A 507338-nucleotide genomic window follows, 5' to 3' on the forward strand; every position below is an offset into this window, starting at 1 on the left:
TTTAACTTTGTTGTAAGACAAAACAAATAGTTATCCACAGGTAGCTGCCTATAATCTGGCGTCAAAAACGTTGAAATTATAGTGATAATTTTCTTTTATAAGCCACACTATGCATTTGCAATAAAGACCTTTTGGTCACCTAGATTCAACATATATAAAATCTTGAGAGATAGACTATCAAACTTTTCAAAACATTTTAATCTATTTTGTATAATCTGTTTTTATTTGTTGTTTGCCAGATCGAGATGTACGGGCTTTACCCAAATTAACGAGCACCTTCCTTTTTTCCTGTAGCCAGTTAAATTTGTTAGTAATTCTGTTTCTTACTATTGCTTTCTCCACATACTGACAATTTTATTTTTTTTTTATTTTTTTTTTTTTCCTTTGATGAACTAAAAATTTCGCTGAGATCTAACGAGCTTAATTTTAAGGTAGCTTCGGAAATAATAGCACTACATTCACTCAAATAGTTAAACTCACTTACGATGTCCCCTAAGATCATGCATGGATTTGGCATTTGGCATTTGGCATTGTTATGAACAAAGATCCAAAGAACTATAATAATTTTTAGGTACTTATTGTGCTGTTTTATTTTAACAAATAGATATGTCATCATCATTCTCAGGTGTCTGTTGCGGTGTTTAATTTTTTCACAAACTGGGATGTCCGGAAAGTAATTTTTAATTCTGTCATTTAAGATATCCCCTACCATATCAATTATATAATGGAAATCACTTTGCGATAGTATATTAACTGCTAATATGACTTTATTCTCTGTCACTATCTGCTTGAACAACTTGATTTTCATCGTTAACCTAAAACACTGTTTTCGTTATTATAAATACGCCGATGGTCCTAACAAAAAAAAAACGGTAGTAAGCGTAAATAATAATAAATCGATAAAAAAATATTCAGTTACGCGTAAAAACGAATATATAGGACATAACTTCATTTACTTTGATAATAATAAAAAGTTCGTTCGTTTAAAAGTTTTTTTTTGTTACAATTAGTTAGGATATCATATTTAAAAGAAGAATGAAAATTTAATTTTAATTTGTAAAAAGGAATTATCGAATTTACAAAGTCATAGTATAAGCGGGCATGTGTGATATGACCGTTTCTACGCTGATAATCAACGATTCTAGGTTATAAAACAACCAATGATTTTAAATATTAATAATCGTCTAAAGTATCGATATTTGGGTTACTTATTGTCTTAATCGATGTAATTAATTAAATCTTGTGCTTCAGGAACGCATAGAACAATATTTCTCCAATTGACAATATCCACTTATAAAATTAGATGTGCTGTTATTCATGTTTTATACTATTGTTGGAAGTAATATGAGTACTTATAACTATATAACAGATCACTTAATCTAAACTGTACGAAAATATAAATATAAATAAAAACAAGCGTCGACCTTACTTGTTCGGGAAACCCCCGTAAATAGCGCTAAGCTGACAAGGTCGCGATTACAGCAAATGACGCCCTTTTTAAAACACCGTACAAAAGATATTTATAGATGTCCGCAAAAACGACACTTATTCGTTATATTCCCAATACTTGTTGTTTTATACGATTTGTAAAACGAGGTTACTAATTAAGATAAAATAAAAAAATCGTATGTCATTATGTGCGCATAGATAATCTAAAGCAAATAATAAAATAAAGAAAAAAGACCATTTTCGACTTGTCTTTATATACGTAGGGACCGTCGATATAATAAGTAAATATTATTTTCCTGTTTCTAGAGTTTAACCAAACATGAATAAAGACTATTTTAAATTAAAAAAAAAACGTACATCGTTCATTATTCATGCGCTAATGTGGAAAATGTATAAAAAAGTAATAATAATAATAGTGGAACATCGTATAAAATATCGAACTCAATATTTATTCTTAAGAAAGATAAAGCATAGCGGGATTCATCTCGCTCGAGTCAGAGCAGCCCAACTAGTAAAGTACAAAAAAAAGCCATATAACACTACTCTCATGTACACAAGATATGTGGGTGTGGAGAGCAAGTGGAACTTGTGAAACGATTGGCTTTCTAAACCCTCAGGAAACATAATCTAAACCCTGGATGGTTAAACCACCAGCAGGCGAAATATCTCTGGAGTAACAGCCGTGGCGCAGTAGGAAACCAGTGTGGAAACGACTGCTGCAACCGGGGCGGGGGGGGGGGGGGCGAAGTCATTTCCGCACGCCACGCCAACAAACCACAGAACTTAAAATGACTATTAAGTTGGTTTTTATTGTACTTTGTACCTTAAGCTGTCAGCACATATAATTTCTATTCCCTGTATAACGACTAACCACGGAAATAGAAAAAATGAAAAGAGGAAAGAAAGTATTTTCAACAGCTTTTTTCTTCCTTAGTGAGCTTTCAAAATATCAGGGGACTTCATTCAAAGCTAGACGCAATACATCAGTATTTAAAAACTAAGCAGCCGACCATTTTTTCCCTGACGGAAACCCAGATATCCTGTCCGGCAGATACATCTCACTTGGCTAAAATCTCAAACATAGATTTCAGAGACGTGCCAGCGTATGCATGTATGCTAGACGAGATGTCTGCAAACACTACCTTCTCCATTTCAAAGACGGGAATATGTCGGTCTTATAGGTGATACCAGCAGTCACACCAGTTTACATTTATGCGTACCTATACAGATCCGATAGCGGTTACTGGACACAAGTATATTGCTTCGGCACCACGAACTGACGATTGTTAAAATAATTGAGTTAGTGTTTTTAAGAGGTTTTAATGACCGTCACCAAGAGTAGCTTGATTCTCGATACACTTAATATGAGGGTAGACCTGCTTATGAATTTGTTCTAGTCTGTACATTAGGATAACTGGATTTGGATTACTGAATAACTGACCAACAAGAATTCCAAAGTTTGAGGACATCTTATAATTAACTTATTGTATTAAAAGTAAACTCAATTCCATTTCTGGTCGGAAATCTTGTTAATAATTGTTCTCATCTTTTTATGCCCATTTCTTAAATTTTAAATTATAGTGATTCGTTGATATAAAAGGTATAGAGCGATTAATACACAGAATGTTCGGGTGGGATAAAATTTTAATTTGTTTTTTTTTTTCTCGATAAATACTCACTCACGAAAAAAAACAACTACGTTAGTAAATATCATTAAATTGTTAAAAAAAAAATTACTATAGCAAATATCTTATAGATATTATTCGGCTTTTTTTTCTCGGTTTTAAAATATTTGTCTTGAATTTACTTAAATTATAAAAACATTTGTTTTTTATATTATGCCACACTGCCCGAAGTTGTCATCTTCTGTTAATATTTGTAATATGAAGGATCTAGATCTTGACTTTTAAGATAAATAATAGATTAATGTTTGTATTTACAGAAATTTATAGAGTCGTAATTCATATTTTTTATTGAAAATGCCTTGGAAAACTGTAATATTTCTTATTTATCTAACTAATTGATAAATTACTTTCTAAAATTATAGTCAATTAATACTTAGTTTTCCTTGACGTGTGACTATTGATGTGTATAACGAAAATTGTGATATAATGAATGTGTACCTAACTATTTATTTCTAAATGTTAATAATTTCACTTTTAACAAATAAAATGACAAATTGCAATTTCTTGAAAAACATTAGATAATGTATCACATACTACGTTTGTTGTTGTATCGACTTTGGATTGTGTCTACGCTGACTTTATGCTCTTGTTTTGTTATATTTTGGTTATATGGATTTTTCCTCGCCGTTACCGCCTTCACCCTGGGTATATCAGGTATGTTGCAAGATAAGTTATGCATGACAGTTATCATTGTCTTTTTCTAAGTAAAGCTATTCTAAGAATTTTTCAAATTCATTCATAAGAACTTAAAATTTTTCACAATCAAAATTTTGCCAGTTCATAATAATTAATATTGTGTGTTTGATAGATTTTTCTTTTAACTATAAATAAATATAAGTTTTACTTGAGTGAAGAATCATTCATTTTGGAAAAGTATTTAATAGAGTTTCTTATAGGTAGTATTATGATTTTTGTTTCAGGTATTCTGTACACAGCGCAGGATCTCCTGCTGTTCTATCCCAATGACCCTCCTGACTCCCGTGCCTTTGTGCTGCAACCCAGCAACTATAAGCTACCCTATGAGAGTGTCAAGATTAAAACCCGGGATGGATATAAGATTCACATGTTCTTCATACGACAACTCACAAACAGCAACCACAAACCCACTATGATCTTCTTCCATGGAAATGCAGGGAACATGGGTCAAAGGTTTCTATCAGTACATTGTTGTATTTTCCTATGACTTAAAATTATAAAAAAAAAAACTACAAACAAGTGTTTACTATATTTTTATATATTTTCAGATTGTCCAATGTGTCGGGTTTTTATCACAAATTAGGAATAAATATTCTTTTGGTAGAATATAGAGGTTACGGCCTGTCTGAAGGAACACCCTCGGAACAAGGGCTGTATATTGATGCTCAGACTGCATTTGACTATATCATGCAGAGGGATGACATTGATAGAACCAAAATCATAATCTTTGGAAGATCTCTGGGTAAGATGTCGCTACTACAAGAGCTTGTAAATACATAGGCGTAAATCATTGTGATTTGTGAGATGAGAGTATGTTTCAGGTGGTGCTGTGGCCATAGATTTGGCCTCAAGGATAGAATATAAAAACAAAGTCTGGGCTCTGATAGTTGAGAACACATTCACCAGTATACCAGACATGGCCCGAATTATCCTTAAATGGAAATGTCTCAAGTGGCTGCCAATGTTTTGTCACAAGAACAAGGTGCCTGGTATTATTATTTTTTAAAGATTATCAAGGTTTCAACTGTCTTAAAATGTTCATAGTGACCACGTTTTAATGTATCACAAAAAAAAATCCACCAAGAATAGTTTACATTCAAATCAAATTAAGTTATCCTTCATTGACATGTGAGTGTACTTCATGAGAGTGAGGAAACCTTGACTGGCTGGAACTGGTGATGAGGATTGTAATAGTTGTCAACTTGATGTATGTTCGAAGTCTTGTTATATCCAGGACATTTTTATTATAAGTAACAGTTTATTTAACAATTCAATCTAATCCGAAACACAGGCAGAAGAAATATTTTTTTGTAGACTTGCATTTCAGTATTCATATCTCTGACATATTGAAGAGTAAGCAACAAGCCTTTTACAGTTCCCAGTACAAGCAGTTTTTATCATTGTTTACTGAATTATATTCAAAAGATTTTAATACCTGAAAAATAATCTAACTACAAGTCAATCCAAATCCAAACGTCACACAGCTTTTTAGCATGTCATATTTCAACAGCACTCTCTAAGTTAGCTTGTTTGTGGTAGTCCTTAGAATCGACGCGGACCTGTAACATTCAACATTGTGAACTAATCTATACTTTATAGGGTTAATTTTATTAATGGACAGTTTAGGTTCCCCCTAAATTTTTTCTTACAATTGCTAGTTATTGTATTTTACCTACTCATACTGTCTGTTTACGCAGTTCATGTCGCTGCACAAGATCTCGGAGGTGGTTTGTCCTACGCTCGTGGTGTGTGGTGCGGGAGACGCCCTCGTCCCGCCGCGCATGGCTCGCGAGCTGGTCGCACGGTGCGGGGCTCCTCGCAAACGCCTCGCAGCGCTGCAGCGCGGCGGCCACGACGACACTTGGCTGTGTGGCGACTACTACCCAGCGCTGCAGCGCTTCCTGCAGCGCGTGCCTCCCCTCCCGCCGAATGCGTCGCTCGCCCCCCACACTCCCCTCACCCCCCACTACGAGGTAGACGACGAGGAGGAAGCGGAGGAGGAGCACTCCTCGATGGACCTCACCATGGTCCATACCGTATGACGTCCTCTCCTCGCTCCACTCCCCATGACAGTACAACTCGTTGCATTTTGTTCACTGAACACGTTTCTCTCTATCAGTCAATTAGTTTTCACTGTTCTCATCTGTTTCGAGTCAAGTGAGCGCCGCGTTACAACATTGATTTTTTTTATTATACTATTAAAACATATAGAAAATTTTATAATTTGATAGCAGCTTTAAGGGATTATATTAAGGGATACCGGGGAGATGATATTATATTTAGGTCAATTCTTACAGTTTTTAATATATTTAGGACAAAACATTCCAACACACCAAGTATTAGAACACACCTTCATTGTTCTAGTCGATGTCTCGCTGGCAAGCTATTTATTTAGTCTCATTGTACTGAACACTAAGCATTGACTGTTTTCTTTGTTTGTACTTAACTATTTTACATTATATTATACACGTCACGTCACGTGGCGGTCTCTTTGTTTTATGTCCCTCGCCAATATTTATTTAAACTCGGGTCGTCTTGTACTTAGCGTTACGTCTTATGATATACCCTCACTCCATGACCTGTGTCATTGTGTTTCCTTTGTATTATGTACAGTCTTATGTTGTTCCCTCAACGTATGTACCGTGTTTAACTCTAGCTATATTTGCAACAGATGCCGGCCAATAATAGACTATTGAAATTACGAAACTCTCATTAAGTTTATAATTTTGGACAATACTTATAATTCCTGTTAATATTTACATCATTATATATATATGTTATACGTCGCCGTTGCCAGCAAGTTAATATCCGTCGGCAGCATGTCGCCATTACTGACACACAAACCTTTTTATGAATATGGATTTCGGGTTGTTTCTCGTCTGTTAACTGTCTCGATCTTGTCCTTTACGATGTCTTCTAAACGCCAGATTTCTTTTGAATCGCAACAATTAATTTTTAATATCCGAGTCGAAGCACAATATATTTAAAGCGGTGGTGCCAAATGATTGTATGTTGATATCGTAACGTCTCGTCTCCGAACTCCAAGCTACTCGGAGTCCTGCTGACACGGTTTTGTATGCCTTTCTCCTTATGTTCAACTAACATGTGCTGTAACTAATTTAATAAATAAATATTTTTCCAATTGATTATGTCTCTTTTATTTGGTGATGAGATGTTTCACTTCAAATAAAACCAGCGAACTAATGTAGGATTGTTTTAATAAAATGATTTTCGATTTATTTACAGTAAAACTTTATAAAGTGTAAGTAACAAATTCATTTAATAATCAATAATTGTAACTTTAACTCGTCTCCTCGCAGGATATACTCGATCATGTGTTTCATATAAGGCCACGGTTGGAACGCGGTAGGGCCGCGGTAAGGCCACAGTAAGGCCACACTGAACCGTTGTATTTGTACATTAATAATAACAATATCATCTAATATATTGAAACTTGATAAAAATCTTTACAAAAATAGTCGCAGCACGATTTACATAACATTTAACAAATAATGAGTAAAAAAAAACACCGAACGCCGCTAGCTGCCGGGAAGTGCCGCGCTAACAACTTATAGTAGGACAGACAGACATACATATATAAATAAATATATACAAAACATTATTATAGTCCGCAAGAGACACATTGACGAGTCTCAGGCTAGTGATAAGACGTTACATCGCCAGCCGACAGGTTCTACAAATATAAAGATTAATTAAAAAACACACGAAATGCATTTTAAAAGCAATACACCGACCCGGAGACGCTTTGTTCAGCTTCGACCACCGCGGTACACTGGCGATGCGTCTGTGATGCGTGTGTGTGAGTGTGTGTCTTCACATACATGAATAAAACATATCAAAAATATACAACTCTATACAAGTTGTAAATCACTTGTGTGTAAGTCTATTAATACCGCTATGTGTTGTTATGTATGAATGAATGAACGCGCGCGCGTGTGTGTGTACCGTTTCGTATGAGTGATCGTAAACTTACGTCTCAAATATGAACAATATCAACAAGCTTTAGAGTCGACTTTCTAGAAGCAACATAAATGTTCGCACGATATAAACTCTTAATCTATTCGAGTACAAACAATACGATGAAAAAAATATACAGCAAACAACTAGAAGAAACCTATTTAAAGCGGCATTGCATTGATAACTCGCGTTGTAAAGTAAAACTGCACAATACTTATCTAAGGCACTAAACATAAAACCGTTATTTACTCTTCTTAAGTCCATTCTGTAGTTTGTTGTATTCGACGTAGAGGTCGTGAATGTCTTTTAAGGAGTTTTTAATTTGCGACACGAATTTCGAGGAGCTCTGTAACGACAAAACCAACCGTTGTAGTAAATACACGTCAAGTATTAAGAGCATGAACGAAAGGATCGTATTGTAGTGGTGGAGGTCACTCACGGTGAGGGGGCAACTCTTCTTGCTGGACACGTGGAAGAACAGCGTGTCTTCGCCGGCGATGATGTAGGACACGCCGTACCCGTCGTCCGCCACGGGCCCGAACCCGCCGCCGGCGCTCACACACTTGGGATACTTCTTCAAGTCCAGCAGGTTTGTTTGTCCTGTTGCAAATAACAGAAAAATACAATATTAGAATAACAGGAGATTAAAAAGGAGTGGTATCCACGCGGTCGGTCATACCGTGCGGAGTCTGACTGGTGGAGAGGCGCCAGGGTTCATTGAACACCTCCTGGAGGAAGGGCGACTCCAGCTCCAGGTACTTGGAGACGATGTAGAGACAGAACAGGTGTCGGTCTATGCCGCGGCCGGCCATCGCGTCCTGGTAGCCGAGCTGGTGACGCTGAGCGGCCTTCAGGAACAGCTCCATGCGCTGCTGGATCTGTGCTCCAAAACATTACGTGAGGTTCGGTTCGAACCATTCTCTGAGGCGCGAGCAACGAACACTGACCGAGCAGTCGGGATCAGCCATGGAGCGGGCCCAGGCACAGCTCTCATTGGTGCAGGAGCGGACGGTCTCCGTGCGGCCCTCGCGGTACAGACGAGTCATGGACGCCTCGTAGGTGAGGCAGAAACGACCCGCCGTGCGGAAGTACGTCAGCTGCAGCACCATCTGGATGAAGGCGTCGGGCGACACGCGACACTTCTTCATGAAACCTGACGGACGACAGACAGGGAACGTAGATGGTCAGACTTACGAAGTGAGGCGGGCTACTCAGTAGGAACAAGGTGACGTCGACTCACCCTTGCCGTAGTCAGTGTACATGAGGATCCGCAGGTCGACGTCCTGTAACAAGTCCCGGGCGAGCTTGTAGGAGACGTCGACGGCGGCGAGCAGGGCCGGGGACAACTCCCACTGGAGACGCACCGGCGCCGGCGGCGGAGACGACACCGGTCCGAGCGCGTCGCCGGCCTCCGAGTAGCCCAGCTGCAGCTCCGACCACAACACGTACTCCCACAGGTGACCCATGACGGGAGCGTCGGCCCTGACACCACCACCACGATGTCAATAAGTACGTTGTGTGAAAAGATTACAAACCATTAAAATTTAACCTTGTTATAAACAGATGTTATGTTTGGGGAGGTTGTCGCGGCCGGGGAGAAATAACAATACTCGAGGGAAATATACGATTCCATCTCGACAATTTCAGAGACATTTAAGAAACGTTTAAAGGCGTACATATTAGTTGTATGTTAAGTAATGTGTAAATGTTTGTTGACCAACCGTTTTCAATGTCCAGTATGAGTAGTAATGAAGCTACAGTCTTGTGTTATTTTACTGATCAAGCAATAATTATATTAAAAAAATATTTTAAATGTCCCTTAATAGTGTTATTATGAGAGTTCTCGAGGACGTTGGTCTCACCAGGTGTGTTCCGTGTTGAAGCCGACCTGCAAGTTAATGACACATTATACAACAGACAGCTTTCAATGATATCAGGGTATTTATTTCATATACACGTACTGAACCGTTGGTGCTGAAACAGAGGTTGAAGGACTTGTCGAACCAGCGGTCGCTACCGTTTCCGTGTAACAGGATGTGTCCGTACTGATCCAGCTTCGACTGGTCGCTCTCGTCGAAGCCGTACTCGATGTCATCTGCGAACAGTCCCAGAGCCGGTCACAACAGTGATTATATGTGTGCCATCCCTATATTTCATATATTATGCCGTACCCAGTGAGACGTGGAAGGCGGCTCGTTCGATGGCGTGTAAGGAGGTCCTGTTGTGTCCTCGTTGGAACAAAGACTGTCGGACCTGAGCCCAGTGCGAGCGCTCGCCCGCCGTGAGGGCCGCCAGACGCGCCTCACCCTCCGCGCAAGGAGTTGCATCCGCTAAGATTTGTTGGAGCTGTCTGCAACACGATCAAACACTATCACCCTCACGGTCACTGGTATCTGAGGAAACTCCCCCCACCATCGACATCACCACTACTCACAGTTGTATCTCGGCAGGGTTGAGCAGTCTCCCGCGCGAGTACACCATCATCTTGTAATATTTGCCGCGGTGATGGATGCTCACGTGCGTGGAGTCCCGGTAGTGGACGATGCGGTCCGACTCGAGCCCCGGCACGCGCACCGTGTTGAATAGACGCTCGTACTGCCACGAGCACAGCGGAACCATGCCTTGTAACATTATCTGGGGAACAGTGACGTTAAACTACCGAACGCATTTACAACATCCGTATGAAATGCTCATGAGAAAAAATAAATTACAGGTTCAAGCTCCTGGCGTTCGATCAGTCTTCTGAAACGGAGACAGTAATGAATGATGGTAGCAGCGCGCGCCGCCTGCACGGCCGTGGGGCGCAGCAGGGTGTCCGTGCCGTAGAAGTTAGAGTTCACCATGAGAGGTGACCGGCCGCGGAGATATACATACTCCTCCCACCAGTCAGACACGTAGTTGCTGGACCACCACGACTTGAGCACGAGGTACCACTGCAGCTTGACGGCGACGGTGCGCTCAAAGTCGGCAGCCAGAGCGCGCACGCGGTCGTAGTCCTCGTCATCGAGGAGAGGGCGCACGCTGGCCAGGTAGCGGCGGGTGGTGTCTCGGACGGCCGGCAGAGGGAGCCGAGGCAGAGAGCCCTGGAAGCTGTACAGCCGCGGCTTATTCCAGCCTGAGAGCACGCGCACCACACTGGCCCACAGCGCGGTCCGGAGGGACACGCGGGACCCCGGAGCACGGGACTCGTACATCCAGCCCTGATGGAGAAGCGTTTAAAAACATTTTTAAACTATGTTCATACAAAGTTTAAAAAAAAACATGTCACCACTGATGTTAAACATAAAATCTCAAGCATACGACAAGCGGCGGTGATTACAGTGTTATCTTTAACTAACAAACCACAATCAACTATTTTCATACAACCGAATAAAAGTAAATAAAACAATCAATCTAAGTTTTCGTATAATTAAGATAATATTAATCCTCAACAACGCGGATACTACGGTTCCGTGTCCGTGATTAAAATACTCCGAGATAAGAGGGGCACTGATAACAAAACACACATATCTGTCGTCTCGTGGCACTCGGTGCGAGGGTGGTAGGGAGGGGGGACGGAGGAGCGGGGGGGTGTTCTCACCTTGTACATGAGAAGCAGCTTGAGCAGGTAGCGCATAAGGAAGATGACGGAGAGCCACATGGACAGAGCGGCCAGAAGACACGCCACCACCTGCCACGGTGCGGACTCCCTACAATATACAAGACAAACGTCTCAAATACATAGACGGTGCAAGCTTAGTTTTGTTTTAAAAAGAGTATGATAGATTTACCCGGGTAGCACGACGAGCACTTTGTGAACGAGACCGAAGGGTACATGGAACCCGGCGAAATGAGCAGCCGCTAGTACCGTCCATAAGAAGTACAACGACTGGAGATGGCCAGGGTACACGCCGTTATGAATGCTGTTCTGTTAACAGGCATTACCATTACTGAACATTAACAAACAAACATTTATTTATTTATGACCCTTTTATCAAGTTTTGTTTCAAATTAAAGCCTAAATATTTTAAATGGCATCTGTTTCAGAATGTTTGTTGTCTAGAGGTGAAGGCCATTAGCAACTTATAAAGGAGTCTTCTAGACGGGCCATGATTATTATAAATATTTGCTTCTATGATAATCTCTCTTTATTGTATATGACATGTATCTGTGTTTGTCCCATTGTGGGTTCCCATCATACAGAAATAACATATTTCCATCAGCCCGTCTATGATGCTAAGTTCAAAAATATTTCAGTATTGATTCTAAGAGAAGAACAGTGAATATAAACTTATAAATCAATGTTTAAGCTTACTCTAAACCGAGCTAGACGCTTGTTCCAGGAGCGCAATCCAGACTCCCAGACCAGATACAGCACTTCACGGTCAAAGTTCACATCCCAACCATCATGAGTAATGGCAAAGGAGAATGCTACAGCCGAGTGTGCTTCCGCCATCTTCACCTAACTGAACACAAACATTCATTATGAACCTTCACAGTGAATACAAATATGCTTTCAAGTTTCTGTGATAAATCTTACTTAAACATCACATTGTACCTTTCTTCATCAACAAATTAAATTATATTGAGTTATTATATAAACTACTTTACATAACCTCTTTATCTACTTTGGCATATAAAATCCACTAGTCTAAAAAAATAATTGAACTGTCTATTGTCTAAAATGAAGCAAATCAAATATGAAATATTGCTGGCATTGATACATAATATACAAAGACACAGTTTCTATTTATCTACAGATTTCTTAATAATAACAAAATTAAAGACATATTAAAGTAATAAAGGATAAATTTTATATTTCCATCTTTTCTGAATGTAAGGTAAATAAAATTTTATGTTGTGATATATCTTCATAATGAAAGAATTAAACATGCTATCAGAAATAAGTGAATGTTTAAATGTAACACTAAGAATTAAATTGGCAACATATTAAAATTATACTTATTTAACACCTTTAATGATCTTATCATCATCAGCAGCAACTCTTTGGCACAGGTGGTGTTGAAAAGTATGGATTCAGATAGAGGATTAAATATCATAAGATTATAAGTTAGCTTGGCCTCCATTTTCAATATTTACTATTCGAAATAAACCTACTCGGTGTCAGAGAAAAAGTAGTAAATCATTCGCATAACCGGACGTACACGTTCGCAACAGAGCGCAACAGATCGCCGCAACAACTACACAACTGAACACTCACACTCATACTATAGTAATGTGGACACGGTCGTCTCTCAACGTGTGTCGTGTGTAGTACTGAGTACAGCGCTCAGCGCACTGGTGTCAAAGTCTAATCTGAGAACGCGACTGTTCCACTTACGTCGAAATGGAACGTGGACTACGCGATCACATAATACGGAAACCTCTTCGTTTCTTGATTTTGTTTTATTCGATTAAATGAATTACATACTACCTACTAAATATGTCATAATTTTCACATTTAGTCGCAGATTTAGCGAGTTAGAAATAGACGGTCCAATAATAAAAAATTAAAAATAACGCGTAGCAAAATATACGCAAATGGTAAACTCTAACTTACCTTCGATGTGCGAAGAGATGAAAGTCCAAACTGTTTATCGGAGCAAATAGTTGCACAGGTACTGAAGTAGCAGTACCTCTTAGGTATTATTTTAGACGACACCGTTTAAAGGCATATTAGATTGTAATAAATTCTTATCTATTAGTGAACTTGAATAAATGTATCAAAATTCAGAAGCCCCTTGCTAATAAGAAATGATAACTAAAAATAAAATATAACTATCTAAACTTAACGCAGCTACAGTGTTACAAACACGTCTAAACGGTTTTACAGTTTATTACACTACAGAGTACAGACTAGTGACTACAATCCACACTGTCGCCTGTCGGCGGTCTCCTGCTCGACTCTTCGTCACATTTTTACTCTATGGCAATATCTTCGCTAACCCAATATGAAATCTTATCTTTAAAATTATTTATTCCAAAGTATTTATGAATTACAAACTTGTAAATTATTATTTATAAAAAATAGTGGCACTTATATTACCTGAAAGCATATTTTTATCACTTCAAAATTATTTTTGCATAAATTAAATTTCTTCAAAAGTTAGGAAAAATTTTTAAAATCGCGTTCCTTTTGAAGAAAATATATTTTAAAACACGAATATATCTGGAGCTTTCAACAATTTTTTTCAAATAACTAAAATTTTGTTTAGTGTAATCCAAAATGACTAGTGCTGGTGTACCTGCAACTGGAATATTAAAACTGTAGTATTCTGGTGATAAGATTTCAATTCAAAACAAATTTAAATATACAGTATAAGAATAATTAAAAATTAAATTCAGAAAAATTTATCTTATTTATTATAGTCCAAGATCCCAGGGATGCCAGACGTCACGTATTTTCTGACGGATGAAATGTGGACGATTGAATAGCGTTAGTATGTACTATGATCGTACGCCTACTTGCTAGCTTGATCAAACGGCCAATTTTTATGTATCGGGTGATCAAGGTACATAAAAACATTACTTACTTCACGTAAATTCTCATGACTGATTTTCATATATGTTTTAAAATGTATAATTAAAAATAAGTTGTCAATACTCGCAGACACTTTGCGTCGGCCGTATTGCTTGGCAGACGCTTTAAAGCTTTCAAAATAACTAGTTAACTTCACGTAAATTTTGATGCTTCATTTTTATATATATTTACCCGACAGCTATTTTAAAACCTTTGCCAAGAAGGCAGACCGATCCAAGGGGCCAGTCATCCCCTAAACTAAATTTTAATATTTCTGTGAGTCGGAACGGGAGAGCATCATCTACGCACCTGAGACTGAGTGAGACCGACTGCGGTATTAAAGCCATGAAAATTACTAGAACAAAATTTTATAATTTTTAGAACTTTTGTTAACAAGTAAATTATGGCAAAAAACATAGTAAATAATACTAAAGTTAGCATTTTTATTTTATTTTTTTATTTATTAATTAGAACTAAAAATATTTTTTTAAAATACCACATATTTAAATAACAGCAAATTTTAAAATTAATTATTTATTGGGAATTTGAAAAACAAAGTAGAAAAGCTTTAAAGCGTCTGCCAAGCAATACGGCCGACGCAAAGTGTCTGCGAGTATTAACAACTTATTTTTAATTATACATTTTAAAACATATATGAAAATGAGTCATGAGAATTTACGTGAAGTAAGTAATGTTTTTATGTACCTTGATCACCTGATACATGGAAATTGGCCGTTTGACCAAGCTAGCAGGTAGGCGTACGAACATAGTACATACTAACGCTACTCAATCGTCCACATTTCATCCGTCAGATAATACGTGACGTCTGGCATCCCTGTGATCTTGCTCTATTATATTTGGCCAAAATTAAGAAGCCAGGCCTGTGCGTAATCATTTTATTAATCATTCATCTTTCTTAAAAAAATTCTATAAAATGCCAAGTCTTAAACTTGTTACTGAGCAGTGATGAATAAAACAAAAATTATATTAATAAAAGAATCTTTAATTAAATGTTATTTTCTTAACAACTTTTATTTATTCACTCGCAGTTCCTTAGTCAATTTATCTAAATCTTGTACACGGTCTCGCAGTATGTCGAGAATCAAGTCGTGAATCCTAAATGAGAAGTATATATCCTTGGCGAGGTCACTTTCATTACAGTGGTTACAGTTGCTGAAGTACATACCTGTAGCACCTTTTAAATTTGGCGAAGTTGCGCAATAAAGTATGGTACTAGCACCTTGCATCTTAAAAGAATATATTTTGAGTAAATAAAATACGTTTATATTCTCTTGACATGTAGCTAGTGGAAAACAACAAAAAACAAAGTACATAATCTATTGCCTGTAGTCTTTGATATAATGCTAGTGACCTCCTGGAGTACGCCGGAGGATAGACAGGGGAGGTTAACAGACGTTTTAACTCAGTCTGACACAATTCAATTACTAGGGCCAACTTGTTCCATAGGTACAAGATATAAATAAAACCTAGATGGGTCCGACAATCAAACGATAAATAAAATTTAACAGTGAACCCATTTTTATGCTCAGATGGGAAGGAGACAAGATCGCCATAAAAGAAGAAAAGGTCCCCCCTCCCTTCACATCTCTTATATCCCAGGAGGTGACTAGTAGTAGCGGGAGAGCTATAGTTCATTTACTATAGCTACAAGTTTTGGAGGAACACAGGAACAACAGGAAGATAATATGTACGTTCTGTCATCACATATATATTAAATAAAAATCTATGTAAAAATGGTGATAACCGCTATTTCTAGTTCTTGCTATTACGTTAATTAATAGCTAGTTAGTGATTGATATCATATTTACTTACAATAGACTTTGAGAATGGTAACATAATTGTGTACAGTGCCTCGTAAGGCCACCAGTTGCGACAGAGACCAGTTTTGATGAAAGAACCCGGGTGTGCACACAAGAAGCTCCTCTCACTATTAGACCACTGGTAGCTCAAATAGTGCATGAGTAATAAACAACACAGCTTCGATATATTATACGACTTGATGGACGTGTATTCGTGTTTGAGGAGTGAAAGGTTCTCGAACACCGGATTGAATCTATTTTTTTCTGGCCATTTTATGTTTCTGTGAATGAATAATGTATTGATATTTTAGTAGTATAGAACTGATTAAACTGCAAAATAACAGTAGACAGTATTTATATACTTCCGCTGAAGATAATATTTCTAACAATTACTAATGGTGCAGAACAACGATTATACCTATGAGATTCGGAGGAGGTAAATACCACCCTGGCGTCAGGAGCCAGCATCTTACCCAGGCACAGCAACAAATAGTATTGACTTAGGAAATTAACTTGGAAGGTTGTTTCCAGGCCATCTTTAGTAACAGTCCATGGTATACCAAAGGTGGCGGCATTAAGAATCACTATATCTATTTGACTAAACATGTTTATGGACAAAAAAAATCTGGCATTAGTAAAGTTAAATGTATTAGTTTTTAATTTCCCCATTTTGCTATGTATATATATATATTAATGATGACTAATGAAATATAAACACCTTTCATTTTCAATGATTTCTTGGGCACATTGTCTCACAGAAGCCAAGGAAGCAAGATTTATTTGGTAGTGCCGAATTCTCTGGTTGTTTAGACAGGTTTTGTTGGCAAGAAGATTCGCTTTGTAAACATTTCGAGAAGCCATTAGTAAGTTACAGTCGCGACTATTAAGACATCGAGCAATCTCTAGACCGATGCCGCTGCTGGCCCCCGTAATGAGGCATGTTTTATTTGACAAATCTACGTTATTCACGACCTGGTATTTTAAAAAAATAAAATCTTAGAATTTTTTTATTACTTCACGTTAAAATTACCGAAATTTTTAATGTCTTTTAACATAAAATGGTGATAACTTTTGGATTGCAACAGAATGTGTACTAGTACCTCTTCGGCAGTTTGTCCAAATATACTTTTGAATTCGAAGCTCTTCTGGAGTGCTTTTAGCATATTTTCTAAAGCGTCTTTCCAAATAATAGAGCTTTAAAAAATTAATAACTGTTTTAACTAATAATCATATACTTAATGAACGTCACACTACAGACAATGCAAGTCTTATTTTAAATGTTATAAATTCTTTAGAATACGTAATTACCGGTTGCCGCTATATATTTTCAGCATGGTTCTTAAGTGTATTAAACTTTCTTTTACACAAGATTATTATTATTAACAAGCACAATCAACTTCTTGTACACTAATTTCTAGTCTTTCTTGGCTGCATATATCAAAAATTTTAGCATCTTTTCAATTTTTTTTTTATTTTGACTTTTAAAGAAAGCCGTCTTAAGAAAAAGTCGCTATATAAATGATAAACATGAACATAATATACTTTTCTAAGATAAAATTCTTTCTACAATATTGAAATAATGTATTTTTTTTAAAAACCATGGCTTTAGATTTTCCATTTTAGAGAAATCTTCAAGCCTTGGATGCCACAGTTTGATAGTTCATTTTCTTGACGAATATCAACTGTTTAAAATAAGTAAGAATCACAGTATTATATTAAAATTTAAATATTCCTATTAACCTTCTTAATGAGTATGGCTATAATATACATACATACACATTCGACAGTTTTCATTTGCATTCGTATACAAAAGCAACAACACTGAGTATTCAAGTGTTTTATGCTGTTTTTTTAAAGCATCCAAGATAACATATAAAATCTTTTCAACTAAATTACACTATAAGTGGTTTAGTAAAAACCCATTTTGTTCAACATTGACTGTTAAATTTATTTTTACCTTTATATCAAACAAATAATTTTAGTTTCTGCTTTGTAATTTTGACTAAAATATAAAAAAAAGAGTAGCTCACAAGCACTTATTATAAAATTAGTAAGTTAATTATTTTAGCTCATGAAACAAAATAAAATAAACGATTGTTTTAAATTTATTGTCAGGGCAATCTTATAACACATTATGTCACTGTCAATATAACACCATCTGTCGACTGGGACTATTAAATTAGGTATTGATATTTCTTCACCGAGTCTGTGGCAATTCTTAAATCATTAATCAATTTAAACGATTACAAAGACTAGTAGTCACTTGTGAAAAGTACCGATGACAAAGTAGCTTCATTTATTACTTTTGTGATTTACTGTCACAGTATAACTGCTTCTAGAGTTTGTTTTCTCTGTTATCTGTACTCCAAATAAGTTTGGGACTTATTATCGTTAGTCAATAAATGCTAGCTGTAAGCTAGATTGTTGCACTCAAACGTTACCTTAAGCTTCGACCTGGCGTGCCAGGTGTCAGCAGCACAGATGATGGCTGGATCGGCCCTACGGCGTCTTATGGCCGAGTACAAACGTAAGTCAGTTGGTTCCCCTTATAATATTATATTTATATAATAAATAAATAATGAGAGAAGTGTGCAATATACACATTTACATAATATATAACTTTAATATAGAGATACTATATAATTTTAGGTAGGTAAACTGTAATTACATTTATTTTTAAAAGCTTGCATTAAAAATAGAAGATTGTTTTCTTTAAACTCCCAAGAAGCCAGGAAAATATTCAATAACATAAGAGGTAAGATGATCATAAGTAAAGTTTGTTAAAATAAGTAAAAAGACGTCATTTTTATAAGCTCCCTCCAAAATCATTCTCAATTCAAAAAGTAATGCTTCCAGAAGTGATAATTCCAGTAGCTGAATATTTAACAGCAATCAATTAATTGTTACTTCTGTAACATCAAATGCAGACCTTACATGAATTGTGTTTGTTTTCAGAACTAACACTAAACCCTCCCGAAGGAATCATTGCTGGACCTGTTAATGAAGAAAACTTTTTTGAATGGGAGGCTCTTATAACGTTAGTGTATTATTTACTCCTCTGACATATTTTTAATGTTAGACCTTTATGTGACTACACTTTTTTTTAAATCTAAACCATTTATTTTTTATATTTGAATCCCTACAGTCTTATGTATGTAGTAAAGAGTACTGTCTTATATTTTTGTGTTAAGTGAGTTGTAAGACACAGTCTTTTTTATTTGTTTCAGAGGTCCAGAGGGAACATGCTTCGAGGGTGGCATATTTCCCGCCAAGCTCGTTTTCCCCCCGGACTACCCACTAAGTCCACCCAAAATGCAATTTATTTGTGAAATGTTTCATCCAAATAGTAAGTTGGTGATAGTTAATTGCTAGTTTTGGTGATAGTATATAATTTTATTAATATACTTCAGTATATGCGGATGGGCGAGTGTGCATATCAATTCTCCATGCTCCGGGAGATGATCCTATGGGCTATGAGAGCAGTGCCGAGCGTTGGTCCCCAGTCCAGAGTGTGGAAAAAATACTGTTATCAGTGGTCAGCATGCTTGCTGGTTAGTTACTGTTGTCTGTTACCATAACAATCAAGATGAAACATCTTAATACATAGTATAGTTATTCAAATTATTCAACTGTCCTTTGACTTGCAAATTGTTCATATTGATATTAGAACCAAATGACGAGAGTGGAGCCAATGTCGATGCGGCAAAGATGTGGCGAGAGGACAGAGAACAATTCAACAAAATAGCAGAGCGTCTTGTTCGCAAAACATTGGGTCTGCCTCCACCCGAATAGCAGGAGGTGTTCGCCCTTTCCCAACCTGACGAAACGCGACCCACGGCTCTCCCCTTACCCTCCCCCGCGCCGCACTCGTCTCGTACGCCCGGAGCTCGTGGCAGGAGGTCGCGTCGTCAGCTGTATCCGCGACACAACAGGTTCTAAACAACGACGTGCACTGACATTCTATACATACTAGGCACGAATACCGATTAAAGCACAAACTTTTGACATACTATTAAGAGCATATAATTTCTCTTAATATTACCTTTTTCCTGTACGATTTATAAAATTACCGAATTTTTGACAACTTGTAGCTGGTTTTAAATACGTAGATATTATGGGCAATAATATATCGTAGGTTACTCGATAATGCTGTTGCAGTTATTATAGTATAATGGTTTTGGACTTTTACCTATATTAAGTATAACTTAGCTGTATCTGTAACTGAATAGTATCGAACGCCGATCGTTAAACAATTCAAATTTCATATTAATACTATTTAATAATTTAATATTCAAAGTTTTGCTGTAGGCTGTAGACTCGTTGACTTTTGACAAGTATCCGTGAACTAGGTAGGTACTGGGTAGATACCACGTAGGTGTCTAGGTAGGTATATATTGTGTTACTTGACGTATGTCTAAGTGACAGTCGTCTGACAGATGACTTGACGACACTGAGTAGAGAGTAGAGACGATCTCGATAGTCGATCGTCGTTACGAGTTGCATCATACACGTTCTAAATTATTATATTAATTTTAATGTATTTGGTACGATTTATTACTATTAATGTTCATACGCTGTATGAATGACGATTTATTGATATATTTATCAATGTTATACTTTTCACAATGATAATTATTTACAATATTTTAATTTCTATTAGGAATAAATGTGTTTTATGAAAGATGTTTTTCAATTTTTTGCCAATGTATCTGTCAGCAGACTGCATAACTCACCTAACTTAATGTCATGACAAGATGTGTGAAATATTAGAAGGACCCAAAAGGAGTTTCTTATAATTTCATTATCCGAGTATATAATATTCATGTTTTTTATATTACGAATGATTAATTTGTGAACAGAATGGCAAATAAAAAAAATTAAAAAATAGACTTAATCAAACTATTGATTGAGATAAATATCTTTTATTAAAATCTCTGTTAAAACCCTTGTACCATAGTAACAATACAGGTACAAATTACAAAAAAAACAACCACTATTAAATTTTATACATGATATAAGAGGAACAGTAATCAGGAAAACTTTTTGTTCAAGTTTAAAGAAGAGTGTTATCGGACTGTCTTCATAACTAAGAACATGAAGTGAGACTCAGAGCTATGCTCGTCGTAGGACGAACACTATGTGGAAGAACTTAATATTATAGAATTATACTTCAAGAACGTTATGTATCAAATGGCGAAGCTTTGTTGACGACTGAAAATATTAGATTCGATAGAATGTACAACATGGCCTCATAATCCACTGAAATAAATGTATTATTAAAATCTGAAGGGACTGACTAGGACTATAACATTTTAGAGGGAATCTAGTATTGTAAAATAACTAACACTGAGACGTTGGATGTAGAGAACTCCAATAAAATGTTTGATATTAACTAATATAAAATAAATTCTACGATAGACTATAGAACATTGAGAATATCGTAAAATAATAGGAAAGAGTCTTGGAAAACATCGCCCCTTTTTAGAGTATTACATGTCATTAAATAGTATAAAAGTTTAATACAGAGTTACATCACTCATTTTAGTCGCCGAATTTCTTTTACTGGTCTTATTATACCATAATTAAATATTATTTAATCCAATCCCTCTAAAATAATAATGTTTCGTCATGTTAAATTTAAATCATGTTATCAAGTTACTACATGATTAAAATTTATAATTTAACATATAAATCGTCACCAACCTACCACGCATACCTATCATACCAATGAATATTTTTTTTGCATGTTCTATGATTTTGCAGCAAACAGTACCTGTTTATATCACTATATACTGCAAAGAAAAGCAATAGCCAATAAGCATAGTCTATGGTTTTGACTACTGTCATTTTTCTCTGAAAGAGTCGCAAAAAAATAATAAAGTTAATTATTTATTCAATGTTTTTATATGATTATACTTTGAGATTAAGTTTCATTTTTTAATTTTATACATTTTATGAAATTAATTAGGTATTGTATTGTAATAAAAGTACATAATTCACTTAATGTGAAGTGTAATCCATACAAAGTTACCTCATTATTAAAATTTTCATAATTATTTTAAGGTAAACATTTATATTCAATAGTGTTAAAATTAATGAATAACCGAAATGGCATCGTTGAACTCTGAAGTACAAGATCGAGGAAAGCTATATAAGTTTACAAAGATTTTGACTTTAAAGGTAGCACAGATTGTTGTTCAAAGTCGACAAGGAAAAAAGATATCCCATGAATGCAACGCTATGAAACCCTCCGATGACGGTCCGCCTTCTTCTTCCCACTCTCTGCAATGGGTAATTCATCTTTACGATACGAATAATTATTTACCATATTATTATAATGATATATTTTATAATTTTTGTTTAGTTTAACTTGTCTATACCCGATGTCCCTGAAATAAACAGAGACACGAAGATGGTACTCAATGGCGAAGTAATAGAGGCTCTCAGCAATGTACTGTGCATAGAAATAATTCTGAGGACCAATGAAGGTGACGAAATGGTATTGGAAGTGTGGACAGTGCGTGTAGCCCCTGGTGGTGACACTAGTCAAGGATCTGTCTCCACCATATACTACCGTATGAGTATCATGCTCAAGTCAACACTAAGCATCTCAAGGATAACTCCTGCATATAAGTTGTCAAGACTACAGAATAAAGATTCTTATATTATATTTCACAAAATTTATGGCGGCAAACCTAACTTGGATTTATTGGGTGTGTATTGTCTTAATGAGAATCAAAATGTGTTAATTCCAGTTGAAGAGAGCGATATATGTGTAAGTTTAGGGTGGGTCGGCACACAGATTTTACTCTGTTTGTATTTCAGGGTCGGCTGGCTAGAAACTTTAATAAGATAAATACGTTGTTGAGATATCTCTTCAGCATATGAGACATTGAAGTGTACTATTCTATGATATTTCTGGTCCAAGGTCAATGTTCTTCACAATCCTGTCAGTTTCTGTACAAAAACGTTCATTGGATGTTATGAGCTATGAGCAATCAATTTAGAGTATTCATGGACATTGTATGGCTCAGTTCTCTAATGGTTAAATATTAATTGAATTTTCCTCTTATAAATATATATATATATATACATGAACCGATTCTCTCCTCTTATATATATTTAGTCAGTCTGAATTATAAAGTGTAATAAATAGTAACAGTCCTACAGTAAATACACAGTTTGTTACCAAAGATGGTCAATGTATAGTAAGTTTTTATCAAATGCTACACAATTTATTGAGATGTTTATTTATTTATTCTGAAAACTGGTAGGGAAGGTAGCCGGAGAGTCTGTGCTAGCACAGATACCGATGCACTATTGTGCTGTATACTGTTATAATACTATTGGTATTGTATAACTAGCTTTCTTCCTAGACTAATGTAGGTACAGCACAAAATATTGATTGTATTGAACGAGATCCATTGAAACGGCAATTGATTGTTAGTTATTATGAATTGCAGGTGACATGTCTAAAACAATCAAGGTGAGCGAGCTCCAGACGCCCATAGGAAAAATACAGATAGATGTTGTCTATAGAACAAAGATGACAATATTACCAGAAGACAGAAGGACTATCGATAAGAATGTCCTTACCACCAGCGACAAGATTATGGTGAAGAGTGATCACTTCCCTAAGGAGAGTCCCAGGTATGCACAGATGACAATGTTCAGTTTAGTTTTAAGACATTTGTGAGAGTTAAGGAGTCGGCAAGTTATTAATTACAGGAAAACCTACAATGAGAAAAAAGAGCTGGATCTCACCAAGCCTCTGACGGCCGGAGCATTCGTGGACACGGTCAAGATAAGGGAGTTACATGAGACCCTGAGCCACCAACTACCTCCCGAGTCACCGTTGACCTGGCTGTTGGCCGAAAAAGACAAGCTGGAGAGGGTTCGATGATTATGACTAGCTAAATGTTTGGATCGCTGGCGACAAAGGATCAACAGAAAGAGTTCATATTAAATAATTTTTGCAGAGAATGAAGGTGGTGCCGATATCAGAAGACGAGAGCGGTACAGCGGCGGAGGAGACGCGTCCCACCTCCCGGCCCGTGGACGTGCCTCGCCTGCCGCAGACGGACACACACAGATACACCAGCCTGATGGTAACTCATAAGTGCTGTGTAAGACACACCGACCACGAGGTCGCCCTGTGTGTTCCGCGCCTCTTATTAACTGCAGCGAATTGACATTAAATGTTGTTTACTATTCTCATGTTATGACATCTCGTCCCAGCTGATGTCGAGATGCTCTGCCGTGCGATGTGTGCTGTCGTTGTTCTTGTAGAGCGTGGTGTGTGTATACTGGTGGTGTGTTCAGGAGTTCCCGTTCGCGGAGGGCAGCCCCATCGCGGAACTGGCGTCCTTCTACCAGGAGTGCGTGTCGGCCCGGGAGGCGAGCGCTAGCTGGTCGTCCGTGGGGGTGCGTCCTGACCCCGGACCCTCGCTCGCCCAGCAGCTACAGCAGTTCGAGGAAGCTGTGCCTGTGTTCGACAACATGGTCGCCTCCATGTTCTCCGACTGCGACTCCTCCTCCGGGAACAACTAGAAGACACACACTTACCACTGAGTGCATGACTCGTGGCCGTGTGGCGTGTGGCGTGTGGCGTGTGAAGGGTCGTGTCTGTAGTCTAACGCTAGCTGGTTGTTAATACATATATTAAATAATAATTATACGATAAGAGACAGGGACAAGAGAATTGAGACGGATCTTATGTATGTATATAAATAAATATTATATAGTGACGTGTGTTGTGAGTAACGAACGAATGAATGAATGAATGAATGAATGGACCCCAACGGACCGAGCGGAACCAGGAGACTGATTAATGAAGAAGGTTTGAGATCAGGCGTGAGGCGGAGTTAGTTCATAGCAGGTACAGTGATCGAAGCGACCACAAAATGTGGCGTGAGAACTGACGGTTTAAATTATTAGGCTGTGTTCTGTTTTATAAATTGTCTGTAATCAATATAGACGTCTGAGAAGTCGTTCCTATATCAGTTACAGAAATGTTGATCGAAGCCTTGAATCACAGTTCACCACAGCTACTGGGACACGGCGTCCCGGTGGCAGCAGGTTCGAGGCCTGCTCGTGCCCTTATTCTATATCAGTTCAGATGATATTGTTGTTATCGCAAGCCTAGAAACATCAGCAAGTGCCAACCAGCTGCATCTAGTGTGGACCGTTACTTAGTGTTAGATATAGTTTTATATTGTGTATGTGCGCGTGTGTATGTTTGTGTGTGTGCGTGAGTGATGACCGTTGCCTATACCGCGTCTCCCAGACAGTGAGACAACCAAGATTGGCATTTAACGCAAAATAATTTAAACTTGGTTACATCTCTAGTCAAATTAATTATTTAAATATTAGGCGTCTGCCGCCGCGGTTTCTTTACTAGCATGTCATCTGTATGTACATATATATACTACTCATATTGCCGACACACACACACACACACACACACACTAGTCGTCGTGAGTGAAACGCTCGCTCCTATACAAACTCTTAGTCTCGTTATAAACGAACTAACAGTAATACATCAGGTTATATATAGCATCGAGCACACCTGACACGTGTTGCATTACTTGTAGCAGTAATTTATATTATTATTATTATTATTATTTTTTAAGTTTCTCGTCGCTCTCAGCCAATGCTATGTCAATAATCAAATGTACAGCATTCTTTATATTTCGTTATCATGTCTTTATACGCTCGTACATGTAATGACTTATTTCGCCGCTTGATATATATCGCGTTTTCTCTTTATATTCTTTTGTTTAACGTTTATTTTGTTCAGAGTCTCGTTGAATTAACGAAAGCCATACATCGAAGGTTAGTACAACAAATGTTCAGGTTTAACTACGGCAGAGTGCTGTTTGTTGTTGAAGTGTGTTGCGCTCGCCACTCCAGAGACTATAAACGTTTTGAAATTGAAATACATTTTAAATAACGAATGTTAAGTTAACGTAGACATAACAAATTATAATGACATTGAACAATAAACGAGATTGAAAAGGCTTTTTGTTTTTGTTAAGATTATAAGTCGACTCGCTTAAGATAATAAGGAGCTATAACGTTTAATGTTTTAAGGAAATGAAACTAATTCCCTTCAACTAAATATGATATACTCTATGTGACGATCCCTACGCGTCTCCCGTGACGTGGAGCGAGAGCTAGAGCGGAGTTGTCACTGGTCATTGGTGTATGTGCGGCGGGGGCGACAGTTGTGGTGTCCTGGACTCGGGCCGCTTCTGAGAGATGCTGACCACGTGCACGTACTGGCCCGTCACGTTCTGTCCGGAAATGGAAATATTACAACGAGAGCATGAAACGTACACTAAACGAGGTGGGGTGTGGTATGGTGTGGTACTTGGTCGTCGAGCGGTGGCTTGTATGTGAGGATAGTGTTAGCGGGGAGGCCGGCGGGGCCGCGGCGGGGGGCGGAGGCCGTGCGGGCCGTGCGGGCCGAGCGGGCCGAGCAGCGGACCAGCTGCAGGGCGTCCAGCGCCGCGGTCAGTCGTCCGCGACCCAGCAACCAGTACAGACTGTCCTCCTCGCACTCCTCCTGTTATATTTATTATTTTGATCGTTACAACAGTCCGCAACAAGTTCGCCATTATTCTTACTTACGAAATTCATTCCATATATTATTATATGTGTTACAATTGCATCCTACACCCGTTTCTCAGTCTCGACTCACAACTAGTCCATACATAATAATAATAATAATAAAGATGGTTACTTACTTCCTTTTCGTGTCTTTCTAGAACATATTCTTGTTGTCGCTTAATCTCCTTCGCCCATCCTCTAAAAAAATTATTTCTATTTTAATTATTACAACCTTTTTCAATCAATGGACGTTGAAGGTCGTGAAGTAGTATCTATTTACAACAACATATTGAGTCATAGGAATGTAAATGTATATTTTATATAACACTGACTGACTGACTAACATTTAATAAACACTGTTATTTGAAGGGTTCATCGGTAACGTTCGTATCATACGAGTTGTCGTCTGTCAGTGAAGTATAAGGCAGATATCAATTTCAACTTTGAGTTTTAGCCAGCTGTAGCGATGCGGTGCCGTCTGAACTTTTTATTACAATATACAATTGAATCTCTCTCGTAAAAAGCAAAGTAAATTTGTTTTGTTGTTCTTTACTCAGTATTCGTCGCACCAACACGTAAAGCAACTTTTTTTTTAGGTCAAAAATTGAAAGTAATGAACACAAAAACGGTGAACCAAAATTATGAAATATTGTATAACTCTATATTCTTTAAATTTAAAGATATTTTTATTTAATATTTTCATTAATTTTCATAACCTTCTTACAGCAAAGTAAATACGCGTAACAATAATATGTTTGTTGGGTGCATACTGACACGTTGATCTCAACAAATTCATCTAATGTGTCTTCATCCTGCTGCAGTAGTGTCACCGTTACTCGCTTTGTTTCAAGCCAGGTCTCATTTAACTTCAGAGTCAAATAATGTGAACATAAAATCAAAATCGTCTAAAAATTACAAACTTGTTAGTATAATTTTTAAACTCGTTGACATTTGAGTTGACGTTTACACAAATCAGTACCTCTTCTTCTGGAGATAGTTTAATATTTTTATATAAATTAAATGATTCATCAGCTATGGAAACCTTGTGCTGGAGATCCTCGGAGAGCAGCTGGAGAAGGGCGAAGGCCTGAAAATTATCAGACAGATAATATATTAGACATATTAAACTATATATATATATATTATAAAAATGTTTTGGGTCCAAGTATTTTTAGTTCTTCACGAGTTACGTAAGGAGTTAGGCCGTCTTAATGTATCGAGTAACCATCTCGCTCATTTGTGCTCTTATATAAAATAGTAATAAATAAGATTTATTATTCACATATTTTTTTAGTTTTCGTATGCTTAATGATATATAAATTGAAATAATAACAATACGTGAACTGTATGTTATATCCAACAAAAACTGTATTCATATAAAACTCGTATTAAGTTATTTCTCTTCATTAACTTCCTTGATCGTTAAGGTACGTTTTTTTACTTCGTATACTAGTTTTCGGGTTAAGGTTCACATTTTTCCTAAAATTATATTCTGTAAATTAAATAAGTGCATGAATGTCGATGTATGTTTGTAAGTCGCACCTTGGACATTCGTGACCCTGCCACTTCAATCTCGGAACACCGCCCGTCTGTCTCTGTGAAGACTTCACTTCCCATCAGTGGATTATTTAAATCTGTTCAAAGATAATAAACAAACAGTTAAAACACGTAGTGAAGTATCTTTCTATTGCATACATTCAATATGATTGTGTCACTACAGAAGTAGTATGAGAAGGTATGCACTGAACTTTGTATAACACCCTTATTGTCCAGGGAGATGCCTCTTCTCAAGCAGCTGTCTTTAAACACGGATGCTATGAGGCTGGCGATTGTACTTCCTCTCTTTACTACGACAGGATTCTGTAATTCGAGCGTATCAGATGTGTTTGGTTTTAGAGGCTAGTCTTTAAAGAGTCGGTAACTGATTCAAGGTGTATGTAGTAACTGACAGCATTCGCCGCTGCCAGCGGGGCCCGCCACGTCACCAGATAGCCGGCAGCTCTGCCTCCTCGTACCGCGTCCACAATCACAGACAGCGACACACTCTGCACGCTCGGGGAGCACATCTACATACAAACAAACAGTAAACAAAAGGATATAATAATAATAGAGAGATGACAAGACTTAAATTATAGCGGTATATAACATCGATCGCTTCAAGGAGGAAGTCACGTACTCGTACTTGCTGCCCTCTGCTTATTGTAATGTATAATTTATCTTCAAAAGCTTCTTTCCGTCTTTCCATGTATGAACGCAGCCATCGAGACAGTTAGTTACTCATCCTTTCAATGAATTAATTACCTGTTACAATTTAATAAAACCCTTAATCCATTTGTTGCTATACTTACTGTAATCAAATCCAAAAGATTGTATATGCCATTAGACGAGATGAATTTTTGTCTGTATTCGTTCTTCCAAATAATGGCTTCCCAAATAAAATTTAATAGTGAAATAAGCCATCTAAAAAAAATTAAACCTTGGTAAGTAAGCTGCAAGTCGCCACCTTAATAAATTAAGCGCAAAAATGTGTCATGCTTACTTTATATTTAACAACTACATTTTATCAAACATAAAAAACCTTCTACACGCGTAAAGATCTTAATCGAGTAAACATAGACCACAAATACTATATATTACGTTTGTTGCATAGAGTTGTATATAAAGGGTGTTGAATATAATGTTGTTGGACCAATATTAACTAAACATAACTGAGAACCACCACAAATAATCCGTGTTTCTTTCAAAAGAAAAGGCTCTCATCGAAAAACGTCGATCGGTTGGAGACGACAGTCGTATAACATGGATGTAACTATTAAATAAGTAAGTCTTCATTCTCGGTACACATTCTGTTTGTGTACATAATTAATTCTGAAATTTCATGCAGACAAAGGGACATTTGGTGAAGAATAGAGAAAAATGTATTTCTTCTATTGTAATTTGGGAATCATTTTATTACTTGTAGAAATAAATTGTACTTATCTAGAAAAATTTGGTAGAAATATATATAAAATACTGTCTACTTTTTAAATTTTATTAATTGAGATCTGTACACTGTCGGTGAAGTAGTTTCCTAGTTAAATCTTTATATGTATGTCTATGTCTTCATTGTTTATAAATATAACGCGTAATCAGCGACTGTCTGTCACCATCACAAACAGACCCATCAGCGTCATCGCAGGTCGGTCCTTTGTTGATTTGTTTCTCTTTCAATAACAGCAACAATAATTCGCTGGTTTCGTCGCTACTAAATTTCACACAAGTTCACAATAATAAATAGGTGATGTTACCTATCGCTGACGATGTGTTGTTTGTTGAGAGCGTACAGAGCTACGTCCAGCATCTGCGTGGCCAGCGGCAGGACCGACTCCGGCCACTTGATGAGAGGATACACGCAGCAGCGGACTTGGAGACGAGACGACGCGGCGGACGACAACAAACGAACGGCCAGGCCGAGGACCACCTGCGAACGAACCACCGGTGGACATTGCTGCTCCAGCAACGTCGAACATAAGTCTGGAACATACGAGACAATCGCTTTGATAACTATACAGAAACTTACAGCTTTTGTTGCCCGCTCATTCGTCCGGTATTATGGACGAAATCTTTCCAATATTTTATGAATAATTGTTTGTTATTACGTATTTATATTTCACATTTTTATTCAGCTTTATGTTTTATTTAAGGAATTACAATTTTTAATACTTACAGTAATGGCCATAAAAATGAGATTAACACAAAGAATTTAAAAGAACCGAATAGTAATAAATTCACAAACACTTACTGTGATTTTATTTATACAGAAACGAATATAATTGCTTACAAGAAACTTAGTTGGTCCGAGGTACGGGTTTTATAAAATTACATGTATGTGCAAATACGATATATCGTTTTTTTAGTTTCGACTTATCTGTTGCTGGTCTTTGGCTTTTACAGCGTCACCGAGAATATATCAGACGCACAACTACGTACGTATAAGTATGATCAATCCATGTGTATCAAACAGTTCCTGGATGCTGTCTTTCCGAGCTGAAACATGCAGCAGACGAATACACCAGTATAGCACCGGCAGTTCGTAAGGATTCTCCGAGTACCACTCCACATACCACATCAATCTGTTTGGAAATCATCGCATTGTATACAGCATATTAGTGCTATAATTTAACTCAAAGTCAATGTAATCTCGCCTTGACACGTCATAGCAGTTCTATATATTTTGTATAAAACCTCCGAAAAACTATTGAAAATACAACGAATTTGTTTCAACATTAAACTTAATGGTTATGTTCTTATTGTATCACCTCCTAACTAATCCATACTCGATAATAAGATTATCTCTCATAAGCGGTAACGTGCAAACCAATGCTTGTAAGGCTACTTTTCGAAGTTCTGCAAACAGCGAGGGCGACCAGTGAGCTCTGAGATGACACAGTCCAGGGTCTAACAAAAACATCAAACCCAAGAGCCAGTGTTGAGATTCAACCATCTGAGGAACGTTTAAAATATTCTAACCGAGTTTTTGAACGGACCAAAGAAAGGATTTTTTAGATAAATTGTCATACAAATCTGTTATAAGGGAAGACTTTAAGGAGAGCAACGGACAGGCTTATTAAAATTTTCTTAAACTGAACGTCTAATTGGGCCGTGTTGAAGTTCACTGTGCGAGTCCAATTGGCTTTGGCAGGAATCTCGGTTAGCACGGACAGAGTCATAATATCTGTAATAGTATTTATTAAAGTTTATGGTAAATGATTGCCTGGCTGTGGTATGTTAGGATACTCACCTGACATCAAGAGCGTTGAGAAAGCATCGAGTCTTCCCAAGTAGCAGTGCAGTAAGGCATACGCTATAGCCGTCAATGTGAGGCGCTCGTGGCCGTGTTCACGAGCCCGGCACTCATAGCGGAACGCCCAAATAAAGCACCTTGCGTACTCATTACATTAATCATTGCTGGTGATTGGTGTTTACTCTACTAGTTCTGACTTTTATTGTTTATATATTTATCCTGAATAATTATAGCCATAAAACAATTTTAGGACTTTCATGTTAAGAAATCACAATGAATTCCAAATATTCTGTTGTATTTTATTGAACAAGTATAAGAATTAAAAACGCAAATGAAAAGGCAAAAGATTGATACAGAGAAAAGGGGCCTATTAAGATCAGACATTTTTTTATATAACCCTCGCTGAAAATGAAAGACAAAAAAATTATACTAAAAATTTTACAAATTTAATTTCTAAATTAAATATGATATAGATTTAATGGATCTTATATAAATGTTAATTTGCCGCAAGGGTCTGACGTGTTCAGGAAAGATTTATTGAAAGTCAGCCAACCTTCATTGCTGCATTCAACACAGTAATCGTAATTGACAACCGGTCATAAAGTTTATCAAAAATTATTACGGAAATTAATTGTAAACTTAATTTTTATTTCAATCAAGGATACTGCTACAATAATGTTATCTTTGGACTCATTATTTTTTGGCATTTTACAGTTCGTAAAACATTTCTTATATAATCGGTAATGGACACAGGACCACTTATATTTTGAAATTAGGTACGAAAGGTTCTAATATTGGCGATGCTTCGAAGAGGCCTACCTTGTAGATTCCTGATTCTTGATTTATGCTTATATACGTATAAATCAATTTATTCAAAGTAAAAACCTCTGCGAATAAAAATCTGGACAAGGCAGCTTTCTTCGCTCATTTTCATTTTCGTCCAAGAAACTCTTTAAGTTTTTCAAGAGAATAAGTAAAAGAGATAGAGTACTTGACATGTGGATAGTACTGTCACCTGTAGAAGATTATAGAAGTAACTAATACTTGATAATAGCAAGAAAAAGTAGAATATAATAACTAAATCCTTTACGTAAAATTTGTCTGAGTTACGCGGGATTCAGACACTATGATTTCACAACGATCGATAATATAACATCCACATGAATTATTATATGAACTGTCACTAACGAACGCTCACAAATAACCCAAGCTTACGATAATTATTTTTTGTAAGCATTTCATCACATATCCACGGAATCAATGCATTTTGTAAGAATTTCAAGTACCTATAAACTAATAAAAACCACACGGTATAATTAGAAATATGTTGAATCCTTTACCGAGTTTTATGTTCCGATCTTGAGGATCGACGGGATTACTTTCGTGGTCTGGTAGACGTTCTGGGTAAAATGGATTAAAACGGTAAAATATATTTTCAATTATATTCTCTTTGATCATCTCGATACCTGCAAAAGTTATTAAATGACTGCCTATATACAGAGTCTATTTAGAAATGTAAAATATTATGGCTGAAGAAAATTTACAGTTCTGTGACGAGGCACTGGCGAGTATCAACGCTGCCTGGAGGAATGCTGGAAACCTGCGCGGGGACGCCACGGCCAGCATGGAGACTATGACACGGTACAGAGCAGGAGACGCGGCCGCGAGGAGGGCGTGCCGCAGAGAGACAACGCTCTCACCGTGTGCTCCTCTCGTCTGTCTGTCTCGAGCTGACAGCTGATACAGTAACCCCCGTGATACCAGCTCGAACATGTCCTCGTCTTCCACACGGACCATGAGATACCCTCAAGAAAAATATGGAAATACGCACATAATAGAAAAATATTGTAGGAAGTTAATTATTACTAATATCTGAGTGAGTCCTAGCCATAGTTCAGTGATGTATACAATAATTACCTAGAAAGCCGATATAATGCCGGAGTTTTTCAAATTGATTTATGACATCTGATGCAACTCTTAACAAAATCGGCTTGTCCATATTTTTCATTAGAAGTATCGTACCTTCTCTCAAACAAGGTTTCTGATTTAAGTTTTCCACGAGGAAATCCATTATGACACAAAAGCTATTCAATATGTCTATTTTCTGAGGAACACTTTTAAGGAAATATTTCTTACGCGCATGTAAAGTCACACGGGCAGTACTCTGATTAAAAGGATACATAACCTGAACGAGCAGTCCTTGCAAAATCTCGGAGATGAATTTCCAATCTGTCTACATAGTCGCATCCCACGGGATCACTTACAAGGAACTCTAAAGTTTCCACTATCTCCCATCCTAGAGCTGGAGGACATCTGTCCGTCCAGGCACGGGCTAAAAGACACAACTTCGATTACGTTTCACATAGCTAACTAGAATCTTTCATATTAAGGTATTAAATTAGACTAAACAGAAAAAGCACAAATCTAAATCCATAATTGAGAGCAAAATATAATGTAACTCCAAGTGTTAATACGTAGAAAAAGTATTTGAATATAAGTTTCAGGTTACTTAATATCATAGAGACGAAATAATGGACGTCAGAATAAGAGATACGTAATGGAAATTGTAGGCTGGTGATGTCAGTGGTCACACTTCACACATACAACCGACGTCCCAGATATTAATATTACTGAAGGAGTACGGAGTTTCTGTTTGAATAATTTTATGTTTATACAGTTACAGTATAAGAATCATGCTTTAGAACGGCCATAAATTACTACACTATGAGAAAGAGAATCGGCAGCACGAGACATCCGATCCGAATGTATTAACAGGTTCATCACCATCATGAGTGCTATGAGGCAGTACTGAGAATGATAAGTTGAAAGCCTGAGCTGATCCCTGTTTCGTATTTCGTACACGAGCCTCCAGGTCTCCAAAACTTTCTAAAACGATGTTGGAAATCCAACGAACAGAGAAAAGGCGAGTAAAATGCTACATTATGTGCACGTATCGCAGTGATACTTGTGATAATTTACAATTTTAATCAAATGTTCATGATGAGGAATAAGAATCGAGAATTATTTAAATAACGTATCAAATTATAGAATGAAATTTATAACAAAGAAGAAAACGAGGAATCCTGTAAATACTGTCTACCTACAGAATGTTAAGTTTGTAATGTCTCAAGACTGGTCAGTCGAGAAAAAAAATTAACAAAAACATCTCTGTAAAGACCAATAGACAAAAGAAAATTGTGAACAGCCTGTGATTGATAGTAAGAGATGACAACAAACCAACTTTTCGGTAGTAGCACACGTGAAAACGCTCCCTTGAAATATATGTACATGGTAGTGCACGTCCACAGACCACAGCAATATGTGATTAAACAAAATGTTTGTGTATAAATTTGGAGAAAATATAATATTTCACTGAATATAAACAGGAAAGAAACGTTGACAAAGAATTAATTGAAACTAGGCGTCAGTCACATTTCCTTTGGGTGGTGGCATGAGCTGGAGACGGTGTGAATTTAAATAACAATTTTGGAAACCTCCGGAAATCATTGTATATAATTTTGTTTCGGAACACTACAGTATAGACATGTTTTGTAAATAAAAAAAAATTATTGAGTTTTAATGAAAAAATAATGCACGAGTCTGCTATGAACATGATAACAATGAAAGTATTTGAGGTCAAACAGTCGACGTCGGCGCAGTGCGTGAAATCTAACAACTAAGTGTCATTCAAAATTAAAGGTAATGTGGGTTAAGGAAAGTTTGATTTTGACTGCAAAAGGACTGTGTATTACTTTTGCAAGTTATACGTGTTGTCCTTTTCAGAAACTTGAAACGAGTGCGTATGGAAAGAAATCTAAATATTCTCTAGTCTCTTCATAATCAAGTCGCTGATTCTAAAAGTGTCACGTCTTCTCGCTCGCCGATGTTATGTCACAGCGTTCCCATGTTTGTGTACAAATATTTAACATCGGTACATAGAGTTAATAATAATTCCATATCTCGTTTATAAATTATTTATATATGCGTCATTTCACAGAGGAAAATGGAACGTTAACAAATTAAATTAAACTGGTAAGTGGTGGAACTTTAATAACCTTATTTTAAAAGTAATCAAGTGTCCTTACCGACCGGTACAGGATCGAGTTCTTTTAGGAAATTTCTTTTAAGTTTTGCCTCCGTTGAATATAGCTTGCCTTCGGGTCCATGTAAGCAGCCGAAACTATCAGAAGAACCCGATATTGATTCGGAAAATCCTAAGTATTCGTCTCTAGTAATTCTTTTATATTCTGTTGTATATTTCAGCCTTTGAAAATATTTTGTGTGGGAGCTACTCTTTGAATCATCACAATCTCCTTTTGCTTTTTTCGAGTGTTCTGTTTTTTTAATGTCATCCATAACCTTTCCCTTGCTTGATGTATAAGTTGACCGTTTCTTATCCATTGCAATTTCAAATTTATTGTATTGCAAGTAAAAATTGTATTAACCTTTAATAAATTATTTTACAATAGTGTAAATAAATCCATTGTGAGCGCTTTCCACGTGACAACGTCAATAACGTTTGCTTTTAAACATCACAACAATGTCGTAACAAGTGAGCTGTGTACCGACCAGTGTTTGTAGCTTTTAGTTAAAGGATTTGTTATTAATGTTGCAGCGGTCAGCGGTGTTAGTTGTTACTTTGTTACATATTAAGAAGGTATTACGAGCAGCATACATATATTGTTACAATGACCGAGGAGAATCGGTCAGATGCATGGCGTGCGAGTGCTGGTGCGCGGGCGCACGTCGCCGTGCCTACGACCAGCGCTCTCCGTCGCCTGTTTGTGACTGTGTCTGTGAGTGTGAGCGTGAATGATCAGCCTCGCTGACGGTGTAGTCGGTAGTGAGTACTGAGTAGACAGTAGTCAGTCGTGAGTCGACACCCATCGAGGGTGAATGTGTTTCAAGTCCGTGTCGACTCGTGTCCGTTCATCACAACGGTGCTAATACGATAATTCATTAGTTTTCCCGCTGAGAAAACCAAGTGAAATATAGTTATACCAGCCCCCGGGCTTGTGAGTGGATTTAACCTGTGAATATTAAGCTAGCAGCGGCTTTCGTTTTTTCGGTATGTATTTGTTTAAATTACCTACGTTTGTTAAGGTATCTACTTAGTTCGTTAGGTTGTTGACATTACGTGAGTTGATTCAATACATAAAAATAATTCCATTGGTTTACATTTTCCTATTCAATTATCACCGTCCAACGCTCTGGCTATTAGGCGTAACGTTGAAGTTATTTAAAACAATCAATATATAAGTTCTATTATACAAGGCAGTCATTAGCTGTAATCGTTTGTAAATACTATAATAAGCCCAAGCAACGTCGCCATGCGAGCTCTTATTAATTTTTATTCGCTCTAAAAACAACTCGGTACCCACAGATGCGCTCCGCTTCGGTTTGGCGTTGTCGTAATGTGTGTATGTATGTATACTGCAGGTAGACATAAAACGACTCATTACTCACATGACAGGTGTGTGAATGGGACGACAAGTCGATCATACTATATTAATGTCAACTTGCGAGTCTTACTTATAGTTTACTAGTTAGTCATTTCGTTTAGTTATTAACGCTTTGAGAAATTGATAAATTGTCTAACATAAACTTTTCAATTATGATATAATTCGATTCAGAAATACTGAAACCGCATGTTATTTTAAATTATTGATGTAAAAAACAATTACTTTTTACAATATGTGTAGATCTAGCAATAGATACATACATACAGATAAGAGGTAGTACGTGTAGTCGTACTTTTCAAATTTTAAGCATAATTTTTTTGCTTTCAAGAACAATACAATATTAATTTTAGAATGCATTAACTGTGTTATTGGAGAAACAGAGTTAAATAGACTATAAATATAGTTAAGAACTTTATTCTTCACGACGAGAACATCGAGTGTCAGAACGCCGCACGGACTGTTTACTATATAGAGATAACAAACAAACTCTTGTACGAGTAACAACACTAGGAGAAATGTTTGTATTGAAAAGTTGCTTTACTTGTTATTGTAACATGGTTACATTACATCGAGAGAAGCTTCCGGAGATTACACTAACTCCTTCCTAAGAGAAACTGAAAACTATTGGTGGGATTTACTTTGAGGTAGTTCATAATGTATAAGCCGTAGTCCACGTATACTATAGCTGTCAATAGTGTCGTATAAGAGCTATGCCAACGATCTATCTTTCCAGTGTCATCTTGAGGATGAAAAATGATCCATTCCTTACCGACGTGTAGGTCCGTCACAAGACTCACTCCCTCAAAACATCACTTATTCAAAACGTTACGTCTCTATCTTTGAAAGTTTACTAATAATTTGATTGCTCCAACTACCCTACAATTGTCTACTTTCGCTATTCCACGTGATGCTGCTGTGAAAGATCAGGTATCAGCTGAGATAATTCTCTTGCCGTCTGTGTGATTGACGTGTTGTTCAAAGATACCAGAGATAACAGGATGACTAGCGACAGTCTTTGACAGTGTATTGCTCGGAGCCGTGGAGCCCTGACGTGCGACCTTCCGAAACAACCGTTCAAGTTCTATTTTGATGTAATAGTTTAATTAATGTATAATATAATACGAAAAGTAAAATGGTTTAACAAGCGTCCCCTTGAGCCAGTAAGAAGATGCCTAATTTATTGAAGAGGTAATTATAGTACGTATTATATTGTCTAACGTAAAATCTTTTCATAGCACTTTCTATAAAGAGATGCCTAAAGTACAACGTGAAAATTACATTATAATTCTAAAGTTGTTAGTATTACATAAAATTACTTTTTAATACACTCTCAGAATACATGAGCGTGTTGCGTGAAAAAGAAAGTACATTATGTCCGTTTGGAAATCCTTTTATATAGTGCAGTTGGTGTTTGAGGTTGGAATTGATCAGGAAAGGAGGCTTCCTCAGTAGTACGACTTTAATGAATGAGAAAGCCAAAAGCGGTAAAGTAAACATTTATACGAAGTCTATTAGACCTGTAGTTCGTAGTGTTTGAATCTCCTTCCTGCACATCAATGACTATTTAGGTCAATTCTCACACGATGACATTTTCGTCCGTTCCAAACGGTCTGATAATACGTCGCCTCTCGGAACAGCGCGGGAGGGATCCGTCCACGGACGGCGCGGCGGATCGAGTCATACACTCTCACCCATATTAAAATATTAAGACATGTACTTCAAGGTGGTCGAGTGCTATTTATTATTTGCGTTCACACATCATAAACAATAATTTTTATTTCCATCGTATAAAGTCATCTAGGACGGAATCGCTTGTCCGCACTTCTTATCACGTCGACGTCATCCGGGGACCTTGTCATTTAAGATAGGTATTTTTTATATATTTCGGTGGTTGTTAATATAATGTTCATAATTATTGATTCCAACCACTCCTAAATAAGACTCGTTTTCTTGTTTCAATGTGCGCCACAGCCCATAGGCTACTTTATTTCTACACAAGTCGATACTTTCTTGAAGACTTACAGTAATAACTATATACAACCGCCGTGAATGTATTCAGGTGTTAATGTTATAGTTTGTGGCGTACTCAATATTAATGAGGATATAACACTAGCTCATTTTGTCCTCGTTCAATCATTTCAATTGTACCACACACCTTAAATGTTTATTTAATTACCTCTCACTCTCTCTCTTGACGTCATTCGAAATCCACATCAATTAAATAAAGCTGTGATTACTCTTGTTTGCGTTGGAGTGTTATTGAAGTTAAAAGTCGAATATTAGAAGAAAAAGGAAAGCAATGATCATATTATGGAACAATTTCTCACTCCACACTCTACATTACATATTACACAGTACAGGTGTGAGGTGACAACGGTCGTTTGAAGGCCACTTGTACAAACTTCATTGAGCGTCTCTCCGCGGCTATGATGGGCCTTACAAAACGTGCAACACGTTTCTGTAGGTACTAGGCACTAGGTAGGGACACTTACATAACGATAATACTTGGCGCACTCGGTTATGTACACAGCTGTGTCGCCTCGAGCGCCACCAAATACCGATACAAAACAAACCAAGTACGTTCGTTATGGATTTTAACGGAAAAACACATTCATCGTCTTTGCTTGATGGTTGATACCTCGGACGCGAACCGGAGAAGTGAGATGCGGTTTTTTTAATGTTAGGTTGTAGTCCATGAGTTACGGTGATATTAGATACTAGGAAACGGTTGCTACTACCTAATAGACTCAACACCGTCATTACACACCGACAACTAACACGCTTTGATGGCTCGCCTGTTATAAACGACTGTCGCATGTCATCAGCTTCACCTCGCTTTCCATTAATGAAAACTACTGTTACAATAATATTTACAATATATGTATGTATGTACTGACAGACAGACAGACGGACAGACAGACAATACACGAGCGAACTTCAAGTAAATAATATGTATGATAGGATTGAAGGTGACATTTATATGAATAAACAATGAAATATAAATTTCCATTTAATCGCACCATAATGTAACATAGAGCTAACAATAAATAGAGGAGTCATTCTCGCCAGTCATAACTTGTAACGGTTATTAAGCGTTTATAGAGTTTACTGTAAATCATTACAATAACGTCCGACAACCGACAAATGAATAAAATGATAATTAAACTAATAGCGGAGTATGAGTATTATTTAATTCATTTAAAAGACATTCGTATAATGTTAAAGACAATTTATAATAATCATCAATTAATTGATGAGCACTTAACAGTCGCAGAATATTAAATTACAAATTCCTACACATATTAATCTATCAATTCAACTGTGTATTTTAAAGTTGGATATCTCACTGTTTTCTTCATTAAATGTCAGATTTCCAAACAGTAATATATATATTTTATGTTGTGTTTGTTTAACTACTGACTTCATTCGCGTGGAATGTGATTTTTATTATAAATAAAAAAATCATAATGCTATTATTCTGAGTCAAACGGATGACTGTGCTTTAAGAAACTTTTTTATTCGTATTGTGCAAAGTTCTGTAATCTATGATAAGAAGTCATTGGCTAACGAGATACGTTAAGAGCATCTCGTCCGTATGACGTGTGCTGTGGTGCTCCTCTTGAGGACACGAAGGTCCGTTAAAGCCGAACCAACTACCAGCGTCAGTTGGCGAGCGAAGTCAGCTGTCGCCATTGTGTATGGGTTGCCATTGTTACGGAACTCCGGAAGCCAGTCTCGATTGTAATACCCGATTTCATTATACGCAGTTTTCGTTGTTTTAGTTATAAATGTAGGACAAACGGAATTATCAATTTTATCGCTGTTTGTTCGTGCTATGGTGAATAGTTGATATAACACCGATACTAAATTTCGTGCGTTTTTTCGGATTACTTTATATAAGTGCCTCTTTTCATTCGCTCGGTATTCATCGATAAGCGCTCCTTTTATTTGCGGTAGACATATTGATTACAGACAGGATTCAGAGGCTCCGAGACCGGCTAATGAATGACTTTTACTTAAGGAAATCTCCCAATATATGATAACCTCAACAAAGTGGAGACAGACGTTAAAAATTTGTAAACCATTGGAAAAGTATAACAACGAGCGAACGAGGTCATCGATGGTGCATTAACTGGGCACCAAGCTGACACCGCGAGGGCTCAGAAATGAGAGTAGAAACGCCACATTGGAACCTCTCTCGATATCGATACCTTTGAACTGGTTTCCAGTTGGTTGATGACCCGACGTGGCATTGAATTACTGATCAACAGCTCTTACTGAACCGTTCTATAGGAAACAATAATATGTTAGACATATAAAAATAATATAAAGTCCGCGTTGTCGATGTTTGTGGTCTCGTTAGGACTAACGTTCGTCCCGAGTCAGTCACCGTGCCAGTTAGGATGACAGTGATAATTTAATTACCGCGACCTTTCCATTGGGGTCAATTGTGGGTCAGAGCCAATAAGTTACTCAGGAATTTCTTTCTGCCGTAACTCCTTTGATAAGTCTATGTAGTTAATTTCCTCTCCCGAGTCATTAATATCAGGCATAATGATCATAGATTTGTATCCGATGTAAATAGTCAATGAAATGATTCGAGGGAAAAATGACAACGAAGCAACGTGGTCGTGGTTACCAGTTGATAAGCGCTGTTCGTGTTTTATACATTTTGATTAACACGGACACTAGTTTCATTGTTAATAACAAGCTAACCGTTTGCTGAGCATAGTATTCCCCATCGCCAACCCACTGACAACAATAAGATAATAAGACAATAAGATAATCATAAGATGCGGTCATATCATTATGTTATGTAATAGTTTGTTTTTATACAATTATAATTAGTAGAAAGACTAGTCGAAAGTCATGAAGAAAATTATACGGAAAAAATGAATAAAGATCTCGTATTTACTCTCATTATTCTGCATTTTTATTTATAAATAGAACGGACATGATTTAATAATTTTAATAGTCTTCTGTAATGTTCCCATTTATAATATTATAAGTGTATAAGACTAACACCGAGTAGCTCTGTAGGTACATCATGAAGCGAAACATTATCCGAGCGAAATTCAAATGATGTTTCACAAGGTCTCGGCGGCCTCCGCTCTGCGGACGAGCAATTAAAATGAAAGGAAAAACCTCTCCGATATTAAATAACTAATATTCATGAGCTTTATAGTCAGGGTCAATGAAGGCTTCAGACATCATCTAGAATCTAGATGATGGAGGAACGCCGAAACAGCTGCGGGCGAAGTGATAACTGACGGACGGCGGTTAATCTGCTCATATCTCAAGAACGGCTGTACGGAGTTTACTGATAATTTGTGGGAAACTAGCTTAGAACTAAAAGATGGACAGAGAATACTTTTCATCCGCTTTGATTGAAAAAAATAACTTCATAAAAGCTGCTTATTTACTGGCTGTAAGGCGAAACAGGGTTCGCCTGGTCAACTATACATTTCGAATTCTGAAAGTGACGCAGACGAAGTCGCGGACAAGGGCTAGTATATAGTTATTAATTGAGCATATTCTATTTCCTATTGAATCTCGATACTCACAGCAGAAAACAATTGTTTCGTGAACACTTTCATAGTCTAACAGTAAATAATAATTATATATGTCTCGGTTTTTTATGATTTTTAATGGATGAGATTTATATCTTCAACTACATTTGATCAATCAAACTCTATTTAATAATTCAAATCATGCAATCGTTGCTCATCAACCTGTGTCTTCGGTTGTTCTTCTTTACATAAATGAGACTCTCAAAAACTCCAATAAGTAGAAACAAACAGAGAAAAACATTGTAATAATCTTAATTATTTTTGTCTCTTGAAGTGTTTGTAAAAGCTTCGTATTTTATAATACATTATTATTGTTGTGTTAGTTTTAATATTAAACAGCTAGCCTTTTCGTGTTTTCGAGCGCCCCCGATGCTCTCTGTAAATGTAAAGGCCGTAAATGTCAAGCGACCTTCACTGGATCAAGCTTTTATTTTTTATTTTATGACAACACGTATTTGGAAGGTTGTTCGTCCGACGCGCTGGAACACTCCGAGACCACCACAAACACTTCGCAAATAATTTATAAAGTCGAGTTCGTTAAAATGTAGATCATTACGGTTCCAATATCGTGAAATGTCCGTGTGCGCGTGACGTCACTGTTATGCAACTCTCAACATTAATATCTCGTACACTTGAAATGTATTTTAAAAATAATGAAAAAAAAAAATAGTACATGTATAAATATACTTAATGTTGTGGGACGTAGGTTACTAACGGTCGATTGTTTAAGAAACAACTGGCGTGTGCTGTTTTGATAACTCACGTATTTGTATGACTTGTATACATTTCAATGATATTTATATAAATAGTGCTCGTGGGTTAAATGTTCCGACTCTGTTTTATTGACTTCCTTGTATATCTTAAAATAAATTAAAGCAATCATCGATTTGGACTTGCTCAGAGTAAGTAGTGGTGAAGTATGCTCGTGGCTTCCTGGCACACTATTAATATGTATGATCGGTGTCGTGGACCGTGTCGCTGGATGCTGCGGTCCATCGCACCGCTAACCACCACGCTTCATCTTCATTGTAATCACAACGAGAACAATCTTTTGATGTGTGACCAGCACGAGTACTTTATATGAGAAAATAAGAATCCGTTACCGTCGGAACAGTTAACGTCGGTATATAGTTAACATTAACATGCCATCTATACTATTTATTGGATTCATTTTAATTTACAGCACAGAGACAAGTTAGAGGTTCTCTTTATTTACCTATAATTATATACCTACGATATTCGGTACGACGCGTTGTACAAACAAACTAATACTAGCGTGATCCAAACCCCTTACCACTTACTATGTTTTACTTTCTCTAAATTTCCTACGATCCTATTCATCGAGGAGGTGTACGTTCGGTTCGATATAAAACGACTTTATTTTTGTTCATAAAATCAATGTCGCTTCTTTAATGTTTTATAAGAGACCCCAAATGAATATTATTAATATGATAATGTATTGTTTTGCCTTGCAGTGTGTTTGTCGCTGATAAATTAGAAATGCTATTCAAAGTAGTTAAACAATTTCACTTCTTTTTCATTGAGTGTTTCCTTTATATCAAGGTATAGTTAATTCGGTTGTTGTATATTCTGACCCTGATCGGTGTCGAATATGACGAGGAAATCAAAAGCTTTATAATGAGTCGGCCAGCGTTAAATGAAACCCAAGGTCGGCGATCACCGGGTACTGGGTAGGCACTCGAGAGACCGGATATCAAAAAGCACGTAAATAAATTAATTTTTTTTATTTCTCTAACCTCCGATATTTATAACGTTGTTATAATTTCTCATAATATTATCTCGCCTCTACATTTATAAATAAGACATCTTTATCAAACCGTGCAAATATACTTACTTTGACAATGTCGAAGATTAGAATTTTTATTACAGTATTTGAGACTGTTTTTTCTTTAAAAATTAATAATCGTTCGTCTAAAAATTAATAATCTCTCATCACATTTAACGTGAAATGAATATTATACTTTTTATTTCAATGAACGAATGCTCGCTGTAACTACACTTCATAATGTCCTCTCTGATCGTTTTTAATTCTTTTCTTATGAATACTCGTGACCTAATATAGAATTTATCTTAATCCTTAACTTGTATTATATTAAACATTAGGCTCGGCGAACTATTCAGTTTTCAATTTTCATCTTAAAGCTGTCGTCTGTCGGAGTGTGACGACAACGTTCTCAGTGAAAGTCTTCAAGTAAATCTGAACGCTCGCTGGGATCGGCAACACTTTCGATATCGTAAATCGATTGTCGTCTTGACACGATCCAGGCGACGTTTCCCTCATAACAATAAGTTTTGAAGATTGAGATCTGGTTTCCACTGTTACTTACGACGTCATAAAATAATCGGGGTCGATTTCAATTTGATAAGTTTAAATATTACGACCACTTATTATAAGTAATCAGCATTTCCTGACAACGTTCGTTTCGACATAAAGGAAATTCATTGTTTACATTTTTAAAAGATTCTTTATACACAATTAAGACAAGGTCTCGTGTGCTCGCGCTCGTGGGCTCGTGTTCTCGACCGCTCCTATTGAACTTATAATTTTGTGTTATAAATATAAAGGGGGCCATTTCGTAGATTGCGTAAGATGTTTGCAGGAGTCACATTTCTATGTGCAGCAGTGGCAGTGGATACGTTCGTTATGAAATTGATCTGACTGGTGTCTGTTACGTGTGTGATGTCATAATAAGTTGATAAATATTGTGCCACCGTCGACCGGCGGCCGCCAGCCAGTGGCTAGCAGCTAGCTTCACGTCAGCGTCGTCTCTGTGGGGGACCGAAGCTATAATACTATAATAAAAACATTATTAATACGCACTGTTAGACACTTTTTAAACAGACCGTTTCGTGCCGGCCCGGTGGCGCCTCGCCAAATTAATATGTTGTTATGAACTCAGTATTAGTTATTTAGCACAACAAATCTTTATTTAGTAATCAAAATTGAAAATACCAAATCGAAAGAGATTATATTGATGCACATATGTGAGTTTACCAAAATAGACCGAGGTTTTCATACAAGCGACGCCATATTGAAATTCGTTGAGCGATAGTTTAAAAACATTCCACGTTTATTATCAGTGAGTTATCATATTGCAGGTTCGTCATGTTTGTTCATCAAACAGAGCTATAATGATTCAGAATTTTAGCAAACAGTGTAAGCACTCTCTCTTAATATTATAAGACCTCGCTAGCATTCCTCCTCCGAGACATGCGCCATGTTTCGTTCAGTTTCCTGGCGAACATTACGTCACAGTGTCTTGAACAACAAGTGGGGTACCCACTGTCCAGTACAACAACACGCAAATCTTCTAATACTATCGCCATTTCGAAACAACTAAATGCCAATAACTGATTGTATAATTGTTACCTGAACGATTATTTCCTAAGAAACTAGAAACAAATGAAATGTGGCCGAATACCTAAAGCGACATGAGTGATTTGATAAGTTAATGTCATTAAATAAATATCGTAGAAAAAACTACTCATTCACCATACAAATGAAAGTTGGTCAATCAATTATTATGTAGTCAGTGTATGAAATTAAAATATTATATCTCTAATCGCGAAAAAGACACAGACACACGGGGTATGAAGAAAATTATCATCATAACTTTACCCTGAACCAGCTATGGAACCAAGCAGTGTTGTAGGAGTCCGCCGGGTTGTTAGTATAATGAATTCGCTGATAACTAGAGAAATTTCGATTGAAATATTTAATTAGATAATTAGATAGTTTGAATATAAATTGACACAAACTGTTTTTCGTATAAGTATTTCGAACAAACAATATGACGTACAAATATCGTCCCTATCAGTGAATATATATAAAATCAGAGACAGAGTGGTCCTAAAGGAAATAATAAACTCGTACAATAAAATTACTAATTAGGTATAATAACTAAAGGACGTTGTTGAACATTGTTTTGAGAAAGATAGGTACTACATTTTGGTAATTCGTTTTTCTATTTCAATAAACAAAGTAATCAAAGCATTATTGATTTTATAGAAGCTTATATTTTAAATAATTTGTCCATCAAATATATTAACATAGATTTACACATTTTACTTACTTACTTATTTACTTTAATTTTTTAATGTATATTTTATACTTGGTCTTAATGTACCAGCAGTAGAGTGAGTCATTTACAATACAATACTTACAATTCTTACAGTCATCATACAATTCACTAAAGACAGATATCACCTAACAAAAATCAATACGACTTAACGTCTTTATTTTAATTAACAAAACAAGTTTCTGTATAATCCGTTGAAACCAAATTAAATGTCATTTTCTGGCAGTCATCAGTCCGCTTCAGATTAGTCGAAGATTAATTTATAGCAAGTATGCGGAATAAAGTTATGAAACGATCGCCCGACCTCTATACTACGTGAGAGTGTATGTACTATGTGGTTTGTATCAACTTTTAATAAATTTCTGTCTAAATGACATTACTTTCGACATGTCTGTCATGTTTATAATTTCAATTGACAGCTGCCTTCGATTGCTGGCGCAATTCTTAGAACTAAAAAGAAACTCCTCGCATGTCCTTATTACTATTACATTACATACATTACAATAAATTTATTAATTTCAGACAAGGCGTCTATGATCTGTATTGTTATTAGGAACTCTGAACGCCACATCTTTAACGTATATGTCACGAAACCTTAGCGATCAATCAAAGACGAGGATTACTTCCGGATCTGTGAGCTCATTAAACGTTATTTTTCACCCGAACCCTCGTATAGTCATCGTTTAAAAGAGTTAGAGGAAGTGTGAGTCAGAAAGCGGCTCATTGCGAACGGTTGTAAATTAATCTAGCCTTTGATTGGTTCTACGTTCTCAAGGTCGTTTACATAATTACAAATATATTATGTTTTAATATATTTTCTATACAGTGTATCCAATTCTGTCCACTGAGTCGTCCTATGTCTGTATCAGGAGCTCCAGTGGAAGCGGCTCGAGCGGAGGCGCTGTCACCAAGAGTGTCGGGTGTGATGTACCCGGGGAGGGCGAGGGCGGCGTGAGTCGCGACGTGTCCACTAAGATAGCGGCCGGTATGGATCGCTGGCAGACTACCCTGGAGGATATGATGCATCTGAGATCCTCCAGCAACCACGTGTTCAAAGACAACTACTGGGTAAAGATAACTTATAATATTAACAGGCAGGAGTGCTCATTATAGTACGAATCACGAACTCATATGTTATTCTACTGTGACGTCAAATTTAAATTAAAAAATCCGAAACTAAATTAAATTGTGTTATTTACATATATTAAATATAAAACTTCTGTCATATATCATTTTATGATACACGTTAATAATTCTCGTTGGTGTATTTTGATGATGCATATTTTACGTAATCGTTTAAAATATATAACGTCATTATAATACGCGCGTTCAGTTACATCTGTGCAGTGAAAGTGACTTAATTGGGGTAAAAGTTTACTCAATCAACGAAACTTTAAAGAGTGAAAGGTTTCACGGTGAGAGAACGTCCAATTGTGTCAAGGGAGTCCAGCAATTATCTGACTTTTGCAGCTTTACATAATATATTGAAACCCTATAGTTTTGAAATAAGCGATGTTGTCAGTACGTTAACAAAAAGACAAGATTATTATCAGTACTAAAAGCAAATATGTTTTGGGGGAGTGATCGAGTACAAACACTTAGTTTATTTGTTTAGAGCGGTGATTCCTCAATATTATTAGTGTCGTAACAGACTCACTGCTCTGACGACGTTCTCTAAACTCTTTTGAAATTAGTTATTGAAACATCTACACTTTACTGAACTACAAATACTTTTGGGTAAATTATTAATCTTAATCGGAAATTGTTTTTAAATATTTAAAACATAATTTTTATCAGTTTATGTAACTGCTCCAGAAAACATAGATTCTTTTGTATTTATTTATGGTTTGGTAGTTTGTAATCATTGCCCGAAGCCTCGGAGAAAGTCAATCGGGTCTATTGGAAAAAAGTAGAGCATTAGAGCCGCGGGCCATTGAACGTCATTGGTTATGACAACAATAATAATATTTAATGTATAGGTAGGCATGTAAGAGCTGTGAAGTCAGACAAACATTGTGTTATCTGGAACACAAAGAACGCAATAATTATAACATATTATTATTATTAGTTATAATAAAGGAAGGTACTTTGGTTAATGTAGGTAACATTCGCAGCGCGCACCGACTGACCGTTTAACCTTGTGAATTGTATTATAAATAATAAAATGTTGGTTGGTATTATTAATTAAGGTATTGTTAGCGCGTGGTCGGCGTCGACGAACGTGTTCGTATCGAGTCTACACGTTCACTGTGGAGAAACCTACGTGACAAAAAAAGTTACTCGAACCAGCTCTGTAACGACCAGTAATGAGTATTCCGACCACCATTTTCATATCTAACATTATAATATACTGTATCTATCGGAATACAACGAACAACATACAGCAGCTGTATGACGATCGCGGTTAGAGCTGCCAACTGACTGTGTGACGAGTCGTGTGAAGTCCTTCACCTTCACAGCGACGCTCACTCATCAGAGAACGCTACTTAGATAATGTATCGTCCGCATTGTTGGCAGCAGTCACAGGTTGATCGGTCACCAGCCACCACACAAACAAACATCTCGCACTCGATGCAGATTACATATATTAGACACATTATATATGTTATAAATGTTACAAGGTTTTTGGATTTAATAAAAATTTAAAGAATAATTTGTAACGTGTTCTACGTTGAGTAGTCAATGAAGGCTACAAATTTTTTATTTTCAATTTTACTATCGATTCATTGCTTAGTTTATTTATTCTATATAAATATATTTTTATATAAAGAAAACAATAGCAATATGATCCCGTTGGTCGTTTGAAGCAGTCCCAGGAGGCCTCGTCCATCAGTTGGCTTGATACATGTCGTCGCGTGCCGGCCCCGGGCTCGGCTGTCAATACCTACTCGAGCTGATGATGATGGTGCCTCTTAACATTCAAAATGAAAAGAACGCGAGCCAAACCCGCGACAAACAAAACTGGATCGTAGTCACCAACAGATTAGCTCGTATTTTGATTACAGAGAAAGTTGTCGTGTGACGAAAGCAATTGTTTAATCATTGCCGGACGGTGTGCGGCGCGTGACTGACAGATAAAGAACGTTTGTATATAGTGATGTGAATTATTTATATTGTAAGAGAAATGGATATTAAGTAAGCGCGAGTGTCGCGGACACGTTCTTGGAGCTACACTATCTAGGCTACCAATATATACTATGTACGTACATATATAAAGTACAACGTTTGCAAAGAACAAATGTCTACATAAAGATATCATTTAAAAACTTACAAAAGTAAATCATAAAAAATAGAAAGTAGGTAAATTGTTAATTTTTATTATGTGAAAGCATAAGAAGCTGAAATAAAATGACTACTGTTACAATAATGAAATTACGTATTGTCGTCACACAATATATAAATATTTTTGAGTTGATGTATATCTATAATTATAGTTAACGTAATTTTCATATACATTGTGCCTTTTTCTGGACCACTTAATTAATTCTTAGGTACAATATATACCTCGTAGAGTGACTGTTTTTTTTTTCAAGTAGCTAACAGGCAAATGACAATTTAAAACGAACCCAATCACCAGATGTATGATATAAATTGTTTGACATAACCAATTATAAATATCTGTCACACTGTTGTTTCATTTTGAAGTAGGAGAGTATCGAATGTTGCCATACCAAGTTGATATCCTCAGACAGCCAACTAGAATTCATATCTGTCAGATAAAGACTTCTTCGGTGCACTTTTTAAAGTTCTTCTCAAATTAAATATGATTTAGTCAGTGTATTATACTATGCAGAATTTCTTTTTCAGATTGAACATTTATTTCGAAATTACACACTTTTATGAATAATTTAAAAGCTGTGTTCAAATCTCCGCCGCACTTTCATATTTTCTGCATGATTTAACGTTTTGGAAACTTTTATCCGAATAAAAGTCGTTATTATGAAGTCCAGTTGCAAACAAATTAATAACTTTTGTTTCCGTTTTAATAACCATTTGACGGTCTAATAGCGGTCGGCGTAATATGCTGGACGGCTGGACGGCGGGCCCGGAGGCCGGGGGCGGGGGGGGGGGCACCAATTCGCATGTAATTATTTCCAACGGTCGAGTATCCTCGCGTGCGTTTAATAACTTTGATAATATTACCGCTCGCTCTGATCTTCTTTGTCATAATTGAGATTTCTTCTCATTAACATAATGCAAACAGGCGGCTACATGGTATTTCTTCAATCGTTAGAAAATACGACTTCTTACCAATAGATGAATAGTGTAGAAAATGTTGTACTGTTAATATAACATTAAAAGCTTCGGTTAAATAATAAATTTGTTACCGGTATTAATTTGTTGAATGCTTCCTATATGGTTAAATGCCCAGCGATTAATCTCATTTTCATTGATCTTTAAGTAAGCACTAGAAGAACGGATTCCCTGGAGCAACGTGATGATGTTCAGTCGTTTGTGTTCCAGGCTCAGAATGGTTTCGACGAGCTGCGGCGTTACGTGAAGCAGGGCGGCGACTTCAGCAAGGAACTCGCCAACATCTTGCAGGAACGGTAACTCAGTCACTCTTATATAATTCTGGCTGAATGACTTTCCTCGACCACAGTTAACCTTAGAATATAAGTATTGTAAGTAGTAGAAATGAAGACGTGTGTGCGTCATCATTCCTACTATTTACAATATTAGAATATGTACTTCCTTGAGCTGTCTCTCGATTCAACGACTGCAAGTAGTTTATTTTTGTCAACTTAGCTTAAAATATAAGACCAGTCTCTCCATTTTTTATTCACGTTGAAAGAATTATATAAGTGACGGTGACTAAATACTCCAAAATTGCAAAGTTTCAGTTAACAGTTGCTTTTGACAATATAAATAAGTAAATTTTGAGTCACATCTGGACGTGTAATAATTTTAGCCGGGGTTAACCGTTAGCGTGCTATGAAAATAAATCAAGAAAAATCTCAACTGTGTTGTAACTAACTAACTGACTATTTCTATTTTTAACACTGTCACAAAGAATATTATGGCTGTTTCGATCGAACTCGAGATGTGCATCTCATTTTAATAAAAAATAAAATGTAGCCGCGTTTTAATATATGCCGTAAGATAAGTTATCTTATCTCGCTCGGGTCTCGGAAACCTAACTTTCTAAAGTCGATGCAATAACACAATAGGCACTTCATTGTTTATTAACTATTATTTATATGCCTCGAGCTCGGGCCAGCAGTGTGCGTATAAAATAATTCTCAAACATAGATACTTCGTCGGACGTAACGTGTGGCGGAGTTGTTATTACAGTGTAAATGGAACAGACGGTTTATTTCGGTTGGGCCGGCGTCACCGAGTGCAACACTATTACATGAAACGAGTGTCTGCGCCTCCCCCGGCCGGGCGGTGACGCCGACAGCCACAATATCCTAAATAGATCTAGACCACCCGCCATCTCCCCAGACGGCGGCCGCTTACCTTTATACCAGATTGTTTATTTCACTTTCTCTCTGATTTTGAAACAATTGCTATCATTACGTTTTAGAAGACAAATGCGGTCCACTTAAGAAACTAGACTATGAGAAACGTGTACGCTGAAATACATTTTAGTAAAACTGTGCAAGAACATTTATTAAACATAATGTTAAGGTTTATTATGATAGGAATGTCTATGTAAGTGTGGTCGCTGCTCGTCAAAGTCACTAAGTAAATTCATTATTTTTACAGAGTCGAAGCAGAAAACTACTATTCGAAATGCTTGGCGAAATTAGGCTCGAAGCTCAGTAAAGCTTGCAAAGAGAGTGTAGGGTCTTGTGCGGAAGCGTGGAAACACGTCGCTCATGATATGGAGAAGAGAGCTGAGATACACAGGTTAGAAGAAGAGTATCACAGCAGTAGAGGATATAGTATTGTAGCTATAGTTATTACAATGTGTTATGTTTGAACAGGAGTTACTCCAGTGCGTTGACGGAAGAACTTGTGAAACCGATGAAACAAGTCATAGACAACCAACTCAAGTTAAGGAAAAAGGTATTGTGATAAATATATATACATATGAACTCTGGAAGCGGCCTAAGACTCACAACACGAGTGTGCTCAATGTTTGATATTCGCTGATTACAGATCGAGGGCAACGTGGACAAGACGACGCGAGCGTTGGCAGATTGGAGAACAGCGGAGGCCAAGTCAAAGAGACAATCACACGCGGCCGCCAGGGAAAATGAGAAGCTTCAAGACGCCTCACTAGACATTAGGTTCGATTACATCTCTCGTTACACAGAGCATCGTTCATGTGCCATGCGAACAGCGCCTGCGAATATAGAGACGCTCAGCGACTTACCGAGTGAACGTAGTCGGTGTGCGGAAGCAGCAAGAGTCAGCAGCATGTTTTGATTGTTTACAGTCGTCTGTCACGCAGCTCGAGTATGGGACACATCCCTCACTCCATCCTGAGCGCCGCACGAGCTGAGCGGCTCGCGCCCGCCGCCAGCGAGCGCGACGCCGCCAAGCTGCAAGTGAAGAAGAGGAAGACCGAGGACGCCGTCAAGAAGACAGAGGTCGACTATTACAACGTTTGTGTTCAAGCGGAAAGATCGAGGTGAGTCAATGATCCACTGGTCCCCGTTAACTCGACCGGCTTCTTAATACATGTACTGCGCAGGTTGGAATGGGAGACGAGTGTGGTGAAGGGCGCGGGGATGCTGGAGTCCCTCGAGGAGGAGAGACTTGAACAGCTGAAGAGCGCCGCCGACTGTTACCTCAGGCTGACGGCAGCAGTCCCGCCGCAGCTGGCGGAGGTGGGTAGACGTTATAGTTATCTTGTGACTGTTAGTAGAATTCAAAAAACGTTTCCTTAAACCTATTGGACTGTCCCAGGCGACCAATGCTCTCGTGGCTCCTATTAAGAAAGCCAACTCTAACGTGGACATGCGCGTGGTGCGAGGAGTGCGCGGCGCTCCGGCCGGCGCCAGTGACCAACTGCTACCAGACTTCTACTGCGAGCACACCACGCTAGCCATGAACAAGGAGAGACGTAAACAAGTAAGAACCTGTCATATACATAAAACACATCCACGCGCTAACATTAAGTGGAGCAGAGAAAATAACACCATTATAAAATAGTTTCAACTATATAATTTATAAGTGAAATTTGTTGTTAGGCCCTATTGAAGATTCTTCAGTTGGTAAAGCAAGATATAGACAGAGAGCGGAAGTCTAAACAAGGTCTCGAAAAGCTTTCGATGGCTATAAAACAGACACCCACTTTCGGTAGTGATGATTCTCAACAAAACGTAGCTGACAAACTGTACCACGTAAGTCCTGCGACTAAATAAACGGAACATAGTCTATATGACGTCATAATATTTAATGTCAGCCCCTACACTTACAGATGAGGTCCATGTTAACATATCTGGAGGCGGTGCGATACAAGATCACAACCAGCCTCACCGAGCTGGACAACCGACCCGCCGGCCAACATCCGCTCGCCACACACATACAGATCGTACGAGACAAGCAAGGCTTGCAGCAGAGCATACTCAAGGTATACATTCAGTAACGACAGCGACTAACAAATGTGTTGGAATAGCATATGTAACGTACGTGTGACGCAGGTTCCGCCCTGGCTGCAGGCGGACTATCAGAGCGAGGTGAACAAGAACCTTCAACCGAACTACACGGCCTTGTCGAAGAGTGTGACCGGCGCCGTCTGTGGAGCGGACGAACGAGAGAGACGCGACTCCGTACTCAGCCGCGCCTCCAGCAAACTGCGCATTGAGCATCTGTCTTTCCGGAAGGCCGTGGAGAGGAGTAGCGCTCCCGCCACGCCCACGGTGACTACGGCGCCCACCACACCCACAGTGACCACGGCGCCCACCACGCCCGTGTCCGCGGAGTCCCCCGCTCTCGACTGGACGTCCAGCGAGCGCGGCGCTGGAGACGGACTCTCCAACCAGCAGGACAGTGACTTCGGTAAGTGGGTGCATCAGCGATCCTTATTTTTATTTATGCTGGGTACTCGGTTCATCAGGCAGTTAGCTATGAGTTTATAATCTGTCACGTCATGATGTTCTATGATACCTGAAATAAACTCGTTATTCTCGTCCCGTTTACATTTTATTTTGTGTTAGCTACAAGTATAAACTTGTTTCCTATACAGCCAATGCGAAATCTCTATACATTTAATTCTGATGTTGCTTTCAGTCAACAATCCTGAATATGTTATAATAAAATGGTTTTATAAAAGAAATTAAGGCGAATATCATTTTCATTACAGACGAATTTTCATCTCAAAGTGACAGTTCAGCTGATCTATCAGACGTGAGGAAACATAACAACAACACCAGCGAGATGAGTCACAAATATATCGGCAAATGTAGAGCGCTGTACACGTACGAGGCCAGACTGGACGACGAACTGACGCTCACACCAGGTATCGTAACAGTCTGATTCGTATTGACAACACTCGCACCACCCGCTGTCTCTGCTTGTTTACTGTTTACTGTTTACAGACATGTTGTACCTGTGTGTATGTATTGTTGTAAGTTGCTGCGCGACCTTCACTTGATCTTCTCTTTTGATAATCCTTTGTATATGTAACACGTATGAGGTCAAGGCGTTTTGTCGTGTCGTTTCGTGTCATGTCATGTCATGTCGCTTCCGTTGTTCAGGAGACGTGATCGATATCTATGAGAAGCAGGACGAGGTGTGGTGGAGCGGAGATCTCAACGGCTGCTTCGGCATCTTCCCCTCCTCCTACGTCGAGGAGATCACGTCCTGCATCTAGCAGCGGATAATCAGAGTCGGCTCCATACAACGAACTATCCGAACTGTGCATCAGAAGTAACACATATCTTTGAGTCAAGTTAGACAGACATCCGTAACGAGGTGCCGGGTGTTCAGACCACGAGTAACGCCAGCTCGTTAAACTAGTCGAAGACACGAACGTTTGTGATGTATAAATAGAAGGTTCGTCGACCACTAATGTGCATTTTGAATATTTAATATTGAGTAACGTCAGTTGCTAACACACAATTTGTTAAGTGTAGGATGTTTGAAGTAATATGAGACGTGTATGTAACTTATTATGTAGGTGTAAGTTTTGTAAAGATTAAACCAAAGTTCTGTATGTAATAAAAGTACGTTTTAAGAAAATATATTAATATGAACCCGGAACTAGGTAGTTGGAACTTATTGCATATTCTTAATATTGTAGTCTTATAGTGAGAGTGCTCGTGCAGAGACGGAATAGACTCGCTGGAGTTGGATTCTTAATAAAACATCTGTAGAGATGACAACAAATTATTTATTAAAATAACGTTCGTAGTACGATAATAATATTGGCAAAAAGGACTACAGTCCAAAAATATCTACTACTAATTCTTCTTATCTTACTCGGTCGCTAGTGCGGGGAGATCGGGTCGCTTAAAAAATATCGATAAAATTTGTTTCACTCTCAATTCAATATCATTTGTGCATATTTAAATAGTTCATTTAATACTTTTGTGCGATTATTTAATAAAACACCTGTCCGTTCGTCATCCCCGCACTAGGAACTCTATGGATGTGATGTTTCCAAGACGCAACCCAACTCGGCCCCTAACATAATGCAAGCGACAATGTAAACTGAATACAAAATATCTAAATGAATAAATTCCACTTCAATTTAATTAATATTAATAATCTGAGACCGAACTCTGTGAACCGCCTGGCGAGTGTGTCTACACGTGTACACTCACCTCACACACTCGTCCACATGAAGCCTATAAGACATCTACTTCTTAATCAATTTTAATATTAATGTATATATATTATATCGATAATACTTTTTAAACATCAATAAATTCTCACATGTGTTGTTTTTATTTTGTTTCTCACCGTCACCTGTCTCGGCCGTTGTCAGTTCACATGAAACGGTCCCGTAATGGCCTGCCTATCGTATCACATAACATCACAGACATTCTACACTTTCGTTGTGTCCGGGAAGGGAGGGCTCGGCGATAAACACTCCCAAAATATTAATTTTAATGAGACGGATATTACGTCTTTAAAAGTAGATCTAGCTACAGGGAACAATTAATTACGGGACAGCGCCTAAACGACTAAAATACACGACCTTAATGTAGCCAACGAAACAAGATAAATATTGTAAACACAAACCGGTTCCTAATTATTCTCCGTTTTATATAACAATCTCACTAAGTATCCGAAATAATAACTGGCATATAACTATATAACCAGAGATATTGGCTCCTTGTTTCTATGAAAACGAGAGGAGCTGAACCACCTAAACTTTAAGATATCATATAACAAAAAAAAAAAACTAGCATTATCAAAGTGAAGAGATACATTTAGTTTAAAAACAAGTTAATTGTATAGTAATCTAAAAGGCATTTTTGAAATGCGCTCACTCCGCTTCACTTAACACATAGCTCCCTATCATACATTATATATTATTATATCACCGTTTCCTTTTTATAATTACCTTTTGTGTTAGCCGCTCCTTAATACTCTTCCTCTTATACTAGGTACATCATAACGGCACTATCATTATTTATTGTTTCTCTATAAACTTGTCCGATCATATTTTAAATCATATGATAGTTACAATCTTTACATATCTATAATTAGATCCTTATTATAAAATGTTTTACATCAACTCTCTCCTACAGCGTTCAACAAACCAAACTTTAAAATTTTGTCGAGCGTCTTGGTATTTGTATACATTTTTTATCTGGTTTCGTTGGCCGTTACCTTTCGTAACAGTATAGTAGCTTGTTTGTACCAACGACAGCTTATAGTAGATGTCTCCTCGTTGATATCACAAACTACATCGAGACAGAATACATATTTACAACACAATAATTAAAAGAGTCGTTTATGTCTAACACATATAGTAGTACATAGCGACATTAATGTATTATAGATAAAGAGGGCGTGTACTCGAGTGAGGACACGCCCTCCCATACACATACATACATACACACACACATGCAGATGCTACAGCGGAGACCTCGAGCCACTGATTAACATCCCTTTATAAAAGTTACTGTGAGCAAGATATTAGCGTGAAAACAATCGTACCAAGGACTCAGACACGCAGTTACAGACGAGCATGTGAATACAGTAAGTATGTAGGTGTCTTACATCTAGTTACGACGAGCCCCGGCACGACCCGCCTCCACATGACGTGGAATAGGTCCACTGGGTCATCGGTACTCACGCCAAGATACGTGTCATTACATAATGTTCAAGTGATCCGTGTCACTGTGCACTGGTGAATGCCATCAAACTATAACGAACGACTAAAACAACGAACAAACAGACCGACAGACGAGACGCGACCTCCAACATACACACACACACACACACGCGCACGCGCGCGCGCACACACTCACGCGCACACATACAACCAACGACACGCACGCTCATATACAGTGCGGTGTGCACCAAGCTTACTATGTATATATATATAAATATAGTTGATAGTTAATGAATGAGACGAAAGTGCCACTACGTTACACTAAGCTACGAATAAGTTACACTTACATACGTACAGGATAGTTTACGACACGCCCACTGTGATATAAAGACAAAAAAATAATATTATAAAAGCAAACAAAATAACAACAGCGAATAATAAAAAACATACACTTTATAAGAACAAGAACAATGGACAGTGAACAGTGAACAGAGACACGTCGGACGTGTGGAGTGTTCACCGACACTGACTCTACGTCATCGACTAGAGATTGAGCGGACATTCCCCGAGGGAGAGACGGACAGACATACAGACTGACGAGCAAACACAAGCGCGCATCATATGCAGCAAAATAAACAAATAGAGCTCTCAGAGAAGAAACAACTAAAATATACTTTGGCCAAAACATAACATGACTCACTCACTCACTGACTGACTGACTGACTGACTGACTGACGACGTGTCAACACTACCGCGTACAACACTAGCTAGTTACATGACTATTACAATACATTACTGTGTCAATACATAATATAACGAAATGTAAACAGTCTGACACATAAAAATCTAAAGACAATAAATACGGAGAGAGGAATGTCGGAGTTGTATAGAACTCGCCCTGATGATGGACAGGATCCCGTCGGCGCTAAACGATATGGCAGTGATGGTGAGGCGGCGGCGGGGGGTTAGTGTGCGGGGCGGATCTGCTCCAGGTCGTCGTCGGTGTCCGTGTGCGGGGCCAGCACGGTTAGGTGTGTAGAGTCACTCTGCAGGGTGCTGCACTCTCCCCCCGCCGCGGCCCCGGCCCCGGCCGCCGCCCAGTTGCCGCAGTGCGCCTTCTTCTGCAGGGCCTGCACGTAGGACTGCGAGATGACGTCCCCGTGCGCGGTCCGCACCTGGTACAGGTAGCGGTACTTGCGCTGCTTCATCTCGGCTCGCTGGTCGCGGGTGGGCGGGCCCTGGAGGCGACGCTTCTGGGCCCGCAGACTTTGAGTGTGATGTATGGCGGACGCCGTGAGCACCGCCTGCGCCACCAACCCCACCAGCGTAGCGGCGGGCCACACGGCCAGCGACAACCAGGACAGGCGGCACGGAGGGCTGCGGACCGCCTCCAGCCGCGCGCGCTCCCACACCTGCACGACCAGGCAAAGATACAGAGGATCTCGTTTATCTTTAAGTTATGTCTCTTTAAGCGGCAGGACTTGAAAACATTCTGAACTGATTATAAGTGTTAAATGAGAAGTAGTTTTGCTTTCGTCATTCAGTCTTTAAATGTCAGAGAGCAGTAGTTCCCTGGCGAGTTGCTACCCTCACTCCCTGTACGTACCCACTTCAGCATGAGCATCCTCTCGAGGAAGTAGTCCAGACAGGTAGCGATCACCGCGCCGCCGTACACACTAGTACCGAAGATAGTCAGCACTGGGAACAAAGAGCAAGCACGTCCTCATGATGAACCGACACACACGAGATACTCGACGACAGACGAATCTCAAAATAGACAAATTACAATCTGTTCTATATAATGTAATATTTAAATGTTTCTGGTTAAATAAACTGATATTTAAAAATGTAAAGATATATCTTCTACGAAAAGTAATTTAAAATTTTATATATTCGCTGTTACAGTAGTAACCCGTGCCTCCTTATATATATAGATGTTGGCATCTCTTCGACACGCAACTGCGCCTCACTAAGTACTATGATAATGAATAAAGTAACCTTTCTTCCAGTAGAGGTTGACGACCGCGAAGAAGATGCCGGACGCGAGCAGGACTACCACGCACAGCCAGTACTGTAACAATACAATGAGATGATACGGCGCGGTCGAACACAGAGACGAGACGAGAGGAGACGAGGACCTCGCACAGCCAGCGACATAACATAACATATAAAACAATCAGCTGTTGTAACAATAACAACACGTCAGAGATAGTTCAGCACGTTACAGCGGCGAGAAACGCGAGTTAAAGTTCGCGCGGCGTGCATGATACAGGCGGGGTAACAAAGTTTGATAATGAACATACACGCGACTCCGGTGAATAGAAACAACTTCGCTAACTTACAAACAGACGTACAGGCGTTAGTTAGTACTTGTATAGTGTACACTACAAAGTGAGATAAGTTCGCAACACGCGAGCGACACTGTCTATATACATGTTACGATCTATCTTACGAACGAATATTATATTCGCATGGCGCTTATAAAAACTAAAGGTTATTTATAAATAAATAGCAGTAAATAGTAGGAAGCGTTTGTGAGAGGCCGAGTGGCAGCAAGAGCGTGTCGAGCACATACATGATACAAGGCACTTTGCTTATATAGTTAAGGCGCTGCGTCTGATCAACATTATGACATGAGTAGGTGTATATAGAGGGTGTAGAAAAAATATGTTTCATTAAAAACGCCTAAAGCGATTCATGTTGATATAGGATCGTTGATGGAACACCAGCTCAATAGATTCATCGAATTACCTATACATGAGGATAAATGATGTACTATTACTTATACACACACACACATACACACACATACTACTACAATGTACCTGTATTATGTAGAATGTATTTAAAGCACTGGACTATGACCATAACCATAACCATGGAATAATAATGATATGATATGATCTGTTATGATGAAATATAACAATCCTAAAACAATTGCTCTGTCAAAGTGAATCAGTTAACTGTGTTTTAGAGGGGCCTTATTAACTACGCGTTTGTAACAATCTAACCGGCGAGCGACACGATTGAGGACGTCATTATATCGTTAAGGCATCGACCAATCGATCCACACTAGCGGAGTTCGGCTCACCACACCCACCATCGACTCACCACCGATCTACCACACGCCGGTCACCGACCGACTCCCATACAAACGTCTTACCTACACCTAGATACTAATATTGCTCATTAATGATATATGATAATGAAACAACTCGTAGTAGGTACTGAGTCCTCATATACACTCGTACACTCGTGCAGGGTGAATGAAACCGACTCCACTACAGACGTGTATACGTTAAACAGATCGCTCGACTCGAACGCGTCTCGTCTTTGAGGTCAATAAAATTGTGTTCGTTCACAAAAGAATAGACTCGGAGGTAAACAAACTGTCGCTAAAGGACCAAGACTGTCTGCTGTCTGCTGTCTGCTGTCTAGACTGACACTATACAATATAATATATATCGGAGATATTCAATACAATTTAAAATTATAAAATAAAAATTATTCACATTAACTCATGAATCATGCTTTTTGATATTTGAGATCATCCGAAACAATGAGGTACGTACGGACCGTCTACGGTGTATGTATGTATGTATGTCTACACGTATAATACGAGCGTGTTAGCTTTGAAACCAATCACGTTCAATTAATAATTGAGAGAGTGGCATCGATCTACACTGGCGCGGGTGTAGTGACTGTTATAGAGCGGATCAATGTTACAAAACATTTATAATATTATATGTATATATAAAAAAAAGTTTAAAACGCTTAGGACGTATCAGAAAACAGCTCAAATAAATCAAATAGAAAGATTCTTTTTAGTTTGTAATGACAACAAATAAACCTTGAAACAAATTTAACTTTTGAAGACTCGTCACAAAGAGTGAGTCACACCGTTCATAAGGTGACAAACACTTTGCAACTAACGCACTCGGACTGTTATGATTATAAGTAACGTTCAACTCACGGTGTGGCTTCTGGCTTCCAGGAAGTGATCGTATATGGCGAGGCCGGCCACGGCTAGCAGGAGACCCGTGTGGAAGCCGGTCACGAACAGACCCACGTACTGGATCAACATCGTGATGAGACCGAACAACAGCCCCGCGGACATCGCCACACCTGACGGACGGACACACTCTCACACAGAATACAGTGAAGTAGTATAGTAGACAAGGACGATAACTTACCAACATTGCCATAAGCTGGCATCAGATACTCTTGAAGGCAGATGAGGTAGACTATGGCTGAACCAAAAGTGAAACCCGTCAGGAACATGCTGGCTTTAAAGCATCTATAACCTAGAACAATAGTCAGCCTACAGTGTGACATTCCACATATGATTAATTTTAATGTACAGTTTCACCCATCAAACTATTCATCACATAGAAAGTACACTAACCAAAGAGTGTATACACAATGCCAAAAACAATATACATGGCGCATATGACACTGATGGCAGGGTCGTAGTTGTAGTTGATGAGAGAACAGAAGGAGCCTTCAATATGGGGCCCATTGAAGCGCACTGTGCTGTTGTTCGGGCTCCGTGTCACCTGGGGCACCAGCTGACCCACCGATGACATCCTGATGTGAGCTTTACTGTTCAGCCTGCCACACACAGAGTTTCAAATTGTAAAGTTTTAAATAAAACTTGCACTCACTTGTTTGGAATTCTCATGTGGTTTAATAAAAACACTTTTCTTTTTTAATTCTACATGTTAAAAATGTAACACTTGTTTTTAAATAGCATTATTATTATTTACCACCAAAAATATGATAAAATTAAAACTATTATAAATATTGTGTTTATATTCATCCACAGCCTAAAATATTCTTGACAAAATTATTAAAATATATAAATTGTTTATCTGCAATAATATAAATCATAATCTATGACGCATTTGAAATATCTACCAAATTAAAGTGTCTACGTCCCGTTATTAACAACTTAACAAGATCGCTTACACTCCCAAGTAACAATACATCAACCAGTTCTCCATCAACGCACTTTCACCAATTTTATGTTTGTAAGTCAGTTATCGTTCTAATAAAATGGACAAATAATAATAAATATATTACACTTTATTTTTATTGACTTTGTATCAAACTAAATTAATAAATAAATTATTCTACACTTACCATTGTAAGACGACTTAACTAAACGATTTCACATTGTAAACTGAAATAACTGAATTGCCATGACCTAGTCAGAACAGAGACGACTTTTTCAAAACACAGTTTGTAACATAAAACATTATGAATTATATGAAAAAGATTTGATAAAGGTTCAGTTGCTGCATCTAGCTATCTACAAAGAAAATTAACAACAAAGGTTTTCCTCTACTTTCCTCTCGTCATTTACTTTCTAAGTGATGTACCCAGTAAGTATTAAGAATCGAAAATTCGTTTTACGATATTTGACAGTTATAAAGATTTTTATATTAGTATATAAAAATAAATAAAAATTATTTATAAATTAAATCAATATAAACGAAGAAAATTAATTACCGTCCTAATATTATAAGTATATGAAACAAGCGATTTATGAAAACCGTTAATATTAGACTGTACTGCAGATTAAGTACGTAACTAGTGAACTGGAGTGCAGTGTAGGCACTAGGCAAGTTGCCACCTTCACGAAATTCGGGATTGAATTCAAGAACAAATCAAAAGTATTATTTGTGTGTGTTTATCTGAGTCCAAGCTTTGTTTTCGACAACGCGTACATACCTGAAAATGTTTTGGACAGTCATTCTCTAAATATAAATAGCACAAACATCTCTCACGTAAACAGTTCACTTAGTCTTCGCGCATCATCAATAACTCACGATGAAAGTAACCGTAACTACCCTCAACGACGAGCTGTTCGTCTTAGATGTTTCCGAAGATTTGGAATTAGAAAACTTCAAGGCGTTTTGTGAAATCGAGTCAGGGTTTCCCGCCTCGGACATAACTTTGACTTTCAATGGGAAGCCTATGATGCACGATAAGAAGTCGCTGAAGGAGCTGGGCGTCCACGACGGAGATGTCATTGTGCTGCTTCATATGGTGCAGTCTTCATCCAATTTAAACATGAACGACGCCAGTCAAGGTAGCGGTAATTCAAAAATTCCTTTAACTTATTTTTGCGTTGTCATTGCTTTTTGTTGTCATGTTAATGTCAATCTTCGAATTGTTTTGTCAGATTTTTGAGTGCCGGCGCTATAACGCACTAATAACACTGTAAACTGAAAAAAATATTAAAATTAAAAAGTGTCAGCTGTCAAAAATATTTATTTAAATATATTTTTTTAAATAAAATAAAAAGTTAACTGGTTTCAGCTCTACCAAGCGGTTTGGCCAATCTCGATTTTAGCAGCATACAAGTTCCTAGGGGGGCTGCAACTGCAGCAAGCACTTCAATGGCCGCCAGAAATGCTCCTGTAGAGGAGGACCCTCGTATCATCAGAGAGATGTTTCTAGCCAATCCCGACCAACTCGCTCTGCTCAAACAGAACAATCCAAGACTTGCAGATGCCTTGCTGAGTGGCAACCTCGGTATATGATCTAGTATAAACGAATGAATTTCATTGTATATCAATGAGCAAGGTCTCATTGGATATTATTGAAACCATAAAACTTTTAAATTCACTGTTTTTTCATAGATACATTTGCTTCAGTGCTTCGAGAACAAATTTCAGCTAGAACTGAGCGCCAACAACAAAGAATAAGGTGACTGTAAAATTGTAGACACTTGTGTGACATGCTCGTGTCTTTTGTGGTTCTTTAAAGCTGGTGTCTGTTACCTGCGGGTGGCATCTGAACTGGTTGAATTTAGAATGGTGTTGCTTATTAAATTACACAAAGGGTTCCGTGAAGGTTGAAAGCGCTGTAGAGGTTGCTGGTTTGATTTGAATGGCATTTTATTGATCTTGTTCATTAACACTGCTTGATATGAATGTTGCTGTAAAGTTAATTAATGACAGCACATATTGGCTTGTACCCCTTTGCTGGACTAAAGGGTTGTTGAAAGTTAAGTGTCGATGTCGCAGCACATCATAATGAAGGCTCACATGAATTTTCTTAGGATGATGAATTCAGATCCGTTTGACACAGAGGCCCAGCGTATGATAGCGGAGGAGATCAGACAGAAGAACATCGAAGCCAACATGGAGGCGGCCATGGAGTACAACCCCGAGACATTTGGCACAGTAGTCATGTTGTACATCAACTGTCACGTCAACGGGTACGTGAAAGACTTCCCATACATGGTGCTTCAGGATAATTGACTGACAATTAAATTATTATCTGCAGCTTCCCAGTGAAGGCGTTTATAGATTCTGGAGCTCAAACCACAATAATGTCAGCAGCTTGTGCAGAGAGGTGTAACATCATGCGACTAGTTGACACAAGGTAATGAGTGGTAGTAGTAGTAGTCGCTCGAGATGAGAATTCTTTGAGAGTCACTTTAATATATTATGTCTGTTAATTGAAGGTGGGCGGGTATAGCCAAGGGTGTCGGAGTTCAGAGGATCATCGGCCGCATCCATATGGTGCAGATGCGCATAGAGAAAGATTTCCTCACCACCTCCTTCTCCGTCCTCGAGGAACAGCCCATGGACATGCTGCTGGGACTGGACATGCTCAAACGACATCAGGTAATGTGTCCGTTAACCCGTCTGTTACGTGACCAGCTCTAGGATAACAGTCAACTTAAATTTACTATAATATTCTGTAGTGCAACATCGACCTGAAGCGGAACGTTCTTCACATCGGCACGACGGGCACCGAGACGCCGTTCCTGCCGGAGGCCGAGCTGCCGGAGTGCGCCAGACTGTCGGGCTTCTCAGAGGACGAGCTGGTGGCCAGGGACGACCGCCTCGTGAGGGACAAGCGAGGTGCGACTAGAGACAAGTGATCTGTACACACTGCGACACCGTACATGGAAACAGACTCATTAAAAAAAATTGTAAAACGATGTGTGTTTGTCTTGGTAGTTTAGTATTAATTATAACAAGAACAGATGGACAGCTGAGCCTTTGGACACATAACACAACGACCGAGCGTTAAGGTACATCCGCTGGCTCTCTTAACATTGATGATGTTTGGTTTGACACAAGTAAATAAAATGACTTTGAGGCCATGGTATGTTAAGATGATGATATTAAATAATACTATACTTAATCAAGTTGTTAGAAAGTAAAGTTCAGTAGCCTTGCTCATACAAATGATGTTTGTAGTATGTATGTAGTGTCCTTATGTGTATTGTATGAAAACAGAATCTAAGGAGCAGTCACCGTCGTCACCGCCGGCCACCACCAGCGGACAGAGCGCTCCAAGAATGAACCCGGGTATGATGTTTGTTATATGATGGCCTGTCTTTGTTATTTATTTAGTGTGAGTTGTAACAGTGAGTGATGTGTGTACAGGTGTGAACACGCCGAGCCTCATCCGGCCAGAGATCCTCGCCACGGATACGTTCAGTGAAACAGATGTGGAGGAGATAGTAGCGCTGGGCTTCACCAGGGAACAGGTCAGCTCATGACATGAGATTTAACACTGATAGGCAATATAGTAAACTAAATTGACTGTAAAAAATTTAAATATGGAACCTAAAACGTGTTGCACTCCATCAACTCATGTGTTGGTAGAATCCATGGCTATTTAGTAAGTTTATAATGTTGTTTGTCTTGGGCTATATATATATTTTTATTTTCAGGCGATTGTAGAGCTGAGGCGTTTCAACGGCGACAAGACTCAGGCTACGGTGGCTTTGTTCGCCAAGTCGCTCAAGTTCTAGACCACCACCACCTCCACCACCACCACCACCACCACCAGCACCTCTGATACCATCCAACCGACGGATGCACCTCCCTGAATCTGCTTCGAACATTTGAAGTCGAGTAATTAGTTCTAACTAGACTAAGTATGTTTAATTGTAATTTAACATATGGAAAAGCAATAGTTTAGCAATAACGGGTGACCCGAGGGAGCTCTAGTTTTAATGGTTTGTGTGTGAGCTGTGTGATGAAACAGGCGCTTGATACATGACCAGAGCTGTGTACAGCCACTGAGTCCTGACACACTCAACACCCACACCGGTTGCCTTATGCTTCAGTTAGTGGCTTATTAATTTATAAGACTACAGTACATGTATTTATATTTTGAATAGCATATTAAGAAATAAGTACCTCTACTACTACTACTACTAACAAGTGCATTATCTACAACTAGAGTAAACTTTACCCTGACATACGCTTTATATAAGAAACGCAATACATCTGTAGTGTAAGGATTTGATGCAGGCGATAGGCTCTAAGTATTCTGTGAAGTGTTGTTACTATTGGCTGTTTGATGCGCACTGAACATTGATATCATTATTTTTGTACGAGCTTACAATAACAGAGGTGCGTTGCTTGATCCTATATACTTATGAAGATACCTCCTCAACTATACAAGTGTGTGTTGCATGTGAGTCGAGTCTCGCTGACCACATATCCATGTGTTGTGTAAGTGTATGCTAAAGGTTATTCCTCCTGAATATACGAGCAATATTTTAGGCGAGGTTCCACTGTTACAGGTAGCTAGTAGCCAGTAGCTAGTTCTGTTATAACATGGAAAGTTGATAGCTATCTATTTGTAAGGGAGTGTAGAGCAGGGCAGTGTGGCTAGTCTTGATGTATGTTGCGAGTGAGTGTCACATATGATCTTGTTTACAAACGCACACCGTAACCTTAGTGAGCTGTTGTAATACATTGTATTGACTAGTGTGCAGGGTTTGTCCACTGCGCTTTATTAATGTGTACTGGTATAATGTATACATTTGAACAAACTAGCTATTTAAGTTACTTCATTCACTGTTCAGTGGCGAATTCTTTTCATTTTTTAAACTGATTTTTATTATATGCTTGTTTTATTTGAGTCGGGTTTCTTGTACATTGTTTAGTTTTATTTGATGGATCATGACTTGTTTATGGAGACGGCAGTCGACCCCTCGTCCGCCACTTGCCGGCTGTTGCTGACATCCGAACATTAAGGAAACTACTTTGACTCGTCTGTGTTCTAATAATTCATAAATAAATAAAAAAATTGAACGAAGAATATTTATATATTTTATAAGACTTCAATATAAAATTGTATTTTTATATTCGTATAATGTAATGTAATGCGTTCGTGTAATGTATTTTAGTTGTGAGTGATAGTTGGTTAGTCGGTAACGGTACTAGCATATACTTGGGTCTCGAGCGACACCGACGCGATTATAATAAACTCAATATCGGAAATGTGATATTTTATTTTCCCTTTACGAAGACGCCGTCGCCCGTCACGGGCCCCTCACGAGGACACATCGAGGACAGGTGATGGAAATCAATCAACAATGACTAATGAAACAGTTTATTTCTAGGAACATTGATGCTTTGCGAACACGATGCTCGCCGAGCCCTGTACTTGACTCACTTAACATCTGATACTTGTATTTATATGAAACAAAGTCTGAGATGTTTGTGTTCTTTACTCTACTTAAAAATATCGATCCATTCGTCAGTTTTATAAAACGTATAAAAATAAAAAATTACAAATCATAATTGCTTGTCCCTTTATATACCTACTTATCGAGCTTAACATGACGTCAGGGCACGTCTAGCATAAACCCTAACCCTCGACAAATTCAACGTAAAGAAATCTACTAAGGTTTACACATAACTTGCAAAAGCAGACAAATTATGAGAGTATTTAACTAATTTGATTTCTAAGTACCTACATATGTGAGAGAGCTATGTAAAGTTAATAATACAAATGAACAGTAATCGTTTTAGCACACTTTGTGTAATATCTTAGGAAGACACATGTTAATGTAGCCTCTTGGGGAGCTCAAACGGCGTCGTCTGCGTCCGGGGGTCGCGCGGCCAGTTTAGCGGCCATGGCAGTGAGCACGTCCGTAAGCCGCGCGAACCGCTGGTTAGAGGGAGAGCGCGCGCCTCGCTCGCCCCATAGAAACACTGCTGCCATCTCAGTACGGAAGAGTTCCAGCAGCGTCGGCGAGGGCGCGGTGGACGGCTGCAGCACGGGCCGCGCTCGCCTGCGGAGAGCCTCCGCCTGCTGAGGCAGGTTGCGAGCCGCCTCCAGGTGTGCCGCCGTCGCGTTGAAGTCGAACTCTAGACTGTTCATGAGACTGTTGGGGAAGGTGTCGTCCGGCTGCAGCAGGCCGCCGCCCTCACCGTCTGAAACATGGATTCATGTAGAATACACGCTCCGGCTGGTTAACTGACGGACTACACTATGTTTACCGAACAGATGGAAGCACAGCACCGGTGGTATGACGTGAGGAGTGGTCGTGTTGGGTGGTAGCGGGTTGGTTCCCTCGTTCATGCTCTTGAAGGATGGCCGCAGTTTTGCTTCGAACATGAAAGCGTTGTCCGTGTACACACGCCGCAGTATATTCCAAGCATTCTCTAAACACTCTACCTGCAGATATATTATAATACTTAAAAATATTCTAATGTTAGATACTGTGATGCTTTATTAAAATCTTACAAACCTGTGGCATACATAAGCCGAACATTATTGCTGAGAATCCGTATAGATTTCCTAGGGCCGTTTTTGTTTCAATGGCTAAAAGAATCCAATCGTTGATAGTATCTGCTCTTTGTCTGTCTGTTTGACAGGTCAGTATAGTGACGGCTACCAGGAGGCGAAATGTTTCAACTCTGCAATAAAAACAGACATTCATTATTAACGGATATTTAGTAAATACCTACCATAAACTATTGTATAAATATTACCTCTCTATGATATCCAGTCTTAGAGATCGTCCCTGAGGTAAAAAACACAACTCTAAGCCTGACGCCATTTTATCTAGACCTTCAATTTGTAACGATTCATCCAGAAGAAAATGTAGATCGACATAAGTTAGGTGGTTGGCCAAAATGCGAGGGCCGGAAGTTCGTAATAACAGTTTAATGGTATGCAGCGTTTCAGATTCCAATGGTTTCGTGAGAGACGGTGGAATGATCTGACTCTGAAAGTTTTCGAGGTTAATTCTAGAGTCAACGATAAAATTCAAGTTTTCCATTTGCAAAAGTCTCGCTTCGGTAAGTTCGTAATCAAACTGTTGTTTGACAGAGGGCGTGCTGGTAGTATTGTAGTCAGTTTCATGTCTGCTCTTGGAATCCCCGAGCGCAGAGCTCTGCGTGGAGTCCCCGGAGCCATTGCCGGAATCGGAACCGGATACGTGATAGAGTCGATGCAGCTCCAGGCGGCGCTCGTCGGTCTTGGCAGGCTCGCAGCGCGCGGGCTTCGCCGGCGGACTGGTCGGTAAGTTCGCGTCCCACGTGTTACAACCTGAAGACGACTCATTGGGAAATATCTTGCCGTGTTTATTTGTTTGACTTTGTATTACACCATCGGCACTGGCACTCTTACCGTGAGTCACGTGTTGAGCCATGTCTATGGGAGTCAACGAGTGAGACCTCTGTTTCTTGAAAGGTACGCGCAGTTGTGCTCCTGGCTTAGCCGCGAAGTGACTATACAGACTGTACGCATTTCCATAGTTGCCGTCAGCGTTGGGCGATGTCACAGTCCCGCCATCATCGCCCGATACGTAATTCGTTAAAGGAACCAAACGGTTCGCCGGATATTGTATGCGAGCCCCGGATGCTGCCGATATTGGTTTACCGGAACCGACGTAAGACGTTATAAGGTCAGCGACTGTATCGTACGCTTCATCTTCGAACTGATATTGATATCTCTCAAACACTGTGTCGGGATGAACGACGATCTGAAAATCGAATAGAATCGAGTGTGTCATATCTAAATTGAAATACGTCAGCTTCGATTGCCGATGCTCATAACGTTTGAACTATACTGGTTACCCTCTGTATGACAAAGTGGAGATGTTGACCGTTCGAGCGACAGCTGAGTACGTAATTATCTGGTTGTGATGACGAGTCCCTCACGAGGAACTCCCGGTCCTGCTGCAGGAGTGCCTCAGCAGCCGCTCTGCTCAACGCCCCATGGTACCATCCGTGAGAGACGATCTGCTCGGATGGTAGAGATAGCTCCCACTCCAGTAACCCTGACGACGTCATCATACTCTTGTCCTAGAAATTGTTCCTCACTACACTTAGGTACTTACTTTAAAATCTCATGAGCACTAATAAATGATACGTTCACGAAGTAAATATCTTGTAATTAATATTTTTATCAGAGTTAATGCTACAAATATTGAATTTAGTTATCATTTTGTTGATTCACTGATCGAAGCACGGACACTTGCTATGCCAGTAAGCATACTCAATATTATATTCACTATACTGTGACTTACCATTTTGCGACAAGATTATTAATGTGAAACTTAGTTTTATAACATTCCTAGCGTGTGTAGTAACTAGGGACACGTTTTACGTGGTGCCGTTCAAAGTAAACCAGCGAGGGGTGACTCGGATCAATACAATTCGCCGCCCTCATTTTCCCTTCTATGTTGGTGACTACTGGATAATATAAACAGACTCCAACTTCATATCGAATAATCTGTAGAGCTATTGCTTAACTAAAATGTGATAATTCATATTAAAAATGACTTCTCCTCAATGAGATATAAAAATATATTTAGATGTATGGCACATTTATATAGATAATTGTTTGAAAATATTCGTTTTATAGAAACTAATCAGAGGGTCCTAGCGTACACAACATTACAAACATAATAATTAAATCATTAATTGTTATCACTATTTAATAATACAACTGCCGGAATGTGTTTGTTTGTGTCTATGAGAACTTTCAAACTTAATCAATCTAAAATGAATTCGCTATAAAGATAAATAGAACCTTTAAGAGCAAAAAAGTTATTTATTTCCGCAATAAGCATTATTAACACGGGAGGAGCTGCGGGAAAATGTCCACGTAGGTAGTAAAGAACCCACTATCAAAAATATCACCTGTGACAGTCTGAACATTCAACAATGGAATCAGATTTCAGTGTCATGAGGAAGTAAGTGCTGGTGTTTGTTGAATATTCGTTTTTATACAAGCAAAAGTGGTTTCTGACGGAAATCGTCTCATCAGATATGTGTCACAAACATGATCGTCCGTGTGAAACGATCACGTCGCGAACTAATTATCACTTTAATTATAGCGTTAAAGATTTTAAATAGCGAATGTTATGAAAAAAGTAATTATCGTTTTACACTTAAGAAAAAGTGAATCTATATTAAGTGTATTTTATTATTTTACAGATCTGCGGAAAATTGTGCGAGATCAATCGAAAATGGTGCAGAGACCTTACCACTACCACCTCAGCTTCACCAACGACTCTCGACCCATGCAACAACATTTCGTGTACCCAGGTTTTACACAAATGAAATCTATTATACATAAAATGCAGCGTCCAAAAATGTCAACAATCCTAGCGTCACTGGACACGGGAAGAAGTAAATCAACGTACTCAGGAATGAATATTGCCAAAAAATCCGGAATCCATCCGTTCGAGCTGAGACTCACAAGAAATACCTTTAGTAACACCTCCAACCTTCCTCGCAATAAAGACGGTCATTTAATTTTTCCTGATTTAAACACTCTTGAACATTTCAATTATAACAATAGTAATCCGGTAGATACTTATGAGAACCACATTGGCTCGGTTCCAACCTCTAACTTTTTTCCCCTCGTTCAAAACAACCCTTCACGGACTACTGCACCAGAAGCTAGCGTAAGCGTCTTTCCTCTAGTAACTTCGTCGACCACGGATGTAACCGAGGATAGCGGTCTACTTATCAAAAGTATCTACAACTCTAGCACTAATAAAACCGCTAATGATTTCGAAGTCCCGAAACAAAAATACACGATAGTAGATTTCGATCCGCAAGAAGAAAAAGCGGACTTTTTAATAGAGGAACGTCCCATCGAGACGCTGGTGTCATCCCACAATTACAATACGAGTATGTCGACAGCACCCTTCATTTGTACACATAACTATGAGGCTAAAGCTGACATAGATGCTCAAGAAAAATTTTCTGAATTTAACATAGAGGTCAATATTGATTCATTGTAATGAGCTTATTGTAAGAGAAAGGCAATTTAATTCTTTCATACCACTGTGTTGCAGCCAGTTTGGATGAAAACGAAGCAGTTTTGGAACAATATTTATGAAAGCCGCTACGAATCTCTTATGAGAAATCCGAATTGGCCGCCCTTAAAAGTAAAGTCTATTCTTTATAACAACATCTTAAAATGAAATATTACCTTAAAAACAAATATATTCCAGGTGATACTGGTTCCGCGGTCGGACGTTCATTCGATTTGGAAAAAACCATTTGAAAAGTTACATAAAAATTCCGTCAGATTTATTATATCAAATATAGTAAAAAAATTACAGTTTTATCCAAATCTAACATTTAGTTGGAACGAGGTATCACACCTTAGTCAATGGTGGAAAAGTGCTCGTCAAAAAAGTCGCACCGTAAGTTTGTAATATTAATTTAGTGTTTACATATTTTTAAAGGCTGTAATTAAATTACCTACTTCATGCACGGTCTTGTTACAGGCACTTCGTAAACTAGTAAAAGAAGGAAGATTAGAAATTACAACAGGCGCCTGGGTAGAAACAGACGAGGCTACCTCACACTTGTTTGGGATTGTTCACCAATTGATGGAAGGTAAAAGAATCTGTAGTAAAGTGACCGTAATTATTGTAGCTTAATTAAAATATGCTAACTAAAGGATTTTTTTTTTGTAATTGTAGGGCACCAGTGGTTGCAGTATAACTTAAATTATTCGCCCGACGTGGCGTGGCTTACGAATAGCGTAACCCACAGCCCCACTCTGCCCTATCTTCTATCAGCATCCGGGATAACCAGTTTGGTTGTAACAAATTTACATTTCGCTTGGCAGCAATATTTAACAGAGTATCAAGAAACCAACTTCATGTGGATTCAAAACTGGGATACCGACAAAACGACTCAGACAACTCTTAACGAAGCCCTTAAAAAAATAGGCAACGACCGGTTCCAAAAACATTCTGTTTTAACACACTATCTACCATTTAATTCTGCCGGAGTCAGAGCTTCTTGTCCTCAAGGTGATATTTGCAGCGAGGAATTTAATTTTGTGAATTCCGACAACCATCTGGATATCAATTCTTTCAACGTTAAAGAAAGGTCTGAGAAAATACTTGAACAGTATTCTAAAACTGGAACAACGTCATCTCACAACGTGGTGCTGGCGCCTATAGGCAGCTCCTTCAGTTATGAATTGCAATCCGAATTTGACTTACAGTATAATAATTACCAGAAAATTTCGGAATTTGTGAATGCGAATCAAGATATTTATAAAGCAACGATTGATTTTGGAACACCGAAAAATTACTTTGAAAGTTTGTTTTCTAGTCCAACATCTTATCCCACTTTAAAAGGAGACTTCTTGAATTTTGCTGATATCAGTGACGGCAGCCCAGCTTACTGGACGGGGTTCTTTACCACTAGACCTCAATTTAAGATTTTGCTGAGACGTCTTCAGGCAACATTACGCAGCTCAGAAATTTTATTTACCTTCGCAATGAGCTATAACGTGTTGAAAAAAAATGACGTGTCTACATTGTTCGGCCGATTGGTGAATGCTCGCGAAACTGTAGCCCGTCTCCAGGACAGGAACGTCGTCGGCGGCACTTTAAAGGCAGTGGCGCTGCGATACGCTCACAGAGAGATAGTTAAGACAGCACAAGACTGCTGGTACATACAAGAGGTAGCGGCCAGCTTGCTCAGCTCTAAACCTGACCAAAACACAACGTATCTGAAAAAATACGTCTATAGAGAGGGAGAATTTATTTCTTCTTTTAAGTCCGTCATGTCAGGAGATCAAATATATATATTTAATTCTCTCAGTCACGAAAGAACTGAAATAGTAGAATTGGTAAGTAGGTACTCTGGCATAAGAATTTTGGATCACAATAAGAAAGACGTTAGCCTTCAAATAAAACCAACCTTTAAGTATGGCTTTCAAAATGTCGTTAAGATATCCAAGCATTTTTTTCGTATCATATTTGTTGCTGTCATTCCTCCGTTTTCATTTCAACTTTTTAAGATAAAAGATACCTTTGATACGACACAGAGTCTCTCTACTTTATATTGTACGGCTTGCGTTGCCGAGGAGGACGATGTCACTCCACTGTCTCCATTCACCTTGCATCCGGTCGAGACGGGAGACGTACAGCTGGAGAACTATAAGTATCGTCTTATTTTTGATGAATACACAGGTTTTCTTAAGACGGTCACTGATAAGTCTACTAATATTGAAAAACAAATTTCGATTGAGTTCGGTGCTTTCAGAAGTTCACATATAAACTCTGGTATGTTTTTATTTAATACAAATGTTTCAAAACCACTGGAGGATATCTTATCTTCTTATAAACGAAATAATGGTTCAAAAGTTGTGATGATCATATCCGGATTCATTACCACCGAATTCATATTATTTTATGGCAAATTTTTATACCATAGTGTTACAATTTATAATTTAGTGCACAGTCCTTTGTCCAGCGCTATAAGAGTAGAAACAAAAATCGATTACGACCTGTCACCGAAACATCGGGAACTGGAGGTCTTTATGTCGATACAGACAGATATAAACAACGGCAACCCTCCGGAGATCGTTATTGATAATAATGGTTTTCAATACACTGCACGAACTATCAACATGAGCAGAAGGGTGGAATCCAACATGTACCCTATGACGAGTATGGCCTTTATACAGGATCACAAAAATCGTTTAACTATTATAACTGATCACGCACAAGGTGTGACAGCGTTTCAAGAAGGTCAACTGATAATTATGATGGATCGAAGAATACTCTTCGACGACGGTCGAGGGTCGAATGAAGGCCTCGCAGACAACACCGCCGCCTGGCAGACACATTACATACTGCTGGAGACCTTTACCGCACCTTACACCAGCTATCAAAAAGAAGAATTGAAGATGTCCTTGATGTTACCCAGCTTTTCAGCAATATATTTAGCCAACATTTTAAATTTTTTGATAGATATATACTTTATAGATAATAACAGAACTCATTCTTGTCAATTTGCATTCTTGCCACTGGTTAAGATATCATTTCCTTGTGACGTCACTGTCCTTAATTATAGAGCGATTCTAAATAGAGGAACTCCCGATTATTATATACCCAATATTGCATTATTGACACTACACAAACAAAGCTTCTCATGTCTAATAGAACACAATAGTTTTATTGATTGCAACGGGGATAGTTCGTTTATTTTGCAACAGATTTTACGTAATGCCAAAGCTGTTTACCAGACCAACTTAGTGGGTACATCGGAGGGTGTACCTATAAGTATTTTAAATAAAGCCAACTTTCCACCCATGGAAATTTCAACTTTTAGAATACACTTTTAACAAGCTTTGATTTAATTACCAATTACTATTGTTATTATTCTTAACCTAATATTAAGATTTTAAAAAAAACTGCATTATTATCAATTTATTAAAAAATTATAACAAATAACATTTTTTTTTCATCACACCCTTCATAAATTAATATAAATTAATAAATTAATATGTTTTTTGTGGGATTAATAATAAAAGGAATAAAATACAGATTTAAAAATATTTAAATTTCAGGAATTCTTGCAAACCAACTAACAAACTGATCACATAATTTCTTACTTTTATGAAAGATTAGGTAACATAAAAACATGTATATAACCAAAAATAAAAATTATTAATTTCTACTTTTTGTATAACCGTTACAAAAACCTACTCAAATCTTAAGAATGTACACTTAGCTTTATGCTTCATTATCGATGTTCCTACTTATGTGAAACTGTCTTGTTCCTACGTTTTTGTCATTTATGTCTTTGTCATTTTAGTGGTAAAAAAATAGTTTTGAGTACATATTAAGTTAAAAGTAAAGATAACGTATTTAAATATATATTTTGCTGTGTTATTTTTTTTTTGTTAATTGATTATGTGAGGGTATGGCATACATTTAATACGTGGGGAATTTGTTGACCCACTTTTCAACAGGTGTATGTCATAATATAGCCCTTTTTCTAGTAAAAATGAATTGACGCGTTACATATTTTTTAAATAAAAATTGTTTTATTTAATCATTCTTACTATAACTCTTGTTCTGTACAAACAAGTGATTGTACTAGTGTCGTTCAGTAGCCTTAGAAATTAAGTTGTAATGAGGGACTAACTTAAAATTATTAATAAACATATTGACGATGTTAGTATTTCGGTACTAAATTAAGTAACTATCTTAATTTTTTGTTGTAAACTTAACATTTCACTAAAATGGGCCTACTTATATCGAAAATTTGGAGCTTGTTTGGAAACGAAGGTAAGATCGAATGTGTTACCTCACAAATTAAGATAATATAATTAGATAAGATAAAGCGGGATCATCGTGTCCTTGTAGAAGCTGACAAGAGAAATGAATTTATTTAAATGTTATATAAAGCAAAGGCGTATAATATTTCATCATAACAACAAATCATCAAAATCTACTATTTATCTATCTCAGTTTCTATTTTAGTCAAGAATGGTCCAATCAATGGAATGTTTGTTCGTTCATTAATCAAATTTCTGTTTTTTCCAGAACACAAGTTGGTTCTAGTGGGTTTGGACAATGCTGGTAAAACAACAATCTTGTACCAGCTGCTGCTGGGGGAGGCGGTGCATACTCGACCCACCATCGGTTCTAATGTAGAGGAAGTTGTATGGAGGAATCTTCGCTTCGTTATGTGGGACCTCGGTGGGCAGCAGAGCCTCAGATCAGCATGGAACACTTATTACACTAACAGTGAGGTGAGTACTAGTCGTTTTACTGGTCCCTCATAAGAAGGCTCGCAAAGTGTTTATGACATAGACTACAACTGGTTTCATAATGAGTTCATTGAGTATTCCTGCATTGCCACCGAGTATCAAAAGCCAAGCGAAGAACCAAGCTTTGACTATATTTTATTTTATTTCAATGTGATATTCATGACGCAATGCCAGACTTGTCTTTGTGTACTGCAAAATATCGTAGCTGATGTTTTGTAATAGATTTTAAGCCACCTTCTTATATATTGCAATATGTTATTAGCAAAAAGCAATTCTCAAATTTTCTTGTCATTTATGTATTAAGTATAAGTGTGTCATTGTCAGCTATTTGAATAACTTATTGATTTCTGTGTACAAGAATTTTGATTTTCATTATGAAGATTTCCTTAGTACAAGTAGTTCTTATTATTATTATTTTTTCAATATAACCAACATCTGTGTGTGTAAATGCTCATAGGCCTCTATAATAAGTTGTATAGTGTCCATAGTGTGCGTCTTCAAAACTGTATAAAAGAATCTATATAATATATTCCAGTTCATTATAATGGTGGTGGACTCCACTGATCGTCAGAGACTGGGGATCAGTCGAGAAGAGTTGCACCGGATGTTGGCTCACGAGGAACTCAGCAAGGCCTGTCTACTGGTGTTTGCTAATAAACAGGTAATGTTTGTCATAAAGGGGCTATACAATATTTATTACAGAAAATATTGGGAAGGCAATTTGTCTCCTATCAGTTTGGTAATAAAGAACAGTTTGCAGTGGATTTTGTTATCATCATTTATATAACTGGCCTTGATTTTAATATCTTTGTGATTGTTTGGCTTCCAACTGTTTTAACAAATGTTTCTTAGTAACGACCTTCCAGTTGTTATATGCTTAAAGCAAGCTTGGACATTTGATCCTAACCAAGTTAATGTAGTCCAAATATTGAACTTTGATTGCAAACTGATTGGGATATTTGTTAATTGTATGAGTATTTTCATCATCAAGTGATCTGTGATAACAAGTTAACATGCCTACAATATTTTTTATTTAAATTATTAAGACATACAGCGAACATTCACACTTTGTCTTGTAAATGGCAGTGAAACCGGTATCACATAAAGTCTTAAAGAAAAGTCTGCAGTATAATAATGTATTTTTTTGATATTGTGATATTCTTTCTAGTAAAGGGTTTGTGTGACAGCATTTGTTGAATTCAATTGAGCTTCCAATAAATTTATTTCTAACTCATACATAGGGTATAGCTCCCTCGCTGTTCCCTTGATTATGAAGATGTTCGTAAGGGCACCTTAAAATAATTCATTGAATGACATTCAATACATGCCCCTGCTGCATGATGCATGAGGATCGTGTGAAGTAAACATTAGTTGTATCAATATGTTTTGTAGTAAGACTCGTTCATCTCGTTATCTGCTAGGATGTGAAGGGGTCAATGACCGCGGCGGAGATCTCTCAGCAGCTGGACCTGACCTGTATCAAGCAGCATCCCTGGCACATCCAAGCCTGCTGCGCTCTCACCGGCGAGGGGTAACGGCGACACACCTTATATATACATACATTACATTATAATCAATCTAGTTTCCTACATGACGTTAGTAGAGTTATTATCTGAACGATGGGTCATACAGGTCGCAGTCCAATACGATATGCGACACCCGGAAACCGACATGAGAACCTTGGAGATGTGACGTCACAGACAAGTGACACTATTGATACGGCTGTGTATGTGACGTTTCAGGTTGCACCTCGGCCTGGAGTGGATAGCCAGCAGGATAAAGAAGAAATGAGTGCGACGCGGGCGGCGGCGGGCGGCGGCGGGCGGACACACTGACACGAGACCCAGATACAGATTATAATAATACACTAACTATACTACCATAAGAGACGACTTCCGGTTACCTGTTTTATAAAATTGAATCTATTTTGACGAAAGTATTGTAATAAAACTTTTAATTTGTATTTCATGTTTTTATTTCGACTAAAGTTGGAACAATTCAGATGTCACATAGTACGAGTAAAACGAAAAAACAAAAACAAAAGGCCGTTACATAAACAATAACTAGACAACATGTTACAAGGGGTTACACCAAACGATACACACGGAGCGACACATAACGGCGACCATTAAGGACAGACAGACAGACAGACAGACATCAAACAGTTACCACGGAACTATAGATCGTCCCATCTATTGTAGGTTACATCTTACATCTAACACTGAGATTGTTGAATACAGTTTGAGGAGTGGGGATAGGTATTACATGTTAGCATTATTATTAATATTATTTACGTAGGTATCACTAAGACGACCACTAGTGTGTAAGAATAACAACTCACGCCGATGACACACTGAATACTTTCCCGCGCGACGAGTAAATGACATAAGAAAACCAACTTACAGCTAACAAAATATATTTACACTTGAAATTATATACAAATAAATAAAGCGTCATCGCATGTAACGCGGTGTGTAGGAGAGGACACTTAACATCACGGTACGGAGTGAATCTTCAAACAAATATAAATGTTGAGTGTATAATAATTCATGTATAAGTGATCTATCACGAGCCCAGCTCATAGCCGCGCCACGCGATGCGACTGACCGGACCGGCCTCGCCGGCCTCACCGGCCTCGCCGCAATAACAGCGCCGGCGGTGAAGCGCATCCTTACAATACACTATAATAATTGATACACGACACTGACAGTGGCTGGAGAGAGGTTTAAGTCTACGTAGAGAAAACTATAACGACTACCACAACCTCGTGCGGACTACGAGTCCCGCCGGTAACGACTAAACACAACAACATATACAACATTTGGTAAACCGGGAGACGCGACACACGCCTCCCTTAGCATATAAATAATAATAACTAACTGTACAGCGGCCACTGGCTCGCTGTACACTGTAAAGTGATTCAAAACATTATTATGACGATACGCAGTGAACAGCACGTACAGACTAAGTGAGATCTCGTGAGGCGTCGCACGACTGATATAAGTCGAGTCGGTTACTGTTCATACAATAAATATAATAAACGGCACAGCAAAGACAACTCTATAAAATATACGATTAAAATTGAATATAACATCTGTAGTAGGAAAAAAAATATGTTTTGGTCCTGAGGTAGTTCGCTGTGACACCTCGATGATAACGAGGCGCCGTCGCCTCCGAAGTATTCTAACAAACAAAATACTATAAAGTATGGACATGTCGCTTACAAACATGGCGGCCGTTACGGGCACGAGGGGCCTCATATCAAATATTAAATTCGACTAAAGAACGCGAACCCCGCCCGTCCGACTGAGAGGTGCGAGCGAGTTGCGTTTATACTAACAGTCTTTAGAAGCGTATCTTATATGTTTTGATCTCGAGCGGCTCCACGTGCAGGTCTTGCAGGCCTGTCAGCACGCGGCGCTCCACCACACCCGTCAGGCTCACAGACGTCACGTTAGACACGCGCAGGGGAGGGAAGCGCGTGGCGCGGGTGAAGCGTGCGCTCGCTGGGGGGGAGCGGGAAGTGGGCGTGTCGCCGGTGGAGGGGGAGGAGTAGGGGGGGCGCTCCCCCACCGAGCAGCTGTGGGCCGGGCGGTGCAGCACCAGGAGCGCGGTGTCGGTCGGCAGCTGGTCGAGGGCAGGGTCCGACAAGGTGCGCAGGGTGAGGAGGTGGATGTCTCGAGGGAAATCCTGGACGAACACGTGCTCGTGTCGGGTGACCACATCGCCGCCCTCCACCTCGCTGGAGTCCACCAGGTACACGTTCACCGGGTAGTTGAGGTGACGACTGAGTTTCCCGGCGGCGAGCGACGGCAGCTCGTACTCGTTGCCCACCTGCCCCGGCCGGAAGTGACGCTCGCTGAGGACGCCGGACACGTGAGCGTCTCGCTTGTCGCGTGCAGTGTTGGCGCGATCGCTCGAGTCGGGGGGGGTTGAGGTTGTCGGCTCCACCAGCAGCCAGTTCCTGAACACGGTGGGCTTGTTGTCGACGACGCCTTCTCCTATGCCGCGATGGTCGTCGTACAAGGTGCGGCGGTCCATCATCAGCTCGAGCCGCCCGGGCTCGAAGCCGGAAGCTCCCTGCGCGTGGTCGGTCACCACCGTCAGACGGCTCTCCTCGTCCTGCAGCCAAGCCATTGTTGTGATGGGGTAATAGTTGGCCTCGATGCCCAACTTGTCCACCTTGACTCTCTTTTGGTACTGGAACCCGTTCTGATCCGTATAGAACTCTGGTACTTCCCCGTTCTGTATGTTGGTCTGGAACCTCATGAACAGCTCGGTCTCCCTGTTCTTGGGCGGGCTTTCGAAATCCACGATGTTCTCAATCTGCACAGCACGCAGCAGAGCGGGGTCGTCTACGTTGTAAATCCTCAAAGTGTGAACTAAGAAGGGCAAGTAAAAAGTTGTTATTTCAGTGGAGACCGGCCCCGAGATGATGACTATGTTGTCGTCCTGCAAGCTCTCACCGTTCGTGTAAGAGTTCAAAACGTTTTTCTCGGGAGAATCATAGTCAGGCATGAACAGGTAAGCTCCAGAATGTCGTTGCGCGCTTTGATAGGCCCCGAACTGTATCTCGACTACGTTTCTCTTGCGTATGTCTTTTCTGTAGAGCTGCCTCAGGAGGCCGGAGTTGCGGTCGATGAGCAGCTTCAGCACTGAGTTCTCGAGCTGGATGTCGCCGGGCATCATCTTCTTGTAGGCGAAGTTTGAGGGTCGCTGCGAGGTGGCGCGGTGGTCACAGCTGTTGCAGAACACCACCGCGTGCTGGGAGATGTTGCTGTGATCCTCCAGGCGGAAGGTCACCGCCGTCAGCGCCGGGAGAGTCGCCACGAACAGGATGTCGAAGTTCATGTCGCTGATGACGAACTTTTTGTTTTCACGGATCTCTATATTGGGCATAATTTGATACTGGACGTATTCCTTCCTGCGAGTGTCGTACACCCGTATGTTGGTGGTGTTGGACCTGAGCGATATGACGTCCGTCCTCTCTTCGGTCAGAGGGTTGAACAAAATCACCTGATTCTTGTCCACGTGCGACACTTGCAGTTGACGCGGCTGCTTGCCGTACGACTCCCACTCCATCTGACTCTGTAGCACGCTCTGGGAGTGCAGAGACTCGTCGGGCAGCATGAGAGTGGTGAGAGCCGTCTCCTGAAGGCGGATGCAGTGGTAGAGGCTGGTGAGCAGCTTGGTGCCGTAGTCGGTCATCACCGTGGACTTGGAGGTGCCGGTGATGGCGTCGTGGTGTTGGAAGAGGCCGAGGTTCCTGCGCGCGGTCACCAACTGCTCGTAATGCTTCTCCAGTCGTTTCTCGGAGGCAATGAGTTTCTTGTTTTTAGATTGCGACACGTAGTTCGAGACGAGAGTGAACAGAATCTCCGCCGTTCGTAAATGATGCTCGAACTGTCGCGTCAAAATTTTGAGATAAGGACGCGTCGTGAAGTAGCCCGACCAGTAGGCCGGTTTGCCTTCACTGAATATATCGGAGTAGACGAAGAAGTCTCCTTTGAGGACGGGGATGTTGTCGTGCCTTTCCTTCATAGCGTTGAAGTAGTCGAGGGGAGTTCCGAAGGAGACGTCGGCGTTGAAGATGTCTTTACGATCGTTGATGTAGTTGAACATCTTCATGTAGTTGTTGTACTGGGCGTCAAACTCCGAGGCGTGCTCGTAGCGGAAGTCGTCCCCCAGCGGCACCAGCGCCACGTTGTGAGGCGTCAGGGAGCCGACGCGTTCGTACTCCTCGAGGAGCGTGCGCGCTCTGCTCTGCACGTTCTGGTCGGTGATCTCTTCGTACTTGGCCGTGTACTCGGAGTACTCGCCGGGGATTTTGCGGAAGTCGTAGCCGAGACAGACGGCGGGGTGAGGTCCGCACGTGCTCTTGATGGAGTAGATGTCGAACGGCTGGTTGTGGACCACCAGCGTAGGCCTGCGCGAGCTCCAGCCCGGTGCCCAGTGGAACTCTTCTATCTGCCTCCTCGCCAGCCACTGCTTCCAGGCGTAGTGGATCCGTTGTATGATAGCTCCCTCCAGCCCGCTCAGCTCCAGGAGGTGAGGGACCGTGGGGCCGTGACCGAACGGGTCGATGGACCATCCTATCCGCGGAACAGTCCCCAGGTTCGTCTTCACCCACTGGTGCCCTGGACAATACAAACAATACATTCTATAATGTTGCGTGTTTCTACGTGCCGTCCGTCATTGTGAAAATAACTTCTGAAATCACCTTCAATGAACTGATCGACGAGTGCGTATATATGTGTGCAGGCCTCGTCCGGCATGACCCAGCCGCCGCTCGTTATCTCCAGCCGACCTTCTTTAACTAACTTCTTCAGCGCCTGAAACCGATATTACGAGAGGTTAAGTGAACCTGGAAGTAAGCTTCGTAATAATAAATTAACATAACATATCGTCTTAGTGCCACATATATCCTCAGCAGATAACTTCATCTTTACTGTAAAAATAATTTGACCGTCCTTGTTAACCGATAAGTTATAAAAGCGATGTATCATTCGTACGTTGTCAAACAGCGTTAATATTGATACTATTAAAGTTATCCCGCGACTGTAGACACATTCTAAGCCCCGGTCTACACCGTACGTCACGTCCACAGATTATACACTTTACCTAATGATTAAAAATAAATACTATTTAGTTTTTATTATTATAAATTTAAAAATAAACGTGAACCTGTCAACAAATATGCATTTTTTTGTATTGTAGTAAATTTATTGCATCAATAATGACATATGCATATAGTTCAAGTTATTTACGTAACTCGGTGACAGCGGAAACGGAGCATTTATATATATATACTTAGCGTTGGAATCACTATCGGACGAGTGTGAGCAGGTCTGAGGGATGTCTGCGTTCATTGAAATATAATAGATAATTTGACAAAGGAGATATGTTCGCTTCGCGTACCTTCGGGGATGTATGTGGCAGTTAAGACGAACATGCTAAGGGCTATTGTGTCGTTGGGACGGTATTTAGCTACATAGAGATTCTGTAACGCTGTAACGAATGTACCAATGCCATCTGTTTGAGATCGCTCTAACTACTTAGTTTGTGGTCGCTTGCAGTAGAGTTGCATCGGGAGCGCATTACGCAGTGCACGGTGACTGCAGTTAGAGGCCGCTCTCCTCGTACAAGGGACGTGCGCTCTGGCCAACTTAAACCAATACAATACTGGACTCAATAGTTCTTAAAGTAATCTAATAAAACGAGTTCAATTCTTCAAAATATATTTACTGCTTCATTTATAAAAACCAATTGCTTAAGCTAAATAATAAAAACAGAAAAATAAAAAAGAGATCACAGCATCGTAATTTATAATTAGCACAGTTCTAAATATCGTCCGTAATGTGTTCGTGTTACAGTGCACGCTACCACGGCTACCGTCACTAAACCCTCCACCGGCGACCGGTCGCCAGCCGACAGCCGCCAGCCGCCAGCCGCCAGCCACCAGCCGCCAGCCACCAGCGCTATCTACCAGACGTCCTATCGACATCCCGACAGTGTACCTTCTGCTTAACGGGATGCGACCGTTCCCACCACTCGTTAAGGAACGATATCTCGCTCCAGATGAAAGTCATGTTGGGGAGCTGGTGCAACTTGGTGACCATGTTGTTGATGATGTTCTTGGTCTTCCACTCGAAGTATTGCTCGAAGGTTTTCAGCCAGCCGGGGTCGTTGTGGGAGTGCGGCACCACGATCACCTGCGACAGCGGACATCACGTCTTAAGTAATTTAAGTACATACTACCGACACTAACTCCTTCTACCGACACTTCCTCAGCACACGAGCCTCGATCTATTTTGAAATCATCTGCCATGTAATGGAAGTCCAATTCTGATGACTGATGTAGTTGTTTGTGTGGCTTTGTAATATACTTACAACTTTAACTGAAACTTATTTATACAAGTTCGTTTGTGACTCGCCAGTGTTTGGAAATTCAAAACAAACAGTTTGTGGTGTGTGTAGCGTCCAGGCCTCCTCTGTCTCTCAGCGAGAACTTCAACATTATTATTAGTTTGTCTTGTGTCGGGAGTTAGGACACAACTAAAGTAATATACAGAACATAGAACTCTGTCTTGTAGTGGAACGCTATGGTTAAAGAATAGAAGGATAAATTTTATTCTAAGTCTGTTTGACTTGACTTGATTCTACAAAAAATGAAGTCGAGAGAAATGGCACAAGGTAATACAGATAAAATATTAAAGAAGGTAGTGCGAGGACACTACATATGTCCGACCAGGTCGAGTTAAAAACAAACGAGCCAAGACAATGACAAACTTGGAGACTTCCATCACCAACAGCACTTCCTCCTCCACCTGTATGATACTCTATACTATGTTATACATATAAGTAACGTTCCCGTCACACGTGACCACACTACGACACTCGGACACTCGAACATTCATCAATCATTCAGTTTCATAATTTACAACACAGTCGCCTCGCTGATAAAACTGACGCATCGCTATTAACTAGCCCTGGGGTTTACAGAAGTCCGCGCGGATATGTTTATTGTTCAAATTATTAACATGATAATACAGCAATTAAATAAATCTATGAACCGTTCGGAAGTGCTTAACAGTGGCTTTAAGGGTATGTTCAAAGGACCGACAAAGTTATCTTGTAAGGTTAAATCGCAATGCGGGGATGAACACAGGTGCAAAGACAGGTCAAATATAAAGGCTCCTCGAGATCAGCCAGCAGGTTTAATAAAGTCGTTTACCTTTTCATGGAACGTCACAGTCCCAGTTCAGTTCTGTTTCGCAAGCTCTTAGACATATAATTTAGCAAAGTTATAAGGAGAGCGGCAGTTTAAGTAAAAGTATATTAATGAGATAAGTAACATTCACCTTGAGTCTCGGACGGCGGGAGTCGTTCTTCATTTTCTCGTAGCGATCTTCAAAGGATTTGTCCCAAAACTCCTTACTTCGTAACCAACTCGGCTGGAATTAATAACATAGTTACTTTAATTAAAGTCAAAGCAGACTGTTGTAATTTCCTTTAATCCAACCGATCCGATATGTTTCGCTGCTAGTCTGTTCATGCTCTTTATTGTTATAAAGTTTTAAGCAAAGCGATGTAACACAATAAAACATCCACAGACACATCAAGGTTTGATCTCTACGAGAACAGAAATTACAAAATGAAAATAATGTCTCAGAGAGAACATCCGAATGCCGGAGGTGGTTTCAGTGTCCGCCGTCTCATTGTCCGTCTGTCTTTAATTTTGAAATTGAGCAAAGTTTAACCGTTAAAGTGAGCGGAGTGCATCGTTGCACAAAGCGAAGGCAGGGATTGGTATATAGACAACAAGTTGAGTGTACAGACAACAGAGTGGGAACTACGCCGGGACTGGCGACCGTGTTACTAAATTACTTTCGGTAACAACGACCATTTAATCAACTAGCCATACAAACGACAACATATTAGATCTACGGTTCCTACAGCACACATCATCAAACTGAGTGTTTGGATACAAACATATACGTTTATCCTCGCATGGTTGTTATGATCCGCAAATTTATTGGAGCGTAATTTACTCCCGTGAAACATAAATACTGTTCGTGCATAATCAAACGATAGAAATACTTCGTTGTCTAAATATATGAAATAATATGAAGTTGCGTGAAACGAGAGCGAGTAGTTGCCATGAAAAGTCCTGACAGCGACGATCTTTCCGACGTTACGACAGAAATAATGACGTTGAATATCTTAGTAAAAGTTTGAAAAGTATTGAGAAATAGTTTTGTATAGTGGATTGCTTGTAATATACATGTTATTATAAATATATATCAGTGTGTTATATATGTATATTGTGGACGCGTCGGTTGTGTGACGTCAGGAATTTTTTAGTTCACAAGGCCAGGTGCTCGCTCCTGACATCTTAGAGGGCGCGCGGCGACTGTCTGTCAGTCAGCTTCGGTTTCAAAACCTTCCTGTTCATCGTCAATTAAGTTAGTCTTCTTTGTGTATCTTACTGTTTTATTTTGTTTCTATCACATCCCTCGGATTGATTTATTCTGAACAAATACATGGGATGATGACAGTTCAGAAACAGCGACGTGTACAACAGTGTAATACTGAGAACTTACTGATTTACAGTAATTAAAGTAAAGCACTTATAAAAACTATCCCGGAACCCTATACCTTGCATTGGCTGTTACATTTCTAAGGGATGGCTGTACATGTTATGTACAGTATCAGGATCTAAAAATAACACGTGAACTCTAAACTACAAACGTGTAAAGGTCAATCAAATTTTTAGGTTGAAATATCAAACACGAAAAGGGGCGCTGATGCCGACGAAATGGCTTCATGCATCGTTTCCAAAGATATAGAACGTGGCGAGAGGTCCAACATTGAAATAAAAACAAATCCTTATCGGAATCGAACCGTTTCGTAGATGAATTCGAACATTCGTTAACACAAACAAACAAAAAACGCGGACACAACCTCTCCCCTGAAACGCAAACATCGCGCCCAATCCGTGGCTGGTAAATAAAAGGCTGGTTATAAATATTGAAAACTTTGTACGGGTGTGAGATTTTCGACTATTAAATCATTCTACTAGGTCTTCAGTGACTCCGTGCAACGGACGAGTCTCTGTTCATAGAAAGTACATTTCCACAACTATCATTAATTAATTGTAAAAAGTAGTTTCTGGTACAATGTTCACGTAATGTAATTAAAAGAAATCTTCATCTATAAAGCCTTGTCCGCGTCCAGCTGACGTCGGAATGAATACTTTTATTAAAGGAATAGCTTTTAATCGTCTGTTTGTTCTGTTGCCGATGTTCATCCATGGCTACATACTGAACTGTTATAGTTTCAGATACTTTATCCGTGAAATATGAACGATGCAAAATTATATTTAAATTGTTTTTATGAACGCCTGTGTATTTATTTATAGAATAGTATAGTAGGACTATAATGAGGCCGGAGTATTATCTCTCGTAGGGAGGGGCTGACATCTCGGTGTCTGTTCAGTATCCACGTGCTCGACGTCCAGCAATAATAATTATAGTAGTTGCAACGGCTCCTCTTCAGCCTCAGTCTATTCAAAGAACTCGCTTCACTGGACTTCAAATGACGCCCGCCCGCCTATCCTCGCCGCCCTCGGCACATAACCCTACCCATAAACTTTAATGTATGCATGACGGGCCCGGCCGGGATTGTCATACACCGTCCACTGCTCACTTTCACCTCACCACTCTCTGTTGACGGTCACACCCAAAACTTGCCGTGTCAAAGTAACAAGTAACTCTGAACAGGCTCAAACGCTTGATAGAGAATTTTATATACTCGGGCATTTTGATTGACACTTGCTTTTAAACTACAGAACACTTTTTAAAATCAACTGCCAATATTAGCCTTTTACAAAGTCCTTTGTGAAATAAACGCCAGGTCAAATAATACGTGTGTTATATACACTGGTATAAATTTATCGAAAATTATATAATATGTTATAAAGGACGTACAGACGGGCACACATCTATGAAACAATTTATATGTTCTGCTATGCATGTAGATGAGATCCAATAGTGATGGTCTGTTGGTGTGTCTGTAGTTACGCCAAAAAAACCTTTAACACAATTATAAATGACGCCTAGTGAAAAAATATTGTTTGTGAGAGTGCGCTAGCTGGCTGTTATTGAGGGCAATATATAAAGCACCCGCTCGCCTAATACCAAGTAATATACGGGATTATCGAATCTTTGTAAGTACAATAAGCCTGTTTATACGAATGCAATGGAACACACCAGTCTCACAAAGAGAATAATAATAGCAATCGGATGCTGCACACGACTCGGATACGACCGTAAATAAAAAGTACTAGTTCTGTAGTCTGACAGGAGCGCTTGTTATAATGAAAACACAAAGCCTAACTAAACAATACTATATCCAAATAAAATGATTCCAACATGAATAAAAATTAAAGATTTTAATTAAAAAGTTACAGAAATAACCTCCCGCGCCTTACCTTAGTGATAATTGTACAGTTTCATATAATAATAGACACGTCAGAGACTTTCACGAGAGGCGCTATGACTTACATTTCATTCAGATCCTAGATTGTACATATGTGCGTGTACACATATGTACAATGTACATGTGTTATATATATAACACAAAGAGGGAAGCTTAAATTGCATTAGTCGGTAATAACATCAGAATAGGTTAGAGTTAAACGTGCTTATACGTTACATACGTGCGCTATGTAACGTCTCTACACGGATTAGTTAATTGGTAACCAGTTGATTATGTAACAGTTAGAAATAGCCTCACATATACAATTTGTATAAAATGTTAGTATTTCATTAATTAGCTACGGGCCCCGGTGAACTTAAACTAACAGAACAATTTTGTGAAGTCCTCTCTCAGAGATGCTGTGTGTCTGTCTGACACATTGTGAATCAAAGACTTTCAAATTGATTTCCTACAACTACGAATTGCAGTTCGCTAGGAGTTATTTTTTTTATTTTTTCGTTTGTTGGAATGGGATTTACGCGACGGTAACATAGACGTAGACGATAGAGAGTGATGAAACATTGGCCGAAAAATAGGAGTCGGGAGTCTTGAGTGGGCGGGTGGGGGGCGGGTGGAACAAAAACAACCACGGTGTTCCGCCGCCCACGTGACAGCATCGGATATATCATTAAGCTTTAATTTCTATTGACAATAACAAAGGATATATTTCAAAAGCTCACGACTTTTTAGTACTAATTTATTTCATATTTTTATTCAATATAGCGTCCGCTTTTGGTCACTGTCATAGAAAATAAACATCCTACAATGTCGCCAGAGCACGGTGTACATTCATTTCACGTATAGCAGAGCATACACTTATGAGAGTTATACGTCGGTGATGAGATTTCGTTGTTGATTACTATCGGTGACATACATATATATACTATAGCTTCTAAACATCTCTTATAACGACAGTGAAGACTTATTAATAGTTGTACAAACACGCGCCCGGCGCCACCTTGGAACACAAACTGCGACCAACGCTCTATAAACTTATCTGTCGAATTTACAGGGACAGTATTTATTTCAGTTCAATGCATTACAATACTACGAGTGTTATGTCGTCACGCTACCAAGTATGAGGCACGTCTGGGATTAAGTGCATTGTATGTTATGTATACCTAAACCTAACCCGGCCGACCGATAACCATTGAATGCCATCGTTATAAAAACAAGCGCCGAACGGAATGAGCAATGCAGCGTATTAAGTTGAACGACAAGCACTACAAGAACGCCTTGCACCGACCGAAACGCAACATATTGGAAGTATTATTAGTGTTATTCTCATATAGATATCACAATATGCGGAGGCCGCGTACAATACTAAGCAGTCGCAAATGAAGACTCATTTCATAATAAGGGAGTTGAATGTATGCGATGTATTTCCCACATAAACATTATATTTATTAGTAGTACATTGAACACACGCTACATGCGGGTCGCGTTGTGTGTCTCCTGGAGATGTTAAAGTATCAACCATAGCTCCAGACCGTACAGTCATAATCTCATACAAACATATATGACATGTTCATGTATATTTACAATTCTGTACGTCAATGATGATGTCGGTGGAAGCGAGCTTCCTCGGCACGGCTCACGTCTCCGGCTACATCGACAAACGATTAAGAAAATTTAAAGAGATAGAGAATCATTACATACAGGAAATAATGTTGGTGTAATAATGTAGGTCGACTTATACGTTTATATAACGAAGTGCTGAAATATAAGAAATAAATTGCATGAAGAGGAGAGAAAAGGCCCCGTATACAGGCCTAATTATGATGAATAGCTAAATATTCAGGAATAATCTGACTTAAATACCTCATGTAAATTTGGAAAAGATCGTACACTGTTAAAGCGCTGGAGCGATATTAACCAAACGAGCTTAAAATCGAAACCAATGAAACTAGATTTGAAATAAAAAAGCGCATTTAGGTAAATCCCTCAATCCGTGTGAGAGCTACGAGGCCACGAACGGGCACACATACATACATACACACGCACAGATAGATCTCGACGTCAAATTTAAAACATCTATCTTTTTTCGTGGTCGGTTACAAGTAATAAATAATTTTTATACAGTTTCGACGTCCCTATGTATGAGGTAGAGTCCGGTTGTTGGTATAGCGACGGTCCGGAGTTCAAAGAGAACAAGAGAACTAAGCTGTGACGCAAACATACAAATACTGTTAAATCAACTTTATACTTTACGCCGCCCCGGACGTCTTTATTATTCTTAACGCTCCGATCATTATAACGAGGTAAATTAAATTGAGCCAAGTTGATTTACAGTTCCGTCGACTTCATGAACAGTAGAGTTTACAAAAACAGAGCCTTACCAAGATAAGTACAATAGACGCAATGATAGTGATGTGAGTTACGACTGGTTTAATAACACAATAGAGGGAAACGTTGATGTGATTCTGTTAAGGGAACTAATGAGTTGATGTGTACTCTGTGTATGATGTGTTATGTGTCGTGTCCTGCCACTGACCTGGAAGTCGAAGGCGGGGAAGATGACGGTGGTGTCGATGTCCACAGGGTTCTCCCGGATCACGGTACATTGCTCGCCATTGTCCTGAGCATAAAGAGAAACACATTACACACCCTCTTACAAGCCACTATCAACATCCGGTCCAAACAAACTGAAGTTACAACGTTAGGATAATCAGAGATAGATAAAATGCACATCTTAAGTCGCTATATTATATTAAAGGAGGCGAGGCCGAGTTTCCGTTGTCTATTAACTGTGAGAGTAATAGGATAAAAGGCGTTGCATGTTTGATGTTTAAAACGCTTACCGGCCCGCCGCTACAGACCTATAATCGACTTAAAGGATTGCCTTCAATTGAACTGCGTTCGGAAATTGCTTCTGATAAACGGAACACGCCTTTAATATTTATACCTAAAATAAAAGCACTTGCAATTGTTCAATTGATTGAATTAACGCCTAGTATTATAACGTTCATTTACAATATATTGTATAGTGTTCGTCTGTTAATTTTTATATTGTCTTTTTTACATTATATAGTGAGAAGACATTAAACATTTTCTTAATGTAATTTTCGCATGTTTTATTATATTCTGTGTAAGTAATTTTTCATTATAAAAATTAACAGTGTTATTATTATTCAAGTCTAAATATATTATGTACAGTATATATTGAACTACTCCACGCGTATAAACAAGTAGACCAGAAACGTCCCGATAGACCGACTGACTGGACCTGATGAATAGATAGCTGTTCACGCATAAACTCTGCATCCAAACGTCGATGAAAAACGTACAAATTATTAAAAATCGTCGTAAATATTCACTGATATTCATATTCTTCTCATCTCATTCGCTTGTTGTTACATAAATGATGGACCATGCAGTATATTTCTCACCAGATATCGTTGGTCCCGGGCTCCTCGCGACTTCAACTCCGGCTCGGGCTCAGCGATGACTGGGCCTGTAATCAACAGGCTCACTTACTGCCATGGATTATAATCCTTAAGCTAAACAAAATCTTTCAGAAAACAAACAGATTGACTTTAGTAGTTATAATTCGTTATAGTAAGTTATGGTATGGCTGATGTTAGTTTCAAAAGCCGTACAATAAAAGTAAAGCCTTACGAGTCGAGCTCGATCCTAATTATGTAATATTTCAAATAGGATAACTGCTTAAGACGCGGTTCAAGGTAGGTTTATTAATAAATTCATTTGTTTCTGAAGGAGGTCCGACTGTGTGATGCAGCAGAGGCCGTTATCAAAGACAAACAGCCTCTAATTTTCTTCTAATGTAGTAATATATTGTTACAAACTAAACTGAAATTCAAGTTATTTATCGTCTTTTCGTCCATCATATTGCAGTAGAGGAATCTAAAGTCGCTGTTCGACATCAATCCGCTACACTTTAAGCCTCGCAACAGAGGACGGCGGAACATATTTTTTTTAAATCTCCTTTGCTAATACAGCTCTGCAATTTCCATAACAAACAAAACCTTATTGTTTCCCCGTTTTTTCTGTAAAGTCTGAACGTTGACGGAAGCATTTTCTCGTATACATTTGACATAAGATTGGACCGTCTGCGCGAAAAGACTTTTTATTATTTATTGAGTGAGTAACTCGCTCGCTATTCAATTTTACGAGTCATAAAATAAATAAAGTTATAAAATTTTTAAAGCTAATAAGACGTAACATTTAAAATGATAAGCGTGTCGCTTGCGCTATGCATGTAAATGTGTGTGTCTGGTGAAGATGAACACGCTGTATATCATATTTGGTGTTTTGTGATTTAGATAATTGGTCAATAAAAGCGTTATCGCACAATGGAGTCTGTTTGCTTAGGACAATAATAGTAATTGACTTCATTACATGCATATAATAGGGTATATAGAAACATCTCGTTGGGTGTGACGTCATACTAGTGGATACGTATGCCTGTAAAATCACGACCTATCGTATCATATCGTTACATGCCCATACATCATCACCCCGCCTTTCCCATACGTATAACCGTTATATGGTCGGTCATTGTTTGCAGGTAGTTCGATAAAGCCTCTAGCCATATCCTGCAAGTCCCACACGCGGCCGATCTACCTTCAGTAGAACGTAGTGTTTTGTTTCACTCCCGCCAACATGTAATAATCTTTGATCACTGATGCACTACATATATATATAGTATATAATATATTTCTGTTATGACGGAAAAGTGAATTTGTTGGCTACATCAACAATGAATGACTTCCTGCTTTGGTGCGGGGCTCAAGGCATGTTGAGTGTCATCTCCGGCGGGGAGGGCGAGGAGGCTGTCACTGGGAGGAAATCGGTTCCATATCCCATATGCACGGCTTTGTTAAGTTGTAGTTTACTTGATGTTTGCATACTGTGCACTCATAAAACATGATTACTATAATGACACTGCGCGACATTACTACGACATAGAATTGATACATCCGGTTAGCGACCGCGGCTGTATGTGTACAATAAAAATAATTCTCATCTTATAAATCAACTGGTACAAATAAGAAACGCAGAAACTTTATAGATATGACAGACACACAGACACATTCATGAAAAGGGATATACTGCCGATATATAAACTTTATTTGACGCTGGACGTGTACAGTGAGGGGGAAACGCTATATGTTATGATTCCAGTCGGCTGCTTTAATCCACGATAAACTTTCCCATTATCCTACCTACATTATTGATAATATGACTAGTTATCTGTTTTAATTCCTATTTCCCTAACAGCACGGCTCTACTTATTAGCATGTTTTAATGTATGACTATTTAATATGTATTGCAGCTCCGCTAGTGAACACTGTCAGAGTTTTGTAATCGTCGAAGTGATAACACACGAGTATATAGTAAGCCAAAGCCAAAATCAATAATATCTCGTTAAGAGGAAAACGTTGCGGTTTAACGATTATTAAATAAACACTTGTGTTTAATTGAATGTAGCTGAGTAGGTCGGGAACAGAGTCGTGTATATTTAATATTAACAAACTCCTTCCAGCCGACCGGTTGTATGTCCGTCTGTCCTCTATCATCCATGCCAGATTCTTGTTATCGTTAGCCACCCTTGTTAGCGGACGGCGGTGGTCACTATGAGTACACACTATTGACTTTGTATTGCTGATTTTATATATTATTCACACACGCACATACATACACACTTACATTTATGAAATGAGATGTTCAATATTCTTTGACGTTTGACTCTTTGCAATCAACGAATGGATTTCATACAAGGAAATAAAAAGGGAAAAGTTATGAGACAAATATTGAGGGAATATAAGAAGCGAAACGGCCATGTTCATGAGAAACAGATTAACAGATAACGGAAAATGCGAATAAATCTTCAACTTATATTACAAAGGAAATGGCGTCATAATCACTATTTATACATGTTTCTGTGAATTTGTATTGCATACATTGATGTTAGCGAGTGTGTGTGTGAGTGTGTATGTGTGTGTCAAGTGTCATGGTACTGTGATGTGTCGGAAGTATGAAGTATCTAATATAACGTCGCAGCGAGAGCGGGACTGTTTGAGCTTGACAGATGTGCGACGGAAAGCTCGTCTTCCATCGAAGGTTAATCATGGGATGACATGACACACCTTAGGTAAGTACGAAACTCATGGAACACTTCACCGTGTCGGGTTAATGACGGTACAAGTCAAGTTCAAGAATCTTCGACCTATACGAGGATCCCCTCAGATTGTAGCAAGTGTAAGTGATGTGCAGTAAGAGGAGACGGTTCCCTGGTGATGGTAAGTAGTACATATAAAATGTGCAATACTGTATTGTCTCTCTGCTACTGTCACTCTACACTGTGTGTGGCACTATGGTGCAATAATGATGTGTTTTGATTAAGCTTTGTAACAGTTTATTTCCTAAATAAAACTAACTATGAACAATACAACAAGTGTTACTCTTCATATTAAGACTAAATCACATTCCAGACGACCAGCTCCGGCCCGGAACTTCTCTCGGGGGTGTCATATGATTAATATATTTTGTATTCAATGTTTGTATTTTATATTAAACTCTAGCATTTAAATAATTATGTAAAATGTAAAGGAGCTATCAGGAATAAATTTCAAAGACATTTTCTACCGCCCCTGAACCTTTTTTCATATTTCAGTGTTCACTGTTATGACATCGCTAGTTGGTGGACCGTCGCAGGCAATTTATGTAAGATCACGTCCAGTACATTGCTATGGAATTAATACTTATTTGTTCTGTTCGTTCTGAGAGTATGCTTTTCGAACCTGTTTCATTTTACAGAATTTTTTAGTTATTAGTTATGTCCATTCTGTTGAATGTTTCACTCATCAGTGATAAAAGTGTTTTTTCTTTCTGTTATTTACACGGAGGCACACTACCGGGTGCTGTAACATCTTCGATCGTAGTCTTTATTAACATATAGAACAATGCAATACGAACGATTTTCTAATACCTGGGATCCTCTCATCAAAAATTAAAAATCCCGTATCGCACACACTACCAGACCTCAAAACTGCTTGTATTCATATCGTCCGCCCGTGATCACGGTTGCTGTAAATTAAGCGAAACGAGGACATAAGTGTAATATAAATAAAAGGAATAGTAAATGCGAAAACCAAGCTTTCATACAAATATGTAGATCGTGTTCAAACAACACATTATAGTTACATACGATTTACAGCTGCAGGTACGGTAACCAAATATTCACTTGCAATACAGGGAGCCCTCTGAAAATCAAGTTATTTCTTCCACGGTTAGTGACTCAAAACAATTTTCTGAAGGAGCCGATTTGGCTGAAGCGTATACTCGGTAAGTAAGAATCCAAGTTTGATATATAAAGTTACCGTTTTAAGTTACTGTTAATAACTTTGAGCGATTCAAAACCGTAAGCGGAACTCTTCAACGTGAACACTACATTAGTCGTCTGAAGATTTATTTCGTTGGGATTATTTGTAACTATCAAATTTAACATTGTTTCAACCGAACCTGCAAATCCAGGACAATTAACGAAAAGCACCTCTATCGCCTCAATGATACTGAACTGTTTTATTACACTATATCTATTATTCTTAACATATTCAAACTGTACAACTGTTTATATTTTTCTATAGTCATATAATATTTTTGCACATTCTACATGTAACAATCTGCTAGGGTTGTTATGTACACCAGATCGCCGGACGTCAGTTAAATTCAATCGTGTTAGATCAATTTAGTAATGTGTTCACTGTTTTATTGTTATATGACTGACACCAGTCGAAGCGCCGAGGCTTTTTATCTCTAAACTAGCCCCGTCCAGATCATGCACACCTACGGACAAGTTGAATATTTGTTATCTTGCCAGGGATTACTTCGATTTAGGATCCAGTAATAGAATGCTTGACTCTGCTACTGAGTATTCTATGAGTCAGTCCTGTGATTACACGTATAGTGGTTTTTTTCGTTTTGTGCACACACGAGCTGCCCGTGTCTCCACAAACGCAGCTTGTTGCCGTCGGATAATGAGATTCGTCGAAACTGCTACATATCACGCATCAACGTTCCTAGCGTGCGTGGGTATTTAATGTGTTGTGTGTTTATATTAACAACAGCCATGAGCCTGTAATATCAGATTCAATATACAGCAAATTACAAATTCAACGTTCAATTCGCTAATTTATTTTATTCAAGGGCCATTCAAAGGTTGCGTAATGTATTCCTGATAAGAGGCAATCATTATTATTATTATGTTATTAAAGTATGTGTTGTACGGGAACCTTGTGTTACGTAGTCTGTGGACGCTCCTTTGTACGGACCGTGCTTCTACTTGTTAATTGACTGCATAAACTTTACCGTTTCATCATTAAACTTGATAGTAGAAATGCAGGCTTTAAACAGAGAGGAATCAGTCTTCACAGTCTCGTTGATGTTTGACTATCCCATATTATAACTTATCGACAGAGGGCCACGAAGGCTAGGTCTGTTATTAAAATATAGGATACAGTGTTTATTGAAATTAATACATCGTCCTGACAGGGATAATATTGCAGTCTCGAGACGGCTTGTCACCGCACTTACTGTATTATCATAAGGGAGACGTCTCTGGTAATCATATTATATTAAACAAAGTTACATGCTGAGTGAGTTTGTCATATTTACCGATATCATTATTAAAGGAAAACTGTTTGCCTTTGTGAATAGTTCATGTACATCCTTAACTTCAGTACATTTATTGAGAGGACGTACTTCAGAACAAATCAAAACCACTTACTGTGCGGATGTTCCCGGATATAAAGTTTAAATTATTTATTTATATGATGTGTTTGAGCAGCATCACTATAAAGTCTAGCGGGCTTGAAAGTAATATAAGTTAAATGCATTCACGGCACGAGTTCAGTCAAAGAGAACTTATCGAGAGATATGAACATTCATGACGAAGTGGGAATGATACAAAACAGAGCGAAAAATTACAAACGCCCACTAACTTTATGTGACTAAACTAAATGAACACAAAACTTTTAATTAAAGTTAACGAAATTTACTCAGTTTATTCATGGTATGGCGGAGACACCGGCCAGCTCCTTGTCTTGTACTCAACGACTATGAGTTATTCGTACTAATTGATGTGTATAACAGACTTCATTTTACCTTAAAGTTGAACAGTCTTTGATGTTGATAACAGAACCAAATCGTTTAATTGTTCAGCGTCAATACAATACAATATCTTCACGGCCCGTAGAATAAATATATCAAGTTAAACGAATCTAAGTCAATAATATATATATATATTATCTTTACGGGTTTTTCCTTAAAACTGACGATGTTTACATAGTGACTGAAGAGATGCGTCCAAACTATAGTATAAATAGTTATAGTACATTGGAGCATTTTAAAACAAATCGTTAAGTCGTATCAACGTTACCTAAATGTGACGTAATCGGTAATATCACTGGAACAATATTCAAAATAATCAGGGAAGTGATACGAGTAGTTGAAGCGACATCTAGCTTACTGGATGAAGATCACGCACGGTCGGGAGACTGCAGTCCGATGAGATAATTAACAACAAACGCTCTGTGAATGTAAAATAGCAGAGAGTTATTAAAAATCTCATCACAGACTTTCATAGCATTGAAATTTTAATAACAGTTCCCCGAATACAAGAGGACAGAGAGACTGTGCGAGTGGCGAGTAAAACAAAATCAATGATACAATCTGATATTATAAGGCGACACAGCAGTGACATACTTCAACACTATACAACAGAGAAACGATCGACCTCCTACTGTTAATGTAGCGAAACAAATTACTGCTAACATGTGCTCAAACATCAGGACCGCACACCGTGATACACTTACAAGACATTTGGACATGAAAATTAAGGATAATTAACAGAACTCAACTCACATGAAAGAATTAAGGAACACAGAAAAAAGCGTTAGAAGAAAAATATTAAATAACTTGTACTTAATAGTTGAGGAACAAGATCGGTGGTGTCACGGGAAAGCTGCATTTATGTCTCACAAAGTTAGTTTACTTTGACGACGGAGACATTTGAAGTTTGAGCCCCTCATTTGAGACCGAAAATTACTAGCATATGTACTTAGAAGTTCATCGAAAGTCTGGAACCTACTTATTACGAAAATCAAAGATCCTCAGATATGTAGGATCAGGGATTCGCTGTGTTAGTACGGAGTCTTGAAATGCAAGAGCGAATTTCGCGTTTATTACTAATAAATAATTTCAGGAAATAGTTAAAACATCTAAATGACATGTTAATTGTATGGCTTAGTATATTCATATAATATTCAAGGGTAATGGAAGACGATTATATACGTATTATGTTTGTGTACTACTGTGTGGATGTGTTTAGTATTTTTATTTCAAAACTACAGAAGCGACTACAGTTACCCCTACCACTTTTAACATTAAAACATTCTCTAACGATAAGCTTTTTTGCCAGGAAAGTTTCGCTGGACGGATACTGTTGCTTAGTATTTATCAATGAATATGTAGTATCGACGGGAATTGATAGTGTTTCTTTAATATCTACTAAACAATCAGCTTCCTTGTATTCTTAAAGTTCTTAGTAACATCACAAGTGCTAGATGTCAAACGTACAATATATAAAATAGAGCCCATAGTCGAGTTGAAAACTTTCATAAGTTAGCACCCTTACGAAGGAGTGACGAGTACTCTCCTCTGAAAAACGCGCCGAGCGTCTACCATCATCATCCTTCAGTCAAATATTGCACGACTCTATATTTGAAAAATGAAAACTATTTTTAAGCAATCGCTTTATGTAGAAAACTTTATTATTTCTGGAGTATAGAAATCAACTTATGTTTCCTGACAAATTCTAAGCAATCAAACAATATTTTAACCGCAACAAACAGAACTATCGACTAGTCTGAAGTCGATTTAAAATCTGTGAGCTGTTCGAGGACGTTTGCTGAACAATTCAAGTGCTAACTTAAGTATTCCCCAGAAAGATGAAATAGATATCACTCTCACGAGAGACCACGAGGTCTGAAAAATTTCATTGTTGAGTGTTTTTTAAAAAGGTGTCAGTATGCCAGAATTAGAATTGAAAAATAGCCTGTGATCACCTCTCTTACTCACTATATATCCTTCGCTGTGGAACATATCCCCGGTCACAAACTTTTAACATTATACTTGTAATAAAACAAGCTTTTTAACTCTGCGAACTCGCTATTGGTAAACGTTTCGCTATTCAGATATTAATATAACAGACATCGAGAGCAACGTAGCATCTCAAACCAATTAATAGTTTCTCTTTATCAACAAAAGCGATTCTTCACAATACTTTTGTAGTCCGATAAATGTCCGATAGACAGAACTCGAGCGATTTAAAAACAGACGATTGATTCTGAATACTATTATTGTATTTAAATTGTTAAAGTAAAACTTTATGTCCACTCTGTTTATTGCATATCGATAAAAACAACATCCTTTCAAAGGGAATTTCATTCAAGTCTTCCACTGATAATCGTATTATCTACTATGGAGTATCAGATACATGTTCGTGATGCCTACATTTAGTTTCGGTGTGGAACACTCGTGGTTGCGGTCCAGTCAGTATCGCTGTTACATATACAAATACATCATTTTAATAATATTGATATGTAGCAATAAAATCATTACAACAATATGTAAATAATTAATTGACCGTTCTCGAGATGTCAAATCATTAGATATTTTTTTTATGAGCCAGACGTCTTCGGCGTCCTCTGAAGTGACAAACTTCTGTATATTGCACTTACTCTTCTACACACTAATCCACACTATGGTCGTACACGTTCGTTTGTGGACGAGGGTCGGGGGGTCGAGAGGTTGGGGGGTCGGGGTCCGGGGTTTTAGAAGGGTCGGGGCTAGTTGTGAGCCCCCTCCGCATGCTCGTACAATGCGCTCACACATGCCACTTTAATAATATTCCCATAATATTTTATTTGCAATTTACGTAATCGCTTACATTTGCGATAAATATCAAAGTCATTGTTGCGAAGTAGGTATCTATGATTAACATATTAATAATTTCCGCAGCGTGTAGTTCCAACACATGTCTTGTGAGGGAACGCGCCATCGGAGAATGTTCGTTGACTCTCTTAAAACCTTCGCCGTCTGTGCAGAGATTCTGTGGAGCATTAACTTAATGGCATCTTCACGTGTAAATCACAGTGAGTTGTTGCGTCTTAAAAGTTTTTTAACGACTTGATTACGCGACTCTAACAATTCTTCACTATTCGATAATTATTGATCCACGTGTTTTACCAATTATTTGTTTTAATAGTATTATGCATGGCAAATAAAGGTGCAGTATCAGTGTAGATTCAGAAAGCATATTGTCTTTCTGGAAAAGAAATGTTGAAAAACGGCTAAAAAGGGAAATTGTCTCTTTATAATGCACAATTTAAAAGTTGCGAGCTAGTAAGGACCTAACATAAAACGGTTCTGGAAATCACAGTAAGTAGATACTTTTTGCTCATAAAATTGTTTTACAATGACATGAAGTCAGTTAAACGTTAATGCTTTACGTTACAAAGGATTAAACTTCTGCTCGTGGAGTATCCAAAACCAATAGTTATCTACATGTATATGATACTAGCTAATGATCTTCAGATGTACGCTCATCACGACAAAAGTATCAGTAAGATTCCTAAAACCGTTGAAGGTTATTCAAAGAGGTTTATAAGCATTTTTTTAATACACCGACATTGTTCTGTATCCTATGATAGAGACGAAGTTGTGCGTATCGACTTGTATGAAATAGTTAACGTTATTGGAAGGTCATATACATCACCTTAATCTACAAACGTCTCTTTACTGATAGCACTCCCATACTATGTATTTATTTTTAATAAAAAAAAATTCGAAGCGATTGGTTTAAACTTTAAAGTATAAAAAGTAAATGTAGATGTCTGATGACATTAACGTCTTTAACAGAACCCTTATTCCCAATAACCGAATTAGCAAACTAAGTAGATGTTAAAGCGACCAAATGGAAGCGACTCTTTGTAGTGAAAAGAACCAGCTCGGCTGTGAAAGTGTTATTCACAAGATTTCATGCGTAATATATGTAATTGTTACTCGTTCATGAATATATCAAACAAAAAATATATATACGACAAATATAAAAATATGTATTAAAAATATTTGTTTCATTTAAATTTATAGTATGATACGCTTAACATTATTCTTTTTTATTAAACGCTTTAAAAGTGATCCCCAAGTCATTTCAGTAGGTCGATCGAGAGACGGTCGAGATGTCCCTTGGGGATACTATGGGATACTTTACGTATGTTATCAAAGTTAGCAGTATTATTTTGGGAAGGGCCCATGTTGCCTATGTATTGTTTATTAACTGCGAAGGAAGCCACGTGAGAAGTTAGTTATAAATGGATTGCTATTCGTTTTCCTCGTCGCTTATCTGGTGTGTGTGTGCGATAGTCTGCGACCTCTGGCCTTGTCGCTGATGACCTTGAACCATGACTCCACTCACTGAGAATATTACGCTCATATGGACCGCCGAATAACACAGAAAGATAACTATAAAGATGCATTCGTATCTTCTCCGATCATACACATTAAACATTATACTGATATGTGTATTAATTTTTTTTTTTTGCAACGGTCAAATTTTTCTTAGCAGAGTAGGGTTATCACTTGACGAACTAACGAACGACACTTAGATTCGGTTAAAAGTCTAATATATATATAGAAATAATATAAGTACAGCTTTTTGTTTTAAAGTATTTCATATATTTTTACTAACTATGTGGGTCGATGACGAAAGAAATTAATCAGCTAACTGAACACTGACAGAGAATAAATTTCACAAAGAAATGAATAAAAATAATGCTACCGAGAACTAAGTAAAGTAAGCCATCAGAAACATGCTTCATAAAAAGAACGAGCAGAACATAATTCCCTTCCGCTGAATATAATAACTCTTCAATGTTGTTTCTATCTTTTTTAATTGGCCTAAGCCTTTGAGCGAACTCGGGATTTCAATTTTCCGATTCATTTTATTAAATAGTTTACAATCGTTTTCATATACAACTGATGCCACACGCGTACACACTCACATATACATACATGCAGATGACAAACATAATTTTCTCTTCCTCAGACAAAAAATTCAGTATTTTTTTTTAATGAAAATGATCCAGATTTTTTTTATTCTCGTAGACATCAATGTATTTTACACACAGATTGATCTTTTAGTGTATCATAATTTGTGAAAGCTAAGTCTTGTGTTTGATAAGTCTATATTTATTTTGAAAAAATCGCAGGAAAACATTCGAACGTGCTTTCCAATTATCTGTTGTACGCGAGCGTTGTTTGTTGTTAGTTATATAATAAAAAATATACAATATCAGCATTCAAATGTTCTGAGCCGTCTTTTAGTGAATGGTAGAAGCGGACTTCTAACAGGTCGAACGATATAATACTGAAATTCGTAATAGCTCGATATATTCAAACGTCCACCTTTAAATACATGTATGTATGCGTGTGTAACAGACATCGATACTGACCATAATAATATTAAAACATTGCCTTTGTTAATGTCATCATTACGAGAGCGGGTTTTCAGATATGACTGTGTCAAAAGCAACCGATACGTTTGACAAATATATTATATGTTAACATTAAATATAAATTGTGTTCGGTATAATGACACAGCTACAGCCTGCAAACACATTTAACAGGAAATTTATCACACAATTACTTCAATGGAAAATATGATACGGCTGTTCTTGTATCCGTATGTCCAACATAATGTAACAGAAAAAGATCGCGCTTTATTGAATGAATAACAGCTTGTTCATGTCGCTGCATGTTTTGTTTGTGAATTTTTATAAATATGCATTATAAGGAAGTGTCTCTCAAGCGACGTAGTAAACTTCACAAAAATAGCCATTTAATGTGTTCGTTATAGTCTTATAGGTTACATTGTTACTTCGACGCCATAGGGCATAGAGTACGCGCCCGATAGCTGGTCATTTTTCTTGTAATAACAATACCATTTAGCAGGTATAACGAGCGGGAATCGCTCCAATAGAGAATAATTGAAGTCACATCTGCTAGTCGTTACTTAAGTTCCTCGGTTACTATCCTCACTGAGATAACTCATTACGGTATGACTTGTTCAGAGTCGAACGGAACCTATTGAAACGAACAAAAGATTGTTTTAACTGATGCTAGACGCTCGTTAATAATCATTATTATAATAATAGTATATGTCATCAAAGACATACCGCTATTCAAAATATAGCATGTAATATAAAATGTCTTGAAAAGCTAAAGACTTTCCGCAATATTACCTTCCGAGCATTCAAACTTCACGTGACGCAGAGCGTCGAGGAATCGGTTCACAGCCTGAACACATGCCCATGTGTATTTCGGCTTACTGGTTTCATACTGTACGCGATCGCCGTGTTTCATTATTAAAACGAACATGACCACTGATCATTATGTAAATGAATATCGGAATAATTTAAACGTCTATAATATTTATTCGCTTCGATTATCAAACGATTCGTTTTTCGAATTGAATTAAAAATAATTAATGAAAGCTCTCATCGCAAATTATAATGTCGATGTGCGGTTCACCTTAGTAACGAGCAAAGCTTGACGTTTCCAGTTAACCGCACTGTCCACTAATGGGACGGACCTTCCTTCCTGTATGTACTAAACATCCTTCCAAAGTGATAAACATATATTTTAAAATTTTATTGTTTTAATATCACACTCATCCTACGGAAGCGCCGAATAAAAACAAAACTAGTTTATTTTAGTCTGCGCTGAACCCCAACACAATTTGACACTCTACAAAATATGTTTAAACGATGATGAGCAGCTTAGAGCTCTAGAGGTTGTTCTAAACATGGAAGAAGACAGCATCAGAAAATATTTAGTGTCGCCGCTAACAAATGTAACAAATGTTACGACGAATAAGGTCGACAAATGTTCCGACGGCTAGATACTTGAACGACGGACATGGGACCATAATACATTAGAATACTACGTGTTATTGAGGTAGCAATAAACCACAAGCACTTACTGTGACGATAATGATAAGCGCACCAGATGTACACAGAGAGACATAAGAGAGTGATTTTTTGATATAGACGAAAAACGGCAGATTCGTATGAAGCACTTACTACAAAGCACCTACAACATAACAACCCCAAAAGAGTACTCTTCATATACTACAGGACCTAACATAAAGGCGAAGTAAACAAATAGGAACGCTGAGGAGGAATTAAAAACAAAATCTTTTATTATATCATAATATATAGGAGATAGAAAAAACCATGTCTAAATAATGATCATGATTCACGGACATTATTTATGTTTCTCTGAAGTTATAGAAGGAGGAACTGATTGTGCTAATGTATATATATATATTTATATATATATTTAACAATAAAACAAACGACCGATGTACAATAACAGTTGTTTTACCGCGCGGTTGTCTACACCGCGGTGTGACGAACATTTTAAGGTGACCTTCGTGGCGCTGACAGGATACACAGCATTCAATTCGTAGTTTGATAAGCAGGAAAATGTAGTTTTTAACTAAAATGTATTGAAGAAACGGATTCTAAGATATCATCGGCTCGGCTGGTTGCCCGGTCCCCGGTCCCCGGTCCCCGTAGTGTGGACTACGGTATGGCGGACCGGCAGTTTACTTTTAATTGGATTGACTGAGGACGGAGGACGAGTTGAGTTTGAAACAGGATTTAAATATATCTCCCCGTCTTCATTGTTCTGAATTCTCACACATCGAGGACGGATTGCCATTTGAAATTCATTATATATTTACATTCAAAACTTATACAACTTTTCTTTCATTTGTCACAACTAATTTTTAATATTTATTGCTTTATTAAACATTGTTTAAGTGATTCTTAATGAGACGTCTTTCCATGTATGATGTGTTTATGATATGAACAGAATTCAGTATTTAATTTGAGACGATTCGAACTTTGCCAAGTACGCGTAAGTCCCGGTACATAACTCTCTGCTGACGGACGAACAACAATCATTTATTATTACTGAGTAATAAAACGTCACGTGTCTGGAGAGTGCCGTATAACGTGTAACTATCATTGACAGCAGAAAAACCGTCTTCAAGGAGAAGCAACACAACTTTATATGTAACAGACAGCAGACTAACTGTGGTAGGAGTTAAATTCGTTTCGGTAGTATTGTTACGTTCTGGAACTTATACAAAAGAGTTAGTAAGTATAGTAAGTTATACAGGGTGATGTATTTATATTAATGATTAAAGAAACGCTTATATTTAGGCGGGTGATTTCTTTTGAGTAGTTGAGTCTGTCAATGTATGTCATGTTGTAGATTCTGTATTATTTTACAGTCCATTTTATAAAAAGATATTTGCTTACAAAACGGTATTTGAATTCATGTCTTATCTTGAGATAAACCTTTAGATTCCTGAAGATTAAAACAGTATTAAAATAAAATAATCACATTATATATTAACAGTGGATAGAGTCAATATTGCATCGAAGTACAACCGACATCTACACTACTTTACGACTGTAATTCTTAAAATAATGTACATAGAGCATTATCTATTTATACATTTAATTCGTTAGTTTCATCAGCACTGGCCACTGAATTAATATTGTATTTGAACAATAATAGGCCACTCGACTGACCCGCCGTCTGTTCCATCCTACCGATGACACCTAAAGGTAGTTAAACCAATTGTCGCTAAAGATCTCAATCTATTATCTGTGGACTGTACACATATATGCAAGCCGCTTCGCTTCATCATCGAAATATATCCCACAAGCTCTATTGATAAAGTCGTAACAAACTTTCTCAAATTTTACATCTAATTTCAGATGTGTTTTTTTTTTTTGAAAATGTCATGTTTCTAATAAGTGATCCATATTAATTGAATGTTCAATTGTTTGCGCCGTTTGTCTGTCTGTGTCCTATCGGTAACCAATAAGCCTTGTATAGAATTCGTGATAATTCCGAAGCGGAGTGAGGTCTTAGTTTAATCCTCGTATTGAGCTGCGGATGTTAATTCCATATCAGATACCTCGATTTCAGTTATCGCTCGTATAGAATTCATGCGGAAGCTTGTTTCAACCACACAAATTTTAATTGAATGTTGCAGTCCTCATTCCAACAAATAACTAAATGCTGACATTCTAACTACAAGCTGTAGTTCATACAAATAATTTGATATATAACAGTTATGCTGAGTGATTTCATTCATTAGTTTATACAGTAATAAAACATTATTATGCCTGCTAATTCGATACAATCAGAAATCACAAAGTAAAACTTAACCTTATATTTGTTTGAAAGCGAGGCCTTTCATGCGAACATGAGTATAAGTCGAAGTTATTTTTTAAGTTATAATAATGAACATTAAGGAAGTACGTACCAAGTTCAAACAATACAGAATACTGTGAAATTCTCACTAGTAGTACCTGTTTTAAATTCTATAAAATAATATGTGATCTCTTACTTAACTTAGATTTAACGAAATCATAATTATTAAATGATATATTTTTTGCATGGATGACCACTGAACACAGAGGCGTCCGTCCACAGCCCCACACACACGACCACACTCGTCACTCGCCACTACCGCCCATCCGACCGTCCCGTCGCTAATACTTATTTGATATCTAAATGATAGTCGAAAACATTCGCCAGTAACATCGAGTCTGAATCAATTTTGCGTAAGCCGCTTTGGATATAAATCCTAGTTCTAACCAAAGCGACGCAGTGAATAACATCTACGGATATATTAATTGAATGTGCTTTAATTACAGCACTAGGGATTATAATATTGTTCATTTAGTTCGTCGTCGAGGCTCACGTGAATGATGAATACTCTCTGGACAAGTAATAGTCGAAGTTGAACTCGTTCTCTCAGACTGATCCTCTCAAAAATCCTTTCAACTTGTGACACTCCGAAGACGGCTCCCGAAGGTTATTACTACTGAAATATTCATCACTCGCTATCCATTACGTGTCAAAATTGATACTTTTTCATTATTTCCCTTTCAAACGAAATCCCGACCAGTGCGAGCACGTTTCCTAACAATGTCGTGAAGCAGTTGAATTATTTCAATTACTTTAGATTGGTATTCATCACATTGGTTTGCGAATCCAATATCAAATTTAAGACATGTTAGTGCTGTTGGAGATGATCAGTCTAATATCCGACTAGCGAATCGAAATAATAGACATCTTTCTGTCTAACAGTTTGCCTGAAAAGCAAGTACGTGTAATATATTTCAATGTTCTGAAGGTATGTCTATTAATATAATCCTATATTCAAGGTAGTAGTAACTTGTTAACTTTATACTTTAACTGTTACACTTTTAACATTTGCTAACGAGCAAATCAAACAGCGCATAAAACTTTGGTACAACAAACTTTTAAACCTTAATTAAACCGGATGTCAGTAGTGATATGAAATTCTGTATTAACCGACTCGCTCGATGCCAAAGAAAACTTAATCTTCTGCGAGGAACACTTTCATTATAAAACTCTAAAGAATTAATAATTTCTAGCTCCACATTAAGCAACATCGATTTCTGATAGCATAACACTTACTTAAAGTCACACACAAATCTTCCGTATGACATATCTTCATTATTTAATGAATTTAATAAATAATTACGGTTTAATTTCAACTCGTCTTTAACTGAAGTTGATTTTTATTTAAACACATTTTTTTTCCATCTGAGATCCTTTACATCATACGAATAAATAACTCATAAAATTTTATGGCAAATAGACCGCTGACTGGTTTAACTAGCACGAATTTTAATTATTTGTTTAAAGCGTTCCTCGCGACTCCGTCATCTTTATGATCTCGATCTAGCCTGAGCCCGTCTGTCTGTATATCCTGTTAATTATTAAACTCAATACATCGCCTACGAACTCTTCTATGATTCACGGAAATAACTACAAGAATCTCTTCGATCGTTTCAGAGACAACAGTGGGCGTCCATGACTTAACGTCCTGTAAATAGCTCAGGATCGCCCAAGACGATGCAGTTGTATCAGAATCTCAAACGAATGATTAAATAAAAAGTACAGTTTCTCATAGAAATGAAATTATTAAAGAAGTTTAAATGATTTATACATTTCATGTTATACAATAGACATCACATCTGTATTATAGAGGTGTTGAACAGGTGAATAACTGCACGTATAAAGGTAGGAGGGAGCTTGTTAGGCGACGGACTCATTGTCGACTTTCACGTCCATCTGATCTGTGCGCGTTATAAACGTACGCAATAACAGCTTTTCAGATTCAATGGTTCGTCTTAACGGACCGCTTCGCAAACTTGGACATAACAATACAATCCGATTGGTAAGTGTGTTAAGGCTCTTCAAACTTCAACCCAATAAACGTGTCGAAATTTACTGGAAAACTTGCGGCCTCGTGGTCTGGGATACGCCGAGGCAGGACCTCGAGCTACGTTATGAGGAGTTCTTGAACAAAATTGCTAATCTCGTGCATACCTCGTTAATGCATGTACGTATGTATAGTAACGTTATATCTATGAGTAATAATTAAAATAATAAAACTTATGAATAAGTTCCACTCTCCACGTTTTCGTCAGCGAACAGTGGACGTTCTGAGAGGGTTTATGAGCTTGGGTAGGTGTATGTTGTGATGTAGTGACCCTAAACATTTAAAATGAAAATGTATTACTGTAAATTAAAGGATGGTAAAAATTAATGTCGACATGTGTGGGTCGGCGGAACAGTTGTGATGTTGTCCTTAACGTTATATCAGGAGACGGATTCACTTTAACAGTAACTCCTAAACTAATTTCGGATCTAATATAATAAAAGCAGTTTTTATTAGTGAATAGCACTAGATTTGTTCTCACTATATTTAACTCATTAGATTTAAAAACACTTAGCGATACTCACAAAGATAGTACAAGGAGGAAAAAAGGGATTTAAAATATTAAAACGTAAAAACCTTCGACACACAGTTTATATTACGAAATTATTTGGTACAAACTCTATTTATATAAACATATGTAAGCACACGCAGCGAAACCGGACAAAGCAAATAGTCGGCTGTTTCGTTCAGTCGAGTGAGCATTTTGATCAAATACAAACAGAGCAGTTAAATATATTTAACAGTTAAATGATAAAATCTGACTTCATTTTGTAAATGGTTAAGAGTTCGCAGTGTGATACACGAGCTGCAAAGTGAGCGACTAGAAACTTTTACAAAGGACGCCAGCAAAAGATGATACTTTAACAAGATCCGTCTCTGACAAAGGTTATTAAAAACAAAGTCGCCTCTGTAAGTTAAGCGTTCTGCACAAATGTTAAGTCGCTCTGGATTTAGTCGCTCAGTACAATTATATAAAATATGTATAGCTTACTATTGATGGAAACAGTCTGAATATACACATAACACAGGCGGGGACGGCGGACTTTATAACATATGACATGAGCACGTTACTAAACTATTACGACGTCCTCGTCGCAACAAAGATTCATCGGTGATTCAAAAAAAAATCTAAACTTTAATAAACATTTCACATGTCGCAAGTGGTGGATTATTTTTTTTAGCACAGCTGCGTTATGGGTGCTATGTTTAAGGGGTTATTATATTATACCGTAAAATACAAAATTCCAGGCGATCTATTTTCCGAAGGCAACGTATAAAGGTAAGATAAATGATAATAATTAAATTCATCTGATCTGCAAATTAAGTTACTAACCATAACGTAGCGACCGGGCGAGCTCCGGCGCTAACCTTATTAAGAAAGGGTAAAAAAGCTACAAAGATTCTCAACGCTTATGAGAAGGATCGCGCAGCGAAGCGGGTGACGATCGAATTATTATAATATAAAGATCACAGACAATACAGTAGCATAATGTCAATGGAAATTTGGTTTTAATATCCTAGAATGCGGAGGCTTACATGCATACCTATATTATTTGGAATTGAACATTGTAGCTGTGCAGCGATACGAAACTATGCAACTAATTAAAACGCTCTCAGGTCAGAGCAATGAAATTAACAAAGTATGTCGCGGTCTTTATGCAAAGGCTGCACCTGAATCACGAGACGAGTGAAGAAGTTCCAAGAATTCCGATGCTGTATTGGAAGCTGTACACTTTTGAGATACTCCATAAATAAATGGAAGCGATGAGATCAGATTTCAAAGAATGACGCCGAAGTTAGCCGACCTCTATTAAGAGACACGGACGCCTGGAGTCCTGAGACTCTACTTGGCCGGCGACCGCTCCCTGTTTTATTTAATTAGCAGAAGCGAACAGGCGACCTAGCATTCCGAATGCACCGGGTATTGTAGTGAAGCCGGCGTATTTCGTGAACAACGCAATCAAATTACGTTTCGGGTGTATTTCCATTCGGATCGGATCCGTTTTCGCTATGAATCCTATTATCCTATTGACTATGATGGCTCCTAGATTCGGTGGGGATTCAGTGAGAAGCCTCTTAACGCTTGATATTATATTTACTAGATATTCAAATATTAAGGAATAAGCTTCCGACAGATTATTATATTTTATATAAAACAGGCTCTGGAAAACTTTGTGATGTAGTATCAGAGAGTAGTAATTCTATTTAATATAGTTCGCATATTATGGGTGTTTTAAAATATATTTTATATCTGATCTCAAAAATTTTAATTATTCCACTCCAGTTAATAGCATATTATTATGTGACCAATTTTTCTTTCTATTATCTCCTATTGTTTTATATTTTTATTGTGAACACTAGATACGATTGTTGCGTCTCAAAATTATTCGTGTTACATCTGAAATCTAAATGAAGAGTTAGTTGCATTTAATATGCGATACGGGGAAGCATTATATATGCTATAGTATTTTACAGAAAAGTTCAGAAATGTTAATAATGAGATAGTTATTTCTTAAATATCAATACAAAAAAAAAACATTGTATCTTAAAACATAGCAACATGAAATATCCGACTTTCCTATAAAAAAAGAATTAGAAACAAGGAATATAAAGAAACATTCGCCGGAGCAGTACAGGATAATAGAAACGCATGAGATCCTCTAAGTTATATGCAAGCTTCGCATCGCGATCAACAGAGCGCGCCACTAGTCAGATAATAGGACTTCAGCAGGAGTTAGAAGGCTGCTCGTAGAGCCAATCAGCCCGGCACGCCTCTCCAACTATGATATGCATTCAAATAACACTCACGGCATCTATAGAATTTGAATAGAGACCATTATCACCGAACATCACAAATTGGGCACCTAATATTAGTAATAGAGAGAGGCACGCTTCCGACCAGTCTATCATAGAGTCGGGACCGTTTATACTACACACTACCCCACCGCCGCTAACATGTCCAATGATACTATAGGACGGAATTAAAGTAATTACAATATTCTGACATAGCATCGAAACCAAATCGGTTATATTTTTCAAAAATCCTATCCATATTTCTCTTTGTTTAAGACTTGACACAGAGTAACAGAAAACAAATTAACTTTATAGTTGTAGTGAAACTTTGACATCAGGTAAGCGGCTAAGCTAAGCATATGCTTTGTTCGGGACGACAAAAGAGGGAGGGGCGGCGGACATACGGTCAGCCTGGACCTGTTGTAACGATTCATTACTTATTATGCTAAGTATCACTACTACTATAGGTAACAATATTACAGGAATAGTGAGCTTTAAATTCTTTAATGTTTTCATAACATTTCACACTAGCTGTTGACCTGAACTTCGAGGACGTAAATTGAACTCGTCACGAAAAAATAAATAAATGACATCAAACAAATAATAATCAACCGTATTACATTGAATTCGCTGAAGATCCGTTGAAATCAAAACACTGGTTGGAAGCTTCTGCGGTTGAACTTTACAATATAACAAGATAGGAGTTATCTGGGACTGCAATGAAACGCTTGTGCATCCTATATTATGTATTATACTTGTTGACTTAATCATGTTAAAAGCTTTTGTTTATATTGGTCATTGATGACACTCACAAAGTGGCGGCTTTGGATCAAGCCACAAGCTCGTACGTATCATATAAACATTTTACTTTTAACAAATGTAGCTATCCATCAGCGACAACGAGATCATACGAGTATGTCATAAAGCAGTGAACGCAGTTGTATTAAAAGTTGTATTTAAATCTTCTTTAATATTTTAAAAAGCTAAAAGGCAAGCGACGCACTAAGCTCCTTAAGAGAGCCCGTCTGGAAGGCAGTAAGTAGCTTTAGAGTGTACTTAGCTGTGAAGATGGTGTTGCAATCAGTGTATTAGACAGACAGTATTACTTGTCGGAGACGGACTACCCTCTGACGTGCAACACTTCACCGACTTCAGACATATTTTGTTCCTTTAGTGCATGCTTTGTAAGACTACTTTCTTCATCTTTTATTATAAATACAACTTGAGAGAAATAAATAATTATTATAAACAGTAAGTACCCAAGTGACAAAACAGTGGGAAAATTTTGTGGTGGTTCATTGAACCCACTTAATATACATCTAGTGGGGACCGTGGAAAAGTAGTAGTCGTACAACACAAATAAAGCATTCATTTTTTTGTCTGTCTGTTAAACAAATCCCACTTTATATCTATGTGGGTTTTTGTTTCTATATTGAATATTTTCGCAGAACTATTTCAAGTGACAAATTACTGTATAGAATAATATAGAAAAAAATAATTTTATTACACTATAGTTCCACCCCCGACACGTCTTTGAATCCGACAGACCGGTTCTTCCCGGATATTATCCGTGTCATATAATTGTCAATCCCGACTTTTATTGGAGAGAGTCTTGACCGAGAGCTGATGGCGGGTCAACAGTCAGGTGACTAACATTTACTTAATACGTTCAACAGTTCAGTAACGACCGTGTCCACTGCAATAGTGTTCGTTAAAAATAGTGACGGACATTTGAATCACTCATAGATATGTATTCAAGTTTAATTGAAATTCAAACAGAAAATATAAGAGTCATTACACAATTTCACGTGAGATTGTGAATAAGGCATGCTACATATAGTGCCTCCATCGCTCGGTATCATCCAGGTATCATGCGTAAGGTTTTGTTGTTACTGAAATAATAACAATAAAAATAATATAAGATTTATAAACATTATGATAAAATTAAACGAGATGGCAGTAAACAACTAGTAATATAAACCGCAATTCCGTTTGGATAAACAAATTTGTAAACTGTCATGCTTCATGAATTTTCGATGCTGTTAAGCGTGATCGAAAACAATAAATACAGAAAACGAAATAAAATATAAAATAAAACAAAATATGGTGACAAAATTTAGCAAAATGATACTTTACAATACATGTGACAGTGCACAGGTAGGTGTGACAACACATCCGAGAGAGTAGAAAGTTGAATATCTTAGCGAAGAAACTAGAAGGGACCTTTAATAGATCAGCATAGAACATAACAATTTAAAGTCAAGAGTACCTTGTTTAGATATAAACATTATCATAATATATAATATTCTGTTGATAATGTTTCTGAGCTTCTTCCTCGAAACAAGGTCTACATTAGTCTATGCCTAATATGTTAAGTCGTTCAAACAGGGGTTGTATAAGTAGAGCACGTCCTATGTATCTCCAGCGAGTCCTCACTGACACGAGCTAGGTTAGCCGTCTGTTCCTAGTGTGACACACATACTCATATGCATGAGGGAAAGTTTAGCAACGTCTCCCTTCGGTGACTGCTTACTTGATCTACGTCACTATTGACATAGTTCAACACTAAATAAAACTAACGCAATGCCTCATAATAAATCATTCAATAAATATTGCTCGGACCAATACTACTCATAACTGTACAATCAAAGACTAAAATTTCTCTATGAAATATAATAAATTTCATTTCAATTACAATACACTGTTGGATTTTCAATAGCCGGCAAACTAATCGCAGGGTAAAAGTTGGCTCGAGCTCACAGTGAGACGAGACGCTGTGGAAGGATTTGTTTTATTCACCGTTTTATTGTAGAAATCACAACTAAATGAAGGCCACTAACTAACAAACTATATAGCAGTACTAACAGACATACTTCATATATTGAACAAGGAGCGAGTCGTCATCCCAGACCTGTGTGCACTGGGACATATACAGATATTAAAGAACATCTTATAGCTTTGATCGACAGCGTTCACATCGTTACTAATATGGAGCTTGACTGATTCACTATAACATTTTATCATACATACAAATACACATACAGATACACATATAATATTTATATATATATATATATATATCTGTATCATCACAGTAATATATCAAATAGTTGTCAATATTCATAACAATTCAAAAAACTAATGTACTGTCGGATAACAAAGAGATGTTATTCAAAGTAGCTGATGAGGAACACCGACCGGTGGGAGGTGATGGTAGCTATGATGGTGACAGAACCAGTTGAACCTCTTCAGATGAGACATAGTGGTCACGGTGAAAAGATGTAGGAAAATCGACTGAGGAATATTTAAAGAAACACAGAGTGTTGGAGAGGTGAGATGTTAGTCTCATAATTGTCCAGCTGAACATGTACAAAGTGGACAATATAAACTATACGCAACTTTTAATAAAAATACTCGTCAAATAGGTTACTTAAGCCGTTTAACTTTCGACACTAATGTTGCGTTTCTTGCATATAATTTGTCATAGATTTTGGACAGATCAATTAACTGTATTCAATAAAGGGAAACAAACATAATAGACAGGCGAACGAAATGCACATTCACGAGTGCACTAACTACGAGCGTTTCCTGTATGGTGAGGGAGATTGTTCCGTATGGGGCGGACACGGTCATAGGCGAACAAAAACACAAAATAATTGGCAGCGGGATTAAAAATCGATTCAGAATATAAGCGGGAACGATTGAAGGTACGCCACGATTCCCATTGGATTGCAACTGCAAATATAACACTGAATATAGACATTACATCTCATGTGGTTTGATAATTAATTAATTGTTCGCTGGCGTCATGTCACTAACAGCCCCTGAACATATCTCCGCAGCAGTAAGTCGGGGAGCTTATGTTCAACGGGCCCGGGTGTTCGACCGAGACACTTGTTACTTCTCATTGTGTTTGAATACCAATGAAAATAATTAACAATCGGAGTCCTTAAGAACCTTCACTGCTTTCGATGTACCGCAATTAGGAAGGCAATTGTTAGGTTATGTAGCTCTCAAATAATAAACAGTCGCTTTAAATGAAACGCACTCGATGTAAAAAGTCGCCGATAACAAATCAATGGAAACGAGTCTCACGTCAATTATTTTCATACGGATTGTAGAGAACGCTGTTTATTAATATTACGAGCTGTAACTTTATTGCAACTATTAATTGCAAATCGGCAATAAAAATGAGTGGAACTTTGTTAGGTTTACTTTATTTTGTCTGCAATAAAATATAGTAATAAATAGAATTTTCCAAGACGTAACTGGACCGAGTCCACTTTCCTTCGCCACTGGCGACACCAACGGTAGATATTTCCTGACACATCGTTCCTGTTCTATATTATTAGACATTCAAACAATTGTTATAAGTTTAAAATGTTCCTGAGATAAAGTAGCTCTTACTCAAAACATTAAACAATTAATTATCTCTTAACAGTCAGTTTGACTGTATTTTTATCTCTATATCGGTTAGCTCTTCTAATATAGAATCTGACTTCTCGATTCGATTTCACTTCTCAAGGAAAGTTCTCAAACACAGACACAAGGAAGGTTGTACGAGCGTGTGACGTGTGACGTTAATTTTGACACGTGGAGCAACAATTACCACACAAAACAATAACCATAGGAGTATTAGAATTAATTTGTTGCATTAAAGAGACGTCAGGACATTTAATTGTGTTGTCGGTAACGTTTTGCACGGTAATTTACAGAACGGACAGTGACAGCCGTTGGCTGAGAAGCATGCGTTGTAGTAAGAAACTTTTTATACACCAATTACGGAACAATAAATTATACGATATTATTCAAAACTAATTTGAATAAACAAAAAACAAGAATTGTTCTTAAAAACGAATCTGCTTTTTTAGTTCGGACCTCTGAAGATGTAAACATGCTCGTTTTCCAATAAAATATTCCATTTATTCAATTAATCTCTCTCGAACATTCCACTTAACAGTAACAAGATAAGTGAGATTCTTAGTCGTGACAACGAATCTGACTTTTCACTTCGGATTCGTTTAGAGGATATGCTTAGACCAAACTCAAGAATCCTGACGAATGTCCCCGAGCACTGCTGACCTCTTTATCTCAAGTGGATTGTCTTTAATAAGCTCGTTTATTAGACCAATCAAAGAAAGTAACAGGCATTGTTTAGTATCATTGCTTTTGATAGAGTTTAAAGAAATGTCGCTAATAAAAATATATTCGATCCAATTGAAGTGACAGCCAAAATAATAATTTTGCAACATTGCCGTGTGGACAAAAGAAACTGTTTCTATTTTTCAATGGCATGTCTTGCGTGTATCAAAGATTTTAATGAGGGTATTCCATAAGTTCCTCCGAGGTCCAGATGCATCTCAGTTCATGTCATAACAGATTAAACGTTCCAATACTAGTGACCCTCGCTCCCACGCCCCTAACCTCATATAGCTCACTCTGACTCATGACAAACGATATAACACCGGTGGCTATTAACATCACAACATTCCCGCGAGTTATCGTCTAAAATGTTTCAAACTGAATAAAATATAGGATGATCGAAAAGGCACAAAACACAGAAATGTACACAACACTGCACTAAACTTCTGTTTGATCGAAGGCTTTGCAAAGGACATGATGCTTAAAGATAGAGTTAACATTTTTTGTCTAGTGCGAGTTGTAGAGAAATTGCAAGCAACGCTTTGGTCAATGAAAAAGTTTTTAAATACATTCAAAAAGACTTAGCAGCGGTTCATTCTGAGGGAAACGCTCAATGTATTGACAAAACGATCAAAACTGTTGGATTTGAATAACGAGGTGGACCTGGTGCCGGAACACATACAGAAACTACAATCGGATGGCAATCTAATTTAATAAAAGCGATCGAGAGCGATGTTCACGAGCTTATTTCAAACTTGAATCTGTTTCTAACAAAATAAACACGATGTAATCCTGCAGAAAGGCCATTGCAATGACATGCAATATAAGAAAATTTAATACTTATTCTCGTTTTCGCACAATGATATTATATCATAGTAACGTTAATCAAACAAACAGTCAGTTGTCGCTTGTCAGATAGTATTGACTCGGGCGGCGTCGGGTATCAAATCTCATATATTAGTTAAACATAATCATAGGTTTCCCGTTAAACTTTATTAGCAATGTAAATTGGAGTAATGAATAGTTGTAGTAGTTATTGATTTGTATTGAACCGATGCCACAGGTCGAGCCAGTGTCTTATATACACATATATATATATATATATATACATGTATATCGTGCAATTAATATAAGCTAATGTAGTGTAGTAATCAATTTCTCTCATCAAAGGCCTGACCGGACCTCGCTCGCTTCCTCATAACTGAATAACCTCTGTACTACAGAGTAGCATCATAATGTGTTTAACACAAATCCTCTCAAAACGGATGTCCCTTCATTACCAGCTGACATCGCTTCCACAGGCAGCTGACGTACGTATACGTAATATAGGAACCAACATAAGATGAGCTAACTTCATTAAGTGGATTTGTGTTAGTAACTTAGTTGCCATCATATATGATGGAATGATCATTACATGGGATGGAATCTGAATCATCAAGACTCTGAGCTCCGTGTCAAACGATAGTAGTGGGTATAGCGAGGTTCCAAGACGGGAAGTGTTCTCACTCACCTGCCTTTAACTGGAGCGCGTCTTCTGGAGCATACTTACTTGGTTTGGGATGTATCGGAGAGAGGGTGTAGTAGTAACAGTAGACGATGAAGGCGACCACCAGCAGCAGCAGCAGCAGCACCCGCGGCGAACACTTGCGGCAGCGGAGAATCCGCAGCGAGCGCATCGTGACCACTGACACACAGACATACACTCCTTCAATTTCATAACGTAGCATTTAAATTAAATAAAAAAATATTAAGTGGACGGTAGACCGCAACAGTAGGGCGTTGTTTTAATTAAGTGTGCTTATTTATAACTTTAGAAAGCCCTTCTTATAAGGCATTATAATTGGTTTGTTATGGCAGTGCAGTAGGAGTTATCTGAGATGGTCGCCAGACGGCCGGCTCCTGTTTATAAGAATGTTAAAAAGGAGTCCCCTAATAGCGTTCAGAGAGCGGCCGAACGAGGTACAGCGTCATAGTCGACGTCATCTTTACGGCGTTTTTGATCGGAGTCCCTTCAAAGGGGAAGCTATTTTAACGTTTGATGTTATTTTAGGATTATAAAAACATCTGTTACCAAGTTTGGCGGACATTAAAATAACAGATTGATTCCCAAAGATATCCATATGAGGGTAATGAACCCCAATAAGATACACAGGATCACGAGGCGGCAGCTGATGGAATGTTACATATGACGTTACGGAACTTATAGACTGTTTAGAATTACAAAATAACTTACGATGACATGTTAGGGAAACCCAGTAGTTCAGATAATTGTCTTCATAAAGCAAATACTTTTTTAGTGTAAAAATTAACTCAAGAAATCCGTATCCATAAAAAAAAGATGTGAATAAAAATTAATTACCAAAACTACGTTTGTGTTTCAAATATATATATATTTTATAATATACTCTTTACTCAAGGAATCGGTCTTTATTGTTAACAAAATAAACTAAAAAAAAAATACTTTATTTGATGTTCCAATAAATATATATTATTTGTCTTTACTTTTTAATAATATATTAAAACTTTCATTTCAAACTATTAAATAATTTTTCATCCAAAAAACTATTTCCATATGTAATTTAAACTTTTCCAAATTTAAATAAATCTCTTGAAAGAAACTAGTTACCCTCAAGGATAATAAAATAATACTGTCTCTTAAATTTTATTCTAAAACAATATTATTTGTGTACATTCAACCACGCGGACTCATCACAACTTTATACAAAACTATTAAAGTTTTAAAAGTACTGTAACTCCTCATTAATAAAACTTTTGTTAACCTTCTTATTATTTGACATTTAATTATGAATAAGAAAAACATTTCGGAAAACAAAAAATATACTTGTCCTAAGTGTTCTTCAAAAGTTGTTAGAATGTAAACAAACGCTGTAGAAATGCTTACAATAAGAAATACTTACGTTTAATTTTAATTCCAAGCTAATTGGGCAATTTCTAGCATTTTACAATTAAATGTATATTAAATGCACGTTAATATTAATTCCGATAAATTAAACTCCGCAGCTTCGCAGAAGACAGCGTTACCTGAGGAGAGCAAACTAGATAATGTTCAGCACACTACCGATTGGTGGAATGACAGTTTAGGGATACCATACTCCGAGTTAGCGGCTACTAGAATCTACCAAAATTTATTTTGTCAGGCTATGAAAAAACATTATAACAGATATAAAAAGTAATCATTTTATATATTTAAAAGAATTCGTCACTTAAGCTAATACAATAATATTATAGTAGTATTCTAGATAAGACTGGCAACATTTCATTGAAGTGTGTTCGGAATATAATATCATTCAATTTTCATGAGTATTCTAAGTAAGAGAATTTGTATTTCATTTCGTAAATAATTTATTATTAAGCTTTAAAAAAGAATTGATTAAGCTTTTTTATTTAAAATTTTATAAAACAGTTCTTATAATGATTATTCCAATTGCAAGTATTTAAATGATTTTTAAAAAGGATTTGATTTTAAAACACAACTCATGTGCAGCTTGGTTTTGATATCTATTATCAAGAAAACATTAAATTATGCTGAACAATTACTAAAAAATAAACGAAATAGCCCCTCTTATAAAACATGATTAGAATTAGGATGAAGTGTCATTAAAGTGCTTGTTTTTTGGTAGATTTTATTTAATGAAATAAAGAAAAAAATATTATGGTACTTTCGATTTCAAAACTTAGACACAAAGTTTTAAAAATAGGTGAAAACTTTTTTGAAGTAAAGTTTATTTTGATTAAATCTGTAGATATTTTACTGTAAGTAATTGAATTTCTTAAGTTGATGAATTAAATTACAATCGAAATATTTTAAGTATAATTATATTCAGCTTTTATAAACATACAGTTTGTATGTATCTGACAGCAGTGTAATGTTACTGATAAATCTGGCGAATCATCAGTGAATGTGACCTTGACAATAATGATGTTGCATCTATTAGCATAGACCTCTGTATTCATCCACTGTTACATAGTTTCATGAAATTGACCTTGTACATGTCTTACAATTGATGATACATTAATATTTACATGTATACAACATACAAAATTAGTTGTTTACAATGGCTTTAACTTTACATGTGTGTAGTTAATAATGGTAGCTGAGTTTGAACCGGTAATTGAATTATAATTTCCAGTGTGAATACACAGCAGTACACACACAAACACAACCACAGACACAGAGTATATTGTTCAATAATACTGTATATGTTAATGTTGAGAAACATTTAATGAAGTGTTAAAGATTCAGGACATTTTTAAGATTTTAAAAGTATTTACATTCACTTCTATTCAATTATAATTAATTATTATATTTAAGAAATAAAAAAATAATGTTATGATTTTAAATTGTTGTTTACATCATTGCACAATGCGTTACAATTTCATTAATTAAACTTATTTATTTCATTCTGCTTTATATGAAAAACTAATATATTTTTGTAGAATTGTATCACAGTCTAATACATAAGAATAATTATTAGTAAGGTAGACAATAATATTGCATTTTTTTATGTCATTGTATGTAAGCGGTTGGTTAAGCTAGCGCTAACTTCCTCTTTACCCCAATATATAATTTAATCAAAGTACATACAGCTGACATCATATTAAATATCATACAGGTAAGAAATAAATCCCACTGCAAGAAAATAATATAAATTTATTTTCTATGACACTAACAGTATAAGGTTGTAAAATGGGTTTGACTTATTGTCAGTACCAAGTGTGCCAATGTCCATGGAGCTGTTGGGGGAATGTTGCTACCTATGTTATGCAAACTTCAAAACAAATTTTGAGTTATCAATCTTACTCATTAATCAGAATCAGTTAAGGAACAGTAAATTCCATAAAAAAATACAGTTGATTTCAGATTTGGAGACCACCTTCTATGGAGTTGGTTGACAACCCTCACTCTAGATGGCGTTACTGACATTTACTTTAGTTGTAAATTTATATTAGCCATACTAAAAATTGCACTATAGAACAATTACATATCCTAGTTACTTGATCTGATGTAAAAAAGATGTTATAGTCTCAGACTCATAGGCGTCCATTAGGTTCGTGTGTTTCGCTACGACAGTACGTAGTGAGTTTAATTAAAATGTTTTGATTGTGTTGTATCCTGCGTTGAAGTCGTTCCTTGCTGACTGATTGCTTGCATAATAAATGTTCCGCTGTCATTGGCAACACCGCACCGGGGCTTTTAAAACCAATTTCCTAGTCTTGAACAATCAAATAATCTATCGAACGTTTAACACGTGTCTATACAAAAATTACCGCGGAAATATAATTTTGATTTGTTTTATACATTTTATAAACCAAGTATCAGACAATATCATCATATCTTTTTCGAATATTAGTTACAGTTATTAATACTTATTAATACATACTTATAGTGTCAAAGTACCGGTTTAAAAAACTTGCTTCATACATTCGTTGTTTGAATACCACGCATATAAACAGTAATTATTATTCAAGAACCATAAAGATTAAATTTTCAGATTGTTATTTTTGATACACAATCGAACCAAAGGTCGATAATTATCATCATTTGAATAGTAATCATTTATCTACGACTCTTCGATGCAGTCTAAAAATACTTTATCAACGTAGAAACCTATATTGTTTTTTATTTTACAACAATGCTCGACTGCACTATACTTATTTTTAAACTTTCCTTCTCAAGCTGCATTTCGTACGATAAATGGAATAAATTCTCGAGTGCTTACACATGTTCCAATACCAGTTCCCTATTTTTTGGTCAAACCCAGGCCCTTTAAGCAAAACTCCATTTAGACCTACAACTTGAGATACTCGCAGGAGATTGAATTCGTGTTTACGGTTTATGAAAGATGTAGACCTACCGATAGTTACGATTTGTGAAATGTATAAACCTACATTTTGGTTTGTATTAGTTATTTAGTACTCTCCTGTTAGATGTCAAACCAATCCTAATACGTTGGTGGAATTTAATAAACTGTCGAAACTTAACATTTGATTCTATGCTATAATGATCTCGGGACGTGATAACACAGAGTTGTTTAGAGCGCGCAGTTTTATTTTATTGAAGTATCTGCCGGTGGTATTACGATCTCAGTGTTGATATTAGTGTTTATTCGGTGCCATTTCGTCGCGGCGACTGGACGTCCACTCGCGTGGTCACTTCCCATATAAACACAACCTTATAAATAATAATAATAAAATATTCCGAACTAAGTCACTTACTATGAAGTACTCGCAGCTCGGCACCACCGAGTTAAAGGTGTCGCACATTGCTGTCGGTGGTGCTGCATTTAGCAATATTTACGGGTACGTAGAGTGTTTTCAACTATATAAGAGTGTAAACTTGTTGATATATTTAATAACTGGTTATCATGGTCCCAAGTGTCAGAAAGAAATCATCTGAACACTTTAGTGACAGCAATCAGCTATGTTGGAACGTTCGTTTTTATTATTACCATCAACTTATAAATGTCACTCACTACACACTACACTCACACATACAACGTGTCCTTGCATGAGTGACATATCAATAATAATCAAACTGAAATCTGTCAAGCGGTTTCGTTATAAATCAAAACAATAAATGGAGTTAATGCAGTGCTCATAGAAAACATTCATTGTGAAGTGTCAATACGAATAATGTAGTTATAGTTTAAAACCAATATAATATTTTCATCGTTACTATAATTCATACATATTATTAGCGTTATATTTTATTTGTGAGGTCATCCATTACTGGCGGGCTCTTTTTAAATTTGTATTTGCTAGTATTGAATATTACCAAGCAAATCTCAATAGATCCCTGCATAGACTATTTATTTACTAATATTTTTGTTTTTTCTATTTGTCATGGTATTTGTATTACCTGAATTACGTTTCCTGATTGCTCGGAACATATAAAAATCACATTTCACAAGACATTTAAAAAGCTGAATTTAAATTGTTCATATTAATTTGTGTTATAAATGTCTAAAGCTATATCGGTCACTGCTTTCGTAGGTATACACAACGTAAGAGTTTGTTCTAGAAAATACGACGAAAGCCGTGGAATAGAACTGGTGAAGGAAACCCTGAAACGTGGCATCAACTACCTGGAGACAGGACCCTGGTACGGCCAAGGCAGTTCAGAGAGGACTATTGGAAAAGTATGCATAATACACTGAGTTTACAAATAGTGTACTTGAGTTTGAGTATTGAGAAAGGAACATTCGTATTATGTCTTTATCAGATTATTGTATAATTTTTGATAAAATTCGATTGCCTGTGTACAAACACGCCTCTTAGATAAAATGAAATTACTAAGACTAAATAATTTTACCGAGCTGAATCCTGAGCCCAATTTACAGTTACAGCTTTTTTGATCATATATCATCAAACATGACAGTACCATGACATGACAGTACCATATGAGTGAAAACAGCCAGCTATATGTATTTAACGGGGCGACATATAGCCTTTTTTTAATATAACAAGAATTTGCAATGATATATTGAAATGACTATTTTTATGTTCAATGTAGGCTCTCAAAGACGTGCCCAGGAACAGTTTTTACATCGGAAGTAAAGTAGGCCGGTATGAGAAAGAAACACACAGAATGTTTGACTTCTCAGCGGAGAAGACGGAGGCTGGAGTGAGCAGCACCCTCGAGCGACTGGGGCTCGAGTACGTGGACTTGATACAGGTCGGTACCTATTAACACTATGAAGGTAGGAATCACGCGCAGGAGACGTATAGGGAGATGTTACTGCGATGGTAATAGTTATATGCATAAAGTGAGCTGTTCCTCAAAGAATGAGTGCATTAGGACAGGTTTACTATTTCCTTGCGAGTTAATAAAGAAGCGATCGATAGTGGAACTGGATGATTAAATCTCGAGGGAGAGCAGGTTTCATCTCGCGCTATGTGTGCTAGCGACTAGCGAGGACGGACAGAATTTGTTTTAATTAACTACTGGTGCTGTCCAAACATCGACTCATGTCTAGTCGTAGAATATACATGTAGTAAGTGTGTGTGTGTGCGTGGCAGCATGTGTGTGTGTGACACAACACACCCCACATGCTGCCACAGTGGACGTATAGGTCATAGATCGCTACCTTGAAGCTTCAGGGAGCACGCCGATTGCAGCTCGTACTCTGTCACTGTTAGAACCCCAATATCTGAATATATATATAAGGAGCTAAATAAATAAAACGTTCAGGTACATCCTGAAGCTTTATCTTATAGTTAATGATGTTATTTCTTTAATTTGTTGTTGGCTCATGTATATATTTATTATAAACTGTAGAGTGTAGAGTGTTAGCACACCTTAATACGAGTGCATGCCACATCTAGTTCCACTCATATTAAGACTAGCAACATCGATAGCTCTTGATGTTGATGTTGACTCTCGCACTTAGTGTAGGAGACGATCCAGTTTGTAGTGCCAACGATCAATCATCGATTCTCTAAATAAAACATTAATGATACATTCATTTCATACATTTTTATGACTAAATTTAAAGTCTGTACCCGGTGTATTCCGGAGTGTGTAGTCAGGAGTGTCATCCAATGAGATAAGTATAGTATTAATAATTATTTTTTCTAAAACGTTTATAGATTGTTGATAGAACAAGATCACGCTCAGGTGATGTACACAAAAAATGTACAGCCAGCAACAAAATAATATAGGAATTGGAAAATACGTCACAGATAACATTTATTCACACTCAATACACGCCGTCCAAACCTACAAAAATAAATTTAAAAAAATTACTATCGTAGTAAAGAGAGTTAGGGCACTGACGTTATGCCGTCTGTGTGGGTGGTTTGAGACAAAAGTAATAAAATGTTTGAAGAAGTTATTGAGAGAACTTCACTGGCTTCAGTGAAAGCTTGTTGAAAATAATGAACTTTTTAGTATTGAGAATTTAATTTTCATCCTATACGCCCTGACTGAATACGTCTACTACTACTGAGTAGTGGCTGTCTGACACAGATATGGAATAACGTACATCGAATGTTTTACACAGCGAACTAGGGATAGTCAACAGTCAGGGAGACTACTTATAATACAATTATAATTCTAGAGTTACGCTATATCTAGATCCGAAGAAGTTTGGAAGTTCATCTTAGAGTTTTCCAAAAAATTAGTTCATCTTAGAGTTTTACAAAAGACGTGTGTCAATAATATATGATTTCCGTTTTTATTTCTAAGTATCTGCATTAAAGAGATAATGTTTATAAAGCTGAAAAATAAACAGCAGCTGACAATAAATATAACTGACCCGAGACAGAAATGTTGACATATATTGGGAGTATTGAACAATTAAATTAAATGATTGTCATCTGCGATCCGAGTCGCATGTTAGTGTTAGTCTAATATAAGTGATGTACAGACTATAACATCGTTTGGATGAAATGGGTGTTATTGAAATTTATAAGAAAGTCTCGGAAACAAAACGCAAACCGACCGCGGTGAGTCTTCTTTATTTTTATTTTTTGAAACAGAAAAGGGTCCTTGATATTCGAAGAATATTATATTTTTGCATAAAATAAGTAGTAACAGTAACAAGTTTTAAGACGCTTAACATATTCAGTTAGTTTTATTTCAAGGACTTGAACAAAGCGATACAACTCGAGAAATCCTTTTCATACGTCCTTTATGAAATTGAGAAGCACACTTTATAGCTTAATAAGGCCTAGTCTAGACGTTCATTCTTGGCCCTTAGTCTCAAACAGGGTTCTTTATAAAAACAATAATAAAACATATATATATATATAGCTTGTTTGTCCAAGTTCAAAGATAATACTTTCGTCTCATTTTAAACAAACTTAATAAAAATTAAATTTAGGTTATAACAAGTCTATTCAATGAAACGAAAATCAAAGGCCGATTGTGGAATTAAGTCACTTAAACATATTAGTTACGCTGTACCACTGATAAGAAACAAATTTAAGCTAAACGTATGATTTATTATTAGAAAGTAAGTGATATTGTTTCGGGTTGAATGACTACAAGGTAGTCTTATAAACAAGTCATGTGACATATATCTTTTATTATATTGAAAGCTGAACACAACATCCAACACTCAAGTATTAATTAGTTGTCATTATTACTTTTAAAAATCGCATATAAATAAAATTTCAAAGAACTTAAAGCAAACTTATAGCTTCGTGTGTGTGTGTGTGTAGGTCCACGACGCTACGTTCGCGCCGGACCTGTCCGTCGTTCTGAAGGAGACCTTGCCGACCCTGGCGCGAGTGGTGTCCGAGGGCCGCGCGAGGTACATCGGCCTCGCCGACTACGACCTGGACCTCATGCAGGAGATCGTCGAGGAGTCCCACGTCAAGATCTCCACCATCTCATCTTACGCCAAGTCCACGTTATTCGACAACCGTCTTCAGAACTACATCGGATACTTTAAGGTCAGGGCCATTCATTATAAGAGGACCCAAGGATCTCTGTTAGTCTTGAATATCTCACAGCGACTTACTTGGGTACATTGAATTCAATTCTTAATTTGTGCTCCTGATTCCAGCGAGAACGTGCGCGGTATATCCCGCCCGAGTCACGTACCGCGAAGGAGACAATCCGACATTCATTAAACTACCTTCTATTTTATTATTTCACAGATGTCTTCGCAGGCATGCTGTGTTATTAATATTTTCTTAAGAACTATTATTGCACATAGCTTGGACTCTGTTCTGTATTAAAAATACAGAGGTAGTCTTAAAAAAAAAATCTGACTTTTCCGTAACGTATGTCTTGTAAATAAGCAACGTTAATTAACAAGCGTTATACGTGATGTTCTTATCAATTACCTGTACTGGAACTAATTTGATGTGTCAAGAGCGACAGTAATATGCTATTCAGTATAGTGTGTTGAGTGAATGAATGGGATGAGATTAGTACTGTAGTACTGTCGGTGTTTTATACTAGAGTAAGGGTGTGGGTGTGATCAACGCGGCGGCCACCGGCATGGGCCTGCTGTGTAACTCGGGGCCGCAGCCCTGGCACCCCGCCAGCGACGACATCAAGGCCCTCTGTAGGAGCGCCTCCGAGTACTGTCGGGTGAGTGACTTATACTTACTATCAATATTTTGACAACTCGCAAGTTATTTGCATTTAAATTGACTTTTCCATCGCGCAGCTTTAATCGAGTTTCACTGTTAATGACGTGACACGGAGTTGTTTTCTGTGGACTATTGACGTTAGGTCACTCGACACTATACAACCGAACCTGACCTACACCAGTAGACGGTAGAATATGTTCGTCTAAATCTCGTTTTGTTTTTGTACTAATGGTCATAAATAAATAGTTAGTTTTTGTTATATTATAATTATAATTCGAATCTTTCATATCATCAGTTAGGAATTTTAGTTTTAAATTTAGTTTAACGATTTTAGGAATTTAAGTTTAGTAATATATTTTTTTACCCTTATGGGTTTAATGTCTGATTTTTTTTTCATATAGTATAGATTATTTCACCTCGTGACTTCCCGCACCTGTTAAGTGTTAATGAACTCGCTTACATAGTTTCCGTTTACTTTAGAAGCAGAAACATTACTTGGTGAATTTTAGGTCTAAGTATACAGTAAATTTTATAAATTTTTAATAAAAAACGTAAACATTTTTGTAGAATCTTCGATCGGAGACACTTTCACATAAATGTGATGGTAGCTTAACTTCGGCTCTGGTTTTTTAATAACTATCTCAGTCGGCTGACTGTTTCAGAATTCATTTATAATAACTGCCTTGTAGCTATATACATATACATGAACGAGTTTATTGACTATGTGATCTAATGTTAGGATCGAAGGTAAAGTCACACGGAATTTTAAGTGCTTTGACATAAAGCTAAATTAAACAATCGACCTGTCAATAAGTCTAGTACGTAGAATATATTGAATTTTCCAATAAAGTGAAATTGAGAGCTTTTTACGATACAAACCATTAAACAAACTATATTTTCTCGATAACCCGATCACTGATTTCGACACTTTTAAGATTCTGTGAGGAGATCGAAACGCTTTCGTTCAAAAAGGATCCTTCGTACTGGCATGTGGTTGTAGATACCTAAACGGATGTAAGATAATTTTATGTTTTGAATTGTTTATTCCAAGAACTATTCTTCGTCTTACACAGAGAATATTATTATATATAATATGTGTGAACTAACAACACAGAAAACAATAGTTTATTATAATGAGTGACTGTTATAATTCATTGTTCCTATACAATCCTTCTAACAACTCGTCGTTAATGGACCTACTAAAATTTAGAAAATAAAATCTAGATTCTATAGATAAGCATGTACACTGTACAGTGTAAGTGTTGTAGGCTAGAGATAAAATAAGGTTATCTGGTTATAAAAACTATTCAATTTAAAATCGAATATGTTCATACTTAAAAAATGTCTCTGTAATATCATTGAATGTTTATTATTGTTTATGATTATTGAACGTTACTCTTGCTTCTTGAATTTTTATTGTTTACATATAGGAAATCAAATTAAACTCGTTCGTGCACCTGACTAGTGTAAGAGTATACTATGCGAGGAACTGTACAAGCAGGTCTCTACGACTGCTACTAGATGGCGCTGATTGTTTAGTTTAAGTTAGAAGCGTTGTATCCGTTGAAAAGTCATATCAAGCCTTCAGATGACAGCACTCATAAAATTTTTATTGGAAGCCCTTGATGAAAATTTCCTAAGTTTCCGACTGCCAATGATTTTACTTTTTGTAACTTTTAATTTTTTGTACCAATACCGCATTCTTCGTCTCATATGAAATAACATTAAACTACGGTAACTAACTGAACCTGCTCTCTGAACCATCTCTCTCATCAGCTAATTGTCAACACTAAACAGTAATCACTAACAAGATTCCTATTTTAAATCGAGCACTATTTAAACCTAAAGCCACTGTTTGTCAAAAATTCTTCACCAGCATTTAGGCTTGTCATGATATTTTACAGCCTGCTCCATAGCGGAAACCAGGAACAAAACGTAGCCTGACTTTGACCTACCATTGTTTTCAGTCACAAAACGTTGAGCTGGCTCGCCTGGCGACCTGGTTCACTCTGAACCAGCCGGGTATAGACACCAACATCTGCGGCTTCTTCAACCTGGAACAGTTGAACGACACCGTGGACGTCCTCGAGCAGGGGCTCACGGATCATGAGAGAAGAGTCTTGGAAGAGTTACAGCTAAGGTGACTGACGTCATACCATTGTCGATGTACTTTAACTCAGCCAGGTACTGTTTCATCGCACTCGGTTACTGAGATTGTATTTCTTAACGCATTAAAATAACTTCAAGCAAAATATAACATGAGACATTGAAACTCATTGAACGGAGTGTAAGTGACAAGTAACTTTCCGAAAATAAAAATACGCTTACAGCTGTTTAAATTTTTTGTCAGTAATTCAATTATATTTTAATTTAATAATTAAACTATGCGTGACAGTCAGCTCGTCTGCTCGTCAGGTACTTCGATAAAGTCACTCTTCACTGGGATAACGTTGAGCTGCCTGTTTATAAATCTAGAATGGAGAAACTGCAGACGCCATGAGGGGAATCATAGTAACCTATACCAATAAGAATTGACTTCGTCCTGTATAACCGCACATGTTATTTGGTTTAAATTAAACAAAAGTAACTTTTTTAAATGTTTTTATTGTTCAATGCAAACGAAATGTAATATTTTCTCATTGATTGCACTCGGTTTGTGTTAAAGTAATCTAGCCACTGTATGTACACACTGGCCGATATCGGAGACTCGCCTCGTCCCTACATGGAATCGCTTGCCAAGTAATAAATAAGTCCTCAAAGTGAACAACGAATCTTTCAGACGATAATAAAATTATATCAACAAAGAAAATATACTTCGGAATCCTTAACATCTATCTCACCTTAGTATTTAATCTCAAATAACTCATCTGTCATATAAATATATATATTCTGAATAAAATTTTCTATAATTAATGAAGAAACATAAGTGAATAGATAGCCTTATACATATTTGGGGCACTTCTAATATTACAAGGAAACCTTCATCAACAACATGTCGGTCGCCTCCAGACCTCTTTAGTACCAATTATAATACTTGCATTGTTTCGCTTCCTCTCTAGTCTCTGTGCCGTACATGTCGCTGTCAATTGCACAAACTTGTCCTGCCTTTAGTAAAACTATTATAATCTTATTATGAAATAGATGCGATGCTCTCTATATTTATATGAAAAATAACTATATCAATATATAGCTGGAAGTTCTAAACACTTGTTAGCAGCAAAGGAGATGGATTACAAGCAACCACAATAGAGTACTATATATATAAATATATTATGATAATTAACATAACCTATGTAAGTTAATAATCGGCTATTAAGTCTCCATTTGTACATGTCACAACGAAAAATCAACAGAGCATTGGGACCATTCGTGCTGTCAGCGCCATATTTGTTTTGATGACTACTAGCGCCGCAGTGTCAACAAACTGCCGAATTGATCTCCTAATAAGTAATATCCTCCATTTTACAGCCAAGACGTTTCTTTCGAGTATGTTATTCAATAATTTTATACCTCTGTTATTGCGATAGAGTAATTCTAGCTTGTATTTTCCTCCCCGCCCCACAACCTTACAATCACGACCTAACTAACTCTGTTTGCTTAATGAGACGGCATATTGTATAACCTATCTAACCCTATCTACGATCACACTTTATATCTACACTAGTGTAGGTCATTTTTTCATCACATATTCCTTTGAACATCAGCACAATTACTTTAAATATATATATATATATATATATATATGCATGAAGACGGGAGGACAGTCGGGTGTATATTTAAAGTATATCATAATAAGTTAACGAAGTCAGTCGATTCGATATCAATTATTGTCTCAAACTAAATCTCCGCTAAACGTTCGTCACTGACTTATATGATTTTGTCGCGGAACTGGAATAACTGGAACTAGCACTCGCTTTAACCACCGTCGTTGAATGAGCAGTGGCGTGCACACCGCAGATGCAAATAAGCACTGCCTGCCCTACCCGTATAACAACTAAACCTATATTGTTTAATTCTTACTTACTTACTTAATGAGATACAAATGTTTACAAACATTTAAAATGACATTTGATTGACGATTTGTTAAAAGTGCCATCTATCAATGTAAAAACGAAACATTTTCGATCGGCCGCTGCTAACGGCTAGCGAATTATGGAAAATTTGTCCGTTGTTTTTTAATATTAATAATAAGAATATTTGGATCTCCACCGGATATTCTGATTGAAATAACTTTTTAAAGCGCTGATGAACAGATCGTAGTCGTTTTAAGGTACTTTCGTAGCTCAGAGGTAATCGAGATTCATTACATTCATTTGTACTTTACGCGTGAATATTATCAATGTCTAAATGAAACTAATTTTTCCGGATTGCATGCTCCCGACATTCGGATTACTCAGCAGCAACCCTGATCACTGCGGACATCTCGCCTGCATAATAATTATAAATTACGCGTAGTGATCCGAAAATATTAGTTTAATTTAAACGAATACTTGCGAAAGACCTCATTATTCTCAATGTTTTAGAAGAGGAGATGATGAAAATTGGTTTATTTTTTTTCAAGCATATTCCTCTTGTCCCACCCACATCTCCGTGCACGCCACCGGTATGAAAATATATAAATTACATAATATGAGACAGTAAAAATTAATTAAGGATGCAACTCTACTCGCTGGTAGACAATTAAATGTGAATGCTGCCACGACATTGACAAATACATGTTACCTCTGAATAAAATGTGACTAGAAGCCAAATAGTAGACGAGAGTGTGATTCAGAAATCGGTGAGAGCTTGAAAGGTCTTCCTGTTGCTGGTTATAAACGATTTGATCCCGGAATCTGCACTGGTCTCCGCCATGCCCATGTACGACGTCTCTCTGAGCAAGCTGGCGAGGTTGTGGTACCGTCCTGTATTCTTCAGCTTGTCGAGGTCCACCTTGACGGTGGGTTTCTTATGTTTCACGGTCTTGGTATGCCAGACCAATATCTTGGTGCAGTTCTTAGCGAGGGGCTGAATGTCCGCCAGCTCGACGGCCAGGCTGCGGAGGAAGCCGTCCTCCTCGTGGCCGGCCACGAACGGCATAGTGGCTCCTTCACGCAGCATCGCCACATTGACCGCGAAGCCCGCCATGTCCACCGGGAACGACCGAGCACCCGGCCAGGAATCATAGAAACCCACCACCTACATCAATGTCAATTAATCTATGAGGGTTATTATACTTCAGTTTAACTTATTTAAAATTGTATGAGAGGTATTAGAAAAGATCCTGTAACTGTTCAATAGCAAAGTAAAATTAAAAATTTCAGTACATATGTTTTCAAACAAAAATTAAGTAACAATATTCCGATGTTCCGGTAACAGCCAGGGTTCGTGTGTGTCGACTCGCTGGGGAGGGGTCCATGGGATCCTAGTAATATATATATAAATTTATTTTTATTTCATTATTAAACTTCGAAGGTGGTACTTTGGTTCCCTTTTTTTTTCATTCTTTTATGGAAAATTTTAACAATGATAAAGGGACATTTTGACTCTTTCTACTCAAAGTTTTGTCCATCTATCGCATGTCGCATTACAGCTAGCTGCGGTGCAGGAGTTCGCCTCAGCTGACATCAAGCGATCGTGAACGATTTATATTCTCAATAGCATAATTTGAGGCGATTTAATAAAATACAAATTACTTGTTTTCTGATTGATAATATGTTCATGCGAACCGTAAATAATATTACATAAACTGATTCCTATCAGTAATGTCTGTTTTAAATTAAAATCGTATTTGTAAAAAAAACAAGCTTAAGTTTATCAATGTTCATCCTTAGTTAGTATCACATACATCACGCATACCGAGATCCAACATGTGTAATGAGGCAACAAAAACAAACCTAAATTTCAAAATCACCAGTAATATTATACGCAAAGAAACATCCCACAAAGTATAATTTCACACATGCAGACCTAGCCTTAGAAACTGTGGTGCCCCCGGCTAGACAACTGACGAGACTCTGGCGACCGATCATTAGCGGTATATCTATCACTCCCAACCGGTGACTCGTCATCGGCTGGAAGAGGTTTCAGCGGCCTTGGGTGTTAAATACGGCTAAAAATGTCTGGTGCAGAAGGAAACGGGAGACCACTGCATTATCATCCAACGAGAGTCATTATAGTAAACGGAAATAACGAAGCGATTTTATCATGCGATCCGGCTGACGCCCGGCGCCGCCAATCCGGGTATGGTGGTGCAAAATATACTACCGGCCATGTGCATGTGAATCAGGCATCACATGGATACTATGCTACTGATAAGAACAAGTCAGCTCGACAGCCTCATGGCATTGGAACATGGAATGAACGCGGCTTAAACCAACCTAGAAAACTGCATACGGTGGAAAATGAGATGGCGCGAAAAGACATCTGGATATTGGGACTCAGCGAGACCCACTGGACAGATTCGGATTATTTTACTAGTGATCGGTCTTCTATACTAAACACTAAAACATTTCCTGGGGCAGACTGTGGAACCGACCCTCAACTATTGGTTGCCACTATGCGACTTCGATTAAAAACAATTCGGAAGTTAACGAATATAACCTTTCTTTGAAACATGTTGACTGATTGAATATACATTCAGAGTGACATCACCGACCCAGAGTATGCATGGAAAGATCTGCAAAAATTGATAGTTCAAGCTGCCAAAGATAATACTCTTCCAAAACGGAAGATGAAGAATTATATCACGACTGAAACCGCCAATGTGATCATTCAAAGGAGAGAATAGAAGAAGCGAGACATAACTCTAGCACAAGATATAGAAGCGTATGGACAACTTATTAGAGAAGTGCAAAGGCTTTGTCGGAAAGATTACGACCAGTATATCAATAACATATGCTCTGAGCTAGAAGAAAACTCAAACAGGCATGAAACGAAGGCTCTTTTCAGGAAAGTCAAAGAGCTGACTAAACGTCGCAATGTAAAAGCATATGCTATTGCAGACGAAACCGGTAACATCCTTACTGACAAAGACCAAGTTCTGGATAGATGGAAACGATATTGCGAACACGTTTATGACACCGGAGAGCCCATCAAAAATGCCTCGCAAAGAACAGAGGTTACATAAATGGAACCAAATATACTACTGTCAGAAGTGCAATATGCTATAAACAACCTTAAATGTGGCAAATCCCCAGGTAAAGACGGAATCCCCGCAGAATTACTCAAGAACTTGGGCATAAAGGGCACTTCATGTATTGAATATTTATAATTCTATCTGGAAGACTAGGAAATGGCCTAAAGGGGGGATTGAGTCAACATTTGTATTATTGCATAAAAAGGGTCTACTAGGGATTGTGTCAATTACCGATCACTCGCACCCATATCAGTAAAACACTGTTGCATATAATCAATTGATGCATTTTAGATGTGGTGTTGGAGGCGTATGCTTAATACCATGGATCGCAAAACGCACAAATGCCTCTGTTCTCTCTCAACTCTCAATCAAAACTCGGATATCCACTATATGCTGTCAACGCGTAGTGACATACTTTGGCCATATTATGCGAAGAGGAGGTGAAAACCTGGAAAAGTTGGTCGTAGTGGGTACCATAGAGGGCAAAATAGCCGGAAGTCATCCACGTACTCGTTGGGCTGACCAAGTTAAGGAAGCCACCTCCTCAAAAACTTTTTACCAGGCTGTAAGGGCAACCGCGGACCGGAACATATGGCGTCAGATTGTTCGTTGCGGGATGCCACATGACCACGATCCTCAGTAATTAGGGACCGACAAGAGAGAGAGAGAGAGAGAGAGAGACCTAGCCTAACTTGAAACAATTTAAATGTCATAATGCAAACTTTATCATGATCCTTATATCTCAGTTATCTTGTAACAGTGACATGTGTCGTCGAGGGAGTATTCTCCATCATGATAACATTCCGAGTGCTTGAGGGCATGATAACCTGTTGTTACGGATATTATATGAAGTCAGTTAGTGTGACAGTTTGTGATATGAATGACATTTAACAAAGATTATTCTTCCTGTAATGAAAAAATGCATTGGACTATTCAGTACTAACTACTTTATATACACACCATAGCTGGGGCAAACTTGACCGATATGGAGGATAAACGAGTTTCAAAGATACTGTAATGCTGTGAGGAGTTCACAGCCCATAAAACAAACTGTTTAAAACCTTTAAATGTTTTACGAGGGTCATAAAACACTGCACGTTCGAAATAAACAGGTCTTACTGAACATATCACCACTATACAGAACTTTAAAAAACCTTAAACATTTAACGATCTTATAAGAAAATAAAAATGGGAATGATTTTGGCACTAGTTAACGAAAATAATTACGATTAACATCTGTATGAGGACGCTCGGTGTTTATAGTCAAAAAGACTAGTCAATGTTTGTATTCAACACATATCACAAGACTCACCTTTCCGTCTTTGACGACGGGGGAGGACACGCCGTAGTCGCCTATCAGTCCCACTGGGAACATGGACACCTTCTCAGTGTTCCTGATCTCGTCGAACAGCCGCAGGTCCACCGTGTTATCGTCGTCTCCGAAGTACAACACCCCTTCAGACACGTTCTCGTGGAGCCAATCGAGAGCAGCCCGCCGGTTGGCCACTCCGCGGGGGAAGTTGCTGCTCTTGTAGATGAAGGGTTTTGGGCTGGATATGTGAGTAAACGGCAGTCTGGTGCGCCTGGAATAGTTTACGATATTTAGTATTAATAAAAAGTAGGTGTGGACTAGCGACAGTTATGTGACAAGTAAATAAAACATGAAAACACATATTACAACATGGCTTCAAGAGAATTTCTCATTGAATATCTTTCATACACGTACATAAGATATACAATGTTTTGCTTCTTATTACATTATTATCTTCTATGTAGCAAGAGAAAGAAATAATTCGCATGTATTATACAACAAGCTTTTGCAGGCACTTTATACATTACAAATATATAGTACATTTGCATTCTATCAATCATTTCAGTTGAAATTGTTAGGTGATTCGTGCACTGTATTGCCATTACACAAGCACAATGTTGGTTCAAACAGATAGATGTTTGAATATAGCAATCACACATACTTAAGAATATTTCCCACTAGTTCCGAGCAAATTGGCTGATCATCAGCTACAATCCAATGCAGACGAGGAACGTGCATGAGTGTGTGAGCGAGACGGGTCAACTCTGGCACTTGTTCAGGGCGAGGGTAGGTGGGCGTGACGTAGTAGATCATGCGGCCACTTTGAGACAGGTGCGAGCGCCCATCCGACAACTTCACCGAGCACAGCTTGTTTCTCACAGCCACGGGAATGCTGAGAGGATCATTGGCATGTAAACTGGAAGTTGTCAAAGAACAGGTCAATACATTCATTAGGTCATTACATTCTAAGAGCTTAAAATGATATCATATAATGATTTCCGCCCAAAATAATATTCTTTCATAATTCGGCAACACCTCTGTAAGAAAATTTGTTTAGTAAATATCACTAATTCAGCAAACCTGGTGGTGCTTCTGGCTCTTTAGTTAAGTACATTTATAAGAGAAAATTTTGTGGAATATATTTAACACAACATGTTATGATTGTTTGTGATGAAGACTGTGTTTAAGGTTATTCAGATCCTACTTTTATATTATATTATAGGTAGAGACCTGTGCTGGGAATTTAAAATTATTATTCTAACAATAATATTTAATGATTACAGAAATGTTACCTTAAAATATTGAAGAACATTAGGTACTTCTACTGTTCCTTAACAAGAGCTTGAATTATAAGATCGAAGCCTATACATTCTGATGAGCTACTGATCCCTTGTACCTGACTCCTTCATTACCATTGTCATATATTTCATAGATATCTCTAATAGTGATATATTTATTATATAACTGGTACAGTTAAAAGTTCTTAGGCACAGATGAGGAATGACTTGAGTGTTTGTAATCTGTTTTTTATTTTATTTGAAAAAACAATTTTATGGTCAAGACTTGATCTACAATTATCATATTACTAAAATGTATGCTAAGTACCATATACAACGAGAAGTATAGATTAGATTAATTTATTTAGCCTGGATTTACACCAGACAGGACAAAATAAAATCAGAAACTTACCTTCACGAATTTAAATATTTTACAGTTCATATCAATAATAACGTACTAACCCAAAAAATAAATAGAAGGGGCTCATTTAAAACAAAAACCTAGTTACTTAAAATATATTCATGATACAATAAAATAATAATAAGAGTAATATAAAAAATGCGTCATGAAAATCCCTAGTTATTTAATAGTTTCATTACGTTTATAATTACATGTAATAATGAGGCATCTCATATTTTCCTGCAATAATTCTATGAAGTCATTATAAGTGAAAAAATAAAATACGTTACCTCAATATCCCCACATTTCCCCAAGTAAATAATAACCACAAAACAGTAAGGAACACGACCATCGCGAAAATATTCTTAAACAGCTTAAAATGTTTCATATTTTTTTAAATACATTTTCAGTCAAACAATTTGCAACAACCCCACTTGACGTATGTCAATCGGTCGAATGTCTACTGTCCGAAAATCGAATAGAATCAAGTGTCAAAAAACCTAAATCTCCAGACAGATAATAAAGTAAACTATGAAGCAGAATAAAAAATGGTCTGAGAAAACCGTAAATAACAATAATAAAAAATAAATCTATTATATAAAATAAACTTTAAAAATAGATAAATAAATTGAACTATATATGTTTCAGTTGTAGATCTCTTTGTGCAACTATTGTAAAACACATTTAAATAGAGTTTTTAAATTCCGTAAACAAAAAAAAACAATTACATATTATATGTGATGACTCTTTCTCACCCCCCAATTCGTAGAATTATATAAACATCAATAAGATTCAAAGACTTATAACTTTTTCTACAAGATGTTTTATATATTTAAAATGAATTAAAAGAGAAATAAAAAAATTCTTTCATTTTGGCTTTACTATTAAATAGCCAACAACATAGTATTAAACACATTTTATTTATATTGTTTCCAAAAACAATAACTGAAAATTATTAAGTTTTTTTATATAAAATAGGGCCCTTCTCATTTGATATGAATATTTGAAAATATTTTTTATTTCATATTATTTATTTATTTATTACAACTTTTCTTTTTTATTCGAAGCTTTTCAGATATTATCAGCAATGAAACAAAAATATTTTATACGAGTATAACACTTTTAAAACACATATGTATTGTAACATAGATACTTCCGCGACAAATTGTACCATTATTTTTAGTTTTAAGAATATTTAGCTATTAATTATAAAAATGTTAAGATTCTTTTATTTTACGATTTTATACGTAGTAAATAAAAATATAAAATGATTAGCTTAAAATATATTATTTAAAAGAAAGTAAGGAAAAATCAATACTCGGGAGACATGCGTATTGTACACTAGTGATATTTGGTGAAACGGTATCATCTACCATATTGGTTATGTTAAATTAAATATCTTACATTTAACGTCGCCAAAAGGTTAATATCGAAATATTTATAGATTAACTTCTAATCTCTGCATTAATTTGTTTCTTTTTATATTATGTTGGCCTGATTGAATCGATTGTCAACAACTTCAGAGTGGAGGTGCGATAGTGATTGCGCGTAGTGTTATTGTTTTGTGGAAAAAATTGTGAAACCTAACTAAATTCTATTAAATTTCCTTAATATTTATTTACTGTTCTATTTCTTGTTCTTGTATATTTGTTTTCTATGTGGAATATGTCATTCATCACTGCGGTAAGTAACTAAATCATGCTACATTAACATCAGCACAGGGCGGTACTATCGTGTGAAAATTGATGGCATTTCTCTTTTAAATAGGCCTTTCATCACTGAAATTCACCATTATCCTTTTAATCGTGTTATAATAAAAGAATGTTTAGTAATGTTAAGCGATGTATTCTTTTCGTTGAGTATTTTAATGGTGTCGGATATGCATCCTCCATATTTTACTGCTACGTGCATGGTACCAACTACAAAATATTAGTATCTATATCAAATACTTTTTTGATAAAATTCGTTTATTATGTTTAGGTATCAAATAAAAAAGCGACTTGAGATCATTTCGATTGATTTTGACATATTATTTGTTATAGTCGTAAGACAAATGTGTCGCGCATAGACACGTCCATGTTAGCTGAGATTCACATTCAGTAGGTACATACAAGGGTCTTTGTAAAGTACAAGGATTCATTAATAAATTAGTAATTGTTAAACTGCTGATGATCGCTCTTCTATAACTAATTATATATTGTACACATTTCATTTCTTTTGTTCTAAAATCATTAATATTTTTTTTGTAAAATTGATGACTAGATATTTCAATATTTTTTAAATAATGTTTTATATACAAAGAATAGTTTATAATAAAATATGTTTTATTATTTATCCTTAATTGTTTTAATAATGATCTTATAAGAATAGAAACAAAGGCACATTCTTTTTATTAAATTAACTTAAACCGCAGTGTATTTTTGTAATAAAACTGCATATTTTCTTTAATTTTTTGAAAAAAAAACTGTTTTAATTATACAAAAACCTTATATACTAGTATTTAATTAGTATTATGTAATATTTAACTTATTTAAATGACGGTAATTAAGAAAAAGCAAATGAAACTCAAGATCAGTATTTGGGTCAATAACTGTATGGGGGATAAAAAGGTAAATTAAGTTAATGTTTTAAAAACTCAGAGTACTGATATGGTTGACATGATACTTAGCACACAATACTTTGCAAATCTCAGTCTCCTCATGATATGAAGAACTATTACCTCAGTTAAGTATATATTATAATATATATACATCAAACAATACCCATACAATACCTGAAATGTCCATAGTAACACATATACTGCACCTATATCTGAAGGCTCCCAATCTATTAAACGGGCAGTTTTAAGTCTTTCTACCACTTCAGGCTTATATACGTGCACAAGTCACATTTGTCTCCAGGCGATGGTGGCTACTTATCATATGATGAAAAATTTATTTGACACCGAGTATTGCAATATAAGAAAACATATTTTTATATGTATTTCTTATGAAAATCACAAATAAGATGATTTTTTCCTGCAAAATATACTTCATTACCAAAATCGTCTTAGTTCCTACCTCAAAATAACATTGGCTCAGACAGGCTACAATATTTGTCCCTGCAAATCTCAAAAGTCTTTTTTTGTCTAGTCTGTAACTAGTTTTTCAAGTTTCATGAATTGTATTAATATGAAGCAGTTTTCTGTGGTACTAAACAATTTTTTTATTAATCACAATGAGTAAGATGGAAAGGAAAGGGTGGGAAAAGGGAAAGGGTAGGAAAGGGGAGGGAATGGAAAAGGGTAACTGGCACACTCTTATCAGATGAAACGCAGCCATTTTAACTACTTCACCCGGATCTTCTGTGAGAGGGTGGGGATTCCCCAGTCGAGCCTGCCCATGTTTGAGGTGAATTAACTTGACCGCAGCTGGGCTAACTGACTATGTTTAACTCTCTCCAAAGAAAAATTTTTCCTCTGTTTTCTTATTTTCTGTCTCCACTCCTGTTGGTGGAAATGAGATTAAATGATTAAATTAATATATCTTTAGTGACAAGATAACTCATCAGTGTACTATTCCTTGATCTATGCAGTGTATACGATAATCCAGTAAGTGTTTCTCTCACAATGAACAATGGGACACAGTTGCACTGATCAAGGAATTACACTTGATATTTTAAACATGTATATTATTTTCATTAAGAACGCTTTTAAAAATGATGAAAGACTTTCTCTTTTGTCACTCATTTTTTTTTTTTTGTTACTTTTGACTAATTTCGTCAGTGACAAATGACATAACCAGGTAGCAAGTCCTTGGTGCTGTCCGGTTCTTAAATTTTATACAAAGTTGAAGGTTTCATGCTACATTGTCTTCACTCTTCAATAATCAATGAAAGCAGACAATAGTTTAACAAAATTAATTTGAATGTTTTTCACGGTCAAAATTCAAATTTTATAGAATCAAATCTTTAATTACAAACCTTAGAGATTTATATTTTAGAAAATAATTTTTTTTTATTACATTAGAAGTTTATTCACGTTTAAGGTCTCATGATCTCTTCTGATCTGGATTGTATTTGGAGATAATTTTTTGTCCTCTCCTCTGCATCTTCCAGCAAATGGTTTTTGGATAATTTTTGTTGTGTAGCTGCACCTAGTCCTTACACTTTATTGAAGATGAAAGCTTTTACAAATTCAAAGGCCTTTAAAGTAGGCTTTTTGTAACTGGCATATATATTAAGGCACCGTTGTCACATTCAGCAGTATGTGCCAACATCAAACTATAAGAATAATAATAATAAATTATCAATAGTATTTAGCGTGTGCTAAATTGAAAACCTTCGTCAGCGTAATATAATATAGAGAGGCGGTAATGTGTTTATGCAGTTTTCCTTGGAATCTATAACGAAACAGTCTGATTTCGTCAAAGTGACATTACTTATCACATCAAATAAAAATTTTTTGGCTGTTCAGATTTGGTGATCAGTAGACGTCAGCCGCAACCCTTTAATAAAAAGTCGTGGTTCATTTTAAAACTTAAATAGATACCGTACTGTCTCACTTAAATTTATAAATGTTTCTATAAGAACTTTAAATAATTTTGAGTGAATTTATCAATTTTAGATAATGTATTGCGTTAATTTAGTATTCATTTTAAAGAAGTTTTAAATGAGCTGCCACCTTACTAGGTACAGTAGTCTGGAAATATAAATGAATAAAACTGAGTCTGTCTGTTTGTCATATTAAAATAAACGATGTTTACTCAATGAACATGTATCAACGCGAGGTGCATATGAAAAATTATTATTGTCTCCATGTTTCGGCTACTCTGGAAACGGCTTGACCCATTTTGCTGGGATTTTAACCGACAGATAGCTGATGGAATAAGAATACATTTAGGCTGCTTTTGTTTCAGAATAATTTATTCTATTTATATAAATTAGAAAAGGAACTATACTGCATTGAAGAAGCTAAAGGAGCAGCTATTTTGTTACTTGTACTGACATACGTATAGCATTATATTGAATACTATCGATGGGAACGAAATCGTATCACTACTAATATTATTAACTGCGGGGAAAAAAACATATATGTAATAGAATTTTGTTAAGGTCAAAGAAATTTATAAAATATGATTAGGCCAACGGTTTAATTAATCTAGTGACGAAGAATAAAGTGAATTTGTTCATGAAGTGAGCCAAGATCTGCATTCTATCAATAAAGTTAGTGCTCAATACTATTATAGTCATAGAGTTCGTGGTACACCATGCACGTGCACAGAATGAGCTGCTTAAAAGCTGCTCTTAATAGAATCTAGATGTTCAGTCATATGATCAAATCTTTTGTAATATTAATGATATGTATAATGTATATACAGTAAAATATGATTGGTAAGGTTTACCATTAAATAAAGTTTGTATATGCCTAATATGTTGTGCGATAGTGTCTGATCAAGTATCACAGCCGAATTATATTGTTGTCCGAGCAGTCATTGGACGGATCCCTTAGGGTTTGCTCCGCGGATCGTCAACGAAGCATCGCCCTCAGTTTATTCGCAAATCATCGCAAATGATTTAAAACTGTAAACTCTACGTATATAGTGTGACCATGCAATATTTTGGTAATTTTACTGTTAACATAAGTATTACGAACGAGTGCATCTGACGTAAGACGTTCTCAGCTCGTTGTACTATATATATATATTGTATACATTGTACATTGTACAACCCAACAAACGGAGAATCTGATATGTGCATAACTTTTGTTATAAGACCAATACATCAGACGTGACTCGTGAGACGAGAAGTACAAAGACCTAAGTTGTATCGTGTTGTTGTGTTAAGTCTTTTTGTAAAGAGAGTGCAAAAAATAGTATTTCGTCTAACTAATGCAACAATACGTTCTTCGTGAAAAACACAGAAGTAGTTTCGAATTACTTAAGGTGTACATGTGGTTTGATGTCTGTCGAGGTTGTTGACGAGCAATCAGTCGTATGGAAGCGGTATTAAAATAATATTGTTATTATATTATAATGGAAATTATCGACATCGATAATAATACGGATTTTTCGCTTTCAACATACGATACTAAAAATGTTGCATCACCTTTTTTCATGTGACTCTCTATGTGGGAAGGTGTACAGCCCTCCGTCGTTACAGGGAAGGAGCAGTTGCACGTTTCTGTGACGCATTGAAAAGTATTAAATGACTATCGATCCCCGCCGCTGAAAGTTTTAAAGCCGTTGCAGCTTTTACGGGCGTTCTTGTGTTTCTTGTTATAATATAATGTGTGAAGTGGACATGTGCCCTCGTCGTCGTAGTCTTTGTGAGTTATGATTGATACCCGCAGCGCTGTACAGTTAACTCGATATAGACATACCTCGTGACACATAATTTACGTATCTATACCTTCAAAAATTATCTAAAGAGACAATTGAGAAAGGTCTTAGTTGTGGTTATCAGATGAACAAACATCTTTATACGATGACACTAATATAAACATTAATTCTTATTGTCACCTATTAAATATTACTATCGCTCTTTGTTGTTTATTTAGCATGTCGTGTCAGGATTTTTTAATAATTGGAATTTTTTTTATAGATGCATTAGGCTTTATCCTAAAGTCGTAATAGTGACGTGTTCGAGATCTTGATTACGATTGAGAAAATTAATTAGTGTGTTCTTGATAAAGCTTTTTGATGATTTAACCCCTCGTTCAAAGTTTAGTGACGTTATGTTTTTTATAAAATACCATGCTGCAAGCGAATTTTTAAGATTTCTAATATCTTAGCTATTATTATCTTCAGTACTGGTTATGGCTATATACTCCTATTCGAAATATTCATTTACTCTATACCGAGAAAAGTAACATGACTTCCTTCAGCCGTTTAGGTAGTATTGTAGTTTTATACTAAAGTGAACGTTTCTTCAACAAGCCCTCCCCCCTCTGACGTAACAGGCTCGAACGACGTTTGTTAATTCAATTGTCAGACAGACATTTAACATTGTCCCATCTTATACTTATTTTCTCACTCATTAATCTACCTCCGAGTGGTCGATACATGTTTATTCTGTTTCTATGTTTATAAGTGTTTTGTAATACATATAATTTTAGTACGTTTCGTTTCAATAGCTTTGTCTGAACATTTTTAAAACAACATTCGTCTGTCTGTTATTTGATTCGCAAAGGTTTTTTTCATTTCATTTTTATTGCATGACAAACTAAAAAAACATTTCTATAATATTTTTCAGAATAAATAACGTATATGAAATTTTAATTAATGTTATATGAGACTTGGAAGCAAAAAACATATTGTTTTATCCGCTTGTTCTATTTTAACGTATTGCCAATGTTAAAAGCTTCTATGTTAAAATCGGATACATGATATTCCACTAGACTTATTGAAAGCTGGAAAATATATGTAAATTTATTTAAAAGGCTTTTATTTCCTAGAAAATGTTCTCCGCGTTTTATATTTTGCAAAACTTACCTGAGCCTTAACACCAACCACGATATTGCATTTAGGCACAGATACACACGCACTTATGTACGTATAGGTACATACAGAAAGGGAGTATGTGAAAGTTCATATTAAAAAAATGCACTTGTGTTCCTCGCTATATTGAAATGTATCCTTTTATTAAATATTAAAACGTAGCAGCAGTTATTGTGGTAAATGCTATTATGAATGTCACTTAAAGCAAACAGACAGCATTTAATGTTATCTAAGGCAGACAGCTCGGGGCAGAGGCTCTTCTAAGAGTTAAGTCCGAGGAAACGCCTTATTGTAGTCTGAACACCGTTTGTTCGCGGTCGGGTATAAAAAAAGTAAAAATTAATTCGTCCCTAATGCAATAAAGGGTGTGGGCAGACAAGGCTCGAGTTCTGTTAGAGGTCGATATGTATTTAAAATTGATGATTGAAATTCCCCGTAGCATTCACGGTTTGCTTCTTTGTTGACATGGCTAACGGTTGTAATTGATGATCCTTAAAAAATAATATACAAGTGAGTTCAAATACGTTTTCTTTTAGCGTAAGGCGACTTCATTGTCCGTAGGAGCTTATATAGAGTGCACTTTAGAACGTTATGGAAGTAAGGCGGTGAGCATTAACTAGGTAACAAAGAAACCAACCAGGTCGGTTAAAGTTAATATGGAAAACTACACAAAAATGTTACATTTATATCCTTGTCAGTCACAAGGATTAAAGATGATTAAGTAACATTTAGAAAATAATTGATAACTAATAGCAAAACGTTTCAAATATATAATAATACAGAGTTGGGTTAGGGTTGTTGTGTGCAAGCAACGTTGAATTATGAAATAAGAGTTGTTAATTAATAAATTAATCAGGTCTAGTTTCGTATAGCCGGAGTACCTATAATATGTACTCGAGAGTTATTCCCGACGCTCTTCAGCGGTCAGTCGATGCTGAATACGATCCGTAATTATACGATCTGATTGTCTATTAATTAAATCGACCATTGTCGATCTAATAATTTTATAACCTCATTGTTCTGTTATCTCTCTGTGTAATATGTAGTTGTCATTAGTAGTGAGTGTTTAAGTTTCCTTGATCTGTCTCAACATTAGTTCACGGCATTCGCTCGTATCTCGTCGCGGAACAAAGTTGCAATATAACAATATTGAATAAGTATTATAGAAGAATAGCGAGGACTGTTGAACTATTGATTCAATATTCATATTTATTTAAATTATGAACTGAACTGTGTAATAGGTTGCCTTTGACTATTGGAATATCAAGGACTAACGAGCTCTCCTAAACAAGTCTCTTGTGATGTTCTTATGATTTACATTTCTTTACATATTTTAACGATATCTTCATGTTTAGAACTAGTTAGCAAACATATAATTTGATATACTCGTCTTAACGTTGCAATTTAGTCCACAGGATAATTTAGCGATCCTATGAAAATGAAAACAAAACATACAAAATGATATTATGAGAGTTTTTTTTTTGGAAATAATATTAACTTTGTTATTTATAGGCAATATCAGAATGTATTTACAAACAGAATCCCTCTCGTATCGGTGAGTTGAAAATGTACACAATTTCTAAGCCAGCTTCCATCTACATTCTATCTCTGAGGACACGCCAACAAGAATAGTCAGTACTATTGACTCCTATAAGTGTTATGAACGCTCCGATTGATGAAGGACGTTTGTTAACAATGCTCACAGGACGCACACGCTCATATAACATTAAGATAAAACATTGCACCGCCTCTCGAATTTGAAATATGTTTTTTTTCTAATCTTTGACTGAAACCCGGCAAAAAACCGACGGAAAAGATAATCCGAGTATAATGAGAGCAACGACAAAGCAGAGAGCGGAGAGCAGAGAGTTTTAAGTGACGGGACCGTCCGACAGTATCTTTGACGTTGAAGATTTTTAATTGTTCTAGTTAGTAACAGCAGAGGGGAAATTTTAAATAACTTTTTACAGAAATTCTAAACAGATTAAAAGCCGTCCGCCTAGATAACTAGCTCCACTGTGCAGGGTCACATTTTAAGCGAACGCTAATGTCAATCGGTGTTGGTGTAAAAATGTATTATGCTGATATTATTTTTATAATCATTAATCACACAAACTCATTAGCTTTCCGAACGATCGTGAATAAAACTATTGCCATAACCTACCGAACTAATGTCGAGTAGTTTTGAAAAAACTTTGTGAAGAACTTTTGGTGTCTTGTATTCACGAAAACGATGATGCTGCCACTGACGAATCAAAATTGGATGTCGAGATGATATTGAAATTAGGTCACAAAGTTTTTTTTATTAGAAATAATTTATTATTCTAAACATAATTAGATTTTAAAGTGATTCCACTCAGTTTTAATACTTAAAAAACGTTTATTTTATAAATCATATTACAGATTTTAAATAAGTTTCAAAACTAAATGATGGTTATCTTAGATACGGTTAATGAAATTATACAAATACTTAAAATATGGATTAACTTGTCGTCTTGTGTCAAAACTATTTAAATGACTGTATGTTGTAATCATATGCTCGTTGATTTTTCTCATGTACAAGATTAACATTATTTGACATTGTCCGTCAATATGTCATGTCATGTTAAATGATGACGATGTTGATAAGGGTATGTCGCATGCACCCGGAGTAGTTCCCGGGTCGGGGCCGGCGATTGCCGCCTAGCCTGCGAGTAAATACACCATCCAGCCATTGACATCCATGCGCAATGCAACTAATCAATATTGCTTCTTTATTCTCGGTGCTTGCTGCTGCTATTATATCCAACGCCCATCTTTTGTGCCGGTGACACACTGGGCTGTGTTTATGTTACTATCATTAACAATATCATCTCCACATACACATATAAGGAGCACTACATGTAATAAAGACATGCAAACGAACTAACTGACAAACATGTGACTCGATTTGATCGTAAGGACATATTATATAGTTTTTTAAGAAGTCATTATTTTCGGTCTATTCAGCCTTAGTATTTCCTTAACCGCAATTGCAATTATAAAGGACGAAGGTAAGGAGGATGCGACTGCAAGGTCTGACTGAGCTGGGCAGGGGGGGGGGGATTTAGATGTTTTAAAAAAATGCATAATTCTTTCGGTCGTGCGCCCTAAGGGCTAGTAGTTGGGTAGCCGGCGGAGGGTAGACTCTCCCCAAGCCGCCTCACGCCGCCCAACACCGTCCCAAACCGCCCGGGCCTCCCCGGACGCCCAGACCACCCCGTGACGTCCCCTCCCGCCGCCGCTAGCCCTCTCCCGGCTCACAGCCTCCGAGAGCAGGTTCAGTCGGGCCTGATCTGGCATCTATTGCAGACCACGCTCAACCTGATTCAGTCGGCAACAAGTCGCGGTACCATCAAGTCTCTCTCTTCCGAGGTACATACATAAAGAGATAGGGAGAAACGCGCTCATATTCCGGAATACGTGTTAGATTTTAACGGAAAAGTTTATGAATTAAAGAAGATTAAATAATACTTGGTGGATTTTGAAAGAGTGATTTATTTCCAAATCGCATATCTGTTTTTACTGAATTATTGGAGATGCTTTCAATTTGAGACGATATGTTCCGCAAACCGCGTCGTTCTTTTTTTTTTTGTTTTGTTTTAACTTTTTAATTGCAGTTATTTTTTATATTTTTTCAAAATTTCTAAGTCATTAAATGATGTAGGCCGGGTGTCAGAGTTAGATAATATTACGATGTCGGGGATCTGTGACTACTATCGTAAATGTATGTTGCAGGTGTTTTTGATCGGTATCAGTTTGGAGCCGGTGCTGGCTGGTAGTGCGTACGCGCTTCCTCTGTGAAGAGCTCACTAGCGGTTCTTTGCGTAGTGGTACCAGCGAGGAGAAGGCGCCACGTGCGGGCCTGCGTATCACCGGGGGCGGGCGCCCAGCGCCGCCCCACAACTATCCATGTAAGTGCAGAGCCCGCCAGCCTCCTCGGTCCCAGTCCTTTGTTCCGTTATATTTTTATCACATCCAGTTAGTCTTTCAAAGCTCAGCTCCGCGATCTCTTCCCCTCCTACTTTTTCTATTGTTTTATGCGCTTTGCTCCACTTTTATTTTTTCCTCAATATATGTACTTGCGAATGTTATACTGTCTTACATGTTCCATGGTATTATTGACAAATAATTTGCTTCCCCAAATTAATTGTCGATAATATTTTTAAACTGTTGTGATAAATGACAACCTTGACTGTTAGGAACCAGTTTTCCTTTCATAAAGGTATAACAAAATAAAAATAATAAGAATAAAATATTTAAGAAAGGTTCTCATTTATTGTTATATTAAATAATTCATAGTTAAATAAAACAAACAACTGTGCTGTAGTAGAGCAAAGTTTTGAATGCTGTCTGCGATTTCCCGCGTTTTGCAAACGAAACTGGCGAATAAATCTCGCGCGCAGCGATCATTAGATGATATACATGTTGTACTATTTATTGAGTAAGGGTCATTAACAAACGTGCGGAAGTCGATATTTTTCCGTTTGGTTATTCGCATAGCGGGAGGCTTTGAATATGATACAAGTTTTCACAGAAGTAATTCAATTCAATTAAAAATTATATAAAATACTTTTTAACCTCGTTAAAATATCATGAATCTCGTGGAATTCATTTTAATCCACGTCAATATTTTGTAGCACTTCATTTGTTTGTTGTAATTACGAACAATTAGGTATTTTGCCGGGTGCATCTATGACGTGGGCGGCCGAGGGCTTGGAAAAGGGGTTTTCAGGGGAGTGAGGCTGGAGGGGGAGGGGAGGTGGTGCGCGCGTTTGCGTTACGCGGACGGGGAGGGGGAGAGAGTCGTGGGCGGTGGTGGAGGTCGCGAGTTGAAACTTGAGTGTATCTGGGGTGGCGCGGTGCTGGGTCTTTAGTTGCAGTTGTATAAATACTTTTCTTTTTCAATAATATTCGCAACTTCTAGAGATACGTATTCCTCAGTCGACCACGTTCGTTTCATTAACAATATACTCGCAATTAATGTAGTAGGATTGCTCCGCGATGCGAATATGACTGCGCTTTGTTTTGCGCCTCAAATTAGTTGTTAGAACGCGGCTACATTAAAATGAATTCCTAGATGGTTCGGTTAGTTAAGGAGGTGACTGTAGACACCTCGTCGTTGTGGTCCACGTGGAGTGTCACTAATGTGTCTGAATCTCCTGTGTAGATCCCCGCCAGATGGTTTATTGTCACACGGACTCAAGCATGACGTTGACCTGGAGCCGCTCATCATCGCTCCGGATCCGTTCGCATCAGAGTACTGCTTAGATGACTTCTCACCCGAGGACCTCTCCCTTCTAACCGAGTAAGTAGTCCAAGCGTCTACTACTTACCACCTAATACCTAGATGTACGAAACGCCCGTCTGCTGGTACAATATTTTTCCAGTAACTTCGAATCCTTTCGGGTAATATATTCTACGTACTTCTAACCGCATTGAAGTATTTTTCTAAATTCTTTTCAACGCTACGCATTTATTTTTTGTTCCGCTGTATTCATGCATCGTCTTCATGTTGCATTCTCGCAGGCGTTATCTATTATTTTCGATGTTTTTTTCATGAACGCACAGGCATTGAGTCGCACTTTTGATTATACAGGCAAAAACTCGAGGTCACATACATATATACATGCTTAACACCCAAAACTCACCAAGCAGACAAACCACACACAAACATAAGAAACACCTCACGCGCATGCGCACGCGCATTCACTTCGTATTCCCACTTTAAGAGAAAGATAGATGCATACAAAAAACAATCAAACAAGGAACTACGCTGAGACACAGAGTCCAGCACACGAGCACACACATACTATCTTGAAATTCAGACACACTTATTTGTAATACATATTTTAATAGTTTTATTTGTCAGCCTTTGACTATTTGATATCTTGTTTGGTTGAATAACTAGTTGGAATGTACTTTGTTTGTATGGCTGCTGATAATTTGTTTTGTGAGTTAGCAAGGTGCTGCTTATTGTTGGGATGATAATTTGCTTAGTATTTGCGTTTGGTTGCATGAAAGTGAGACTGGTTGATAATTTAATGGTTCAAATTTATGATTGGTTGGTAATAATGAGATTAGCTCCGGGATCTTGGCTCTGTGTTTGGCTTGTATGGTTGTTTAATAGTGGGACTGTTTGTTGAATATGTGGCCGGTGGTTAGTTTGTTTGCTTGTATGAACGTAGGACTCCTCTCTGTCCGTCTGCTTGATTGATAATTTATTGATTAGGGACGGCTTGTTTTTTGTATAGGTGATGGATAATTTCTTCAGTTGCTCACACTTGCGTCGGTTCTTTGACTGTGAGATTGATGGTTTGTTTATATAGCAATGTTAATTATGTTTGTCCTTAATAAATGTTTTGTAATGAGAGTGTTGTGTGTTTGCGCCTTTCCGTTTAAAGTTCTATAAAGGTAAATATGAGGTAGCTACAATCTTCTTTATAATTATTTATTATACATGCATTTTAAACGAGTACACTGTGTTTGTCGTCCTTATTCCAACGTTCAGTACTTGTCATTAAAACAATGTATGATATTGAAATAGTAATTTTTTAAGAACTTTGCGTGTAGGAAATATGAAATATATAAATAAGAGCATCTTAATTAAGGAAAAACTAGAAATGTCTGAAACTTTAGGGTATTACCCTATAGCCATTTTTTAAATATATGTACATAATTATGTATAGTGAATATGTAAGTCCTATGCCTTTATTACGCATTAATAGTCGGAAATATTTGATGAAAAAGTGTTTTTTCATTAAAAGTTCTATCTTTGATGCGTCTCCTGCCTATAAATATTCATGTACGAGTACATGCGCATTCGTCCGCCTGACGCTGCCGCATTAGAGGGAAAAATCACAACAATCGAAAATATAATAACATTTTCAGTACATCTTAGAATACCATAGAATACATTTGGGTAACCACTTTGGTCAAAATGTCATCACTCTATAAATTGTTATACAACGTTTAAGTTGTTTCAAAAATTGTGTTAGCTTTGAACCGTATCTTTTTTATGTCGATGGATGTTTGTATTTCGTTTTGTTAACATTTTATAAAGTTTGTACGGATGCAAATGCAATAGGTAGCAAGCAACCGGGCCGTAATTCGCCAACGGGATAGTAGCGCGCACCACGCTGACCTCGACAGAGTTTGACAAACATAATAGACTGTGTTTATCCTAAGTTTTTAGATAGTATGTTTGTTCTTAATCATTATAAATACAGTTCACCTTTGAAAACAATATTACATATTCATTCTAGTTAATACTTAACTAGTCAACGATCGATTAATGCTAAAGTTGTTTGCTGTCACTTACCAAGCCACTGACGAACTGAAAAAAATGACTGACAAAGTAAAAGACTTGCTTGATGTACTCGTCACATATTATTTTATAATAGTAAAAGTAATAGAAAGGTGTTAATGGCAACTGGTTCATTGTTTCAATTATACTAGTTCTTTTTAAAATCTGTTCTTCTTCGTTAAGTTAATTTAAAGACGTCGGTTAAAAAATTTGGAATAACCGTTAGATAAACAACTTGGCCTTAACTAAAAATAATAACTTTTGCTCCTTATTGCAATATCTGATGGAGCGGTGTTGACCTATAGGATCTAACTAGTATTACACATTCGAAGGTAAGTTTCAAATAAGTTTAAGATATGTTTGTGAAGTTGATAAAACAAAAACTCAATTTTTTTAAATATTTTGATATTTAGTCATAAAATAAAGAACAGACAGAAAGAATCAACGAACTAGATCAAGTATCTTGAAAAAGATGATTTAATTGTCAAAAGCATTGACAACGGAAGCACTTGTGGAACGGACGTGCTATTCATTAGTAATCAGTTATTATAACCAGTGAGACAAATATCCAGAAACTGGATACATTTATTTAAATGTAGGTGTTATTTCAATATTGTCATATGTCAAGTAAACGAAATACTTTGTAGTAACACACAATACTTTCTTAAACTTTATATACACAATGAACAATCCGGAGTAAACAGTGCCTACTAGAGACCAAATATATTATCTCATAATATATTGTGCAAGTTACTCTCTCACTCCTTCATATAAGCCTTATCGTCATCATCTTTATTATTTTTTGTTTTTGTTACTTTTTGTGTTTTTAATTTCGCTTTTTGTGTTTCTTTTCCAGGTAGACTACGACAGTAAATTAGATTTAATTTAATGGAAAAACTAAGAATCAAACACAAATTATAATACATAATATAAACATTGGTCCAGCATATCGGATGTAATTTTTAGTTTTTGTAATTTTTACAAACAAAATATTGCACCAAGCCAGACACTAAAGAAAAAAATATTTAATAGCATTCACTGGATATCTGATATTTCAAATATCCATTCATATTAATAAAAAAAAAAAACTTTTTAAACCAATATTCTGGAAAATAGTACACAAAATATATTAGTCCAACTAAAGTTAAGTCAACAAATGCTATTAATATATTTTTAGGATTGAGGAACCAAACACGATGATTACGGGTGAAGATGAACCATCGTCTGGTTTAAATGGAAGGTTGAGACCACGAAAGGCTAATGTTCTTAGTCCTCAGACCATTAAAACTACTCGTAAATCGGACCCTAAACCCGCTCAGGAGAAACCTAAACGAACCGGCACCCCGTCCAAAGCTTCTCCAAATAAACCAGATGATCTCATAAACAAGTCTGAATCACCCGCTCCGCATATCTTATGCCCTTACTGCGATAAGACTTTCTTTACTAAACAAGCTATTTCTAAACACATTCGTGGTGTCCATATAATAAACACAAACGATACTCTCATAAATTGCTTATTCTGCAATCATATCGAGGCGGATGCCAATGATATCATACGACACATGGTCGATAATCACCCAAATCAATACTTCGCCTGCTACGACTGCCATACTAGATTTCCATCAACCACAGAACTAGCTGAACATAAGCACAATGTTTGCGAAAAACAGAAGTTACCATATCGTAACAAATTACGGCCAAAAATGGTGGCCAAAAAGACCTTAAATATTTCTAACGAAAGTGAATACGATGATGAGATTGAAAACACGGCTGGGCATGAATTCAACGGTCTAGTCATTTCTTGCGAAATAAAAACCTCACAGGCACACGATGCTGCTGATATAGAGGACAATATCACGACAAACTTCATTTTACCAGCAATCAAAAATATTAACAACTCTGCAGTTATCGAGAAAAACGCGGTCATTATATTAGATGATTTACAATGGAATAAAAGAACCCCCACCACAAACTTCTCTTTTCACAATACAGATGCTGACCAAATACTGTCCCGGCTCGGTGTTGTACACCGCTCACCGAGAGCCGGAGATTTCAATAAGAGGCATATTGAGGAGTCAAATCAGAAGTTTGAGAAATGCTTTGATACCAGCTTCTATTCCAAAGTGGCTAGCAACGTTCAAGAGAACTTGACAAAATTTCTTGATGGATCGTTTAATTTTAATCCCGATCCCGAAAATACAATAAAAACTCGAAAATCCAAAAACAGTGTTGCTATCAACACTGTAGAAGGCTTCCCAATACTTTTGGAATGTGCCCAGTTTTCTAGAAACGTCTTTGACGGATATTTGCCAAGAGCCATCGCTCCTAAACATAAGTGGAAATGGGATTCACTGGAAAGTGAAAGAAATCTTCTTAATCCCGAACAATTCAAACGAGACTCGCACACTAATAACTGCATAATTTCGTTGGTTTCTAGTCTCGACATTTGGACCCAGTTATGTATGCGCCAGAAATATGAACAAAAATTTAACAAAACGCCACAGGAAAAAAGGGCTGAGAAACAAAGCATTTTAGGGAACGAGCTAAAAGAAATACTTGAAAGTCGCGAACTTCCACCAGCGTCTTCACAAATTGTAAAGTATAACAACAACGCCTTGCCAGCACGTGATGATCTTGACTTTCCTATTTCACTGGGTTTAGTGCCCTCACCGCAGACATACAGTCCCAAGCCGGCTGTACTCAGCGGTGAATGGGTTAGGCCTCGATGCTACGTATGCTGTGCGTGTGGGGCGCAAACTCGCGATTCGAGAGCGCTCTCTTCTCATATATCATCACGACATCCGAACGCTCAAATCCAACATTACGAAATTGTGGGAGAGGTTCTTCTTAAATCTGATATTTTAAAACATTTATACGTGCCACCGAGCCAGCCTAATAATAGGACTAGACCGCTACGAGGTATCAGAGAGTGCACTAAGTGCAGGAAATCTATTTCATTAGAAGATTTACATCAGCATATGCTAGATTGTGCCGGAGATACCCCAGCTGTGCGAAGGAAATGTCGTTATCGACCATTTGGTGTTCGTAAACGGCGACCTCGCCTCCCAGATAATACAATACGTAGAGAAATGCGTAAAGATATTCGTACGCAACATAGTCGTAAAAATCATATGAGACCCAGACCAAAAATACGTACAGAAGTGGGTGACGGTTAGTATAAACATAATTTTTACATGTGATTTTTTTATATCAAAGTAAATTATTTTTTTTATTTCGTTACAGCGGAAACCATTAGAAAAATGCTGGCAGATTTGCCTGCTAAGCGCCATCGTGTCACGGTTAACAACTTAAACCCCATTTTACGTCCTAGACGCAAGTTAAATAACCAAAGAAATAAAATGATTATGAAGAAAAGGTCTATTGAAGACACAACCAAGAAGCCATATTCGAATACAGAAACTGAAGATGATGAAAAAGATTACGATACTATACAATCTACCGCATATGAAAATAATGAAAATAATCTCAAATCCCACGACGAAGACAAAGTCATAAATCACAAGGAAGACTTGAACAAGCCTGTTGTGAATAAAAATAAAAGAAAAAGCATTCCACACAAGGAACCTCAAGCCTATTCCAATACGTCGGATACACCAGACATGGCGACCGAGGCAGCGACCGGCCAAGGAAATAATCAAATCATACAGATTACTACAAATAATAATTCAGACAGAGTATCCATCAACAGTGGAGGGGATGGATCTTACAGAGAACATAGTAACGGATCCAATAATGGCTCTTATAACAGAGACAATAACAACTCGGGTTACATGGAGCAACATAATAATTCAAGAGATTCTTTCGCTCCATCCCAGAATATTCCTTTAAAGCATTCAATTGCTAGTTTGACAGCAAGTTCTGAGACTCATGATAAGTCTGTTCAGTTTCATCACTTATTTTTGGTGCAACAAGAATGCAATAACATCAACAATCATGTACAATCTGAGCAAAGAATGCTTTTTGAAAACGAAGCTGTTGTTACGAAGTTAGACAAACCTCCTTTGCACTTCGACCATCAAAGTTATATGGACCCGCAGCTTCTTCAGAAGAATAAATTGAATAAACCGCGTAAAGGATTAAATGACTGCATAGCTATGCTTAAAAATAAACTCGAAGAACCAAGTTCCAACACTCTACCAGGTCATGTATCTGTGCAATGTGGCAGCGATGAACCGTTAGGACCGGAACCTGTCATTATAGAACGAAGACACTCAACCGCCGAGACCAATAACGGCTCTACTCGAAGATCGCTGCAAATGCTCTACCCGGACGTTCCTCATCAAAACTTTGCGGAAACTCAAAATGTTCCGAAGCGAACTACACGACGTCGATCTACAAGTACACGCCAAAGAACAAACTCTTGCAGGGATAAATCGTATGACATTCAACCGGGTAACGATTATATTCATTGGAAACAATATTATTATGAACCTCAAATGTTCTCTTCGCAAAATGCTAAACAGCAACCTGTACGACGCAAGTCACTAACTCCAGCCGATGAATTCTTACTACAGCATGCCTATATGAATTTAGAGCTTCTAAACAAAAGTAATAGAGAACTACAAAACCTTTCTGACTATCACTATTCTAATCTGACTACTATGCCATACAAGCCGAATAAGAAGAAGGGACGTGACACAACCCAGAAACCAAATTCTAGGAGACGAGCAAGTGAAATACCAAAAGCTAAACCAAAGGAGCCTCCGAAAAGTCGTGAAAGGACTCCACGAGGTAGACGTACGCGTGCTAATTCTCAACAAACGAATCAAATAAATGTACAGGATACGACGCAGGTTCCCGTCATAAATCAAAATGATCAGTATATACATCACCCGCCTGCTAACCTAACTACATACATACCTGTTTCTGACAAAAATCTAGATTGTTGCACATTAGCTTTGCCTACTCCTCAAGATGAAAATGTTAATGTGCGTTTAGAACGAGATATACCACATTCCAATAAAGTGCTCGAAGAACAACCGATGCATCTCATAAACCAGCAAGGTTCACAAATTATAGAATACACTGCGAATAACGGTGTACCTCAAGCGTTGTACGCCATACCATATGAGCAAACCGTTACAGCTCCAATAGACTTGTCTAATAATATGCCCAGCGAGGATAATTCTTATCAATATTTACCTCAAACACCGATCTGTCACGTTAACTATGAAACCTACGAGACTCTAGACTTATCAAATAGAGACTTAAACAATGAAGTTGTTAAAGAAACTGACATCAATAACGAAGTAGTGGTTGATTTGAGTCTGAGATATTCTCCTCATTCGCCACCAGCCCCAAGACTTGCTCTCATCCCATCTGATATAGGCAATAATGACATTGAAGAAGGTCCAACCGATCTGTCTATAGTACGCGTAGATGACTTTACGCCGACGGATTTATCCATAAGAAGAAGAATTTATCCTTTTCAATCGTATGAGAGGGGCGAAGAAGGCATGACACAAGTTAACTATATCCAAGATTTATCACAACCTGTAAGACATGAAGACAATGTCTGTCTAATGGCGCCACTGAGGGAAGACATACACAATATTGAATTACCAACTGATTTATCTAAAAATAGACCCGAGAGTCGTCCTGATGTTACGTCTCTTTGTTTAACAGAACAACAAGATATATACCTTAACGTTTTTAGAAACAACCCGATTCCTGAGGATAATAATATTCCAGCAGATTTATCTGGAAGAAAAAATGATGTCCAAAATGTTCAATACATCACGGGATCACAGGCTATGAATGTAAGCGACGGTTTAATTATTCACGACGCTATGAACAGGCAGCAGTCACACGATGTTTCCAATGAAATCATAAATCTGCATTATAATTCAGGATATCGAACAATCATGCCTCCTTCATACGCCGTAGATTCGGATAGATTTGAAGACCAATGTCAAAAACTACCTAATTCAAGAATAATCTCTCCTGCTTCCGTTATTCACGATTATTCAAATAATAATCCATCTTTAGAAGATCACAGTGCAGACCATAGCAATGAAGTTATATCGTATTCATATTCAGATGTACCTTTGAGTTTAACTACGAATTCTGGTCGAATTGAATGCCGCCCGGAAAGCAGTAACATTTGTGACCTTATGCATTGCACGCCAGTTTCTAAAGTGCCTGCATATGCCGTAAATACTCCGATTCATACAATGCCTAGTAAACAGACTCTTTCTTCTACGACTGTTCCCAAGTCTCCTGTAAAGACAGCGGCACTTAATAATAGCGCCAATTATGATAAACGAGATTGTCTGGAAATAAATATATCTGAAATTCGTAAAGAACCTGAAGGTTTACATGACGGAAATAAAGTTTTGATCCAAGAAACATCCACTAAAGATAAAAAGGATATACAGAATCATTTATTAACAAAGAATGACCAAAATTGCAAAGTTATGGAAATAAACAAGAAATCAATAAACAATTCAAATATAGAAACGGATCCAGAAACGGCTAGAAAAATAGCTATGTTACCAAAAGAGCTAGTTGAAATCTTAGGCACTATGCCAGTTGATCACCGTAATCAACTTCTGAACGTATTGCCCCAATATGTGTCGACCTCGACGGCATCTGAGTCCACGGAATCTCCAAGGTCTAAATCTGTTGATGAAAAATGTACGTTATCTACAAACAACTTTGAGAAGATAGATGGTGTCTCAAGAAATAGCAGCATCCAAGAAAGTGAAAATTCTGTGTTATGTAATACTTCACCTACTTCAGGATATCCAGAAGGACCTGATATCTCCCTATCAAGTTCCGTACTGTTAACACCACCAACTCCGCAGTTATCTGAACGCCACGCGATTCAGGCTCACGAGATGGACGAAATGAAAACTAACATGCGACAAAGACATGGGTCGAACGAAGATGACAGATTACGCTTAGATCTTTCGAAATTCGATAAAAAGGACGTAAATAGGAATATCTCAAAAAGGATAGCTCATTTCGAAAACGAAACAATAGAAGACTCCGTTATTGATCTAACTGGTGATGATGTGTCACCTTTGAGCGAAACTGAAAACCATTTAGAATCTAACCATTATAACGAGACAGCGAGAGACCATTCTATTTTGAATACTTCCTATAAAACTTCAAATAAAGGAAATAATGATAAAACTGCTAGTTTAAGAGCAGTTCGAATTAAAACGCCCTATGAAAGAAATCGAGTCATATTATCGGAAAACAACACATCAAAAAATCACACTGAAACAGAGTTAAGGCAAGTTAATGACGTGGTTCAAAACAGTGAAATTGATACTCAAAAGTCACACGCAATGCAACGAATAGAAAGCACGATAGATTATAAAAATAATGGTAATGTCATCGTTAACAACAACAACACTCAAGATAAACGTGCCGATGTGAACTTCAATAAATTGACCATTCCGAAAATACAAAAGCAAACCATTAGAGGTGAATTTCTTGAATCGAAAAATATTCAAGATGATATAAATCAAAGGGATTCTAAAGATAAGCCTAATTTAATGACCCCTTTCCACGGCGATGAAAAAAACGTTATAACCATTCTACATGATGAAGAGTCATTAGAAATTTCAGAGACTTTTGTGAACTCTTCAATAAATCCAATTAAGAAAAAAGAACTTAGCTTAAATAAGAATGAAATAACTAAAGATATGGTTACTGACGTAACTACTAAATCTTATAAGAAAACTAAAAAATGTGAATACATAAACGACGAGATGGGCGTGATATATATATGCGATGATTATGAAGATATTAATTTAACAACTGAGAAAACATTGCAAAGTACAGATTCGAAAATTTTAATTGATACTGGCCTTGACTCAGGTCTTGGAAACAAAAATGAAGGCAAAAGGCAAGATAATAAAATTGAAGCTAAAAAAATTACATATAATTCATCATGGGATGCTAAGTCCAGAAGTGAAGAAAAAAATATAGTCGATTTAAATGATTCCGATTTCGTAAGCTTAGAAGAAACAAAACCTTCTAAATCTAAAAATAAAATAATAGCGAAAAGACAACATGAAGATTTAGATAAACCATCCAAAGAAATCGAAGAGGAGTCTTTTAATAAATATAAGGGCAAAAGAGGTCGGTCTCCGCAACAAACGATAAAAACAAAATATGTTGAAAACCAAGAAAAAGAATGTAATCAATCAGTTATACCCAAGAATGAAATAAACAGAGAAGATAATCTTAATTGCGAGGGCATAAATACAGAAAAAGATGTAGAAGAATCCAGTGCATTAACAATTGTTGAAAATAATAATGATAGAACTTCTAAAATTGTCAAAGAAACCGATCTAGACAAAGTTGTAAGGACAGATAATACTCATGATTTATTGGATGAATCTATTGAACCAAATTCTCTTAAAATAAATGCATTTATTACAATAAAAGAAAGCGGTGATTCCAGTGATAAAGTGGAAGTTACTGTGAAACAATCAGAAAATTATCTTACAAGTCTCTCTGCACTAAATTCGACTAAAATTGAAGCCAATGTTTCTGAAAGAAATGATTCAGCATTAATAAAATATGGAACTATCGAGAATTCTAAATCAAATCGAAATTCGCGAAAAGAAAACATGAAAGCACTGTTAGACAAAACAAACCAAAAGGAAGACACATCATGTCAGGGAGAAGAAGTAAATTCTAAACAAACACAAAAATTTAACTTTTCTTCAGATGTTGAAGCCACAGTTAGGCAAAGCAAGCGCGGAAAGTCACAATCTTTGCAAAATAATAACAGTGAAATTGAAAATTTTCTTCTGGATGCTGAAAAAAAGCATAGAGCAGTTTCAAGTCCAAGACATTTAATTTCTACAAATCCTACAGTCGATGGTGATGAATTAGATGAAGATGCTGTATCTGAACGTAGAATCTATAGCGAATCATCGAGAAGTTCAAGTGGTAGCGAATATGACGGTGATGTTATGGACACAACGTCAAAAAAACGCAAGAAGTTGGCTCGCTCTAAAAGAAATTACAAAAAGAAGAGAGCTCTAACATCTGTTCAAGCTAGAATAGATATCCGTATTGAACGATCACGAAGTGACTCCAAATTCAGTATAGAAAGCAGCATCGTTACTAATAAGACTATAAAACCATCCGAAGCACCTGATAATGACAGTGCCAAAGTAGATTTGATTCCCATATCAGATGGAGATGATCAAAATATAATAGATAATGCACCAACTGCAAAGCGGAAGTCAAGCTCTCCTTCTAGGGAACAAATAGTTTCAATATCTAAACCAAAGAAATGTAAAGTTGATAATGACAAAAAAAGTAAATTAGGAACACCTCAAAAAGAAGAAGGCGAAGAGAAGCAATTAACGGAAACACAGATGAGTGAAACTAAAACGGTTTCTGTGGTTAAAAATACCACTTGCTATAATAAGCCAATGCGTCGTATCAGATCTAAATCTGTTGTTGTTAAATCATCAGGAGTGAAATTATATGATCCTTATGATATAGATTTAGAAGATATGGCTGAAAAAACGGAACCGTTTATACGAAAAGAAATTACTTCTAGAAGTAGTGTCACGGTTTCTAAGGAATCAACTTCAAGCGATAATCAAAGTTTAAGCCAGATGTCAACCTCTTCTTGCATACAGAACTCTCCTGATGACAATCTTGAAGCCAACAGAATTGATAATCATCCAGAAATGACAACTAGTGATCCGACAACAGACAGTAAAGAGACAAATGTATCTAATTGTGAATCTCAAACCAAAGAGTCCCATAGCGATACCGATGAATCTTCGAAGAGTGATGAGCCACTGAAGAAGTATGCAATAGAGAAAGAAAAGAGGAATCTCTTGATATCTCAAGATCCTAATGGTGAGTGTAGATGTAGAAGAGGACCTGGAAATATACGAAGAAAAACTAAGACCCGTGGTAGAGGGAAGCGAATCTATTCCTCGAGTCCAAAAGTTGAAAGTATTATCGACAATAATGGCGTCGATGATGAATTACGCTCACAACAATTTTTAGAAAGCTTCGGCTTTTTCTCAGAAAGAAAACCTCGTAAATCTAACCTGCTTGCATCGAAAAAAATAGCAGAAACATTCCATATCATAGCTACCGAAAATGATGAAGTATATTTTTCATCATTAGAACGTGTCAACAATAAATCTTGGTCCGTGAAGAAAGTAGGCGGGAGTAGAGGAGTTAATTCAGAAGGTGTAGAGGTAAAGAAAATACCAGGGAAACGTGGTAGAAAAAGGAAAACTCCTCCACCTGAACCGGCTTTTTGTGATGTATGTAAGAGAATGTTTAGAAGGTCCGATAATTTTACGAGACACCAAATAACATTATACCATATTTCAAGATTGTCGGATGATGACCCAGATAATAAGTCATTTTCAAAAGACGGGCCAAGCTTCTTGATAGTCTTTAAACAGCAATTAGATCGATTGAAAATTGTGCGGGAAAAAATTGAAATAAGAAGGAAAACGCCATTGCCAGCAGCAGAGGCAGCTGCACCGACATTGACAGATATTATAGAAGATGTAAAGAGAGCCATAAAGGAACAAATTGTTGCCAGGCGCGTTTTAAGTCGCGATGAAGCATTGTTCGTCGATTGCTGCGAAATGTTACAAGAGTCCCATCCAAATGATACGAACAACCGACGTCGCAACTGTAACAGTTATAACTGCTTATTAGTATGCGAGGAAGAGTTAGCTGAACTAGAAAGAAGTATGGATGAAAGAGATGATGAGAGATATGATGGCGATGTTGACTCTGTCACAGCTCAAAATATAATGGAAAGTGAAGAAGTTCGGAATTTAGAAAACGATTTAATATCAGGACTAAAAGAAGGAAACGGTTTTAAGGGGGCTGCTAGCGTTGACTGCCGGCCCTTAGAGGGCAGAGAAGTGGGTGCAAATGAAGAGAATATTTTGCGCGTTTCTAATCACCAACCAGTTGAAGCCTTTGACGAGCCTATAGCTGGACCCAGCACAAGTAAAGATACAAGACACTTTGAAGTAAAAGACAAAGTTTTACCTGACGTTGTAGAAAATTTCGATATTTTTGAGGATAAATTTGACAAAATAAAAAGAAAATGCCGATCACAGGCAGCAGCGGCAAAACAAATGCAAACGATGTCTGATGTCAATTCCAGGTATGATATTATTTATATTTTTCATCAATAGCACTATCTATAATAACCCTGTTATTTTTATGTTCCAGCCATAAAGAACGCAAAAAGTCTGAGAAAAAGAAAACCAAACGAAGCTCTAAAAAGAATCATAACGCAGTTCCTACTAAAGGTGCTTTAAAGGGCTTCGACGGAATAAAAGTATCAATTCCCAAATCCGATATAAACATGTCTGCTATTGCCCCAGGAGTAGGATGCTCAGGTAAACGCAAGAAGAAAAATAGGTCCAAGAAGAAAAAGGAAAGGAAAAGTTCTGATGGAAGCAGTAAGTACGACAGCGAATATCATCGCAGGAACAAGGATTCCCCTAAAAGGAACGTCGATGTGTATGAATTCATGGACACAGAAGATACTGAACTATTCGAATTCCGACCATCTACTTTAATGGAAAGATTTAGAAGTATTAGTAACAAAGAGTCACCGAGTACTTCTAAGGCCTCGCAGGCTCCAGAAATACCAGATGCTTCAAGTGAAAGTGCTTCAGACGGAGATGACTTTGTTTACATGTCTGACGACTACGTTTGCAGCGATGACGAAACAGAAAATAGTCTTCTATCTTGTGATTTTGGTCATGTTAAAGGGAATAATTTCGAAAATAAAAAGCCAACATCTCCCCTTAAAAGAAAAGATGTCATTGAGAAAAATGCCGTTATGGGCAAGATATTCAAAAATAACGCTGTTAGATTTGAACGCAAAAGATCAAAGAGTAGGGAACCGGCGAAACCTCAAGCTAATCTGGACCAATTGTTCGACAGCTTACTCGAAGACGGAAATCAGTCTGATGTATCTAAAAAAGATAACTCAGAGTCATTGCCAAGTACGTCGCTATCAATCGAAGAAAATGTTAACAGAATGAACATACAAGAGAATGAACATGAAATTACGGACTTGGAAGTGGCTGGACCATCGCAGATATACGATCCGATACCATCGACCTCGGCCGCTTCTTTCTTGACATCATCTTCTAGTAAGAGGAAGTCGGTAACTCCGCCACGAAAACTAGATCTCAACGCTCTCCGTGCTCTCGAATATGGGCATTGTTCTAAAACGGACGGAAGCACATATAGAAAGAATTTGTCGCTCGACTATTACGCGCGGTCATCCCAAGTCATTTCTAACAAGTATTCGTCATCAGATGACGACGATTTCACTGTTCCTGAGCCTAGCTACGCTTCGCATCGAAAAATCGAAGAGGCTTCACCAGACAAAAATAGATCAAGGGATAAAGTTACAAAAGAGAAATCGAGTTCAAAGAGAAGGTCACATGACGCTAGACGGAAGAGCTACGACTCCGGTTCAGAATCGGCAAGTAGGGCCCTAGCACCCGACGATGGTGGAGTGGCTGTACAGCGTGCGCGGCGTAAGTGTACCGTCGGCAAACAGAATGTGCTCGCTGAAAGCTGGAGTTCAGAATCGGAGCAAGACGGAGCACCGCCGCGTCCGAATAGCGTCGAGTCTGTGGTGGCGAGTGCCGGGAGGAAGAAGCGCGGCAGGAAGCGAGAGACGTGCGTGGTGCCGGGAAGGCGCTCGGGCGGGAACCACGTCAGGACACGGCCCTCGTCATACTGGTCGGACGGCGAGGAGGAGCACGAACATCCCCAGCAGCACGGCTGGATCGTGGGCGACAGTCACAAGAAGCTCGTCACCATGCTGGCACACGCCAAGGGCCGCAAGCGAAACGACGACAAGCGCTCCGCGGTCCTCGAGTAGACGTTCTCACCGTTTGTAAATATCTTGTACATAATATACTTACTCTTTACGAATGTCACACTTGTGACATCTTGACCAGAAACCTTTTAAGTCTTAAGTTTAATTGATTTCTGTTCTGTAAATACTGTACATCTTTTATAGTATATTTTAGTTAAATTTCTAAGAGCCTTCGGGCCGTGAGGTCTGTATTGAGTCGGTTATTTTGTAGCGGCCCTCGCATCGATCTAGTTGAATTTTTTAGTGTATTATAATTATTTGAAGTCGTATGATTCCGTGACCTCTTGGTATGATTTTAACATTATGTCTTATATTATAATATTCATAACATAACATTACTCGAAGGATGTCAGTGGATCATTGTTTATTAATATAACATGAGCTAAAAGCATAGATGTTTTTAGGATTAGAAGTAGCTAGCAGCATCAGCGCTAATTTAATGTCTATTAGAGGAACTTTTACGAAATGCAATCACTTTAATGTTATCAGCGCTTCTTCTGATCATTTTTCTGATAGTCGCTGAGGGCGACGTCGGAACTGTTGTTTTATTCTGCGCCTGCGCAGTTATATTATTTTCCCTTAAAACATATGATTTTATTACATTTTCAAAGTTTTCAAAAATTTGGCATGAAGCTTCGGTTACGAATTAAATACATCGGTATAATTTTATATAATTGAGTATATTTTATTTCACTCTACTTTACCGTGTTTTCTTTTAAGTTGCAGCGTCATGTATATAAAGTAGTTGGAAATTCCACTTTTAATATAATATTATAACACTATATAAACAAACATATTAATAAATGTTTAGCCTAAACTACCCCAAGCCCTCTTAGTGTGTAATACGGTACCTATATCCGGGCTAGTCAGCTAGTGGCTGGCGCCGGTCGGACCGTTTTGTGTCTCTAATCGTTGTATACATGTACTCTCGTCAACTCGTCTCGTCACCTCTTCAACAGGCAGTTCGTGCAATCGATGACTCCGTGTTTTGTATTCCGCTTCCGGTTCCGTTTCTTTTTTTTTTAATATATTTATTTACTTATATCTTATTTTAAATAACTTTACTTAGAGATGAATTTATATATATGAAAGTGTTCGTGAGGGGCTGGTAACGGGGTCTGGGTGTTGGGTCATTTTGATTTTGTTAACTATTTTTATACATTATATTTTGAGTAGTCAATTAACACGTGAAATCTCAAGCTTTAGTTATTGTTCGTATCTAGTCCGGGGGTAGAAGGAAATTCTACAGCCACCTTATCAGCCTCGATGCAGTGTGATTTTATTTCCATTTCAATGGAGACTTATTTAATTGAACCGCTGGAGCGACAGTTTGTTGCGGATTCATAACGGCTCGTGACGAACGGAGCGCGCAGATTTAACTTGAAATAAAGCTCAATGTTTAGAGGTATGGTTTAATTTTATCAGCATTACATCCCATCTTATACTCTGTGCTCTGTGTAGTGTCCCAAAGTAAATGTAATAGATGTGTAAGGTAGATTTATTTATTAAACTGTTTAAAATACGATTACTATTATATCTTGAACCACAATTATATCCGATTGATGTGTACTGTGTATTTTAAGATTGTCTGTAGCCAACAATCTTCTGTGAATCCTTACTTGGTTCTCGGTGACAGTTCATCATAATTGCTAAGTGCATTGAATATTCGTTGGCGAGAGCTGAGTAGGAGCTTTCTGTGTTTGACTCATCGCTGGTTAGCTCTAAGACATGCAATGTCTACTTTTAAGATCTTGTTTCCCTACCCAAAATGAAGTCATGAAAGTTTTTCGGAATTCTTTGAAATTTTTGGAACTAATTAAGGATTACAATATATACTTTAAAATATATGTGGTATATCAATAAAAAGTCTTTCAATCTTTCACGATGTATTCATTGTCCCCGTTTAAGTTTGAGTACTTTTTGTTTATCTGAGAAAGACGGTCTATTTACACAGACACTGCCTTTTTGAAAATTATATGTATGAAGGAAACGTGATGAAAGTTCAAAGAAAAAGCAATTCAAAGTTAGTTAATTCATTGGAACAAGACTAGAAAAAGAAATGTATGAAGATGTAAATCTTTGTTTGGTCCTTATTTGGTATCCATGATGTGCACGCACGGAGCATTAGCAGGATTGAGTAAGTATATAAACGACACAGACAACGAGACCAACTGGCGTCACTCTATTGGCCTTTCCTTGTCCTTCTCCCTCCTCCGCAGTTGGACATGCGACGTGCAATGTATGGTGGTATAATATAAATTTAGTTTCGTAACTTCCGAAATCGGATTTTGATCACCGAACCTTAATATGATTCAAAATTAATAATGAAAATTTATTTGACATCTTATTAATGAGCTTTTGAGTCGATAAATCTTTTATTGATAATAATTTTATAACTTGACGAGTCGTGCCTTTCGGTGCCGTCTTAAGTAATGCTAGTCTATGTCCACAGGACAGTAAAATCAAGTATTCTAATATTCTCTTTTGGGAATCTAACTTGAGACCCTGTGATATGTAATAACATTGAACAAGATTTGAATCATGTCAAACATGGATCGGTAAACTATAAATACATTTCTGTATTTAAAATCTATTTCGCTGCAATAGCGACATCAGTGAAAATGGCATATTTACCATGTGGTTCATGAGAGAAAGCTGGTTGAATAGATATAGTGGATCTCTGCATTAGAGCATACACGTTCAGTTTTGACGACGTTAATACTATATCCATTTAGACGTATGTACGCTAAGATATAGCCTTATGTACAAAAGAACTCTGACGTCTGCCGACACAGCCTTTTCGGATGTCCATATGTGGACGTATCAAATTCTAAAGTAATCATGAGAGGTGTATAAATAAAGGGCACTCAATACGTACTTTATTTTTTAATAAAAACAATAACGAGTTTTAAAAACATGTGCTATGTGTAACCCAACAACAAACAGTTACAGGCAATCAGTACTTGTGCTTGTAACATAAATCAGTTAAAAGTCCTCAAATAATCTTAAACTAATTGTCAATCGTATAAGTAGTGGGGGTGATCGAAGTGGTTGATTTACTAGGCGCGATGTTCCTCTTCGCGTATCTGACTCGTATCAGGATGACCACGCCCAGCACAGCGACGAGGGCGCACACCGTTATCAGAACCGGGATCAGGATATCAACAAGGCGCAGTCGGTTCAGCATGCGTGTTGTTAACATGTCTACATAGTCTTCAGGCAACTCCATACCCTGTGTCAGAAGATGAATGATTAAAATATATAAATGTCAAATACTTTCAATGCTTTAAGAGCAACCCCAGGATATATTATTAAAAGGTTTCTTTCTTTATATATGTCAATGTCAACAATTGGTCACAGCTTCATAGATGTAAGAGTTATTTCAATACAACTAACAACTTTAAGACCCTCTGTGCTTAGAAACTTAAATAATATACAATTGTCAGGTATCTATTTTTTAATACGTCCAGGTATAATGTTGCCTTATCAGTAAAGGATATCAGATTAATAATCTGTTCGCATTATTGTCGTGATTATGAAGCAATAATAATATAGATGTGGCTTTTTATGGATGTTAAAAGAAGCCTTTCTAGTTGGTTTTAACATTAAAATGTAAAAGGACATATGTTTAAAAGCGTATGAAATATAATATCAATGCGATTTAATACAGTTATAAATGGGATCCAACCTCCTCCACCCAGAATATCGGCATGAGCGTGGTACGTAGATTCTGAGTGCTGGTTATACTCGTTACTGGACGCATAAACACGTTGAACTGAGCCCGCTTCATCCCTCTGATCACAGTTCCCGTGTTCTTGAAAAAACATATTTGCTTTCATTATTCCATTATTAGATTCAAAATAAGGACTTAAATTTTCTTCAAATTATCATAGAAAACGTACAGATAATGACAAATATAAACGTGAGTTCTATTGTTTATAATACAATTTGTATATGTAGGTATTTGTTTTTTTAATGGAATAGCCAACCCAAGCTTAAGTGATACGAAACAGTATGAGTTTTAATACAACCTCTTCATATACTGCTGTTGACCAGATCTAACAAACTCATTAATACACAGTGCTCTGTGTATACAGTGTAGTCATTAGTCAATTACTACAAATATATAAGTTTGTGAGCGGTTGGAATCATTCCATGATTGGATTTGAATTTCAGTTAATGATTATATTTATGGCTCATTTGATACTCTTTCATGTGAAAACTTTTATTGTTTAGATGATTGTTAAAATATATACACAGATACATAGTGCATAAAAAAGTCAGTAGACAAAAATTAATGAACAAATCATTTACTTTATGTGAAACTTACTATAAAATTATCAGTGCTTACGTTAAAGATTGCTTGTTACATGTGAAAGCATATCTATAATTTGTTCTAAAATGTTTTATAACACTTGGAATCTTAATATAGATAGTTAGAATTCAGATGTTAGTTCTAACGCGAGGAAGGCTCATTCATGAATAATCTTAGTATAAACGCGGGTTCCGTGAATACATCGTTAATCTTACTGGTTCCAAATCAACAAAGATCCTGTGTTTATCTTCAAACGGCTTCATTCCTATGACTCCATTCCTATAAGCGAAGTCCGCATACAGGAAGTGTGGGTAGGAGAGAATCAAAAACGCACCTGCAGAAGAAACATCGCGTAGCTATAAATATAATGTTTATTAAATTAAAAAAATGTTTTATAATTAATTAAATCTAATGCTATACGTATATAAAATTGTAGTAACTTTAAAATCGGTTGGTAGAAATGTATGTAAGTTTCAATGTTATGTATTATGTATTATAGGTAGGTATCAATCAAATATTTGAGCAGCGTGTGTACTCTCCTTGTGTTCAACAAAATTTTATACTTGATAATATTTTAGTTCAATCTTGACGGCACTTGAGAATTGTTAAACGAACTTCCAGCATCCCCCTGTACCTAGCATATACCTACTTATACCGATACTTTAATTGAATACAATCCATGTTCGATGGAGTATCATTATATGAATATAAAACATCCTTCAACACAGTACAATAAATTCTATTCTCTTCTACATCAAAGTATGAGGATCTTTGATTGTTATTTGCCTGCTGGATGTATACTTGGATGCAGATTCAAAGTTTGTTTAAGGTTATTGTGACTTGTGCACTTCTTGGTATTTAGAATTTTTTGCAATGAAGCGAATAAGCGAAGAAAACAGAGTCAATCGGTTTATTACATAAAATGAATTAATTCAATAGCACCATATAGAATAGTTTTTTGATAGCTTGATCACTGGAGACTTAAAATCGACTTTAGGTATATGACAAACCAAAATGTAGAAGGTTTAGGTGGAGGAGATGTTTTTAAACAAATTATTATCATTAAGTAGGTACTGCGGAGGTAGGCACTGAGGCTGTGAGGTTAGCAACTTAAAAATACGTTTGTTTGTTTGTTCCGTTTAAAGTACTAAAAATTGGACAAACTTATAATTAAAATCTTTATTGTGAACAGTTGGGTCGATTTTGATCGAGATCAAGAGCAAATGCATTGATTAGAGAAGAACGTACTACCTCCGACATACACTTCCGATGTTATGAACTCCCTTGCATTTCGATGAATTGAAGGATTTAAACAAAATTCTTAAGAAAAAAGAAAAAATGTAGCTATAATGTCAAAAACGAAAACTTAACTAATTGATTTTAATGATCCCGGCCTCTAAAATTAATATACAATAAACTTGGTTAAGGTTTATTCGCTTGAATTTATTTAAGAAAGTGATAAACTTCCATTCAACCATTAACATTTCTTTTGTAAATGGCTGCACGTTATATGATTTATAATGTGACAATCTGTTCTATATAACGTTATGGGTAGATATTTAAATGTTGCTGGCTTAGTAAAAAATTCTATTTTGTTGTTGTGAACTCTTTAAATACAAGCACATTGTTACAATACGTTTAACAATAAAGGTTACAAGATAGGTTTTTGAAATTAAATACATTATTACTCATTAAACTGATTTTAGGACTAGTTTAAAGAGCTCATCTTTCATGTTCCGCTACTCCGTATAGATTGGACTAGCCATTGTGCCTCAATAATATTCAATTACAGTCTCTCGCCAAGTGCGAGACTTGGTAAGCAGGTTGATAGACAAAATCATTTTGGCTTTCGCTGTGTAAAATAAGTAAAGGTATTGAAAAATCCATCATAGTTTGTATTTTACAAATACATACTTAATTTAAAATATTTCAAATAGTGTATTAATAATTTTTGGAAAAAAGTATTTCCGAAGTCGAACTGAATTAGGATTGACATTTTGTGTTATGTTTTTTATGTTCACTAAATAATAGACACGCGTATAACTCTACTGCTCTTGACCACTTTATGTTTGACAAAAAAATTGTGGCCGTTGTAATGTTTTTCAATTGACGTAATATCGTCGGACCTGTCACAGGATATGTATTTATATTTTGTGCGTTGAAGCTAACTCGCCCTAACAATTAAATCATGTCAGACTGAGTTTAGACATGTGTTCAACTAGTCTGAAACTCAGGTACCTCGGGAGATGTGTTGTGTGAGAAGAACAGCGATAGATGGCGCTCGGACTGCAAATTTCTCAACTTAAGCTCTTTTAATCTGTATTAATAAAAAGGACTTTTTTATATCTAGAAAACTAAAAGAGAGGTTGTTTCTTAAAGCATTGTGATACAAACATTCTAAACATTTCTTATTATAATTTCTAAACCGAAGTATCTAATACCATTGACATTGATTTTTCCATTCGCCACTTTCCGGGGGAAATGTCATGAATCGTGTTAAAGAAAATGAGATTTGTGGGTGTCGCATCAGGAATCAGAAACTTTGTAACGTTGCATCCGAATAAAATATGAAATGAGAGAGTAGCTTCATAAAAATGTTTCCTGCTGGGAGACGAATAGCTCAAAGGAATTCCTATAATTACATCTCAAACTTTGAACCAAAGTTGAGTTTAAAACTACATTTAATCAAAAATATGTCGACAGAAGGATTATAGAAGATACGGAACCTACAATTATGTGAATTAGATTTATTATTGTGCCTCATATGTAGTGAGGGTTACGTATTATATAAGAGACGTAATATATATATATACATATTACGAGAATATAATGCATGTATAGACATATACAGGTCTTGGCAGGACGACGCGGCGGTGCTATCTGTTACATTTTCTCAGAAATATATTCAAAACGTATCGTCGTTTCTGTGAGGAACTTTAAACAAGCTACCTGATGTCTAATCATATCATAACGTCAAACAGAACCGCATCCCCCTCTCCTTTACAAAGTATAGTTCTTTCCCAAGTTACTAACTGAGAATGAACCACTCATTAAAGCTCAATACAAATTCCGATACAACTAAGGTAAAAACTAATCAGCTCGGAGTTAGTTGAACAGATGTTTTAAGTTTATATTATTTTAGCAGAATACCTACATACTTGCACAAGCCGCTGCGCTGTAGCTTCGATAAACTGATTACTTGCAACAATGTCAACTTAATTGGAGGGAAAATTAATTCGGGGCAGGTTCCTGCGCGTCTATGCGAGTTCATTGTTCAACTGATGTTCTAATATTGGAATTCGTCTAACACACGATTGTTGTGATAAACGACCTCTGGTTTAAATTAGAAACCTTTCAAGTATTGAATTCTTAGAATATGAAAGCTCTGTGATAATACTCATTTTTATTAATTGAAAATAATGAATTATTTTCACTGCGTCATTGCGTTTAAATATCTGATAGTTTAGTTTTTGGATTATCTTATATGTTTACCTTATTAATTCAATTTATGTGGCATTATATGGTTAGTAATTACTATAAGGTTACACGGTTACAGGTCACATGATGTAATAGTTATAATTTCCTTTGAACAATTGCATAACAAACAGTGTGCCTACACGCTACTCGTTAAAATGTACGCGAAGAACAAATCAATCGACGGTTCATAGTTAATACAACATATTATATAAAAATAATATATTGCTATGAGGGGTCTGAGTCCGGGTTTATGATGATGGAGAACAGTTCAATGAGTCACGGTCAACACAGATTAGATGTAATGTCTTTACAAATGTACGGCATGTTTTATTGTTATAGTTCAAGAGCGGCGAAAAGACAGATGTCGCCGTCCGAATGCAAATATCACTTAGAGTATGCAGACCACGTTAGCCGAGCATACTTCAAGTATCACAGCTCGGACCTTTACATTGAAAAGGATTGAACAGAAATAAAGGATTTAACATTATAACATTCATTTGTTACTTATCTTTTCAATATACAAATTGTTCTGGAACTATTTTTAAAATATCAAATAACTAATTGGTCATTAGATTAGAAGCATTTTGGTTATAACACAATAAACATCCCCGTTACCTAACGAAAGCTGACACATGACAATCCGCTCCAACGTCTGCTATTAGTTCTCATAAATGCAATAAATATATTTGCCGTAAGATTAAAATATAAAATCATTGTATAAGAGAATTTTTAGTAAAGAATTAGATTAAACATATTTATAGAGGATGCGAAGCTAAACTTCAAAATAAAATGAAAACAGCCGAGTGTGAAACTTTGTTTAACGTATCACGGCTAATACGGTTAAGACCTGAGCTATACTTACCCAGGCTAAAAATATATCCTATAAAAAAACACCGGCGCTGCAATAATCAGCTTAGGAAAATATAGAACCTCCTCTCACGTTTTAAACTTGCATAATATTTTGATCAAAATTTATATTTCTACTAAAGTATTTATAGAACTCTTAGAACGGCTTTATAATTAAAATAAAAATAGAATTTGTAATTAAAACGTTGACCTATGACTTTAGACGCAGTTTTTCGAAACTCATTAAAAAAGTATCTGACCCACTTCACATGCGTCTTCTTCGTCTCTTGAGCTAATTATACATTTTGAAAGCTGAACTAAATAAATGTGTAAACTAGATATACCAATGTGGCTTTCCATATAGGGACATATATGTATAATCAACGTCATGTATATCGAAGGCTTCTATATAATAATAAGTCAGTATCGATTAATTGTAACCATTACGCTTTACCGAAATTCGACTTGTGGGTTCCGGGAATATAGAATAATATATTCTGCAACCGTATTGGGGAAGCGTAATAATAGATGCATGTGACGCAACAAGCAGCAATGTTTTACCGGAAAATATTTTCAACATAAAAGAGCATCATTAATTTGTGTTTTAATATTTCCAATGTTCGAACTCTGTAAAAAAAACGCTCGTTACGTAAATGAACACAAAATGAAACTTCATTTAATATTCTTTTTATAAAATATTATTTTAAAGACATTGACGTGAAAGAGCCTCTGTGCAGCGCTGGACGCTGAGCTGGCTTAAAGCTGTGGGCGAGGCTTCGCCGGGTTTTAGTTACAATTCCAGGGAACTGTCGTGGTTCCTTATAACTAAGTTTAAATTGGGACTACCAGCCGCAACCGTCGGTTCCTAGGTTTGCGGGATATTGGAGAAATCGTATTGTAACATTATTTTGGAACAAGCAATGGTACCTACCTCACAATATTAATATTAGGTACTGAACAACTTCTTACTAAATACTAATTAATCCTTTTGTTGCCCCATGGAAGATAAGAGAATGGAAGAATTAAGTAAAATCTTAATATTTTCACTAATACTAGATTGGTTCTTATTAAGTATAATTTGAAAAAAAAAACAATCATTTTCGCAAGCAAAAGATCGAAAAAGAATACTGATTGGATAGTTATTCTATGTAGCAGGGATATGTGATATGATGAACAAAGACTTTGATTCATTAACGTGAAAGTAAAAAAGGAAACATTGGGAAATACAATACGTTCTGATAACTAAATGCAACATTCACATATCCAGAAACAGGACCGGCGGCGACGCCTTCGGCGAGATTGTTGCTAAAATAATTTAAAATGGAGTTGAAATAGCCCGAAGTTAAAAGCACTCCATGAAATTATAAAGTGAAATAAAGTTAAAAGCACTCGGCTCACACTCTCCGTGGATACGTCACAAATAAAATAAATAATATCTACAAACTTGAAAAGGGTAATGCGACGCCTCAAACGAAGCAAGACAAAGCAGTTCCTCTCTTTGGCCTCGTGCTCGGCGACGGAAAGCTAGCCAGCTAGTTGTTCACAACTATTGAAACATACGACTGTAGAGTCGTTCCGAACGTCTCGCAGGGAACTCTACGAGAGGTATCATATGTTAACTTTTCACATATGTAATTATAAACACTTTGATGCAAGTTTCTTTTATGTACGTAACAAAAGCCAGGTATGAATAGAACTGGCAACGAGATATTTTAATTAAAAAGTGACTTCAAAGGTGTCCCAGAGAGAGATCTAAATGTATTTTGTACAGAGGTGTTGTCGATCGTTACAGAGTTCAATTCAATCACCAAATGAGTATTTCCGTATTGTCCGAGCTCGGACTGTGTATAGACACATTTTTTTAATGTAAGCTGCCATTCCAATACAGCTTCAATTCGCGTACGCTACTGTTTATTCGCCTTAGACTTGAAATATCGAAATGAATCTTTCCTATTTAAAGACAATGAACTTTAGAACAATAAATTTTTAAAGCTAATTGTATGAGAATGCACGTCATCTTTTCGTAAATGTTATCAAATAACAATAGTTGTACAGTAATCCGGCGCTCTTCAGTGATTTCCTTATTCAGTCGTCGTTCGCTGTTTGCTGCGGAAATTGATTTACGACACACGGCAGGTCCCAGAATCCAACCAGCTTCATACAATATTATATATACATTTATTTTAAATCGGATAGAAATAAACATACGTTAGTTTATACGCCAGGACATGTGTATAAAAATGTTGTCTAACTATATTTCGTAACATTTTTTGAGTCTAGATTACTTCAAATTCAGTAATATTTGTTCTGATAATTATAATCGGGATTGCGCTTTGCCTAGTGCTTTGTTAAAATACAAACTTTTTTTTTGTAATGCATAAAATAAGGATAAGATTCAGCTGTTTTTTTGTAATTAACTATTGTTTTTTGTTTATTCTACCTTATTTGCAAATATTCAGCATAAATACATATTAAGCTTGTCCATATAATTGTAATTATAATGAGTGATTAACAAACCTGACTATTAGTGTTGTATTTCCACAAACTATCACGTGGATTAAAATCACTCAATTAATCAATTACAGCTCGTTTATTTCAACTTTTCATTCACAGACGGATTAATTAACGAAGCGAGCCTTCAAAATATTACATTTCATATTGCATTTACTATGTCGATAATTAATATTCATTACTAATTGCAGTACATTTAAACTTCTCTTTGTGATTTCTTCTAGTGTATTTTCCACAGATATTTTTGGAATGACATAAACATCGGCCGAACGTCGGGATCCTAAAGTATCTATTCATATAGAAACATCTTATAAAACCTCCTAAATAACTTAAATTAATTCTTCACGCGGAGTATATCGTGTTGACGGGAATAAAATGTTGTATGTCATTACGTAATGTACTAATTAGGGAACTAGCTTTTGATGTGTCGGTTGCTTGTGAAGAGACGCACTTGTCTGCATTCAGACAACCTTGTGAAACATAAACATATGCTAAATGAGATTTATAAATAGAAATAAAACATTTCACGTCGAAATTTCTGCTGAAATATAAGAGTTTAGAAAGGTGCTTCGTTAAACGTGAATATGACTTTATACGTGTATATATATATATGAGTTTTGTTTGAAGTCAAAGAAAATTTATGTATGTAAAAGTATTGGAAATCGTTTTGCTTTTACTCTCAGGACATCCAGCTAGAAGCACCGTCTCTTAATATAAAATGGAAACATTCATGTGAAATATTTAAGGCACAAAGACTGGATGGAGCGTTGGACAAGGGCTGTTTATAACGTGAAGGTACTTGTCCATGTGTCCGTCCTCGCTTGAAAACGACGTTGGATCTCTTTCGACAAATTCTACGATATTCCTATCCTCGTGATAACGCCACTGTCAAAGGATATATAGAGAAACAAAAGACTGATTTTTAAAGCAACAATAACACAGTAATAAGTTTTCTTTAAACATAAAATCTCGTGATAAACCGTTAGAAGAAACGTTATTAAAATCTTAAGCCATAATAATATCATTAAGCTGAAAATTTATTAAAAGAGTTTGGTAAATTATCGATCGGAGCCAAGATATTTACGTGCACACTAAGTACTTGCGTATATCAAAATATGCTTCAAAACATTTTTGCTTGAAAACAAAATACTGTATATGATATAAGCATAACTTTGACATTTTAATAAAGCGGGCGTGGTCCGTCGGTTCGCTCCTTTATGAACACATTCATTTAAGCTCTGCACTTTGTGAAACGCGAAATGTACCTACGCGTAGTCATTACACAGATTCCAATTAAAACGTGCATCAAGGTTCGCTGATTAAATATTTGTATTGAGAGTTTTTGCAGTTTATTACAGGCAAGGGTTCGATGCAATATCCGGTTCGATGTTGACGTTTCGGACATATTAATTTAAAGGCCGTATGATAGGCGCCCTCATCGTCCCCAATTAAAGCTCTCGTCTGTTCAAAGATTAAACGAAAAGTTGTCTCACTGAGGTGCATTTTAAATACATTAGACGGACAATAGAAGTGATTTATGTATATATAATCCGGCATGATGAATCTTTTAATCTCTGAACATTGAAAGTATTAAAGCAGAAATGAAAGATTTGCTGCAAGTCTTTTAAGAGATTAAATATAAAATGAACATTGAATTTATATTTCTTTGAATTAATAAATCCCACGATGGCGAAATGAATAACAACGAAATTAAAATCGACAGCTTCAATTTATATTATTGCCGGGTTGGATAATACTTACGCTTAATTAATTGTATTACGGTTCAAATACTGCGTAGGTACACAGGAATCTATTAAACCACGAAATATTCTCTATATTAATGACACGTTAAGTGACGTATAAAGGATTATTTAGATTGGGTTAGTATAATGCAGAGCACGAGCACACAGCGCCGCGCCGCCTGCTAACCTACATACGAACTTAAATCGCATCAGGATCCTCAGTCCCATTCACGAGACGTTGCATTTTTTGCTTTCGCTTCAAATCGCGTAGAGCTCACAGAGGTTCAATGTTATTAACTAAGCACAATACAAACGCTACTGAATATTTTTATATAAAATACTTGAAAATATTATTGCATATACATGTCTCCGATATAAAAATTTTAGGACTCGGATGTCTCTCCTTAAAGTCGCTTCCATAAAAAAATGGAATAAGAATATAAATATCATTTGACAGCACGTTCATGGTGGAAGGTGTATTAATTGTAAATTGTTTACCTCAAATACTATAGATTGACCGCGCAGAATATTCATAAGTGGATATGAGCGATCGGATCACGTGTCGGGGAGGTGTGGTGCTGTGAGACGAGCGGGGTGAGGGGCGAGGGCGCGGGCCTAGGGGGTAGCTGTCGGAGGCTCCGTATGAGGGGGATGGCTTTGTCACTCCTCCTGTCCGAGACGCATTAATTGCATCAAGGTGCAATATGGTGAATAGACAGCTTGCTGACTAATATACAAATGTGCGAGTTACACAATTGACAGATCCGAATGAAATGATCTGAACTATATAACATATCTCAAGACACACGGGTTTAGACAGAAACGTGGACTCCGCAGATGTTTAAACTTACCTGAGCCTAGTTATTTGTATGTGTGAATTAATGAATTTATAGAGAAAATCGATTATGAAATAAAGAGGTCCTCGGGGCATGTCACAAGTCAACTTTAAATATGTCATACACTGTATCTAAATAATGATTTATAAAACACTTGATTCGTCTAAATGTGACTCTGGTAATTAGCGGGGCTGGTGGTGGTGTTTCAAATTCAACATATCTATTGGAATTTAAAGGAAATATTTTGAGATCAGCCGAGAAACAATGTTATTGGAGATGAACGTCATTAATATGCAAAAAAAAATTAAAGCACGCGCTTCTCTCAAACAAACCGGCGGGCTGCATTCATGGTGGCATTAGTAGCCGAGAAGGGGGCGAGGGTGGGAGGTGGGGGGAGGTGGCCTCTGGTAGGTGATAGGGAATCGACGGACATCCAAGTCTGATAATTAGATATCATTAAAAAAATTAATTTCATCAAAGCTACATGAACGTTACGCAAAAGGTTTAAAAAAGATAAATTACCATCTCAGCTTGACATGTTTGGTGTGACGTAACGTTTTTTGTGAAAGTTCTGTCCTATTGAAGCTGGAGCTCTTTGTTATGTTTCAGAGATTTTAAAAATAGTATCGAACACAAAAAGAAAACGACTCTGTACTTACACGAACCTCCCTCACACCTACCTAACTACCTACCTACCTACCTACCAACCTACCTACTTACCTACCAACCTACCTACCTACCTACTTAACTACCTACCTACCTACTTATCTACCTACCTATCTACCTGCCTATCTACCTATCTACCTGCCAGCTGGTTGTATACCTACATAATATATAAAGGTCGTCTACTTAATTTAAGCATATATAAGCATAAGTCCATTAAGTTGAACTTAAGTACCAACATTTTGAAACCAGCGTCGAATAAGGAAATAAATTTGTGGGAATTTGGGTTTCGTGCCAATTCTTTGTTTTCTCGGAACTCGATCGATGTCGCATGTTTAATTTTGTATTTTAAAAAAAATACACGCGACCGAATTTTAAAAGTAATGACACGTTTTAGATGTTCACGGCCTTAACTTTGTTACGTAAAATTCTAAATCTAATACCTACTGCGCTCAACCGTTAAAAATATTTAGCAACACTCGGGTAAATCAATGTTCTAACATTATAAATGCACTGTTCTTTATGTCAGTATGGATTTATCATTTAAAATCATTTTAGGGACATAATTTAAACTAAAATTAATTCCACGCCACCGCATTGAGGTTAATTCAGTCAAACATAATTCTCATTACACTAAAATTTTAGTCAGTGAATAAATAAAGCATTTCTGATAAATTAAATAGACCCATTACCATTGTAAAGTTTCGCTGTATCTATTGTGATTCCGACTGCACGTCTCTCATTTTAGTTACTGTTATTTCAATACCAAATATAATAATATTCGGACTATAGATTATGAATCTAGTGCTCAGTCGCTAGCAGCTCTATTAATAGCCGCTGTATCGATTTTTAGGGAAGCCTGTCTCCGAGAGCGCTGTGGACCCTAGGCTTCTTGACGATTATCTTTCAATGCAATCTTCAATTTTATAATGCGGCTTCCGATAATAAAATAATCTCAATAGATTTTAATACGGCTTGAGATTTTCTATTCTACATAAATTTCATAGAAAATCCAAGTATTGGTCGTTTAAATGTATTTTTTCACATTTGATATACCTCATTTTTAATTACATCACGATCAAACAATAAAATCAGTCTCGTTTACACTGTTTTTATTGTTGTTTCCAAATATTTTCTATAGTTCTCTTTTGTGCTGATTGTAAACGTAATAAAACAAACGCAGCCGTCTCTTGATTCACTGAAACACAATGGATGTTCGGACTTGCGGTCAATATTCAATATGTTTTGAATGTAAGTACTAGCGAGTAGCGTGTGTGCTATTTGTCTGAAATACAATTTATATTTCGTGGACGTTACACTGTGTATTGAAACTTGTGTTGCGAGGCTCTGTGTAGCTTTGTTGTTATATTTCAATAGAGCTGTTGTATTGATTCGCTTATACAACTCCAAATGACATTTCAAAAAGTTCTTTTACGTCACATCTCAAAAGGGAGCCTGTAAAGGTCAAGTTCGTGTAGGCGATGTCTACTTGGAGGTTGGGGAACGCAAACACCTGACCTCGTAAGAGCAAGCTCGATGCGCCTAATAATTCAGCTAATTTTTATAAACACTACAGCGAGTAATTTTGAGCTAACCTTTCTATATAATAAACTGTAGGATGTCTTCTTTATATACAGTAAATTTCGCTTTAAAACTTAAAAACCACTTTAAATTCCAGTTCACAGTTTTGATATTTTCAAGTTTCTATTTGATAGTTTCAAGCAGTGACACAAAAGATGAGCAAAGTGGCCAGGTTAAAAAGCTTTGTGATCGGTGACAAGGCGAGCTGTGTTAATGTAGGTAGAGGGAAATTCTTGAGTTTTAAAGTTTCAAATTACGAGCTAATTTAGAAAAAAATCTGTATAAATATTGTTTGACTGTCATCGCGGCGTTTCAAGCGTATATTTTTTTAATATCATCAGTGTAGTATTAGATGAATGTTCATTAATATAAAACAAGTAAACATTATATGCTTTCAAAATATAATTACAATTATACAATTATAATAAAATGCACTATTTACGAGCGATATCATATCTTAAAAGCTTTAGCTTCTGTATTTTTTTATGAAATCGACACACGGAACATTATCGATTAGTTATTTAAATAATGAATAGCATTATTTAAATAATTCATTATCAGGTCACGTAATTATAAATAACAATCGTTCACAAATCACGTTTTCCGTGAAACCCAAACTTTCCTGGAAGGTTTCTGACACTTACATAAAGGTAGCATAATCTAAATGTAGCAATAATATAAACAAACCTGGCATGTTAAATGAAATAAACTGTTTTGTATAGTTAGAGGCTTTGATTGAATTATGTCCACATACCTGGAGGTAGATTATAAAGTTTACTATCCTTAACTTCGAGGCAGTCGGTTAAAAGATAATAGTTAGCTTAGTTACTTATATTTTTCCTCAGGAACATTCCTTTTAAATGAAAACAGTCCAAACGCTCGCCTCAGTTCCGGACAGAATGAATATTGGTCACACAACATTTTAAACCGAATATTTTTTGACATTCCTCTCTCCCCGAATTATTATGAAAAAATCAGCTTCGTACAAGTTCTTTACAAGTGAAGTCTTGAGTTGTACATAATTTCGTAAACGTCTGAGGCTCATAACTCTCAATAAGTTCTACAATTCAGCTGTAGTTGAATTGTAGCAGCGATAAGAGGATTGCCAGGATTAGTTGATGGAGTGTTCTTTGTGCTGCGAGAGTTCGAAGACGATCGCTGTTCCGGTTCCAACTAGACTTTTTCCTGAGACTAGCTGGATTACGTCAGAGGGGAAATCAAATTGATGCTCCGGAGCCGGCTTACCTTTATGGATAAACTGTTATATATTTTTCAGAACAGAAATAAATGTTTGTTTTAATCAAGATTCTTTTTATAATTTAACGAAATAATGCAATTACAATGACATATGATTTTTACTTTAATTACACATAACAATATTATTATGCTCTTTGGAAAGCTTTCATTTAAACAGGTTCATCTTATGGCCGCCGAGTCAGACGGTAAGCAACGTTCAGGAATACTTTAATGTATTCTGTATTGTATTCGTTATTTCAACGAAACGTTTGCGTCTCTAGAGGTCCGTCGTCAAGTTCGTGTCTCAGTTTCGACGCTTGAGAGTCTAGAAACATTCAGTAGTAATAGTTTTATCTAACTATAAGTTACAAAGATAAGAGTTTTAGTTTATTATTAAGATTTAAAATGTACTCTCACGCGATACGTTGACAAAAATGGGTCACGTAGTTGATTGCATCTCCCTAAGTGCTAACCTTAGTAAAGTTTCGTTTGTCACACTTTATTTTATTTATGTTTGACATCTGCAGGCTTCGGAGACTCGGTTTTTCCAATTTAACATTTCACCGTTTCCGAAAAGGTTTACAGTGCTCTCGGCTAATTTGCGAGGACCAGCAGAAATGTTAGTAGAAGCTAATAAAAGAAGTCAAACACATTTGGCTTTTATATTTTCTTTTCTAATGGACCCTGACTTGTAGGAAATAAAACAGGCAACATTTTAACTTTTAATTACCTCACGCGGATGCAGATACATATGTATGTATGTATGTGTACATGTCTGGTTTTGACAGACGCTTCCTTGACATTAACTGTTTATTGATTAGATTCGTAGATTGTGTACATAATTTTTCTTACGAATACACCGACCTAGCTACCTACAGCGCGTACTGTTCACACACACAAGCCAGCAAGAAGACGACAACGGCCGGGGTGACGAGTCGATAATGTGTTATTATGTCATTGACAAACAAACCTGTCTCCGTCACGGCCCGTGTCTTGTGAATATTCATTTACGTATATTAACCTTAAAAACTACAACCGGTGAAGTATCGAAGGTGATAAACTCGCTTGCATCGAAGATTGATAAAATTTTCATTTAAAAGATATACCGAATCGTTTTAATAAATATCGTAAAGGCCAAATGGCGTCTTAGGAACCTCTAATTTTTCCTATACAACCGGTTTCGAGAACGTATCTTAAAATTAACATTTAATATCGTGTTTTGATATGTATTAAGCTCGAACATAAACACTGCAAGTGCAAAGTAACCGACGTCAGATGAGACGATGAGATGTACGCAGCTAAAGACGCCATACGTATCATAGGTTGTTAGTTGTTCTTACTCGTATATGCACACAAGTAATGCATTCGCTTTAGGATTCCGTTTCGCAAAGGCATAGCAGAGCAGGGATATATCAATTAGCATAGACACGTCTCAGGCGATGTTTACATGAATTTAAATTACCATTACATTGATCGTAACGATTTTAAACTGTTTATTATCCCTCAATTAAAAAACGAGAATTTTTTTTATTTGTAAAACTAAAATACATATGTAAATGACTTAATCCTACAAAGTATAATTAATTTTAAAATAACAAATGCGTTTTGGTTTAAGCTTAAATTAATCATATATTCATAAACGATACAACATTTATTTTTTAACATGGCTGATGGCAGTGTTCGATATTTCGTTTTTTGAATTTAAATTATAATTTGACTGTTTCTTTTAAACAGTATATTTTCTTTGGACTAACTCGGCGGCACGGGTGTCGTTCCACCGGAAAATATCCTCAATCTGTGAGGATTTGTTCTGAACGGAGTAAAGCTGAAAGGTTGAAAGGTCGGCCTTGTAGTTGGATTCAAGTACAAGTCAAATATGGACTGTGTGGAGCGCGTCTTCGATGTGACGGATGAAAGTTTTGTTGTTTGCGGAGTTGCGGCGAGCGAACTTGGGGAACTTGGGGAACCAAATATAGGTCCCTGAGTTGTCGGTTGACTGTAACGAGATTTTCCCCTTGATGAGAACTGTGGTTTTGTTACAGACGGCTGGCTGGTGACCGCCTCAAAGACGACTGTTGATGACACACTGCCGTTTGATTTATTTGTTACAGTTTCTTCTACTTGACTTGTCTTTTCAGTGCTCCTCTCATTTTTATTTTCTTTATTATCTATTTTAAATGACGGATTTGTGCCCAGTTTTGATAAATATACTGAACTATTGAATTGAAAATTTTGGCCTGCGCTTAACTTATTATTAAGACTAGTTGCTTGCGTGAAAGCCCAACTAGGAAAAGTAAAGTCGGGTCTCTTTGTAGTGATTTCGATTCTTCGGGCTTTATTTTCTTCTGGCTCGTGTCTTGATATAGCTGGTGTGGATGGATTCGTCGATGTAGTAGGAGATGAATAGAACCTAAAGCCGCGGGACCCTCCTCCCCTTCTTCTAGGCAGAGCGGAACTGGTTGTTTCGGGTGTTACTGTTGTCGAACGTTGTATAATACCGTTATTTCTTTCGCTCTCAATTTCACTTGTTGTTCGTGGAGTAGTTCCAGTAGCGGGTTTCACTGTAGTCGTTAGAGAAGCGTAATATTCATTATGATAAGTCAGTGACACGTCCTTAAAAGTTGGCGTCCGTTTATCACCAATTATTGGCATCGCTGTCGTTGAATTTGCTGTTGTTGATGATGTACTAAAAGAGTAATAATAACGGGAGTCAAAACGTTGTTCCGCGGTTTTCGAGATTTCTGGAGTCATAGTTGCTGATGAAGAAGTCGTTCGTATTGTTGTCGTGGCACGCTCGGTATGGGAATCAGTTTTTGGTGGCATCTCCTCTAGCTTCATCTTTCTTCTGCGGAACTGGTTTGACTCTATCCTCCTCGGTGACGGGGGTTTGATTCCTCTTAACGCAGGTTCGAGTGTTGTTGTTGGTCTGGGAGTGGTTGTAGTAGTGTATGTGGTCGCGGTGGGCGCAGTGACAAACTCGACGCGACCTTTTCTGTTTGTTACCGGTAGCTTGAGGTTGTCTATGCCATCTATTTTAAAGTTAATCCAGTTGAAAGGGCGCTTGTTATTGTTATAATATTCTCGTTCGAATTCTTCAAAGTAATTTCCTTTAAACAAAGAATTTATACTCAAGTAGTTCGGTAATGGACGGTTGTCGTAACTAGTGTCTACAAACTGGTGCGACGTAAAATTCAGGAAATCCGTTTTAGCGCGCCGCGGGTTGTCGTCGATCTTTTCTGAATAACTTTTAACGGAGTGATCACAATCCACTAAATACTTCTTTGGGTTGCTTCTGCAGTAATGCGGGTAAACCACCCAAGCCATGAATCCGTCTCCTTGCAGTCTCGTGTGCTCCTTGTATATCTGTAGAGCGCAGCGCACATCGTCTGTGATATCATCGTCTCTGAGAGCAGAACAGGGCAGTCCACAGGCCTTGCCTGGCCCACACCAGTACAACTCGCTTATCTGCAGCAGCCCGTGGTCACCACTGTTTGGATTCCGCGCCGTCGTATCGTAACGAGACTCGTGGAATGCGATGCACACCCACGTGGGTACGTGATCCCTCGGTACTCCCAGTCTCAGGAGATCGCGCGCCAGTTCACAGCGGTCGTAGATGCGAGCGCCGGTCAGTGCGATTAAAGTGCCCGTCAACAATGCCACGGCATACATATCGACGAGCGTTTGCGCATCCGAGTTCTGTGCACGCTATTTTACTTATGTCCCCCCCGCGACCCCCGCCGCGCACACCCGTCCCGACCCTGTCACACCCGTATTGTAACGGTAATATCAATTGCAGGTTAGGATGCCAATCATTTTGGAGCACGGTTAATAACTATCATTATGCGACACCTCACTCGAACACTAGCGACTGTCCCGCGGAAGGACGCTCGGCCACACAGACCAGAACCCCGTTTACCTTGAGTGACACGTGCGTGTCTCAGTAATGTTTTTACAAATGTGAGATATCAACTTAGTGATGAAGTAAATTTATTTCAAGATGATTCTCAGTATGGCGAAGGTCAAACCGAGGCACGTTAGTAAATATCAAAACTTGATCCTAATGTATATAATCACATTTCTGTACCCCGAATAGTCGAGTTGGTCTCGTCTACCAGCTTAACAGTGATGCATGTATATTTGTGTGTCAGGAGAAGGGGGGGCGACTTGTGGGTCAGTCGAAGGACGTCCACTGTTCCTCGCTCCGTGTCTTGTTATTACAGTAACAGGTCAAGAGGTGAGACATAGGCCTCTGACTCGTTTAGAGAGGATCACGATCTTTATTAAATAATAAATTATAATAGATAATTTGAAATTATTACTAGTTGTTTGCTAACGACAACTTTGAACTAACGACTGGTGATTTCACTATGGGGGTTTTAAAAGTACAATGAGCATTCTGAATAACTTAATAATTAATTTCATAATCAGCAAGAATTACTTTAACTAAGTATACGCCAGCCCTCATTAGGATGCATATTCCTATTTACTGGATGTCCCTGTTGATACTTTTTAGAATTGACATTTGTACAACTAGAATTCATAATTAAATTATCGACTTGATATGAAGGTATTTATTTTTCTTATTTCCTATAATTATGAATGAATTTCATTGGAATGAAAAATAAAATTATCTTTTAAACTTCAATAAATCCAAATATGTTGAGATGACAGCAGATTGTGATTCCTCACCTAATAATGATACGAGTTCATTATTTTTTTAGTAGATAACTTATGTCCTAATGTCCTATTTGACATCACTCATAAATATGAATATAATATAATCAATATTTTCTTCCTCGTCGATATAATGTATAATTAATTAAATTATACTCTTGTGGCGCTTACGTTCGTCTGTGTGTGTGTGTGTGTGTGTGTGGGTGAGGAGCTAGGGGGGGAAAGGTCAGATTTGAGGAATATATTTTTTTCAGATTTACTAATTATTTTTGCATTGCAGAAGTAAATTATCAAATACAATAACGAATTATATTCTCCTCTCTCAAGAAAATCAACCTGCTACGAGTTACGTATACACCGTCCGACTTTTAAAATAAGTGAAACCTTATAACCGCTACTTTTGTGTTTTTTATTACAAATTATTTACGACTTTTATTAAACAAGAGTTAATGAGCACGCGTTCGTATCCTTTTTTATTCTTACAATTTTATTATATAATTTGATTTTCCGACGTAGTAAACAGATTAAAGTATTAAAATCTCAGAAGAGCGTTAGTAAATAACAAGCCTTTCCTTGTAATATGTTTTAATTTAAAACCTACTTAAAACCACGAGTACCTATTTCGTAAGTAAAAGGTAAGCATATTGAGTTTCTTAATTGTCATGATACGTAGCATGTTGTTAAAGTCATTCTTGTTACTGACGGATGAAATAAAATATGACCTGTGACGATGGCAAAATTATTGTGCAGTTTAAAACGGGCGAGGGTTGTTCATGGACATGAATAGATTGATATATTTCATTGTTCTGCGAAATATAAAAAAATCCATTCTTTCAGAGACTGGTTTGATTGAAAGAGAACTGTGTAATTGTTATATGTCAACAAATATATTTATAACTCTGACTATATAAAAAATAAATCTACAAACACCATTAATCCGCTCGCCAGAAACATATCATCCCATTAAAGTTAATTAATTATTAACATATATAAACTTTTTGCTACGTTCTTTATTGGATCTTATTTATTCTGCCCGAACCGGTTTAAGTTTCGTCAAAAACAAAACTTTATATACTTAAATTAATTTATTATTAGTTGCATTAATTACATTGTGTTGTAAACCGATACTGTAGAGTGAACTTTGAAAACATCGGAAGATTTCTATATGTAAAACAGTTTGTTATTTTGGAAGACAAACAACAGTCGGTACTAGGTCGATACATAACTTGCCTTTAATTTATCGACGTTTTCATTTACTTACGGTCTTCCTTTGACAGAATCTCGTTTAGTAGTGACTAAAAAATATTAAATAAAAAGCTACGTTTCAAATTAGTTTTCTCGTGTTTGTGAGATGGGAAGTAGCAGAAAAATTAAAAACCAATATAAAAGTTATTAGCATGAACATGTGTATGAGTGTATGAAGTTAGAGTCGAGGCGGGATTCCCGGGAAACTTAATAATAGTGCGGTCTCTTTGTGTAACACAAAGGCTTTGATCCTACATAAAAATATATATGCACTTGTTAGGTGTGTGTGCGTACGTGCGTGTGTGTGTGTGCGTGTTGTCATTATAATTATTATCTATAATTAAGATGTATTCAAGATCATTATCTCTGCTCGGATGCTGTCAGAACCGACTGCGATGTCAATTTCAATTTCCATGTACATCTCTATCATTGTTATAATTAATTACCTCTAGATGTAACCGTATGATCGTTCAGATCACGCCACACCCCACTCCACAATTATTATGGCTGATCAAATACATTACCGCGTGTGACACTGCGTGCTTATTATATATTATATGTTAGGATTGTTTTATGTACGTTATTAATTATAATATTATGTTTGAAGGAGGCGGCGTTCTCACAGCTCGTTGTTTAGCTTCGTACGTAATGCATCATTCTATTGACGAGTTACATAGGAAATCTCTCAGGCGCTCACGGCACGGCGGAACAAGAAAACGAAGAACATCAATATTGTCGACTACTATTGATAGGTGTAGTTATATATTGTCACGAATAATATTTTATTTATCAGATAGGAGAAATGAATATTGAGTGCTCGAGAGGAGAAAGAATAGCCGTTGAAAAATAAAAAAAGGCTTAGAGTAAAAGCAACTAAAGAGGATAACAGAAATGTTCTGTAAAATTTTAAAATAGAATTTCGCAGGAAGATGTCTATGTCCGAGGAAAATGTTCGCTGTATAAAAATAATATTTTATCCTGAGGCAATTAACTATTTACATGTTGGTAAAAGACTGGCTCTTTCAAACAGCAAAGAGTTTTAGGGAAATATATTCATATAAAATTACTTAAAAATATACATTTTATAAAAGAACATTTACCGACCGACAGAAGTTTCTGAAGCGAAAAACAAATCCCCTTTAAAAGTAAACATATTTTATCATACTTCGTATTTCTCTTAAAAACATTCGCCAGTGGAAATCGTATTTCAGTAACTATTACGTTTATTTTTAAATATAAATAATAAAATATAAACAAAAATATTACGTAATATTGAACAGATTTGATAATGTTAACTGGTGTCGATCTAAACTAATACAATACACAGATGCCATTGAGATGTTCTAATATTAAGTAATAAATAATACTGATAATGTTATAATATATTTGTCTGTTTGTATGTGTGACGTGATAAGTCGTGAACCTTTTACTTTTCCTTTCTTGTCCCCATATTATTAATGTTCTATGATTATTAAAATACGACCTTTATATATAATTCAGTGTAGAAATACTTTCATAACGACATATTGAAAATAAAAAATGTAATACTAATTAATTATACTAAGATTATTCAATATATTTTGTGACATTCTTCGTATAACGACCGTTGAAATGTTACGAGAATTAGATATCTAAATTCAATATAGCATTCAGTTGTAGAGTAAAGCAAACCGAGTTCTGAGCGCTGAACTCAAAGTCTACGCGAACCCACCGATTCAATAGAGTTGTTTCGGAGCAGCAAGAAAACGATGACGGCGCGTCGACCGCTCCAAAGAGATATTAATCGACCAGCTCCTGCGGACGTCAAAGAGCTGTTTCTGTTTGTTCAGGGAGATATGACCGGACTGTTTGATTAAAAAGACCCACTTCGGATGCTTTGATACGTTCGAAATTTCAATTAAGAGAATGCAAGCAGCCGGTCGCTATAAACGAACACGCAAATGCCGTTTGACATTTATATATTGGCATAACATATGCGGTCGTTCCTTTAAACATGTTTGTTCAATATAATTTTCATCAAATGAAGTCCTGTATGTTAATATTCATTCTGGGAATTTTATGTCGTATCTAACTTTCATCTAGGGTTTCCATGGAACCGGCTTAATGTACATTTTGTAAGAAAATCTTTTAATACTGTAACTGTACTATTTTTAAAAATAGAATACCTTATTTAATGTATGTATATATATATATATATATATATGACGAGTAGCTCCCGTACGAATCATGTGCGTTGAATTTTATAAAAATGTAAAATGGCATATTGAGGCAGATTTCTATTCGATTTTCAGAATGCAGGATTTTTGAGACTTAAATATTATATGCGAGCGGAATTCAGCATTACATAGAATAGGAATTGTAGAAAATAATAATGTAACGTAGTATCTGTTATATTCGGTGAAGGTAGTTAGTTATTTGAGCATCTGGAGCAATCGCTAACAAAGTGCACTTACCGATGTTTAGGTTAGTTTACTGAGCATCAACTTATACATCTAAAGGCTACGGGTTTAATTTAAGTTATTAAACTAAGATGATCCAGGAAACCCTTCACAAGGAATAAAAGCTTTGAGGTAGTTTATATTTCATAAGATTAGTTAAGTTATAAACTTTGAAAAGCTACACTTTACTTACATTAATTTTCCGTAAACGCTACAAAGTAGTACAAATCAAAATAGTATTGTAAAAAACTAAGACTTAAGACTCTTATTACTTCAGCATTAAATTATATGATGAAATTTTAAACATGATTTAAGATAAATTTAAAATTTAATTTTTACGATTATCTTGCTTACTAAATGATGTTTACTATATATATATGTTTATAGGTTAAGTACATATATCGAGTAAATTCTATTCAAGTGAATTTCAATAGTATGATTGTAGTGTCAAGTCACATGCACCGACAAACTTCAAAGACAATAATGTTCGAGCAGGGCCCGCGCTCCCGCTCGATATTACTTACGGCTCAAGACTCCTTGCACCGGGTCACTGTACCGTGACTTTATTATGCTATACCAATAACATCACAAATTCATCTTTATTATATATACATTCTAATATGAAATTGTTCTTCTCGATTACAGTTTATTTATCAATTCCGATCTTATAGTTGACGCAACATTACGCATTACTAAAGGACATTAAGTCTACAATATAAAAAGTACTCACCGACGCAGCTGTACAGTTCCATGGCTCCCTTCTTGAGACAGCCGTCCTCCTTTGTGATGCCGGTAGTCGTGTTGAGGCAGAAGCAGCCAGCCTCGTTGTCCAGGAACCATTCGTTGGCCGAGAACCTAGCCACCGGTATGCCTTCATACTCGCTGTCGTACTGATACCTCAGCTCCGCAGACCTTTTAACAAACAGGACATCAAGGATCGTTTGAAGAGCTGGATCCAGCTCAGTTTGTATATGAAAGAGTATAGAGAAGTGCTCTATGTCGCCTTTGCTATTATTACTCTCTCGTTCTTAAAGCGGGACCTTTTAAGAGCTAAGTGTGTACCAGGTAAGTCGGTTGAGATAACCTTAATATAGTTTAGAGATAAACATCATATATAAATAACGATTTATTCACAAATACCTGTGACAGCTTTTACGTTTTAAATATTCGAAATATATATATTTATATTTACCGCAAGAGCGCTACTGAACTGGGTTGCAAAAAAATAAATTTATCCTTGATTAAACGCGGAGTTCATCTTATTTATAATATTGATCACTGTTAGATGTGATATTCTTACCTACAGATGTCGGTGTTCAAGGCGAACACGGGCGAGCTTCTGTCGACGAATGGAGGGAATACACCCGAGTCAGTCCCGTTGACCATGTTGCAGGTGCTGGGCGTGACGTCACCGCTGTCGTTCATCCAGTTCACCCAGTTGGTCAGGAAGGCTGAGTTGTTGTAAGACGCGATGATGCCCATCTGTCTAGGATCTTTCAGACCTCTCGACACCACATACTTTTCGCTAACGGTGTCGTTTTTCTGAAATTCATGCTAGTATATAGGCTGCTGATCGAACTAAACTCTTAGTTTCTATCAATAAATACAGTTCAAAATTAGTTCAGTTGAAATGTTGGCAGGATGGAGTGCGTTCGAACATGTGATAACCCTTTGTGACTATTCGTTCCCAACATAACCAGTGCGCCTGTCATATGTTAAGAAATACCTATAGCTTCACAAAGCCAAGGTAAACGCTATTACTTCGTTGTAATTACTTTGCGAGTGATTTGAGTTCTAATACACGAAATGTTTATATTTGAAATAGTTACGTTGAGGTGCTTAAAAGCTTTTCGCCCGGGACGTTATACACACAGCTGTAAAAAATATTTTCTAAGGTGAATGTTTTTCTTGATGAAACACAGTTTACCTCAATTCCCCAACGCCACCTCTGACGTCACGGAATAACAAGCATGGTCTAGATTGGATTCTACTTTACATTTCAAAACTTTTTTTAATTATTTCGCTTTCTCTGTTTAAGAAATATTATTTATATTATCCCAAGTGTCAATGTATGTTACTTTTACTGTCGAATATAGTTTGTCTGTTTATTATAATAATGTTTTGACTAGGTACCATGGTAATAAAGTTGAGATTACAAGAAAAATATTTTTTTAATGATACAAAAATAGGTCAGGTCCTGAAATATCACATACATTGAAAATGAAACTTCAATTTAAAATCCAATAATAAGTTACAGTTTCAATGGGATTTTTTGTGAATCTGTCATCGTCGAAGTTCTGCCTAATTGGATGCGCAGAGCAAGCAAACCTCAGAGGCATTCCTGTCATCCACTAACCAGATTGAAAGTCAAGTAGAGTGCGAGATGAGGAAACAAACAAACAGAGAGGAACCGGACAAGATTTACAAAAAAGCAGTTTCGTTTGTAAATATGTCTCTGAGAGGAACGTTTGAAATGTAAGCTTTTCTAACGTTTAGCTTAAAAAGAAGTAGACGAAAATATTCCTAGTGGAAGGTATATTCTGATAGATCTTATTTAAGTAGAACAGAAATTACTAAAATATATTTCCTATTGCGTTGTCAGCTCTGTTTCTGTCCATTAGTTTTTGTTGTTTTAGCGTTCGATTTATTTTTTATACCCAAGTATATTTTTAAAAAGAAAAATCAAACATACCAGTCGAGACGATTGTCTCAGTGAGATTTAAATTCCGTAACCTAGATTGATTACATTGATCCTATTATTTTATATATTACCAATATAAATAAATTAATATAAATTTGTCAATCTTAAATGTCTATTAACTTATTAATCTCTATTATATTGTTTAATTATACTTTATAAGTTTGTTCACAGTTATATTAGAAATACTGTAAGAGAGCAGAACTAAATCCAATTTAACTTTATCGTCAACTAAAAGCTGCAACATTGAGGGGAAAATGAAGTTTCTAATAACAAAAAAGTCGTTATCGACCTGTAGCGGAGGGCGCAGAAAAGAAACGCAGCGAATGTTATTGGAGTTAATAGTGTTTAGTTGCTTTCATATGTTCCGTCGTCAGATAAACATATTGTATTTCAAAGGAACAGTACTTTGTATTTTTTCTGTGAGAATACAAACACAGCCGAGATATGAAATTTCCATTTTAAAATATTCATATTTTGAACAGCGCAGTCTAGAGCTTCTTTGTTCCATTAGTTTCTGGGAGACGTTTAAATTATTTGCGAATGTTCGAAGGAGACAGTGTCAGCGTCAAAGAAGTTCCATCAGTCGGTTAACCAAAGTTCATACGAGTTGCATTAAATGGTTCCTCTCGGAAATGTTAATGAAGATACTAATGGCCTCTGTTTCGTTAAGTCTAACGAGAAGTTCGACTTGATCTCCTTGTAGTATTGTTTGAGAGCACTTCATAACGGAGTACTAGGTAGTAGCTACTTAAATACTTACAGAAGGTGCTTAGGAATTGTAATAGTTAATCTGCCGTTTCGAGGAATGTTCTTCGTTAGCGAGTGTAATATGTTTGTGCAATGGTGGAGTCTTAAATTTGTTACAGGCTTTGTGGTCTATAAAATGGCTGCACGTGACTTGTCTCATTAGTGATATATAACTCACATACAGACTTCCCGTTACTTTCGAAGCGTGAACTTCGCGAGAAGCGCTAAGGCATAGAACAAGCAAAGAAAATAAACCGACCGCGGCCTGTATCGGTATGAACATATTCTAATACATATTATTATATTATTCCCACGTACAGGAAACTCCTCTCATTGAAATTCACCAGAAGAAATTCATGACTATTACTAATTTAATGTTATTTAATTATATTTAACATATTTCGTAAAATATGATAGTAAAAAACGTTTCAGCGTGTCTATTACTGACTATTTAATCTGTTACGTTTTAACGGTCTAGTTTTTTAACAGAGACGATCAGACAGTCGAGTCGCTGTGTCAGGTACTCACATATTTGAGAACAGCGAACCGCAAGGAGCCGTCATCCAAAACCTCCAAGTTCCTCACGTTGGCGCCGATACTGGCGATCTGGCTGCAGACTATGAGTCCGATGAGGCCGGGGTCTTTACAGATGCTCACACCCTCGAACAGCAGGTCGCCCACCCGCACCGTCATTAATGGACCCGAGTGCTCGCCAAACACACCACTCAAAATATTATTCAGAAGAAACATCAGGCCTGGAAACAATCGCTCGGCCATCTGAAGTATGCTCTGCAATCACAAATAATATGGACCTATTACTAACTAAAATGATAAATCAGTTTAAATTGATATTATATTAAAAATGTTGGTTTTTTCCTTCATTAAAAATATGTCTTTAAGTTTTCTAAAAATAAATCTCCGGTTCTATTAAATTCAACGAGATGATAAATGGAACTTAAAACTATTTCCTTTTTATAATTAAAAAAAATATATATTAACGTATGACGGGACTATATATAATAATGTTTAAATTTCATGAAACAAATTAAACTTACCTATTTATATAATGAAGGCAGTAAAACTTTCAAAACGGAATGAAATGATATTTGAATTAGTCTAACGCTATATTAAAACAATGTGTTGCAAATCATCTCTACTGTATATATATATATATATATAGCATGTATGTATGAACGTATGTACATAGAGAGAGATTTGTATACTGTAGTGTTTAATCTGTAGTTGTGTGTTTGTTTACGTGGATAACTATTATGGCTTCATTATATTCTTGAGATGATATCATGGGCTTATAATGACCAAGTTGTGTGACGGGTACGGGACGGTACATTAACAGGTTAAAATTTAAATAATTATCATAAGCATAAAAGCTGTACTTTGTATAGTATTACGAGTTTGTCGGTCTGAATACCTATTCTATGAAGGATTAGCCAATTAGTTGCGATTGCAAGTCTCGAATCAATCTGTGCTACAGTCGTAGTGTGTTCTGCTAACGCACACTACAGTCGGCATCAGACCACAGCCTCCATACAACGTCATCGAGCTTGCACACCCACCGACAGCCGCCGCCCGTCACCCGACACCCGACGAGCGCTCACCCTCTCACCCTCTCACCCTCTCGCCCACTCAACCACTCACCCACCACCCACCGCCCGCCCCCCGGTCGCCCACCTCGCACAGCACTCCTACCTCACTAAGCCGCTGCTCGCGTACATGTTTATTATTCGATAATATAACATTAAATTATATTTCAGATATTCGAATTATTTTCAATTTATATAGAGTATAGACATTGAGCAACCCTCCACCATTGCTCCGTTTAAAGACCATGGGATTCTATGATTCACGTGTCGGCAATTATCAACTAATTATTGGATATATATTTATTTATACAGTCGGTGTTCGGTTCTCTTGTAACGTGTTAAAATATATGTATTTATATATAAATAAGAATTCTTCATATTTTAATACCATTAGAACATAAATTCTACACTTAAATTATATGAAATGAATTTATTACGGAAATCATGTACCGGGAATTCCGCTGTGAGTCGCAAAGGAGCATATTCAGTCACTCACTACTTACTGATTTTATATTCTATTTGACATTTTAAACTATAATTTCAATTTCATAGAATATTGAAAGCAGAGTCCTGCTTATCGAAGGCAATTTTAAAAGTGTAATTGAAGTATATTGAAAGGCAAAATTCTCTCTTTTGATTCAAACTATCGGAAGGCTTCGAATCGTGTTTGATGAACGTCCCGATATTACTCAGCAGCAGCGGTCCGGGCGAGCTGATGGTGTTTTGTTGGTATTGACAGTTCAGATCATAATGAGAACTGGTGACCAAACTTTAGACTCTGTTCAGTATATCTGAGTTCGCTCGACTATGTGTTAATATTCGCTTCGAAGACACCAAGTTATAACTCATTAAACTGTTTGGAGTATTTTTATATAATTGGTTGTTTGTGTTCGTGTTCCGCATAATCCCAAGCGTCGGCTCGTCAGCATAATTCTAGATTATTATTCACTATGTCATGTAAGAGTATAGTCTACGTAGTTCGTAACCTATAAACGCTTCGAACACAGAAACAGAAGCAGTATCAAAATTTTATATTGTAAAGGTCAAAGTTCAACTTGATGTTGTCGTTGAAATGGAAACTATTAAAGCTATAAAAAAATATAAAACGTCTCAATGCGATGTTCAGCTGAGCCTGTTTGCTATGCTTCAATCATATATCTACATCGATAATCTCGTATTCGGTGATTTAGGAATGATAAACTGGAAACTATCCGTATTTAACTTAGAGATACAAACTCATGGTAAGCTTACTTTATCCTAGAAATGCTCTATGTATGTACACAGCGCCCACTCTATATATATATACATATATTATATAGCTGTATACAAAATGTACACATATAAGCGTCTGTATATTCAAACGTATAAAGCAGTTGTGTAACGATCGAAACAACATTAATAGCTTTTCACCTGCACTGATAATATCATTTGTAAATTTTGACGAGATAAATTGTTTTACTGGTCGTATTAACCCTGGGTTATATAAGTAATTGAGAGTTAACTACAAGAATGATGACAATGACAATGTACCTACACGTCGATCCAAACTCGTCACACATTAGCTAATAATTTATTCAAGACAAAATTAACTTCATAATGCCTTAATTAATTTTTTTCTTATTATGGATATCGGAGCGTTGTTTCCGAGACGGTTTCTAAATTTATAATAACCTGTTAGTTAGGTCAACCGTCAACGTACACGTTGTTAAAGACCGTGTCAAAAGTTATGTAAAGTTTTAAGTTTGCTTACAAGCGAACAGAACAACGTGATCGCCGCGCCGTCTGAAAGACATTACAATAGAGCTATTATTATAAAATATCAGAGAGCTTTTAGCAAGTCGCAGCTTAGGTGGCTGAACCTGTTGCTACGTTGTTTTAGTATTTGCTGGAACTTTGTCTGTACAGATTCAATCTTTAAACAATGCTTTGTTAACAGACGGTCAGCTTCATTGCAGTTTCCTCCCACGTTTTAATATATTGTGACATGTATTTACTATATATATCTTTTTTGATTTCGTACGTTAGCTGTACCTGTCACGACCTGATCTAATGTCATCGATAGATTCAATTTTGAACCCAAATGAGGTTTAATGTGTAATCTGCGGGTAGAGTAGTCTAATTACCGTGTATTTAGAAGTTTGTGTATTGCGATACTTGAACACAAACACGAGGTCTATTGCTTGTATTCGATCGAAACGTTATGTTCCAATTAGTTTGCTCTCGTAGAATCAATACGACAAGAACTTAGCTGTTCGGTAACTGATTGCTCTATGATGTGAACAATAATATATATATGTGTCTATGTCTCGTTTCATTGTACAACAAACACTCTGTCGATGCAAAACCACATTTGCAGCAACATTCAGTCATGCAAAATGTATTTGCTTCGCTGTCTTTCTGTACATTTTAAAGATGAAAACATTCTTGTATTCCCTCGAGCTATACTAGTGCATGCCCGCAGCGTTGCTCGCATGCATACTTAATACGAGGCGCGAGAGGTCAAGCGGCCTCTTACATTCGCTCATAAAAGACAGTTATATCGCACTCCAAACACCCGACATTTAAAGTCTTCTTTTAGCAACTTTTTTCGTATCGTCATATTCTCACGGTGTGTTTTATTCTCGTATGTAGTGACAATCATTAATATACATTAAATCTATATTTATAATAGAGCTGTAGGAGTGTATGTAGGTTCTACTGGAAGACCTGCCTCGCCCGCGAGCCGGGAGACCTGTGTAATGATTTCCCTGACCCACTACCCCACATCATGATCGTCACACTGCAACTTAACGCACGATCTAGTCGCGCTGGGGTTTAAACGCATTATTAAAAAAATAATATTAATTATTTTGCAGCGGTTTTAGTTCGAAATAAAGCCGTTTTAGTTTCACTACGTTCATCGCCGTACTCCTCACAGACACATCTACTATCCTGCATTCCTTATTCTGTTTTCACATTCATGTTGTCAGATAAGAACATTCTGAACACGACACTGATTGTTATCAAGCGTTCATGTTTAATAACTTTTCCACTTATCTTTGAAACAATTATATTTAATAATTAAATCATGATTTTTATCGACACAATATTAAAATGATAGTGTTTAATATGAAAGATATGAAGTAAAAAACAATCGTTTTATGACAAGTGTCACTTCTAACGTCTTTTTTATATACACGATTTCTTTTTATCAAAACCAAAGTAAATAATATATATTTTATGAAGTCAAAAGTATGGTCAGTTAGTCGGAACTGACAAATATTTAAAGGTATTGATTTATAGCTTAAGTGATATTCAAAATTTCTTTTTAAAAAACCCTTTTAGCACAGGAACGCGAGCAGAGCTGGAGTTTTAATTTAGTTAATCAGGAAAATGTATGTCATGCCATCATTGACCGAATAATCGTGTGTGGTTATATCAGATAAATATGTACCTTATCAGTAAAAAACAGAAATTCGCTTAATTAATGTTTTATTACAGCGTAATGTAATTCCGTTTTCTTTATATTTTATTGTAAATGTTCCACTCTCTCGCCATATTTTTTTCTTTTCCTATGTTTGTGGAAGCGGCACGCACCTGCACATTAGCCTCTCATGTTAAAAGTCTGCCTCAACAACCTATTCATTTCACTTACATGACCCGGATCTTTCTACTAAATAATATACCCGCTATTCTCTTAGACCTATATATATATTTGAGATTTTTTTAATTCATTCACTTGTTTGCGCTGAGCTTTGATTAATTTTATGAGTAGAAGATTGTTTTAATGGATTTTTTTTAATCTTTATCGTTAATGTTATGTAATATTAGTGTTCTCAGCGGTTATTAATGAAGCATATTCCCGCCTGTAGTGAGTACATTTGCTGGCGCATACTTACAAGCCGGCTTACCAGAGGATTGATAGGAATTAATCTTAGAACGCATTCGTGCACCATGGTTCTGGCAAGAGACTTATAATACTCAAATATTGTTTTGAGTGTAAGCTGTCATTACGATAACATTTTAGTTTATATAAAATGAATATGCAGTCTTTGAGTAGATTTCGGTAATAAAGTCTTAACAACAATATTTACAGAGCGTCAGTGAGCTATCCGCTAGTTGGAAGTGTTATCGGTGTGTGCGAGTGACGCGCACTGTCTCTGTGTTCAGATGAGTTGCATCTCGTAGCCTGGATACTGGCCGCTACGGGCTGGATCGATCGCCGCGGCCGCCCGGCTCCTATTTAACCGATATGCACTTTGTACATATTTACTACATATTTCGTGTTAAATAGGCATCAAAGAGAGCTCGTATAAGTTTCTCTTTGACGGACATTTGCGGCGTTTCGTTTGACATTTATAATTTTTGTACCGTATTTAATAATTCCGTTTCATGTACGGTTTCACGTGAATTGACTGTTAATTTCGTTACGTGACTATTCCTAAACAACGTAACTCGTTAACGAAGCTCGCAGAAGCGATAGTAACTTGAACTGGATTCTATCATAAAGCTTTTATACAACAGTCAAGTTTCGGAATTTTATAGAGTGTCATAGTTTGTTACTGAAAGCTTTGAGATTACGAGGGCATCCTGAATATCTACAGTCTTCATCTTAAAGTATAGAATGCTCCTCGTAACGAAAACTTACAAGTTGAAGTTTCATTATAAGGTGGCTTTCTAATTTCTCATTGATGCTATACAATTAATTAATTTCCTTTCAAAGAGCACTGTATTTTCCTTTGAGCTAAACTTTTATATGTAGTCACAGAGGTACGGTTGGCTTGTTGTTCACAGCAACTAGACTAGAAGTAAGTCGCTCGCAAACATTCATAATTATATAAATATGGAATAAAATTAGAAAGTTCTAGAATATTAAAACAAAATATAAATTGAACATGTCTCTTAGTACCGCTACGTGTTTTTTACATTAAAGGACAATTGTTTGAATCTTTCTTTGATGCCAATTTTTTTTTCAATCATTCAGAAAATCTCATAACTTATTGACTATTAAAATGAGCCACCGATACTTGTAGAAGATATATCATAATACATTTGATACAAATAATTTATGTTCAGACGATGAGAGCAAGTCTTTGACCTTTACTTTCAAGGTTAGATCGATGTCGAAGAAACCCGAACAAGTGTATAATTTGAGGTGAAAAAACGTTCAGAAAACCTTTAAAAGTACACTTCGCATTCAAAATATTTTCACTATTAATGTTGTTTTTGTTTTATTTACAGAACCAGCTACATCTATTACTATATTAATTCTGGCTAAATCTTTCTGTAGGTACGTCATCGCTAACCTCAACAAAGACAAAGCTAGGTAGAACGATAGTTTTTCTTCGTGAGCTTAGTAACACAGGTTACTTATACGAGCGTCGTATCTAATTAGTTATACAAATAAATACTCACAGATTTATTTTTTCACAACATTTAAGCTTCTACTGTCTACTGAATGTTTTCATTATTAATACCTCCAGCGAGAAAAATCGTAATATTTTTAAGTATTGACAAATACTATATCATAAAAATGATAAATACTTGTTACAATAAAACGAAGGATCTCATTAAGCAATTTTGCAATAAGAAATACACTAATGATAGCGTGGGAAACATGTGCGGGAAAAACTCACAAATTACAAACACAATGAGGACCAACACGTTACTAGAAATAAATTCTGTTGAAGGTAAGGACGAAGTATCGGCCGCGTGGTAAGCTAATATAAGATGATTTTCAATCGTTTCTTTTACTCAAAAACTCTGTTTGAATAATATTTGAGTTCCTAAAAACGGGTGAACCCGTACGTAAATGTTATAGGTAGATAGAATACGAGGTCTATGTGATATATTTAATAACATTCTGTGAGACATTATCGGTTTGGTAAAGACATTTTCCATTCGACATCGGTTCGTTGCTCGTGTCTTTAAAGCGCTGCAAATAATATTTTATTTTCGTAACAAATCACAGAATAAAATGTCGCAAAGCATATATATATATACATATTTTATAAAAGAGTATGTCATTTTTTTGTACCCACTGTTTGACTTGTAAAATATTCAGAATTAAGTAGCCCCAAATATATTTTAATAAAAATATGGTTTCGTTTCTGAACTGTATGATTCATTTTACTTTTCCTAATGCTAATTTGGAATAGCAATCAATTTGTATCGCATAACTCCTATTGCAATCGCACTTGTACATATATTAATAAAGTTAACTTAAGAACTTTTGTTAATCGCAAATAAATCTCGCAATGCCATAGGTAACGGTCACTCGCTGGTGATGACTGTTCTGTGTACTAATTAATGCCCAGCACGTATCTGTGCTTCTTTCTTCGACATGATAATAAATATTCTATCCGTAGAAGATGTATTACAATACTTCGAAGGCTTTAAACATGAATACGGTGTCATTTAATGGCGTCACGGCTCAAGTCAGATGATTTTATTAAAGCTAAGGCAAATTGTTATCTTGATAATATGAAAACAATTAACTTCCATGTTAAATGAATCAAGTAACAATTTATTTTATATATTTTGCTCTCCTTGTTCCAGGCAGGGAATTAAAAGCAAAGAGGTTACTCTGAACATCTAATTATAATAAGTAAAAGGCACGGTCTACTACAAAGAGAATTGACAGCATTGTTTTAATACAACAAAGAAGGTTCTGTGGAATAGTTTATTTATAATTTATACTATATATATATTGGTTTTTATACAAAACCTAACTCATACACTCATACCACACCCACTGTGCTTTGTTTTCGTAGCTGTTTCGTATCTCTGTTCGTGAGGAACACTGTATTGAACACGATATTATCATCAATATTGACTGCCCGTAGTTAATATAATAAACTATTCACTGCAATTTATATTTTAATCTTCAAATGACATTTCTGAGATATTCTACTAATGAGGGTCTCAAATGTTGAAAACTTTCAAATGTACACACATACACACATACACACATACATATATACACACATACACACATACATATACACACACACACACACACACACATACACACATATAATATTCTGTGAAATGTTTTGCGTATCAACATTTCGTAATTATTTGTTGCAGCTTTTCGTATTTACCAGAAACGTGAGTATTTAACAGAAAGTTTAAAGGAAAAACATTTCCAGTGCCGTGAAACCCGCTGGCGTATTTTATTAAATTTCATGAATTTTCCGTTGCACATTTTGTATTATATATATTCTGGGTACTATGTAACCGAGATCCGGTATATGTGAAGTGAGTTTTTGGAAGAGTTTGTTTATTCAAAATGGGTTTATAATAATAAAAAATAATTAACCAATATGAAATGGTGACCTGACAATAATGTCATATTATGAGCAGCTAAGCAGGGTGTGGCTGTCTGTTTGTCAATGTCATCTCAAAGTATTTCTTTATTCAGCTTCTTCGATCATACTGGTTTCAGGAATTGAGATACAATCTTAGAAATATGCATTCGCTTTACAATGAAGTGCAATCGAGATATGGTAGCATATTTTTGTGTCACCTATAATGTTATGATTAAATAGATGGATTGAGTCTATTAGCTAGTACAGGGCGATGCAACGAAATACAGTCATGGCGCAGAACTATCTCGGCCAGAGAACATAAGTTAGGTTATAGTCGCACCTGAAGACCTTATCATCGTTAATAAATATTTCTTTCTATAAAACTCACGTGGAAGGCTACGTTCGCGATGGTGACCCGGTCGTCTTCAGTCAGGGGATAGGAAGCCTCAGGGTCGAACTCAAACTGGTCTCGTCGGCGGTAAGTGATGCTGTCTTCACCCATTTCCTCGATCTCACGTGTCTGAGTAAGTCTGGAGCATAACTTGCATTAAGTATAATGTTTTGAGCCCGTAATTGTGAAGCTTCCAGTTCAAAGGATAATTTTTATAACAGTGAAATACACAAAAACAATTCAAATGTAAATATACGGTCGCTGGAAATCCAATAAGCTTAACATGCTGTTCGCTCACTTGTAAACATACGGGCCGACTTCGGTGACGACGGGGACTCCGCCGTTGAGTACCACGTCAGCATTGCTCACATTGAACAGTCGGACGTTGAAGGTGAGCGGGAAGGGAACCTCCTCGAAGCGATCAAACTGTTCCGTTTCATTGATGAGCACCACCTCCTGGACGCGCCGGTGCGGAGAAATCACGTTAGATAACAAACATTGCAATATCAACGCAAAACAATATCCTTATCTGTGACATATCGTTAGTTCAGGAACTAAAAAGTCGATGTTGTATACAACGATTTACTGCATTAAAATTCTTCGTATTTACAAAGTAGTCTGTATTATCTCAGTATGCCTTATTTAAATTGGTTATTTGGCCCCAGTGGGTACATCGTTATCAAAAATTCTAATCATTGTTAAGTAACAAAATCATAATAAGTAGATCAGAATTTTATAATGACATAGATTATAATTTAAGTACAGAGATAATATTTATTAAAAAATATTTTACAATAATAGAAGGTCTATATTTTTTTTTTCATATAAAGCTTTGTTTTATGTAAAGTTTAAAGTTCATCTAAGGTACGTCAACTTTATTTTAATGTTGTTGCTCATATATACGTATACTCACACTCTCTATGACACCGTCTATGATTCCCGGGACTACTCCGAAGGCTACAAACGAGCTGACTGCCACCAGCACCAGTCCCCCCAACAAGCTCACCATTCCGCAAGCAAAGTTACACATTTTGCCAACAATAGCCCGCTGTGGCCGGTCGGTTAGTCAATACTGTTTATTGTAATTGTGATAATGTTCACTAATTGATATAAATTACTTAATATTATAGGGTTCTGTGGATGACCTGTCTCTTAAAGATTCAGCTCGGCTGATAAGAAGTCGCTTCAGTGGAGCGACTTAAATATATTTTATACCGAGTCCTTTGAACGGAACTTTTAGATTAAAAAAATATACTTTTCGCTGTATTTATCGCAAAAACGTGCACATCATAAAAAGGCAACGACATACGGAACCACGCGAACTTAATATTACCTCGGATTATTGTAATCAATTGCAACATTAATTATTTGCTAATAGCGATAATACGATTTGTTAATGATTGCTAAAGAAAATGTCACACACACAAACCGTAAGAAGAAAAGATAAATTAGGAAAAAAAAAACAAAATACCTTGTGTTTTAATGTTATTTGGATGGTAGCAATTAAACAGAGTGAGCAAGAGCCAGTGCAATGGGAGGACTTATCAAACTACTCATCATTTGTATTGATCATACATCAAAGGCATTTACTGTCATCAGTCATCAGTCAAATGCAGAAGAAAATTAAAACTACCACTTATAATCATCGTGGAAAGCATTCCAGGATGTAATAAATAAAATCCTATAAAGTGAATTGAATTAAATTAGGGTTATCTTGAGGCTTAGCGATGGCCCAAATGAGTGCGTGTTAGTAAATCGATAGCGAATCGATCGGTGTGACGCGGGACGCGTTGCTATAAAGTTAGCGAGAAATAGATTTTTCATTTCGAAAATCTTATGTCATCCACATCCTAAATCTAAATCAAAGTCTGTAAAGAATCGACAATATAATCATATTGACTTTTCGATGACAAGTTAATTAAAATTAAAATGAACCAACAGACATCGTTAACTAAACATTTCACTTTGAACTTCTCGTTTAAATGGAGAATATGCATTTGATGCATATGTTACTTCCGTTGGCGGGTGTGACAAACAAACACAATGGCAATTATTAATCCAATAGATAGTATTTTAATGAAGATTACTATCAATATAGGTCTTTTAATATACATTCCGTGCATAAACTTTATGATTCAAGAAACACTGAATCAAAAACACTCGTCCCAGGAGTTTTATTTGGTTAAGTCTCTGAGTGTCTTTGTTCCAGCTCTAAATGCTATTAGCGTGCGAACAAAGACACTTAGAGACATTTTTAAACGATCGATAATCTACACGGAGTGTACCAGAATCAAAATATATTAAATAATAAAAGTATAGTGTGTTTTTCATTCAGTTTTTCATAAATACGGATAAGAAAGTAGTGTATTCACTATGATATTGCTCGCTATCTCTGATATAATATTTTTTTATCTCTTATATTGATAAGGTTAGGTTACGATTATTAAGAAAATATATTAGAAAAATATATGAAAGTAGATTTGATTGTATATGTTCTATGAGAGTCAACAAAAGTATAGCGCACATTACATAACAAATGTTCAAGATTTAATCAGGTATGGAATTTATTTTGTCCGATAAGATTTTCATATACCGTGTACCAAATCGGATTAAAAAGAAATCATATGATAAATTCACGTGTCCGGCTATCGATCGAGTGGGACAGTTCTCTGTGTACATCTGTCACAAACATTACACAAGGACACGTGAATGTTTGTAGGATAAACTAAAGCCCTAACAGCGAAACTATCAGACCTTAGATCGTTAAATTGGAATTTTGACGAACGGATTTAAAAACGCGGACTGACACGAAATCGTTTGAGCTATAAAAAACTGCAATATAAGTAAAGTCGGATCTCTTTATTAGTTCAACCTTTTCCATTGCGAATTCAATTATTAATCCGGCGTCATCCTTGCGGGCTGTAATTTAATTTTCCGTCGATGAAAGCGGCTTCACGGAGCTGAAAAACATCGTGTAGTTGGTATTTTTTTTTAGTTTATTTTAATTTAACCATAAAGTATTAAGAGTGACCTTTTAGCGCTTCGTCTCTTTGAGTCTTATAACTAACGATGTTAAAGTTCTATGTAAAAATTAATTATAAATTCTTTTCTCCGTCCACTCTCTCCGGCGGTTCTCGTAATAAGCAATTTGATATTTTGTAATATTTTATTCTCAAGAATAGATTATAAATTGTATTTTATTATTCATGAGCTTCTTAAAAGGTCATTTTATAGCGACACTATCTTGATTACGCATTTCTATCGTATATAGACCAGTCACTCCATGAGTTTATATGTAAAAATGAAGGAAGGTTTTGTACGGTTGAATAAAATTTATGTGTCTTACCAGTTCTACTGCGATAAATATTGTAAAATTTACTGTGATCCGTATCATAAACAAGTATCTGAAGAACTTTCTCGACCTCGCAAAATAGAATCAAAGTATATGTGTTATATCATACAAAATTCTAATTTTATTTGATTAATTTAAAGTTATAATTGGTCGTAAGTGAAAACCAAAGAGCCTGTTATATGTACCCAACACTTCACAGTTTTATTTTCGTCCATCTATCGTAATGTCGCATTACAACCAACCAGCCAGCCAATCAGCGAATGCATCTATCCTCTGATCGATTATATTACTTACCAACTGTGTCCACAACCCCTTATTTACACGAATGAATTAAATAATTCTTTTTAAGAGACTGATGGACGAAAAGGCAGCGTGTAGAGAATATGGTGATTATATTAAAAATTTTATTTCATTTCATCTCTTTTTGTATCTGTTAAGTTAGTCTGTAACGCGGTTCGTGTCTACAATTGGTTATATTAATTCAATATTTTTTTAGATTACGGTTTCATTAATTAATAAATAGGCCTAACAATGTTAATATATATTGCTAGTGCTTGTCCGCGACTCCATCCGCGTCGATTTTCGTTTGGGGGAAATTAACAATGTTGTCATAAAACAAGGGATTTCAACTGGCAGCGAAATCTATCGTCTGGGCTATATGACTTCATACAAAATACGACATCAGTACAAAGTGTTTAAAAAATAATATTATATATCTTTATATAGCCTATATTTTATACATATGTTTATATATAATTGCAAAATACTATTATGATACCTCTAGTATTTTTTACGGCCTGAGTAACAAACTTATTCTTTTGTTATACTCGTATGTATATAAGCTATTCCTTATTCGAATAACCGGCTAATGGTAACAAATATAATGTCAAATTTGTCAGAATCAGTTAAACCATGATGAAAATTTTGTATATGCTTTTATTAAAAATATATAAATGTGTTAATACGCATATAGTAATAAATTATAGTAAAAGATTCTTATTATAAATTTAAACAATGTTAATATAATGTCAAATATATTCGCATATTTTCATGACACATAGTTTATGACGGTTGAATGATCATCTGGATATTCATTTATTTATATATTTATATATAGTTGTTTAAACCGTTTTATATAAATCTAGATCGTTAGGGTTAATGTCCTATATATCTGGCCTGGATACCAGCTCCCGGCCCTGGAGCGTGCCCCCCCCCCGCACTCCCCGCCTACCTCTCACATAATTTAAACAAGCTTTTATTTTGCTATATATTTGAAGCGTTATTTATTTTATTTAATATATAATGTATTTATCCAATAGCTGTATTTACCTTTAATTTCCTATAAACACGTGGAGCGTTCTACACATTAGACTTAAAGTAGTTTTGTCATTCTAGCCACAAGTGTTCCGTAAAGACTCGCTTCTTTTCGTTCAACACTACCGAATGTGAAATATTTCCGCTTGTCGACATAAATCTTTTCAAAGTTCTATCTGAAGGCAGTATTTCGTCTTTAAAGAACAAAAGAATTGTAATTCAAGAAAAATATAATTTTTGTTACTTAAAAACTTCAATAATCGAATTTGCTTAGCATAAAACCGGCACGGAGTTAATTCTATCCTTAGTGTTGTTTAATACTTCATTGTTTCTAAACACTGATCGTCTATATTTTTTTAATTTTATAATATTCTAACCATCGTTCAAATTCACTACACGACATAATATCTGTTAGTATCTGGAGTAACGTTAACAAGCGATAGTTACGTTTCTTTATAACAATAGGACTGGTGTGAATTATACATGTATTGTTTATTTATTTTTTGATATTAACAATGACCTTGGTAACGTTGGCATTGTTTGCGGCGTACAGAAAGTACATAGTTATTTTGATTTATAAACTCACAGAGCTATAGCTAGCCCGTTCAATACCCACACGGGTGGATTGTTGTGACCACAGGTCTGATGTTTCGCGCGAGGCCTAGTTTGAGTCCCTCGTTTACTTTGATATCATTTTATCATCAAACAATTACTGTTTGATAGCACGATCATTGTGGCAACACCGGGTTTATGTGATCTAAAACATAAAATCGTATTCAAAATACGTTTTTGTTTGCCCTGATGTATGGAAAACCTTGAGTATCCATGTGTGATGATAAACCATGTTGGCGCGGATCTAAACTCATAGTGCGAAACGAACCAGTAGAGACTCTTCATACAGAGCAGTGTTAGTTAAGACAGTCACAGAGAAGGAATTTAAAAGGTAATCATAAGAAGTCAAAAACTATATAATAGGTACACAAAACAGCTCCGAATGTTAGATGTTGTACAAAAAAAATTGGTTATTCTCATCAACGACTGTACCTGTCCTCTGAGTTTTCATCAATAGTCTTTGAGAAAAAAAAATATGTATATCATTGTTTCTAGGTTATTGATTAAAACTAACGATAACTTAATTTGAATAACTGTGTGAGGCCTTCTGTTTTATCCGGAGATTGGAGAATATTGACAATGTTAATGTTCAATTTATCGGTACGTTTGTATACCAAAGACTGTTCTATATTTGTAGCTGTGTTATACAAGAATGGCTCGAGGCTGGACCACCCCGTCCTGGTGTCAATTACAGCTGACCGCAGCTCGGACAGAGACTCCAACGATTACTGTACTATACATTGTATTAACATTCACTATATCAGTTATTGATTATGTTCGGCTGGGCTTGTTTAAATTAGGATCACAGGCGGATACCTACTCAAAGTTACATACAGCAATCCCCTGGGATTTTACAGTTAACAATGATGACACTGTTTTAATTTATTCACTGACCAAGAGGTGATAACTCGCCGAATGACATAATTACGTAGCTTTGTGGTATCTAGACGGACAGAGTCGAGCACAAAACGTTAATATACATGGATTATATCATAAAGGAAAATATTCGAGAATAGATTTTCTAGATATTTTTTCAGCGTTTAATATATTTTGCTCTATTGATTTCACGCGAACCGATTAACGTCCTTATTAAGTAGGTCATTCATTAATAAAATGCTTTAAAGCAGAGCGCATCACCGAGTCTGTATTAAAATTATAAATTATATAATAAAAAAAATACATTACCAAATGATAAATGGAATATTAAAGTTTTTTATTTCATTTTATTTTGGTTCATTTTAATTAAATCCAGCAACGACTTATCCTTTATAATATACAATATACTTAGGCATACCTACTTTGTCTCCTTTTGTATTTTCATACAATATTTTGTAGTGCTGTGGTTGTTTGGAGGAGTGGGAGCAGTTTCTTCTATTAGTAAACCACTCGTAGAAGGAGATCTTGAATGGGAAAAGTATTCTGTTTTGTGTGGAGAAGCACCAAAAAAATTTAGGGGTCTTTCAAATAACTTATAATAACTTTAGTTAAAGTTTTACTATTTCGATGTTATATTTTAACTTATCTGCAGGTGTATTCTATACTCCGGTGTAGCTAAGAGATGGCTTTTGTTTATCTGAATTGTTCAGTAACATTATTTTATCAGCTCTAATGCAAGTGTTGCTATCTAATTCTTTTTATGTTCAATTTGTAATTCCTTGCTTTCAGCGACAAATGACAATTAAAAGGATTTGCCTTGTAGATATCTATTAGACTACACTTAGTCATTGTACGAAATAAAATACCGCATTTGTCCCATATTTATTTTTTTATATGTTTATTTACAGTTATAGAATAGAATTTTACTAACTTTATCGCTGATATGTAAATTTTTCATTAAACTTGAAATAATAATTAATAAAATGATTTGAGAATACGTATATTATAGGAATGACAAGGTTTTAGCATATTCTCTAAGACATTTTAATTCGTCTCGCTAAAGTTTTGACGTTGCGATGTGTCTAACTCTGCTTCTGTCTAAGGCAAGCCTCCGATTTGAACAGTGAACTGTTCTATTTGATCAATGAACTGTTGTCAACAATGAATTCCGCTCTACTAGAATCCATTAAGTCAATACTAACACTATATAGAAGCTTATTAAGATATTATTTTATTTTTGTATGCTCTGAACAATATAATATTGGAACCGTCAACATTTTTAATCCTATTGATGAGTAATACAGATGATAGAGCCAATTATTATACTTAAATATACCTACCTACTTAGGTATATGCGATTTTTATGGAAGAATATTTTTATCGAGGAATTCTCGATAATGACCTTTTTAATCCTTTTTGTTCCGATAACAGTAATCCTCTTGTATAGCGTCAGTACCAGGTACTAGATAATTAGGAATTTAGCAGACTCCGAACGTGGGATGCGTTCGCTGTAAAATATGATCCACGCAAAGTACGTGCATTTCAAGTTAGGGTTGGAGATGTCTGTATTTGACTAGACATGCTATACAGTATGTGTAGAACATTCCATTACTGTATAGTTTGTATAGTATTTTCTAAACCGCTCGATCAGCACAAATTAATTTAAAATGATTTATCCGACAGTCGACGCACTCCGGATTAATCGGATTCGAAGCGCATTGATAAACGGATTTTTATTAGCCTGAGCTGGTGCGTCCCTAACTAGATTAGTACAGCCCGAGGAACGAGTAGGGTTCATTAAATAGGGGGCCAGGGACGAAAATTACACCGCTCACAAACACGTTCTAAATTAATCGATGGTTTAATGAAGAGAGGCTGTTAGCGTTGTTAGTTCCAAAGCTTCTCCGTCTATTCAGCTAAACTCAATATATATGGCTGTTTACAACACGAAACAATTAATTCATAACTTTCTTTTCTTTTTACGTACAAAGCTCTCCGCACAATACTACTAGTAACTTTAATATTCTTAATTGTTCTGCTAACTCGGGTTATATAAATGTATTGTTTCATTCGTGTTTTTAAAGACGTCGTTGTTTGAATTTCTCAGTATATTGTCTGCTACTACAAAAGGAAATTCTGTATTGTATAAAAATGTAACATAATACAATTACCTAAAACCTTTTCTTTGTATATTTTATTAAAAAGCTGATTTTAACAATTATTTTTATATTGATTGTAGGTAATGTTCAATTCAGTTGTTTTCTGTTCAACCTCATTAGTAGAAAGGTAATCCTCTAATAAGTACGAAGGTTTTGTTATATGTTACTTGTTTTTACTACTTAACTACTTATTGTGGTGTTTCAAAGTAATGCGACTTCTACATCTAGCTGAGAGACCATTATATTTTACTCAGGGCTTCAGTGTAGTTGCTGCGGTTTCAAAGCACATACTACAGATGTCGCTACTGGTATACAATTTGTTTTAATACATTTTTTAAATTTCTCTCTTCGCTCAAAATAATGTAATTCACCGAAAAAGGCTATCATAGATATGTTATGTATTCTTTTTCTTCTTCTGTTTTTTGTTAATTATAATATTTTCTGACTTTTGTCGCCTCGATTTTTCCTCGAAACTAAAGTTAATTACCTTCCTGTATACATCTCACTCGTTGTAGTAACTGCATTAGCTCGTATAATATGTATTATATTATTTTAAATTGTCTTAATGTTTTAAGCATGTTATTCGCTTGTCTAAAAGTCACTGGTTCGTTATTAATTATTTTATGTCTAATTTGCATCGGACTGAGTTATATTGCTTTGTAATGTGAACTATTATTTTTTAAACAACCTTTGAATCGTGTGACGTGTCATTCTTGTTCTGTATTTACGTGATCATTTTCGCTGTTCTTAATTTCAGCCTGGCTTCCAATAACAGTGACAGATAATAAGTGATTTAGTCTCACATAATAAGTAATGCTCATAAATTCAAACCCTACCGAGGCGACTATAGACAGCGATGCTGTTTTAATACTTACCTGTAATCTTTATTCATTGATCGGATCATATTATATATCAAGAGCATTGTTATGTTGTACCGAAGTCACGAGGTCGATTAATTTTCCTTTAGGCATTATTTACATCTAGCAAGTAAAATAGTTCATGTTTGTGCGGGGAAGATTTTTTAAATAAAATTTTACGACATTTATAACGTTTATTAGCATCACTACAGTGTTTTGGTTGTCGACACACGAAGACGTGCCACCGAAATATTACAAGCCATAAGCTATACGGAACCTTAGAAGGGTCACTCAGACGGGACAGTGCGTTGTATTATACGTATACATACGTGTATATTACAACAATTTAATTTACACAGAGGTTGAGACTTATAGCTGGAGAGAGGGTGGGGGAGTGGGAGGGAAAGGGGGGGAGATCTTTAATATTCATAAAGTACAGACTATATTAAAAATGTTGCAACTACAACTGTCTGATATCACTTAACTAGCGTGTCATAACAGTTAGGGCTTCGACACAGACGGACAGACGGGCAGAGGGGCAGACGTGCGGGCACGGAGATACCTGATAAATACATGACTATCCATATATCTGATGTGTACTGGAGAGACAATGTGACCGTCGCCGAGCCGGCGTTGTCTTTACAACATTAAATACTGATTAACACACAGGCTGAGGAAGAGTCCGTCGAATAAATAATGAAGACTTAATCAACAACTGTTGTTAACATTTAAACATACACAGAGACGACTCTACACTCTTATGTTCATTGCAGGCACACGAGAGCAAGCAATGGCTGATTATGACTATTAAAATATTATGAGACACGGATACTACATCTACGTACATGTCCATCTATATACTCGTATAACTCAACAACTACAACATCTAGACCGCCGGCCGTTACAACTGTTTAGAACATTCGGTGTACAGACATATTACTTACATACAGACAGTTTTAACGTCAGATTCTGTTTTCGACTTAATTCCTACAAACATTTAGCCCAAGGATCACACACATGTAGATACATTTCAATATATGTATGTGTGCGTCACACATGTCATTGTCAGTTACATCCGGTGAGCGTGTTGCGTCACGTCCTGTATAGATAGAGTGTAAGGTCCGGTGTTCGTGTACTGGACACGCGTGGGTCACGTCCGGGTGGTGCACGTATATATGCGTGTTACATCTTACGTACTAATCAATGTGTGCTCGTAACTATATAGTACAAAACAATAATGAGAACCAGTGTCCTATGATAACTATGAATTAATAACAACGTAACGATGATGGTGTTCAGTAGTCAGCCGCCAGTATGGCGTCGATGGAGAAGTCGCTCCTGGCTCGCCTTCGCTGCTCCAGTACTATGAAGGCCCTGACCGTCCGCAGGGCTCCGTGTCCGTTCTCGTCGGGGCCGCCGAGTCGCCCCGCCGCGGGGACTACAGCGCCCGCCGCCAGCCCGCTCGGGCCGGGCTCCCCGGGCAGGGCGTATCCGTGAGCCCACCTCACCTCTCCCGGCCCCAGCACCCCACCACCCGGCCGGTAAGCACGGTCCACATAGTCCATATCGCTCACATTCTCCACGTCGACCATGTCGGTGTCGGCCAGGTCGCCGTACTCGCCGCCTCGCCGGCTGACGGACCCCCCCCCGCCGTACGCTGTATTTCAGCTGGGCTTCTGCTGCATCTCGCGCATCATCAGCTGCGGAATGACAGACTGGCTTGATTTTTTGTTTGATAAAACCAACAGAATAACAGCAGTATCTTCTAGCTATATATGTTATGACAATCAACTGGAGCACTTATTATATATAGAGGTATATTTGTTATCATTACCTGATGTCGATCGCAGGCTACATTGTCAGCTGGTCGTCCCGGGACGGAAGGAGCCCTCAGGCCTGATCCGTTCTCGCGAGCGCATCTGACTGGCTCGCCGGGTCCACTCACCACTGAACACAAAGCCAGCATTAACGCGACCGCCACTCATTTATACATATATGTATATACAAACATATATACTTACTGTTCTGTTTATTAACGTCTAGCATGTACAAACAAAACACGGTTAATATATTTCGCAGGTGTCATTGTTATTGTTACAACACTATACGTCCTAAGCATCAAACATAACATCGAGCGGGTCGCTTCTATGTTAAAATCAATTTTTAAACTTCGCAAAGCAAAACTCTAACGAGACAAACTTCAACACAATCACGAAGCGCCAACTGCGGACTGTGGACTGTCTGTTATAATTGAACAAGGCGGAGTTCACACAAAAAACGTGCCGTTGATTGTGAGGCCGCGCCGGCGACAACTTTCGTAATTAAAAGTTGCCACAATCGTTGACGGTGACTATTATAACAAGCAACGAACCGTTGGCGGAGATCAGTTTGTCTGGTGTGATGCAAGGGCTGAGATGTATACTCACCAGCTAGTGGTATAGCGAGGCGTGCGTTCACGGCCAGCAGGTGGTCCCTCCTCTGCAGGAGATTGCCGACGTGCTCCTCCAGGCGGACGTTCTCCGTCCGCAGCTGGTGCAGGCAGGACAACAGCGACGCTACTGCGCACACGCTCTATTATACTTAACTCTGTGTGGTTAAACTATTCTAGCCGGGGACATACACACAGAGGAAGATCTTCCCGACACTCTACTAGAACACGTGTACAGTCTTAGACTTGATAGAAATTTATCACCAAAAAAAACCAGATCGAGTGACTATTGAATTAATTAAAATCAGTTTAATGCACTGTGTGTATCCCATACAAAAACCATTATTGCTCTAATTTTTCTTGCATGTTCTTGCAAATATTCTTGCATGTAACAAAGCCAGTTAAAGTATATAACATAAGACGTGTTGTGTTTACAAGCATTGAATCTGCTCTGTGACGTCATCTATCTAATTTTACACTAGGTTGTAGAGTATATTAAGAGAAGGCTTGACAGCTCGGTGTGACGTCTGTATGTTAAGCCATTAATATCGATTGCTTACTGTCGAAGTGCTGTGCTTGTTCCATGAGGAACTGCGAGCCCTGTTCCCATTGTCGCTCGAGGAGCTGATCCAGGCTTTGAGCACCGGATCTCTGTGAAGGCAGCGGGATATATATATAATTTTATATTTTTTTTTCTTCAAACTTGACTGGCTCTGATGCCTAGTGCTGTATATATTTTTCGGGATCGGCTTCTAGTGAAATGTAACCATCGAACAAGTTTCAGAAGTATACAAGTCCGGAGACGGCGCTGTGTCTACGGTTGTTTCGATCCATATCTTACCGGAGCGGCCTTGTTGATGAGGGGCGGCGGTATGGGCGTGTCAGCTGAATTGACGGCGCCGGCCGCGTGGGCAGCCAGCTCGGCCGTCAGCTGCTCCTGGAGACGAGCCGCCGCTCCGCTCTCCGGGTTCAGCTCGTTACCGAGCATATGAGGAGCCGAGCAGTTCACACCCAACCTATGCACCATGATATATGACAATGGATTCTAAAATAATCTCTATGCTATCGAGTGCCTTTCAATGCAAAGTTATTCTGACCAGTGTAAATCACCGCTTAGTGTTTCAATATATCTTTTGTTCCTATTAATATAATTGTTAACACTGACTCGGGTCACGTTTTTTTTTCTATGATGCTCCTATGTGAAGCATGTATGTGTAATGATTGTATTTACTTACTTGTGTTCCAATTTAGGTTTCAGCGGTCTCTCGGAGCCTGGATCAAGAAAAAATGATATGAGTATATAAATATGAGTTCATGTCCGTGTAATGTATAGCACCTATCGGTGGTAAACGGTAATGTATGTAAATACCGGGCGAGCTCGGAGGAGAGTCTTTGATTGCCTCGTGATACACGGGCGGCGGGGTCGGCTGGGGTCCCCTCCGCATCCCGCTCAGGTTCTGAGCTGCGGTTGACTCTGCACACATACGGACACAACATAATGATAGCTAATACTGGCATCGCTCTGTAGTTTATAGAATACCAATCGCTACATACGCATCGGCGGTGGCGGCGGGGTGTTCGCCGTGGACGTGGCTAGTGCTGCTCTCTTCTTGTTCCGTAAGGCTGGCGGTATGCCCATATTCGCCATGTTTGCCATGTTCGCCATATTAGCCATGTTGGCCATATTGGCCATATTGGCCATGTTGGCGCCGACGAGCGCCTCCTTGCTGGGCCCAGCTATACCGCTCACACTGAGACCACAACGTCCATCATTAAACACGGTTTATGTATTGTGTTAATTCGCAAGCCGGCCGGTCAACTGATCAGCTGACGGGGGTCGTTGACCGTTTGTCACAATTGGTCGCGTGTAACATAACACCGACTAATACACAAACGTACACGTATATAATATACATGCAATAATCGCACAGCAACTTATTGGTTATCATAATAATAATTAATGTCGTATCAAATGCGTGTCTCACTATATTATACATATTTAAAATATAAAGTAAGTATAGTGTGAGAGCATAACTCGCATCAAAAGCCGCCCAGCATCACTTAGTCAACTGTCCTTTAGTTTGACGATGTGAGATGTATTTTTTGTTTACACACGATGGAGACAAACAGTGCAGAGATGGCTCGAGTAATGTTAAGGGTCAGTTTAATACAGTTCAATCAGTGCACGATACTTAATACGCGTACATAACACATTGTTCACTATGTTAGTATGAGATCGAGCACAGCTTACATGATGATATAATATACTGACCCGGGTTTGTTTGGATCCTGTAGTTCGTAGGAGACGTTCAGACCGCCCCAGGACCGAGCGTGGGGTGAGTGACTCAGCCCCGACTCCATCGCCACCTGTTACAGGTAAGTCGCATTGAGATAAACAGATCACAACGTCCCTGGCCACGAGAACACAGTAATATAGAATGCGAGCTTTCACAACGGCTACTGCATAGAATGATACGAAATTAGTTCAGCAACAGTGACCGACCAACTTGATGTAACACGTCTTATTATTATTAGTGCATAATATACAAAGAATACCTCATCAAGGAGAGACGACTGCTATTAAGTTAACTGACGTAAGTTGAACGATTCGTAACACGGCCAACTATAGTTGATACAGCTCCGTTCACGATGGTGTCATAATAAACGAGAGGCCGGTGAATGAAATCTTTGGAGGAGAGTGTGCGTGTACAGAGACGAATCTTCAGCTGACGAGATATCAACACAATGTATCGAGACGAGTAAACGACACACGATACACAAACACAAACACGAACACGAGACACAAAACAAAACACTTATTAAATATAAAGTTCACAGATCGTTACACTGTTACATAAAACAGTCAGTGAGTTAGTCACGTGGTGTTATAATATAACAGTGACCAGTGGCAGCCGTCAGGGGTAAGACATGACGCGAGCAGATGGGGACAACCGCCGCTCGCGGAGATCGACACGTGAATGGCGACCCGGCAGGTAGTCGGTCAGGTAGGGATGTATACACTGGGGTGCACCGAGGGTGCAGCGAGGGTGCATCGAGGGTGCAGGGTGATGCACACGTCGCATCTCGACGTGAATAATCTCAGATGTTCCAACACTTAGAATGTGTTGCTCGCAATAATATCATTGTGTCACATTAAGTAGTAACGTCAACAACTGACACATGTGCGGCTCACACAGCCACGAACGTTTCAATTAACATTTGTTTAGTTAAACAAATGACTTTTTTGTTTCTACGCTCGCACGTGGACCACGGAGGAGAGCGGGCCGGGGGGGAGACGCGAGATGCTTTGATGTACGATTTCAATTTTATATTAATGCGATAGTAAGCATTGACTCGTATTTTTCTTGTTCAATGAATTCGTCACACATTAATATACATACTGTCATCTGCAACACGTATAGAGCTCGGACGTTAAATGTTTTTTGTGCGTCCCCTTCACGAGCGAGATCGCCACTTCACTCGTCCGACGGCTAATTTGACTGAAGTTACAATCGATTTATGTTCTGGACGCACATCACAAACAAACACGTATCATAACATATGTATATATGTATGTATATGTATATACAGTAATTACAGAACACATTCTGTTAGAGTTAGAGGGAATGTTCTGCTGAGCTTTACACGAGCCGAGTGTGTAAATAATAATAGTTTATTTCTTATTCACTACAGTGACAGAGAATGAGTACGAAAAGCGTTTCTAGGGTGTACATCGAGGCGGTTATGTGGACGGATAGCGAATTTTAATATAATAATAATAATAGCATTCAATTAATACGAGTTCAAAGTTAAATTTAACTTAATTTCGTTTGTAACCGTATCTAACATCATTCTATCGATTCATATTTATCAGATACTTATATATTATTTAATACATTTTAGTGTAAAAAACAATGACGTCACACATAGACGTAAGATTGACGACACACGGACGGACGAAACACTTACGCACATATAATTATATATACAGGATGACATCGAATACTTTAACACGACTTCATACATGTGTATATGTGTATCGAGCTCACCCTGTACATAACGTTTGTACCTGCTTGTGGGTCTGATGGAAGATATGCCCCATCTCTGGCATTGGAGACGGCAGCGGGATCTACGACACACATACATACATACACACACACATATAAAGTTACATCGTCGACAGCTTAGTGTTTATATACAGCGGCTTTATGGAGTTGGTTTTAATGTGTGTGTACTCTCACCATGCATGTTAGGCCTCCTGTAACCACCACGCGTAACCCGCAAGCGAAGCTGTCCTCACATGCTACAGTCATTAGTATATATGGTTCTTATCAACGTGTACATTATATATGACTCATTAACTCCAAAATCTCGATAATACTTTATTAAAGCCAACATGTCATGTTTCCGTGGATACCAACCGTGTGTGTGTGCGTGTGTGTGTGTTTGTGGACCTTGTAGGTCGTGTATTATACTTTAATATGCTTGTATCACAGCTTTTGTCACATTTCACTTGACCTTCAACCGGTTCCCCATTCATATATTTCTATCTGATCTCAAGGATTGCACAACTCTCTTAACTTCACGCCGTTTGATTGTTATATATATCCGAAACTGATACTTTACGAGGCGCTAACCAATGAAGAACTCACGTTCGTGGTGTGCGTGTTTGTACGTGTGTGTATGTGTTTGTGTGTGTATGCACACCTGTGCGTGCATGAGGGCGTGCGCGTGCGCGGACAGGTTCAGGCCGTGGCTGGCTGAAGGCAGCGGCACGGAGACCAGTAGCGACGCCGGCGGCTCGCGCTCCTTCATCTACACCGCAACCGTACCACCGAGTTAGTTACCACCACACACTCACGCATACACACGCACACGCACACACACACACAGGCAGTCACACAACACACACGCAAGAAGATAAGGTAGCAGGTAGTAGACCGGTATACAGCTTGTAGGAGTTCACAGTTCACAATCAATGTTTCATGTTGAGATGGATATCTGGGGCTGGTGTTATTTATTACATTCTAATATTGCTCTGCTCATTATATTACGTATTCTAGATGAAGCATTTAGAGACATGCTGTATAAGCCCATGAAGCACGTAATGTGAAGCGTACAGTGGACTGTTAACTGTTCCATCGTCTGACTATCAGTATTATAAAAAAAACTGTGTACTGGGGTGACTGACCTGGTGCTGCGAAGGCGATCTGATGTTGGGAGCCTGGTTGATCCCGCTCGGCCCTGGCATCGGACTGGGGAGATGTCTGAACAACATTACAATGTTTTAGGATGTTGAATCCGATGATAAGTTTAGTAGCTTTCGTGTATGTATGTCTGTATGTACCTAGGGCTCTGTAACGAGGTGTGTGACGCCGGGCTGTGGGCGGGCGGCGGCGGCGGCGGCGGAGCCGGGCTCACGCTGGTGTAGTGACCAGCTGACGATGACCCGCCGTCCATACCTTCAGTTTTAGCCTGCGCAAACAAACTCACATATTAAATAACTAAAGAGCTATATACTATATAATAAACTATTAAATTTTCTGGTTACAAGCAAGGTCATATATATTTAAAATATAATATCGTGATTTGGATGAAGATCAATGAGTTTCTCTGTAAGAAAAGACTTTATGGTTAGGTTTCCTAGTCAACCTGTCAGAAGAGAAGCGACATTTAAAGCTATTCATTTACAATGTCCATTAAAATAAATATCACATATATTTAAGTTCTCTTCTCGGCTACAGTTTCCTCATACGTTTTAAAATAAACCACAGATAGCATTTGGTGTTTGTCTACGACTCGTTAGGGTAGTTATATTTATCTTTACACATATATATAAACAGTTATGATATAGTCCGTACCTTTTTAATAATCTTCTCTACTTCCACATTAGTGTCGCTAGTTGCGTGGCTGGTCTGTTGTTCCCAAGTGTTGTTCCCGATCTGGTTCGCGACCTCCACGGGCTGACAAACAACGTGTCGTTATAAAAAATTTCACTGATATATATTAAGTTATTTATTGTTTATAACGGGGCGGTTAAACATTTAACAGTGATAAAATGTCCAGGTAACGTCGCATAATTATCAAGAGATGGCAGCACTTGTTCAACAAATGCTCGTGATTGTTACTCCTTATTTCGTACAGATGAAATCTTTCAAACTACAATACTAGTGCAGGAGATGTGGCTTTTTTTCTACACACCGTCGGTGATGATGCATAGTCCACGGCCGACTGCGAACCTTGAACAGCCTTCCTTTTCTTGGTCTGTTTAGCATCAGCCGTCTCCGTGTTGGTGATGACGGACTCGTACGGCTTGGTAGGTTGCACGACAGTCGTTGTTGAAGTGCTATAACAAATCATAAGTAGACACCATAGTGAACAAGTAAGGCACCATTGCTACCAAGAAAACAAAAACTATGAAACATAGGCATTATTACCTCGGGGGTATGGGTATAGATGCTATGGCCGCTGAGCTGATGATGCCTTCCTTGCCAGGAGACTCCGGCGGCAAGGGGATCTTAGCGGTGTTGATGGGCGTAGAACAACCTCCTAGGAGAGATATTTTCTTACAGATTATTTATTACTAATGAGTCTATTAATAATCTATACATGTGTATATATTATATCAATATATCCAAAACACTTTACATTCATTTTCTGTATTTTATTTATACATTTTATTGACCACCACCCAAATCAAAAAAAATAATAAAACCGTAAAAGGCAGTTTTTTTGTTAAACTAAAAAATTTCTAGTATTATAAACAAACGTACCACTGCCTAACTATATATATATACACTAACTCACTTATTGTAAGTCTTTAAAAACACTTACTGTTTTAAAATCATTTCATTAATATATCTTTCGGTGGTATATACAGAGTAATGTGAGTTAAAATCGTAGCGGTCTTATGAAGGGTCCGCTCCTTAAGCAACCAATAACAATGTCACCAGGAATAAAACTAACATCATCGGATATACCAGCAGGAACGATCCTCATCTCGTCTGCTCGGGTTAACGGTTGCTGCAAAGCGAGGAGGGTGTGGTTCGAAAGAAATACACGCGAAAGTTTTATTTCAATGAACACAGAAAAATATTTTTTCATGTTAATAGCATTATAACTGAACCTATGACAAGTATGGGTTTTTTTTAATAGAATAAAATTAAACCACGTGCTGTGTCTAAAATATGTGATATCCGAGTGTTTTTTTAATTTAATTGACACTAAAATAAAAATGTCACTATATGATAATTCATCGACTCAAGTCCTGTCACAGTAGCATGATTGGCGGTAACTGTGCATACAAGATGTTCCGGGTTCGGATCCTGCCCATGTTAATTAGAGACGAAACCTCTCATCATTCCGTGGATTCACCGCGCGGGTGGCGGGTCCATCGTTGCAGGGGGAGGAGCTTCAACAGTGCCCTGGACTTGCGACCCAGGTGTAGATTAAGGGGCCCTAAGCTAACACACGTTAAACACTCACCTCCACCGTCCAACCTCCTCTCCCTATCTAACCAAATTTGAAACGAACCTACTAAGGCTGCCTTCGACGCACGTTCACGCACAAGAATGAACTGATGCTAGTTCTGGACAGGCCCAACTCTTTTAGTGCGTTGATTTGGCTGTTAAACGTCTCCCTCCTACTTCTAGCGCGTCCAAATTTACAACGAACCTATTCTTAGTGGGTTCGTTAGTGAGCTCGTAATATTTAGTGCCCTCGATGGCGTGGTCTTTGAGATATTGGTTTCCCATTATTCTATAAGCCGATACGTATCAGGTACCTTTAGTGTGTGTCTCCTGTATGTGTTGCGGCGAGGGTGAGGGGGCTGGTGTATTGGTCTTGCTGCCGCTCTCAGCCACAGATCCTCGACGAGACGGTGAAGGCTTCTTCTTGTCTGTTGAAAGATTATACACATAAGAACTATATTTACACATACAACGTTCTCGTTTAACTGACTTTGACTTTGCATTACCATCACATATAACTCATATAAACTTGATGATGCAAAATCACTCACATATACATGGTGTGATAATGTAATAGTTGTTGTGATGGATGAGGACGACGGTTATGATAAACAAAATATCAAAAGCAAGCTTCATATTAAAGTGACGAACACTAAGAGACATACATATATACATTGGAACCAGCTAAACAAAGCCTATACATACACAGTGACCTAGGCTGATGCATAACATTCAAAATAATAGGAAGCTCATGTATGTATCATGCCAGTAATGTACATGGACGTGACGTCACTACACTAATATGACCAACTTTTATCGCAGCTCTTATGTTTCCTCGCCGACGGCTCTGCGTCCTGGCAGGTCTCTGCGTCCGTTCATAGAAAAACTCATTAAATAACAACGATTATGTCAATTGCACACTAATATTGTATAATAGCGGGAGAACACTACCGATGAATATTAGGTACATCTCATACTTGAACTGTTCTCGGAGACTGTGGTACTAAATACTATTCAGAGGTACGTTCGATTAGACTACTCTATGCAGTTAGTGTGGAAAACATTGTTACGATATCGTGAGTAGTAGTTGTAGTAATGACTGACCCATCGGTTGAGATGTGTTCGTAGGCGTCTTGGACGAGTTGGGCGTGTTCTTCCCGGACGCGCCGCCGCTGGAGTGAGACGACTTCCGGCCGGGCTGAAACAGAACAACGTTATACATACAACGCATGAAAGACGTGTCAACACGACAAGCACTATATTATATCAATATCATAGCAATTCGTAATATTCCATTTTAAAAAATTTTCAACGGAAAGGAGATTATATCGAACAAACTGTTTTGTTTTCATCGGCTTGAACACTTAGCATGTTCTAAATATATATATATATACATTATACATATACAAATATATATGTGTGCGTGTGTGTCGGTGTGTTTGTCTGTGTACGTGGATGTGTGAGTGTGCGTGTGTGGGTGTGTCCCTAGGTAGTGTCCGGTGTTACCCCTCGCTTGCAGTGCGTCGTCGGCGGCTCCCCCTCCCTCTCGCTCGAGTCGCTGCGGCTATCGTGACTGACCGGCTTGTACGGCGGGATGGTCTTCACGTTACCGCCTTTTTTCTGCACAATCAACACATCCTCACTCCCAAACGACAACCACACCTAACAATCCGGCTGACAGTAAACAGCCAATATAGTTTTTCGTTTATAATCTACTTCCGGTTTATGGTAATCATGAAATATTCTGTGCTTTGCGATGACGGTGACATCGTGATAGAGCAAAAGAATCGTAAAAAAATAATAATTGCAAATGTATGATAATGAACAATTCTAAAACGCAAATAAGAAAAAATTGTAAGAGTTACATTGACATACATGTATATATAAATATGTATATAAATGTATATAGTATTTAGTGTACATTATATGATAAACGTTGTCATAGTGTTTTATGAGTAAGTAAGTATGTAGCAAACCTTTATGTTGACACGTGTCAAATGGACATGACATTTAATTTGACAGCTGTGTTTAGTGAAGTTAATGGCGGCCATTTTTGTTTAATTGTAATGACAATAGGAACATGCTGATTATAAAAAGTAAAAATGGTCCGTGAAGAAGCTGTGAAAGCGATAAGCATGAAAGCGGAATACTCAGAAAAAATATATTAAAATCACTATGGAAGGTCTATTGAAATTTTATATGAGGTTCCATATTTACAAAAGCCTCACTCTCTGATTTAAACTAAATTAAATTAAGTCATTGTAATATTTATGGCCACAGTGAAACTTTGATATGCTTACCGCTTCTTCTGTTTATCCTTATGTCCTATATATAACAATTTCTCTAACCAAAATGTGGAAGTGACGACACACGCTACCCTATCACAAATATATCTTTAGCTGTAATGTATAGTTCCCCGGCCACCCACAGCTTTGTCCTTGTAACCAGACCATGAATGTCTTACCACAAGATAACTTCAAACATATGGAGGGTAATATTATATGCTTGTTTATATACTTACTGTCATTCAGCCCACAGCTGATAATGACAGACACAAGTTAAGGTGGTTAAGTTAAGTATTAAATAAGAAACAAATTCAAATGTACTCTGTGACTCGAGTACTGTCCCTGTTAATACTAATTTCTTTAGATTAACTAGATATATCGTTCTCTTGTCAAAGTTCCGCAACACCTACATATACATAGTTACATTGCCAACAGTGTTATAGTACAGTAGTGTGAGCTGTCACCTTATTAGTTACAAATATCCTCTATTAAGTAGTACCCTCGAAACCAGCTACATATTAAAGCGCTCATAGTATGTACTAACCAGTTTGCTGTAGTGATGTTGGCAGTAACCGCAGTATTTCACGTTGTCCAGGTAGTTGCCGGCCTCCTCGCACAACAGGCCGAGGGACTGGGCGCAGGTGACGTGGAACTGCTGTTTACAACCTGACGATGAACAAACACACATACTTATTAACATTTTTTAAGTCGGAAATAGGATTATTACTTGATTGTCACTGTTTCAAACAATCTATGATACAATTCTGTTTTCTCTAATTCTTTCTGGGCGGTATATATATTTATATTTTTTTTTTGTCCAAGTAATTACAGTCTATGACTTAGGCTTGTAAGTGTTTGATATAAATGAATTACCAGATTTGTTGCATTGCATGCAGGCGCCTGCGTTGGCGCGATGAGTTTTGCCAAGATCCTGGCAGATGTAGCAAGTCTGGAAAAAAACATATGTATGAATTAATTGTGCAGTTTCGAATCAACAGTATAAATTAACCAGGAGTATAGAAAAATCAAACATTATTCCACATATACAAAGTTAGTTTGCCATTAACGGTTGATAATAAAACTCTTAAGCTAGATAGATTCATCGAGGTGTCTGGTCACAGGACACATAACTCAGAAGAACTATAGATACTGTTTTTTTTTTTCATACCTTATTATATCTCTCGGTGGGAATGAGTCGCAGGACAATCGGCTCCATAGAAGTCACGTTCCCGAAACGCACCTCTGGTATGTAGAGAGCGCATACGACGTGGGCCCAGCCACCTGTGTCAGTACGCTTCAACGCACCCAACTTAGACGGGCACAGCTCGCATCTCTGAACGGATACATAACTCTTAAATGAATCATACAAACATCGTATGAAATACTCCAATAGGACGTCGGTCACACAAGTAGCTACAACCATGTCATCTACCGGGATACACCGTGGTCATTACAGCCAGTCGAAATGATTGCTATATGTAAAGCCCTCGCCCTGTTTATTATATTTTATTAGATACAAATTTTCAAATTCAGAACTGCATTAAACTGTCAATGAACCAATGAAAGCCCTTGGTTATATTACACGTAGTTACTCGTAATGTATGTATGCTATGCACTATACTAACCACTTTGCTTTTAGTCTCAGGGCTCTCACACTTCCTGCAGTACCAGGGACCGGTCGGAACAGCAATGATTCCATAGCAGGCTGTAAAAATTCACACAGCAACATAATAGCATGCCAAAAAAAATGCTCTATCTAAAACCAAAAAAAAAAAACAAAATGTGTCACAACTAAAACATGTCCACTATAGTGTACAGCGATGTCTATATTACCTTGGTGTACTGCAACCGAACATCCATTGCCGTCGCAGTAGACCAGCGGGTTGTCAGGCCAACCACGCTCGTCGGAACACACACAGCAACCACCAACCATCTCCTTCATAATCTCCTTCATATTGAAGGAAGCATTATTGCACACCACCTGACACGGTAGTTATATACAAATTAACAAATCATTATTTACAACCAATACTGATCTCGTACTTCAATATTGCCAGACTTAATCTTATACTAAAATCCAATCAAATGAGACATTATTATAATGTATTAGTACATAGGACATACCAATCGTGTAACAGAATGAAGACAGGTAACAAACCCAAAGTATGAAATGAATGAAGAAGCGATAATGTATCCCATGCACTACTTCCATGATATCAGACAGAATCTTACTGAAGCTCCCTCCAACATTGAAGTCAGTTTGGACTAAGCATTGTCATTCGGAATGCTTGACATTGTGCTTTGTGATATGTGATGCATAGCAACAAGAATGCACCAAGCGAAATGAAAAATGATATTAGTTTAGACTGAACCCCAATGGGAGAGAGGATTGTTTGTAAGTTTGTTGAAAAAAAAAAATAATACAAAATTTCAATGAAAATTCTTTTAATTAAAATTATCATATATAATTGCAGTCTTTGCTTAATTTACTAGCAATGTACGCCTCGGACATCATGAGCAATGGTTTAAGTTTGATACAGAACTTAGTTATATAATAACAAAGGTATGAAGTGTCTCTAAAACACCAAATTGCAATTTAACTACTGAGATGGCACCTCAATAGTTACAGTACAAAGAGCAGATGACTGAAATGTAACCCGTTATATGATGGTCTACGTCTACCGCGTGCGACATCAACAAGGAATGTTCGTATAGAGAATAGCCTGTTCAAATTGTATTTGATAAAATATATAATTAGTATTGAAATTACATCATATTTGTCAATAGCCTGTCAAGTTGCTTACAAAAGAAAATTAGGCATTACTTTAATATGAGGAAAGTTAAAACATCTTTCAAATGAACTACGCGTACAATAATCTTGATACAATCAAATTAATTTCACCCATCAGTGTGGCACACTCAGCTAGTATGTAACTATCATGTTTTGAGAAATTACTTATTAATCTCTCTATGAGTTAATGTTATTTCCACGAGTGCTCTCAAAGGTTTACTTTAATGTGAACATGAGAATGTTGTGATCTTCTCACTAAATTTTGTATATATTTATGGTAAACATCTTCTAATTTATAACAATTTTACTTTAAAGTTTGTTTAAACATGTAATACTCACAGAAAACTATACTTCACACTGTTATGAAACAAACTAAAAAGGTTTTTATGTATGAAACACAATCAACTATGTATTTTTCAAGAACCAATACTGAGATTATAATAAATACTGATTAGTTTCGATTTGAAACCTTCTCTACACAGATATAAAGCACTGAGCTGCCATTTTATTGTCAGATATATCAACTGTTGCTTGACATGTGCACAATGCACTGCACTAATCAATAACTCAGGACCTACAGACACACCTTCTGCGCCGGTTCGTTACGTAACATTGTATATAGCACAAAAACATATTGCGTGATGCGCCGTAAGTTATTAGAATACTGTTTTATCAATAAGAAAGCTAATTATACGTCGATACAATCTGAACTGGCGTCTTATGAACCATGTATAATGATAACCAAAATACAATGTCCATCTTAATTATATTGTATATTTACCACAAAATAAGACACATCCGTTCATTGTTGAATATATATCCCGGCACTACTTATTCAATCATCTTTTCTTTTCATTATTGACAAGCATGTCGCCTCACCTGCTCCTAGCGTTATCGAATTAAATGTAGACAAAACTCTCGATACTAATTATTTTAAATTAAAAAAAAACACAAGATAAACACAAGCAACGACTGTATGCCGATCGATAAATTACAAGCCTTATTAAAAATTTCCTTTAGCTTCCATTACACAAGCCATGTTGATTTTCAACTGGGTAATGGATGCATTTGCATTTTGTTTTGGTGATGCAAATGCGAGCGTTTACGGAGCTTGGTATAAGTCAATAAATTGTGGTTTAAAGATTCTATGAAAATAAATAAAAAATATCGATTGTGTTAGTCATTAATTATTTTCTGGTGTAGAATTTACGGAATTTAATATTTTTCATACAAATTATTTAATTTTTTTTTAATCTGTGACAACGTAGTGTTAGCAGGTCATGCACGAAGGCAATATAAAGTGTTTTATTTAAAATTATGTTATATAACTTTGGAATAAATGTACTTAAAAACGTTTCCAACTGTTATTGCGTCTGATTGGTAACATTTCCCAATATATTTAAAAAAATATATATACCTATTCTGTTCACATATTTTATATTAATCCATTATTCCTTCATTTATTTATTTATTTTGACTAAGGCATAAAAAAATTATTTAATATATTATTCAATATTACTTAAACATACTTTTAAATTGTTATTTTCTCTATTTTTAATAATATTATATCCAAGGGCATGGTTTCATAGCTAGATAAACACATAAAAAAATATATCAAGTTGCCAGGAAGCGATAAGCATTTGATTAATTGCAAAGAATCGAGGTAGCAAACGTAGTTATTTTATTGAAGAGACGTGTGTTTAAAACTGTTGAATGCTAATACTAATGCGTGTCAATTATTTTAAATTTTTTTTTTTAATGTCCGTAGATGTTATCACTGTTCACTTGTATTTACCATATTTGAACTGTGTTTAAAAATTTAAATATGAATATACTTAATAAAAAACAAGTCTATTTTAGTATATTCTATAATGGATTGTATAAGTTAGTTTACGATTAGTTAAATAGTTGATGAACGTACCTAAAATATCCTCAATATTTTATTTAAAACATATTTATCACGCAATATATTTTATGTGAAATTTATATTATAATTTTTAAAATAATAAAATTATCTTGGTTTACGTTTGGTTGAAGCAAAAAAGCAAAACACCAATAATTATTTAATGAGGTTTCGGTGACACATGAAATTCTGCAACTTTATAGACTAAAAATTTGTTACCTTGCTGGAAATCAAAACAGGCTATATTTCAGTTTTTTGTACGAACTTTAAATGTCTTTAAGTAAAATTCATTAGTATAATGTAAATTATAAGTGATATTTCTCTACAGAGAGGAAGTGTGATAGAGTGTGGCGTTTACGTTATGGCAAAAATGGATCTTTTTTCAGACGGTGAAACGATTAAAAGATGTCCACTTCTGTTTGTTGGCTTAAAGGGGCTGGAAAAACAGCCAAAAAAAGAGTATAAAGAGTTGGAATTACAATACTAGTGAATATAGACTATATTCACTAGTATTGTACAGACCGGAACAGCATAAACTGAAAGCGTGTCTCAATCCAACGGCTCACAAGCGCGTCCCCGACTGGACATATCTTAAATAGCGTTACATACAGACATTTCACCAGGACACCATTCCTCGACGATTAGTATCTTTCACATAAAATAAATTATAAACGATATTTCTAATTTTAGCTGAGCAATGTAATCATTACTAAGATTTAAACCAATCTGCGTTCACACGTAACGGAAGTGACGTTTTGATTTAGAAGTTAGATTTGTATTAGATATATTATATTCTGTTACTATGTCAAATATGAAGGTTTGTCTGTGTGTTTGTTTGTTTTTAATTATCCATACAATATTTTATAAACATATTGACTTTAAATATTGTGACAATGTGGATATATGCAATGGAGAGCCATTTTCGTCCAACAAACTCCTTAGAAACGTCCCACATGTGTACAATGTGGGAGGAAAACCGCCGGAAAAACTAGAATTATGTAACTGATGTTAAACATGAAGAGTTTATCAGAACGTAAATCCTGGCCGTGTGGATGAATTTCATATTCAGCATTAAGAAATAATATTTACATATTATTTTAATGCGAGTATTGAATCGTTCAATGAAATCTCGTGTTAGCGTTTCTTTGTAAGTTGGTCTTTGTAGAGCCAGTGGCTGTTTGAATAACAATCGTTTACAGTCAGACGTAGCCACGAGTTAAGACGACGGTTATATAACGAGCGAGTCCATGTGATATCTGTGACTTGACCACAGAGTGACAATAACACCGAATTTAACTACTTCATTATTGTTATCTATGGTATAGTCATGGAAATATTGTTATAATACTAGACTATGTTATCCTGTTATGTTGGTTTGATAATAATGTACCTTATATTATGTTATTAAATAAACATGTTTTCAAATTTATAATTATCGAAGTACTTTATACATTTACTATTTACGTTTAAATCAAATCAAATCATGCAAATTGGATAAGGGTGGGTACAGATCAAAAGTTAGTTTTTTATTCATTACATTTTCATATTGATCCATCAAACCGTTTCATGACATACGTATGGATTACTACATTTTCGTTATTTTTGAATATAATATTTTTGAACACAATTTATTCTGATTATAAAAAAAATCATCTTCTCATAGGTTTATATTGTCACTGGCGTGTTAATGACTACGTATACATCAGTGTAAACAGCCGTGACTGTCAATGTTTAGAGGTAAAATTGACAATGAGATCTCGATCCCGGGGTAGTGACGTCAGCAGCTAGGGCGGGATAGACAGGGAGTCGCCGGGAGATCGATCCGACTTCAAAGTCGTCTCCGGGCCAGGGTTGGCGCCGAAAATAACAAACAGCGTGGCCTTGAGAACACAGACTAGCTGCACTTACAAACAAGTTAAAAATAAGAAGTGTAAATCCCGTTCTACGTTGGGACTCGTTGGGTTTGATGTCGAGATGCAGTATTTTTGAACAGTTTAATATGTTATTTTGAATAACAATATATTTCCCTCTTGTTTTGAATAACAGTATCGGTATAACATTTTACTGATGCTTTTTTCTAGGGTAGTTCCAATAGAACGCAGACAAACTGTCACACATCATATAAACAGGGTCTGATCGTTGGTAGGACGGTAATTTTCCACAAAACAACAAGCTCCAATTAATACGACTGTGTATTGTCACCTTTATATTTCTGATAATTCTGTATTTGCGGTCTCCGATGCCCTATGTTTACGAAAACCGACACTAGCTATCGGATGCTACGTACCACGTAAAGTTATGCAATGAAATTCATTTTCCATGCATCAATTGTTGCATCTTCACAAAACGTTTATTTTATATAAGAATATAATATTTTCTTATTATATAGTTTTATCGTACCATACCTATGCATGATGTATTCTCTTCCTTAAATTTTTCGTTACCGTAAGATAAATATTTTTCCTAATTGGACTCTAAGAAAATTTACGACGAGTAATGAATTTAATTTTCTGAAGCCTTAGATGTTTTAAAATTTATTAAATAAATTCCTAATAAACATTCTTCCAATAGAAAGTACGTCTTGCCTGATAACAGATTCTTCATAGAAGTGGCTTTTAATAATTATTAAAGCGGTTGAGATATTTTTATGAAGTAAGACCTCTCCTATCAAGATGAGCAAGAATTACGAAATGTTTATTTTAGCTGAGCGATAACATTAGTAGAATTACAAAAGATATTATCACAAAAAAGATTGTATTCTTATCTGATAGCTGATACCAATGATTTGTAGACGATATTTAAATTAAGCGTCGGGTTAATTTATATCGTAGAGCGTAAAACATTGTTACTGATGATATATGTAAGCAATGTTATTTGTTTCTCGGAATTTGTTCCGCGTGAATTTAATCAAGAAATTATTAAAATGCTACACGGAACGTTTATCTTGACAATAAATTCAATGACTTTATAAAGAGAACTTTTTTATTTCCTTCAAATCTTAAGATTTCATCAAACGTATATACAAAGATATCTTCTGTCACTGAAACTGATTTCACTCGTAATGTGAATCAGGAACTCAGAGAAAAGTATCACTTTACCGAAAATAACACCAAAAGCTGCATAACAGCGTAAAAATATTTATATTCGTGACTTGTGAAACAGATAACAAAAACGCTCTTCCATGTGTCTCTTATCAGTTAACAGGAAGAAGAAGAATTTCAGATTGATATGAGTCAAATCTTTCACCTGTCACAATCACAACCCCGACGAGTTATAAAGAAAATATTTGTAAAATTTTTATAATATGTTTACGAAATATTAATTGACTGCGTATATGTTAACCACTATGAGGTTTTATTGACGAATATTAGTGTATGAGGAAACTTTCAAATCAGTACCTAACATACATACCTACCTACGTAATTCCACAATATATGTGCTTGTTTTTATGTTGGTAACAACATGTAGACCTGTGTGTGCAGATTTTAAGTAATACGAGTAGAGTTAATTTTGTTTATAGTATTATAAATGTAAAACATTTATTGCCATACTTTGAATATTTCCTTTATTTATCTAAAATTATATTCAGTGGATGTTAGTACCCAGAACTAAGTTGACGAAATGCCTCAACAAAAGTAACTGCGATAGTATAAGTTATGTATATAAGAAAATGGAACCTCTCTATATATATATATATATATGTATAAATATTTTTATAAATATATAAGGTCAAATTCGGATAAAGTTAAAGAAACTATACGCTCAGTAAGTTATTATTGTAAGTGTTAATTCTTATTGTACTACGGTGTGATATATCAATTTGCGTTCCACTTAACGCTTCGATACGAGTTTACAAAAATATAATTGAAACATACTGTTCCGTCGATATAAATTTAAAAAAAAAAAGTTAAGTCAAGCAACACGATCTGTTGTTTCGAAGAAAAATTTGTAACAGATAATAAAATCAGGGGATGTCACGTTTGAAGCAAAACAATAGTGTAGGATCAGCAGAAAAGTTACTAACAAGGAAGTGGATCCGAAATAAAATTATTCGACTTGTACAGTAATGAAATTCAATAATAATAATTCAGGATGCACCAGCGCCTTGAATATGTCCAAACTTTTCATCGCCTTTTGATTCTTCTGGATATTTTTTCATACTTAGTGTAATTTTAATTTAATTTTCCATTGTTGTCTTCACAAAAACTAATTTCAGCTCTGTTCCTTGTATTCGAAAGATACCTTTTATCAATGGTACTGTAATTGAAAGCCCAAACAGAATTGCAGGACTGTAACAGACACGTTTTGTTGTTTTATATATATATATTTGATTATCAAGTAAAGTGAAGCGAATGATTTCATTATTCAAGTTTCCTTTGGATGTGTTCGAGATGTTAATATTGTTCAGAGGGAAAAACCTTAAAATGTAACGCTAACTTGAAATTGATTTATCTATAAGTATTGCAATAAAGGATAATATGATTTGATTTGATTTAATTTAATTTGATATGATTTGGTACGAGTGTTATCTTGAATATGATTTATATTATAAAAGTCACAACACACACATCATCAATCTTAGCTGGTGTGGGTTTTGTATTGTCTACTTTATAACGATGTCCTATTATATAAAATTATACGTCGCAAAATTATGGAGAATATTTTTTTCTCTTATTTCATTTCATTTCTGCTGTCTATGGTCGTTTCGACATTAAATAAAAATGTCTTACGTCAAACTTATATGACTTATGCAGAATTGCTTTTTTTCTAATGACCAGACGAATCGTATTCGACGTTTTAATTTCAATGTACAGTGTAATATTGCAAAATGTTTATAGCCTAGCTGTTGCATTATGTTATTATAACGGTCGTTAGCGACGTCACTAATTAAATTCTTCTCAGAACCTCATTGTCCTTTGATATAACGAGGGCGATGTTGTTTACGAAGATATATATATATCTCTATTCATTTAACAGCCATCGTTGATGAAAATTTATAGTAAAAATATTGAAAAAAATATTAAAAATCTTAATGATTTGTGCCGCTGTACGAAGTTTTAAAACTCTGATGCTAGGAGATGTAGTCACGGTGCGAGTGCTTCCCTAGAACCAGAGCATGAATTTTGAGAAATTGTTATTTTAATATTGAACAGTTAGAGATGTTTCTACAGACTATATATAACAATTCTACTGACAATGTGAGTGAAACACAAATGATATATATTTCCCCAAATTAAGCCTTAAAAGCCCAACATTTCTGCCTATCATTTCGTAGTTCCACTCTTGATCATATTAGCGAGCTATTAAAACCTATGAAAACAGCTCCTCAGTCTGCTATAACGTGAGTATTTTCCACTTTTCCTCGAGAGGAGTAACGGGTAAAAACCAGTTATCGATAAGCTTTAATATATTGAACAATGCAGACTTTACGCGATGCTATCAACAAAACTGATTGTGGGAACTCTCGAAGATAACGACGACAGCATTCCGTAAGTTTATACTTATTAATATTATTTGATTATCGATGGAATACTCATAAATAAAATTAGTTATTAATTAAAATCATCAAATTCTAAGAAGCGAAAAAACTCGTAAAGTGTTGAATGCCTGCGTTACTTGACTTATAGTAGTTATATATATTCACGATTCCGGGGACTTCCCTTATAAGGATTTACATGCGACGAGCGAAATCTATAAAAAATTTATTACGATTTTATCTAACAAGCGGCGGCGGTGCGATTGGAATTATAATATATACGAATTGTCATAATGGTTATAATGGAAACATTTTCCTTACGCCATATGATGCTCGCGTTACATAACTCACAAACTAGCGACTTTTAACGTTTAATTATTCAAAAAGTATTGTTTATATAATTTAAAATTTCCTTACGACGTCAACCATCTGTCGGTGAACTTATGCCGAAATTGGACTTGAATAGGGATATATTAATTTTACTTTATTTATAGGTAAGACGTGTCAGGAATACATATTAATAAATTTATTATAAGATTTTGACTATATTGCAGCAGCGTAGATGAATCATAAATTGTGTATGCAACACTCTTGACCCGTGATTTACACTCTCGTACGAGTTGCGAGGCGAGGCACGAGCCGGAGCAGCAGGGGACAGTTTAAATAGTCGCTGGATAGTGTAAATCACAAACGATTCCAGTCTCAATACACTCGTAATAAGAACGGTGATTTCTACTTGAACGGTGATTTAAATGAACGGGAGAGATGGACAGAAAAATACGAAACAGATGATTTTATGTATCTTTCTTCTCGCTGTTCAAAATTGTTTAAGACAAGACATATCCTCATATTACTGTTAAACGAATGCACAGATGGTAATCATCTTTTAATGTTTCCACAACGTTTTTTGATATTCACTTACTACCTAGAGGCTGGACGTTTCAGTTCAGTCGCTAGTCAAATAACACGTAAATTGCAACGTAAACTGTATACACACGTAAACATGACGTCTACAGGATTGCATCAGCCGCACATATAAATGAAATTGAAGTATTTGTCGTTTACATTTAAAGTAAATAATATATGATAAACAACCTACATATTTCTTATTCTTCGCGGCTTTTTAAACATTGTATGCACTAGACAATAGATCTGTTTGCAGGACGCTGAATAGGTGAAAATTATAGTCATGTGCATTTCAACATTAGGTATGTACGAATATAAAAGAAAGTCGTGTCAGTTAAGCTATTTATATCTCAAGAACGGCTGCACGGATTTGGTTGATGATTAGTTGGGGGCTAGCTTAGAACCGGGAGATGGACAAAGGATACTTTTATTCCGTTCGATAGAAAAAAAATTACTTAATAAAATCCAAAACATGCTTATTTACTGTGTCTCGGGCGGAACAGGCGACTCTACAATTCCAAGAGATTTCTGTAAACAAACCCCATAAAACTTTTCAACTATATAACCTTTATGGAATGTATTAGCATCTCTTTCTGCGTATTTTGTAAACATCGGGCTAGCTGGCTGAGATTGAATAGGATTAGAATATTATCTTTTGTATTACGGAACACTAAGATTAAAGTAAATACTCTGACAAAATCATAATCACTTAATGGGCGGGTTATTTCTTCTGAACACTGAATTTTAAATGGTCTCAGGCGGTGTGGCTTTAGCATACATTTTTTTTTATCAAATAGGATTACTCCAATAATTTGATTTGATGATTGTATTTAGAAGAGAAACTACCTTCGTCTGACGTCGACTCCTAGTTAGGACATAATTTTTAGTTGTATAGTCTCTAACACCACATGTTGTTTCGTCAAGATTGTTGACTCCTACCTGGCTTATATTGTTGTATGTAAATATTTTTTAGATCAGCTTAGCCTTGACTGTTGCGCATTTTTCCTTTGTAAATGTCGTTACCGCGTGATGATACGATACGCTTCTTTGTTCAGTTCAGGACACTCGGGTGGGTTTTATGGCATGTCGACGTCCCTGAATGGAAATCAGGTACAATACATTCAAGAATCTAAGATACTTGATAAATAGAAACAAAAATGTTTTCCTCGGGCAATTTCCATTCAGTAAATATTTTATTTTACCAAATAACACGTAATAGTCATCCTTTTTTTAAATTAACACATTAAAAAAAAATTATGTGTATGCAAAGATAACTTACTTTTATTTGGGTTCCCATACTTCATTTAACATAAAAATTTCTGCTCTTAAAATAAAAGAGGCACTTAAAATGAAGATACTGTTTGGTATTTTTACATGTCTGAACGACATGACTGTATTTTCAAAGATGCGAGTAAACTGAAATGTTCTGAATATAGATTTCATGAATCATGCTGATATGGAAAAGGTGTTGCAATAAAGCGCGCACACCTCCTCGTGAGAGCTGTGTCGTCATCGCTTCGTCGGAGGTCTCGTGAAGGAACTGTTTCTACTGTAGGTAAAGCGACCGAGACAACAGCTCACGAAACGAAACGCCTCACGAGCCACGCTATCCGCCAGCCGCCGGTCGCCAGCCGTCAGCCGTCACCCGCCAGCCGCCAGTCGCCAGTCGCCAGCCGCCGGTCGGCACGGAGCTCATTGCCGTTCTGACCGCTACAGTGGCAACACGTCTCTTCACGCGATCAGCAAAACTTTTTCCCACGCAACGTGAAAAACTTATCACTCTACGGACGCTAAAAATTTCATCAACACGGCGCACGAAAAATATATACCCATACGAATATATAATACCGTCATTTGACGAAGATTACGACGAGTCGCTTTCGCCTTGCGACTTGTGAATTAATACACCAAAAAAAAAAACAGCGATAGATTTTTTGTGCCGATTAGAATAACTTGGGACGTGTGCAGACAAGGAACGGAAAATGTCGAAAAAACATCTTCATAATCAAGCCGCTATACCGTTAGCGCCGGCGGTGTTTAAGGTAAGTTTCTAATATATTTTATTACTTTAAAGCGAATTTCAATTACAGGCACATTGCTTTGCGATATTTTCCTCATTAAAAAAACAACATACGAATGTAAATAAGAATGAATATGAAACACTTAATTACGAACTAGAATGATTTTATTGCAAATAAAATTAAGAATGTAGCATTTCTAAAAGCAGCACAGTTTATTTATAAATAACTATAGTTAAATAGATTTTCTTGAGAATGCTGTGCGATTTATTTAGTCATAAAATTAAACGAGGCTGAGCGCAGGTTTAAATTACATAAAGAAATAAACGTCGCCGATAACAGTTTGAAGTCCATACTGAACTGCAGCTAACCTACCAACAACTGTTCTGCACATAGCTTCGAGATGTTTATCTAAACAGCCTCCAGTACAGTACGTTAACTTTGTTTATCTTAGTCAATGGAATTGAAAAGAAAAAAATTATAAACTAAGTCTATATTAAATTTAAATTTTTCATAAGTTGCAACTAACTTCTAACTAAAAGATACTTACACATTTTATTTAGTACACTGTTTTATCCCACGAATATTAATTAATTAAAACACCTTTATTTATGTTCGTTGATAACAATTTTTGTATGAATCGAACTGAATTCTTTATAATAAATTTCATTATTCGTATTTTGAGTAGTGTCAGAAATTTGAATAGGAAATTTTCAAACTATGTTTAAAAATAAAAAATAAAAAAATCGCCACTATTGTAGGCTTTTATAAATGGTGTGCCTAAAACGGATCTCGCTTAACGTCCACACCATCCTATAGCTTAACACCCTGCAGGTAGAATTCTTAGTAATCGCCAGATCTTTCGATCTTCGGTTACGCTTCATAAAACATACTTATTACTTTGGACAGGCTTTAGCGAGGTTTGCCTGTCAAGCGGTATGATTTAGCGTTACTGAGTATTGTGTGTAAGTACCTTAAGTGTAATTTAAACGAGAATTATAGAACTTTTTTTTGTGAGATCGGTTATACGGACGTTATCGTCAGCATCTCGTCTACGCTCATCTAAATAACAATCCTTCTAAGGTATTTTTTTATTAATTCAAACGTCATCAAATCGAAATCCAACAAATTATTTTCAAGTTCAGATCTCAGTAATTGCTTCCATTTTCACTCGAACTGCTCTAGTTTTGAACTTTCATTTTGATCTCAAGTTTGTTTAACTTGGCCTCCCGCCATCTTTAATAACACGAATATATGTTGGGGGAATCGACGTACATTTTCTGAGGACGATCAATGTTTTGTGATCTCAATTTATAATTTGCACATTAAACTACAGTATCCAGAACGTAAGCGCGATAGATGTATCAGACTTGCTAATTTATGATATATATAACGTGAGTCGTGATTCGTTCTTTTGTTCGTCGTACAGAAAGTTCATACGGATTCTGCTACTTTCAGGTTAGTATTAATTTTCAGCAATTGAAACATCTTATTTCATTATTTGATCTCAATTTGGTGTTGGTCCAATGATGACGTAACTCTGTTGAATGTGACCGCTTTGAAGCCTCGAAGATAATTTTTCGTCAACCGTTTATTTAACTTTAATTTAATAAAACAAAAATATCTACTTAGCTTGTCCCAAACAAGTATTACATATGAAATTCTTAAAATATACTTTTTGCTGACATTAAAACTATATAATTTTAAGTATTTCAACGCCAATGTGATTTACAAAAGTTTCAGCTCTAAATCAATTAACGGCCAATTTTAAACTTAAAATTTATTTAAATATCATTTAACCGTTTGAAACTTAGCTATGACATTGGCAGTTTCAATTCAATGTACAGTTTACAAAATAGTTTTGTAATTATTTCAAATAGAGAGTGTTATGTCCAGAGTATAAACAACGGAGGCAGTGGGCACGTATTCATATGGAGATATCCGGAGAAGTCACGACTGGTAGTGAATAGTGCTAATTAATTACTTAATTATAACGGATTAAGGTCAAAACAAATATAACAAAGGTTTATTTTTTTTATTTATCGCTGTAGGTATTAATTTAAATCGAGAAACTATTCAAAGTCATCTGAATGTTCTTAATGTTCTTTAAACTCAAACCTAAATCTAAAATTTAAAGGTAAATTTTTAGAGATGGTAGAAGTTAAGTATTTTTTTATATTAAAGGTTAGGTTGTTTTAAATATGGCCTTCATCCGTGCAAACACGTGCACTTTTTTATATTTTATATTTTCAAAACAAAACGTCACCCTTGACAACAACCCTCCACAATTTTAACAAAAGATTCAGACGCGTTCTTGTCCGTCTTTCGGGTCTGAGATATTTCGCTTCTTACAATCCAACAACCCTTTGCAGTCGTTCTATTCTACAATAATCTGGAATACCAACACTTTTTGGTTCGTATACTGGATTTTTTATTATAACGCAAGAAGATGTGACGTGTTTCATTTGTTTAGAGTTGTTGTGTAATCATTAATTGGCTGTTGTTAAGGAACTTGACTATAATGGACGAACAAAATCCCCGCTCTACATATTGGAATAGGTCTGATGTATCTCCAGTCCTATGAAGTCAAAGATAATTCTCTATTCATCATAGTCTACCCTCCAAGCTAGTCGCAACACGGCGCAGATAGACATACCGCCATTTTTATTCTGAAATCTTTGCGGGTTTCAGTTTTCTTGTTTTAAACTGTGCGCGACCTTTGAATGTAAAGCCGTACACTGCCGCGGCGATCGACGGCGGGTAACTCGCCGCTCGCCAGACAAAATTATACACTGGAAATTTCCACTGGCGCCCTCGACCCCCCTCCCCTCCACCCTCTCCACCTCTCATCGCCTGCGTCACACACACACATATACACACACGCACGTATGCACATACACACAAGCTCCCCCCCGTCCCTCGTGCCTCTCCCCGCGCTCGCCTCTCGACACGGATTACACGCTAAAGGATTCAACGAAACAAGCGCCCGCGCCCGATACCATGTTAGCATATTACATACATTTCATGGAGTTGGATTTTATAAGACATTAGCACATCTTGCAAGTCTACGTGGGTAGCTTTTATAATTGTTAGCAGGCGATCGATACGGAATGCACAGATAAAAAACTCGAGGGCTGATAACATCACAATCACTGGAATGTTAAAACGAACTGTTCGTTGGCTGAGACAGCACACATCCAACTAACGGACTGAACGAACGAGCCCCAGAAGGAGTTGACGCTCTGTCTGAACGCGGCCCGTCTGACGCGCCCTCGACTACCGAGTAGTGCTATGGCATTCCTTACACATTGAAATTCATCCACATTATTGTAAAACAATGGACAGTTCTGAAATAAACATACCCTTTATCATCGATAAAGAATTACGTAAACAACGAAACGTTTACTATTATAATTTATAACTGTTGGAACGGACACTCAATCTTTCTTAGTCAATAATAAAGTTACCGTCTTTTAAATCATTATTATCGGTTTAAATCTTTATATTCGCTGGGAATTCGTTATCAGAGGCTTCGAAAAGAAAAGACTTCAACGAATTTCTCGGAACTCTTACATGTGCTCGAGAAAAAAAGGAGTGTTCGCTTTTGTATTACACGACGAATGTCCCTCCGCGTTTATAATTAACTCCGCATCGTCTCGACCGCTCGTTTCGTTTCAAACATACGATAATCATTTATAATAATATTTTACTGCCATTTCAAAGTTTACGAGACGCCATTTTAGTTATGATATTCATGTACTAATTATATAATCAGGCGGTTTGTGGACGAAGTATTTGTTAGGTTTCAGTAATATCTCTGAGCAGGTCGGCTAATATTCAACAAAGACGTAGACGGTCTGTGGGAGGCAGAAGGCGCTTTCACATTCATTGTTTTGTACTACTCGAAGTACCAATGAGGTCGCCGGCACGTGCGCGTTATAAAATAAATTTTATATACTAGCTTTTTCCCGAGGCTTCTCTCGAATAAACCTTATAATTAGCGGGTACAAAAGCACGCGTAATGTTCGAACACTATAAATAATTTCCATAATATCATCTAATTGGTTTGTGAAGTTTCCGTGTGGTCGAATACCAAACATACAACATTGGAACTTAACCTTCGACAAACTACTAATGAGACCAGTCATTGACGATAGCAACTATTAAAAGGAAAATCTAAATAAATCAATCGAAACAACTCCGTCCCTCATCTATAATACACCATGCGGTATACAAGGTCTGGAACATAGTTTTATAAAGTTATAAAATTCAAATCATCTCAGTAGTTCGTCGTTTTAGTCACAACGCACAAAAACATTAATAAATATTGAGCAAACCTTGAAGACCTTCTTGGAAGCTTCTAGAATCTGACTGTTCGTCTCTCCTATAGATTCGTAATGTTTAAGACTAGAGTACAATTATTGTCAGAACAATTTGTGTCGGCGTTTGGAAATATAAATCACTCAATTGAAATACATTCATCTAAAGATACCAGAATAAAGCACATCTAAGTCGTGGAGTTTTTCGTATGGCCTTCTAATATTCGCATCCCGAAACCCCCTGGTCTGACACCAGTTTTGAACTGATTAAATTGGTCGTAAAAATTTTGTACTACATCAACTGGGACCGAAATAAAATGGACTACGAACAGAATTATTAAAATTACTTTATTCGTCCTGAATTTTTAACGGTCATGAGTTCACTGCATCGATTACCGAGCGCTGATAAGATAAAACGTCCTTGACGTTACTAACTAAAGTTTGCTGAGGACTTCGCCATAACCATGTGACGTTTAAAATGTGAATTTTTAACACATACACATGTATACAATTAGATTATTATATTCAGACAATTCGGTACACAACTCTAAGGAGACTCGTACCTGCTGAATGGTTTTAAATATTGGGAAGAATTCTTTTTGGAGTATGTCATAATTTCCATGACAATAGTCCATTAGGGGCCGGCGCCGACGAGTCCAGGCGCTCCTATGGCAACAAATCAATAGGAATACAGATTGAGAACACAGCATTATAAAATCTATTACCAAACGTAAGGGTTTGTAATCGCTGTCTCCTCTATGCTAAGTACGAAAACAGTTCACAGTACAACTGCACTTTAATATGTTTAATGAAAACTGGTACTGGCTATTATTAACTGCTAAATTCTTGTAACGTAACATATTTAGTAGCCGCGAACTATATTTCTAGTGTAATCGAACTTTATTCCTCTTACTTTATATCTTTACAGAGATTCATTAGCTGCCCCTTGTGTGAGAATTACTTAAATGTAATGCGTGTGTATTTGGATTACGTGTGCGATTGATGTCCAACATGAGGTACTCGAATAAGAAAAATGTGTTTCCAGACATGTTTATCACAAGTTACCGTTTCAATGTATGCATAACACTTTATGATTGATGTTTTATTAATAATAATTGTCGTCGCTGGACATGTTTCAGTGGCATTTGATTTATAAATTGACCTTGGTAACGACACTCTTGTATGATTGACTCAAATAAACTAAAGTCAATGTGTCTCTGTTTCCGACGAATTAGAACATGCGATGTGAATCTTTCTTTTATAAATTGTGACAAAACTAGTCGCGATGCCGCGTCCTGAATTCTCGTCCACGAAATATACAATCTTGGAGTAAAGCGAGTACGATTTAATTGAAGTGAAGTTTTTTGCGAGCGACTGTAAACCGCCAGCGAGGAATTTAAGTCACGTATACTAATGTTGCTCGAAATCCCACCGGTCGTTCACCTCGTCATTTTGTCTCTATTTCTATCTATAAAGAAATCTATCGAAATATTAAACATCACGGAACATTCAACACAGTAGTGGTTAATTTATAAGAGACATAGCTGTTTTTTTTATAAAGATTAGCAAGTTATTTTAATTATACGTATATATATATATTACAGGAATTTAAAGTAAAATCTAAGAAAAACAACGTTCAACAAATAATGAAATGAATACAATTTTTTGTTTATTTTAATTTTAAAATAAAGTTTTAACTTTGTTGACAGTAACCGAAAACCGTTGTTGCCATCACGCTTAGGATATTTCAAGCTCAACTCATCCATCTATTTATGGAAATAAATCAGATGACGTAATAAGAAGATAAAATGCGTTCAAGAAAATTTACCGTTAATTAGAGAACTGTCGTTTTATTTAAAATTAGAAACTTTTTATAGCTGGCGTTAGAAAACAGTAAACTATGCAAACAGCATCGGAACTGGTTGAGGCGTGTCACGTGGCAGGCTTTATAGAGATTCAATGTGTGGCGCTGCATTAGAAATATCTTCAGCATCATAAAGAGAAACGACCTCTGCCATTACCACTTACATTTGAGATTCCATTTAGAACAATCCGTCGTTAAATATGAGGGAAACAGCCTTAGTAATGTCCCCCAAACTATAATGTTTAGTGCCCCTTAAATAAACACGGGATATGGATTATACAAAATATAGCATGACACAGTTATGTCAACAAGGACCAAGCCTTTACAGTTGATAGTTACCTCAGATGATAATTGTCACTTATAATTTATCTCTTACCGATTGTAAGTGAGTTTAAATATTTAATAAACTTACAGCACAGTCATAAATGAATTAAATTTCACCTTTGTTGGAGAGGCAGAAAACAATTAAAAATTTATTGCATTAAAAGTAAATTAATTAATACAGCGGATGATTAAAATTAAAATTGCATTGGATTCGAAACATTTCCTGTAATTTTTAATATCCGAGTGATTTATCATTGTTATTTTTTATCGTCTGATTACTTTCAAGATGTCCGCCTCTTATTATCAACTGATAATGTCAATTGCCCCACACATTCATCATAATGTACACACAACATCGCACACACGCACTCTAAGACAAACACACAAAATTCTGTTTAAACAAATTTCAAGGGCTTTTCTAAACCAACTGTTCATTACGAGGTCGAGAGACAGGAATCACACGAGACAATTGACTTATCTAAAACTGTCAGTAATCAACTATTCATATATTTAAATTAAATACAATTCGTCCATTAAACTGTTCGGCAGTTCGTTACTTACACGTGTTCGTATCAAACGATTAGTAAACGAGCCGATTCAATTCTATTTCGTAATGTTGTTTGTTTTATAATACATATTAGTAACGTAAGCTTATGTTAAGAGTCGGCGTGTAAATCGCGCTCTTTCTAGAACCTTCACGAAGGTGAGCGGCCATTAGAAATGTTGATCGTATGCGCCAGTCCATGCGGTCTCTGGAGTGTAAACCAGTTAGGGCCAGTCCACGAGGCGGGTATTCGCTTAGCCGACTCTACGATTTATAAACACGCATTGTCTGAACGAAGCCGATGTTCCTGTGTCACTGAATGCAACTCAACACCGCCATTGTTTTAAGAGCGGTTTCGCTTTACGTTATAAACAAACTGTTGCTTATATCAAATATTTTTAATATCTTAAATTATTTGCATAATAATTAATATTCATGTAACGATACATCGCCACCGTAACTGCATTGTTCCAGCGGCAGTTTAACAATCCTGTGGGAGTTGGCTTGTATAATTGCTACTTCGTTTTCGTCAAACGACCGTTCTGTTATCTCAGTTATAAAAATATACTTGTATTACACGGAAATTTACTGCTAGCGGTTTAATTTAACTATATTTCCTTGAGGCAGGAGATAAAAGTAAATAAGGTAGGCCGATAGTCGTATATATATGTCGTACGACTAAAAGATCTAATACAAATAGATCTGTCTTCAAAATAACAGTTCTTAGAAACTTCGTATGATACGTTAGTATTGGAAAATTGAAAATAGCACATTTATAAAATAAATATAGGAGACATGTGAAGCGCAAATGGAACAGTGCATTGAGCATTCAACTCACACAGAGATCTAACAACAAACACGTCGCCTATTGTATTCCAGGCGAGGAGTTCTTTCAGAAATCTATCGTTTTACACGACAACGGCATTGAATAACAATGGATATCATAAATACAATTCAGTTTATTCAACACAAAGAGAATCAAAATAGACAGCCCTAGATTCGATTTAAATACGTGAAACGAAACACATCTCGTCGTCGAAGCACGAATAACATTGGTAAAATTCAAACGACATGGTGGTGGATGTGTTCGCCAACGTTAGGTAACTGTGATACTGTGAACTATATCGAGACGGTGGAATTCCGTTGGTCCTTAGTATTATAATAAAACTAAAAAGCCATCGGATCCTGCGCATGCGCACGCGGTCGTCACGTGCTCGAAGCATGTTTCCAAGCGATTTGATTTGAAATTACTTCACATGAAACGTAGTTATAAAAACCTTGACAGTCGAATATAAACTCTAAAGTAGAATGATCTAAAACACAGTTTTCCTATGTAAAACTATCCGGGGAGTAATGGTGACATATTTTTATACCTATTACCATTGCAATCTACAGTTATGCGACGCGTCGCTAGATTTTGCACGATTACAAGAAAATGCGCGCACACACACACAGAAACACACACGCAGACACACAAACCCATAAAATCATGTCCAATGTAATTGTAGTTAAGGTTTTCTGATTCTGTTATGGTTATTTTCTTTTCAAGTTATAGGTCGTGTTCACGGCGGTTACGTAACATTACATTGAATAAATTTCTCATTATAAAACATTTAATTCCTGAATAACTATACTGAAACAATACGAAGTAATTAAAAATCGAGAATAAATTAGTATTATTAGCGACATTCTCGGTAGTACAAGTTAGTACACACTCTATATGTATAAAGATTTACATTTCTATAACATACAACAATTTCCCACGTTCTGTCCGTGTTCTGTATAGACATCCTGTGTCTTCGGAGTCGATGTAAACATATCCGGTTACGTGAAAAGCGGCTCATGATTATAAGTCTTTCAAAACAGTTCATTAAATAATAAAATCAAATCATCATCGGTATTGTCAGTGCCGAAGAACTCAAACTATCACCTAGCAATCGTATCTCTACGGACTCTAGTTAAAGTAATATAAGTAACGCGACATTACCTTGTTAAGGCATGTCCGACGTACCGTATTTCCGGTAAATCAAGGTCGTGTAATCTGCGTACGTCTCTGCCCTGGCCCTTATGGCATTTCCTATGCCCTTAATTAAATTGAACGAATTCCACACACAATGTTACCTTCCCTGTCAGGTCTTAGAACGATACAGATTATTTGTTAACACATTTAATAGCTGTTAAAATTATTATTACAACAAATGATATAAAAACATTAACACAAAACTTATATTCAAAGTATGTTATCATGAGGGACACAGATTTTATTTATACTACCCATCTATTACATTACGTGGTAAAGGTATGCTGCAAAGCTTGCAAACATTTAGAAGTTAAATGTATTTAGACTGTTACGTTGGTTAGAATAAAAGAATACTTTCGTTATCTGTCTTATTGTTTGTGTATCATTGTTTAAGAGCGTATTTTTTGTACAACGGGGACAAGGACGAACGTAGTCCGACTGTTCTCAGAACCGCACGCCTTTCACATTTCACAGAGCTCTCATAACTCATTAAGGTTGCGATGACGTTTCAATTGGGGGTTCCACACACAAAAACAATACAATACACAGAAGCATTTCTGTAGTCTCTGTGACTGGTTGCTCTGTACAGACGGTCGCCGCCGCAGGGTAGAAACCAGACTGTGACGTCACACTCGACCTCCTCCGTCCCAACCCACAGTTATGAATGACGGAGCCCTAACTCAAAATACTCTACCGTTCTGCGGAATACTAAATAGCCAACGGTTCATATGTATCGAAAAAAAAAGTTTAATTATAACGACTATTATTGACCTATACAAGTAAGTAAGCTGTATATATATATATATATATATATATATATATATATATATATATATATATATATATATATATAATACAACGTAACGCATATTTCCTGAGTTTAGTTATGTGAGTATAGCCAGTTATTTAGACGAAACGAACCATACTCATTGAAACCCGTGTCTATTATTAGTTGAAAATCCGCTGCGTTACACATTACAAATATATTAACTAAGGTTGCATGAGATGTTTTTAGTACACGTCACGTTTCACGCTTCCATCCAGCAACATTTACAATAACTTTAATTATATGTAGATCAGCAAAATAGTACACATATTGTTATAAAACTCTGAATCAGCTTCTAACACAGCCTTGAACATTGAATTAGTTAACAACAATTTGCTGGTGTACGATAAACAGCAGCGTAGAAGTGTTAAGTAAATTTTAAGCCACGAATCAATCCTAAACAGCATTCTGTTAATTTGAGAACATTAACAAACTTTTACGATGACGTTGTTGGACACCGAATCGATTAAAGACGACAGTTCCGCGACCACCACGGTCAAATGGTTTAGAATTGGACGCCATAGAAATGATACGCTGATTGTATCGGCCTCGTCAATCTAGGAAGCCGAGGGCGGCCATCTCGACGATACACATCCGGAGAACACCGCCAAAACCTTAAATAGTCAACATCACAAACTGCCGCCTGTCATACAACCGATGAGATACTCTGCTCGTTGAAGCCGTAACGTGTATCATCGAGATAGAAGGTAACATCAATCAGAGGAATGTAATTTAATAGTATCGAGTGCAACTCAAATGTATGTTGAGTTATGAGAGACCGACACTGAAACAAGACGCCTCTGTATTGTCTTTGATGTCATAAGCTTGATCTTCCGCAAATGCAAGGTCGGATTTAAGTCGTTCGTATATCACAGTTGCAAAATTAGACCTGTCCAGATGTGCGGAACTAATGGACTATTACTTTGCCAATTTCTGTCACTTACATAGCTCTTTGGACGCTTGTTTTTTTACGTTACAACTCCTTAATTATAAATTTAGTTTCGTCACGATGGCGCCACGTCTACAATTTGGACGATATTACAAATCAAACAAGCCTAGTGATATATTTATTAAAACCGCGTATGTTTTTGTTAACAATTAAAGATACTTGATTTGTAATTTTTATTCAATTACAAATGATCAAGCATCATAAAGCCTTGTTCTATTCTTTCGTTGCTTAAATTGTGTATTTTTTATTATTTTCTTATATAATACTCCTTTTTTAACTTTACCGCCACTAAAAAGTAGTCATAAATAATTAAATTAAGTATTATTATTTAAACAAACTCGCTTATGACTTGGTTACGTAATCGTATGCTATGAATAAGTGCTAACAAGCCGGTCATAGTTTTGATAATTTTGGCCCACGACGCCACTACGCCTCCGACAGACGCCTAGACTTGTGTACAAACAATATAACCGAAGCTAGTTGATGATGATGACACTGCCGTTTGGATCCAAGCCAAAAACATTCTTTTTTGTGTTTTCCAAAAACAAACTCTTTAAATTCCTTTTCTCCGACTGTGAATCGTCGTTAATTTGTTAGTTTGTAAAATATAACGTCATCAATTTATAACTATGAGTTATCTCAACCATAATCTTTGATGATAATTTTTCAGAATCATGCAAATATTTGTTTAAGATAAAATGGCCACTTTGAATGTTAAACTACCCACGTTGTAGCATTCCTTGTATAATTGAATTTTAAATTAGAAATATTAATTGAACTGTATTGTGTCCTCATCAGATTGATTTAGAATTAATTGTGTAATAGATAAAACGACTTGTTTCAAAAATCCTAAAGTAGACTACTAGAGAGCAGAATACACTTTTATAATTTTTAGTTAGTTTTTAAACCAAAAATGGCTCTGAAGTTTTTAAAACAAGCTATCAAACATTGTAATTTATTGATTTTATCATAATCTCAATTTCTGAGTTAAAAAAATAAATTATTTACCTTTACTATTTTATTTCACGAAAATGACAAGCCAAAAATTTACCAAAAAAAAAAACCTTTTTGGCAATGGCTTAATTATTTGAAAATGGAACTGAGCTTAACACATTGGAACAGATCCAGAAATACCATTGAAAATAAGTTTTCAACAATACCATGACATGTGTGAGTTTTGTCCATGATTTATAGATGCTGGTGAAAATAGAGCATTTACAGCTGAATTTATGTTAAAAAGATATTGTATGAAAGTGATGTCGTAGTTAAAACAAGATAAGGCTCACCAGTAGTTGGTAAACACTTATCACGAGGAAGTCGAGGTCTTTAGGAGTAAATGATGAGCGACCCTCACGGCCCCCAAGTGCTAAATCACTGTGATCCGGCTCAGACACTTATTGCTGGCTGTTCGCAATGGGATACACCAATTTCTCACAATCATCAATATAGCGCAAGATGTCTGGGAACTCCATTAATCCGTCATCCAACCAACTTTCAACGGCTAACGACTTAATCATTACGTGGATTGCTCACACCAACGTCACAGACACGACACATGATATAGCATTACATTAATCTAACGCGTTGTAAGATGCCCTTGAATCAAACGAAGGTCGTTACAATCTCTGCTAAAACGTAACAAAACATTGTTAAGAATGGAAGCCAGCGTCGCATGACGACTTACAAACATAATATTGTTTTCGATCACTATAAATACCCATATATCATGAACTGCGAACGTTTCCCGAGCTTTATTAGTGTAAATGGAATAAAGGGCCCCATTTAATAGCTCCTTTATGACGTACAACAAGTAAGCTGAAACGCAATCAAATAGCTTGCTGTAGAGACAATTTACTTTTCGAATTTATTTCTAGAAACCTGGATGTCAAAAGCTTCATACAACACTAACGACCCAATGATCATGAACATGATAATTCAAAACAGAATCTCAGTTCTGCAGAGATAGTTAGTGTCGATTTATGCTTATCTGAAGAGAGTACGTGGTTCATGTTATAAGTGATTAATTACCGTTCTTTGACAACATATCAAGGGGACATTGACGGCACAAACAATGTCAAATTTTGAATTTCTTTCTTATATACATATATTATAAATATATAGTAATTTTGATGGCGTGCCAAGTTAGGTTTTCTGTTACATAAATAATTTTGCGGAGGTGGCTCTTTCAAAGGTACGACGGAGATGTAGTTGACTGTGGATACAAATATTTGTATGCGTATATTTTGTAAACTACAACGTAGCGTAATACAACATGTAGCAAATCAGTATATAGAGTCAAATGTTTAAAGTAAAGAGAACATTCAGCGTGCAAGAGATGCAGACAAGGTTACTAAATTCATCTCTTACCTCCAGAATTAAACTTCCCGTCCAGGGATGACGGGGCGGATTTCACTTTCAGCTTTCACTTTATAACGAAATAAGAGTTCGAACGATATGATCAAAATTTACGGGAGACGAGAACAGTACATTAGTTCATCAGGGATGCAGTAGGCGAACTAAAACTCCACTTCCCGCGCAAACTCACCAGACACTCGAGCTCTTTTGATTTATCGTCGCCTGGTATCCTCGGACTAGAATCAGTTCAATACCTAGGTTATCTAGGCTGGGAGCTAAAAGCGCATGTGCAGTTTCCTGCGCACTAGGTCTTATAACCGCCTAGATATTTCAGGAGCCCTGGTAACTGACGCGGGACCGAGCTGAATGCAGCCCGGGCACCACGCATGCTCAGAATGCATGCCCGTTAAGTGCACAGCAAAGAATCAATAAAAATAAAAAATGGATACGTACATCAATCTCATCCATCATTTCTTGAATTACACTTCAGCACAATAATATAAACCTAACAAGACTTTTTCCAGTAAATATAAAAAAAAAAATTTTTTCATTTTTATAGTTAATCGCCCTCCTTCTAATCACTTCTACCCTCTCAGCCTCTTAGTAGCATATCCTAAGATTTATCACTATCTTACTATATAAAGGTTTAAATATATATTTTTTAAATGAAAATTATATTTCAGCTGAAGTTATGATTAAAAACCATTTTATTTTACACAGCTGTGTATTATCATTTAGTTTTATTATGAGTTAAAAAATAATATTGATTTTTTATCATAAACATGTTACCAACGTGTTTATTAAACAGCACAGAAAATTTGTTGCTTTGCTAACATGTCGGTTGCATCTAGACCCGATCCTTGCAATAAATGATGCAAGTTGATATGTGGAAGTAAAGTGACTTCTACTAACTCATACGCTCCTGGTGCTCTCGATGCGTTCGCTGCACTTTTGCTTTAAAAAATAACTTTGTGAAAGGGGGAAAGAAACATCCGTTAACTCAAAATTTTACTTGAAAAACATTTTAATATTTTAAAATTAACATTTTGAAGTAGACAAGACCAAAAGAATAGATTTTGCAAAAAAATGCATTCGTTCCACCAGGACTTCATGAGTTTGAAGGAGTACGAACTGCATGCGCTTTGATGCAGCGTGCGATGAAATAAGGTTCCCTTTTTAACACACAGGTAAACTTAGGTCATGGAAGGAGATAGAACCTACATCCAGGAGGGGCTGAGAGGGTTGCAATGCGCATGTTACTTTCAATTTCATTTCGTATGCAGGTACTCGTCGCACTTTAATATAGGTGATATCTGCATTTCATCATACATTGATCAGTCGCGTAAAGCTTTGGACACACCTCCTCGAGCTTATCGCGCCCTAGTACCAAAGTCTATTATAAACTATAACTACTAACTATACTACATATGTGTATAATATATATATATACAATACGTACATATCTCACGCAATATTGCAAATGGCGCATATCAATAATAATTGTTGAGGTTATTTTAAATCTTTGACTACAAACAACGGACGTCGGAAGGCGTGTCTTTGAAGTTGATATAAATAATATTCGGAGGTGACCTTGGGAGGCAATTCAAATCAAATGCGCATCATTTGTCCAAACAATAGGCTCTCATGTCGTCACAAATCTGAAGCAATATTAGTTATTAGCGGCTCGTGACGAGCCGGACAATATGGCGAGTTATTGATCTGGTCGTGCCATCACTTGTGGACATTATTTATAAATAGAGAACAAATGTTTAGCAATCACAAACAGCGGCACTCCGCAGTTTCAGAAACACTTGTTGAATCTCTTAGTACGGCTTATAACATTAAATGTAGAAATGTAACACTGTCAAACTGCAGGCGAGGCGTTCGGATGGAATGGAATTTTGCAATTTCGTTTGGTCAAGCAAAATGTTATAATATTTAGTACTAGGTGTATTTGTGTTATAATTTTCATATACTCAGCTTTTCCAAGGGAAGCGAGTATTCGCTGAGGACAGGTGAACCCCGAAGCATTCATAACCAGTTCATGGCGGTTCGTACCCATCGATCATCAAACTACAGCAATACAATATGAATTCTTAACCTTTTTAATTTAGAGTTCAAAATTGTTAAATATATAAGTAGTATGTCTAAGGCGACCGGTTGGTTGTACAAAGTAGGGGGAATCAAACGGGTTGAACACAAAGCGTGTAAAGTATGTTGTGCGTGAGAAGTGCGATGCGAGGGGACGAACCAACCCTTGTCGCGAAACGCAATCCGCTAAACGTGCTCTATAAACATGTAAATGTTGACTCATTATTGAACCTTAAAAACTTTAAATTATTTTCATTTATTCATATATCGCTGTGGTATGTTTAGTTACACTTTAACACTGTTACTTCGCTTATCTATATAGTTATTAAGTTTGATAAGTAATTCCAAGCTGTTTAATTTACTGGCACGAAATTCACATAATAAACCTAATGACCGCTAAATTATATTATCTGATCCTACAGATACTAATATTCACTAACTCATATTAAGTGTTTTTTTTTTTGTCTGACTCAAATATATGCTTTTAAATATTTATTTAAACCGTGCTTAAAAACAAATTCGCCAAAGGTTTAGACAGGAAATATAATCCTTCCAACTAAAACAAGTGGTCGTAAAACACTGTTTTCCATAATTCTACTTTGTTTGCTAAAATATTGCTTCTCTTATTTAAACCCGGTGATCGTTTTGGTTGAAAAAGGATTACTCTTTTTATTTTTCAAGTCATATTAGTCAATTAAATAGACGGAAATGACTTGGACAATAACATACCAATCTACGGCAATTAGGCAAAGATTTAACAACACTCTAATAACACAACAGCGGGACATACTAATGACACGAGATTGCCGAGATCAAACGAGATGTAGCTAATTTTTAAATTTTCGTTTCGCGTATTCCGCGTGCTGTTTGCAACGCTCTGGAGAGTCGGGTATTTATAGAGACCCGAAATAGCATTAACGTCACATGGTCGAACCGGCACCGGTCCAGCGAGCCCCTAAGAGCTGCGTCATCTCGACACGGGCAGATACAGACGAGATGTTGCGAATATTACGTACCGACGACACGAGTACAAAACAAACGTGACGATGCCACCGACTGTTACATAATGCCACATGAAAAATGCTACATGAATCAATTTCTGTTTTTGTTTTGTTCCAGAAACCACAACTGCGGCCGATGATAGCCGAATATGATCCTAAGAGAAAAGGAGTCAAAAATGACTTGTCAGATGTCGTTATGGTCAAGTAAGTGATAACATTATCTCACGGACCATCCTCAGCCTCGATCACGTGATCACCTATCAGCTTTAACAGCCAGTGTGTAAATAATAACTTTTCTTCAGTTTGATCTGATTCATTTTGTGTTATACTGCTTGTAAGAACGATAAGAGCATGCTTCACAGCTTTATATTATTTTGGCAAGTTGTTTTAACATTGGAATATAGTAAAAAGGGAAGGAAGTACTGTAATAATATTGACATTTTTGTTCAACAGGACATTGAAAAGACATTATTATATATATTATCAAGTTTATGAAATGTTTTCGTTATTATCCATTTTAAACTGTCACAGCGACGCTGATGGTAGCGTCGCGGGCGCCTTAGACCCGAGCATTTTTTTTATTGATATGTTTTATCGTTAAAATGGTATTTTATATTGTATGTTGACTGTTAAGTACTCGCTCCTTATTGCGAGCTAATAATTACGCCCGACGCCGTTCGGAGACGATCCGGGAAGACGTGAGGAGCTTCCACCAGATTAAAGTCGTTCGTCGACCTTGATCATCTTGCAATGGACTCATACACCGGTACATCATTCCATTTTATGGTTTCAATTTTGTTTATATATTTTATTTGGTTCTGGTAATTATTTTAAAAGAATATGGTTACCCGAGGGACGCGGCAAATGCACCTCCGAACTGATCGGAGTGCCGGCCAGCTCCCTGCGTCATCTCTGTTAAGGCCCGGGATTGGCTCTCAATCATCAAGACATTTGTACAAATTTGATTTAGCTTTATGTCTACTTGCAACCATTCGTAGATCGTCATTACATACTGTTGAAAGGAAACTGTACAAGTTAAAAATAAATTCATTGTTTGTGATATTTTCAAAATTTAAATTCTAATATATTGTGACCATAAACGTGAAGCTGTATTAAATTTTACGGTTGGGCCTAATATTTGTAAATGCCGAGGCTTAACAGAGTTAAACGCAAATTAGAAAAAAAAAATCTTTACATTTTGGAGACCATAATGAATGTATCACACTTCACCATAAACACTTACACATGTTCCACTAACCAATAAATGAATAGTTAATGTTCGCGAGTAATTGAAGGTTGCCACAAGTTAATTACCGCGTCCGATACTAAGAACCCGCGCGCGACTGCACACCGATTCACCTACACTCGGATTGGATAACCTCTTTCAGGCTTGAAATGTGGCGCTTTATGTGTTATCTCTACAGGCTACCATTACATTCCTATGCTTGAAATCAGTTAGTGAATAATTAAAACTACACTTTTATACCCACTCACTGTTAACCTACATCATATTTGGTTTGCTCCGATAGTCGATCGTAGCGTTTTCTATAACAGTACTGTACAACGGCTCACAGGTACAAAGTTGATCCAAATGAGATTCCGGTGGAACAACAGGCGGGCTCGACCCTCCCTCTCATGGAAATACCCGGTCGGGATATTGAGGCAGACGAGGACTATAACCCCTTCGACCACAGAAAACTGGCTCACCCCACTTCGTAAGTATAATAGAATAGTTCTAACAAAAAAAAAAAAAAAAAATATATATATATATATATATATATATATAAGAGACTTTAGAAAAACAAAGTTTTTGGCATTTATTATTATGGTATATTTTAAACTGTCGAATTTTTTGAACATTGAAAGATTTTCATCATTTTATTCGTCATTTATAGGGACATGGATACTCTTATCCATTTGCTCAAGGGATCGTTGGGTAGTGGTATATTGGCCATGCCCATGGCCTTCATGAACGCTGGTCTCTACTTCGGTCTAGTGGCGACCTTCCTTATCGGTGGCATTTGCACGTACTGCGTCCACGTGTTGGTCAAAACGTCTCACGAACTCTGTAAGCGGATACAAAAACCCTCCCTAGGATTCGCAGAGACAGCGGAGGCCGCATTCTTATCAGGACCACCAGCTGTTCACAAATTTTCGAGACTCGCCAAGTAAGTTAATATGTAACTATAATATATACGTCTTATAAATAACATTAGTTTATGTATTTATTTCATAACCCTCTCTTCTCATTTACAGAGCTATAATAAATTGGTTCCTCGTAGTGGACTTATTGGGCTGCTGCTGCGTCTACATCGTATTTATTTCAACAAACGTTAAGCAAGTAGTAGACTTCTATGCCGAGAAAAGTGACTGGCTCCACCACGACTTGGATTTGCGTATATACATGGTTGCGTTGCTTCCGTTCCTCATTGCAATGAACCTCATTAGGAATCTCAAGTATCTGGCACCGTTCTCCATGATTGCGAATCTTTTAGTCGGAACCGGGATGGGCATCACCTTCTATTACCTATACCAAGATATTCCAAGCATCAGTGACCGTAAACCCTTCGCTGGATTCGAGCGCCTTCCTACTTTCTTTGGTACCGCTATCTTCGCTCTTGAGGGTATTGGCGTCGTGATGCCATTAGAGAATAACATGAAAACACCTACTCACTTCATCGGCTGCCCCGGAGTCCTGAATACTGGCATGTTCTTCGTAGTCTCCCTTTATGCCATTGTAGGATTCTCTGGATACCTCAAATACGGTGATGCAACTGGAGCTAGTATTACTTTGAACTTGCCCCAAGACGAAGTGTAAGTCTTATATTATATACATATAACATTTTGTAATGGAAAAATTATATCAAAAATTTAGTAATGGTTACTTTTTAAAGTATGAGAATAAGTAGGGCGGCATAGGATTGGTTGTTTCTATTTTTTTTTAAAGATTTCTTAAAAAAATTAAATGTTTGCTTTCAGAAAGTGTTTTTTAAGTTCCTTTATATTTAAAACAAAATATTATTTAAAATTATTACTTAGTTTGTTGTAAATTATGTACTTATTTAAAACATGTTCTTGAAATTCTTTAGGTTGGGCCAGAGTGTGAAATTGATGATCGCTGTTGCTATCTTCTTCACGTACAGTCTTCAGTTTTACGTCCCCATGGAAATCATCTGGAAGAACGTTCGTCACATGTTCGGCTCCAAGAAGAATATTGCTGAGTACAGCATCAGGATCGGCATCGTCATCATGACCCTCTGCACTGCCATTGCCATCCCAAACCTGGGCCCGTTCATCTCGTTGGTTGGCGCCGTCTGCCTCTCCTTCTTGGGTCTCATTTTTCCAGCAGTCATCGAAACCGTCACCTTTTGGGACCGACCCAACGGTCTCGGTCGTTTCAACTGGGTCCTTTGGAAGAACCTTTTCTTAATCTGCTTCGGTATCCTCGGCTTCCTCACAGGTTCCTATGTTAGTATTTTAGATATAATCAAGGGTGAAGACTAACCCGAAAGACTAAGATAGATTAAGGCTCAAATTGGGTTTTTAAGGGCTAAGTTTTATGTGTAATTTGCTTTTTAGTTTCATTATATCATATTAAAGTATTCTTTTAGAGTTTCTAGTAGCAGCGAGCTCATCGAGGCTCGATTGTTAGTATTTTTCTTTTATTAGTATTATACCCAATAAAAATCGTAGTTTGCGCGAAGCGGGTTGTGTTTTATTATGATTATATTTAGCCCCGAATCTCTGTAGCCATAGATGTAAGCTAATGTAGATATCCAACTTTATACATGTGTGAGAAATTTCTAGTGCATTATCGAAATGTGATAAAATATTAGGTTACGTGAGAGCTATTATCATTGCTATCTATATAAAAATATTAAAAATGATACTTTCCTTAAAAGTTGACAACGAGTAACAATTTGAAATATTTTGGATTCTTTTGAATTTTTTTGTAAAACTGATCATATTGTGATTAAGGCATACTGAAAGCATTTACATATTTTGTATGGTCGAGTGACTGATTACACTAGCCAATAAAATGTAATGTTACTTATGAAGTGAGGACAAAATTTATATAGATATATAAATATAATGTGTATTTTTATGATAAAGCTTGCGTTGACGTTTGTTAGGTACACGAATTGTGATAATGAAAGTTAATAGTAATGTAATTTTATCATTTGGCATAAAAATTTACAACTTCGAATATATAACACAAAACAATGAAGAGATATCAAATACTCTGACAAAATATACTGTCTTTGATGTTACATCTGACGCGTTGGATCATTGGGCATGACTGCTATTCTTAACGTAAAATTTATGAAATATACCAAATATTTGTTGGCTTTGAGATTTAGAATAAAAAATTAAATTTAATATTTTAATATCGACATCAATTTAAACAGTTATAGGAAAGTTATGAAGCACTTTATATATATATATTTGTATGACCTTGTGATAGGTATTACGCATGCTAATGTATTTAGTATATTGTTGTGTTTTAAATTATATGTATTTTTATACATGAATTGTATAAGGTGATGAAAATTCTCGGTTTGGGTCCTTTTGCCTGAGAGTAGTACGTAATTTATGCACCGAAGTTACTGTAAACTTTCCTACCGTGTATATTATTGTTTCATTGACAAAATAATAATATACTTGATATAGGATTGTCTTATAAAATGTTCTTTTAATTTGTAATTTTTCCTTAAGCACTTTTTTTTAAATTACTCTAAATATAACAAAGTGTACTGTGTGATTTCGACGTTTATTTGCAACAAAGGCTATAATTCCTTTCGGTCCGCGAAAAACATTATAAATCAATAGAAACATTTCTCTTGATGAACCTACGAAGTATAATTTGTTATAATCGGTGCAAGTACATCATCTCATATAGTGTCGATTGCGGCTGAGCCGAATAAAAACGTTATGTCTACATATATTAAGCCTCAAAAATTATAAAAATACAGCTAACAAGATGGTTTTGTATGTCAATTCATTGAGCATCTACTCTTTCGTAAAACTTATCTACTGTAACTATTGAGTTAACAAATAGAACCTGCAACGTAATTATATTTAACACGTAAATATTAAGGTTTTCTTATTTTAAGAACATTATTCCTATGTAATATTTTTTGAGGTGGCGTCCGCCTTTCGAAAAAGTAGTGATTGTTTTGTTACAGTATTAAATAAATCAATTTAAGGGAATTCGTGTTTCATTTAACCTTCATATGGTCCCATTGAGCCTGGTACAATTTCCACGAGTCACACTTATATAAATTTCAAAAGGAATTGCAGATACGTCGACGCATACATATGTTATTTGCAAGCTAATGAAGCCCATACAGAATCATGTCAAACAAACGCGCCTAAAGAGCTCGCGGCACACATACCTCGTTTTGAATTCCTATTGAATATGGCAACTCAGGAGATTATAACAGGAATTTGTTTAATTAAAGATAAAGCCTGTTCAATAAAATATTTTCTACTCATAACTAAAACCAACGAGTCCTGTCTAAAGCACATGCATCGTAGAATTCCACTTATCCCTATAGCAATATAGAAAACAAAGAATATCTTGTCGTTGAAAAATGTGGTTTGGAATTCTTGCAGACTAACTTTATTATGGTTCTTGAATTGTTAGAAATCTTAAAAGAATTTATAAAAATTTTGCCCTTGGACTTTATTAAATTCTACGGAGTTCATAATATTTTGTTATGACTAATATAAAGAGATGAAAAATACTTCATATGAACTCGCCAATGAACAGATCTTTGTATAGTAGCGCCATCTATGCGACTTGTTCTTAAACTTAATACTATTATTAAAATTTCAAAGATAGTTGCTCTGAAGTCGCTCACTCGTTGAATGCCTGATTGACCGATACTGTGTTAAATATTATATTTTATACATATATATGATTAGAAGGAATATTAATTAAACTATGAGCTTAATAGTTAACAGTCTGAATAACATTTAATTAAAATATAAAAGTATTATATACAAAATATTATATTTTAATTGCTAAAATTCCACGTCACTTTGGCTGAATGTACCATACACTCAGTAAAAAGGATTTTTTTTATTATATTGTCTATAATTGTTAATATTATTGTATACAATACATTTTTAGAAACTTGTTTGTCAACTGTGTCCCATTCAAAAGAATAAATACATGAAATTGAGTAACTTTTCACTCTAAAAGAACTTCTGTTAGATTTTTTTTTATCTCTAGAATTTTTAATCTGCTACCACAATCATTCAACAGAGAGAATTATATTTTTTATGTTGTCGGGACCAGACGTAAATAAACTTTTAAGACGATGCAGATTCGCCAAGAACATATCCTACGACGTTCAAGAAGAAAAATATAGAAAGTATAGAGGGGGAAATATGTTATTATATTACTTTGTTTCGTACGAACAAGATTTCTTCTGAATAAATTTAAATTTATTTATAGAATTTAAAGAAATAAGATTCTCCTTATAAAAATATGAGTTGCATCCATCAAATGTATATAAAATATTGTTTTTACAGTTAAGTCTGAAAAATATATATTATAATGTTATTAAAATATTTATCAGGACCTTTTTTTTGGACTTCGAAAACTAAGTACTGTTACAAAGATACATCTATCCAACATAGCTTTTCTCGAATATTCTTAGTTTTAGTTAAATTTGTCGTAACTCATGGCTTTATAACGTTAGAACAAATAACAAATGTGCAAGGCTGATGGAGATACAGTGACATAGAGGAAATGATTTAAAGAACAATACAGTTATTATAAAAAAAAATTACGAGAAATAAAGATAATATAATAGAAGGTTGTATAGGTCTGGTTTATATTTGTTACTCTACCACACAAGAAATACTGAACGGTTTGTTCGTAAAATTTTATTTAATAAATACGTGCTATTGTTTCAGAAATTTCGAAAAATTGTGTCGGTTCCGAGGTACTACAGCATAACAGGCTTATTTATGTGAATTTTCGTTATACAGACATTAAATAATTTAACAGTTTTTCTAGGTTAATTCAAATTTCGAATTCAGCATGTCAGTCATGATTGACTTCATATTTTCTTTTCATTTTGGTGACAATCGTCTTAGTAATATGTACCTTTACAACGAGCGCCGATAATTCGATGAGCATTGCATTTTTGGTCTTTGTTTAATTGTGGCAACATCGTTTCAAATTTTACATTTAATATTTTTAAACTTTAAAAGATTAGATTAGAGATTAGACTGTGTGAATACAATTTTAACATTAAAGAAATTATAATAATCTTTCTATATTAACTTTTGACAGAGGGAAGCTCATCTGGGCAGTAAGTATTTTAATAATTAAATCAGTGTAATTATTAAAATATTTATCGTAAGAAATCACTATGTAGTTGAATAATGTTTTAAACAGACATTCAATAATAGACTCATTAAGTCTTTTATGTCAAAAATAATTTTTTTTATAAAAAATAAAGAGCCAAAAATACAGATATATGTGACAGCTCAGGCCTTACAGCGGTTCATGCAAGCAATTAGTTAAGATTTTTCTTATAACTGACAGTAAAACCTCTTTTCAGAGAACTATCCTTGGCTTGATAAAATTCAGTCCATAAGAAAATACCAGAAATCACTTCAGCATTTAAAAAAGTAAAAAAATATTAATCATTGTACAAAATCTATATCATTCTAAGAATACCTTAAGTATCTTCTGTAAGTATATTTTTCTATGATATTCCCTCTTGAACCCTCATATTCCACAGTAGCCAAGACATTCTCAAAAAATTCAATACCTTAACTTGGTTTTAATTGAATCTATATAATAATCTACAAAAGATATGTGATGTAAATTTACTCATTATTCTTAATTATAAATTTGTTCATTGTAATTTTTTACTATTCTTAACCGCCAATGGCAATTATAGTAGATATCCCACAATAATATTTATTTATAATAAATAAAAAAGTTAGTGTCTCTTTCATTCAATTGACTATAACTAAATATTTTAAGTTTTATATGAGTCATGAAAACCTACTTCAGGTGAATATGTAACAGATAATAAGAGATAGACGTCTCAGGGAACAAGTATGGATAAGACATATGTGTGTGGACAAGAAAGCTTCACTTCTTTTAAGTTGTTATGGAATTATCAACGGCCTAATAGTCACAAAAATTTAAAGTATTCAAAAATTTCCCTACCTAATTCTTTTTTGTTTTATATTTAAAATGTAAAATTTATCCTCCTCTCAATAAAAAAATATTATCAATAAATCTGATTTACTACAACGTTTCGATCAATGATAATTAGCAGCTTGAAATATTAAACATAAAAAAAAACACAAAACTAATAAATTAAACAACTTTTTCTAAGTACCAGGTGTTATTGAAATAGAAACTTTAGTAATATTCTTGACATTGATAATAGTTGATAAATGACATAATTCGGTTCTAAAATTGTTTAATTTTAAATCTTATAAAAATATTCGGGCTGGTCAATCATATTTCTCATTAAACTCTCTGCTTATATAATAATAAAAAGTAAAACTAATTTTCAATAATATTATAATTATTATTTATTTCAAAATATAAGTGTAAAAAAAACCCTTTTCCATCTAATATTTCTGATAACCTATACTACCACATCAAAAATAGAAGCTTAAAAAATATGTGAATGTTTATTTTACTCAATATTTTATTCAAATAGATATTGCATTCGTTCAAGTTTTGTATAGTATTTTTTACAATAAAGTTAATCTATATACAGCAAAGTCGTCAGTATCAACATTTACTGACTTTATGATTCTAAAATATAAATAATTCAACTTTTTGGTATAAAACCTATGAATATATTATTATCCTGCTTTGGTTTAAAACACATGTTCTTATATGTATACATAATGTGATTTTTTCCCCATAAGAATTTTGAATTCTCTTCGTGGTGTTGGTACCACTGATTGTTTATGGCCTTACTTCGTGCATGCGTTGACGTTCTTCTTCAATACACTTTGGTCGGCCATATTTCCCTGTCGCCGTGCGTGGTGCGTGTGTCTATTATTGAAATTGAATCACATCTCTAGACCTTTGGTAATTATGATCTCATTTCATAATATACTTTATTTTATCTTAGTTAACTTATAAAGCCAACGTGTTTGTGATGGTCTCCCCGAGCCTTATTGTCATGATGAATTTCTACCTGCCACCTTGACTCTTGGAGTTTCGGATATGTGTTTCAATCTGTTGGAGTTATAGTAAGCACGAGGCGACTGCGATGCTGCTATTATGTGTGCTATGTCACGATTAACGACCACTACATTTTATTTAGGCGTTTATGTAATTTACGCCGCGTATTTTTTATTATAGGAAGTTATAACTACTGCTGTGTATAAATATCTAATTACAAGTATTCTTTGTGTATTTTAGTTTCCGATATAAAGTCTTATTTTATTATCAAACAAAGCACGACAGCGAACTTAATAAGTGAGGTGACAATAGTTGTTCCTATATAATCTGAAGTGTTAAAGGAGATTTGACAAATACCCTCACCCTATATATTTCAAACAACATTTACTAAATGTTGTGCAAAAAAAAAATCACAGAAGAATTTAAATACATGCAACTGCGAACTTATTTGGTATGTATACTTTAAAGCTAGCTGAAGACAAGATATTGTATATTGTGAATAAGTAACAAGTTTCTAAGTGATTTTGTTGTTGTGACATTGCCTACACCATATACAAATGATAGTACATGTATATGTGGAATAATGTTATAATTTATTTAAGTATTTACTTTTATTTACATTATTCATGTTATGTGAATGGTAAACAAGTATTTCTTTTTGGTATTATTTCGATATCTTATCAACAGCATATGATGACCTATATCAAAAACGGTTGCACATCTTATTTTCTGTTTTTATTTATTGCTAGTAATTTATTTTATTTATATTATACAAAATGTTTATTCTTATGTAATATAGAATGTATTATAATACTTTTCGGTTGATTAATTTATTTCAAACGTCATCGATATTAATCGCTTTGACTTTTATATAGATATATGTGTATAACTACGTATATGTGTGTATTTTATTACTATTAAACTGATAATGTACATATATATTTAAGTAATAATGTCCTATACACAACCCATTCAAAATTGTTATTGAACACATTAATTGTAGATTTTTAATAATTCGACGACACTATGGATTTATACCTTGAATCTTCATTGTATATAAAATTATGTATAAAATTTATTTGTAAATAAGATATATAAAATTTTCATTGCAATCTCTAGCAGACTATGAGTGCCATTTAAATATTAATATTTTGTACTTACTGGTACTTGTAGGTTAATTTTAGAAGATTTAGTACACAAGAGATACAAGACCGTCTGTTGCATGTCACATGTACAGAAATATAAATACTTATTAGTTTTTAATTCCATTATGAAAAGTAACGGCATATCTACGTATCATATACAAAAACAAAGCAATAATTTCATTCCTTTTGAAAATTATCAAAGAAATTTTTTTTAATTGTTTATTAAATTACTTAGTGAATTGAATTAATTTTCCAATAAGTTGTTAAATGTGTTGTATAGAGATAGATTATATCGGAGCATATGTATTTAAAGATGATCTTTGTGAAGATTGTTTGGTGTATTTTTGAGTCTGAGTGTGTGTGTGTGTGTGTGTGTATTTGAATTCAAAGTACTAAATATTTGATAATGTTCAGACATTTAATAATAATTAAAATAACCATATTCTATTTAGGATTTTATCAGAATTGCCTGATACTATGAATGAAGATAGATAAATATACCTTAAAGTCGCACTCACAAAACCTATGTTCATATCAATGGTGTTGCCAGTTCAAAATAATAAGTTAATGAAATTAAAACAAAGAATAAATATTTATATATATATATATATATTTAAAGCATTAGGTGTCGGTAAGTATAGATGACTGTCTGTCATTGATGAGAAAATCGCTTTTGACCATGGTAATGGTATTCGTGAAAAGTGTTAAGGTAGCTTGCTATAAATATTTGTAGAGTTATAGTAATAGTCAGTTCGTCTGAATGTGTTGCTAGTTCTTGGAGTGATCGTACTGTGTTGTATATAAAGTGTATATAAGTACAGTGTCTGTTGCGTCCACTTGTGAATCATCCGAACACGAAGCAATAGTGCTGTTTATATTTTAAATAACAATATGCGAATGCAGCGCGAATTTCTTTTTTTTAATGTTTTTGCCTCTATCGTTATATGTCGTGTTAGTTGACACTAAGACATTTTATTACTGTTTTTATGTAAGTGAATGAATCGAACTTCGTATTAGGTTTTTTAGGTTCGATGACGTCATGTCACCCTCGATGACTTGTGCGTTTGTAGTTCAGCAAGATGCGATTGTTTGTTTTTTTGTTTTCAATTATCTGCTCGTTTATGTTAATATATGTGGTAGGTAATGTATAATTGTTCCACCTTCTCACCGTAACGTTCACATATAAAAGTAAGCTTAAGATATTATGTGTATTTTTTTGGGGACGAATTACTATAAAAAACACGTGATATTTAAAAAAAAAATATTTATGTAGACAATTGAAATTTAATACCAACGAATTGTTTTCATATTTTTCAATAACTCGAAACTTCCATTCACTATTTAGTCCGGGATTTAACGTAAATATCTGAAAAAAAAAATACATGGACTCTTTTTGAAATGTAACTAAATCCGCTTGAATGTTATTTATAAATGAATCCTATATATTTGATTCGTTACAATTATTTAGTTCCACTCTAATTTACTGTAGTGAATACAGAATACATGATTTCCAGTAATCGCTATATACAACATATTAAACATTCCGTTTTGAATCTGAAATATTAATTTGTTCAGTTTGCTGGGATAATTGACGTTGCGTTTGTAATCAACATAAATTTGTATATATGTAGATACTTGAATGATTATTAGAATTGTATGTTATTCGTTCATCATGTATTTATTTACTTCAAAATATGATTTTAGTAACAAGCTCACGCTCCACTACATATGGCACTGTCTTTCAATTCTATTCAAATAATTTAATTTTTATCGTTTCACTATAATCATGAAATGAACTTACAAGAAAATGAGCTAATTTTATTGTATTACAATAAAACATGTTCTAGCTTTTATTACATAGCAGATTGTTTTTTTATTCTCGTCATGTGTACGCATTGTATGCGATTTTAATAGGTTCCGTCGCAAAATAGGTATTTTCTTTATTTTTACATCAGCGTTATTTTTTGTTGAAAGATTTGTGACAGAACTTTAAAAATGATCTGAGACGAGACGAGATCTCATCTCGGCTCTAGGTTTCGATTAGACAAAGTGTTACGTGTTTAAAAACTGGTATAGAATGCGTTTTATTGATATGAATGGTCGTTCCTGTGAATGGAAATATATGCGATTGTCAAATTAACAGACAAATAGTGGGCATGGAACGCGTAGCATTATTCGTAAGGAACACTTACGTCTAGTTGCATCCGCCGATTACATTTACCTATATAATCGATATTGCTATCATCTACCCAGGCTTATGGACGATAAACTGTAAACATGCCGTATCTAGTTTACCGAAATCAACTCGTACGGGAAGTTCGTCTTTCAAGATGCAAGATATCGCACTTTTGTCAACTATTTAGTTTAAGTTCGAACTATGCGAGGTCGTCTTGTAACTTATTATAAGGTTTATTTAGTAAATTAAAATGATTTTATCAAAAAGAAAAAATGTAATCATGCCTAGGTAACGTGTTTAGTTGTTACTTCATAAAAAATATACATAGCCTAACATCCTGAACGTTGTGTGCATCGAAACTGAAGGTAGATTTATATTGGTTATAATTAATTTAATGTTTATAAACTAAACACGCGTTAGATGGGAATTTTTATTGTAAGTTCAAAATCTATCTCAGTGCCGAGAGGAGGGATGATACGTTAACGTAAATGGATATGGTGTTTGAAGGCCGGGGGGAACGCGGGCTCTGGGAGGTCCGGGGACGGGGTGTCGGCGGGGGTCCGTGGGTGTCCGGGTGGCCAAACCCTCGAGGGCCGGTTGGGTGGTGCATAAAGTAATAGCTCACTCACTATTGGTGTAGGCGGATATGGCATATTGATATTCAGATAAATCATTCGCTCTTACAGAATAGTGACGGGAAGGCCCGCTTGCAATCAATCAATTACAACATTTATTAAAATACCTATTTTCGTGTTTCTGCTTACAGTCGCCGCTACCTCCAGCGCGGACCGTCAATCTCTACTGTAACACTACATAACATAACATAGACAATGGGCGATCGTAACAATCCTATTAAGTTCGGCCCCGAGTGGCTGCGTAATTTGGCACGCGAGCGTACTGCTGGGAGGGCAACTACAGCACAGACCACAAGGCCCGGGGCCGCGGGCGGCAGCAGGCCTGCCGGCTCCCAGGGGGCCGGCTCGACGTGCACAGGCTCCCCGGGGGCCGGCCCCTCTACCGCCACGGGAGTATCGAGTTCGGGCCCCGTCGGGGCCTCGCTGACTTCAGGACCCGCGTCGTCCGCCGCAGCTTCCAGCACGACCGCAGTCGCCGGAGCCTCAGGCACAAACTCAAGAAATACAAACACTAACCATCAGAAGATTCAGCTCGCTAAGCTAAGGTGTGAGCCTTGTATGTATTTTACACACACACACATACACAGACACAGACACAAATAACACACGTAATGATGTTCTGTACTTGCTAACTAACGTTTAACGATGTCGTCCAGATACGGCAGGGAGGAGATGCTGGCATTGTACGACAGGAACGCGGAGGCTCCAGAGGAATTGAAATACTTTGACTTGTTGTACCAGCCGCGGGGGAAACCGCCTGTTGCTCTCAACACATACGACGATGATACGGTAAGTATTGCGTACTTAGTGTTCACACACACACAAACACACACGCAGACGCACACAGACCTCCACAAACTCACACAGGCAGATAACTTAAAAAATATACTCTGTCTTACTTACCGCAAAATGCCGTACCTTGAAATAGAGAAAAATTATATAAGTGACCTGTTCTATATCATAAAAGACAAAATATCTTTAGCATATGATTATTATATCTAACAAACTTATTTGTTTGCATAGTATCAAGACGCAATATAAAGTTTCTCAGATTTTTGGTCCCACTGTCTTTCTGTTTGTGGAGGGCGGAGGGAATCTAAAAATAACATTCAATGGTCAATAAATGGAGCCGTGGGCGAAGGCTAGTTTGTTGATAATTTAGTAGGTATAATTAGAAAGCTTACGTTTCTTCTCATTTCTCCAGACAGCAAATCGATCACTGAACTGCACTCACTAAATAATACAGTAGATACAAAAAGTCGAATAAGTTAAAGAAATGTATGAGAAGTTTTGAAACTAAAATGAAAATATTTCGATATGATATTATACGATGTAACGTGTGGATCAGATCTCGCGCGATTAGATCGTATGTCGGCCTAGTGCAGGGCTGTCACTGAATGTTTCGATGCGCGACGTTGTACGTGAGTGACGCTGTAGTGACAATACCAATACGGTACGTGTCACGGGTACCCTCTCATCTCACCTGTGGGTTGGGTGGGAGGCTGCGTAACAGGGGTAGCGAACTCGGGGCTGTTGTTGCAGCGGGAGGCGCGCGGCCCGGGGGCGGGGGCGGAGCGCTACGGCGCGGGCCGAGGACGAGGAGCTCCGGTAGAAGCGCGCGGTCGCTCGCGGATGCCGTTCGTGAGGCACGCTTCCACGGTCTCCACTGGCAGGTTTGAAACAGTTTCATTGTAACGCGATACTTAGACTCAGGCTCGACTTCGTCCCGAATGACGTCCTTTGATCCCGTTCCTCGCACCGACTGAAGGTAAGTTTACACACAAACACACACACACACACACACACACACCCACATACACCCACATACACCCACATACACCCACGCACACCCACATACGTCGAGATTGGATGACGACTTTACTATTAAGTTATATTAGTTTTCAATAGGTTTGAATTAATTCTAATAAATCAGTTCGCCGAAATATTTCTGGATACCTTCATAAGCTAGATTTCGTCACAGTAAGTGCGAGGGAGCGTTGTTCCGTTGCACCGTCACTATTGACGTTAAATTAGCGAATGTTTAATTTATGTTATAAACCTCTAGCAAACTTAAAAATACTATACGGTTTCTATAAATGTTGTAAATTAGTTTCACATGCGTTATTCCAGTGAATTAAAATGTAAAAATCGTAAATATTCCTCATGTTTAATCATGAATTAATTCGTTGATCGATAGCTATGAGTAATAGTCCTCCGCTCGTAATGAAGTCCGCGCTACAAAATCAGTTTTCCACGAACATGACCGGACGTTTTAATAACTGTGAACTCTAGAGACTAGAGGTTTATGAAATTGTGTTAAATAATATTACGTAATATACAGCGGACGCCATTATAATTAGACTTTGAAGAGTGTCCGTCGGTCCGCGGCTTAATATGACTCGATTATACATGGTAACACTGAACATGTTTAGAAAATGAAAAAATGCTTAATGTACAAAGTTGCCAGTACTTTTATTGGTTTTCGAAGTAATCTCCATTCCTCTCTACACATCGACGCATTCAATGGAACCACCGAGAAAAGCAGTGGGCCTATTCTTCCTTAAGGGTCTCTTCTATGGCATTTTCGTGCGCTTTCACCGCATTTTCTGGACTAGCAAAGCGAATATCTCGAATTTTATTTTTAGTTCTTGGAAATAAATAAAAATCGTAGGACACCAGGTCAGGACTGTATGGCGGATAACTCACTATCTCGACACCTGCCGTAGTCAAATATTCAACAGTCCGTTTTGCGTAGTGCGCTGACCCATTGTCGTGGTGAAGTACGATCCTGCTTCGAAGGCGCCGCCGTCGAATTGTTTCCAACACAACAGACAAACAACGATTGACAAACCAGTCTCCAGTAAATGTCCTAACATCTACTGGCACAACTGTCGCGAAATGACTTTTCTCACCAAAGAATGAGGATCACCGTTTTTCCTCGACTTCTTCCTTTCTCTACATTAGTTGGCCGATCCCCGAAAGGAAACACCGATAGAGCTTATTGAGGTTCAGCTTTCATCACCTGTAACGATGTCAAATAAAACATTTTAGTCACCGCCGTTGAAATTATCATGCGTCGTATAGCCTAGATGTTATCTTCAGTAGTCGCTGTTAATGGACGTCCCTCACGCGCATTATCATTGAGATTGCTGCGTCTACGCTTAAACTCGTTGGACCAATTGTTAGTAGTGGGACTAGATAGGGCTTCATTAAGAAATGCTAATCGCAGGATATCATAGCCTTGTTGTTGAGTGGGCCCACAACGAAAGTCATAATAAATCATTAACCGAGATTTTCTTGCGTTATGTTCATTTTACCGTGTAACGAGAGTTTCAGATTTGCCGCCAATTCACAAAAACAAATGACAAATGAATGCAGTATTAGGTTACCAAGGAGTTCTAAAATTGAAACACAAAAAAGTTTTCATTAGCAATGTTTATAACTGGCCAGTTGTAAACATTTTCAGTGTTATCCACGTATATATACAAAGTAGGACTAATTACAGCTGTTTCAGAGTCGTAATCAATACGACCGATCAATCCTTACTTGGAATAGTTTTAAAAGCATCCAGAGTTCATGTAAAATGGAGTGTTCTTAACCAATACTAGATTGGTTAACTTATATACGTTAGATGTGCAATGTTACCGTTGTATTGTACAGGTTTGATTAAATAAAAACTAAAGCCAACAAATTTAAGAGTAATTTCATGATAAAGAAAACTTCGGTAGTGATGGAACGACAGGACTGTTGTAAATACGATACTATTCATTTAATTGAAACTAATGTATTTTCGGATATACTACGCGGATTTTATTATTTTAAAACTACATAATCCCGACGTTTCGGTTACTTTTCAGCAACCGTCATCACGGGCAGACGAGATGTGAATGTCTGTCAGTCGGTCCTTGTTATTTATCATCTACTGACAAGGACAACAAGGACCGACTGACAGACACTCACATCTCGTCTGCCCGTGATGACGGTTGCTGAAAAGTAACCGAAACGTCGGGATTATGTAGTTTTAAAATAATAAAATCCGCGTAGTATATCCGAGAATCCATTAGTTTCATTTAAATGAATAAAACTCGCGGAAGTCTTAGATCTCATTACGATACTATTCATTATAAATTGTATCTATAACCGTTACATTAGAAACGTGGCTTAACATTCTATCTAGTTAGGATCTCGGAATTATGATTTCCTTATTATTTTCTTTTTTACGCGTCACTTTACATAATTTGTCTTTTGCTCAATATGTTTGTATTTATCACAAAGCCGAATCTGTAACCGAGTCTCATTTGGTTATAGCGATAAGATCGCTTGAAAATTCAAATCACTATAAAAGATGTCATCAACACATATTGCATTACATATAGATAGTCGACTCTTCGTATTTTCATTATTTATTTCGAGACCAAATAAACATTACACTTTAAAAAGCTTTGGCACGTCAAAGGGGAAGTAATGAAAATGGCTTGAACGTTTCGGAACCAGTTCCACATAAAGTAAAGACGTCGCTTGCTGAACTTACAGATGTGGAAGTTTGTTGGAACTCGAAGCTTTGTTGCTTTGTGACTCAATGAAATTACAGCAACCACTCATGTGCAGTAATTAGATAATTAATTCTGTTAAATAACCAAATCGAACCTGCTCGCAGACATGCTCGCAGACTTGTTCGCAGACATGGTTTTTCATATTAAATATCGAGCGAATCTCACTAATATAACAATACTGCTAGACGGCGGTACTTTTAGAATATATAATTTATGTCGGCTTACATTAATTATATACACCGATGAAACTGAACACACTGTGATATAGATTAAATGTATTGTATGGTTATTGATTGGTATCTTTTGTGCAAAGTTTTCAACTTTTAACAAATTTATACTTCAGTTTTACATTATCGACGTACGAAAAAAGTGTCTCACATATGTACGTCTATATATTTTGGTCACTATTGTTATCAATCGCATATATAATCGCATAGTCCATCTGTGTAGGTTGTGTAATGTGTTTAAGATCTTATTTGTGTGTAATTGACGACATTCATATGTACGACGCCACCGACGGACAATGAAACCACTGCGATAGAATTGAATATACAGCTGGACTTAAACCACAGCCTCCCATAGACAGGGTGATGAAAATGTGTTGCTTGAAATAAGTTTTACCTTTTTAAATCACTCTGTATAATGTACATACCTAACTATAGATAAATTATTTTCATAAAGTTTGCTTATATTTTTTTTCTATATTGATTACTTTGACCAAGAAGGTCTGACATAAGTTCAAAGAGGTAATGGCGTCAAACTTAGCCTTTCAATGCAGTTGAAACCTGGTATTAAGTTTTAATGGATATAGAAATTCACGCTCGTCACGTTAAGTGGTGTGTTGGTTACGTGAGCATTAATGTATTCACGGATACTTGGTGCAAGGATCCCCGGATACGCGAGCGGGTGTAAACATGTGCACTCAATCTTAATCAAACGCAATCCAGTCTGATAGTAGAAGCCAATTACATCTTACCACATAGGATCTGTGTCTTGCGAGGGTGTTCCTCTTTTGTTTAATAGTTTTTTAATACCATCCCAGCATCTACATGTATTTATTCTGATTCAACAAGTTAAAATAGCTTTTGTCATACCTCGTGAGGATGTAAAATACTGTTATTTTATATATGACAATTCCTTAAATATCATACTGAGGGACGAGTTATTTGTTTAATGCCTCTCTAAAATAAACGCTCCGACAAACTTGTACGTGTCAGGCAGTTAATTAATACACTTTTTAATTCATATTTGTTGTTGTGCTTCCTCATCCAAAGGCTTTTAAATATAACTCACTGCATTCTGTTTGTTTTATGAGCGGCTTACATACAATGTCCCAAATATCATTTATTAAGTTCAGTGTTGGCACATTATATCAAAAATATATATTAATTTGTGTATTTTAATGTTTCGCTTTTGGTAGATTGTTTCCATTGAAATCTCTTTAAAATAAAACACAACTAGCACAATATATATGAAAATTCAATTTTAAAGCGATGTGTTTACGTAATTTTTACAGACAACATTAGTTTCGGATTTATATCAAAATTTTCTAAAAATATATCAGTCTTTTGAAGAATTATACCTGAATATTTGTCGGTGATGCTTTTCAACAGCGATTAATCGAATACAATTTAGAATATCTCCTAATATAACTCTTTCAACCGTGGTTCGTCTCTGACGTCATGTCTGAGAGATAGCGCCCTCTGGCGTATTAAATATCAAACAACCGATAGTAATCCCATGGACGGCAGACGGTTTTGAAGTTGTGTTTTTGTACATCGCCCCTACAAACAAACGATATAAATTCTATTGTCCTTGCCTTATTTTGCTTTTGTTGAAAATTTCATTTGTTGTAGTACTTTAACGCTGAATATTTGTTTGAATCCGATGTCGACAGTTGGTGTGGTTCAGAATAGATGTTTAATAAAACTGACACTAAATTAAAAACGTATAAACTTGTATTAACTATGAAGTATGTTGCGGACAAATTAATAATCAGGATATTTTTACTTACAGCATCGATTTCATAAGTATTATACTTTAATGATTAAGAAGACAAAAAAAAAAGACATGTTCTTTTTCAGCTTTCTCTTTCTCTAAATACACATCCAAAAAGTTCTGGTTCAAAATTAAATTAAATACTGTATTTTGAAACGGAAACTATCGCCAGCATATAAAGTGATTTAAAATTTAACTTATGAAATGTGTCCGTCGAAGTTGTCTATTTATAAATGCTGTACGGTCAAAAGCGTTTCACTATTACAACAGATATAAACGTTTAACAAAGAATTTAATTCACATTTTAGGGTAGCATAACATTATTCTGGTAATAGTTATATTAAAAGGCACTGTTACTGATGGCTGTCACTTTAAATAAATTGAAGTTTAATTTAATTCTAAAATTTTAAATGTTTCACTAGAAAATACTTACTTGGAAATGTAACACTAGTTTGCAGTTCATTTGTTGCGTTTAATATTTTTGTTTATGTTTATAATATATCGTAGAATTTTTCTACTAGCTCTAGTTTCCAGTAAAAATACAAGTCTTTGCTAATGTCAAACAAAAAAAAACTTCTCTTTAAATCTCTTCTTCTGTGTGGCTACAGAGGATGACCAATAAGGTTACGGGCGAGCGTCACATATTCCCGTCTCCGAAAACCTGATAACACTGTTCATCAGTGTTTAATCTTAATGAATCCGGTCTCACTGTTCCTTGTTCTTGGTATCTATCATTGCATGTTTCCACAAAATTCTTGACATCTGTCGTGGTGACTTGGAGAAGGTGAGGTTTTCTTTCCTTAGAAAATCTTACAGAGAATCAGAGGACCTTCTATAATTTCTGATTTTGTGTTTCCGAGAAAGTTGAGCAGCATCCATGAGATATGCCTTTAATTCAAGCTCAGTCATAGAATTTTTAAATTCAGTTCCTTTCGGAAATCTTATTTGGTTGTCGGCAGAAACACCGGATTTGATATTTTCCACAGTGAGCTAAGGAAACTAGTGCCTAATGGAGGAAAAGCAATAACCGTTTCTTTCGATACTTTAATAAATTCTTTCGTGATCTCTAGTTTTATATCAGTATCTTATAATGAATTTCGGATTGTTTTGCTGCCCAAAAATCATATTAGGTTGTCAAATATCTTCCTTCCGCTTTTTTGCTCTTTATTCAATGCTTTATAAAAAATGTTACAGTGATCGGATTTAATTCAAATGCGCCGTTTTGTTCGATAGTCTGTTTCCATCTAGACGGCAATTTCATAATACCCCTCTTGTAGAAGCCCCCCTTATCCTTATTTGCGTAGATCTCGGACAGCCACTTTTCACAAGCCTCTTTTGAGTACAACATTACACCACCAAGGGCGTTCGCTATGGACAGAAACAGGTGATAATCACATGGCGCTATGTCCGGGCTATACGGTGGATGCAATAAAACTTCCCATCCGAGCTCCCCTATCTTCTGAAGAGTCATTAACTAAGTGTGTGGTCTGGCGTTTTCCTGGTTGTGGAACATTACACCCTTCCTATTGGCCAATTCTGGACGCTTCTGGTCGATCGCTTGCTGCATGCGGTCCAGTTGTTCGCAGTAGATTATAGAATTAAGCGCCTGGCCATGTGGAAGCAGCTCATAGTGGATGATTCCCTTCCAATCCCACCAAACACACAGCAAAACCTTCCTGGCCGTCAATCCCTGCTTGGCCACTGTTTTGGACGATTCATCGGCCTTCGACCACGACCGTTTTCGCTTGATAGTGTCGTATATGATCCATTTTTCGTCACCAGTCACAATCCGCTTCAAAAATGAGTCAAGTTTGTTCCATTTTAGCAGCATATCGCACGCGTTGATTCGGTCCAGTAGGTTATTTGCGTCAAATCTTGTGGCACCCAAACATCAAGCTTTTTTTTGTATTCAACTTTCTGCAGATGGTTTAAAATGGTTGATGACTAACTTCCCTCTTCTGGGCGATATCACGAGATGCCACATGCCGGTCTATCTCGATATGTTCCAAGATTTTATTTATCCTCACAGGTCTTTCGCTGGCGGGCTTATCCATGGTGTCGTTTTCACCGGCTCTGAACCGTCGAAACCATTCCTACCCGGTTCGAAGTGATAGTGTACCAACCCCCAAAACACCATTAATCTCATGGAACGTTTCTCTAGCGAATTTGCCTTTAACGAAGGAAAATTTTAAAATAGCTTGAATTTTGGCGTTAGTGAACTCCATGTTTCCACGTCTATAACTGTTGAACGCAATATCCAAACTAGTCATGCGTCATTTTATGGGTTATGTCAAGACCTGTCAAATGATGTATAGTATTAACAGATACGAGCTCTGTAGCGCTTTGTACATATTTTGTTTAAAAACAAAAGAAGAACTTAGTAAAACCACTTGTTGAACGACATAATTTCTCTCAAATGTTTTAAACAATGTAAATGTGTTCGTTTTTTTTATTTATATTCAAGACTACGAAGAATATTATCATATTCTTCCCTTAATGTTGCATCGCACCGATAGGAATTCCTGTGTATTCATTTCCTCTATGGAATATAATGCACTTCAGGCTTTGGAGCTGATTTATATTGCCATAAAGCCTGTGAACGTAGACAAATTTTTGATATATATTTTTTTTATATTACGGTAAAACTATTTTTTTATTTTAACTGTTGCCAACAATTCTGAGGTTTGTTCGCAAAAGATTCAAATTTCTTAAAAGATCATCTAACTCATTTTATGAGAGCAATTTTGAATCTTTTAAAGCAAATACACACAAAATCAGTATCACCTTCTAATAAATTTAGATTTGATAAACTCGTACTTGGGGCTTAGATGTATTATCAGATACCGGATAGTCGGGTGTAATTGTTGCACTAGACGCTGAACACAGGTAGTTATGTAGCTACACTGCCGTTTATATCTATATTGTAATATAATATTGTATTGTATTAAAATATTGAACAAATGGTTTACAAAACCAATCAAGAGCCAAAGATAATAATAATGATTTTCCAAAAAGCAAGTTTTTAACGAATGAGTACGCATATAATGATGAAACTAACAACAGACAAGTTCGACTTTTCGACTTCGAAAAGCATTTGAGGGTAGAATCACTAAAAACATGTCGTAGTAACAATATCACCAAGACAGTTTACAACTACACAGATAATTCTATTCAGCAGAATCATAATATAAAATGTGTGAATAGCGCCTTACCGCCTTATGAAGTAAATTGAATGAGCTATTTTAGTCTCTTTGTCAGGCAATCTACGTACACGATACTACTATTATTCATGAATTTTATAATTGGTTGAATCGATGAAGCTTTCTTTATACTTAGTTGGATTGTTATGGAACATAAAAACTCTATTTTTTTCATGTTGGTCATGATGAAGAAAAATTAAGAAATGTAATTGTTTATTAAGTCCTGATCTCCAAAAACTAAATAATTTGAGGAATAAATTTAAAGGGATTTTTTTAAACAAAAATTTTTTGTACGTATAAGAAGCTTTTCCTATTGAAACTTAATTATATATTAGTGTCACAAAATAATTTAAAGCGGACCTTCATGTCGAATATTTCCTAAACATTAATTAAATCAAAGGCTCTGTTTCATCCTGTACGGTAATGAGAGAGTGGTCGCTCGCTCGGGATGCTCTCGTCCAAATACAACGAGGAGGAGTCCATTAAAGATCGATACAGTTTACCGGTAATAGCCAGCCGGCACACTGAAATGCTTCCCTCTAATGAACAAAGCAAGCAGACCGAACACTCGAATATAAATATACATACGTATGTTGTTCGGATTCCGCGTGTCCTAATATGAATTAATTTCATACGACCGTTGTATGGGTGCATAGCCTTTGTATCCCTCGGATGGGGGCGACGCTTTGACTCGCGATTATCTGTTTGGTACTAATTACGCTGCAACCCTGTTCGTTTGGGCGATCCGTCTGATGGTTTAATTCAATATGTGTGTAATTAAAAATTCATTTTATAGCAAGCAATATAAAAACAGCCATATTCCAAGTTATTGTTTATAGTTTCATTTAAAGTCTATTATTAGATCATTTTGTAATAAATTATGAAAGAGCTTTCTGGTAGCGATTCAAATGTTAGCCGTCGTTTCGCTGGCTGCTTTATTTGTGTCAACTTATTGCTTTCTGGAAACTTCAAGTTACTGTTTGTTTGATGAGCTATTTTTAATTAATGAGCTTTTTTTTGTTTGTTTTCTTATTGTGGACGAGTACTTAAAGTTATATGAAAAATATACTTGTAGTGTTGGATTATAATAAGCAATCAATAATAAACAATTTAATACGTGCATACAAAAGATTACATAGGCTGTAATATGTAGCCTTTGGCTTGCTTCGTCTCGATGCCGCTTGTTAATTTCATGAGTACTTTAGTTATATGAGCCTCCGCTCGAAATATGAATATTGATTACAAAATTTACCTGAAAATTTTAAATAAGGAACATAAAAAATTTTGTTTATTTGGTTGTGGAAAGGAGCTATTATAATTTATATAGTAATTTGATACTGTTATATGTAACATTATTAATAGGATTGATGGTACAGTATGTCTCGCCATACCAAAGTCACGTTTTATAGCATCAGTTCAAAGGCTGTTGCACTATCAGTCGGGCAGGTTCGCTCTCGTTCCGCTTATCGAAGAGCTCTACTCTGGTCTCAAGGGAATTGCCTCGTCAAGTTATTTATTGGAGCGATATCAATTTATTGGTAACTAAATCGCATAGAGCTATGCGTGCTGTTGATTCAATATATGATGTTGGTAATCATTTTCCACATTCTCCGTCGGCTGCTCTTATCAAAGCATGGAAAATAAAAACATTAACTCCCAGAAGAGACATTGCTGACACCGTACAGTAATTAGTTTCATGTTTCACGACCCTTGTATTTGTTTTAAAATGCACACGATCTGATTATTTTAAGTAATATTCTGTGATATTATATGCAAAGCAATTATAGATGATTATTTTGTATTAACGTTTTTTTACTCTGAAATTAATATGATCGAAAAACAATAAAAATATTTTTGCAAGTAATTCAACATGAATTTGCCGATTGTTTTTTGAATCATCTTTTTTTTCTATTGAAGATTGTAATGTTATACTTCTTTTCGTTTTTATTTCTTTATTAATAATAGAATACTCTAGTATGAGAAATGTTTTAAATTCTCTTAGATATTAAATTTATTTATTTCTTTTTCTATTTCGTTTGAAATTAGTTCCGTCTGAACTATAAGGTATGTTGGAAGCCATCTCTGCGCTTCAATTACCGTTGCGAGGAATCGTCTTTGTCATTTCAGAGAACTAGAAAACTTAAAGTTCTATTAACTGTCAGAGCTCACTGGCGTATTTAAAGTTCTGTTATGAATTGCGTCCGTCTGAAGTGTTATGGTGTTGAGACGCTCTCACTGAACACAGCCGATAACTAGTTTGAAAAGTTTGTTAAATATAAATCTGTTGCGATTTTTCAAAGCGGAAGAAGAAGTATAATTTTATAAGTAAATGAGTCTTCCTAACAATTATTATAAAAAGTTGCAGCTCGTGTAATTGGCTGCCAGGAAATCTGAACGTTTTATTTTCAAGCGAAATATTATTATTGTAATGAAAATTAAAAAATAGCCTTATTAGAAACTATTTGGCATTTCAATCGTAGTTTTTGTGGTCTTTTTATTAGTTCGTTAAACAGAACACAGTATATGTTGGTTTCAATATATTTTTATAAAACTATTATTGAGAACATCGAATCCAGAAACCTTTAGTGTCATTTAATGGGACACCGGTGTCTCTAGGATCTACTTATATTGCTAGATGTGCCGTTGGATTGGAATTGCTTAAGAACCTGCACGACTTTGTGTCGCTCATATAATAGGCTTCAGAAGAAAATTTTTAGAAATGGAAATTAGGTTGAACCGGGGAGGATCTCTATAGCAGAGAAATTTCGACGGCTTCGCTGCATTGTTATATTTAGCTGGCAGTATATAAAAGTTATTGAATGTAACATACACTTTAATCTTTTGCGAAGCAGAGAAATTCTCGTGAAATAGCAGTCTTTGTCATGTTTTAAGGACTACATCTCGAACACTTTGATATACAGTAATCCATGAAGGGTAAATCACCAACTCCCATCATTCGTTTGTCTTTTTGACACCATGCCCCCCTTTTTATTTGCTTCTTTTGTTTCCTTAGTATTTATTTTCTTTGTTTTGTTCTCTTGTTTTTTTTACAAACTAGGGGGGCAACATCATTGCATTCCGGTATTCCCCGAATGCCAGGGTATAGCGGTGGGCTCGATGAGGAGGGCCCCAGTAGACCTTGGAGTAGCAGCAATAACAGCGGTTCACCCAGAACTGATCAAGGCGATTGGACGACTAATAAAATGTTTCGCAGGTACTAGATCTCATGAAGAGCGAACTGATGCAAAACTAAATTATATATACATATTTGTTTCTGTTTTTTTTTTTTTAATTTGTATTCCAATTATTTTTACATAACCTGACACGACACATATTAATAAAAGGCTTTCATTAATAGAAAAACAACGTAGCAATCTCAATGTTTAATATAAGTTTTCTACTTCAAAAGATACCAATTAAACCATCAAAAACTTTCAAAGACGTTGATCGATATAGAATTTAACAGACGACTTATTGCCAATTGACGTGTATATGTTTAAGATTAGATGTTTAGATTTTAAGAAGATTTATTTTCAACCCAGATGTTCCATGGAAATTTTCGTCCTTATAATGTGAAAAGTAAATTGGTATTGTAATTATTAGGCTTAGTGAATTTCTGTACCTACATACACAAACAGTGCAATGTAAAATCTAAAAGGTTTACCAGGATTTCAAACTTGTGTTGCTCATAAACCATGGCATATGTAGAATTGAAACGGTTATTTGTTTATAGGCGACAAGCAAATAATACTAATTGGAGGCAAACGTCTCGCGACGAAGGAGACGAGTGGCGTCAGGAGAATTCCAGACCTCCCAATCGTTCTAGTGTCGATAAATGGGGTGAGTTGAGATATTACAAAGTATATAAAAATTATTAGGGGCAGGATTCTTTGCATGTCAAAGTACATCATAGATCTATAATTGGATTGGAGATAGATTTATTTCCTGGATTATAGCAGTACGATGTTTTGTACAGATTGTCGTGCATACACAGCTGCAATTGCTCAAACGGTTATGGCATCACTAAAGTTTAAACTTTTCACTAACCTCATCTTAAAGAATTCTGCCCCAACTTCGTTCGTACCATGACCGTGGATGTCATTTTAGAACGTTCCTGAATACACTTTTTGTTTTTATCAGAAAGTATATATATACAAGATGGTATAACGATTCGTGGTTTTAAGACATTGGTCGGCTTAAGAGTACAGACCTTGAGATAAAAATGTTGCTGGCACCTTTGGTTGTTAACGAAACAGAAGAACATTTTTCTGGCTGATTCGTACCACGGTCATGGTATATCTTCCACTGGAGCTGTGCGATGCAACCAAGAACTGATGCTTCAGGAGCATCATGTGATGACGAAAAATGATAACTTGTTATGGTGTTATGTAAGAAGCAATACCATCGGCTATTAATATGAAGACTCGGCCTCGCACATGTCTGGTGGAGGCGTAGCGAGTGTGTTCAAAGGATAATAAATAAAAGAAGTAACTCGTAGGTTTTAATTCAGACCGTGATTGGAGCGACCGGCCGTCCGGGGAGAGGCCGCAGTCCTGGGCTCCCAGCCGGCGACAGTGGCCCGGTGACTCCAACAACGACGACAACTTGCCAGAGTGGTAAAAATATTTAATTATAAAATATTGATTCAATTTGAACGCGTTAAACTCCACTGCCCCCTAACCGATATATCGTTTCCCCGTAACAGCATCACCTAATTGACTTACATATTTTCTCGTTAGCATCTAAACTAATTTAGATCCCGCTCCTGAACTGCGCAAACTGAAAACAGGTTGGTTAAAAAATATAAGATTGAATTAAGTCCACGGGTCTCGTACATCGTCACATACAGTGGTAGAGTTCGAGTTAAAAAGATTATAGACCGTAATGCAGCTTATTTAAAAAAGTATTCCTTTTCAGAGCTGTATTAAAGCAAAAAAATAATACTTCTTTTTCCTTTGTACATCCGTTACTACCGAGTCGTACTTTATTACGCAAAAAGAACATAAAAAGCAAGTTTTTCCTGTTGGACATCTTGCAGCGTTCTAATTTATTCATTATCTCTTTCTACTCTCTGCGGTAGGACAGACGGAGACAAGTTGTTTTCTGTTAAGTGTATTTATGTATATACGTATATCTGTCAGGGCGGTGGACAGTGCGGAGGCTGGTGCTGGTACCTTCGACTCCTCGGGAGCCTTCCACGGGTATAGCAATGACGATACAAACATACCTAAGTCACAGGAGTCCACTTACCGTGAGTACCTACATATATATGTATATATTATTATGAATTCAATCAGACTTAATTTTTTTATGGTAAAAAATCTGATGAAGGAGTTTTCGATTTTTTAGCAATACTAGCAATGTCACAGTTTCATTTAATTCTGATCGCTATAAAATATTCACCTTAAATACATCTGTATTGGTTCTCATACAAAAAGATATATACATAAATAAATAAATGAATGAATATTATGATGGCCAAGGCCCAGATAAATAGTAGCAGAGAAAAGTAATATATGTATAGTTCGTTTCAATAGAAATGAACAAACTTGTAAACAAACGTGATCAGCTGATATTGAGAGAGACTTGTCTATGCCCCTAGTGATATGAGCACTCCTTAAGATACTTCAATCTTAATTATTATATTTACATAATTACCTGAATCTATTCGTGTTTAATTAAGTAGTTATTAATTGTTATTGATACGTTCATAGTTATTGTATAGTAGTGTATTATAGAACAAAAATTCACCGATCGATATACATGGTTTTATTCCGAATAATCGCTTTCTGAAGTGTCACCTTGGACGGTTATTACAAAGGGCTCTATTCCAGCATCAGTCGCTACATCTATGATGCCATCCAACTTTTTCATCTCCTCGTCTTCCTTTGAGACGTGGCTAACGCATTTCTTCCATTGTTCTGCTCCAATCCTTGCCAACCCTTCTTTGATCAAATTTTTCGTTTCGGGCAGTTTAAACTTTTTCTTTTTCTTCCTACATATGAGTTCAATAGGATTAAGTTCACAGTGATAAGGGGGAAGGCGAAGCACAGTTACTCCTTTTGATGCGGCGTAATCGTCCACATATTTAGTCTTATATTTATGTTTGTCGAATTTTTAGAGTAGCTGAGCCTTTATTTCTTAAGTATCGAAAGCTATACTTTTATTTTGTAGCCATGCTTGAATAGCGTCTCTTTTCCAACTTATGTTGGGCACAGTTTCGAGTTGACGAGAATGGCATGTTGCATTATCCATCACTATTACAGAGCCTGGATGAATTTTAGTCAAAAATCTTTCAAACCATTTTTCAAAATTACGAGCATCCATTTCTGCATGATAATTACCTTCTGATTTTCTCGCTTCGAACACCCACTCTCCACTTCGATAAATCTATCTTCACTACCAATATGGGTAATAATCAATCTTTTTCCTTTCTGACGATTTTTTAACCCAGTTGAGGGGCCCCGTAAAAATGCATTTCGACTACCCTTTACGTCGTTGTCTATCCAGACGTAATTACAACCATGTCCTGCATTAAGCCACGTTTCATCTAGATAATATATTTTTTTATTTTGTCTTCTATATTCGGATATTCTCATAAAATAGTTCACCCTCCAATCTTGTAAGTCAGGCATATCTAGCAAAATACTTCTTCTGGATCTTTTTGGATAGGAAAGGTTCAATTTATTCAATATTCTATTCATTGTAGTATGTCAAAATGTAGGCAAACTGTCGTCATTATTTACTGCCTTCAGAATTTTCCCAACTGTTGGTAACTCACCATCAAAGTAAAATTGATGTAGTTTTCTGCGTATTGCTGATAGAACAAATTCATCCTTTCTGTTGGCTGTGGCGTGTCGTTAGTTTCGTGGTATTTTTTCATAATACGACGCAATGAACTCCGAGAGACCTTCATTATTCCCGAAATAGTATTATACGTTTCCATTTTGGATGGATATGTGGGTGAGGTTTTTTCTAGATGATGGTAAATATTGATTAGAATTTGTTTTTCCTTCATAGTCAGTTGTTTGACCACTTTGGCCTTTTTGGCCGCTGAAGCTGTCTTGTAATGATGTAATTTTTATCAGGACTGACATTGAATTGTACGTAAGAACGGAGTTCACTTTGGTCAACTGATTTGTTTACAAGTTTGCCTGTTTCTATTGAAATGAACTATACGTAGCTGATAAATGAACACTAAACATTTCATAATAACGAAACGGATTTAATATTGAATGTTTTTTATTATGAAAAGTAATTAAAAGTCCGAGTGCACACGGGTGGGTGAAGAAAGGCAAATATATATAAATTATAAGGTGGTATATTGCAGTATCTCTGCATAATATAATAAATAAGATAGTGTAATTAGCTAAAAATAAAATTGAGAACGAAGCTGAAAATTGCTTTAAGAGATTTATAATGAATATTGCAATTTTATTTTTGTAATTTGAAGCTCGGAGAATATTAATTTGCATTAAATTGCTTCACTTGACTCTAGTTTATGTAAGATAAAAGTGTGTTTTTTTTTACATTAATGTCACCGTGTACGCATCGGACTCTTATGACATAATATTTAAAAGTAAATTTAGTTTCACGAAGACAAGAATAATGATAGAAAATATATTATATAGAATCATTCAAGAGTACTTTGCAATAAATGTGAACATGCAAAATGGATATAATATTAAAATTACAAATATTCAGTTTTAAATCTCTTTGAAAAGGATACCGCCACACTCAACAAACAGTTCACGTTAGCATAAAATATTTTAGGTTTATTTGATCGCGTCCATTAAGCTCTTTACGTGATGCAGCACGTGTTTGGTGTTACATATTATAACAATCTCAATATTATGTATTGATATAAGCCTGGTAATATTGTACTTCTAAATAGGGTCATTTTTTTGTTCAGCGTTGACTCGGTCGCATACACACGGTGGTAGTATTGCGCGCTCTAAAACTGTGGAAGAAGGCTCTGAAGAGTGGTGGGCTTCAGAGAAAGCCAAGAAGCTATCACCGAAAAGGTTTGAGGCTGGCGATAGTAGATATAAAAAGGTGAGAAATTTTCCTTCATCTGGATGTAGGTAGACGTAGTTGTTCTTATAAAATCATTGTCTTTCAGTCTTTGAGTACTGGAACAGACGAAGTCAGCGGTGGAGCGGTAAGTGTCAAACGGACCGATAACACGGAGAAGACTAACGATCTAGAGTCGTCGGAGAGTGTAGACACGCCGGAACCGGAAGCGGACGCCAGTAACGCACAGGCAACTACTGACGAGCAGAAACAAAATGATTTGAGACAAAAGCTCTCGGATAGTAAGACATTTGACGCGTTTATGAGATCAGATATAGAATACCCTGAACCCAACGAAGACAAAGGAAACTTCCAGTCCGTCATGATCAATTCCAACAACGGCTTGCGGCAGAAACATCAGAATATAGTGACGGTGAGCAACGAGACCGCCATGAGCCGGCAACAGATGAACGCCACCGGCCTGTTGCAGATGCTGCACGGCAGGCAAATGGGCGATCAGAACCCTGAAGAGTATGCTTCCTTTCATCACCCCTTTTTTGTTTTTAGGGACTCGGTTCTATCTAATGTTTTGATTTTTAGGGAAACTTCTAAAACCAACGAGGAAAAGATCGTTGAAGATCTTATGGACATGACTTTGGAGGACGGTCGCATGCGTCCTAATCCAGCGCACCAACCCGGTGTCATCGCATCAGGAATGATTAATCAAAGCCAGTTGCTACGTATTGCCAGCCCCGCGGTGCCGCAGCAAGGGATGGTTCTTAATGCGGGACAAGGGATACAGAATGTTGGCATCCCCAACCAGGCGCTCAACTCTTCGCTAGGACTGAATATGGGTCCAGGAAATGCTCACAGCTTGCCCATGCAAGGATTGCTACCACCAGTGATGAATACTCTGAATCCCGCTATGGGCACGGCCATGCAAGCCCGCGTTATTGGAGCGTTCCAACAGAACGCCGGACTGCCGGTAATGCCAAGTCCTAACGTCGCTAATAATTCTCTATTCATGGGACAAAATAACTCTCAGGTATGGTCTGGTTGTTATTTTATTCCTTCATATTAACCTAAATTATGTCGCCTCCAATAAAAATCACCATTTCATTGTAATAGCAACTACCAAGCGGTGATATGCAGATATCGACACACACGGCTCAGAGCAACCTGTTCCCGATGCACGGGATGCAACATGGCAACCCCGGATTCAGCTCTATCTACGGCAACATTATGCCGCCGACAAATATGGGGGGCAACATGTCGACTAACATCGGTGCTAATATGCCAAACAGTCTCGGCCCCAATATGAATACCAATATGGCTGGGAATATTGGGAGCAACATCGCCGCCAATATGGGTAACAACATTGGCGGGAACATTGGCGCAAACATTAGCGGGAACATAGGCGGAAACATCGGCGGAAATATTGCCGGTAATATAGGTGGAAATATTGGTGCCAACATTGCTGGAAACATTGGAAGTAATATAATTGGCAACATTGGCGGCGCCATTGGTGGGACGATTGGCGGTAACCTCGGTGGTAACATTGGAACCAACCTCAACGCTAGCATTGGTGGTAACATCGGTGGTAACATAGGCACCAACATGGCCGATCAGTGGTATTATGAAGACCCCAAAGTGAGTACATATGTAGCTGAATGCATGGCTCGAACGATCATGTATGTAGTAGCAGCATTTAGTATATAGATAAACATTTTCGTTTTTTTTTATTTTCTTGTATGTATTCTTACTTAACTAAGCAACAACCCTTAGGTAGGACTTTGGTAGAAGTGTCGGCTTCGAAGCTAGAACGCTAGGAAAATCTTTACTGTTTAAATTAAAAATATGCCATATAATTTGGTTTAATCATGCAAACTATACGACGTTACAAAGCTTTAGGGTCATTCCAAAAAAAAATTATCTCTTTGCCTGGTTACTGTTTCCGATATTAAGATTTTCTTCTAAGATATGTGTCAAAATGAAGATTACACGCCCGGGACTGAAGATTGTCTAGGGCGGGTCAATTCGCTTATAGCATAGCATAGAGTCGAAAAGGGGGAAAGATTAAGACAGAAAATACAGTCATGAAAAAGTACATACTAAATATATCACGACATAGAAATGGTCTGATTAAAAATGTATACTAAAATTTATCATGTGCTCTGCATTGGTGACCGTAGCTATAGAGTAACGAATGTTCAGTCCCTTACCGATAGAGCCGAGGACATCCCGGATGCTAGATGTTGATTATTAACAGGTTCCAATGCTGGCACAATGTGTTTACTTATGACGGAACGCGATCTGTACTACTACTGTTCCAGTTATGTTATATACAGTAGTATGTAGTGGCATTATTATTAATAAAGCAAGAATACTGCTAGAAGAAGTAGTACATGTAAAGTAGTTGTAAGTAAACCTAGGGTGACGGTTATAATCCAGAAGATTTGTTGGGATGTATGAAGAGGTGGTGAATTTTGACGAAGTTTCCGAGGGACAAATGATCCAATACATTTGAGGAGTTGGCATTCTTCCGCAGTGGAGTCACAGACGGACCCCACTAAGTGATTTGTGTGAAATTATCTTGTTTCAGAAAGTAGTCCAGGGTCCATTCTCGTCTAAGGAGATGTACAGCTGGTATAGGGCGGGTTTCTTTAGCCCCAGCCTGATGGTGCGTAGGGCCTGCGAAACTCATATGCGTCCGTTAGGCTCGTACGGGCCCGTGGTACCGTTCGCGCAAGTGGTGAGTTCATCTTTTGTAAGCTATGCGATTTGATTCACCAGGTTCCAGGTGTCCCAGCTGCCGGCTATCAACCAGCGGTATACAGCTTGATACGCTGGCGCTAACGCTTGTTAAACCGTATTAACAATTATGTATATTTATATAGAATTTATATATAGCTATATAGAGACGAACTTAATGCATTACCTTCAGTCGAATATAACGTCAGTACTCAGTAGGAACCTATCACTCACGTCCCTGTATATATGTTTCTTTGCAGCTTGGCCGGTTTTTTGATCGATCCATTGTAAGGTTGTCAGTCTCCTCGAGATCAGTTTTTTTTTGTAAAGAGCACATGATAAATGATTTTTAACTACTTGTCATGTATTCGGACATGACTCTTATGGTAGGATGTCCACGATCCAGTACCGCGTTGAACGCCGAACTTGCCGTTCAACTTATTCCTTGTCCCAGGTTTCTCCCACTAAAGAATTTATTCTATTAAGTTATAGTTATATTTATGAATGTCAAATATCAGCTAATATTTGCTCTCCAACAAAGTTCGATCAGTTACCTCTTAACCAGTTTTCTGTCGACTCTCCTTTGTTACTAAACTCTATGAATCTTTTTCCGTAAGCATGTCTCCTCTCCTATTTTATCTTGATCATACATCTCAGAGGCTGTACCGTATAGAATCTTAAGCTGTAGCCTTAGTCTTCGATATAACTGCAATTCACATTTTGCAGGTCGAATGCAAAGTGATCGCTAATTGATGAATCATCGGTGGAGTTGGAGTTGTATCATACGTCGTTTTGTTTTATATTCACGCATATATATCTGTGTATTAAGTTGTTTCACTTTTTGTCAGTTCGTGCGTGTCGCCTATTCGATGTTCCACCGTCCGCTCGCATGCCCCCGCTTGTAGCTCCATAGTAATTCCACGACACCAAGGTGTACATACATCAATAATTAAATTAAAGATTCAGCTAATTATATGAATGTCGTTAGACGGATCGGCTGTTTGCATTAAGAATGTATTGTTTGTGGAACATGAGGTCGTTGTGCGTGATTGTAAACAGAATTTCAAATTTTAGGAGGTACTTCCGCCATATCCGATTACTGGATTCGAACCCCGACCCCAAAATCATGAAATGCTAAATCAGCAGCCGGCTCTCACTATGGAAGTAAGTCATATTTCTATTGATTAAATATTATGCTCTTTGCACTGTGTTGTTGATATAATAAAAAGCGAATTCGCACGTATTACATTCAGCGTATAATGTTATAAGGGTGCTTCAAGCCTGAAAATAGAAAAAGAAAACGAGAGGGGTGATACGCCTTGTAGAATATAACTCTGATTGAGATATATGTAAGGACGAGTGAACATTCGCGCGGTATTCATGTTGATCCTGCGACGCGGCCGGGCGGCCCCAGGGGCGGCACCTGGGGCGGGATCGGTTAGCAGACGAGGCTTGGGTTGGAACAGACGATTAAATGTACAGCGACAATATAGTGTTTGTGTTCATAGTAGGGAATACCGTTATGATAATGCACTCTCATATGTTTAACTTACTAATGTTTTAACCAATTGCTATGTCACTGAAACTTTTTGTGGATAACTGTTTGTTACCGTGTGTAAGTAAAACGATCAGATGCCGGCCGCTGTCACACCGTCTGGTCGCGTTATTTACATGATATATATATGTAATAGTTTTGTTATATACAACTACTACAACCGGTTTCCACGTTCTAGGGTGCGTTTAAAACCAATGTCACTAACATACATTTAGCGACCGAGCCATTCATGCCTCTACAAGTGCCACCGCACTATCCTCACTACTTCATGGTAATGATAACAGGATGTTGTTTAATATATAGTATACCTTTATATATCTTTATATATATATCATAGCGATAACTTAGATTCCGAAGCATGCTGTCTTAGTGTACGGGAGACCAGGGATGACCGTCCGAGAACAGCACGGCGCGAGCGGATATTGACTAATGCAATATAACACGACACTCATTAGGTATACAGCTATATATTAATATAGGAAGATCTGGACGTTTGTACATACCACGTACTGCGACGGCGACATCACGTAACAGATAACATTAAACCCGCGAACAAACTAACGTTAGACGCTAGGGCGTAAATCATTTGAAAGCTGAAAATGATCGGCCGCTTGGATCATAACGGTTGGCCACGCATCATCGCAGGTCTCCCTTACAGGTCCACACCTGGTCCGAGTGTTGATGTGTTTTATTTTATTGTATGTATATTATGTGTATATTTTTTCCTCTTTCTGTATGCTACTACGACATAGACGTGTCTTTGGATAACTACAGAGTGTTTGATATATTTTAGGAGCAACCGAATATGCTTAATAGGAATCGTATTGAACCGCCGCGGTACAGGATCCCGCCACCACGCTTTCACCCCCGTCAGATGGTACCTATACTATGACAAATATGTTATGATTCTGATTCTGTTGCCCGTTATTATTATTATTGTTATTATTGTATTGACGTGACGCATAATTATTTCTTTGGTTTTTTAGGTATTCTCATTATTTTTTTCCTTTGTTTTTTGTGGATTATGCACAAAACGCTTGGGTATATCGCACGTAGGTTCGTCGTGTTATAATGTGGAGACTTAAAGGTCGTGTGTTCCACAGGAGTCGCTGTGGGGTCAGCCGGCTACCAATCAAGATTTGTTGTGGATGCAGCAGATGCCTCGCGATCGCGGCAACAATCTGCCGATGTTCTTCTGGGATCAGGTAAGTGGACACCTCTCTAACATATCACCCTCGCAGGGACGCGCCTCTCACACTATCTAGTCTGAGAAACCCGTCCCTAGCAAGTCCGAGGAGTGTATTTTTTCTCATCAAGCTCTACATTATTTTATTAGTAGTTGAAAATATTTAAAACAATTTTTTTTAGGGTAGGTAGCGATTTTTAAGACGCACCATGCTATCTCACTCGCATATCCGATCGTGTGATGAACTCGACAGTTTCCGTTGAGATGTGTGACGTCACCGGACACTAGTTACTATACTACGAAAGTGACCCTCAACTTAGTACTGCTGGTTCATGACACGACTGTCATCTCGAAATTCGAAGTTTGATGAATGCTTGTAGCTATATATATAGATATAGCAATGATTATAAGAAAATATTTCACTGAACATCGGATTTCGTCTAACAGTCTGCTTTCACAAAAGGAATCATGATACGTTTTGTATTTACACAGATTTCCCTTTTTTTTTAATTTTAATTATTAATTATTTTAATTTAATTTCAATCTTTCGATACATCTGTAACTGCCTGATTTCAAACTAACCGCTATATACCCCGTAGCAGTCGTTGTGAGTTTTATGTAGCACTTTTGTTGTATGATTTATTTTGAATAACGATACATGAATCACATTACACATACACACATAAACACACACACATACACACACACAGAAGTTTAAATCGATACAGCGACAAATAATAATTTCACAAAGCGACGAAATAGTTACATGCACTATTTGTAATACCTATATACTTATTTGTAATACCTATATACCTACCGCCTAGCCGCTGCAAGGGCAGGTTGTTTGAAATAATTTTTTAAGTTGATCCAACATAATACGACAGACATCATTGTGTCCGATTTATTTACATAATTTATCTCGTTTCGTTAAACTTACACATACACAATGCCATGTAGGGACATTTATAGTATATATATATATATAGCAATCTTTCATATCACCTTTTAAAGGTAAATTTGAATTTAGCATCTGCAATTGTCTTTATTGTAACAATTTTAGGATTTTGCATGTACTACAGGATAGGATGCGAGTTAAGCTGTATATACACTAACTAAATATTTATAAATTATAACACCTAGCGAATTAATTTAATCAATTAGATATTTGCTATGCTTTAATACTGGGAGGCCGAGAATTCCTGCTATTGCGAAACAGTTTTAGCTTTTATTGTATGTATACGTATATATATATAATTCATTACCTATATATTATATCGATTTATAGCGAGTCATTTCTATATTCATAGTATATAAACGGTTAGATCGTTTGGTTGTGCGACGTTTTTTATAACATACGTTCATATTACGAAAATTGTCTCTCTAAATTTATAAAAGACATGTTTCTTAAATTAATGAACATTCAAGTCAATGAGTTCCCATTATGATATAAGTTACATTTTAAATTTTCTTGGATGCTTCTAACCGTATTAGTTTAAAAACTTATTAGTTTCATAGCTTCGGAAGTATACAGTGATAGTAACCTAATAACTAGTAAAATACCTTCATAACTTTAGTTTCCTTACGAGTATGTCAAATCAACAGCCATATAATCTTTCGTCACTGCAGTCTTTGTTGATATCGTGAACAAAGTGTCTAATGTGTGAAGCATTGTGTGAGCGATAGGTGTTTAGTATTAAGTTAAGTTCGGTCATATAATAGATCTCCGGTGATCTCGCTGGTCCGTTATCTATAAGAAATGATAGGTTCATTCTCCTTCGAAAAACAACATCAGTCGTAGATCGTTCGTTACTGGAAAATCGACAAAAATCAATCGAATACCTATCAAGGTATTCTTTTCGTGCGATAAAAAAGTTTTTTACCTTCAGTGAATCGAAATTCCTAAAGGCTATTGGAATTGTTAAATATCAAATTATATGCTTGAACGGGATGTTTCAAGAGGCTCTCGATGCTATGTGCGACTCGTGCAATAAAAGTTTTGTGAAGCTTTCCGTTTGAGGAAATTTTTTCCTCGTTTCAATTTAATACCAGACCGCTCGTTAACTCAACTGTCTTTAAACATTTAAAACTTATCACTCCGATTCTTTTAGTTGAAGTTTTCAAGCTAGAATTCTCATTGAAAAGTTTTTTATGCCGCGGACCTTTGACAACTTATGATAATTGCCTGTCCAGTCTGAAGATTTTATTTCATTAAACTAAGGGTATTCATGATTCCTTCGAAACTTATGAATTCTTTTCTGTCCGTAAAGCACTTTGAGAACATCATTCGGTAAGGGGTAATTCGTTTTACGCTAGAGCTATCACACTCACTATTTTATGGCTATGTAACAAAATTAATACATTTAGTATGAAATAAAAAATTGTCTATTCCATCCAGTCAGTGCAAAATAATTAAATTTCGTCGAAAAAGCTTTACCAGAAATGTGTGTATCGGTGTTCAGTTTCAGGAGAACAAAGGTTTTTATAAAACAGAATGTAGGACAAACCAAAACTTTGATGATATTTTTATTGCTTCCAGTGATAAGCTCTGTAACCGGTATCTCCTGTCGGTTTTATTTTAACGTTAGTTTTGATCGTGCGGTTTCCGACTTCACGTGTGGGCGCTATTGAATTCTCTGCTCTATATTTAGAATCTCATCGCAGTCGGATTAGATTGTTATTACATAATCGAGTTATGTTCAATCCAGCGATGTCAAGTATAGTTAATTGCAAACAGAATTCCCTGTAGATTGCTGTCTGATTTCAAGGAGAATTCCGAATGCCGAATTATAATGCAGGTGGAGAGCCATTTGCACTATTTGTAGAGGCATTCAAGCAGAAGCTGTGCGTCTTATATCTTAATTATGTAATGCAAATTTCTTAGAATCACTCGTACGGTTTCGTCCGGAAATACCGCTCACTGGAGTATAAGTCGCAAATAAATTGTCAGATGATGCTGGCGTTTTAATACGGCTATACAGATATTGTATTGGTTTATTTTTGTATAGTCTATTTGATTATTTACACACTTTAGGGATAGTAGTATTGCGATGGTCGATAATTATTTGTGATTTACTGAAGCGGTTCATACTAGTGTTGTAAGAGTGAGCCTCTCATTCAAAAGCAGCGTAAACTGCTTTCGAAATAAAAATACCATTATGTCCAAGGTTTCGTCACAGCATTTTCGAATGTGTCAATATTTTTTTTCTCCTTTTCAAAGCTAATTGGATTTGCTTGCACTTTAAATAGTTTTTTGCGTTGTGTTTTTTTATGAAGTTATTGAATTTTCGAATTTTCCTTACCGATATGAGGTGAATGCTATCTGATGTGTCTGATGAATCAGTGACATGACATGACAGCCTTTATTTTAAAATCTATGAAGCCTATTGCCACAAAAGTTTCTTAAATATAACAGCCTTTTATACCTGAACAGATTCAATAACAGCATACAACGTTGTATGACTTTCAATATTAACTTATTAAACTTAGTGTCACCTTTCTGATAGATACGATATAAGTGGAATGCATCAAACATTTTTAAAGGCTCTATCGGAATCTCTAAAAAATATCAGTGACAGTTACAATGGAGACAACGCTAACTTAATCTAGATTACATATACCAAGTTATACGTACATATACATATATGTATAATTTTCTATTGCCACGTATCTGCGGCTGTGAGAGATGAAAATCAGCAAGATGCGGTCGGTGTAGCTTGCGACGGTCTGGCGATGTTTTATAACTTATATTGATGGTGGACGCCCATTGTTTTCGCGACGCTCCTCATGGAGAACGCCCATAGCTACATGCCCCCGTCCGTGAGGCGAGTGGCCCTCCATCATCGACAAGTCTGCTAGACCAGTTATCAGCCCATAACCGAACGCCGATTCATGATTCCTTCGTGGAACTTTCTGTTAATCTGTATAATGAATAATTTTACAAAATAATTATACGACTTTTACCATATGTAACGTCATTGTTTGTTTTTTTAAATATTTCAGGATGCATAAACGCGGCAGCTTCGGCACCAAAAACAATCCCCCCCCACTCTAGTATTAAAAACAAAGTGTGTCAATTTGATCTCTATTGATTATTTGTTTTTATGACATTGTTTTTCTATATGCGTGCTACTCATATTAATATAATTACTATTCAATCTATGATTGAGTTTGATCTTACTGAACTAGTGTGTTACATATTTAGGGCCGTTTCTATAAAGTATTTTAGAAAAATACGTCTAAAGTGGAGGCGTCGCGGTCGTAACTAGTTCGTATTGCACTGATTGATTTTAATGTGACGTACATTAAGTATAACGTTGATGTTTGATTTAAAAAAAATGTATTGTTTGTGTCCTTATGGAACCGGCCCTTTGTCTTGATGTGCCGGTGATCGTGACTGTGATTCATTTGTACCGAATAACGAAAGCCCACACCGTAAAAGCTGCATCGAGCACTGATTAAATTCTCTATCAGAATATCCGGCTTCATTTTCCGTGGAAATATTTTATAATATTAAAATCTCTAAGATTAATATTGTTCGCCGGTAATGAAACGTAATGTTCGAGCGAGCCAATCTACTAGAGATAGTTTTTGTATGCTATGATTAAAATCTTTCGCTTAATTGAATTGGGTGATATCCCATCCGTTATTTATATGTAGATCGTGTTATTCGATGTCCGGCACATCAAAAACTAACTGATATCGCTATCTTGTTTGATATCATTTTGTTTGTTTGTTTTTTTTTTTGTTTGTTATATTATTATGTTAATGTTAAGTTTTTTTTTTAATCACTTACAACGTTGGTATGTTTAAATATTGTCGGTGAATCTGATTCATTTTGGCTGTTATATTTAAGACTGATTATTTGATTAAGTTCGTCTAATTTAATATTTGATGCATTACCTTTCCTACTGTCGGGATGTCGCCTCTCGATCTCTTCATCCCAGTCACCAAAGCGTCTTTGTGATTCTTATGTTAGGGTTACTATAACCGATATATTTTTTGTTTGTTTTTATATGTGATATCTCCACGGAGCTGTCGGTACAATAGCCTAGGTTCTCAGCTTAGTGATATTCTTTCTTTGACGTCCCGCTACGGGATATGTTTTCAGCTATTGTTTATTTAAGGGTTAGGAACTGTATTGTTAAAGTCTATGTGACGAGACTAGATCTCCTCCCAGTTAACGGATTCAAATAACTAATATATAGCTATTATAATAGTATTTGTTCTATCTATATACGATTGTTTTGTAAGTGATGTGAACACGGCCGGAGGTCGTCTCTAATATACACATACATCTTCCTTGAAGCGCTTGCATTATATATGATAAGCTGTATTTGCCTTTTTGTTCTAATAAAATATATGGTGAATAAATCTTGCTATTTTATTAATCTACTAACATCGACGCTTTCGCATTAATATATATATATCTAAATAATACAAAGCTACAACGAAAGTCCGCTTGAATGTACATTTTTCAGAAAAATTGTTAACTTTCTATTACGGTGCTATTGAAGCATACTAGCACTAGCTTAAATAATTTATTAGTTGCAAGTTGTAAAATATTTAAAGGTCACATTTTCCAGTAACTTGTCGACAAGGTGGCTCTCATAGCTAGTGTAATGCATATGAGATACAAATTAAGCGATTTAATGCATGTTAACGATCCAGGAATCTCAAGATGTGCTCTCAAGCTTTAAGACTAATAAGCTAAAATTATAAGCACTCATGTGCTTCACAACAAACTTGCAATTCCAATTCCTATTAAGTACATACAACCGCTGCATTACCTTTATAGAAGCTCACAAGAACAATTTAATTATGCAACAGTTTGCTCCCACTGAGTCCCACTCATCGCCGGATTTAGTATAAACATATTTACTATAGCGCTCACTGACTGCTGCATCACGTTTGTCTAAATATTTTGGTTTGATGCGAACCTGCACAAGTCGAAAGGGATACGCTGTCTATTGCTTTGTGTCGTGTCTCAATAAATGCGGAACTTTAAGCTCACACTATAACGATGCAAGTGACATTTCGTTAAATAATAATCATTGTTTTCATAGTATTGAAACACGTAATGTCATTCAATTCTGCTGCTAGTTTTTTTGTTTTGAGTGGTTAGTTATAACCTCTGTAGATTTACTCAGCATCGTTTGTTTTAGTTAGAAATTTTTAAAATGACCAAACGTGTGAATTTCTATGACGGAGGACATCAGTCGATAAGGATTGTTGTAGAGTGCTATAAATAATTTCTCTATTTATATTTTAATTATTAAGAACTTAAGAAGAATGAATGATTTGACTTCACAACTGTATATAAGTGATTGTTTTACAAGCTTGTGTATATTATATTCGTGATAGTGGCTGTACTTGTAAGAAACGCTGTGATATGTATCGTGTTACGTGGAACAGTCGACATAACTCTCAATCTCGGTCTATCGTCAAAGGCAGTGGTTCAGACGGATGTGTTCAAAGCTCTAAACACGAAGCGGTTTAACGTTACACACACGGCTCCCTGCATACATGACGCTACATCCACTTTTGTTGTAAGATCACTTTCTTTGTACATGGTATCGTAAGAAAACTAGACTACAAGAGATATAACGAGCGTCCATCAAAAGAGAAATGATGTAATTTTTTATTAATAACAGTATCAAGTAGAAAAAATAACCCAAACACTTTCATACTTTTTCCATTTGTCTGTTCGACAAGTATAGTAATAGTAAGTACTTTTGCATAAAATTCCAGTTCGCCGTGTGTCATATGCCGTGAGGAGAGTTATTTTAGAAATATCCGATACTTGTAAGCTCTTTGTATGTAGTCGGGAGGATCTCGCCCGGAATTCTGTGTCAATGTCTGAGGTTCTCAACTCTCTAAAGTCTAGAGTATGTTAGCGACATTTATAATGTTGAGAAAAACATGTTAGATAAGAAACTTAGCTAAGTTTATAAACAACCTATATAGATTATAACATTTAACCAACTTTGGAATTGCAAAAAAAAAATTTTAATGCCACCGAAGATTCAAAAAGTTCATAAGTTTGTTTAATTTATTAAACTTCACGTCGCTCTGTCTCATGCAACTTGACCGTGGCTCTCATTAGAATTATTGCAAAGTGTTTATCAAATCCGTACACCACGAACTATTCTCATATATCGATTTCAACAATACATACAAGCGTCCAATCCATTATTCGAAATGGACAAAGCTGCCCCCAGGCTCACTGACCAATTTGTACACGGGAACGTACAAACATATACACACATGTACACAGTACGACCTGACATCTAACAAACAATGAAGTCCAGCTAACAAGCCGATTTGGTTTCACAGTATAATGGAACGTTTCATCAACATGTTTGTGTGTTGGCAGTGTTTTAAATAAATAAAAAATCTATGACGTAAGCGCTATTTCCTAGAACGTCGATATACATACGTAGGTATAGGTGCTAAATAATAAACATTGCTTGTTGTTTCTTGACATCTAGATGTTAGATGGCGATCATAGTTATCTTGTGAGATCTATAATAGGTACAATAAATAGTTTTGAAACTAGGCGGAGTGACTTCACTCAGAAATTACTTGACAGCATACATTATAGTTTTGAAAATTACCTGTAAACATATAACAAAATCTCACATATAATACAGCAGCAGATCCCTCGTCATCATATTACTTTCATATGAATCGGTATTAAGTAACATTTGTCTATACGGCATGGTTAATTCTATGACAGAACATATTTTCTCAGCGTATTTATGTATTGTTTAAATATTTTGTCATATCTGCCGCCTGGAATAAATTGTTTTTTTTTTCTCGATAATATTTGTTTCATCCGCCAACATAGCTATGATTTGTTGTTTTAAATGAATACGGTTCATCTCAATAAAAGAGGAGGTACTCGCCCGCCCACGCGAAACCTCAATACTTTAAAGCTGGGGCGCTCGCCGCTCAAAAGCGCTTTGTGCCTCACACGCATATAAAGCTCAAATGCTGCACGCTATTGATGCAAGGCTTTAAAGGTATTTTTAATAAAAAAATAGGACTACCGTGAATGTTGTAACAATGTATGTGAATGTAAATGGGAATACGGCAATCAGTGTTGATATGTACAAAACATGTCCGATAACAAAACAAACAGCTATGTAAAAGATATTTTTAAATTGAAAATACTGAAATATTTTAAATAAATTCTCGTTTAAATGAAATTAATATTTTTCGGATTACTACGCGTCTTTTGTTATTTTAAAAACTACATACATAGCACATCTCGTCTGCCCGTGATCGAGGTTGCTGCATAGTAACCGAAAGCAACCTCGATCATTGGCAGACGAGATGTGTTATGTATGTAGTTTTTAAAATAACAAAATACGCGTAGTAATACGAAAAATATTAGTTCGTTTAAATGAATACTCGCAAAAGTCTTAGATATCTTTAAGTTCCCGTTTATATTACTGAATAATTATTCGTAAAGTGATTTTTTGTTTATTTGGAATCAGGGAGACTGTGTAATATTTTTCCACATTATATCCATTGGCTTCCTGTACAGGCTTCTCATCAGCTGCTAGGTAACTTATAACAATACAAGAGGTTTGCATGTGGAGGCTAGCAGACTAAAACATAACTTAGACCCAATTTAGATCCAACGACAATCATACTAATCACATTTATAAATAATCATATAGGAACATGCATTGTTAATATTAATGGAGCAGCTATATAGAATTATCATTTTCAAATGGATTTTGCGTACCGTCTCGCGTCGCCTACTCAGTGTGCTTCGCGTCGTACAGTATGGGAACTCCTGCCCTAAATAACCACCAATTAATGGAAACACGCATAATAAAAGTAAAACCATTACCATTACAGCCATCCTCCGCTATATCTTCCAATGCCTTATTGCCCGAGGAGATAGCTAAGGAGATGAAAACAGAGGATCAGATCCTCGCACAGCTCCGGGCCTCCCAGAACCTCCCCAACCCGGCACCCTTTCTGAACGATACCCCCAGCTCAAGCTCCACAGCTTTGAGTGAAGAGTCTTATACCACGAACGTCAGCTCGACACCGGATCTCAAACAGCTGCAAAAGTTGATGATAAGCGAAAAACTCGCTCCTCAACCAAGGGATATCAAAGCTTCTAGCGTAGAGCGAGAGGTAGTATTATGTTTTGTGTAGAGTTTCAGATTACTGTAGCTATCAATTTAATGTTCCTGCTGCTGGCGCTTTGCAGGCTAAACCTGAGAAACCAAATAAGAAGGATCAGAACACGACTGAGACCATTGCTGCTAAGACCCAGCCTACAAAGGCCGAATCAAAGGCTGCCAAGCAATCCAAGAACGAGAATGAAAAGGCCAAAAACAAAGAGACTACCACAAAGAGTAAGAAACAAAAGGCCAAAGAAGAAAAGAAAGAGGAAGAGAACAAAGTCAAAGAGGATGACAAAGAAGTATTAATAATATCGCTATTATAGATATTAACGAGCTCCAACATGTACTGTGATTTTATGTTGATTTTTCAGAAAACGACACATGAAATTTCACCGACTAAAGGCAAGAAGGAAGACAAAATGAATAGGAAGGAATTAGAAAAAGAGAAGAAGGTTTGACTAACATTACGGCATAACATAACGCGTGTTCCGTGGTTGAAAACATCGACATTAATGATATTGCTTTTGAACAGGAATGGATCAAGGAAGGATTCACTATTGTGAAGGGCCCTGAGAAGGAAAGCAAAAAGGAAAATAAGAAAAAACTAGAAGAAGCCAAGGCCGCTGAAGAAGCTGAACGCAAAAAGTTTGTGTCCTTTCATATGCTTAATATCATTAAAAGTAATAGGCAGTTTATTATAATACCTAAAATGCTTTAGGAAAGACGAGGAGAAGTCAGTGACCGAAGAAGATAAAAAGAAGAAAACTGTAGAATCAAAAAAGCAGCAGGTAATGTTACCGTAAAGATATAACTTATTGGTATACGATCGTGCATTTAACACGGATCTTAGGTAATTGTTATATTTCAATTATTAATCTCTAAATATAAAGTTTGATAAATTTAAAACCCATCCATAATTACCGAGTCGGTGTTCAGTATACTGACTCACTCTGTATGAGATACGGAAGATATATAAATGTCAGAAAAAAAATGGGAACGATGTATATACAGGAGCATCCACAACGGAACATAGAGACAAAGAAGGCGCCCTGGTCGGCACCACAGATAGGACAGTTGCGTGACGGACTACCGCTGGGAGAGATTCAGCGTTTGGAGAGAGAAAAGAAATTAGAGCAGATCAGAGAACAGCAGCACATGGTACAACTGCTCGCGCAGGAGCAGGCTGCCGTCGCCGCCAGGGAACAGGTTATCAATGTTAGTGTCCACATAACGGTCACTCGAAACGAAGGATACCTCATATAGCAAGGCCAACGAAAGGAGATAAAAAACGTAAACAAACAATCGGTCGTTCGTTACACTCAAAAACGTACAGATAAACTATGCTCCACGTAAAAATGTCAAAAGGCACTCATCTGTTGTTGTACACTACTACTTTATAACATACGAGGAAAGTTGTTGTAAGATTCGTGATATTTTATTACGATAAGCAGAATATTTCCACATTTTTTTTATTAATATGTTGTATTACTATTCCACTATATCATTATGTATTAATGTGCTGGCAAAGGACGTCCAACAAAACTCACTCATGGAATAAACGGTTGTCTACTTGAAAATGACCATATCAATCAATAATTAGCTATTGTTATTAAGTATTGCTCAGAATGTGTTGGAAAACACTCCGTAGCAACGATACCGCTCGTAGCATGTTAAATACTGTTCGTAGCAACTGTAGTCTACAATCTACGTCAGAGCTTGAAATACATGTGTCGAAAGTATAGTGTATTTCAGTCCACTATCATCGACGGCGCCATGGGTTTTTGGTGTGAGTCTTCTTTATATGTATGTACGTTTGTTGGCTAATAGTCATGGATTACTTTTACACATACATACACACAGTATATTATGATTTTCTTATTATTATTATTATTATTGTTATTATTATTTGCCAACACCTACTCTTCCTTCCTTCCGGCGACAACTGTTTTGGATGTTATTACGTGCGAGTGTAAGGAAGCCTGATGGAAATCTGTCGCTGTAACAACGTAGTTCTGTACAAGTCAGTGTATTTGCGAGATTTATTTTATTTCGTTGGCCTTACTATTGATGTACTTCATGTCTAGTTTTTACTTTTAGTGTTTAATTTGCTGAATCCCCAATTATTTTTTTAATTTCTTTTCACAAGTGTTCGTCACATTCATTTCATTGTGATGATGTTATACAGAATTTAGCATTGTTATTATTTGATTCGATTTAAATTGTTTTCTGGTAAACGATGTTGAGTGTGACCGTGTACAGGTTCTATTCCGGTTTTGTCAAATATATACGATGCATAATTGAATTTATAATTAATTATACTATATTTCACCTCTATTGGGTGAAGAAAAACAAAAAACGAATAACTTGTTGAAGATTTTCTATGATATTTGTTTAAGCAGACCGCATTTGAAGGTAAGTGAATACCCGTAGTCTTACAAATTTGGGGGAAACAGGTTCATTCTATGTCGTAATAGCAGTTTTACATTAATAAAATATTATTTTCATATAGGAGATGCAGGCGAATAATCCGCCGTGGACCAAGAAGAAAATTGACCGCCCCAACAACGGAACCAGCCAGAGCTTTGCTGATATTCAGGTTGACTGTTTTATGTGCAACGTACAAATTAAAACGATCCACAGATGACTACAACACACTCATTGATCTTTGTTGTCTAATGGCCGTTTGAATGCAGGCGGAGACACGTCGCCAAGGAACGGCTTCCGCTCATCCTCCACCGATGCCAGTGGAGGATACTCTGACGACCAGCAGTCAGGCGCCATGGGCCAATACCCAGAACGGAGGTAACACACCTACACACATTGACACTGAAAAACATTTTACGTGTATGATGTACCCAACATTTACACTCAGCAAAAAAATAAGAATCCCGATAAAGCATAAATGGACGAATTGAAATAGTTTTCCATTAAATATTTTACCTTTCGGTCAGCACGATTAACCAAAAATCTGTTCTTCACTGACGATACAAACAATCCAGCAGATGTGTTGAACACAGGAGGATTCTGGGATACACAGCCGAATACGTCGAAAGCTGCTGAGAAAGCGAGGGACAATAGACCCGAGACCAGCAAGAAGAAGAAACCAGCGGTCGCCGCGTCGCCAAAGAAGGAGAGCTCTCCGTGTGCTGAATTTGACACTTGGTCCCAATCAGCGCTCGCTTCCTGGAGCTCCAAGATTGATGGTACTAAATCACTAAACACGAATTCACAGAAGTCCATCTATTATTTGTATTTTATAATGTTCTGAGAATGACATGTTATAATGTAATTGTCAGTGCCAACATTCGTCGGCTTTCTGAAGGACATCGAATCGCCCTACGAGGTGAAGGACTACGTTAAATGCTACTTGGGCGAGTCCAAGGACTCCAGCGACTTTGCGAGGCAGTTCCTCGAGAAACGGTTTGTTATATACAAGAATAGATGGATCTATATCGACACATACATTAATATGCAAATATTCTGATTTAGATCTAAACTACTCCGTGTTGGGATGGTGACCCCCTCCGATGATCTCTGCTCACCAGCTATGGCTGTCAATCCGCGAGCCGCACTCGACTACCAGGAGGTAATACTATCGTGCTATTATTAGTAACAGTTTTAATTCATACAAACAAGAAGCTAGCCAAAACTTTAATTACCTGAAATCATATGTCTTTTGTCTCAATAAAGTACTCAAGCTCGCATGCGCGCTGTGATTACAGGGGAAAGGCAAAAAATCAAAGAAGAACAAGATGTTAAAGGTGGACGCGCGTATACTGGGCTTCTCCGTGACAGCCTCCGAGGATAGGATCAACGTGGGGGATATCGACACCGTTTGAGATCAAGCCTGCCGCGGACCGAACGCAGCCCGCAAAAGAAAAAAACGACTCACCAAAGCACAACTACGAGCGCGCGCATGCATCAACAAAACAACACCACCCAAGCGCCGCAACCGGAACAAGAAACAGTAATCCCCACCCACCGCTAACCTCCACGAACCCCCACTAACCCCAAACGCCCCCAATCATCCCCAACTACCCGCAATTCGTAAAGCAACATCTCATCTCGCGCACCGCCCAAGCGCGTATATTAACTGTGGATTATATATAAGCTATACAACGTACGTGACATAAACCTATCAACAAAAACCCCTGGACATAACGACAGGCCTTCACACGGGCTGCGACACGGAGCTGACTCATGCGACATGAACAACGCTCATTGGACAGACGGACACGCGAACACCGACAGTATCGACGTATCGCGAGGTTCCGTGAAGCGAATACTTTGAGAGCTGTCGTTGTTCTTGATGGCTATAATACGTTAGGGCGGGTCTGGTGACCAGCCTGCGCCCTCTGCCGGATCGATCAATGTTATATAGAGCTAGTAGCGTCGGTGTCCAATCAGTATCAATGTTAATTATAGTGTAGTTTTAACGTAGATCTATTTAGTGACTTTGCCATTTATAAGATTTGCCATTGGATGTTCCCTCGTCGGATCCTTCGCCTTCCTCCGACCTGACTCGCTCCTATAGCGTGATCATTCTTTAATGACCATTCGTCGCTCGTATGGAAACTAGAGTTTTAACTTATATGAACAAGATGGCCGTTGCATTTTGAAAACCACAAACAGTCGTCACTCGGCACAGTGAACGCTATCCCATATATTATATAGATGTTTTTCCTAATGATATTTAATGTTATAGTGATTGTTTGTTTGCATGCATGCATATATATGTAACCAACTTCAGTGTCAACAATATTCGTCTAGTCTATCAAATTAGTGAGCCTCTTAACGTAACGGAATACTCCTGATGTTAAGTCGTTTTGGTGTGCGGTCTTTATATCAACTATTCGCCAGATACAAAACTCCTTTCATATTATGCGAGTTGTTATGATACAGCGCAGTACATACGATATAGTTGTTTTTAATCTGTAGCCTGTAACTAATGTACATTTATAAGTATTTTGTTAGTTGTTTATGTATATCTAACGTTCAATCGTTTGTATATAAATATGTTTTTATATTGATATTATTTTGTAAAGAATTTATTAATATTTTTTCTGGTCTGCGACGGTTTTTATTTAACTTAAGTTCACGTGAATGCTAACGTTCCGCTGCACAGCCTCCCGGAGGCAGGCTGCTTTAGACAGGTCCCGTAGTTTCCACTCTGTTGCAATATTTATATGATGTGTGTAATATAAGCGCCGCCCGGCCGACCGCAGCGATGTGCGTAATATATTATTATTATTATTAAACAACAATTAATAATTTTAAGAGTTTGTCCTTTTGTAAATGATTTGTTTTAGAATCGTTATTATCTATGGATGGTTTGGCTTCTAGACTGTACTGAATTAAATTCGAGATCAAATGTATTTTCTTTTTATTATTATTATTATTGATGTAATAATGTCATGTAACTCGTCGGTCGCCGTCTCGTCTCGTATCTTGGATTCGTCTTTCCTGGTCTAACTTGTTTTAACTCTGTGGTAATATATTCTTGTATCAATAGTGTGAGCCGTTTTTATGAATGTATCTCTGATATTCTTAGTCGTTAGTGTTGTACGATGTAGTTTCAGCAATCTATGGATGTGTCGTTACATTTTTAATGTTATAATATTATACTATATGTAATCACAATAGTTTAAATGTTTTTTGGAAATCTATATGTCGTGGGTTAGATCGGGAATTACGGTTCGTAAACAAAATGAGGCAAGGGCGATACTGTTTAACGAAAAGTCGCCTTTGTTTCCAAATCATAATATCTACATACCGTCGAGAGAGTACTGTAGAGTCCCGACAGGTCATGTCGACCGTAGCTAGCCCGCTGTCGTAGAGTAGCTGGTCTTGTAACTCGTGTAAACCAATGTTAATGTTTCGGTTACTTTATGATGTATGTTTCAAACACGTGTAAATATGATTTAGAGATTAAATAAATATTTGACAACCGCATCGCCTTTCATTGGGACCGCGCCCTGTGTGGGGACGGACGCTATGGTTCAGTTCAAAGTCCAGTCTTGTATCTCTGAAGACATTTATTTCAAAGTCAATGTTATCGTCAACCACACTTGCAGCCTCCCTTTCTACGCCGTCTTCTTCGTCTACTGCAGCGTCTTTTCCGTTTTCTTCGACAGCATCTTCTGCGCCGCCTGCGCCAGCTACATAGCCCCCGGGCCAGGTTGGCTATATAACGCTCCCCTCGCCTCTCCAAGAACCCTAAGGCTGCACTGCGTTTCAATGTATCTTCAGCTTTGTCTGTCAAATTGCTTGCCCTCCACACGTCCCCGAACTTGTCCTGTAGGTACTTGGTGATTTCAGACGCAGTAACTCCATCTTTGTTATCAATTTTGTAAAATGTGTTCATAACCAGCTTGGCGGCGTTCTCTTCACGCTCCTTCTGTAATTCATTGTAGCTCGTCATTATGTTTCTGTAAAACTATTACATTGCAATTTAATTTTATATCTCCTAATACGAAACATAACAAAACATAAGGTTTTGATGTCTGGTGTGTGACTGTACAATGTTTGTTGTCTCATGACAGCAATTTTTATTCTTTTTTTATTTTGAAAATTTTCGTTTACAGCTTTGCGAAAGAGAATTTTATGTCACAGAATGATCAATTATGTCCTATGCGGCTTTTAAATTATGTAAATTAAACAGCAATCATTACTTGTGTAAAAACGCAAAGCAAAATAATAAAAACCTTAATTAATAGATCTAAGAAACTTGTCTCACACTTAAAAGAAGAATTTATTCTATATCAAAATTTAAATGGTCGTTGGTGGCCTTCAGACGTCAATAGCAGACACTATGGGGAAAAGATAGAAAATGATTTGTTCGTAAAATTTTTGTGATAATTATTACATGTAATGAAAATTTATTGAGTTGATTGTGCCCTTTGTGCCTTAGTAATGGCGGAAGTAGAACAGCCAAAGGATTCAGCAACACAATGCCCCGGAAGGCTCATAATCCAATATCTTCAAGAGAACAAAGATGGGGCTACCGCTAATCAAATATTACAGCATCTACAAAACGATCACGGCCAGCAATCCTCTAGCGAGTTGAGCAAAACGGTGGAGTCGATCTTAGAGAACGGCACAGCTCTTGGATTCCTCGAGAGGAAGGGATCTCGTTTTATGAATTGGATTGCAAGAGAGATGTGTTGCAAAAGGAGACGCAGAAGTAGGTGTAGACGACGTCGCAAACGTTGCAGTCGGAGACGTCGAAGTCGGCGTCGGCGACGTCGCTGTCGGTGTTGACTGCCTGAGCTCACTCGACCTAAGCCTAGACAAGGATCTCGATAGTGGCCATGAGTTGTTACTAGATCATTATTGAATATAGTGGATTTTGTTTGAAGTTTAAATTCGTGCCTTTTTGTGTATTTTTTAACCCCTGAAAGAGAATAGCAATTTCTCCCGATCTAAGGACTAAATAAAACATTGATCATATTCGTCAAATTTATTTGATTATATGGTTTACATTTATAACTTGATAGATTATATTGATTAAATGCGATACATCAAGAAGATAATAACTTTAAACATCGATTACATTCTTCGTGAAACATTATATATTGTAGAATGCGATTACATTGAATATTTTAGAATTTGACGTAAATTTTTTAAAATTGGTTAAATATGGTAATAATTGAAACGTGACTACTTCTACTTCACTACTGCTAACACAAATCGAAACATTATAAGTAACATCGTCATGGCCAGGTTTGTCCTCATCTTTGTGTTCGTCAAAATCGGTTTCTTAGTCATCGTAGAGTTTAGTGCCGTCCTCATGAATAATTTGGTAATGGTCCTCATGAATAATTTCGTAATAATTTGGTATTAATGTCACGATCGGTGTAAACGTCAGAACAGATATTAGCGTCATTGCCAGTGTTATCGTCATTGCCAGTGTTATCGTCATTGCCGGTGTTATCGTCATTGCCGGTGTTATCGTCATTGCCGGTGTTATCGTCATTGCCGGTGTTATCGTCATTGCCGGTGTTATCGTCATTGCCGGTGTTATCGTCATTGCCGGTGTTATCGTCATTGCCGGTGTTATCGTCATTGCCGGTGTTATCGTCATTGCCGGTGTTATCGTCATTGCCGGTGTTATCGTCATTGCCGGTGTTATCGTCATTGCCGGTGTTATCGTCATTGCCGGTGTTATCGTCATTGCCGGTGTTATCGTCATTGCCGGTGTTATCGTCATTGCCGGTGTTATCGTCATTGCCAGTGTTATCGTCATTGCCGGTGTTATCGTCATTGCCAGTGTTATCGTCATTATCAGGGTACTCGTAATATTCGGGATATTTGTCGTAGTTTTGGGCGTTTATCCAATTGTTCCGTAAGCATTTAGGCTCCGAGGAGCCGTTTTATAGTGTATCCGGGAACTGCGTACACAAGCAACAGGATCATGACCGCCACAATTATGATGAAAGAGTACTTCAATATGTCCCACTTGTGGTTATGCCACATGATGTAACGGATCGATTTCAGCGGGTTCAGTAACCACATGAAGGACGCGTCAGGTCGACTGGAAATGAAATACAGAATATTTGTTCATGTCATTGATTTGATAAAATGTTACAAAGAAACTCAACAGTTTCAAAATAATATCTAAACTTCAATAAAGCAGAATGAAAACGTTGTAATATACGTATTGTGTTTACTTTGGTTTTTCCAAGGGGTCTGGTTCACTGCGACCCAATCCAGCCGGAACTTTCTCTGCTTCTTCCTTAGTCAAAAGATGAATTTCAGCTTCCACCTTTCCAGTTAACTCCATTTCCTCGGTGTCACGTTTAATATAGAAAGGCCACCAGCCCTTGACACGTTTCTGTTTGAAAATGTTAACCATTGGAACGGATCCATCGTTCCGTAGCATATCCAGAGTGCATAGCTTAGATGTTTTAGCTCCCCTTGGGAAACGATTCAGGTCCAGTGTAATTGCTCCTATAAGTATATAAGACGTCGTGACAAATATTAATTCAGAAATGATAATGTTATTTGGAACCATTGCAATGTTATTTGGAACCATTGCAATGTTATTTAATGTTATTTTTACCTAAGAAATCATCAGCTGAGAAATGGTCAGCATCCCAGACTTGCAATTCGAGCCGGGCTGGTATTTTACATTCTGTTTCATCCCAAGAAAAGACAGACTCCTTGCGGGAAATCACAATACGCTCCTCGGCTTCCAGATATTCAAAGGGATAAATGAAGCGCCAGTTAAAGTTCCCTTCTCCGGTCAGAGAGCGGTAATGTATATCAGTGGACTGGCAATCATCAGGTCCACGTACCCACCTTAAAGTTAAATATGATTTTAGAAATAAAAGTTATTGATAGAAATAAAATGCAAACAAAGTAATTGTCATACCCCTTTACGTAAATATCCGACATTTTTTCTCCTGTGAAGAACGCATCGTCTTCCAAAACCACGTCATCGGTGTTCCAAACAATAACTCTCATTTCAAAAGATTTAGGTTTACGAGCAGATATGTCTACGGGTGGTCCGGGCAGTGGCATATCCATGGGAAACATGTCCACCCACATTTCAAGACGTCCTTGTTCAATTCCTATACATAAAATGGATTTTAAAAGTTTCGAATTGTTTTCAAATTTGCCATTCATTAATTTAAAGTGAAAACCATATTGCATAAATTGTATAAAAATATTAGAAACGTTACATGACTAAATTTTTATAAATACCAGGTTTATTGGGTTTATATAACGAGCGAGTTTCGACATGTTCAGTAACAAGGCGAGTTCCCACTCGAGGAACCTCATGCCAACGATGCAGAACAACCAGTGCCATTTGTTCCTCTGCAGTGTCATTATTTGAAAAGATCTCTTCGTCGTTCATTGGCATATTGAAAATCGTTTTGCCAATTTTTACCCGGCCATAGTCATACACCGGTGGATCTAACTTGCCATCTTTGCATAGTTTTGCCAAAATTTGGGTTGGTTTCATCGCGTCACGCCAACGGTTGTATCCTTGTCTAAAATAAAAAAAATACGTCAAGGTTATATTCTAATATCGGGATGGAAACTAATTAAAATAATTGTTAGCAAACTCACTCTTCGTATTTCATAGGCAATCCACAAGTTGCTCTATGGCGACTATAGAAACGGTTTTCGAGATCAATTTTGGTCTCTCCGATCAAATCGTCGGATCCTACTAAATCCCAATCCAGAACTTGAATTGTTAGATTCGAATCTTGCGGGAAGGTAGCTTCTATCTCAAAACATTTGCCAAAAACAGGATTAAGTTGTTTGGATACATAATTCTCCTTGTCGCTTATCTTTTTCGAACCAAGTTGTAATGAAATATAAGGATCAGCCTTCCCATTTAAATCCATGGGATGTAAATCAGTAGCCTTAACAATATAAACGCGTACTAAAACATGTATGGGATCGTTATTCGGGACACCTTGGAAAAATCCATTACTGGGATCAAAGCCCATGATGGTATGATCATCGATTCCTCTTGGTAGAGGCCATTTGTAAACTTTAATGGCGCCCTAAAACAAGAATTGCTCTTTAAAAAGTATAGTTTGGTAATACTGGTAATGATAGATGAAAGTGTAGGGTTATTTTGTAAGATGTTAAAAGCAGATAGAGTGAGGAAACAACACCAAAAGGAATCAACGCACAACTAGATAAATATAGATGGTAGTAGTGTATTAGCATAGATGATAGGAGATAGTAAAAGTCATGTGAGTGATTCTAAAATCTTAGAAGACTACATATAATAACAACCTTAAATACTCCAACAACTCGATTATCATCTTCGCTATCTTCGCCAGTCTTCTTGCCGCGATACAGTTCGAATGAGTTCAGCCACTCTTTGAACTCTTCATATTCTGGTACAGCTTCTAGTTCGTGTGGATAAACCTACGTAGAATTTATTTAATTTAATAAACACATCAGAGTGGAATGATATGCAAATAAAAAATGAGCTTTACTTTTGTCATAGCTGAGCGTGGTATCTCGTGCTTTGGTGCTACCAAAGGACCTGTCTTGGACCTCGATGAAGTCGATGGTTGTGGGTCCCTACGACGGTCACGATCGAAGCGAGGAGAACCAAGTTCTTCGCGTGGTGAACGCAATTCATTTATATAGCTTATCTGAGGAGGTCTCAGATAATCTCGCTCTCGTTTATTTTCTTTTTCATCTTCAATCATTGTTTCAACTGAAGCAAAGTACTTGGTCCACCAGTCCTTGTTACTCTCGTCATCATCTAAAGCGGAATCATTGCTTCCCTTCCTCTTCTTGCTTACATCACGTGGTAGAATTTTCTTCCTCATTGGCATCTTAATACCTGATCCGTAAGTCATACTACGTCCCTCACGTACAAGTAGAGGACAGTTTTCTCTTTCGGTTTCGACAGCATATGCGTCATCTTGTATTATTCGATTAGTTCTCAAATCAACATTCTGAAGTTCTATTATAGACTTCTTTCGTTCTTCAATTTCTCTTTCGCGTTTACTCATTGGAGTGTAAATATATTTATGTATGGAGTTAATAGTGTGTGTTCCCACCAGGGTAATTCTGCCAAAACTGCGGCAGTCAACGACTCGAATTGTCAATGGAGGTCTGTAGAGATCTTGATCAGGAAGTTCCACATCAATATATTTTATGGGAAATGGAAAATTGGGATTACGTGAAGCATTCTGGATAACACTCGAGTATACAAGATTTCCAGCACATTCGATGTCTACTCTCGGTCTGTCTACTGTAAGAAGATGAAGTCTTTTGACCTCACGTAAACCCCAGAATAACACCTCAACCCGGTATCGAGACAAAGTAGGTCGTATTCCTCGAGGAACGGGATACGATATGCTTCTTTGAGTTTCATTTAAATCTTTCCTAACTACATCTTTTGGGTCCGGAAGGGTCGGTAATGCTGACTCATTTCCATCTCCCTTTGGGGGAAGCTCGAGAATTTCAAATGTTGCTAATAATTCTCCAGCTTTATCATCACCCCTAGTAATTTCATGCCACTCTAATATGGGCGGTTGCTGTAGCCCAGTAAGTAAGTCTTCGCAAGATCTTACTGTCGGTTTAGCTAAAGTTCGACCGATAAATTCAGATTTTCCCACTTTGTCTTGATCGAATATTTCAATTACAATTGTCGGGGGATCGGCTTTTATGTTCTCTATTGTACTATAAAGCAAAATTTCGTCTAACACCAATAACTCATCCCAGGTAGGGCTTAACGTTTCTTCAATAACTTGCGTAGTAGCCGAAGCGTCACCAAGCACCACTCTCGCAAAAGGGTCCGATAGTCCTGAGGAATCCGAACCAATCAACGAACGCGCTTGGTAAATATATGCTCGCATTTGGAAATTCTGTAAGGGATACAGTAATTATTATTACTATAAATGGGTCTGTGTATTTACTTTAACATTTAAGAATTCTTACTGTATAAAAATAAAACATACATGTTTTTCTGCGTAGAATAAAGTTTCAGGAGCAAGAGCTCTTGGTTTATCTGCATTCTTTACTTCTTGACTAAGTTCATAACCAGTCGGAAGGGTCTCGAGGAAATGTTTCTTATCTTGTAACGTCCCAAGCCATAAAAAGACGTTAATTTTAGCGGGAATTGACCAACCGCTTGGAGATGTTGCTTTTTTCCCCGGCCACTAAAATTAAATTATAATTATGGGAAATCGTTCTAAATTAAATATGAAATAAATCTTCTTAAACAAACCTTCAAAAAAATTGTCTGCATTTTGCCGCAAAGTTTTCCACGTTCTTCCATAGATTCCGAAAAAATTAAATCTCTGACACTAAATCTGTGATAAGCCAGGCGTTTCCCATTACTTATCATCCAAATGAAAATATCTGGCATCGCATGTTGTGGCTAAAAGTAAAACAATCCCATCAAAGTAGTGTTTATTGACTCCATTAAAATTTTACCTACATAACACATGTTACTTACGTCTTCACATAAATGTTTTAGTCTATTGAGATAACCGTACGCGGTGCGAATGCGGTCCTTGATTGAATGTTTAGTTACTACTGCTTTAAGACTTTTTGTCAAAGTGCTCATTTGCTCCTAGAAAAGTTATAAAGTAAGAAAAAGAAAAATATATGAAAGTGATACATATTTTGCAGACATTCTTACATTATTTGAAAGCTAACTTACGATTTCTCTTAGGCATAATTTATGCCTCTCGCGATCAAGTTTTGTGCCCCCCCCTATAGGCAAATCGCTCATGTGGTCTAAGTAGTTGATGCATGATGCAGTCACAGAATCAAGAACAGACTTCATATATGCGACACAGCTGTTATCTGGTCCATCATCCGATTCAACAGCATTCTGTGCGTTATCAAGACCTTCCTCCTGTAAAGCAAGTTGTTAATTTTATGTTCCCATACGAAATAAAATTTAATAGACAAGTTGGATTAAAACATTCATTTTTGGGTGACAAATAAGTTAAGTTTAAATATTTACAATATATCATCGGTTATCATAATAAAATTGCTTACAAATTGCTCGATAATCTTGTAAATCATGTTAGAGTTGTACATGCGGCGGCGATGGTCGGGCCAGATGCTGCGTACGTGCATACATTGTTTTAAGTCCCAGTATGGCAAATAGTAATAATTCTTGTCAGATGAAACAGCTTTGGTCGGTTGAGAAACGCTCTGCCAGAAGCCTGTATCGGCACTGAGATCGTCTAAACACAATAAAATAAACCGTTGTTTAGTGCTACTGCAAAAGTTGAGTTTAATGTAAGTTCACGCAATGTTCCTGCTTACTTAAGTCTGGAGCGTTCAAGTCCTGAGGTCTCCTCAAAGACTCTTTGTTCCCATCGAGTACGTTGCCAGTATTCCCAATACTCAACTCGAACTGAATGGGTTTATCAGTGAGGCGTTTGTCGATCATGTTTACGTCAAATAAGCAGGCGAACAAAAAGAACTCCTCGTGTTTTTCATATGCATGTTCATTGACGGCTACGATCGGTTCAATCTCTACATCTAATGAGGGATTTTCTATTATCTCCATAATCTCAGTTCGTATCGCAATTAGTAATCTGCAATAAAGCATTAAATATATATTTAATATCCTTCTTACGCATGTATGCCCAATTTTGTCGTAAACGTTAAATAACTATAAATGAAGTTTTCTAGTAACTGTGATGATTTTCTTTAAATCTTTTATAAGCATTGTAGGTACCTTGCTCGATAGGAAACACCTTCTCCTATTCCTGTATTGAGATTCGCATGTTGGTCCAACAGACTGTAATCGCGAGTAGAACCGTACATGTGGATATATGCCGGCCCGAAAGTTGGCAAAAAACCTAATAAATTTTATTTATATCAGGTAACAGTGTAGAAAATTTTAATGGCATAATAATAAGCTTTGCAACACTAACCTCTGTCGCCTTCATGGGAAATAGTTTGCAAGTCAATGAAGTGAGTGCCAATGATGCCAGGGTGGACGGCATCATCATCTTTGAGCTGTATCTTAAGACGTTGGCACAGTGGTGGAAACATCTCAGTGAATACGATCTGTTCGTTCCATACTGGAGAGTAGCTGTTCTTTTTTACTGATGTACATCCCTGGAAGATCGTGGTGATCGCATTTTATATAACTTCAATTCTGTTTTTGTATTTTATTTCTTGAACATGCGTTTTATTAAATAATTAATGACGGTTTCATTAACAACATTTGTTCGTGGTCACTCTTTAATAACAGAAATGCTTCGAAATAAATCATAGCTCATTCTATAATATGAATGGGAAAGTCGAACCCAATGCGGTTTTTGTTTCCATTAATTTTCATCTTTTGGTGGATTTAGAAAATTTTATAACGTTAAAAGTCAAATAGACTAAAAGTTGTCCATTGAGTGACTGATTAAAACAGCCCTAATCTTTATCACGCGTAAATAATTACATTTACAAAAACTTTTTGCATGTCTCATTTCAAGTAATATTCACTTTCGGTCCTTGTGCTTGTATAATTAATGTCTAACATTTTTGTATCACTTATTATAAAAAATAACTTATTTTTGATACCCTCCAAGAAAGTTCTGTTGTGTATGGGTGTTATAAACGGTATCATTGTCATACGCTTTATATTTAATTGTTTCTACACTATCTAGATTCCATATACATATCCAGGTATACTTATAAAAACTTGTGTATTTTCAAAATTCTAAACTTCTGCGGGATTAGAAATTTTTATACAAAATCTTCGAATCAAAAACCCCCTCTTGCAATGTTTTCCTTATGTAAGTAGGATCTGTAGTACTAGTAGTAGTGTAGACTCTGTACCTTCAACCACTACACATACAAAGACATTATATATGTATATTATAAGAAATTCTTCTAAGGAGGATCATAAATTTAAATCTAACACAAAAAAAGACCGTTACGTTAAATTGATTATTATAAAATTTTGTTCCGTCTTTGTCCGTCCGTCTAACCTAACCTAACCTAACCCAAACAATAAAATTTGACCCTCGGCATGTAATCAAACAATGAATGTTACTCACGGTCATCCCAGCGAAGCTAACTTCAACGTAGGGATCCACAAGATCTTGACTCTCGCCAGTGAAAGCTTTCCTAACATTTGCCAGGAGGCTGTAGTTCATTTTGGGGAGACCATCGGCTTTATAGATCTTGATGAAGAAACGAGCGCGTTGGCGCTCCACAGGCATGCCGTCGGGAAGCAGTAAGTTACTAATGAATTGAATATAATATTATAATTCGATAATAGAGGAGGAGGATTTGTATTTTGTACTTAACAAATCTGTCACGTACAAAAACACAGTAAACGGCAATAATCAACGAACATGCGACGGGAAAGAATAATATTCAGCCGTTAAATCTGTGTCTGTACGTGCGAATCGGTGTCGCGAATCAAGGTAAGCGGTTACAATGGCCAATAACATAGTTATGAAAAGTACATATTTAGGAAACACCGCGGGAATTGTTTCCTTTATGGGGAGGCGTAAATAGGTCACGGTAAAACGTTTGGATGTTGTTCAAATGAAAACTTTACCTGACATTACATTTGCAATAATAACTCTAGCAACTTATTGACATAACATTAAAAATTAAGAAAACGTCTCAACTTTAACTGTTATTAACATTAAACCACAATGTGATATTTTGATTTAATTATTGCATACGTAATATGCTATCATTGCCGATGATAAGAGAAATAAAAATTATTGAAGTGCTTTAAGTTTTAGTAAGAGTTCTGGGAAATTTAATATGGATGTCTAACATTGTTAGTGAGACAACCTTTGGCACATACCTTTAAGCCTTAAAGTTATACAAACTTTAAAGACACCGACCAATTTAGAGAAGCGTTCTATTCGAGGTACATTGTACTGATTGTGAATATACTAAACAGATATTTATTTCATGTCAAATTGAGTTTTTTATATTGCTAAATTTGTGTGGTCTTTTTTTTATTAAAAAAGATTTACATCTTGGTTCGTTGAGTTACGTTTGATGTTATAATATTAATAATTTTGATCAAATTTAGAATGTACTTGAGAGCAGCCAAAACGCGTTAACTAGGTTCCTATACGTAATATGGCATGTTCAATAATTGAACATCGCCAGAAGGCATTTCGTAGATGTGACGAGTGACGTAGCATGGCAGTGAGATTGGTTAACTGGTTGTTATATCCTACCTGCTCCTGAGGCTTTCCTGAAGAGTAACAAATATTAATTCATCCATCCATTCACTTTAACTTTCATCCAAAATAATTAAATTAAATCGAATCACTATTTATACATTATTTTCTTGGTTTCATTTACATAAACATATTATTATAAGTTCTACGTTAAACTCTCTGTAAATAAACTAAGATACCAACAAATAAGTCTGTTTTACTTTACCGCAAATGAATAAGACATCTGGAATAAATTTACTCGTCACCAATTATACGAAGCGTGGCTGCTATTTAATATTTTACTGTAAACAGTATATTAAAAAGGTGTACTTATTTCTTACTTAGTGCATAATATTAATAAAGAAAAAGTGATGTTATCAAAAATTCTTCCATGGCAGGTTCCTGTTAAAGGCAACAAAAAGATATAATTAAGCGGAAAGCGCTTGAAACAAGCGAGTAATTGATGTGTCACTGTACTGATATATGTTTATAAGTCAACTTACGCCTCGATGTTATCTTCATCTTTCTCGCTCCTTGGCGGAACTTTGACAGTGTCACCCTTACCAATGACACTGATATCACATTTGAGGTATCCCTTGGGGCCAGCACTGACGTCGTCTGGGTCGGTTAGCATCGCCCACTTGTGATAGAATTGTCTGCCTGTAAACAAAGTTAGAAATTAACAGATCTGCCAAAACGGCATCAATTTGCGCCACGCATATTGTACAAAACTTATATTCTAGAACCACATGATAGAATTCTATAAATAAATCGACTCGTAATAATATTGAATCTCGCTGTTGGCCAAACACGAGTCCCATGTTTTAAATGGAACCCTGTAAATACAAGGTTCTATACCAGAAAGGAAAACGTTATCTCGCGCAATCATTTGTGTGAGTTGTTTCATAAAATATCACATACATTTCTCTGGAGCTATACGAAATTCAAAAGAATAGAAGCCGGATAAAATAAGCTATTAAATAAAAAGTCAAGATTTTATATTTCAGCAATAACGTCAACGATTTCAGTAAAACTCCTTTATATTATTATGAACAAATTCTTAAGTACCTATTTATGTTTTTATAATTCATTACATCATCAAGTACATTTGTCTAAAAAGAAAATAGATTTTAAGTCGGATCATTAACTAAAATCTAAAGTTTGATCGGCTTCAGAAACTCAATCAAATGAATATAACAATCTAAGCAAAAAAACTCATTGTATTGGTTGAAAATATTGAATATAGGTGATAGAAATAATTAAACAAACAGGTGGATAACTCCACGTCATTTTAGAGAGAGTTCGATATTGATTCTGGCACACAAAACACCTGTCAAGCGATGCTTACATCAAAAAAGCAATTTTAGTGCAAGGCAACGTTCAATTCACTCCGAGAGAACTTTATACAATAAACTGTTGCAACATTCAAAGCGTATTGCAAACTGTTTTCTATCAACCAACTTGCCTAACTTCGGTGTAATCAGTTACCAAAAATTTTACAAACTAAAGAAGATAATTTAAAACTCTTATATCAGTAAAAGGTAGCGTTTTCATTTTAGATAAGTAATTCGTTCGTAAGGCTCTGGATATATATATTGTCTAATTACTATTATAAGTTGTCTCTTTTTCACGTTATGTTTATTAATTTGTGTTAATGTGTAACTGAAAACGGAAAAATACTTTTTGATATTCGGTCCGAGATTTATTTATTTTATACCTAAGTTATTGTTGTTATGTCAAAAATAATCAAGATTATTATTGTTCCTCGTCTAACCACAGCCTCCTCAAGGGTTGATCCTCAAGATGTGTTGTTAGTAAATAGAGATTTCAGCTAATTTTAGGTACGAAATAGTTTCGTTAGCTAATTTGATCTATTTATGAAACAACTGTTATTTTAACATGGGCTGCCGCTAAGCCCGGCCGGGGCTGTGGTCGATAAAGCTTTCCCTGGGATAAAAAGAAATGCTATTTCCATTGTGATATATAATTTAAAGAGAAAAAGTATTCAGTTGTTTTCGGAACATTTCTGAGTTATCGTTTTTTATACAATCCCTAAGAGCGATTCGTGTTTCAGGCTTTTTAATTGGAGATTTCGTTTCAATCAAACCGTACTATTAATTTGTCTGATGAGTTAAATTTTTTATTGGATTACGTGTAACTTCAAACCATACTTTGATTATTTTAGGTTATTTTATTGGCTTTAGTTGTAGATATTTACGTAAGGTTTCTTTATCTTATTTTATAGGGCTCACTCATTTTTTGTGTAAGGAAAGTTAGTTTGTAACTTTTTTCCAAAGCGAATGTCCATTTAAGACAATGTATTGCTTCTCAACCTATGCCTGCAGTACCTGGATCATAACCACAGAAGATATCCTTCAAACGCGATAAGTATGGTTGATCTGAATGATTTCAAATATAAGAAAATAAAAGATAAAAAAAAGGATTCAACTGAATACTCCTAAGGCCGGACCTGCAGCTGCAGTCTAACTTCCAAAGCAATAAGGGGAATGTTCAACATGAACACAACAGAGCCATATCAACCGTTACGTCAAGATTTCTCTATTTCAATTGTTACCCAAAGCTCGATTATGAAATCAGCATGCCTTTGAAGGCATTTTGATTTTGGAAATGTAGCACACTGAATTCGAATATTGAAAATAATTGTTACTGTACTTGAAAAGGTCAAAAGGTAATTTCATTAACTAAGTCTGCAGTTGTTATACAAGGATCGATTGATGAGATGGCCCACGCGTATGTTACATAGTTTTTGTTGTTGAGGAATGACAGTTCCAATACGTATTCTGTTCATTGCCATCACATGAAAATGAACTGAATCCTTGCAAGGAATTTACCCTTTATTTAGGGACGGTACATTATTTTACCACTTTTTTTACTAATACAGTCATGTTAGTCCTATTAACTTTGGTCTTTTATTTCAAATCCAGTGGAATTAGCATTTTTACGTAAGGAGCCTTCGCGCTATGTTAAAAATGTTTTAAAACATTTTATGAATCCATTATTAATCATTAAAAAATAGTATCCATGTACACTTTTTATTGAGAATGCATCAGATTAAATTAACCAGAATATCTTAAGTGTCAAACTTTAAAGATTTTATATGATCCATCTATCATGACAGGACATGTGAAATGTTGTAACCCTACCACAGATCGGCATCGCGATGTTAAAAAACATACGTATGTACTATCGTGTTTGAAGATTTACACAAAACTCGGAACGCCGCGCCGCGTGTTCAGTTCAGACGTGCTAAGTTACTGCTTAAACTTTCGAAATAAAACATCAAAGAAGCTCTTAAATAATTATTAACTTATTTGGAAGCTGGCCTGAGATGACGAGATTTTGAATTCTCGTGACTTACACTTAACACTTTTTTTTTTTAATTTTAAGTAACGTTTTTGTACTGAACGCTAATTACTTCTTAATTGAGTCGCGTTCGCATGTCCGTCGGAAATAATCTATAAATGGGCTTTTAAATGATATAACCTTTTGAAAAATTATGTTCTCATATATCTCTGTAAATTTTAACAAAAAGCTTCTCGATCAAAATTAAATGTAACTCATCACGTTTCATATCGACATAACTGCGGAACAAAGGCTCTTTTGTTTTAAATACTAACTCTGAATAATCGTCATAAATCTTATTATATGCTACACGGATTAACGGACATTGATACACATTGTAATATTGTTAATCATGTCCTGTGATAATTTAGTTTAAAAGATTATTATATCATTTTAAATTTCCATATCTAATTGAACAAAAAATTGTATAATCTTCGGATCGTTAGCATGCAAATACTAATCATTAATAGCGTAGGAGTTCATTGCTATCATCGTTTTGGTCTCTAACTAATGCTTCTCACGGTCACAACGTCAGGTAAAATATCCCCTTGTTTATCACCAATATACAACTACCTACCCACCTACTTCATGACACAATTCACTTAATTATTCGATTGTAGTCCAAAAAGCGAAAGAACTTTTATCTCGAAATATTAGATTCTTCCTGCTCTCCGTCTCGCTGGCCTAAACCCAGTTATCGATCGTCAGATTAAAGCTACACCTCACACTTACGAACCTCAACAAAATACTCGTACATGAAAACCAAATAGCTTTTGTAGCGCTCCTAAAACATCAGCGTTTTATTTTACACATGGAAATTGAGTTGACTATGTAAAATATTTTCGACTTTTAATCCTGTAAGGTATATTTACACAATCCAATATAGGGGATTTATTTCCTATAGATCACTCTTTTGCGTTGTTCCACCTATAAAAACTCGAATCCATATTTGTTGGCTGAATTCTTCTCTAATATGCCATTTATATTAAAAGTAAAGCAGTTTAAATACCCACCTTTCCTCTTCTAGACTTATAACTCTTAGCCTTGCAGTTATTAATAATGACAAGACATCTCATTACTTTCTGCTTTTACAAACATGACGTCTGTTTGACATGTTTTAATGAGAAATTGAATTGTGAAGACAATAGGAATATAATATAAAGGGGAAACAAGATATCATTAACTATAACCGTCACTACGCCTACATTTAATGTACGTACAAACGCTCACAATCATTACAAAGCACTGACGTGGTATTAAATTTCAAAGGTCGTCCTAAACTGACATGATGGTCATTGTGTAACAGAACGTTAATCAAATGTTGGAAGCCTGTACAATATACATGTGTGTTACGTAACAAAAATGATATAACTAAATGAAAAAACATGACACGTGAACTGAAAAGTTTCCATTTCATCTTAATTTCTCTAATTGAAACTTTAAGCTGATCTTTAATATAATGACTATATGACGCGTGAAATAGATTTATAGTTATACCCAACAACCTAATCAAATTATTGAAGTCTTAGCCTGATTGTTATATATGCGTTGTAATTATATGGGAAAATTTCATGCCCAATCTGTTTCCAATTACTTACGGTTGAAAAGCCGATAGATAATCGTCAGATTATGTCAGGTTAATAAGCAAAGTGAATAACCATTACCATTGAACTAAATGCATTGTCGAGTTACGATCATAATGCCAAATGTCACACAATAATCATAGTCTTATAGAACATTAAAAAAACATAGTTGCAGGTAGATTATACATATACCATAAGACGTGATCTACCTCCATTGAGATTTAATTTTCAATTGTGCTCTTGGAATTCTAAACAAGCAGAATATATATACCATATTATTACTGAATATTAATTAGTTAAAAAAACAACGTATGTGATTATGCTAAATAACTTCATTATAATGCCGTTTTTTGTTATTTGTTGTCTTGCTTGTATCTCGTACGTTTGTCGCAGATACCTGCACCTATATCCTGCATCTTGTTCCCTATTCCATTTTTAAACTTTGAAATAACTTTATCGGTATATGTATATGTACCTTCTACGGCCTTCTTTCTTTATCTTCATCTCTACACTTGACGCAAAAGCTATTTCATGTACCTTGAGCTATAATTCTCTCTTTACAGCAAAAGAGCAACCCTTTGCAGGTAAATATGGTACGTAAGTTTTTAATACGACACATAATTTCTGTACTTAATTTTCTTTGAAACATCTCGTTCTACTTTGTTAAAATTTCGAGACTAGAAACAAAAGCCGTTGTAAAGTGTAACAAGTAACTCGCAATGCTAAATGCATAGATCTCGCGTATGGAAAAATTGTGTATTAAATGATGAACAGAAAATTTGACAACGAAAGAGCTTAATACACCTCAAATACAACCAACGAAAAACGAACATGAAACTGTAGTTTCCAATACTACAATTCATATAACTTAATATATTATGTCCAGAAAACGAAACACGGACACAAAAATATAAATCTTGAGAACACGATAACTAAAATAATATGTTTTAATGTTGTTTATTTTATTACAAAGGAGATATTCGCCAAGAAAATAACGTAAACGTGTACTTTTATAATAATTAGGCTTTCTAGCCTCCAGGCTCTGGGGTTTTTGGGGAGTGATGTTAAACCTCAGTTACGTGAGCTATAAGCGTTGTTATATAAGTTACCTTTATTAATTGCGTCCTTAGAATATTATCAATACCAACATATTATGTTTGAAATGAATACTTCAAACAGAGGCAGTATACATTCAGTGAAATGAATCAATAATTAATTTCAGTTCAATGAGATACAACGCAGCCTAGTAAAGCCTTTTCGCTGTGTTGCACGTTTCAGTGAATGCTCTAAATATGTCATTTCATTTCCAAATGAGCCTCATTGTAAAGGTCACCTCGACATTTTCCTGAAACCCACGGTTGCAACGTGAGGCTTTGTGTAACTCAGTGTGGGTTTATATTTACATAATAGGAAACCCACGTTGTCATTTATTTAAAAACCATACATGCATGGATACAAACGTGATTTTCTTTTGTATAATGTATTTTGTAATGCATAATTGAGTATTATTAGACATAAGGTTGTTTTGTTTTGTTTTTTTGTTTCGTTTCGTTTCGTTTCGTTTCGTTTTGTTGGTTGGCTTCGAATGTTTTTGATATAATTAAGATTTAAATATATTGAATTCCTAATCATTTAGGGTTTCGATGCTGAAAGTCACTGAGGCAGAAAACAGACTATACAAGTTTTGATCGGGAGTTTATTTCTTGGAAGAGAGAAATGTATGTACGTATTAATGGTTAAATAATGAGGCAACAGCGGGTAGTTCTTAAACCTTAGTTCTTTAGGTTACCAGAGAACTTTTAAACAAATCACATATTCAGTATTTCAAACCATAGCATGAAAAGAAATGAGTACCGAGTAACTCCAATTTTAATAGTTTTCATTCTTATATATAGAAAAACATATTATATAACTCTATATATACACTGCTAGTTATTATAATTCGGGTAAACGTCATATTATTTGAGCATTATAATTTTATACATTAAGAACAAAACTTTGTTACGACTGATCTCGGATGTTAAATAAAAGTATTACTTTTTAATCAGGAAACACGTATTTTCATGACAGAGTTATATTCATGATAACGTACTAACTATTGAATTGCTGACGTAGGCAGTCAATTTCAAAGTGAAAATTTTTCTTTTGAATTATTCTAGTTATTCTCAGAAAATCCTTACAATTCATACTCACACACTAAACGTAAGTCCGCCATCTTAAGTGTTGCACCATGTATAAATTTCCAGCTCAATTGATTATATTTATGTGCTTTAAAAATTTACTACACATTTCTAACTGAACAGACATCGTTACGCATATGCATTGCAAGTAAAATAAAGGCTTGTAACTTTATGCGTGTCTGAGTTTGGAAGAAAAACAATGAACGATATTAATTATATCAGATATTACATATAGGAATCTCTATGTACGAAATCCTTTCGACATCACGTAAAACAAATGCTCATTTGAAAGTAGGAAGGAAATGATAAACAGGCCAAAATTTACGAGTATTCAGATATAGACTTTAATTATTCTATCAAGAAACGAGCCATTGTCGCAAACATTTACAATCTAATTTGAATCTAACTATAGCTTTGACCATTCTCATTATCGCATGCAAAATTATGTTCCATCCGTTTGTACGGTTTGATGAAAATTATTCTCAACAGTCTTTGTGGCAGGTAGTGCACACATGCATGTGTAAAAAAATCTTTTTTATTATAATATCACGTACGAGCAACATGCAACTGGCATTTAAAATAAACGCGCTACACAACTTTTCGTGTTCAAACTATCAGAAAAATAGCCCCATTATTAACTACGTTGCATTCTGTTGTATAACAACATTTAATCGATGAGTATTTCATATTTATTTTTTAGTACTTTTATAATTTTTCAATCAGTTAATGAGTTCGCTGTATCTGATAATATAAATAGCCAGCCGTCATCGCTTCGTGACACGACAACGACTGCGTTGACATCTTAAATACTGATCACTTCACTATAATTCACCGCTATAGATTTTGTGTAGTCTCAAGAGCCTAAAGAAAAGCGACAGATCTGAAGTATTTATTATATATTTGGGCACAAATGTTGAATTATCACCAAAGTGGTTTTCAGTTATATATATATAATAGAGAGAGAGAGACAATGATACAACGTTTGGATCCGCCCCCAGAGAAGTATAATGATGTAAAACACAAACATAACGCTATGTACTAATAGCACACATACAGCAAATTGGTGTTACAATAACAAACTAACATAGACAAAAGATTTTGTCCATGAAAATGTAAAAGTATATTTTAATTATCAGTAGCCGTTACTGTGCTGAGATGCGAAAATCTATATTATGTCCCGACCCCAAATAGTTTGAGGACGTCTATCATTCAATTTAGCAAACGATGGTACCTTACGTAAAATATGATTTTTCAATACCTTCATTGACAAAACATTTGAAACATCATCGAATAATGCGAGGGAAATCCTATATTATTTGTTCACACGTAGTATTGTGTAACAATCTTCTTAGTACGTATTTAAAAACTGACATCCTGATTTTTTTTTTCACTTATATTTTCGAGAAGTACACACCCAGTAACCGAGCTGTGTAATATCTTCAGAGCATTATAGTTAAATTATCGGTGCTACGAATGCTTGAAACAAAATCTACATCAAGGGACATTTTTATGGTTACCGTATTCACCCTCATGAATGTACTTAAAACCAGCTAGCTCATACAGGTGTTCATGCAACAGTTGGCTTTGGATTCTCATTGCGAGCCTTTGTCTACATAAGACTAAACGCGACAACGAGGAAGAATATTTAAAAAATATTCTAGTTAATTATCGAACTTGGAAATTATTTAAGAATCACCTACAACTATCTGTATATAAGCCTCAGTATTAAAATACTAAAAGTCACAACATCACACACACATACATGACACGTGAAATGTAAAAATTAAAGTTATGTTTGCCTTCCGTTAACTGTAAACCAATTAAAATTTGCCTCATACACAGTACAGTTTTTAAAACCCTCCCAATACAACCGATAGGTAGATAGGTAGCTTTCTCTGTTACGCTGTCGTCCGCGTTTTTCATTTCAGTGGTAAAGCCCTTACATAACACCCTTTAATAAAACATGGTGTTGCGCTGCCAAAATCGAAAGGGAATTAACTCGCATTTACCAGGATCTTGTGTTCGGTAATAGCCTCTGTACGATATTCCCTTAATAATTCAAATAGTTATATACATAGCTATCTCATCTGACGAATTAAATACAATTATGCTTAGAGAATGTAACTAATTTTATATTAGTTTATGACAAAAACAAAGAGTCCAAATCCACGTCTGCACGTACCTAACTCAATATTAGAACATCCAATTAGACCTCTTTTCCGCCTGACATTTGACTACAGCACGGACTCGCAAATCTCATTTGAGACTAATTGTGACAGAAATACTGACAAGTACTAAAATTATTTAGTCCGGAAAGTTGCATACAAATGGAACGTGCAGTGAATTGTAAATACAGAAGTTGCGTAATACCGTGACCTCTCTATGTAATCTAAAAATAAACATAACTTATATATAGAATTTAAATTTGAGATAGAATAATATAGAGGATGAGTTTAAAAATGAGGATATGCAACATTTTTCTTTTACGAGAACATACGTTCAATTTATTACGTGACCAGGAATTTATCGGCGCATTGATAACTATTTGTTTGACCTAAATCACTCAGCAAAGGTTTTTACTAGAAGTAACCTGATATAGCAGCTCAATGAATTGATGTTATTATAAGTAAAGTAAAATCTTAAATTCTTTGTTTTTACTAATTATATGCTAATCGTGCTTATTAAAATACATGCGTATACAGAAAATAGTGAAGATTACGCTGAATATTAGTGAAATTGAACATGGAAAACTGGCTGTCTCAGAGTTTTCTTTTTGGTAACCTTTTAAATTTTAGTTTAATTATATGTGTCTACAAATGTTTTGAAATTGTACAAATTTATTGGGCACAAAAGGCAGCGCTTGGAGAAAGAGCAATACGTAAATAGATTTTCGCTATGCTTATACAATGACGAATAAAAATATCTTGTATGAAAGGATATTATTATAGACATAAACACAATGCGCCCCACACAAAGTATAATGTGGCCGCTAGTAGGTAAGCGCACAGGCAGCTTAGCATATAGTATTCACACAGAGCCCATTTGGATAAAAATACAGCTGAAAGGTCTTAACGGTAGCAGACAGAAGTATTATTAGACAAAAACCCGAGCCGGGAGCTCTTTCTAGCTTAAATAAAGTATATTTAAGAGCTTTCTTTATTCAAATAAAAATTTTATTTAAATTATTATTTAATCAATATTCACGTGGAACATTGTTCGTATTATTTATTAAAATAATGTTCAGAACGAAATTTGAAGACGCTGTAAGGCAAATGCGTCAGTTAGTAAAACGATCGGGGAAAAGTTTAACTTACCCGGTTGATTCCACACCGTGGCTACGTCAAGTTTGAAAGTGCCCAGGAGTTTGTTCGTCCGAAGAATGTTTCTCGACTGCAGCACCTGAACAAAATTATATGAATTAAATGATAGTCACAGATTCAATGTTCATTTCTATTTAGTGTTATTAATTTATAGTAAGCCAATAATTATATCAAGTGCTGTAAAAATCCGTAAATTATATAATAATTAGAAAATATTTCTAACCCGCCAGTCGAGGCACGCCTATCTAAATGACGGGGTCTCGTAAGATTAGTGTTTAATTATATTTTCTTGAGGACCATCAAAAAGCGGGCTATCCTGAATAAGAATAATGATTCATTTTTGCACTGTATATACGACGATGTCATTAATTTTATTCTTCTGTTTAAATTAGGCCCAAAAAATTAATATGATTTTCCTGCCCACAAAAAATAGAGTCAAAGGTGAAATTTTTCATGAATATAAAGTTGCAAGTAGATATTTCTAATTGTAATTGATTGTTTAAGTCAGTGAACAAGTCGCTCAGTTGAAATGGTCTCAAATTCAAAGTGGATTTTTATTGCTTCAATAATCGTTGAATTCCTGTTCACTGCTGTCCGTTTGCGCTACAACTAACCGTTAAGGAATACTTAAGTTTTTTAATGATACAAAGTTATGAATAGTTTTTTATAAACTTTCCTCCGTCTATTGGAATGAAGATAATAATAAAGGAAATAAAATTAAACAGTTTAAAAAAATATAAAGTAGCAATACCTTGTTTTTAACGTATCTGTTATTAAATGTGTTAGAAAATCTCATTAATATTGTGTTTCAACAAATTCTAATCACAAAGGAAAAAAAGAATCGTCAATGAAAGAAATATTTGAGCAACGTTCGAAAGTTACTTTAAATCATACATTCTAGTATTTAAAGTTTTCTTGAGTAATCAATATTTCAGTGGATGTATGTACATGTGTAAGTAGGCACTTGTCATTCCAAACTGACAGTCTGACACTTACAGACGTACACCATAATTATATTAGGTACAGTTCAGTAATGGCAGCGTTTCCGACTGGGTTGGAATAAATTTTAATTTACTGCCGTGACCTTTCCGCTCTGCTCATTACGAATTAATTATATGTGAACACATTCGGTGTTTCAGTTTTTCGTTGGTATCTCTATTAAGATAGATTAAGAATATTATACAAAAATTTGAATCATACAAAGGAATTGCCGATAATCATGAAAAATTTCCCCATATTTATAATACTATGACTGGAATGTTAGAAGCTAAGTAGTTTTTTATAATTTTATTCGAAGCTACTTATTTTACAAAGAGTGTGAATTTTATTTTGTACATGTCGTCAGGGATCCGGTTCTGTAACGTTTCCATGAAGATATTTCATCAAAAAATACCCGATATTCCTTTGACACTCAATTACAAAGGCTTCTGTGTGGTTAAAGAGTTTAAGTGTTTTTCAATTACGGCGGAGAGTTTATCCCGAATTATATATAAATAAAGAATTTTATAAATAAAATGTGTAATAGCACTTGTCGAAGTAATTATCAATTTTAAAAATGCCATTTAACGGATTGAACCTTCTTTACATATTTTAAAACTGGGTCCTTAATATATACAACATATTTTAGTTGCAATTGTAATTGCTACAAAGCGATCACTGGAGAAACCTCAAAGTGTAACGAAATCACGTCATAATAGTTACAGCCTAATGCTTTTTGTTTATAGTGCTAACTTTGTAACTTTATAATAATGTAAAACCTTAAGACAGTTCTTTGAGAGAACATCGAGTAGATTTTTTTATTCAAATCATTTACTGGATACAAGAACCGACCTAAGTTAAATTCTCTTCGCTGTAAGTAATTTATAAAGACATTTATTTTGAACTTTTCTTCTAAAAAGCTTTCTATTCACACAGCAATTATGAACAGAAGCCTCCAAAAACACAAGTGTTGTATGCTTTCGGTTTATGTATATGTTAGTAACAGTGAACCGTAGCAAATACAAATATTTATAAACGGTCAAACAATCAAACATGAGCGTAGTAAAATTGTTTTACTTTTGCAAGTAAAATAACCGGAATAATGGAAGTCCGAGCTCATCCTCCTGGGATTTCTATTACTCAGAACAGATAAGGCACTGTTAGTTTATTTATAACATTAAAATCAGTGATTTTTTTAATTCATTTCTTACACATCTCATGAAATAGATCAGAGAAATTATTTAACTTCGCATTTGGATATTTTAAACAACTGTTCACGAATTCCTTCTGTTACTTGAGCTACACTCATACTTTGTCTCTTGTAAAATTCAGTGATTCTAGAAAGAAGAATTTCCTTGCGAACTTTGAAATATGCAAAACAAACGCCAATTATCTCAATATTTAACACAATCGTTAGTTACTATACGGAACCAATCAATCTAAAGTATCACTTATCAAAGAAATGACGTGGCTCGTGGGTCATGACCAGGTGATTGTGACTTTTGATAGGGACATCTTAATTCATTAATATCAACGAAACTTCTCCTTTTATCTCAACCTAAAGTCATGTTATTCTAATATTAAACTTATAAGAAATAATATTCTTGTTACATAAAGCAAGCAGATCTCATTAAAATCGAAAAGCTATTATTGTGTAAAGGAAATATGATCAGCTATTTATAAAAGCATTGACTTCATAGAGAGCTCGAATCGTTTTTCTTTGTCCTGAATGTCATACGCAGAAGTCCTAATGAGCACTTTTATCTCGAATCTATATTTGCATGAATGATTACAAAGAGAAACATGTAGCTCGTATTTCTAAATATACATTTATTGCACTTAATAAATATACTTTATTTCTTCAAGGTTTCTTATTCGACATTCAAATAATCCACTATGAAATAGTCTTATTGACGTCATACTGAAGTAATTGAGAAACATGTTACATGGTATACAGCATGTAGTTAGTAATATTCGGTGGTTAGTCGTTAACAATGACGAATAGAACGTTGCTAATGTGCTGTAATAGGAACATTGTGTTAACAAAAACCGTCCCTCAGATATATCTTCATCTCAGAGGATCTTCGTCACTTATATCTGGTAAAACATCCTCTCGCTTCAAGGAATATTAAATATTTATCAAACACTTATATCCTGAACAATCATTCAAAAAGTGTTAATATAAATACCTAAAAACTGCGCTGGTTATTTGTAATTAAGTTCTGTAATTGTAGACCAAATCACGCCTTCTATTCCGTACACATGTTGTTTTAAAGCAAATTAATTTGATGTATTACAAGTATATTAAATATTTTCCCTGAAATTTCATCGACATCTCAATATAATCCTTAATCAAAATGTCACTTCAACCTGCGTCTAGGTCGTGGTCTGACACAAGTTGAGCGATCTACAACCATCAGTTCAAAGGAAGCTATTTCAAAGGTGTATTCGTTATTACCCAGGTAATAATTAGGTTTAGTGTTTAAGTGTATTTAATTATTCTGTTATAAAATTTTGTTTCATAGCAATTATATATCAACTTAATTTACATTTTATATAATATAAATGCTATTTTATTTGATATTCGTACCATGTTTGTTCTTCATTTAACGTTCTGTACGCCTGTGTGACCTAGATAGCTCGCTAAATCCATTTATGCAAAAAATGTGAGCGTTGTTTTAAAAGCATTTGGATACCTTAGATTAGCTCGGAATAGAACCGATCTCAATGGATTCCGATAACTCGAAACGTATTCATTATAAATAATGAATAGTCGATGTAATTTCCGAGTAAAAGTTTATTACTAAAGTATGTAGTCTTTAGAATAATATAATGGTACAGAAACACTTCATAATTAAATTTATAGAGACGCATTAAATCTCAGTGGGTTGTTCATAGAAAATATAACAAAAACAGATCATGACAAGATATGTATAAAAATTAGAGGTCATTTGTTGGAATAATTGATCTGCTGTGGATAAGGAATAGCTCATAATAGCTGCTACGAGCTCGACAAATATTAATGCTACACGACCTCCGTGGCATCCTAGATCTACTCGGTTACACAGGTTACTACGGAATATTTCACATTGAAAACAACTGCCTCCAAAACCTTTTGTTCAAATCGCAAACACGTGAAAAAAAATTCGCTCAAATTCGCCGGCAGTAATACATTCATCAAAAAAAAATCGCTCTGCTGTAAATATTGTTTTAACTCATAAAAATAATGTAACATTCTTATAAATACTTACCGATAGTGTAATTATTTTGTCGAAGAGCATCACCGGCGGCATGTGGAAGTCGAACACGAAGTACTGTTGGAGAAAAAAGTTCACATTTATATTTGAACATTACGCTTATTAAGAGTTTTCCTCGTCGATGTCAATACTGTGAATTACCAGTTTTATATTCGTAAACCTACGTATACCTACTATATACATTATCGTGTACTGTGATTTGCGAGTTAACAACCATAAATCACGTCATATTACGTAGTCTGTCAACGTAAACTTACGATAAACGGAAAGACGTCACTCTAAATTAAACGTTAAAGATTAAAATCCAAAACAGAATAAGACTCTCAAATAAGATCGCTCATTAGATTTAAAAGCATTTTAGAGTCGCTCCTAACATTAAGTATTAACAGTACATATTGAGTAATTTTGGAATTTTTTCTTAAAAAAATCACTTTAAGTTCTGTATTATAAACACTGAAGTTACAAATAAAATGTAAAGATATACCAACAAATTTTATATAAAAACGTTTTAATAAATTCAATATATTTAAAATTTGTTATTATTTAAAAGATGAAGGATTTTTTTACAAAAATTCAAAAATCAGAAATGACTTCAAAATAAATACTTTTCATTCCGCTCGACTCATAACGCAGTTTTCGTGACATCTATACAAAATTCTGGCTTGTTAATTAAAAGGGTTGTGCATTTGAATATTACGACGTGGTCCGACGTGGACCGGCATGTCCAATTATAACAACATCTTGTCACAAACACCTATCAGACAAAATCCTATTTCTAGTTTAATAGTTTCTAAAAGTTAAGTGAACAATTAAAAGCTTCAAGGCCTCTGAAGGATAAAGTTTAAGTTCTTTGAAAATTTGTATTTAGTTATTGCTTTGTACTTATAAGTAAAATTTTTATTGTTATGTTACCTCATTGTAGAAGGGGCAGTTCGTGCTGCCCTTGACGCTGGTGTACTTGCGAATCTCTCCCACCTGAATGCACACCACGGGGTCCATGTTGAGGCCGGCCAGTTGGCGAGCCTCGATTATCGTCACGCAGACTTGAAAGTCAGTAGCTTTCAGGGCCGTAGCGCGGCCCGAGTCTATAGTTGTCCGTCTGAAAGAGTGATCAACTTTATTCCATTGCTTTCGAATCACCCATACAATTGAAGTGAATTTAATACAGAAGAGTGTCTTTCATCCGCATTCAAATGATAGGAATATTTGTTTCGATAGATCACCTGAAGTTATCAAACTTAGGACGTATCAAGTTTATGTTTCAGTAGAAATCCTCACTATATTTAAGAATGCGTGATAAATACGTTTATTTTTATAATTTAAGTGGATATAACATCATCAAAAATGTCTCACATTTTACGGAAATTGTGAAAGTCAGAGTCTGTACTGGTATCAACGAGTATTTCATCCAAGTTTTCAGAAGAATGGCTCATTGGTCGATCTGGAGCTGATGACGGTCCTGGTTGACATTCTAGCAAGCCTTGTTCCTCGTCACCGCTGCCAATACGACGAGCTCGACCGAATCGAATCAGATTTCTCATAGTTCTCAAAGGCGAAGTACGCCTGCTGGTCTGCTGCCGGCTGGTTGACGGTCTGTTTTGGGGCGAGGTGCTCCTCTCTACGAGTCTCACGGTTTTATCAGCCCCAAAAGACAATCCTTTGCTACAAAGAAAAGTATAAATATTCAAATATTAATTTCTTGTTGATTGACACAATGAAGAATTACACATTATAGGAAATTATGAGATCTAAGATTTTCTCGAGTACATAATCCCGACGTTTCGGTTGTTTTAAAAATGTAGATTTTAAAATAATAAAATACGCGTAGTAAACCCGAAAATTATTAGTTTTATTATAGGAAATTATTTTTTTACCTCAGAATCTTTTTTCCGACATTTTTAAGTTTTTGGGATCTTGATTCATCAGTTGGTTCGACGTCGGCGACGACTTCTAGTGTTTGTAAGGAGCGCGCAGCTGCGGCGATATTGCGCTCAAGTTCATCCAAGTATTTAGTGTCTTCATCTTCTTCCATCTGAACCGTTTCGATTTCGGGTTCAGGATCCTGTTCCAGTTGTAGTGCTGGTATGGGATCTGGCTGCCTGCTAGTGGATGGCATAGGATTCATCATGTGATCATGTATTATACGGTGCGGCGGACGAGAGACGTGGACCCTCGGCAAATCAGGATCACGCTGGCTGTGAATTTCCACTACCGTTGTTCTTTCTGCTTCTAAAGCAGCTCTCTCTTTTAAAAGATGTTCCTCGATGTAGAAAACATCCATGTCAATGTAGACCTGGGCCAAACAATACGAAATGTGTTCAGGTATCATCAAAGTCACAACAAATTAAAAGTATAAATAGCTTAATCCTTCGTTTTTCTTTGTAGTTTTAGCGAGAACAGTTTTATAATTTATTCTGTTTTAATTCAGTTATTAAGTATATTTATTTTAATCCTGACATATATCAATATCGACTTAGATATAAATATACTCGTTTATATATTATTATCTTCATTAACAGAGTGTTGCTTTGCTATCCGTTCTTGGCGAGGCAATTCTCTGAATAATATAAGAGGAACACTAATCCTGGTGAAACAGTAATCTGACAATAAAATAAACAGCTAAGAGGCAACTGCTTTGAATACTGCTTCGCTAATAATTAATGAGACGAGAAATAAATTGCTACACCGACCAACAACACCGACACTATTGTCTTCATAAAAAAATACACAATTTACGCCATTAACTAATAGAATTATTTCTATACAATTTGGATATTTAAAGAAAAGAAAATATTTCTACTTTATAAGAATATTAAGAGACAGTGTTGTCGTGTGTTTTTGTATGATATATTTATTGGAGGCTGACGTCAAATTATTACATATAATTTACTATATCTGCAAAGGATGGGCGTGCGAAATGTTACCGCATGAGTAATGTATGGGAGGAAGATCTCCGTCTTAGCTGAACTATAATATCTAGAGACTGCTGCTACAGACGCTGCTCTGCTGTGTATATAACACTCCTGTCGATAATAAACAATATTTCATAATATATTGAGATGTTTATCTAGCAGATGTTGAAAGTTCATGTTTAGATTTAATTAGTTCAATTAATACTGAGTTCCCTTCTTCTCTTCCACTACTAACGTAGGTTTTGTTCGTGAGTGATTTAATAACGTATTAATGTAAAATCAACAAGTTTTACGTAATTGGATTAGCCTTATTGATATTTATATTCCGTTGCCAATTAACACACTGAAAGTTTGCTTTAGATTTTGATATTGAAAACTCATTCGTATAGTTAATTAAGTGTATCCCAGCAACAACAAATTGTACTGAATTGAAGCACAGAATTATATCCAGTAACAAAAACATTTCCTTCGACGCTCAGAGCTATTATAGTATGTACAATTTATTATATTATCTTGTGTAAAATTATTCTCTTATTAACAGAAGTTTCGTCGAACTCTTTTTGAACTGTCGCTATTTAAACATGATTTAATTTTTGAACAAATTGCTCCGTTGAAATAAACTAAGGAAAAAAGATCGTCGTTCGAAGCTACATCCAGACTTACTAGTTATTAAGCTATAACCAACTTGAAATATGGTGAAAAACATTTACCACAGAGTCTATAAATTAAAATAATTTGTTCATGGCCAATGTATTTTAAACGTAAATGAGATTATTTCATACTATATATAACTTTATCGCACAGTTTAAAACTAAAAGCATTAACGTTTTGCTACTAACCAATACTCCAGAGATACGTTTGTGACAAATGAAACGTAATTAAACGGGTATAGACATGTTCATTGATTTAAAATTTTTATTTATATGTAAAAAAAAGAAAATCATTTCGTTTCACGTAGAACGCAGACAAATGAAAGCTACTAGGTACTAGCACAGGTACTAGAATTCTGTCCGAAATTGAATTCGCAACATGACCAAAAGTTGGCCAATTAGTGATGAAAAATTATTCGGAATTTTTCTGAATATTCCATTCATTTTCCTCTCGGTATTTCATTAATATTTTGAATGCACATTGCTCTTATTGCGAGAGGGCATGATGAAAACAATGTGTTACAGTTTTTATTATTTAAATCAAATTAAAAAAAGCTTACTATGATTTATAAATTTCTGTGGATTCGTTTTTATAAGGGGAAGTTCAGTGAGGAAGTGAAAGTTGTGCCGACCCCTTAATAGATCTTTCGACTAGCTCCTGGGTGTTCAGGTTTGAAAAGATAATGGTCACTCGAGATCCAACTTCGTGAGTGCTCTTAGGACAACGCTACATTCGACAGCGAATTGGCTAATGTTAATGATGAAGTCCAGTAGAGTAAGAGAAAAGGGAAAATTGAGATATTTTTTTTGTGTCTTTTTAGCTCGTGAAGTAAATAAAACGAATAAAAGAAAATAAATTATTATTATTCTAAACGAAACGTGTCGCATAATGGCTCAACAATTATTATTTTTATATTTGCGTATTTTAAAGCGGGTTGTGCTAATAGGGCTCACGCTTCCTTGGGGTAACAACATCCCCAAAGACCATGCCAGCAAGGTCAACAAGTATTACGAGCTCACTAATGTACTCTCTAAAAAAAGATTCGTTGTAAATTTGTACGCGGTAGAAGTGGGAGCGAGAGGTATAGCAGCCAAATCTCTCTGCAACATACTAGACTTGAGCCTGTCAAGAACTAACAGATAGAGGTGTAGATTAGGTTAGCTCCTCTCCCTCAAACGCGATGGACCCGGCATGCGCACCCTGAATCCATGGAATGCTAAGAGTTTCGTCTCATTATAAATATTGTAATATACATGTGTCAAAAATTTCTATGTGTGTTGGTGTAATAGCATAGTTCTCAAACCCCAAAGATTTCAGTAAGAAAATATTTTCTAATTTCTCCTAAAGAATTATACAAGAAAATCAAGTATTATAAAAGGAATCCTCTTAAGTGAACTTAACTTTTCTTAATTATCTTGACTATGAAAGATACGAAAGCTTAGTTTTAATTATTTTTAATATTCATAAAATTATATTAAAGAAAAATATGCTTTATTGAATTACTATTTTCATTAAACGAAAAGGTACAGGAATTCTAAGAATTACTATAATTTAAACTCTCCAAGTCACTGTAATAGATTGAAACTGCCATAAAGTGAGCAAAGGTTAGTTAAAAAATTCTATGTATCCCATTGTTTGCAACTCGGTTTTTTTTAATGGGTGATAAACGGTTTCAGACTCTGAAGAATATGAATGCTTTACTGCAGACGTCCATCGGATAAAATATAGAAACCATCTGGTTAAAAACATTTACTGTTAAAAGTGTTATAGTATTAAGAGGAAAGTGTTACATTCTGTGTCATTATCGGAAGGTAAACTTTAACAAAATTGTGGTTTTAATGGTGAAAATAACGTCCGAAGTTTCCCCAAAACGTTATGTCCAATGTTCAGGACGATGCAATCAAACTTTCCTCGAAACCGTAACTTCTTTCCCAAGAGCATTTCCCGTCCCTAACGAGCATCTCTACTCTATAATTATTTTAATAATCGGCTTAAACAAGCACTTCTAATAGCGTGTAGGTAGTGCTGGGAAATTAAAAAAATATATTATGATAAAGTCGGTTTAAAATTAATCTTTCTTTTATCTTTCCTCTATACTAAGCTCTATTAATGAACTTTATGAAAAATCCGTTGATATAATCTCGTCGGTAAGCCTGTTATTATCTCGTTACGTTACAATAACAATAAGCGGGTCATTATCGCTGGAGCATATTAAACTATTTGTAACAAAATATAGCGCGTATCAGAGTAAGCCGTGGCGGAAATTATGTTTCCTGAATAAACAGCAGAATTAAATTGTTTTCATATGTTGAGAAACAATAAACTTTATAACCATGGATGGATGGATGGATGGATGTATGGATCAAAAATTATAAAAATACTACCTTGTATTTGATATCACTTGTTGAACTTGTCTAGCTAATATTTCATGGCAAAAGCATTTCGGAGGTAAGTCGAGTTTTGTAGCTATCTGACTAGTGTGCTGCCAGTAGCGCATCGCTATACTTTTAAAAGCTACACTTTATAATATTGCGCGAACATGTAATTCATTTAATAATATTTCCTCATGGTAGATACAACAAAGACAGAGACGTAATGTTCTAATCAATCTAAACGAAAGCAAAATTCTTTATATAAGATAAAGCTGAAAGCTTGTAGAAATTGATAGCTTACGAGTTCGGATTAGCAGCGTTCAAAGGAAATTCATAAAAATATTTCTTTAATCAGATTATTATAATCTCTCAAAGTCGAGCATATTAGGAGCGCCATTATAACGCAGTTTCTATGTAATTCATATATAACATTAGTTATTAAACTACCAAGCTCAATGACAGATTCTCGGTATTCATCTTTCTAACGATCCATTCTCAAAAGGTCGATTCAATTAAATTTTCATGCATCGCGCTGAAAATTTTGAACAATTAAAGCCGGCGTGGGTGACATGAAATCGCACATTCCTACTCGGAATAGTACATAGATTGAAAAAGATCGGTAATATTAAAGTTAATGCTCTTTGTTTCAAATAAGGACAAAACTTTTGTTTTAACAAATCACATCAGTTGAAGATGTCGAATAATCAAAGTTTACCAAATCGAAAGCTTCTATTCTACCATCATAGTTAGTTAAAACAAAATCCATCTCCATTTAGTAGCTTATTCAAGATAAGATAATGATTTGCTTAAATTAACCTGCTTAGTTTGCTTAGTTACAAACAAAGTCAAGAGAAAAACATGTTGCAAGGACGCTGAGTTCGTCATCTGCAATTTAATACATGACTTCAATTGTAGTCGAGAATATTCAAATAGAATTCACTTGAAGTTGTGTAAAAAGGATCTATTCTATAATAGTCTATTTCTTACCTTACTATAACATATTCTTTGCGTTTATTAAAGTATATATATATATACTTTTATTGTTTAAAGCTAATGAAAATTATTGAATAAACAAAGAAACAATAGAAAGATATAATTGAACTAAAATTATAACTGAAGTAGTGTTACAATGCCGTGCCTAAAATACTAAAATTATTGAATAAATATATAATGTGATCCAATTGACATGCACAGGTCCACTTGAACACAATGTTATATCTGCCAAACACGTAAACTATAACTAGGCATTATAGGCGCTAGGGCAACTAAATCAAACGTCAAGCCTTAGTCCGGATTGGACCATAACGATGGTTGCGTATGACAAACAACCTATAATCCCAGAGGATATTTGTTAGTCGGTCTCCAGACCAGACATTTTTTTGCATTCCTGAATTTTAAAGCGCTTTGTGTTAATAAAGCTTACGGTTCCTTGGGAAATACGAGCCCACTAACAAACTTACTAAGAATGTGGGAGCGAGAGGTGTTACAGCTAAGTCTCTCTAAAACCCACAAAAAGACTTGGGCCTGTCCAGAACTAACATCAATTCATTCTTGGAACGTACTTAGAAGGCAGCCCTAGTGGGTGTTTCAAGTTTGGTTAGGTTGAAAGAGAGGAGCTTGGACGGTGGAGATGAGCGTAAAACCCTCGCTTAGATAGAGGCCCCTTATGTATGGAAAAATATGATTTTATTTGTTAACTAACAGACGCACATTCGAATAGCATTATATGTTAAAAACATCTTCCTAAAGAAAGCATACAATTGAAAACCAAAATTTACCTATAACTTTAATCACTTCATATTACTTAAGGTTTGTACTGTAGTATTCAAACTAGGGCCAAAAAATATTGTTTACCTTTTGGTTGAATTACAAATATAAATTATGTTTAAATATCTCTCAGGATTCATTTTATACACAGCTTCCGAACTCGACTACGTTATATTTGCTAAGTAAATAATATAAATTCTTCAAGGCTGGCAAGTTGTCTCAGCGGTGGCTTTTGGTAGGAGTTGAATAAACAAAATTATAATACAAATATTTTCCCCGAGCCAACAGAGCTCGGGTTAATATGAATAATAATAATAAAAAATCCATTCTAGCCATGCTTTTTTATCTTCGAACATTATTAAAATAATACCGAGCGTGGAAATAACTTAAAATTGTTTTTATTCAATCAACTAAAAGTCGACTTTCAGTTATTTTCATATTGAACTGACAGAGCACGTAAAAACGTTACAGGGCGCATTCAAACTTTATACCCTTAGGATTTACCAAAAGTAATAGGCATCTTATTATTTGTTCTCATAAATCGTCAACGATTTGCACGAAAGATTATTTTAAATAGCCTTCCTGATATTTTTGCTATTTACTTTAAAATAAATGAGCTTTTTAAGATATTACACGTGTAATAGAAAAAAAAACATAAAAAATTTGATTATAAAAACGTTAAATTTATACTAATTAAAGTTATTGTTGAGTATGTGTTGCAAAATTTTATCTTTATACTTGAGAGTAGAGACTTTCTCACGTTAATTTAAATGAATCCATTATTAAATGCCAACACCTGATGCGTTTGGCTCTCTGCCAGCTATAACATTTGGATAGCGGGAGCGCAACAGGGTATTACTGGGGAATGGCATTTCTTAGGCATAACACGTCCTCTCGTAGAATATAAACGTTTTTGTGTAAATAAAAATGAAGTAATGTTCATTGTGAAGGTTTTAATTGCAAATTTCGTTCATGTTTACATTAATTATATTAATTTTAGTTCAACTACGGAAGTGACCTTTTCAGTGAATCGTTAAATAATGCTTATTAATAAAGCAAGTAATGTAACGGTTCTGATTGTAACATTATAAAACTGAATAGCTAATACCGCTGCAGAATGACAAGTGCCTGCGCTGGCACTATTTAAAAATGAAGCACTATTGTTACAAGTCTTTGTCTCTCATACCAACAAAGCGAGTACTTTAATAAAATATTATATTCGAGAAAAACTTCGTATGAAAAACGACGTGATATGTGAACTAGCATTGCTTAGAAGACGCAATACTAAAAAACGTGTCATTAATATTTGTGTTATGTTTGCATCAACAGACTATTGATGGAGAGTTCCGCTGGCTTCATTCAATAAGTTTTGGCCCAGCGTAGTATCAACGGTTGTATAAACTTGTTTATTCAGTTAAGTTTTAAGATGTTTTGAAGTAGTTTTGCCCGTGTATGCGAATTGGTTCTTATCGTGTATTCACTACAAATAACTTTATATGTTGTGTCTCAGGTGCCATTTTGTTTTAACGTTTGTAAAGAAACATTAGCTGAATGGGATAAAAAATATATACCACGCCTTAGGTTAAATATTAACAATTTTTTTTTGGTAGAAAATGATCGTTTTCTATCACGCATTCATGTACGCAGTTGTATGCAAATCAGTTTAGTAATAAAACTTTTTAAAGCCTAACAAATTCACTTGTTTCATTATTGATCAATTTGCTCTCTGATTCCAGATGAACAATTATACTCTGTCCATAATCATCCGACACTTCCAGGGGAATGAGATTGTAATTAATTGTAATTGTATACCTAATTAGAGCCTTTGAATTAATTATGTTAATTTGATACGCTGGTTTTACTGAAACTCAGTCTAAGTTCAAGTTCAATTTCAATTCATCATTGAAATGAAACTTATATTAATCGGATTATACAACGCGTATTTTATTATTTTAAAACTACATACTTTCCCATTGATATGTCGACAATCGGCTTATGTGCCAATATAATCAATTTCCATATCGAACTAATCTGATTATGATTCGAGTCTCTCTCTCGATATGTGTCAATCCTGCCTTATAAACGGATAACGGTGATTGTGAGTGATATTCAAATTATTATGCGAGTTATGTTTTACGTGCCTTCATAATTTTATGGATTTATTGAGCTGCAAAAGTAGGAGCAGATTGCTCGGATCGCTGGCTGTTTTAATGAAGAACGCTTTAAACATATACAGCAGTACTCGCGCATATGTTCATATAAGTTATGCTTCAGTAAACTGTTTAACTGTTATGAAGTTGTGACATATGTTATGACAATACATCTCTAGAGGTAACCTTTTAATTGTACGGAATTATATATATATATTGTAATGATATAGATTGTCGTAGCTTTCTTAACTAACTAATTTTTTTGTCTTTCCTTCCGTTAACGATAATTATGAAAAAAACGAACAATTTTTTTTTAATTATTACTGAATTCCATTTATACATATTTTGTATTTTTAGTTTTTACGAGCTTATTTGCTGGGGTCCACGAATTATCTGCTTACAGTGAAAATATTGACTTGATTTCGACCTTTTTTGTGGACAAATAAGCATTATTTTAAGAACCTATTCAGTACAATGTACCGATAACTTAAACAATTTTGCCATGGTCATAACTAGTATTTATGTCGAGTCTTGGGAAACTGTATGAGTTTACAAGGGATCCACTTGAGTCATCTCATTGTTGAAAGTGGTCTGTGATAATCAAAAGTCTTTGCAACCCTCCTCGAAGCGCTCACGTAAAAAAAATATCATTTTCAACTCACTACAAACTAATATAAGAATAAGTGCATTAAAAGTTTAAAGGACAACACCTCGTTATATTTTAAGTCACGTTTGTAGTATGGCAACCACAACCAATACAATTTAACAGAAATTTGAAAGAGAAACAAGAAGTAGGTCAAACACTTCATACTAGGTCAGTTATAGTCGATTTCAAATCGAGTTTTCAATTTTTTATAGTACGAATTTATAAAAACAAAATTATAATGTTTTGAGTTTGAAGTGCATTCGGGAAAGTAAAAATATTAGCTTTAATATACTTGTTTGCTGTGAATGGTTATAGGTGGAAAATGAAAAGTGAAAAAATAATAATATATTTGTTTAAAAAAGTCATAGATATTTCTCTATAAATAAATAAGAATTATGCCTTTGGGTGATTTAATTCCTATCTAAATAAAATAAACTATTTATTATTTCTAATCGCTAAACGACAAACTGAAAACGGAATTATCACCATGAATTAATTAAAATATGCCATTTGTTTTAACAATCGTCTGAATAATCGGTTTTGTCGTAGGAAAAATAAATGTAAAGTGTTGTTTAGATGAGGGTAGATTTATAAAAGCAAACAATAACAGTACAAGTCTTGTGACGTAAAGTAGCTTTGCAGATTTATTACGACTTCTTGAAAATGAAATATGACTGAATTTACCCCTCTAATTCGTGGAACAATATCGTATAGTTTTAATGTTGGCTTTACTAAGTAACAATGCTTCGAAGAAATTATGATGCAATAAATGAAAAGAATCCTTCCTTAAGGACTATAGTGTATTCAATTTAATCGTGGCAGTATAAACTTGGCGGACTATCCGAGGTCAGGTAGGCCAATAGAGGTAACTACCGATAAAAACATTAAGGCTGGTCACAAACTACTACAAGAGGACCGGCATGTGACGGATCGACATATTGAGGGAACCCTCAATTTAAGTGCACCAACTGCTCATCTCATTCTTCATGACGGGTTAAAAGTTAGGAAATTTTGTTCACTTTGGGTGCTGATTGGGGATAATTGACGAGCTAAGGAAAAACCTATGAAGTATCATTCGATGTTAGAAAATAATTATGGCGGCCGATCTAATTATGGCAATTCAATCGTTACATGTTACGGAACTTGGCTTTACTATTTTGACGTCCCAAATAAGCCTCAGAGTAGTGAGGGTGTTTCAAGACGAAGAACAGCTAGCAGTCAAAATGTCTCGAAAAGTTAAAAAAAGAATGGTGGTAGTATTTTTCTCAAAACGCGGAATCTTTAATACCACTGTGCTTGATAAACAGAAAAATGTAACTGCAAATTGATGCAAGGAAAAATGTTTACCTCGAGTTTTAGAAGCGTTTACGAACGAGCGAGAAACGAGCGACCGAACTCAAGAATCAACATTTGGTTTTTGCATCAGCACGACTCTCCTGCACATCGATTCGTAAAACTACGGAGTATTTGCGTGAAGTTGGAGTGAAATTACTGGGACCTCCTTATTGTCCAGACTCCAGATAGAGATTATTTTGAAAAAAAAAATTAGTGACCTACTTATAGTAGGTACAGTTTATTTAAACAACATGGTCATTAAAAAAAGTAAATATATAATCACCATGTGAATTGTTGAGCTGGACAGACGTTGAACTTGTTTAAATGTCTGTAATAATTCATGATTTACAAACCTTAATTTACATTCCTTACAACATTGAATATTAATTGAATAATATTATAATATGAACTGTTTAATGTTACGAGATGAAAACAACCTGGCCGTCCACATTAATAGCTGTAGGTTTAGACATAAATATTATGTCTAAATATTCCTTTAGGATGACGGAGACATGAACTTAACGTCTGATAGAGGTTAATGTATGACAGTAACGAACGCTTTATATATAAATATTTCTTGAGTTGAAAATCCCACTTCACTTCTATGAGACACAAATAATGTAAAAGTCAGTGATACAATTATCAGAATTAAATTATGAGAATATTGACAAGACGTGGATCCGAAACATCGTTCTCTAATAAAAAAACTACATCACTTTCACATCGGTGTTACAGTAATGGATTGATTGATAAGGGGCAAGAACATCTAAAATATAAGATCTTTTGAAACAAACCAGTTACTTCGACTACGAATATATACAGAGTTATAGATCTTTGCCTCTAAATAACTATCTATAAAAAGAATAATGGAAAATTATTGACATTAATACTTCTAAATAATACTGTGTAGCAGAGAAGAGTTGGCTGAGGAAGTCGGGCGTAATTTGATAGATTTTTTCAGTGTTAGTAATCAGACTTTTGTCAAGGGAGGCTATAAGTTAGTATAACCCGGGTTTAGCCAACTTAAATGGAGTATGAATTCATGTATATATGAAAATCGCGGGTGTCATAATATACTGCTATTATAAACTGCGTCTGATTACTAACATTCATCGAAGGTAATTTCACAAAATCATTCTTCCTGATAGACCTGAACCAGTTCCTGTATTTGTAGAGCTAGTAATTGTAATGCGAAGCTCTTGAAGCTAAATGAGCTCTTAATTAGTGACCTAGCGTTCTTACTACGTATTGCCTTTTAATCAACACAACGTGTACTTAAAGTTGAAAAAATATGATGGAAATAATGTATGTACATGAATTATTTATTGTGTTATAACTGAGTGTGTTTATACAGTTCTTTGAGTTTGTCGTCCATGAAGTAAATCTTCAGGAGTATTATGCAAACACCTCTCTTAACATTCCTTTAGTGAAGACGTTTTCGCATCTCTCTACAGGACTGAATTTCACAGTTCCGCCTACGAACCGTGTTGCCTACGCATTCACTTCATGCATCTTCTGCATTTCAATGAAATAATATACCAGGTGCGGTGTCGCACGACTCTTAGCCTGAGTAATACATTAATATGAAACAATGCTAACAGGTTACGGATATAAATCACTTAAAGGTTTCATAACAATGATTTAGGATTTTAAATGTGAAGTAAAATAACACTTTGTAGTTTATAAACATTTGCATAAATCGATTTAATCTAATTTCTTTTATTTCAACCAACCAGCGCTAGGGTTAGTTGCGTGCGTGTTATAATCTTTGAATAACTTAACTTTTTTCAAACACTCCTTAAATTGTAGGTTTGCGGAAACATATGTATTATTTTAGTAACTTCTTTCCCTATTTTTAATCACATTTTTATATATTCATATACTCATATAGATGACGGCTTTTGCCTTGAGCCATGAAGGTACTGTTAGGGGAAGGTATATCTGTATTTTCGTTTTTGGGACACTTGGCACTCTTTTTAATGGGAAAGTATTATTTCGAAAAATAGTTTTCAATAACTTTTCCTTGCGCTTTAGGATGTGTGGATTTCTGATGATTCAATTTCATCTAACACGAATCGATAACAGATAAGGCTTCGATGAAGTAGAACTTGAGGGTCACATCCTTCGCAAGTATTTATATCGAGCAAATCGTTCTTTCTTTCCAGAAGTAAGAAGCGGCCTCGACGACTAGGATATCCTAATTTACTTTTGATCCTTCTACAGCAAACACGTACTTTTATTGATGAAATATAATTTATTAAATTCAACAAAGCTTTTACTATTTCGAGAATCCAATTCTACTTAGTATATTGCGGCAAACTCGTGTTACAATAACAAAATTACTTAACTGCGTATCTAATGACTAAGCAGTTTGTTTTGCTATTGTTTCTCGACTTAAAATGTTTATGGTAAATTAAGTATACAGACTCTATAAAAAGCTTAATTTGAAATACTTGTACATATATATTCAACACGACTTATCATCTTTGTTTTACTGTCTTGTCCTATGTTATTTTTTTTATAAACCGCAGTTTACGCAACCTTTAGGAAGCCAAAGTGTGCATATGGTGTCATTCCGTTATACGGTAAGTAGATAACACACGTGGAAGCAAGACCTCTCTTGAGACTTAGCGTTTCAGAAACTAATGGATTCATTAAGAATTCGCAGAATTCGTTTTAAAATGGAGTCAAGATGTCCAAGTTGGTAGGTGGGTGCGCCAGCCCAGATATGAGAGCAATATTAGGCGTATTTGGCCATTAAAATTCTGGTAGAGGTAATTAAGGAAATGTGGGACTACAATGAGTGGAATTTTTTTAGCCGTTAACGCAAAAACGCATCTTGCTATGGTTCAATCGGACCAAGTTATCTCGACTTTAATCGGACATCCTGGATAGAGTACTCTCGTTTTCAGACACGAGTTGTTTTTAACATTCTTCTACAAGGTGGTATAGAAGGCAACCCCAGTATTGTCACCCCCCCCCCCCACAATGAATTACATCAATAGAAAATATATTATTGATATGTGGGAGAAATTTTATTAGCACCATGTCGCCAGTATTTAAGTTCATGCTATCGAAGCAACTTTTTTCAACAGCCTATATGAATTGGCTGACCAGGTATCTAGCATTTCAGAAATCTGCTAAAACATCCAGTTTAAGATCCATCCATCTCTCGGGCAACCCGTAATATCATAGAACCGATAGAAGGCCCTGATGCCAGAGCCGCCCGAACGCTTTCGCCATTTTGAGGCTGAATGGCAAAGCCTTCTCTTGATTCTCAATGACCCCAACCCGGGGGTTAAGGGAAGTGGAAACATACTTTAAGATGAAACAGCTCTCGGCATAAATCTCTTTGCGAGATGCTTGTGTCAGGCGTAGAATATCCCACAGAGCGCCATTGTATATAGGGGGGTTGCTGGGTATATTGCTACTATCTTCCATCAAGGTCAAGTTCGAGCCAAAGAGGATACTCCGTTGATTTTCTCTCTTTTTATTGATGTTGACCAGGTTTCAACAGCCTGACAGGCGGGCTATCTACATCTCAGTCAGGAAAAGAGTGGTCGGTTGTGCAATTATCAGGTTAGGTTTGAACAAAGTCCCTTGATATTGTAGAAATCCACTAGTGTGGAAGTAGAAAAACCTGTTCAGTGAAGTCAATTAATATTCTCGTTTTATAAATATTTCAATATTAATACCCCAGTGAGTTTGAACTAACTGTAGAGCTGCGGCTATACCTTTAATATAAGGCCATAAAATAAAATTGAATTGACTTTTAATATCTCAATAAATCATTTTAAATTTGAAATAGAAATGAGCCATAAATATAGCTGTGTTCAACGAAGCGTGTCTATCTTTCACTTCGTAAGAGACGTTTTTAATTTGCACCTCTGACATGAAAATCGCTCAGAAAAATCTGGCGCGGAAATTAAAAATGCTTCAAAGGAAGCAAGATCATATCCATGCCAGACTAACTTTATAAATAACGTGAACTTGAACGTGAAAAGTGAAAGATACAAAACTAACTGCAAAATACATAAAGTAAATATTAAATTTCTTTTTTTCATTTCTCGGATCGTAGCAGCTAAATCATTTCTAAATATATCCTTAATCGAATTTAATATACAATATATTTAGGTATGCTACAGTTACCAGGTAGATTAATCTACGGAGTTCAAACGGATATGCTCGGAGAGGTGCACAGAAGACGTCATAACCAGATATATAATAAACGCCGGATATGACAGTTCCATTGTCAGTACAGACAAAGGGAAAACTTAATTATAAATGAAAGTTTGTGAGGATGTATGGACTCTGTTGCAATTACTTCACTAATACTGGACGAATTAAAAATAATACGGTAACGATTAATTAAATATGAAAAAAAAACATAGCCCTCAATGGCTTGTGTTACTGCGTGTATTTATTCAATATACTAAGAACATTTCTCTCCGAGTTGAAATTCGATGTACCACCAACAAAGGAAAAAACTGGGAAAATCCTTTAGTAAAGAATTGAATTGAGAATTACGTTTCGTTATGGTCTATCACAAAAGCGGTCGTGGTGGTTTTTGTCTAGAAATATCACATAATTGTATGAAATATTAAGAGAAACATGTTTATATAATACATCTACATAAAAAAATTTTACGTAAAATTTATATCTATATTTTATTCCACTAAGGGGACATAAAACAAACAGCTATGACAGCTTATATCATTAATTTAACTTCACAAACATATTTTCTTTGCACGCGTTGAACAAATAAAGCTTTTGTAATTTCACCCGAAGTAGCCATAATCCGCAAAATTTGAGGGATAAAGATCACATCACAGGCGTATTTATTTTATTTTACAACATCGACACGCAGCTCACAATGCATAATGGGACACGAACAAATATCTAAGATGTCTTAACACAATAGCTTTTATCTATTATACAATACTATAGAACCAATATCCGTATATCATGAGATAATTGTTCCCATTATCCGATAATAATAATAATGACTCTAGCAATCAAACAATATTATTAGTGCTATAATTATATGGGAGTTTGGATGTTTGTTTCTCGTATTCTCAAAAACTACTGCGCGGATTTTGATGAAACGTTACAGTAATATAGCTTCGTTATTGGAGTAAGATATAGGATACAATAATTTTCAGAATTCCTTATAGTTTTGGCAGGATCAAGACATATCTATTGTATTTTGCAAGAAGTCATGTGACACGGACAATAGAGGTAGCTGGATGTTACTTTCAATGTCTATTGATTTAATACACTTTGTACATTTTTCTCCGAATCCAACCCCGAAGTTCAAGTGGACAATGTCACGGGTAAAAGCTAGTAAATATACGTAACAAAGAAATGACATTTAAAAATCTGTTACTGCGTTATAACATTCAACTTAAACTTCAACTTAGTGTATTAAAAATTCTTTAGTACGAGAACCAAAACATTTTAATTAAAATATGTTCGTTGAATAAACAGTCCTTAGAGACAGTTTACAAATACAGTTATATTTACTTGAAATTTACTTTAAAATGAAGCTCGTCCCTGTGTTAGTTCGGGTTAGTCTTACTGTTAGTATCACCGGACTTTATGTTCAGGGAACGGAAATAAATGTCCACCTTGTATGTTTCTAATTGAACTATCGGATTTTCTCATTCTATACATAATTCTGTGTTTAATACTAGTTTAACGCGGCATTGAATGATGTGAGAAATTTATCTAAAGTCTGACATTTAAACATATTAACGTTTTATTGTTTCTTTAATTTTGAACGAGCGTTTGTCATTATAAAACATCTTAGTATTCTTTCATTTCCCCGACGTCACATTTCATCTGATAGGACCGTTATTGTCAGTTATGATTCTATATTATGGTAATTTTTACAACCTACCCATCTCGAAAATGAAGTATGAATTGTGAAACCCGTAAAAACAATTTCTACTCCGTACATCTTTTATTGACAATGCATTTGATTTAAACATTTCAACTGTGTACTGTACTGAGGTTTAACTGCGTAGCTTGACTGGTGAGGATATCATTAAGGTATTAATTTAATGAAAATAAAATTCGATACTTTATAATTCGTTTTAAATCAGCGAGCTGTATCCGAGAGCTGATTATTTTGTCTTAATAAGCTCGCACCAATTATAGAATTATCTAGCAACGGCGCTTTTTCATGTTATATGCTCGCTGCCAAAATATTGTCATTTTTTTTTATTAATCAATGTTTTTAAATTAATAAGTCGTCTCTATACGATATATGAGCTCTAAAAGAAATTCAAGGGGTTCAAAATTTATACAAAGAAGCTTCAAACGGAATGAACTGAACTTGTAAAAATACAACATTAAAATCTCGATAAAATATCACTGATTAAGTAGGACATACGCCATTGTATTTTGCAAATAATTAAAGTTGCTTGAATTGATTCCCCACTAGTCACTACAATGCCGCAAACAAAATACGCGAAGGTTCGTGTTGGTTATAATTGCTGAGATAATTGATTACATATATTTTATACAAAAACACACCAACTTAAAGTGTACAACACAAAAGTCTAAGCAGTCTTTGGACTTGTAGAAAATTAATAGCAAGTTGAATGGACTAACGCGATGCTCGTACTCGTGAGCGTATGGAACTGAACCAAGTATAAATTTACAGCTTGAGTTTTAGGTTAAGAAATAACAAAACTAGGTCAGGCTTCGCTCATTGAAATTTAAAGAATACTGAGTAATGTATTTGAAACAGAATTTCAAATAATATCCTTACTGCTACTTGACGAGGCGACTGTTATTAATATTAACTAGAGTTTTATTTCTATTTCAAAAAATTATGTGGACTCTTTATATGATACGCCTTGTAACATCTACTCTTCAAGTTTTACATACGTCTAATGTGCATGCGGTTCTCTAAGCGCCGCCCGCACCTTATAGGTGGGAGCCACTCTCAGACAAATATAACTTTAACCACATTGTCACTGTAGAGACTTAGGATGATTTAGACTATATAAACAGAATTGTAAACTAAAGATAGATATGAGAACTCTTATTCAACTAAGTGCTTGACATCTATGCATATATATTATAATCAAAGTCCCTCGCCGCGTCTGTCTGTCTGTCTGTTCGCGAAAAACGGAAAAACTACTGCACCGATTATCATACAGTTATCACCACTCGATAGCGTGATTCTTGAGGAAGGTTTTAGTATATAATTTGTTAAGTTGATGACTTGAGGATAACATACTATATCCATTTTACAACTTTTGAAAATTAGCATTCCTAAAGCGTCTATTGAAAAGCTATTTACATAAATACGGTATTAGGTTTTTTGTTTTATTAAAATAAATTACTTCGTTTTCAAGCCTATATCAGTATTTGTAAATACTTTTTAAATCATTTAAATCGGGCGTACCATTTGTAAGTTATCATAATATAAATTTAATATTTTTTGTAAAGATCCCGTGCGAAGCTGGGCCTGGCTCCTAGTATTTCTTATTTATTTATTGCTATGAATACCCAATCGACACATAAACACAAATATTTCAATAGTAAAAATACGCAGAGCAAAAGTATATCAAAAAGCAACCCATTCCGCTGAGCAACCTGTTACTTCTCTTATTTCTTCCGATCCAATTTGTGTCCATGCATATTTGCCACAGTAACATAGTTTCGATCGTAAACGAGGTATATCATCAGGGGAATTCTTGTCTTGGTTAGACGTCCTCCATACATTCGGTCAACAGTACTTCGGAGTACTTCGGATTTTATTGTATGGAACTGACAAGGCAATAACTTTATTACCAAAAATATATTAGTTTACTTCATTGTAGACAAAACGAATTTTTAATATTGAATAAGTGGTTGCTTAGTTTCGATCCTTACCAGAGGTCGCCAGTGACTATAATAATGAGCTAAATATGGATTTTCAGAAAGCGTTACAAATGAATGATTTATTTATTAAAACATGATAATATATCCTGACAAATATTAAAGCTGAATTCTCAGTAATAGCGCCAAATAGATATCAAAGTTCAAACATATAATGAAGTACAAATATAGCCGGATGCTTGCCTTTGATATTGCTATGAAACCACAGGACACACACCGCTAGAGCGTATTTGAAATGTACACAAGAGATACAGAGGTCAGCACCCACTCATTCTCACGAAAACGCTGTCTCAGACGAAGGATTAAGCTATAATTATTACGAAAAAAGGGAGGTACAACTTGTGTACTCAGGTTGTCAGAAACCTGTCAGGATTCGATGTAAACATTGAATGAACCTATTTAATTTGGTCAAATTTCAACTACGTTATTTCGGCCAGTGTTCCCCTGTATAAACCACTTACCGGAACAGCCCTGTTGTTGTTATCAACCAAGCTGTCGGTGACAGTCAGGTGGCGGTCATTAACCAGGATGTGCATCCCGAGGCGGTATATTCCCATGAGACGAGGGGTGCCGAACCTCCCGCGCATGATGAGCTGCACGGTGAGCACCTCGCCCGGCAGCAAAACCTCCACGACCGGCCATTCGAATGTCTGGACAAAGAATTTTATTACATACTAGTCTGTGATAGAATTTCCACTAAAATCGCAGCTGTGCAGGCTATTCATTGACAAATGATTCGCTTAAATAAATAACGTGTGTTGTGTGTTTCATAAAATAAAATAATACAGCTAATTTTATAAAGGCTTCCTAATAGAAAAATGTTTTATATGTATGATAAAAACATGTCGGTTTTCTCAAGCCCTGAGGGTCGTCAGTTATACACTATACTTATGCAAGTGTCGCAAGTCACTCAAGATATCACCGAACGACTACAGAAATTACAAGGCAGACACTTTTCAACTTCGTTCATAAAACAATACAACCCGTAAAGTCAATATTAACAAAAGGCAAGATATACAATTTCATTATAATTATTCCTACGATCCAAACCATGTAATGTACTCGATTTTTTAAAGAAAACAACGTCACTGAAAATAAAACAAAAGACTCGACCGGGTGCTTCCAATAACAGAATGAATATAACATAACCTGTATCATGGTTTGTATTTTTACATTTTTTTAACGTTGTTTGATATTAAATAAACATTCAACATATTAATCTATATTCACAAGGCTCTTATTTTGTGAACACTGCAATTGACTTTTAAATAAAAGGGTATAACGTTGAAATGTACTTTTAAATCATTCCTAATTAAGTAGTCGCTACCAATCGTAACCGAACCTCATCAAAGATATGAACTATATCTTATTTCATTAAGATGTAAAATTTTAAACTTCACAATGTTACAATTATATTATGTAACATTTTTAAAACTTTCTTTATTTTAAATTTGCGAAACTTCTTGCAAGTAATTGCTTTCCTTAATAAGCCTACGCTTCTTATGTCGGAAACATGAAACGGCTAACATATTAAAATCACGAAAACGCTGTCCCGGTCCATAGAGCTTTGAAACATTGATTAATATCTGTATCAGAACTTCAGACGAAAAACCCGAGATTGACATCGTTGCCCGCTGGGGGAGTTCGTTACGTTACTTTGTATGAATGTTATTTGAAATAAAAATCTCAACAGATAATTCGATTTAGACAACCGAATAAACATTTAATATGTTTACATTACATTTTGTGAACGTTTTCATTCAAATTACTTTGTTGACGATATTACTTTGACATATAACTGATACTCTCTAAGTTTATGGAAATGGGATAAGTGAAAGCGATAGTATTATATTTTTTTTATATCCTCGCTTGATGTTACAAATGTAGGACTGTTGCTTCTGCCTAACTTCTTGTATTTACTCAAATTTGTGACTTTACAATTTGATCCATTAAAAAAATCATATTGACGACATAATATTATGTTTTAATTAAAATAAAATTATGTTTTTCGTATATACTACACAGTATTTTCATTCTAAAACACAACACATGGACATCACGCCATCACCCTAGCTACAGACATTTCTGTCTACTGTTGGCAAATCTTTGTTTCAGGGTATTAATAATATAAACGTATAAACAAATTTTATCTACGAAATTAAATTAGTAGAGTATTTATATACTGATTCTGAAACAGTCACCAAATTTATTTATATTTGTCCCAAAAATAGTGTCAGGATAATGTTAAAGTCCTAATCAGTCAGGAACTTCTCTATCTAAAATCCTTAAAAGAATCCCTTGGGCTTGAACAATTTTTAAAGTAATCGGAGTATTCGATAATTGCTTCAATAGAATATACCTCATAGAAATGTCCCAAATCTAAATTGGACCAGTATTGTGTTTGTTTGCAAAGCTCATTATCTTGTAATCCGTGTAAGTTTGATGGCTACAGTTCGTGGGTGAAGGGTATTAATCCTGAGCATATCCGTCATGGCTTCCACTTTCTATAACTAACCCAACCTTAACAGCGGCTGAACACAAATTGGTTTATAATCTTTATTTTTACTTCGTACTGTAACAGCATCTGACAAATGTCCTCCGTTAAAATAGTTTTGGACTGTTAACTTAGTTTTTATTGCCATAACTGTTTGTTAAATCAAATTCGCTAAAAAAGTTTTATCATAAGAGGTAAATCCAGATGGCTTTTAGGTTAGTTGAAAGCTAATATTAGACCTTTTCTTTAACATATTTCCGTATAATCTCATTCTATTAATCTTTTTGCTCTTTGTCACATCTGTTGCTCACTTCTTGAATGATCGTATTTACTCTCAACGCTAGGTATTCCAGTAAACAGAAGTTAAAACGTTCCAACAGATCTATCGCAATAATATCGCTTCGGTGAAAAAAACTGTATTTAGTAAAAACATAACAATTTTGTAACTTTTTGCAATAACGGTTCCAATACATATACGTTATATAAATAAAAAAGTATATGCGCTGATAAATGTATATAGGCGGGCTATACACATGTGATATAAATATTTAAAAGCTGAATAGTTATGAATTCAATCAGGCCTCGAGGGTGACGTCACGGGCCAGGCCTCACATCATGTACATCGAAATTCTGTGACCATTTCATGATTCATACATATAATAAAATACAGAGAATTTTTGGTATACCTGGCATAAAGAATGATGCTTGCTACACTTAGTCGTGAAAATCAACACTTTAAAAACGAACTATTTGCCTTTAATTAAATATAAGACCGCTACAGCCAAGAAAGTTTCAATTATGAAAATTATTTTCCCTTCACCAGTGACTGGACTGAAATGTTACTTTTATTGAATTAGCGAGCAAATATTATCATTAGAGCTTCACGTTTATAATCAAAGCTAGAACTCCATTAAAATTAATTATAAATAGACAAAAAAATTAATTTAATTTGCAAGTTGCGACTTGAGACATATCTTAGAAATTTCACAATGTTTTCTAAAGACCATAAAAAACATTTGACTCGACATTGCGTATAAGGAAATTGATACATTTAACAACGAGCCTGAAATTAAAATAATTGTAACCCTAAAGAAACAAAGCTACTTAAGTTCAAAGGAGACATTACTTGGGAAACTTAGTAGAGATGTTGATTTATCTGGGGAGTCATTAAAGAACATCTGACGATAACGCTTCTGTTCAAAGTTCTAAGCTGAATTCTTTTTATACAATCCTGACTTCCCATATCTATTAGTGTCATATCGTCCCTGGCAATATCTTACCTCCTGTATAAAGAGTAGTTCTCGATGACTCTTAGCGACGGTGGTGTACTTTTCGAAACCTGAAACAAAATACTCTATTTAGTTTCACGTCTCATATTAACCTTTATAACATAGATGTTCTAAATGTACACTTAGAAATTTTAAGTAATATAGACACGTCGTAAATTCCACACACTTCTAATTTCACGCTCTGCGTCACCAGGGAGCTGTATGAACTCATAGGAGACACATTATTATTTTTACTACGTATTACTAAAAACAGACAGATACATTTCGTATTTATCAAAATCTTTTAAAACTTTTAATTTTTTACGCAAACATATATTTTAGAACATATTTAAAACATGTTTTTTTTTAATCAAAAAGCAAAATTCAGCGTCGATTCAATCAGTGAAAATCTGTTTAATAATTTAGGGCTGAAAATTTAATTTATTACGACGTTAAAATTTTTTACATCGAAAATTTTTAATACTATTTCATTTTCTTATATTAAAAGGATTTCAGAATCACTTATTTTGAGTGTTCATCTTTTATCTTTTACCGATGTTATTTGATTTGCTGCTTCGTTGGTTGTTACCTCTACACTAATAAAAAAATATATACATAATCTTCAACAATCGAATTCAGTCTAAATAACATGTATTTGAATAAAATGATAAGCGAATTGAATTCCCATAACGTCTTTGTTTCTCTTAAAAGACTTTATATATATGTAGTCTCATAATAAACATTTTATTCCTCCACATCAGTTTTATCAAAACAAATCTTGTTACACAACGTCGCAAGTAATTACGTTCTAATTACCGAAATATATCTTAATTAAATCACCGAGTAATATGTTCTAATTAAATGTTAATACAATAATTCGTCTATAATAAACAAAATCAAATTACGCACTTTGATTGGTTCGTATCGGGCCGATGTAAGAGCGGTTACCATTTAATTAGAGAACCTGTTCGTATAAAACATTCACGTTAATAAAATTAACACAAAAAAAAACTACGATTCATTTGAAAATATATTATATTAAATGAAAAGAAAAAATATTTCATTCAGTGATTTTGAATTCATAGGAAACTCATTATTTAAAAATTAATTCTGTTTACGGATTTGAAGTAATTTTTTTTTTAATATGATTCGCTTATAAAAACTTTGAACGTATTAATTGACGGGTAAATGTTCTTATGATACCGAAAAAAGGAAGTATTTTAATTTTATTTTAATTTCATAAAGTTCTGTAACATTCTAGAATACTACGTCTTTGTATTTCATTACTGTCGTATTTTATTCTTATGACGCGGCGTTAATATTGTCCGCTTCATGTTATCTAAACCTGGAGTGTTTCTCAAATATTTATTCCGAACATTAAAATGCAAAAACATTTCAAAAATCAGTAGGGAGCGTTCCGCCAGCCGAGAGTCACTCTGAATCAGTACAAAGTAGTTCTGTCTTAGTAATCAAGATTTTAGGCACTTCGAAAATTAAATTTCGTAAAAGAATAGGTCAATCCTATCCCCTATCTCCTCGCGTTTAGTTTCTTGAAGATGATTGATTTGAGGATCGTTTTTCAGGTTTCAGTGGTCCGTGTACAATACAATAACTTGCTATATTTGACGTTTGTGTTACATCAGAATGAATCTATTAAATGATGAATGGATTTCCCTTGAAATGTAGGCAATATTATATATTTAAACCCTGCGTGGGCTTAGTGTTATCGGAACTAACTAATTACGGCATGAAGGTAATTACTTACACACATAATAAGACTTAATTTTCTGAATATAATATGTCAATTCCATCATTCTATATATTATTTAATGATATTATTATATTGCCCACGCTATTGCGGTATTAATATAAATAAAATAATAAAAATATGAACTCAAAATATACAAATAATTTAAATCTTAACAAACTCCGAACGTGATTGCCGAATCCCATATCGTTTTAATTAAAATCGCTGGTTTGTAATTAAGCGTACAGAATTTTTATAATAACCGAACTTGTTTTTTTTAATTTTAACTTTTCCTTCAAAATGTAATATTAAATTAAAATTAAGCAATGCTTATTTTATTCTAGTCTGGACGTCGCGTCGTATCACGGGCACGATGATACCCCGCAAATTGTTCTTCATTCCTTATAGCTAATTTATTGCGAAGTCTAAATATTATTATAATTAAAGAAGTTTTAAGAAGCGCCTTATTCCACGATGTTATAATTGGCTTCCTGTTCTATAGTAACGTACAGTCGATAGCTAATATTCGGTCTTTCAGTGCATAGAATTAATTGAGCCTCGTACATATATGGCAAAGGATTTACTAAACTATCGCACAATACAGTTGATGTTACGTAACACGTCATCGTTATTACCGAAATCATTCACTCTCTACCGGTCCGTCTATTAGTATTCAATTAGTTTAAAATTTATATACAGCTTCACCTTATATATGAGTTATTTATGACGTTTAAATTATCATCAGTTTCCCATTATAGGAAGTATTTAAAATATAATATATATTTTACAGATGACATTTGAATGTCATGAATCCCGGGTCGGTATATGTAATGTATATTCACGACTCGTGAAAGCTTTGATTTAGTGCAAAGATAATTTGAAACTAGTGCATAAATGTCAAATACATTAAGGAAGCTTTGCGTACATAATGAAGCAATAATAAGTCTCTTCAGAGTGTAAGGAAACTTTCAAGTTAGTTAGATTACACCCAACAAATTAACGTAACTTCATACCAGCAATATCCTTGTCTATTTTAGGCTACGTTTCTTGACTTTGTTACTGATATGTTTTTGAAGTGCGATTTTTCTTAAACTCTTAAAAATTTTGTTATTGGTTGGTCCTCAGTGTTTATTTTCTAATTCGCTATAAAAGACTTTACAGAATATAGTCCTGGAGCTAATCCAGACAACACGAATTCCAAATTGGATAATTTGCTATCCAAATATACAAGATACCCGCACGATTGTTATTTTTGTCATTCTGTTTACTCAGAGTTTTCTTCAAATACTTCACGTAACAACCACAAATGCGTTGGATCGAGGGCAGGACAAACAAGTCCTTTCAAGTCCAAGAAACCGTGTGATAGTTTCCACAGCATTTTGTAATCACTTTTATTTGATTCAAATAAAACATGTGTGATACTAGCAAATAATAGAGCTTTACGTGTTCACGCTCCGCGTTCTTGAGATAAAAGATTTACCTGTTTCCTCAGCATTTTAAATAGATACATGATATTGAAAAGAATAATTAAAAAGTGTTTTTTAGTTATTACACAACAAATATGCAGATATGTATGTGCAGTTTAATATTTCTAACAACACATTAAATAAGTAATACGTATTGTTTTCTGTGACCAGGAGCAAGCTAGACGAATAATATAGAAACTATCATGTGAAGTCCTTCTGCTTTGTAATATATTATCGAATAAAACTATTCTTAATATGGTCCCGGTTACAGATTTTGTCCGCCCACATTCTTAGGACCACATTGTCTTGCTCGAAACCCTTTTTATGTAAGTATGAGATATTAGGTAAATGTACTGATACATAATTTAATCATTCTGCCTTGGTACTAAGTTAAGTTGTATTTTTGTACCCCGAAGTACATTAAACCACAAATATTTTCATTTGTCGTCGTTTTTGCTACATTCTTCATTGCTACTGTACCTATCGCAGCGTAAAAGTATCTCTCTATAAAAATTTTGTTAAACATTGGAATATTTTTTTTACGTCGTAGCTATGAAGCTTAGTAGACTTTAAATGCGTTACGTATCTTATACGTAGACGATTCCCACACGTATTGCAATTTCCTTTGCTAGGGTGTACCACAAATACCCCTTCATTTACTCAACGTTTCCATGATACTAGGTAACAGGTCTGTCCGATTTTTTTTTTGTAAAATGATAAATTTATTATGATTATAAAAATAATTTTATGCTATTTCCCGGGAGTCACTTTCATTCCATTTTTCTCTACTGACAAAATCAGGACCATAAATCTAAATTATAGCATCGTATATTTTTTAACATAGCCAAAAACGCCAGAGGGTTCCCAAAACATGTGTAATTGGTGTAGATAGGAAAGGGACGCTTAAATTATTTGTGTTTATAAAAGGCAGCGGAAATCATTTGAATCACGGCAATCTCTATTCAACCGAAGACTATAGAAACTCTGACATTTCCCAATTATAAACCTTCAACCGTTTATTCATTTCAAAAATATTTTAATACAGTTTCTCCGCATTTTGTCACATAACTGCAAAAATTTAAACAAAAGGTTTTATTTTTAAAATCTATTCTTCTGTCGCCAATATTGTGTCGAACTGATATTGTGATAATTCCAAAAATAAAAACATTGAAAATATATTCTGTGTATAGCTGCATGATTGTTATTTCTATTAACAATGTAGAAATAAAATATTGAATAAATATAGAGTTTCCATTCACTTCACTGTAAATACATGAAATCAAAATACATTTAGTTATTCATTTCCATTTAAAGCTGACCCTAGTTTTGACATTTAAAATATCGAAATAACTTTGTTTAAATCTGAGCTTAAAACAATTGATAGATACAAAGAGAATTCTGTCAAATGGTCATTGAGACGAGAGAAATATCAAACCAGAGAGCATTTATAAAAGCTCTATGGTGCTGATAGCATTTTAAACTTAAATATTTTTAGACTTTTCTTTTTATTTAATTTAATTAATTCTTCAGGATCATTTTCAACTGGATTTTAAAAGATAGGTCTTCCTTGAAACAAAAATCTGGTGGTTGTAAATATTTTTTTAGCAAAAAGACGGAAGCTCTTCCCTGAATTATTGACTCGACTGTCGTGAGGATCTTTGTATTTTAAGAAGAAATGGAACTGGAGAGATTTGAATGTCAGTTATCCGATCGGAGGGCAGTCACCAGTCATGATCGAGTGGAAATGCTGGCTAGTACTGACCAGAAACCATGACAATATTGAACTAGCATCACAAAATATTCAAATATGTCCGTTAAATATTGTCTGACGTATTACTGAAAATATCATGCATCATCATTGAGATCAAGATGATACAATGAAAGGGAATATTTTCATGGTAGTTTAAGGGAAAATAAATATGAATAATTTTTCTCATAAGAAACGTTGGAAAAGCTGCAGTGGAACCTATAAGATAAGGTTCTTTTACTGAAATACTAGTAGATGCATAGATATAAGACCTTCTGAGCTTCCAGTTTTCCTTCCCAAATAGTTCTGATTGGGTAGAAATTATCACTGATTGGTTAAATATTCTGATAATGATACGCAAACGACTATTTTACGCGATAGCAATGTTATTAGCTAACCATGAAGTACGTTATTTGAGGAGCCGTAGTACTTTTTTCTGTTACGTTCAAGTGTTCGATAAGATATGGATAAGGTCCGTTAGGAACTAAAAAGATCACGTTTTCTCTTTATGTAATATTATTTATAAAACAAGAACGTAATATTAAACAACGTTAGATTCTACAAATAAAACTTCAAAGAGCCAACTATCATGACTATGTTAAAGAAACATTATACACGCAAAGCTCTGCATCATAAAGTGCCTTTGAGTTTCAAAGCTTAGAATTATAAAATTAACTTAAGCATAATGTAATATCTTAAACGATTTTGTTTTCTCTTTATACAACATCTCATTAACCTTTGTTATTGCTTCCTTTACATTAGCAGGTTTGAGAAATACATTCTTAATTACCTCTCAAGGTATAGTTATAAAGAACGTCTTAGCGCTAAACTTAATATAAATTTATCCAAGTAAGGAGGAACTGGTGTAGTCAGCCAGTGAATGCTAGACTTATTCTGCTGCTGAAGTTTTAATCATTATTCAAATCCATCACGCATCCATGCATCCATCCAGCATGCATGATAATTAAGCTCCTTTTTAATACCCTTGCATTATCTTGTTATTTGTCCAATGAAAGCGTTATTAATAACTAAATGATTTATTACCACCACCTAGCCGACAAAATGTGACATCAATCATTTGACATTGATACAATACTTCCTACAACATACGTGAAAATCAGACCTTAACTAAGTAAAGTGAGGACAATTTTTACTTACCTGCAGAATCTGTTACCTGAGGATTGGCCGTCGGTATAAGCAAGTAGATATGTTTACGTTTACTAGGGACACTTATGCTAACCTATTTTAAATGTTTTGTCCATCAAAAAATAAGTAAGGGCTGACGGCCCTGGGATCTTGGACAGAAAGGAACTACAATGTATATATAGCTCTAGGTACATATATACGTCCGTGTCCGTGTCCGTGTCCTTGTCCGTGTCCGTGAACGTGTCCGTGTCCGTGTGTGAGTGTGAGTGTAGGGGGTAGTGTAAGTGTGTGTGTGTGTGTGTGTATGTGAGTGTGTGTGTGGGTGTGGGTGTGTGTGGGTGTGGGTGTATGTGAGTGTGTGTGTGTGTGTGTGTGGGTGTGTGTGGGTGTATGTGTGAGTGAGTGTGTGTGTGTGTGTGTGTGTGTGTGTGTGTTTATGTGAGTGTGTGTGTGGGTGTGTGTGGGTGTGTGTGTGGGTGTGTGTGTGGGTGTGTGTGTGGGTGTGTGTGTGGGTGTGTGTGTGGGTGTGTGTGTGGGTGTGTGTGTGGGTTGTGTGGGTGTGTGTGGGTGTGTGTGTGGGTGGTTGTGTGGGTGTGTGTGGGTGCGTGTCTCACTGTAATATATATCATAAAGATTTTTAAAGCAGAGGCGAAACATTTTGCAAATGTTATAAGCTAATTACGAATTCTAGAACAAAAAGCATACCTATGTACATATTATCATAATAGATTTAGTTTGATAAATCCCCACACATTTTCAGGTACCCTTATCATTGTACTGTTGAGTGCTTAGGATTGAATAAAGAATTGTTTAACAGTCCAGTGCCGGGATTTATGTTCGTATTTATTATTTAATAATGATCATCATCATGACATTCGGAAAAGATAAGTTTAACCCTTTATGATATTTTAAACCATTGTCGTTGTCATACGTTAGAATCTGAGAAAGGCGTATAAAACATTAGAAAATTGATAATAAACACTTTGCTCGTCTTATTATTTTTGCAATACATCCTCAACAGAGATGTTGCGAATTTCCACGGGCGACGGTCACTACTGCCCATTGCCACCTTTCACATAAAGAAAAAATATCTAACGCCAAAATAAGCTCTGCAAGGATAGTGTGAAGTAATAAAATTTTATTACTAATTGTGTCATCGTATGACACACTAGCGATATTGAAAGTTATGCAAACTAAGTTGAGCAGCGGCAATTAGCTTCAAATAAAATTAGGAAACCGAGTTTGCTTGAATATTGAAGAGAGGTAGTTAAAAAAATTGTAATTATAATCCTCTTTCATCCGATCCCGCCTATTACAGAAGTTTCCCGTATTTAAATAACTTTTTGAAAACAGCAAAAAGATTATCTCGAATCAAAAGCCTATTTTATTTTAATTTATCTTTTCAAAAGTAATGTTATAATTTTTTTTGGTAATGTAGTTTGTTTCAGTTATATAATTAATCAGTTTTTTAGGTCTCATCAATTTTCAAGGAAAGTTTGATCGGAAAACGAAAATACAATAAAAACAGCCCCGGACAAGTTACACATGATGCTAGAAATGTCGTTAAGTTTTCTTCATGAATAAAACATGCTAACTGTCCCGCCCGAGCATCCAGAGGATTCGATACGTATACGAGGAGCTACCATCCGATACTGTGAAAATTTTACATCCTGCTAGGTATAAGAATGGAAAAATTACAGCCAATGTTTCCATTACATTAAAAGAAAATAATCAGCGTTCATTTCCAGGGAATCCTTTGTTATAATGTTTCCGTTTCCATCTCAAAAAACATTAAAATGTATTAATGTTGTTGGTACCGTGACGTTGAGCATTCCAATGAGAATATTTCTTTTTATTTAAGGCTTAAACAAAGGCCATTAGCTTTCTAAAATATTTACTTTGTCTTTTCTTGTAATGGGGCTGGCCAAGTGGCCACGATATAAATATTAAAAAATCTCTAATAATACCTAAATATTAAGAGAGTTTTTCGAGGTCGGTGGAAGATTGCTCAGGGACTATTTCATAAATTAAAAAGTTTAAAAGACCTTTGTTTTTAAGAACACAATATGTTCGTGATAATTATATACCGAAATTTATCAAAATTCTCTTATCTTTGTTTCGTTCCGTTTTCCTACAAGTGGACATTTTTATTTCCTAACTGCTTCCTATCCCAGACAAAAAAAATATATTTCATATCTATAGTTTTTTTATATGGAAACCGTTATATTTAAGTACTCGCGTTAGCAAAATTAATTACAAGCTAAAATTCAAACTAAATCTTATTTTAAGTTCTCCTCCGACGGCAGCGGCAACTGGCCGTAGAAAAATATTTCCTTCTTGCATACTAAAATCTGTTGTCGCGTCTTCAATTAGGGCTAGACTAAGATAATAAACTATGAAAACTTACCTCGAAACTCCAGGCGGACAAACTTTTCGTTCCGGCATTGTAACACTTTGAAGCGATTTAATTTGACTACGAGAGTCATCCTGACCGATTCGTTAGAAGCCATCTTATTCAGAAAAATAATATTCGACAAGCGACCCCGGCCGCAACGCGGCCTGTACGCGACAACTTTGCTTTAGCAGCAGTATTTGTTGGTTGCGTGCGTTCACAAGGAAGATCGCAAAGGGAATGAAGCCGACTGGGGCTGTTCCCCGCAAGCCTCCCTTATATACCCAGGATACAGTATGCGCCGCGCGTACCCTTTGTGCGTTCCTGGCGCATTACGCCGTAGAAGAAAATCAACAAGTAACCTATTTTACGCCAACACAACTGAATAAATTCCCTGAATAAATACTTTTTCGGATTGTGAGGATACAGATTAGTAGTATTAGTAGATTAATATGTGCGGCGGTATCGGATAAATATTTCTTATTATTATGCAACTTCGCCGTTATTACATAATAATTTTCGCCATGTCTCTTTCGCGTCACGTTTAAAATATTATGCAAGTCTTTATAATTCATCGAAAGCTGTATGTAACATTTCATCCCTAACCTGACTCACTTAAATTGTTAAGCATTATGTTTGATCCGAGTTGATAGGACCGGGACAAAGGCGTATCTACAATTATCTATTATTTTACGTACCCCCGATATAACTATGTCTTATTACAAAATGGACGAACGGTATTACGTAGTGTTGAAGGCGATTTTCGTTGGGATAACTATTAAATGCTTGTTTAAACTGTGATCGGCAGCAGATGTACACGGATCTTTGTTTCAAGAAGTGAATTCCCACTCAAGTCCATGTTGTGCCCTAAATAGTTTTAGTCTGATATTTAATTAGTATCGTTTGTTTATTAATTGACTTTGACTCGGTTTAAGTTCGCATATCACATAAAACTATGAGCAGTCATTGGAATTTCATTTTGAACTATTTTATTGACAAATGTTGGTTGTTCAATAGTCAAACACATTCCATTTTAATATGATATTGCTTTTCGACGTATCATACAAGCATTTCATTAATTGACAAAACAAATGTTAGTTGATTCGTAAATAGAACAGTTGAAGGCTAATTTTTTTTAAAGTACTTTTTATTTATTTTAATCCTAGCTATATTTTCGATGAATATACAGCGGACCAATATATAAGCTTCAATCAAACCCTACATTCCGTGTAGTTCCCGAGGGAAGACGCTATAAAAGAAGTAATTTTTATGCAGACACTTGACTGACGATAGATGGCGGTACCGGTGGGGTTTATAATATTGTGCTATGAGTACTCTTTATTCTTTAATCTTCAAAATTACTTCCATAGTTCAAGCGGCGGCTTGGTTACGTACTGTCTTTTATTACCGCCCGTCAAAATCTAATTTTATGTGATATTTGCATCTCTGATAACATTTAATCATCTTTATATATAAATAACCCTACTGTACATTTGTTTGTCATTGAAGTCCTAAACGGCTTGACCGATTCGAATGATTTTTTATGTGCATTTGGGAGTCTCCCCAGATGCTTGAAATTCGTAAATCACCCCGGAAGATGGAGCTGCAGTCGGTTATTTAAAGTTAAAAGTCTGTCACGTAGGTTACTATATGTCTTGTTTAAACACTCTTTATACATCTTTGTTTGAACACAACTGGGACGTTTTGCGAACGAATTCGCGGGCAAAAACTCGTATATTCACATTAATTGACCCTAAATTTATCGATCAACAGACAGGACAGAAAAATCTAAATTGCAAGTGCTTTTTCAAAAGGTTGCATCCTTGATAAAAATTGTCGTCGTTCGAAGTCGTCGGTGCAGAACCAAGGATTTCTGAGCTTAAAAAAAAATTTGTTTTTGTGTACAAAAAAAATATATCATCTTCAACTTTGAACTCATTTTGGTCTCGTTATGACCATTTCTACCTGAGCTATCGGACTTACAATGAAAATAAATAATTCTCTCACTGTTCATAGATATCTCAGATGATGTATTAATTATTTCCCTAAAAATAATGAAGAACTCGATGGTATCCAAAGTTGGTGCTTAAAAAACAAAAATATTCTCTAACATGAACTACAAATTTTAAATTACTTTATATATTACAAGCAAAATTAATGAAATATAATATATAACCTAATTAAAATGTTGAAATAACATTAAGCTTGACTTTAAACAAACTGTTTTGAAAATACTGTTGGAAATTGTTGAATACAACCCACAGACGCAGCGCGAATAACTAATTTGCACTTGCAAACACATCCGAGCTGTGAATTTAACAGAGGGTATACGAAGGTCGCTTGATAAGGTTAACAAGGAACTATTAAAACATGAGCACATGTATAGTGGCTTCAAATAATTCTACTTTACATAGTTAATATATAAGTCAGCAATAGTAACTCTGTACGATGCAAATCGTGATGAATCTTTAAGATGTTCCAAGTTAAGTGCTTTTAATAACACAAAGCCTAGCTACGTTTCGACTCAGATTTTCCCCTAGTTATTTCTTTAGGGTATTTTTGTACATTTTGAAAACATCCTGATATTTCTATAAAGGTGAACGCGCGTGGGAGAATATCTATATCGGCCCTATCAGCTTCAATGACGAATGCAATATGAAAATAACTCAAGGCTGGCATCAATTATTATAACAACTTATTGTTCGTCGTTACTATTGTTAAAAGTAAAACGAAATCAAAGGCTGTTTAAAAGGAGAATAGAACTATTTTTGAATTCTGATATAAGTATGACGTCTGGACGCACGACAGCGGAGTGCAGAGTTCCGCGAGTGCGGAGCATAAAGAATGTGATTATGAAGAACCTTCGAGAAATACAAGAACATTTAGAAGAATTGAAGTTTCATTTTAAAATATCTGGAACGTACTGAAACACGTGACATTAGTGACGTCAGCGAGGCTGGCGTCCTGTCTTTAAAATGATGAATTTATAATATATATATATATATTTATATAAGATTTCAATATATTTATATAAGTTTTCAATATGTTAACATGTTTTCGTAACAAGCAATTTCATATTGATGTACCTTTAGAAACGTTGCAATGCGTCGGATGATTATGTTATTTCAGACTAATAAGTCGCAGTAGTCGCGGGGGTTGAATATGCGCCTACGTTATCTGAATCTAGCTATATTTAGACATTTATTACGTAGTTAAAGTCAGAAATAATATTATGTAATCTAATAAATTATTGTTATTAATATGAAAAAATGCCTATAACAGATTATATAGATTGTATTATTATATAGTTTTCAAATGTATTCAATACGGATGTTATTATCCACTTATTTGGTTATGAAATATAATTATATCCAGATATATATAATATTTTATGAAATTCGATCACCTCGTTTGGTGTAATTAAATCTTGTTTACTAGTCGAAAAATCGATAGGCCTTTACCGATTTGGCTGGTTTTATATCGGTTAACTTTAAAACGTTTTTACCATATAATTACTTTAAGGATATTATGAAACGGGAGTATATTATACTAGCATAAGCTATTTTAGTTCAAGTTCATTAATATTGTATAAAAGTGAATACTGTTATTTCCAGCAATGTAACCGTCAGAATAGGTTTAGGTTGAGAGGGGTTTAGGAAAGTACGTCATAATTTTGAGTCAAACATCCTATTAACTGTCATTACTAATAGTTTTAACCAACTTTTTCTAATAGTGTAACTCACGGAGCCCCATTCTGGACTCTCCGTAGGGCTGAGTCCGTCCAGAAATTCAAAGACATTCAGCTAGCTATAGAATGTCCGATGTCAAAATTTTAGGGCAAAAGTTCAGAATAATATATACGCCAGAGAAATTATATCACAGACACGGAAGTATAGACTTTCAGTATTAGAGCGGACACATCATAGCAGAGTCCAGAATGATTTGGGGAAGCTGGTGGGTAATATTTTTATGTGGACTGTTTTAAAACTTTCGTAACATTTAAATGATAGAGTGTATCTTAATAGCGATCCTAAGTATTGCTTTCCTCATTGACGTCATCTTAATCCGACGAGAGATTATATTTATTAAAGACCTTCATTAGACCCTGCAACAGCTTTATAGCTATTCATAGCTCTTCTATTGGATTAAATTCTCTTTTGTTGTTTTATTTATATCTTATTGAAGATTTAAAATAAAGTTGTTATTAGTTTTTTAAAGACTTTAGTGATCTATTTTTAAGTGGATTGGATGGTCTTAACTGGATTTAAGTTTCAAGGATAATGTGAATATTCATGTAAATATGTTATTTCATTTATTATACACAGATTCAAATTATAACTGTCTCTCCCAAGAACGGGTTGCTGAAACTAATATTTTCTGATTACTTCGCGTTTTATTTTTTGAACTACACACTCGCGACGTTTCGGTTACTTTGCAGCAATCGTGATCACTGACAGACTTGAGAATAGGTATCTCCTTTCGTCTGTCCGTGAGTTGATAATTAATAATAATAAAAAAAATTAGTAATCCGAAAATATTAGGTATATTTCGATGAATACTCACGAAAGTCTTATTTCTCTTTACGTTCACGAGTATTAATTTATATAAAACTAATATTATCATCTCGGCTGCCAGTGATCGCGGTTGCTGTTAAGGAACGGAAACTTCGGGAGTATGTAGTATGAAGTAATAAAAAACGCGTAATAAAAATAGTATATTCGAAAAACATAGTTTTATTTAAAGGAATATTACGTGAACAAAGTCTTGAGAGTTTATCGCTGTGTTCGCCTCGCTTGGCCGCTAGATGTCGCTGCTAACAGACGGTAACAGATCGCCGACCACAACTCCTATCTGTACCAGTCCAGCCTCTTATCTAATTTTCAAACATCAGCCACAAACTGCGCCAATGTTGCATCGTCGTTCGAACCGAGTACTTGGTGCTAACAAAAGCTGTTATAATTTTTACAGTCATAATAAATGTCGCAAAATTTTAAACTTTTGAATATTTAAAAAAAATATCAAATATTTTCAACAATATTAGACACACCAACAACTATCTATCTAACTTTATATTTTTGTCCAAAAGAATCATTCAATCATGAAGTAATCCCACAAGGGTAGCGAATAATTAATAAGAAAAACAAAGCCTTTCATGAAACTCGGACAAACCGAACAAAATTTTCAGGTTCATTCAAAAAAAAATTGATAAAAATCAACAATGACTTTATGGATACTAAACTGAGAATACCTATAAATTGATTTGTGAGTAAAAATGCTCCTTAATATTAATTATACTGATAATAGTTTGGGTAATAACGCTGCTTCTATTGACATGTAAGTCGTCAGGATAAGAGGTGATCATAAATTTTTGGCAAAGCAGCAAGTTTCCTACCGCATGTCACTGGAATGAGTGGTATTCATGACCTATGACAGTGATGCCACCTACTCGCCGTCAAACAAGATCAAATATAAAGCAAAATAAAATGTTTGAGTAAACTGAATCAGTACCAGTGGGACTTGTTACCAATAAATTCAAACTATAAATCTAAGCGCAATGCCAATATGAACGAAATGGAAAATAAATAATAAAATTTAAAAAAAAATAGTTTTTCGTACAGCTGATTTTTTTCTTAATATTAGTGTTTGGTAATGTACAAAGTGTGGAATAAAGAAATATATGAAACAAAACATGTGCCATACACCACAGTAACATCTCTAACTATTACTCACGTCCATATTTGCTTTGTAATGCATTTTACTATTTCCTATTTTATTTACACGTGATAGAGTCGATATCGCAATGGGAATTTTCTGGCCGTTCGTCACAGATGGTGCGGAACGCTCCCGTGCCGCGTCATCGACAAGCGCACGCGCAAGTGACCGAGCTCCGATATTATCTCGTGACTTCATATCCAACGCTCGCCCAAAACGCACTCACACTCACCGTCCCGGTATGCAGCGGGCGTTGGTTGACAAATATTTATATAATGTTTCAACGAAACAGAATTAAAATATATAGTCAGGTTGTAAGCTTGTAAAGTCAGTGCTCAGTTGTGTTTTGACTGTTGTTGGGGTCGGTCGTTTAATTCGTAACAAAATGTGTACAACAATTCGGAAACAGGTAGATATAATATTGATTAAATATATCAAAAGCGTAGCGAAGGAAATCTAAAGAATAAAATATCATACATAAACTATTCACTATGTATATATACATATATATGTAAATGTACATAACTTCAACAGTTCCATGCGATTGTTTGTGACATTGAATTTTCCAATGGCGTTCGATTTTTTTTTAATTATTATAATTAAATATTGTAAACTAATTCATAGTATTTAAAGTAATTAGCGACTAAATGACATTAATGATTTAATATATTAACACACCTGTTCGATGGGCTTGCTTATTCTAAAATAGTTATTTCACAAAAAATTAAAAATTACTAAGGCAAAGAAGAATAAACACAAAAATATGTTATACATACTTGTTTTGAATATTTTGTCTATAAATATATTGCAAAATCATGCGCGCCGAATGTTCTAGACTTCTGACACCTCGTTTTGTGGAGTCATCAATTCAGAAATATCAGAACGGCTCCAGAAAATATTTAAACGGCATATAGCACAGCGTATTTTACACGCTTATCAGAAAAAAAAACATTCTTAGATTAATCTCAATAAATAAATTACATCGTTGTAATATCACTGATTATAAATCAAATTTAATTTGTGTTGGCGGTATCGTAATGTCTTGATATTACCGAATAATTACCTACATTGTCAATTTTATTCAAAACATTATCTTGTAAAAAAAAAAAAAAAAGAGATACGAAATAACATAACAGCATATAAAACTAGTTTAACAATATACAAGGAACGTTCTAACCACAACCTTTCAACTTGATAACGGAGCTTTGTTATCGCAACTGCTGTTGTTCAACCACTGACAGCCAAACAAAGAGTTGTAAAATTGATAAATCACGAACATTTATATACGATTTAGAGTAATACTAAAAAAAACAATGAAATATAAAGCTCTGATGAATTTTAACTCAGGTTACATTAAAGATTAAAGAGCGCTTGAGCTGGTGTCATAGTAAGACAGCCTGCGTAATTACGTTATTAAATTCTTCTGGGACTTCCACAGACGGGATATTCTTAAACCGCTCGCTAATAGTATTTGCAACTCTGCTTCCTGTCTAGAAGGAAATGGACACCATAATTTGATTGCTTGAAATTGTAAAGTTTTAGAATAAAATCTAAGTTTTATCGTATGAAAATATGTTTCGTATTATTGCTTAAGGTATTAACGTTACCTACGTTCATGTATCAATCTATCAGGACCGTGAGTCGTGACATGCGGTGTCGAAAAATCTTTATATAAGCTACGAAATAACCGTGAATATCTAACATACCAGAAATATTAATTCGTACTAATCAAATATTATACAGTATTAATATTCCTTTCTCGGAATTTTTTCTAAAACTTCGCTATTACGTCTCAGCACCGAATAGTGCGACGCATAGATACTTAAAAAATGGAATAGTTGGTAGCAGCCCTCCTCAACGCTCGGGATTGATATAATGGTCTAAATTAAGACACTTCCACAAATATAGACTCCACGTGGGGGCGAGCATGATGGCAACAAGACAATACATGACTCCCCTCTTTGTTCGAATAACCAATAATTTTCTGCTTCCTTAATTGAGCTACATGTATTTTATTTATTTCTATTTTCCTTCTGTTTCATTTTTCACATTAATCCGAGACTTTATTATTATGAAGGGTAAAATAAAAATAACTTGCCAGCTTGTAAATTATTACTATTAATAGAGCGTGTTATGGCCGTTGTTGGGAATTAGTGTGAAATATAATTTTGAAGCGTATACAATTGGAACAAGCAAATGAAACAGAGCGTTTGTTTGCGGTTCGTTTACAAGCTGATAGTGTATTACGTGTACATATTATATATCATTACTTCGAACGGCTCCGTCGGCGTTGCTCAGCAGTCAGCTATACTAGCTAAGCCTGACTATCTCCAATTTATTGAATTGAATTTTTTGATGCTGAATAACTTGGGTATTCGTTTTTATTATGTAGTAATGAAACGTGTTTATTGTAACACAGACACAAATGAAATGCAAAATAGGCGAGTTCGTTAATTTTATTCGAGCTTAGATGGCAAGCAGCTCAGAGGAATGTTTGCGTTACTTTCCAGTTAGATCGTGATGGTTACGTGGTACTGGAGGACTTCCTCCGTCCGGCGGAATGCGACGAGCTGGTGGCTGCTGGCATAGATCTCACCAAACAGTCCCAGGACACATCACACAAAGCCATATTCTCAACCACCGAAAATAACAAACAGGTAAAACGCACAGACCCTGTCAACTATTTATTAATGGCCATAAACATGATCGTGTATTAAACAGCAGTTTTATGTTATCAAAAACAATTCATGTAAATATACATAATGAGTTAAGGATCTAGTTTTTTCCTTAAGTTTTTGCCAAGGTTATATTACATTATTAAGCCTCTATCAATAGAATTTATAAATAGTTAAGATTAAAAATGTTTAAAGGCTTACGCTTGAGCCTTTCCATCAAAGGTTCCTATTACATAAGAAGAGATTATTTATTTAATGAAATAGCCTTCACTCGGAAAATATGTTTTTGTTATTAATTTGTTACGGAAATAACCAGGTATATTTTTTATGCTAAATCGGCTTATCCTTATAATCGGATTATTTCATAGTTTTAAAATTCAAATAAAAATATGAATATTAATAGAATATGGTATTAAAATTTTAATGATCTTTGTTGTATATAAAATGAATAGCACTCATTTATATGTATTATAAATCATTATAATATTGCTTCCCTATGGAGATTCGTTTCAGGGAAGAAGAAAAAAAATAGTTTTTCTCGCATATAACTTTTGTATTAATCCCCGAAATTAGGTTCCATTTTTCTCTACAAGGGAACGGCGCTAGATGCGGGCGGTATAATTAATTTTATTCAGATCAAGTATCGGTTATTAAAAAGCTTTCATTAGCGACTGATTTGTCATTCGTACAGAACAATAACGGACGACATTTTACTGACATGGTGAATGGTAAAAGTTTAATGCAATCACACCCGGTTGCCATACTATGATAAGCGTCTTAATTAGAAAGATATAAGAGTAACAAAATTAGTTTAATAATGTGATATAAATAACAAACAGTATTGGAATACATTAGACACAAAAGACAGGTTTGAATAATCATGAGCCTGCCGGCCCTTTGAGAATTATTAAAAGGCAATATACGTTACAGCAACTAAAGGACGACTACTTCATGGAGAGTAACGACAAAATAAGATTTTTCCATGAAGTCGATGCCTTCGGTCCCGACGGAGAGCTTCAAGTGGATCCGGCAGTTTCATTAAATAAGGTGATTAACACTCGTATATTATCAGATATTTGAGAGGCGCGAACTCTTCCCCGTTCGGTATATGTAACTAATCTCATAAAACAATATAAAAATATCTGTATAGAGATCACGTTTTGTGTTCTTTGCTCGACAAATCGACCTGGTCTGGTCACAGAAGTGACAATGTTCTAATATCTAAAATTGTATTTGCAACCATACGAAACGAGTCTCAAACTATTAATCTCACATTGAACGTTGCGGCATTATTATTATTATTATTATTTGTGATATTTATTATTTATAATAAAATATTCAACAATATTATACATTGAAAGTTTTTTTGTGCATTAGAGATACTTATTGCCATGCCAACTACGTGTGACTCGTTTCTAGATAATAAGTGACGAAGTGTTGATATCAATGAAAAAACGCCACGTTACAGGTTGGTCACGCGTTACATCTCCTCCATCCCATATTCAGATGCTACACCTACAGCGGTAGAGTGAAAACTGTATGCAAAGAACTAGGCTTCCAAGATCCAGCGGTCGTCCAGAGCATGTACATTTACAAGAATCCAGGTTTAGGAGGAGAAGGCATGTATTTGTTGTATTTTTTTTATTTTGTGTATCAAATGGAAAATCGAGCAGGCCTACCTGATGGAATGTACTCACTGTTGCGGATACGTTGGCAACCTTGATTGTGAGTGTGGGAAAAAGAGTTGGAAAGGGAAAGGGCGACCGGCTCTCTCACTCATCGGACGTAACGCAGCCTTTAAAGGCTGATTCACATACACATCCCAGCTGGTACATCCCGTTCGAGCTGTAGCAACTAAGCTCTTCCACCCGTAAAAATAATTTTAATTCCATCTCTGTTCCTTCATTGTGTAAGGTCGCTTTACTATGATTATGAAAGTGAAGAAATATTAAATATCCATCTGTTTCTTTGGTATATTTTATTTTATAACTTCAGCAGCAATACATTGTCTAATAATATATAGACATAAAAGAAATTATGGTCCCAATGTTCCCGACTAGTGACAATCATTATGATTGTAAACTGCCTCCACACCGGACAGCTTTGTATGAATGAGGATCTACGAGGATCTGTATGGATGCAATTCATATTTTTCACGTTGTAGTAGAATGTTCCTTATATTTTTTTATTCCAGTGATTGCCCATCAAGATGCCACATACCTTTACAGTGAGCCAACACCAGCTGTGGGCTTTTGGATAGCTCTGCAGGACGCGACCGTACAGAACGGCTGCCTCTGGATGGCCAGCGGTTCACACAAATCTGGAGTCCACCGGCGACTTCTTCGGAAAAACAACGACGAATCGAGACCGTCCCTTGAGTACGACAGACCAGCGCCTTTCTACCCTGAATCAAGTTTCACACCCGTGCCAGTCAGTAAAGGTAAAAACATCTCTGATAGTAAAAAAAAAAAATATATATATTCTAAGAAAACTGAGAGTATTCCATTAAAGCATAGTCATAATCAACTCCTTGTATTTCTTCAGGCACCTGCATCCTAATACACGGGCTCGTGGTACACAAGAGCGCCCACAATAAATCCGATCAAAGTCGCCACGCCTACACCTTCCACGTGGTAGAGAGACACAACAACAAATATTCCGAAGAGAACTGGCTTCAAGAGGGAGAGAACGCGCCCTTCGTCAACGTTTACACGACGCCACAGATTGTTTAATTAATAAATAAATAGTCCAAATATTACGTAGCTCATATAGGAATCATTCAATTTTTATTTACACCGAGTGGCCATACATTCGTCTCGTTCTAACGCTGAGAGAATGAATCAGCTATTAACATTTACATGTGATATGCCGCATTGTGACTTTCATTGTGATAATTTTTATTAATAAACGAACTTTATGTCTGTATGTTGTCTGAATATATTAACAGCCTCCTTACAACGTGTTTACGGAAGTCAAATTTGTTTACGCTAAACGGTCGTTTCGTTGTATCAGGATTTAAATTTAATATGGAAACAGTACAATACAAATGATTTAAAGCTAAGATTTAATCGTTTTTCTTAACCAACAAAAATATCGTTTGTGTATTTTAAGTTATCTTTATGAAAAACGGATCGTCAGATTAAAAAGCAATATGTAACAAATATTTTCCTGAGATAATTAATACAAGTACCCGAGTAGAATATTTTTTTTATTTAAGTCGAGGTAAGATCACCTTTTTACAGCCTTATAGAACCTTGACAGAGTTATATCAGACCAATATATATATATTGCATCTCGGAATTTTGTTACGGATATGCGAACAAAATCTATGAAAAAGTTATAATTTCGTTGCAATTTCTTAAAAGAATTTAAATTTCTATACTCAAGTTAAAAGAACCTTTATTTCCCTTTTATGAACGCTTCTAGTTAATCACTTATTCGTCTCTCGACCGTCGGATCTTATTTTGTTTACGTACTTTCTAAAAGTAATCTGCATATCTTTAAATTTTGATACAGTGACGTTCACTTAAATATCTTGACAGTGAAAATTCCAATAAAAAAATATATTCTTTTTTCTAATATTGATAATAATTTAATAATATTTTTTCTTTAAATAAGTTTATTATTTAACTATATATTCCTGACGTATCATCTTTGATTCCAACACAAGTGTTTACATGTGTTCTTGAACAAATTTAATAAAATTATAGTTAACTTATTTAAAGACATTCAAACGCACCAATGACAGAGTATGTCACAAATGTTGACATTTCAACTTTCAGCTTTTATTATCTGTTAGTCGTCACCTGACAGAGAATGGTTGTGTGATATGGAAACAATATACTGAATCAATTCTGAAGAAAGGAATCACTTGTTGCTGTACGCTCTCGACAGGGAACACGTTCAGTGTCAATTCTAATAGAAGACGTCGACCGTCTCCAAAAAGTCAACGCCTTTTGCCAACTTTTCACGATGACTTGTGCCTTGTATTTTATCATGTTTAAAAACTACATAATCCCGACGTTTTGGTTACTTTGCAGCAACCGTGATCATAGGCAGACTTCTTAAACTTATTTAATTTTGTCTTTGAGTTTCCTACAAGTAATACACTAATAAAATGTTAGTTTTATAACATTTATATATCACAGCAAATACATTTTGAACAGACAAAAACATCGAAACCGTCAGTAAACTGTGAAAAACAAACGTGCCACCAAAATATCCATCAATACTAATTCGTATCTGATATATATTTTTTTATATTTGCTTTGAAGCCAGACGTTAGTTATACAATATCAAAGGATGGTTATGAAAAATCCATTTCAGGTTTTCCTATTTCCATTTCGTGTTTGAAAATGGTTTCTGTTATTTTAGTCTGGCTCCGGTAAACGAAAGCAGTTGAAACAGATAAAAAATATATATAAAATGTTTACCACCTCTAAATGACGTTTGATGACGCTATGAAAAATTTAAAAATATCGTTGGAAATAAATTTATTTAAGAAAAAACGAAGAGACGATAAACGTGTCGCGGTAGTTTTGAAACAAATCTTAATCTATTTAAATATAATAATTGATTTTATTTCATATGTAAAAAATCAGTCAAGAATAATTCTTATTACTGGTTGATTTAATATTATATTCTCTTATTGTATTTGTTATTAAAAGTTGAAATAGAATCATATGTTAACTCTTCACCTTGCCTTTAATTCGCACAGGATGATTGAAATGACTTACAAGTCTTTGAAATTATGTGACTTAATTTAATTTTAAAGCTAAATTACATTTAATTGGTTCGAGTATATTGTACGAAGAGTGAACTAAAAAGTAATATAAAACTAAAAGGTCTGTTCACACGGAACTGCTGAGTCAGACCCGTGAAGAATGAACAAGTTTACTTAGAAGCTTAGCGCGACCTGACTTGACTGTAGCTGTAAGCCCTAATGGCTTTTACAGCGTCACCGGGAAGGGTGGGTGGCCCGATGGAACCTACCCGTTAAATTTGGGCCTGAAGGGCCCAGGGGTGTACTGTCGTCCGAAGGGTTCCTCTAAGAGGCCGGACCTCGGCTTAGGACGTCGTTCAAGGAGAGGATGGCATCGTATGCTGATATTATATGTCGTCTCCCGACGGCAGAACGCCGGAGCTACGTATAAAAGACGTGTAAAAAATGTTGTGGGGTGGGGGTATTTATGTCTGTATTGTCAGTTGTTATTTTATCATCAGGGTCTAAGAGGACGTCTTTAAGACGCCTCTTACCTATCGGGGAGGTGGGAGATGGGGAATAGTCGCACGCTTTGACTATAGCGGATTGGGATGACAATCGCGGTCTGGAAAAACCTCCTTGAGATTACACCGTAATTCTCTTAATATTTAATTTAACTGTCACTATGACACCGTCACGTAACAAATGTACGCCCGAATTTGTTGTCTAAATTTTCGGATTTTAAATATAATAATACTACTATACTATACTAATTATTACATTCGTTTTTTTATTTTTAATGAAAACCTTTGAATCAAATTCATTTCAATATTTCTCGTATCATTTTATTTCAAGTACGTTTTCATTTATAAATATTATGTTTTTGTTAAGCCAAATCGAAAAATCTTATTAAAAAAAAAATTAACATTATATAATTCAAGAAAAATGAATAAACTTTTACATAAAAATATTAAATGGGTAGAATAAGGATGATGATATTAATATTCAACTGTAAAGTCAGATTTTGAATTACTGTTGAATTTTTATTTTAAATTTCCCTTTTACTTTGTATCAGTTCTATAAAAAGCACGGCTCCTGGCTAACTAATATTTCGAATAAGAAATCAATGGATATTAATAGACTGCAACATTAACTTTTTCTTGACGTTTTATTTATAAGCCGTCCATTTGAATGAGACTAATCCTGGGTCTAACAGAACTACATAGGGAATAACAGAAACGTAATCCTTTTAGCCGAGAGAATGGATTTACTATGCTTTACCACAGTTCTCATCTTTTGACTGTAAACGCAGCGTTAACTGTTTTTCTCTAATACATTTCTGTACGTAACAGTATTAACTTAGATAGTTCAATAAGAAACGATCTGTATGTATCGACGAAGTTGTGCCTATGATATAGGTTGTATGAAATCAGTTTGAAGAACTGTCCTTGCGTCTGTTAATAGAAAATATCATTTGTATTATATCTAAGCATTTTTCGTATGCTTTAATATCTATACGTTTATATACCTACAACTTCACTAAATGCGCTTCAACCGTGTTCAGCTTTGCGAAATACGTATCGGATTTTTTTATTTTTTTTTTTCTTTTTTTTATCCGAACGTCAACAGACGGATTCCATGAATTTAACCTGAAAATAATTCCGATAGGAATGCAAAAATATAAAACGGGATGTATTTAACTATCTAATGTTCCCTTGGACAGACACCAAAGTGATTGTACCACTGCATAGCATGCCTTGGATTTAAATGCTTGGCATAAAATATTATAGATCCTTAATCATCTGAAAGATTTATAAAAAAAAATATCCGATACAGTATTATTTTTAACATGAGAGAATATAAAGGCAAATAGAAAATATAACGATTAAAACTATTACGCGTCGCTTCAGCGCTACTCATAGTAAATTTGAAATTTATTTTGTACATATAAATATAATATAATTCAAGTCGCAGCTGGTGCGTCTATAATGAAATTAAATTCAAAGCTTTGTGGACTGTGTTGGAGAAAGAAGTACATATTTCGTTTTATTTTTATTATATATATCATTAATACAAAAAAGGCTTTAAACTAACTAATGGGCTATGGATATAACATTCCAGTTAGAAGTCTGACTTGAAACGACATCGGGAATTCGATATTGACGTAAATCAAGCTCTATTGTGCTTCGAGACAGACGTGACACACGACTTCCATCGATATTTGATATATATGTATATACGATATCCCATATATTTATGTGAATATCAGTTTATAGAAATCTGCGCTAGAATAACATCTGAAACCTACGTGTTTTCGATACATATGAGAAATATACCTCCTTTGATCTCTTTTGATATATTCAGTACGTTTTAGGACCGCAAATACATCACGATTTAGTAAATATGGATGCCGTGGAGATTAGATTTGAATGGTAATAAGGGCTTTTACACTTTGACGAGAATTTGTACTGTTTTATACTTACACGAAACAAACGTAGAATACTATGTATTTGAAAAATAATCTCAATGCAGGTCCAGGTCGAAACAAAGGAGAATCAGTTTGGAAAGCCAACCGATTTACAGCCAGGAGCTTATACGGACATTGAAAAATGTTATTATTGCATGAAACGAAAATAATATATGTTAGTATCGTTTTATCAAAAATAATATCTGTGTAGAACATCTTTCGATTTGTAGCGGACATTTTGAAAAACAAATTTTGACAAACTTCAAGCGAACAAATTGAATGTTATAATTAAAAATTACCTAAATGAACTATATGTTATTCAGTGACTTAATCAATTACATGCCTTTGAGACATAGTTGTGTCTACGTGCAAAGTAACAATTTTAATTTAGCTACAACAAAATCACTTCTCAAATATCGAATCAATACATGTGTGTAGCTATTAAAAAAAATTGTGATACCAATTGTATCGACGAACGAAAACACAGCTTTTAGAAGTGCAATTAAAAACGAACGTATGGAAAAATTATTCTAGAATTCTATTCCCACTTTTTTTGTTATCTTTGTGTTTTGAGAACGTTCCTCGCGATTTCCTTTTTATAGAATCAGTGGGCACAGTAATAACATTCTGTGAATATTAAACTAGGTCGAAAGATTTCAAATTGCCCTATTGATATCTGGCAGTGTGAGTGATAAGTGCATAAAATTGCCCTAATAGCCGTCCGCACTCTTGACCCACTGAGCTGACTCAATTAGGTTCAACACAATGATCATTGGCGTGATTGAAATGCATTTTATCGATATACTGGTTCATATATGATTTCATTTTGTTGATTAATATCGATAATATCTGCTTCAGTCATTCCCTTAACTACCACGAACATAATTGACAAAAAATTTTGCAAATACCCAAATATTAAGTCAAATTTATGGTTCTAAGTTGATGTTTGAAATTCTAGAAAATGCTTACTATAGTAAGACAGTAAAGGGAAATAGCTTCTATTGTTAATATTAACTATTGAAGCCTGAAGATGAACAAGGGATATTATTTCAAACATCTCGTTAACCCTTCCAGAAAACTCTCAAGTCTCAGTATTGCAATATATGAAGTAAGTACTAACCCAGTTTATAATCGCGTAGGAGGTATTGGGATATTTAATATACCAAGTGATCTTTTAAGTTGAAAACTTGAAACTAATTCTTCGGCTCTTGCAGGAGAGCATATTAAAGCAATGGACCGTAAATGATTAAACTTTAACAAAAACGTTAAAGCGATACAAATAACTAGTGAGTAAATATATTCGTATAAGTGATATTATACTACAAAACAGTGGGCTTATAACACTACGATACAGCAGCGACACTGATGACATCCAAGCATCCGTTCAAAAACGCTACTAGTTCACCAACCAAATTACGCGGTATAAAACTAAATGAAGAATCATACATGGACTTCATTTACATATATAAATATGTGAATTGGGTTATGAAAATATGTTGAGTTCAAATAAAATGAGGAGAGAACTTCTGTTACATAGAAACTGTTTCAGTAATACAGTTAGTTAGCTATATGTTTGGTTTGCAACCCTGGCTGCGGCTGCAAGAACTCCTTCATATAAATCTCGATCTGTATAAGGGCTACGCGCAAATAAAGCTACGCTGACAGACGTTGAAGTGATAATCTAATGTCATTACATATAAATACGTCAATATTGGTAAACTTCCTCTTATGTAAGATCAACGAACCAGCGGTACGTAGAACTTTTTTCACGATAAAATGTGAAAACGTTGGAGCAGATAATGCATGTTGGAGCATGACTTATTTATATAAGTTATTGTTGTCCAGGGATGAGAGCGCTGTTATAATACATCTGTATATGCATGCAGGTATCTAATTAAATTGTTGCACATGTTAAAATTATATAATAAAATTTCCAGGCACAGCAGCTTCTGCGTAACATATGAAATAGGAAAATTTTTAGCAACGTGAGTACGAAAGCTTTGTGAGTGTATTAAAATATTACGTAGATATAGATTTAATCCGGAGCATATCACGTTCATTTTTATATAAAATCCGTAGTCACTAGTCTTGCATAATGAATTTGGTTCGAAATACGTTGTTAAAATTCGTTATTTACAATAATAATATGAGAGCTTTGGCTATACAAATATAATTTAATAGAGCATCCAACCGCCAGTAGGTATACCTACCAAAAGTTGGTATCGTCGTACCAATGCTAGTGTGGCAAAGTAAAATTCCGTCAAGCATTCTGAGCAATTTAATGAATACAAGCAAATTTTTGTTTTAGAATTACAAAACACGTAAAACAATTCTAACATTTAACATTCAACAAACATTTCCAACAACTATGTTTGATTAATACAGACAAACAATTATGTATATTAAAAATAAAACAGAATAAAAACATTGCTACCAAACAAATAAAATAAATGTAAGTTTTAAAGAATTCTTTCCAGTAAACAATCACATGTATTTTCATTAGGACAGATATATACAATATATATATCTGTCTAGTCTAGTGTTGACCTAAAACTAACACTTCCTCTTCCCTTAAGGGACACAGCGAATAACAGCGGATTTAATAGCGAGTGATATTAATATTTAGAAGACAAATGTATGAAAGAATAGGAACAGAATAAAAGAATTCGTTAGCTTCTAATAATGTCTCGTTAATTATAAATATAATGTACAAAAATTACTACATTCCGTTTAACAAACGTGACTAAATGACTCTAATAACATGAATTAAATCAGAAAGTTTTTTCATTTAAATTTTAACGAAGTCCTGCTACCCTTTTTCACGGATTACTACAAAATTCTGTGTTAATGAATACTTAAACGACACCAGCTCGTTTCAGGTCGAGAATATTTTTTTATGTATATAATAATTGCGCGTAAATAAAATGTAGTTCGTTCAAAATATTAAAAATGACGGCGCGCGTGTGTGTGTGTGTGTGTGTGTGTTGTGTGTGTGTGTGTTACATGCCGTGATGCCGTGTCGCATGTCGCTAGGTGTCGTTCATGAAATCACCTGCTAGGAGCCGATCTATCCTGCGGGCAGTCTCCGAGGTCGGTCGATATCGGTGCCCGTACCCACAGGCTCGTAGCCCGCCAGTCAGCCGCCGCCTGCACTACAATGCGCCTGCACATCGCTGTATTGCTGCTTACCCTGCACTGTAAGTTGCGACGCGATTTAATTTATTTTTATATTAATACTAATAAAAATAGTTTTTATGTTTTTTTTTAATGCGAATTCACTAGCTTTGCCGAAGCTATCTGTAGTTATATTTTTTTATTGTTATTTTATTTATTTCCACGTACATATTGAAGGATTCAGATGTGGTTTGTATATATTTAATGTTTTTTTTTTTTATATCAATATATATATCCGAATGTAACCATCTGATAGACTTATAATATTTGTGTGAAAGAAGACTGTCCGGTGTTATTAATATTTAAAAAAATAACATATACGTATATATATATTATTCATTAACATTTAAATTGAAAATCACACGTCTACTATAAATGACAGAAAATCTTTAATAAAAAAAAATATTAGCATAATTTAAATACATAGTTACAAAATTATTAATTCTATATATTTTTGCACGATAAAAATGTTTTATTCACATATTAAACGTGATCGAGAGCATTTAAAAACATTGTTTTAGATACACTTCTAATAAGCCAAGTGTCAAGTGATAATGGTATAATGTGAGCCGTGACAGCGCGATATAAAACAGGAATTCAATATCAATGTATCATAACAATTATTGTTGTATATCAACTACATATAAACATAATATTATATTAAAACTGTTGTATATTTGGAAGTTTAATTAAAACCATAATTTTCACACAAATTTGTTGTTTCATGAACAAATCATGTCATGAATATTAAGTCAGTCTCTTGTTTAATTAGCACACTATTCAGCGGCCAGCGTGACCTTTTATTTATTACGTGCACAAAAATAAATAAACCCAAGCATAGCATATAAATCATTCTAACAGAAACACTGTCTGTCCGTCTGTTCAATTTCTTTTCTATATTCATAAAGATACAGTTCTGAATCTGATAGACCCTTAGCGGTGTAAAGGAACCGTTTGTTGTAATATAAAAACCGTTTATCGGAAAACGTCCGTAAATATGTCATCGTATAAACGGTCATTCAAACGCCGACACAACAAAAAAATTTAATACATTCGACCGTATCATATTATAAACACAGTGATAACTGTTTTACGAACGGTTAAATATTGTCTTTGAACGGAAACAATGAGATAAGGACATCCTAATGCAAAAGAACGTGGCTGTTATGTTACAGATTCCGAGCTCGTTTGTTAATTGTATGAATTATTAATAATATTCAGGTCTGGCGCAAGCATGTGAGCCTGAACAGGCCCAGAACGGCTGCAAGATATATGGAGCGGCCTGCACATGCGGTTACGGTTGTAAGACGGAGTACATTTACAGAACGAGGAGGTCCTGCCTGAATGCTCTGAGAGGTATCAATGATTTTGTAACAAAAACCGTTAGGTCACAGGTCATTAGATGATCAGAGTCGAGTCATATCAACTCCGTTTAATGTTAATTGTATGCCCTCATTTATAAAATATTACGATATTGTTTATTTTCCAAAAACAATCTCTTTACATTAAATTCTCTAAACCTTTATGCCAACGTAGGTAATGTGTGAATATTATACTGAACTATGAAGAGGGATTTGTGAAAGAACAAGGTGGCGACTATAGACTAAGAATTAGAGAATTTTTTTTTATATTATGGTCTTCATCCGTGCAATAACATGCACAGTATATTCTGCCAGTGTCGTGTAGAATGGAGGAGACATGAAAAATATTTTCTGTCTAATTTTATGAAACTTAACGTTTGACGTGCTGTCAAAGAAGAAACTAGTTTGATATTTGACAGACAAGACGCAGAGCTACAAAGACGTGTATAATACGTATATCACACAAAAGAAACAAATTAGTTACTCACCGTCAAGTTTAAAGAAAACTTATATGACATATTAATTGATAAATATATTTAATTCTCATGTATTGAAAAGTCATATTTTAAGAATTTCAATCAACGAAAGATATTATAATTGGTACATTGTAGTTATTGATAATACTGAACGCGATCATAAAATATCGTATAAATATAAATGTATTTCTGAATTTGCCACACGCTCTGATTTAAAATCGCCATTATGTATTGGTATCGCCGGACACGTCACAGGGAATAAATGGACCCAGGTAATCCCATATTAGATATATCTTTTACAAGTTAAGAGGAATTGCAATTTCGCAAAGTCGCCACACTGACAACGCTTAAAGCATATTTTTTTATTTAATAACTTTAAAAGTTTTATACTTTGTTTCTTCTTACGGCTGTACAAATAAACATTCAAATTTTGCAATACCAAAATAAAACTATTTATTTGTTTCAATAAATAGTATATATTTTATTACAGTCAATTTAAAGGCCTGTTCGTTATCTTTACATTAGAGTGGCGCCATCTATTATCGTGCTAATAAAACTGTTTGTCAACAGAGCGCAGTTCCAATGTTTGCTCCAGAAAGCCTTGTATGAGAGGCATCTGTACCCAAACGGTTCAAGAACCAGGATTCGCGTGCAAGTGCGAAGGAACCGGATATTACGGACAGCGCTGTGAAAAAGGTATTATCACTAAAAGTTAGATGTCACTAAACATAGTCATGGATTTTTAATTAATTTGTATGGCATTATTAATATATATATCGACATCGATTTGTAGCTTAATAAATATGTATGGATAATAATTAAATTCCCTTTTCGATATATTAAATTCTTATTGTTATATTGTTTCAGCTTGCCCGACGGCTGCATGGCGTGGACTTGTGTTCCCTCACGAATGCGTTGTTATTTAAAAAATATATATGTCATATAAATATTTATTTAGACCTAGTTGTTGATAGTACACACTTCACAGATATGTCACAATTAAATAATAATAATTGTATTAACAAAAGCGGTTCATCCTAACTGCCATCGTATCCGTTATTTTTTAATTATAATTTGAAATACATGCATATTTTAAAAGTATATTTGTTTATTAGTTATTAAACCTAAAGATTTTTTTTTTTATTATTGTTACAGATAGTAATAAAAATCACGTTTATGAATTTTAAGCATTGAGATCAAGTACAATATATTTCAACAATTATAACGCCAGAATGTGGAATTTAAGAATAGTGTTATAGCCTTTCTTTACATATACCTAATTCTTCTCTTACTTAAATACATATTTGTTAATACTAATATCTCGATAAAAAAATATGTATAATATTGAACACCATAAAAGAGTTATGTATATTAATATCTGTAATAAAAAGCACTTAAACTTTCGCGCCAATTGGACCCCAAATACCAACTTGACAGTATACAAATCGCAAGTATTGATCAACACATACTTCAAAATTGCCAGTTTAAAAATATTAAATACACAATTGTCATTAATTAGGTCATTTAAGACATAGTAATACATATACTTTTTACAAATTGCATAAAATTAAGGAAAACATAATGTAATTTTTATATAAAATTTACCAGTAAATAATTATACAGATATTTTAATTGATACATAATTAATAGTAAGGCTTTTATTATTGATCAATTTATAAGAATAAATATTTTAGAATTTACGTAATAATTTATAATAGATATTACCAATCTATCAACAGTTTACTTGTTTAATTTAGAGTATAACAACACAGAACAGAACCGATCAATAATTCCTTTTCCCGCTGACGATGGGCGCCTCGGCAGTGCTGCTCCTACCTCCTAACATTTAATTATTATTTTCAGTTTTATTTTGTTTCAATGTGTATTATTTTACTGTTTTCGGACCGTCGGACGGTAAGTCTTTTAATTTTCATCACATATATTGAGAGCGTAATGTCCTTATATAAATACAAAAAATCAATAGTTTTATAAATTAAAAAAAATGTACTTTTTATTGATGAACAAGTAATAATTAATCAGACGTTTCAAATTTGGAATATTACAATAACACGAAATTAATATTTATGAGTAAATTATGATTGACAATAGGACATTAGCATTGTACTGATGTTGCTGAAATAAGGAGTTAGAAAAGCTATTATATTTTAAATCATTTCATATATAATAAAAGTGAATCTATTTATGAAATAAAATTTCTATCTTATGAAGTCAAGTGAAGTTTGTGTGGACAAGCAATAAAAATCTAATATTGTAAAAATAATGACAACCATAAATCTTTCGTCTAATTGTTCTGTTGATCTTGATGTCAATAAACAGCATAGGTAAATACCTTATTATAGGTTTACCACGTCATGTACGTGGGTAGAAACCTATAAGTGTCTAGTGTCTACCTATTTACTGACTGGTGACTTTTGAAATTTCAGTACTTCCAGATACCGATTACCGACCGTTTTAAAACCCTAAAAACTCTTATTTTACAAAATATTATTAGTAATACCCAATCTTGGACCTAAATACTAATCTGTTATATGATTTGTAGGTAAAATTGTAATTTATAAAGGATTTACATTATATTATAAATAACGTGAGAAATCGAAATAAATAACATTCAAATATACTTTGTAATATTTATTACATAAAAATTGTGAAGAAATTAATATATATAATGTTATTGATATTTTAAACTGGTGCAACATTATTAAAATCTCTTAATATTTCTCTTAGTTTGATTTTTTAATTGTAAAAAGATGAAATTTACGATTAAATAATTGTTTATACTCATTAAATAATAAACAACAATAGGAACCTTCAAATCGGAATTTATCTGTTGATCAGAAAATTACACATTTTTAGACGGCAACACTGAAATCTTCTGCATTATGCAGCGCACCTACCTACTAAATATGTATTGATTAACTACCTCTGCCTCAAAAGAACCTTTTGTGTCGACTGTGCAGTGAATTATATTAATCATTTTTGGACATTAATATTTAATAAATTTTAAATGAATTAAGTATAGTGCTTAGATAGAGATCTGAATATATACATACTATTATTTCAAGGTTTATTTTAAAAAAGTGAGTGGTATTTAATTTCTATAAGAACTAGGCAATTTATATCGTATATAGATCTAATAACGAAGCTGTTATATTCAATGAAAAAAAAGGACAAAGAAACTTTTAAAATATTAGTAAAAGATCTGCAATCTGCATCGTAATATGTAATGTACGTCGGTACGAATTATATATATATATATATAACTACAATTGGTAGATAGACATTATTACATATTTAAGCCGATTCAGAGCGTGTTATTTTTAAATTGCAATTTTGTTGTCTTAAAACCTATACATTTTTGGATTCATTTCTATGCTATTGTATGACAATGACATGTCATTTGTTTAAACTATCGAGTACCAAAGATGCCCGATAATACGGAAACGTTAGAAAGCTATTTGGAATATTTCGTGATTACTCTGTTACACAGTCCGAGTGTTCTGCATAAGTTGACCCAAAGATAATAGTTATATATGGTCATACATGACCATTAACAAAAACAAACTGAATTTAATATAATATGTATATATAAAAAAGACTGGCAAAGACCTTTTCCGAACATACTTTCGGTCACCTTGTAATCTTTCAACGACATCTTGAGCTTGTTTAAAGTTTTCATAAAAAATTTCAATAAACATACTTTTAGAATGGCATGGACCGGATACCAGAAGTTTCTAGCACTAGTTATGGTGGTAACGGGGTCTATTAACACCCTGAGTACCAAGTGGGCAGATAACATCGATTCTAAAGGTTCCGATGGGATAGTTCGCACATTTCAACATCCATTCCTCCAGGTAATTCATTTGATTCAGCAAAAATGCCACCCATATGATATCTAAAAGGATGGAATTAACATATTTTTATTTTAGGCTTTGTTTATGTTTTTCGGTGAAATGATGTGTCTGTGGACTTTCAAATTAGTTTATTGGTGGAACAGAAGGAGCGGCACAGAAAGCCAATTGACTCAGGGCAGCCAAGACTTTAACCCATTCATATTGATGCCCGCAGCTATGTTTGACTTGGTATGTTGTATCTTTATACTACAATACATCTTTACCAAGAAAAGTTTTCTATAAACAAAACCTCTCAGTTTCATCAGTTTTAAATCTATGTTTCAATCAAACAATCGTTTCTTGTTAAAATTGTTAAAATAATATTTTTCCATAGATTGGAACATCAATCATATATATTGGGCTGACCCTGACCTATGCCAGCAGCTTCCAGATGTTCCGAGGTTCTATTATTGTGTTCGTAGCTCTGTTCTCAACTATATTACTTGATAGAGTTATTAAAAGACGAGAATGGTTTGGAATATGTAAGTCGCCAAATATTTTTATGAACCTCCTAATTTTATTGATGCCAAACTTTGCACGGATGAACATATATTTATAGCTCTCTCCGCAACAACTACTTAATGGATTTTAATGATGATTTACAGAGATTTAGCTAAACCATCAAATAGAGTATAATCTGTAATTGATTCAGGAGTTTAAGCAGACAAGGTCGCATGCAAAAACTTGTCTATCATAACATAATTACACGTCCAGTTTGTATAAATTTTTAAAGATAAATAGACAAGCAGTCCAAGTAACATTTGTTTAATAAATCCTTTGGGAATGTTTGGTTAGTTCTCAGATGACATTCAAAACATGCTTTGGTGCTATAAACACTTGCAACACAAATATACACACATAGAATGTGTGTAGGTGTGTTTGTTATCTCTTACATATGATACAATATGTCCGATAATAACTTTGCTGTGCTATTAATATATCTTCTGTATAGGATGTCATTTTTGTCCCAATACCAACAATAATGAATACCAGTAATTACTAATAATTTGATGATCGCGATGCTATTACTCACAAACACATGTTTGAATTGGGAGCAAGCAAATAACGTTTAGTCTCTAGTGATTCATATAACAAATATCAAAACTTGCACACTTGTATTTTATTAAATGACGCGCTGTATCAAGTTCTGTGACCTTTGACCCGTACATATAATGCCATATATAATTCTATAGATGTATTATATAATATTTTTGTTTACGGAATCAATAATTACTCCAAAACTAAGGGTAGAAATTGTTTTCAGCTCAATTAATCTTGGGGCTGATAATAATTGGTGCTACTGATGCCATCTATCAGTCCCCCGATGACTCTAAAGGTAGAAATAGTATGATAACTGGGGACTTGTTGATAATCCTGGCCCAAATTATACTCGCCTGCCAAATGGTTTACGAAGAGAAATTTGTATCTGGTACGTGTTTATTGCCAACTATAAAAGAAAAAAATGTAACAAAATTTTCAGGTTGTAATTAAATTCAATTATTAATAATTAAATCCAAAGCTATTTCATTTTAATCTGTTCAGGAACCTAATTAAAAAAGTAATCTCTCCTGTAGGCGGCGTTCAAACACACATACAATATAATATAACATGTTTTGTGTGACCAGGTCTCAATATTCCACCACTACAAGCTGTTGGCTGGGAGGGTGTTTTTGGATTTTCAATGCTATCGGTTCTACTTGTGATATTCTACTTTATCCCAGCCCCACCGCACTTTGACAACAACGCTAGGCATACCGTCGAGGATTTTATTGATGGACTGGTGCAAATAGGTGAGTTAGAGCAGTGATTAATGTGCTTCCATATAGTGATGCTGTAACATGTGCAATATGTGACTGGAAAGAGCAATTTTTAAAACAAATATCATTTTCTTAAAGGAAACAACTCATTTCTACTGCTCGCTATAATGGGAACTGTAGTTTCCATAGCGTTTTACAACTTTGCTGGTATCAGTGTCACCAAGGAAATGTCCGCCACCACAAGAATGGTCCTAGATTCTGTGAGGTACACATACATTTAATATTGCATACTTTAACAAGCAGATATTTAAATAGAATCTGGAGATATCTAAGTGATTTTTACATAAGTTTGTTGTAAGTAGAAAATGTTTAGGAAAGATTTTGATGTGAAGCTTGGCAGTCGTGTGTTGAGCACTTCTTCAGAACAATTCTTATAATAGAGTTTCTCTTGACTTACTCGTCCTGACATTCAAACCAGTGATCTTTCTTTAATTAGGTATCCGGCTATGCTCTACCACCTTGTAACATAAAGCTAAATAGTAAATAATTTTATAGGACCCTCGTCATCTGGATGGTATCTCTTGGAGTGAAATGGCAGGTTTTCCATTGGCAGCACCTGATAGGTTTTGCTATCCTAATCTTTGGTATGGCCGTCTATTATGACATAATCCCAATGAATTCCAGAAGACCTGCCGACGATGAAACTCCTGTTGTTAACTCGGAAGCTGATAGACTCGAAGAAGCTTAAAATAAGATAATTATTTATGTACATATATATATATATATATATATATATGTATATTTATATATAAGTTTTTCTATTATAAACTATTATGTACTTCTCTTGGGTCATGTCTATGATTTAATAGTCAATCTATTGCTCAGTTTTAAAAATGTTTATATTCATTGCATAGTTAAGGTGTATAGGTTATTATGATAAGTAAGTTTTTTCAAATCTTTTATATAAAACTATATTTTCGGGTGTGCCTCGCATCTACAGTTATTTTATGTTTTCAACCTGACGTCTCAATTACTTTTCAACACCCCAGATCATACTAGCAATAAGACGAGATAATACTATGACTACATTGATTTTTTTGGAGGCAAGTTGCTGGAAATTAATTGGAATGCTAGCTTAAAAATAAAAAGGTAAGTATATATGCGAGTCAGGTCCGGAAATATAGTATTATACAAATGTGTACTATATGTGAACATTTTGAAATCTTTATTGTTCTAAACTTGTACATATTATTTTCCCTGTTCATGTTAATAGAGTCATTGTAAAATAGATTATTAATTATATACTTTTCACCTTACGTTCCTATCTGACAAGGTTTGGAAGGCTATATAATGTGATATATCCATGATTTTATATGTTTTTACTGACAACGCAACTGTATTGGCCCTCCGACATGAAGTATATACAAAGAACATTCACGTACACTGTAAACAAATATAGTATTGCAGTAATTTTTTTTTTTTTTTTGACTAGTTTTGTATAAATATTTGGTGAGAGCGAAATGTTAAGCAATAAAGAACGTATCCTAAGTATATACTTTTGCATAAATGTGCTTTTCTGTTTCATTTATTTCTTTTTATTTAATTTTCTACTTACGGATCCGGGTTCATAATGAATATGTAAATTTTTTGACGGACCATGGCACGTTGCTTGTAAGCTCATCTCTTAGTGGTGCTATTTAGGCCTGGTCGCTACACCTCTCAGCTCGCATTGGTGGTAAACTCAACATGTACTCAGCAAAGAAGACCACAAGCAAATGGATTCCAATCGAAGATTGACAAAAATATCTAGCTGTTTTTCTTGCCATTGTTTTAAGAACTGTCAATTTGACGTTTGACGTAACTTTTGCCAATTTCTGGAATCCAACGATTTTAGCAAAAAAATATGCGAAGTAGTCTTCCACCGTCATTTACACAAAATGCCTCTCTACATTTTACGCGAAGTTGGATGAGGAAGAAAGGATAAAAGTACACCGAAGTAGGGCAAGTTAGCTTCGCCCCTGGTGATTTCCAAGCTAGATTGATTTTTTTTCCAAAACGTCCCCAAAATGTTCTAACTGCTTGGATTTTCTTCTCAAATTTCTGCAATAATAGCGAGGCAAACTAAAGTAACATTTATTAAAATATGCGAATTTTTTACTTGCAATGCGATGTTATGACTGTGATGTGATTGTCAATATTTAAAAACCAAATATCTTTTGTACGATAGTGTTTTTAAATTTTCAAACAAAAACACACAAGGCTTCTCTGTACCAAGTTAGAAGGCGAAAATAATATTCTTTGTTGAAATAGTGAAACTTAAAAATAATAAAAGGAAGTATTTCAGATGACTATCGTGATAAAGATATTTATACTGTTGTGTTGTTTTAAAACTAACACTGTACACACAATATTTGTAATTCATGTGGTAGAAAAAAGTTTATGGTAGACAGTTTTCTATAAATGTCACTCAATTTAAATAAGTGCCTTATTGTTAATTTCCACGGACGTTAGTAAGCGTTAAATATAGCGTCAAGATGAGAGCAAGACAAAAAATCCGGTGAGAAGATTCGTCGTCATATCCTCAATTCGGGATGAGAGGTACAGCATCCAGTCTCTTAGATAGCACAGCTATGTTATGGGCTTACACATAACATGCCTCTGGTCAAGAGCTTCATGTCGGCCATTTTGTTTTACGAAGTCGCGTTGACATTTGGTTTCTTTTTTTGGCTATGCGTTATTTTTTTTGTTTTAGATTTTTTACTTGTCATTCACATAAACAATTGTAAATAACATAAGCTCTGCGCTAACAGCCCCTTCATAGAAACTAGGCTCATGTGATTCATATACTATGTGAAGACTAAAAAAAGAGCATCACCGATTTTTGGAAGAGAGCATTATTAATAAGTAGACGCGATAAAGATCATAATTCTATCTAGATATTAAGTGAATATAGTTTGTTTCATTCTAGCTAAGCTTAAAAAACATATTTCGCTACACATGACACGCTTTTAAACACTGAATGTAAAGTTATTAATGTATAGGATATCTTATATAAGATAAGTATTAAGATGTAGGTGTAAGATGTACATTAAAGATTGGCATTTTCACCATCCGTGCCTCGTGGAGCACGTCACTCACAGGTCTACGACCTGATACTATAGATGGGTTACCGCGACTATTAGATGTTTAACCTGCTGTGTAAATTGGGACGGTGTGTAGGTTTTAGATGTCGCGGGCCCAGTTAATTTTAGTTTAGGCTACCCGTAGATAGCTTGGCAACACGCGCTGGAATCTAAAGCAACAGTGACGTCATATCTGCCCTTCGCTTCTAGGTGATAGAATATAGTTTATAGTTTTTGCCCCGTTTTAATCTCCCGTAGTAATAAGTGAGTTATGGGACTGCATTTCGATGCGGTGTGTTGTCATCGTAGAATATGTTAACGTATCTTGTGTTTGCTAAGATGTGTGTACGTACTGTATGGAACTATCGAATTTATTTATTGTATTTCTTATCATCATTAATTCGATATATTAATTTAACCATATACATATGTATATATATATTTCAATGAATTTTCTATACTATTCCAAATTTGCTCATGTTAGAGACGTTTCTATTTTATATGTCTTCTACGTGGATTGTGATATAAAAGAATTTCCAAAATGATTTTATTGTGACTAATTATATGTGAAAATTTTATTTTATTAAAGAATTTATTCGGCCATGAAAATCGGAAACGTTTTATTTCTCCTTACTATGTATGGTTTCTGTTGAAAAATAATAGCAATGACGCAGAAAGTAAGCACGTAAGAGTAAATGCGTCAAGGCATAATTAATTTAAACATTTATTTAGGTTTTTTCTTTATCCGTTTTCAGTTTTTCACCGAGACCTGAAATAAAAAAAATATAATATACCAAGAATGTATTATGTACTGTTTACATTTAATTTCATTCCATATAAATTCATAGATTGTTATAATACATAAATTTTTACGTCTATGAGTAGTACAAACAAATGGCGCGACACTGTTAAAGGACTATTGTTAAAAAAATGTCTTTACATATCTGTGCGAACTCACCTAATTGATTGCCGTTCATCCAGAAGAAGATTTTTATGAAAGTTTGATCTCGCCTCAGTGCATCCTCCCTGAATTCCGATTTAAGCGTCTTCCTTAGCGTCTTCGCGGCGATATTTGAATAATTAACGTAACTAAAACATACAACATGTATGAGAAACGTTAAAAGTAAAGCAGTTAATAAATAAATCTTAACTCTAACTTAAGACCAGCCATTCGCCAAGTGCTCATTTTATTTTTAATAAAATTAATAATTATTGTCCGTTTGACAGCCTTTTGATGAAAGAATGACAGACGCGTGTGACGTTATTACTGTTAGGTAACTTGATAATTTTAAAGTGCCAGTAAATTAGAAATCAAAATAAAATTTTATAAAGATGAAATAATCCGATAAGAGAAACTATTCAAGGTTCGTAGAAATTGTTTACAATATCAACATTTTTTCTGCATTGTGAGTAATTCGAAAAAATCTTATTTCACTTGTAGTACAAAAAAAAAATTCATAAAGTTACAAAACAAAAATTATTACATAATTTTATCGTTAAACCTAACATAAATAATGTCATTAAAATTAAATCATATATATAACATACAGTTTACGCTCTTGATAAAGCAAATAAAAACAAGTGCCTGTCACACGGTCATAAAGATTTAAATAACTAGTTATGTTCAGATTTGGGTTCAATTTTTTAAGCAACAACCAAAGATACGATTTTAATAATATTGATGACCTATTGAAATTATAAACAGAAAACAAATATCTATAAAATGACACTCTGTGCTCTGCATTCCTTTTTAAAGTTTTCAATACTACACTTATAATATATCTTATTATGAATAAAGATGGCAATTTTTTTTTATTATACTTCGATAATTTCAGTAATTATGGTAAATTCAACATTAACTTAAATTAGAGTTACGGAGATTTTCGTTTATTATCACTTAATTGTACATAATAATATTATTCTTAGAGAGTCGAGTATGTTAAGTGCGTCAAAATTTTAAAATATGTATATTTTTAAAAGCAGTTAATATCATGAGAAATCTTTTTGCCAGTAATGAAAGTAAAATGAAGGCATATAATCAATCAAAATCATTTTGTGACAGTTGGAACGATCAAATTGTTGCATCCCTATGTTATTTGTATGATTATTTATCTGTATTTTTTATAAACCGAGAGTTTCATGCCTTTGTCAAATATTTTACTACGCGATGTATGAAATATTACCGCTGAATGAGCCAGTGGAGCCAGTTGAGGAACTGCGTGATAATATCGGCAGTTACAAGCGGCTAATTCTAAAAAAAAATCAAAATGGCTTTATGAAGTTAATTTTTTTTTAACTCAGTATTGAATTTAATCTTGCCTAAGTGGTAGTTTAGGTCTTGTTTGATGAAAATAGTATGGTTGTCCCAAACTTTTTTGAGTTTTAATTGAAAATATGAAAAAAAAAGAAATCCGAAAATGAGGGAATGAAAAATTTGTGAGGGAATGACTTCATATACAATTCAATATTAATTACGTACTGAATAATACACCAATTATTTATTTATTAAAAAATACAATAATTTAAACTATCATGTAACGATTTAATTGTAACAAACAAAACACATCAACATTTAAAAGTAGCATTAAACTATTAATTAGTTATAATAATTAAATAACAAAGTTAACAAGTACACAATAAGTCCGTAATTTAATTAATGTTTTTAACATACCTAAGACAACAATATATACTTTTATATTAACGATTTAATATTTGAGAAAAGTAATGGACAGAGAACAAACATTACAATTTTGTTAGTCTAATATTATCTATCAGTCTGTATGCAATTTAATCGCATTCACTTTACTTATTATTCGTAGTTACTTTTTACTTATTTTCATTTTCTTAAAGTTATTACGACCTTTAGCGTACCGAAACCAAACAAATAAACGTAAATACTTTATACTTATCAGAAAACATATCATTTTGTTATGAGGGACTGAGAAACGAAACACAATTGCCATAAACTCAGAGACATAACCTACACTCTTATGAACTGTGAACAGTATTTTATAACAACCGAAAACATGTAAAAATACGCTACAATTGTTAAATAAAAAAATGCTTGTCCTGTGATAACATTACATGAGAAAAAACCTGTTGTTAAATTAATTTAAAAAAAGAACATCTTCTCTTCAACTACCTCCTCTAGTGTAAGTTCTCAAGACCAATGATGCCAACTGTAAAAAAAAAAATATGTGGAGCTTGGTAGGCCTTTAAATATTACCCCAATCATATTGTCTCACAACAGTGAGGGAATGATAATTTATTCGAGGACAAATTTTGAATTATATTAAAAAATATTTTCATTCGCATTTCTTGAACTATGAACTTATATAAGTGTAGTCATTGACTACTATCCTCTATAAACATGAAATAAGATAACAAACAATTCATAAAGAATTTTACGTTTTTGGTTAATGATTTACTTCGAACCTAGCGCTCGGGACATAGTGAGGGAATTATTTTTATGGTGCTTTTTCGTATGTACCTTTTTTGTTTTTCGTATAAAAAAAATATTTGTTACATAAACTTATAAACCGAGACAGTAGTTTTATTTAAAAAAAAAACTTCTCATAATTAATGATCCTGGTTTACATAAATCATCAAGGACATCAATTTCGACTTTTTTCAGAACTAGCGAAGTACAAATTTAATTATATGTACATTCTACTTAAAAATATCTTGAATCAATGATGATCTATTTCAAAGAACATTAATATAATCTATTATTTGTTTCGTATCAATATCCGGAATCCATCTTGAGTCAAGCGACCATCTTTCTGCCTTTTGCCAGCAGTTTTAGTACCTCTCTGTATAGGCGGCGCCACTTTCTTTATATTGAGACTTATATAAAACACCCAACTCATGGATATTCTTCATTATAGCGTCGTTTTTCGCGCCTTTAACAAGTCAGCAAGTGAAAGTGAAGTTTAACGCGAAATTACTTTGCAAGTGTTTTAAGTGTTTGTGTAACCTCTCTGTTGATAAAATGGAAAACCAAAGTGTTGAAGAAAAATCCACTTCTCGGAAACGGAGAACGGTTATCATCAACGAGTTCATGCGAGAGTGATAATGTGTCGTCTGATAGTTGTGGTGGCAGTCCAGCAAGTCGAGAAAAAAGAAAAGAATCAAATACCGTAAGTTACGCTCATTTTGAAATTTTATCTCAACAAATTGCCTTCTTAACAAATCTTTTAACGAAAGGCAACGAGAATACAATTTTAAAGCATGATAACACAGCATAGTCAAACGATTTAAATTTAGAGCGACCTGTTGTTAATCACCAAATTAACTAAAAAATTTATCGGAAATTAGTACAACAGTGAAAGAGCCGGTGATATATACCTTCAAAAACTAATTGAGTTATAGAGATTTAATTGTGATGATTGGTATGCTATTAGATTTTCCGATACACAAAAGAAATATTTAGCTACCCCCGAATTTTATAGAATTATCTGTCAACGACGAATTCAAAACGTTATGAATTGACAATGTTAAAAGATGATCCCCGTTCTTATTTATTAGAATATTCGTTCGCTGGATTAACTAATGCCTTACTTAATCAAAAAGCGGAATTACATAAAACATTGCAGATACTTGTCAATTGGACGAGTGAATCAAAAGAATCACTTACTCCAAATTCATTGTTTAATAAAATCGAATCATTATTTTCAAAAGATTCCAACTATAGCAGGATAACGGATGACTTATTACAAATAGTGTGCGGTGGACGAGCAGATTTCATAAATTTACGAAGGGAAGCACTGTTAAGACAAATCCCGGAAAAATTTCATCGCGATGTTATTTATAAAATACCCCCAAGTCGCGATGTTATTTATAAAATACCCCCAAGTTCAGAATATCTTTTTAACAGTAAAGCTATTAATGATTACCTTCAGAAAATAGGAGGGGTGAATAAATTAAACGAAAACTCAAACTATGAGTCTAAACAAAAGTCTAAACATATTTTATATGAAAATCCGAAAGCCTCTACTAGTAAACAACTTATGACACCTTTTTTCGTCAAAACTTTTCAAAAGGGGAAAAACGGCCGCGGCAGCAGTCCACTAACCCCAAATTTATGTTTAATAAATTACGAGACAAAACTAAGTCCCGGAAATCTCGGCTTCAGTCCTCAATTAAGCATAAACGTGGCGAATGGCTATCCGAGGTTTCGAGGAGGTTGTTTGAAACAATTTCAAAATATTTGGAGCAATGTTGGAGCTCCGGGAAAAAATTTGCAAACTATTAAGTGGGGTTCGAATCCCCTTCTCCCTTCAGCCTCCTCTCATTTATCCAAGTCAAATAGTCATGCGATATTACAGAACAAAAACTACTTCCAATATGTCAGCGGAAATCAAAAGCATGATAAAAACAGGAGTGATCGGACGTGCGGAGCCATCTCCCAGCTTCCGTTCAACGTTCTTTTTAGTGCCCAAACCCAACAGGGAATTTTGCCCCATCTTCAATCTCAAACGACTGAACATGTTGGTGTAGATAAAATCCTTTCGCCTTTTCAATCATTTTCGAGTGCCAACCTTTTCTGCAGCTTGAAGATTGGATGGTAAAATATCAGACAGGCCCATTTTCACCTTCCGATATTAAAACAATATCGAAGGTTCTTAAGGTTTAATTACCACCAAGATCCGCATCAACATCAGCTGCTACAAATAACCTGTTTACCTTTCGGTCTTATACCGGTTCCAAGAACGTTTGCATCGGTAACCAATTGGATAGCAGAATTGTTGAGAAATCACGGCATCAGATGCGTACTATATCTCGACGATTTTTTGCGTGCGAACCAGTCCAAATCGGCTTTACAGAACGACATAGCAGGGGCGCTAAAGATGATGAGGACCCTAGGCTGGATGATAAATTTTCAGAAATCGGTCTTAGCCCCGACACAATGCCTCGAGTTTCTCGGCATAACGTGGGACACAAAACGTAACACAAAGTCCCTGTCGGGGCAGAAGTGCTTAACGCTACGCAAGGCACTGTATCTGCTCAAACAGAGCAAATGGTCTCTCCGACAATACCAGTCCATTGTGGGGAGACTCAAATTTGCGAGTTTTGTAACTCGCAGGGGTCGGCTTCACTGTCGAACACTGCAGTACTACAGTCGACAGTTGCCGAAAACTCACCCGCACCGCCGCGTGAGTATTCCCCAACCAGTACAGCCGGAATTGGAATGGTGGCTGGAAGAAATAGGAGGGTCAATGCCGATTCAAATACCTCAATTGACCAACCTTTTGACTACAAATGCATCCAACACAGGCTGGGGTGCACAGCTCAACGAAATCAGCATATCAAGAACGTGGACGAAACGTAAACAATCATGACATGTGAACAAAAAAGAAATGTTTGCTGTCTTAGCAGCTATTCAACTCGATCAGGATGGCTTGCAAAACTCACAAATACTTCTTCAGACCGACAACCGGACCGTTGTATCATACATAAACAAGGAAGGAGGTACTCAGTCTCTGAAGCTTCTGGAACAAACTCGGCGGCTTCTATCGGTCCTAGACAAAGTGAACATGCATCTAATAGCACAATATATACCGGGCAGATACAATGTAGAAGTCGATGCATTGTCCCGTCAAAAGGCTTGCCCCGAATGGCACTTGATAACAGAAGCAACCACGAAAATATTTCAAATGTGGGGGTGTCCAGAAATAGATTTTTTCGCATCGAAAACGGCCCACGTAGTTCGGACATATGTAACAAAAGACATTCAAGATCTAGATGCTTTCTATCACAATGCCTTTTGTCGCTCTTGGGATTACAATCTGGCATGGCTATTCCCACCATCCAATTAATCCCTAGGGTACTTGCTCACTTGAACCAGGCCAAAGGACTCCATGTTATAATAGCTCCGAAATGGCAAAAGGTGTTTTGCCAATCGGATCTTCAGAACCGAGCCTTATATCTAATTCCAGATCTGAACCGTGTACTTCTAGACACGCGAACAGGAACACACCCACCGGAAGTTCAAAAATTACAACTGGGAGCTTGGCTGATTTCGGGTGGCAGGAAATTTTAACAGGATGGACGGAGTCTGAGCAACGGTTGCTTCGGTCATGCTGGAGAGATTCTATATTGAATACATATAAACCAGCATGGATAAGATGGAAGAAGTGGTGTGATTTAAATTCAGTAGATCATAAATTTCCGAACGGAAGTAGAGTAGCGCGGTACCTAGCTCATCTTCATTGCGATATAGGTCTAGCATATAGAACTATTCTTGTTCATAAATCGGTAGATCTATCGTCGGATTTCTTTATTAAACATATTCTAAGAGCAATATCAATCTCACGCGAAAAATTGGCAAAGCCACCTATCTGGAACCCAAAAAAGCTACTAGATTATGTGAGTTCGCACAATCCTAAAAAAATAGCCTTTTCGATGTTTCAAGGCATGCCGCGACACTTCTGCTACTTGCTTCCGGTCGTAGAATTCATGATCTCACGCTCTTGCGAATTGATAATCAGAGTTTATTATATGAGGAAGATGATTTGATCTTTTGGCCAGCTTTTGGTTCCAAAACCGACAATGCAAACCATAGGCGATCCGGATGGAGGTTAATACCGCATCCCATTCAAAACTTGAACACGAACTTTTGGATTAAAAGAGTATTGACTCTGAGTTCAGATCGACGAAATGATTTAAGTCACTTATTTATCACACCGAGAGGTGTGGTAAAACCAGCTTCGAGAACAATGATTGGTGGATGGGTGAAGTCACTTTTAAAAGATGCTGATATTGAAGCGGCACCAGGCTCAGTAAGATCAGCCGTGACTTCCCTTAATTTTATTGAAAGCTTTCCTATAGATCAAATACTAGCAACTAGTAATTGGAAAATGATTCTCACCTTGCAAAATTACTACCAGAGGGAATTAATTGATTATAATTCACGTAATTCGAACTCATCATCTATGTCTTTCTCATTATTTCAACCCAGTTCATGGAAATATGTTGTAGAAATCAATCTAATATAAAATTTTTATATTCACCTTAATCTACTACACATTATAGCGTCAACAATTTCTATAAAACACCAGGAGATAACAAACATATCACTCAAGATGGATTCCGGATATTGATACGAAACAAATAATAGAGAGTTTTACCTTAAATTAAAACTTACCTATTATTTTTTCATCAATATCCGGAATCCATCTTGAGTCAAGCGACCATCTTTCTGCCTTTTGCCAGCAGTTTTAGTACCTCTCTGTATAGGCGGCGCCACTTTCTTTATATTGAGACTTATATAAAACACCCAACTCATGGATATTCTTCATTATAAGACTCATGATGCACCAGGTAGATTTTACCTGGATTCCGGATATTGATGAAAAAATAATAGGTAAGTTTTAATTTAAGGTAAAACTCTCTACTATTATCAGCAATTGAATAAAAAAATCAATAAAATCCCAAATTAATTTAATGTAAAAACGAATAAAATAAAAAAATTAAAAGAAAAAGGAGTAAAATTTGTAATTTGCTTATTGCTATATGCAAGTTTCGAAAATATTAATTATTACATAAGATTGCTAAAGACCTACAGATATGTATAATAGATACCTAACTCAAATATCATTCGAGAGACATATATCGTCCCTCTTCGAATTCCTTCATGCATCTCTACGGTTTAAAGCTTCTCCGGTTTAAACAGAACCTTTCATAATTCCAAAGAAAACCCTTTTTTATTTATGTTGTTAATAGAACATAAGTATTTGTTTGTTCTTTGTTATTAATCCGACCCTTCCTGACATTTCGCCGTCTCGAAAGTCACAGAAGAGTGTTCTAAAATATTTGACGCCATATCCTGAGCTATGTGGATAAATTTCAAAGGATATAACGTCAAGACAAAGTATAATATGTGATAAATGAATGTTTAATTTTAAGCGGTTCCAGAAACTGCACGTTAACAGGTTTACATGCGTCACAAATTATATAAAGAAAACAATATACGGACTCCTTTGCTAACACAATTTGTAGAAAATTAATAAATATTAAGTAAATGTGATTAATAAATAAGTGTTACATTTTTAACTTTTGGGAAATTGTTCATAAACATCTTCAAAGGATATTTTAGCGCCCGATTTCTACGAAGGCATTTCTCTTGCTTCATACTATGATCCTGTCAATCTTTATCCACTCTGATATGTACCTTATCACTCTATATTAAATACTATTTTGATATGTCAAACTTATCTCAAAATATATCACGCTATCATGGATTCATCATATACGATATGATTATTAAACCATAACGATACGACTATAACATTTATATGCTTTTACACAGACTACTCGAACTCATTGCTCTTTATCGTAATAAATTTTATCCGATAATGAATCTTAGTGTATTGTGTTAAAGCTAATTTTGTGGTTGTTCAATTTCGGTCATGCGCATAGCGTGGCTACTAAAAAGTGTTTTCAAGGTCACCTTGAGTGGCCGCCGTGCAAGCCAACAATACTGACTAGCCCAACTCCCAAGCCATACCACCTCCATCGCTCGTCAGTACGTGACCTGTGGCACATAGCATGTGAGTACCTGCCTTTATTTCAGACTAATATTAGTCATAGCCGGAAAATTAGTTTGTTTATTGAATCTTGTCATTATTGAATCCTGTCAAATGACTTTTGATCTGTCACCTAAACTTTTTTAATTACTAAAAAGTTACAAACTTTCATTATTCGTCTTTGGTTTCAAAACTTTTTATTTACTTTTGATATATCGACGTTTTATGATATAAATTACTCAATTTATGTGCAATCCCTGGATTGAATTAACAGTCGTAATGCTCCCGATATTTCGGGTTTTGTATGTATTCGATAATAAAACTCAGCAATTGTGTATGTGCATGCGTCATAATAAATTATAAATACCATAAATACTAGCATACTTTAAAACTAATGTGAAATATTTTCCATTTGATTTTCTTATCGTAACACCGCATTTTATATACAAAATACAAATAAATTGATATTATATAAAGTGATTTATAAATACGGTTATTTATATATAGGTATTTAATTCAAAAAGTGAGTATATATATATATATAAATATATATATATATATATATATATATATATATAAAATATATATATATATATATATATATATATATATATATATATATAAGTTACTTTTAGTGTTATAGTGTTAGTTTAAACTATGGGCCAGAACAGACAAATTTAATTTTACATGTTTTAATTATATTGGAGATAAAAATTTCTCTTACAAATTAAGGACATTGGTTTTATTAAATGCAAATTTAAAGTTTACTCACCTTTTGACCTTGTTCCTGACCTCTGCGATGCGTATGATCTCATTTAGTAATCTTTTAATCAAATGTTTATTTATTTTTGAGTCTGCTTCCAGTTTTTGGGTGATGATTTGTTGGAAAGTATATTTTAAAACAGTTTTGATTTTCTAAAATTTATATTTTATCTATTAAAATGTTTACGATTCCATGGCAACAAGTATTGTGGTGTTTTTAAACGAAGTGACACGTCAGCTTGTGTTGAATTTTGAACCTATTAATAAATATATATATATATATATATATATATAAATGTTATAAGGGAAGGAAACAAAGTTGCTATGATTAAACTACAAGTAAATAAAAGGTCATTTGTGTTAGTAAAATTCGTAAAGGATTTTGTTACTTAATTATGGATTTTTCATAAAATTTTTATATTTTCTATGTTTAGTCATATTCAACAAAAAGATTTTTTATAGAATTCTAATATAAAACGTTTTTAAATCCATCAAGCATCCAATGAAAGTTTTTCTCGCAATCAAATTTCAAACTACTTCATAATATTGTATTAATGGGTAGTTATTGAAAACTTTAAAATTAATAAGAAACATCTTTGCTGTTTACAAAATGCTCTTTTACGGTTGTTATATATTTACATGAATCGTAAACATGGAGCGAAATCCATTTTCCTCAGTGTTGGCAGATGGTCTCATTGTTAAGATAATTGCGTGCTAAAAATGTGTTGCTTTAATCAAATATGTTATGTGACTGGTTTCTTCCTCTTGCAATTAAATAACGGCCAGCCGTTTCCGAGGAGCTGGAACAGAATAAAAGATAGACGGTATAGCAGTGTGTTAGAAATATAGATAAAAGCAATGTATAGAATAAGCGAAAATTTACTAATAAATAAAACATTGAAAACCATTTGGATTTCCAATACATTAAATAAATGATACGTGAACAATTACAACCGTTAAAAATGTTTAAAAGTAAAATGCTATGAATATTTTTAATTCCACTTTCACAGACCTTGGCATTAACCTTCAGATAACTATTTTCGTCGTTCCTTTTTCATTTGATCTTAAACGTGATCGAGAACTTTTGGAAATAAACCACAACAGAATTAGTATATTCAAATCATTGCTGGTTATATGTGTGCTTCTCTCACATTTAGTCAAAGTAAGATAATTTAACAACAAAATGGCAAAATTAATGAAAAAATAATTTCATAACATTAATGAATTTCCACGCAATAATTAATCGTAATAACTAATACGGTGTCGACGTAAAAAATCAGAAACGTTAATTATAATAAATCTCTTAGTTAATACAAACATAGATGTCTCGATTAAAACCCTCAGGATATTATTAAAGTAAAACATTACACAATGAATGAAGCAGATGTCGTTTTAATGGCGCAATATTACTGAGTGACATATACATGTATCACAAATTCGCGAATGCGTCATGTCAGTGTCGATACAACGTGATTTCTGACATGTCCTGAACGGCAAGAGGTATAAGATTTTGGACGACATCCTATCCCCACCCCGCTTCATCACGTCCACGGACACATAAATAGAAATTCAGAGACATCGCCACCATTCAATGCGGAAGTCTCGAGCTGTGCGCTAACTCTTATTGGTCTCATTATTTATATTAATTGTTAAGTTGTAGTCGTATGTTAGTTAAACTGAAATATTAAGATGAGTTTTATGAACGGGAACGCTAACGGGAATGGGACCGCCAATGGCAACGCTTACAATGGCTTCTACGGTTATAGACGTGAGTATTTAAGGCCGTTTCGATAGTTTCTTATATTAGGTTGATGCGAATTTTTTTTCTTTTTTTGTATTTTATTCCTATCCAACCTCTTCGTTGCACTCTCCTACAACTCTGTCCAATTCTGCGTTCGGTTGATGTAAGGTTTTATACTTGTTACGTAATGTATACGTGCAAATTTATTAACTTGGAATATTCTATTAACTTGAACGTTTCTCAGTAACATGTTTTTCATAAATATCTACAAGCCCTTAAAGGAAGTAGGTATCTATATAATTATTCGACATGTTTGAAATTCCTTAAATCTTAATCATTTTAACAGACACGCTATTAGATTGTTGATTTTTTTTTTGGATAATAACATAAATATGAATCCTTATTTAGAAATAGTATCTACGCTTTGCTAAACTAGCCTATTTCGCTTATAAATTAAGGCAATAAAATATTAACACAGGATATAATAAAATTTTGGATATATATACGGTGAATATTCATTTTACTTAATTCTGATACGTATGAAAACTAACGCTAATTTATTTCGCTTCTGTACGATACACCATGTTTTAATTTAAATTGAAATACTTAAGTAATTTGCTTTGTATTTCTCTTAAAAATATGGTACATTCATATATGTGTGTGCAGACAAAATGGCGACTTTGGACCAGCTTTTCCAGCCCATCCAGCAGAAGACGGAAGCCACCGGCAACAAGGTCACTGTGGTGGGATCTGGCCAAGTCGGCATGGCAGCGGTCTTCGCAATGCTAACACAGGTACGTTCCTATGATATTGACATCAAAGCTATCACGACAAAGCTTTTATTAGTAAAAGCACATCAGGATAATATTACTTCTATCAGGTTTCTGAGCAGTTCTTGATAGGACACCTTTTTTGACTGACTGTATTATATATATACTATGAAAAATCACGACATTTATACTTATAATCTATATATATAGATATATACACATATATATAGATAGATTATAGACAATTAAAATACTTAGTATTGCTCATTAGTAATACATTACATGTTATTTGTGTGATTGAATAGAGTATTGTGTAATCAGATATTGCCATTGTTTAATGTGTAAGTGCATTTTTTTTTACACCATGCGCATTTACATCAATTCATGTGCGAGCGTGTATGACAAAAGTTTGATACGAGCGCTCCGCAAACCATAGACAATTTGCTTTAATCTGTCAACATTAATTTTAAATAAGGTATATTCTGTTCTTGTTGAATGACATGCGAATAATAAAAAGGCGAATGAAAATTTTACAAAAGTATATATTTTATTTGATTGGTTTTTGTAAATTACGTACCTAATCGTTTACCGTGGATGGTACTGGGCATTATGAATAAAAATATTATGATATTTTTCATACTATATGCTATTGGTATTTTCATTCAATAAAAATATAAATTTTCTAAAAATAATTTCAGATATCGAAGTGGATTTTTGTTTAATTAATAAACAAATTCTTTTTCGTCGCCTCGTTTTATTTTCTTCGTTTTATTGTTTTACAAATATTAGAATTAATAAAAGAAACTTGAAAATTTAAATTTGGCGCCACTGTCACTGTCGCTGTCAATTTTGAACTAACATTCACATCACGACTTGTGTGATGTCACTTTTTGTTAACTCTGTGTTCTTGTCAATACGTTTTCTCTTAATAAATATAATTTGATCGCTGAAAGTAACGTTTGTTTTTTGTGGATAAATCCCATAACCTAAGAGGTTATGGGCCCAGCGAACTCTGGAAATAAAAGTGAAGAAGAAATATAGACAAAGAAAAAGTTACATTGTGGCCGAGAGAATAACCTCAAAATGGATCCCACGCGGTCAATGCATTTTGAAAAATTTGATGGAAATAACTTTCGACAGTGGAAATTTCAAGTTAAGTGTGCTCTGAAAGCAAAAGGAATTGATATTTCTATACCGAAACCAGAAGGAAATAGTACGGAGTGGTTGAAAAACGATGGCATGGCGATGTTTATCATAACTTCGTCAATGGATTTAAGTCAGATCACATTAATTGAAAATTGTGAAACTGCTAAAGAAATCATGTTGAAACTTGAATCAATATATGAACAAAAGAGTGAACTATGTAAGATGTTAATCCATGAAAAATTTTATCAATATAAAATGTCTCCAAATGATAGTGTAGCTCAACACATATCAAAAGTAGAATCTCTGGCAAAACAGCTAAATGAAAATGGTGAAAAAGTCAGTGAAATGGCCATCATTACTAAAATACTTGGTACTTTACCTTCCAAGTATCGACCACTGCGGCAAGCTTGGATGTCGATGGATCCAGAACAACAAACAATCATTAACTTAACTGCTCGATTGTTAGATGAAGAAGCAAGTTTGGCATGTGAAGATGAACAACAACAAGAGACAGCTCTTCTTGTTGCCAATAAAGGATTGAAAAAACATTCAAATCAAAACAAACCTAGTAGTAGTGGTCCAAATCAAAACAAAACTAATAGCAAACATAGGTTTGAGTGCTATAATTGTGGGAAGCGTGGTCATTTTTCAAAGGAATGTCGTGCACCAAGAAAATCCAAGTACAGAAAGCCTCAGCAAGAAGGCGCAGATATGTTAGCATTTAATATAGAAAGTAATTACACAAGTAACCCAGAAGATATTTGGATATTGGATAGTGGTGCTTCCGCACATATGACCTATAGAAAGGAATTCTTTATAGAAATTTTTGAGAGCAGTCAGAAAACATTGACATTGGGAAATAAACAATCAGTGGAAGTGTCTGGTATTGGTAAAATTCTAATTCAGAGATATGTCAATGGACAGTGGGAGGACAGTGAATTGTGTGATGTACTCTATGTTCCCAGCCTGCGAAGAAACTTGTTTTCAGAAGGGGCAATAATAAGAAAAAATTTTACTATCATTAAAAAGGACACAAATGCTTTAATTTACAAAAATAGTGAAGTAGTCATGATTGCTAAAATTACAGAAAACAATTGTATGAGTTAAATATAAAAACAGTGATTCCAAATACTTGCAACCTGGTTCAAATACCCAAAGTGACCTTAAAATGTGGCATGAGAGACTTGGACATATTAATCTAAAGCAAATTAAAAATATGTGTTCTAATAGTGTTGTTGAAGGCTTGAAAATCAAAGACAATGAACAAAGTGACTTTATTTGTGAAGCATGTGCATATGGCAAACAGTGTAGACTGCCATTTCATAAATCTGTACGAGGAAAATTACAGCCAGGAGATCTAGTATATAGTGATGTATGTGGACCAATGAGTCATGAATCAATACAAGGTATGAAATATTTTGTATTATTTAAAGATGCAGCCACAAGTTACAGGCATGTATATTTCATTAAGAATAAAAATGAAGTCATGGAAGTTTTCAAGAAATACAATGCTATTATTAAAAATCAATACATGCATAATGTTAGAGTGTTACATACTGACAATGGGAAAGAGTATGTCAACAAGATATTTCAGGAGTATCTGGATAGAGAGGGGATAGTTCATGAGCGTACAGCACCCTATACCCCAGAACAGAATGGCCGTGCTGAGAGGGAACAAAGAACTATAGTAGAAAGTGCACGTTCAATGTTGTATGCCAAAGATGTATCCCTTGATTTATGGGCTGAAGCTGTTAATTGTGCAGTTTATATATTAAACAGGACTTCTTCTAGCCAGTGCCCTAATAAGACACCTTTGAATTATGGAATGGTATAAAACCTCAGATAGGTCATTTGAAGGTGTTTGGAAGTGTTATGTTCACATTCCAGATCAGTTGAGAAAAAAATTAGATAAGAAGAGTGAGAAGATGATTTTAGTTGGGTATGATAATACCAATTATAGGATGTACAACTTAAATAACAAGAAAATAAAAATATCAAGAAATGTCATCTTTGATGAACAGCAAGTGCCAGAAACTAGAAAGAACATTGCAGAAATATGTATAATTGATAATGATATACCTGTAAGCCAGGAGACAGAAATTCCTGAGTCAGAAAATGTAGATGATAGTGTAACTGAAATACCATCATCTGAGAATGAAGATAGTTTGTTGAGTTGCAATAGTGACGATCCAGTATATGAACCATCTCAAGAATTGAGTGACATAGAATCACGAAGTATCAACTTGAGACCAAGGCATAATAGGCGTTTTGAAGCCAATCTTATAGAATTGTCAATACCTCAATCATATGAAGAAGCAATAAGAAGTCCTCAGAAAGATAAATGGTCAGAAGCTATCAAAGAAGAACTATCTGCATTGAAAGTTAATAATACTTGGACTATGGTGAAAAGATGTGGTCAACGAACCCTTACTACGAAATGGGTCTTTACTGTTAAGAAGAATGAAAATAATAAAGTTATTCGTTATAAAGCTAGTTTGTGTGCACGTGGTTATAATCAGATAAAAGATGTTGATTATCAAGAAATATTTTCACCAACAACTAGATATGATTCAATAAGAATTATTCTTTCTATTGCAGCTAAATATAATTTAGAAATTCAACAGTTTGATGTTAAAACTGCATTTCTCAATGGGTTTCTTGAGGAAGATATTTTTATTGAGTTCCTAAGGGTGTATCTGTTAAGAATGATTTTGTGTTGAAATTGAATAAGTCTTTATACGGTCTTAAACAAGCATCTAGATGCTGGAACAAAAGATTTACTGATTTCCTAAAGAAATATGGTTTTATACAGTCTCAGGCTGACAATTGTGTTTATGTTGGCACTTTTGATAAAATAAAAGTATTCTTAATAATATATGTTGATGATGCCCTTGTAATATCCTCAAGTAAACAACTTATTAAAGAAATAATAGAGTACTTAAACAAAGCTTTTAAAATTAAAGAATTAAATTTAAAATATTTTGTGGGAATGGAAATTGAACGAAAAAATAACTGTATTTGTATTTATCAGAGAAATTATATAAAGGAAATTATTGATAAATTTGTATGAGTACTGCAAATGCTGCCAGTACGCCAGCAGATGTAAATGTTATTATCACAAAGAATCTAGATGAGAATGTTGTTAACTTTCCTTATCGGGAGGCTATAGGTTGCCTGCTATTTTTGAGCTCTGTTTCTAGACCTGATATTTCCTTTTCAGTGAATGTATTAAGCCGATATGTAAACAATCCTAGTCAACAACATGTAAATGCTGTTAAACGTATAATTAGATACCTTATTAACACCATAGATTTATGTATAAAATATGGAGAAAGCAGTGATCTGATTGGATATTCAGACTCTGATTTTGCTAGTGATGTAGATACTCGTAAATCTACAACGGGTTATATTTTTAAAATGAATGGTGGACCAATAACATGGTCTAGTCAAAAACAAAAGACCGTTGCTCTCTCCACAACTGAGGCAGAATTTGTAGCAGCCTCTGAATCTGCAAAAGAAATTTATGGTTGCAGCAAATTATGGCAGACTTGGGTGATAGTTTTAAATGTGTCACATTGTATGTAGACAATCAAAGTGCCATTAGACTTATTAATAACCCTGTCTATCATAAGCATACAAAACACATAGATGTTAAATATAACTTTATAAGGGAAAAGGTTGAATTGGGTTTAATCAAAATTAATTATGTTTCAAGTAAAGAGCAATTAGCAGATATTTTGACAAAAGCCCTATCAACCCAAATATTTGTTTATCTGAGAGATCAGATATTTGGTTAAGTTTATATATTTTTTTTGAGAATTTTGAAATATTGTGTAAAGAATAAAGTTAAATTTTAGTGGGAGTATTAGAATTAATAAAAGAAACTTGAAAATTTAAATTTGGCGCCACTGTCACTGTCGCTGTCAATTTTGAACTAACATTCACATCACGACTTGTGTGATGTCACTTTTTGTTAACTCTGTGTTCTTGTCAATACGTTTTCTCTTAATAAATATAATTTGATCGCTGAAAGTAACGTTTGTTTTTTGTGGATAAATCCCATAACCTAAGAACAAATAAGAATAGTCCCAAAATGTTGCTAACAACAAAAAAAGTTATCGAGAAAAAAAATTACTTACAGCGAATTTATATCGCTTTCAAAACACAGACAACTCCGCGTATTTAATTCTTAAACCAAATAACGATTTTATAAAACGTTAAGTAGTGAATTCGCTTCATAATTTTCTATGAAACAGGAATCTTATGAAAGTTAACTCCTAAGACAAAACGTATTTATCGTCCTTGTTTAAAACAAACTTCTGATCTTTATATTAAATATGACTTATAAAAATTTATTTCCCACAGAATTGTAACTATAGTAATAACAACCATTGATAATTTTACGTATGTGACTGTCAAATGTTTATATAAAAATTATCAGTAATTATTTGAAATAAAAAAACCGTCAAGATATATTTTATCAACTTATCAATGTAATAAAATTTAACAATAACATTTCGATCTTAACCTCTGATCGCATAAGTTTACGCTACATGTAATACTTTACAATAATCTAAGATAAAAACTATGGCTTTAAAACATTACAAGCCACATAAATTATGCAAGATCTTTATGAATACAAAATTAATTACGAGGCTATTGTTTGACGTTGTAATTTATCTGGACCGGTTTAAAATACAAACCTGACGTGACTTCATACAGAACGGGACTATAGTGCCAGTATCCTTCGGGAACAATCAGTTTCGCGATAAATTCCAGCCTGCATGTTATTCTAGCATATGCACAATAGCTATAGCATATATTTTGCAACGTTACAATCAGTCATCTAACCAAACATTCGTGATTACAATTGAAGGAACCTCAATAATTTCATCCTTCATTTTCGTTTTTACAAGTCCCAGTGCCCGTTCACGTATGACAATTCACAATCCATAATCACGTTACACAGTTCACGAAATCGTTTCATGTGTGTGTGGTTGTAAAAATGTGCTGAGTATAGTGAAGTTATCATTTCTCATTTAATAGATAATAGCAGTTTAATGATGTCACTTTAAATTTCAAGGGCGCGAATTGTTTTGTCTGGTCGTTTGTGGGTCATCTGCGGGCTCTTTAAACATTTTTAAACAGAATATATATATATAAATAAGCAATCGATGTCACCATAGTTTGGCTAATTAGTTATTTAAGATTATTTTAAATAGATTATAAAGTCACATCACAATTTTCACATATTAGGATTTTAAAATAGCAGAAATAACACTAATGGTTTAAAAAAATTAAATATAAATTTATAAATATCGTACGTAAGAAATGAAGACTAATTTTGAATTGTTAATTATTTATTATAATTAAATTTAAACGAACTTAAAAATTACGCTGCCATAATAAGGTTACAGTATAGGCAGTATGCAGATAACTTTTGAAGAATTAAATAAAAAGAAAACATGAAAAAGAAAACTTAATATAAACACGACTGTATGAAAGTGTGTCGTAGAGTCACGACTGTGGATAGGATTCCGTAGATAAATAAATATTTCGTTATTCTCATTAAAGCACATAATGCTCAATTCCAAAGAAGCACTTTAATTCTCTGGACAGAATAGCATATAATAGAAATGTTAATCTATTTATAAAATTAGATAATTCTTATCATACATATGTATTATATATAAATATTAAAATGACAATATTATTCTTTTAGGGCGTCACTAACAATATAGCGTTGGTGGATTGTATGGCAGACAAATTGAAAGGCGAAATGATGGATCTACAGCACGGCTCATGCTTCATGAAAGATGCTAAGATTCAGTCAAGCACAGGTACATACGATAGTTTATTGTTTTAAATATGGCCTTCATCCATGCAAGACTTGCACAGTATATTCTGCCAGTGTCGTATAGAATGTAGGTGACACGATCCGAGATTAAGTTATGAATGTAATAAAATTTGCTAGGTTCGACTGAGGTCACAATTAGGAATTTTGTTAGTAGATCTAAAACAATAGATATTCAATAAAATGCAAACGTACGAGAGAAAGTGTCACTTTCAAAAGAGTTACAACTTACAACAGACTATAAAAGTCATAATAGCATCTGTAACTTGGTATAATGCCAATGTTCTGTAATTTAATTTTTCTTATTCAGATTACGCCGTCTCTGAGGGTTCTAAGATCTGTGTTGTGACCGCTGGTGTGAGACAACGTGTTGGGGAGACCAGGCTCGAATTGGTACAGAGGAACACTGACGTCTTGAAAGTTATTATACCCCAGGTAGGAAGTGAGAAGTGACTATAACTAGCTTAGTAATAGGCATAAAATTACAATCTTAAAAATATTAATAACAATATTCCCAATTCTTATCATTTCCGTATAAAATTTTCGTCATTCCAAATTATTATAGTTATCAAACGTTTATCAAATTTTATTAATATTTTTTATGCATATTTATATCTGAAAGGCTTATTATCTAATTGAGGTTTTGTCATCACTTTTGACACTTGTGACACCAATATTGACTAGTTTTTGTCCGCGACTTCGTCTACAAGGTCTTCGGTATTCAACTGAATGATAACGAGCCGGCAGCAACGACCACAGTCTCTGTCACGTGACTTCATATATGATGCAAACTTATGCCATAATGCTGCGAGAAATACGTGCAATTTTGTAATTAATTATAGCATAAGACTTGTTCTTAAGTCCAAGCTACATTACTGTTATGTTTCATCAAAATCTGAACAGCAGTTTACGCTTACAAGAGCAACAAACATATAAACATCTTCATTAACTTACGTATTTATAATGTTACATGTATTAATTTTCAATATATATATTCTTTAGATAAATATTAAAATATCAAAGATTTTTTCCCAAAAATACATAAATTTTAAGATAGCTTTTCTAAAACATAATATTCTTTATCTAAGTTCAGTATTGTTTATATTAACATTAAAATCTTACTCTTTATCTAACAGCTTGTAAAGTACTGCCCGGACGCCATATTCATCATAGCGAGTAACCCAGTGGACGTTCTAACCTACGTGACCTGGAAAATCAGCGGACTGCCCAAGAACAGGATTATAGGATCCGGAACCAACCTTGACTCAGCTCGTTTCAGGTACTTGCTGTCCGAGAAGTTGGCTGTAGCCTCTACTTCCTGTCACGGTTATGTCATCGGTGAACACGGGGACAGCAGTGGTGAGATTAATTATTTTTCTAGAACTAATCAATTTCTTCACCTCAATTGATAACTTGGCAATAGTCTTAATTTTTTTTTAACTTCCACATCAAATGCAAATTAGTATATTTTACAGACATTACTCTTATTACGCCTATAGTGTAACTGACTTGTTCATTTTTAGTACCGGTATGGTCCGGCGTGAACGTAGCCGGTGTGCGTCTCAGCGATCTCAACCCAAAAATAGGTTCGGATGACGATCCTGAAAACTGGAAAAAGATCCACGAAGATGTGGTTAAAAGCGCCTACGAAATCATCAAACTCAAAGGCTATACTTCCTGGGCTATTGGACTATCTCTATCACAACTCTGTCGCGCCATACTTTACAACATGAATAGTGTGCACCCTGTCACGACCTGCGTTAAGGTATAAGTTGATACTTTTAAGGTGCATCTTTAAGTTAGTTCTTGAATACTTACTTAAGACGCTCTATTTCTTCACAGGGCGAGCATGGTATAGAGGACGAAGTGTTCCTGTCCCTGCCCTGCGTGCTCGGCAGGAAAGGCATCTATGACATCATTCGACAAACACTCACCGATAGCGAACTGACCCAGCTTCGGAAATCTGCTGAAGTCATGGCAAAATTGCAAGCCGGTATCAAATTTTAGAAAACTTCAACATGTCTAGCCTACATTATAATCCACAGATAATTTATAACAATTATCATTATGTACAGATACTAAATATTTATATAACCAATTGTCTTTTGATGCATTTTAATATTTTTAATGGTTGTCGTCTCGCGATTTTCTTAATGTCCTTTTGATGTTTTTCATATACGTCTTAATTCTACATAAAGTGAACTAGGTATTATAAATGTAAAAATGTACTCTATTGTAACCCAGCAAGATTTCAGTACATTTACTTAAAGGTGTGTCAACATTAATATTTAAGAATTGTTGTAGGATTTATATTTTTGATCCTTTTAATGTTTTGTATGTTTCTATTAAGAAATTTAATGTTTCATTAAATTTAATAAAAGATGTGAATCGATTTTTGTTTTTTATTTATAGCTATGAAACATTTATTAATTTTTATTTTCATTTAATATAGACTGTATCACCTGCAAGTAAAACCGAAAGGCATTTATTTCAAAGATGATTTTTTTATTTATTTAGGTAATATAAACACAATTTTTGAAATTTAAATGACAAAATAAACAATAGATTATGACGAATCTACATTATTAATGCAACACCTAACATAGGAATGACTTATTCGTCTTTGTTCGCTTAAGTACCTCTTTACAATCCTTAAATTGTTAGAATTTAAATTCTTAAATTGTTGTCCGCGGTAACATCAGACTTGCGCTCAGAGATAAATGTTTAGTGGTTATTACAATACATATAATAATCCACGTCGCAGTCTTTTCATTTACAATAACTAGACCGGGATGATTTAAGAATCTAAATCATATAATAAATTGCATACACAAAACATTCATTTAAATTGATCCAGCAATTTAGGAGTTCAGCGACGTACTGAAAGGGCAACCGGCTCTCTCACTCATTGGACGAACAGCAGCCATTAAAGATTACTTCAGACCGATTTTCTGTGAGAGGGTGGTACTTTCCCGGTCGAGCCAGCCCATGTTCGAGCTGAAGTTGTATGACCACAGCTAGGCTCTACCATCTCCAAATATAAAAAAACTTTTATGAATAGAATTAAACAAAGTATAAGAATTTTCAGAATCAAAAATATGAAATGAAAACTAATCAGTATGTTTCTATCTAGTTTACCAGTTTAGTACATAATACAAAAACAAAAAATAATATAAATGCCTAGCAAAGATCTTCACAGAGAAACTGGTCTCCACTACATTTAGTAGTGACAGTGTTTCCAGCACCTTCTCGTGAGTTACTTCCACTACACCACTCCCGACCCAAACCCTGGGGTAATAAGTCTTTGTCCACCAAATATACGTTTCACAAGCGTGTCAAGAAATACCCGAAAAACCTTCACTTTCATTCATTACTGTTGGATATAATCCCTCGAGAGGAGGCGTCGGAGCCTGCTCTATCAACTCCTCTTGCATAGTACGGCGCTTATATAAGCTTTTATTTTTCCAAAGCATACATAACAGCGCATTTATAAGCCTTTATTATTCCCATAAAAAAGTATTACCTCCATCAGATATCCCAAGGAGAGGCAGTTCTTGAAAGAACAGTGTTTTAGCTTGTAGTATCCTATTCACAAATCATTGGTAACTTTGCTTGTTGTTGTTGTTTTTTTTTATATTATGGCCTTCATCCGTGCAAAGACGTGCACAGTATCTTCTGCCAGTGTCGTGTAGAATGGAGGAGACACGATCCGGGATTAACTTTTGAATGAAATAAAGTTTTACAGTCTCGACTGAATTAGGAAGCCGAATTGCTTAGTATATAAAGAAAATAGATTTTTAAAACATGATCTGGCAAATTAAGATAGTGAATTTGTAGGTTATAAATTTCACTCTGTATGGCTAATAATTAACTGAACAGAATATTTAAGGACGCTCCCGTTGATTCTATTTTATCGTTTTTATAGATAATAATGGAAAGTAACACTTGTTAACTATTTTTAAATATAATGTGAAGCTAGTATTTTAATATGAGAGATAAATATAATTAGATGGACACTCGTATTAAATAGTTTTTAGAAAGCTGAAGTAATACAAAACTTCGATCCTGATGAGCACGAAACAAAACGAGAATAGTAAGTAATGAACAGGGCATAAAAATATTACAATGACCATTCGTTTCTTGCGATACACTCTTGAATGTTTTTTTAAAAACTAAATTGGACAATTATCGTAAGCGTTTTTAAAAATATATGAAAATAATGACTGAGCATTTTTTTTAATAATGAAAGAATAAGCAGGTCTTCGTCATAGTTTTGCTCATTATCATAAGTATTAAGTAGTGTGGTATTTCTAAATAAATAAATTGTTAGGAACTGGAGGGTAGAAACAGTATATATACTGGTAGTAAGTAGAAAGCGTATTAAAGGGTGGGGGGCGCCTTGCTGTCAAATCGTCAGTCGGTTGGAAATCGTCCGTGCAGCACCACAGTCCAAGCATTGTATCGTTAAATTATTTTGTTTTATACCTTCATATAAGTTGCTGTCATTACTTGTACCATTGAAATTAATTTTTACGATTAAAATTTTGAGGCTAGGTACCTACATAACTCACATTAATGCGTAAATGCTTTAACTAAAATTATCATTAATTGTTTGAAAAGCAGAAACATACGATTAATCGATGTAATCAAATTTAACAAAAATATTTCATTCGCCTTTGACACCATCATTTGTTAATCACTATACTCCAATTAAAATATATAAATTAATGCAATAAAAAAGAAATAAACGGCAATCATTATGTAAGTATTTCATTGACGAAGACGAATAATTTATTACTTAGGAAACGAATGTTAGATAAAGATTTGTTATCGGGACTGATAATATTAATTGTGTTTAAATAATACACATGGTAACCTAAGTGCAGCGCCGTCTATTATAATTCGTTTGACATGACTATACCAAACGGGTCTGTCATGCCTTTCGCAAAACTATCGAAATAAATTATATTAAATTTGTTATTCTGCCATGTGAGGTATGTTACCTATTGAAAATTTATTTAAATCCAGTATCCTGTACTCCTGGGGAGCGCGTTTGCTGGGAGCTCTGGCACCAGCATTCAGAATGGCGACCCCATATGTATAAATGGCGAGAGCATTGGAGGAATGCGGGTGCGGGGAGCAAAGAAACTTCGTGAAACTAAACTATACAGAAGAGATAATACTGGGAATGTCTTCTTTAGGGTTCTAGGTAATATTTTTCGTCAGGTTGTGGACCAAAGACCGGAATAAAAAACATTCACTGTGATTTCATAGTTCCCGTACATCAGATAAACGTATGACAGTCGTAATTAATATAGAAATCTCCAGTAACGTTAAATTCCGAAGTAGTTCAACTTACAAGGTTAACTCGCGTACCCTGCGATTTTAGAGGATTTTTTCCCTGCGGATGGAATAAGCTTTGTGCTGAAGTTTTCCCAAGATATAAATATAGTTATATATATATATATATATATAAATATAGTTCTTCAAGAGAGAAGTGCATAGTCATTTGAAGAGGCGGCAACAAGCAAGTGACACCTCTGATATTGCAGGCGTTTATAGGCTTCCGTACCCGACCTGCTTAGCATCAAACATGCCGTACGTTTGTTTTAACATCGAAGTTCCATAAAAATAATAATAATCAACTTCATCATCATCATCAGCCTATCGGAACCCACTGCTGAGCAAAGGCCTTTTCTAACATGGAGAGGGTTAGAGCACTAAGCACCACGCTTGCTCAAGACAGGTTGGCGATTTCAATCTTATAATTTGAAATTATAAGACCAGGTTTCCTCACGATGTTTTCCTTCACCGTCTGTCAATGGTGTCCGTCAGTGGTGGTGAAAAGATCACATTTGTACTTGCCAGGTTTAGAACCCGCGCCCTCAACTATCTGAGGCGGGCCTTTAACCTCCAGGCCTCCACGAATAAATAATAATAAAATCTGTCTTAATAAATACATTTTTTTAAAATAAATGTATTATTTTTCGATAAACGCAAACAATTAGCTATAGAAACTTTCGAGGTTATAGTATTAAGTTTATAAAAACCACAAAACTGAAATGAACTTATCAGTTCCGTTAACTTTGTTAGTTACTATTAAGATTAGTTTGCTGAAATCGTCTAAATTTCAAGGGCGTCAAAGGTTTTGTTTAGCGGCTTTTTCGTAACCTCCGCGCTCTGACCTTTTAGCTATTATTAAATTGCGAAAGTAAATTACTTTAACTTCATTCATTGTTATTCAGAAACTGGTTTGTTTCGGATTTGGTAATATTAAAATTATGGATATTTATTATTGCCTATCTTAAATGTTTAATGTATATGTGTTGACTATGTTTGATCCTTTATACTGGATGATAAATTTTGTGGGAGTCGTAACTGTAGACAGGATTTCATAGAAAATGCTAATACATTACCCTCCGGCTCATTGATAAGGCTAGAATGTACATAAATTCTTTTGAGAATTGTTATGTAAAACACTGCTTTAACCTAAACGTATCTTTTATGTTTCTGTATTTATTAAATTATTAATAATTAAAACACTCTAGGGCGTCCGTAACAATGTAGCGTTGACAATGGCGGACAAATTGAAAGGTGAAAGGTGAAGTGATGGATCTGCGACACGGTTCCTGTCTAAAAGGACGCTAAGATCAAATCAGCACGGATGAAGGCCATATTATAAAAAAAAGAAATATCAAATCAAGCACAATACAATAGTTACAAAATAATGCTAAGTATTTAGTTTTTATAAACGATTTATAAAAAAATCTTTCCGGGCGTTCCAATTTCAAAGATCTGTGTAGTTGCATGGTAGTCTGACTCATTGAACATCATTATTCCACAGGTAACAATTAATATAATATATATAAATATACATTAGGTGTTTGAAATACTACACTATAATTATATTATCTGTACTGAAAATGTGTGATTTAATGATCATATTTCTGTTATTGATAAAAATACTATAATAAAAACTTGTTATCAATTTTAAATTCCAGATTCTTATGAGATTCGTAGATAATTTACGTCATTTAAAATAATTAATTTATCATTATTATTGTTATATTTTAGGCTTATATCAATATCGTTTGTGAAGGCCTCGTTATATCAGTTGCGTTTTTTTTTTTATTTTAATTACAGCAACAGTCAATAGATATCTTGACATCGTTACTTAGTGCAAAATTTAAATGTTAAAACTCAAAAGCAACCATTGCTTGACATTTTTTAATACATTAAAAAAGAGAGAGTTCTATCTTTATTTCCTAATTTACGAAATTTAGGAACGTTTTTGTCGTTCATTATGTTTTCAAAAACATTATTTTTTAATGTTTGTTATAGACCAGCTTGTAAAGTACTGTCCGGATGCGATATTTATTAAAACAAGTACCCCAGTGGATATTATATCCCGTGTCCTTGAAACTCAGTGAACTTTCCATAAACAGGTTCATAGGATCAGGAACCAACCTTGACTCAACTCGTTTCAAGTACTTGCTACCCAAGAAGCTAGCTGTAGCCTCTACTTCCTGTCACCGGTCTCGGATATGTCATCAGTGAACACGGAGACAGTTGTGGTGTGATATCACATGCAGAGTTTCATTCTATTCAATATTTTTTACAATTTGCAATATGTCTTATTATAGTCTCACTCACAACTAGGAGATAAGGCTTAATTTTCAAACGTGGAATTCAAACCCAAAAGGTTTCTGTTGTTGAAAAAATCTTTGGATGTTGGCAATTACGTCTGTTTTTACTAGTTTTATTTGTTGCACCTGTAGGGTCTGATGGATATAGCTGGTGTGCATCTCAGCAATATCTACCCTAAGATAGGTTCAGTTTATGATCCTGCAAACCTGTAAAAGACCCACAAAGATGTGGTTACAAGCGCCTATGAAGTCATCAAACTTGAAGGCTATAATTTCTGGGCTATTGGACTATCTCAATCACAACTCTATCGCGATATACTTTACAACATGAATAGTGTACACCCTGTCACAACCTGTGTTAAGGTATAACATATATGTTGACACTACTTATTTAAGATGTTTCTAAAATACTTAATAAAAAAAAACCTATATTTCTTCACAGGGTGAGCATGGTATGAATGATGAAGTTTTCTTGTCCCCGCCTTATGTGCTCGGGAGAAAAGAGGGTGGGCTAGCCCCGCTTTAAAAATCAGCAGAACTCATGTTAAAATTGTAAGCCGCATTAAAGATTTAGGATAATTTATATGTATAGCGGAATGTATTTAAGCAACTTAATTGTTTAAATAAAAAAGTATTATAAATATCTTTTATTGACCAGTACCTAATTTCCCACCCATTGTTATTTATTCTGTCATTAAAAATATACAATCTTAAATTAACAAAATAGAGAAAATCCAACATTCAATTTCTTAAATTTCTTACAAATCAATTTCCACTTTTGTTTGAAAACAATAACATTGATATTTAAACTACTTAAGTATTAATTGTATTAGTTTATTTATCAACTAATTATTCAATTAATTGCAACAATTTTTTTTCAATAATCTTTAGTATAGGTGTAACATTTTATTCCCTTTCTTTTATTTGCACAAATTTGTGTAAGAAAAAATAATAAATAAAGACCAGGTTATATGAATATATAATCATGTCGCCATTTTAGGGCTAGTTCATAAGGGTGTAAGATTCAGAATCAGATCTAACAAATCAACAAAACTCGATTTGGTAAACATTTTAAGAAAAAAAATCTTACCAAGCTCTGACGTAATAATCTAACTGAATAAAACTTAGACGTTTAGAAACTTTAATTAATTTTTGTATTAATTTATTGAATTATGTTCACAATACCGCATAACATACTGCAAGAATTTTCTTGTTAAACATTGCCTTAAAACTTGTGCATCAACAAGGGAGTATATTATATCATCCGTTGTATTTATATCTAGTTAAGCTTTCAAAATCATCGTAGATAATTTACTAGGACGTTGTAAAGATTACATACTTTAATTAACATACAACACAAAACTTTTAAAGTTCAATCTATGTACTATATTTCTCATGATACTTTCGGGTCCTTACAGCTACCTCGGTAGTAAATGTTTTTACGGCTCTGGATACGAGTCCTTTTGAGCCTACCTCGGTAGTTGCCAAAATTAGTATTTGTTTTGTAGTAAAGTTTATTATTACGATTTAAACTTGTATAAATCGTTCTTACAATTAAAAAATAAAATCTCAAAGTTGTTATCAAAATCTATACTTTTTGCATATTTATTTTTTAGAAAAAAAAAATATCTAAAGTACATCGCATATATTTAAAAATCATATTGTTTATAGTTTTATAAAATAAAAATATGATTAGCATATTGAATGCTTTCTAATTTATTGATCTCCCAATATGATCCATTAAAACAACAACGTTAATCACTCAATTTAAATAGTATGTATTACAAAAAGACCAGTAATTTTCTTTTATCACAAAGAAATAGTTGATATTACTGTTTTTTTTTTCAATTGTCAAAGGACACTCGTATACAATCATTATCTGTACTTCTGTGTCGTCGTACATTCGAATGGCGTCCCAAGGGAATCGCCCGTGATCGTAAAACTGATAAAAATACTATAAAAACAAAATGTTCGTAAATATAATGAACATTTAAAATTTTAATAAGCTAATATTTCTATAACAATACTGATTGTTTATTCAGTCATTACGGTGTACAAAATACAAAGATGTAGAATATCGACAATTAATTCTAAAGTTTGATTTATGGTTTTCTGACGGGCATCCCTAGTGTAAACATATTAAAAAAACAAACACCAGACACGATCAATACTGCGTACCTGGGAAAATTTGTTTGATACTTTGGTGTCTGGCTTGCTGAGAGGAGGTTGCGAGCGGAGATACCGGCTACAGGTAAATTTATTGTCTTTGTTAATTACCAAGACATTATCTTATTTTGATGTTTTTTATTCATATCTTTTATACTTTTTCAAATATAAGTCACAAATTCATTCTTTAGTGTAGCGATTGAAGAAATATATTAATATATGAAGTATAAAAAAATATTACCATCTTTAGTATTTATTTTAATCTAATGTTTTTAAATATATATATTTATATTTACTACTACTACTATATTCACACAAAAAGTTTTTCTTAAAATCTTGGTCCCTCATTTTTTTTAAATATAAAATGATGAAAATTCTTAAAGCATGAAAAAAAATGTTTGAAATTTTTCTACTTACTTAATAGTTACTTGTTATGTGTCAATGAATTCTGCTTTTCTAGTTCTAAAGCCTAAGCAAAATGTTAATTTTTAAAGACTGAAAAAAATTTTCTTTGTGGCATAGGGTACCTTAAAAATTTTGAAATCCAACATGGCCGCGCAAGCGCCATTTTGTAGTAAAAAAAAATCATTTTAATAAATTTAAAAAATCATCTAAATTGAATTTTAGCTATGCTGAAGAAGAGGCAGTTCAGACTTTGTTTTCATAACTGAAACTGAAATGAAAAACAAAAAAAAATATTAAAAAATCTGAATCTCCAGAAAAATTATAACTAAGAGAGTTAGTTAAATACATAATAACATAAATTTAAATTTGATCACTATTTAACTGAGATCTATTTATCGGAGAAGGTTTTATTTAAATACTTGATTTTTTGCAGCTGTATCTTATTTTTATATGTGGTCTCTATTATATTATCTGATATATTTTCTTCTTCTTAGGCTGAGAAGAATGGAGGAAATGGAGCATCTCACCTTTACTGAATTCGAAGTGAGATCATCACATTGGGTGCATGTCACTCACATTATTGACCCCATGAATTTCTTTGTGCGACCAATTAAATACGGCAACTTCATAGAGTGCATCGAACGCACCTACCCCCAGGAAAAGCCTTATTCATTGAATACATGTGATTATGTTCTGTTTAACGTCGAATGGGCAAATAAGGCGCCGAAGTTTGCTCGTGGGCAAGTGTTTTATATCAGTAATGCCAACGATGTGATCACGTGTGACGTTATGGCCGTAGATTACGGCAACCTGGTGCAGGGTGTACCGCTTTGTCACATTTGGAGGCTGAACGAGACTTGTAGGACTCTGCCGCCGTTAGCTGTGAAGTGTCAACTGATCTTCTGCTACCCGAAAAACGGGAAAGAATTCGACCGTAACGCCATAGAGGCTTTCAAATACTTCGCCGGCAATGAGAAAGCCAAAATCATCGTCGAGAGTAAGAATGCTGGGAAGTTGACGGTGGAGATGTACAACTCAGGCCCTGATGATATATCCACGCTGCTGGCGATGACCGATTACACCAGGATGGGGTACGTCGAGCCCACCGTCAGCAAGATTCACAACGACATGAACAAAAAACTGGCCTACGCCTTCAGGCAGTACAGGGTCGGTCAAACCATCCACGTGAAGGTTCTGAGCGGTGATTTATACAAGACGTTCTACGTGGGCGAAGTCCACGACTTCCAGACCTACAGGCACGAGTTAGAGAATTTCGCACACTTCGCCAACAGGGGCGACCTGGTGAAGCCGTTACCCTGCGAACTAATGCCTGGCACTCCGGTGTTCGTGAAGGAGAACGAGGTGATCTACAACAGGGGCATCATCAAGGAGGTGACCGTGCCGTTCGTGGTGGTGTACGTTCACCTCGTGGACATCGGCCGCAACTATCAGGCGCCGGTGTACCACATGCGGCACATGGTCCGGGAATGCATGGACATGCCGCCGATATCGATCTTTTGTCGCGCCAATGAGAGACAGGCCCAGTACAACAGCGGCTACGCCAGATTCATCCAGCCGGGGAACGAGTTCCTGATAACCTTCGAGAAGCTCGGCAACGAGTACAACATACCTCACACGGTATTCATATCCCCGCTACAGAGAAGGCCGGCGCCGGAGGCTGTGCGCCAGCGCCGCCGCAACTAGGCAAAACCCACCCCGCTCTCTGACTATGTTAAAATCAATCAATCTATGATGTAATCTATATTATTGATGTCAATTAATTTTTGATTTACAAAGACTGCTTGTTGTAAGATTTTTTTGCATTTTTACTAATCACTATGATATTGGTGTAGACTGAGTCTTAAGACGGTCGTCGGTGTGTAACGTTAAGTCGGTCCAGGGGACGTTCTTTACCCCGCGTATTGTATTATTATATAAAATGTGATTTTATGTAATATTAGTTTTAGAACTACCTATACGGTAGGCAACTTTACCCGTTTCAGACGTTTTATCTATCAGAATTAATCTATCTGTCTAATGTAACCTTTCCTAATTGATTGTTAGAGAGTTTATTATTTTTTATGTATATATATATATAAATAAAAAAAAAGAATGTGATTCTATTTTTTTTATATTTTGTTAATGATTCTTTATTCTATATCATAACTGTGTTAGTTATAAGTTGATGTTAGAAATGGATGTTACTTTTTTTTAATAAATGTACTTCCTTCGCACGTGTGTTTTATTTGTTTATAGTTTAACAGCTAGCGTCAACACGTGGAGTTGTTAGTCTAGAAAAGGACAACACTAGAAAGTCTTTAGTCTAGATAAGGACAAAAAAGGAATTAGTGGAAATTATTTTAGACTGTGTAGGTTGTGCCTATAAAGTCAGATTTACCACGTTTATTACGTGTAAGTTGTTTGGCTTTTGCTTTTCACCTGGGTATTATTAGACATTAAAATTTCTTATCCTTCAGTAAGACATGAAGCGATGCAACTTTTTTTTGTAAAAAAAAACCTTCCTTGTATTTATTGAATATCTATTGTTTTAGATCTACTAACAAAATTCCTAATTGTGACTTCAGTCGAACCTGGTAAATTTTATTACATTCATAACTTAATCTCGGATCGTGTCGCCTACACTCTTTACGACATGGCAGAATTTACTGTGCAAGTCTTTAGAATTGCAAGGCTCTCCAGGCTATATTTAAAACTACCAACCAACCAAACAAAGTTTTTCCTTTGAGTGTCATGTTCCTAGATCCAGTGACAGTGACTCAATTAACAGTCTGTTTAATTATCTTTCTCAGTCTTAGGGTATGTACCTACACTTGTTAACCTATTCAAGGATTGTTTATCTGCTCCAAAGTTATGTCTTTGTAATTTAAGAGGGTCAAAGCTGTCAAAGCTCTTTCATAATCTCTTAAACTACCTTCTCAATCTAATTGCTGTTTGTTTACTGTATGTAAGAAACATCTGTTGTTCTGGTTTAATGTAAAAATGTTTTTTCTTAAACCAGCTTACTTAAACTTGTTTCCTTTTTTTATTTAAGGATGCTTATAAGTATGCAGTTTTTGATAGTTATTTTATAGCCTTATCTGAGTTATTGGTTAATTTTAATTGTTCCTTACATTAGCTCTCTTGTTAATGTGTCTGGAGCGGGTTATTTTCCTTGCTCCTAGCTCTTCATCAGTTTTCCAACTTCTAATAGTGATACAGATACTAATAATATTTAGGGATTTGATTTGATGTTGTGTTTGATATAATTTTGTAGTTGCCATTTTTTAGTCTTTAATAGCGATTATTTTCATACCTAGTAAATGAAATAAAAGTTACATTCTCCCGAACTGTTAGACTTTCACCTTAATTTTGAAATTCACTCTTTACAGTCTCTTTGTTCTTTTAGTCTTTCCTACATCTATCTATATAAGACTAGTTTTTGCCCGCGACTTCGTCTGCGTTAGTTTCAGATTTAGAACTCTATTCCTCCCTAAAGAAAGAACACAAGATGATTTTGGATTTCATCAACTTGTTTTTTTTCTTTTTCAATCGAATGAAAAGTATCCTATGTCCTTTCCCATGTTTTGTATAGCCGTTCTTGGGTTATAAACAGTATAACTAACACGACTTTCTTATATAAAGATTTAAATAAACGTATATTAATATTTTGGTTTTATGTTTTCAAACTGAATACTTCCACATTATATATGAGTTGGAAGATTTTATTTTCTAATTGTGTATTAATTTTCTACATAAAAAATGATTGCTTATACTTGTATGTTGTACGTGGTCCTTTGACTCTGAGGTGGATGGTTTTTCTTTGTAGTGATCCGTTGTCATGGGGAGCTTGATGTTATGTCATGTGTAATATGTCGAACATTTTATTTTACTTTAAAAATTTTAAGTTCAGCAGCTGTTCTGGGTTCAGTAGTTTAAAGCTTATGTTAAATATCCTTAGCTTTCAGTATATGAATAATCGTTTTAATAGAAAGTTTTCTTAAAAGTTCCTTACAGAAAGATACAGAACACATATAACACACAAATCTACAACGTGGCTATTTTTTTATTTCAGGCGTAATAGGTTTATTAAAAAAAGTAACACTTTAATTTAATGTAATGGAAACTAAGCTCAGTAAATAAACAAAAATATTTAATAGGTTACGATGCGCGAGTTATTACTTAAATAACAAACCTCACACATGCATTTTCTATAAAATTCCTAGCAGTTGATTTTGGTAACTACGTTAAATTAAATAGGATTATGAAATAGTAAAATAATAATTTTATTTTTTTAGTCATTATAGAAAAGACGAAAACTTAACATTATTTAAAATAGTTGCCATTGTCTAGTTCCATTAAAAAACGATAGGAAATTAATAGCGTAGAACAACAATATTTATTGGAGCATAGTTAGCAAAAGCTTTCATCCACTTAAACTTTTCTAAAATTCATTCCAGTTAGTTGCTTTGATATGACAGCGAAGTAAAGGGCATTAATATTCATGATTACAGTGAAGTTTTCAGTGAAACTTTGAAATTATTTACTTTCACTGACATTTTAGATAAATAAAAGTTGTTACGAAATAAAATGATGACGCCATTGATTCATTTCTTTGTTGCGGTGAAATTGCGCGCGCACCGCGGTCCTAATAGCGTTATCGGATGTACAGCTTACGAATAGGGACCTGCGATGTCAGTTTGAACAAGAGCCAGTGATATAACTTCAACGTTACAACTACTCTGTAAGTTTCACATCAAATTTTCATAGGTTAGTGTTAAAAATACATTGCTAGCGAATTATATATGTATACTTCGCACTTGACTTCGCTTGTGATAACTTTGAAGTGGTGTCTATAGTTGGGTTGAATGCTGTGCTTCCTAAGAATTGTGTTTTTTCGCTTTGACGATTTTCTTATGGGTTTTGGGGTGGAATTTTCAGTTAATATGTTTGGTACCTATCAAGTTGTTATAGACTTTTATACATATGCCAGTATGCGTACGTTTCATAAGATAAATATCTGAACAAATATCAGACAACGAAAATTTAAATGTGAATTACGTAATTTATTTTTCTTCATTTTGTTTTGTCTTTCATATTAATTGAACGTTATAAATTGTGCTCGCGAAATTAATAGTGTTGCTTATGCTTAAGATGATATTGATTATTAATTTATGTAATTTTTAAGAATCCCAATATATATATATATATGTATATATATATATATTTTAAGATGAAAGCTCTCCAAAACTGACATTGACAGTTTAAATATTTAAATTGTTTTTATACTCAAGCTTGCATCAAATCGCTGTCATTGTGACATTTCGTTTAACAGATTATTAATTTTAAAATAGACGTAAATAGGGACAAGGATACAACATTCTGCGATTGTTTTTGCTTGATCATTATACAGGAAACAATTATACAATGTATAAAATGTACAATTGCACTCACATCATTTGACGTACTTGACAAAGGTTAATTGAGAGGACTGTAACTATCAGATATAATTTAAAAACGACATACCAATAAACTAATAGTAATAGAATGCTATTCTCGTTTCGTAAGATGCTATTCTTAGTACTAGTTTACGTTGTCAAAGAAAACATTGACCGTTTCCAGGTTTAGGTTTGCATGTAAATTCGTCCTAAAGGCTAAAGCTGCGGATATTTTTTTTTTATTGGAGATCTTCTTATAGTAGCTTTGAGGTTATGACGTAAATAGTGTAAAGATCATGTCAACACTGTTAATTATATTGATTTTAGCACAATAATTACAGTTTCGAAAAATTCAAATACCCGTCTATCGATAAAGAGGAGTTCTGTTAACTTATTACCAGTAAGTGGTTCAAGTTTCGATCGATTTTAAGCTCCCAGTTTCGGAATTCCCGAGCTTAATGACTCGCTTAGTATAGATTCGATTGTAGCAATTATTCTCTGAATATCTAGAATTAATTCAAAGTAAACATTTTGAATATTAAAATAAAAAAAGCATATTTTTTTGTACAAGTTTTTTATGTATCGAATTTACAAACAAAAATATTTTATCGTCGTGAATGAGACCAGAATGTGTTCTTTCCTTGACCCTGCACTATGTAACCGTGTTTTAAAATTGTATAAATTAACGATTACATTGATTATGCTGTTTACTTTAAAACCGAACAAAATAATGGACGTGAAAAGGAATATATATTAAATGACATATTAAATAGGTGACATAATTTTTTTTTTATTTATTTTGAAGTACAATGCACCAGTTATGACAAAATCGTCCCGAATATTTTTTGGCAGAATGTATTAATACGTTGTACAGTGTACTTGTTAGAAGATAATAAAAATGATATCGAAAAAATATACTATATCTATTGTGAAGCAAATTATGTATCTGTCGAGCATTAGTATTCTTCATATCAGACGTACTACGAACAAGACAATGCACGCGCGCATCGCTTTTCAATTGAGTTGATACAAGGTATCCTCCGTACGGCCTATAGAGCTTTACCATTGCATATTATTGATTTATTTTTGTACTTTGGACTAAGAAACCTCAAACAGATCATATATTTACAATTTTTATTCATGATCATACAAATGGTTTATAAGTAACAAAAAAAAAAGGTTTAAGATCATACGAAAAGATCAAACATCGATATTATTGTTAAAGATAAGGTGTACCGAAGTAACTTTTAAGTATGACCGATTAAAAACTCTTAATTTTAAAGAACATCATAATTTTTAAACGGCAGAAATGCTTACTTTTATAATATTTCATAACTTTAAAACGAACTATTATTTTTGTATAGTAAAACCATTCCAAGGAAAGTGGTCATATATTTAATTGGTTATAATAGACCAATAATACAAGAATATTTTTCTGAAAATTTTGGCACTAATTGTATTTTTTTCTTTATAAAAAACTCCAGAAATACAGTGGAATATTAGTTTATTTACGTAAGTATTATTCAAACTCGGGACGATAAATATGCGTAAATTTTTGACGTTTTCAAAGTGTCATTTATAAGTGCGATGTGGAGTTGTAAAGTATAAAGTGATGTGGGCCGTATCCAATAGAGATAATTTGTTTGGGGGAAGATGCTGAGCGGACGCTGATGTAACCCGCGCCGATTACGGTTTTATCTCGTTTTTATTTATATAATAATGTATTTTTTTTCATCAATAACAGTTATTACTCGGTACATGAAGACAGAGAACTAATATACCTTACAAAGCCTTACAAAGTATCGTTTATAAAATTTAATTGATATAAATTACTCTTGATGTAAACTGAAGGGAGTATCAACTATCGTTTCGCATATAAATTTTATACTCAGATACACCGAAACATGTTTGAATAAAAATTAACCAGAGTCTCGTTTGTAACGTACAACGTGGCATGAGGTTGTCAAAGCATTAAATCATATCACTTAGTGACAACCTGTAAAAATAGATTTAATTCCCATGTTTCGGGAGACGGGAAGGACGACGTTTATCTCCCAAGCCGCAAGCGGCAGTGAGATACTCCATCTCGTCGAAGACGCATGTACCAAGCGATTTCTCCACATCATATTGTCGGTTGCAACTGTGAAGTGATTCGTATCGTAAGTGTTCACACAGCGACTTCTATTCTATTTTTTTTTATATCAGCCCTAACTAATGTATAGTAGTTATTAATTTCGCTTGACGTACCGCCCTCGGTACCATCTTGTGCCTTGCGAACGGACATTTTTGTACCTCAATTGTCTCAGTGAGTTTTAAATAGCTCGAGGGCTTTACATAACTGACAGATAGTTTGTTTTCCCGTAGTTACGATAACTATGCTGAAGTGCTTCTGCGAGTGAAAAAAGACCCAATTCTAAATACAATTCAGCAGATTTTTTTCATTATTTCGCGTCTGTTGTTTTTGTTACATTTACAGCAAGTTCTATAACAGTTTTGAGCATCGATCATGTTTTAGAGTCTTAAGTTTGACAAAAACGATTGATTAAAAAAGAAATGGTAACTTGTAAATGGTCTTTTCAAAAATCCCACAAGAATAAAAATAAATATATGACATAAATATCAGAAATTTTTATTTATTTTGTAACATCTGTGTCATATTATATTTTTAATGATGTTTAAATATAACTTAACATAAAATAAAATTATAATGTAATAGAAATTCAATCGGATTTTGGTTGAAAAAAGTTTTAATTATTTGTCAGCAGAGTATGTTTGTCAGGGATCAAGTGCCTTGAAAACGTGAAGTACTTACGTGTTGAAAGGAATTTAAATTACAGCCACATTTGAGCTGGCAGCTGTTTAATGAGTGTTTGATAACGAAGCCCGTACAATAAATGATTATATCAACCGAATCGGCGAAACGAAGCTGAATGATAAAAACAAGATTAGTATAAGAGGAAGAGAGTTTTAGTGCACAGATTGTGCAATGTTTGATAAAACATCGGTTGTTATTTCGTCCAAAAAACAATTGATATTGTAAAGTGCTTAATGCGACTGTTGCTGAATGTTTGAAATGTTCTTAATAAGTCAGCGCTGAATAATTCTTCTTGTTAGAGACCTATAAATCTGAGCACGCTTGAATTAAATAGACGATACTTTGAATGTGCTATGTCATAAGTTGCTAGGAAATAAATGTTGTTAATTTATTGTGTTATTTTATAACAGAAAAGTGAGTCGTCATGGATGAAAGAGGAGAGACGGTTCATCTGCAGGCAGTTCCTGACTCCGTCGAGAGCTCGTCGCCATTGCCCGCCAAGTATGTATAAAATCTTAGTTAAAATTTAACTAAAATAAACTTCAAAATTTTACAAACGTTAGATTTTAAAATTCTCTTTAAATATGAATTAAATTTATAGTAATATAGATTTAATTCATATTTAATAGAAAGTGTTGATATGTTTGTTTTTTTTTTTTTATTGACGTAAGGAACTAAGAAAAATGCTTAGAATCTAAAAAGTATTTCCACTCGCGGTCAAGTATATTTAATATTTAACCTTTTTTAAAGCTTCCGTTCCTGAAAAAACTAAATTAACCTAAAATTTAGACCTTGCAATTACACCTAAAGTCGCGTGGAAACGCGAGTTAAAAATTATGATAACAGTTACTTATAAATAATATATTTAAATGAATTGTCTGTTCATTATAAACAATCCGAGTTTAAGATAAAATTTGAGTGTCTTATTAAATTGAACTTAATAGCTCATGTTTATTTATGTACCAATTATATAAACGCTATAAAACATGTAGAGTAAAGATTTCAATATGTACTTACATTCACAGAGAGGATACCGATGAGGACTACGACCCGCACGAGCATAGACAGTTGGCAAAACCAACAAAGTAAGTAGCAAACAGTTGAACTTAGGTTCAAATACATCAGAGTTAAAATTACAAACAGTCGTGCAATTGACATCCATCTGTAAGTCACAGGACACACCTCCTGACGTAGCTACCGACGGGCCATTGTCTGTTAATTGAACTAATTTAAAAGTGATCCACCCTTACCGTCCTTACTAGCGATTGACGATTTCGGGCAATTTAAATTGCTCTGGCGTCAAGTGAGATTTATAAGATTTTGATTCGACCATTGTTATTAATCAATTTCGAAGATGAATAAAACGTGTGTAAAATTCCTGTAATGATGTACCACATATATTTTTTTGTAAATATGAGCCATCTTAAAGATAGGAGGAATTAGTTTTTTTGTGTATACTAAGTTTCGTTACAGCAACGCGGAGACGTTGATTCATCTGCTGAAGTGTAGTTTGGGGACTGGCATCCTAGCGATGCCGCAGGCCTTCGCCCGAGCTGGTCTCGTCACTGGCATCTTAGCCACTGTGATAGTTGGAGTCATAGTCACGCACTGTCTTCACGTTTTGGTACGTTTATTGTTTATTTGTTTTTTCTGTGAACGATTCGTCTTATATTTTATTAATTTCAAAGCTAGCGATAGTTCACATAATGTATTTCTTCAAATATATCAAATAGCACTGCTAGCAATAATTACGAACTAACCTACTGTTGATTATTCACGATGAGATATGTTAAAGGCTGGGAAATTACATATATATATATATATATATATATATATATATATATATATATATATATAGAAACATATAAGATAACGGAAAGGATGCCCGTGGAAAACAATGATTAGAACCACTTTATAGATTGATTAATTAATTTCCCTTCACTGTTCCATCAGGTGAGGTCTCAATACCAAGCCTGCAAGCGTCTCCGGGTGCCTCTGTTGACGTATCCCGAGTCTATGTCGACAGCGTTAGGCTGCGGGCCGGATTTCCTTCGTAAGTTCGCGCGGCCCTCCGCCCTCGCCGTGGACATCTTCCTCGTGGTCTACCAGCTGGGAATCTGCTGCGTCTACATTGTGTTCATCGCAGACAATATAAAGAGAGTGAGTAGTCACGAATACACGAGCTAGTTATATTAAATCGACTACTATGATGACTATGATACAAATGTAACAATGTTTATAAACATAATAATCTAATGCATTTGAATAGAAAATCCTAGTTACATAATCCACTGTGACCAAGGTTGTAATTCATATATAACATTGTTATGCATATATAGTACGTAGAGACTTAAATGTATAATATATAAATAGTATAATAATATGTAGAGCGTCAATTTAAAATCATTTCATCATGCTAATATAAAATACAAGCCGACGTGACCCGCGACTCCGAGCCGCCGGTTCATTGAGACCAATTGCAGACCCTTGCGTCATAGCGTTACGTATGGGAACAGCAAAGACCCTGGGACTTTGATACGGTGTTATTGGTATTGTGCGACCGGGATGGATTGTAGGTCAAGCTCATTCTATCATTCATTGACAACTTAAACTTCTATTGATATCGTTTATCCTCTAATAATTGTTAATAGTTGATTATTTTCTCGTTGAAACATCCATAGTTATTGGTCAGTTGATAAAAGTTTACTTAGTAAAGTATTATTTAATGTTAAAACATAATTAAAGATTTAAATAATTAAATATTATTAAATTAATATAAATTTTAATCGTTTATTGTCGTTAAACGACTGTATTGGCTCTCATGAGGCATTTATTCAAGTAAACATACGACCAAAAATGCCTCACATCATTTTGAAAGAGAACTGATACCCTCACACTGCAAGATCAATATTGACTAGTACAGCTTATAAGTAACGCGAGGAAATGGTCTAATAAAATTTAAACACCTCATCGAAATTATTTGATCCAGTTGAGAGTTAAAATACACACACACACACACACACACACACACACACACACACACACACATACAGACAACGGACTATGATGTAAAATTAATGAAAGTTTTCTGACGAGGGTCAAAAGTAAATATTTAAATTAAATGTGCTATTTTATATACGAGTATAATATATTGATTGATTTATGAAATACATTTTATTTACTGTAGCCTGTACATAAATAGTCTTCAAAATTATCTACTTTGAAATATTAGTGTGTACAGCTATTGATGTTTTATTCAAATACTTCAGGTTTGCGATCCATATTACAACATGGCGGTGGAGTTGCATATGCTGATAATTCTGCTGCCATTGATAGCCTTCAACCTTATCCCGAGCCTTAAGCTGTTGGCGCCTTTCTCCGCCCTGGCCAATGTCATGACCTTTGTTGGTTTGGGTATTGTGGTGTACTACCTGCTTTCTGGCGAGAAGAAGTCAGATTCACCCCTGGACCTGTGGGGATCTACAGCGACTTTTCCGCTGTTCTTCGGAACTATACTTTTTGCCCTCACCGCCGTCGGTGTGGTGAGTCTCTTCTGTTACTACATAAATCTTACTTTTCGTTCTCCATATTATTTAATTTCCACTTAAAACGGCAATTAGTTACACAGTCATAGTTTAAACATTCGTTTCTTGAGGTAATTTTTCTATATTAATAAATTTTGCTAATCAGATAGCCGAGCTAAACAGTCGTTACTTTATTTCCAAAAGTCGACAAAATCCCAAGTGTTATAAGTGATGTTTCTGACGTACAATCATTGTCTTAGGTGATAACGGTGGAAAACAACATGAAGACCCCCAAATCCTTCGGCACTCCTTGCGGCGTGATGAATACAGGAATGTTCATTATTGTGCTGCTGTATGTGGCGGTAGGGGCATTGGGATACGTATTCTGCGTGGACAAGTGCAGCGACTCCATAACACTGGATCTGCCTCAGAACAGCCCGTAAGAAGCGTATAACGTACTTTGTAGCTGACTGTAACTCTCACTTGAACTGTCATACTTTAACAGCTTTGATCTGACATCTCTGAATTAAAAAAAAAAGTTCGACAATCAAATAAACATACGAAATTTATTGAATTGAATCAGCCACTTTCTAAAATATATATATATTATCTGTGAATGGCGATTGCTATAAGCTATTTTCAGAGTAACGCAATTTAAAAGAAAATTGTATTCAAATGTAGTGATGTTTAATAAAAAGCTTTCCTACTCATAGACATAAAAAGCAGAGTTACTTAAAACATTGCAGTATAGTTTCTAAGTAAGCAGTTTTGTAAATTTAATTAATTAATAGCATAACTTTAATAACCCTGTGTTTGTAGCCTTTGATGATGAGTTCTCTCGTAATTTAAGCGCTCCAAGTAAACATCGTGACACTATTGAACGTTAAGAGTTAAACATTCACAAATATACTCACATTGTTGTACTAAGGCAGTTTGTTTAATGAGAAACGGGAAACGCTTCGTAGTTGGAAAACTTGTGATAAGCATATTGTATGATTATCTCTGAACCCATTGAAATATATTCAACATTTATTAATAGCAGTGTCAAAAGTTATTTAAATTTTAATTGAAATCATTTATTATTAAATTTGATTTTTTTTAATTCACTTGATCGAAAAACAATAAGAACTACTAGGTGAACATTATCTTTGTAAGTTATTATAATTTCAGCAATCTTTAAATATATTTTAATATGAAAAATACATCTATATCTATCTATCTATCTATCTATTCATCTATCTGTTACATTGGATCAGCACCAGTTAACTGATTAATATTTCCAGACTGGCGACCAGCGCTATAGTAATGTTCGCGGTGGCAATTTTCATCAGCTACGGCCTCCACTGCTACGTTCCTGTGGAGGTGCTATGGAAGGGATACGTCCTGCCTCGCGTTGAACGCTCAGCACCAAACAAAACACGATTCTATGAATACGCTCTCAGAGTATCTCTTTGTTTGCTCACATGTGAGTTACGAATTTTGCTACAATATTGTTTATATTTCTTCCTCTCAGAAAGCTTTATAATTTCCCGATAAGACTGTCTTCTGGTGGAGTTGTTTTAGAAGCCTTACCAACTGATACAATATTCTCTAGCATAAAACGATTTAAACTTTTGTGGTATAAACAATTGGGGTAAACTTGTGTAATGAATATTGCGTATCCAAGGAGTAGGGTAGCGTAAGGTGTTTTTATTTAGAGAGAGAATTCTTTAATCATTTTTCACGTTCATAGATAAAATGCCACCGATGTGAGTACAATATTTATACAAGAAAGCTATCCATCCAGGTAACCTCACGGGAAACCACGTAGGGTTTCCATTGAATCTTGGTCCAAAATTTTTACAAAATGAAGTCTCATCGCTACAGCAACTATATTATTCCTTATTATTTTAGTTCGACGCAAAAATTCATTAAGCAAAATATATATGCGGAACGTCACCACTGAGATAGCTCAATATATATCGATGGTGGCTTAGTAGGTAGTCCTAGCAGTTATAAGTAAATTAAACTTAGCTATGAGTGCAAGCTGGGAAAAAATATTGATAATAAACTAAGTGCCTATGCACTTAACTTCTTCATCAGAAAAACATACAATTGGGTTGTCACGATAATTAGACTTTTTGGTGTGAAGGACAAAAAGCACGCGTTGCTGGGAGATAAATAAAAGATCGTGTGGCCGAGAATGTAATAATGATGTTTGTGTTACGAAAATATTCCACATAAATGTTATTGTAACTATCTCGTATTAACATTTAACAACAATTTTCTTTCTTTTCATTTATATAATTTTGATTTTTTTAATAGATTTTTTTAACATTTAAATGATATTCAACTTTTATGGGATACTCATATACATGGTCAAATTTTTACGCAGAGTTTTTTATCTTTCCTGCACAAAACTGTTATGGAAATAAGTGCGTTTTTAGATTAATATTTGTGTAAATTTTAATGGCTTCGCTAATTACTTAACTTAATGAGGACTACAAAACTACCCTCCATTGCTTAAGAGTTTGTTTGTTAGGAGCTTTAATACTCCGTTTCACATTTCATGTGTAAATTTTTTATTTTTATATTCCGGATGTACTGAGCAGTATAAGTGTGAAAATACTTCATAATATATATATTGTTTATTCTGTATAATGATCGTACACGAGATTTTAATTGGTCTTAATGGTGACCATTAATACATCCGGTTGATGTTTCTTTTTAAGTTTCATATAAGACTAGGTATTTATTTATTCATCGTTATATTCATTATGTTATTCTGAACGTGTATGTTTTGTTTCACAGTCGTGCTGGCGGTGGCGGTGCCACGTCTCGGCTTGTTCATATCACTTTTCGGAGCTCTCTGTCTGTCGGCGCTCGGGATATGTTTTCCAGCTTTGATGGAAGTCTGTCTCAGCTTCCCGCAGCGAGCCAGCAGATCCAGGAGCCTGCTGTTCACTAAGGACGTCATCCTCTTCATAATCGGCATCGTGGGTCTCATAGCGGGGACCTATACAGCTCTACATAGCATCGTCCGCTCTTTCACATAGACACTACGATTAAACTGACTCCCACGCCCAAAGTCGATTTATTTATTTAAAGTATTTATAAATATTTATCTATTATATTGTTACGTTTATTTAAGTTTTTGAAAGAAATGGTTGTGTGTTTATATTATTCGCTTATATCCCTGGATACTGTACGTGGAGTAGATATGGTCACGTGCCTCCAGCTGTCAACCGCAACAGTGAGATGCGAGATCAAAGTATAATAGTTATAAATGCATGAAAACATAGAAGAAATATTGTTAGTTGAATAAATTTTATCACGTTTGTAGTTATTTATTTGAAATAAAATTGTTTGCGAGGAATTGATTGAGGATGGCTGTGCGGTTAAATTATGAATTATAAATTTTAAACAGTTGAAGTTGTATTTGGACAGGACATCGGATACACGGTTATGGATGGTACAAAATAATATACCGACCAATATAACAAATAGCAAACTATTATATCGTGAGCAAATTAATATCTGATGCCAGCGTTTTTGTGGGACGTATTTTTATATTGTGATGCGTTGTTTGTGAAGCGTCGCGTTTGTTGTGTTTCAAGTTATAATTTTTTAAATTAAATAATACATCAAACTATTGCGTTTCATTGTTTCTTTTAAACCTATTCATGTAGCTATCAATCGAGGAACTGTTGGAAGTCGAGTGAAAAATACGAACGGAAATGTTATTTTTTATCATTGTAATAGTAAATTGCATTTTCGTTACTAAAATAAACATAATATTCGATGTAGATGTATTCATTGCTGTGTGATATTGAGGTGAAATAAATATTATATTATATACATATAGTAAGATATCTTAACACTCGTACTAAGGGGTGCGGGTTAATAAAAACTCTTTTTTGTGCAAGGTACTTTTTACAACGTTTTATTACATTTAACAGCGAACGAGACGTAGTCTCAGCGTATGTTTCAACTAGGCTCCGGCCGCCGGTACGGAATAAATAAACATAAATACAACAATTAACGTTTATTTCAATTCATAGAACCATAAATTATATTAATTACTACGTACATCAATATGGTTTTATGTTGTTGCAATAAAAATATAAACAGATAAGGCGATATCACGGTGAAATTTTAATATACATAAATGAGGCGGTGCTTCAACAACAGTGTACAAACACACGGACAGCCCTAGAAGTCGAGATAACATTCACAAGATGATTTACTGATAAACATTTGACCAACAAGTTGGGACAGAGGACGCCCTCACATCGGATACAATAATATTTCCTTCAATACATAATATTATATCATTTGATATGAAACAGTGCATTTAAAAGTTAACGTTTTTTTTTTCTTCTTCAACCTCTTCGTCATAATAAAATTTCCCTCACATGTAAATCTTTATAGAAAAAACAATTTATTGTTCTCGTTTTGTATTCATAAAATACTTTCAAATGCAACAACTTCTTAGTCTTAGTTTTAAACATTAATTTTATTTGAATTCAATAAACATTCAATTGACTCATTTATCAACGACAAAAACCTACAAAAATATATTATAACATTAGCGCGAGTCGAACAGGGCGAAGGGGAAACGAGGAGAGTAGGTGATGCAGTCAGCGGGTAGGGCGCCGCGGGGCGGAGGCCTACCCTTAAGACGCGCTAACGCGAGATATACATAAAAACTAAAAAAAAATAATAAAATAATAATAATAATATAAACTTTTAAAAACGTTAACAACTACAGCCATAACAAAAATAGACTAATAACAACTATACTACGGAAACTACTTACTACTTATTCTATAACACTAAGTAAATTTAAAACGAAACTAGTGTTCGCTCACTACGGAAACGACAGAGGGAGACGTCTACGAAGCGAGCCGGAGCGCGGCGGGGATCGGCGGGGGTCGGTGAGGGATCGGAGGGGGTCGGCGGGGGGAAGGGGAGGGGAAAGGGAAGGGGAGGAAGTGGTGGTGTGGTGCGGATGGTGGGGGGGTGGTGGCCTCCCCGCCGCCGACCGCCGCCGCATTACATCTATCTATATACATCGTAGCCACTACACTTGCGCACGCGAGCCACTTGAGCAAACTAGCCGGTGAGCCGATCATCTCGGCAACATATAAATATTCAACAACTTTAACCACGCTCCTCCACTCAACCTCACGCTCACGCTCGGGACGGGGACACAACAGGCATTCTCTAAAAACAACGATTCTCCATAAATTTTGGTCCGTACGTCGTTGACTGACCCTGTAGAGTGTCGAACGGTGTCGGAGTGAATTCATCGAATACGACGTTAGATCAGTGTTCGAGCAAACCTTTGGTAAGGATTCACAATATTAGACTAAGGTGATTAACTTACGGTAACTGCGTATTGATTACTTCTATGACGTAACGAAGAATAATAACTTAAAAAAAAAAAACAAACAAATAAATCTCAGTTTTAAACCAGTCGATTCGCCATAACGTTCCTCAGAGGCTCGCGCGCAGGACAGCTTGCAGGGTACAACTTTACATCTATTTACTACATGTGATTACATAAGCACTTGGGGAACATATTAGCGAATCGAGTCGTTTTTTTTACACGTAGGGGTAGGAGCAGGGTAGCCGGGTGGGGCCGCTGGACTCACAGCTAACAACATTGCATAATAACATTCAGATTAGTCAGTAGAGTACATGTAAACCGATTATTTGAAAAGCGTTAAAAATATACGGGCGCTGTGCCCCAGACGACGCGACGCGCTACGGTGACCGCAATCTGGGGACAAAGAGTTATCGTGTTCAGAAACGTGAATAATGTCAGCTAAGATTCTGCCAAAAACTCGGATACCATGGAAGTGGTATCAAGTTCCAACAATTAAACATTAGATTTGGCATGTCTATTTCAATAGTAGGGGATATTTACATTCTTGTGGCGTGTTTGTGCTAGGTATCCCGTTTATACGTCCGCGTACTTTGAAAGCTTCTCGCGCAGGATGTGGTTCTCCTTCTTCAGCAATTCCACTTCCTGCCGTAGACCCATGTTCTGGAATTTAATAGTGATGTATCAGATTTGATAATTCTGGTTGATGAGATAGTCATGAAGTTGGAATTTATGGTCCATGTTATTTAATAAAAAGTCTGTAGCAAGCAGTTGAGATCTCAATGTTGCCAAAGAGCTAGGAATATTTGTCAGCTTGTTTAACAATCGTCTTCCGATGACGGGAGCTGGACGGGGTTCTGTGTCTGTAGTTGTCAGAAATGCTTTAGCTGCGGGTGTATATGTGTATGCAGTTTGCTCACCTCCTTTTCGAGGTAGCCAGCCCGCAGAGCGATTTGGTTTTCCTTCATGCGGCGAGCGTCACGAGATCTCTTGGCGGCCATGTTGTTCTTCCGCCGACGGGCCCAGTACTTGTCGTCTTTCAGGTCATCGGGTACAAACTGCCGGTGACGGCGATATGGGGTTAACACGCCGCGCCACACACTCATACCACCCTTCACCATAATTTGAAGCTTTATCTATACACTGATGCTACCATCGCTACCGCTACCAGCAACCTTCATATTACAGTGACCTCTTTAGTTGAACTCCCTCATTCATGATGCCAATTCAAATTAAACTAATCACTTATTTTGACTCGGTTTCGGTTGCAAGTGTCGGCGATTAGAATATTGCATCCGTGTGTAGTAACTAGTTTCTATGTAACTCATAAACGATGTCATGCATACTACTTCATTGTCATGAATTGCATACGAAATGCATGCCTAGATAATAATGTATTGCAAGATTCTGCTTTAGATCATAGTCGTTATACCTTTGGTGTTTTTAAGGGTTATATAGTTATTGTGTGTTTCATTTCAACTATAAAAGACTGAATCATTATTCAAATGTGTGTCACCCATCGGCACATCGTCGTCTGATTTTCAACTATGAACTTAAAAAATAAAGACGACTTCCATCAGGAATTCATTCAATGTTTCAGTCTTTTAAAACCTCTCCATCCCTCACTAGTGTACAGTACTGTACGTGACAACTGTTGACTTAAAACACAAGTGATCTTATAACTTGTCCAATAACCAAGTAAAAGTTGCATTCTATAGTTTCAGATGTTTTTTTTTTAATGTAAAGTATTAAAGCATTCCAAAGTCAACAGTAGGCTTTGTACATGTTAGTATATCATCGAAGCGTTAGAAGCGTTTGTCATGCTTTGTGTGTATCAAAGTGTTGTGTGTGAGTTTTGTGTGTGTGTAGTTGTGTGTGTGTAATTATTTTATATCGTAATAATATGTGGTTATGACGAGTTAGAAGGACACGTATTTAACGTAGTAATTAAGCGTTAAAATTTGTTCGTAGATAACATGCATGCAGACCCAAATCCTTTTCGAAGGCCGTTCAATCTGACCGAATGTTGAAATGTGCAAGTGCCGTGCAAGTTGAATTATAATTACTTTCAAATGCGAAGTTTAGGGAAACATTTTGCGATTACATTGCATACAAAATTTTAATACGGAGGAGAGACTCCGTTATTGCAAAATCCTTTTTTTCTTTATATGTTTCACTAAAATCGTTTGCCTAATCATGTCGGTAGTGTCGCTGTATGTCTGTATATGTGTTGTGTGGAGTGACGCCGCTCCACGCAGGCAGTTTTGCAGCATGCCGCTAGGAATGATCAGCGCACTAACTTCATTTACCTGTTTCCGGGACTTTTTGATCATGGGCTGGGGCTTCAGCTCCTCGTCTGAGAATGCCCTTGTGCGGGGATCGAAGTCACGACCGGACGACGCCATAGAGAATGCTGCAAATCAACGCAATGGATTCAATCATAACTGGCCTTGAAGTGATTACGTACCCATAGTACCGTCCTCAATCATAATAAATTGATACAACACTTTGTTTCCTATTAATAAATATTATTTATTCTATTTAGACGTATTGGCAGTACTAACAAAAAGAAAAATATACCACATATTTTTCTTTTTGTCATGAGTAATGGGTTTCGTTATTGTGATCTTCATAATACTCACTGGAGTCGGCTGGCGATAGTGGCGGGTTGATGGTGTCAGGGCTCATGCAGTCGGAGGGCGAGGGCGAGCGCTCGCGCTTGGTGACGGGCGCCTGCAGGCCGAGCCCCAGGCCCGCGCCAGCGCCGAACGCCGAGCTGCCAAGATGCGCCCCGCCCAAACCCTCTCCGGGCATGCCATTCTCGGACAGGAACTCGTCTAAGTCCACGTACTGAAACATGCGTATCCAATGTCACACGCCGCGCACTGCCGGTAACACAGCGCCAGACATAGTATTTCGCATTGCACGGATCGCTGAACAGTTCGCTAGCTTCGAATTATTGATATAAACGGCGAGGATCGGATGGTGGAGGCGTGGGAGGGCGCGGAAGCTACTCTATTACCTAATGCGGGCAGCAGGTCGAGAAGCCGATGAGAGACAAACACACAACACGCAGTAGGTAATAAAGTTGAGATTACTGACTTCTTGTACCTTGAGATCTGGGTCGTAGGGTAGCGTCTTGTCCCAGAGGTTGGGTCCCAGGAAGGCGGCCTGCGCCTCCCACAACTCGCTGTCATCTTTCTTGTCTTCCAGGGGATCTTTATTGTTCACCGACTTGCCTGCAACAAGGATGACGTCGCCCGGTTACTGCCAGCGGCTTGACAACGGCGAGCCTTCTGTGCTAAGCCCTTACCGTGCTACCTTTTCATATGTTACGTTAAGCACATTCATGTCGACCCATGTCACAGAACAGACATTGAATGGTCCCGTTATACGATTTATGAAGTATATATGATATGAGCCAGCTATCCACAAAACACGGTAAGGTTATATATGTACAAGTGCAATAAAAGATTTCACGGTTGTCAAAGCTCACAGGGACAGGGCTAATATTAAGGCGCAGCAACTATTTAAACATTATCGACGTAAATTATCATATTCGCATATTGCGGTCAACGAAAACCAAATCGCTTGAGCAGTTAAAGTTATGTATATACATGTATACATACTTATTATAAACATACAATATGCGTCTTAATTGTTATATAGTGAAAATCACTATTAATATAATAAAATGCCCATAAAAAGAAAAAAAATAATAAATAATGCAATTTTATAGATGTTTTATAATATAATAATATTAAAATTTAAAACCAGAATTATTCATTTATTATAGATTAATAACTGGAAAGTATAGTCCTTACGACCCGTGAATCATGTTTACAGTTTGAGTAAAGTAAAAAACCAACCAACTTGTAAGACCAAGTATATATATATATACATATATATAAATGTATGGAACAATAACTACATCGGCGTTACGTGGTAAGACTTGTTAGTATTAGGAAGAGTGCACGTCGATTTGCTCGCACGTGCAGCCGTGGTGGGGCGGAGACCGAGGTGTGAGGGGCGAAGGCGCGGAGAAACGATCACGTGCACAGACGCGTGAGGGACCGGCGACGAGAAGGGTCCGGACACGGCCCGCAAAGCCTTTAGATCAATCGCTTAATACTCGACATTAACTGATTCATAAACATCGAAGGCTACCCTATATAACCATTGTTCTTTAAATAGCTCATCATGAAAACCTAATACATTACACGTGGAAGATATAAAAACTATAATTAATTAATTTTTCACATTAAGAACATTTCTGTATTATTATAAGCCTCGGTTGTATATATATACTAGAAAATTATATATATTAAGATATGTATATATATATATATATGTATATATACACATAAATTAAATATTAAATAGACGTTATTAACAATGACATTGTTTTGCCATATATAATACATATTATTCTATGATATTATTTTAAAATAATATTTTAAACGACATTTAGAAAAATATATTTTTTATTTTATATTCAATAGTTCATTACGTAGAGGTTAAATATTTATAAAACTATTACGACGTTGTCTAGAAAAGACCTGCCCATTGTTCCGCAAGTTACATCCATTACGACAAATTTTACAAAAAACAAAAAATACATATACACATATATGTATATAAAATATAATTTTATATATAATTAATTAAATCATGAGTGATATGAAGTGTTTAAAACATTAGTATGAAAAACGATTAGTTGGTATAGTCAATGTTCAGTCAAAGATACTATTACACTTTCCATAGAATTATGATGTAAACGAGCCGTAATTAATTCCATATACGGAACCGATCTCGCAACAATAACAACGAGAACGGAGGCTTCCTCGTTAAAAAACCTAGCAGCAGGAGGAACTGGAGGAAGGAAGTTAGTCGGTTACGTGCGCGACACGCTTTCCCGACGTTATGCGCCCGCGCATCTACCGCGGGCACTCATTATGTTACCGTGCAACCGAGCTCTGTATTACGTACTGTTATTTAAATAAGACCGCCTACAACAACAAACCAGCTGATCCAAGTCACACAGAATCATAGGAAATAAATTCCAATTATAATTTTATAGGCAATTTTATTTTTATAATTATGTTTGTTGTGAAGTAATCATAAAAAAAATATTATCATCTCTCTCGACATTGAGAAAGTTAAATAAGACACATAAGACCTTATTGCTATTATTGTGTGATTTGAGAGTTTTGAGATAATAATGATAAACGGTGAAAAATATTTTTAATTTTTTTTTTCTATATTCGATAACGTTAAGCGGGCCAAACGCACAGATTTATAAAGGAAGTATTGAGACTTAGGCTACCTTCCGGACAAACAGCTCTCACTTTCGAGAGAAAGTTATGACGCCATAGCTATGCAATGCTTGCTCATTTTATGATTTGCTATTTCTTAATATATTTATAGTTATCGAGAGTATCATTACAGGATAATTTTGTTATGCTTAACAAAGATATGAGGTTGTCGTACGTACTCAAAGTCTTTACTGTGTTATTAAAGGTATTTTAAATCGTTGAATGTATTTATAACGAATTTTTGGGGTCATTTAAAATGTATATAATATTTTTAAGTATATTTTCTTTATTTGGTAATTTGCTTGAGTAACATCGTCTCGATAAACGACAGTCATTCGTTTCACTCAATTCAATATCGATTCAATTTTAAATGTTCACTCACTCACTCAGCTATCTTAGTTTCTAATCATTACGACCGCATTATATGAAAATACAAAGTGTAAAATCATACGCACTCGGCATAGCTTAGTATTTGGCAATGGATTATAAGAGAGAAAGTGTAAGTCAAAACGTGAGAGTACTCTCACTTTTGTCGACCACTTGCCGAGTGGCGAAAGTTGTGGCGAATCGGTTTTAGCCCCTGTAACATATTACATTATCAAGTTCCTCTCAATCCCATAGTCCGGCACGATAATGTTCCAAACGAAGTTCAAAATCAGTTCCTGTAATAAATCCGATATAATTCTATTCTATAGACGTTCGGTAGATAATTGTAATGCTCGGCGGGTGGTGGAAAGCATAATTGCGCAACTTTACTTCCTACTTGGAAAATATAGGTAAGGAGTGCCGCTGGGGAGGGAGTGAGGTGAGAGAGGGGGCGAATGCTGGCTCATCGGGAAATGGTCACTATTATGCAATGGAGAAAGCTAATATGTTTTCCGGTGACGTCATTTTCGCAACTGCGTTAATCGAGAAAGTCGTAAGCGACACCTAAAACGCTGTAGGTTTTTCCAACAAAAAAACAACCTCCTTCGGTTTTGGTGTTAACGCATTGTTGGTAAACAACCTGAGGAGGCCAGTGGTGCGTGTCACTACAGTCAACACGGCCGCGTGTCTAATGCACACACATGTCACACGCTCTCGTCATCAACGTCAGATTGATTTGACATTTAGTGAAACAATAGTTTGTATGCTGGCCAATGAAATTAACGTGAAATCTATACGACGTATCTTGTATATATTATATATATATATATGTACATACATGACAAAACAGACAATAGCATCATAATGACAAGTTGAAAGAAGCGTACGTCAACTGCATTAAATACACATGCCAGTGTTATGTTATAGGAATTTGATGTATTGTTATTTTGAATATATATATATATATATATATATATGTGTATATGTGTGTGTGTGTGTTCTTTTAATAATTACAAGGACAACCTGATCTCGGAATTAACAAACAAAATAATTTAATTATAGCACGCAAAGCATAATAAAACTGTTTGGGACGTTCGGTTTTAATTATGACACGAATATTTGAATATTTGGAGAAAAGCATAGAATAAAAATCATATAATTAATTTAATTTTATACGTTATAAATATTTAATTTAATCTGGCGAAATCTAGAAAGTTATAAGGAGAAGTTTTTAATTTTTACATACATATACATATATCTAAACAATTATTATAAATAAGGTTTATCCGGATGTGATATTTTCATTTTCGGTTTCATCTTATATTTATTATATACTTAAAAATAGAATAAATATAATGTTAGGAAGGAAATAATCTATATGAACATTTTGTTTAGATGAATTTTACGTTGAAGTTGTGTTGAACGTTCAAGTGTAGCGTTTGTGATGTTTGATAACATACGTAATTTGATCGTTACATATATAATTGACGAGGGATGTCGTATTCAAAATGCAAGTAGGCAAGGATAGACAAAGAATAAATCGGCAAGCAGAGTGCGCGCGCGCAACGTCAGCAGAAAAGTAAAAGTCGGAAGGTTGGTGCGGGGCCTGAACACAGAGGAGGGCGAAGACCGAGGGGGCCCGGGGGGACGAGAGGCGCCTAGCGACGCGGAAACTATACCGGAAGATTACTTTTACTCTCACCAGCAAAGCCTTAGCCACCCACGATACGAACGCTTTCAAAACTAACAAAATTTTCCTATGATACCGGATGTGGTTTCGTCTGACGGAATCGTAAAGGTCGACCCACGACCTTATATCAGAAGCCCTTCTATGCTAATCACGCACATAATTAACTCGTATTAAAATTGAGCTACAACTCCTATACGAGTAACATTCATTTAATCTCTGACCTATCCTATCATATCTACATTTGTATTGCGCGGTCATAGCTATTTTTTACGTCGGATATGCAACAATTTGAGCAGTGAAAGATGATTAGATTGAAAAACGATGTCAACCGTAGAATAAGGGGACAGGTCATGAACAAACATAAGTATAAACTATATCATTATTCTACTATGAGAACTGGTCATGTGCTGTTGAATGTCAACGAGGTATTTCAAACTTAAAAAATGTCGTCGTTAGATTGGAATGTTACGTAAAACAATTTAATTTTCAATGTAATATAAACCATTTCTACAAGGTGACAGCAGTCCAGCCTTCCAGATATCAAAATCACACATAAAGTGTCACGGAAGCATACCAATACCTTTTATTAACGCTCAATGTTTACAATAATCAAAATTTCCGCGGTGGCCTGACCTCTTGATAACAATGGCATTGCTGATTTATCTCATTTAGTATAGAAAACGTAAATATCATATCGTGCTGTCAACTAATATTCGGGTTCCGATGACGTCACTAATCTGCCGAGAGCATTGTCAAGTTTAAAAGTAAAAGTGCCTCGAGACGATCGCGGAAGAAAACACGTGGCGCGGAGAGAGGCGGGTTGAGGGGTACGGGGTGCGCGGTGCGCGGGCGCAAAGGAGAAAGTCGCGAAAAGGTCGCTACTATTTCCCAAATATTCGAAGTGAAAGTGCACAGCCACGGTCGAATTGATCAAAATAAGTAAGAGAATTCGAGTCGGAACTTTAAATACAATTATCACTCACATCTGTCTCATACAAGAGTCGGTTCGATTTTGTATTAGATTGAATAACCTATTATTATTTTTGTGTTCTCGTTGAATATAACCGGTTGGCGATGTAGAAAGTTAACAAACAAAAAAAATGGCGATCATGACTAAAGAGCAATCGAAATATACCAGAAATATACCGGAAATGTTTGCGACATCACAATTTGACACATCTTTTTAATTTTTGAGATTGAATCGTGTCAAATGTACACTTTAATGTAGCCCTTAAGAACAGACTTTTTTGTCATACAACTTTTTTGTCATACGAAAGCGAGTGACGTATTTAAATTGATTTTGACAGAGTTGCGGTCAATGGAAACGCGGAGAAATAGGGAGACGAACGACAACGAACAAAGATCACAAACAGCACGTGTAAGATTTGATCTGTTAGCTATTAGTTTAAGGAACTGAATGAATAAAATGAATTCAACAATCGACCTTCTTATGATAACAGAATACGTATCTGTTCAAGAATACATTTGTATATAATTTTAATTAATTTCAAACTTTATAGATGTCTTAGGAAATAAAAAATAAATTAATAACGTTCCAATCGAACTGAGAATAATAAATATATATTATAAAAGAGAATACAGTTGTATAAATTCCAAGAAAATATATATATTAGATCAAAGAACGTGCCACAGTGATTTAAATTACTTAACCTTGCATCGAGGGTAGTTTACATTTCACACGCATGTGTACGTTATTGATATGGTTTCAGAAATCGAAGTAGTGATGTAGTGATGCTTAGCAACATATTCAGTTTGGTACGCTGGAATATCTGATCCACTTTGAACAACTGAGCGAATAATTCATGATTATATTATTTACAATTATAATTTGTGTCTTTCAGTTTTTAAATTTTGTTTACTAACTGCGTTAACGGAGGAAGACAGCGGACCGAACGTAACTTGTGGGTTTCAGACAACGTGAATAGCTAATAATGTATACGGTTTACTATATGTAAACGCGTCGACTGCATTGAAATTGACTGCAGTGTAATGAATACATAGGTCCCTGTGATAAGGGGAGTATAATAATCTACACTATTTGACCTACTGATCTAACAGACGCGATTTACAGATTGATGCGACTGTCACCGGTAATCTAGGTACGGTTTCCCTCGCTAATAGACACGTTTACCTACCCGTTCTCAGCTTCTTTTTAGTGGTTTTCCTTTTATACAATTAGGGAATAAGAAACACTTGAAAATTGTCCAAAAATTTTTAAGTGAAATTTCACAACAATTTGTACTTTCCCGTTTCGTGGAATACAAGAAAGTAAAAATAATTAATTAAAGAAACAGCTGAAGAGACACAAAAACTAGTCAGATTCAGCAGTGGCACAAAGAAATGTCGACAAAGCAAAAAGTTCCGTCCGATGGTGTGGTACGATCGGATACTTTCTCTTTTCAGGTGGCGAGCTCGAGCTGAGCCCAGGTCGGAGACGAATTGAAGGCGCGCAAAAAAAGAAAGAACGGTTAAACGAGGAACGTTTAATCCCGAAACTGACCATTGACAAAAACGTGCTGCCTCCAAATGTGGTACTGACTCCACCTATCATCGTCCTGGACGTGGCCGTGCTGCAGTTGCGGCAGCGAGGGCAGCGGCGGCGGCGGCGCCGGCGGCAGCAGCTGCGGGGGCGGCGCCGGCGGGCCGAGGGGCTGGACGGGCTGCGGGTGTTGGTACTCCATGGGGCAGGTGTATTCCAAGCGCAAGGCGCTCTATCACTGATAACACATCGCGAGAGGCGCGGTCGGCGCTGGCGCTGTGCGCGGGCGTGCGTGCGCGGCGGCGAGCGGCGCGCGAGTCGTCAGCGACCAGCCTGACGGCGCCTGCGCCCCCCTAAGCCCGCCGCCCCACCGCCGCCCCCCCACAGAGGCCTTCGAGCCTCGGACCCCTTGCTAATGACATAATATTGATTCACGATCTCGCCGATGATAACCGATTACCGACACACATAACGCGCACGAGTATGTATACATTCTTGTAAACAAGCAACGTGCCCTAGCATCCAGGTCATCTAACACCAAGAGAAGTCGCCTGCCAGTACCCTGTTACTACAAATCAGATATTACTGATGATGTGTTTGAAAAGATTCTCCGGTGTCCTAAACAGTATTTATTACGCGTTGAATTCTTCGGTACGGTAGAACTTTCTTTGACCAAATTTTTTTAAACCACACCAAGAACGTATTTATGAATGAGGAAAAATAGTATATTATCTCAGTAGCTCTAAGACGATGTTAGTGGAATACATAGAAGCGACAATCAAAACATGTTACATTGGAACTAATATTTTTCCACAATACCTCGAACAATGGGCTCCTGCACACCAGATGTCCAGATTAGAGATTTAACTTTTCGTGTTTTTTTTTGCTTAGAAAACTACAATGAATGTAGTTTCTAAACAAGTTACTTCATTGTAGGAAGTTACTAGAAAATTACAAGCATCACTTCAATAAGGTTATGGGTATTATTTGACCTTGATCTCGCTTGTCGAATATATGTATGTGATAGCCATGCTATTGTCTCGCTGTTGAAAACTTTGTTTTACTCCTCTGTAATGGCTAGATGTGATGTTGTTACAAGGAAATAGTTTGCCGCGGATTCACGGCTCAGTCCGTATTAAAATGATATCCAAATAAAAGTTCAATATACAAATTAGGACATTTTAAGGCGACGATTATCGTAGTCCATGGTTGTGGAGAGAAAATCGATGATATTAAGGTCACATTTTAATGTAATAAGTCTGAAATTTGATGAAATGGTAGTCGTTTCTGATGGATAAGAAATCCCGGTCGGGATATTAAACCCACCAACGTGACTCAACTTGTATTGCCATACAGATTTCTCTGTATAGGAAATATCATGGCTGGAGCTTCGAGATTTAATCCGAACTTACAGTGGGCGCATTATATTAGGACACGGTTAGGCATCTGTAAAAATTGTGATGCATAATCCTAAGCGCACAGGTGTAGTAGCATGCGCATGAGTTGCGCAACATTGTTTATAAAACACAGCCGTCACAGCCACCTGGTAGCTCCCCATTCAATGCTGTTTAGAGTTAACGCTCGCTATTCGTTTTTATTATACTTACTTTTAGACTATTATGCTACTTGTTATGTGTCGTTTCTTCATAGTTTTTTTTTGTATATGAAGTTGTATAAAAACAATACCGTTGCAGTAACGTTAATGTTAATATGGTTCTATATAGTAATATTCTAGTGAAATTAGGCTGAATTATAACAAGCCGGCGATACGCGAGCAGTATCCATCAACGTTGAGAGTACAGCCTTTCAAACAATTGGTTCGAACTCTTACAACGGTATATTATCGCGATCTACCGAAACAATTGTCTTAGGATCCCTTGCCGAAAGTTCGGCGGTTTTCACTTTCATGGGGGGAGGGCGGAGGAGAGCGGGGTCAGGGGAGGGGGGCGGCGGGGTCCGAGCACACGTTTTGCTTCTTAGCACAAAAAATATAACCACCTTTCCTTTCTCAAAAATGTTAACTTTCACTAACCGAAATCGAACGGTGTTCGTGCACTTTGTAATAGTGACCGACGCTGGTTTTAAAACTTTTTTTTGACTATTCATACATATATATTGATAATGATTTTAACGCTCGAATTAACTTGTTTTATACAAATATATGACGTTATTAGATTCTTGTAAGATTTTCTGTTACGTTAGTATCAAAGTAATATGAAAGCTGTTATTAATTGACCTTAGTCACATTCCGATCACCGACGATTGTTTGGTTAAAAAGCAAAACAAATCCTTCATAAGGATTCGTAAAATTTTTGAAAGTTTCTTCCGCAGCTTTCTAAATATACCTTGTCCGATGTCACATGGCTGGGATATTTCCAGCATCTTTAATCTCATATCAACTCAATAATATTGCATAACCGAGATTTTTACGTATATCAAATAAACTTATATTAAAGAGCATACATTTTGTATAGATACTATTTATATCAATTTAATTTCATTCCACGTTCAAAGATTATATGTGGTACATTAATGTTATTTTTGATTTAGCGCCGAACGTATATATTTTAGTAATGGATTCATATTGTTTGGATCGAAAACGTGAATCGAAATGAAAACAGTTGTATGAAATATTTATAAGTACACATTATACAAAATTTGTATAAATTTTTTAACAATAATCGATCGATTTTGACGTTCAACATGTACGGAATAAAATTTTATGGTATTGTCTGATATGGAATGCGTTGCAAAACGAGACGAGACGGTTTAAAAAAAAAATTTAAATCTCGATTTAAAGCAAGTGGGGCGGTGAAAGTGGGAGGCTATATACAGCACTGTTCCTGAACGGAAAGTCGTTTAGACACTGGATATTATAATGTTTTGAAATTCTGTTATGATATCTTTGTATGTTATTTAATTTAGAGCATGCTACTATGATATGATGGTTAGTTTTAACAGCTCTATAACGATTTGTACATATATAGAGTTTGGGACTGTTGATATGTCTTAATCGCACTTATGCCTTATGTATTTTAATACGTTATTTTATTTTATAAAACCCGTTGTTCTAATTAGAAAAAAATATGAAATGCTCTTTTAAAATTCAATTCTACATATGGTGAAAAAGTGAAATACAACACAGTGGTGAAGAGATTTAAATAGTACTTTTATAATTTTGTTATTTGAAACAAAAGCTTTGTTTAGTTTTTCCATATATATAAGTAAATATATTACTTTGTTTCATTCACAACCTTATTGAAATAAGACGTCCTACATCTTTATATCCAACGAGATACAGGTTAAATTTTTCAGCGTATATGTGGTCCGAGTCCAGAATAAATTTGAGCACAGAGTATAGATTAAAAGCCTCTGTGACTGTGAGCATTAATCCCTCTGATGGATATATACCATTGACCTGTATCATGGCTTTAAAATAAAATAACTTGTTGTTTAAATTTAATTATAACTTTGTTTGATAAGTGAAATTAAATATAAATAAAGATGTAAAATAAAAACGGATGGTTAGCTTTATTTAATATATGTTATTTGATTGAAGGAAAATTAATTGATCTCTAATATACAAAACTAAGATTATCGACTGCACCTTCTACGTCCCAAAACGTAATTTCCCGTTTCATGACATGTTCAACTTATCTACCCGTGATCACGGTTGCCGCAAAGGAAACGAAACGTCGGGAGTGTCAAGCCTAAAATAATAAAAAATACGCGCAGCTTATCCGAAAATATTAGCTTTATTTGAACGAGTACACGCGAAGATCTTAGATATCATTAAAATTTATATATATATACAATGAAATTATTCAGCTGTCTCCTCTAAATCATATCGTTCATTTATAATGATTTATTTTTACAAATAAGATTAGGCTATATCAATAAGGCGATTATAATGTCCGCGGTTCACGTGTCCCCCTACGTCGTACTGACGGACAATCTACAAAGACTTACATATATATAAATGTGGCCGTCCATTTATCTGAATGGAATTTATATGTTCGTAAATCTAGATTATTTAATGTTCCTCTGATCGCGTTAATGCTATTCCACCTCATTTATCTGCATTTGACTTTAAACATCGCTTTTATAACAATTTGCGTTAGTGACAACTTGTTTGTTCTGCATGTGTGTATGTATTCATCAAATAATAAATTACATAATATTGTGAAATAATATAAAATTTATATATATATATATACGAATTTAATAAAAAGTATGAGATAAATATTAATAATAGTTTTATTGTCTCAAAGATATTACGCTGATATTTACTTGTATATTAAGGATAATATTGTATATATATGCGTGTTTTTTAATAGTTTTATATAAAAAAAATATGATTATAATCATAAATAGAACATGCCCGCTGTTGATGATAGAACTGTTCTCAGCTCATTGTAATTATTTGTTCTATATTAAGTGATATTTGATACGTGTTCAGCGCGAGCGATCTCAACAATCAATCTGCTACACCATCCGCGATTTGTTTGCAACCGAATTTTAATATCTGTACGTTGTGCAGTGAAAATATGTCACAGACTCCGTCACGGGAGTTACATAAATGTGTGTAAATGATATGAAAAATTTGAATTTTTTTTTATTATTAATTCCTGCTTAGTATTTGCATGATTATCTTAGTTTTTCAAGTGATAATATTATATCGTTCGCTTAATCAAACCCACACAAAAAAATTCGCCCTGCTTGGCCTGGGCCGTTTCTGGACTCATCTCTATCTAACGGCTGGGTTCACTCAGCTTTATATATTACGTGAGAAATATCCATCTCTCTAACTTTACATAAAGGTATTTATTTGTTGAAACTTTTTAAAATCTACCTCGTAACAACCAAATTCATCACGTCTTGTGATGTATCATAACGTATTAAATAAATTAATTTATATGATTTTAATACGAAGACATAAAAAATGTCAATATTTACATGCTATATAAAATATATGCTATCACTGCTTCAAACATTTCGAGTATATCTGGATCATGAACACTTGTAAGTGTCTTGATTCATATGAAGGACTTCAATGTCTCGTCGGTCGGTCAGTCAACACTACCGCGTTATTATGGACCGGATCCTGTACATGAACTTCTGTAGCTTGCATTAAACAATTGCAATTCTTACTCACCACACACTTAAATACACGGGTCATATACATCATATACAGAATAACTGTCGGACACAACACGACTGTAAACACATAGCCTGGCCGGAGTGCGAAGCCGGATAGATAGCTTCAGTACCTGAATGACAGGGGAAGAGGCGGCGCTGGGCTACTGGAGCGGGCTGTAAGAAGCAGCAGTCAGGCTGGGCGGTGGCAGAGTCTATCCCCATGTCGATGTAACCATGGCGATCGAGCCGCGGCCATACCGCACGATCGCCGAACCCGACGGATAAACGATCAATCGTGGTGGCGTATACGACCGCTCCCGTGAAGATCGAAGCGGGTTTGAGCCTGGCTGCTCGCTGCACGTGTTCACGACGCACGGCCGTCGTCAACGTGCACGCCGGCGGACACGTGACGGCCCCCCTCAACTCCTCGCCGCCCCACACACCCCGACCTTGGCTCGCAGTCACTCGTGTCCTTGCAGGGGTTCCGAGTTTTGTATAGGTTTTTATTTTCCTTTCAAGAAATTTCACGATACTTGTATTGTTATTTTCTTTACGTAAACAGTCGTGGGTTTATCTATTTTTATGTTATGTGATGCAATCTTCGTAGTCTGGACGAGCACACGCCTGAGCCCGGTGAGCGTCGATATCGGCACCACGTGAAATTTGCTGTGATATTCCAGATGCATTCACGTGTCGTGAGAGGAATCTCAAGAAAATCATTCAGCTCGTCTGTTAGCCACACGGCTGTAGCAATACAGGATTCTCCTATTAGATTTATTTTAATTTAGGTATACCTTAAATTGTTGTTATTGTCTTTTTTTGTAATCTCCTTTGAAATATATTTCTACGTCATCTTTATTATGTAGCCAGTTACATAAAACACTTAAAAAATATTTTTTTATATAAAAACATATGTACTTATAACAAATTATGTGTTAAATGGCTAGTAATTATTTAAATTTCCTAAACAGAAAACTGTCTACATTACGTAGCGGTCCGTAGGTCGTAGCAAAAATCGTAGCGAGTCCAGATTCGTAGCCGGTTTTAATTACTATATGGAGATTTCGTCTGTGCCTATTCTCTCATAACAAGAATTTTTTCGTCACCCAGAAGAGGTGAAATTATTTTTTATATAAGAAAATTTAAATGTGCTCTCATTTCCTTTTCCCTTTAAACGCAACTGATTTGATACGCTAAGCAAGTTACTTAACAATCCCAAACTCCTTGGTTGCTTTGTAGACGAGTTTAATATTTTTAGACTAAGACGCGGTGGGGTTAAAGTACTAATGAACGTTAAGTACTATTAAATCAGTAATTAGTTATTTCGCTATGTTAAATAAAATTGTAAGAACACATGAGATTTTAAATTAGAGTATATATATATACGCTAATTTAAACGCTGATATTGAGGAAGTGAGTGTTTGAAACCTAATTGAGTAGTTCGCATCGCGCATGTACAAATATGATATAGGTACGTAGATATGTATGTAGACATATATGATATATGATATGTGAAGAATATCTATCATGGCATAATATGATAGAGGTATGTTATGACATGATATGTGATTGAAATAAAATGAAAATAGTGATATACCAACCGTATTTTTTGTTGAAACCAGCCCCGTGACTCAGGAAATCTGCAAATAACATGCTGAATTTAGAAAAATAAATCATAAACTAATGATAAAGTCGAAAATAATAATTCATGGACATGCGTGGTCATGAATAAAATGTATGTTTGACTCTATGGAAAATTTTAAAGTAGAACAGAAATGAATAGAATATAAAATATAGATGTGTTTGTTGAAAAAAAAATAAAATGAAAAAAGACAAGTAATTTCATAAATAAATGACGCAGCTGTTAGGATTCCGATGGAAACATTAATTAAAATATCGCACGTGATAAAAATTACACAAGCATGTGAGCTAGTGATGGCGAGGTGAAGAGAATCTCGTACAGCGCCATCTCTGCATCAGCGAAGTAAACTACTCGCCGGCCGACTAACGAGTCTAACATTCCAACTACGTAATGTCAATGACAGCCACATGATCAGGTGGCGCTGTCAACCACGTGCCTACCAAAATAATGGAAAACACAACATACTCACCGTTTCGACTCATAATTATCGATCAACCTCTTCGAGGATTTAATGGGACCCACAATTAATATGAAATCCTAATTATAACGGATTGAAGTAAAAGACAGAATCAAAATAAAAAATTTCTTTGAAGACTAATAAATCTACGGTCCGGTCACATGTGCGCGGAATAGGCAAAATGTACTCAGCGGCGATTGGCGTGTACGAAAACGGTGGTAAAGCAGGCCTGCACCTCATAGGTGGATCGAAAGATTATCGGTAAAACAGTCGTCGCCAGCGCACGTGACACACACACTAGAAGGCCGCGCTTATCTTTCGCATGACACGTTATAGATGGCGCTACGTTACATTTTGTTTACAATTCAAGAGCCGACTGTTGAGGTGACATAATTTCACATAATCGTGAGTTGGCGAGTTAAGTTCGTTAATAATAAAAACTTTGTAACTGGTTAGCGCCCGGATGAGTTCCGACAAACGTTTTACTTGTACCAGCAATAGTTGCTTAGACACGCGTTGCGACCTTGGCCAAAGTATGATAGCATTGAAGTACATGTCGAATCCGCGGCATTAAATAGATGAAACATGAATTATAATTTTATAGAGTAAATAAAGCAACCGTTTAATGTCTTAACTGGAATAGTTTGGAATAAGTTTAACTAATAAAACCGTATCTAATAGTGACATACATGCTGGTGAGTTTAGGAGTTTGTTTCTAAGCTAGTGTTAATTTTATTTATGGCTTGCGGGACTCATTTCTTGAATACATACATAAAAGTTGGCTTAATAAAATCAGTCACCGTTGGTGTGGATGTGGAATTTTTATCTTTAAATACGAATATGCGAAGACGGAACATTCCCTCCTGTTTACGGCGCTGTTCCTATTAATATTTTTTATCTAGCATTGTACCACGTTGTAAGGCCGAGAAAAAAATTATCGTAAAAACTAATGTTTGCGTTTATTTATAACGAATAAGACAAAAAAATAATACAATGTTTGCCATATTCAGTTAAGTACCGAAACAGCTGCAATGACTGATAGATTTTATAATAGCTTCTTTATTATTATAGTATAATTAATGATTTTTTTTTAATAGCACTTGAAAAACCGAATGTGACTTGTCACATCCGCTTCCTAAATGAATATAAAATATTTATTCTTATTGTGAACTCAAACTCGCAATAATTAAATTATGTTCGTATAAAACCTCTCGCGGTACATAAAAATAAAACGTACACTATAATTAATTACATTTGAATTTCAAAAGAGTAAACAATTTACGAGTATGTATTTCTAAAGAAACCAAGTGTGGACATGCAAATCATGTTTGAAACATACAGATTCGTAGAATTGAAGGAAATTAAATGCTCATTTTACGACGGGATAAACGTTAGGTGTAACTCGTTTCACCGAGGATGGCACCGCTGAAGTAAACAAGTGTTAAGTAACAACAACTATTACACTTATCAAAGGAAACGTCGTGAAGTCGAGTTTTAGATATAGACATATTCAAACTTTCATTAACAATATTAATAATAATGAAAGAATAAAAACTTATACACGTCACATTCAAAAACCTCATGCCAAATAAAACCCGATCAAACACGAAGCCTGTAAAAATAATAACCTTTCTATGATTATTCAATGTTGTTTATATTAATACGTCGGAGTCATAAAATATAGTATTTTTATTTTCGGCACATTTGGCTCTAATGGTTGTCTGGAGTATGAATCGAGTAAAAATGAAACGGTCAGCTGAGACGCATTTAGTTTATCAAAACTATCATAATCACCGGTCCTCAATTTCTAACTTAATTATATACCGTCTAAAAAAATGGTTTAAATTAAAGTCAGTAACGCAAATAGTCTGAAACAGATTCTTCTCGCCAGCTCCACATTTTAAATCTACATTTCCCCCGGGCTCGTGTCAGAAATTCGAGTAAGGCTGCATGATGTTTATCAGACCGATTAATTAATGATTAGGATGCGACTGTGACCTACATTTCAGATAAAACGAGTTATGACACACATATAAACTATGTAAAATTGTATATAGGCTTCTATTGTGTTTGAGGTATTTATCAGGGGTGATATGATGAGCACTAGAACATAGAGTCGAGTGCCCGATGCGCAGACTACACGCATAAGGTCTTAACGTTAATATTGTTATGAAGAATATATGTCAAGCTGAGAATTTAAAAGGATTGTGGAGAAGCATCACAACAGAAATATTGGTCAAGTGCGTTCGTGGCCCGCGGGTCGCATTGGGGCGGCTTTGTTTGAGGCTTAACCATTTCATGTTGACCGAAATTAGGACTTCTATGGCATGAAATCATTAAAATTTTATCTTAATTTATCCCGTTATAGGTTAATATTTATGAAGGCTCTCCTACGATGCTTTATATGCAAATAGGCTTCATCTTACATAATAACAACGCCTGGAAAATTCAAGCATCGAGTGCTTTGATATCAATTATTTTAACAGAGACAGTTCTAATGTGAGTTCATATTTTACTGTAGTGCGTATTGTCCACGTAGGTGTGGTAAGCTATTAGAAACGAGCAATCCTCTCACCCATTCAATAATATAACAAAATACGACTCAATTATCGTGAATACTTCACGTGTGTGTGTGTGTGTGTGTGCGTGTGTGTGTGTCACATTATACTCTCCGAGTATCACGGCACATCCGCCGGTGTAAACAGAAATCTGCCGAAACGGAATTGCAATTTGCACTTCCACTTCCCATTGTTTACTCTGTGAAGTACATAATGTTTACATTCCCGACATATAACGGATAATACATAAATCTCTCACGACGCAAATATATTTTTATAGGTACGAAATATACGTATTATATGCTAACGAACTCATATGTATAACTAGACTTCAACAAAAGGTACATTTAAAACTAAGCGGGGATAGAGAGCGGACAAACTTTAATTTCTAGAACGTTCTTTGTGGAATGGAGCCGGAATAGGAAGCCGTGCTGGGACCTGAATATAAAATTAATTAAATGAAGAAAATGAATGAAACGAATTCTCCCGGAGATTTCAAAGTGTAATGTAAAGATGGCGAGCAATTAAAATTAAAATTTATGACAAACACACAGCAAAATAAATGAGATACGTTAAGATACACTCCTAAGTAAACGGCTTTAAACAAACGAACACGGGTGTAGGCAGTGTGTTAATAGCATACTTGAACATTGTGATAACACTATGAACTTTTTGTTATAATATATCAGATGTATGTAATTTATATTTAAACAGCACTTACCGACTTGATTATATTATTTCAGTTAGGAGCTCAGTTTATTATTGTTATTAAAGGAATAACGTTTTAAAATATATAAAAATAATTTTACGTATTAATATAGTTATATTTGTAGAGTGTCGCACATTGCTATCGCTTCAGGGTGGGGTGGGTCTCAGTCGGAGGAGGGTGCTGCCAGCGAAGGTCGGGGACGCGCCAAAATCAATGCCAACCGGATGCGGATGTGATACAACACAGCTGTCTAGATTTTGTAGACACTAATCAATATATACAGATGAAAAATTTACACTATTAACATCTAAAGATGACTCGCTAATTGTTATATCATTCATTTTATTGTATCAATAATAATATCACAGTATATAATTTAGTTTCAATGGAAATTCCATTTAGTTAAACTTTTTAATGACTCTATGATATTTAATTTATAATAATTTTCACGTGTAAACATTAAATTCGAAACACAAATACTAAGTCTACGTAAGACTAAAATTGAGAGGATTAGTTCTTCACCGTCTCAACGTATAGATATTGCAAGCAAGGAGATTAACAATCCCATTGGAATTGAGGTTATATGGGAGTTTGAACGTTTATTAATCCGTATCAAGTTCAGCTTTCAAGGGACTAGATATGAATGAAAACGTTAACATATATGTCGCCTACACTATTCCAGGTAATATCTCGAATCCTGTCTGGAAAAGCTTTTGAAAGCTTCGATAATCCGACAGTGTTGGACAGATTCAATTTGTGTGTATTAATCACGGTATGGACATTCGCGTTTTCATCGCTATTACTGTTTTAAATGTAATTATTAAATAATAACAGCTACTGAATCGTGTAATTTGAAGGTCACGGCCATGTTATACAATTTTTGTACGTAAATATTACATTAATAGTACGTAAAAATGATGAACATCACAGAATTTTTTCTCTCTCACCTTTAATTATCATACATAAAACGTTATATTAAAACCGTTTCATATTATATTATTTTACGAAGTTTAATTTATAGCGTGATGATAAAAAAAATAATAATATTAAACACCGGCTTTAAGTTGCTATATCTTATCAAAATTTCTTATCAAAAATCTGACGTTACGTCTCTGCGTCTGATAGATTGCAGTGAGCATACAAATTAAAACGTTCCGAGAGCGATACAGAAACTAGGTAACTGGTGATAATGAGATAACGGTCTCACGCCGCACTACACGCTTATCTTGTTAATGGCTTATGGTTGTTTAGAGTTTCTGACTTATTTGACCATTCGGACAGACACACAACTATATGCTGGTACCGAAACAGATATCCGGTTTTATCTGGATAAATCTCAATATGCCCAGAATAGGAAATTAGTGTTAGAAGTGTATGAAGTGGTATAGATGATAGATGAACGCTCAACGACAAAAGTTTCCGAAGGTTCACGTGGTATCGAGGAAATTATGTAGATGAGATGGTACACTGTTCACTTGCTTTCAATGCATATATTTGGGTCAAATGAGAATATGTGTTCCATTATATGACCTCGCCAGCGAAGACGGTATTAGACATCGATATATATTTTATCTTTCCATTCAAATTCACGTCATCGTATATTAAGTCATCCATCAGTTTTAATGATAGTCATCTTTGTACAAAAACATCTTAAAATAAACTAAAGTGAATTAGCTTGAATTAGATTTAAAGTTTAAGTTCGGCAATAAGCCTGACCAAGTCTAGCTCCGTCTACGCATAGCGTTTATCTAAGTCCAGTGCTGGTAGATTGCGGGTAGGTTATTGGTCGGAGGTGACAATTGCCTATCACTATTGACCGTCGGCTCAACTGAGACCAACCAATCTATAGATCGAAGTCAAGCCGCACTATCACACATTTCAGCTGAATATCTAAGCTAATGATAATAATATAATGATTGATATTTAATTGATATGTTATGTTTATCTTAACCTCCATGGCCGAATGTGTACTACGTTTCAAAAATCATTAGTTTTCGTAAATTTTTTGGGTTGCTTTTGAACTGATTGACACTTTTTTTTTTTATTCGTGTATCGTCAATATAATTGTAGTACATCTTGGAAAAAAGCGCTGTTGAAGCTACGTAGAACGTCCATATTGTTACTCGTAATGTATATAAATTACGAAAAACGAATTGCAATGTAAGATTTGTTCCATTACAGTATAAATAACAGTGAAATTAATTAAAGTGGAAGTTATTACGCACGTATTTTGTAGAACATTAAGTCCTCATGGCACAATTTTTGCTATGTAGGTTTTAAATGTCTGATACAAGAGTACAACAGCTCGCGTTTTAAAATATAACATTTGAATAATGACTTGAGGCTGCGTGCCTCGGTCTATGAGATATACCCTCCGGCTGATGGGTTGTGCCCATTATAATAGCTACCAGCTACTTGGTTTCTGTCTCCTGCTCGTTTTACGATAGACGACTCTGTAGATTCCAGTGTACTTTGAATGCCTTGAAAATGTCGAGGCCACTCTATTTCATTGTTGACCTAGATTTCCATGAGCTTCCTTCTAAGCGTCACATTCATTGCCTGACATAAAAAAATCCTAGACTTAACGTCTTAAGCTACACCTTTCAGATTTACCTTCAGGCTGTTTTGAAAAGCATTTTATTCAAACTTTAAATTAAACTTTTTTAGCGGATATCTAGTTAAAATAACTATCTTGACACGCAATCGTATCACTTTGACAGTTCAATAATAAAATATTTCATTCTCTAAAATATACATGTTAAAGAACGTAATTCTTGGATGACGGATACTGAAGATTGTCGAGGGATTCTGTTAAAAAAAAAAACAAGTAAATATATTCTATATTTAAAAATGTTTAAATTTATTCCATTGTTCATGTTCGAATACTCGTACAAGACGGATGTAATGTAAAATCATTGTTATAGCTGTCTGTGACCATACTTAGCAGCACATTTCCCAACTAAATATAAATCTGTTCTGATGACCACACAATGTGACAATAAGATAAAAAGTAATTTTAAACTATTGCTTATTCATGAAGTGTAGTGTAAATTGGCTTAAAGATTTATAACGGTAAATCTGAACGAGTACATTTTTCAGGTTTCCCATTTATAAAGCTCGCGCTAACTGATGCATACGTTGATAGAAAGTATATTTAATTTAATATGTATTTTTGTTATAAAATTATACTCTGTGTATATATTATTTATTTATAAAAAAGTATAACTCATTACAACCATCAGATTGTCAATCTTTGATGGTGAAACGAAGTATTTGACCGATATTATCCTAAACAGCTCTTTTGGTGAGTCAAAAGTAGATGATTATGTCATGGAAAGAAAAACTTTCATAATCTAGCTACCTAACTAGTAATTTTCCGAAGTACGTTACAGACAAGACACTTTGACGTGCTGTAAAGGAGATGGAACAAAGATGAAGTATTTGAATAGATTATAATTAGTTCTGAGGATTTCGATCTTGTGTTATTTTGTAACAGTAGTTTAAATTTAATTTCAATTCCACAATAGTCATGAAACTCAAAAGGCAATTCTACATTATACACTCAACAATGGACCGCTTTCTTTTCAGCACTGAGCTTTGATAGGTGAATTCTAGTTGTAATGTCTCTATTTTTGAAAATGGACGATACAATGGCAAGCAAAAAGCTTGTATAAAGTTTAGAAATAGGTTTCAGTTCTAAAAGTTCAATAGGACAAAGGTTTGCCCGAGTCGTTGCTATATTTCGTACAGTAAAGTCCACTTTATACTGCGAGAGGTTTTAAAGTAATCATTTTGAAACAAATTAAGTTAAGAGCATTACTCCTGAAAGATTTTCTCCTTGCAACCCGGCTGCAGGTTAAGATGTAAGATTAAACCGAGGCGAGGACGAAATTCTGCGTTACACAGAGAAAATTGGGGCCTTCATTTAAACTGCTGACATTAGTTTATATCGGCGTCCAAAGATTCTTATATTTTTGGCAACCCATAAAAAAGGTTTGCCAATCACTGTCTTCTATTTTATTAAGATATTAAATTTTAACTTTCCTTATTTCAAATCAGCAGTTGAATAAACGCACTTAGGTATGAATATTAACAGTACCCGATTTTTTGTGTTAAATAAATTATAAGTTTCATTACAAACATCACTGAGATGATCTTAATATTTCGGAGTATAGTAATATGGTTGGGAATAATTCATAGTTTAGTAATGTAGAGCGCGGCGTGGCGCGGGCGTGGCGCGGGCGTGTCTACCGCGACCTTCAGTGAGAGGTATTTGGACAGATCGTTACTTTATCAGCGAGTTTATCTTTACATACACACACTGTATCACTTAATTATGTCAAAAAACAAGCGATTTATATTATATTTATCAAAATGTATGAGAATTTTGAGTGGTAATTATTTAACGAGGTAGCTATCGGCGTTTTTGGTATATATATTCTTATGTCGAAATATATGACCTTCCATTATATTTTTTTTTAATTTTAAAGTCGAACACTAGCTGACTTTTTTTGTACATGTTATTACATGTTCATTAATTATCGTGTAATGCAATATTATGAAAAGATATATTGTTCCGGACAACCGTTATCCCTTATTAATACAGTTTAAAAATACACAACTTACTGGCTACGGAGTTAAATTATTTTTCTGTGACTTCCAATATGCTTGGCAATAAAGAGACGACAATGAGAGAAGCATTCATTCAAATATGAAATACATATATATATATATTTTATTTTATTGTTTAAATTTAAATATCATTTATAATTGAGATATAAAATATTATAGTGATATAAAGATTTTACTGAAATTAAATTTTCGGTGTGATACTTTTTCTCGTGTTTTTTTTTTTTGAGGAAAAATATACTCGCCTACAGTTCAAGTAAATCCTGTTACTAAAAGGTGTTAATGAAATTCACTACCAGCTCGATGCTAATATTTACCCTGTTAACCGAATTATATTTGACATATAATTTTTTATGTGGCAACATCAATTAATCTGACATAAAATTCAATCATCTGAGGCGGCGCATAAAAATTAAAAAACGTATTTTATGATATACATCAATTTGTTTAACATTACAACGTCACGTACGTTAAATATGATAGACCGTTTTATAACATCGTGAGCCACCGCGAGATATAAAAAGAATATTACAATGAAAATATCATGTTATCACAGTTTCTAAATCACTGGCTCAATGTTTCCGCAATGCGTTTGAAACTTTTCTACGGCGATTTTCCTTTTAGATATGATAAGAGTTTAAGAACTGCGCCACATACGACTGTTTTATGGTCAGGAACATAACACTCACAGCTCCTGTTATATTAATGTCAAACATTAATTAATAAAAGTTGTTTCGTCTTTACTTGAGAATGTGTGCGGTTGAAAATATGTTCTTTGAAATGAATGTAGATCTGTAGATCTTCTGAGTTCATAAGTAGTTTTGCAACCGGACTTTAAAAGCCGGCATCACAAAGTTAGGCTAACCGTTGTATAAGGAACAGATCTCACGGTTAAATAAGAATCTATTAACCCGTAACCGTTCGGATTACTGAGATATTAAAGTTGATAATGTTTTTTGTAATGGATATTAGTGACTTCATTGTACAAAGTATATATTTTTCTTCACCGTCGAAGTGCGGCTTGGATTTTTTTTTAATTAATACGACTATATATATTTTTGATTATTATGTAAAGTGACGTCACTGATTATAAATGGCTCGAAACATTACCATCTTCATTAATGGCCAAAATATTTACAGTAATCCATTCAGACAAAATGTATTGAAATCTATTTTTATTAATTAGATAGAAATATTTTGTAACATAAATTTTATGAATATATCAGACAGACGAGTGCGTATCTACAACAGCCTAATACAAGTTTGCTTACACGACATACGGAGCCTGTTCAGTTTTCAACTATTACAAACGATTCCAGTCTCAGTACACTCGTAATAAGAACGGTAATAAACTCTCAAACGACTATATAAACTCTCGCCTTGTGCTTCGGCTCGTGCCTCGTCTTGCGCCTCGTACGCGAGTGTAAATCCCGGATAAGATATATGAATGAAACACTTCAAATGTTCCCTATCACTGCAATCATGCTTGCTTGGGCTAGGTAGACACTTATATTTTTATTTATATTTAACCAGAAAAATATCAGCTTACACTATAATCAAAATATATCGTTTCGATCGCGGCAAAGGTAATTGGAATCCCATAATTATTTTGTAATTGTCGTACTACGTGCAGCGAGTTAAGCTCCACAGAAAAATACTACCTTTTCCAGAGCTGCTCGTTCGTAACGTACACCAGAGCAACATTGTCCGAATGAAATTTTCATTCCGTAAATATTTACGTAAAAGAAGCAACAAAACCGCTTAAAAAAACAACGATTGAATTCATACCAGTCTTTATTTACTGCGGACATCAAAATCGATGAGTAAAGTATTTGAAAAAGTATCATTGGTTATAATCGTTTTATTTAATAACTGTATAAATACGGACAAACTATGTAGATTACTGTTTCTTTTGTATGTAAGGGCACTGAAAATCCGAATATCAGACGACTTGCTATAAACTATAAGGAACTCTACACCTCTCGTCTTATTTCAACGAGATTATAAAGAGCTGAACAAGATTCCTCTGAATATGATTAGCAGATTCTTTTACTAGATCTAACTTCAAGATACTCCGGGAAACTTCTAGCAGATTCTTTTACTAGATCTAACTTCAAGATACTCCGGGGAACTTCGTGAAAATATGAAAACTGCTATGTAAAATGTTTTTGTCACAGTAACATTGCTCTTTCAAATTGTGAATCTGTTTTAGCGTGACGTCTAAACAGAGACCACAGGAACCGTTTAATACTTCTAGAGAATTACTTAACCCATATCAGCAGTGAATCTATAGGTGATTATTTTAATTTGAAATCATGGGAGTCGTGACTCCCAAGTGTCTTAAGGCCATTAATGCGAGGCTTGGAGTGTTGACGGAACGTTTATTTTTATAAAATATTCTTGTAAAAATATATTTCCAACCTGATGGTCCCTTAAAGGGTCTCGACACACATTTGGACCGTAGACGATTTTTTCAATTAGCCTTGAACATTTATTAAAAATGTTTTCTACGTATTACACTCAATGTACGTATGCAGACTTATCTTACGGAAGTCTTTACGTATATAATGTGAATTTTTATCTCGATTATATGTTTGTAAAGATGTTTTATCTTTCCTATTAAACGTCAACGCATTTAAAATATTCTCCTTAATTTAAACAATTGAGCTTGAACAGTCATTATTAGAAAGGTTTCATTTTAAATCATTTTTCTTCCAAAACTCATTGGGTTTTGAAGTTCTGGACAGAAAAGCAAGAAATTCAGCAGTATTTCTAAGTATACGTAATTTTAGTCAAAAGCGAACGTTTCAATTTATGCCTCCGAGCATTTTTATATAATTGGGCTTTGGTGCTCAATCGGGGCGCCAATATGTTTGCAACCGTAGACTTTGACCACTCGACCTGACGGGTACACTAAAGTATACGTGTGTTCACGTCACATATTCAAAAGCCTTAATCTTCACGGAAGCCTGATTCAAAAGGTCCACATTTCGAATATCCGGGACTGAACAAAAACGTGAATCGCAAAAGTGCTTTTTATTAGGTGGTTGTATTAACATCGCGTAGTTGCAACTGGAATTTGGCACTGCACGAAATAAGCGCCCCGTTCCACTCTCCGAGTTATAGAGGTCAACAACACTTGCACGGGTCGATCGGAATTGTTTAATTGTCATAATAACGAAATGCTCAGCGACGCCCTCGCTTCCTCGTAAGGTTTTTGTGTTATAGAACAGTTGGGTTGAGACAGAAAAAGATCTAACCCTGTTTTATACTGTTAACTAGCAATAACTTCAGATTAATGTAGAATTTTGATTTCCTGTGTGATTCTATGTGGCACAGTTTAAACAATCTACTATCGTATCACGAAGATAATCTTCTATAATCACGAGGAACTGGTAATCAGTCAGTTAAGATTACGTGGGACGGATAGCTATCACCTGCAATGCGTCATTGACTCGCACTTGGCGTACTTAAAGAAATAAATAGTCTAATGTATCGTATACAATTGGACTTTGATGATATTACGGAATTTTGTACACGTTTTATAAATTCACATTTATCATATATAATGATTAAGAAGCGGGAGAAATAGCAACATAATTTCAAACGAATTTTCCCTTCATGTTAGTTAAAACATTATTGCTATGAATATTTTCATATAAAAGCAAGTTTCGAAGTGTATTTCTGTGAGATAGCTTTTATCGCGGATTCGCTCGTTTTTCTTTATTAGTTACATGTTACGTCAGGGTTTTTTGTGATACGTTGTATTTTAACTAACACGCCAATATTTTCTTTTGTATTGGAAAAATAACAAACAATTTTAACCGTACACATGTAAGGTTTATTTTATTTTTAGTTCTGTTTACCTATATTTTGTTATTCACAGAAAATTGTATAAAATTGACGGGAAAAAATCACCGTTTGTGAACCCATGTCGCATGTTTAGATATTTATATGATAAAAACATGTTTTTAATCACATACGTGTGAAGTTATGTATACAAATACATTGAATGAAAAGTGAAAAATGTACAGCTAAGAACGGAAACTGAACAGTTCGTTCAAAAATTATTATTCCTAGAACCAGGTGAATTCTAAATGGATTTAATCTTTACGGAACTAAAATATTGAATGAGTTGGAGTTTTAAACAATTTTCCGCTTCATTCGTTCATTACATTCAAGGCGATGGAAAAATATTTTTCACGATGAAGTGAATAAAATTAATGCCAATAAATGTTCATTTCTTATTTTTTATTGCAAGCTACCCTCGATATTAAATTACGCTAGTCCTCTGTAATAGTGAACTTTAATAATCAAGCCTATATTATATTACATTGTTTGCTCAGGTCCACCAGATTCATCAGATGATGATCAGCTGTTGAACACTTATATTTCGGTAGACGGAAGTTTGAATGTATCGAAATGGATTTAAGAATAAATTCCCTTCTATTTTTACGAGGAATGCGAGTAACTGGCGCTTCTGTTACCGTGGCAGGGTTTGGGGTGGGGGTTCTGGGGGAAGGGGTGCCCTGTGACCGAGACGTCTCGACGCCAAGGGGCGTCGACGGGTCCGCTCGCGATACCGGTCGTTTCAGTATCCAATACTGCACTACCCACATAATATGTGTCTCACAAACATCATAGTAACAGTGCACATATGATATATATTTTAAATCTCTTTACGTCATCCAGACTCACGAGCTTTGAAGTTCACAAGCTTCTGCTTTTATCGATGACATTCAATAGCTGAGGAAGAATCAATATTATATTAAGTTTTCTTTGACTTTACACTTTCAAATAAATATTATTATTTAATAAATATTAATAATAGATTCAAAGTCAGGTCATACATGTATGTCCAGCAGATAATGGAATCTGTATATTATATTGTTTGTATACTATGTGCAGAGCTTATACGCTACGTTACATTGAATGAGATTTTCTCAATCGTGAACTACTGAATACCTACATAAACTATTTGTGAAAGTTCCAGCGTCCTGTCGGAGATTCTGGAGCGTGATAAGGAATTCCATATATCCGCATCCGTTAGTTTACTCAGGGATTTATACTAGCATTCATATAAAACTGTATCATCAATTACTTATATCTTTACGAATGATACTACAACCTATAGCTATTACAACTGAGGTTTTTAAACGTACGATTCTATTAAACCGGACGACTTGTTGTATACATAAAGACAATAAAAATTTTCACTGGTCCTTTAATATATAAAAAAAAAGGTTTTTCATAACATACCTACGGCAAAATTATGTTTATAATATTATACAAAACAATATGAAACAGTTTGTTGTAATGAATTAATTTGTATTTACATCAGTTATTCAATATCTACATTTATATAAACAAAGCTCATTCAAATACGTGAAAATTAAATGTCACTACGTGTCACCGAGGCTAGAATATTTAACTAGCGATTATATGATCAATTACTATGTTAATTATTATATATGACATAGAAGCGGTGCGTCGCGAATCAGGATTAAATAGCATAGCAGATATAATTACAGTGTAACTTACTATAAGCATAATAGGATATTCAGTGAAGGTTTCTTAGACTGTGGCGCCGGTGGAGTGGAACCTAATTTAATATTACCCGGGCACACAGCACCCCACTTGCTATAATTGTATCCCCTCAAACTTGTTTACCCCACTGCTGAACTAACCTCACCTATTGTTTTCTTAACACACTTTGACTGAGTTTCCGGCAATATGATGATGGATTCTCCACAGACTATACATATAAATATAACTTCCATGTGTTCTTTATATCATATTAAATATTTTTTCATATATGAGAAATTTTATCGAATATTCAAAACAGAAATTTAATAGTACATTAATTGGGAAAAATTACTCCGTTGTTAACTTTATTGCGAGTTTCAAATTTTTTACTTTATATCATACGTGGAATATATGTTATGATCTATTTTAAAACTTGTTCGCTATATTCTGTGTTATTAAAATTGCACAGAATACACACTGTATTTAATTTTGTGGGAAATGAAAATGATATCGCAAAATAGGGAAGGTTTTAAGTTTATTAAAAATTCTTTTATTAAACATGCAAATATAAATTATCTGTTGCTATGAATAATTATCGATGCATTTACAGTGTTGCCATAAACAAAAAATATATATATTTTTAATAAATTGAAAGAATATTTGTATTAGAGTATTGCCCTTTAAAATAATCTTTTAAGAGGATTAATATTGTATAGAATTAATTGAAACAAACCTATTGAATCTAAGTCTTTGTGTGTTTTTCAAATAACAACATTAAAAATGGTGTATTTTCCGGCTATCCTTACAATAGCCGTAGATAAGTCAGCGCTGGTTTACTCGTTCAGTCCCGCGTGAAATTAAACCGAACGAAACATCCCATTTTCCGGTTCAAACGTAAGCACAAATTTAATTGCTAGTTACAAAAATATATTTAAGGAATAGTTAATGTTTATAATAATGTTATGTTTTGTAATCGTTCGTAATATGCGGTCATAGTTATGTAGCCCACATCTCCACGCTTCGCTATGGAGTACGTAATATATAAATACAACAATAAACCGTCTCGCAACAACATTACTAGTTCTGAGCGCATTCTCATGCAAATATCATGTAGGTACATGCTTTCCCGCTTATCGTTTGAGATGTTTACGTAACATTTCAGAAAAAAAAACAATTTAAAAAAAAATAACTCACCTAGCATTTCAGTATAACCAGGTTCAGGGAATTACATTTAGTGTACAGGAAGGCTTTAAGACATTATGAAACAGGAAATCGACAAAGATTTCATTTTAGATTCCATTATGGAGGCGCTTAGTCGATGTAGCTGACAAGCCATCGATTTTGAAGCCTAACTATCTCTCTTCCTTGCTGATTAACTTAATAGATAATAGATCAAATCATCCTGTATATCATAAAACAACATCAGCTTTGTTTATTATTTTTATATTAAATTTAAATCAATAAAACAGATACGCAGAGAAAGTAATTTACAATTACATCGTAACAGGTCAAGGGCTGTCGCAATTAAACATACACGAATTAATAAATTTAAAGTGACCATTAATTTTCGCTATAAATTACCAGAAACATATCGAGAGTAATTTTTTCACATTGATTAAGGTAAATACGACATTGCCAGTACAAGCATAACCGGGTTAAGAACATGCATGTTGTTGCTGACAGCAATGTGTAACGAAGTGAACCTCCGTTTGATGGAATTGATGGCTTTCATCGGCTGGATGAGTATTTCGATACCATGACAAAGCCCTAGAAGTAAGGGTAGTGGATCTCAATATTTATTTAACCGATATATTCATATCCCCTCTTACTTAGCCCATTCATACACTAATGGCCGTCAATTTACTAATGTAGGAAAATTGTTGTTGTGCACTTTTAAATATCGAATTAAGCAGGATATCTACAAACGGTGCGCTAAAATCAGATAAAAATAAATCTTATCATATGTTAAAACGAAGTATGTTAATGATAAATTATAAAATTAAATTATTGTGACATTAGAAGCCGAGTTCAAAACAAACAATCGAATTTTTGGGCAGCGGAGACTGGTGCCAGGCGAAACCACCAGCAGAAATAACCGGTTGGCGCTAAAGCGTTCGGCACTAATGTTGGTACGAATGCTAATGACGAAATGATCACATGATCCGCATGTTGGACATCTCACGAGCACATCCCACTTGCACGAAACTGAAGATTGAATTGTCGAAAGGGAAACATCCAGAGAGCTATTCACTAAAATCTATTATAATCCTTATTTATGACTTAACAGAAGTGACAAATAAAAACGCATTAACGTCCGGATGGAGCTGTGATATGTGTTCGAAAAATTTTACACACCATTAACATTTACAATACTCGTAAAATTTTAAGAAAAATATTTTAAGACGGACTTATATATTATTAAATATACGGCGTAATGAAGACGTGAAATAGTTGTGTGGTTTCCGTTTAATAATAGTTATAGTGTCTAATATTAGCAAGTGTAATAAAGTTTTAGTATATCCAATTAATCTTTGGTTATAAATATAAATTTGGCATTCCTTTTTCGCGTCTTACGTGTGATCTGTCGCACGCGGTCTGCTTACGAGATATCAATAAAAAAAAAATCACAAACACGAATCTGTGTCAATTACATGCAAAACCCTTTTCTATTCTATTTTTATGCCAGTTTTATTTTCGTTCGTCGATGGCTCTGTTGATTTTTTTTTTAAATTTTATTGTCACAAAGATCATAAGAGCAGAGTGACTAAAGTTATTTCAAATAAAAATCAACAAATATTCGTAGCATTTTATTTTCCGATACATGTCGAGTTTGTTTTCTGTTCATACAAATGTTTACTTTGAAAAATAATTTTACGCCTTCTGGTATAATACTCTTAAAAGATTAATATATTTATAACTAAACAGCTTTTGCCCACGACTTCGTCTACGTGGGTTTCGGAATTATAAACTATTTTTATATTAATTTTTAGCCGTGTAATTAATGAACTTACAGAAACTTAGTTCGCACGTAAACAACATACACCAAGCTCTCTTTTATCAAAACAAGCTGCTCACTTATTTCCCATTAGTCACCACGGAAAGTCCATTTGTTTGTCCTTTTAAATCCTTACCATGACAGTGAAAGATGTGTTGGTTAGTTAACTAACATTAGTTAATTTACTCTGTAAAGACGTGTGACACTCATGTGTTTTTTCTGACGTTTTAAAGACAATAACTAGGTCGTTCCTTTAAAAAAAAAATTATATTTAGTTCTACAGATATTTAATTACGTCTCAGCCCAAAACTAAACCTACTCTGAGGACCTTCTCTCTCATTTGTAGATTGGAATCAAAGCATTCAATATTAGGGTCCAGCTTCCAAAGTATCCAGTGTACTACGAATTCTCCGGTTATTTTCGTCTAATTGGAAAAAAATATCTCAAGTGTAAATTTACCACGCTCAACATTTGGTCATAATTTAGATGTATAGCAGGCGACCTGTCGTTGCTCACATGACACATCTTGCCGTCTATAGAAATATATATCAAAAATATGTCATAGCAAATTTAATAAAACTATATTTCATATAATATAAAGTCGATAAATGGCTGCTCATGAAGCCGGAAAGAGCTTACCGTTTATTCGCACAATCATTTTATTTTAATTGCGATGTTCCAAAAAAATATAATCATTCGGTTTTCCTTACTTTGTAGCTCTCATTTTATATAAATTGAAATAGCTATATTGGCTTGTAAGGTGTGGCAACCCTACAGAATAGGTGTCAATTGTTATAAAAGCGAGCGAGGCCAAGGTCATGGTACTTTAGCCAGAGGAACTCGCCGCTTTACTGTGATGCAATTTACGCTCCCGACAGCGTATATTATGCTGCACTCATTTGCTGCTCTGCTATTATTTATAGACTCGCTGCCTCTGTTTGATATAATGATGTACAGTAAATCGATCGTTGAGTACAAACATTTGGTTGCCAATGGATACCGGATAGCTGATAAAAACTTTTCTCAAGGAAAACCTAGCGAAAATAAACGCATGTTTATGTTGATAATATTTACGTTCGTTTTAATTGGTTAACTTTGTGCGTTCGGTGTCAGATATTTAAAGTATGCAATGAATGTAGGATATGCAATAATTTGATCTCAATGTTTATTAAATATGTTTTTCGATCATGATTCTGTGCAACGTGAACAAGTACGCTTCAAAAGCCGCCAACGAGCGTTCATTATTCAAAATCAAGAACGAAAATATATTATATGAAAGGGAATGTTGTTAAATTGTTCGTATTGTGTGAAAGTTAAACCGATCGAAGATCTTTTATAGTCAATACATTATTTTAAAAAACTATTTTATTGCTTTTGATTAAAAAATCCAAAAGTAACTATAATGAACGTTATATATATATATATATAATAGTTTAATTATGGATGATGAAAAAGTAAATTACAGTATAAAAAACTGTTATCGAAAAACATCCCTCAATATTTCATCTAGGATTAATATTCAGATGAATTACTGAAACTAAATCAATACAAACAGATTCTTTTATATTTAAAAGTTTTTGCACAATAAGCGGATTAGTCTTAATATCTTAACTTAACTTATTTATAACTGTCTTACTTAAAAAATAAAATAGCTCATAATTCTCATTTTAGCACAACGATGCCTTAATTCCAACCCACACTTGGCGGGTTGTAAAAACATTCTTTGTATCAGCGTACTTAAGACTAGTTAATAATTTTCTCGATAATACCAGCAATTTCAGCTCTCTATTCTCATCCTGGCAAACGTAGACAGTGTAATTCAGATCTAGTCTTAACTGAAATATGTTTAAATTTTTGCTGCTGAGACAATCATTGACATAAATAAATGTGTACCAAAATGTAATTTAGTTCAACCGGTTCAAGGAACACAACACGGTGAATTTTAAATTATATTTGTAACTTTCCATTAGTACAGTTTCAGTTTGCCGAGATTTATCCAATTTATATCAGCAAATTACGCAGAATCACTTCCGAATGTATTGACCATTTCGTCAAAAAATCTGTCCCAGCATGCGTGTATAAATGTTTGCTATTTTAATACAGGCTTTTGACTTTATATTGTGTTCCCAACGCAATTACTTTGACCGTATCAATATATAAATATAACTGAACTGTCACATTTAATTGCATGTAGCGGTGATAACAGCTGACTGCCAAAAAATACGTGACTAATATTAGTCTGAATAAACGAAATCTAGGTCTTAATTTTATAAAAATATATATAAATTTAGACGTCAAGGCTGTTTACAAAAGCAACATTCCATCAAAGCGAAGTCTTCTGTTTCGTTTCTCATCAGAATGGAGTGACGTCTCGGAATATTCTTTACGATTAATTTTAAACTACACTATTTTTATTGTAAGGCCGCCTGCCTCGGAGACGAGACGACGGTGGTCATTCTGACACAACCCTTTTAATATTCGGCACGTTAAAATGAAACAGTCCAATAAATAACCGGCATATGATGTTACAAAATTTGTTTTCTCAACACTAGTTTCTATTTGTAAAATTGAAATACAAAAATACTACCGTTATTTTGGGTGTGCTGATGTACACGACGATATTCCGTTGTAGACATTACAATTATGTTTCTCACTAGAAACAAACTATTTGTCTCGCCGACTTTGAGTTACTTAAAAATATTAATTGATATAAAATTTTATACAATACGTATAAGCGCTCGTAGACAACATTGTAGCGTTGTTCGTGATACTGACACGAACCTTTTTATATCGTATATAATTTTTTTATCTGTTACTTATGAATGAAAAAAAAACTAGCAATTAATAGGTAGGTATATGTATAACAGCGTATTCAGGAATTGAAAACACCCATGCTTGTTTATTTGAATAGGCACTATAAGCCCTAATTAATGTCAGCTGTACGTCTTAAATTATATTCTTTACAATATATAATTGCTTTTTACATAATAGAATTACCGTAAACAACTTCAGTTTTTTTTAAAAAATACACGTTCTATTCAAACTCCGCTGTACATTGCGGAGAATAAATAACATAATGAGAAGGGATTGTCATAATATTTACAACGAATGCTTGTTGACTAACTAACAGTCAAAGTTTAAGGTTATAATTATTAACTAAAAAACACCTAACTATGTTAAAACCTTGATGAATGCTGACGATAAACCATAGTTTTGCGTCACGTCACGTGCTCTCTAGAAATAAATAAAGATTCTTGCAATACTTTCTGGCGTCAATATTTAAGACATAAAATAAAATTTTAATGAAACTGGCTATTAATTAAACAGATCTAATCAAGTGCGCACGCGCATATTATTAACAGTTAACTGCCAGTTTAAGAGACATTATACTGATTTACAATCTATCATTCTGCTATTTTGACAATTGATTCTAACCGAATTCCAACTGAATTCCATGGACTTTAAATGTATAGGTATAAAGTTTACAGAAATTAGACATTACGTCACAATGAAGTAAAGGTCAAGTGGACGCCATTGTTTCCTGTGGTCACCAGCGAATATCTCATTGTATTTGTAAACGCAAGTGTCGTCTTTTATAACAATTGAACATTATTAATGGGACACTTCATAAAATCAATCAAATGTGACAAACCTGGCAGCTCTCCAAGCGCTGACATAAATAAAAGTATGATATGTAATTTGGTTTAATTGGTACCCTGGGACGAACCAATAGCACGTGAATTTCAACGATTCGCAAGCTCTCATTATATATAACACGGATAATAAAAGTCTCGGGCACAACAACATCCCGATTCCAAAGAATGTGACGTACACATAGCGATTTGTTGATTTGTTGTACTAAAAATATATTATAATTATCGGGACAACGTTTTTATGTTCTATATGAAATAGTGTTCATTAGGAAATATATGTTAGCATTGTATAGATGAGGCCGTGAATGAATGAATGGGGGAACAGATATGGCGGCGAGCGTGTATGCTCTCGCTATTAATACACTGTCCCGTGACCGGGCGGGGGCTTCTCACAGTGCGCGTGATCGTGGAAATCGAAAACACGCGTCAGTTATGACTTAATGTGTCTCGACTAGACTTGCAGACTATTATGGTAGTCTACAGACGATTTCAGTAATCCCTACAAGGTAAATGGAGACGGTAGACTAGCCTAGAGCGAGTCTATGGTGTATCTGCTACGTGCATAACTATTCGTTTTTCTCTATTATTAGAATACCATAAATTTAAACGGCATTGAAATAACTAACGCTGTGAGATTACAAACGGAATTATTTGCGTTCGTTAAAGTATGTTTGTCACGCTTGGGAATAATGTATTTTACATATGAGAAATATTATAAAAATTAGTCAACAAGCAGATCGAAAGATACATTTATTCTTTTCTTTATAACTAACGTAAGAAATAATATTATGGAGCAATTAAAATAAATAGAGCACTTCTTCCAATAAACGTTTTAACAGAGAAAGTGCCTTCCAATTACTCGTTTAAGACAAAGCTTCGAGTATAACAAACGTCCGCGACAATCGACTGCTGTTATTAATATAACAAATATTTATTGGAATACTAAATAGGACTTAAACGGTTTCAGGGTATTATCAGTTTACGAAAATAGCCTTTAAGACAATAATAATAAACATCATTTACCAGTGAAAGCAATCAAGACACCTACGTGCATATAGTTTGTAGCCGTATACCGAACGAACCTCTAGAGAAGGTTGTACGCTAATTAGAATACGGAAAGGCTTTGAAGTAGCTTTTAACAATATCACGGAGCACTGGATGAACTAATTGTTCACTTGGCAGAATAACGTTTAACGATGTAGTCGAGATATATAGCAATTTACAGCAGAACTGCTGTATCGATTCCACCGAGCCCGGAGAAGTTATAAGTTTTTGCTGCGCTTGTTAACGCCTGATTGCAATAACAAGCGACCCTGACCCGAGGACCACGAATGTTGCTCGTCGTCGAATCGTTAAAGACCCCACCTGTGATGTATGATAATCGTATGCGGCCCAGAATCCCCTTTGATTAGTCAACAAGATTATTGGGCTGTATCCTTTGGTTCAAGCGTAGTTTTAGAGTTGTGTTTAAATGGAAATAGTCTCTGATACTTCATTACAAATTTTATACTTTATAAGTTTCTTAAAGAACAAAAACATGTTGTTCAAATCGGTTAGATCGGGAAAATATCACTATCTTTTCCTGCCTGAACTAAAATCAGATAAAAATATACTATATTAAGTGGATATGACGAAATCGTTGCAAGTATTGCTATGCTCCAACTTTATATAAAATGTACAATTTTAACGCCATAAGCTGTGTTTTATATAAAAAAAGTGCTAAAAATACACCCCTTCAAACATAAGGAATGTCTAAATAGCAAGGTAACACACGTGTCATCCACCGTCAATCCCCTTACCTGTGGACAAAAGAAAATAAAGATGTTAGTAAAAGTAATTGTAATATTACGAAATTAATATTAAAGCACCCTTGTACCAGCGCTGAACAAGTATGGTCACTGATTATGTTACGTATAACGGACTTCCAAAACTTGCAAGAACATTTCCGTTCCTGACCAGCTCGAGAACCAGTTCCAGGCTTTAAAAGTAATTGTAGCAAATCGTTTGCTCGGTTAACTTAACGTATTTTAAACTTTAAAAGTTTCGGACCGAGCAGCGTCTATTCATTTTTAATTCTAGCTTGCGTATTACCTTCGACCTTTGAGATTATGTTATTTGTTTTTTATTAAAAACGCTACGTTACTACGACTTAAAATTTAAAACATATTTTAACGTGTGTTACATTTAATTCTGAAGTATTATTTCATTAGTTTAAGTTGTTGATTGATTGAATATTTTTCTAGTCGTGAAATAGGAAATTGATTTTCAAACAGAAAGACAGAAATGTCTACGGTATCACCGCAAAGGGTCGTGACGAGGAACATTTGTCGTATAAAACCTATTCCGTTGCTGGGTAAAGTAATATGAAGCATGACCTACACACGAAACATCCCTGCGCAGCGTATCACGATTGCCGTTTGAGTACCTACCCGGGACCCTGTTATTGGAAAAACTGTATTATTTATTGCTTTGAGTATTACTTTTATATATAACTTACTTTAAACCAAATTTTCAAAGCTCTGACCGTGATAAGTTACATTACTCGTGTACACCCCAAACATAGCTATTAAATATTTTGTCATCACACCAAACGAAAATATATCAAAGAGCCTCATGCTGTGTATTCAATACACGAACCGAGGTAAATTATATTAAATCACCCCCCGACCGTGACATAACGCGATTCGCCAAACTCCTTAACAATATTCGGACGAGTTCCTCAGGACTGACAATTAGTGTCTTGTTAACTGAGAACACCCTGTACTAGAATGGGACCACTGCCAGAATTGTCTTGAACACCCTAACGGAGGCCGACAGAAAATAGGAAAAATAAAAAACTGTTCAGTATCGAATTACAAATAAAATCTACGTATATTATGTTGACACGAGTATTCTTAATAACTCCCACTGACAGTGATTATTTTGTATTACCACTTTTATAGAATTCTCAACTTTTATCCTATTCCTGTTACGTGTGGGACTCAAAATGAACTTTCCAACGCCTTCGTAGCGATCTAGAAAAATGTGTACAAATAAAAAGCTTTGGAAAATAGCTTGATGATTGGCGATGATATAGTTCATATATTCTATATATAAGTTATTTTAACGTTTATCATTTAATGGAAGAAGATTATTCAACATCAAATATAGAAATAGATCAAAGGTATCCCATCAGTATAATGAAGCAGTGATCGGAATTGACGTCTATTTCGGGGAATACAATTGACGTAACCCCTGTGTGTTCTCGATACCTGCCACCCCTTACTTGGCTCTTTTTGATGTAATTATTTGCGAAATAAGCGAGTCCACGATCGACAAACAAGCTGCATAACAAAATCGCTGATAGCGTACCTTGTTTGTCCAGTATTCAACGGAAATTTTTGAATATTCAACAAAAAGGTTTTATATAAGGACATCGAATGATAAAATGTTTTTGTATTAAAAGAAATCGAGCCAATATTGTTAATTTTATATAGTATGTTATGTACAATAAAAAGTGAAAGTACGCACAACAATGTAACGGGTAATATGTAACCTATTGTGATAGATCACGTCTTAAACTAATCACGGCGGTAATATTGAAGCCGTACGAAAATGTAGAACTAGGTTTCGCCAGTTAGCAGTTTAAGAAAATCGTGACAGTATATTTAATAAGATAATTGTGAATTTACTTAACAAAAGGATACATTGCGTGTTAAAAAATGACTTAGTGGACAAACATATTAAATGAATGGTCACGACATTAGTTGGTGCTATATTTTAAACAAGCTTATACCCGTGACTTCGTCTGCGTTGTATTAGAAATTACAGAGAGAAATCAATAATGTCCAGTAGTCACCTGGCAATGTCACCTACAAAGTCAATTGACTATAAACTAGAGGAAACATTACCCTTGTGAAGTACACGGAAACATAGGATAAATTATAGGCTGTATGTTATTGTAAAGCCTAGGTCACATCAGTGGAAATCGTCTACAACGTCGACGTCACTACATTCATACATCCTTAATGACAATGAAATATTACATTATCGAGTAAAAACCTGTAACAAGAAGGATTGTTGTATTAGCTATATTTATTTATCGAAATAAAAAGAACAGATTAATTCTGATCAAACTTCAAGAACATACGAAAATTCATTATAAGTAAGCGGAAATAGAAAATCGATAAAACGAGTAATTAAAACCTCAGGATAGTCATTGTGCTCCTTGAGGTTGTCTCGTGTAATTTTATGTAAGCAACGAAACACTATACGGATGATGTTTGTGGAAAAGAAAATGTGTTTTCCGCGCCGGACGAAAAATAGTGTTCACATAAATAGAGAATGTTCTTAGGTGTGATGAAAATTCATGTTTTATTATTAGTTCTTCCGTGTAATTATTTCAACATTAAGAAAAAAATTTAAAATTGGAAATTTAAATTTATATTACAAAATTTAAATTTGGAATGGAATTAAAATAATTCAACTGGTCTCTTCTTGAGGTGGCGGGTTCGAGTCCCGGCTCGTGTCGGTGAATTTTTATTTCATATATTCAATTCTACATATTTTTAATATAAGGTCTTTTGTTTTCTTACAAATATTTTATCCTAAAAAGACATTTCAATAATATAAAGAATTGATCTCAGTCTTAGATAATATAGAGTTGTATTTTATTGGGTCTTAATAGTTACATCTTGGTCAAATTAAATATTTGCGCACGAATTTTTATCGATGCTGTCTCTAGTCATATGATTTTAGAACGTCCAGATAAATGTAGATTTAATAAAAGTCTAGCTGCCCGGAATATTCTAGATTTAAAATAGTCGGGCAACCCATTTTTATATTTGTTACACGGTGATTGAATTAAGACGTTTTCTGCTTTAGGAACCGAATTTTAATCAGAAGCCAACTTATATACTACATCAGGATCACATAGGCTTTATGTAGATATTTTTATAGAGTTTTGGTGGAAGCACACAATGATTGTTTTGCTTTAAATATTGCTTAAGCCATCCTGATGTTAATGCGATGAAAACTTTGGAGTGAAAGTGATTAATTTGTAAAGCTGAGTTGATTAATAGATCGACATACATCGACGGATGTCCTCGAAGGTTGCGTGTTCGTGTTAACTACTATAACAATAAGATTTACTGTTAGGCCACTCGCATTATGTTTAGTTATTGATATGGAAAACTAATTGTTAGCAATGCTGTCCCATCCACTGACCGAACACTGTCATCTCCAACGCAATAAACAGGCATTCAATTGAATCAATGGGCGTGAATAGGACCAAGATCTTCCTGCACCGTGGACACGGCAGGTATGCAATTGGGTTAATGAATATCTGGATGCAGCACTTGGACACGTCACCACTCTGCCAATCACTCGCATCGCTGCAGCGGTTTGGCAACCTTGCCTGCTGTGCGCTTAAACTTAAAATCCCGACATAGACGAAAAATGTTCGTTACTTATATACATTTATGTCCATTAATCTACTCCATTGATATGACATTTATCTGAGGAATTTCTATGAACCATTACCAATCAATAATGCGTTTAAAATATATTTTAAGTGACTTTCATTGTATAAATAATTCGATAAACGTGAAACAAAAACCAATGTAAAACATTTTTAGAAAGGTTTGCAGAAACTAATAACAGCAGTGACGTGTCGTTAGTTTATTGTAAAAGAGCCGGTCGCAAATAACTGTTAACAAAAGTAAGATGGATTGTAAGACGTGAAGGATCGGTATGCATATAACATGAATTAGAGGTCATCTTTGACCGAGCTGGAACCGAACGTTGGGAGTGCTCTGTAACAAAGCGGCGTGAACGGGTTCAAACTCGACAAATGGAGTCAGCACCACAAAGCATTAGGACTAAACCAGCCAGGGTTTCAGATAAAACTGAGCGAACCATTTCTATCGAATAACTGAGTTGCGCGAGAATTTAATTTGATTTACAGCGACGAACAAAATAGGTTATAGCTTACAAAATATCACGCTTCCAGCTATAATGGAAAACTATTTTTCATTTTCATTTAACTATTTGACGTTATTGTTCTGGAAAGCAATATTAATATTCCCCCGTGTCGACCGGCCCCGAATAAAAAATATAATATGTATTTCGTTAAATATTTTAAATGTCACAATCGAGTCGTTCCGTTCATTATTAACAATCTTAAAATATATATAAGTTTTAAAAATAAGTGCATGACAAAGAGCAGCTTCCACGTAGTAACGATGCCAAAAGAATCGTAGTGTGACCGACTAATGGGCGGCAAAGAGGACGCTCCCCGCTGACACTACTCCTCCGAGCGCTGAGGAACTCATGTACCAGTTCAACGGTCATTATAAATAGATGCATTATAGCCGAACTGCTTATCATATTCTTTATATAATCCAAGGTGGACGGCCAAGTTCGGCAAATCCTCGCCTTGATTACAACGTCAGCCTGAGCGTTATTTAAGAATAAAAATCACATAATCGTTGAAAAACAGCACATCACGTGGCAACATAAGTGTTTGACACTGTATATGCGTGTCGAAAAAATGTATTCCTTGGCAAATGGCAGCAAGGTGTTAAGGTCAGCTAAAATGAGTTGAGTTATGCCAGTTATACGAAACTATAAGTTTTAATGGCAGGCAAATACCGAGACGAATCTAACAAGTGAAATGCTATGAATAATTATAATAACAGACAGGTTTAGTAATAAGTTGGTAGTTGGGTTGTGCTAATGCTTCGTATGTATAAGATGTATATGAAGCAGGTATTTGGGTATATTCGAGCGATGCCACAGCCCGACCACCGATTGCGGGACCGCGTCGTGCTTAGACGTGAACGGAATCCACTAAACGAACACAAAAGACTATAACATAAAAATGCATAGCGTCATATAGAGAAAAATGAGCATCATACATCAAGGTGAAGTTACGGCTCTTGCATGGCCGTCGTGTTGATGGGGAGCTTCATATTCAAGTACGTTTAGGATACATGTCAGTCCGAGTGGTGATGATGTATTACATTGGACGAAGCTAACTGAGTTAGTTGCCAAGCTGATGTGGTCAACACTAACATATAGGTCATGTCACAATAAAACCGAGCGATAAACGAAACATCGTCCATCATGACATTGAAACAGTTAAGAGTAAATCAATAATTTGCTGAATCAAAATCTTTTTTTATTAAAATATCTGTATTTCTTTAATTCGATATCGACGAGTATACAATGGAATTCAGTATTCAGATAGCCGTTGGCTGTAACTGTATATTAATATCGATATATTGTTATATATAATATAGACGTAAGGTATCGATAGAGATAATTGTCAGTGCTTCACCACAGCGACGCACGGCGATGCACATATCACGCTAGTTGGCGGCTGACACGATATCTGAGCGATCCCGACAACCCAGCCAAGAGAATACCTCCACGAAATATTTACAACAAACGAAATCATCACTGTGGCAACCATCCATATTAATATAACAACTACCTAATACAATTCACTAATCAATTATTAGGATAACATTTGTATATGACTTAAATAAAACTCTGAGTGTCCCATTTACACCAAACTGACACTATCGCCTGTAACAGAGTAGACTTTTCTGTTGTATATCAAATGCCGCTGAAGATATTTACAAGGATAGATAAACTTTCAAGATAAACAACAAAGTCAAAAGAAAACCGAGATGATTTCACGTCATGTCATTATAAAATTTTATATCCGACACTAATGAAGCATCGATTTAAACAGGCTTTATATAAAAAATAATAAGCGCATCTAAATATATATTTAACCGATTCTTTGTACAAATAAAACAATTTCCCGATACAACATACTGGGTATTTGTCGTATAATCAGAGCATTAATTAATAACACCTTAATCGATATCCAGCGACCTAGAATTGACCACTTCGCAGAAAATACAATAGGAAAGTGTAGCGTCGAAAACATACAATATAAATGAAATTTGTTCAGCTGTCTGTTGTGAACACAAGTGTTTTATGAGAGCGGCATAATATTTGTACCATCAGGCATCAGGCGGATGCTCTGGTATAAAATCTGACACCGAATTGGGATGATAATAATCTCGACTTAATGAGATCTAACACTTTCGAGTTTTGTTCATTTAAATGAAACTAATATTTTTTTCGGATATACTACGCGGATTTTATTTTTATTTTTTTTTTGTTCAAACTACACACTCCCGACGTTTCGGTGACGGGCAGACGAGATGTGAATATCAATTTACTTTGTAGCACTATAGCAGCTTTGAAGTATTACCAGATAATAACGTTATATCAGCCGTCTAATAATAATTACATATGCATAAAGATAATATTAAAGTGTTACTACAGAACCAAGCCTCTCACAATCGGATTAAACCATTAGTGGGGATTAAAATTATTCGAGAAAATTACACTCACAATGGATATTATTTACAAATTGAAAAACCTAAACAAATATAATATATAAAAAACAAAACAATCATTAAAACCGGATACATATATTTTTTAAACTGGGTTATATTTGGATCAAGGACCATTAAAATTTGCGAATTCTGCAATTCGTGACATTTGATATAAAATAAAAACATATACGAAGTTGTTAAATAAATAAAACTGTTAATTTCCATGATAATAAGTGTTGTGTGTTACAAATGTTTAGCGTTGTAGCGCAAACCTGACAATTGAACGTGTACGTAGGCACTAAGAGGATCTCTGTACTGAGTTTGCACGAGTTTATTCCGTATGAGACGGTGCATGTGTTCTGGATTCACATTTTTTATTACGGCTCATAAATTCAGGCCGAGCCTTCAAAGGACACACCGGTACTTATTGTCCTTTTTAATATAAATACGTTGTATTTTTAAAAGGAACCTACACTAGGTGTTTCTATGGCATCAGTATCAAATTTCAACAATGCGAAGGCATCTCACTCTGAAAGGATGCGATAATATTCTTTAAAAAAATCCGTCTTGCACTACACATATGTTAAGACAGAATAATATTCCGTTTTCTTATTACTGTCTATATAAATAGTTTGTGCGAATTTTATGCAAGTGTCCGGTTAATGAACATTCGTCTCTTGACGAAAGACAACTTACTTGATAACTTTCTATCGTGAGCAATCAAAGTGTGAATTCGAAATAAACATACAAAATCAATTGAGCATTTATATTGTCTTTATGAATAAAGTATAAATATTGCGCTATTGTCAATGTGAATAGATTATTGACAAAGAATAATAGACATAGATTTGATAACAATAAGTAAAAGGTCGTTTGTATTTAAATTATTATTAGGCGGAAAAAAATTAATTCAAAAGAACTAGAGGTAAAAAATATTTCAAAGATAAAATCTTATCACGTTTTAAGTCAAATGTGACTCATTTTGATAATCAAAACGACATTTTTTAAACTAATCCTCCCAATATCACAGATGCGGGTTTGTGAGGATTTATGGACGTTTGTTGCCTTTACGCATAAATTACTGCGACGATTTTGATGTAACTTTACAGTAATATAGATAAGACATTAGAACAGGACATAGGCTATAGTCAATCCCGGAATTCTGTTTAGTTACTGCTGGATTAAGGATAACATATAAGGATAAAGTCTACGCGGACAAAATCTCAGTCGAAAATATCAATTATTAATAATGGTAAGTTTAAATAAACTCGTATGTCGGAAGCTATTTGACCTAACACGACACCTTGAATGTTTAATGTTATATCGAAAATATATAGTAGAAGATAATATATGTCGTCCATGTATATATAATTATCACTAAGCTAGCTGATAAACCGCTACTTTGTTGGTCTTACATATGTTAACAGATTTGTTATTCGTAAGAAAATATATCACCTTGTGTTGGTAAAAATTATCTTTCCTTGGGATTTAAATAATTTTATATTAAGTGACGATATCGCAATATCTTTTTTAGATAACGTCCATGTCTTAGAAATAGGACTAATAAGATTTTATTGATTTCTACGCAATAGGTGCACCATCAGGAGCGCAAGATTGTAGACCTCCATCTTCTAGTTTTTGTAGATAAAAAATAAGTATCTGATATAAAATATATAGTAATTATTCCTTATAAACCTAGTTTAGATATCACCAGATTATTCGATTCAGTATTAGTATTTAAAGTAAATGTTTGCTGTAAACGGACCGATTAAGAATTATCTTTTCGATAGTCACCCGGTAATCCTTATCACATATTATCGTACGGAATATTCTTTAGACAACACTGGAAGACTTACTTCTATAACATAAACACCGATCCTTAAAATACATGTTAATATATTATATTTTATTAATAATATTACAGAGATAAGCAACCTTAAACATCCGAGATAAACCTAAATAATTTAAAAGTACGAATATGGGTAGATATTGAAAATTCGAAGTCTGGGGAAGTTTACCCCCAAATTTATACTATTGAGGCACTGCCAGAAAACTACTGTCTGGCAAATAAATCTATCGTACGAGAAACGAAACGGCGGCATTATGAACTTTTAGAATTCTCAAGTACCAAAAAATAAACATTTAATTGACTAAGATACAAAGACGTTATGATTGCGTATTATTGGAAATCATTCAGTGTTGTAAGTTTTGTTCACAATCTGTGCAAGTTCTGGTGCATTCGTTCGGAAATTAGAAGCTGAATGCGTTGGGAAATAGTCACCAAAACTCATTAGACAGTGGTGATTGGAAAACTTATAGCGGAAATTTTTAACACGGAACGAGGATAAACTTTGCATAAATAGATTCCAGTAAAAAGTCAAGCGAAAAATTATATTTCTGTGCATAAAAAAATAACGTAACGTCTCAAATTTTACGTTTCTAAATAAATATAAAGTGATTTTGAAAGGAATTACAATCGCATGGTAGATTTTCAACTGTTGAACACTTTAATAAAAGACATCTCACCCCCCCTTGAACACGGCTATTGGAAAGCAATTAAGACATCGAGTAAAAATATAAAAAAAAAAAAACATTCGAATGTACGTCAGTTTAATTCTTATATAAAATAGCATTGAATTGAAACGTTGCTATTACAATAGATGTGTTTTATTAATGTACACAACATGGGAAAACGAGGAAGTAATCTTAGTTTATCCTGTCGGACCTTCCTGAATCCTTGTTAGTGCGTCATAAATGATGTAATATTGTTAGTTCATATACATTGTTACTTAGGACTTGACTAGCTTGTTTGAGCTTATGCTGGAAATTCTCATACACTTAATGACGACATTACTGAAGTCTGAATCGCCCCCGTTCTATGCCAGGAATAGTGCCAATGCATTTTATCCAGACTTAGATAAAGAAGGGAAAAATTCTTAAAATGTATGAACTTAAATGAAATTTTTAATTAAACAATAATATGGTATTAAAAATATAATTTTCTACGATTGGCATTGACCTATACAGTTTTGAAATACTTCGTTCCTACTCCTATTGTATATCGTTTCTTTATGAGAAGTTTTACCTAATGCAGGCAATTATTCGAATTAAAACTTCAAAAAGCACTTTTCCTGAACAGAATGCGTTTTATTTTAAGCATGGAAATTAACTAACGATTTTCTCAAAGAGAATTTTTAAACTACGTTAGCGATTTCTTCTAAGAGAATCGAATGACAACTCTCTGAACGATAGGAAAATTGATAGAGTATTCCGAAAGGTCTGTTGTATTTTTCGATGTTCTTTATGATACACGACAGCAACAGCAATGTCAGAATTTTTATTTAACTTTCCGCGAATAACTCACATATATGAACTGAAAGTTATAGACGGTTCGTTGTTCGGCCTTAATAATTTTCAGTTGAAGTTGCAGGAAATAGCTGGCTTTCTATAAAATAAAATTTCTCACTTCGAAGCGTTAGCTGAACTTGGCCACGTTTATATCATGAGTCGAACGAGTAACTCATGAAACTGTATCTAATTAAACCAAACTTATTATTAAATATAATGTTTACATCAGATAGTTAAAAAAAATTTAACTTTAGTCAACTTTTCGAAATAAATTTCCACATATTTTTACTACATTTTTAATGAAACAAAAAGCGGTCACATTTAGTCCTTCGATGAATAATTGAAAACAACGAAAACATTTTCTCTTATAGAGTTAACATTGAATATTTCTGTATCATTGTTACAAACCAGAATTGAAAATATGAAAACATGATATTAATATATTTTAGTTTTGAAGCGGCTATTCCTGGAGAGTTCAAAGCGTGGGATGGGTGAAAGGTGAAAAGTCATCGCGTGGGCTCCGTCCTCGAGTTGTTACATCCCATTCCAAATATTATATAAACTATGATCTAACAATAACAACAGAATTCCCTTATGTTGATCCGATCAAATTCATCCCTACAATATTTGTATATCACCAGTATAAATTGAACTCAGTTAAATTTTCTTATAACGAATTTAACGATGGGACTCTTCTAAGATCACTTAATTTTATGTTTAGGTATTTGGAATAAAATATAAAGACGATAACGATCGACGTATGAGTGAAATGAAGGTCATCCGAGCAGTTCCAGCCTAATTAATATTCGCGGCACAGTTATCTCGGTTATCAGTGACCTCTAGCCGTTATCATCCCACAAGATGATATTGAATGTAGCAAACATGCGTTTGATTTATAGATATATTGATTTTAAGATAGTTTAACTTCAGTCTCTTCCTTATTACGGTCCAAAGTTTCGTTGTCATCACGACAGGAGTAAATCTAAGTAATCTTTCGCTTAGCTTTTCCTTAAGCATAAAAAAATGAATCTTCTCGTCTCTTTGAATCGAGTACAAAGAATGATAATGAACTATCAATTATCAAATAATACGGAAGAAAACATGACGAGTAAATGAAAAATACTATGAAATGTAAACTGAGCATGAGGAAGCATTGGCATGCGTGCTTCTGATTGTGATACAAATGAACATAGCCACTGATTGTTTTAAAACGTAAAATATGGTATCAGGATGATGTAGATTTTGATTTTAATACAATAGTTCTAAAATCTACAGAGTCAATGAATCGGAAAGGTAGGTTAAGGATGAATTTACAAGCGTCCTGAGCATAGGATGACGTCAAGTAACTGTGCAATTAATACAACTTACGCTTACAAAGGCTAACTGCTAAGCTGTACTTTTTAGCGACTAGTACCAATCATTCACTTATAACCGCCCGTTTCTATTTTCCACTTGCAATAAAAGTGCCTTTGATATGCTCAACGACCACTGGTTCACAAACTTTCAATTCATTTCAATGTTCTGAAGTGGATGAAAATTGATTCGGCCGTTTTGTTAACAGGAATCCGTGTCAATCTAACCGCGCCGCAAAAAAGACCTATTGCTTGTCTTTATTGTTTGTTTCTTAAATTTAAATAAGGCCATCTAAACAGAAAAAAACACCTTTTCATTAAATATGGCCAAGAAATAATGTGATGCTATAAAGCGTAAGTGCTGAAATTTATAATTTCATAAGAATACTATCATAGGATTCCTAATAAATAGCACATGTGTTGCAAAAATCTGCACACATAAAATTCTTTCCAGTGAAATAGAGCCTTTTGAGTGTGTTCGATAATCCGAACGGCATAAATTCTTTGAAGCCTTCCCTTCTATGAGCTCGGAGCATTTCAAAGAATCCTTTCTCTGTTATTCCGATTTTTAATAGCGGAATAATGGAATTACGCTTCCGTTTGTGGAGCTGAAGATATCTCTCCGTTTTAAATGGTTTTATAAAATTCCATTTTTCACCTATAGACTATCTCTAACAATAAGGCCACCCCATCTGGAACCATCTGATCCTACCCTCCATTAAAACCTTTCACGTCTATTAGTTTATTAAAGACAGCATCTGACAAACACAAAACGCGCTTTCATAATATCACATAAAAGAATGTTATAAGTTAGTCATATATGTAGCTAACCTATTTCCTTTGTACGACCACCACACATAACTGTCATCTTTAATAAAGGTGTTTTCACAACATAATTTTGAACTCAATAACCCTTGTTTTTAATATCATATTTAAAAAAAACCGATAGAAAAACTTCAGCTTCGTTATCTGACTGAAAATGCATAGAACCTTTTTTTGGTTTCCTTTTGTTTTTTTTTTAATTGAAAGTGAATATTAAAAGTGTAGGAGGTCCAATAAAGTAAGCTGAAAATCACAAACAAAGCGGTCTCTTTGACTTTTGGAAGCGATTTATTATAGGCAAATATTCATTTTGTCTTTCTAAAAATTTAATTTTCTTTGTCCTAATTCTACAATTTATATGCACACATTTTAACGGCTATCACTATTATTATATCCGTAAAGTTTATATATTTACCACAGACCGTAAAACGTATTTATTCACGAGACGTGTTTTCACGGAGTGTTAAAAAAAAAGGTTCAACAAAAATAAAACAGAACTCTCAAAGGAAGATAAACATTTAGCATTAAGATATTCACATTTTACTTTGTCTTTGGACCAAAAGTTTTCGTTTGTATGGATAAAAATAAATAACTAACTATCCAAAATATTCTTTAAGGCATATCATTGTTCCGTAACACATTTTCTACCTAATTAAGTGATGTATGTGATTTTAACTCAACTCGAGCATCCAGTGTGAACGTCGAGCCAATGTTAACGGACAGCTTGTAGGTGTCTTAAAAACTTTGACAATTTTAAAATTATATTATATGCCTCTAACATGAAATTAATATTTTTCGGATTACTACAGTATGCGAGAGACTGATCTCGTCTGCCCGTGATCATTGTTGCTGCAAATTAACCGAAACGTCGAGAGTATGTAGATTTAAAATAATAAAATACGCGTTGTACAATCCGAAAAATATTCGTTCTATTTAAATGAATACTCGCGAATGTCTTAGATATCATTATCCTTCTAATATATGTATTATACATATGTATTAACAAACTTCAAACGACTCGCAACTCATACGATTCAAATGTTAAACATAAAATGTCAAAAAAAACGTGAAATTCGATAAGTACTTATACAAATTGCTATATTAATATTTATGGAAATTAAATCTATTATTATGCACAAACAATGTAGCGTACAACGAAAGAAATTGCAATAAATTAGAATTCGCTAGTTAATTGCAGTTGAATATAAATTTTGATTTTGAATTGATAAATTTCTGAATGATGGGCTACAATTATCTTATTTAACTGATCTATATTGTATAATCAGTCGGGACAAAAAAATATTGTTTGCAAACAACGACGACTTGGTTGCAAACAGTCGGTGAAATCATATGTATTTAGTAGTATGTATTTGGTCCAAGAACGTTCGACTTAGGAATCATACAAAAATTTTCCGTGATAAAATTTTATATATACCTTCAATAAACACTATTATAATCTTTAATTTGCCTGATCTCAGATCTTTTATAAATAGCAAAACGCCTTACTACCTATTAAGGCCAATTAAGGTATTAATTTCTATCTATAAATAAAGGTATTTATAATTTAATCTCTCGGATTAATTTAACGATTGTTTTCTTTTGAGAATAAGCTAAAGAAAACACTACGCTATAATTACGCTACGCTACACTACGCTCGCACATAAACCCTGGCAGAAGTTATATGAGACTGTCATTAAATGGACGTAGAACAAATTTCCACATTCGATACAAAGATAATTTAAATTAAGAAAACACAATGTCGAACATTAAGATAATTGGATGTTCCTGCATAATATAATGCTATACTTCATCACCGATGCTTTTCATCAAATTGACTTCAGGTTTTTTAATGGAAGGACCGCATCAATCATGATTACTCGGAGCGTTAAACAAATTTTAAACATCAAGACTCCATCATCAATATTCGAAATTAATTTCACTCATTGATATAATGCATTATTTTAAAATGGCAGGTATATAACAAAAAAAAAATCTTTGCCTTTTCCTTTAATTATATTTATTTTTTGCAAAAATAACATACACATAAAGACTATGTTAACCTCCGGTGCACTTGAAGCCGGGATGATTTAATTCAATTAACTTTAAAACTGTTTTGATTAACCCTAACGCTGATTAGAGAGGAACGAGGTGGATCTCTAATGTAATGTTTGAAAATCACCAACAATGATTTTTAACTATGATGATGATTCTGACGCTATAATTAGTATTCAGGTGACTTGCGCACGATAATAAACTGCTGTAGAAAATGCTAGTCGTGATTCAGTTACATCGAGATCAGATACAAAGTTGCAGTCCATATATATTAAGGTAAACTTATTATGATCCGTACCGACGGCGGGTGTTAGTGAGGAGAGACGCTAAAAGTTCAACTGATATTAAATGATAAATACGTAATCATAAGGAGTGATGGTTTTTTTTCATCTCGTCTACCCGTGATCACGGTTGCTGCCAAGCACCCTAAACGTGGGGAGTGTGCAGTTGAAATAACAAAAAAAAGCGCTGTATATCCGGTAAAATATATTAGGTTTACTTAAATATGTACTCGCGAAAGTCTTCCTGTTAGATATATCATTACAGCGATTTATCTAATCAAATGATTCACATCCAACAAAATATTAACTCATTGAGAATCAGAATAAAAACACATGTATAAATATTTCAAAACCAAAGTAGTACTATATTTAAACAATTATCTGCGTTTTATATTTTGATTTACGGCGTAAAAGGTAATATTAATTTGTAATACCTCAAAGGCTCCCTGGAATTTAATTATAATGTAATCAGTGGAAATGTCTATTTTAAATTTGATATCAATATTAATATCTGTAAATGAATATATATTTTTAAATTACGGCTTCGAAAAATTAACAAGATTCTATCGATGTAACTTTTCCACTTTATATTTACCTAGGATTAAGTGATATTTAATTTCCTTTGAAACCTTCCAAGTGCGCTTTGATGGCGCTCTCGAGTGACAGATTTTGTTCCGAGGATACGACAACGCGATATCTCGGTACTTAAATACTATGGAAAATTTTCCTTCATTACGCGGCAATATTGAGATCGGTCCCTGAGTCACAAAGATTGAGATGATATGAGACGATGTACAAAACAATGAAAAGGGTGTGAAATAGATAGTCTCTAAACCATTAGTAATGTTAAGGTAATACTTCCTTTTATTGGAAAATCAATCAACCTTAACAATGGTGAGTTAAAGAAATAAAAGAAAATAAAGTCGGCGCCTTGAAAAAACTAACATGCTGGAAGGAATCTTTAAAAGAAAGATCTTAATAGGTGATAGATAAACTTTGAGCTTAATTCTCAACAAACCAATACTAAAATAACGGCTAAAAACATTTTTATTTATGAACAATTTTGTTAAATATTTATATTAAAAAAAACATACAAAGTGATTATATTTTATATATTAAAAAATCCTAGAATTATCGGGGAGGCTATTAACCTAATAGAACGCAGGATGTGATGAAAAATACATACATATGTATATATATATTGGCATGTTATCTGGTTACTGGGTTATCACATTTTTACATCAATGTCTTTTAACAAATACTAAATAATTAGAACTCATGTCCAAAACTGAGGTTTGTATTTCCTTTTAAAAACTACATATAAATTCAGAGTTTTCCGATCCTTTACTTCTTCAACAAAGACAACTTCCCATCAGTCAATCGATTCACCGTTCGAGTGCCGGGTCCATCGTTGCAGGGAGAGGAGCTTCAACAGTGCCTGGGACTTGCGACCCAGGTTTAGGTTAAGGGAAACCTATCTAACGCGCGTCCTCCACCGTCCACCTCCACCGTCCAAACTCCTCGCTCTACCTAACCAAATTTGAAACGAACCTACTAGGCCTGCCTAGGAAGTATGTTCTTTCAACACAAATTTATAACACCAAGTCGATAAAATCCTAACTACAACTGCACTTAAAGTTACTTTTCGATAAAAATATTTTTTCCGTAAATATAAATAATTTCTAGATTATCCAAGTTCGTTACTTGAGTAGTGTAAGGTAATTTTTTTATCAACCAGTGAAATCTGCTCTTTTCAGATTATTTAATCTCGCCGTCTTTTCAGTTCAATGATATGAAAAATTAAATATATTTTCTACAATTTTATTAATAAAATATCTACTTCATTGGAGATATAAAGTTTTGATCTCAGTGATTGAGGAAAGTTTACTGTTCATTTTAAAAACATTACTTATTTATTGACTGTGATTTCAAGTTTTCATGAGATGCTTTCAGATTATTACAGGTTGAAATTTTAAAATTTTATATAAATATTGTATCATTAATTCATAAAATCATATATATAATATTCATAAAATTCTATTAAATTTTATTATAAGTTACAATAATTTTATTTCTAAGAAAAACCGTATTATGAGGCCCTTTAATATTTCCAAGTAAATCCTCACACAAAGTATAATGAGATTAACTATTCCTAAGTTTTCAAATTAGCTAATCTTAAACATTAACGGAGTGAGATTTAAAACAACCGCTCAAAGCCGTCCTTCATCAAAGGCGGTGCCTCTTAACTCCATAAACAGTTTAAAATACATTATTCCTTTTGCTTAATCTTAATGAATCTTTCTACGGTGACTTTGAACCATTTCACTTCTATGCAAGAAAAATACATACTAATTGGGTCGTTGGCGTACTTGGTTCGATATAATGGGACAATTGGCCTAGCTGAAAAATATTGTGAAAAGAGCACAGAATGTAAAACGTCCGTGAGTCTGAAATACACAATACAATATTCATGTTTATTTATTGGAGTGCATTTTATCATTCACGGCGTCATTTGCTTGTTCTGAATGTCAACGCGGGAGACGGGGCGCGGGCGGGTTTGGTTGTGAAAATCGTTGCCGTTTGCTGTTAGGTTTTAAACGGAAAGACACCAAATAATATTCTATAGTGTTCACTAATTATTAAATAAAGTATAAGATAACGTCATGGTTATTATACGAGTTTAAATATCGCTTAATATTTTGATAGAGAATAATAAATAAACAGATCGAATAGATAACGTTAACAACGTCATTTTGAGAGTAATAAATTTCATACGTTACGCAATACCAAAGATCAAAGTTCAACATTTTGAGATCGTGATACCGATCAATCGGTTAAAAATATTCTGCTAATAATAAACTTATTATTACTTAAACAAAAAAACTATAGTAGAATAAATAACGCGCCTCCAGCAACAAAGGATTAAAGTTGTTTTGAAATCATCGTGAAAACATTTTTATTGCTAATAATCAATTCATTAAGTTAATTTTACATTTCACGCCAGCTTTTAATATTACATCGCAACCTTACAAGCTAAGATGTGACCTATGCATATGAGACGACATAATCATCTATAATCGAGTCCAAATTTGCATTACAAGATTCTCTTGAGTGTGGAACTGACTATCTGAATATTTAAAACCGTGACATTACATACATTTATTTAAAAAAATTGTATCACCAAAAGCTGTACATATTCGGCAAACGTCAAAACAATTTACAAAAGCAATAGTTGTTTGTCTGATGAATTAAGAATCACACGCACCCAATGAGAGCTCCGTCTCGATAAGGCGATCCTTGACCCTCGAAAATTGTCAACACACTAGCAGATGTTATATTATTGTCGTCAATTAAAGCGCTCGGACTCTATTGCTATATTAGAAAAATATATATTCTGTATTAAAATTGTTTTTCTATGATACGAATGATATATATTAATGAAACAAAACTATTTATTATAATATCAAACGCATAGATGCCCAGTCTTAAACTCCGTCCGTTTTTAAACCACCAGACATGTTTTCCTTAACGCGGGAATTTTATAAATAATGCCAATTATTATTAATGTTTAGGTATCCTATGTGGTAAATCTTCAAACATATTTATTTTAACCTATAAAAATACAGAACTCTTGACGTATTACGTCAATAATAATTAAATGTAAAGAGCGACCTCAAAGACGACCTTGATTTTTTTGTGACACGATTAAAAATAATCAATTACAAAGAAGTAAGTAATGTTGAGTTGAAGATCTTAGTTTATTTACTTTGATATCGAAACTGAAAATAGTGCTATGAACGTTATATCCGGCGCTCTTTTATATATTCGGGCGTTTCACGCAATATCCCGTGACGGTATCCCGATTGCTTTTAGAAAACCCGAGGGAGAACAGCGAAAACTCTGTACAAATATGTATGTAACAATTGCAATTTATAACTTATGCATTGCTAACTAGAATCGTGAATGTAGAGAGCCAGCGAAACTCAGGTGACACAAGTTTTGTCTTGATGACGACCTATCAATTTTTTAAGATCCTTAATGAGGAAAAAATATGTTTATCGAACATGAAGCACGTTTGTATCAATATTAACTATAATATAGCTATTAGTAGGTAAATTTACAAGCATTATTGAATTTTCAAATCACAATCACATAATCTAATGAATGCGTGAAAATTAACATCGGCGCAGGAAAAGGTCTTGTTTTCGACAGCCCGCCAAAAACTTGAAAGTTACATTTAATTTCATGTTTAGAAACAAATCTAAGAGCTCTGCCTCACGTGCTTACGAATTAGAGGTCAGAAAAAAATTAAAACCTCTTTGATATAGAGTTGTTAAAATAATCGTACATCTTGTAATAGCTCACGTAAATTCAGTATATTACAAAGGCCAGCCATAAGCTACCTTGCTAACAGTTCAACAAAGTTTAATTTATGGCACGTTTACTATTTTAGAAAAATTACAAAAATTAAATTTGTTTGATGATTATATTGAATAAAAAATAAATGATATTTTAAAAGTTATCAAAGTTCCACGTCGGGAAAAGATGGTTGCTAAAAGAATTAGGAACGGCGAAACTTTTAAGATGGGAGATACGGCATAAGGTTATATCAGATAAGAAATAAAGTTGCTGATTGAAAATTTGAATTAGTCGAAAGTTTAGAGTTGACTTTATATGTAGTTGACCATTTTCGTCCAGAAAACTTTCTGCTTTTTTTTTTAGGTTACTTTAATTTGATTTGTCGATGTCAATAGAACATAACTTATTTCATATATAAATATGACATCTGTATTTTTTTTTTGTTATTACCTTAAAGGTTACGTACCTTTGACATGAAATATAATTTATTTTTTATAAATAACCAAATATCACTAACATGTAACACGTCGCCTCGTTTTCTTTAATTTGAAAATTAAGCTGTGTACTCGTATTTGCATATTATATTCTCATAAAATCCACCATGCAGGACATAATGTTTTTTTGTATGTATTCGAAATGTTAAATAGATAGTATTTTTTGTTAAAGTCTTATTCACTCAACGTTTGTTCAAAAGGAAACGTTACTTTTGATTTGTTAATCTCACAATCCCTTGCTCTATTCAGGTGTCACTAACAATATTTCGCCAGTAGGTACATACTGTATTACATAATATGACGCTAAGTATGTGACACGACACCATCTGGGATCGTTTCACCGTCGGTCATTCCAATCAGCATTGTTGGTTACTTACCATTCCGACGACTTCACACCTACGAAATCGTTCAGAAATCTTGCGTTCATATATTTTCATGTATTCGATTTGAAATTCGCTTTTCAATTTATTCAATGTCGAATTACTGAAAGCTACTGTCATGTTACCTACAATTCAAACCATTAATAGTTCGAAATATAAATTTCAAACATGATTTTAGAACGGAGCATTTCAACGTCAAAGTGAAATTTCAATTGGTTTAATCTACATTTTATTTTAAAAGATAATTGTAATAGAAGAAAAAACATTCTTCCAATTAAATATTATTACCACAATACTCATATTTTGTAACGTGTTATAGAGTCTCTATATAGAATAGATAATTAAAATCTTTACATGTTATCTCAGTTGTGATAAATTATAGAAAAAATTCAAACAAGTGACAGCGCTTACATGAGTTGTGAATGATTTAAATGACCAATGAGAAGTGAAGCAATTTGACACTCTCAATGTCGGGATCGGATCAGCTCAGTTTGACTGAGAATGTTTATAAAAATATCTAGAGCTGGTTAGTGCTTTAAAAAACGACTAAATTTTGTAATCATGTCTACTTATCATACAACTGATAGCAACTTTGATACGCAGATAAATGTTGTTTGAGATTTTAAATTGGTTAGCTGATCGCTGATTAAAAAAATCACTACTGGGTTTATTGTCACATATATTCGATACAATTATTCGAATAAATTTTAAGCAAAGCAGTATCGACTATTATATATTCTATAATATTTTTTAAGAATTTACATATTCATATATGTATATACTTCCGCAATTCCCGCCATTCATACTATCAAATATCAAATGTCATTTTTAATGTGTGCCTCTCACTTAAATAAATTTAAATTTATAATATCATAGTGTTACTTTAAAAAATATAAAATTTCTTCTTTAGAATATTCATAAACTTCTTATTGATGGAAACATTTAATATTGGATCATACTGGTTAGGTCAGCTCGAAAAGAGAATTGTATTATCAAAAAAGGTGGTAATTCACCGAAATTTAAATTCCTGGAACCCTCGACTTATCTAACCTTATTTAAAGGGACGCCTAAATAGGACGCGATCAAAAATGCCGCAGGAATTGTTGACAGGTTGACTGTCACTATTTTATGTCAAAATCCATTTGATTAATTCGATTTTATTTTCAAACGTCCACCTAATAACACTTAAGCGGTACGTTAATATTATTCGTAATTTCGTCACGGCCTACGTTATTTATCCATTTGCATATTAATTTACGGAGATCACATTTGTATAATGTTACATGAAACAATGCTTTTGACGTGACCACGTAAATGGGCACTGAAATTAGGGCAATAGAGAGAATCTAGGTGTAGATTAAAAGTTATGTTTCTTTAGACATGCAGACGATTTTTAAATAACAGTGAATTACTCAAACATTACGAACATTTCAAGGCCCTCTCAGAACCGGACAGTTAAAAGCGGTAAGATTCGGACTGATTCGCAACGAATTACATCTAGTTTAAGCTAGAAAGGTGCTGGGAGTTATGGCTCCTAATAACTGAAAGGAACTTCTTCGCAACTACATCCGGCTTATTAATAACGTACCTTCAAATGCATTTAAAAGAACTATTCGTTTGATAAAAACAAACGTCAAGTACATATTGTGTTTCTTAAATAGTTGTAGTTTTTAACGTATCAAGGAACAAATTACAGAAGATTGTTATAACAAGACCTCTTTTTGTAAATATTTACTTGTGTGTAATTTTTTCCTTCCCCGATTTACGAACTCAATATATACAAACCATGTGACAAGGAAATTAATGTTATATAGTGTTATATACAGCCGCTGATAAGAAAGACACTGATAATTGTCTTGCGAATGATTCGCTTTGTATCGATAATGACTTACGACATTCCACTAATTGAGGTTATACGCAGTAACACATTTTTATTTCGGAGGTTAAAGTTCCTGGGATGATAATTTTTCAGCATTATTAAGGATATCTTAAGTATTCAATGTGAGGGTGAATTTGAAATGGCTCGAGGTGAATGCAAATGAAGTGACGTCTGTAATATAGCCTTAGTCAGAATGCTCGGGTTCGCTTTGAATAGCTATAATTGCAATCAATGGTTGGTGAAATCAAACGAAGGCTATATATAGTAACTAATTTGTAAGGTCATGTTCGAGACCAAAGTTACATTAATTATTACGGCCTATATAATATAGGAAGGCAGCAATTATTGCAACAGGGCTGTCAAATTTATGCCTAATAAATTTTAATGATAAAATATTATCGAATTATTAATAGGGACATGTTCAAATTACATCATTATATTGTGCTGAAATTGTTCCAAGCGGATGATATAACTAATTATAATAATTATCTTTAATTTTTTATATATCTTTTTTGGCTGGATAAGAATTATATGTTCTCGATATTGGGAGACTGAGCTGTTGTTTCGTATTCTCTGTTAATCTCTGCAGTCCTAGTGGTTGTGTGTTCCAAGTACATCCATGCTTGACATCGCAACGTTCGGTGCTTGTAGTTCCACCGATATGAAAAACTCGCCGTTCAGTTACTGCATTCACAATGGTTAATGTTTACGATGTTTTCCTCGGAATGTCAGAACCACATTGAAATATTCTAAGAGTAGCGGAAGCGGAGCTAAATATAACTATATTGGTGTCGGTTCGAAATTCTGAACTATTCCGAGGATTATTTACGAGCTCGTCCAGTTCGCCCGCGGCCAGCCAATATCTATTGTGACACCGCCGCTGGAGATGGCAGGGGCATCTATCCAAAAAGTGTGAATACATCGAAATATTTCTCGACTTCCGAATCCGATCGTGCTAGCATTACAGAGGTCATGCTAAAGACCGTTTACATTGAAGCCTACTACATTGTACGTTATTGGCTTCTGTTTATTTGGCGCGTCCTCATTCATGCGAAAAAATGGGAAGCTATCGAATTGAAGATGTAAGGTCACAGGGTATCGATCGGCAGCTGGGGACCGCACTGTCCGTACCACGGCGCCGACTCGCATCGTCTCCGCAGAATCATATATCACCACGTGCATGACATTATTCTAATAGGGAACCCCGAGCGCTGATACCGATAGATGTATCTAATCCATTCCAGTGGGGGTGAGCCGTGAGCCAGCCGGTCGATAGAATCCGCGACGTTCTACACTGCGGCAAAATGAAACGGGCCAAAGTTGAAGCGAGGCTCGAATGTAAGCGGGCGCATGAGCGGGCATACTGACCCAGTGCCCCCGTGCCGCACGATCTGCACGAGGGTTGTCGCGTGATGCAAGCCCAGCGCCAGCAGCCAGAAGTGCCCGGTCAGCGGCCCGCCACACTCGCAAGCTCGCTACACAGAACACTCACCGTTTCCGTTTATGAGGGGGTAATCGTCGTCGTGACGACCGATGTACGTCTTCAGTGGGGTGTCCGTGAGGGAGGGCGACGACCTGTCCCTGTCGCTCATAATAGTCACTTATAACACCGCTGCAGATACAATAACAACACGGGTCGGGGTGAAGCCGGCCCCGTTGCGCTGACGACCTCCGGCCCGCGCGAGCCGCGGTTGACAAATAACTGAATATACCGCGGCTCGTCTGAGCTCCGATCCCTCGCAACAACCCACTCGGCCTTCGCTCCTCGCGCGATCAATCCGCTCGCGCCGCCACTGCGCTGCCTCGCCAGCGCCATCTACACCACTAAACGTACAAGCTCATCCCGACAACAGGTGGCGCTTTGCCGCTACGCTTTAAACATTGGCTTTAAACATTGAATGGATTGTACTTTATTTTTTACACATTTTGTCTATATACTCCGGCAAGACCATATTTTAAAGCGTAAATTTAGGTATTAGATTTTTTTTTAGCTTATATAAAAGTGGCCTTCTGATGGCATCAAGTGTACTTTCCAGAAACACTACAATCAATATAAGTATCATCTCGTCTTCGTCTTCAAGAAACCCTTCATAAATTACGAGGTGGGGATATAGAAGTCAAATGAGTACTAATGTATACAAAATTTTGTGCTTCCAATACCCAATAGGTTACACGATTTGTGAATAATAATAATTTTTGTTTTGGGGTACCTTCTACCCATTTGCATTATATTTTCTTACTATTCTTTATTTACACAAACTCATATGATTTCTTTTACTAAGTCTAATAATGCAAACGTGACTAGCAACGTTTAGGTCTTTTGTTTTATAGCCTCGATAAATTTCTATCCTGTCATTTGATACGACGAATTTGTTTTCCAAATAAAACGAAATACAATTTTAAGTGAGCTTTTTATATGTAGCCATTCAGTCGATAATATTTCTGGTATCTGGATCCGGGTGTCGTTTACTTAAGTATTATTTTAAACGTATAGTTATATTTTCTCTGTTTGTGACGATGTTCTAATACCAAGATAACATTTTAGTAAGACAGATTGCTCGATAAACCTCTCCGCATTGCAGTACCTAGTCATTCCGGAGTCTAAGACTTGTTTTAATTAATAATGACTACGTCTTGTTTATAATATTATCAATGAACGTGGTGTCCGTGTATTATGTATATTGTTTTAATTAAGTTCCACTGACTTACAAGATACGAAGGTTTACGAGAAAGGTAAAAAAAAAATGGGACCTACCTACCCACATCTCCTTTGAATAAATTAATGCCTCGTAAAATTTCGCACATTCAATCAGTATTTACCACAAGATTTAATAGTCACACTACACACGGATCGTTTCCAGTTCTCATACAAACATCTGTGTTAGTAATGTATTTCGCGAAGATTTGTGAATAAAAAAACTGAATACGCTGCGTATGTAGTCGTGATTCACACTTATAGTAAGAGTAGATACTGAACGCAGAAGCTGTTCTCATTTGTACAACCATCGGCAATAGTACGGAGGGTTAGCGTTTATATGTAATATAATACTTTCGCTAATTAAATGATTATTGTCAATAAAGAGAAAAATTAATGTAGGATTCAGAGAAAAGTGAGCAGCTACGTTTATTATTGTCTTAATGCTTTGATTGTATAAGACTTTTCAATATAGAAGTATAAAATCCACTTTTGACAAAAGGAACTTTTTGTTTTATAATAAGAGAAGTCCTTTAAACGTATCCTTTACAAATCGGCTCTGAATTACGAACAATCACTTCAACCACGAGGACTAAAATTCGTTGGCGAAAACTTTCCATAAATATAAAAATAGAAAAGAAACGTCTGTTTATTTGTTTGCTTATTATTAACAAAATTTATATAATCAACATAAACATATAATTTAAAAGGGACGTAAAGAATTATTTAGTTTAAGAACAATGCTCACAATGGTCACAGTTAAATAAGTCCTTATAATGAATTCCTTAATAATTACTGTAAAGCTATGTTGAAGAAATCTTAGAAATATTTAGATGCGAGACATGCTGAAAGAGGATTATTATATATTTTATTTGACATAAGAAAATACATTATAAGTACAGATGAATCTTTATCGTCTTGATAATTCCTGTTAATACCTCTTTAAAGATGTCTAACAGTTCGTTATAGTTAGGTTTTAATAACATAATTAATTTAATTACATCCTTATAATAAAATGGTATCGGGCTCAACCAGATGCAAGGTGGCCGTCTGGTTGAAAACACCCCCCTATCCCTTCGTTGTAGATCTTCCTCGCAGCAAGGGAATGTAACAGTTTGCCTGCATGTTTCCTTCGCGCTATAATTTGGGTGCCTTCAAGATAAGCGTGAATAGGCTAATACTGAGATAGTTCACCACCTACGACTTCATTTCCGCCTTCCAACGTGTGGATTGATAGTAAGACGCTATCTAGTCTGATTAAAAAATAAGGTTCAACACCCGACAATCAACAATGATTGACTATTTGTATAAAAACCCAAAATTTTTATTCGTAAAATTATTCCTCCATGCAGACAGCATGGAATGAATCTTAGTTCGTAAAGTTATATAGTAATGATGGCGTCATACAACTCACATATTCTAATATCAATAAAATATTTACTTTATAAATAGCCCTCCAGGACCAGATATTATATTAAAAAAAAAATTCGTACTGTAGAAACAATACACATACATTATGACTAACATGCAGAGGTTAAGACTTTCAAACGTTTGAAATATCGATTGTTCTCAATAAATAACTCACGCTTTTCGTTAACCTCTGTTATGAACGCCACTTGATATTTCAGAGCACTTAAAGTAATTTTGGATGTCATTTCGCTATAAACAATATATAAACTGACGTCTGACATTATTCAGGGGCGGTTTTAAACTGAATTATAAAAACTACTGTTAAATATCAGTTCGTGAACTGGTTTACAATACCGATATGTCTTGAAATATATGTAACTATGGAGGCGCGCTTTGGTTTACGATCAATCTAACAGTTTTATTATGCTGATAATTAATTAAATACATCGTTATCATAGATAAGAAGATACATATTCATTAGTAATAAAATATCTTTTTTTCTATGTCAAACGAGAAAACGGCCTACCCGATGGAAGGTAGTTACCGTTACCCAATGACATCTGCAACATAAGAGATTTTGCGGATACGTTGGCAACCTTCGTGGTTGAGAAGGAGAAAGGGGTGGAAATAAAGATATGGCAGGTAAGGTAGGGAACAGGAAAAGAACAACCGGCTCTCTCACTCATTGGACGAACAGCAGCCATTAAAGACTACTTCAGACCGATCTTCTGTGAGAGGGTGGTACTCCCCCGGTCGAGCCAGCCCATGTTCGAGCTGAAGTTGTAGGACCACAGCTAGGCTTTACAACCTTACCACATGAGGGCAATATCTTGTTTTGAATAGGAGTAATTATTTTATTCATAAAATGCTATACATTCCATTTTAAAAACTTTTACAAATCCGTTAGTGTTTCTGATTGTGACTAAGTAACCTCTGGAGGGATCTGACCAGTCAATTGTATTTTATAAGAAAATAAATCATTTGTTTAATCCATATACAGCTATTAATAAAATAAACTGTCTATGTATAATATTTCAAGTAGTTTATTAAAACTATAATAGTGATGTACATTGAATGTTTTAACCGATGAGTTTTGTTTGTGGTGATGAATGTGTTCCATTGGTCATCCACGTAATCGTCTACTGCGTATGGCGGGAAGGTTGCTGGTAGTTTCTGAACAGGTATCGTCACTGGTATGTCTTTACGTTGTCTATGACCTAACAGAGCCCTGAGCTCCCTCTCAGCGACGCTGGCCGGCTTCGATGTCGTGGTTTCTGGCGCTGAAACAATGTAGTTCTTGTTCAAAAATGATCCATCATTATTTGTTCTGCTGTCAGTGTGTTCATTGATAGATGAAAACAAATTAGTTATTCGT

General features: G+C 35.5%; 31 protein-coding genes and 2 long non-coding RNA genes across 84 annotated transcripts; 19 read left to right on the forward strand and 14 right to left on the reverse strand.

Annotated features, from left to right (window-relative positions):
• Window positions 1-3330: 3330 nt before the first annotated feature.
• Window positions 3331-6976, forward strand: LOC116777099 (protein ABHD13). Its single transcript, XM_032670453.2, has 5 exons — window positions 3331-3788; window positions 4055-4283; window positions 4379-4572; window positions 4652-4812; window positions 5528-6976. Exons 1-5 carry the CDS (start codon window positions 3656-3658, stop codon window positions 5870-5872), a joined length of 1062 nt encoding a protein of 353 aa, XP_032526344.1. The 5' UTR covers window positions 3331-3655; the 3' UTR covers window positions 5873-6976.
• Window positions 6977-7031: 55 nt separating this feature from the next.
• On the reverse strand, window positions 7032-13686 carry LOC116777098 (carnitine O-palmitoyltransferase 1, liver isoform). 2 transcript variants are annotated; one of them, XM_032670452.2, is made up of 14 exons: window positions 13348-13686; window positions 12103-12253; window positions 11579-11715; window positions 11389-11497; window positions 10520-11008; window positions 10243-10442; window positions 9980-10158; window positions 9770-9903; window positions 9671-9696; window positions 9049-9290; window positions 8756-8961; window positions 8488-8686; window positions 8248-8408; window positions 7032-8154 (listed from the first exon to the last, which is right to left on the reverse strand). In XM_032670452.2, the coding sequence occupies exons 2-14, from the start codon at window positions 12241-12243 to the stop codon at window positions 8050-8052; spliced, it is 2328 nt and encodes a 775-aa protein (XP_032526343.1). In that variant the 5' UTR covers window positions 12244-12253; window positions 13348-13686; the 3' UTR covers window positions 7032-8049. The 2 variants fall into 2 exon arrangements, with proteins under 2 accessions (XP_032526343.1, XP_061382011.1); XM_061526027.1 differs by lacking the exon at window positions 13348-13686 and adding an exon at window positions 13009-13029.
• Window positions 13687-15289: 1603 nt separating this feature from the next.
• Window positions 15290-17614, reverse strand: LOC116777688 (WW domain-containing oxidoreductase-like). The gene is made up of 6 exons (XM_032671364.2): window positions 17436-17614; window positions 17228-17321; window positions 16846-17099; window positions 16546-16725; window positions 16141-16408; window positions 15290-15554 (listed from the first exon to the last, which is right to left on the reverse strand). Exons 1-6 carry the CDS (start codon window positions 17459-17461, stop codon window positions 15339-15341), a joined length of 1038 nt encoding a protein of 345 aa, XP_032527255.2. The 5' UTR covers window positions 17462-17614; the 3' UTR covers window positions 15290-15338.
• Window positions 17615-18269: 655 nt separating this feature from the next.
• On the forward strand, window positions 18270-20808 carry LOC116777680 (ubiquitin-conjugating enzyme E2 G2). Its single transcript, XM_032671354.2, has 5 exons — window positions 18270-18654; window positions 19083-19164; window positions 19355-19473; window positions 19538-19678; window positions 19795-20808. Exons 1-5 carry the CDS (start codon window positions 18609-18611, stop codon window positions 19917-19919), a joined length of 513 nt encoding a protein of 170 aa, XP_032527245.1. The 5' UTR covers window positions 18270-18608; the 3' UTR covers window positions 19920-20808.
• A 1139-nt stretch (window positions 20809-21947) lies between these two features.
• On the forward strand, window positions 21948-26147 carry LOC116777506 (autophagy-related protein 13 homolog). Of its 2 annotated transcripts, none has more exons than XM_032671099.2 (7): window positions 21948-22095; window positions 22191-22418; window positions 22492-22840; window positions 23591-23777; window positions 23856-24021; window positions 24107-24235; window positions 24450-26147. In XM_032671099.2, the coding sequence occupies exons 2-7, from the start codon at window positions 22236-22238 to the stop codon at window positions 24675-24677; spliced, it is 1242 nt and encodes a 413-aa protein (XP_032526990.1). In that variant the 5' UTR covers window positions 21948-22095; window positions 22191-22235; the 3' UTR covers window positions 24678-26147. The 2 variants fall into 2 exon arrangements, with proteins under 2 accessions (XP_032526990.1, XP_061382006.1); XM_061526022.1 differs by having other exon boundaries at window positions 21965-22095; window positions 22308-22418.
• Window positions 26148-26242: 95 nt separating this feature from the next.
• LOC116777504 (uncharacterized) lies at window positions 26243-36276 on the reverse strand. 2 transcript variants are annotated; one of them, XM_032671091.2, is made up of 20 exons: window positions 35607-36255; window positions 33702-33853; window positions 33439-33625; window positions 33066-33326; window positions 32862-32987; window positions 32407-32536; window positions 31519-31658; window positions 31298-31452; window positions 31037-31221; window positions 30708-30850; window positions 30026-30251; window positions 29087-29198; window positions 28688-28804; window positions 28487-28598; window positions 28281-28372; window positions 27718-27825; window positions 27513-27643; window positions 26876-26936; window positions 26500-26694; window positions 26243-26422 (listed from the first exon to the last, which is right to left on the reverse strand). In XM_032671091.2, exons 1-20 carry the CDS (start codon window positions 35920-35922, stop codon window positions 26324-26326), a joined length of 3048 nt encoding a protein of 1015 aa, XP_032526982.2. In that variant the 5' UTR covers window positions 35923-36255; the 3' UTR covers window positions 26243-26323. The 2 variants fall into 2 exon arrangements, with proteins under 2 accessions (XP_032526982.2, XP_032526983.2); XM_032671092.2 differs by lacking the exons at window positions 26243-26422; window positions 27513-27643 and having other exon boundaries at window positions 26555-26694; window positions 27781-27825; window positions 35607-36276.
• On the forward strand, window positions 30479-30961 carry LOC133319902 (uncharacterized). Its single transcript, XR_009753362.1, has 2 exons — window positions 30479-30579; window positions 30672-30961. It is a non-coding gene; the product is annotated as an uncharacterized LOC133319902 (long non-coding RNA).
• A 108-nt stretch (window positions 36277-36384) lies between the features above and the next one.
• On the forward strand, window positions 36385-56499 carry LOC116777505 (nostrin). Of its 3 annotated transcripts, none has more exons than XM_032671097.2 (14): window positions 36385-36589; window positions 47523-47721; window positions 51118-51203; window positions 52366-52509; window positions 52587-52668; window positions 52762-52892; window positions 53042-53236; window positions 53300-53435; window positions 53515-53679; window positions 53799-53951; window positions 54029-54181; window positions 54252-54609; window positions 54914-55069; window positions 55308-56499. In XM_032671097.2, the coding sequence occupies exons 2-14, from the start codon at window positions 47641-47643 to the stop codon at window positions 55421-55423; spliced, it is 1956 nt and encodes a 651-aa protein (XP_032526988.1). In that variant the 5' UTR covers window positions 36385-36589; window positions 47523-47640; the 3' UTR covers window positions 55424-56499. The 3 variants fall into 3 exon arrangements, with proteins under 3 accessions (XP_032526988.1, XP_032526985.1, XP_032526984.1); XM_032671094.2 differs by lacking the exon at window positions 36385-36589 and adding an exon at window positions 38016-38171 and having other exon boundaries at window positions 53057-53236; XM_032671093.2 differs by lacking the exon at window positions 36385-36589 and adding an exon at window positions 38017-38171.
• Window positions 55925-63194, reverse strand: LOC116777507 (transmembrane protein 198). The gene is made up of 7 exons (XM_032671101.2): window positions 62981-63194; window positions 62244-62449; window positions 62032-62142; window positions 61812-61963; window positions 59837-59909; window positions 59445-59536; window positions 55925-59250 (listed from the first exon to the last, which is right to left on the reverse strand). Exons 2-7 carry the CDS (start codon window positions 62422-62424, stop codon window positions 58804-58806), a joined length of 1056 nt encoding a protein of 351 aa, XP_032526992.1. The 5' UTR covers window positions 62425-62449; window positions 62981-63194; the 3' UTR covers window positions 55925-58803.
• Window positions 63195-63424: 230 nt separating this feature from the next.
• LOC116777089 (protein DDI1 homolog 2) lies at window positions 63425-68103 on the forward strand. 2 transcript variants are annotated; one of them, XM_032670444.2, is made up of 10 exons: window positions 63427-63932; window positions 64163-64378; window positions 64486-64552; window positions 64908-65066; window positions 65135-65233; window positions 65316-65478; window positions 65559-65718; window positions 66100-66171; window positions 66250-66353; window positions 66540-68103. In XM_032670444.2, exons 1-10 carry the CDS (start codon window positions 63671-63673, stop codon window positions 66618-66620), a joined length of 1383 nt encoding a protein of 460 aa, XP_032526335.1. In that variant the 5' UTR covers window positions 63427-63670; the 3' UTR covers window positions 66621-68103. The 2 variants fall into 2 exon arrangements, with proteins under 2 accessions (XP_032526336.1, XP_032526335.1); XM_032670445.2 differs by lacking the exon at window positions 64486-64552 and having other exon boundaries at window positions 63425-63932; window positions 64937-65066.
• Window positions 68104-68141: 38 nt separating this feature from the next.
• Window positions 68142-71306, reverse strand: LOC116777088 (breast cancer anti-estrogen resistance protein 3 homolog). Its single transcript, XM_032670442.2, has 6 exons — window positions 71145-71306; window positions 70693-70920; window positions 69604-70598; window positions 69360-69528; window positions 69109-69286; window positions 68142-69042 (listed from the first exon to the last, which is right to left on the reverse strand). Exons 1-6 carry the CDS (start codon window positions 71145-71147, stop codon window positions 68693-68695), a joined length of 1923 nt encoding a protein of 640 aa, XP_032526333.1. The 5' UTR covers window positions 71148-71306; the 3' UTR covers window positions 68142-68692.
• A 601-nt stretch (window positions 71307-71907) lies between these two features.
• Window positions 71908-76292, forward strand: LOC116777087 (alpha-mannosidase 2-like). Its single transcript, XM_061526556.1, has 5 exons — window positions 71908-72851; window positions 72927-73019; window positions 73086-73280; window positions 73365-73476; window positions 73563-76292. The coding sequence occupies exons 1-5, from the start codon at window positions 71985-71987 to the stop codon at window positions 76226-76228; spliced, it is 3933 nt and encodes a 1310-aa protein (XP_061382540.1). The 5' UTR covers window positions 71908-71984; the 3' UTR covers window positions 76229-76292.
• A 386-nt stretch (window positions 76293-76678) lies between these two features.
• Window positions 76679-79625, forward strand: LOC116777511 (ADP-ribosylation factor-like protein 5B). Its single transcript, XM_032671105.2, has 5 exons — window positions 76679-77177; window positions 77436-77644; window positions 78198-78323; window positions 79084-79193; window positions 79405-79625. The coding sequence occupies exons 1-5, from the start codon at window positions 77132-77134 to the stop codon at window positions 79451-79453; spliced, it is 540 nt and encodes a 179-aa protein (XP_032526996.1). The 5' UTR covers window positions 76679-77131; the 3' UTR covers window positions 79454-79625.
• LOC116777510 (alpha-mannosidase 2) lies at window positions 79614-121138 on the reverse strand. The gene is made up of 8 exons (XM_032671104.2): window positions 120980-121138; window positions 119611-119745; window positions 93091-93155; window positions 92196-92279; window positions 86524-86616; window positions 85180-85374; window positions 83883-83994; window positions 79614-83799 (listed from the first exon to the last, which is right to left on the reverse strand). Exons 2-8 carry the CDS (start codon window positions 119735-119737, stop codon window positions 81008-81010), a joined length of 3468 nt encoding a protein of 1155 aa, XP_032526995.2. The 5' UTR covers window positions 119738-119745; window positions 120980-121138; the 3' UTR covers window positions 79614-81007.
• A 581-nt stretch (window positions 121139-121719) lies between these two features.
• LOC116777343 (uncharacterized) lies at window positions 121720-131725 on the forward strand. 3 transcript variants are annotated; one of them, XM_061526009.1, is made up of 7 exons: window positions 121720-121835; window positions 125104-125221; window positions 125596-125757; window positions 128247-128480; window positions 128995-129126; window positions 131096-131312; window positions 131544-131725. In XM_061526009.1, exons 1-6 carry the CDS (start codon window positions 121735-121737, stop codon window positions 131270-131272), a joined length of 924 nt encoding a protein of 307 aa, XP_061381993.1. In that variant the 5' UTR covers window positions 121720-121734; the 3' UTR covers window positions 131273-131312; window positions 131544-131725. The 3 variants fall into 3 exon arrangements, with proteins under 3 accessions (XP_061381993.1, XP_061381992.1, XP_032526732.2); XM_061526008.1 differs by having other exon boundaries at window positions 131096-131268; XM_032670841.2 differs by lacking the exon at window positions 121720-121835 and adding an exon at window positions 124139-124382 and having other exon boundaries at window positions 131096-131268.
• LOC116777722 (galactosylgalactosylxylosylprotein 3-beta-glucuronosyltransferase S-like) lies at window positions 131713-139690 on the reverse strand. The gene is made up of 4 exons (XM_032671419.2): window positions 139525-139690; window positions 138219-138473; window positions 137558-137828; window positions 131713-134306 (listed from the first exon to the last, which is right to left on the reverse strand). Exons 1-4 carry the CDS (start codon window positions 139620-139622, stop codon window positions 133899-133901), a joined length of 1032 nt encoding a protein of 343 aa, XP_032527310.1. The 5' UTR covers window positions 139623-139690; the 3' UTR covers window positions 131713-133898.
• A 1053-nt stretch (window positions 139691-140743) lies between these two features.
• LOC116777172 (uncharacterized) lies at window positions 140744-168805 on the forward strand. Of its 3 annotated transcripts, XM_061526576.1 has the most exons (7): window positions 140744-140917; window positions 150466-150641; window positions 151898-152035; window positions 154890-154988; window positions 155211-157204; window positions 157277-165182; window positions 165251-168805. In XM_061526576.1, coding segments are annotated over exons 4-7 (11580 nt in total). In that variant the 5' UTR covers window positions 140744-140917; window positions 150466-150641; window positions 151898-152035; window positions 154890-154986; the 3' UTR covers window positions 166929-168805. The 3 variants fall into 3 exon arrangements, with proteins under 3 accessions (XP_061382560.1, XP_061382561.1, XP_032526455.2); XM_061526577.1 differs by having other exon boundaries at window positions 154890-157204; XM_032670564.2 differs by lacking the exon at window positions 154890-154988.
• A 991-nt stretch (window positions 168806-169796) lies between these two features.
• On the reverse strand, window positions 169797-210328 carry LOC116778194 (sensory neuron membrane protein 2-like). The gene is made up of 10 exons (XM_032672144.2): window positions 209900-210328; window positions 206132-206290; window positions 205517-205674; window positions 205216-205357; window positions 196466-196726; window positions 193790-194031; window positions 193220-193401; window positions 171456-171574; window positions 170614-170739; window positions 169797-170157 (listed from the first exon to the last, which is right to left on the reverse strand). The coding sequence occupies exons 2-10, from the start codon at window positions 206246-206248 to the stop codon at window positions 169936-169938; spliced, it is 1569 nt and encodes a 522-aa protein (XP_032528035.1). The 5' UTR covers window positions 206249-206290; window positions 209900-210328; the 3' UTR covers window positions 169797-169935.
• Window positions 185661-188364, reverse strand: LOC116778193 (mucin-2-like). The gene has a single exon (XM_032672143.2). It carries the CDS (start codon window positions 187799-187801, stop codon window positions 185882-185884), a length of 1920 nt encoding a protein of 639 aa, XP_032528034.2. The 5' UTR covers window positions 187802-188364; the 3' UTR covers window positions 185661-185881.
• Window positions 210329-214562: 4234 nt separating the features above from the next.
• On the reverse strand, window positions 214563-253105 carry LOC116778191 (zinc finger protein zfp-1). Of its 13 annotated transcripts, none has more exons than XM_032672133.2 (27): window positions 252878-253105; window positions 228404-228551; window positions 228196-228275; window positions 227739-227903; window positions 227444-227519; window positions 227115-227236; window positions 225792-225905; window positions 225390-225483; window positions 225097-225150; window positions 224600-224713; window positions 223254-223365; window positions 223018-223162; window positions 222678-222779; window positions 222164-222291; window positions 222008-222083; window positions 221524-221631; window positions 220886-220945; window positions 219089-219183; window positions 218371-218567; window positions 218186-218290; window positions 218052-218088; window positions 217658-217832; window positions 217377-217467; window positions 216815-216946; window positions 216410-216427; window positions 216223-216335; window positions 214563-216088 (listed from the first exon to the last, which is right to left on the reverse strand). In XM_032672133.2, exons 2-27 carry the CDS (start codon window positions 228522-228524, stop codon window positions 216053-216055), a joined length of 2670 nt encoding a protein of 889 aa, XP_032528024.2. In that variant the 5' UTR covers window positions 228525-228551; window positions 252878-253105; the 3' UTR covers window positions 214563-216052. The 13 variants fall into 13 exon arrangements, with proteins under 13 accessions (XP_032528024.2, XP_032528021.2, XP_032528025.2 ...); XM_032672130.2 differs by lacking the exon at window positions 252878-253105 and adding an exon at window positions 230241-230437; XM_032672134.2 differs by lacking the exon at window positions 252878-253105 and adding an exon at window positions 230143-230437 and having other exon boundaries at window positions 216815-216943.
• LOC116778195 (proton-coupled amino acid transporter-like protein pathetic) lies at window positions 239297-261168 on the forward strand. Of its 2 annotated transcripts, XM_032672145.2 has the most exons (6): window positions 239297-239688; window positions 256076-256161; window positions 257532-257672; window positions 257853-258125; window positions 258214-258771; window positions 259047-261168. In XM_032672145.2, the coding sequence occupies exons 1-6, from the start codon at window positions 239629-239631 to the stop codon at window positions 259459-259461; spliced, it is 1533 nt and encodes a 510-aa protein (XP_032528036.1). In that variant the 5' UTR covers window positions 239297-239628; the 3' UTR covers window positions 259462-261168. The 2 variants fall into 2 exon arrangements, with proteins under 2 accessions (XP_032528036.1, XP_061382060.1); XM_061526076.1 differs by lacking the exons at window positions 239297-239688; window positions 256076-256161 and adding an exon at window positions 256182-256723.
• A 3770-nt stretch (window positions 261169-264938) lies between these two features.
• LOC116777330 (GRB10-interacting GYF protein 2-like) lies at window positions 264939-307446 on the forward strand. 10 transcript variants are annotated; one of them, XM_032670819.2, is made up of 28 exons: window positions 264939-265042; window positions 269226-269639; window positions 269751-269883; window positions 270637-270767; window positions 281904-282059; window positions 282579-282685; window positions 283344-283461; window positions 283987-284096; window positions 286758-286900; window positions 286968-287389; window positions 287459-287903; window positions 287987-288508; window positions 289461-289610; window positions 290684-290773; window positions 291958-292041; window positions 292268-292369; window positions 301219-301503; window positions 301580-301795; window positions 301868-301948; window positions 302029-302141; window positions 302215-302284; window positions 302508-302711; window positions 304006-304092; window positions 304190-304298; window positions 304496-304699; window positions 304793-304916; window positions 304986-305082; window positions 305219-307446. In XM_032670819.2, exons 2-28 carry the CDS (start codon window positions 269290-269292, stop codon window positions 305333-305335), a joined length of 4770 nt encoding a protein of 1589 aa, XP_032526710.2. In that variant the 5' UTR covers window positions 264939-265042; window positions 269226-269289; the 3' UTR covers window positions 305336-307446. The 10 variants fall into 10 exon arrangements, with proteins under 10 accessions (XP_032526710.2, XP_061382133.1, XP_061382135.1 ...); XM_061526149.1 differs by having other exon boundaries at window positions 304499-304699; XM_061526151.1 differs by having other exon boundaries at window positions 304514-304699.
• On the reverse strand, window positions 307165-308017 carry LOC133319916 (uncharacterized). Its single transcript, XM_061526157.1, has one exon. The coding sequence runs from the start codon at window positions 307915-307917 to the stop codon at window positions 307555-307557; it is 363 nt and encodes a 120-aa protein (XP_061382141.1). The 5' UTR covers window positions 307918-308017; the 3' UTR covers window positions 307165-307554.
• A 1824-nt stretch (window positions 308018-309841) lies between these two features.
• Window positions 309842-356370, reverse strand: LOC116777127 (otoferlin-like). The gene is made up of 25 exons (XM_032670506.2): window positions 356315-356370; window positions 353002-353190; window positions 334689-335107; window positions 334168-334476; window positions 333727-333913; window positions 332809-332871; window positions 328574-328658; window positions 318637-318793; window positions 317000-317186; window positions 315878-316064; window positions 315679-315802; window positions 315261-315535; window positions 314988-315178; window positions 314644-314841; window positions 314437-314553; window positions 314206-314358; window positions 313937-314137; window positions 312458-313843; window positions 312252-312386; window positions 311571-312013; window positions 311202-311491; window positions 310870-311068; window positions 310558-310796; window positions 310166-310445; window positions 309842-310029 (listed from the first exon to the last, which is right to left on the reverse strand). The coding sequence occupies exons 2-25, from the start codon at window positions 353125-353127 to the stop codon at window positions 309849-309851; spliced, it is 6132 nt and encodes a 2043-aa protein (XP_032526397.2). The 5' UTR covers window positions 353128-353190; window positions 356315-356370; the 3' UTR covers window positions 309842-309848.
• A 14392-nt stretch (window positions 356371-370762) lies between these two features.
• LOC116777664 (phytanoyl-CoA dioxygenase domain-containing protein 1 homolog) lies at window positions 370763-376112 on the forward strand. Its single transcript, XM_032671339.2, has 6 exons — window positions 370763-370921; window positions 373023-373169; window positions 374118-374234; window positions 374656-374806; window positions 375382-375627; window positions 375732-376112. The coding sequence occupies exons 1-6, from the start codon at window positions 370898-370900 to the stop codon at window positions 375917-375919; spliced, it is 873 nt and encodes a 290-aa protein (XP_032527230.2). The 5' UTR covers window positions 370763-370897; the 3' UTR covers window positions 375920-376112.
• A 7280-nt stretch (window positions 376113-383392) lies between these two features.
• LOC116777409 (cubilin-like) lies at window positions 383393-386468 on the forward strand. The gene is made up of 4 exons (XM_032670938.2): window positions 383393-383553; window positions 384752-384886; window positions 385938-386063; window positions 386235-386468. The coding sequence occupies exons 1-4, from the start codon at window positions 383514-383516 to the stop codon at window positions 386291-386293; spliced, it is 360 nt and encodes a 119-aa protein (XP_032526829.2). The 5' UTR covers window positions 383393-383513; the 3' UTR covers window positions 386294-386468.
• Window positions 386469-387131: 663 nt separating this feature from the next.
• Window positions 387132-392606, forward strand: LOC116778144 (solute carrier family 35 member F6). 2 transcript variants are annotated; one of them, XM_032672052.2, is made up of 8 exons: window positions 387132-387281; window positions 389092-389239; window positions 389315-389467; window positions 389613-389760; window positions 390543-390707; window positions 390904-391068; window positions 391174-391300; window positions 391591-392606. In XM_032672052.2, the coding sequence occupies exons 2-8, from the start codon at window positions 389093-389095 to the stop codon at window positions 391781-391783; spliced, it is 1098 nt and encodes a 365-aa protein (XP_032527943.1). In that variant the 5' UTR covers window positions 387132-387281; window position 389092; the 3' UTR covers window positions 391784-392606. The 2 variants fall into 2 exon arrangements, with proteins under 2 accessions (XP_032527943.1, XP_032527944.1); XM_032672053.2 differs by lacking the exon at window positions 387132-387281 and adding an exon at window positions 388275-388465.
• A 2093-nt stretch (window positions 392607-394699) lies between these two features.
• LOC116778147 (uncharacterized) lies at window positions 394700-405844 on the reverse strand. Its single transcript, XM_061525999.1, has 5 exons — window positions 405459-405844; window positions 405086-405246; window positions 404457-404599; window positions 395116-395246; window positions 394700-394926 (listed from the first exon to the last, which is right to left on the reverse strand). The coding sequence occupies exons 2-5, from the start codon at window positions 405140-405142 to the stop codon at window positions 394886-394888; spliced, it is 372 nt and encodes a 123-aa protein (XP_061381983.1). The 5' UTR covers window positions 405143-405246; window positions 405459-405844; the 3' UTR covers window positions 394700-394885.
• Window positions 403551-416349, forward strand: LOC116778145 (L-lactate dehydrogenase). 2 transcript variants are annotated; one of them, XM_032672055.2, is made up of 7 exons: window positions 403551-403708; window positions 406854-406981; window positions 413826-413943; window positions 414268-414392; window positions 415094-415316; window positions 415481-415722; window positions 415800-416349. In XM_032672055.2, the coding sequence occupies exons 2-7, from the start codon at window positions 406859-406861 to the stop codon at window positions 415962-415964; spliced, it is 996 nt and encodes a 331-aa protein (XP_032527946.1). In that variant the 5' UTR covers window positions 403551-403708; window positions 406854-406858; the 3' UTR covers window positions 415965-416349. The 2 variants fall into 2 exon arrangements, with proteins under 2 accessions (XP_032527946.1, XP_032527945.1); XM_032672054.2 differs by lacking the exon at window positions 403551-403708 and adding an exon at window positions 406018-406214.
• Window positions 416350-418846: 2497 nt separating this feature from the next.
• Window positions 418847-422228, forward strand: LOC116778146 (uncharacterized). 4 transcript variants are annotated; one of them, XR_009753476.1, is made up of 4 exons: window positions 418847-420102; window positions 420506-420801; window positions 421403-421966; window positions 422046-422228. It is a non-coding gene; the product is annotated as an uncharacterized LOC116778146 (long non-coding RNA). The 4 variants fall into 4 exon arrangements; XR_009753475.1 differs by having other exon boundaries at window positions 418847-420801; window positions 421403-421659; window positions 421736-421966; window positions 422046-422227; XR_009753477.1 differs by having other exon boundaries at window positions 418847-420801; window positions 421403-421531; window positions 421736-421966; window positions 422046-422224.
• A 1246-nt stretch (window positions 422229-423474) lies between these two features.
• On the forward strand, window positions 423475-426406 carry LOC116777732 (uncharacterized). The gene is made up of 2 exons (XM_032671431.2): window positions 423475-423854; window positions 424669-426406. The coding sequence occupies exon 2, from the start codon at window positions 424679-424681 to the stop codon at window positions 425876-425878; it is 1200 nt and encodes a 399-aa protein (XP_032527322.2). The 5' UTR covers window positions 423475-423854; window positions 424669-424678; the 3' UTR covers window positions 425879-426406.
• Window positions 426407-428816: 2410 nt separating this feature from the next.
• Window positions 428817-439576, forward strand: LOC116777371 (proton-coupled amino acid transporter-like protein CG1139). 3 transcript variants are annotated; one of them, XM_032670879.2, is made up of 9 exons: window positions 428817-428915; window positions 432835-432925; window positions 433450-433509; window positions 433898-434048; window positions 434378-434584; window positions 435694-435966; window positions 436209-436387; window positions 437232-437413; window positions 438739-439576. In XM_032670879.2, the coding sequence occupies exons 2-9, from the start codon at window positions 432849-432851 to the stop codon at window positions 438981-438983; spliced, it is 1374 nt and encodes a 457-aa protein (XP_032526770.1). In that variant the 5' UTR covers window positions 428817-428915; window positions 432835-432848; the 3' UTR covers window positions 438984-439576. The 3 variants fall into 3 exon arrangements, with proteins under 3 accessions (XP_032526770.1, XP_032526769.1, XP_061382470.1); XM_032670878.2 differs by lacking the exon at window positions 428817-428915 and adding an exon at window positions 431543-431768; XM_061526486.1 differs by lacking the exon at window positions 428817-428915 and adding an exon at window positions 432071-432088.
• Window positions 439577-439854: 278 nt separating this feature from the next.
• Window positions 439855-503603, reverse strand: LOC116778133 (hepatic leukemia factor). Of its 13 annotated transcripts, none has more exons than XM_032672030.2 (8): window positions 503351-503601; window positions 457928-457966; window positions 444419-444555; window positions 443959-444166; window positions 443626-443729; window positions 442237-442428; window positions 441860-441979; window positions 439855-441712 (listed from the first exon to the last, which is right to left on the reverse strand). In XM_032672030.2, the coding sequence occupies exons 1-7, from the start codon at window positions 503448-503450 to the stop codon at window positions 441893-441895; spliced, it is 867 nt and encodes a 288-aa protein (XP_032527921.1). In that variant the 5' UTR covers window positions 503451-503601; the 3' UTR covers window positions 439855-441712; window positions 441860-441892. The 13 variants fall into 13 exon arrangements, with proteins under 13 accessions (XP_032527921.1, XP_032527922.1, XP_032527929.1 ...); XM_032672031.2 differs by having other exon boundaries at window positions 444428-444555; window positions 503351-503599; XM_032672038.2 differs by having other exon boundaries at window positions 442237-442374; window positions 444428-444555; window positions 503351-503595.
• Between the last annotated feature and the right edge of the window lie 3735 nt (window positions 503604-507338).

Source organism: Danaus plexippus, chromosome Z (genome assembly GCF_018135715.1).
Source record: "Danaus plexippus chromosome Z, MEX_DaPlex, whole genome shotgun sequence".
NCBI lineage: Eukaryota > Metazoa > Arthropoda > Insecta > Lepidoptera > Nymphalidae > Danaus > Danaus plexippus.

Bases quoted from the DNA above. Each gene is read 5' to 3' on its own strand.
- LOC116777688 (XM_032671364.2), bottom strand. From the start codon at position 17,461: ATGCTGAAAATATATAGCGGCAACCG. The intron at 17,322-17,435 runs GTAATTACGTAT...AATTTTTTAAAG, and splicing joins AAAATATATAGCGGCAACCG to CTCTATTATTTGGAAAGACG. The intron at 16,726-16,845 runs GTGTTTATATTT...AAACATGTTTAG, and splicing joins GAAATCATTGAAAATGAAAG to TCAAATAGATATAGTGATTC.
- LOC116777510 (XM_032671104.2), bottom strand. From the start codon at position 119,737: ATGCGCTCGCTGCGGATTCTCCGCTGCCGCAAGTGTTCGCCGCGGGTG. The intron at 86,617-92,195 runs GTCAGTGGCAGG...TATTAATTCCAG, and splicing joins TCCCCGCCTTCGACTTCCAG to CCGAGTTGGTTACGAAGTAA. The intron at 83,800-83,882 runs GTGATTTCAGAA...TGTATTGTCCAG, and splicing joins CGTCGATCAGTTCATTGAAG to GGCACCAGTGGGTGAAGACG.
- LOC116777507 (XM_032671101.2), bottom strand. From the start codon at position 62,424: ATGTCATCGGTGGGTCAGCTGGTGCCCCAGGTGACACGGAGCCCGAAC. The intron at 59,537-59,836 runs GTTACTTTATTC...CTTTGTTCCCAG, and splicing joins CAACCTCTACTGGAAGAAAG to TGCTGACTATCTTCGGTACT. The intron at 59,251-59,444 runs GTACGTACAGGG...CTGGTCGTGCAG, and splicing joins GGATGCTCATGCTGAAGTGG to GTGTGGGAGCGCGCGCGGCT.
- LOC116777089 (XM_032670444.2), top strand. From the start codon at position 63,671: ATGAAAGTAACCGTAACTACCCTCAACGACGAGCTGTTCGTCTTAGAT. The intron at 64,379-64,485 runs GTATATGATCTA...GTTTTTTCATAG, and splicing joins CTTGCTGAGTGGCAACCTCG to ATACATTTGCTTCAGTGCTT. The intron at 65,719-66,099 runs GTGCGACTAGAG...GTATGAAAACAG, and splicing joins CCTCGTGAGGGACAAGCGAG to AATCTAAGGAGCAGTCACCG.
- LOC116778133 (XM_061526487.1), bottom strand. From the start codon at position 451,389: ATGGAGTACCAACACCCGCAGCCCGTCCAGCCCCTCGGCCCGCCGGCG. The intron at 444,167-444,418 runs GTCAGTAATCTC...CGCATGTTTCAG, and splicing joins CAGATCTCAAGGTACAAGAA to TACGTGGACTTAGACGAGTT. The intron at 442,429-443,625 runs GTAAATGAAGTT...ATTATGGTGAAG, and splicing joins TCAAAAAGTCCCGGAAACAG to GGTGGTATGAGTGTGTGGCG.
- LOC116777099 (XM_032670453.2), top strand. From the start codon at position 3,656: ATGTATCACATACTACGTTTGTTGTTGTATCGACTTTGGATTGTGTCT. The intron at 3,789-4,054 runs GTATGTTGCAAG...TTTTTGTTTCAG, and splicing joins CTTCACCCTGGGTATATCAG to GTATTCTGTACACAGCGCAG. The intron at 4,573-4,651 runs GTAAGATGTCGC...AGTATGTTTCAG, and splicing joins AATCTTTGGAAGATCTCTGG to GTGGTGCTGTGGCCATAGAT.
- LOC116777330 (XM_032670819.2), top strand. From the start codon at position 269,290: ATGGGCGATCGTAACAATCCTATTAAGTTCGGCCCCGAGTGGCTGCGT. The intron at 287,390-287,458 runs GTATGCTTCCTT...TTTGATTTTTAG, and splicing joins GGCGATCAGAACCCTGAAGA to GGAAACTTCTAAAACCAACG. The intron at 304,299-304,495 runs GTAACACACCTA...CAAACAATCCAG, and splicing joins GGCCAATACCCAGAACGGAG to CAGATGTGTTGAACACAGGA.
- LOC116777504 (XM_032671091.2), bottom strand. From the start codon at position 35,922: ATGGATAAGAAACGGTCAACTTATACATCAAGCAAGGGAAAGGTTATG. The intron at 30,252-30,707 runs GTACGTAGTTGT...CGTATGTTCCAG, and splicing joins TGGATTGATCATACTTATAC to ACTTATGTTCGACGTTGCTG. The intron at 26,423-26,499 runs GTACCACACCAT...ATTTCCGGACAG, and splicing joins AGCCACCGCTCGACGACCAA to AACGTGACGGGCCAGTACGT.
- LOC116778147 (XM_061525999.1), bottom strand. From the start codon at position 405,142: ATGAGACCATCTGCCAACACTGAGGAAAATGGATTTCGCTCCATGTTT. The intron at 395,247-404,456 runs GTGAGTAAACTT...TGTATGTTTTAG, and splicing joins GTCAGGAACAAGGTCAAAAG to TTACGTTAATTATTCAAATA. The intron at 394,927-395,115 runs GTGAGTTCGCAC...TTTTTATTTCAG, and splicing joins GATGAACGGCAATCAATTAG to GTCTCGGTGAAAAACTGAAA.
- LOC116778193 (XM_032672143.2), bottom strand. From the start codon at position 187,801: ATGTATGCCGTGGCATTGTTGACGGGCACTTTAATCGCACTGACCGGC.
- LOC116778191 (XM_032672133.2), bottom strand. From the start codon at position 228,524: ATGAAGGAGATTATGAAGGAGATGGTTGGTGGTTGCTGTGTGTGTTCC. The intron at 223,163-223,253 runs GTAATAATGCCT...GATTTGTTATAG, and splicing joins TCTATACCCATACCCCCGAG to CACTTCAACAACGACTGTCG. The intron at 218,568-219,088 runs GTCAGTATATTA...TTGTGGTCTCAG, and splicing joins CAGGATCCAAACAAACCCGG to TGTGAGCGGTATAGCTGGGC.
- LOC116777172 (XM_061526576.1), top strand. The intron at 157,205-157,276 runs GTTAGTATAAAC...ATTTCGTTACAG, and splicing joins ACGTACAGAAGTGGGTGACG to CGGAAACCATTAGAAAAATG. The intron at 165,183-165,250 runs GTATGATATTAT...TTTATGTTCCAG, and splicing joins ATGTCTGATGTCAATTCCAG to CCATAAAGAACGCAAAAAGT.
- LOC116778194 (XM_032672144.2), bottom strand. From the start codon at position 206,248: ATGTGTAACTTTGCTTGCGGAATGGTGAGCTTGTTGGGGGGACTGGTG. The intron at 194,032-196,465 runs GTGAGTACCTGA...CATGAATTTCAG, and splicing joins GGTTCGCTGTTCTCAAATAT to AAAAACGACACCGTTAGCGA. The intron at 193,402-193,789 runs GTAAGAATATCA...GTTTGTTAAAAG, and splicing joins TTGAACACCGACATCTGTAG to GTCTGCGGAGCTGAGGTATC.
- LOC116777098 (XM_032670452.2), bottom strand. From the start codon at position 12,243: ATGGCGGAAGCACACTCGGCTGTAGCATTCTCCTTTGCCATTACTCAT. The intron at 11,009-11,388 runs GTGAGAACACCC...CTTCTCCATCAG, and splicing joins AGCTGCTTCTCATGTACAAG to GGCTGGATGTACGAGTCCCG. The intron at 10,159-10,242 runs GTGAGTAGTGGT...ATCGTGTTGCAG, and splicing joins AACCCTGCCGAGATACAACT to ACAGCTCCAACAAATCTTAG.
- LOC116777088 (XM_032670442.2), bottom strand. The intron at 70,599-70,692 runs GTAACCAGTATA...TTCGATTTTCAG, and splicing joins TCCACTTTGTCATACAGAGG to ATCGTCGTTCATCCCGACAC. The intron at 69,529-69,603 runs GTAATATTTATA...TTTTTATTGCAG, and splicing joins AGACTGGATATCATAGAGAG to AGTTGAAACATTTCGCCTCC.
- LOC116778195 (XM_032672145.2), top strand. From the start codon at position 239,629: ATGTCGAAAAAACATCTTCATAATCAAGCCGCTATACCGTTAGCGCCG. The intron at 239,689-256,075 runs GTAAGTTTCTAA...GTTTTGTTCCAG, and splicing joins TAGCGCCGGCGGTGTTTAAG to AAACCACAACTGCGGCCGAT. The intron at 256,162-257,531 runs GTAAGTGATAAC...AACGGCTCACAG, and splicing joins TCAGATGTCGTTATGGTCAA to GTACAAAGTTGATCCAAATG.
- LOC116777722 (XM_032671419.2), bottom strand. From the start codon at position 139,622: ATGAAACATTTTAAGCTGTTTAAGAATATTTTCGCGATGGTCGTGTTC. The intron at 138,474-139,524 runs GTAACGTATTTT...GACAACTTCCAG, and splicing joins GGAAATGTGGGGATATTGAG to TTTACATGCCAATGATCCTC. The intron at 134,307-137,557 runs GTGAGTCTTGTG...ACATTGATGTAG, and splicing joins CCGTCGTCAAAGACGGAAAG to GTGGTGGGTTTCTATGATTC.
- LOC116777732 (XM_032671431.2), top strand. From the start codon at position 424,679: ATGGAGGAAATGGAGCATCTCACCTTTACTGAATTCGAAGTGAGATCA.
- LOC116777511 (XM_032671105.2), top strand. From the start codon at position 77,132: ATGGGCCTACTTATATCGAAAATTTGGAGCTTGTTTGGAAACGAAG. The intron at 77,645-78,197 runs GTGAGTACTAGT...AATATATTCCAG, and splicing joins CTTATTACACTAACAGTGAG to TTCATTATAATGGTGGTGGA. The intron at 79,194-79,404 runs GTAACGGCGACA...GTGACGTTTCAG, and splicing joins TGCGCTCTCACCGGCGAGGG to GTTGCACCTCGGCCTGGAGT.
- LOC116777343 (XM_061526008.1), top strand. From the start codon at position 121,735: ATGGTACTTTCGATTTCAAAACTTAGACACAAAGTTTTAAAAATAGGT. The intron at 128,481-128,994 runs GTCAGGGCCATT...GTTTTATACTAG, and splicing joins ACTACATCGGATACTTTAAG to AGTAAGGGTGTGGGTGTGAT. The intron at 131,269-131,543 runs GTGACTGACGTC...TCTGCTCGTCAG, and splicing joins TTGGAAGAGTTACAGCTAAG to GTACTTCGATAAAGTCACTC.
- LOC116777087 (XM_061526556.1), top strand. From the start codon at position 71,985: ATGAAAAAAGTAATTATCGTTTTACACTTAAGAAAAAGTGAATCTATA. The intron at 72,852-72,926 runs GTCAATATTGAT...ACTGTGTTGCAG, and splicing joins TTTCTGAATTTAACATAGAG to CCAGTTTGGATGAAAACGAA. The intron at 73,477-73,562 runs GTAAAAGAATCT...TTGTAATTGTAG, and splicing joins TGTTCACCAATTGATGGAAG to GGCACCAGTGGTTGCAGTAT.
- LOC116778144 (XM_032672052.2), top strand. From the start codon at position 389,093: ATGGCATGGACCGGATACCAGAAGTTTCTAGCACTAGTTATGGTGGTA. The intron at 389,761-390,542 runs GTAAGTCGCCAA...AATTGTTTTCAG, and splicing joins ACGAGAATGGTTTGGAATAT to CTCAATTAATCTTGGGGCTG. The intron at 391,301-391,590 runs GTACACATACAT...ATAATTTTATAG, and splicing joins ATGGTCCTAGATTCTGTGAG to GACCCTCGTCATCTGGATGG.
- LOC116777505 (XM_032671093.2), top strand. From the start codon at position 38,152: ATGCCTAATTTATTGAAGAG. The intron at 38,172-47,522 runs GTAATTATAGTA...TGTCTGTATCAG, and splicing joins ATGCCTAATTTATTGAAGAG to GAGCTCCAGTGGAAGCGGCT. The intron at 52,510-52,586 runs GTTAGAAGAAGA...ATGTTTGAACAG, and splicing joins AAGAGAGCTGAGATACACAG to GAGTTACTCCAGTGCGTTGA.
- LOC116777680 (XM_032671354.2), top strand. From the start codon at position 18,609: ATGATGGCTGGATCGGCCCTACGGCGTCTTATGGCCGAGTACAAAC. The intron at 19,165-19,354 runs GTTAGTGTATTA...TATTTGTTTCAG, and splicing joins GAATGGGAGGCTCTTATAAC to AGGTCCAGAGGGAACATGCT. The intron at 19,679-19,794 runs GTTAGTTACTGT...TATTGATATTAG, and splicing joins AGTGGTCAGCATGCTTGCTG to AACCAAATGACGAGAGTGGA.
- LOC116777371 (XM_032670879.2), top strand. From the start codon at position 432,849: ATGGATGAAAGAGGAGAGACGGTTCATCTGCAGGCAGTTCCTGACTCC. The intron at 432,926-433,449 runs GTATGTATAAAA...TTACATTCACAG, and splicing joins TCGTCGCCATTGCCCGCCAA to AGAGGATACCGATGAGGACT. The intron at 435,967-436,208 runs GTGAGTCTCTTC...TCATTGTCTTAG, and splicing joins CCCTCACCGCCGTCGGTGTG to GTGATAACGGTGGAAAACAA.
- LOC133319916 (XM_061526157.1), bottom strand. From the start codon at position 307,917: ATGACGAGCTACAATGAATTACAGAAGGAGCGTGAAGAGAACGCCGCC.
- LOC116777506 (XM_032671099.2), top strand. From the start codon at position 22,236: ATGGCATCGTTGAACTCTGAAGTACAAGATCGAGGAAAGCTATATAAG. The intron at 22,841-23,590 runs GTGTGTATTGTC...TATGAATTGCAG, and splicing joins ACCTAACTTGGATTTATTGG to GTGACATGTCTAAAACAATC. The intron at 24,236-24,449 runs GTAACTCATAAG...TGGTGTGTTCAG, and splicing joins ACAGATACACCAGCCTGATG to GAGTTCCCGTTCGCGGAGGG.
- LOC116778145 (XM_032672054.2), top strand. From the start codon at position 406,136: ATGAGTTTTATGAACGGGAACGCTAACGGGAATGGGACCGCCAATGGC. The intron at 406,215-406,853 runs GTGAGTATTTAA...ATGTGTGTGCAG, and splicing joins TGGCTTCTACGGTTATAGAC to ACAAAATGGCGACTTTGGAC. The intron at 415,723-415,799 runs GTATAAGTTGAT...ATTTCTTCACAG, and splicing joins CTGTCACGACCTGCGTTAAG to GGCGAGCATGGTATAGAGGA.
- LOC116777409 (XM_032670938.2), top strand. From the start codon at position 383,514: ATGCGCCTGCACATCGCTGTATTGCTGCTTACCCTGCACT. The intron at 383,554-384,751 runs GTAAGTTGCGAC...AATAATATTCAG, and splicing joins ATTGCTGCTTACCCTGCACT to GTCTGGCGCAAGCATGTGAG. The intron at 386,064-386,234 runs GTATTATCACTA...ATATTGTTTCAG, and splicing joins CGGACAGCGCTGTGAAAAAG to CTTGCCCGACGGCTGCATGG.
- LOC116777127 (XM_032670506.2), bottom strand. From the start codon at position 353,127: ATGCGCGGGAGGTTCGGCACCCCTCGTCTCATGGGAATATACCGCCTC. The intron at 335,108-353,001 runs GTAAGTGGTTTA...TGTTTGGCCCAG, and splicing joins ACAACAACAGGGCTGTTCCG to GTCTACATTGACATGGATGT. The intron at 314,842-314,987 runs GTAAGCAATTTT...CTTGCTTTACAG, and splicing joins ACAAGATTATCGAGCAATTT to GAGGAAGGTCTTGATAACGC.
- LOC116777664 (XM_032671339.2), top strand. From the start codon at position 370,898: ATGTGTACAACAATTCGGAAACAG. The intron at 373,170-374,117 runs GTAAAACGCACA...TATACGTTACAG, and splicing joins CCACCGAAAATAACAAACAG to CAACTAAAGGACGACTACTT. The intron at 375,628-375,731 runs GTAAAAACATCT...GTATTTCTTCAG, and splicing joins ACCCGTGCCAGTCAGTAAAG to GCACCTGCATCCTAATACAC.